This window comes from Neolamprologus brichardi, chromosome 14 (assembly GCF_056152115.1).
Source record: "Neolamprologus brichardi isolate AB-2024 chromosome 14, ASM5615211v1, whole genome shotgun sequence".
Taxonomy (NCBI): Eukaryota; Metazoa; Chordata; class Actinopteri; order Cichliformes; family Cichlidae; genus Neolamprologus; species Neolamprologus brichardi.
In genome coordinates, this window is record NC_142117.1 from 1,080,880 (window position 1) to 1,588,732 (window position 507,853).

The following is a 507,853-nucleotide window of genomic DNA, read 5'->3' on the forward strand; positions in this document are numbered from 1 at the left end:
TGATCCAGTACTAATACCAGCATTGGGATCAATACTACAATACACAATCACATGTGTCCACGTGATGTGTTTGACCAGCTTTATTCATCAACTTATTTACTGCATCTGAGTCCAGCTTCATTTAAATGATCCAACCATGAAAATGACATCAGTCTGTTGTTCAGATACTGAGAAGGGACACAAACAACACTGATCCAGGAGGGTTAGGTCAAACGACGATTTTAATGCACACACGCGGTGAGAGATGAACACTGTTACACAATCAGCATCGATCTCTGCCTAGCAATACACAAGCAGATGTTTTATACCATCAGGTTTATTTTCATGACGCCCCCTCATACGTCAAACAGATACAATATATGCATAAGCTTCAAAACCACAAACGTTCCGTTAACGACTTTAACAAAGTTTAAAAGAGCATCTTCTTCGCCTCCGTGACAGGTGCTTCTGGTAGCTCGTCTCGTTCTCGCTTCTCCAAAACATCGGGCCATGCTCTGCAACAAACTAGCAATTCTGCACGCACAAAAATGCAGTTACAAACAAAATATATCTGAACTCTCACCTAGAACATAAGCCTACCTACAGTGTGTGTGTGTCCTGACCTCACTCTGTGTCACCTCTCACCCACTAACACTCACAACCAGACAGAGGCCACCCTCAGATGTGTAGCAGTTTACTAAAACTATATATATGTAATATATTGAATAAATGTTGTAAATGAATGCCACTACTCAAAGCTTAATATAAAGGATATAAATGAATAAAAGATAACAATGAATAACCTGGTTATTCAAATAGCATCCTCCCAACAGCTCCTCAAAGTAACTCACACTTAGACTCTGCTTTAGTTTCACTTTCACAAGCACGCTCTGCAAAAGCCTGCGCTTCCTGTCTACTTTGGCACAGAGTGTACTCAGAGTTAAGCCTTTCTTTTATAATGCAATGTAATCTGCATATAAACATTTAAGATTATAGATTTAACTCAACAGTTTAAAGTGGTTATAACTGCACCTGTAATAAAAGTTAATTGGGTGCCAATATGTTTAAACATCTGAATACAATATCAATGCTGTAGATTATGTTATTAATGGTATTAATGCAATGGTAATGATGATTGTTAAGGTGAATTGTTAAATGTTTGTCATTTTTATGTTACCATTTGTACATTGTTTTAAGGAATTCTTTCTGTCCTCCCCTCCCCAGATCCTTAAGATTCTGGGAGGGGGGCAGTAGTGTTTTTAATCACAGGAACATCCTTGTGAAGGTCTGTTTGATGTTGGTAAACTTGCTCCCCTTTGTATGGCTTCACTGTGTTATCTAGGGTGTGGGGGAGACTACCCTCTTTATGACCAAGGATGTTCCTGTGCTTTTATGTTATATGACCCTTTGATCAGCAGTACACACACACACACACACACACACACACACACACACACACACACACAGTGCCTTGTCTTTGTAACCAAGGGGGGTTACGTGGGGAAGTTTATTGTGTGAACATTGTCAATAAAAGGAGTCAAGAGGGGGCGGTCGGGGAGGTCATTTGTGATGAGCTGAGATACCGACAAGGTCTCCCTTGCAAGTGAAAAGATCGATCGCTGTTGCCTTGTTTTTCTTTCACGGGAATAAGTTCTGGGATCAGCGGGGTCTGACTTTAGACCCAGCAATGATGACCATGAACAATAGCAGTAAAATATTTCTCTGATCTCCACAAGTCCTACAGAAGCACTTAATGCTAACAGGAAGTCATTTATTAAGGTGGAATAACACAGAGACACAACCACTCACAGTTAACCTGACCCCACTAACTGCATGTGTTGGGACTGTGGGAGGAAGCCGGAGTACCGGAGAGGACGCACACAAACACGGGAGAACATGAAGCTCAGCACTGAAACAAAGATGGTGGATTTGACCTCAGGACCAGGCGCGTAATTTCCCGGGGGGTTACGGGGGTCATGACCCCCCAATATAATTTCATCATTCCAGTTTATAAAATTATGAATTATCATGAGTTTCTTTAATCATTTCAATTATTATCAGCAAAATAGTTTAATGTTTAATCATCTAGTAATGTAACCCCGCCTCCTCCGCCACGTACTTGGTATTACCCAACCGGCTTTCTCTACCAAACCTTCACTGTTTGCTGTGTTTGTTAGCGCAGTCGCTGGTGCCAGAGACTGCCAGTAACTTCAGTCTGAGGGTTTGAAGTTTCCATGTCTGTGTGATGTGTGGTGTGAAGGCTGCTGGTTAAACTGGGACTCACTGTTTAAAGCACTGAGTGCTCATAGAGAGATGCTCCATGAGTCCCAGTACAGACTACAAACATGGTGGAAACTTAGCTTTGATATCCACACACTCTGCACGTCTGTGAGTAACTGTGATGAAGATGTGCAGAGATCTGTGTACAAACAGGAGAAAGACTGTAAAGACTCTGTGCTTCTAACAGCCTCTGTTAACATATGTGAGGCTGTTTGTTGTTGTTGCCATGGAGCTTTTCACTGTTTGGGTCAGCAGGTCATGTGATCAGGTTTGTTCTGTGAAAGCTCGACTATGGTTCAGTGTCAGGGTTTGTTTGCATTCATCAATAAATATCTAAATAAATCAAAGACTCCATGTTTGTTCTTTCATCATGTGACCTCTGCTCATCCATCTCTGTGTGTATCAGGATACATTTAGTTCATAATACACAGAAAAATCAGAGTTATTACCTGTAATAAATGTGAAAGTAAAGATTCCTGCAGTGATAACCAGGCAGAACTGAAACACATCCAAGCTGTCACCACGGTAACAGCACCGTCCATCCACAGGTGAGGGGAGGAGAAAAAAGAGGGACTTTCACCATACATACATACACCACAGTTGACAGGTAACCCTATTGGAGTCGTCATAGTGACTAGAGATGGCACGATACCACTTTTTTATGTCCGATACCGATATCATAAATTTGGATATCTGCCGATACCGATATGAATCCGATATAGTGTTTTTAATCAATAAAACTCTTTTTTAATATCTTGCTGCATTTTGCCTAAGTTCATACTCAAGTTTAAAAACAAAACAAAACACTAAAGCTATTCTGTTAGACCTGTATGCAAAAAAATATTTCATAGTTCAGCAAAACTGATCAATCTAATAAACTTAAACCTGCTCCATCCTCCCTATTCTGGTATTTTAAAGAGTACTTGGCGTAAATATTAAGCAAACTGACTAACAGGGTTCCAACTCCCAGTAACAAAAAAAAAAATAGGGAACCACCCCCCACCTCATGATGCTTAATCGACGTAATCAACCTTAATTTGATGCAGTGTGGGGAAAAAATGCACATAAATCAATTATTTTTCAAGAAATATTAAAAAGATTCAACATCTTTCTTCAACAGAACTGCAGACTGCACAGATGGTACCTTCACAAAGGAAAAAGTACGATAGCTTACTAGGTGTCAATGGAAAATTGTACTTAGTAGTCAGTATAATCTTGTAATAATATAAGTTTGCATATGGTAGTGATAGGATGTGCGATCCTTATTTGTCTGCAAAAGCTTTGTGTGCATTCCAGAGTGTTCTAGCGTTCACCCCCACATCCTAGGAGCACGGGAAAGGTCGTACCTTGTCTTATTGTTTTACGGTAGGATTAACGTAGCTATGTCAGTTTTAGTCTAAGTGCCTTTTTTACATATAGATGAACTGTTGGATTTTCCAGACCAGCAGGTTAAGGGAAGTCGTTTATCATCATCATCATCATCAACTTTATTTATAAAGCACTTTAAAAACAACCACAGCTGACACAAAGTGCTGTACATTGGAACTGTAAAATAAAATTACATAAGATATAAGAAAAAACCAAATAAAATAAGAGTGAAATCATTAAATAACTACTTCAATTAAAAGAGAAACTAAGTCTCGCTGAGGTTAAAAGCCAAGGAATAAAAGTGGGTTTTAAGACGTGATTTAAAAAAGAAGGGGCCTCTCTAACGTGCATGGGCAAATTATTCCATAATTTTGGAGCCACAATAGAGAAGGCCCTGTCCCCTCTGAGCTTCCTCCTGGATCTCGGTACCTCCAGGAGCAGCTGGTCAGCTGACCTGAGAGACTGACAGGGTATGTGGGGATGAAGAAGCTCAGAGAGGTAAGGCGGGGCAAGACTATGAAGGCATTTAAAAACAAACATAAGAAGTTTAAAATTAACTCTAAAAGACACAGGCAGCCAGTGCAGAGGCTAGCACGGGGGTTATATGCTCTCTTTTTCGAGTTCCTGTTAGGAGTCGTGCATTTTGAACCAGCTGCAGACGTGAGAGCAATGACTGACTGACCCCCACATAAAGTGAGTTACAGTAGTCCAGGCGGGAAGAAATAAAAGCATGGATCACTGTTTCAAGATGCTGCCTCGAAAGAAAAGATTTTACTCTTGCCAGTCGCCTTAAATGATAAAAACTGGACTTTACCACTGCTCTGATTTGGTTGTCCAATTTAAAATCACTGTCCAACTTAAAACCAAGGTCAGTAACAACAGGTTTAAAATAGACTTCCAGGGATCCTAAAACAACAGAGGAGGACTCACAGGGACCACTGGGTCCAAACACCAACACTTCTGTTTTCTTTTCATTAAAATTTAAAAAGTTTAGAGCCAACCAAGCTTTAATTTCATCTAGACATGTCAAGAGAGGTTTTATGGAGATGCCATCCTTGTGTTTTAGTGGCAAATAAATTTGGCAGTCATCGGCATAACAATGAAATAAGATCCATGCCTTCTAAGGATAGAACCCAGAGGCAATAGATACAGTGAAAAGAGCAGAGGCCCTAAAATTGAGCCCTGTGGGACGCGGCATGACAGAGGAGCAGAAGATGATTCGTAACCGAGAAGGCTGACAGAGAAAGTTCTATCTGACAAATAAGACCTAAACCAATTAAGTGCAGTGCTACCAATACCCACTACATCATGTAATCGAGAAATTAGAATATTGTGGTCTACGGTGTCAAAGGCAGCAGTTAGGTCAAGCAAGACAAGAACAACATGGTTACCAGAATCACATGCCAGAAGGATGTCATTAAAAACCCTTAATAATGCAGATTCTGTGCTGTGAAGGGTTTTAAAACCTGATTGAAAAACCTCAAAGATGCCATTATCATCTATAAAATCTTTCAGTTGACTAAAAACAATTTTCTCTAAAACCTTGGAGACTAAAGGCAGCTTGGAAATAGGCCTATAGTTCGATAAAACTGTGTGATCAAGGCCAGGTTTCTTAAGCAGTGGCTGCACTACTGCATGTTTGAAATTTGCAGGAACCACACCAGAAGACAGACTGCTGTTAATAATTTCAAGGACATACTGTCGTATACTAGGAAAAATTTCTTTAAAGAATTGTGGAGGGACAGGATCCCGTGGGGAACCTGTGGGCTTAATATGGCGAACCACATCCTCTAAAGTGGAGAGCGTCACAAGCTCAAACTGAGTGAAAACAGCAGCGCAAGGGACAGAGACAGAGGGGTCAGAGTCAGGAGCTGTGATAAGAGCCCTGGTGGTGACAACCTTTTCAATAAAAAAGTTCAGAAAATCATTGCAAATCTCAGGAGAAACTTCCAGACAGACATTCAATGGAGTATTAAGAACAGTGTCAATGGTCCTAAATAACACACGTGGGTTATGACAGTTGGAAGAAATAATATTTGCAAAATATTCCCTTTTTGCCTCTTTAACAGTGTTCCGGTAGCGATGCCAGCAGTCTTTGAGAATTTGAAATGATACCTGCAGTTTATCCTTTTTCCATCTCCGTTCTGCTCGACGACATTCCCTCTTAACAGCACGACTGCTCTCATTAAATCAAGGCTCAGGTTTAGCCTTAGGCTGCCTGGTTTTTAAAGGAGCCACAGAGTCCATGATTGTTTGACAGCAAGAATAAAACCAGGAATTTGGCTCTTCTGTATCAGAGGAAACAAAGTCAGAAGGGCCGCTGAGCTGATTAAAAGCAGCAGAAAACTGCGCAGCAGTGGCGGAGTTAATAACCCGACAGCACCGAGTAGCAGCGCCAGTTTTAACTGCGGTATATGTCAAACCAACGTTGAATAACACAGGCATATGATCTGAGCGTGCACAGTCACAAATCTCCAAGTCAGTGACAGGCAGACCATATGACAGGACAAGGTCCAGTGTGTGTCCGTGCTCATGTGTAGGGCCAGGCACGGACTGTACCAGGCTAAAAGAGTCAATAAGGCTTAAAAAGTCCTTTACCAGTGGCTTATCAGGACAACATACATGTATATTAAAATCTCCCACAATAAGAACACTATCATAGTTGGGCATAATCCCAGCTAAAAAATCAGAAAAGTCGTTTATGAAGTTCTTATTGTATTTCGGGGGGCGATAGATGACAGCGCAGAAAATCGGGTTTGTACGACTCACCTCAAACGAGGTAAGTTCAAATCTGGAGAACGAAGGCTGTAGAAAACACTGCTTACATTTAAAATGCTTTTTGTAAACAGTCACTGTGCCTCCACCTCTGCCTGACGTCCGTGGCGAGTTAAAATGGCAACAATCCACAGGTAAAAGTTCAGATAGAGCACTGGACTGACCAACACTCAGCCACGTGTCAGTCACACACAGAAAATCCAGATCACGGGAACTGAAGAAGTCCCGAAGAATAAAAGTTTTGTTTAAAAGTGATCTGGCGTTCACCAGGCCAATCCTAGCGGGAGCTGGAGTTGGCGCTCGGGGTTCAGGAGGTCCAGAAACCCGCCGCAGCGATCTCAGGTTCCGATAATGTTGACAGCGGAGGTTTAGCCTGGGAGGGCATGGGCAGCGAGGCCGAGGAGCATCATCATCAAAGCCGACCACAGGCACCAAACAGGCATCAACAGGATCCAGAAAACGCCGAGACGCAAACAGCCTTGGCAAGAATCCATGCACTGGTCGGAAAACAGCAGAATAATTCGTTAGGTAAACCTTTAGCTTCACCAGGCGACCGCTTCGTTTACCCCGGCGACGATGACGCTTTCGCCGGGAAGGTAGCGTGGGAACCCGGTACAGGTAACCCGGGGTTTCAGATGGAAATGGGGGCAGGGGTTGCTGCCCACCAGCTCCAAAGGACACAATATTTTGGACCACAGGTTTGAGGTCCAATAGTGTCTGGCGATCATACCTCAGCAGAGACTTTGTTTCATGGATGACACAAATTAGAAATAACATAAACAGGAACAAACTTGGCAGTGACAGACGAGCAGCCACACACACCGGCGCCATCTTGTCATCCTGACATGATGTATGTAAAAAAAAAAAAAAAATGGGGTCACACTCTGACACACACACACATACATGTACACCTCCACATTCCAATGTAAGGAACAAGCACCTACTGATGTATAAATAAAGACCAGGGCAGTCTCTCAGCGCGAGTCTCTGAGCCTCACTCTTGTGCGTGCGCTCTGGTTACTGCCCTTGCTAGCAAGAAAAATGTGTGTTTCTCTGATTCTCAGCTGAAGAAGTGTTTTAGAATATATCTCTTGACATTATTTTGGTCCTTCGTAGCCGGATCAGAAAACATCAGAACTATTATCTGTGACTCTCTTCCAGGATCCAGCACTGATTCCTGACGCCGTGGGGAGCCAGCACCGAAGTCTGTGCACAGCCCTCTTAGACGAGGAGAGAGCCCCAGGACGTGAATTCGGATCTGGGCCAGTGGCCTGGTCCACGGCGGTGGGATTCAGTCTGATGATCCGAACCACCAGTGAGACGTCCGAGGGTGAGAAACACTATTTTGGTATATAAAACGGCCGCAAAGGTTTAAAGTAACGTGATAAAATAGGTTTAAGTTCGCCTAGTCTAGAAGCCTCGGTGGGAAAAAGTAAACAAAGCTGGGGCATAGAAGCAGAACTGAGAACGTGTGGACATAGCCTAAATCTAACTGGGCTACGTCCACACGTACCCGCGTATTTTTGAAAACGCAGATTTTTCTATGCGTTTGCACCTTTCGTCCACACGTAAACGGCGTTTTTGGTCACTGAAAACTGAGATTTTTAAAAACTCCGGCCAGGGTGGATATTTTTAAAAAATCCGTTTATGTGTGGACGAGAAAAATGCAGAAAACGCAGAAAACGCAGCATCAAAGGTGTGCGCCTTTTTTGACGTCACACTGTGCGCCACGTTATTGTTTCGGTGAAATGAATTTCTACAATACTGTTACTGTTAATTGTTCTCGCTGCAGTGTTTAAATGCTTACATATACACACACAGTTACTGTCCCTCCACACATACGACTCGGTTCTGCTTCTATGCCCCAGCTTTGTTTACTGTTTCCCACCGAGGCTTCTAGACTTCTGATTGGCCAACATTTCTGCAGGTTAGGAATATATCGCCACCTGCTGCTTTGGCATGTTCCTAGCAGCGTTTTCGTTCATTTCTGCCTTTACGTGTGGACGGGATTATTTTTTAAAACGAAAACGGAAAATCTCAGTTTTCAAAAATACGTGTGGACGTAGCCTCAGACCTTCCCAGTGTGGGGCCCGCCCCCTACGGGGGGCGCAGAGCAATTGCAGGGGGGGCGGTATGAAAAGGGAAAAAAACAAAACGCTTGGACACTGCTAGCACAGCGCCCACAGAAACGCAAAGCAGGAGATGAAGCATCGCTGAATATGTTTCCAAACCAACTTCATTTTAAGCCAAAGACTAAAAAATATGGTGAAGCAAATCTTCCCTTTGGTTTCACCTGCACAAGTGCTGAGGTAGGTCTCCCTGCAGGATTGTTTTCCCTTCATCAGGAGCAGCGCTGGGCTGTTTAAATCACAGACAAACAGGATCCCACAGCTGTTTATGTTTTTAAACCCATTTTGCACAGAGAAGCATTTTTTGAAAAATGTATTGACAGCAATGTTGAATATTATTACACAGGAAAAAACAACTACATGTAAAATAATCACAGCGTGACGCCTCTGCCTTTGTAAATGGAGGGACAGTAACTGTGTGTAAAACCTGCAGACAGTCAGATTAACAGTATTTTGTCTCTATCATTCTGCAATTCATCTCATGTAAACAATAACGTGGCCACAGCGTGACGTGAATAAAGGCATATACCTTTGACGTGGCGTGACGAACTCTGTATTCCTCGTCCACACGTAAACGCAAAAAGGAGTTTAAAATGTCTCAGTTTTCTGTGATTGGAAACGCCGTTTACGTGGACGAAACAGCTGCGTGTTCAAAAACACCCGTGTAGGTGTGGACGCAGCGTAAAAGAGTTAGTAGTTTATTTTATTACTACCTGTAATTTATTGCAGATTACTTACATTTTTCTTGTAAAACAAAGGGGGCGCAGCAGAAAAAGTTTGGGAACCAGTGCTGTAACTATGAGACAGATGGCTGACACACGAACCTGTGGGAAGTAACATGTTTGTAGAAATGTGAAAATGTTCATGCCATAATCCCTCCCATGTTTCCGTGGGGCACTGTGTAGTAATGCACAATTCTTCCAACAGAGCAGTGAAGATTACATAACAGAAGAGCTTCACAGCTCGTCAGGCAGCAAGTGGACACTGAAGAGTGTGTGTGCCTTATCAGAAGGAAAACTGTTCTCTGCACCTGAGATAAAGGATCGTATAAAAGAAGAGTGAGCGCTCCCTGAGGTCTCCTACTTCTTAGACATTTGAACCTGGACAGGAGGAGAAAGACGTGTGAGAATGGCAGGAGAGGCTAAAAGGAGAGATGAACGAACTGCTGGAGGATCAGAAGGAAAGCAAAACAGGTTGGAGACAAATCAGTTGCTCTTTAATAAAATAGATGAAGCAGCATGTACACTTGTGAGACATGCACGTGTAAGCTCAGGTAAACCTCTACAACATGCTGAAATGCTGCTTCTAACACAGAATAGACAGACGAGCATTAATCGTGTATTCCCACAGGATGGAGCCCGAGGCTGACGATCAGCGAGTGGAGCGAGGTCAAAAGAAGCGTGGCGTGCTGCCCAAACGACTGCTGATAATGTCGTCTGTGGCTGTTGTGCTCATCGTGCTGCTGACTGTCATCGTTGTGCCTGTTGTGCTGCTCACTAAGACGTCAGCTACATTTTTACAATATGTACGATATAAATGATAAAACAATGATGCAACTTTATGATCCAGATGATGAAAAGTACCTGAGTAAATGTATTTATTACTCATCACCATGCAGCAGCCTTTACCCACCTGTGGCCTTTCTTCAAAGCATTTTCTCTGCATTGGATCTGAACAACAGTCAAATCTGAGCAGACGTGCCAAAGCTTTGTTTCTTGTTTTCTATTTGCACCATAGTTCTTCCAAATATTTCAGTTCAGGATTTTTTAACTGCTGTCATGTATACCATCAGTAAACTGTGACATTACTGCTTTTACCTAACCTTTGACCTGTATCTCAAAGACCTGCTTTAGTTGGATGAGCAGGCGACCACATTGGTTTGAGTCCGACCTGCGACCCTTTGCTGCGTGTGTCCCCCTCCTTCCTCTTCACTGTGTCTGTCCATAATAAGGCCAAACACAGACTGTAGGCTTAGCCGTGGTTCTGAAAGTCGAATGGAAGGTCAAAGTTCACGACTGGCAGTGTTGTGACATACATACCTACTGCATGTAGAGTTCACCTGAGTGTACAGTGACAGTAAGATGTCTTTGCACAGGTGAAACAGCCCACAGTGTTGCAGGGTTTCACAGGGTGCTGCAGCCTCCAGCAGTGGGCCTTCTCCAAACGTGACACTTAAATACTCGCTGTGTCAGCATCACAACTTTATATTGCTGCTGCTAAAATCAGTGGTTACAGTGATCAAAGTTCATTTGATATCATACTGCAGCTCATTGCAATGCCATGATGCATGAGTGCTCATCATTTGGCTTCTGGTCTTATGACAGGACCACAGTCATGTGGACAAAAAGTACACGGCTGCTTTGAACTGTGTGACTTTTGAATCAATTGACATGAAATGTAACAAAGATAATGTTACACAATGTGTTTTGTGCTATTAGACCTTGGTCTCTTTGAGTAATATGTGACAGTAGCTTCTTTAAAAAAGACACTAAGAAAAAAGCATTCATGAGTATCTGCAGCGTTAAGCCAGTGCAGACTTTCAAATCCCATCTGTCTCACAATGGCTTCATGCTGACAATCCCAAACACACTGCCAGTGCAGTAAAAGCATATCATGATAGAAAAACACACAGTGGGTCATTGTTGTGGACTGGCCACACTGGACCTGGAGCTTCAGGTTAAATATTCCCAAAGAGACGAGAGCTCGTGTGAGACAGGTTAGGCTGTTTGGACCAAATCTTTGAAGCTCGTTAGACCTGTACAGGCTGCATGTTTCATACATTGCTCCCATTTAGTATTTTCCTAGGAAAACATAAAGAAATAAGAGGTGGCTACTGTAGCTGTTATCTTGTAGAATTAATATATTGATGTAAAAATAGTAAAACATGGGGTGTTTTGCACTTGGACCTACATCCATATGAACCTGATAACCTGCTGATGTTACTGTCAAAAACACTGAGACCACTTACACTTTTTCTGAGTCTGGGGTTGATGTCATTCAAACAAAGAGTTCATACACAAACCATCAAAATTCAAGTCTGGCACCAGTTTTGCTAAAAAGCAGCATTTCGACGTCTTTATTGGGCAACAAACAAAAAAGAAACGATATAATTATATGCAGAGACCTGGAGTTGACTGTGTGACTATGACAGGGATGGGTTTAAACAGAATCTTTAAGCTGAAGAAATGAATGAACTTTAAACAAACTGCTCTCCCAACAAAGAGCAGCCTCCCCAAAAACACACCGTCGGCTGTTTGAGTTGAAAGCTCCCAGTTCTGCTGTGACAGGGACTACGTACCTATGACTCTGTCACTGTCTTGCTGTCCAATCGTGTCCCTCAGCTCCTTCTTCTGCCTCGTTCTCTGGTGGAGACATGCTGGAGTACTTGGTGCAGACGGGGAACATCAGTGAAGCGGACGGCCTTTTGGCTACGTGGTTTCACCGAGCCAACAGCAAGGAGGACATGTACAAAGCGCTTATGGGTAAAAACACCCAAACTCACACAGACAACACTGCATTATTTGATGGTGTTGGTGCCTGAACCTACAGTCAGGTACAGACAAAACACCGCCTCCTGTCATCTTTTCAGGTGACACCATGATCTTGGAAGCTGACGTCACTCTCATGGGTTATGGGACCCCTGATGAAAAGCCAGTGCCGATCATGGCACACCCTCCCAACATATATAGTGACAACACTCTCGACGAATGGTTAGATGCTGTACTGGCTTCTGGAAAAGGTACAGATCAGAGCTGTCTCCACAGAACATCCATCAGATCAGTTTTTAAAGGCGTGTTTGTTTGCAGGCATCAAGTTGGACTTTAAGGCTCTGGAATCAGTGGGTTTGTCACTGGACCTGCTTAAACAAAAGGAAAGCAACAAGGGAATAAACAGACCTGTGTGGCTGAATGCAGACATCCTCAGAGGCCCCAACGTCCCAAGCTTTGTAGCTCCAGTCAATGGAAGCGGGTATGAAATCCTAGCTAGACCGGACACAGACCCTCGGACAGAGTTCAGAGTTAGGAAGGGAAAATGTCTAACATCTAAAGACTGATCGGAAGGTTGGTGGTTCGATCCCTGGCTCCTCCAGTCTGCATGCCAAGTGTCCCTGGGCATGATACTAGCCCCAGGTTGCTCTCCGATCTCAGCATGAATGTAGTTAGGAAGCACTAAAAAGCTTAGAAGAAAGTGATTGGGTGAGTGTGGTGTGGAGAACTTGGGAGAGCAGGAAAGCGCTATGTAAGAATCAGTCCATGTCTCCCTCTTTTTTCAGGTTTTTGGAGCTCGTTCAGGACAAGTTTCCAGATGTGACTTTGTCTCCTGGATGGAAGGTATAGCATGCTCACAGTAAGAATCCCATTGAACCACTGTAGCAGGCATGTGACGAGGCTCTGGGAATGTTCCTGTCAGAAACAGGAAGAGACTCAAGGAATCCTGAACTGACATTTATGAGAGAATTCAAAGAAGAATTTTAACTTTGAGCTTCAAAACAATCCTTTGAGCTAAAGTAGACAAAACAGCTTTTATGTTCTTGTGATCCCTAAAATTAAAGACAGTTGGATTAATGTTGACATACATTACCCATCAAGAGTTTGGACACCTTCTCATTTAATGGTTTTCTTTATTTCTACTACTTTCTACACTGTAGATACTGAAGACATCAAAGCAAGATATATGGAATTATGTAGCAAAGGAAAAATGATAACCCTAAATGTATTTAGATTCCTGTAAGTAGGCGCCCTTTGTTTTGTTGACAGAGCTGCGGCCTTCTCTCAGCTTCATGATGTCGTCACCTGAGATGGTTTCACCTCACAGGTGAGCCTGTCAGGGTTCATTGGTGGTGTTGGGACCATCAGTCGTGTTGTGCAGAAGTCAGGGCTGTTAGCTGTGTACCAGCCTATTTGACAGCTGTGGAAATTCATATTATTGCAAGAACCAATGAGCTAAGTAAAGAGAAACAACAGCCCATCATTACTGTAAGAACTGAAGGTCAGTCAGTCGGAAACTTTGAATGTGTCCCCAAGTGCAGTCAGAAAAACCATCAAGACTACGATGAAACTGTCTGACATGAGGACGCCCCAGGAAAGGAAGACCAGGAGTCCCTCTGCTGCTGAGGATACATTCATCCGAGTCACCAGCCTCAGAAATCACAAGTTAACAGCAGCTCAGATTAGAGCCCAGATAAATGTCACACAGAGCTCCAGTAGCAGACACATCTCTACATGTTCAGAGCAGACTGTGGGAATCAGTCCTTTATGGTCAAACAGCTGCTAAGAAACTGCGACTAAGGAAAAGCAACAAGCAGAGATTTGTTTGGGCCAAGAAACACGAGGAGTGGACATTAGACCATCTGTGCTTTGGTCTGATGAGTCCAAATCTGAGACCTTTGGTTCCACTTTGTGTATGGATGGTCTCTACATGCATGGTTCCCACCGTGAAGCATGGAGTTGATGGTTTGCTGGTGTGGGGGGCTTTACTGGTGACACTGTTGGAGATTTATTTAAACTGAAGGCACACTGACCCAGCATGGCTACCACAGCATCCTGCAGCAACATCCCATCATGTATTGTTCAACAGGACAATGACCCCAAACACACCTGCAGGCTGTGTGAGGGCTGTTTGACCAAGAAGGAGAGTGATGGAGGCCTGGCCTCCACAGTCACCTGGCCTGAACCCAGTGGAGATGGTAAACACATGGTTTATATTTTTGACTGAACAACAGCTGTACCTGCTTTATTTCTTTAGGTACTCTACATTCACCAGCTCACAAACGAAACCTACTCCAGAGCCATGGTGGAAGAAATGTATAACATGATCAAAGACGTACCTCAAAGGGTGAGTGTGAATCCAGGTTTCAGTGGTCCCAGTAGGTGTTCGACACGCTCCCATCCCAACACGCCTGGGACAAATCGTCGGTGTGTTACGTGCTGGGATGAGAACGCTCTGAGGTGTCGGAGAAAGGCAGAGCTGACTGTTCAACGTTTCATCTCTTAGGTGACGTTCCCAGTCCACGCCATGCTGGTTCGCAGCGGCTGGCAGCACCTGAGCTGGCTCCTCAACCAGTCACCACGGTAACAGATAACTTCCAAGTTTACTATGGCAATGACTGAAAATCTGCAAACCAGTAACTGGGGGCTGCTCTCTGTCCATGAGCGCCACAGACTGACTGGTATGTTTTGTGTCTAGGTTCAGCCTGACTTTGTGGCAGGGCTCTGTTAACCCCAGCGTTAGCGACCTGCTGTTTGTCCGTGACAACACCCACCCGTGGCAAGTCTACTATGACATATATGAACCCACGCTGTCAGAATTTAAGCAGGCTGTAGGTGAGGAGCGTTTATGTGGAGCAGATTTACACAGATTATGTTTGTGTAAAATAATAATTGTGTTTGTGATTTATTCAAATCAACAGATTTGTTTTCAGTGAGTTCTTTCTGACTGTTGTTGAAGAAGAAAAACATTATTAGAAAAATCATTGAACACTAAACCTTTTGCTCATTGTGTGTATTTGTTTAAGCTTCTGAGATGAAGAAGAGTTTGCTTCTGTTTAGTTCTTCCTGCGTTCATTGTGTGTGTTCACAGGTAAGAAGGACAGCGTGAGGAGGTTCTATCCTGGAGGAGATCTGATGGAGTTTCTCCACCCAGGTTACAGCTCAGACCTCATGAACCGCCTGGCTGTGGCTTTGCTTCCCGTCACCGGCCGGGCCTCCCTGCTCCATCGGCTTTCAGGCAGGTTGACACAAACGTTTTACACCTCAGGGTTTATAACCTGATTTTAACGTGCCAGACTGAAACGCCCGGGCAAAGCACGCTCTCAAAGTTGTACTTTACGTATGCTAGCGACATCTGGTGGTAACATTATGAATGACAGTGTGGCACTGTGGCGAGAAACACCAAGAAACTGCCTCATTTGTGACACGAAGCATTCAGAGATCCCTCATGAGGTTTTTCTCAAGGTATTTTTAAAGTGAACTTGATGTATGACGTCATGTGGCAGCTGAACCTTTGTGTTCACATCGGTCATCAGGATGATGCTCTTAGTGACTCTTGGTGGCAGAAAAGCTGGTTTGAACATTTCTGAACCTGCTGATGTCCTGGGATTTTGACCGTTACAGTAACAATTGTGAAAAACGAAAACTATCTGTTGTTTTGGTAGAAATGAAAGCGACAGAAGTGTTCACAGCTGTGCTGAGCAGAGAGTACAGAGCACAGCTGCTTGATCAGAAATCAGTGTTTGAAGCCGCAGTGGACAGAGGCGGCGTGTTGGACAACGGGGAAGTGACTGCTGCAGAGGTGCAGCAAACATTTGGCCCTTTGAGTATCAGTCGTGGTCACAGCCTGTCCGTCCCTTCATAGCTACGATCTCCTAATCACCTCATGATAATGCAGCATGCCACAGATCAGCTGTTCATCCTGATGATGTCAAACTGTAAACCTGCACATGCTGCTGTCGCACCACCTTAAAGTCACACTGAGTCTGTTTCACTAACAGGTGGGGGCAGCGGGATGCTGGTCATTCGTGTGACCTCTGACAGCAGTCGACCTGGAGTCCTTCTGGTAGAAGGTTGTGGAAGGAGCTCAGAGCCCCTCACACTGCAGGTATCTGTAGATCACCAGCCAACCACCAGCTTGGTTACATTTTTATTAAGGCCAATCATGTGTGTGTTCTCAGGATGTTATTCAGACCCTCGGGCAGACTGCTGATGCCTCCTGGGGAATTTACCTGAGGGTCCATAGTCAGCAGCTTCTGGAGGCTTCTCTTCACCTGCTGCAGTAAGCCTACAGGGCCGACGAGCTCCACAGGCCCGTGTGGATCAGCATGGAGGGCTTACAGAGCAGCGACAGCACAGCAGTAAGCACATCTGATCCCACCTGAAGCAGAGTCTGCAGACAGTACGTTAATAAATAACAGAGCAGACGCATGTAACGTTTAACACACCTGGCTGGAAATCCATCAAACTAGAATCGAGCAGGTGTAGATGTTGGAGCCTCCTTTTGAGGGTCCACCCTGGCTGGGAAACTCATCACACCCCCACAGAAAGAGTTATTTGAGATTAATGTTGGAATTGTAGCAAGCTTGAGTTGTATAAGCTGCCATGTTTGTCAGACGGTCCCCAAGCAAATGCATCCTCTGTTCGTCATGAAGGCTTTTTAGCTGCTCAGGCTTGGTCAGCAAAACTCAAGTTCACTACCAATCCAACAATGTCCAGTGCCGATCCAGTTAGACGATGGAAAAGTGTCATTTTTAGGCGTTGGAGCGTTCTTGCTGTTTCATAGTCTTCCTCCTCTTTGCTCCAGGTCTTTGTGTCCACAGTCGAGCGCCTGTTTCCATACGTCACTGTAGTCCTGGCTGAGCACAAATGGCCTCCTCGGATCCCAGCGGCGGTGTCGCAGAGGGTGGCTCTACACCTGAATGCAGCATCGCTGCCCACGGGGCAGGAGCAGCTTTATGCTTTACTGGGAATGATGGACAAATACGACTTTATCATTGAGGTGGACACAAAGAAAGGTGGTGAAGCTGCCGCTGTGGTGAAGGAGCTCAGTGCACAGCGTGCAGGGAGAGCAAGCAGAAGCCTGTATATTCTACCTCAGTGATCACAGCAGGTTTCAATGTGCTTTTATATTCAAAGTCACCACAGAGTCTCAGTTTGTCTCAGTGTGTAGATAAATGCTGCTGCTTTGGGTCGCTGAAGTTAACATCATCATACTGTATATATATGATTCAATGATTATTATAACATTCATAATAAATTCTATTAAAGGAACCAAGTCCAAAACCAGAATTAGCCTCTGAGCCTGTGTGAGCCAGTCCGAGGTTTGTGATTGGCTACAGCAGCAGCTGACCACAGCGCACACATATGAAACGCTCTCCTGCTGTAGCTAACACTTCACATGCAGCCCGCCTCTCTTACTGACTGCAGCACTGCATTTATTTGCATCCATAAATCTTTAAAGTGTCACAGGTGACATCAGTGCTCTCAGTCTCACTCGGTACTTTTAATGCTGATTTTTGAACGTTTACAACAAAGAAAATCATCCATCACTCGATTAAAACAAGAAAAAAACACAACACAACACTTTATTGTAGTTCAGTGGAAAAAGTGAATATTCATGTTTTAAACCAGCTCGTCATGTTGAACTGCAGCAAACAGTTATAGTGTTAAAATGAACCTGCATTAAGTACAAGCCCACACCTGTACAGCTGTTACAGTCATGTACCTCAAACATGAACAGCAGCTTAACAACTCAGTGACTGACACAGCGGCTGATTTTACTCACTTAACAAGTAGATTTTTACTGCTGACCTTTGTATCAATCCATGAAATGATCATAAAGTCTTCCCACCACATAAACCAAGCAGGCTGTCCCTACAGTGAGCGTCTGGTGCTGAGGAGAGCCTCGGACAGGCTGCTGCCGCTGTCACAGTCTGTTCCTGGTCAAGTACTGGCTGCAGGAGCAGAAGGTGTGGTAGAAAGAGGAGGACAGGCCGGCAATATCTGTGGAGATGTAGGGAAGGACCTCCGGAGACGCCTGGTTAAAGTAGCTGATCTGAAAGAAAGATAACACACTAATAACAGCCAGCTGTGATAAGAGTATATGTACGATGCTGTTGTTCTCACCAGTGACTTGTTGTCTTTGGTCTCCAGTATGGTGAATCCAGCACACAGAACCTCTCCTCTGTTATAGCCTTCAGTGGGAGGCTGAGTGGGCAGGGACACTGAGCGTAGGGCGATGACATATGGGTCTCTGAAGGAAAACAGAAAGGGAACGCATCAGGAAATCCTGCAGGACACAGGTGGATGGATCTGGTTCTACTGACCCGCTGCCACATGGCTTCCTTTTGGAGGCCAACAGGATGAAGTCCTGGAGAATCCCTTTTGCCTGATTGGCTGCAGTGGGAGATCCCATCGCGCCATGACGCACCGATGGAGTCACCACACGATATATGAAGTCATCATTGTCGACCAGCTGAATCAGCTCGCACTTCCTGTTTGAGGAAACACATACACACTGTGAAAAAGGTGACTGACAGCACTGTTTAAAGACTGAGCTGCAGTTTACTCCACATGTATCCACGGCAGAGGCAAACAGCTGCTTCTGTGCTTCACCAGCTGAGGGTGGAGCTCGTGCATAGGGACACTGAAGGGGAAAACTACATAACAAAGGGCTTGGTGACGACATCACCCAGATCTCAACCCATCTCTGCTGCTTATCCTTCTCAGGGTCGCAGGGGGTGGAGCCTATCCCAGCCGTCTTAGAGGCAGGGTACACACTGGACAGGTCGCCAGTCGGTCGCAGGGCTAAACACGACCATTCACACCTGTGTGAGAGTTTCCAGTTAACCTAACCCACTAACTGCATGTGCTTGGACTGTGGAGGAAGCTGGAGGACAGGGGAGAACCCAGGGAGACGCGGGGAGAACCCAGAGGGACGCGGGGGGAACCCAGGGGGACGCGGGGGGAACCCAGGGGGACGCGGGGATAACCCAGGGAGACGCGGGGAGAACTCAGGGAGACGCGGGGGGAACCCAGAGGGACGCGGGGGGAACCCAGGGGGACGCGGGGGGAACCCAAGGGGACGCGGGGATAACCCAGGGAGACGCGGGGAGAACCCAGAGGGATGCGGGGAGAACTCAGGGAGACGCGGGGGGAACCAAGAGGGACGCGGGGGGAACCCAGGGGGACGCGGGAAGAACCCAGAGGGATGCAGGGGGAACCCGGGGGACGCGGGGAGAACTCAGGGAGACGCGGGGGGAACCCAGAGGGACGCGGGGAGAACCCAGGGAGACGCGGGGAGAACATGCAAACTCCCCGGCCTGAAGCATATTAGATGAGCTGTAAATCAAATCAGGCCCACGGTGTTGACAGCATCGGAGACAAAGCTCCGCCTCCTCCACAGACATGTTCTTTCCACCACCTGCTGGTCATGAGATCAATGCAAAGGGTAAGGCTGCAAATCTAAGCAGCCAGGATGAGTTTCATCTGCAGGCTGGCTCGGCTGGGGGAGAGCCACCGTTCCCCTTTTATTTAAACGTGAGAATAAAGAGACAGACAGGCCCTCACAGCTAATGTCACTTTAACCTTAACTGATAACATGTCAGCCTCAGTGCAAAGTGAGCAGCATGAACCTAAACCACACATCGCTTATTTTTAACCCTGAGCCTCAGAAAAGTCCATCATTGGAATCGGAGAACAATACCGAGGCAGCGAGTAGAAACAGGGCCGAGCGACTGCTGCTGTGAAGCACAGAAACCGCTGATCGTAGCAAAGGTCAAACAGACGAGTCCCAGAGTCTTACTTATAATGCGAGTCCCAGCTCGGCCTGTTGCTCAGCTCAGCGAGTAAATCAAAGGCTCTGTGAGCAGGAACGTCCACCTCACATTCAATCTTGAAACTCAGCATGGACTTCTGCTCCAGGGTGTAAAGCTGAACCTGTGAACACAACATAAAGCACCGATGGGGGCAGACTCACACAAACAAACAGCTCATTAGTGAGAAGCACATACCTGGTCCTTCTCACAGCTCAGGCGCCAGTTGCTTCTGGCTGCCAGCATCTTCAGAGCTGAGACGTTGTTATAGCTCAGATACACCTGGAAGCACAAACACAGGAAACACCACAAACTCATCTCCAGAGCTCAGCGTTAGCAGGCCGCCTCCCGCCATTCAAATACTACTTATTATATATGAATCAGTGCCGTCCAACAGTTCAATTCAATTTTATTTATATAGCGCCAAATCACAACAAAAGTTGCCTCCAGGCGCTTCATAGATACAGAGAAAAACCCAACAATCATATGACCCCCTATGAGCAGCACTTTGGCGACAGTGGGAAGGAAAAACTCCCTTTTAACAGGAAGAAACCTCCAGCAGAACCAGGCTCAGGGAGGGGCGGGGCCATCTGCTGTGATTGGTTGGTGAGAGAAGGAACAGTGTAAGTATTAAGGGTGCAAAATGAAGACAAACTGCTGCAGCACTATTTCTCATCTGCAGTGAAGGTGAAGCACAGCGGTGCGACTCGTCGGCCTGTCGACTAAATCAGTCTGCAGGCGCGGTGAGAGTCTGACTGTGGCTCAGCTTTGGAGCTAAGTGGGACATAAACACGCTGAGGTCTGCTCGCTCAGATCATACACTGACATATAAACTGCAGTGGAACAAACAAATAAAATCACTGAACATCCTTTAAGAAAGAAACAGAAATCATGTCCCAAAAGTCGTGACGACGCACCACCGACACACAGCTGAGACGCTGATGTGGGTGAAAAGAAACTAAATGAGCCTATTAAAGGTTTACTGTGTCCAGCTCAAGCACAGGCTGTGACATCATCAACGACAGCTGATGAGCAGCTCTGTGGAAATCAAAAATACTGTTTTATGTCCGGTTTTTATAGATTCAGCTACAGAAATGAGAACTAATGATGTTTTTGTGACAAGCTGCTAGCAACAAGGTGCCTACACAATCAGTGCCAAGTTGTCTGTTATTTGTAATACAGTAATATACACATGTATGTAAAGAAGGTTTGACTTCTCTCCCGTGAGTCGTGGACTAACGTGAGCAGTACAGGTGACGCGTGGAGCTTCTCCTCACCTGGTTGGTGGGATCCCAGGGAACAGACAGAGGCTCCTCCCCCTGCGTGCGGGAAATGATGTACTTCCTAAACACAGTTACAGGAATCAGGATGATGGCACTGTGGGTCTGTGCAGCTGCACAACAAAAGCTGATGTAAACGCAGAGACTTTAGGGGCTGTTTGGAGACATGTACCTGTCCAGCCTGATCTTTTTCCTGGCTGTTGCCTCCTGAAACCTCCTTTGTCCTTCCTGTAAATGAGAGACACACAGGCAGAGGGCACCAGTGTGTAACACAGCAGGCAGATTCCCAGCACCAGTTCATGACCAGTACACCGATCTGTGCTACAAACTGAGTGGAGTGTTATTACTCGGTGTTTGTTGGTGCTGATAACGATCTACGACTACAGCGAGCGCCCTTCAGCCTGTAACGACACCATGGTCGCTCCATCAGACGGGTTTATGACTGATAACATGATTTGAAGTTCACAGCTCTGATCTTTGCTCAGCCTTCGGCTTAATGGTTAATCGAGTGTTTCTGCACCTTCTGTTTATGATACTCATGTTTTATTCTACAGGACGATCTCCACAAACTGCTTCACCACAGTGTGAATGAAGCTGACACCAACTGTCAATCTACTGCTCCACCCTTTTTAACAACACCACCAGAGGCCATGTTTCCTGCTCATCCATCAGCACCACGGGTGGTGTAAAAGACCGACCCAGCTACACTGATGTCACCCGCTGCTTTCTCTGAGCTCACCTTGGATCAGCTGTTATCAGGAGTCTGGCTGTGAAATCAAACGTTCACAGGCTGATGTCTTGTGACTGACACCTTGTTAGCCAATCAGAGTGCGGTTTCATACCACAAATTCTGAAGCAGATTTCATGTCTTTCAGTCAGTATTAGCCAATCACAGACAGCCGCGTCACTTTCAGACACTTTACGGATGCAGCACGCTAACGAGCCGTTTGTGAGCGTTAGCTTAACTCACCAGGGGTTCAGGTCGTATCCGTGGTAATGTGCGTGGCTTCCCGCCATCATCGAGCACCTCAAATGTCATGAAGGCGGAGTCTATGTGTCGGTTAGGCCCCTCCTTGTGGTAGGCCTCCGCATGCACGCCCACCTCCATGCTGCAGTAGGGACACGTGTCAGTTCTCTGTCTGCTGCACAGCTGCAGCGCTGAGCCAGTGTTCTGGGATACCTGTTTCTGAAGGCGTTGTTCACGATGGCCTTCAGCAGCAATCTGTCTCCAACCTGAGAAGGTCCTCTGAAGGTGAACATGTCGATGGCTCGAAGGGTGGGATGAGCCTGAGACAGACGACTGCAAGCAAAGAGCACAGAGACAATAGGCCACGACCTCCCACGCGCTCGCCGTGTTCAGGTTACTCATACAGATACAGCTGGACAGATCCTTTAATCTGCACCAGGACTGAACTACACTGATCACAATATGGAGGTCAAAGGTCACAGTGATGCAGCCTATTTTTAGGTAAAAGTATGAAGGAAAGAAGTGTTTGTGACTGTCAGTGTTGGGACTAACGCGTTATTAAGTAATGCGTTACAGTAACTACGTTACTATTGTGGTAACGAGCACGGTAACTAGTTATTATGCCAAAACCAGGAACGCGTTAGTCGTTACTAGGATTTAGATAGGGTCGTTACTCGTTACTTCGTGTGGTGGCTATCGCGGAGCTTCCACAGATTCTGTAACATTAGCAAGTGGTGGAGGCAGCAGGTGGATGAGAGAAAGGGGACGTAGAAGGAAAAGAGACCCGAGGCAGCCGCCGGTCCAAGTGTGAACTGAACTTCAGGTAAGAAGTTATGACCTGCAGTCTATCTGGGTATAAACCAAGTTTAGGTGGAGTTTATTTTCGTTATTCTGACTTTTTCCGTACTGCGTACTAGCTAGCATGACGGAGTTTCTATACAGCTGGGTGGGTGCTATGAAGTTAATGATGTTGAACTTTATTTTGTTCATAAGCTATTAGAGTTGCCAATCGTCCCGTCTGGTATTCAGAGAAAATATTACGCGTTTCTTATTGAGGTGAAAAGGAACAGTTTGTCCCGTAATTCAGCTACAATGAAAAGGGCACAAAGCTGGAGTTATTCTGTCTTTGCTGCACAGCTGCCTCTTCTTCTTTCATTCTCCCCCTCCCTCTCCCGTTTCTACTTCAATCATGAAAACTGATCAATGATCAGCTGATCGGCTCTCTTGTTTGTTTATCGCCCACTTTGCGCCAGAAAGAGGAAACCAGCCGATGTCACGCTAAACAACAGCAGCACGTTTAAGCTTGATCAGCTGTTGTTAGAATTTATTTAATATTAATTTCTAGTATCAGCTGATGTTTGCTGGAGCCACAGCTGTAAAGCTGCTGGTCATGATGTCGGTTTGGTTATCTGGTGAGAGGGAAACATGAAGATGAAACCAGGAGATGTCCTTACTGAATCATCAGAGCTGAGCAGGTGATGGAGAAACAGGTTTACCTTTTAGGTGACATGGATGAGTTGAAGTTATGAACTGTTTCTGAGAGACAAATAACACCAGGATCCTTTTTTAGGTAGCTGACAGCTGGTAACTGTGCAGGTGCGGGTCTAGCAAAGTTTTGCCAGGGGGCAGGTAGGGCATTAACAGGGAGAGGGGGGCACAAAGAAATACTTTTCTTTCTTATTCTAATTTAAAATGTCTAGCTTTTAAAAAATAATTATCTGAATCTTGCAAACAAACGATTCATAGATTGATGCAAATATGCAGCTCATCTGCAGTCTGGTGTTACCTACATCTTCCTATTCAGAAGGCAGAATTTCCAAGTTCTGAGTACAATCAAAAGTACCACGACTGCAGTTTTTGTCTTGGATGTAAAAGGCGCACATGATGCTGTGACGTAGGCTAGAATCATGGCAGCAGTCAATGACGGTCCAGGCGTGGGATTTCTCTCGTGGAAATATGCACATTATCTTTTCCTTTCTATTAGTAGGTGGCACAGTGCACTTGTGGCAAGTAAGCAAGCTAGAAGACTGGCAAAGTTATGGAAGCAACACATTAACAAGAGAATTCTGAGTAAAACCAAAGTTACTTTCCCTAGTAACTAGTTACTTTGAAAGTAACGAGTAACTTGAAGTAACTGAGTTACTTTTGATAGAAGTAACTAGTAATGTAACTAAGTTACTATTTTAAAGTAACTTACCCAACACTGGTGACTGTACCTGGCAGCGATTGTAGCTACATTCACCATCCAGGCCATGATCTGCCCTCCAAATGTGTTTACCTGGGATTCAAACACACCTCATGCATGATCTGACAGTCATGTCTCAGCGGTACGATGACACACTGATGCACTGAACAGTCACATATATGTGCACATGTAAAACAGCTGGGCCTCATTTACAAACCTGTGTGTAGGATCCATACGCGCTGATCCACACAGGTGTGCACACGGGTGTTCACTGTTCATAGACATAAACTACACCTTTCTTGCTGCTACTTCAAAGCACATTGTGCGCTGTCTGTCCTGCGTGCTGCACAACAACATTCAGTATTTAGTATTTACTGCTGTTTACACTTAGCTAGATTAACGTGATGGTGTTGTGTTTAGTATGTTGCTCTGTTTTTTTTGCTTGTTTTCTCTTCTTTCTCTTTTTATGTTTCCTTTCTCACTGTCCCTCTCCCCTTCTGTTTTTCTTTCTTTCTCCCTTTCCTATCCCTCAGGCATGTCTGTCCCGTCTGTAACAACTGAAAATAAAATAAATAATAACAACAAAGGTCGATCAAATGGACCAATACGGCAAAGCTGTGATGATCCACTTGGTAAAGTAAATCCATTGGGTCTCCTTGTTGGTCTTCAGACAACAGATCTGGCAAAGAAACCAAAACCAAATCGCTCTGACAGCAGCCGTCAGCGCCTCAGTTCACGCTCAGATGTAGTCAGTGTTTGGAGGCCATGAGCTGATGTTTTGAACCAAAAAAGGAGTAAAAGAAATAAAACCCTACTGCATCTCTATGGAACGCCAGGACTGCCATAATGAATTAATTAAATACACCATTAAATAATGAATTAAATGTGGCAATAATTAATTAAAATGGGAAATAATTAAATAAATAGTTATGACACATGTAATTAATTAATTATTGACACATTTAATTAATTATTTATGTATTTCACATTTTAATTAATTATTGACACATTTAATTAATTATTTAATGATATATTTATTTATTTCATTTTGGCAGTCCTGGCGCCTGGCTCTCACCATGAAATAATTTTATCTGTCAACCTCACCCATCAAACTCAGGGGGCGGGGTTAACGCTGATCGACTCAAAACCATTGCTTTGGCCTGGTGGCCATTGTTTTTAGCACACAACAACCAGCATGTGGAAACTAACAGAACTGAACTTTGAAAAACCCTGTTTGTGCACTGCAAAAATGGCTAGTCTATATTTAGGAAAAAAATACTACATTTGATACAAAAAGCACTGAAAACAAGTGAAATTATCTGTCCATGCAGCAAGTTTATTTTACTTAATAAGAAATCTTGAAATAAGATTTTTTTAATCCAGAAATAAAAGAACACATTTGAGAATTGAAGAGGGTTAAAATAAGCTTTAAAAAGCTGAATTTAAGATAAAATTACTTGATATCAAGTCCCAAAAGTAAGTTAAATATGCAAAATTACAGTCTTTTTTTATGTTTTGAATTCTTACTTGCAGCAAATGAATGCACTGCAATGAGAAAAAGAGTTCTAATACTATGAAAAACTACTCAATATTAGTGAAGTATGATTAATTTGTTTCTTGATTCAGGTTGGCTTATCTTAAAATAGAGCCGAATCGATATTAAATCCAAGCAAAAAAACCTTATAACAGACCTTTTTCCTAGAATACTCCTTGGCTTCTACTGAAATCACAACCAGGACAAGAGTGATATATGTCAACATTTATTTCTCTCATGAGAACAAAACCCTTTTTTAAACAATATAGGGCTGCTGCACAATCCCTAAAAGTCTAAATCAACCCTTTAAAAGGCCTAAATAGAAGGAAAAAAATTACATTTTTGGCCTTAAACTTTTGTGACAGTCACATAGTCTCACAATGTTGTAAATAATGGCATTACTGACTTAAAACTTTACATGCCTCAGGAAAAGTGTCACTAAGAAAAAAAAAAACAACAACTTTCATTTGTAAAGCGTTATAAGTAAAGCCGTTTCTCAGGCAAATTAGGAACAAAGTTGTACAAACGTACTACAAAACTAAACAAACTGCAAATGACCTGATAAAATCCTGCTTGGTATTCACCTATTTTTCAAAGAACGACTTCCACTCAGCTATTGCTTTCTTATATGCACAAGTGGCATCTTGATCATGGATGGCATCAGTGATTACCTCAGTTTGTATGACAGAGAGGACCGTTGCAACACATTTCGGGTATGTTAAGTGCAAGGTGTAGTAATATGCCATCAACACCAACATTCCTTCCCAGAAATCCTCCAAGGGGAGAGTGGTCACTGGTATGTTTCCTACAGCAACAATGCTGGTTGTCCCATCAAAAGCAGCACTGGGGAGGAGAGAGGCCGCTTCTCCAGGTATAGCATTGCATCTTCACCCGGCTAGAAAAGCACAAAAAAGGACAAATTCTTCAAGATTTTAAATGAAAGGGTTGCTGTGCATCCAAACAGCTTAAGACACAAAAAGCAATATCAAGAGTTTAGAATGCTCCAACTGATTTACTGTTGGAATAGAAGAAATAAATATAAAATATCTGACTTACAGAAATATGAAATTTTAGAAATGTATAAATTCTGAGCATGAATTTTCTGTAGTTTGCAGCATTTTTATCATGTCTATTTGTGCTTTTTCTCTCATTTGATTTTTAAAACTATTTCTTTTAACTTTGTTACATATTCTAGTTTTTGAAGGCCTTTTTAAATGTATCATTTTACTGCTTCTACTTGTATCCTAACTGCAATGTGCTTTTGCTCTGTGCTGCCTCTCTGGAGTAGGTTTTGAATAACAGTTAAGAAATCCTGAATAAGGAGTAATTTAATCCCTGCTGAATTGAACTTCGACCCACTCTTATTAAGCATGAAAAGCAAAATAATAATATTAATAATAACAATACAAGTAAATAGAGTACAAGTTACAGTGGCTGGTATTGCAGCTGTTCTCACCTTGAGGATATGAAGGAGAGCCTCACTGGCACTTCCCAGCCGCTTTGGTGGTGTAGTTTTTGAAGGAAAAAGAGATGGAAGTGCATTGAAGAGAGTGACAGTAAAATCCACTGTGAACAGAGAAAAGTATCTTAACAAAGTAATCTGAACATATCTGATGTCTGGATTTAATGTATGAAAAGGCCACTTACCTCCACGTACATCCAAGGGGAGAGGGGGTTATAGAACTGCACCTTCGAACAAAACCCATCGACCCTTCATTTGATCTATGTATTTGCAGTTGGAGCCACCAATGATGCGACGCAGTTCATCCATGGCCTATGACAAAGTTGTGCTCAGTTAGTCAAGAACTAACTAAACCTATCCAGAGAAAGCAAGGAATTTAACTGAAGGTAGTTGAACTTACATTTCGTATGTCTTTGAAGCACGGGTATGCTTCAAATATTTTTCTAGGCCTGTCTTCTTCCCTTGTAACATCTGCGTCAATAAAAGCTCGTCTGGCCTCAAACTCCAGGTCCAAAATTTGAGCAACGTCACTTTGGTTGGGTTTTGCATTGGGTTTCCTGTACATGTTGCTCAAGGTTTTGTAATGTCTTGCCTGCATCTTCAGGCTGTCATGGTCTGCTAGGGAAAGACATGGTGTAACTAGACTTCACAAAATCCAGATTTTTCTAATCAGTCATTTCTAGTAAGGTTGCATGGTTGTTTTTAAGTATAATATTTATGAGAATTAATGTTTAGGTTAAATATGTTTGAGTAATGAACTGACCCTGTATGTCCTGGTCATTTCCCTTTGTGTCCTTTTCTTATAATGATCATGGATTTATGTTAATTGTTAGTTTGAACAGAATCAAATATTAAAACGAAAGTTTAAGATGCCCGTGAATAAAACTGTGGTGAAAATAAGGTTGTTTACTGTGTACATCGTTCACATCAGTGTGAACAGTGATTATGAGCTGATGGATAAAAATCTTTTAGGTAATTTGATCTATGACAGAAACACTGTGATAAGGCATGATAGATGTGACCAGCATGAGGATTTACATGTGTAAATAATCAGCACTGAGTAACACCCATTACAACACAAAGTGTTAAAATACTTACTATGGCTAACTGGCAAACTGGAATGAGGGATCTATCATATGTTGATTTTACACACCAACTTGAGTTAATGCCAAACCACTATGATTTATGGAATAAACACTTAGAACGGGGTTCATTGCTGCAGCCATATTTTGGAAAGAGCTGTAAGAGGAACCACAGTCAGACTGAGAGGTAGATAAGGGTGATGGTGGACTTACCAACAACATCATCTGGAGGTGCAGTTGAAGGACCTATATCAGCCCTGGGTGCAGAGCATGAGGCTGACTTGGATAATAGTGGTAAAGCCAGTGTAGTATTGTTTGACGTAGTTGGTACAGTGGAGGGTAGCGGCAATTGGGATTCTTTCTCTGAGGAAAAAACAGAAGATGAACACGATGTAATAACAGGGAATAGCTAGAAAGTCAAGGAAAATACTCAACACTGTATAAATCTTGTGATGCACTCTGAACAAAAAACTGAGGGCAGGTGGTCTCTTTGAAGTTTTAGATGTCCAAAAGTCATTAGTACAGCAGACCAATGTACACACCTGCATTTGAGTTATCCTCGCTGAGGTCATCATTGCTCTCAAGAAGTATGGTATAGTCACTTGAACCACTTGCTTCACCACTTAGGTCACCTTCAGTCCCATTGTCTGTGTCATCTGAGCTGAAAAGAGTCTTCCTGGGCCTGCCTCGTTGCAGCATGGAGCCCTGCCTCTTCCTTGGAGACTTCATCTCAGCTGTGGTAAAATAATATATATTTGTACATCCTTTTATTATCTCACTCAATTTTAGATATTGTAGTGGGTAGAGAATGACTTACGTATGGCATGTGTGTGTCAGCATCACATAACATGGGGTAATAGTCGACAATCTTCTGTGACATTGCTCTCATTTCGAGTTTGGAGGGGTATGTTACTTCTTTCCCCATGGGACTAGCACGGAGGATTGCAACCATGCTGGTGACTGTGTTCCTTACAAGTCTGCAACAGAGCTCCTTCGACATCTTACAGTCCTTTTCCTTTCCACTGTGGAGCAATGCAAAGTACTGACTGCGCACCATGTCCAACTCTGAATCTGTATACAGCACATACTCTGGTGGGTCTGGCATTTTCATTTTTTTGTCAGCAGTGTAGGAAATGGGAGTGGAAGTTTGAGGCTGACATTGTGACACATCAAAGCCTAAGGGGTTACTCTTGCTTCGATGGAAAGTGTTGGCATCTTGGTCAGTACTCTTAAACTATAACAGTTGTGGGATATAAACAAAAATACACAATTAGGCAAATTAATGCTAGACAATATGGACAGTAATCATCTTCTTAGTGGTATAATGTGTATTTACCTTTTGGCTGATAAAATCCCAAATCTTCTTTCTACGGAAGAAATTTTAATGGCCCGGAAAAAGATCCTTTAGGTCATCCCGGGTAAAGCTTCTCAAAGTTTCCTCATCAATATTCGCAGCTGTAAAAGAGAAAAACAACTTCAAAAGTGATATTTATTTCTCTTTTCCTGGGTGTGGCTTATTACATATTGAGGTCATTTTTTGTCAATAAATGTATTTTAGCAATAAGTAATAATAACAGGATAAAATGTCAAACTTAAAACAGTTTATCAAATATTTGGGAATGCAATAAAACTATTTTTGGCTGTCTTCAAGAATGATGTTCCAAGTCTATTTTGGCAAAGACAGCTCAAGGCTATAATGTGGATAAAGTTCAGAGTAGAGTACAATCCTAGCTCCAAGTTTCAGAAATGATGCTAACAGATGCTAAGGCTGCTTAGCTAACGTACCAAAATAACTGAAAAATAAGACTTACCCTGCAACACAGACAGTATGGCATCATCAAACTTGTCCATGCCGTGACAGCAGTTCTCTAGTTCGGTTCCAAAGCCTCCACTCACAGTACCTGGAAATATCCTACGGCTTAAATAAGATAATTTAGCTAAAGTTAACACATTAGCTAGATTGCTAACTAGCAGCCCTCACAAAACACGACTTTATCTTAATAACACCGTTGTACCATAGTATTTTTCAAATCAACTTAATGTTACCAACCTTAAATTACTGTTCGCTTTGTTTAGATAAATAATTTTGATCTTCGTAACGGTCCTGATGGTTAACAAAGCAGGGGAAAAGATAAATAAAATAAAATAAAAATAAAAATTCAGTCTTAAACACATATTGCCTAAAAATAAATATAACTGATGTAATTTAAACCTGAAAAATTGGATAATTAAGGATACATATACTTTTAAAATTGCCTACCTTTCCCATGGTCCCACACTCTCATCTGTGGCCTTCAGTGGAGAGCGGTAAAGTAAAGCTGCATTTGCTACAGCGCGAAAACAGTTCACCATGGCGCTCTGGAGATGTATGATCTGTTTTATCTTTGTTTCTTTAACTCTGAAGGTGCTCCTTAGCCACATAAATGCAGCTCATGATCAAAGGCAGGATTTTTGGGTTTACTGTGGAATAGATGGCTGTGAACAAGATTTCAGAGTTTTTAACTCATTCTTTCGCCACATTAAACGGACGCACCCTCTGTATTTGACGAATGGAAGCCCACCAAGAGGATGGAGGATCCCCCCAACATCCCACTCTTTAGGATCGGAAAATTTTGGTGTTTCAATGTTTGCCAACTGTAGTACTGCAACAACAACCAGCACCGTGGAAATATCAACTGGTGGATCTTTGCCTGAAGTGCAGGAGCCTCAGGTTGTTGACAGCCCGATCACGGTAAGTGTTAAACTAAATAAAATGTAGTGTGGCTTCTGATGACAAATTTAGCCATGTCTAACTCCTCGTATTTGGTCCTATATTACTCTTAATCCTTTTCTCCATTTTTAATCAAGAGAAATTTAACGAGATCTCGCGATATTATACCGCTAGATATTGTTCTTCAAACTGTTACAAGCGATTTCCACTATGGTTGGATTTTAAATCACCAGGATGAAATTGAAAATAAATAAACAGAATAGCAGTTCAGTGTAAATAGTAAAGGTTATGCTGCAGCCGGAGCAGGCACACACTCTGCGGCTGGCATGTCTCCTGGTGAAGTTTGCATCAAAGACACTCAGCGCGTTTAAATCGTTCAATGTGGCAGCAATTTGGGTATCTCGTAGGAATTATAAGTGGTGAATACAGTTTCAGGTAAGACACAGAGTATTTGGAAGCACTGTAAAAAAAAATCTGTTGGCCAGAAATACTGCCAAAACATGTAAAAGAATTATTTTCTTGAAAATTAAATAAATTAATAAATGCATACAATAAAATATATCCATATACTAATACTAACATAAGTTCTAAGTGCAAATCAATTTAAAAATACATAAATAATTTAATAAATACAACAAACATGTAAAGAAACTAATATCAAAGTGCAAACAAAAATTCATTATTTAAAAAGATAAAATCTCATTCTCATGAATCCAATCCCTAGCCTCCTCAAAAAAATGGACAACCCCTTTTTTATTGTTTCTTTGTCTTTGATTTCTTTTCCATTTCTTTTTTCTTTATTCCAAAGAATGAATATTATATTATCTTATATTATATTGAATATTCACTGTAACACTAATCACTGTCATGCACTTTGTTTTTTAATGGACCAATCATTAGGTGTAACTGATTATACCTGTTATGTAAGAATTTCTATAATTGGCCAGGAGTTTGGAGTAACTTTGTTTTTCTGCTCTAAAGGAAGAAGCTGTTGCTACAACATCCTTTACCAGACACGATATTACCAGATCTGCTGCAGCTTTTGCTATCAGTGTTCAAGAACAGTGCCACTTATCACAGGTATGTTATAGTCTTAATGGATCAATACATTATATAAGGCAATCAATGTCTTACTTGTTCATAATGGAATTCAGAATTATTTTTTTATATAAATGCAGAATAAGTTACTTTTGTTTCAAATGTTTTCACAGAGAACGGTCAAACATATCATCTCAGGAGTGCAACAGTATCAGGCTGTTCTTTTGGATACGCTCAAGGAAAGAATGAAGACAGTGTTTGAAGATCATGCCGAGGGAACCACTCAGCTTCAAGATGAGGCTTTGGCTACATTTGATAAATTCATGGATCCTTTCTCCACCATTGCATGTGGACAGAGTAGAGCCATAGGGGAAATGTTCTGTCCAGTCAACGCAGAGGAAGTAGTAGTATCCCAGAAGATATGTTGGGTAAAGCAAGGTCTTTCAAGGGTCATGTCCATAAGGAACAAAAGTTTTTACTATGTACCATTAATTGAAAGTCTAAAGCAGTTAATGACTAATGAGAGAATCTTTACCATGTTGAACACTGCACCACAAAGAAGCAGAGAGGGATTCTTCTATGATTTTAGAGACGGGTCCCTCTTTACATCTCACCCCTTGTTTTCTCAGAGGCCAAATGCATTGCAATTAATACTGTACACAGATGAAATTGAAATATGTAACCCCTTAGGGTCCCATGCTTCTGCAAACAAATTGGTCATGTTTTATTATACTTTAGGAAATCTTCATCCAAAATTTAGGTCAAAGTTAGCTGCAATACGACTTCTTGCTATTGCTAAAGCAAATGACATTTCTCAGTGGGGTATTGATGTTGTACTGAAAAGAATACTTCAAGATCTATCACTGCTTTACAATGGTGTAAGGATTGAAATGTCAAATGGTGAAATTGAATTGTTTGGTGCTGTTATAGCCATTTGCGGAGACACGCTAGCCCAGCATGAGATTGCTGGCTTTAAAGAAGGGATTGGTTTTGCTTATAGCAAATGTAGACACTGTGAATGCAACTTTGATGATATGCAAAGTGTTTTTGAGGAGAAGAAGTTTGTTCAAAGAACTCTGGAGAAACATATCAGGCAGTGTTTTGAAATAGATAAGGCAAGCACAGATTTATTGAAAGCGTCCCTCAAAACTACTTATGGAATTAATAGAAGAAGCAGACTAGTTGATGTTCCTGCATTTGACCTGATCAAACAAACTCCACAGGACATAATGCATGTTATTTTTGAAGGTGTTGCATCAATGGAAGTTAAATTTGTATTAAAACACCTAATTCTCTCAGGACAATTGGAATTAGACAAGTTTAATTCAGACATTCAAAATTTTCCTTACTCACCTCTTGAAATACGGGATAAACCATGTCCTATTAGCTTTGGCACTTTAGCGGCTAATGACAACAAATTGAAACAGTCTTGTGGACAGATGCTAATTCTTTTAAAAATATTACTTTTTCTTTTGTATGGTGTGGAGAGTGAGTATGTTGTATTTATTAGAAAGTTAATTATGATGGTTCAAATAGTTCTTGCTCCCATTATTTCTTTACAAACTGTATTGCAACTGAGAAGTATGATTGAAGAACACCTGTATCAGTTCAAGCAACTTTTTCCCAAAGCCAATATAATACCTAAGCAACATTATATGTTGCATCTTCCCAGTCAAATCTTATTCCTTGGACCTTTAATAAGGAGTATGTGCATGCGCTTTGAGGCAAAGCACTCCTATTTTAAACAGCGGGCTTCTAAGTTAAATTTTAAAAATGTTTGTAAATCCCTAGCAAACCACAATCAATTTCTTGAGTGTTGTCAAAATGAAATAGGGACTGAACATCCTATTTTTGCGAAAGAAAAGGAATCCGGGCCAGTATCAGCTGTTAAAAATAATGAATATGTTAGGAAAAAAATTAAAGAATTTTTTGGAATAGATGTCATGCAGTCTGTTGTCTCAGTGAAATGGTATGTTCTAAATGGCAATAAATACATTACTGGGAAGTCCATGATTATTGCAGATGTGGATGGCACTTTCCCTGTGTTTGGACTGATAAAGGATATCTTTTTGATTGACTCATCTTTTATTGCTTTTGAGTACCAACGCTATGAAACTTTGAATTTAAATGAAGACTTATTGGCATATGAAGTAACTGTGCCCATTGTTGCTCAAGCTACAGAATTAGCCCATGAGCTCATTGATTATACTTCATACTTTTATATTAGTTTCAGGGACAGTGTGTTTGTGCCAATAAAATACAGTCTTTCTGATATTATTTCCCATAGAAATCACCCTTAAGATTAGGGTTGCACCAAGTATTGGCTTAGTGTAGTTTGTGATGATATCAGTTGACAGTCATTAAATGTTCCCTAAACCAATGTCAATGTTGTACCACATAATGCTCGCATGCTGGGACAAACAGCTGTCTTTGAAATGTGATTTGTATCATAAATTGTGGTTAATTTTTTTGCCTTATATGTACAACTTTGAAGTCAGACATGATTTTGAATAAATCATATTTTCAACAGGAGCCTTGTGTGAATTTCCTAAATCAAGCAAATTAAGTTTGTCACTCTATCTTGAAACAAGTGATATTTTGAGAGACATCTGGTGAGAGACCTAATGTAGGCTATTTTAAGAGTTATTCTTCCCATTTCTGGATTTCTGTACTAATATAGACATAATTATATGGTTATTCTCGATTTAAGTTTATTATCTAAAATCCAGACTTAGAAACAAGGAAATCTTTTTTAGGACAAGGCAAATAATCTGGCCTGTCTAAAAATAGGATTTTAAATCATGGCAAGCACCAGATAATTTGCAGTGTTTGTCACCAAATACAGTTTTAATATTTTTTTAGCTGAGAATGTAGTGGTTTAATCTTCATGTGTCTGGTCGGTTTGTCAAGATACAGCCTCCTTGCAAAAGTGCTTCGATGATTTCGGAGATGTCTGCCCAGTCTCACGGCAAAGCGAGGGACAGACCCGCTTGCCTCGCAAGCAATCGAGCTGTTATTACCACCGACAAAGCGCAGGCCCCGGTACACAGCTGTAATAACCCCGCTGACACTGACTTATTTTACTGAGGTTATATTTATCAGGGTTTTATTTCCTGATGTTTTTATGTGTCCTACGTGTTTCACTCGCCAATTCTGAATTATAACTAACATTAAAAACATGTTTAAGGAGGAGAGAGAGCAAATAAATTCGATTAACAGCTGATCTTTGGGTTTTTGTTCAGTCATCAGCGTGACCTGATAAACGCATAAAAGAGATAACGTTGGTGTTTCCGTCATGTAGTAACTGCTGGCTTTAACTGTACAAAGGTTGTTCGACACTATGACACACATACAGACTTCATGATGTTCGGCTAATATTTTTATTGTGAATATTAATCATGAGGGTAAACGGACCTGTACACCACAGAGTGAGGTCAGCATGTCCACGATATCTTCAGCTCTCTGAGGTAACACAGAGTTTCCCAGCTGACTAATCTAACTGTCATCTACGAATAATTCACGGCTCATATCAATATGATTTTACAGAAAAGCATCCTTATTACTGCCAACTATTCCAGAGACGTGAACATCTACAGCATAAAGAACACACAAATATAGCAGTCTAACGCAACACTGTAACAGAGATGAACCGTCAGTTTGTCGCAGATCAAAGTGGAATGAAAGCGATTGGTTGAACAGGTGTGATCTGTGTTTTCTGCATTTTCATCAGCGTAAGAGACTCAGCAGCAGATTAGAATAACAGTTATACATTTAATAAATCACCAAATGAACGCAAGAAACGAGCAAACCTGTTCAGACAGTTTGAGTTTGTGTTCCCTCAGCTGCAGACTCGCTGCTGTTTAAATGTTTGAGAGGAAGATTAGATATAAAGCAAACGTCAAACATAGACTCAGTCTGCGTTCACATTTGATATGAGGCCAGGACGGATAATGGCTGTGTCCTGTTTTAAGATCATACATGTAAAATTGTTGTCTGACCTCCGTCGATCCAGCCGCTCAGAGTTAACTGAAGTTAACCTGGATAAATTATAGTTAAGGAGTATCACAGATAACACCCACGTGAGCTGTGTGACTGTTCACCACTACACTGAAATCAGTAGCTATTACTGAAATACACCTGCTATTTCATAAACTATGATATAAATAGGGAGGTCCTACTAACATGTTTAGTTTTAAAGGACACCTTCCTGCCTTTAGTCTCATTCATGAGCAGTATTAGTTTTCTTCTAACATCCAGAAGTCTGCACCATGTGTTTCATAGTTTGTAACAAACCTTTGACAGTTAAACATAACATGACCGAAAAAGCAAAAAAAAAAAAAAATGAATAAAAAGAGAGAGAGAGAGAAAAAATCACACAAATTATATGTTAACCTCATTTATTTTTAGTTAAGTAAACTCTAAAAATTCTAACAGATCGCTGGTGCTTAGAATAACTATTAAAAAACAGATGATATAATATTTCTGTCCAGGTTGCAGTCTGCATTATGAACATGTAGTTGGAAACTCTGCTCCTCTCGGTGGAAATGCGCCTTCTCTTTCCTCTTTGTATAAAAACATTTTAAAAGTCAGTTTAATCTCAAAATTCACTGTTAAATCCAAAACACACCAGATAAAGAAAAGCGAATAGTTCAGTCTAACACATGTGCCAGTGAACCATTAAACGTCTGTAAAACTGTGCAGTTCTGAAACGTAACTTTAACCTCAGCCAAACTGATTTGCTCAGTTGTAAATAAAACAGCGAAGTAAACGTGACCCGACAGACAGAACCTGAGTGAATTAAGTCCAGCGTTTAACACTGAGAGCTAAAACTCAGCTGAGGTTTCAAAGCTGTGCCGGTGATTGGAAGTGGGTTCGCCTATAAAATGCTCTGTTGGGAAACAAGCTCCAGCAGCTCTGCGCTCGGGAAAAACTATATTTACTTATCTTGTGCAGAAAAATGTGCTGACATTGCGTAATATCGAGCACCGGCTGCCCAGTTAAACTGTGACTATCACCAGGTAACGTGGGCGTGTTTCTTGAATTAGCAGCAGGTGTTAAACAGCTGACAGGTGAGGAGGAGGATGCATGCAGGTAAACTGAGGGCCTGTTGAGCTGATCGCTGGTTTCGTGAGAAAAATGTCAGCTCGTTCTTTATGTTACAGAAGCACAGAGACACAAGAGCAGGTGGAAAGAGACGATCGTTCGGTGAAAATGAGAATCTGCGAATGCAACATGTGGAACACGGAGAGTGGAATATGTAAACAAACCGGTTAACGTAACCCCCTCGGTGCACTCTGCATGCTGACTGTTAGCAGAGCTACTGAAATCTCTGAAAACATCTGAGCACAAACATGTTCTATGTTGACAACCTGACCAGACATGTGAAGATTACAGCGCGACATTCGCGGCTAAAACACTGTTAAAAGTGTAGTTGGTGACAGAAAAACGGGCTATTTTAAAACTAGATCACCACCATTGCTGCCTGTGATTTGAAATGCATTCTGGGATACCTGGCTGACCCAAGTCTACACAAGCAATCGATTATCTAGGATCGACCTGTTTTGACTTACTTTGCACGGCAACCAATCAAATGTTAGAGAAGCTGCATGGGCAGCGTTAACCCCGCCCCCTGCGTTTGATGGGTGAGGTTGACAGATAAAATTAATTCAAGATGAGAGCCAGGCGCCAGGACTGCCAAAATGAAATAAATAAATATATCATTAAATAATTAATTAAATGTGTCAATAATGAATTAAAATGTGAAATACATAATTAATTAATTACATGTGTCATAACTATTTATTTAATTAATTAATTCCAATTTTAATTAATTATTGCCACATTTAATTAATTATTTAATGGTGTATTTAATTAATTCATTATGGCAGTCCTGGCGTTTCATACGGGACAACGACAGGAAAAGACATTTTTAAAACGCATGTCAAAGTGTAACGACATGAAACTGTCCTGGGACAAACTTGTTGGACTTACAACAGATGGAGCGCCGGTGTTGTGCGGTGAAAAAAGTGGACTAGTCAGCAGGATGCGAGTAAAGATGCAGGAGAACTGTACCGGTGAGTTAACAGCAGATCACTGCATCACACACCAGGAAAGGCTTTATGGTAAAGTCCTAAAAATGGAGCATGTAATGATCACCGTAACACAGACCGTAAATTTGATCTGAGTTAAAAGTTTTAATCACCGTCAGTTTCAGTCTTTTATGTGGGAAATAGATTCAGAGTTTGCCCACATTCCTCATCATACAGAGGTCCGCTGGCTGAGTTGGGATAAAAGTTCTCAGAGTTTTTGAGCTCAGCAAGGAAACCTGTCAGTTCATGGACATGTATGATGTCATGTCACTAATGCACCAGTGCAGCCTGCCTCACTTTCCCTGTTGCAGTAATGTTGAACCAAGTCAGCCGACTTTGCTGCACCTGTGCAGATTCAGATGGAGCTGCAGTGTAATGATGCACTCAGGGAAAGTACGACACTGAACGACCCGCACAGTTTATTAGCTCCACCCCTGCAGCAACGCCCAGCTCCGTCTACATGCGGCTCCAACCTTGTGTTTGCTTTCCTTTATTTTTTCTGGGGTTTTGGCAGCATGTTCATATTTCTAACTTGCATAATTTTGACAGGATATATTTTTATGAAGAGCAAAATATTTAAAGTTAAAGTTTTTTTAAGTTTATTTAATCTGGAATAATATTCCTGTCTGTTTTTATTCATATTTTGTGGAGTTTATATACTGCTGGGCAGGTGCTATGATGTTATTGATGTTGAACTTGTTTTATCCTCTTTTATTTATAAGGTTAGTTATTAGAGTTTCCAACCGTCCCGTAAAAAACGGAAAGGTCTCGTATTCAGAGAAAATATTGTGCGATTTATTCTGTCTTTGCTGCACAGCTGCCTCTTCTTCTCTCATTCTCTCCTGTTTCTACTTCAATCATGAAACTGATCAATGATCAGCTGATTTTGCCAGTATTTTCCCACATTTTCTAGATACTGCACCAGTACTGTGTGTAAAATGCCATCAAAAAGTCAGTTTAATTTTTATTCTTTCTCACCTGTCTTTCTGTCTCCTCTCACTTTTTAAAGGTTGCCATGTTAGAAAAAATATTTTGCCCTGCCGTGCTGTTTATTAATGTGGCAAATGAATAGTTTATGAAAATATATCTAAATCTGTCATCAGTAATCAGTAATGATCATGTCTCACCTCTAGTCTTCTCTGTCTTAATTTCAGGTTTTCACCATGTGTTGTAGATAGTTCAGGAGGTTAACTCCACCAAGCAGTCTACTTTCAGGTACTGTTTAAATACCAGAATAGGGAGGATGGTGTAGGTTTAAGTTTATTAGATTGATGCATATATACCAACAAGACAGTGTCCATCACTGTGACAACAGCGTTTGTTTTCATTCAAAGGATTTATGGTTTTTCCTGTAATACCTGGTGGGCCGGTCTCTACCCATATGGAAAAGAAATGAGTAAATCACGTAAGCCTTATATGATTTACTCATGAAAGTGGCCACTTTCTCATTACTTTCATATATTGTTTTAGTAAGTATCCAAAACATACAAGTTTCATTATATAATTTTTTCAAGGGATCTTAAATCTGTTTTCACTCTTGTATGCTTTTCATACAAGTTTCACACAAGACAGATACAAACTTTATAAGATTTACAAATATCTTTTCCATATGGGTAGTCAAAATGCCTGGGCCGATTTTTTGACCCAGTCCAGCCCTGAATATAATCATCAGTGTTTGAGCAGCTATGATATCAGGGACAATCGAGACATGTGTGACAATACTGAACATGTCACATGACCCACCTTAAACATCATGTGATCCACTCTCAGTCTGCACTTTCATTCATGACTTCAACAGGTTGAAATGAGCTTTGAAGAAACATTCAGAGAAATAAATCTTTCATGGATTCATGTGAGCAGCAGATGAACTTTGTACCAACAACATCTTCAATAACAGAGTCTGAATGAAGCTCAGGTGTTGATGCTGCTCACTTATTGGACGGTTTGTTTCAGCTCTGCTCTCAGTCTTTCCTGCACAGGTGAAGGTAGAAAGTGTGACTGGATCTATAGACTGGAAACAGAGAAACATGCTGAACATTTGAAGCTTTGCAGCAGAAATGTTCATGTTACAAATACAGCAGAGCTGATCTGGGATCAGTGTGTTCACACCTGCAGCTACAACAAGGTTTCATGTCTCCACACGTCAGCATGTGAACTTTACTCTGACTCAGTCTGAGCAGTCAGACGGCATATTTTTAAAGTTAACACATCAGCACACACAGAGCTGAGCCCCTCCCACCTGTGCTGAGTTTCAGGTGGAGCCCCGCCTCCTTCCAGGAAGCAGCTCACCTGTGTGTCCGTGTTTAGTGTCCAGGTGTGGAGTGGAGCTTGTTGTTGGTGTGTGAAGAAACTGTAAGTTTGCTTTGTTTCCTCCTTTAACAGTTTGTCTTTAGGAACTTTACTGTTTGTTCAGCTCATGTTCGATTTCTTCACACAACAAACTGTGTGTGTTTGTATTTCCGGTCTCTCCATTAAAGTCAGTGTGTAATGTTTTCCTGGCTAACATCAGCTGTGTGCAGCTTAGTTCCAGCACAAATCTGCCGCTCCATAGTTCACGGTAACGGACTCACAGCTGGACCAACGAGGCCGAGTGTGTCCGCCACTCTGAGCTACGTTCGTGTTTGTGTACTTGTAGTTTGTACTTTGTGAGTTCACTCAGAGCCCACAGAGGACGCAGCGTACGTGATGACGTCAGCCCTTTACCTCCTTTACTGTCACTGTGATTAATATTTACACACCACACGAGACACCTGACAGCATGTTAACGCTAAGCTAAAGCTAAGCTAACGCTAAGCTAGCCAAGAACCCAGAGTAACGTTAAAGCTGAGTAAACACTGACCCCAGACCAGCACCGTGATAAAGTGAGCTGCTGCTGCTGAACCTGAACAGGTAACAAAGTGATGAGCAGTCAGGCTGCAGGTTTCTACCTGTTCATGTTTCTACAGTAGAATCACTTTGAAGTGTCTTTGTGCTGTTTCATCTTTGATTTGTGTTCATAAACACTCAGAGAAAGATCACGTGACCTCATCAGGATCTGTGTTGGTGTGTGGGGCTGTACCTCAGCTTTAGATTATGGTGATTATGAGACAGTGTTTCAGTTCATTTTACACAGTAACATGAAAGTACTGTTATGAGGAGTAATGAAGTAACATACTCCATTACTTTTAATTAAAGTGTTCTGTGTAATATGTGTAATAATGACTTTTTTGAGTAACTTCATCTCTGTCAATAACAACATTCATACGTGGAATAAAAACACATCAGTGGATCATTGCTGGAGCTGCCTGGACTTCAGTCTTCAGGATCTCAACCAACAGCATCAACATGCTGCTCCAGATGTTTGTGCTCCAGATGTTTGTGCTCCAGATGTCTGTGCTCCAGATGTCTGTGCTCCACATGTTTGTGCTCCACATGTTTGTGCTCCAGATGTTTGTGCTCCAGATGTTTGTGCTCCTGGTGATCAGACTCGCAGTTTCATCCTTGAAATAAGTGTTTATATTGTTGTTATATTGTTGACCCACCATTGATCATGTGTCTCATCACATGATCAATGGTGGGTCAGCGACATGCTTTCTTTCCGTCTCAGGTTTAAATATCTGGGACTCTCCACCGTTTGGTTTTAAAACTGAAGAAGCTTCTCGGATGAAACGTCTTCCAGAAACTTAAAGAAGTCTCTATTTTCTTTCTAAGCTCCTTAGATCACATGACCTGGATGACTGAACCTACAGACATATTGACCTGGTTTCTAGGTTACATGACAGGTCAGAGGTCAGCAACTGTAACTCAGTTACTCCTGTTAATGTGAACTCACTGAGTGTTTGTGGTTTACCTCTCAGACTGACTGAAGATGATGATGGAGGAAGAGGAGGACAGAGCAGAGTCTGCAGGGTCCAGCTGTCCATCTGTGAGGAGTGACCGGTCCAAAGGTCAAAATCCAGACTTCAGTGGTGAACCTGGACCAACGAGGTCAGAGAGCTGAACACACTGAGTTACAGAAATAATTCTGCACTGACATTATAATCAGTGTTGATTCTGGTTGATTGTCTGACTGTGTTTGTGAGCTGAGAGGAAATGAAAATGAATTTGTAACAAAAATCAGTTTTGTCCAGTTTTCCTGTAAAAAGCTGAACTCTAATCTAAGAGGACTGTTACTGACAGGAAACAGCTGCATTATCTGCAGTCTGTGTGATCACAGCTGCTTCAATCATGTTTGTGTCTGCAGAGGTCAGAGGTCACAGTCTGCAGGGTCCAGCTGTCCGTCTGTGAGGAGTGACCGGTCCAAACGTAGCAATTCACTTTTCAGTGCTGAACCTGGACCAACGAGGTCAGAGAGCTGTGATGACTCCTTTACATGTTTGTGTTTCCTGGATAAATATGACCTGAAACATCCTCAGATTGTTACAAAGATTCATTAAAAAGAAAACAATGAAAGAGAAAAGATCCAAATGTTAGACTTGGTCATTTGCTGTTTGAGGACAGTGATGCTCATATCTGTGGGGAAAGTGTGACCTGAGTGGGTTCATGTTTGTCTTTAAAGAACAGAGCTGCTCTGATTCTCTTTGTGTCTGATCTGTTAAACAGTCTGAGAGGTCACACAGAGACCCAGCAGCTAAAGCCTGGATCATACTGGCTGCTGTTAATGAGACTCCATCAGGACAACACTGAGCCACAGTGGTGTTCATGGAAATCAATCAATAAATTCAACTTTACACTGTATTACCAAAGTACTGACTCGTCTGCCTTCACACACATGTAAACTTGAGTGACATCATATTCTGAGTCCACAGCATTCAATATGATGTCAGCCAAGAGTTCAACATATAACAGCTTAAACTGTTCTAAAAAGGTTTTTTCACAGGTTTAAAAGTGTTTACGGGAATTTTTAACGGTTCTTTCAGAAGCACATACGTGAGGTTAGACACAGGAAGCAGCAACACTGACTGAACACAGCTTTTAGAGGCTAAATTCACATTTTAATAATGAAAGTGGCTTCATGTGTGTGTGTGTATGTCCATGGTTCCTCCACAGAGTGGACCAGCAGAGCTCAGAGGTTCCCAGTGGTCAGTCTGCCCAGCAGCATCAAACACAGCTGGACTCCATGTTTATGGTCTGTACATGTACAACAACTACTTTATTATTAATATTAATAATAATACATTTATTTATAGGTCCCTTTCAGAACACCAAGGACTCTGTGGACTAAATGACCAAAAGAAACAAACTTTGAAATCAGACGGTGCAAATGTGATCACAGGGAAACGTTTTAAACATCGAGGCTTTAAACAAAAACCAAAGTGAAACAGTTTGTAGTCGAGATCAGTGGGAATGAAGCTGAATAACTGTTTCTTCAATAACTTTGAGAAATAAATGACAAATATGATGGAAATTAGCAGCATTAGCACTTACTAATGATGTGAGTCGACACTCTGCTGTATTGAGACGACCACATTAGGTGGTCCTCAACTGTAATGGAAACCAATGGCTCCAGTCGATCTGAGCAGCTACTAATAGAAACGGGGCCATAGATGTGTTTGTGCTTAATAACAGTGAATCAAAGGATTTTTACATTACAGTTAAAATCTCATGTTGTTTGTTAAAGTGTGCAGTTCAGGGTGTGTTACTAAAACTGTTGTTTGCTCACTTTCCAAAGACCCAGCCCCCATAAAAAGCAGCCAAACAGCTCTAAGAGTTACACACACACGCATATCTATCAAGTTTACTCTGGTCTAATATACTTGGATTTAGCTTGAAGAATGTTCCTGTACGAGGACTGAAAATGATTTAAAAAGCAGCCAATGTCCAAAGAACAACTTTGACACACCTTCATAAAGCCTGCAGAGCAAAAGAAAAACTAGCTGAAAGTCTGGCTGCTCTTATGAAAAGTACAGAGAAATTATGGGTCGTTCAACACTTGTGCACAATATAAGAGTTTAAATAAATCTAAAGAGTAACTCAAAATCCTACAATCATACTGAGAAAATCATCTACAGCTAACTATCCAAGTGGATTTGTTTAAGACAGCTCCATCTGCTGGTGGCCCTCTGCAGGTGCATGAAAGGGGCGTGTTTATAGTGAAAGTAGTAGAGAAAGTAAACCCCATGGGAAGGAGGGAGGACTCTCAGCAGCTTCCAGCTCATATTCAGACATTTGACTTCTCACTGAAAGCAGCTAGTTTGAGTGTCTGTACCTTAATTAGAAGAGATAACATGGCCATAGTAATTAGAGTTGATTGGGCAATGCTGTCCTTGTAATGTACTTTATGATTTTTATACATCTGTTTGTGGACAAGTCCCAGTTTTTCTGTAGAGCCTCTCAAGTTGGTGACAGCAGTCAAAGTTCACGTGTAAACCAGAGCAACAAATCAGGTCCAAATGTGTTGTTCACAGTGAGTGGGATCATCAGTATGTTGCTATGTTAACATCCTGCAGCAGGATGTGTTTGGTCAGATGGTTCACATTTCCTCAGGACCTTCTTGATGTGATGTTCTTCTGCTTCCCTGGCTGCTGTGTCTGTGGGGATGGCGTTTGTTCTGTTTTGTAGCGTCCTGATGGCGCCCAGTTTGTGCTCCAGTGGATGATGAGAGTCAAACCTTAAATACTGATCTGTATGCGTAAACAGAGTGAACCTTTAAGACCAGTTGTCTGTATGATCAACTCTGTCACCTATAACATCTTCAAGTTTCTGGCTTCGATCATCAACCTGTTGATAGTTCAGCTCTGAACAGCAGTGAAATGTTTCTCCCACTGAAATCGCTGCATTCATATGAACAGAATCAACGTTTTGGGACTGTGGAGTTGTGGAGAATGTCTCAGTTAATCAGATAAAGTCAAACTTATAATTGGTGAAGAGATCGTGGATGATATGCCCCTTGATTGTAAAGAAGTGGATGTTGTGTAGACTGAAGTTCAGAGTGGTGGTTCATTCATGAAGTATTCTGTTCCAGCTGCTGGAGGACAACATCATCACTTTTGTGAAGAACGAGCTGAAGAAGATCCAGAAGGCTCTGAATCCAAATAAGCCCCAGTGCTTGGAGTTTCAGAGGGAGGATGATGAGCAGAGGAGCAGCAGAGAGGCATTTGTGAAGATCGCAGTGGACTTCCTGAGGAGAATGAAGCAGGAGGAGCTGGCTGACCGTCTGCAGAGACGTAAGAGGATTTCTTACTTAAGGTTTTAAGCTGTTAGATAAATGAGACACTCATGACACCAGTGTGTTAAGTCATTTCTCAGTGGGTCAGAAAATGTCATCAGCGTTTTGTAAAATATATTTGTTGAAGTTGTATTTTTATTATTATTATTCAGAGCTTCCAGCTGCAGTTTGTCATCGTAACCTTAAATCTGCTCTGAAGAAGAAGTTCCAGTGTGTGTTTGAGGGCATCGCTAAAGCAGGAAACCCAACCCTTCTGAATCAGATCTACACAGAGCTCTACATCACAGAGGGAGGGACTGCAGAGGTCAATGATGAACATGAGGTCAGACAGATTGAAACAGCATCCAGGAAACCAGACAGACCAGAAACAACAATCAGACAAGAAGACATCTTTAAACTCCCACCTGGAAGAGATGAACCAATCAGAACAGTGCTGACAAAGGGAGTGGCTGGCATTGGGAAAACAGTCTTAACGCAGAAATACACCCTGGACTGGGCTGAAGACAAAGCCAACCAGGACATCCAGTTCATGTTTCCATTCACTTTCAGAGAGCTGAATGTGCTGAAAGAGGAAAAGTTCAGCTTGGTGGGACTTGTTCATCACTTCTTTACTGAAACCAAAGAAGCAAGAATCTGCAGCTTTGAAGACTTCCAGGTTGTGTTCATCTTTGATGGTCTGGATGAGTGTCGACTTCCTCTGGACTTCCACAAAACTACAATCCTAACTGACCCTAGAAAGTCCACCTCAGTGGATGTGCTGCTGACAAACCTCATCAGGGGGAAACTGCTTCCCTCTGCTCGCTCTGGATAACCACACGACCTGCAGCAGCCAATCAGATCCCTCCTGACTGTGTTGGCATGGTGACAGAGGTCAGAGGGTTCACTGATCCACAGAAGGAGGAGTACTTCAGGAAGAGATTCAGAGATGCGGAGCAGGCCAGCAGGATCATCTCCCACATCAAGACATCACGAAGCCTCCACATCATGTGCCACATCCCAGTCTTCTGCTGGATCACTGCTACAGTTCTGGAGGATGTGCTGGAAACCAGAGAGGGAGGACAGCTGCCCAAGACCCTGACTGAGATGTACATCCACTTCCTGGTGGTTCAGGCCAAAGTGATGAAGGTCAAGTATGATGGAGGAGCTGAGACAGATCCACACTGGAGTCCAGAGAGCAGGAGGATGATTAAGTCTCTGGGAAAACTGGCTTTTGATCAGCTGCAGAAAGGAAACCTGATCTTCTATGAATCAGACCTGACAGAGTGTGGCATCGATATCAGAGCAGCCTCAGTGTACTCAGGAGTGTTCACACAGATCTTTAAAGAGGAGAGAGGACTGTACCAGGACAAGGTGTTCTGCTTCATCCATCTGAGTGTTCAGGAGTTTCTGGCTGCTCTTCATGTCCATCTGACCTTCATCAACTCTGGACTCAATCTGCTGGAAGAACAACAATCAACCTCCAAGAAATCTAAATTATTTAACAAACTAAAACTCCAATCACTTCACCAGACTGCTGTGAAGAAGGCCTTACAGAGTCCAAATGGACACCTGGACTTGTTCCTCCGCTTCCTCCTGGGTCTTTCACTGCAGACCAATCAGACTCTCCTACAAGGTCTGCTGACACAGACAGGAAGTAGCTCACAGACCAATCAGGAAACAGTTCAGTACATCAAGAAGAAGCTCAGTGAGAATCTGTCTGCAGAGAAAAGCATCAATCTGTTTCACTGTCTGAATGAACTGAATGATCGTTCTCTAGTGGAGGAGATCCAACAATACATAACATTAGGACTTGTCTCCAATGGGAAACTGTCTCCTGCTCAGTGGTCAGCTCTGGTCTTCATCTTACTGTCATCAGAAAAAGATCTGGATGTGTTTGACCTGCAGAAATACTCTGCTTCAGAGGAGGCTCTTCTGAGGCTGCTGCCAGTGGTCAAAGCCTCCAACAAAGCTCTGTGGGTAAACATGTGATCAGGCTTTTATTTATAACATAAACAGTGTAATGTGTGATGGACCCTTAAAAACTTAAACATATTTTTTTACATGATCATCAGCACTAAATACAGTATATTATAGTTAATGTTTGATAGCAGCAGTAAATGTCAGAGTGTCTTAAACATATCTGGGTGTCAGCTTTTATCAAAGTCATGTCCAGAATCATCCTGTAAGTAAAATTTATTTATACAGCAGCTTTCACAGGTCAAAAACCACAAAGTGCTTTACAATAGAAACAGGCAATAAAAAACATAGAAGATAAAAACATTAAACAGCAAACACTGAACATCATACAGCCTAAAACTAGTTAAAGGCCACTCTGAATACTAGAGTCTGAATAAATGAGTTAGTGGGACCAGTAAAAGCCTTTGACTGGAAGATCTCAGATGTGAGGAGAGCTGCAGGATTGTAGAAAGTCAGAAATATAGACTGGGACTAAAAGTAAGGACTAAATCTTTAAATAATGCCTAAAATGAACTGGTTACCAGTGTGAAGAGATTAAACTGGAGTAATGTCCAGTCTATTTCATGTGCTGGTTAAAAGCCTCACAGCATGATTCTGTACTGACTGAAGACGTTCAAAGACTGTGATGGACCCATAGGTGATCAACTCCCTCATTCCTCCTCTGGTCTTATTGCTCTGCATCAGTGCACTGCTCAGCTGAAGATGAGTTCACTTCTATATGTTACAATCTGCCTCACCAGTACAGTTCCAAGGATCTGCAGCTGCTGAATCAATTATATTCCTCGTGTTTCTTCTGGTTTCCTGTTGTTAGATCTGCATGCTTGATTGTTTTTCAATCTCTCCTATGTCGTGCACTTTGATTTCCGACTGTACACAGTCTGTGAACCATGACAATTTGTGACAGAATGCAATGATCAGTGAGGACCCGGAGGACACTGACATTTACACTGTGCAGAATGAGACTTGAGACTTTATCTCACTGCTTTGTGGACGACTGATGGAAGGACTAATCACTATATCTGCTTTAATTGAAATATTGTCCATGAAAATTTCACTGGTTCAGTCTCCCAGAATCTCTCAATCATATCTTGACCTTTTCCTAGAGTAACTAACCCTCACTCACCAGGATATGAGCCAGCCTTCCCTCTCATTGCTACATGCTTACAGTCTTGCCTATCACCTGTTCACAGAATGAGTCATCACTTGTTTTTGTTTAGCATTTAATGAGCAAGTTCCAGGTCTTTATATTTACACAGGGAACATTTTTAAACTAAAACATTTTTTAGCCATAAATAGTAATGCACACTGGCATTTGTCTTTCTTTCAAAGGTTCAACACAAGAAGTGATTTAAATTAATCACAAACAGTTTGTTATCAAATGACAATTTTTCAGATTATGTTTTTATTTTGTTTTTGTTTTTTAGGCTGAGTGTCCCTGTCCTCTCAGACAGAGGCTGTGAAGCTCTGTCCTCTGCTCTCAGCTCCCAGTCCTCTATTCCGAGAGAGCTGCACCTGAGTATCAACAACCTGCAAGATCCAGCATTGGAGTTTCTTTCTGCAGGACTGAGAAGTCCACACTGTAAACTGAATACTCTGAGGTGAGATCAAGTTATGTTGTGCTTTTCATCAGTTGACAGAATTAACCAATAAGAAGCCACTAAATGGGAAAAAAGTCAGTTAAACTTCTGTAATAGTTTTATGTTAGTGTCATCTCTTAGTGTTGACTCTTAGTAAAAAAACAGGATTTATTGCAAAATCTAAAAACTCTTTTGTGCACCCTCATTGCAATTTAATAACAGTGTTTGTTTAATGTTTATCTGTCATTTTTCAGACTGAGTCACTGTAAGCTCTCAGAGAGAGGCTATGAAGCGCTGTCCTCAGCTCTCAGCTTCCAGTCCTCTAGTCTGAGACAGCTGGACCTGAGTAACTCTGACCTGCAGGATTCAGGAGTGACGCTTCTGTCTGCTGGAGTGAAGAGTCCACGCTGTAAAATGGAAACTCTCAGGTCAGGATTTAAAATGTTCCACTGATGATCATGTTAAACCTGATTTCTATTACTGCAGAAACAGTCAATTGATTTTAAAGAAGTCTGAATGTAGAAATTAGCGTCTGGGGTTTTTAGTGATATTTGTTCACTTTCTGTCTTTCATTTGCAATGAAATGTCCCATCTGCTCCTCTGAGTCCAAATTCTTTATTTTAGCAGTGCTTCATCCACCAAACCTTCTAGTTTGATTCCTGTATTCTGAAGGTTTTTACCGAGCTGTTTGTTCAGATATCAGAATTGGATTTTCAGAAAAATTTAGTAATAAAAATATGATCAATTGATTATTTCTGACTGAAAAGATTAAATATATATTTGGTCATAGTGATATGGCTCATTGCCTCACTTAAACATAAAATGTAAACAAATATTCAAAACAATAGATTAATACAAAACAGAATTTGACTGTTGAGCTTAAAGTGAGCTTGAATGTTATTCACTTCCCGTTTTATTTTGGTAGTTATCGTCTCTGGTTTTTACTTTTACTTCCTCCCCCGACATTGTCTACATTAGTTTCAGCTGTAGAAGATTTTATTGACTGTTTGATTTGTCACTTTTTTTAAACTATAATTGTTGACTTATAAACCATTGCTAAAATGTATTTTCATTAAAATACCAAATAATTTATTACTTTATCATCTAATTAGATTATAATTCTGTAAATAGGGGTGATAGTGTGGTCTATGTGGGTTGTCTTCAGGTACTCTTCCTCCCACAGTCCAATAACATGCATGCAAGGTTAACTGGAGATGTGTGATTGTGAGCATAAATTGTCTGTCTCTGTCTAGCTCTGTGTTTACCTGGCTACATCACCATGGTTACTGATGCTGAACCAATAACCTTGTCTGGATCAGGTTATGTTCAGAGTTTTTGTTTAAAATCAACTGAAGTGCCTCGTTTTCACTGATTCTTTCATTTACAGAAATCTTTAAGTGTGATATAGATTCAGTCATATCTGACTAATGTCAGTGAATGAGGCCCAGCTGTAAAGTCACAGCAGTCACACTGTATGTGTCTCATTGTCACTGGAGTTTAGGCTCCATGCATTCAGCTGGTGCTGCAGAAAAAGTAGAAATGTTTCTGTTTGGTTCTGCTGCTGAGTCTCTTTTACAAAGATGGAACTGCAGCTAATCCTGCTCATGTAGCCTGTTAGTAAAAACTCAAGTCACTGTCAGACACAGCAGACATTTACTGATAATCTCACTGTATGTGGTCTTTTAGCGCCTCCTAGTTGTGAACATCTGGAGTGTTGGTTGTCTGGGTGACGAGTGTAACTGTTGAGTGAGAAAGACTGTGGTCGTGTCCAAATTCATGGGCTGCATCCTCCTGAGAACCCGGCCTTCGCGTAGGCCAGAAGTAAACGGCCATGGAATTGGACGGTCTAGCCTTCTGATTGGTGTCACCGCTGTCTCGGTGGAGTTTAATAAACTCTGCCGTCTGCTCTTTGCTATCTAAAATATAATAGGACTCTGGCGTAAATCGTTGACCATCTCACACTTCTGTTTAATCAGTTTTTTGTTTGACGTTTATTCAGTTGTGTAAAAACCAAGGAGGAACCCACCCGGGGGATAAATAAAGTTTTATTTTATCTTATCTAATCTAATAACTTTAATCTCAGCCAAACCAATTTACTCACGAACAAATAAAACACGGAAAAAGCCAAACAATAGCATTTTTAGGTTGTCTAAGTGACTTATATATTACTTTTAACCTGATTAGCGAAACTCCGCGGTGATCTGAAAATGATGTGCCGGGAGTTGTGCCGTTCTCGGCGGCTTCAGTGACCCTGGAGCTCTTGGCTAGCTATCGAGCTGGTGGGTAACAGACGTCTCCGAAAACGTCGAAGCACTTTTGCAAATATGCGATATCTTGATAAACCGAGCAGATATTTGAAGTTTACACACTCACATTCTCTCCTGAAAATATGTTAAAAGTTTTGTGACCAAGGAAGATTAATAAGAGTAATTTTAAATCACAGTAGCGGTCGCCATTACCAGAAACTGGAGTTTGGCTGGGGTGCAATATGAATTCTGGGATATGGTGGGCCACGAAGGACACACCCGACCCATCCTTCAAATTCGGGGAAAAGGAGGACGCATTTGTCGGCTGCATTCGGAGGAGTCCACGAATTTGGACAGCCTTTGGTGCATCGCTGTGACGTTATCGGTCTACAAATGCGTCCTCAGGAGGAAGCAGCCCATGAATTTGGACACACCGAGCCTGTGTGCTGGTAGCACCTTAGCCACAGCTCGGGTGTGGAGGAGAAGTTGAAAAAGAAGGTTTTCTAGTTTGTAAGGAGGAAAAAACTGAGAGGACTAAGTTAAAGAGAGGCTGGAGAGTAACACAGAGCAGCAATGAATGCTGCTCACACAGTTTAGACAGTTTAGTATCAAATGTTCGAGTGAGTTAGTTCCCAACTAACTAGCAGAGCAGCTAACTAGCAAACCAGCTAACTGCACCCACAAGCTGCGACTGCGTCTTTCTAACAAGAGCGTCAGACACTCAGACTGGGTTTTTTTGTGGATGATGATTTATTCTCACACTGATCGTTCATGATGATGCTGCCATCCACCCACTGCTCCTAGCAGTGTTGCCAACTCTTCAGTAAGGAAATTTGCTATTGGCTGTCCTAAAAGTTGCTGGAAGTTGCTAAATGACGTCATCGCCTAATTTGGATAAATGGTCATGCTAATGTAATTGTAACGTACATTGTAGGAGAGAAAAATAACATCGTGGAAGCGACATAATGTGAGTAAAAAACGTCCTGGAATGCATTTAAATAAATAAATCATAGTTCTGTCTGTAACTATTACAACACTCTCACCACATTTGTTAACAATTCTCTCAACAAATGTGTTTTTCCTCATTCTTTGTTATCCAGCTGAGACTTTGGGTATAAATGTGTCATAAACAGGAGAAAGCAGTGCAGGTTCAATGTAATCAAACCTCAGACTGAGATCAAAATCATCACCTGTCCCAGATACCACATCAGCACCAGAACCATGATGTGTTTACTCACATTTAAAAAGGTCGAGGTCAGTGTGAATGGACTGTTGTCATTGGTCTGAATGTGCCTCTATAAACATGTGCTCTTCATTAGTGATGTTTTCCTAATGAACAGAAAATGAGACTTAATAAAATCCTTCTGACTGTTGTTGGAGCAGGTTGGGTCCTGAGTTTGAGTCCCCCACTGCACCACAGGGGCTTCTAGCTTTGTTTCACAGTGTGTAGAACAACAAATAAAACCAAATCACAAAAAGCTTCAAGTCAAAAACGCATCAAACTTTGAGGGTTTTTCCCAAGGATGAGGAAGCAGACTCGGCCACAAACAGCTGGATATATGAATGGTTACCACAGCAACCACAGCAGTGTGCTCTCAGTATATTTAGTTGTATAAAGGTGTTTGTGGTGTGTTGCAGCTGAAACAGCCTCATGTATGTTGACACAGGGAGAAAATAGTGTGAGAACACTGTTCACAGCAGTCACAGCTCGCTGCCTTCAACAGTCTCTTCCTTCCTTGTTTGGATGTCACTGATATCATCTTCTGCTCTCACACTGACCACCTGTTGAAGCTAACATGCTAACATGGAAGCAGCAGGTATGCCACCTGTGGCAGCTGAGGTCACGTGATCTGAGTGTTTGAACCACGTGTTGGAGCAGCATTTCCAAACATCTGCACTTCAGAAGCTCCAAAGTGTGGAAACGTCACTGTGGAGCGTCTCATCCCTATCTAAGAGATTTTCTTGCCTCTGCAAAGCTAAGCTTGCAAACAGCACCATAGTTTGTCAATCCCAACCAATCAGAGCGCTACTTATGTCACGCCACATGAGTCGTGTGTTTACCTCTTTGATTAGCACCCAAAGAACTAAAGAAAGGCTAAAAGGACGTTCAGCCAATCAAATCCCTCCTAGGAACAGGAAGTCTAGAGAGGAAATGGAGCAGAGAAGGAGAATCACCAGTTTAAATGTCTGAGTTTTAAACTGGTGTCCCTCTAAAGAGGCTTTTATTGACTCTGTTTTCTTTACAGCTTTTTTCACCATTTAAACTGTTTAATATCAGATTTAGAAATAACTTTTGGACAGTTGTTGTACATTTCCACTAAAATGTGACACAAATAATGACTTTCTGACTTTACTCTGGACTAATCTAACGACTCAGCCTGGCTATGTTGGACTTGGTGTGGAAGCAGCTCCCAGTTTGAGTTCAGGAGACACACACTCTCTACTTTGAAGATCAGCTTCAAACTTTCCTTTTTGATAAAGCTTATAGTTCGAGCTGGATCAGGTGACCCTGAACCATCCCTTAGTTATGCTGCTATAGGCTCAGGCTGTTGATGATGCTCTGCTTTCTTCTCCACTCTTTTCACTCCTGATGCTTTTATATGTCACGACTGTCCTTAACTTTTGTGTCTCTCTGAGCTCATCTCTTCTCTTTCCCCTCACCCTGCAACCAGTCATGGTAGATTTTTTTGAAGCTGAGCTTTCATATATGATGAATTGCTCTCTTCAGTTGGGTGTCTTCCCTGCTGCCTTTAAAACGGCAGTGGTGAGGCCCCTTTTGGATTGTAATGATTTTAATAACTACAGACCTGTATCCAACTCACCATTTTTAAGTAAAACTTTAGAAAAACTTGTTTTTACTCAGATTAATGACTTTCTGAATGATAGACAGATTTTCAGTGGTATGGTCCTCGTCTGTGGAACAGTCTGCCGGAGGAGCTCAGGGCCGCAGAGAACGTACATGTTTTTAAGAACAGGCTCAAAACCACCTTTTTAATTTAGCTTTTACTTAACGTTTATTTATTTTATTCTTATTTATTCTATCCTGTTATTCTATTTATATTATTAATTTAGGTTTTACCTAATATTTATTGATTTTATTCTTATTCATTTTTTATCTTCTTACTCTATTTATATTTATACTGTATCCCATTCTTATTTATTTTATTTATTTTATACTGTATATACTCTTATTAGGTCATATCGCCAGTGTTTCCTCGGAGGGGGCTCTCTGCACCGCGGTTGTGATCGACCGTGGCTGCTGGGGCTCTGTGGGTCTTCTCAACCTGGCTGGGGGGCTTCTTTGCCTCCCTCCTGCTGTGTGCCCAGCCTGGAGGTCCCTGTGCAGACGGCTCCCCGTGATAGTATTTCCTCACCTGGCTCACGTGTGCCCAGCCCAATTTTACTCTTTAAGAATGTGTGTGTGTGTGTGCGTGTGTGTGTGTGCGTGTGTGTGGTTGGTGGGGGGGGGGGATGATATGTATCCATGAACGTTTATATTAATAAGAGTGTGGGGAGTGAGTTGGAGGGCGGGGTGGGGTGGGCCGCTTTTAACCATGTAAAGCACTTTGTGCTACATCTTTGTATGAAAAGTGTTTTATAAACAAAGATTGATTGATTGATTGATAGATTCTCCTCCTGGAGCCTGTTTTCACTGGGAGGATCTTTGTGTCAAAGGGAGTTCTTCCTTCCCACCATCACCAAGTGCTGCTCACAGTGGATTGTCTGGTTTTTGGGGCTTTCTCTCTAATATTGGAAGCTGTTACCTTACACTGTTAAACAGCTTCAGACGACTGTTGTTGTCTGTTGGGAATTGTCACTTTTAACTAAAGTTACATTGAATGGATGTAAATGGATAGATGTTATTGTGACAAACAGAAAATGATCTTTAAAAGACTGATTGTTGTTTTGTGTGTCTGCAGTCTGTCAGGCTGTCTGATCACAGAGGAAGGCTGTACTTCTCTGGCCTCAGCTCTGAGCTCCAACCCCTCCCATCTGAGAGAGCTGGACCTGAGCTACAATCATCCAGGTCCCTCAGGAATTAAGCTGCTGTCGTCTGGACTTAGGAATCCAGGCTGGAGACTGGAAACTCTCAGGTATGGAGAGAATGTCTGATAGAGGAGGACGAGCTGGAAACATTTCCTGTGTCCTTCACTCACTTCCTGTTTGTTTCCTGCAGATGAGACATGAACAATGACACATGCAGGAATATTTTCAGGGACAGACACACTAGTCTAGCTGGATAGTATGTAGGGGGTCTCCATGGAGTCTGTTTGCAGGAACATTAATGATAACTGATAAGTCATGTTGAGAGTTTCATTAAAAGTAGACCTACAGTTAGGTCCATAAATATTTGGACAGAGACAACATTATGTAACTTTAAATACACTTTATTAGGTCACCGGTTTACCTGAGATAGTGATCAGTGTACCTAATAAAGTGTCAGCCATGTGTATGTTTCCCATGCTGTATGTCCACAGTAACAGTGACAGTCAGTGACACTGACAGAAGGATGAAACAAGCCTTGAATCATTTCAGTCTTTGTGTGTGTTAAAGAGGCAGACAGGAGCAGCTAACATTTGGAAATGGAAGCTTAAATACTGGAAACTCTACATTTATAGCTGAATTCACAATAAATTTGTTCTCAAGTGCACATTTAGCAGCTAATGCTAATACCGTTTTCCCTTGCTTCCTACAACTTGAGCAGCTATTGCTAAGTAGGCCACTTTGCTCTGCTAAGGATTTGTGTGAGCATGATGGAACCTCTGATAAGCTAATGCTGGTAAGCTAATGCTGTTTATGGGCCCTGTTAGAATAAATATTTCATTCTCATTCTGTTGTTTGAGAACAATATTAACATCTCACATCATTATAACAAAAGAGAAAAGGGTATTAGCGTTAGCTACTAATGCTCCTTCACCTCAAATTAGCTTTAGCGGCTAATGGGAGCCTACTTAGCATTAACTCCTCACTAATATAATGCTAATTTACATCAAATTAGCATTAGCTGCTCATTGTTATAAGGAAAGAGAAAACGGTATTAGCATTAGTTGCCAATGCTTATTCACCTAAAATTAGCATTAGCCACTAATGGTAGCCTATTTAGCATAAACGTCTTAGTGCTAAATGAAGTTAATTAATGCTAAATAGGCTTAACTGAAAGTAGCGTTAGCATTAGCTGCTGATATTGTTAAAAAGTAATAAAAAGTAAGATAAAACATTGCTAGCAGTAGCGGATAAAGCTAACACACATCAAATTAGCATGACCTAATAATGGCAGCCTTCTTAGCATTAGCTGCTCACATTGTTATAATGTAAGGGAAAAGAGTTAGCATTAACGGATGATGCTAATTCAAATTAGAAAATATGGTATTAGCATGACAATTTGGATTATCCAATTAACCTATCCCCACAACAAATTGTCACTATGTGTGAATGTGCGAATGAATGTGAGTGTGAATGGTTGTCTGTCCCTGTGTGTTGGCCCTGCGACAGACTGGCGACCTGTCCAGGGTGTACCCCGCCTCTCGCCCTATGGCAGCTGGGATAGGCTCTAGCGCCCCCGCGACCCTGAAAAGGATAAGCGGAAGTGAATGGATGGATGGATGGATGGATGGTATTAGCATTAGCTGCTAATGGTTATTCACCTAAAATTAGAATTGGCGTCCTTATTTAGCATTACCTCTTCACATCGCAGAGGAAAAGTTAAAATTGAATGAAAAATAGTGTTCACATTAGCTACTCATATTGTTAAAAAGTACGAAAAAACATTGTTAGCATAAGCGGATAATGCTAATTCACCTCAAATTAGTATTAGCTAATAACGGCAACCTACTTAGCATTAGCTGGTCACATTGTTATAAAGCAAGAAAATATGGTATTAGCATTAGCTGCCAATTCCTATTCACCTAAAATTGGCATTAGCTGCTAATGGCAGTCTACTTAGCATTAACTCCGCACTAATATAATGCTAATTCACATCAAATTAAAATTAGCTGCTAGCATTAGCCTACCTAGCACTAGCTGCTCAGATTGTTAAAAGGGAAGAGAAAACAATATTAGCATTAGCTGGTAATAATTATTCACCTCTAATTAGAATTAGCCGCTAATGGCAGCATACTTAGCATTAACTCCTCACATCGTTATAATGCAAATTATGCTAACTCGCTTTAAATTAGCATTGGTAAATTGCCTGTATTTGTATAGCGCTTTTCTAGTCCCTAAGGACCCCAAAGCGCTTTACACAACCAGTCACACACAGGTGATGGCAAGCTACATTGTAGCCACAGCCACCCTGGGGCACACTGACAGAGGCAAGGCTGCCGGACACTGGCGCCACCGGGCCCTCTGACCACCACCAGTAGGAAACAGGTGAAGTGTCTTGCCCAAAGACACAACGGCCGAGACTGTCCAAGGGGTCGAACCGGCAACCTTCTGATTACAAGGCGAACTCCCAACTCTTGAGCCAGGATCGCCCCTAGTATTAGGATTAGCTAATAACAGCAGTCTATTTAGCAGTAGCTGCTCACATTGTTATAAAGCAAAGGAAAACGATATGAGCATTAGGTTCTAATGCGTATTTGCCTTAAATTAGACGTAGGTGCTAATGGCGGCCTACTTAGCATTAGCAGCTCAGATTGTTGTAATGCTAGGGTAAAGAGTGTAAGCATTAGCCGTTCACATTGTAAAAAAGTAAGTGTTAGCATGCACACACACCTTAAGGTCATGAGAGAGGTCGTACTGTCTCTTACTGATTTATGGTTTAGGAGGACACCTACTCTGTGTCTGGTTAAGTATAAGAGCCCTTTGTTAGGGTGACCGCTGGACTCTTAGCACCAGCTTTGTGGAGTCTTCACAGGGTCACATCTGGAACACACACACACACACATACCTACAGTATGCACAGACTGGTACTCTTTGTTCATACCTGTGTAAGACGTCATATGTTAATGAACTTATGCATATTCATGTAACCTCAATAAAGAGCAGTGTTACGAGGGAGCAGATGAGAGCGACTGAGGTCAAGTGAAGGAACGGCGCTGTCACAGTTCTCTCCCTCATGAATTGTCTGGTTCCAGCGGTGGGTCTGTGCTAGACGACCCATCACCAGCTTTTTCCAGCTTTTTACACTGGTTACCAGTACATCGTAGAATCCACTTCCAGATCTTGTTGTTTGTCTTTAAATCTCTGAGTGATTGGCTCCATCTTATCTCTCTTTAACAAAATAATCCAAGTCGAGCCCTCAGGTCTGCAGATAAGTAGCTTCTGACCAGAACTAGACGTAAAAACAGAGGTGAGCTTTATCGATCGCTGCAGCCAAACTCTGGAACAGTCGCCCTTCACATCAGGTCGTCACCAACACTTGACATTTTTAAAACCCGGTTGGAAACACATTTGTACTCTGTAGCTTTCAATTCTGACGAGTCTTTATAGTAATTACTGTGTATGTTTCCTATTTTCTCTCTACTCTGTGCAGCACTTTGGCTCAACCTGTTTTTAAATGTGCTGATAAATAAATGTAGATTTCTTTGAATAAAACAGTGGAGCCGAGCTTTGAGCTCAGTGTGTAACAGTGTGTGTATGAGAGCCATGTAATGTCCATGTGTGCATGCTGACTGTGCTGCTCTGACCCCCCTCCTCCTTTCAGGGTGGAGCCTGCTGGAGTCCGATGGTTGAGACCAGGTCTGAGGAAGTGTAAGTGTTTTTTTAATGGGATTCATGAAAACAAAGCAGCACACATTCAACCATCTTCATCATGTCAGGAGTCATCATCAAAGTGTCAATCAATGAACAGATGATGGATCAATAACTGCAGCTGGATTGTGTTTGTTCTCTCCATCAGATTCCTGTCAACTCACAATCGACACAAACACAGTGAACACAAACCTCCAACTGTCTGACAACAACAGGAAGGTGACACGTGTGGAGGAGGTTCAGTCATATCCTGATCATCCAGACAGATTTGATGTTTATTATCAGCTGCTGTGTAGAGATGGTCTGACTGGTCGCTGTTACTGGGAGGTCGAGTGGAGAGGAAGAGTTGATATATCAGTGAGTTACAGAAGCATCAGAAGGAAAGGAGACAGTGATGACTGTTTGTTTGGATGGAATGATCAGTCCTGGAGTCTGATCTGCTCTGATGATGGTCCTCGTTCTGTCTGGCACAATAACAGACTAACATCCATCTCCTCCTCCTCCTCCTCCTCCTCCTCTGTCTCTAACAGAGCAGCAGTGTATGTGGACTGTCCTGCTGGCACTCTGTCCTTCTACAGAGTCTCCTCTGACACTCTGATCCACCTCCACACCTTCAACACCACATTCACTCAAACTCTTTATCCTGGGTTTATGTTAGACTGGACTCGTGGTTGCTCAGTGTCCCTGTGCTGAGTGGGGTGTAAAGAGTGTCTCCTGTTACAGAAACACTCTGACTGTTGAACAGATAGTTCAGTCTGTACATGTCTGTCTCTTTCACTCACAAACACGTTTTCAGATTCATGGATTCAATCAGTTGATGTTTGAAACTCTTCTAAATGATTCCTTGTAAACTTCTTCCTCTTCAGTCACAAACAAACAGGAAGTGATGTCACATGTGTTCCTGTCCACACAGCAGAATGAGTCTATTGCTGACAGTGATGTACAAACAGAGTGAGCATTTCTGAGGCCCAAAATAAACTGAGTAGTTCACTGAATGAACAATGGACTGTGAGCTCAGTTCCTTCATCATTAGTATGGATTATATATGTATATGTATTATATTAGTATCATATATATCAGGTGCTGCTGCTGCTGGTTTCAGTCATTGTGCAAATGTGCTGTTTGTAAGGTTGTAAAGCTGCAGTCAGCTGAGACTGAAGAAGTCACCTGATCAGTGAGCAAACGTTTGTGAAAACGTCCAGATGAACAGAATCAACCTTTTGGGATCAGCCAGCAATGCAGCATCATTGTTGTTCAGGTTCAGAGGTTTGCAGGAATGAACTGATGACCAGAAACAGCTGCAAAGTCCAATAAAATACCAGCTGGAGTTCAGCTGCATTTGAAGAAGTCATAGAAAAGTAAGGATGGCAAAGGGCGATGTTTTCTTCCAAAGAACTGAAAAGATGGTCGACGCCTCATTAGAAGAATAATCTGGACATTTGTGAGGAACTCTAACCAAGAAAGCAACACAAGAAAGCAACGTCAAACAGATCCAACAGACAGTTTCCATGACTGGAAGTGTTGAGTGTAAAAATGCTACATTGCATTATTGCATCCTCTCACCACAGGAGGTGCTGTTGGCACCACTGATTGCTGATCAGCTGTTCTCTGATGATCTGATTGATACTGTGAATAACGGGACTCACTGAACTCTGTGACACAGTGAAGATTACAGAGTTTAACTTCAACATCTGACTGACGTCACACAGACAGAAGGATGAACCAGTGAGGCACAGAACACAGTTACTGGAGATACTGGATCAGCTCCATGTGAACCTCTGATGGAGAAGCTGCTGAGCCAGAGAAACATCAGGACATGACAGGCAGCTGCACTTATCTAACAACATGTAGCAGAGCTGATCTATGTTAGAGGATCTATCACAGCAGCTGAAGCCAAAGTCCAACACTGGATAGCAGCTGAGCCTGTGCTGAGTGTAGTGTTACAGGAAAAGGGCAGAAACACTGACACTGGTAGCTCACAGTGATGCTGACTGGGGCACAGAGCTGAATGATGCAGCATCAGGACACTGTTTCAGTCTGACTGACAGAGAAACCTGTAGCTGTATCTACATGTGAGGCAGAGGCTACACAAGCAGCTTTCTATGTTTCACAGTGACTGAGATCTTCAGTGGGGGTGGACATGCTCCTGTACAGACCTCTGAGGAGAACCAAGGTGCAGTCAAAGAGTCCAGTCTGTCCTCACAGATGTGAACATGTGGTTTCATCAGGTCTGCTGTCAGCTAGCAGGCTCACATCAGAATCACTGTTCCTGAAAAACACAGTCTGTGTGACATCATCAGTCAGCTGATCGTCCCAGATCTGAATGGTTTCTGTCTCTACTGAGGAGGTCAGAGAATATCACTGAGGTGTGGATCAGGTCTGAGTGAGCTGTGGAGGGACAGCTTTAAACAGTCCACAGGTCTCACGTCCTGCTCAGTCTGGTAGCAGATACCTCGTATTGTTCCAGATGTGCTGACATCACCAGCAGCAGCAGCACAGCTGTGTGATACGATGGATCTCAGTTATTGGCTTAATAAAGCTTAACAAAAAGGATATAAATGAATAAAAGATAACAATGAATAACCTGGTTATTCAAATAGCATCCTCCCAACAGCTCCTCAAAGTAACTCACACTTAGACTCTGCTTTAGTTTCACTTTCACAAGCACGCTCTGCAAAAGCCTGCGCTTCCTGTCTACTTTGGCACAGAGTGTACTCAGAGTTAAGCCTTTCTTTTATAATGCAATGTAATCTGCATATAAACATTTAAGATTATAGATTTAACTCAACAGTTTAAAGTGGTTATAACTGCACCTGTAATAAAAGTTAATTGGGTGCCAATATGTTTAAACATCTGAATACAATATCAATGCTGTAGATTATGTTATTAATGGTATTAATGCAATGGTAATGATGATTGTTAAGGTGAATTGTTAAATGTTTGTCATTTTTATGTTACCATTTGTACATTGTTTTAAGGAATTCTTTCTGTCCTCCCCTCCCCAGATCCTTAAGATTCTGGGAGGGGGGCAGTAGTGTTTTTAATCACAGGAACATCCTTGTGAAGGTCTGTTTGATGTTGGTAAACTTGCTCCCCTTTGTATGGCTTCACTGTGTTATCTAGGGTGTGGGGGAGACTACCCTCTTTATGACCAAGGATGTTCCTGTGCTTTTATGTTATATGACCCTTTGATCAGCAGTATACACACACACACACACACACACACACACACACACACACACACACACACACACACACACACACACACAGTGCCTTGTCTTTGTAACCAAGGGGGGTTACAAAGACAAGGCACTGTCAATGATGATGTCAATGATGACCATGAACAATAGCAGTGAAATATTTCTCTGATCTCCACAAGTCCTACAGAAGCACTTAATGCTAACAGGAAGTCATTTATTAAGGTGGAATAACACAGAGACACAACCACTCACAGTTAACCTGACCCCACTAACTGCATGTGTTGGGACTGTGGGAGGAAGCCGGAGTACCGGAGAGGACGCACACAAACACGGGAGAACATGAAGCTCAGCACTGAAACAAAGATGGTGGATTTGACCTCAGGACCAGGTGCGTAATTTCCAGGGGGGTTACGGGGGTCATGACCCCCCAATAATCAGATGAGCCAATATAATTTCATCATTCCAGTTTATAAAATTATGAATTATCATGAGTTTCTTTAATCATTTCAATTATTATCAGCAAAATAGTTTCATGTTTAATCATCTAGTAATGTAACCCCGCCTCCTCCGCCGCGTACTTGGTATTACCCAACCGGCTTTCTCTACCAAACCTTCACTGTTTGCTGTGTTTGTTAGCGCAGTCGCTGGTGCCAGAGACTGCCAGTGACTTCAGTCTGAGGGTTTGAAGTTTCCATGTCTGTGTGATGTGTGGTGTGAAGGCTGCTGGTTAAACTGGGACTCACTGTTTAAAGCACTGAGTGCTCATAGAGAGATGCTCCATGAGTCCCAGTACAGACTACAAACATGGTGGAAACTTAGCTTTGATATCCACACACTCTGCACGTCTGTGAGTAACTGTGATGAAGATGTGCAGAGATCTGTGTACAAACAGGAGAAAGACTGTAAAGACTCTGTGCTTCTAACAGCCTCTGTTAACATATGTGAGGCTGTTTGTTGTTGTTGCCATGGAGCTTTTCACTGTTTGGGTCAGCAGGTCATGTGATCAGGTTTGTTCTGTGAAAGCTGGACGATGGTTCAGTGTCAGGGTTTGTTTGCATTCATCAATAAATATCTAAATAAATCAAAGACTCCATGTTTTTTCTTTCATCATGTGACCTCTGCTCATCCATCTCTGTGTGTATCAGGATACATTTAGTTCATAATACACAGAAAAATCAGAGTTATTACCTGTAATAAATGTGAAAGTAAAGATTCCTGCAGTGATAACCAGGCAGGACTGAAACACATCCAAGCTGTCACCACGGTAACAGCACCGTCCATCCACAGGTGAGGGGAGGAGCAAAAAGAGGGACTTTCACCATACATACATACACCACAGTTGACAGGTAACCCTATTGGAGTCGCCATAGTGACTAGAGATGGCACGATACCACTTTTTTATGTCCGATACCGATATCATAAATCTGGATATCTGCCGATACCGATATGAATCCGATATAGTGTTTTTAATCAATAAAACTGTTTTTTTAATATCTTGCTGCATTTTGCCTCAGTTCATACTCAAGTTTAAAAAAACAAAAACACTAAAGCTATTCTGTTAGACCTGTATGCAAAAAAATTTCATAGTTCAGCAACACTGATCAATCTAATAAACTTAAACCTGCTCCATCCTCCCTATTCTGGTATTTTAAAGAGTACTTGGCGTAAATATTAAGCAAACTGACTAACAGGGTCCAACTCCCAGTAACAAAAAAAAAAAAATAGGGAACCACCCCCCACCTCATGATGCTTAATCGACGTAATCAACCTTAATTAACCATCAAAATTTCCCAGAGGAACCCACCCGAGGGATGAATAAAGTTTTATCTAATCTAATCTAATCTAATCTAATTTGATGCAGTGTGGGGAAAAAATGCACATAAATAAATTATTTTTCAAGAAATATTAAAAAGATTTAACATCTTTCTTCAACAGAACTGCAGACTGCACAGATGGTACCTTCCCAAAGGAAAAAGTACGATAGCTTACTAGGTGTCAATGGAAAATTGTACTTAGTAGTCAGTATAATCTTTTAATAATATAAGTTTGCATATGGTAGTGATAGGATGTGCGATCCTTAATTGTCTGCAAAAGCTTTGCGTGCATTCCAGAGTGCTCTGGCGTTCACCCCCACATCCTAGGAGCACGGGAAAGGTCGTACCTTGTCTTATTGTTTTACGGTAGGATTAACGTAGCTATGTCAGTTTTAGTCTAAGTGCCTTTTTTACATATAGATGAACTGTTGGATTTTCCAGACCAGCAGGTTAAGGGAAGTCGTTTATGGAGTCACACTCTGACACACACACATACATATACACCTCCACATTCCAATGTAAGGAACAAGCACCCACTGATGTATAAATAAAGACCAGGGCAGTCTCTCAGCGCGAGTCTCTGAGCCTCACTCTTGTGCGTGCGCTCTGGTGACTGCCCTTGCTAGCAAGAAAAATGTGTGTTTCTCTGATTCTCAGCTGAAGAAGTGTTTTAGAATACATCTCTTGACATTATTTGGTCCTTCATAGCCGGATCAGAAAACATCAGAACTTATCTGTGACTCTGTTCCAGGATCCAGCACTGATTCCTGACGCCGTGGGGAGCCAGCACCGAAGTCTGTGCACAGCCCTCTTAGACGAGGAGAGAGCCCCAGGACGTGAATTCGGGTCTGGGCCGGTGGCCTGGTCCACGGCGGTGGGATTCAGTCTGATGATCCGAACCACCAGTGAGACGTCCGAGGGTGAGAAACACTATTTTGGTATATAAAACGGCGGCAAAGGTTTAAAGTAACGTGATAAAATAGGTTTAAGTTCGCCTAGTCTAGAAGCCTCGGTGGGAAAAAGTAAACAAAGCTGGGGCATAGAAGCAGAACCGAGAACGTGTGGACATAGCCTAAATCTAACTGGGCTACGTCCACACGTACCCGGGTATTTTTGAAAACGCAGATTTTTCTATGCGTTTGCACCTTTCGTCCACACGTAAACGGCGTTTTTTGTCACTGAAAACTGAGATTTTTAAAAACTCCGGCCAGGGTGGATATTTTTGAAAACTCCGTTTACGTGTGGACGAGAAAAACGCAGAAAATGCAGCGTCAAAGGTGTGCGCCTTTTTTGACGTCACACTGTACGCCAGTGGTTCCCAAACTTTTTTTGCTGGGCCCCCCTTGTTTCACAAGTAAAATGTTCGCGCCCCAACACATCCTCCAACCACACACACCCATATTTTGCTCCATTGCAGTTTATTTCACACCTGAAACATTTAGTAAACAATTAAGCAAATACAAGTAATCTGCAATAAATGACAGGTAGTAAGAAAATAAACTACTAAGTATTTTACGCTACGTCCACACCTACACGGGTATTTTTGAAAACGCAGCTGTTTCGTCCACACGTAAACAGCGTTTCGAATCACAGAAAAGGGAGATTTTTTAAAACTCCTTTTTTGCGTTTACGTGTGGACGAGGAATACAGAGTTCCTCACTCAACGTCAAAGGTATGTGCCTTTTTTCACGTCACGCTGCGCGCCACGTTATTATTATTATTTATTATTATTACATATGACCCCCTATGAGCAGCACTTTGGCGACAGTGGGAAGGATAAACTCCCTTTTAACAGGAAGAAACCTCCGGCAGAACCAGGCTCAGGGAGGGGCGGGGCCATCTGCTGTGATTGGTTGGTGAGAGAAGGAACAGTGTAAGTATTAAGGGTGCAAAATGAAGACAAACTGCTGCAGCACTATTTCTCATCTGCAGTGAAGGTGAAGCACAGCTGTGCGACTCGTCGGCCTGTCGACTAAATCAGTCTGCAGGCGCGGTGAGAGTCTGACTGTGGCTCAGCTTTGGAGCTAAGTGGGACATAAACACGCTGAGGTCTGCTCGCTCAGATCATACACTGACATATAAACTGCAGTGGAACAAACAAATAAAATCACTGAACATCCTTTAAGAAAGAAACAGAAATCATGTCCCAAAAGTCGTGACGACGCACCACCGACACACAGCTGAGACGCTGATGTGGGTGAAAAGAAACTAAATGAGCCTATTAAAGGTTTACTGTGTCCAGCTCAAGCACAGGCTGTGACATCATCAACGACAGCTGATGAGCAGCTCTGTGGAAATCAAAAATACTGTTTTATGTCCGGTTTTTATAGATTCAGCTACAGAAATGAGAACTAATGATGTTTTTGTGACAAGCTGCTAGCAACAAGGTGCCTACACAATCAGTGCCAAGTTGTCTGTTATTTGTAATACAGTAATATACACATGTATGTAAAGAAGGTTTGACTTCTCTCCCGTGAGTCCTGGACTAACGTGAGCAGTACAGGTGACGCGTGGAGCTTCTCCTCACCTGGTTGGTGGGATCCCAGGGAACAGACAGAGGCTCCTCCCCCTGCGTGCGGGAAATGATGTACTTCCTAAACACAGTTACAGGAATCAGGATGATGGCACTGTGGGTCTGTGCAGCTGCACAACAAAAGCTGATGTAAACGCAGAGACTTTAGGGGCTGTTTGGAGACATGTACCTGTCCAGCCTGATCTTTTTCCTGGCTGTTGCCTCCTGAAACCTCCTTTGTCCTTCCTGTAAATGAGAGACACACAGGCAGAGGGCACCAGTGTGTAACACAGCAGGCAGATTCCCAGCACCAGTTCATGACCAGTACACCGATCTGTGCTACAAACTGAGTGGAGTGTTATTACTCGGTGTTTGTTGGTGCTGATAACGATCTACGACTACAGCGAGCGCCCTTCAGCCTGTAACGACACCATGGTCGCTCCATCAGACGGGTTTATGACTGATAACATGATTTGAAGTTCACAGCTCTGATCTTTGCTCAGCCTTCGGCTTAATGGTTAATCGAGTGTTTCTGCACCTTCTGTTTATGATACTCATGTTTTATTCTACAGGACGATCTCCACAAACTGCTTCACCACAGTGTGAATGAAGCTGACACCAACTGTCAATCTACTGCTCCACCCTTTTTAACAACACCACCAGCACACACTCGCTAACGAGCCGTTTGTGAGCGTTAGCTTAACTCACCAGGGGTTCAAGTCGTATCCGTGGTAATGTGCGTGGCTTCCCGCCATCATCGAGCACCTCAAAGGTCATGAAGGCGGAGTTTATGTGTCGGTTAGGCCCCTCCTCGTGGTAGGCCTCCGCACGCACGCCCACCTCCATGCTGCAGTAAGGACACGTGTCAGTTCTCTGTCTGCTGCACAGCTGCAGCGCTGAGCCAGTGTTCTGGGATACCTGTTTCTGAAGGCGTTGTTCACGATCGCCTTCAGCAGCAATCTGTCTCCAACCTGAGAAGGTCCTCTGAAGGTGAACATGTCGATGGCTCGAAGGGTGGGATGAGCCTGAGACAGACGACTGCAAGCAAAGAGCACAGAGACAATAGGCCACGACCTCCCACGCGCTCGCCGTGTTCAGGTTACTCATACAGATACAGCTGGACAGATCCTTTAATCTGCACCAGCACTGAACTACACTGATCACAATATGGAGGTCAAAGGTCACAATGATGCATCCTATTTTTAGGTAAAAGTATGAAGGAAAGAAGTGTTTGTGACTGTACCTGGCAGCGATTGTAGCTACATTCACCATCCAGGCCATGATCTGCCCTCCAAATGTGTTTACCTGGGATTCAAACACACCTCATGCATGATCTGACAGTCATGTCTCAGCGGTACGATGACACACTGATGCACTGAACAGTCACATATATGTGCACATGTAAAACAGCTGGGCCTCATTTACAAACCTGTGTGTAGGATCCATACGCGCTGATCCACACAGGTGTGCACACGGGTGTTCACTGTTCATAGACATAAACTACACCTTTCTTGGCTGCTACTTCAAAGCACATTGTGCGCTGTCTGTCCTGCGTGCTGCACAACAACATTCAGTATTTAGTATTTACTGCTGTTTACACTTAGCTAGATTAATGTGATGGTGTTGTGTTTAGTATGTTGCTCTGTTTTTTTTGCTTGTTTTCTCTTCTTTCTCTTTTTATGTTTCCTTTCTCACTGTCCCTCTCCCCTTCTGTTTTTCTTTCTTTCTCCCTTTCCTATCCCTCAGTCATGTCTGTCTCGTCTGTAACAACTGAAAATAAAATAAAATAAATAATAACAACAAAGGTCGATCAAATGGACCAATACGGCAAAGCTGTGATGATCCACTTGGTAAAGTAAATCCATTGGGTCTCCTTGTTGGTCTTCAGACAACAGATCTGGCAAAGAAACCAAAACCAAATCGCTCTGACAGCAGCCGTCAGCGCCTCAGTTCACGCTCAGATGTAGTCAGTGTTTGGAGGCCATGAGCTGATGTTTTGAACCAAAAAAGGAGTAAAAGAAATAAAACCCTCCTGCATCTCTATGGAACGCCAGGACTGCATAATGAATGAATTAAATACACCATTAAATAATTAATTAAATGTGGCAATAATTAATTAAAATGTGAAATACATAAATAATTAATTAAAATGGGAAATAATTAATGAAATAAATAGTTATGACACATTTAATTAATTAATTATTGACACATTTAATTAATTATTTATTGACACATTTAATTAATTATTTAATGATATATTTATTTCATTTTGGCAGTCCTGGCTCTCACCATGAAATAATTTTATCTGTCAGCCTCACCCATCAAACTCAGGGGGCGGGGCTAACGCTGATCGACTCAAAACCATTGCTTTGGCCTGGTGGCCATTGTTTTTAGCACACAACAACCAGCATGTGGAAACTAACAGAACTGAACTTTGAAAAACCCTGTTTGTGCACTGCAAAAATGGCTAGTCTATATTTAGGAAAAAAATACTACATATGATACAAAAAGCACTGAAAACAAGTGAAATCATCTGTCCATGCAGCAAGTTTATTTTACTTAATAAGAAATCTTGAAATAAGATTTTTTAATCCAGAAATAAAAGAACACATTTGAGAATTGAAGAGGGTTAAAATAAGCTTTAAAAATCTGAATTTAAGATAAAATTACCTGATATCAAGTCCCAAAAGTAAGTTAAATATGCTAAATTACAGTCTTTTTTTATGTTTTGAATTCTTACTTGCAGCAAATGAATGCACTGCAGCGAAAAAAATAGTTCTAATACTATGAAAAACTACTCAATATTAGTGAAGTATGATTAATTTGTTTCTTGATTCAGGTTGGCTTATCTTAAAATAGAGCCGAATCGATATTAAATCCAAGCAAAAAAACCTTATAACAGACCTTTTTCCTAGAATACTCCTTGGCTTCTACTGAAATCACAACCAGGACAAGAGTGATATATGTCAACATTTATTTCTCTCATGAGAACAAAACCCTTTTTTTTTTTAAACAATATAGGGCTGCTGCACAATCCCTAAAAGTCTAAATCAACCCTTTAAAAGGCCTAAATAGAGGGAAAAAATTACATTTTTGGCCTTAAACTTTTGTGACAGTCACATAGTCTCACAATGTTGTAAATAATGGCATTACTGACTTAAAACTTTACATGCCTCAGGTAAAGTGTCACTAAGAAAAAAAAACAACAACTTTCATTTGTAAAGCGTTATAAGTAAAGCCGTTTCTCAGGCAAATTAGGAACAAAGTTGTACAAACGTACTACAAAACTAAACAAACTGCAAATGACCTGATAAAATCCTGCTTGGTATTCACCTATTTTTCAAAGAACGACTTCCACTCAGCTATTGCTTTCTTATATGCACAAGTGGCATCTTGATCATGGATGGCATCAGTGATTACCTCAGTTTGTATGACAGAGAGGACCGTTGCAACACATTTCGGGTATGTTAAGTGCAAGGTGTAGTAATATGCCATCAACACCAACATTCCTTCCCAGAAATCCTCCAAGGGGAGAGTGGTCACTGGTATGTTTCCTACAGCAACAATGCTGGTTGTTCCATCAAAAAGGACTGGGGAGGAGAGAGGCCGCTTCTCCAGGTATAGCATTGCATCTTCACCCTGCTAGAAAAGCACAAAAAAGGACAAATTCTTCAAGATTTTAAATGAAAATTTCAATAAAAGCTCGTCTGGCCTCAAACTCCAGGTCCAAAATTTGAGCAACGTCACTTTGGTTGGGTTTTGCATTGGGTTTCCTGTACATGTTGTTCAAGGTTTTGTAATGTCTTGCCTGCATCTTCAGGCTGTCATGGTCTGCTAGGGAAAGACATGGTGTAACTAGACTTCACAAAATCCAGATTTTTCTAATCAGTCATTTCTAGTAAGGTTGAATGGTTGTTTTTAAGTATAATATTTATGAGAATTAATGTTTAGGTTAAATATGTTTGAGTAATGAACTGACCCTGTATGTCCTGGTCATTTCCCTTTGTGTCCTTCTCATATAATGATCATGGATTTATGTTAATTGTTAGTTTGAACAGAATCAAATATTAAAACGAAAGTTTAAGATGCCCGTGAATAAAACTGTGGTGAAAACAAGGTAAAGGTTGTTTACTGTGTACATCGTTCACATCAGTGTGAACAGTGATTATGAGCTGATGGATAAAAATCTTTTAGGTAATTTGATTTATGACAGAAACACTGTGATAAGGCCTGATAGATGTGACCAGCATGAGGATTTACATGTGTAAATAATCAGCACTGAGTAACACCCATTACAACACAAAGTGTTAAAATACTTACTATGGCTAACTGGCAAACTGGAATGAGGGATCTATCATATGTTGATTTTACACACCAACTTGAGTTAGTGCCAAACCACTATGATTTATGGAATAAACACTTAGAACGGGGTTCATTGCTGCAACCATATTTTGGAAAGAGCTGTAAGAGGAACCACAGTCAGACTGAGAGGTAGATAAGGGTGATGGTGGACTTACCAACAACATCATCTGGAGGTGCAGTTGAAGGACCTATATCAGCCCTGGGTGCAGAGCATGAGACTGACTTGGATAATAGTGGTAAATCCAGTGTAGTATTGTTTGACTTAGTTGGTACAGTGGAGGGTAGCGGCAATTGGGATTCTTTCTCTGAGGAAAAAACAGAAGATGAACAGGATGTAATAACAGGGAATAGCTAGAAAGTTAAGGAAAATACTCAACACTGTATAAATCTTGTGATGCACTCTGAACAGAAAACTGAGGGCAGGTGGTCTCTTTGAAGTTTTAGATGTCCAAAAGTCATTAGTACAGCAGACCAAAGTACACACCTGCATTTGAGTTGTCCTCGCTGAGGTCATCATTGCTCTCAAGAAGTATGGTATAGTCACTTGAACCACTTGCTTCACCACTTAGGTCACCTTCAGTCCCATTGTCTGTGTCATCTGAGCTGAAAAGAGTCTTCCTGGGCCTGCCTCGTTGCGGCATGGAGCCCTGCCTCTTCCTTGGAGACTTCATATTTTGGAGTCGTTTGTACAGTTTGGTGTAGATGGTCAGCTGTGGTAAAATAATATATATTTGTACATCCTTTTATTATCTCACTCAATTTTAGATATTGTAGTGGGTAGAGAATGACTTACGTATGGCATGTGTGTGTCAGCATCACATAACATGGGGTAATAGTCGACAATCTTCTGTGACATTGCTCTCATTTCGAGTTTGGAGGGGTATGTTACTTCTTTCCCCATGGGACTAGCACGGAGGATTGCAACCATGCTGGTGACTGTGTTCCTTACAAGTCTGCAACAGAGCTCCTTCGACATCTTACAGTCCTTTTCCTTTCCACTGTGGAGCAATGCAAAGTACTGACTGCGCACCATGTCCAACTCTGAATCTGTATACAGCACATAATCTGGTGGGTCTGGCATTTTCATTTTTTTGTCAGCAGTGTAGGAAATGGGAGTGGAAGTTTGAGGCTGACATTGTGACACATCAAAGCCTAAGGGGTTACTCTCGCTTCGATGGAAAGTGTTGGCATCTTGGTCAGTACTCTTAAACTATAACAGTTGTGGGATATAAACAAAAATACACAATTAGGCAAATTAATGCTAGACAATATGGACAGTAATCATCTTCTTAGTGGTATAATGTGTATTTACCTTTTGGCTGATGAAATCCCAAATCTTCTTTCTACGGAAGAAATTTTCATGGCCCGGAAAAAGATCCTTTAGGTCATCCCGGGTAAAGCTTCTCAAAGTTTCCTCATCAATATTCGCAGCTGTAAAAGAGAAAAACAACTTCAAAAGTGATATTTATTTCTCTTTTCCTGGGTGTGGCTTATTACATATTGAGGTCATTTTTTGTCAATAAATGTATTTTAGCAATAAGTAATAATAACAGGATAAAATGTCAAACTTAAAACAGTTTATCAAATATTTGGGAATGCAATAAAACTATTTTTGGCTGTCTTCAAGAATGATGTTCCAAGTCTATTTTGGCAAAGACAGCTCAAGGCTATAATGTGGATAAAGTTCAGAGTAGAGTACAATCCTAGCTCCAAGTTTCAGAAATGATGCTAACAGATGCTAAGGCTGCTTAGCTAACGTACCAAAATAACTGAAAAATAAGACTTACCCTGCAACACAGACAGTATGGCATCGTTAAACTTGTCCATGCCATGACAGCAGTTCTCTAGTTCGGTTCCAAAGCCTCCACTCACAGTACCTGGAAATATCCTACGGCTTAAATAAGATAATCTAGCTAAAGTTAACACATTAGCTAGATTGCTAACTAGCAGCCCTCACAAAACACGACTTTATCTTAATAACACCGTTGTACCATAGTATTTTTCAAATCAACTTAATGTTACCAACCTTAAATTACTGTTCGCTTTGTTTAGATAAATAATTTTGATCTTCGTAACGATCCTGATGGTTAACAAAGCAGGGGAAAAGATTTTGTCCCGCGTGAAAGTAACGTCACGACAGGAACTGAGGCATGCAGAAAATTATTTATATTTAATTTTTTTTAAGTAAAAAAAAAAGAAAATAAAAATAAAAATTCAGTCTTAAACACGTATTGCCTAAAAATAAATACAACTGATGTAATTTAAACCTGAAAAATCGGATAATTAAGGATACATATACTTTTAAAATTGCCTACCTTTCCCATGGTCCCACACTCTCATCTGTGGCCTTCAGTGGAGAGCGGTAAAGTAAAGCTGCATTGCTACAGCACGAAAACAGTTCACCATGGCGCTCTGGAGATGTATGATCTGTTTTATCTTTGTTTCTTTAACTCTGAAGGTGCTCCTTAGCCGCATAAATGCAGCTCATGGTCGAAGGCAGGATTTTTGGGTTTACTGTGGAATAGATGGCTGTGAACAAGATTTCAGAGTTTTTAACTCATTCTTTCGCCACATTAAACGGACGCACCCTCTGTATTTGACGAATGGAAGCCCACCAAGAGGATGGAGGATCCCCCCAACATCCCACAATTTAGGATCGGAAGATTTTGGTGTTTCAGTGTTTGCCAACTGTAGTACTGCAACAACAACCAGCACCGTGGAAATATCAAGTGGTGGATCTTTGCCTGAAGTACAGGAGCCTCAGGTTGTTGACAGCCCGATCACGGTAAGTGTTAAACTAAATAAATTCTAGTGTGGCTTCTGATGACAAATTTAGTCATGTCTAACTCCTCGTATTTGGTCCTATATTACTTTTAATCCTTTTCTCCATTTTTAATCAAGAGAAATTTAACGAGATCTCGCGATATTATACCGCTAGATATTGTTCTTCAAACTGTTACAAGCGATTTCCACTATGGTTGGATTTTAAATCACCAGGATGAAATTGAAAATAAATAAACAGAATAGCAGTTCAGTGTAAATAGTAAAGGCTATGCTGCAGCCGGAGCAGGCACACACTCTGCGGCTGGCATGTCTCCTGGTGAAGTTTGCATCAAAGACACTCAGCGCGTTTAAATCGTTCAATGTGGCAGCAATTTGGGTATCTCGTAGGAATTATAAGTGGTGAATACAGTTTTAGGTAAGACACAGAGTATTTGGAAGCACTGTAAAAAAAAAAATCTGTTGGCCAGAAATACTGCCAAAACATGGATAAGAATGATTTTCTTGAAAATTAAATAAATTAATAAATGCATGCAATAAAATATATCCATATACTAATACTAACATAAGTTCTAAGTGCAAATCTAAATTACGTGATTTAAAAATACATAAATAATTTAATAAATACAACAAACATGTAAAGAAACTAATATCGAAGTGCAAACAAAAATTCATTATTTAAAAAGATAAAATCTCATTCTCATGAATCCAGTCCCTAGCCTCCTCAAAAAAATGGACAACCCCTTTTTTATTGTTTCTTTGTCTTTGATTTCTTTTCCATTTCTTTTTTCTTTATTCTAAAGAATGAATATTATATTATCTTATATTATATTGAATATTCACTGTAACACTAATCACTGTCATGCACTTTGTTTTTTAATGGACCAATCGTTAGGTGTAACTGATTATACCTGTTATGTAAGAATTTCTATAATTGGCCAGGAGTTTGGAGTAACTTTGTTTTTCTGCTCTAAAGGAAGAAGCTGTTGCTACAACATCCTTTACCAGACACGATATTACCAGATCTGCTGCAGCTTTTGCTATCAGTGTTCAAGAACAGTGCCACTTATCACAGGTATGTTATAGTCTTAATGGATCAATACATTATATAAGGCAATCAATGTCTTACTTGTTCATAATAGAATTCAGAATTTTTTTTTAATATAAATGCAGAATAAGTTACTTTTGTTTCAAATGTTTTCACAGAGAACGGCCAAACATATCATCTCAGGAGTGCAACAGTATCAGGCTGTTCTTTTGGATACGCTCAAGGAAAGAATGAAGACAGTGTTTGAAGATCATGCCGAGGGAACCACTCAGCTTCAAGATGATAATTTGCAGTGTCACCAAATACAGTTTTAATATTTTTTTAGCTGAGAATGTAGTGGTTTAATCTTCATGTGTCTGGTCGGTTTGTCAAGACTGAAATCAGTAGGCTATTACTGAAATACACGTGCTATTTCATAAACTATGATATAAATAGGGAGGTCCTACTAACATGTTTAGTTTTAAAGGACACCTTCCTGCCTTTAGTCTCATTCATGAGCAATATTAGTTTTCTTCTAACATCCAGAAGTCTGCACCATGTGTTTCATAGTTTGTAACAAACCTTTGACAGTTAAACATAACATGACCGAAAAAGCAAAAAAATAAATAAATGAATAAAAAGAGAGAGAGAGAAAAAAAATCACATAAATTATATGTTAACCTCATTTATTTTTAGTTAAGTAAACTCTAAAAATTCTAACAGATCGCTGGTGCTTAGAATAAGTATTAAAAAACAGATGATATAATATTTCTGTCCAGGTTGCAGTCTGCATTATGAACATGTAGTTGGAAACTCTGCTCCTCTCGGTGGAAATGCGCCTTCTCTTTCCTCTTTGTATAAAAACATTTTAAAAGTCAGTTTGATCTCAAAATTCACTGTTAAATCCAAAACACACCAGATAAAGAAAAGCGAATAGTTCAGTCAATGACTACCGCCCAGTAGCACTCACCCCCATCATCACTAAGTGCTTAGAGCAGCTGGTCCTAGCACACTTCAAATCCTGTCTCCCCCCCACCCTGGACCCCCACCAATTCGCATACCGCCAGAACAGGAGCACAGAGGATGCAGTCTCCATCGCACTGCACTCTGTCCTCTCACACCTGGACAACAACAACACATACGCCAGAATGCTGTTTATAGACTTCAGTTCAGCATTCAATACAATCCTCCCCTCACAACTCATCAGGAAACTGACAGACCTGGGCATCAGTTCCCTCATCTGCAAATGGTTACTGGACTTCCTGACCAACCGCCCCCAACATGTCCGGCTGGATAACCACTGCTCATCTACAATCACAATGAACACCGGTGTACCACAAGGCTGTGTGATGAGCCCTTTCCTCTACTCCCTCTTCACCCATGACTGCAGACCTGCTGATGGTTCCAACACCATCATTAAGTTTGCAGATGACACCACGGTGATTGGCCTCATCAGTGACAACGATGAGGCCGCCTACAAGGAGGAGGTGGATTGTCTGGCTGAGTGGTGCAACAGAAACAACCTGCTGCTTAACACAGAGAAGACCAAGGAGCTCATCGTGGACTACAGAAGGAATGCTGACCCACATCCACCCATCCACATTAAGGGGACGGCTGTGGAGCGTGTGAGCAGCTTCAAGTTCCTGGGAGTCCACATCTCCGAGGATCTCATCTGGACGACCAACTGCTCCAAGCTGGTCAAGAAGGCTCACCAGCGCCTCTTCTTCTTGAGGACTCTGAGGAAAAACCACCTGTCCTCAGACATCCTGGTGAACTTCTATCGCTGCAGCATCGAGAGCATCCTGACCAACTGTATAACAGTCTGGTAGGGGAACTGCTCTGCCTCAGACCGGAAGGCGTTGCAGAGGGTCGTGAAAACTGCCCAGCGCATCGCCGGAGCACCACTTCCTGCCATAAAAGACATCTACAGGAAGCGGTGTCTGAAAAGGGCTGGGAAAATCATCAAAGACCCCAGTCACCCATCACATAGACTCTTCACCCTCCTGCCCTCTAGGAGGCGCTACAGGAGCCTCCGGACTAAGACCACCAGGTACCAGAACAGCTTCTTCCCCACAGCTGTCAGACTCCTGAACTCTACCTCCTGACATCTGACCCACGTTAAACTCATGGACTGGACATACACACACCCACAACCACCTACACACACACACAATGGACAACCGTACCCTCAAACACACAATAATAACATGGACTGAACCACCATTCACAATCACTAGCCCTTTATATACCTCTCTAGAAATTATCCACATATCTCACTGATCTTAACTACACTACTGTATAGTTCTGTGTAAATAATCATACGATAATTTTTAATCCTACAACTGTTTATAACTTGCATAGTTCACATTTCTGTATAACTGTATATCTCAGATTTCTGTATAGTTTTTTTTAATTTCATATTTATATCCTGTTCATAGCCTGTACTCACTACAGCCTGTACATACTTATAGTTATAGAATATTCATAACATACTTCATACCGTGTACATTATAACATACCATAATAGACCCATTTCTGTAATATACTTACATATCTATATTATTGCTAATATATATTGTAATATATCTATATCACTAAAGCACTTCTGGATGGATGCAAACTGCATTTCGTTGCCCTGTACCTGTGCATGTGCAATGACAATAAAGTTGAATTCTATTCTATTCTATTCTATTCTATTCTATTCTATTCTAACACATGTGCCAGTGAACCATTAAACGTCTGTAAAACTGTGCAGTTCTGAAACGTAACTTTAACCTCAGCCAAACCGATTTGCTCAGTTGTAAATAAAACAGCGAAGTAAACGTGACCCGACAGACAAAACCTGAGTGAATTAAGTCCAGCGTTTAACACTGAGAGCTAAAACTCAGCTGAGGTTTCAAAGCTGTGCCGGTGATTGGAAGTGGGTTCGCCTATAAAGTGCTCTGTTGGGAAACAAGCTCCAGCAGCTCTGCGCTCGGGAAAAACTATATTTACTTATCTTGTGCAGAAAAATGTGCTGATGTTGCGTAATATCGAGCACCGGCTGCCCAGTTAAACTGTGACTATCACCAGGTAACGTGGGCGTGTTTCTTGAATTAGCAGCAGGTGTTAAACAGCTGACAGGTGAGGAGGAGGATGCATGCAGGTAAACTGAGGGCCTGTTGAGCTGATCGCTGGTTTCGTGAGAAAAATGTCAGCTCGTTCTTTATGTTACAGAAGCACAGAGACACAAGAGCAGGTGGAAAGAGACGATCGTTCGGTAAAAATGAGAATCTGCGAATGCAACATGTGGAACACGGAGAGTGGAATATGTAAACAAACCGGTTAACGTAACCCCCTCGGTGCACTCTGCATGCTGACTGTTAGCAGAGCTACTGAAATCTCTGAAAACATCTGAGCACAAACATGTTCTATGTTGACAACCTAACCAGACGTGAAGATTACAGCGCGACATTCGCGGCTAAAACACTGTTAAAAGTGTATTTGGTGACAGAAAAACGGGCTATTTTAAAACTACACCACCACCATTGCTGCCTGTGATTTGAAATGCATTCTGGGATACCTGGCTGCCCCAAGTCTACACAAGCAATCGATTATCTAGGATCGACCTGTTTTGACTTACTTTGCACGGCAACCAATCAAATGTTAGAGAAGCTGCATGGGCAGCGTTAACCCCGCCCCCTGCGTTTGATGGGTGAGGTTGACAGATAAAATTAATTCAAGATGAGAGCCAGGCGCCAGGACTGCCAAAATGAAATAAATAAATATATCATTAAATAATTAATTAAATGTGTCAATAATTAATTAAAATGTGAAATACATAATTAATTAATTACATGTGTCATAACTATTTATTTAATTAATTAATTTCAATTTTAATTAATTATTGCCACATTTAATTAATTATTTAATGGTGTATTTAATTAATTCATTATGGCAGTCCTGGCGTTCCATACGGGACAACGACAGGAAAAGACATTTTTAAAATGCATGTCAAAGTGTAACGACATGAAACTGTCCTGGGACAAACTTGTTGGACTTACAACAGATGGAGCGCCGGTGTTGTGCGGTGAAAAAAGCGGACTAGTCAGCAGGATGCGAGTAAAGATGCAGGAGAACTGTACCGGTGAGTTAACAGCACATCACTGCATCACACACCAGGAAAGGCTGTGTGGTAAAGTCCTAAAAATGGAGCATGTAATGATCACCGTAACGCAGACCGTAAATTTGTTCTGAGCTAAAAGTTTAAATCACCGTCAGTTTCAGTCTTTTATGTGGGAAATAGATTCAGAGTTTGCCGACATTCCTCATCATACAGAGGTCCGCTGGCTGAGTTGGGAAAAGTTCTCAGAGTTTTTGAGCTCAGCAAGGAAACCTGTCAGTTCATGGACATGTATGATGTCATGTCACTAATGCACCAGTGCAGCCTGCCTCACTTTCCCTGTTGCAGTAATGTTGAACCAAGTCAGCCGACTTTGCTGCACCTGTGCAGATTCAGATGGAGCTGCAGTGTAATGATGCACTCAGGGAAAGTACGACACTGAAGTTGTCAAACAGCTAACAGATCATCTGCAGAGGAATGGTTTATTTGAAGAGTTTCAGTCAGGTTTCAGAGCTCATCACAGCACAGAAACAGCTTTAGTGAAGGTTACAAATGATCTTCTTATGGCCTCTGACAGTGGACTCATCTCTGTGCTTGTCCTTCTTGACCTTAGTGCAGCATTCGATACTGTTGACCATAATATTCTATTAGAGCGATTAGAACATGCTGTAGGTATTACAGGTATTGCACTGCAGTGGTTTGTATCATATCTATCTAATAGACTCCAATTTGTGCATGTAAATGGAGAGTCCTCTTCACACACTGAGGTTAATTATGGAGTTCCACAGGGTTCAGTGCTAGGACCAATTCTGTTTACATTATACATGCTTCCCCTAGGCAGCATCATTAGAAGACATAGCATACATTTTCACTGCTATGCAGATGACACCCAGCTCTATCTGTCCATGAAGCCAGATAACACACACCAATTAGTTAAACTGCAGGAATGTCTTAAAGACATAAAGACTTGGATGGCCACTAACTTTCTGCTTCTCAACTCAGATAAAACTGAGGTTATTGTACTCGGCGCTGAAAAGCTTAGAAATTTGGTATCTAACCAGATTCTTACTCTGGATGGCATTACCTTGGCCTCCAGTAACACTGTGAGGAACCTTGGAGTCATTTTTGACCAGGATATGTCCTTCAACGCACATATTAAACAAATATGTAAGACTGCGTTCTTCCATTTGCGCAACATCTCTAAAATTAGAAATATCCTGTCTCAGAGTGACGCTGAAAAACTAGTTCATGCATTTATTACTTCCAGGCTGGACTACTGCAATTCATTATTATCAGGATGTCCAAAAAACTCACTGAAAAGCCTTCAGTTAATCCAAAATGCTGCAGCAAGAGTACTGACAGGGACTAGAAAGAGAGAGCATATTTCTCCTGTTTTGGCTTCCCTTCATTGGCTTCCTGTTAAATCCAGAATTGAATTCAAAATCCTGCTCCTCACATACAAGGTCTTAAATAATCAGGCCCCATCTTATCTTAATGACCTTGTAGTACCATATCACCCTATTAGAGCACTTCGCTCTCGCTCTGCAGGCCTACTTGTTGTTCCTAGAGTATTTAAAAGTAGAATGGGAGGGAGAGCCTTCAGTTTTCAGGCCCCTCTTCTGTGGAACCAGCTTCCAGTTTGGATTCGGGAGACAGACACTATCTCTACTTTTAAGATTAGGCTTAAAACTTTCCTTTTTGCTAAAGCATATAGTTAGGGCTGGACCAGGTGACCCTGAATCCTCCCTTAGTTATGCTGCAATAGATGTAGGCTGCCGGGGGATTCCCATGATGCATTGAGTTTTTCCTTTCCAGTCACCTTTCTCACTCACTATGTGTTAATAGACCTCTCTGTATTGAATCGTATCTGTTATTAATCTCTGTCTCTCTTCCACAGCATGTCTTTATCCTGTCTTCCTTCTCTCACCCCAACCGGTCGCAGCAGATGGCCGCCCCTCCCTGAGCCTGGTTCTGCCGGAGGTTTCTTCCTGTTAAAAGGGAGTTTTTCCTTCCCACTGTCGCCAAAGTGCTTGCTCATAGGGGGTCATATGATTGTTGGGCTTTTCTCTGTATCTATGAAGCGCCTTGAGGCGACATTTGTTGTGATTTGGCGCTATATAAATAAAATTGAATTGAATTGAATTGAATTGAATTGAACGGCCCGCACAGTTTATTAGCTCCACCCCTGCAGCAACGCCCAGCTCCGCCTACATGCGGCTCCAACCTTGTGTTTGCTTTCCTTTATTTTTTCTGGGGTTTTGGCAGCATGTTCATATTTCTATCTTGCATAATTTTGACAGGATATATTTTTATGAAGAGCAAAATATTTAAAGTTAAAGTTTATTTTTTAAGTTTATTTAATGTGGAATAATATTCCTGTCTGTTTTTATTCATATTTTGTGGAGTTTATATACTGCTGGGCGGGTGCTATGATGTTATTGATGTTGAACTTGTTTTATCTAATTTTATGTATAAGGTTAGTTATTAGAGTTTCCAACCGTCCCGTAAAAAACGGAATGGTCTCGTATTCAGAGAAAATATTGCGCGATTTATTCTGTCTTTGCTGCACAGCTGCCTCTTCTTCTCTCATTCTCTCCTGTTTCTACTTCAATCATGAAACTGATCAATGATCAGCTGATTTTGCCAGTATTTCCCACATTTTCTAGATACTGCACCAGTACTGTGTGTAAAATGCCATCAAAAAGTCAATTTAATTTTTATTCTTTCTCACCTGTCTTTCTGTCTCCTCTCACTTTTTAAAGGTTGCCATGTTAGAAAAAATATTTTGCCCTGCCGTGCTGTTTATTGATGTGGCAAATGAATGGTTTATGAAAATATATCTAAATCTGTCATCAGTAATCAGCAATGATCATGTCTCACCTCTAGTCTCCTCTGTCTTAATTTCAGGTTTTCACCATGTGTTCTAGATAGTTCAGGAGGTTAACTCCACCAAGCAGTCTACTTTCAGGTACTGTTTAGAACAGCAGAATAGGGAGGATGGTGTAGGTTTAAGTTTATTAGATTGATGCATATATACCAACAAGACAGTGTCCATCACTGTGACAACAGCGTTTGTTTTCATTCAAAGGATTTATGGTTTTTCCTGTAATACCTGGTGGGCCGGTCTCTACCCACATGGAAAAGAAATGAGTAAATCACGTAAGCCTTATATGATTTACTCATGAAAGTGGCCACTTTCTCATTACTGTCATATATTGTTTTAGTAAGTATCCAAAACATACAAGTTTCATTATATCATTTTTCAAGGGATCTTAAATCTGTTTTCACTCTTGTATGCTTTTCATACAAGTTTCACACGAGACAGATACAAACTTTATAAGATTTATAAATATCTTTTCCATATGGGTAGTCAAAATGCCTGGGCCGATTTTTTGTCCCAGTCCAGCCCTGAATATAATCATCAGTGTTTGAGCAGCTATGATATCAGGGACAATCTAGACATGTGTGACAATACTGAACATGTCACATGACCCACCTTAAACATCATGTGATCCACTCTCAGTCTGCACTTTCATTCATGACTTCAACAGGTTGAAATGAGCTTTGAAGAAACATTCAGAGAAATAAATCTTTCATGGATTCATGTGAGCAGCAGATGAACTTTGTACCAACAACATCTTCAATAACAGAGTCTGAATGAAGCTCAGGTGTTGATGCTGCTCACTGATTGGACGGTTGGTTTCAGCTCTGCTCTCAGTCTTTCCTGCACAGGTGAAGGTAGAAAGTGTGACTGGATCTATAGACTGGAAACAGAGAAAAATGCTGAACATTTGAAGCTTTGCAGCAGAAATGTTCATGTTACAAATACAGCAGAGCTGATCTGGGATCAGTGTGTTCACACCTGCAGCTACAACAAGGTTTCATGTCTCCACACGTCAGCATGTGAACTTTACTCTGACTCAGTCTGAGCAGTCAGACGGCATATTTTTAAAGTTAACACATCAGCACACACAGAGCTGAGCCCCTCCCACCTGTGCTGAGTTTCAGGTGGAGCCCCGCCTCCTTCCAGGAAGCAGCTCACCTGTGTGTCCGTGTTTAGTGTCCAGGTGTGGAGTGGAGCTTGTTGTTGGTGTGTGAAGAGACTGTAAGTTTGCTTTGTTTCCTCCTTTAACAGTTTGTCTTTAGGAACTTTACTGTTTGTTCAGCTCATGTTCGATTTCTTCACACAACAAACTGTGTGTGTTTGTATTTCCGGTCTCTCCATTAAAGTCAGTGTGTAATGTTTTCCTGGCTAACATCAGCTGTGTGCAGCTTAGTTCAGCACAAATCTGCCGCTCCATAGTTCACGGTAACGGACTCACAGCTGGACCAACGAGGCCGAGTGTGTCCGCTACTCTGAGCTACGTTCGTGTTTGTGTACTTGTAGTTTGTACTTTGTGAGTTCACTCAGAGTCCACAGAGGACGCAGCGTACGTGATGACGTCAGCCCTTTACCTCCTTTACTGTCACTGTGATTAATATTTACACACCACACGAGACACCTGACAGCATGTTAACGCTAAGCTAAAGCTAAGCTAACGCTAAGCTAGCCAAGAACCCAGAGTGACGTTAAAGCTGAGTAAACACTGACCCCAGACCAGCACCGTGATAAAGTGAGCTGCTGCTGCTGAACCTGAACAGGTAACAAAGTGATGAGCAGTCAGGCTGCAGGTTTCTACCTGTTCATGTTTCTACAGTAGAATCACTTTGAAGTGTCTTTGTGCTGTTTCATCTTTGATTTGTGTTCATAAACACTCAGAGAAAGATCACGTGACCTCATCAGGATCTGTGTTGGTGTGTGGGGCTGTACCTCAGCTTTAGATTATGGTGATTATGAGACAGTGTTTCAGCTCATTTTACACAGTAACATGAAAGTACTGTTATGAGGAGTAATGAAGTAACATACTCCATTACTTTTAATTGTACTTTTAAAAGTGTTCTGTGTAATATGTGTAATAATGACTTTTTTGAGTAACTTCATCTCTGTCAATAACAACATTCATACGTGGAATAAAAACACATCAGTGGATCATTGCTGGAGCTGCCTGGACTTCAGTCTTCAGGATCTCAACCAACAGCATCAACATGCTGCTCCAGATGTTTGTGCTCCAGATGTCTGTGCTCCACATGTTTGTGCTCCAGATGTCTGTGCTCCAGATGTCTGTGCTCCACATGTTTGTGCTCCAGATGTCTGTGCTCCAGATGTTTGTGCTCCACATGTCTGTGCTCCAGATGTCTGTGCTCCAAATGTTTGTGCTCCAGATGTTTGCGCTCCACATGTTTGTGCTCCAAATGTTTGTGCTCCAGATGTTTGTGCTCCACATGCTTGTGCTCTACATGTTTGTGCTCCAGATGTTTGTGCTCTACATGTTTCTGCTCCAGATGTCTGTGCTCTACATGTTTGTGCTAGAGATGTCTGTGCTCCAGATGTTTGTGCTCCACATGTCTGTGCTCCACATATTTGTGCTCTACATGTCTGTGCTCCAGATGTTTGTGCTCCACATGTTTGTGCTCCAGATGTCTGTGCTCCACATGTTTGTGCTCCAGATGTCTGTGCTCCAGATGTCTGTGCTCCAGATGTCTGTGCTCTACATGTCTGTGCTCCAGATGTCTGTGCTCCACATGTTTGTGCTCTACATGTTTCTGCTCCAGATGTTTGTGCTCCACATGTCTGTGCTCCAGATGTCTGTGCTCCACATGTTTGTGCTCCAGATGTCTGTGCTCCACATGTTTGTGCTCTACATGTCTGTGCTCCAGATGTTTGTGCTCCACATGTTTGTGCTCCACATGTTTGTGCTCCACATGTTTGTGCTCCACATGTTTGTGCTCCAGATGTCTGTGGTCCAGATGTCTGTGCTCCAGATGTCTGTGCTCCACATGTTTGTGCTCCACATGTCTGTGCTCCACATGTTTGTGCTCCACATGTCTGTGCTCCACATGTTTGTGCTCCACATGTTTGTGCTCCAGATGTCTGTGCTCCAGATGTCTTTCCTCCAGATGTCTGTGCTCCACATGTTTGTGCTCCAGATGTCTGTGCTCCACATGTTTGTGCTCCAGATGTCTGTGCTCCACATGTTTGTGCTCCTCATGTCTGTGCTCCACATGTTTGTGCTCCACATGTCTGTGCACCAGATGTCTGTGCTCCACATGTCTGTGCTCCACATGTTTGTGCTCCTCATGTCTGTGCTCCACATGTTTGTGCTCCACATGTCTGTGCTCCACATGTCTGTGCTCCACATGTTCGTGCTCCACATGTTTGTGCTCCAGATATCTGTGCTCCAGATGTCTTTGCTCCAGATGTCTGTGCTCCACATGTTTGTGCTCGACATGTTTGTGCTCCACATGTCTGTGCTCTAGATGTCTGTGCTCCACATGTTTGTGCTCCAGATGTCTGTGCTCCACATGTTTTTGCTCCAGATGTCTGTGCTCCAGATGTCTTTGCTCCAGATGTCTGTGCTCCAGATGTCTTTGCTCCACATGTCTGTGCTCCACATGTCTGTGCTCCACATGTCTGTGCTCCACATGTCTGTGCTCCAGATGTCTGTGCTCCACATGTTTGTGCTCCACATGTTTGTGCTCCAGATGTTTGTGCTCCACATGCTTGTGCTCTACATGTTTCTGCTCCAGATATCTGTGCTCTACATGTTTGTGCTAGAGATGTCTGTGCTCCAGATGTTTGTGCTCCACATGTTTGTGCTCCACATGTTTGTGCTCCAGATGTCTGTGCTCCACATGTTTGTGCTCCAGATGTCTGTGCTCCAGATGTCTGTGTTCCAGATGTCTGTGCTCCAGATGTCTGTGCTCCAGATGTCTGTGCTCTACATGTCTGTGCTCCAGATGTCTGTGCTCCACATGTTTGTGCTCTACATGTTTCTGCTCCAGATGTTTGTGCTCCACATGTCTGTGCTCCAGATGTCTGTGCTCCAGATGTCTGTGCTCCACATGTTTGTGCTCCAGATGTCTGTGCTCCAGATGTCTGTGCTCCACATGTTTGTGCTCCAGATGTCTGTGCTCCAGATGTTTGTGCTCCACATGTTTGTCCTCCAGATGTTTGTGCTCCACATGTCTGTGCTCCAGATGTCTGTGCTCCAGATGTCTTTGCTCCAGATGTCTGTGCTCCACATGTTTGTGCTTCACATGTTTGTGCTCCACATGTTTGTGCTCCAGATGTCTGTGCTGCACATGTTTGTGCTCCACATGTCTGTGCTCCAGATGTCTGTGCTCCACATGTTTGTGCTCCACATGTCTGTGCTCCACATGTTTGTGCTCCACATGTTTGTGCTCCAGATGTCTGTGCTCCACATGTTTGTGCTCCACATGTCTGTGCTCCACATGTTTGTGCTCCACATGTCTGTGCTCCAGATGTCTGTGCTCCAGATGTCTTTGCTCCACATGTTTGTGCTCCACATGTTTGTGCTCCACATGTCTTTGCTCTAGATGTCTGTGCTCCACATGTTTGTGCTCCAGATGTCTGTGCTCCACATGTTTGTGCTCCAGATGTCTGTGCTCCACATGTTTGTGCTCCAGATGTCTGTGCTCCACATGTTTGTGCTCCAGATGTCTGTGCTCCAGATGTCTTTGCTCCAGATGTCTGTGCTCCACATGTTTGTGCTCCACATGTTTGTGCTCCACATGTCTGTGCTCCAGATGTCTTTGCTCCAGATGTCTGTGCTCCAGATGTCTGTGCTCCAGATGTCTTTGCTCCAGATGTCTGTGCTCCACATGTTTGTGCTCCAGATGTCTGTGCTCCACATGTTTGTGCTCCAGATGTCTGTGCTCCACATGTCTGTGCTCCACATGTCTGTGCTCCACATGTTTGTGCTCCACATGTCTGTGCTCCACATGTCTGTGCTCCACATGTTTGTGCTCCACATGTCTGTGCTCCACATGTCTGTGCTCCAGATGTCTGTGCTCCACATGTCTGTGCTCCAGATGTCTGTGCTCCAGATGTCTTTGCTCCAGATGTCTGTGCTCCACATGTTTGTGCTCCACATGTTTGTGCTCCACATGTCTGTGCTCTAGATGTCTGTGCTCCACATGTCTGTGCTCCACATGTTTGTGCTCCACATGTCTGTGCTCCACATGTCTGTGCTCCACATGTCTGTGCTCCACATGTTTGTGCTCCAGATGTCTGTGCTCCAGATGTCTTTGCTCCAGATGTCTGTGCTCCACATGTTTGTGCTCCACATGTTTGTGCTCTAGATGTCTGTGCTCCACATGTCAGTGCTCTACATGTCTGTGCTCCAGATGTCTGTGCTCCACATGTCTGTGCTCCACATGTTTGTGCTCCACATGTTTGTGCTCCAGATGTTTGTTCTCTACATGTCTGTGCTCCACATGTGTGTGCTCCAGATGTCTGTGCTCCACATGTTTGTGCTCCACATGTCTGTGCTCCACATGTTTGTGCTCCACATGTTTGTGCTCCACATGTCTGTGCTCTAGATGTCTGTGCTCCACATGTTTGTGCTCCAGATGTCTGTGCTCCACATGTTTGTGCTCCACATGTCTGTGCTCTACATGTCTGTGCTCCAGATGTCTGTGCTCCACATGTTTGTGCTCCACATGTTTGTGCTCCAGATGTTTGTTCTCTACATGTCTGTGCTCCACATGTTTGTGCTCCAGATGTCTGTGCTCCACATGTCTGTGCTCTACATGTCTGTGCTCCACATGTTTGTGCTCTACATGTTTGTGCTCCAGATGTTTGTGCTCCAGATGTTTGTGCTCCAGATGTCTGTGCTCCAGATGTTTGTGCTCCACATGTTTGTGCTCCAGATGTTTGTGCTCCATATGTTTGTGCTCCAGATGTCTGTGCTCTACATGTTTGTGCTCTACATGTCTGTGCTCCACATGTTTGTGCTCCACATGTCTGTGCTCCAGATGTTTGTGCTCCACATGTCTGTGCTCCAGATGTTTGTGCTCCAGATGTTTGTGCTCCAGATGTCTGTGCTCCACATGTCTGTGCTCTACATGTCTGTGCTCCAGATGTTTGTGCTCCACATGTCTGTGCTCCAGATGTTTGTGCTCCAGATGTTTGTGCTCCACATGTCTGTGCTCCACATGTCTGTGCTCCACATGTTTGTGCTCCAGATGTTTGTTCTCTACATGTCTGTGCTCCAGATGTTTGTGCTCCACATGTCTGTGCTCCACATGTCTGTGCTCCACATGTTTGTGCTCCAGATGTTTGTTCTCTACATGTCTGTGCTCTACATGTCTGTGCTCCAGATGTTTGTGCTCCACATGTCTGTGCTCCAGATGTTTGTGCTCCAGATGTCTGTGCTCCACATGTCTGTGCTCTACATGTCTGTGCTCCACATGTTTGTGCTCTACATGTTTGTGCTCCAGATGTTTGTGCTCCAGATGTTTGTGCTCCAGATGTTTGTGCTCCAGATGTTTGTGCTCCAGATGTCTGTGCTCCAGATGTTTGTGCTCCACATGTTTGTGCTCCAGATGTTTGTGCTCCATATGTTTGTGCTCCAGATGTCTGTGCTCTACATGTTTGTGCTCTACATGTCTGTGCTCCACATGTTTGTGCTCCACATGTCTGTGCTCCAGATGTTTGTGCTCCACATGTCTGTGCTCCAGATGTTTGTGCTCCAGATGTTTGTGCTCCAGATGTCTGTGCTCCACATGTCTGTGCTCTACATGTCTGTGCTCCAGATGTTTGTGCTCCACATGTCTGTGCTCCAGATGTTTGTGCTCCAGATGTTTGTGCTCCACATGTCTGTGCTCCACATGTCTGTGCTCCACATGTTTGTGCTCCAGATGTCTGTGCTCCAGATGTCCGTGCTCCAGATGTCTGTGCTCCAGATGTCTGTGCTCCACATGTCTGTGCTCCAGATATTTGTGCTCCAGATGTTTGTGCTCCTGGTGATCAGACTCACAGTTTCATCCTTGAAATAAGTGTTTATATTGTTGTTATATTGTTGACCCACCATTGATCATGTGTCTCATCACATGATCAATGGTGGGTCAGTGACATGCTTTCTTTCCGTCTCAGGTGTAAATATCTGGGACTCACCACCGTTTGGTTTTAAAACTGAAGAAGCTTCTCGGATGAAACGTCTTCCAGAAACTTAAAGAAGTCTCTATTTTCTTTCTAAGCTCCTTAGATCACATGACCTGGATGACTGAACCTACAGACATATTGACCTGGTTTCTAGGTTACATGACAGGTCAGAGGTCAGCGACTGTAACTCAGTTACTCCTGTTAATGTGAACTCACTGAGTGTTTGTGGATTACCTCTCAGACTGACTGAAGATGATGATGGAGGAAGAGGAAGACAGAGCAGAGTCTGCAGGGTCCAGCTGTCCGTCTGTGAGGAGGAGGTCCAAAGATGATAATCCAGACTTCAGTGCTGAACCTGGACCAACGAGGTCAGAGAGCTGTGATGACTCCTTTACATGTTTGTGTTTCCTGGATAAATATGACCTGAAACATCCTCAGATTGTTACAAAGATTCATTAAAAAGAAAACAATGAAAGAGAAAAGATCCAAATGTTAGACTTGGTCATTTGCTGTTTGAGGACAGTGATGCTCATATCTGTGGGGAAAGTGTGACCTGAGTGGGTTCATGTTTGTGTTTAAAGAACAGAGCTGCTCTGATTCTCTTTGTGTCTGATCTGTTAAACAGTCTGAGAGGTCACACAGAGACCCAGCAGCTAAAGCCTGGATCATACTGGCTGCTGTTAATGAGACTCCATCAGGACAACACTGAGCCACAGTGGTGTTCATGGAAATCAATCAATAAATTCAACTTTACACTGTATTACCAAAGTACTGACTCGTCTGCCTTCACACACATGTAAACTTGAGTGACATCATATTCTGAGTCCACAGCATTCAATATGATGTCAGCCAAGAGTTCAACATATAACAGCTTAAACTGTTCTAAAAAGGTTTTTTCACAGGTTTAAAAGTGTTTACGGGAATTTTTAACGGTTCTTTCAGAAGCAGTGAGGTTAGACACAGGAAGCAGCAACACTGACTGAACACAGCTTTTAGAGGCTAAATTCACATTTTAATAATGAAAGTGGCTGTGTGTGTGTGTGTGTGTCCATGGTTCCTCCACAGAGTGGACCAGCAGAGCTCAGAGGTTCCCAGTGGTCAGTCTGCCCAGCAGCATCAAACACAGCTGGACTCCATGTTTATGGTCTGTACATGTACAACAACTACTTTATTATTAATATTAATAATAATACATTTATTTATAGGTCCCTTTCAGAACACCAAGGACTCTGTGGACTAAATGACCAAAGGAAACAAACTTTGAAATCAGACGGTGCAAATGTGATCACAGGGAAACGTTTTAAACATCGAGGCTTTAAACAAAAACCAAAGTGAAACAGTTTGTAGTCGAGATCAGTGGGAATGAAGCTGAATAACTGTTTCTTCAATAACTTTGAGAAATAAATGACAAATATGATGGAAATTAGCAGCATTAGCACTTACTAATGATGTGAGTCGACACTCTGCTGTATTGAGACGACCACATTAGGTGGTCCTCAACTGTAATGGAAACCAATGGCTCCAGTCGATCTGAGCAGCTACTAATAGAAACGGGCCATAAATGTGTTTGTGCTTAATAACAGTGAATCACAGGATTTTTACATTACAGTTAAAATCTCATGTTGTTTGTTAAAGTGTGCAGTTCAGGGTGTGTTACTAAAACTGTTGTTTGCTCACTTTCCAAAGACCCAGCCCCCATAAAAAGCAGCCAAACAGCTCTAAGAGTTACACACACGCATATCTATCAAGTTTACTCTGGTCTAATATACTTGGATTTAGCTTGAAGAATGTTCCTGTATGAGGACTGAAAATGATTTAAAAAGCAGCCAATGTCCAAAGAACAACTTTGACACACCTTCATAAAGCCTGCAGAGCAAAAGAAAAACTAGCTGAAAGTCTGGCTGCTCTTATGAAAAGTACAGAGAAATTATGGGTCGTTCAAGTTTAGACTGAATTTCAGAGTGGTGGTTCATTCATAAAGTGTTCTGTTCCAGCTGCTGGAGGACAACATCATCACTTTTGTGAAGAACGAGCTGAAGAAGATCCAGAAAGCTCTGAATCCAAATAAGCCCCAGTTCTTGGAGTTTCAGAGGGCGGATGATGAGCAGAGGAGCAGCAGAGAGGCATTTGTGAAGATCGCAGTGGACTTCCTGAGGAGAATGAAGCAGGAGGAGCTGGCTGACCGTCTGCAGAGACGTAAGAGGATTTCTTACTTAAGGTTTTAAGCTGTTAGATAAATGAGACACTCATGACACCAGTGTGTTAAGTCATTTCTCAGTGGGTCAGAAAATGTCATCAGAGTTTTGTAAAATATATTTGTTGAAGTTGTATTTTTATTATTATTATTCAGAACTTCAAGCTGCAGTTTGTCATCGTAACCTTAAATCTGCTCTGAAGAAGAAGTTCCAGTGTGTGTTTGAGGGCATCGCTAAAGCAGGAAACCCAACCCTTCTGAATCAGATCTACACAGAGCTCTACATCACAGAGGGAGGGACTGCAGAGGTCAATGATGAACATGAGGTCAGACAGATTGAAACAGCATCCAGGAAACCAGATAGACCAGAAACAACAATCAGACAAGAAGACATCTTTAAACTCCCACCTGGAAGAGATAAACCAATCAGAACAGTGCTGACAAAGGGAGTGGCTGGCATTGGGAAAACAGTCTTAACACAGAAATACACCCTGGACTGGGCTGAAGACAAAGCCAACCAGGACATCCAGTTCATGTTTCCATTCACTTTCAGAGAGCTGAATGTGCTGAAAGAGGAAAAGTTCAGCTTGGTGGGACTTGTTCATCACTTCTTTACTGAAACCAAAGAAGCAGGAATCTGCAGCTTTGAAGACTTCCAGGTTGTGTTCATCTTTGATGGTCTGGATGAGTGTCGACTTCCTCTGGACTTCCACAAAACTACAATCCTAACTGACCCTAGAAAGTCCACCTCAGTGGATGTGCTGCTGATAAACCTCATCAGGGGGAAACTGCTTCCCTCTGCTCACCTCTGGATAACCACACGACCTGCAGCAGCCAATCAGATCCCTCCTGACTGTGTTGGCATGGTGACAGAGGTCAGAGGGTTCACTGACCCACAGAAGGAGGAGTACTTCATGAAGAGATTCAAAGATGAGGAGCAGGCCAGCAGGATCATCTCCCACATCAAGACATCACGAAGCCTCCACATCATGTGCCACATCCCAGTCTTCTGCTGGATCACTGCTACAGAGAGGGAGGATGTGCTGGAAACCAGAGAGGGAGGACAGCTGCCCAAGACCCTGACTGAGATGTACATCCACTTCCTGGTGGTTCAGGCCAAAGTGAAGAGGGTCAAGTATGATGGAGGAGCTGAGACAGATCCACACTGGAGTCCAGAGAGCAGGAAGATGATTAAGTCTCTGGGAAAACTGGCTTTTGATCAGCTGCAGAAAGGAAACCTGATCTTCTATGAATCAGACCTGACAGAGTGTGGCATCGATATCAGAGCAGCCTCAGTGTACTCAGGAGTGTTCACACAGATCTTTAAAGAGGAGAGAGGACTGTACCAGGACAAGCTGTTCTGCTTCATCCATCTGAGTGTTCAGGAGTTTCTGGCTGCTCTTCATGTCCATCTGACCTTCATCAACTCTGGACTCAATCTGCTGGAAGAACGACAAACAACCTCCAAGAAATCTAAATTATTTAACAAAATAAAACTCCAATCACTTCACCAGAGTGCTGTGAACAAGGCCTTACAGAGTCCAAATGGACACCTGGACTTGTTCCTCCGCTTCCTCCTGGGTCTTTCACTGCAGACCAATCAGACTCTCCTACAAGGTCTGCTAACACAGACAGGAAGTAGCTCACAGACCAATCAGGAAACAGTTCAGTACATCAAGAAGAAGCTCAGTGAGAATCTGTCTGCAGAGAAAAGCATCAATCTGTTTCACTGTCTGAATGAACTGAATGATCGTTCTCTAGTGGAGCAGATCCAACAGTCCCTGAGATCAGGAAGTCTCTCCACAGATAAACTGTCTCCTGCTCAGTGGTCAGCTCTGGTCTTCATCTTACTGTCATCAGAAAAAGATCTGGATGTGTTTGACCTGCAGAAATACTCTGCTTCAGAGGAGGCTCTTCTGAGGCTGCTGCCAGTGGTCAAAGCCTCCAACAAAGCTCTGTGAGTAAACATGTGATCAGGCTTTTATTTATAACATAAACAGTGTAATGTGTGATGGACCCTTTAAAACTTAAACATATTTTTTTACATGATCATCAGCACTAAATACAGTATATTATAGTTAATGTTTGATAGCAGCAGTAAATGTCAGAGTGTCTTAAACATATCTGGGTGTCAGCTTTTATCAAAGTCATGTCCAGAATCATCCTGTAAGTAAAATTTATTTATACAGCAGCTTTCACAGGTCAAAAACCACAAAGTGCTTTACAATAGAAACAGGCAATAAAAAACACAGAAGATAAAAACATTAAACAGCAAACACTGAACATCATACAGCCTAAACTAGTTAAAGGCCACTCTGAATACTAGAGTCTGGATAAATGAGTTAGTGGGACCAGTAAAAGCCTTTGACTGGAAGATCTCAGATGTGAGAAGAGCTGTAGGATTGTAGAAAGTCAGAAATATAGACTGGGACTAAAAGTAAGGACTAAATCTTTAAATAACGCCTAAAATGAACTGGTTACCAGTGTGAAGAGATTAAACTGGAGTAATGTCCAGTCTATTTCATGTGCTGGTTAAAAGCCTCGCAGCATGATTCTGTACTGACTGAAGACGTTCAAAGACTGTGATGGACCCATAGGTGATCAACTCCCTCATTCCTCCTCTGGTCTTATTGCTCTGCATCAGTGCACTGCTCAGCTGAAGATGAGTTCACTTCTATATGTTACAATCTGCCTCACCAGTACAGTTCCAAGGATCTGCAGCTGCTGAATCAATTATATTCCTCGTGTTTCTTCTGGTTTCCTGTTGTTAGATCTGCATGCTTGATTGTTTTTCAATTTCTCCTATGTCGTGCACTTTGATTTCCGACTGTACACAGTCTGTGAACCATGACAATTTGTGACAGAATGCAATGATCAGTGAGGACCTGGAGGACACTGACATTTACACTGTGCAGAATGAGACTTGAGACTTTATCTCACTGCTTTGTGGACGACTGATGGAAGGACTAATCACTATATCTGCTTTAATTGAAATAATTTCCATGAAAATCTCACTGGTTCAGTCTCCCAGAATCTCTCAATCATATCTTGACCTTTTCCTAGAGTAACTAACCCTCACTCACCAGGATATGAGCCAGCCTTCCCTCTCATTGCTACATACTTACAGTCTTGCCTATCACCTGTTCACAGAATGAGTCATCACTTGTTTTTGTTTAGCATTTAATGAGCAAGTTCCAGGTCTTTATATTTACACTGGGAACATTTTTAAACTAAAACGTTTTTTAGCCATAAATAGTAATGCACACTGGCATTTGTCTTTCTTTCAAAGGTTCAACACAAGAAGTGATTTAAATTAATCACAAACAGTTTGTTATCAAATGACAATTTTTCAGATTATGTTTTTATTTTGTTTTTGTTTTTTAGGCTGAGTGTCCCTGACCTCTCAGAGAGAGGCTGTAAAGCTCTGTCCTCAGTTCTCAGCTCCCAGTCTTCGACACTCAGAGAGCTGGATTTAAGTAACAACTCCCTGCAGGATCCAGCAGTGGAGTTTCTTTCTGCAGGACTGAGAAGTCCACACTGTAAACTGAATACTCTGAGGTGAGATCAAGTTATGTTGTGCTTTTCATCAATTGACAGAATTAACCAATAAGAAGCCACTAAATGGGAAAAAAGTCAGTTAAACTTCTGTAATAGTTTTATGTTAGTGTCATCCATTTGTTGACTCTTAGTAAAAAAACAGGATTTATTGCAAAATCTAAAAACTCTTTTGTGCGCCCTCATTGCAATTTAATAACAGTTTGTTTAATGTTTATCTGTCATTTTTCAGACAGAGTCACTGTGAGCTCTCAGAGAGAGGCTATGAAGCGCTGTCCTCAGCTCTCAGCTCCCAGTCCTCTAGTCTGAGACAGCTGGACCTGAGTAACTCTGACCTGCAGGATTCAGGAGTGAAGCTTCTGTCTGCTGGAGTGAAGAGTCCACGCTGTAAAATGGAAACTCTCAGGTCAGGATTTAAAATGTTCCACTGATGATCATGTTAAACCTGATTTCTATTACTGCATAAACAGTCAATTGATTTTAAAAAAGTCTGAATGTAGAAATTAGCTTCTGGGGTTTTTAGTGATATTTGTTCACTTTCTGTCTTTCATTTGCAATGAAATGTCCCATCTGCTCCTCTGAGTCCAAATTCTTTATTTTAGCAGTGCTTCATCCACCAAACCTTCTAGTTCGATTCCTGTATTCTGAAGGTTTTTACAGAGCTGTTTGTTCAGATATCAGAATTTGATTTTCAGAAAACTTTAGTAATAAAAATATGATCAATTGATTATTTCTGACTGAAAAGATGAAATATATATTTGGTCATAGTGATATGACTCATTGCCTCACTTAAACATAAAATGTAAACAAAAATTCAAAACAATAGATTAATACAAAACAGAATTTGACTGTTGAGCTTAAAGTGAGCTTGAATGTTATTCACTTCCTGTTTTATTTTTTTAGTTATTGTCTCTGGTTTTTACTTTTACTTCCTCCCCCGACATTGTCTACATTAGTTTCAGCTGTAGAAGATTTTATTGACTGTTTGATTTGTCACTTTTTTTTTAAACTATAATTGTTGGCTTATAAACTATTGCTAAAATGTATTTTCATTAAAATACCAAATAATTTATTAATTTATCATCTAATTAAATTATAATTCTGTAAATAGGGGTGATAGTGTCGTCTATGTGGGTTGTCTTCAGGTACTCTTCCTCCCACAGTCCAAGAACATGCATGCAAGGTTAACTGGAGATGTGTGATTGTGAGCATAAATTGTCTGTCTCTGTCTAGCTCTGTGTTTACCTGGTTACATCACCAATTGGTTACTGATGCTGAACCTATAACTTGGTCTGGATCAGGTTATGTTCAGAGTTTTTGTTTAAAATCAACTGAAGTGCCTCATTTTCACTGATTCTTTCATTTACAGAAAGCTTTAAGTGTGATATAGATTCAGTCATATCTTACTAATGTCAGTGAATGAGGCCCAGCTGTAAAGTCACAGCAGTCACACTGTATGTGTCTCATTGTCACTGGAGTTTAGGCTCCATGCATTCAGCTGGTGCTGCAGAAAAAGTAGAAATGTTTCTGTTTGGTTCTAATGCTGAGTCTCTTTTACAAAGATGGAACTGCAGCTAATCCTGCTCATGTAGCCAGTTAGTAAAAACTCAAGTCACCGTCAGACACAGCAGACATTTACTCATAATCTCACTGTATGTGGTCTTTTAGCACCTCCTAGTGGTGAACATGTGGAGTGTTGTTAGTCTGCGTGACGAGTGTAACTGTTGAGTGAGAAAGACTGTGGTCATGTCCAAATTCATGGGCTGCATCCTCCTGAGGACCCGGCCTTCGCGGTCTACGTGGGCCGGGTCCTCAGAAGGTCAGGTAGGCCGGAAGTAAACGGCCATGGAATTGGACAGTCTAGCCTTCTGATTGGTGTCACCGCTGTCTCGGTGGAGTTTAATAAACTCTGCCGTCTGCTCCTTGCTATCTAAAATATAACAGGACTCTGGCGTAAATTGTTGACCATCTCACACTTCTGTTTAATCAGTTTTTTGTTTGACGTTTATTCAGTTGTGTAAAAACCAAGGAGGAACCCACCCGGGGGATAAATAAAGTTTTATTTTATCTAATCTAATAACTTAAATCTCAGCCAAACCAATTGATTCACGAACAAATAAAACACTGAAAAAAGCCAAACAATAACATGTTTAGGTTGTCTAAGTGACTTATATATTACTTTTAACCTGATTAGCGAAAGTCCGCGGTGATCTGAAAATGATGTGCAGGGAGTTGTGCCGTTCTCGGCGCTTTCAGTAACCCTGAAGCTCTCGGCTAGCTATCAAGCTGGTGGGTAACAGACGTATCCGAAAACGTCGAAGCACTTTTGCAAATATGCGATATCTTGATAAACCGAGCAGATATTTGAAGTTTACACACTCACATTCTCGCCTGAAAATATGTTAAAAATTTTGTGACCCAGGAAGATTAGTAAGAGTAATTTTAAATCACAGTAGCGGCCGCCATTACCAGAAACTGGAGTTTGGCTGGGCCGCAATATGAATTCTGGGATATGGTGGGCCACGAAGGACACACCCGACCCATCCTTCAAATTCGGGGAAAAGGAGGACGCATTTGTCGGCTGCATTCGGAGGAGTCCACGAATTTGGACAGCCTTTGGTGCATCGCTGTGACGTTATCGGTCTACAAATGTGTCCTCAGGAGGATGCAGCCCATGAATTTGGACACAACGAGCCTGCGTGCTGGTAGCACCTTAGCCACAGCTCGGGTGTGGAGGAGAAGCTGAAAAAGAAGGTTTTCTAGTTTGTAAGGAGGAAAAAAACTGAGAGGACTAAGTTAAAGAGAGGCTGGAGAGTAACACAGAGCAGCAATGAATGCTGCTCACACAGTTTAGACAGTTTAGCATCAAATGTTCGAGTGAGTTTGCTCCCAGCTAACTCGCAGAGCAGCTAACTAGCAAACCAGCTAACTAGCAAACCAGCTAACTAGCAAACCAGCTAACTGCACCCACAAGCTGCGACTGCGTCTTTCTAACAAGAGCGTCAGACACTCAGACTGGTTTTCTTTGTGGATGATGATTTATTCTCGCACTGATCCTTCATGATGATGCTGCCATCCACCCACTGCTCCTAGCAGTGTTGCCAACTCCTCAGTAAGGAAAATTGCTATTGGCTGTCCTAAAAGTTGCTAGAAGTCGCTAAATGGCGTCATCGCCTAATTTGGATAAATGGTCATGCTAATGTAATTGTAACGTACATTGTAGGAGAGAAAAATAACATCGTGGAAGTGACATAACGTGAGTAAAAAACGTCCTGGAATGCATTTAAATAAATAAATCATAGTTCTGTCTGTAACTATTACAACACTCTCACCACATTTGTTAACAATTCTCTCAACAAATGTGTTTTTCCTCGTTCTTTGTTATCCAGCTGAGACTTTGGGTATAAATGTGTCATAAACAGGAGAAAGCAGTGCAGGTTCAATGTAATCAAACCTCAGACTGAGTTCAAAATCATCACCTGTCCCAGATATCACATCAGCACCAGAACCATGATGTGTTTACTCACATTCAAAAAGGTGGAGGTCAGTGTGAATGGACTGTTGTCATTGGTCTGAATGTGCCTCTATAAACATGTGCTCTTCATTATTGATGTTTTCCTAATGAACAGAAAATGAGACTTAATAAAATCCTTCTGACTGTTGTTGGAGCAGGTTGGGTCCTGGGTTTGAGTCCCCCACTGTACCACAGGGGCTTCTAGCTTTGTTTCACAGTGTGTAGAACAACAAATAAAACCAAATCACAAAAAGCTTCAAGTCAAAAACGCATCAAACTTTGAGGGTTTTTCCCAAGGATGAGGAAGCAGACTCGGCCACAAACAGCTGGATATATGAATGGTTACCACAGCAACCACAGCAGTGTGCTCTCAGTATATTTAGTTGTATAAAGGTGTTTGTGGTGTGTTGCAGCTGAAACAGCCTCATGTATGTTGACACAGGGAGAAAATAGTGTGAGAACACTGTTCACAGCAGTCACAGCTCGCTGCCTTCAACAGTCTCTTCCTTCCTTGTTTGGATGTCACTGATATCATCTTCTGCTCTCACACTGACCACCTGTTGAAGCTAACATGCTAACATGGAAGCCACAGGTATGCCACCTGTGGCAGCTGAGGTCACATGATCTGAGTGTTTGAACCACGTGTTGGAGCAGCATTTCCAAACATCTGCACTTCAGAAGCTCCAAAGTGTGGAAACGTCACTGTGGAGCGTCTCATCCCTATCTAAGAGATTTTCTTGCCTCTGCAAAGCTAAGCTTGCAAACAGCACCATAGTTTGTCAATCCCAACCAATCAGAGCGCTACTTATGTCACGTTACATGACTCGTGTGTTTACCTCTTTGATTAGCACCCAAAGAACTAAAGAAAGACTAAAAGGACGTTCAGCCAATCAAATCCCTCCTAGGAACAGGAAGTCTAGAGAGGAAATGGAGCAGAGAAGGAGAATCACCAGTTTAAATGTCTGAGTTTTAAACTGGTGACCCTCTAAAGAGGCTTTTATTGACTCTGTTTTCTTTACAGCTTTTTTCACCATTTAAACTGTTTAATATCAGATTTAGAAATAACTTTTGGACAGTTGTTGTACATTTCCACTAAAATGTGACACAAATAATGACTTTCTGACTTTACTTTGGACTAATCTAACGACTCAGCCTGGCTATGTTGGACTTGGTGTGGAAGCAGCTCCCAGTTTGAGATCAGGAGACACACACTCTCTACTTTGGAGATCAGCTTCAAACTTTCCTTTTTGATAAAGCTAATAGCTCGAGCTGGATCAGGTGACCCTGAACCATCCCATAGTGATGCTGCTATAGGCTCAGGCTGTTGATGATGCTCTGCTTTCTTCTCCACTCCCCTCTTTTCACTCCTGATGCTTTTATATGTCACGACTGTCCTTAACTTTTGTGTCTCTCTGAGCTCATCTCTTCTCTTTCCCCTCACCCTGCAACCAGTCATGGTAGATTTTTTTGAAGCTGAGCTTTCATACATGATGAATTGCTCTCTTCAGTTGGGTGTCTTCCCTGCTGCCTTTAAAACGGCGGTGGTGAGGCCCCTTCTGAAGAAGAGCAATTTGGATTGTAATGATTTTAATACAGACCTGTATCCAACTCACCATTTTTAAGTAAAATTTTTAGAAAAACTTGTTTTTACTCAGATTAATGACTTTCTGAATGATAGACAGATCCTGGAGATATTCCAGTCTGGATTTAGGGTGAACCACAGCACAGAGACTGCTCTCCTAAAGGTTTAAATGATCTTAGATGTAACTGGGACTCACAAAAGCTCTCAGTCCTGGTGCTGCTGGATCTAAGCGCAGCCTTTGATACAGTAGACCACGCTATTCTTTTAAACAGACTGAAACACATGGTGGGCCTCTCTGGTGCTGTACACAACTGGTTCACTTCCTGTCTCTCAGACAGAACTTTTATGGTGAGTATGGATACATGCTCCTCTAAGATCCATAGAATGACATGTGGTGTGCCCCAAGGGTCGGTTTTAGGCCCTGTACTTTTTAATTTGTATATGCTCCCTCTCGGCGGTGTCATCAGGAGGCATGGAGTGAACTTCCACAGTTACGCTGATGACACTCAGCTGTACATCTCCGTGTCTCCTGAAGACACCAGACCAATGGATGCCCTTTTTAACTGTATTTTAGATATAAGATCTTGGATGGCAGAAAACGTTTTACAGCTTAACCAGGACAAAACTGAAGTTTTAATCGTCGGTCCTGAGGCTCAGAGAGAGAAACTCTTGTCTAAATTACAGGCATCTTCACTATGTCCTTCGCTACAAGTGAAAAACCTGGGTGTTGTTTTAGACTCTGAGCTTGGTTTTATCCCACATATTAAACATGTAACCAAAATTGGATTTTATCATCTAAAGAATATAGCCAGAGTCCGCCCTATTCTCTCTCGGGCCAACACGGAGATGCTTATGCTTTTATTACCAGTCGCATTGATTACTGCCCTGCTCTCTGGTCTCCCCAAAAAGAATTTTTCACCTTTACAACTTTTACAAGACTCTGCAGCTCGTGTGCTGACGAAGACCAGAGGGCGGGCCCACATTACACCGGTTTTAGAATCGCTGCATTGGTTCCCCGTGTGTTTCAGGATCTACGTTCTTTTATTGGTTTTGAAATGTCTTAATGGTCTTGGGCCTTCTTATCTCTCAGATCTCCTTTTACCATATGAACCCTCGCAGACCCTGAGGTCCTCTGGTACTGGCCTTTTGATTGTCCCTAAAGTCAGGACACATACTCACGGAGAGGCAGCGTTTCAGTGGTATGGTCCTCGTCTGTGGAACAGCCTGCCAGAGGAGCTCAGGGCCGCAGAGAACGTACATGTTTTTAAGAACAGGCTCAAGACCACCTTTTTAATTTAGCTTTTACTTAATGTTTATTTATTTTATGCTTATTTATTCTATCCTGTTACTCTATTTATATTATTAATTTAGGTTTTACCTAATATTTATTGATTTTATTCTTATTCATTTTTTATCTTCTTACTCTATTTATATTTATACTGTATCCCATTCTTATTTATTTTATTCTGTATATACTCTTATTAGGTCATATCTCCAGTGTTTCCTCGGAGGGCGCTCTCTGCACCGCGGTTGTGATCGACCGTGGCTGCTGGGGCTCTGTGTGTCCTCTCAACCTGGCTGGGGGGCTTCTTTGCCTCCCTCCTACTGTGTGCCCAGCCTGGAGGCTTTAAAGCACTTTGTGCTACATCTTTGTATGAAAAGTGCTTTATAAATAAAGATTGATTGATTTATTGATAGATTCTCCTCCAGGAGCCTGTTTTCACTGGGAGGATCTTTGTGTCAAAGGGAGTCCTTCCTTCCCACCATCACCAAGTGCTGCTCACAGTGGATTGTCTGGTTTTTGGGTCTTTCTCTCTAATATTGGAGGCTGTTACCTTACACTGTTAAACAGCTTCAGACGACTGTTGTTGTCTGTTGGGAATTGTCGCTTTTAAATAAAGTTACATTGAATGGATGTAAATGGATAGATGTTATTGTGACAAACAGAAAATGCTCTTTAAAAGATTGATTGTTGTTTTGTGTGTCGGCAGTCTGTCAGGCTGTCTGATCACAGAGGAAGGCTGTACTTCTCTGGCCTCAGCTCTGAGCTCCAACCCCTCCCATCTGAGAGAGCTGGACCTGAGCTACAATCATCCAGGTCCCTCAGGAATTAAGCTCCTGTCGTCTGGACTGAAGGATCCAGGCTGGAGACTGGACACTCTCAGGTATGGAGTGAATGTCTGATAGAGGAGGACGAGCTGGAAACATTTCCTGTGTCCTTCACTCACTTCCTGTTTGTTTCCTGCAGATGAGACATGAACAATCACACATGCAGGAATATTTTCAGGGACAGACACACTAGTCTATTTGGATGGTACGTAGGGGGTCTCCAAGGAGTCTGTTTGCAGGAACATTAATGATAACTGATAAGTCATGTTGAGAGTTTCATTAAAAGTAGACCTACAGTTAGGTCCATAAATATTTGGACAGAGACAACATTTTGTAACTTTAAATACACTTTATTAGGTCACCGGTTTACCTGAGATAGTGGTCACTGTGTACCTAATAAAGTGTCAGCCATGTGTATGTTTCCCATGCTGTATGTCCACAGTCACAGTGACAGTCAGTGACACTGACAGAAGGATGAAACAAGGCTGTGAATCATTTCAGTCTTTGTGTGTGATAAAGAGGCAGACAGGAGCAGCTAACATCACCATCATTTTCCTGTATGAATCGCTGTTACAATGAAAAATGTCACTTACATATATCATATAGGAGACACACACATTGATATACACTAAATATTTATTTAATTTCTCTTTTTTTGTGTTGCCAATTTATGCACCTGCTTGATTTAGTTTAAACAGTTATTGCAGACTTTCTGTAAATCCAGTGAACTGCATTTCACTTCTCAAATATCACTGTGTGTGTCTCCTATATGATATATTTAACTGACAATTTTTATTGTGAAAACCAACGATTTGTACAGGAAAATAATTACTTTTCACAATGTTGCCCAAACTTTTCATCCCACTGTATTAGTATGTTTTGTCATTAGTATAATATGAAATAAATTCTACTTGTGTCCAGTCGGGTGCCAATATTTGCTGTGTAGCAGAACAGAGACATTTGTCATTATAAATGTTTATTTGAAAAATATATAAATTCAGTAACAAAAACATTAAACATAAATATATGACATGTAACTATTTACAGAGAGACAGGAATAAAAAGGACCCAGCTTGGAGTGGAAGAGCCTCAGGGAGAAGGAGGAGAAAAATAAGAACATTGTTTCTGCCCTGGAGAGCTGCTGCCTCATCAGAAAACGACTGATCATTAGGGCCCAATGTTTCCAAATTTAACACAGCAGTGCTGTTTTCAAAAGCTAATTTATAAATTTGAAATTTCATAAATTCTCGTGTCTGAGGCGGCATGCTCTCCAGAGCAGGAACAAGGCCGAGGAGGAAATGTTCTGTTGGAGACGGGCGTGGCCTCTTTAGGGACTCCAGGATGGCCAGCTCCACCGCCGATTGACCGTCCTGGGACCCGTCCCTCGCCCGCCTTCGAGCTGTCCTCCTCTGTGGGCCTGTAAAACACAGCACAAAACAACACAAAGTAATGAGAAGGCTGCTACTAGATTTTCATTTTCAAAATTGAAAAAAACAGGATATAAACAGATTGGTTGTAGATATTTAGTAAAGGTGATCACAAGGGAATCCAAGCAAGTAAAAAGCTGTCAGTGCTTGATGTTCATACCTGTGGGTGCAGCAGCAGGAGCTGAGGGACCAGGGACTGGGGAGCCAGGAGAAGAGACAGGGGTGGACTCTGCTGCATGATTACTTGACTCTATCAAGACAATATTAAATGTTAACAGGTTGAAGACAATAGTCATAGAGAATATTATATTATTATATACTTATATACTTATTATATACAGTGGTCTCTCATTTATTGCAGCACATGAACAGTAGTCACAGTTCTCACAAGTTGATTCTCAAAGTGCAAACCTTTGTCGATTTTAAAAGGTAAAAGTATTATGCCACGCTTTTTCTCCGTCTGCGGCGCCACTTTTGTGCGCCTTTTTTGCTCCCGGTGCAGGTGTCTATTTCCGAATGAGGGTCGTAGTTATGAGTGTTTTTGTGCTGTTTTTTTCTATTGGACGTGATGGTTATCAAAACCAAACATGATAAGTTTGGCAAGCGCAGGAGAAACGACACGGAGGAGATTTGTCATTTGGGCTGCAGAATGCAATGCGCATCGTTGAAAGCTGTACGGTGCAATAAAAAAAATCAGCGAAAAGGCGAGGCAGTGACGGATGAACAGCGGGACTACTGTATACTGTTTATTAATAAACAAAATATATTCCTGTATGACAACATGCATAAATTAACTGCCTACATTAACTCAATGTAAACATACCTTCTGACTGACACTCCCCTGCTGCCTCTCCGGGCTGTCCCTGGTCCTCGGGGGAGAAGTTCTCCACGGTCAGCACCATATTGCCGCTTGTCTCCCGCGGGGTGAGGAAGGGGTCCAGAAACCCCATGACCGCGAAGAACTTCCATCTTCTCCCCGATCCTGCTGCAGACCCACTCCTCTTCTCCTTCTCTGTCTTCTTCTCCTTATTATAAGTGTCCCTGAGGCTCTTCCTCTTTCTCCTGCAGATGTCCTCTGAATAAACTCATTATCTTGTTAGCGGAAAGGTATTTATACATCAGTGGGAAAATAGCGGGACAGTAGGCGGGCTCGCTAGCTTTTGCGCGGGTTCATCGGGTCAGTCTGAAAATTAAAAAGAAGGAGGAATGAATTTACCAGGTTGCCCGATCTCCTCACTTATGTGTCTCCAAGCTAGGTCCTTTTTATTCCTGTCTCGGTAGAAGTAGTAGCTAGCATCATATAGCTCTGGGTGATTAGCCACGGCACTGATGAGCTTTTCCTCCATACTGAATGAAGAATGAAGGGCTTTGGCTGGATCTGCCCCTTTGACCTAGGTCAGAGCCACGTCACCAGGCTCCTGATTGGTTGTCGCGGCGCGATTTGACGCTGGAGTTCAGATTTTTCCAACTCGAGCGGTAGACGCGAAACGCGCGTATGCACAAAATGCAACACAAAAACTCACGCGCGTCTTTTTTTTTGGCGAGTCAAACGCGCCAGACGCGCTACACTGATGCGCATTTCACGCGTTTTGGCATTTTCGCGACGCAAATCTGTTTCCGAATTCACGCGGGACCTGCAATCGCGTGTCATCGCGTGTGTCACCCCCACTGACTTTACATGTAAATCTGACGCTCTGTTCGCGTCCATCGCGTTCGGTGTGAACACACCGTAAGGCTACGTCCACACGTACCCGGGTATTTTTGAAAACGCAGATTTTTCTATGCGTTTGCACCTTTCGTCCACACGTAAACGGCGTTTTCGGTCACTGAAAACAGAGATTTTTAAAAACTCCGGCCAGGGTGGATATTTTTGAAAACTCAGTTTTTGCATTTACGTGTGGACGAGAAAAACGCAGAAAACGCAGCGTCAAAGTTGTGCGCCTTTTTTGACGTCACACTGTGCGCCACGTTATTGTTTCGGTGAAATGAATTTCTACAATACTGTTACTGTTAATTGTCTCTGCAGTGTTTAAATGCTTACATATACACACACAGTTACTGTCCCTCCACACATACGACTCGGTTCTGCTTCTATGCCCCAGCTTTGTTTACTATTTCCCACCGAGGCTTCTAGACTTCTGATTGGCCAACATTTCTGCACGGTTAGGAATATAGCGCCACCTGCTGCTTTGGCATGTTCCTAGCAGCGTTTTCCTTCATTTCTGCGTTTACGTGTGGACGGGATTATTTTTTAAAACGAAAACGGAAAATCTCTGTTTTAAAAAATACCCGTGTACGTGTGGACGTAGCCTTAGTAGTCTGTTAAGACTCTGTGTGCCTTCCAGAGTGCTCCGGCATGCACACACACCTTAAGGTCATGAGAGAGGTCGTACCTTCTCTTACTGATTTATGGTTTAGGAGGACACCTACTCTGTATCTGGTTAAGTATAAGAGCCCTTTGTTAGGGGGACCACTGGACTCTTAGCACCAGCTTTGGGGTCACAGGGTCACATCTGGAACACACACACACACACACACACACACACACACACACACACACATACCTACATACCTACACTATGCACAGACTGGTACTCTTTGTTCATACCTGTGTAAGACATCACATGTTAATGAACTTATGCATATTCATGTAACCTCAATAAAGAGCAGTGTTACGAGGGAGCAGACGAGAGCGACTGAGGTCAAGTGAAGGAACGGCGCTGTCACAGTTCTCTCCCTCATGAATTGTCTGGTTCCAGAGGTGGGTCTGTGCTAGACGACCCATCACCAGCTTTTTCCAGCTTTTTACACTGGTTACCAGTACATCGTAGAATCCACTTCCAGATCTTGTTGTTTGTCTTTAAATCTCTGAGTGATTGGCTCCATCTTATCTCTCTTTAACAAAATAATCCAAGTCGAGCCCTCAGGTCTGCAGATAAGTAGCTTCTGACCAGAACTAGACGTAAAAACAGAGGTGAGCTTTATCGATCGCTGCAGCCAAACTCTGGAACAGTCGCCCTTCACATCAGGTCGTCACCAACACTCGACATTTTTAAAACCCGGTTGGAAACACATTTGTACTCTGTAGCTTTCAATTCTGACGAGTCTTTATAGTAATTACTGTGTATGTTTCCTATTTTCTCTCTACTCTGTGCAGCACTTTGGCTCAACCTGTTTTTAAATGTGCTGATAAATAAATGTAGATTTCTTTGAATAAAACAGTGGAGCCGAGCTTTGAGCTCAGTGTGTAACAGTGTGTGTATGAGAGCCATGTAATGTCCATGTGTGCATGCTGACTGTGCTGCTCTGACCCCCCTCCTCCTTTCAGGGTGGAGCCTGCTGGAGTCCGATGGTTGACACCAGGTCTGAGGAAGTGTAAGTGTGTTTTTAATGGGATTCATGAAAACAAAGCAGCACACATTCAACCATCTTCATCATGTCAGGAGTCATCATCAAAGTGTCAATCAATGAACAGATGATGGATCAATAACTGCAGCTGGATTGTGTTTGTTCTCTCCATCAGATTCCTGTCAACTCACAATCGACACAAACACAGTGAACAAATGGCTCCAACTGTCTGACAACAACAGGAAGGTGACACATGTGGAGGAGGTTCAGTCATATCCTGATCATCCAGACAGATTTGATGTTTATCGTCAGCTGCTGTGTAGAAATGGTCTGACTGGTCGCTGTTACTGGGAGGTCGAGTGGAGAGGAGACGTTTATATATCAGTGAGTTACAGAAGCATCAGAAGGAAAGGAGTCAGTGATGACTGTTTGTTTGGATACAATGATCAGTCCTGGAGTCTGTGGTGCTCTGATGATGGTCCTCGTTATGTCTGGCACAATAACAGAAAAACATCCATCTCCTCCTCCTCCTCCTCCTCTGTCTCTAACAGAGCAGCAGTGTATGTGGACTGTCCTGCTGGCTCTCTGTCCTTCTACAGAGTCTCCTCTGACACTCTGATCCACCTCCACACCTTCAACACCACATTCACTCAAACTCTTTATCCTGGGTTTATGGTCAGGTTTCCTGGTTCCTCAGTGTCCCTGTGCTGAGTGGGGTGTAAAGAGTGTCTCCTGTTACAGAAACACTCTGACTGTTGAACAGATAGTTCAGTCTGTACATGTCTGTCTCTTTCACTCACAAACACGTTTTCAGATTCATGGATTCAATCAGTTGATGTTTGAAACTCTTCTAAATGATTCCTTGTAAACTTCTTCCTCTTCAGTCACAAACAAACAGGAAGTGATGTCACATGTGTTCCTGTCCACACAGCAGAATGAGTCTATTGCTGACAGTGATGTACAAACAGAGTGAGCATTTCTGAGGCCCAAAATAAACTGAGTAGTTCACTGAATGAACAATGGACTGTGAGCTCAGTTCCTTCATCATTAGTATGGATTATATATGTATATGTATTATATTAGTATCATATATATCAGGTGCTGCTGCTGCTGGTTTCAGTCATTGTGCAAATGTGCTGTTTGTAAGGTTGTAAAGCTGCAGTCAGCTGAGACTGAAGAAGTCACCTGATCAGTGAGCAAACGTTTCTGAAAACGTCCAGATGAACAGAATCAACCTTTTGGGATCAGCCAGCAATGCAGCATCATTGTTGTTCAGGTTCAGAGGTTTGCAGGAATGAACTGATGACCAGAAACAGCTGCAAAGTCCAATAAAATACCAGCTGGAGTTCAGCTGCATTTGAAGAAGTCAAAGAAAAGTAAGGATGGCAAAGGGCGATGTTTTCTTCCAAAGAACTGAAAACATGGTCGACGCCTCATTAGAAGAATAATCTGGACATTTGTGAGGAACTCTAACCAAGAAAGCAACACAAGAAAGCAACGTCAAACAGATCCAACAGACAGTTTCCATGACTGGAAGTGTTGAGTGTAAAAATGCTACATTGCATTATTGCATCCTCTCACCACAGGAGGTGCTGTTGGCACCACTGATTGCTGATCAGCTGTTCTCTGATGATCTGATTGATACTGTGAATAACGGGACTCACTGAACTCTGTGACACAGTGAAGATTACAGAGTTTAACTTCAACATCTGACTGACGTCACACAGACAGAAGGATGAACCAGTGAGGCACAGAACACAGTTACTGGAGATACTGGATCAGCTTCATGTGAACCTCTGATGGAGAAGCTGCTGAGCCAGAGAAACATCAGGACATGACAGCAGCTGCACTTATCTAACAACATGTAGCAGAGCTGATCTATGTTAGAGGATCTATCACAGCAGCTGAAGCCAAAGTCCAACACTGGATAGCAGCTGAGCCTGTGCTGAGTGTATTGTTACAGGAAAAGGGCAGAAACACTGACACTGGTAGCTCACAGTGATGCTGACTGGGGCACAGAGCTGAATGATGCAGCATCAGGACACTGTTTCAGTCTGACTGACAGAGAAACCTGTAGCTGTATCTACATGTGAGGCAGAGGCTACACAAGCAGCTTTCTATGTTTCACAGTGACTGAGATCTTCAGTGGGGGTGGACATGCTCCTGTACAGACCTCTGAGGAGAACCAAGGTGCAGTCAAAGAGTCCAGTCTGTCCTCACAGATGTGAACATGTGGTTTCATCAGGTCTGCTGTCAGCTAGCAGGCTCACATCAGAATCACTGTTCCTGAAAAACACAGTCTGTGTGACATCATCAGTCAGCTGATCGTCCCAGATCTGAATGGTTTCTGTCTCTACTGAGGAAGTCAGAGAATATCACTGAGGTGTGGATCAGGTCTGAGTGAGCTGTGGAGGGACAGCTTTAAACAGTCCACAGGTCTCACGTCCTGCTCAGTCTGGTAGCAGATACCTCGTATTGTTCCAGATGTGCTGACATCACCAGCAGCAGCAGCACAGCTGTGTGATACCATGAATCTCAGTTATTGGCTTAATAAAGCTTAATAAAAAGGATATAAATGAATAAAAGATAACAATGAATAACCTGGTTATTCAAATAGCATCCTCCCAACAGCTCCTCAAAGTAACTCACACTTAGACTCTGCTTTAGTTTCACTTTCACAAGCACGCTCTGCAAAAGCCTGCGCTTCCTGTCTACTTTGGCACAGAGTGTACTCAGAGTTAAGCCTTTCTTTTATAATGCAATATAATCTGCATATAAACATTTAAGATTATAGATTTAACTCAACAGTTTAAAGTGGTTATAACTGCACCTGTAATAAAGGCTAATTGGGTGCCAATATGTTTAAACATCTGAATACAATATCAATGCTGTAGATTATGTTATTAATGTTATTAATGCAATGGTAATGATGATGACCATGAACAATAGCAGTAAAATATTTCTCTGATCTCCACAAGTCCTACAGAAGCACTTAATGCTAACAGGAAGTCATTGATTAAGGTGGAATAACACAGAGACACAACCACTCACAGTTAACCTGACCCCACTAACTGCATGTGTTGGGACTGTGGGAGGAAGCCGGAGTACCGGAGAGGACGCACACAAACACGGGAGAACATGAAGCTCAGCACTGAAACAAAGATGGTGGATTTGACCTCAGGACCAGGTGCGTCATTTCCAGGGGGGTTTATGTTTAATCATCTAGTAATGTAACCCCGCCTCCTCCGCCACGTACTTGGTATTACCCAACCGGCTTTCTCTACCAAACCTTCACTGTTTGCTGTGTTTGTTAGCGCAGTCGCTGGTGCCAGAGACTGCCAGTGACTTCAGTCTGAGGGTTTGAAGTTTCCATGTCTGTGTGATGTGTGGTGTGAAGGCTGCTGGTTAAACTGGGACTCACTGTTTAAAGCACTGAGTGCTCATAGAGAGATGCTCCATGAGTCCCAGTACAGACTACAAACATGGTGGAAACTTAGCTTTGATATCCACACACTCTGCACGTCTGTGAGTAACTGTGATGAAGATGTGCAGAGATCTGTGTACAAACAGGAGAAAGACTGTAAAGACTCTGTGCTTCTAACAGCCTCTGTTAACATATGTGAGGCTGTTTGTTGTTGTTGCCATGGAGCTTTTCACTGTTTGGGTCAGCAGGTCATGTGATCAGGTTTGTTCTGTGAAAGCTGGACGATGGTTCAGTGTCAGGGTTTGTTTGCATTCATCAATAAATATCTAAATAAATCAAAGACTCCATGTTTGTTCTTTCATCATGTGACCTCTGCTCATCCATCTCTGTGTGCATCAGGATACATTTAGTTCATAATACACAGAAAAATCAGAGTTATTACCTGTAATAAATGTGAAAGTAAAGATTCCTGCAGTGATAACCAGGCAGGACTGAAACACATCCAAGCTGTCACCACGGTAACAGCACCGTCCATCCACAGGTGAGGGGAGGAGCAAAAAGAGGGACTTTCACCATACATACATACACCACAGTTGACAGGTAACCCTATTGGAGTCGCCATAGTGACTAGAGATGGCACGATACCACTTTTTTTTATGTCCGATACCGATATCATAAATTTGGATATCTGCCGATACCGATATGAATCCGATATAGTGTTTTTTAATCAATAAAACTGTTTTTTTAATATCTTGCTGCATTTTGCCTAAGTTCATACTCAAGTTTAAAAACAAAACAAAACACTAAAGCTATTCTGTTAGACCTGTATGCAAAAAAAAATTTCATAGTTCAGCAACACTGATCAATCTAATAAACTTAAACCTGCTCCATCCTCCCTATTCTGGTATTTTAAAGAGCACTTGGTGTAAATATTAAGCAAACTGACTAACAGGGTCCAACTCCCAGTAACAAAAAAAAATAAAAAATAGGGAACCACCCCCCACCTCATGATGCTTAATCGACGTAATCAACCTTAATTTGATGCAGTGTGGGGAAAAAATGCACAGAAATCAATTATTTTTCAAGAAATATTAAAAAGATTCAACATCTTTCTTCAACAGAACTGCAGACTGCACAGATGGTACCTTCCCAAAGGAAAAAGTACGATAGCTTACTAGGTGTCAATGGAAAATTGTACTTAGTAGTCAGTATAATCTTTTAATAATATAAGTTTGCATATGGTAGTGATAGGATGTGCGATCCTTAATTGTCTGCAAAAGCTTTGTGTGCATTCCAGAGTGCTCTGGCGTTCACCCCCACATCCTATGAGCACGGGAAAGGTCGTACCTTGTCTTATTGTTTTACGGTAGGATTAACGTAGCTATGTCAGTTTTAGTCTAAGTGCCTTTTTTACATATAGATGAACTGTTGGATTTTCCAGACCAGCAGGTTAAGGGAAGTCGTTTATGGGGTCACACTCTGACACACACACATACATATACACCTCCACATTCCAATGTAAGGAACAAGCACCCACTGATGTATAAATAAAGACCAGGGCAGTCTCTCAGTGCGAGTCTCTGAGCCTCACTCTTGTGCGCTCTGGTGACTGCCCTTGCTAGCAAGAAAAATGTGTGTTTCTCTGATTCTCAGCTGAAGAAGTGTTTTAGAATACATCTCTTGACATTATTTGGTCCTTCGAGCCGGATCAGAAAACATCAGAACTGTTATCTGTGACTCTGTTCCAGGATCCAGCACTGATTCCTGACGCCGTGGGGAGCCAGCACCGAAGGCTGTGCACAGCCCTCTTAGACGAGGACAGAGCCCCAGGACGTGAATTCGGGTCTGGGCCGGTGGCCTGGTCCACGGCGGTGGGATTCAGTCTGATGATCCGAACCACCAGTGAGACGTCCGAGGGTGAGAAACACTATTTTGGTATATAAAACGGCGGCAAAGGTTTAAAGTAACGTGATAAAACAGGTTTAAGTTCGCCTACTCTAGAAGCCTCGGTGGGAAAAAGTAAACAAAGCTGGGGCATAGAAGCAGAACCGAGAACGTGTGGACATAGCCTAAATCTAACTGGGCTACGTCCACACGTACCCGGGTATTTTTGAAAACGCAGATTTTTCTATGCATTTGCACCTTTCGTCCACACGTAAACGGCGTTTTTGGTCACTGAAAACTGAGATTTTTAAAAACTCTGGCCAGGGTGGATATTTTTGAAAACTCCGTTTACGTGTGGACGAGAAAAACGCAGAAAATGCAGCGTCAAAGGTGTGCGCATTTTTTGATGTCACACTGTGCGCCACATTATTGTTTCGGTGAAATGAATTTCTACAATACTATTACTGTTAATTGTCTCTGCAGTGTTTAAATGCTTACATATACACACACAGTTACTGTCCCTCCACACATACGACTCGGTTCTGCTTCTATGCCCCAGCTTTGTTTACTTTTTCCCACCGAGGCTTCTAGACTTCTGATTGGCCAACATTTCTACACGGTTAGGAATATAGCGCCACCTGCTGCTTTGGCATGTTCCTAGCAGCGTTTTCCTTCATTTCTGCCTTTACGTGTGAACGGGATTTTTTTTTAAAATACCGTGTACGTGTGGACGTAGCCTCAGACCTTCCCAAAGTGTGGGGCCCGCCCCCTAGGGGGGGCGCAGAGCAATTGCATGGGGGGCGGTATGAAAAGGGAAAAAAACAAAACGCTTGGACACTGCTAGCACGGCGCCCACAGAAACGCAAAGCAGGAGATGAAGCATCGCTGAATATGTTTCAAAACCAACTTCATTTTAAGCCAAAGACTAGAAAATATGATGAAGCAAATCTTCCCTTTGGCTTCACCTGCACAAGTGCTGAGGTAGGTCTCCCTGCAGGATTGGTTTTCCCTTCATCAGGAGCAGCGCTGGGCTGTTTAAATCACAGACAAACAGGATCCCACAGCTGTTTATGTTTTTAAACCCATTTTGCACAGAGAGGCATTTTTTGAAAAATGTATTGACAGCAATGTTGAATATTATTACACAGGAAAAAACAACTACAGTAAAATAATCACAGCGTGACGCCTCTGCCTTTGTAAATGGAGGGACAGTAACTGTGTGTAAAACCTGCAGACAGTCAGATTAACAGTATTTTGTCTCTATCATTCTGCAGTTCATCTCATGTAAACAATAACGTGGCCACAGCGTGACGTGAATAAAGGCACATACCTTTGACGTGGCGTGACGAACTCTGTATTCCTCGTCCACACGTAAACGCAAAAAGGAGTTTAAAAAATCTCAGTTTTCTGTGATTGGAAACGCCGTTTACGTGGACGAAACAGCTGCGTGTTCAAAAACACCCGTGTAGGTGTGGACGTAGTGTAAAAGAGTTAGTAGTTTATTTTCTTACTACCTGTAATTTATTGCAGATTACTTACATTTTTCTTGTAAAACAAAGGGGGGCGCAGCAGAAAAAGTTTGGGAACCAGTGCTGTAACTATGAGACAGATGGCTGACACACGAACCTGTGGGAAGTAACATGTTTGTAGAAATGTGAAAATGTTCATGCCATATTCCCTCCCATGTTTCCGTGGGGCACTGTGGAGTAATGCACAATTCTTCCAACAGAACAGTGAAGATTACATAACAGAAGAGCTTCACAGCTCGTCAGGCAGCAAGTGGACACTGAAGAGTGTGTGTGCCTTATCAGAAGGAAAACTGTTCTCTGCACCTGAGATAAAGGATCGTATAAAAGAAGAGTGAGCGCTCCCTGAGGTCTCCTACTTCTTAGACATTTGAACCTGGACAGGAGGAGAAAGACGTGTGAGAATGGCAGGAGAGGCTAAAAGGAGAGATGAACGAACTGCTGGAGGATCAGAAGGAAAGCAAAACAGGTTGGAGACAAATCAGTTGCTCTTTAATAAAATAGATGAAGCAGCATGTACACTTGTGAGACATGCACGTGTAAGCTCAGGTAAACCTCTACAACATGCTGAAATGCTGCTTCTAACACAGAATAGACAGACGAGCATTAATCGTGTATTCCCACAGGATGGAGCCCGAGGCTGACGATCAGCGAGTGGAGCGAGGTCAAAAGAAGCGTGGCGTGCTGCCCAAACGACTGCTGATAATGTCGTCTGTGGCTGTTGTGCTCATCGTGCTGCTGACTGTCATCGTTGTGCCTGTTGTGCTGCTCACTAAGACGTCAGGTACATTTTTACAATATGTACGATATAAATGATAAAACAATGATGCAACTTTATGATCCAGATGATGAAAAGTACCTGAGTAAATGTATTTATTACTCATCACCATGCAGCAGCCTTTACCCACCTGTGGCCTTTCTTCAAAGCATTTTCTCTGCATTGGATCTGAACAACAGTCAAATCTGAGCAGACGTGCCAAAGCTTTGTTTCTTGTTTTCTATTTGCACCATAGTTCTTCCAAATATTTCAGTTCAGGATTTTTTAACTGCTGTCATGTATACCATCAGTAAACTGTGACATTACTGCTTTTACCTAACCTTTGACCTGTATCTCAAAGACCTGCTTTAGTTGGATGAGCAGGCGACCACATTGGTTTCAGTCCGACCTGCGGCCCTTTGCTGCGTGTGTCCCCCTCCTTCCTCTTCACCGTGTCTGTCTAATAAGGCCAAACACAGACTGTAGGCTTAGCCGTGGTTCTGAAAGTCGAATGGAAGGTCAAAGTTCATGACTGGCAGTGCTGTGACATACATACCTACTGCATGTAGAGTTCACCTGAGTGTACAGTGACAGTAAGATGTCTTTGCACAGGTGAAACAGCCCACAGTGTTGCAGGGTTTCACAGGGTGCTGCAGCCTCCAGCAGTGGGCCTTCTCCAAACGTGACACTTAAATACTCGCTGTGTCAGCATCACAACTTTATATTGCTGCTGCTAAAATCAGTGGTTACAGTGATCAAAGTTCATTTGATATCATACTGCAGCTCATTGCAATGCCATGATGCATGAGTGCTCATCATTTGGCTTCTGGTCTTATGACAGGACCAGAGTCATGTGGACAAAAAGTACACGGCTGCTTTGAACTGTGTGACTTTTGAATCAATTGACATGAAATGTAACAAAGATAATGTTACACAATGTGTTTTGTGCTATTAGACCTTGGTCTCTTTGAGTAATATGTGACAGTAGCTTCTTTAAAAAAGACACTAAGAAAAAAGCATTCATGCGTATCTGCAGCGTTAAGCCAGTGCAGACTTTCAAATCCCATCTGTCTCACAATGGCTTCATGCTGACAATCCCAAACACACTGCCAGTGCAGTAAAAGCATATCATGATAGAAAAACACACAGTGGGTCATTGTTGTGGACTGGCCACACTGGACCTGGAGCTTCAGGTTAAATATTCCCAAAGAGACGAGAGCTCGTGTGAGACAGGTTAGGCTGTTTGGACCAAATCTTTGAAGCTCGTTAGACCTGTACAGGCTGCATGTTTCATACATTGCTCCCATTTAGTATTTTCCTAGGAAAACATAAAGAAATAAGAGGTGGCTACTGTAGCTGTTATCTTGTAGAATTAATATATTGATGTAAAAATAGTAAAACATGGGGTGTTTTGCACTTGGACCTACATCCATATGAACCTGATAACCTGCTGATGGCTAAATGATGTCACAGGGCTGTTACTGTCAAAAACACTGAGACCACTTACACTTTTTCTGAGTCTGGGGTTGATGTCATTCAAACAAAGAGTTCATACACAAACCATCAAAATTCAAGTCTGGCACCAGTTTTGCCACAAAGCAGCATTTCGACGTCTTTATTGGGCAACAAACAAAAAAGAAACGATATAATTATATGCAGAGACCTGGAGCTGACTGTGTGACTATGACAGGGATGGGTTTAAACAGAATCTTTAAGCTGAAGAAATGAATGAACTTTAAACAAACTGCTCTCCCAACAAAGAGCAGCCTCCCCAAAAACACACCGTCGGCTGTTTGAGTTGAAAGCTCCCAGTTCTGCTGTGACAGGGACTACGTAACTATGACTCTGTCACTGTCTTGCTGTCCAATCGTGTCTCTCAGCTCCTTCTTCTGCCTCGTTCTCTGGTGGAGACATGCTGGAGTACTTGGTGCAGACGGGGAACATCAGTGAAGCGGACGGCCTTTTGGCTACGTGGTTTCACCGAGCCAACAGCAAGGAGGACATGTACAAAGCACTCATGGGTAAAAACACCCAAACTCACACAGACAACACTTCATTATTTGATGGTGTTGGTGCCTGAACCTACAGTCAGGTACAGACAAAACCCCGCCTCCTGTCATCTTTTCAGGTGACACCATGATCTTGGAAGCTGACGTCACTCTCATGGGTTATGGGACCCCTGATGAAAAGCCAGTGCCGATCATGGCACACCCTCCCGACATATATAGTGACAACACTCTTTTTTTTGAAGGTAAAAGAGATGGAGGTGCATTGAAGAGAGTGACAGTAAAATCCACTGTGAACAGAGAAAAGGATCTTAACAAAGTAATCCGAACATATCTGATGTATGGATTTAATGTATGAAAAGGCCACTTACCTCCACGTACATCCAAGGGGAGAGGGGGTTATAGAACTGCACCTTCGAACAAAACCCATCGACCCTTCATTTGATCTATGTATTTGCAGTTGGAGCCACCAATGATGCGACGCAGTTCATCCATCGCCTGCGACAAAGTTGTGCTCAGTTAGTCAAGAACTAACTAAACCTATCCAGAGAAAGCAAGGAATTTAACTGAAGGTAGTTGAACTTACATTTCGTATGTCTTTGAAGCACGGGTATGCTTCAAATATTTTTCTAGGCCTGTCTTCTTCCCTTGTAACATCTGCGTCAATAAAAGCTCGTCTGGCCTCAAACTCCAGGTCCAAAATTTGAGCAACGTCACTTTGGTTGGGTTTTGCATTGGGTTTCCTGTACATGTTGCTCAAGGTTTTGTAATGTCTTGCCTGCATCTTCAGGCTGTCATGGTCTGCTAGGGAAAGACATGGTGTAACTAGACTTCACAAAATCCAGATTTTTCTAATCAGTCATTTCTAGTAAGGTTGCATGGTTGTTTTTAAGTATAATATTTATGAGAATTAATGTTTAGGTTAAATATGTTTGAGTAATGAACTGACCCTGTATGTCCTGGTCATTTCCCTTTGTGTCCTTCTCGTATAATGATCATGGATTTATGTTAATTGTTAGTTTGAACAGAATCAAATATTAAAACGCAAGTTTAAGATGCCAGTGAATAAAACTGTGGTGAAAATAAGGTAAAGGTTGTTTACTGTGTACATCGTTCACATCAGTGTGAACAGTGATTATGAGCTGATGGATAAAAATCTTTTAGGTAATTTGATTTATGACAGAAACACTGTGATAAGGCATGATAGATGTGACCAGCATGAGGATTTACATGTGTAAATAATCAGCACTGAGTAACACCCATTACAACACAAAGTGTTAAAATACTTACTATGGCTAACTGGCAAACTGGAATGAGGGATCTATCATATGTTGATTTTACACACCAACTTGAGTTAATGCCAAACCACTATGATTTATGGAATAAACACTTAGAACGGGGTTCATTGCTGCAACCATATTTTGGAAAGAGCTGTAAGAGGAACCACAGTCAGACTGAGAGGTAGATAAGGGTGATGGCGGACTTACCAACAACATCATCTGGAGGTGCAGTTGAAGGACCTATATCAGCCCTGGGTGCAGAGCATGAGGCTGACTTGGATAATAGTGGTAAATCCAGTGTAGTATTGTTTGACGTAGTTGGTGCAGTGGAGGGTAGCGGCAATTGGGATTCTTTCTCTGAGGAAAAAACAGAAGATGAACAGGATGTAATAACAGGGAATAGCTAGAAAGTTAAGGAAAATACTCAACACTGTATAAATCTTGTGATGCACTCTGAATAGAAAACTGAGGGCAGGTGGTCTCTTTGAAGTTTTAGATGTCCAAAAGTCATTAGTACAGCAGACTAAAGTACACACCTGCATTTGAGTTATCCTCGCTGAGGTCATCATTGCTCTCAAGAAGTATGGTATAGTCACTTGAACCACTTGCTTCACCACTTAGGTCACCTTCAGTCCCATTGTCTGTGTCATCTGAGCTGAAAAGAGTCTTCCTGGGCCTGCCTCGTTGCGGCATGGAGCCCTGCCTCTTCCTTGGAGACTTCATATTTTGGAGTCGTTTGTACAGTTTGGTGTAGATGGTCAGCTGTGGTAAAATAATATATATTTGTACATCCTTTTATTATCTCACTCAATTTTATTTTATTTTTTTTATTTTATTTTTTTTTTAGATATTGTAGTGGGTAGAGAATGACTTACATATGGCATGTGTGTGTCAGCATCACATAACATGGGGTAATAGTCCACAATCTTCTGTGACATTGCTCTCATTTCGAGTTTGGAGGGGTATGTTACTTCTTTCCCCATGGGACTAGCACGGAGGATTGCAACCATGCTGGTGACTGTGTTCCTTACAAGTCTGCAACAGAGCTCCTTCGACATCTTACAGTCCTTTTCCTTTCCACTGTGGAGCAATGCAAAGTACTGACTGCACACCATGTCCAACTCTGAATCTGTATACACCACATACTCTGGTGGGTCTGGCATTTTCATTTTTTTGTCAGCAGTGTAGGAAATGGGAGTGGAAGTTTGAGGCTGACATTGTGACACATCAAAGCCTAAGGGGTTACTCTTGCTTCGATGGAAAGTGTTGGCATCTTGGTCAGTACTCTTACACTATAACAGTTGTGGGATATAAACAAAAATACACAATTAGGCAAATTAATGCTAGACAATATGGACAGTAATCATCTTCTTAGTGGTATAATGTGTATTTACCTTTTGGCTGATGAAATCCCAAATCTTCTTTCTACGGAAGAAATTTTCATGGCCCGGAAAAAGATCCTTTAGGTCATCCCGGGTAAAGCTTCTCAAAGTTTCCTCATCAATATTCGCAGCTGTAAAAGAGAAAAACAACTTCAAAAGTGATATTTATTTCTCTTTTCCTGGGTGTGGCTTATTACATATTGAGGTCATTTTTTGTCAATAAATGTATTTTAGCAATAAGTAATAATAACAGGATAAAATGTCAAACTTAAAACAGTTTATCAAATATTTGAGAATGCAATAAAACTATTTTTGGCTGTCTTCAAGAATGATGTTCCAAGTCTATTTTGGCAAAGACAGCTCAAGGCTATAATGTGGATAAAGTTCAGAGTAGAGTACAATCCTAGCTCCAAGTTTCAGAAATGATGCTAACAGATGCTAAGGCTGCTTAGCTAACGTACCAAAATAACTGAAAAATAAGACTTACCCTGCAACACAGACAGTATGGCATCGTCAAACTTGTCCATGCCGTGACAGCAGTTCTCTAGTTCGGTTCCAAAGCCTCCACTCACAGTACCTGGAAATATCCTACGGCTTAAATAAGATAATTTAGCTAAAGTTAACACATTAGCTAGATTGCTAACTAGCAGCCCTCACAAAACACGACTTTATCTTAATAACACCGTTGTACCATAGTATTTTTCAAATCAACTTAATGTTACCAACCTTAAATTACTGTTCGCTTTGTTTAGATAAATAATTTTGATCTTCGTAACGGTCCTGATGGTTAACAAAGCAGGGGAAAAGATTTTGTCCCACGTGAAAGTAACGTCACGACAGGAACTGAGAATGCGCATGCAGAAAATTATTTATATTTAATTTTTTAAACTAAAAAAAAAAGAAAATAAAAATAAAAATTCAGTCTTAAACACGTATTGCATAAAAATAAATATAACTGATGTAATTTAAACCTGAAAAATTGGATAATTAAGGATACATATACTTTTAAAATTGCCTACCTTTCCCATGGTCCCACACTCTCATCTGTGGCCTTCAGTGGAGAGCGGTAAAGTAAAGCTGCATTGCTACAGCGTGAAAACAGTTCACCATGGCGCTCTGGACATGTATGATCTGTTTTATCTTTGTTTCTTTAACTCTGAAGGTGCTCCTTAGCCACATAAATGCAGCTCATGGTCGAAGGCAGGATTTTTGGGTTTACTGTGGAATAGATGGCTGTGAACAAGATTTCAGAGTTTTTAACTCATTCTTTCGCCACATTAAACGGACGCACCCTCTGTATTTGACGAATGGAAGCCCACCAAGAGGATGGAGGATCCCTCCAACATCCCACTCTTTAGGATCGGAAAAATTTGGTGTTTCAGTGTTTGCCAACTGTAGTACTGCAACAACAACCAGCACCGTGGAAATATCAACTGGTGGATCTTTGCCTGAAGTGCAGGAGCCTCAGGTTGTTGACAGCCCGATCGCGGTAAGTGTTAAACTAAATAAAATGTAGTGTGGCTTCTGATGAAAAATGTATCCATGTCTAACTCCTCGTATTTGGTCCTATATTACTTTTAATCCTTTTCTCCATTTTCAATCAAGAGAAATTTAACGAGATCTCGCGATATTATACCGCTAGATATTGTTCTTCAAACTGTTACAAGCGATTTCCACTATGGTTGGATTTTAAATCACCAGGATGAAATTGAAAATAAATAAACAGAATAGCAGTTCAGTGTAAATAGTAAAGGCTATGCTGCAGCCGGAGCAGGCACACACTCTGCGGCTGGCATGTCTCCTGGTGAAGTTTGCATCAAAGACACTCAGCGCGTTTAAATCGTTCAATGTGGCAGCAATTTGGGTATCTCGTAGGAATTATAAGTGGTGAATACAGTTTCAGGTAAGACACAGAGTATTTGGAAGCACTGTAAAAAAAAAATCTGTTGGCCAGAAATACTGCCAAAACATGTAAAAGAATTATTTTCTTGAAAATTAAATAAATTAATAAATGCATACAATAAAATATATCCATATACTAATACTAACATAAGTTCTAAGTGCAAATCTAAATTACGTGATTTAAAAATACATAAATAATTTAATAAATACAACAAACATGTAAAGAAACTAATATCAAAGTGCAAACAAAAATTCATTATTTAAAAAGATAAAATCTCATTCTCATGAATCCAATCCCTAGCCTCCTCAAAAAAATGGCCAACCCCTTTTTTATTGTTTCTTTGTCTTTGATTTCTTTTCCATTTCTTTTTTCTTTATTCCAAATAATGAATATTATATTATCTTATATTATATTGAATATTCACTGTAACACTAATCACTGTCATGCACTTTGCTTTTTAATGGACCAATCATTAGGTGTAACTGATTATACCTGTTATGTAAGAATTTCTATAATTGGCCAGGAGTTTGGAGTAACTTTGTTTTTCTGCTCTAAAGGAAGAAGCTGTTGCTACAACATCCTTTACCAGACACGATATTACCAGATCTGCTGCAGCTTTTGCTATCAGTGTTCAAGAACAGTGCCACTTATCACAGGTATGTTATAGTCTTCATGGATCAATACATTATATAAGGCAATCAATGTCTTACTTGTTCATAATGGAATTCAGAATTTTTTTTTTTATATAAATGCAGAATAAGTTACTTTTGTTTCAAATGTTTTCACAGAGAACGGTCAAACATATCATCTCAGGAGTGCAACAGTATCAGGCTGTTCTTTTGGATACGCTCAAGGAAAGAATGAAGACAGTGTTTGAAGATCATGGCGAGGGAACCACTCAGCTTCAAGATGAGGCTTTGGCTACATTTGATAAATTCATGGATCCTTTCTCCACCATTGCATATGGACAGAGTAGAGCCATAGGGGAAATGTTCTGTCCAGTCAACGCAGAGGAAGTAGTAGTATCCCAGAAGATATGTTGGGTAAAGCAAGGTCTTTCAAGGGTCATGTCCATAAGGAACAAAAGTTTTTACTATGTACCATTAATTGAAAGTCTAAAGCAGTTAATGACTAATGAGAGAATCTTTACCATGTTGAACACTGCACCACAAAGAAGCAGAGAGGGATTCTTCTATGATTTTAGAGACGGGTCCCTCTTTACATCTCACCCCTTGTTTTCTCAGAGGCCAAATGCATTGCAATTAATACTGTACACAGATGAAATTGAAATATGTAACCCCTTAGGGTCCCATGCTTCTGCAAACAAATTGGTCATGTTTTATTATACTTTAGGAAATATTCATCCAAAATTTAGGTCAAAGTTAGCTGCAATACGACTTCTTGCTATTGCTAAAGCAAATGACATTTCTCAGTGGGGTATTGATGTTGTACTGAAAAGAATACTTCAAGATCTATCACTGCTTTACAATGGTGTAAGGATTGAAATGTCAAATGGTGAAATTGAATTGTTTGGTGCTGTTATAGCCATTTGCGGAGACACGCTAGCCCAGCATGAGATTGCTGGCTTTAAAGAAGGGATTGGTTTTGCTTATAGCAAATGTAGACACTGTGAATGCAACTTTGATGATATGCAAAGTGTTTTTGAGGAGAAGAAGTTTGTTCAAAGAACTCTGGAGAAACATAGCAGGCAGTGTTTTGAAATAGATAAAGCAAGCACAGATTTATTTAAAGCGTCCCTCAAAACTACTTATGGAATTAATAGAAGAAGCAGACTAGTTGATGTTCCTGCATTTGACCTGATCAAACAAACTCCACAGGACATGATGCATGTTATTTTTGAAGGTGTTGCATCAATGGAAGTTAAATTTGTATTAAAACACCTAATTCTCTCAGGACAATTGGAATTAGACAAGTTTAATTCAGACATTCAAAATTTTCCTTACTCACCTCTTGAAATACGGGATAAACCATGTCCTATTAGCTTTGGCACTTTAGCGGCTAATGACAACAAATTGAAACAGTCTTGTGGACAGATGCTAATTCTTTTGAAAATATTACTTTTTCTTTTGTATGGTGTGGAGAGTGAGTATGTTGTATTTATTAGAAAGTTAATTATGATAGTTCAAATAGTTCTTGCTCCCATTATTTCTTTACAAACTGTATTGCAACTGAGAAGTATGATTAAAGAACACCTGTATCAGTTCAAGCAACTTTTTCCCGAAGCCAATATAATACCTAAGCAACATTATATGTTGCATCTTCCCAGTCAAATCTTATCCCTTGGACCTTTAATAAGGAGTATGTGCATGCGCTTTGAGGCAAAGCACTCCTATTTTAAACAGTGGGCTTCTAAGTTAAATTTTAAAAATGTTTGTAAATCCCTAGCAAACCACAATCAATTTCTTGAGTGTTGTCAAAATGAAATAGGGACTGAACATCCTATTTTTGCGAAAGAAAAGGAATCCGGGCCAGTATCAGCTGTTAGAAATAATGAATATGTTAGGAAAAAAATTAAAGAATTTTTTAGAATAGATGTCATGCAGTCTGTTGTCTCAGTGAAATGGTGTGTTCTAAATGGCAATAAATACATTACTGGGAAGTCCATGATTATGGCAGATGTGGATGGCACTTTCCCTGTGTTTGGACTGATAAAGGATATCTTTTTGATTGACTCATCTTTTATTGCTTTTGAGTACCAACGCTATGAAACTTTGAATTTAAATGAAGACTTATTGGCATATGAAGTAACTGTGCCCATTGTTGCTCAAGCTACAGAATTAGCCCATGAGCTCATTGATTATACTTCATACTTTTCTATTAGTTTTAGGGACAGTGTGTTTGTGCCAATAAAATACAGTCTTTCTGATATTATTTCCCATAGAAATCACCCTTAAGATTAGGGTTGCACCAAGTATTGGCTTAGTGTAGTTTGTGATGATATCAGTTGACAGTCATTAAATGTTCCCTAAACCAATGTCAATGTTGTACCACATAATGCTGGCATGCTGGGACAAACAGCTGTCTTTGAAATGTGATTTGTATCATAAATTGTGGTTAATTTTTTTGCCTTATATGTACAACTTTGAAGTCAGACATGATTTTGAATAAATCATATTTTCAACAGGTGCCTTGTGTGAATTTCCTAAATCAAGCAAATTGAGTTTGTCACTCTATCTTGAAACAAGTGATATTTTGAGCAAATAAATTCGATTAACAGCTGATCTTTGGGTTTTTGTTCAGTAATCAGCGTGACCTGATAAACGCATAAAAGAGATAACGTTGGTGTTTCCGTCATGTAGTAACTGCTTTAACTGTACAAAGGTTGTTCGACACTATGACACACATACAGACTTCATGATGTTCGGCTAATATTTTTATTGTGAATATTAATCATGAGGGTAAACGGACCTGTACACCACAGAGCGAGGTCAGCATGTCCACGATATCTTCAGCTCTCTGAGGTAACACAGAGTTTCCCAGCTGACTAATCTAACTGTCATCTACGAATAATTCACGGCTCATATCAATATGATTTTACAGAAAATCATCCTTAATACTGCCAACTATTCCAGAGACGTGAACATCTACAGCATAAAGAACACACAAATATAGCAGTCTAACGCAACACTGTAACAGAGATGAACCGTCAGTTTGTCACAGATCAAAGTGGAATGAAAGCGATTGGTTGAACAGGTGTGATCTGTGTTTTCTGCATTTTCATCAGCGTAAGAGACTCAGCAGCAGATTAGAATAACAGTTATACATTTAATAAATCACCAAATGAACGCAAGAAACGAGCAAACCTGTTCCGACAGTTTGAGTTTGTGTTCCCTCAGCTGCAGACTCGCTGCTGTTTAAATGTTTGAGAGGAAGATTAGATATAAAGCAAACGTCAAACATAGACTCAGTCTGCGTTCACATTTGATATGAGGCCAGGACGGATAATGGCTGTGTCCTGTTTTAAGATCATACATGTAAAATTGTTGTCTGACCTCCGTCGATCCAGCCGCTCAGAGTTAACTGAAGTTAACCTGGATAAATGATAGTTAAGGAGTATCACAGATAACACCCACGTGAGCTGTGTGACTGTTCACCACTACACTGAAATCAGTAGCTATTACTGAAATACACGTGCTATTTCATAAACTATGATATAAATAGGGAGGTCCTACTAACATGTTTAGTTTTAAAGGACACCTTCCTGCCTTTAGTCTCATTTATGAGCAGTATTAGTTTTCTTCTAACATCCAGAAGTCTGCACCATGTGTTTCATAGTTTGTAACAAACCTTTGACAGTTAAACATAACATGACCGAAAAAGCAAAAAAATAAATAAATGAATAAAAAGAGAGAGAGAGAGAAAAAATCACATAAATTATATGTTAACATAATTTATTTTTAGTTAAGTAAACTCTAAAAATTCTAACAGATCGCTGGTGCTTAGAATAACTATTAAAAAACAGATGATATAATATTTCTGTCCAGGTTGCAGTCTGCATGATGAACATGTAGTTGGAAACTCTGCTCCTCTCGGTGGAAATGCGCCTTCTCTTTCCTCTTTGTATAAAAACATTTTAAAAGTCAGTTGAATCTCAAAATTCACTGTTAAATCCAAAACACACCAGATAAAGAAAAGCGAATAGTTCAGTCTAACACATGTGCCAGTGAACCATTAAACGTCTGTAAAACTGTGCAGTTCTGAAACGTAACTTTAACCTCAGCCAAACCGATTTGCTCAGTTGTAAATAAAACAGCGAAGTAAACGTGACCGACAGACAGAACCTGAGTGAATTAAGTCCAGCGTTTAACACTGAGAGCTAAAACTCAGGTGAGGTTTCAAAGCTGTGCCGGTGATTGGAAGTGGGTTCGCCTATAAAGTGCTCTGTTGGGAAACAAGCTCCACCAGCTCTGCGCTCGGGAAAAACTATATTTACTTATCTTGTGCAGAAAAATGTGCTGACGTTGCGTAATATCGAGCACCGGCTGCCCAGTTAAACTGTGACTATCACCAGGTAACGTGGGCGTGTTTCTTGAATTAGCAGCAGGTGTTAAACAGCTGACAGGTGAGGAGGAGGATGCATGCAGGTAAACTGAGGGCCTGTTGAGCTGATCGCTGGTTTCGTGAGAAAAATGTCAGCTCGTTCTTTATGTTACAGAAGCACAGAGACACAAGAGCAGGCGGAAAGAGACGATCGTTCGGTGAAAATGAGAATCTGTGAATGCAACATGTGGAACACGGAGAGTGGAATATGTAAACAAACCGGTTAACGTAGCCCCCTCGGTGCACTCTGCATGCTGACTGTTAGCAGAGCTACTGAAATCTCTGAAAACATCTGAGCACAAACATGTTCTATGTTGACAACCTGACCAGACGTGAAGATTACAGCGCGACATTCGCGGCTAAAACACTGTTAAAAGTGTAGTTGGTGACAGAAAAACGGGGTATTTTAAAACTAGATCACCACCATTGCTGCCTGTGATTTGAAATGCATTCTGGGATACCTGGCTGCCCCGAGTCCACACAAGCAATCGATTATCTAGGATCGACCTGTTTTGACTTACTTTGCACGGCAACCAATCAAATGTTAGAGAAGCTGCATGGGCAGCGTTAACCCCGCCCCCTGCGTTTGATGGGTGAGGTTGACGGATAAAATTAATTCAAGATGAGAGCCAGGCACCAGGACTGCCAAAATGAAATAATTAAATACACCATTAAATAATTAATTAAATGTGGCAATAATTAATTAATTATTGCCACATTTAATTAATTATTTAATGGTGTATTTAATTAATTCATTATGGCAGTCCTGGCGTTCCATACAGGACAACGACAGGAAAAGACATTTTTAAAACGCATGTCAAAGTGTAACGACATGAAACTGTCCTGGGACAAACTTGTTGGACTTACAACAGATGGAGCGCCGGTGTTGTGCGGTGAAAAAAGTGGACTAGTCAGCAGGATGCGAGTAAAGATGCAGGAGAACTGTACCGGTGAGTTAACAGCAGATCACTGCATCACACACCAGGAAAGGCTGTGTGGTAAAGTCCTAAAAATGGAGCATGTAATGATCACCGTAACGCAGACCGTAAATTTGATCTGAGCTAAAAGTTTTAATCACTAATAAAAACATACAAGTTTCATTATATAATTTTTCAAGGGATCTTAAATCTGTTTTCACTCTTGTATGCTTTTCATACAAGTTTCACACGAGACAGATACAAACTTTATAAGATTTATAAATATCTTTTCCATATGGGTAGTCAAAATGCCTGGGCCGATTTTTTGTCCCAGTCCAGCCCTGAATATAATCATCAGTGTTTGAGCAGCTATGATATCAGGGACAATCGAGACACGTGTGACAATACTGAACATGTCACATGACACACCTTAAACATCATGTGATCCACTCTCAGTCTGCACTTTCATTCATGACTTCAACAGGTTGAAATGAGCTTTGAAGAAACATTCAGTGAAATAAATCTTTCATGGATTCATGTGAGCAGCAGATGAACTTTGTACCAACAACATCTTCAATAACAGAGTCTGAATGAAGCTCAGGTGTTGATGCTGCTCACTGATTGGACGGTTGGTTTCAGCTCTGCTCTCAGTCTTTCCTGCACAGGTGAAGGTAGAAAGTGTGACTGGATCTATAGACTGGAAACAGAGAAACATGCTGAACATTTGAAGCTTTGCAGCAGAAATGTTCATGTTACAAATACAGCAGAGCTGATCTGGGATCAGTGTGTTCACACCTGCAGCTACAACAAGGTTTCATGTCTCCACACGTCAGCATGTGAACTTTACTCTGACTCAGTCTGAGCAGTCAGACGGCATATTTTTAAAGTTAACACAGCAGCACACACAGAGCTGAGCCCCTCCCACCTGTGCTGAGTTTCAGGTGGAGCCCCGCCTCCTTCCAGGAAGCAGCTCACCTGTGTGTCCGTGTTTAGTGTCCAGGTGTGGAGTGGAGCTTGTTGTTGGTGTGTGAAGAAACTGTAAGTTTGCTTTGTTTCCTCCTTTAACAGTTTGTCTTTAGGAACTTTACTGTTTGTTCAGCTCATGTTTGATTTCTTCACACAACAAACTGTGTGTGTTTGTATTTCCGGTCTCTCCATTAAAGTCAGTGTGTAATGTTTTCCTGGCTAACATCAGCTGTGTGCAGCTTAGTTCAGCACAAATCTGCCGCTCCATAGTTCACGGTAACGGACTCACAGCTGGACCAACGAGGCCGAGTGTGTCCGCCACTCTGAGCTACGTTCGTGTTTGTGTACTTGTAGTTTGTACTTTGTGAGTTCACTCAGAGCCCACAGAGGACGCAGCGTACGTGATGACGTCAGTCCTTTACCTCCTTTACTGTCACTGTGATTAATACTTACACACCACACGAGACACCTGACAGCATGTTAACGCTAAGCTAAAGCTAAGCTAACGCTAAGCTAGCCAAGAACCCAGAGTGACGTTAAAGCTGAGTAAACACTGACCCCAGACCAGCACCGTGATAAAGTGAGCTGCTGCTGCTGAACCTGAACAGGTAACAAAGTGATGAGCAGTCAGGCTGCAGGTTTCTACCTGTTCATGTTTCTACAGTAGAATCACTTTGAAGTGTCTTTGTGCTGTTTCATCTTTGATTTGTGTTCATAAACACTCAGAGAAAGATCACGTGACCTCATCAGGATCTGTGTTGGTGTGTGGGGCTGTACCTCAGCTTTAGATGATGGTGATTATGAGACAGTGTTTCAGCTCATTTTACACAGTAACATGAAAGTAATGTTATGAGGAGTAATGAAGTAACATACTCCATTACTTTTAATTAAAGTGTTCTGTGTAATATGTGTAATAATGACTTTTTTGAGTAACTTCATCTCTGTCAATAACAACATTCATACGTGGAATAAAAACACATCAGTGGATCATTGCTGGAGCTGCCTGGACTTCAGTCTTCAGGATCTCAACCAACAGCATCAACATGCTGCTCCAGATGTTTGTGCTCCAGATGTTTGTGCTCCACATGTCTGTGCTCCAGATGTTTGTGCTCCACATGTCTGTGCTCCACATGTCTGTGCTCCAGATGTTTGTGCTCCACATGTCTGTGCTCCAGATGTTTGTGCTCCACATGTCTGTGCTCCAGATGTTTGTGCTCCAGATGTTTGTGCTCCAGATGTTTGTGCTCCACATGTCTGTGCTCCAGATGTTTGTGCTCCACATGTCTGTGCTCCACATGTCTGTGCTCCACATGTCTGTGCTCCAGATGTCTGTGCTCCAGATGTTTGTGCTCCAGATGTTTGTGCTCCAGATGTTTGTGCTCCACATGTCTGTGCTCCAGATGTTTGTGATCCAGATGTTTGTGCTCCAGATGTTTGTGCTCCAGATGTTTGTGCTCCAGATGTTTGTGCTCCACATGTCTGTGCTCCAGATGTCTGTGCTCCAGATGTTTGTGCTCCACATGTCTGTGCTCCACATGTCTGTGCTCCACATGTCTGTGCTCCAGATGTCTGTGCTGCAGATGTTTGTGCTACAGATGTTTGTGCTCCAGATGTTTGTGCTCCACATGTCTGTGCTCCAGATGTCTGTGCTACAGATGTTTGTGCTCCACATGTCTGTGCTCCACATGTCTGTGCTCCAGATGTCTGTTCTCCAGATGTTTGTGCTCCACATGTTTGTGCTCCAGATGTTTGTGCTCCAGATGTTTGTGCTCCTGGTGATCAGACTCGCAGTTTCATCCTTGAAATAAGTGTTTATATTGTTGTTATATTGTTGACCCACCATTGATCATGTGTCTCATCACATGATCAATGGTGGGTCAGCGACATGCTTTCTTTCCGTCTCAGGTTTAAATATCTGGGACTCTCCACCGTTTGGTTTTAAAACTGAAGAAGCTTCTCGGATGAAACGTCTTCCAGAAACTTAAAGAAGTCTCTATTTTCTTTCTAAGCTCCTTAGATCACATGACCTGGATGACTGAACCTACAGACATATTGACCTGGTTTCTAGGTTACATGACAGGTCAGAGGTCAGCGACTGTAACTCAGTTACTTCTGTTAATGTGAACTCACTGAGTGTTTGTGGTTTACCTTTCAGACTGACTGAAGATGATGATGGAGGAAGAGGAGGACAGAGCAGAGTCTGCAGGGTCCAGCTGTCCGTCTGTGAGGAGTGACCAGTCCAAAGATGACCCTCCAGGCTTCAGTGCTGAACCTGGACCAACGAGGTCAGAGAGCTGAACACACTGAGTTACAGAAATAATTCTGCACTGACATTATAATCAGTGTTGATTCTGGTTGATTGTCTGACTGTGTTTGTGAGCTGAGAGGAAATGAAAATGAATTTGTAACAAAAATCAGTTTTGTCCAGTTTTCCTGTAAAAAGCTGAACTCTAATCTAAGAGGACTGTTACTGACAGGAAACAGCTGCATTATCTGCAGTCTGTGTGATCACAGCTGCTTCAATCATGTTTGTGTCTGCAGAGGTCAGAGGTCACAGTCTGCACGGTCCAGCTGTCCGTCTGTGAGGAGTGACGTGTCCAAAGATCAAAATCCAGCCTTCAGTGGTGAACCTGGACCAACGAGGTCAGAGAGCTGTGATGACTCCTTTACATGTTTGTGTTTCCTGGATAAATATGACCTGAAACATTCTCAGATTGTTACAAAGATTCATTAAAAAGAAAACAATGAAAGAGAAAAGATCCAAATGTTAGACTTGGTCATTTGCTGTTTGAGGACAGTGATGCTCATATCTGTGGGGAAAGTGTGACCTGAGTGGGTTCATGTTTGTCTTTAAAGAACAGAGCTGCTCTGATTCTCTTTGTGTCTGATCTGTTAAACAGTCTGAGAGGTCACACAGAGACCCAGCAGCTAAAGCCTGGATCATACTGGCTGCTGTTAATGAGACTCCATCAGGACAACACTGAGCCACAGTGGTGTTCATGGAAATCAATCAATAAATTCAACTTTACACTGTATTACCAAAGTACTGACTCGTCTGCCTTCACACACATGTAAACTTGAGTGACATCATATTCTGAGTCCACAGCATTCAATATGATGTCAGCCAAGAGTTCAACATATAACAGCTTAAACTGTTCTAAAAAGGTTTTTTCACAGGTTTAAAAGTGTTTAAGGGAATTTTTAACGGTTCTTTCAGAAGCACATACGTGAGGTTAGACGCAGGAAGCAGCAACACTGACTGAACACAGCTTTTAGAGGCTAAATTCACATTTTAATAATGAAAGTGGCTTCATGTGTGTGTGTGTGTCCATGGTTCCTCCACAGAGTGGACCAGCAGAGCTCAGAGGTTCCCAGTGGTCAGTCTGCCCAGCAGCATCAAACACAGCTGGACTCCATGTTTATGGTCTGTACATGTACAACAACTACTTTATTATTAATATTAATAATAATACATTTATTTATAGGTCCCTTTCAGAACACCAAGGACTCTGTGGACTAAATGACCAAAAGAAACAAACTTTGAAATCAGACGGTGCAAATGTGATCACAGGGAAACGTTTTAAACATCGAGGCTTTAAACAAAAACCAAAGTGAAACAGTTTGTAGTCGAGATCAGTGGGAATGAAGCTGAATAACTGTTTCTTCAATAACTTTGAGAAATAAATGACAAATATGATGGAAATTAGGAGCATTAGCACTTACTAATGATGTGAGTCGACACTCTGCTGTATTGAGACGACCACATTAGGTGGTCCTCAACTGTAATGGAAACCAATGGCTCCAGTCGATCTGAGCAGCTACTAATAGAAACGGGGCCATTGATGTGTTTGTGCTTAATAACAGTGAATCACAGGATTTTTACATTACAGTTAAAATCTCATGTTGTTTGTTAAAGTGTGCAGTTCAGGGTGTGTTACTAAAACTGTTGTTTGCTCACTTTCCAAAGACCCAGCCCCCATAAAAAGCAGCCAAACAGTTCTAAGAGTTACGACCGTGGAGTTGTGGAGAATGTCTCAGTTAATCAGATAAAGTCAAACTTATAATTGGTGAAGAGCTCGTGGATGATATGCCCCTTGATCGTAAAGAAGTGGATGTTGTGTAGACTGAAGTTCAGAGTGGTGGTTCATTCATAAAGTATTCTGTTCCAGCTGCTGGAGGACAACATCATCACTTTTGTGAAGAACGAGCTGAAGTAGATCCAGAAGGCTCTGAATCCAAATAAGCCCCAGTGCTTGGAGTTTCAGAGGGAGGATGATGAGCAGAGGAGCAGCAGAGAGGCATTTGTGAAGATCGCAGTGGACTTCCTGAGGAGAATGAAGCAGGAGGAGCTGGCTGACCGTCTGCAGAGACGTAAGAGGATTTCTTACTTAAGGTTTTAAGCTGTTAGATAAATGAGACACTCATGACACCAGTGTGTTAAGTCATTTCTCAGTGGGTCAGAAAATGTCATCAGCGTTTTGTAAAATATATTTGTTGAAGTTGTATTTTTATTATTATTATTCAGAAGTTCCAGCTGCAGTTTGTCATCGTAACCTTAAATCTGCTCTGAAGAAGAAGTTCCAGTGTGTGTTTGAGGGCATCGCTAAAGCAGGAAACCCAACCCTTCTGAATCAGATCTACACAGAGCTCTACATCACAGAGGGAGGGACTGCAGAGGTCAATGATGAACATGAGGTCAGACAGATTGAAACAGCATCCAGGAAACCAGACAGACCAGAAACAACAATCAGACAAGAAGACATCTTTAAACTCCCACCTGGAAGAGATGAACCAATCAGAACAGTGCTGACAAAGGGAGTGGCTGGCATTGGGAAAACAGTCTTAACACAGAAATACACCCTGGACTGGGCTGAAGACAAAGCCAACCAGGGCATCCAGTTCATGTTTCCATTCACTTTCAGAGAGCTGAATGTGCTGAAAGAGGAAAAGTTCAGCTTGGTGGGACTTGTTCATCACTTCTTTACTGAAACCAAAGAAGCAGGAATCTGCATCTTTGAAGACTTCCAGGTTGTGTTCATCTTTGATGGTCTGGATGAGTGTCGACTTCCTCTGGACTTCCACAGAACTACAATCCTAACTGACCCTAGAAAGTCCACCTCAGTGGATGTGCTGCTGACAAACCTCATCAGGGGGAAACTGCTTCCCTCTGCTCGCCTCTGGATAACCACACGACCTGCAGCAGCCAATCAGATCCCTCCTGACTGTGTTGGCATGGTGACAGAGGTCAGAGGGTTCACTGACCCACAGAAGGAGGAGTACTTCAGGAAGAGATTCAGAGATAAGAAGCAGGCCAGCAGGATCATCTCCCACATCAAGACATCACGAAGCCTCCACATCATGTGCCACATCCCAGTCTTCTGCTGGATCACTGCTACAGTTCTGGAGGATGTGCTGGAAACCAGAGAGGGAGGACAGCTGCCCAAGACCCTGACTGAGATGTACATCCACTTCCTGGTGGTTCAGGCCAAAGTGAAGAAGGTCAAGTATGATGGAGGAGCTGAGACAGATCCACACTGGAGTCCAGAGAGCAGGAAGATGATGGAGTCTCTGGGAAAACTGGCTTTTGATCAGCTGCAGAAAGGAAACCTGATCTTCTATGAATCAGACCTGACAGAGTGTGGCATCGATATCAGAGCAGCCTCAGTGTACTCAGGAGTGTTCACACAGATCTTTAAAGAGGAGAGAGGACTGTACCAGGACAAGGTGTTCTGCTTCATCCATCTGAGTGTTCAGGAGTTTCTGGCTGCTCTTCATGTCCATCTGACCTTCATCAACTCTGGAATCAATCTGCTGGAAGAACACCAATCAACCTCCACATGGTCTAAATTATTTAACAAACTAAAACTCCAATCACTTCACCAGACTGCTGTGAATAAGGCCTTACAGAGTCCAAATGGACACCTGGACTTGTTCCTCCGCTTCCTCCTGGGTCTTTCACTGCAGACCAATCAGACTCTCCTACGAGGTCTGCTGACACAGACAGGAAGTAGCTCACAGACCAATCAGGAAACAGTTCAGTACATCAAGAGGAAGCTCAGTGAGAATCTGTCTGCAGAGAAAAGCATCAATCTGTTCCACTGTCTGAATGAACTGAATGATCGTTCTCTAGTGGAGGAGATCCAACAGTCCCTGAGATCAGGAAGTCTCTCCACAGATAAACTGTCTCCTGCTCAGTGGTCAGCTCTGGTCTTCATCTTACTGTCATCAGAAAAAGATCTGGATGTGTTTGACCTGCAGAAATACTCTGCTTCAGAGGAGGCTCTTCTGAGGCTGCTGCCAGTGGTCAAAGCCTCCAACAAAGCTCTGTGAGTAAACATGTGATCAGGCTTTTATTTATAACATAAACAGTGTAATGTGTGATGGACCCTTAAAAACTTAAACATATTTTTTTACATGATCATCAGTACTAAATACAGTATATTATAGTTAATGTTTGATAGCAGCAGTAAATGTCAGAGTGTCTTAAACATATCTGGGTGTCAGCTTTTATCAAAGTCATGTCCAGAATCATCCTGTAAGTAAAATTTATTTATACAGCAGCTTTCACAGGTCAAAAACCACAAAGTGCTTTACAATAGAAACAGGCAATAAAAAACACAGAAGATAAAAACATTAAACAGCAAACACTGAACATCATACAGCCTAAAACTAGTTAAAGGCCACTCTGAATACTAGAGTCTGAATAAATGAGTTAGTGAGACCAGTAAAAGCCTTTGACTGGAAGATCTCAGATGTGAGAAGAGCTGTAGGATTGTAGAAAGTCAGAAATATAGACTGGGACTAAAAGTAAGGACTAAATCTTTAAATAACGCCTAAAATGAACTGGTTACCAGTGTGAAGAGATTAAACTGGAGTAATGTCCAGTCTATTTCATGTGCTGGTTAAAAGCCTCGCAGCATGATTCTGTACTGACTGAAGACGTTCAAAGACTGTGATGGACCCATAGGTGATCAACTCCCTCATTCCTCCTCTGGTCTTATTGCTCTGCATCAGTGCACTGCTCAGCTGAAGATGAGTTCACTTCTATATGTTACAATCTGCCTCACCAGTACAGTTCCAAGGATCTGCAGCTGCTGAATCAATTATATTCCTCGTGTTTCTTCTGGTTTCCTGTTGTTAGATCTGCCTGCTTGATTGTTTTTCAATCTCTCCTATGTCGTGCACTTTGATTTCCGACTGTACACAGTCTGTGAACCATGACAATTTGTGACAGAATGCAATGATCAGTGAGGACCCGGAGGACACTGACATTTACACTGTGCAGAATGAGACTTGAGACTTTATCTCAGTGCTTTGTGGACGACTGATGGAAGGACTAATCACTATATCTGCTTTAATTGAAATAATTTCCATGAAAATTTCACTGGTTCAGTCTCCCAGAATCTCTCAATCATATCTTGACCTTTTCCTAGAGTAACTAACCCTCACTCACCAGGATATGAGCCAGCCTTCCCTCTCATTGCTACATGCTTACAGTCTTGCCTATCACCTGTTCACAGAATGAGTCATCACTTGTTTTTGTTTAGCATTTAATGAGCAAGTTCCAGGTCTTTATATTTACACTGGGAACATTTTTAAACTAAAACGTTTTCTAGCCATAAATAGTAATGCACACTGGCATTTGCCTTTCCTTCAAAGGTTCAACACAAGAAGTGATTTAAATTAATCACAAACAGTTTGTTATCAAATGACAATTTTTCAGATTATGTTTTTATTTTGTTTTTGTTTTTTAGGCTGAGTGTCCCTGATCTCTCAGACAGAGGCTGTGAAGCTCTGTCCTCTGCTCTCAGCTCCCAGTCCTCTATTCTGAGAGAGCTGCACCTGAGTATCAACAACCTGCAAGATCCAGCATTGGAGTTTCTTTCTGCAGGACTGAGAAGTCCACACTGTAAACTGAATACTCTGAGGTGAGATCAAGTTATGTTGTGCTTTTCATCAATTGACAGAATTAACCAATAAGAAGCCACTAAATGGGAAAAAAGTCAGTTAAACTTCTGTAATAGTTTTATGTTTGTGTCATCTCTTAGTGTTGATTCTTAGTAAAAAAACAGGATTTATTGCGAAATCTAAAAACTCTTTTGTGCACCCTCATTGCAATTTAATAACAGTGTTTGTTTAATGTTTATCTGTCATTTTTCAGACTGAGTCACTGTGAGCTCTCAGAGAGAGGCTTTGAAGCGCTGTCCTCAGCTCTCAGCTCCCAGTCCTCTAGTCTGAGACAGCTGGACCTGAGTAACTCTGACCTGCAGGATTCAGGAGTGAAGTTTCTGTCTGCTGGAGTGAAGAGTCCACGCTGTAAAATGGAAACTCTCAGGTCAGGATTTAAAATGTTCCACTGATGATCATGTTAAACCTGATTTCTATTATTGCAGAAACAGTCAATTGATTTTAAAAAAGTCAATGTAGAAATTAGCGTCTGTGGTTTTTAGTGATATTTGTTCACTTTCTGTCTTTCATTTGCAATGAAATGTCCCATCTGCTCCTCTGAGTCCAAATTCTTTATTTTAGCAGTGCTTCATCCACCAAACCTTCTAGTTCGATTCCTGTATTCTGAAGGTTTTTACAGAGCTGTTTGTTCAGATATCAGAATTTGATTTTCAGAAAAATTTAGTAATAAAAATATGATCAATTGATTATTTCTGACTGAAAAGATGAAATATATATTTGGTCATAGTGATATGACTCATTGCCTCACTTAAACATAAAATGTAAACAAAAATTCAAAACAATAGATTAATACAAAACAGAATTTGACTGTTGAGCTTAAAGTGAGCTTGAATGTTATTCACTTCCTGTTTTATTTTGGTAGTTATCGTCTCTGGTTTTTACTTTTACTTCCTCCCCCGACATTGTCTACATTAGTTTCAGCTGTAGAAGATTTTATTGACTGTTTGATTTGTCACTTTTTTTAAACTATTATTGTTGACTTATAAACCATTGCTAAAATGTATTTTCATTAAAATACCAAATAATTTATTACTTTATCATCTAATTAGATTATAATTCTGTAAATAGGGGTGATAGTGTGGTCTATGTGGGTTGTCTTCAGGTACTTTTCCTCCCACAGTCCAAGAACATGCATGCAAGGTTAACTGGAGATGTGTGATTGTGAGCATAAATTGTCTGTCTCTGTCTAGCTCTGTGTTTACCTGGCCATAGTTACCATAGTTACTGATGCTGAACCTATAACCTGGTCTGGATCAGGTTATGTTCAGAGTTTTTGTTTAAAATCAACTGAAGTGCCTCGTTTTCACTGATTCTTTCATTTACAGAAAGCTTTAAGTGTGATATAGATTCAGTCATATCTGACTAATGTCAGTGAATGAGGCCCAGCTGTAAAGTCACAGCAGTCACACTGTATGTGTCTCATTGTCACTGGAGTTTAGGCTCCATGCATTCAGCTGGTGCTGCAGAAAAAGTAGAAATGTTTCTGTTTGGTTCTAATGCTGAGTCTCTTTTACAAAGATGGAACTGCAGCTAATCCTGCTCATGTAGCCAGTTAGTAAAAACTCAAGTCACTGTCAGACACAGCAGACATTTACTGATAATCTCCCTGTATGTGGTCTTTTAGCACCTCCTACTTGTGAACATGTGGAGTGGTGTTAGTCTGGGTGACGAGTGTAACTGTTGAGTGAGAAAGACTGTGGTCGTGTCCAAATTCATGGGCTGCATCCTCCTGAGGACCCGGCCTTCGCGGTCTACGTAGGCCGGGTCCTCAGAAGGTCAGGTAGGCCGGAAGTAAACGGCCATGGAATTGGACGGTCTAGCCTTCTGATTAGTGTCACCGCTGTCTCGGTGGAGTTTAATAAACTCTGCCGTCTGCTCCTTGCTATCTAAGATATAACAGGACTCTGGCGTAAATCGTTGACCATCTCACACTTCTGTTAAATCAGGTTTTTTTTGACGTTTATTCAATTGTGTAAAAACCAAGGTGGAACCCACCCGGGGGATTCATAAAGTTTTATTTTATCTAATATAATAACTTTAATCTCAGCCAAACCGATTTACTCACAAACAAATAAAACACTGAAAAAAGCCAAACAATAACATTTTTAGGTTGTCTAAGTGACTTATATATTACTTTTAACCTGATTAGCGAAACTCCGCGGTGATCTGAAAATGATGTGCATGGAGTTGTGCCGTTCTCGGCGCTTTCAGTAACCCTGAAGCTCTCGGCTAACTATCGAGCTGGTGGGTAACAGACGTCTCCGAAAACGTCGAAGCACTTTTGCAAATATACAATGTCTTGATAAACCGAGCAGATATTTGAAGTTTACACACTCACATTCTCGCCTGAAAATATGTTAAAAGTTTTGTGACCCAGGAAGATTAATAAGAGTAATTTTAAATCTTAGTAGCGGTCGCCATTACCAGAAACTGGAGTTTGGCTGGGCCGCAATATGAATTCTGGGATATGGTGGGCCACGAAGGACACACCCGACACATCCTTCAAATTCGGGGAAAAGGACGACGCATTTGTCGGCTGCATTCGGAGGAGTCCACGAATTTGGACAGCCTTTGGTGCATCGCTGTGACGTTATTGGTCTACAAATGTGTCCTCAGGAGGATGCAGCCCATAAATTTGGACACACCGAGCCTGCGTGCTGGTAGCACCTTAGCCACAGCTCGGGTGTCGAGGAGAAGCTGAAAAAGAAGGTTTTCTAGTTTGTAAGGAGGAAAAAAACTGAGAGGACTAAGTTAAAGAGAGGCTGGAGAGTAACACAGAGCAGCAATGAATGCTGCTCACACAGTTTAGACAGTTTAGCATCAAATGTTCGAGTGAGTTAGCTCCCAGCTAACTAGCAGAGAAGCTAACTAGCAGAGCAGCTAACTAGCAAACCAGCTAACTGCACCCACAAGCTGTGACTGCGTCTTTCTAACAAGAGCGTCAGACACTCAGACTGGTTTTCTTTTTGGATGATGATTTATTCTCACACTGATCCTTCATCATGATGCTGCCATCCACCCACTGCTCCTAGCAGTGTTGCCAACTCCTCAGTAAGGAAAATTGCTATTGGCTGTCCTAAAAGTTGCTGGAAGTTGCTAAATGATGTCATCACCTAATTTGGATAAATGGTCATGCTAATGTAATTGTAACGTACATTGTAGGAGAGAAAAATAACATCGTGGAAGCGACATGACGTGAGTAAAAAACGTCCTGGAATGCACTTAAATAAATAAATCATAGTTCTGTCTGTAACTATTACAACACTCTCACCACATTTGTTAACAATTCTCTCAACAAATGTGTTTTTCCTCGTTCTTTGTTATCCAGCTGAGACTTTGGGTATAAATGTGTCATAAACAGGAGAAAGCAGTGCAGGTTCAATGTAATCAAACCTCAGACTGAGTTCAAAATCATCACCTGTCCCAGATATCACATCAGCACCAGAACCATGATGTGTTTACTCACATTTAAAAAGGTGGAGGTCAGTGTGAATGGACTGTTGTCATTGGTCTGAATGTGCCTCTATAAACATGTGCTCTTCATTATTGATGTTTTCCTAATGAACAGAAAATGAGACTTAATAAAATCCTTCTGACTGTTGTTGGAGCAGGTTGGGTCCTGGGTTTGAGTCCCCCACTGTACCACAGGGGCTTCTAGCTTTGTTTCACAGTGTGTAGAACAACAAATAAAACCAAATCACAAAAAGCTTCAAGTCAAAAACGCATCAAACTTTGAGGGTTTTTCCCAAGGATGAGGAAGCAGACTCGGCCACAAACAGCTGGATATATGAATGGTTACCACAGCAACCACAGCAGTGTGCTCTCAGTATATTTAGTTGTATAAAGGTGTTTGTGGTGTGTTGCAGCTGAAACAGCCTCATGTATGTTGACACAGGGAGAAAATAGTGTGAGAACACTATTCACAGCAGTCACAGCTCGCTGCCTTCAACAGTCTCTTCCTTCCTTGTTTGGATGTCACTGATATCATCTTCTGCTCTCACACTGACCACCTGTTGAAGCTAATGTGCTAACATGGAAGCAGCAGGTATGCCACCTGTGGCAGCTGAGGTCACGTGATCTGAGTGTTTGAACCACGTGTTGGAGCAGCATTACCAAACATCTGCACTTCAGAAGCTCCATAGTGTGGAAACGTCACTGTGGAGCGTCTCATCCCTATCTAAGAGATTTTCTTGCCTCTGCAAAGCTAAGCTTGCAAACAGCACCATAGTTTGTCATTCCCAACCAATCAGAGCGCTACTTATGTCACGTCACATGACTCGTGTGTTTACCTCTTTGATTAGCACCCAAAGAACTAAAGAAAGGCTAAAAGGACGTTCAGCCAATCAAATCCCTCCTAGGAGCAGGAAGTCTAGAGAGGAAATGGAGCAGAGAAGGAGAATCACCAGTTTAAATGTCTGAGTTTTAAACTGGTGACCCTCTAAAGAGGCTTTTATTGACTCTGTTTTCTTTTTCACCATTTAAACTGTTTAATATCAGATTTAGAAATAACTTTTGGACAGTTGTTGTACATTTCCACTAAAATGTGACACAAATAATGACTTTCTGACTTTACTTTGGACTAATCTAACGACTTAGCCTGGCTGTGTTGGACTTGGTGTGGAAGCAGCTCCCAGTTTGAGTTCAGGAGACACACACTCTCTACTTTGAAGATCAGCTTCAAACTTTCCTTTTTGATAAAGCTTATAGTTCGAGCTGGATCAGGTGACCCTGAACCATCCCTTAGTTATGCTGCTATAGGCTCAGGCTGTTGATGATGCTCTGTTTTCTTCTCCACTCCCCTCTTTTCACTCCTGATGCTTTTATATGTCACGACTGTCCTTAACTTTTGTGTCTCTCTGAGCTCATCTCTTCTCTTTCCCCTCACCCTACAACCAGTCATGGTAGATTTTTTTTGAAGCTGAGCTTTCATACATGATGAATTGCTCTCTTCAGTTGTGTGTCTTCCCTGCTGCCTTTAAAACGGCGGTGGTGAAGCCCCTTCTGAAGAAGAGCAATTTGGATTGTAATGATTTTAATACAGACCTGTATCCAACTCACCATTTTTAAGTAAAATTTTAGAAAAACTTGTTTTTACTCAGATTAATGACTTTCTGAATGATAGACAGATCCTGGAGATATTCCAGTCTGGATTTAGGGTGAATCACAGCACAGAGACTGCTCTCCTAAAGGTTTTAAATGATCTTAGATGTAACTGGGACTCCCAAAAGCTCTCAGTCCTGGTGCTACTGGATCTAAGCGCAGCCTTTGATACAGTAGACCACGCTATTCTTTTAAACAGACTGAAACACATGGTGGGCCTCTCTGGTGCTGTATCAACTGGTTCACTTCCTGTCTCTCAGACAGAACTTTTATGGTAAGTATGGATACATGCTCCTCTAAGATCCATAGAATGACATGTGGTGTGCCTCAGGGGTCGGTTTTAGGCCCTGTACTTTTTAATTTTTATATGCTCCCTCTCTGCGGTGTCATCAGGAGGCATGGAGTGAACTTCCACAGTTACGCTGACGACACTCAGCTGTACATCTCCGTGTCTCCTGATGACACCAGACCAATGGATGCCCTTTTTAACTGTATTTTAGATATAAGATCTTGGATGGCAGAAAACGTTTTACAGCTTAACCAGGACAAACCTGAAGTTTTAATCGTCGGTCCTGAGGCTCAGAGAGAGAAACTCTTGTCTAAATTACAGGCATCTTCACTATGTCCTTCACTACAAGTGAAAAACCTGGGTGTTGTTTTAGACTCTGAGCTTGGTTTTATCCCACATATTAAACATGTAACCAAAATTGGATTTTATCATCTAAAGAATATAGCCAGAGTCCGCCCTATTCTGTCTCGGGCCAACACGGAGATGCTGATGCATGCTTTTATTACCAGTCGCATTGATTACTGCCCTGCTTTCTGGTCTCCCCAAAAAGAATATTTCACCTTTACAACTTTTACAAAACTCTGCAGCTCGTGTGCTGACGAAGACCAGAGGGCGGGCCCACATTACACCGGTTTTAGAATCGCTGCATTGGCTCCCCGTGTGTTTCAGGATCGATTTTCAAATTCTTTTATTGGTTTTTAAATGTCTTAATGGTCTTGGGTCTTCTTATCTCTCAGATCTGCTTTTACCATATGAACCCTCGCGGACCCTGAGGTCCTCTGGTACTGGCCTTTTGATTGTCCCTAAAGTCAGGACACATGCTCACGGAGAGGCAGCGTTTCAGTGGTATGGTCCTCGTCTGTGGAACACCCTGCCGGAGGAGCTCAGGGCCGCAGAGAACGTACATGTTTTTAAGAACAGGCTCAAGACCACCTTTTTAGTTTAGCTTTTACTTAACGTTTATTTATTTTATGCTTATTTATTCTATCCTGTTATTCTATTTATATTATTAATTTAGGTTTTACCTAATATTTATTGATTTTATTCTTATTCATTTTTTATCTTCTTACTCTATTTATATTTATACTGTATCCCATTCTTATTTATTTTATTTATTTTATTCTGTATATACTCTTATTAGGTCATATCTCCAGTGTTTCCTCGGAGGGCGCTCTCTGCACCGGGGTTGTGATCGACCGTGGCTGCTGGGGCTCTGTGGGTCTTCTCAACCTGGCTGGGGGGCTTCTTTGCCTCCCTCCTACTGTGTGCCCAGCCTGGAGGCTGTAAAGCACTTTGTGCTACATCTTTGTATGAAAAGTGCTTTATAAATAAAGATTGATTGATTGATAGACTCTCCTCCGGGAGCATGTTTTCACTGGGAGGATCTTTGTGTCAAAGGGAGTTCTTCCTTCCCACCATCACCAAGTGCTGCTCACAGTGGATTGTCTGGTTTTTGGGACTTTCTCTCTAATATTGGAGGCTGTTACCTTACTCTGTTAAACAGCTTCAGACGACTGTTGTTGTCTGTTGGGAATTGTCACTTTTAAATAAAGTTACATTGAATGGATGTAAATGGATAGATGTTATTGTGACAAACAGAAAATGATCTTTAAAAGATTGATTGTTGTTTTGTGTGTCTGCAGTCTGTCAGGCTGTCTGATTACAGAGGAAGGCTGTACTTCTCTGGCCTCAGCTCTGAGCTCCAACCCCTCCCATCTGAGAGAGCTGGACCTGAGCTACAATCATCCAGGTCCCTCAGGAATTAAGCTGCTGTCGTCTGGACTGAAGGATCCAGGCTGGAGACTGGACACTCTCAGGTATGGAGAGAATGTCTGATAGAGGAGGACGAGCTGGAAACATTTCCTGTGTCCTTCACTCACTTCCTGTTTGTTTCCTGCAGATGAGACATGAACAATCACACATGCAGGAATATTTTCAGGGACAGACAGACTAGTCTAGCTGGATAGTACGTAGGGGGTCTCCAAGGAGTCTGTTTGCAGGAACATTAATGATAACTGATAAGTCATGTTGAGAGTTTCATTAAAAGTAGACCTACAGTTAGGTCCATAAATATTTGGACAGAGACAACATTTTGTAACTTTAAATACACTTTATTAGGTCACCGGTTTACCTGAGATAGTGGTCACTGTGTACCTAATAAAGTGTCAGCCATGTGTATGTTTCCCATGCTGTATGTCCACAGTCACAGTGACAGTCAGTGACACTGACAGAAGGATGAAACAAGGCTGTGAATCATTTCAGTCTTTGTGTGTGATAAAGAGGCAGACAGGAGCAGCTAACATCACCATCATTTTCCTGTATGAATCGCTGTTACAATGAAAAATTTCACTTACATATATCATATAGGAGACACACACATTGATATACACTAAATATTTATTTCATTTCTCTTTTTTTGTGTTGCCAATTTATGCACCTGCTTGATTTAGTTTAAACAGTTATTGAACACTTTCTGTAAATCCAGTGAACTGCATTTCACTTCTCAAATATCACTGTGTGTGTCTCCTAAATGATATATTTAACTGACAATTTTTATTGTGACAACCAACGATTTGTACAGGAAAATAATTACTTTTCACAATGTTGCCCAAACTTTTCATCCCACTGTATTAGTATGTTTTGTCATTAGTATAATATGAAATAAATTCTACTTGTGTCAAGTCGGGTGCCAATATTTGCTGTGTAGTAGAACAGAGACATTTGTCATTATAAATGTTTATTGGAAAAATATATAAATTCAGTAACAAAAACATTAAACATTAATATATGAAGTTTAACTATTTACAGAGAGACAGGAATAAAAAGGACCCAGCTTGGAGTGGAAGAGCCTCAGAGAGAAGGAGGAGAAAAATAAGAACATTGTTTCTGCCCTGGAGAGCTGCTGCCTCATCAGAAAACTGCTGATCATTAGGGTCCAATGTTTCCAAATTTAACACAGCTGTGCTGTTTTCAAAAGCTAATTTATAAATTTGAAATTTCACGAATTCTCGTGTCTGAGGCGGCATGCTCTCCAGAACAGGAACAAGGCCGAGGAGGAAATGTTCTGTTGGAGACGGGCGTGGCCTCTTTAGGGACTCCAGGATGGCCAGCTCCACCGTCCTGGGACCCGTCCCTCGCCCGCCTTCGAGCTGTCCTCCTCTGTCGGCCTGTAAAACACAGCACAAAACAACACAAAGTAATGAGAAGGCTGCTACTAGATTTTCATTTTCAAAATTGAAAAAAACAGGATATAAACAGATTGGTTGTAGATATTTAGTAAAGGTGATCACAAGGGAATCCAAGCAAGTAAAAAGCTGTCAGTGCTTGATGTTCATACCTGTGGGTGCAGCAGCAGGAGCTGAGGGACCAGGGACTGGGGAGCCAGGAGAAGAGACAGGGGATGCTCTGCTGCATGATTACTTGACTCTATCAAGACAATATTAAATGTTAACAGGTTGAAGACAATAGTCATAGAGAATATTATATTATTATACACTTATATACTTATTATACACAGTGGTCTCTCATTTATTGCAGCACATGAACAGTAGTCACAGTTCTCACAAGTTGATTCTCAAAGTTCAAACTTTTGTCGATTTTAAAACGTAAAAGTATTATGCTGCGCTTTTTCTCCGTCTGCGGCGCCACTTTTGTGCGCCTTTTTTGCTCCCGGTGCAGGTGTCTATTTCCGAATGAGGGTCATAGTTATGAGTGTTTTTGTGCTGTTTTTTTCTATTGGACGTGATGGTTATCAAAACCAAACATGATAAGTTTGGCAAGCGCAGGAGACACGACACGACCCTGGTCCTCGGGGGAGAAGTTCTCCACGGTCCGCACCATATTGCCGCTTGTCTCCCGCGGGGTGAGGAAGGGGTCAAGAAACCCCATGACCGCGAAGAACTTCCATCTTCTCCCCGATCCTGCTGCAGACCCACTCCTCTTCTCCTTCTGTCTTCTTCTCCTTATTATAAGTGTCCCTGAGGCTCTTCCACTTTCTCCTGCAGATGTCCTCTGAATAAACGCATTATCTTGTTAGCGGAAAGGTATTTGTACATCAGTGGGAAAATAGCGGGACAGTAGGCGGGCTTGCTAGCTTTAGTGCGGGTTCATCGGGTCAGTCTGAAAATTAAAAAGAAGGAGGAATGAACTTACCAGGTTGCCCGATCTCCTCACTTATGTGTCTCCAAGCTAGGTCCTTTTTATTCCTGTCTCAGTAGAAGTAGTAGCTAGCCTCATATAGCTCTGGGTGATTAGCCACGGCACTGATGAGCTTTTCCTCCATACTGAATGAAGAATCAAGGGCTTTGGCTGGATCTGCCCCTTTGACCTAGGTCAGAGCCAGGTCACCAGGCTCCTGATTGGTTGTCGCGGCGCGATTTGACGCTGGAGTTCAGATTTTTCCAACTCGAGCGCTAGACGCGAAACGCACGTATGCACAAAATGCAACACAAAAACTCACGCGCGTGTTTTTTTTCGCTAGTCAAACGCGCCAGACGCGCTACACTGACGTGCATTTCACGTGTTTTGGCGTTTTCGCGACGCAAATCTGCTTCCGAATTCACGTGGGACCTGCAATCGCGTGTCATCGCGTGTGTCACCCCCATTGACTTTACATGTAAACCTGACGCTCTATTCGCGTCCATCGCGTTCGGTGTGAACACACCGTAAGGCTACGTCCACACGTACCCGGGTATTTTTGAAAACGCAGATTTTTCTATGCATTTGCACCTTTCGTCCACACGTAAACGGCGTTTTTGGTCACTGAAAACGGAGATTTTTAAAAACTCCGGCCAGGGTGGATATTTTTGAAAACTCAGTTTTTGCATTTACGTGTGGACGAGAAAAACGGAGAAAACACAGAAAACGCAGCGTCAAAGGTGTGCGCCTTTTTTGACGTCACACTGTGCGCCACGTTATTGTTTTGGTGAAATGAATTTCTACAATACTGTTACTGTTAATTGTCTCTGCAGTGTTTAAATGCTTACATATACACACACAGTTACTGTCCCTCCACACATACGACTCGGTTCTGCTTCTATGCCCCAGCTTTGTTTACTATTTCCCACCGAGGCTTCTAGACTTCTGATTGGCCACCATTTCTACACGGTTAGGAATATAGCGCCACCTGCTGCTTTGGCATGTTCCTAGCAGCGTTTTCCTTCATTTCTACATTTACGTGTGGACGGGATTATTTTTTAAAACGAAAACGGAAAATCTCAGTTTTCAAAAATACCCGTGTACGTGTGGACGCAGCCTCAGTAGTCTGTAAAGACTCTGTGTGCCTTCCAGAGTGCTCCGGCATGCACACACACCTTAAGGTCATGAGAGAGGTCGTACCTTCTCTTACTGATTTATGGTTTAGGAGGACACCTACTCTGTATCTGGTTAAGTATAAGAGCCCTTTGTTAGGGGGACCGCTGGACTCTTAGCACCAGCTTTGGGGTCACAGGGTCACATCTGGAACACACACACACACACACACAGACACACACACACACACATACACACACACACACACACATACCTACACTATGCACAGACTGGTACTCTTTGTTCATACCTGTGTAAGACGTCACATGTTAATGAACTTATGCATATTCATGTAACCTCAATAAAGAGCAGTGTTACGAGGGAGCAGACGAGAGCGACTGAGGTCAAGTGAAGGAACGGCGCTGTCACAGTTCTCTCCCTCATGAATTGTCTGGTTCCAGCGGTGGGTCTGTGCTAGACGACCCATCACCAGCTTTTTCCAGCTTTTTCCACTGGTTACCAGTACGTGGTAGAATCCACTTCCAGATCTTGTTGTTTGTCTTTAAATCTCTGAATGGATTGGCTCCATCTTATCTCTCTTTAACAAAATAATCCAAGTGGAGCCCTCAGGTCTGCAGATAAGTAGCTTCTGACCAGAACTAGACGTAAAAACAGAGGTGAGCTTTATCGATCGCTGCAGCCAAACTCTGGAACAGTCGCCCTTCACATCAGGTCGTCACCAACACTCGACATTTTTAAAACCCGGTTGGAAACACATTTGTACTCTGTAGCTTTCAATTCTGACGAGTCTTTATAGTAATTACTGTGTATGTTTCCTATTTTCTCTCTACTCTGTGCAGCACTTTGGCTCAACCTGTTTTTAAATGTGCTGATAAATAAATGTAGATTTCTTTGAATAAAACAGTGGAGCCGAGCTTTGAGCTCAGTGTGTAACAGTGTGTGTATGAGAGCCATGTAATGTCCATGTGTGCATGCTGACTGTGCTGCTCTGACCCCCCTCCTCCTTTCAGGGTGGAGCCTGCTGGAGTCCGATGGTTGAGACCAGGTCTGAGGAAGTGTAAGTGTGTTTTTAATGGGATTCATGAAAACAAAGCAGCACACATTCAACCATCTTCATCATGTCAGGAGTCATCATCAAAGTGTCAATCAATGAACAGATGATGGATCAATAACTGCAGCTGGATTGTGTTTGTTCTCTCCATCAGATTCCTGTCAACTCACAATCGACACAAACACAGTGAACACAAACCTCCAACTGTCTGACAACAACAGGAAGGTGACACATGTGGAGGAGGTTCAGTCATATCCTGATCATCCAGACAGATTTGATGGTTTTAATTATCAGCTGCTGTGTAGAAATGGTCTGACTGGTCGCTGTTACTGGGAGGTCGAGTGGAGAGGAGACGTTGAGATATCAATGAGTTACAGAAGCATCAGAAGGAAAGGAGGCAGTGCTGACTGTGGGTTTGGATGCAATGATCAGTCCTGGAGTCTGATCTGCTATGATGATGGTCCTCTTTATGTCAGGCACAATAAGAGAGAAACATACATCTCCTCCTCCTCTGTCTCTAACAGAGCAGCAGTGTATGTGGACTGTCCTGCTGGCACTCTGTCCTTCTACAGAGTCTCCTCTGACACTCTGATCCACCTCCACACCTTCAACACCACATTCACTCAAACTCTTTATCCTGGGTTTTATGTCTCTCCTGGTGCCTCAGTGTCCCTGTGCTGAGTGGGGTGTAAAGAGTGTCTCCTGTTACAGAAACACTCTGACTGTTGAACAGATAGTTCAGTCTGTACATGTCTGTCTCTTTCACTCACAAACACGTTTTCAGATTCATGGATTCAATCAGTTGATGTTTGAAACTCTTCTAAATGATTCCTTGTAAACTTCTTCCTCTTCAGTCACAAACAAACAGGAAGTGATGTCACATGTGTTCCTGTCCACACAGCAGAATGAGTCTATTGCTGACAGTGATGTACAAACAGAGTGAGCATTTCTGAGGCCCAAAATAAACTGAGTAGTTCACTGAATGAACAATGGACTGTGAGCTCAGTTCCTTCATCATTAGTATGGATTATATATGTATATGTATTATATTAGTATCATATATATCAGGTGCTGCTGGTTTCAGTCATTGTGCAAATGTGCTGTTTGTAAGGTTGTAAAGCTGCAGTCAGCTGAGACTGAAGAAGTCACCTGATCAGTGAGCAAACGTTTCTGAAAACGTCCAGATGAACAGAATCAACCTTTTGGGATCAGCCAGCAATGCAGCATCATTGTTGTTCAGGTTCAGAGGTTTGCAGGAATGAACTGATGACCAGAAACAGCTGCAAAGTCCAATAAAATACCAGCTGGAGTTCAGCTGCATTTGAAGAAGTCAAAGAAAAGTAAGGATGGCAAAGGGCGACGTTTTCTTCCAAAGAACTGAAAACATGGTCGACGCCTCATTAGAAGAATAATCTGGACATTTGTGAGGAACTCTAACCAAGAAAGCAACACAAGAAAGCAACGTCAAACAGATCCAACAGACAGTTTCCATGACTGGAAGTGTTGAGTGTAAAAATGCTACATTGCATTATTGCATCCTCTCACCACAGGAGGTGCTGTTGGCACCACTGATTGCTGATCAGCTGTTCTCTGATGATCTGATTGATACTGTGAATAACGGGACTCACTGAACTCTGTGACACAGTGAAGATTACAGAGTTTAACTTCAACATCTGACTGACGTCACACAGACAGAAGGATGAACCAGTGAGGCACAGAACACAGTTACTGGAGATACTGGATCAGCTCCATGTGAACCTCTGATGGAGAAGCTGCTGAGCCAGAGAAACATCAGGACATGACAGGCAGCTGCACTTATCTAACAACATGTAGCAGAGCTGATCTATGTTAGAGGATCTATCACAGCAGCTGAAGCCAAAGTCCAACACTGGATAGCAGCTGAGCCTGTGCTGAGTGTAGTGTTACAGGAAAAGGGCAGAAACACTGACACTGGTAGCTCACAGTGATGCTGACTGGGGCACAGAGCTGAATGATGCAGCATCAGGACACTGTTTCAGTCTGACTGACAGAGAAACCTGTAGCTGTATCTACATGTGAGGCAGAGGCTACACAAGCAGCTTTCTATGTTTCACAGTGACTGAGATCTTCAGTGGGGGTGGACATGCTCCTGTACAGACCTCTGAGGAGAACCAAGGTGCAGTCAAAGAGTCCAGTCTGTCCTCACAGATGTGAACATGTGGTTTCATCAGGTCTGCTGTCAGCTAGCAGGCTCACATCAGAATCACTGTTCCTGAAAAACACAGTCTGTGTGACATCATCAGTCAGCTGATCGTCCCAGATCTGAATGGTTTCTGTCTCTACTGAGGAAGTCAGAGAATATCACTGAGGTGTGGATCAGGTCTGAGTGAGCTGTGGAGGGACAGCTTTAAACAGTCCACAGGTCTCACGTCCTGCTCAGTCTGGTAGCAGATACCTCGTATTGTTCCAGATGTGCTGACATCAGCAGCAGCAGCAGCACAGCTGTGTGATACGATGAATCTCAGTTATTGATCCAACACACAGTAAATACAAAGATCAGGATTTCTGAGAGGAATCATTATGAGTCTGAACACATGATCACTGAATGTTAGTCTCCACAATAATAAGCTAACACAACCAAACACAGCTTTCAGCTCTTATTTTGAAACTGGCTTATTTAGAGAGCTGTGATGTGAGCGTGCCTGGCTCTGAGGCACTTGGGTCAGCCTCTGTTGTTTAGAAGTGTTACAGACTGTGAATGACACAGACCTGTCAGTTTTCATGTTTGTCTGTAACACAGCTCAGGGGCTCCATGCTGAACGCATCCATCCAGTGTTATTGATCCAGTACTTATACCAGCATTGGGATCAATACTACAATACACAATCACATGTGTCCACGTGATGCAGTTTGAAGAGCAATAAGATGTCTCTGTATGAGGAGGCGGGGTCACAGGAGGTTCACAGAAACTCTGCAGCAGCATCATCAGCTCACATGGAAACTTTGATGATTCACTTCTGTGGTGTTTTTACAGAAACACGTCACAAAATTAGCTCCACCTGTTTTGTGAGCTTTGAGTTTCTTGTCTTCATTCTGGATTCTTGTGTTGCTGTTTTTACACACAGCAGATATTTCCTGGTTGCTTCCTTGATGACCACATGAAGCTTTCTGAAGCTTGGATTGAAGACGCTTCATTACTCAAAGCTTTCCAACACAGGCCTCTGTGCTGCCATCTGGTGGACAAACATATGAAGTGCAGCGTGAAGCTACAAATTAAACTGCTTCAGCTACGTTTATATATAACATACTATAACCTATATAACTATATGTATAGTGTATTATGTAGGTTTTAGAGCTGGGGGTAGAATTGCTGATGGCCTGGTTGTTATTTATGTTCCCCATGGTTCACCAGCTCTCACACAACATCAGCACCAATGATCCACGTCCTTATAAACCTCTGAATCAGGTCCTGAAGCTGTGACGTGCTGAGTGAAGACCTCACTGATCACATGACTCTGGTCACCTGGACTCAGTGTTTCTGAAGCAGTGTGCTGGGTTTTTAAAAATACGTGGCTGCTGCCTGATGTTGGGCCCACAGAGGAAGACGACTCACTCACTCTTCTTCACTTCCTCCTTAAACATGTGGAAGGAGAGCAAAGTGCTGCCAGACTCTTATTTCTGACAGGAACAGAAGAAACCACAGCAAACTGTTCCAGTTCTTCATCTTCATCACAATCTATTTATTTCTGATGGTGTCTTCAGTCTGAGGGTTTGAAGTTTCCATGTCTGTGTGATGTGTGGTGTGAAGGCTGCTGGTTAAACTGGGACTCACTGGTTAAAGCACTGAGTGCTCATAGAAAGATGCTCCATGAGTCCCAGTACAGACTACAAACATGGTGGAAACTTAGCTTTGATATCCACACACTTTCGTTTCATGCACATTTGTACCTTTCAATTGTGTTTGTCTGTGTGTCATGCAAATAAACCTTTGAAAAGAATGAAATGATATCATATATTTCTTATTGGCCTACATTTGTACAAAATTCCAAATTATATACACAAAGTCATAGAAATCACCCCTGTTCATCATGATTTTAATATTCTATTTTTCCATAACAATAAAATACTTCTTGGACAAATATGACACATCAATAGTTCATTAGTGTTGTCACATCACATCCTGTAAGCAGAGTCTGTCTGTGTCTTTTCTCTGGAAATGAATATTTCCAACCAATGTAGGCGATCCATCAACATGGAGAGTTGGTAGTTATATACAGTCTGTATAAGTGTGATTAATCTAATGAACATTTGTAAGGAGACGGCAGTTACTGTGAATTCACAGCAGTTACACAGTGATTAGTAATAAACAGACAGTGAGAGTGAGTGGATTTAAGAAAGTCAGTGACTCAGGTGTGTCGATTGGTTTGTCATCTGTTTGTGAGACTGGAGGAGACGTAGAAATCTTTTATTTTAAATCTTAGTTAGGAAGATTCCTGTTTTAAAACAAGCACTTTGTGTGAGAAATGCAAGAAGTACATCTGCAGAAAGCACACAGTTACATTCTGTCCATCATGTGGACAAAACTGAAAATGTTGAGCATTGAAAAACTGAGAACGTTGGGCAAGTTCAAAAGAAATGTGTTTGTAAGAACGAAAAACCAAAATGTTCCTAAAATAGTTATGGAAAGTCTAACTGTTGTATGTCTGTGTTCTACATGTTGATCTGATGGAAAATAAAGTTGCTATTGTTTTATTGCAGTTTTTTGGTAATTCTGAGTGGATTTACACAGTACGGGTCAAAATGACTGCAACAAAATCAATGTCACTTTTTGTTTGTCAACATAATACAAGGGTTAATTTCCAACACTTGCATGTGATCTTCAATTTGTAGCAGATCCAATATCACACAGCAGCTGGAGCAGTCTCCAATGCAGGTCAGTCCACTGCTGCCACCTGTGGCCAAATACCACAGCCTACTACTAGATTAACTTGTGACACATCTGCACCTGCTGCTATGATCACATTGAGTAGAGGCTGAGTGGCTGCACTTACCCCTGGTACATTCAGATCTACCCACCAACATGTTGACAGATGCAATGCCAGCAATGTGGATTGTCAACACTAAAAACAATCAGTAAGCAAAGACAACAGGGCTCAATTTTTTCTGTTTATTTAGCACCCACAACATTTGTAGTCGCCTTCTGCACAGGGGAAGTCCACACACACTGTGTGGTACCACTTCCCACAGAAGGTGCATTCAATCTGCAAGAAAAATGAGATTGTCAGAGTCATTCATCTGCAGTCAGGCTCTTGAGTAAAGCAACTAAACATGTTACAGTGTGCAGATACTGCATATTTCTGTGCAACAGTCTTATCTGTGTATCACTTGATGTTTCCATGCGTCCTTTAGGTGCATGGAGAACAAGGGTGGTGATTATTATGACTTTGTGTGTATAATTTGGCATTTTGAACAAATGTAGGCTGATAGTACATACATGATATCATTTCATTCTTTTCAAAGGTTTATTTGCATGACGCACAGACAGACACAATTGAAAGGTACAAATGTGCATGAAACGAATTCAAACGTGCTGCAGATGTGTGTCACAAGTTGATCTGGCTGTAGGCTGTGGCACTTGGCCAGAGGTGGCGCTGGTTGACTCGAGTCCATGTTAGTGCACAAAGTAAACTGCTCGCTGTAGTTGTGAAGCAAAAACGCTGAAACCGGAGAAATAAAATGTGCGAGGGGAACGATAACGACGACAAGAGTCTCCCGATCGTTTACTCTTGCTGTCCTGTGAACAACATCGGCGTGGTGTTAATTGTTTGCTGTTTTCGCGATCGTGTCGCGCATGAGGATATCACCAGGTAAACTTTTTAAACATTTTGTTGTTCAACAGCATCAAGACTGACGGAGTGTGTTTGAGAAACCTCACAAGTGTCACAGGTGACACATTTGGCGTTTTTCTGCTGGTTTGTCGGTAGCAGCTCCTGAAACGCAAGACTGCCACACATCTGTTCGACCAACGCCAGGTGATCTAAACACCAGTAGATCTGGAACACCTGCGTGGTTTCCATCCCGGAAGAGAAATTCCTCTCCTGTTTCAGATAAGGACCATTCGCCCGCATGTGGCTTTACTGTGGGATTATGGGACTGTGGGATTATGGGACTGTGGGATTATGGGACTGTGGGATTATGGGACTGTGGGATTATGGGACTGTGGGAGGGTAATTTTAGCATATGGAAAACATTTTTTTAGCTTTGTTTTAATAGTGTATAGTTATTTCTGCCGGCAGGGTTTTTAGCGCATTGAGACTCTTTTTATTGTATACGGGGGATTTTAACTTGTATTTGTGATTCTGGCTGTGTGTTTTTATGGAAATAAATGGTGTGTGTTCAAAGCCAGCTTAGTTTCTGTGCCCTGAGCGCTGACCCGCTCACTCCCCTTCCTCTTGTATGTGAACGGACTTGGAGGTGAAGATTTAGGTCCACCAGTCTTAGCGGCTACAGAGTCCCTTCTCAGTTTAATGATCTTCATTGTTGCCTGGCTGGTTGGTAATGCAGCGTTCAGCCTTTAAAACAAATCTACATGAAGCTGTTAGTTTGCTCGTATCCATGTTGGTGCATCAGTAACTACAGCAGAGGCTGTCGCTTCTCACCCAGGGCCAACATGACGAGCAGACAGAGCATGTAAACAGACAGCAGGTGGCAGTCTTTCACTGGAGACCAACCTATGATCACCAAGGGCTGATAAAAATCTGTCTTTTCACATAATAATAATCCCATACATAGCTTATTGTCTCCACATCAGTAGCATTATCGTCAGTGCTTCACCTTGATGGAGGCGTCCTCGGCTACCCTTCACCTGTCCCTCCAACCTTCCTCCAGGTGATCTGATGTCTAATTGGCTGACTGGAGCAGATTAAGCTAAGACCAGGAATAGGACTGCGCACACACACACACACACACACACACACACACACACACACACACACACACACACAGGTCTGCATGTGGCTTTCTGTTAGACAGTAAGCTCAGTGTAGCATTACAAACATAAAGCCATCAAGAAGGAAACGCTCTCCTCTCATCTTCCTCACGTTATTAATTCTGTTCAGGGGCGTGTGAAAGGGCGCGTGTGAAAGGGCGCGTGTTAAAGGGGGCGTGTGAAAGGGCGCGTGTGAAAGGGCGCGTGTGAAAGGGCGGGTGTTAAAGGGCGTGTGTTAAAGGGCGCGTGTGAAAGGGCGCGCCTCAGCCGGCTCCATAGCTAAACTCCAACGTTACAAGTTCTTGGAAAAAGTAACACTGTGGTGGAAATATTTCTGTGGAGATGAAATGAGTCACGTGGAGAAACAAATCTGTTCCTGATGTCTGGCAAACAAGCGCGTCCAACAAAGAAACGTCCCGTCCTCAGTGTCTTCATTAGGACACTTTTGTTATTGACACCCATGCTTGTTTCTTTTGGGCAAAGGTGCGGGACGGACTTGAAGACCTTGTTGGTACCAGTTTGGACACACCTGCGGCGCCGGTTTAGCGCAGCTGGATGAGCAGCAGTCCCTGTGTCCCTCTCTCACTTTCCTGTCAGTTTTCACTGCATCTGTCTAATAAAGACAAAAATACATTTAAGAAAAGAACAGAAAGTTTGGATACACCTTCTCATTTTATGGTTTTTCATATTTACATCGTAGAAGACATCACAATGTGGAGTTAAACAAAAAAGTCTGAAAACATGTTTTATATGTGAGACTCTTCAAAGCTTTGCTCTCCCAGTCTCACCTTGTCCCAGCACAGAAACAGAGACACGTGGGAAAAGTGACATCTCATTACATGAGTTTGTGTGAGGCTAGTCCAACAGTGATGCAGTCTAATGGTGTGGAGATCTTCCAGTCAGTGGTGACAGGCCCAGCTCTGACAGCACAGTGTGACAGCACCGTGTAGCATATGGAGCCCTTTAGAGATCAATGCATGTAAACTGTAAGGCGACCCCCGTATCTGTAGTCATTCTAAATATGACTAAATATTTCTGTTTAACAAGCAAACACTTGATTAGAAAACTAAGTGATGCAAGTGCAGACTTAGCTAGCGGCCTGTGAAAGTCACAGTTCAGTCAGGCAGCTCAGACATTTGGCACTCAGGACTTTGGCTTTACAGCTTTGGGTGATGGGAACAAACCACAGTGCAGTCCTCCATCCAACCTAACCCAGCTCTCATCATAGCACAACGTGTGGAAGAGGGAGGCCACTCAGACAGGAGAGAAATGCCATCAGCATAGATGACTTTGTGGTGTTACTTTTGTAATGTTCACACAAATACAAATAAGCAAACGGTGCATTTTGTAGCAGCCTTGAAATATATAAATATAAATAAATATAAATACAGTTTATATTAATGGGAAAGGGGATTTCTGTTTAAATCCAGCTCCAGCAGGCTTTGGCAGCACGGCCGGTGATGTGTGCGTGCGCGCGTTTATGTGACCATTGACTGAGCATGTGCGAGGCAGCAGAGAGATCATCGCTGCCACGACTCTGGGCTGTCCTGTAAATCTTCTACTTGCTGGGATATTTGTTGTAGTTCAGGCACGGAGGAGCGGAAACCTCTCGGTTCAGGCGCAGTCCGTGGAGCGGAGCGACTTTGGAGACTTTACGCATGCTCCTCATCAGCGGCGGGCGGGGAGACTTTAAAGTTGGACCCTTTTCATTTACAGTAGTGACGCAGGTGAAATGCTATTCTGTAGTGAACTCTTGATATTTTTGGAACATCTCGAGTGGTCTCACAACAGATAAGAAGAGGACAAACTCACTCCGGGACACTGTGACCATTCCCACTGTAACAAATGGCAGATGGATATGAGCAGGCCAGCTCATCAGAATTTATTAAGGGTAAGTTTAACATCAGTGCTGGGATGTAATACTGCATAATGGTTTTCTATAAGAAACTACAGCCTGCAGTATTTCCATGTGTGTGACTGAGAGCGTGGACATAAATACACAGCACTGACCTGCTCGTTCATTTTGGCTCATTTGTTCTTTCAAACAAAGCTAAACCAGTATGATTCAGTGTGAGCTACACTGACCACGATGGTCTCCATCATGGGGACACTAACCAAATAAGAGACGAGGACATTTCTGATTATTTTGTAGCTTCTTCATCAGCACTGTACATTGTTGTGGAGAACAATAACTCTTGACAGGACTGTGGGGCAGCTGGTCGGCCTTTGGCCTGGAGGATGCTGGATCGTTTTCAGCTGTGTCTGCTATAATTAACATGATATAAACTGTAACAGCTGTGCATTAAGACGGTAAAAAGAATCCTGGTAAAGTGAGTCCATGCAGGTGCAGGTCAGCTTCACAGCCTTTACACAGCAGCTCGTTTCCAGGAATAAGTTTTTCTCTTTTCAGCTATCACTGCAGAACTTTCCAGTTTTACTGAAGCTGCTTCACTCATGAGTACATGTAAAACTACATGTAGCTGAAAGGTTCAAACTTACAGGCTAACAGTTGGCAGGTCAAATAATTATAGAGTCAAATAATACAGTTTAGTTAAAGCAAAGAATTACAAAGTTTATTACGTTTATGAAGCCACGACCCATCGTTCTCTAATCTGGTAAAAAGAAGCATTTCAGTAGTGCGAGGATTAAGTTTGGCTAAATCAGGTTAAGTAACCAGCACCAGTGTGTCATGTAAGGACGGAGATTTGGGTCCTGCCTTGGTTTCAGCAGCAGTTAATGAGGGGAACTGATCCTGTGCTGTAACCGAGACACCAAAAATACCTGGATACAGTCAGCAGCTCGGTGTGATCGGGACAAGAGAGCGTTATCGCCCTGTATCTGAAGCCAGGACTGTCTGTGAGGCTGAATGTAACCTGTGTGTGTGTGTGTGTGTGTGTGTGTGTGTGTGTGTGTGCACCACAGACCGCCTGTACTTTGCCACTCTGCGGGTCAAACCTAAGAATACAGCCAACACACACTTCTTCAGCACGGATGAGGAGCTCATATATGAAAGGTAAGCTGTGATCTAGTCTGATCCCCAATTCTGACGTACCGCCGTCTGACATCCATTTAAAGTGAGTCCGGATGTTATCATTCACATGCTGATGTTATAGTTGGTGTTGTTCTTGGTTTAGCTGAATGTTCATTTAACAAAATACTTTCTGTACCATGTAAAAGTAAACTCATGACTTTCTATAACAGCAACAAGCATAAAACATTCAAAGTGACTCAAACTCTGATCGCTTCATGTCATCTGTCCAGTAGATCTGCAGAGATCTGCAGAGATCTGGTCTCTGTGGCTGAGACGGCTACAAGTGCCTGAAGGAGATCTCCAGCTTCTTCAGTGCTTCGGGGTGTCTCGTACTGTTGTGCAGTAAAACGTGTAGTGTGTGAAGCTTCCTCATGATTCTGCTAACCAGCTGTAGCTGATTATGTCAGCCGAGCTGGTCTGAGAGACACGTGGAGCTGAAGGTTCAGTGAATCCTGCAGATTCACTCAACAAACACACGAATGGCTGAAAAGTGAGAAACGCTGCGATGTCATTGCCACTGAAAGTCTCCATGGTAACAGTCTGCTCCTGCTCACTGCCAGCACACGCTCCTACAAATCATTTCTTTCTGATGCCTCTTTTGTAACAGATGAACTTTGTTTGCCTCCGTTTTTGTTGTTTCGTGTCCTTTAGAAATTCCTTTGACCTCATTAATATCCCACCTGTTCATTTCAGAGAGACACGCCTTTTGACAGTCATGGTCCTGTCCTTCCTTGACTTCTCATCACTGGTCTCTGATTACCATTATACTGTTAGAGGAAGTCCACTGCTCCACCCGGAGGGATGGTGTCCTGGTTCAAACTGTGGTCTTTCTAGTTGGAGTTCACACGTTTTCCCTGGTTCACAGTCCAAAGACATGCATGTTCATTCACGTTAGCTTAACTGGTGATTTAGTTTAGTCCAGTTTTATTTGTATAACATCAGTTACATCCAGGCCCTTTGTAGGTAAACAACCTACAATATTAGAGAGAAAACTCTAATTGGACGATTCCCAACGAGCAGGGCCGGGAGCAGTGGGACGGTAAAACTTCTAATAGGTGGGGAGACCCTGAAAGAACTTCCTTACAGTGCCGCCATGCCGCCTGGATGTGAGCAGGAAGCTGCTTCCTGTCAGGACAGCTGCTCTGGCCACCACGAAGACTATCAGAACCTGGCCTGATGAAGCCTTACAGCAGCTGCAGGACTGTCTCCACACCACCAGGACATTCCTGAACATCCAGACTGGAGGTGTACTGTGTCACCTGGTCTATCCCAACCACAAGCCCTGGATGACCGGGGACGTCCACCGGCTGCCTTCAGAGTGAGTGACGGTGCAACGAGGCGTCTGAAAGGCCAAATCACAGTACAGGTGGAAGATCACCTGGACAGCAACAACAGCAGGCAGGTGTGTCAGGAGGGCAGCACATCACCGAGTACAGGAGCAGTCACAGAGCTGATGCTTCACTAGCAGAGCAGTTGAATCACTCCTTGTTTTGAAGTGCAGTCACCAGAGGCACGTATCAATAAGTCCATCCTCACTGTGGAGGAGTGTGACATGAGACACACGCCGTCAACCCTCCAACAGGAACAGCTCATACGTCAGTGAAGACATGAAGTCCACATACTTGTGGAGAATTTCATCCAACCCTGTGTTGTCATGTTGATACATTTGCACTGTTTCTCCATGAAAATGTCTGTTGATGTATCACCAGTGTGACTGATGTCATAAACCAATCATCTGGTCCTGGCCTACTCTGTGGTCATAACCCCTGACTGAGCACGCACGAGTTATGGTTCCTTAAATGATCTGCATTTATTTTAGGATATAAAATAGTTTTAATTATACACCCTTTATACACCGATGAGAGACAGATCAGAGGTGAAACAGCCTTGGAAAAATGCTCCATCTATGCGTTTATATGTGCCCTGCAAATTGCACCTTCATACTGTGGATGTTCTGCTGTGGAGCTGCAGGCCACCACAGTACACAGGGCTGGGTGGAAACTGGTTTCCAGCATTTCCTGACCTCTCAGGACTTTTTAGGAACTCTAAGGCTACGTTCACTCTGCAGGTCTTGATGCTCAATTCAGATTTTTGGATCAAGTCTGATTTTTCTGTCTGCTCGTTCACACTACAAATAAAATGCGACAGCAAACGCGCTCTAGTGTGAACGCTCAAAGCGGCGCATGCGCAAAAGAAGACATCACACACAACGCGCTCTGTTTAGACCCAGAGCAACAGTATTGTTTGACTGATGGTCTTAATATAAAGACTTCGGCCTTTACGTTTCCCAATTTTTGCTTTAAGTTATTTTGTTATTTACATAATAATGTAAATAACCTAATAATGATCCTATTGCTGTTTTAGAGGAGCGCTGCTTCAAAGGATAGTTGCAGATTTCTGTCAGAATCTGCAGATTATACAGTACAAATAAAATGTTCACGTTTCTCCAACGTTGTCTTCCCAACAGTTTCACTGGATGGAAGCGTTCGCGATGTCTTCTCCGGCGCTGATAATCGGCGTCTGTCTTGTGTCAGTGACGTAAAAGACGGATTTATTTGCGACATGACCATCAAACAGCAGCTTTCTAAAACATCAGATATGTATCGGATTCAGCTCCACATACGAAAGTGACCCAGATCGGATTTGAAAATATCAGATTTGTGTCGTTCACACTGTCACACCATGATCGGATAGATGGTCGCAGAGGGTCAAAAAATCTGATTTGATGCGCTTTCACCTGCAGTGTGAACGTAGCCTGAGTTCCTGATGCTCAACTCTGAGCATCAGTATCATGGGATATATCACAGTTTCAGTGTGTCTGTCACAGAGCGGGTGTTTGAGCTGTGATTAACCGGGGAGGTGGTCTATGAGTAAACCTGAGATGGCTTTTGTCACAGTGGAGTGTGCCGTGTGGAGGAAATAAAGGAGGATCCAATTGCAGGCAGTCGTGAAGGTGGTTTATTGAACACAGAGCACAGGGAAGAAATGGCAAACGAAGATTAAACTAAACTATACTGGGAATAACTAAACTAGTAAACACAAAGCAGAACACGAGCATGAAGGAGGGTGGGCAGAACACACGGGTGAAACATGGCAGATACACAGACGGACCGGCAACGACAGAAGACACGACTTAAATACACTCAGAGAAACACAGGGAGATCACACACAGGTGGAAGTAATTAACGAGACGAGACAAGGGAGGGAACACAAGAAATCACAAAGACGCAGACTGGACACAGATCAAGACCCACAGCAAACATAGGAACACAGAACCTGAGAGCAAAAACCAGAATCACAGAAACAATAGATAAATAATAATAATAATCAACAAAGCACCAGAGAACAAAAACGATCCTTCAAAAATAAACCAAAGCAAGAGAACTCAAAATGCTGGGTCGACCCCAACGTGACAGCTTTCAGTGCTTGTTTGACGATCTTTGAGATCCTCTTGCTGTCATTCGTGCTGTTGGCCGACTTACTGAATAGCAGTGATGATGAGTAATCTGGTATCCAATGCTGTGGTGTTAGGGAAAGGACTTTATAGAACCTGATGTTCTGCTGTAACAGTGCTGACTTGCACCCCTGCTCGTCTGTCATGTTCCAGCCTTGATAACAGTTTTCTTTTCTGCAGCAGACAAACGGGATCTGAGTTTGGTTTCATTGAGTGAAACAAAGCTGTGAGCTTCCTCTGACTCCATGTCTGCATTGTGTGGGTGTTCTAACGGAGCATTTTATTAGAACCAGATGAACAATGTCACCGAATACACCTGTCAGTGGGTTAGTTTTGTGGCTGATTTGAGTTGTTGCTGTAATTGTTGAAAGCTCCTCCATCTCTCGCTGTGTGTTGCAGTTTTTATGCAGACTTTGGGCCCCTCAACCTGGCCATGCTGTACAGATACTGCTGGAAACTCAACAGGAAGCTGAAGGTAATGCAGATGAAGGTCTTCAGACTCAGGGCTTTGTTTGCTGTATAGACATCATTTAGAAAACGCGTTACGCTCTTATTTTGAAACGTCTTTGCGCTGATGGTGTGTGTGCACTCCTCTGACAGTAGACTCTTATTTTGAAAGGTCTTTGCTCTGATGGTGTGTGTGCACTCCTCTGACAGTAGACTCTTATTTTGAAAGGTCTTTGCGCTGATGGTGTGTGTGCACTCCTCTGACAGTAGACTCTTATTTTGAAAGGTCTTTGCTCTGATGGTGTGTGTGCACTCCTCTGACAGTAGACTCTTATTTTGAAAGGTCTTTGCTCTGATGGTGTGTGTGCACTCCTCTGACAGTAGACTCTTATTTTGAAAGGTCTTTGCTCTGATGGTGTGTGTGCACTCCTCTGACAGTAGACTCTTATTTTGAAAGGTCTTTGCTCTGATGGTGTGTGTGCACTCCTCTGACAGTAGACTCTTATTTTGAAAGGTCTTTGCTCTGATGGTGTGTGTGCACTCCTCTGACAGTAGACTCTTATTTTGAAAGGTCTTTTCTCTGATGGTGTGTGTGCACTCCTCTGACATTAGACACTTATTTTAAATGTATTAATGCACATGTGCTGTTTCACTGATTATTGATTATCATTATTGGTTTATAGTCTTTCACAATGTCTAGAAAGAGACTGGTTCACTACACCAGCTACGACCAGAAGAAGAGAGCCAATGCTGCTGTTCTCATTGGTGCCTATGCTGTAAATATCCTTTCATTTGTCCATCACATCATCTGATTGCCCGTCTGTCTGTCCATTATTAGTGATGTAGTTTAACTCTGCCCTGTAGGTGATGTATTTGAAGAGAAGCCCAGAAGATGCCTACAGGACTCTGATAGCAGGAAACAACACAGGCTACATGCCGTTTAGGTACAGGCTGCTGCTTTCTACGAGACAGCACTGCATGCTGTGTCCCTCCCCCCCAGTCCTGAGCTCAGCTGAACAGCAGCTGCTTAGTTTTTACTCTCTTAGTGATGCTTTATGTTTATTTACAGTGCAAACAAGCCTGAGACCACATGTGATCAGATATGATCTGAACCCTGATAACTACTGGACGACTGTAATTCATTATTATCAGGAAGTCCTAAAAACTCCCTGAAAAGCCTTCAGCTAATCCAAAATGCTGCAGCAAGAGTCCTGACAGGGACTAGAAAGAGAGAGCAGATTTCTCCTGTTTTGGCTTCCTGTTAAATCCAGAATTCAAAATCCTGCTCCTCACATACAAGGTCTTAAATAATCAGGCCCCATCTTATCTTAATGACCTTGTAGTACCATATCACCCTATTAGAGCACTTCGCTCTCGCTCTGCAGGCCTACTTGTTGTTCCTAGAGTATTTAAAAGTAGAATGGGAGGCAGAGCCTTCAGTTTTCAGGCCCCTCTTCTGTGGAACCAGTTTCCAGTTTGGATTCAGGAGACAGACACTATCTCTGCTTTCAAGATTAGGCTTCAAACTTTCCTTTTTGCTAAAGCATATAGTTAGGGCTGAACCAGGTGACCCTGAATCCTCCCTTAGTTATGCTGCAATAGACGTAGGCTGCTGGGGATTCCCATGATGCACTGGGTGTTTCTTCTTCACTCACTATGTGTTAACAGACCTCTCTGCACTGAATCATTCTTGTTATTAATCTCTGGCTGTCTTCACAGTGTGTCTTTGGTCCTGTCTCCGTCCCCTCAGCCCCTCAGCAGTCAGATTGCCGCCCCTCCCTGAGCCTGGTTCTGGTGAACATGTGTTTCTGTTAAAAACCAGTTTTTCCTCCCCACTGTCACCAGTGTGCCTGCTCGTAGGGGTGGTCTGATTGTGTTTCCTCTGTATAACTGTAGGGTCTTTACCGTACAATATTAACTGCCTGAAGTGACCTTTGTTGTGATTTGGTGCTAAAAAAAACTGAACTGAATCTGTGAAACCACTGCAGATCACTATAACACTAAACATTTCAGCCCTTTGGGGGGAGTTGTGCTTTTGTTGTGAAAATCTGTTCCTGCTCTTTTCCTCTGCAGGCATTACAACATGGTTTCCTGGATTTTGAAAGGTTCAGTGCAGAAGAATATGAACATTATGAGGTAACAGACTGCAGAGTGCTGACTGTGCTACAGGTCGATATCAATGAAAACAGGACCAGGATACAGTAAGAAATAAGTAACGTACGCTTGTTATTCATCCAGTTTATTTGCAGTGCTGTTAGTAACACAGTCAGGGCCAACCAAGGGCTCGTACGATGTCCAGGCCTGCCTTGGTGCACGCTGTACTTCCTCAGTTTCTCAGTTAGATTGATCCATAACTCACCCGTCCAAGTGATAGACAGTCAGTGAAGTAAAGGTCAGCTTACCTGTGTCCACTGCAACAAAACTGATTTCCAATGAAAGGTAAAAGACCGTATGTGTTCATTACTGCAGTGGTGGTATAATTAAGGTGTTCTGGATCCATGTTTTTAACTGATATGTCACTAACCTCTATCACAGTCTTTCTTTCCTTTCTTTTTTTGCTTTTAGCGAGTTGAAAATGGAGATATGAACTGGATCGTTCCGGGAAAGGTTCTGGCGTTCAGTAGCCCTCATTCTCGTGGTAAGATAGAAGATGGTGAGTCAGAATCTCTAAGCTAAAAGCTAAAAGCATGCCTCCAAACCAACATCAGTGCTCACGTTGCTTGGCCTGACAGAAGGCCTGTGCAGCCCCTCAGTGCCTGCACGTCCTGAAACAGCTGAGAAGAGCTAACCTTACCCTGCTGTCTTCTGATGGCGTGTATTGTTTCCTGCTTAGTGCTGTCATGTTGTTACGGCTGGATTAGACGAGCCTGAGCCCTGCAGTGGCTCGGGGTTTCCCATGATGCACTCATGCTTCTTCATCACTCAGCTCTTTTTACTTCCTGTGTATTTACACCACTTTGCACGTAGTTATTATTCCCCTCTGCCTCTCCAGTCCGTCTCTTGTCCTGTTGTCCTCCCCTCACCCCGACCACATGTGGCAGATTGCTCCCCCTCCCTCAGCCTGGTTCTTGTTAAAAGGGAGTTTTTCTTTCCCGCTGTCAGCAGGTGCTTGGGGCCGTTCGATCGTTGAGTTTTCTCTGTATTTAACGTCTTTACCTTACAATATAAATCAGTTGACACTACGTCATTGAATCTTATTTTACGTTTGCATTAAGAGACAGGACTTGCATTAAAAACAGACCCTCGCTGATTGAAACGTACGACGTAACTCAGTTGTTGTTGATTCTGTCTCCAGGTTATCCCCTCCACACACCCGAGGCATACTTCTCATACTTTTGCCAAAATGACGTAACGACCGTGGTTCGTCTGAACAGGAAGTTGTATGATGGCAGGCGGTTTGAGGATGCAGGATTTGAGCACCACGACCTCTTCTTCCTTGATGGGACCACGCCCTCTGACCTCATCGTCAGACGCTTTCTGCATGTGTGTGAAAGCACAGACGGGGCAGTGGCAGTGCACTGTAAAGGTAGGACTTCAAGTGTTTATGTATGTTTAATTGATGCCATTTATTTCTTTTATCTTAACTTTGTCTCTTTAAACACTCCATCCATTTACAGCTGGATTAGGCCGCACGGGCACTCTGATTGGCTGCTACCTGATGAAGCACTTCCGGTTTACTGCAGCCGAGGCGATTGCTTGGATCAGAGTCTGCAGACCTGGATCTATCATCGGTCCACAGCAAAACTTCTTAGAAGAGTGAGTTTGTGCCTCAGCTGTGACGCTCAAACCAAACGCTCCAATTTCCGTGACTCCAAAGGTATCAGTCGGAGACAATCATTAAGCTTTAGTGCCGTTCATGAAAGTACAGGAGTACTGCTTTCCAGATGATGTGCACACAGACACGTCTGCAACACTTCATTGGGATAATGTCACAAAACACAAGCAGACGGCAACTTCACCTCCAAGGTGCACGGAGGAAGATCTGACGAGGTGAAGACTCCAGTCACAGAGTATTAGGGAACCATAACGTGTTAGTGGCCTTCATCAGGGTCATTGCGTTTATCTGTGAAGGTGTGATTGGTTCACTTTTTCTGTTTCCAGTCTTTTTTATTTAAACACAAGCTGTTCGACATTTTGCAATGACCCAAAAGGCGTTGGTCACTGAGTACAGCTGTTCTCTAATACTTCGAGTGTCGCTGGAGTCTTCACACGAAGCACAAGTAGATCAGGAAGTAGATCAGGAAGTAGATCAGGAAGGGTTTGAGGTGTCACCTTGGCCTTCAACGTCGGCAGATCTCAATCTCATCGAGCATCTGTGAGATGTGCTGGACAAACAAGGCCCGTCTGTCCTTAGGCTGTGGCATCTATTGCTGTTACCACACAAGATGTTTCTCCATGCTGAGGTCATGGTTGGAGCACGCTGGAAATGTAGTAAAAGTTAGAAGAGAAGCAAAAGGTGGAGGTCAGGGTGGGGCATTCCCCAGGGTGCCCATGTGCAGCTGGTGGTGACTGCAGCAGTGGGAAACTGGTGGATGATGAATCAAATCGAATTAAAAAAAGCCTGAAACTGTGTTACTGCTGCAGACTGCAGTCAGCTGGTTTCTCTCCTCAGCTCTGGACGCACACTTCCTCCTTACGCCACAGTAGTGCTCTGTTGCTAATGGCTACTAGCTTTGTGTGTCTACTTACACGCTAAACCAGGATGTTGAATGTTATACCTGCTAAACATGATATCACAGTTAGTTTGTGGCGTGTGTTTGATGTTTGTGTGCAGGAAGCAGCACAGTTTGTGGGTTCAGGGTGACGTGCATCGGTCTAAACAGAAGCTGGTCCAACAGAGACGGAGTCGGCAGCAGCAGCTGCAGCAACAGCAGCTTCACCGCTCTGACTCTGTGCAGGGAGGCAAACAGGAGGCAGTGTCCTCGCTGCTTTCCAGCATGGATGACCTGTCAATCAACACCGTGCTCTGCAAGTCATATAGCTTGGATGAGGTCAGCGGTGTGACTTCATAGCACCTTTTTTTAATGGTTACTGCAGAATTCAAACAGGCTACTGAGTTCTGATCATAATGTTGTGTTTTCATGCTGCTAATTGTGTCTTTCTTTCTGTGTCTGTGCAGAATAACTGCAAAGAAGTCAGTCTGACACAGGGAGACGAACTGAGAGCACTGAAGGGAAAACGCCCACCGAGATCAGCGTCATCCTGCTCAAGGTACCAATATCTGTAATTTAATTAATGATAAATGGTTATTGTGGTCAGTGCAAGAGACACGTTGAGAATTAGCTCAAAACAAAGTTTCTATTAACAAGGAGATATAATAGACACCAACATGTTTTTGTGGATGTCAGAAAGTACATAAGTGACTGTTGTCGAATGCTTTGTTTGCACGCTGTCTAACAGACAGACTGGACTGCATGAAATCCTGCTGTGTTCTCATCTGTGCAGCGTAAATGTTGTGTATAAGCTGCTCGAGCTCATGCATCCTTTTTTGTTCTTCGGTTAAACTGAAACCTAAATGCAACAAGAGAAGTTGTTGTCTTTGGATACTTTAGTTAATCATGAGTGAGATTAAGGTTGTGGAGGTTGTCAGAGTATTCCTTCTACTGCCTGACAGTGTCCTCAGTTGGAGTCAGCAGGCCTCCATCTTTACTGGACACCGTGTTGGTAGAGCACCACTTCCCCCTCCTGACGGTTTGCCAGAATCGCTCCTCCTACGCCCAAGTTTTTGCTGCAGCCGCGGCCTGAGCTGCGTTTCGATTGGCCTGCCCGCTGCCTCTGCTCTCCACCCGTGGCTGCCGCCAGACACACAATCAGTAGATAATACCTCTGCTCACTACAGTTTTTGTTTTGGTCCCTGAATCCACGGCCCAAATATAGCAGATATATAAGATGCTGCCATAGTTCAAGAAACATTTCATAAAAAGTAAATAGTTACAAATCGGGGATATGGGAGCTGCGGCAAAAAGAAACCAAAGGACGACCACGAACCAAACTCACAACGTGCTTCTCCTGTAAACTAACATCACTAAACTGCTAACCTGACACAACCAAGAACTGGGCTTCCACGAAGGTTAACTCGAGGTACCTCCCACACGTCGAAGCGTATTTGTCTCTTGTCTCTTGTACAGAGTGTGTGTGCAGATGTTGATTCCTGCAGTGAGCGTAGAAATCATCAGAAGGATTTTTGGAGAAGTTGTTCGTTGTGCTTGTTTTTGTGAAGGATCAAGTTTAGTATTTGCTCTTGGATCACACACACACACAAATATGAGGTGTTCTTGTTTTCTGTGTCAGGTTAAACCTGTCCAAGACTTCACACTGCTCCATCCTCCCTCCCCCGAAGCCCTCCAAAGTCCACCTCACCCCCTCTTCTACTAAAAAGCTGAGACGAAGTTCCTCTACCACCACTGCTCCGCAGATCAGGAGGTTGGTGTCTGTGCTTTTGTTCCTTACTAGAAGCACATTATAATAAAACCAATATAAAATGTGATGTGCTGATGTCTCCACAGTCCCTTCAGCCTCACTGTGTTCAGCACCAGGCCAGCACTGATTCACTGACTTCACACTTGGGACGTTCTTGTCATGAATCAGCCCAGCTGATGATGGACTCGCTGGAAACTGGATCAGCTCTCTTGCACGTTTAATAGGCTGTAAATCCTTTTTTAGCCCCAATAACTACTTTTCGTTTTGACAGAGCCAACAGTTTGTCACCACTTTAACTGGTCACGTGGTCCATTCTGTGATAACAGGGCCGACACCATAAATCATCACGTCTCTTGGGTATAGCAGGCAGGTAACTGTAAAAAACTGCTGCTGCATATTGCAGATATAACATCTGCTAGATGCTGAATGTCCCGTTGTCACAATCATTTTGCTGGAAGCAAAGGACACGTGCAGGTGCAAAGACCAAACAACGCTAACAGGGGATAAAAGGTTGTGGCCCGAGGACTGAGTCAGACCATCGCCAAGAGCAGTCTGGGTGCTTCTGATAAACGGCTGCTGCCATTTGTCCATCCAAAGTTCAGAACCACAGGATGTAGACGGCCTGAAGCAACGTCTTGGTTGCAGAAACACAGACCTTTAGAAGTCGTACCAAAATCCACGCCAACTTTGGCAGATCACAGGTTTCTTGGCTGCACATGATGGACCTAGCTTATTTGGCACGTTGTTGTAATGTTGTCTCCTCATTTTCAGTACTTTAGTAACCTGGTTGGGTTAGAGAACCATAGCAAACCACATCTTTTGTACGAGATCGGTGCACATTGTTCAAGAATTAACAACTGGACGCAAAATTGTCTTGCAAGACCAAGAGTGATACACTGCTTCTGCTATAGATGTTATTTATATTTTCCAAGATTTCATCGATAAAGTATGACAAACTTATATTTGTTGGTCTTTTAATGTTCGACATGCTTATAATGCACTTTGAAAACCTCTGAGCACACATGCTAGGAATGAAAGACACAGAACAGAGGCAGCAATATAACATAGCTAACATTAACAGTGCAGTGAATCCTGCTTGTGCCGTGATATTCAGGACTACAAACCGAGCAGCATCACTGACTTTCAGCTTGTTGTGTTTGTGGATATATGACTGACTTTAATTATCCATAAAATCATCACATTCTTTGTAAGATAAGGTCAACTATATATATATATATATATATATATATATATATATATATACACACACACACATATGAGGCTTTAAAACCAAGTTAACGCTGAAAGTACAAACATCACTAATGTTACAAAACTTTGCCACCATGTGGCCAACAGTATTGTTTTATTGTTCTTCGTTATTAAACATTCGCACATAAATAAGTGACGTCATATTCAGTAATTACTTTTGACAGTTCACTCTTCGGCCGCTCCCTTCTGCTGTATTTTGCGGCAAAATTATCCACACCAACCGCCGCGCTATGAATTGTGGGATATATGGGACCACAAAGCATGCACCGGACTACGCTTGATATTTGGGGAAATCGACGGCGCATTTGAAGTACACTTCGAATTGGGACAGCCGTCGTCGCGTGGCGGTGACGTGATCGCACTTGAAATGCGTACTTCAAGCATGCAGACCCTGAATTGGGACACAGCCAATGTGTGGACATGTGCTTTAGTGATGGGATTTCCGGCTCTTTTTAGAGAACCGGCTCTTTCGGCTCCGAACCGGCTCTTCAGGTTGTTTTGTTGCTTTAATTAATTTATTATTAACAATAATATAAAATTATGCACAAAAGGAATTACTAATGTAAAAGAAGTGGTTTTATTTATATATGTTGATATATAAATAAAACCACTTACAGAAGGTGTATTAAAGGAAACACTGCTATCAGTGAGCTTAACGACAGCCGTTAGCATCATTTCAGTGTTTCAGTCATAAAAACACTTCCTGTCTCTGTGGTGGTTACACTGACATCATGCAGTTTGTGCTTTGACCTCCAGAGGGCAACAAATCAGCACAGACAGAGAGCTCCATTCAAACTTTGCTGCCATCAGTAATTCAAACGCTGCAGGAAGAAGAACAACAAAGTGATGACAGATGTTTGTGCTTCAAACTGGAAAACCAGCAGAAACAAATCACAGCCTGCCAGAGGTTTAGGAGTTTCTGAGGGGAACTGGAACGCAGCACAGTATTTCAAAGCCCCTGATTGTCCCCAAACGCCGCATTAGGCTGAAAGTTTACTTTCACTTCTTTTTCGTCGAGTGTTTAGTGTCCAGGTGTGGAACTTCGTGGAGTGGAGCTTGTTGTTGGTGTGTGAAGAAACTGTAAGTTTGCTTTGTTTCCTCCTTTAACAGTTTGTCTTTAGGAACTTTACTGTTTGTTCAGCTCATGTTCGATTTCTTCACACAACAAACTGTGTGTGTTTGTATTTCCGGTCTCTCCATTAAAGTCAGTGTGTAATGTTTTCCTGGCTAACATCAGCTGTGTGCAGCTTAGTTCCAGCACAAATCTGCCGCTCCATAGTTCACGGTAACGGACTCACAGCTGGACCAACGAGGCCGAGTGTGTCCGCCACTCTGAGCTACGTTCGTGTTTGTGTACTTGTAGTTTGTACTTTGTGAGTTCACTCAGAGTCCACAGAGGACGCAGCGTACGTGATGACGTCAGCCCTTTACCTCCTTTACTGTCACTGTGATTAATATTTACACACCACACGAGACACCTGACAGCATGTTAACGCTAAGCTAAAGCTAAGCTAACGCTAAGCTAGCCAAGAACCCAGAGTGACGTTAAAGCTGAGTAAACACTGACCCCAGACCAGCACCGTGATAAAGTGAGCTGCTGCTGCTGAACCTGAACAGGTAACAAAGTGATGAGCAGTCAGGCTGCAGGTTTCTACCTGTTCATGTTTCTACAGTAGAATCACTTTGAAGTGTCTTTGTGCTGTTTCATCTTTGATTTGTGTTCATAAACACTCAGAGAAAGATCACGTGACCTCATCAGGATCTGTGTTGGTGTGTGGGGCTGTACCTCAGCTTTAGATTATGGTGATTATGAGACAGTGTTTCAGCTCATTTTACACAGTAACATGAAAGTACTGTTATGAGGAGTAATGAAGTAACATACTCCATTACTTTTAATTAAAGTGTTCTGTGTAATATGTGTAATAATGACTTTTTTGAGTAACTTCATCTCTGTCAATAACAACATTCATACGTGGAATAAAAACACATCAGTGGATCATTGCTGGAGCTGCCTGGACTTCAGTCTTCAGGATCTCAACCAACAGCATCAACATGCTGCTCCAGATGTCTGTGCTCCAGATGTTTGTGCTCCACATGTCTGTGCTCCACATGTTTGTGCTCCAGATGTCTGTGCTCCAGATGTCTGTGCTCCAGATGTCTGTGCTCCACATGTCTGTGCTCCACATGTTTGTGCTCCAGATGTCTGTGCTCCAGATGTTTGTGCTCCACATGTCTGTGCTCCACATGTCTGTGCTCCAGATGTTTGTGCTCCAGATGTCTGTGCTCCAGATGTCTGTGCTCCAGATGTTTGTGCTCCAGATGTCTGTGCTCCAGATGTCTGTGCTCCAGATGTCTGTGCTCCAGATGTTTGTGCTCCACATGTTTGTGCTCCAGATGTCTGTGCTCCAGATGTTTGTGCTCCACATGTCTGTGCTCCAGATGTCTGTGCTCCACATGTTTGTGCTCCACATGTTTGTGCTCCACATGTTTGTGCTCCAGATGTTTGTGCTCCTGGTGATCAGACTCGCAGTTTCATCCTTGAAATAAGTGTTTATATTGTTGTTATATTGTTGACCCACCATTGATCATGTGTCTCATCACATGATCAATGGTGGGTCAGCGACATGCTTTCTTTCCGTCTCAGGTTTAAATATCTGGGACTCTCCACCGTTTGGTTTTAAAACTGAAGAAGCTTCTCGGATGAAACGTCTTCCAGAAACTTAAAGAAGTCTCTATTTTCTTTCTAAGCTCCTTAGATCACATGACCTGGATGACTGAACCTACAGACATATTGACCTGGTTTCTAGGTTACATGACAGGTCAGAGGTCAGCGACTGTAACTCAGTTACTCCTGTTAATGTGAAGTCACTGAGTGTTTGTGGTTTACCTCTCAGACTGACTGAAGATGTTGATGGAGGAAGAGGAGGACAGAGCAGAGTCTGCAGGGTCCAGCTGTCCGTCTGTGAGGAGTGACTGGTCCAAAGATTATAATCCAGACTTCAGTGCTGAACCTGGACCAACGAGGTCAGAGAGCTGAACACACTGAGTTACAGAAATAATTCTGCACTGACATTATAATCAGTGTTGATTCTGGTTGATTGTCTGACTGTGTTTGTGAGCTGAGAGGAAATGAAAATGAATTTGTAACAAAAATCAGTTTTGTCCAGTTTTCCTGTAAAAAGCTGAACTCTAATCTAAGAGGACTGTTACTGACAGGAAACAGCTGCATTATCTGCAGTCTGTGTGATCACAGCTGCTTCAATCATGTTTGTGTCTGCAGAGGTCAGAGGTCAGAGTCTGCAGGGTCCAGCTGTCCGTCTGTGAGGAGTGACCGGTCCAGAGTTACAAATCCAGACTTCAGTGCTGAACCTGGACCAACGAGGTCAGAGAGCTGTGATGACTCCTTTACATGTTTGTGTTTCCTGGATAAATATGACCTGAAACATCCTCAGATTGTTACAAAGATTCATTAAAAAGAAAACAATGAAAGAGAAAAGATCCAAATGTTAGACTTGGTCATTTGCTGTTTGAGGACAGTGATGCTCATATCTGTGGGGAAAGTGTGACCTGAGTGGGTTCATGTTTGTCTTTAAAGAACAGAGCTGCTCTGATTCTCTTTGTGTCTGATCTGTTAAACAGTCTGAGAGGTCACACAGAGACCCAGCAGCTAAAGCCTGGATCATACTGGCTGCTGTTAATGAGACTCCATCAGGACAACACTGAGCCACAGTGGTGTTCATGGAAATCAATCAATAAATTCAACTTTACACTGTATTACCAAAGTACTGACTCGTCTGCCTTCACACACATGTAAACTTGAGTGACATCATATTCTGAGTCCACAGCATTCAATATGATGTCAGCCAAGAGTTCAACATATAACAGCTTAAACTGTTCTAAAAAGGTTTTTTCACAGGTTTAAAAGTGTTTACGGGAATTCTTAACGGTTCTTTCAGAAGCACATACGTGAGGTTAGACACAGGAAGCAGCAACACTGACTGAACACAGCTTTTAGAGGCTAAATTTACATTTTAATAATGAAAGTGGCTTCATGTGTGTGTGTGTGTGTCCATGGTTCCTCCACAGAGTGGACCAGCAGAGCTCAGAGGTTCCCAGTGGTCAGTCTGCTCAGCAGCATCAAACACAGCTGGACTCCATGTTTATGGTCTGTACATGTACAACAACTACTTTATTATTAATATTAATAATAATACATTTATTTATAGGTCCCTTTCAGAACACCAAGGACTCTGTGGACTAAATGACCAAAAGAAACAAACTTTGAAATCAGACGGTGCAAATGTGATCACAGGGAAACGTTTTAAACATCGAGGCTTTAAACAAAAACCAAAGTGAAACAGTTTGTAGTCGAGATCAGTGGGAATGAAGCTGAATAACTGTTTCTTCAATAACTTTGAGAAATAAATGACAAATATGATGGAAATTAGGAGCATTAGCACTTACTAATGATGTGAGTCGACACTCTGCTGTATTGAGACGACCACATTAGGTGGTCCTCAACTGTAATGGAAACCAATGGCTCCAGTCGATCTGAGCAGCTACTAATAGAAACGGGCCATAGATGTGTTTGTGCTTAATAACAGTGAATCACAGGATTTTTACATTACAGTTAAAATCTCATGTTGTTTGTTAAAGTGTGCAGTTCAGGGTGTGTTACTAAAACTGTTGTTTGCTCACTTTCCAAAGACCCAGCCCCCATAAAAAGCAGCCAAACAGCTCTAAGAGTTACACACACACGCATATCTATCAAGTTTACTCTGGTCTAATATACTTGGATTTAGCCTGAAGAATGTTCCTGTACGAGGACTGACAATGATTTAAAAAGCAGCCAATGTCCAAAGAACAACTTTGACACACCTTCATAAAGCCTGCAGAGCAAAAGAAAAACTAGCTGAAAGTCTGGCTGCTCTTATGAAAAGTACAGAGAAATTATGGGTCGTTCAACACTTGTGCACAATATAAGAGTTTAAATAAATCTAAAGAGTAACTCAAAATCCTACAATCATACTGAGAAAATCATCTACAGCTAACTATCCAAGTGGATTTGTTTAAGACAGCTCCATCTGCTGGTGGCCCTCTGCAGGTGCATGAAAGGGGCGAGTTTATAGTGAAAGTAGTAGAGAAAGTAAACCCCATGGGAAGGAGGGAGGACTCTCAGCAGCTTCCAGCTCATATTCAGACATTTGACTTCTCACTGAAAGCAGCTAGTTTGAGTGTCTGTACCTTAATTAGAAGAGATAACATGGCCATAGTAATTAGAGTTGATTGGGCAATGCTGTCCTTGTAATGTACTTTATGATTTTTATACATCTGTTTGTGGACAAGTCCCAGTTTTTCTGTAGAGCCTCTCAAGTTGGTGACAGCAGTCAAAGTTCACGTGTAAACCAGAGCAACAAATCAGGTCCAAATGTGTTGTTCACAGTGAGTGGGATCATCAGTATGTTGCTATGTTAACATCCTGCAGCAGGATGTGTTTGGTCAGCTGGTTCACATTTCCTCAGGACCTTCTTGATGTGATGTTCTTCTGCTTCCCTGGCTGCTGTGTCTGTGGGGATGGCGTTTGTTCTGTGTTGTAGCGTCCTGATGACGCCCAGTTTGTGCTCCAGTGGATGATGAGAGTCAAACCTTAAATACTGATCTGTATGCGTAAACAGAGTGAACCTTTAAGACCAGTTGTCTGTATGATCAACTCTGTCACCTATAACATCTTCACGTTTCTGGCTTCGATCATGAACCTGTTGATAGTTCAGCTCTGAACACCAGTGAAATGTTTCTCCCACTGAAATCGCTGCATTCATATGAACAGAATCAACGTTTTGGGACCGTGGAGTTGTGGAGAATGTCTCAGTTAATCAGATAAAGTCAAACTTATAATTGGTGAAGAGCTCGTGGATGATATGCCCCTTGATCGTAAAGAAGTGGATGTTGTGTAGACTGAAGTTCAGAGTGGTGGTTCATTCATAAAGTATTCTGTTCCAGCTGCTGGAGGACAACATCATCACTTTTGTGAAGAACGAGCTGAAGAAGATCCAGAAGGCTCTGAATCCAAATAAGCCCCAGTGCTTGGAGTTTCAGAGGGAGGATGATGAGCAGAGGAGCAGCAGAGAGGCATTTGTGAAGATCGCAGTGGACTTCCTGAGGAGAATGAAGCAGGAGGAGCTGGCTGACCGTCTGCAGAGACGTAAGAGGATTTCTTACTTAAGGTTTTAAGCTGTTAGATAAATGAGACACTCATGACACCAGTGTGTTAAGTCATTTCTCAGTGGGTCAGAAATTGTCATCAGCGTTTTGTAAAATATATTTGTTGAAGTTGTATTTTTATTATTATTATTCAGAACTTCCAGCTGCAGTTTGTCATCGTAACCTTAAATCTGCTCTGAAGAAGAAGTTCCAGTGTGTGTTTGAGGGCATCGCTAAAGCAGGAAACCCAACCCTTCTGAATCAGATCTACACAGAGCTCTACATCACAGAGGGAGGGACTGCAGAGGTCAATGATGAACATGAGGTCAGACAGATTGAAACAGCATCCAGGAAACCAGACAGACCAGAAACAACCATCAGACAAGAAGACATCTTTAAACTCCCACCTGGAAGAGATGAACCAATCAGAACAGTGCTGACAAAGGGAGTGGCTGGCATTGGGAAAACAGTCTTAACACAGAAATACACCCTGGACTGGGCTGAAGACAAAGCCAACCAGGACATCCAGTTCATGTTTCCACTCACTTTCAGAGAGCTGAATGTGCTGAAAGAGGAAAAGTTCAGCTTGGTGGGACTTGTTCATCACTTCTTTACTGAAACCAAAGAAGCAGGAATCTGCAGCTTTGAAGACTTCCAGGTTGTGTTCATCTTTGATGGTCTGGATGAGTGTCGACTTCCTCTGGACTTCCACAAAACCACAATCCTAACTGACCCTAGAAAGTCCACCTCAGTGGATGTGCTGCTGATAAACCTCATCAGGGGGAAACTGCTTCCCTCTGCTCGTCTCTGGATAACCACACGACCTGCAGCAGCCAATCAGATCCCTCCTGACTGTGTTGGCATGGTGACAGAGGTCAGAGGGTTCACTGACCCACAGAAGGAGGAGTACTTCATGAAGAGATTCAGAGATGAGGAGCAGGCCAGCAGGATCATCTCCCACATCAAGACATCACGAAGCCTCCACATCATGTGCCACATCCCAGTCTTCTGCTGGATCACTGCTACAGTTCTGGAGGATGTGCTGGAAACCAGAGAGGGAGGACAGCTGCCCAAGACCCTGACTGAGATGTACATCCACTTCCTGGTGGTTCAGGCCAAAGTGAAGAAGGTCAAGTATGATGGAGGAGCTGAGACAGATCCACACTGGAGCCCAGAGAGCAGGAAGATGATGGAGTCTCTGGGAAAACTGGCTTTTGATCAGCTGCAGAAAGGAAACCTGATCTTCTATGAATCAGACCTGACAGAGTGTGGCATCAATATCAGAGCAGCCTCAGTGTACTCAGGAGTGTTCACACAGATCTTTAAAGAGGAGAGAGGACTGTACCAGGACAAGGTGTTCTGCTTCATCCATCTGAGTGTTCAGGAGTTTCTGGCTGCTCTTCATGTCCATCTGACCTTCATCAACTCTGGACTCAATCTGCTGGAAGAACAACAAACAACGTCCAAGAAGTCTGAAACAAGAGAATCCGCAGAGAAAAACTTCTACCAGAGTGCTGTGAAGAAGGCCTTACAGAGTCCAAATGGACACCTGGACTTGTTCCTCCGCTTCCTCCTGGGTCTTTCACTGCAGACCAATCAGACTCTCCTACGAGGTCTGCTGACACAGACAGGAAGTAGCTCACAGACCAATCAGGAAACAGTTCAGTACATCAAGGAGAAGCTCAGTGATAATCTGTCTGCAGAGAAAAGTATCAATCTGTTCCACTGTCTGAATGAACTGAATGATCGTTCTCTAGTGGAGGAGATCCAATGGTACCTGAGTTCAGGACGTCTCTCCACAGATAAACTGTCTCCTGCTCAGTGGTCAGCTCTGGTCTTCATCTTACTGTCATCAGAAAAAGATCTGGATGTGTTTGACCTGCAGAAATACCCTGCTTCAGAGGAGGCTCTTCTGAGGCTGCTGCCAGTGGTCAAAGCCTCCAACAAAGCTCTGTGAGTAAACATGTGATCAGGCTTTTATTTATAACATAAACAGTGTAATGTGTGATGGACCCTTAAAAACGTAAACATATTTTTTTACATGATCATCAGCACTAAATACAGTATATTATAGTTAATGTTTGATAGCAGCAGTAAATGTCAGAGTGTCTTAAACATATCTGGGTGTCAGCTTTTATCAAAGTCATGTCCAGAATCATCCTGTAAGTAAAATTTATTTATACAGCAGCTTTCACAGGTCAAAAACCACAAAGTGCTTTACAATAGAAACAGGCAATAAAAAACACAGAAGATAAAAACATTAAACACCAAACACTGAACATCATACAGCCTAAAACTAGTTAAAGGCCACTCTGAATACTAGATTCTGAATAAATGAGTTAGTGGGACCAGTAAAAGCCTTTGACTGGAAGATCTCAGATGTGAGAAGAGCTGTAGGATTGTAGAAAGTCAGAAATATAGACTGGGACTAAAAGTAAGGACTAAATCTTTAAATAACGCCTAAAATGAACTGGTTACCAGTGTGAAGAGATTAAACTGGAGTAATGTCCAGTCTATTTCATGTGCTGGTTAAAAGCCTCGCAGCATGATTCTGTACTGACTGAAGACGTTCAAAGACTGTGATGGACCCATAGGTGATCAACTCCCTCATTCCTCCTCTGGTCTTATTGCTCTGCATCAGTGCACTGCTCAGCTGAAGATGAGTTCACTTCTATATGTTACAATCTGCCTCACCAGTACAGTTCCAAGGATCTGCAGCTGCTGAATCAATTATATTCCTCGTGTTTCTTCTGGTTTCCTGTTGTTAGATCTGCATGCTTGATTGTTTTTCAATCTCTCCTATGTCGTGCACTTTGATTTCCGACTGTACACAGTCTGTGAACCATGACAATTTGTGACAGAATGCAATGATCAGTGAGGACCCGGAGGACACTGACATTTACACTGTGCAGAATGAGACTTGAGACTTTATCTCACTGCTTTGTGGACGACTGATGGAAGGACTAATCACTATATCTGCTTTAATTGAAATAATTTCCATGACAATTTCACTGGTTCAGTCTCCCAGAATCTCTCAATCATATCTTGACCTTTTCCTAGAGTAACTAACCCTCACTCAGCAGGATATGAGCCAGCCTTCCCTCTCATTGCTACATGCTTACAGTCTTGCCTATCACCTGTTCACAGAATGAGTCATCACTTGTTTTTGTTTTGCATTTAATGAGCAAGTTCCAGGTCTTTATATGTACACAGGGAACATTTTTCAACTAAAACGTTTTTTAGCCATAAATAGTAATGCACACTGGCATTTGTCTTTCTTTCAAAGGTTCAACACAAGAAGTGATTTAAATTAATCACAAACAGTTTGTTATCAAATGACAATTTTTCAGATTATGTCTTTATTTTGTTTTTGTTTTTTAGGCTGAGTGTCCCTGTCCTCTCAGACAGAGGCTGTGAAGCTCTGTCCTCTGCTCTCAGCTCCCAGTCCTCTATTCTGAGAGAGCTGCACCTGAGTATCAACAACCTGCAGGGTCCAGCATTGGAGTTTCTTTCTGCAGGACTGAGAAGTCCACACTGTAAACTGAATACTCTGAGGTGAGATCAAGTTATGTTGTGCTTTTCATCAATTGACAGAATTAACCAATAAGAAGCCACTAAATGGGAAAAAAGTCAGTTAAACTTCTGTAATAGTTTTATGTTAGTGTCATCCATTTGTTGACTCTTAGTAAAAAAAAACAGGATTTATTGCAAAATCTAAAAACTCTTTTGTGCACCCTCATTGCAATTTAATAACAGTGTTTGTTTAATGTTTATCTGTCATTTTTCAGACTGAGTCACTGTGAGCTCTCAGAGAGAGGCTTTGAAGCGCTGTCCTCAGCTCTCAGCTCCCAGTCCTCTAGTCTGAGACAGCTGGACCTGAGTAACTCTGACCTGCAGGATTCAGGAGTGAAGCTTCTGTCTGCTGGAGTGAAGAGTCCATGCTGTAAAATGGAAACTCTCAGGTCAGGATTTAAAATGTTCCACTGATGATCATGTTAAACCTTATTTCTATTATTGCAGAAACAGTCAATTGATTTTAAAAAAGTCAATGTAGAAATTAGCGTCTGGGGTTTTTAGTGATATTTGTTCACTTTCTTTCTTTCATTTGCAATGAAATGTCCCATCTGCTCCTCTGAGTCCAAATTCTTTATTTTAGCAGTGCTTCATCCACCAAACCTTCTAGTTCGATTCCTGTATTCTGAAGGTTTTTACAGAGCTGTTTGTTCAGATATCAGAATTTGATTTTCAGAAAAATTTAGTAATAAAAATGTGATCAATTGATTATTTCTGACTGAAAAGATGAAATATATATTTGGTCATAGTGATATGACTCATTCAAAACAATAGATTAATACAAAACAGAATTTGACTGTTGAGCTTAAAGTGAGCTTGAGTGTTATTCACTTCCTGTTTTATTTTGGTAGTTATCGTCTCTGGTTTTTACTTTTACTTCCTCCCCCGACATTGTTTACATTAGTTTCAGCTGTAGAAGATTTTATTGACTGTTTGATTTGTCACTTTTTTTAAAACTATAATTGTTGACTTATAAACTATTGCTAAAATGTATTTTCATTAAAATACCAAATAATTTATTACTTTATCATCTAATTAGATTATAATTCTGTAAATAGGGGTGATAGTGTGGTCTATGTGGGTTGTCTTCAGGTACTCTTCCTCCCACAGTCCAAGAACATGCATGCAAGGTTAACTGGAAATGTGTGATTGTGAGCATAAATTGTCTGTCTCTGTCTAGCTCTGTGTTTACCTGGCTACATCACCATGGTTACTGATGCTGAACCAATAACCTGGTCTGGATCAGGTTATGTTCAGAGTTTTTGTTTAAAATCAGCTGAAGTGCCTCATTTTCACTGATTCTTTCATTTACAGAAAGCTTTAAGTGTGATATAGATTTAGTCATATCTGACTAATGTCAGTGAATGAGGCCCAGCTGTAAAGTCACAGCAGTCACACTGTATGTGTCTCATTGTCACTAGAGTTTAGGCTCCATGCATTCAGCTGGTGCTGCAGAAAAAGTAGAAATGTTCCTGTTTTGTTCTAATGCTGAGTCTCTTTTACAAAGATGGAACTGCAGCTAATCCTTCTCATGTAGCCAGTTAGTAAAAACTCAAGTCACTGTCAGACACAGCAGACATTTACTGATAATCTCACTGTATGTGGTCTTTTAGCGCCTCCTAGTTGTGAACATGTGGAGTGTTGTTAGTCTGGGTGACGAGTGTAACTGTTGAGTGAGAAAGACTGTGGTCGTGTCCAAATTCATGGGCTGCATCCTCCTGAGGACCCGGCCTTCGCGGTCTACGTGGGCCGGGTCCTCAGAAGGTCGGGTAGGCCGGAAGTAAACGGCCATGGAATTGGACGGTCTAGCCTTCTGATTGGTGTCACCGCTGTCTCGGTGGAGTTTAAAAAACTCTGCCGTCTGCTCCTTGCTATCTAAAATATAACAGGACACTGGCGTAAATTGTTGACCATCTCACACTTCTGTTTAATCAGTTTTTTGTTTGACGTTTATTCAGTTGTGTAAAAACCAAGGAGGAACTCACCCGGGGGATAAATAAAGTTTTATTTTATCTAATCTAATAACTTTAATCTCAGCCAAACCGATTTACTCACAAACAAATAAAACACTGAAAAAAGCCAAACAATAGCATTTTTAGGTTGTCCAAGTGACTTATATATTACTTTTAACCTGATTAGCGAAACTCCGCGGTGATCTGAAAATGATGTGCAGGGAGTTGTGCTGTTCTAGGCGGCTTCAGTAACCCTCGAGCTCTCGGCTTGCTATCGAGCTGGTGGGTAACAGACGTCTCCGAAAAACGTCGAAGCACTTTTGCAAATATGCAATATCTTGATAAACCGAGCAGATATTTGAAGTTTACACACTCACATTCTCGCCTGAAAATATGTTAAAAGTTTTGTGACCCAGGAAGATTAATAAGAGTAATTTTAAATCACAGCAGCGAATTCTGGGATATGGTGGGCCACAAAAGACACACCCGACACATCCTTCAAATTCGGTGTGTGACGTTATCGGTCTACAAATGCGTCCTCAGGACGATGCAGCCCATGAATTTGGACACACCGAGCCTGCGTGCTGGTAGCACCTTAGCCACAGCTCGGGTGTGGAGGAGAAGCTGAAAAAGAAGGTTTTCTAGTTTGTAAGGAGGAAAAAAACTGAGAGGACTAAGTTAAAGAGAGGCTGGAGAGTAACACAGAGCAGCAATGAATGCTGCTCACACAGTGTAGACAGTTTAGCATCAAATGTTCGAGTGAGTTAGCTCCCAGCTAACTAGCAGAGCAGCTAACTAGCAGAGCAGCTAACTAGCAGAGCAGCTAACTAGCAGAGCAGCTAACTAGCAAACCAGCTAACTGCACCCACAAGCTGCGACTGCGTCTTTCTAACAAGAGCGTCAGACACGCAGACTGGTTTTCTTTGTGGATGATGATTTATTCTCACACTGATCCTTCATGATGATGCTGCCATCCTCCCACTGCTCCTAGCAGTGTTGCCAACTCCTCAGTAAGGAAAATTGCTATTGGCTGTCCTAAAAGTTGCTGGAAGTCGCTAAATGACGTCATCGCCTAATTTGGATAAATGGTCATGCTAATGTAATTGTAACCTACATTGTAGGAGAGAAAAATAACATCGTGGAAGCGACATAACATGAGTAAAAAACGTCCTGGACTGCATTTAAATAAATAAATCATAGTTCTGTCTGTAACTATTACAACACTCTCACCACATTTGTTAACAATTCTCTCAACAAATGTGTTTTTCCTCGTTCTTTGTTATCCAGCTGAGACTTTAGGTATAAATGTGTCATAAACAGGAGAAAGCAGTTCAGGTTCAATGTAATCAAACCTCAGACTGAGTTCAAAATCATCACCTGTCCCAGATACCACATCAGCACCAGAACCATGATGTGTTTACTCACATTTAAAAAGGTGGAGGTCAGTGTGAATGGACTGTTGTCATTGGTCTGAATGTGCCTCTATAAACATGTGCTCTTCATTATTGATGATTTCCTAATGAACAGAAAATGAGACTTAATAAAATCCTTCTGACTGTTGTTGGAACAGGTTGGGTCCTGGGTTTGAGTCCCCCACTCTACCACAGGGGCTTCTAGCTTTGTTTCACAGTGTGTAGAACAACAAATAAAACCAAATCACAAAAAGCTTCAAGTCAAAAACGCATCAAACTTTGAGGGTTTTTCCCAAGGATGAGGAAGCAGACTCGGCCACAAACAGCTGGATATATGAATGGTTACCACAGCAACCACAGCAGTGTGCTCTCAGTATATTTAGTTGTATAAAGGTGTTTGTGGTGTGTTGCAGCTGAAACAGCCTCATGTTCACTGTTCACAGCAGTCACAGCTCGCTGCCTTCAACAGTCTCTTCCTTCCTTGTTTGGATGCCACTGATATCATCTTCTGCTCTCACACTGACCACCTGTTGAAGCTAACATGCTAACATGGAAGCCGCAGGTATGCCACCTGTGGCAGCTGAGGTCACGTGATCTGAGTGTTTGAACCACGTATTGGAGCAGCATTTCCAAACATCTGCACTTCAGAAGCTCCAAAGTGTGGAAACGTCACTGTGGAGCGTCTCATCCCTATCTAAGAGATTTTCTTGCCTCTGCAAAGCTAAGCTTGCAAACAGCACCATAGTTTGTCAATCCCAACCAATCAGAGCGCTACTTATGTCACGTCACATGACTCGTGTGTTTACCTCTTTGATTAGCACCCAACAAACTAAAGAAAGGCTAAAAGGATGTTCAGCCAATCAAATCCGTCCTAGGAACAGGAAGTCTAGAGAGGAAATGGAGCAGAGAAGGAGAATCACCAGTTTAAATGTCTGAGTTTTAAACTGGTGACCCTCTAAAGAGGCTTTTATTGACTCTGTTTTCTTTACAGCTTTTTTCACCATTTAAACTGTTTAATATCAGATTTAGAAATAACTTTTGGACAGTTGTTGTACATTTCCACTAAAATGTGACACAAATAATGTCTTTCTGACTTTACTTTGGACTAATCTAACGACTCAGCCTGGCTATGTTGGACTTGGTGTGGAAGCAGCTCCCAGTTTGAGTTCAGGAGACACACACTCTCTGCTTTGAAGATCAGCTTCAAACTTTCCTTTTTGATAAAGCTTATAGTTCGAGCTGGATCAGGTGACCCTGAACCATCCCTTAGTGATGCTGCTATAGGCTCAGGCTGTTGATGATGCTCTGCTTTCTTCTCCACTCCCCTCTTTTCACTCCTCATGCTTTTATATGTCACGACTGTCCTTAACTTTTGTGTCTCTCTGAGCTCATCTCTTCTCTTTCCCCTCACCCTGCAACCAGTCATGGTAGATTTATTTAAGCTGATGTAACCCAGTGTTAAAAACTGCATTAAAAGTATAAATATTGATAAAAACAAAGTTAATTATAATAAATACTGATAAAGCATGTAAACATAAGTTTAATTAATATGTACATATGTTATATGTAATATATAAATGGTGTGGGGGCAGGACTTAGTGCTTTAGAGATTGTTTGTCAGATCCACTGAGCGACCAATCATTGGCCGGTCTGACCCTCCCCCAGTTTGTGCACTGCTCACCTGTGTGTCCCTTCGTGTGCCAGTCAGATACGCCAGAGACACAGACGGCGAAAGATCAGTTTACCCGTGCGGAGAAGAAGCTAGCTGGATAGTGAAAGTCCTTTTTTCGGTGAGAATAATAAGAGTGATACTGTATTCCAGAGGCCGTGAGCCAGCGTGAGCACTGTGAAGCCCCATGTAGCATTTGTTGCTTCACATGGTAAGTCCAGGCAACGCATGTGTGCTAGCATAGCATGCTACTTGCCGCTAGCTCCGATGCTAACTTCCGTTAGCTATTTTGCAATGAAAGTGCCTTTTCCGAGGCTAAAGCAATTAGCGCTGAGTCTGCTGCACTTTATACGAGATGTTCTTTAAAGGTTTATGTCACATTACTGTGGTATTTATGTATAATGTATGGTTTTGTGCGAAGTTGTTATGTTAGCACATGTTCACTTTTCTCATGGTGCTAATTATAGTTCTGCACATTAAGTATTAGCAATGTGAAATTAAGTGCCTTCACCTGCACTTTACTTAGCTGAAACTTGATAAGTCTCAAGCCAATGTGTATTTTTAATGCACTGCTGAGCTATTTTGTATTATTTTAAATGTGTGTTTCCTATGCACTTTTTCCCTTTGAAATTAGAATAATTTGTTGTACAACATAGAATATTTTGAAAGAAATTTAGAAGCACTACAAGCAACCAGTAGTAATAATAAGTTACAGACATGACAGCTTAAATGTTGAACTACTGTGTTCTGGCCTGGTCCCCAGGTCAGGTTTTTTTCCCTTTGCTTATTTGGATTGGATTGATTTTGAGGACCTGAGAAGAATCAAGGATCCCTTTTCCAGTACTGGATGGCGAGCCAAGCCCAAAGAGCCGGATGAACTGGTAGATTGTAACCCAACTGGTTACAAACACACTGAGTGACTAGTGAACATTGAAAGACTGAAATTGACTTTGAAAAAGACACAAAAGACAATATATCCTTGGGTCGACTATTTGTGGGGTTTATTTTATTTTGTTTTCAAGAAGCGCGCTCTACTTTTGTTAAATGTGGACAACTTTAATAATTGCTAATAAATGCAATTGTGTTTTCTACACCTACTGTGTACAAGTCCTCTGTTGTCATACACCCTTGGCTCCTACGAATCTAGAACCTTTCTGATCTCGTCCATATTCCCCTTCTGTCCTCATACTGTGGTTAAAGGTAACTATACTGCCCGTACTACAGGCAAAGAAGGCAACAAGTAACACTAACAGGTCTTACATGCCCATTACTAGTACTGCACCACCAGTGTTACACTGAGCTTTCATACATGATGAATTGCTCTCTTCAGTTGGGTGTCTTCCCTGCTGCCTTTAAAACGGCGGTGGTGAGGCTCCTTCTGAAGAAGAGCAATTTGGATTGTAATGATTTTAATAACTACAGACCTGTATCCAACTCACCATTTTTAAGTAAAATTTTAGAAAAACTTGTTTTTACTCAGATTAATGACTTTCTGAATGATAGACAGATCCTGGAGATATTCCAGTCTGGATTTAGGGTGAACCACAGCACAGAGACTGCTCTCCTAAAGGTTTAAATGATCTTAGATGTAACTGGGACTCCCAAAAGCTCTCAGTCCTGGTGCTACTGGATCTATGCGCAGCCTTTGATACAGTAGACCACGCTATTCTTTTAAACAGACTGAAACACATGGTGGGCCTCTCTGGTGCTGTACACAACTGGTTCACTTCCTGTCTCTCAGACAGAACTTTTATGGTGAATATGGATACATGCTCCTCTAAGATCCATAGAATGACATGTGGTGTGCCCCAAGGGTCGGTTTTAGGCCCTGCACTTTTTAATTTGTATATGCTCCCTCTCTGCGGTGTCATCAGGAGGCATGGAGTGAACTTCCACAGTTACGCTGACGACACTCAGCTGTACATCTCCGTGTCTCCTGATGACACCAGACCAATGGATGCCCTTTTTAACTGTATTCTAGATATAAGATTTGGATGGCAGAAAACTTTTTACAGCTTAACCAGGACAAAGCTGAAGTTTAATCGTCGGTCCTGAGGCTCAGAGAGAGAAGCTCTTGTCTAAATTACAGGCATTTTCACTATGTGCTTCACTACAACTGAAAAACCTGGGTGTTATTTTTGACTCTGAGCTTGGTTTTATCCCACATATTAAACATGTAACCAAAATTGGATTTTATCATCTAAAAAATATAGCCAGAGTCCGCCCTATTCTCTCTCAGGCCAACACGGAGATGCTGCTTTTATTACCAGTCGCATTGATTACTGCCCTGCTCTCTGGTCTCCCCAAAAATAATATTTCACCTTTACAACTTTTACAAAACTCTGCAGCTCGTGTGCTGACGAAGACCAGAGGGCGGGCCCACATTACACCGGTTTTAGAATCGCTGCACTGGCTCCCCGTGTGTTTCAAGATCGATTTTAAAGTTTTTATTTGTTTTTAAATGTCTTAATGGTCTTGGGCCTTCTTATCTCTCAGATCTGCTTTTACCATATGAACCCTCGCGGACCCTGAGGTCCTCTGGTACTGGCCTTTTGATTGTCCCTAAAGTCAGGACACATACTCACAGAGAGGCAGCTTTTCAGTGGTATGGTCCTCGTCTGTGGAACAGCCTGCCGGAGGAGCTCATGGCCGCAGAGAACGTACATGTTTTTAAGAACAGGCTCAAGACCACCTTTTTAATTTAGCTTTTACTTAACGTTTATTTATTTTATGCTTATTTATTCTATCCTGTTGTTCTATTTATATTATTAATTTAGGTTTTACCTAATATTTATTGATTTTATTCTTATTCATTTTTTATCTTCTTACTCTATTTATATTTATACTGTATCCCATTCTTATTTATTTTATTTATTTTATTCTGTATATACTCTTAGTAGGTCATATCTCCAGTGTTTCCTCGGAGGGGGCTCTCTGCACCGGGGTTGTGATCGACCGTGGCTTTTTGGGCTCTGTGGGTCTTCTCAGCCTGGCTGGGGGGCTTCTTTGCCTCCCTCCTGCTGTGTGCCCAGCCTGGAGGCTGTAAAGCACTTTGTTCTACATCTCTGTATGAAAAGTGCTTTATAAATAAAGATTGATTGATTGATTGATAGATTCTCCTCCGGGAGCCTGTTTTCACTGGGAGGATCTTTGTGTCAAAGGGAGTTCTTCCTTCCCACCATCACCAAGTGCTGCTCACAGTGGATTGTCTGGTTTTTGGGGCTTTCTCTCTAATATTGAAGGCTGTTACCTTACACTGTTAAACAGCTTCAGACGACTGTTGTTGTCTGTTGGGAATTGTCACTTTTAAATAAAGTTACATTGAATGGATGTAAATGGATAGATGTTATTGTGACAAACAGAAAATGATCTTTAAAAGATTGATTGTTGTTTTGTGTGTCTGCAGTCTGTCAGGCTGTCTGATCACAGAGGAAGGCTGTACTTCTCTGGCCTCAGCTCTGAGCTCCAACCCCTCCCATCTGAGAGAGCTGGACCTCAGCTACAATCATCCAGGTCACTCAGGAATGAAGCTCCTGTCGTCTGGACTGAAGGATCCAGGCTGGAGACTGGACACTCTCAGGTATGGAGAGAATGTCTGATAGAGGAGGACGAGCTGGAAACATTTCCTGTGTCCTTCACTCACTTCCTGTTTGTTTCCTGCAGATGAGACATGAACAATCACACATGCAGGAATATTTTCAGGGACAGACACACTAGTCTAGCTGGATAGTACGTAGGGGGTCTCCAAGGAGTCTGTTTGCAGGAACATTAATGATAACTGATGAGTCATGTTGAGAGTTTCATTAAAAGTAAACCTACAGTTAGGTCCATAAATATTTGGACAGAGACAACATTTTGTAACTTTAAATACACTTTATTAGGTCACCGGTTTACCTGAGATAGTGGTCACTGTGTACCTAATAAAGTGTCAGCCATGTGTATGTTTCCCATGCTGTATGTCCACAGTCACAGTGACAGTCAGTGACACTGACAGAAGGATGAAACAAGGCTGTGAATCATTTCAGTCTTTGTGTGTGATAAAGAGGCAGACAGGAGCAGCTAACATCACCATTATTTTCCTGTATGAATCGCTGTTACAATGAAAAATGTCACTTACATATATCATATAGGAGACACACACATTGATATACACTAAATATTTATTTCATTTCTCTTTTTTTGTGTTGCCAATTTATGCACCTGCTTGATTTAGTTTAAACAGTTATTGCACACTTTCTGTAAATCCAGTGAACTGCATTTCACTTCTCAAATATCACTGTGTGTGTCTCCTATATGATGTATTTAACTGACAATTTTTATTGTTAAAACCAACGATTTGTACAGGAAAATAATTACTTTTCACAATGTTGCCCAAACTTTTCATCCCACTGTATTAGTATGTTTTGTCATTAGTATAATATGAAATAAATTCTACTTGTGTCAGTCGGCTGCCAATATTTGCTGTGTAGCAGAACAGAGACATTTGTCATTATAAATGTTTATTTGGAAAAATATATAAATTCAGTAACAAAAACATTAAACATAAATATATGAAATGTAACTATTTACAGAGAGACAGGAATAAAAAGGACCCAGCTTGGAGTGGAAGAGCCTCAGGGAGAAGGAGGAGAAAAATAAGAACATTGTTTCTGCCCTGGAGAGCTGCTGCCTCATCAGAAAACGACTGATCATTAGGGTCCAATGTTTCCAAATTTAACACAGCTGTGCTGTTTTCAAAAGCTAATTTATAAATTTGAAATTTCACGAATTCTCGTGTCTGAGGCGGCATGCTCTCCAGAACAGGAACAAGGCCGAGGAGGAAATGTTCTGTTGGAGATGGGCGTGGCCTCTTTAGGGACTCCAGGATGGCCAGCTCCACCGCCGATGGACCGTCCTGGGACCCGTCCCTCGCCCGCCTTCGAGCTGTCCTCCTCTGTGGGCCTGTAAAACACAGCACAAAACAACACAAAGTAATGAGAAGGCTGCTACTAGATTTTCATTTTCAAAATTGAAAAAAACAGGATATAAACAGATTGGTTGTAGATATTTAGTAAAGGTGATCACAAGGGAATCCAAGCAAGTAAAAAGCTGTCAGTGCTTGATGTTCATACCTGTGGGTGCAGCAGCAGGAGCTGAGGGACCAGGGACTGGGGAGCCAGGAGAAGAGACAGGGGATGCTCTGCTGCATGATTACTTGACTCTATCAAGACAATATTAAATGTTAACAGGTTGAAGACAATAGTCATAGAGAATATTATATTATTATATACTTATATACTTATTATATACAGTGGTCTCACATTTATTGCAGCACATGAACAGTAGTCACAGTTCTCACAAGTTGATTCTCAAAGTGCAAACCTTTGTAGATTTTAAAACGTAAAAGTATTATGCCGCGCTTTTTCTCCGTCTGCGGCGCCACTTTTGTGCGCCATTTTTGCTCCCGGTGCAGGTGTCTATTTCCGAATGAGGGTCATAGTTATGAGTGTTTTTGTGCTGTTTTTTTCTATTGGACGTGATGGTTATCAAAACCAAACATGATAAGTTTGGCAAGCGCAGGAGACACGACACGGAGGAGATTTGTCATTTGCGCTGCAGAATGCAATGCGCATCGTTGAAAGCTGTACGGTGCAATAAAAAAAATCAGCGAAAAGGCGAGGCAGTGACGGATGAACAGCGGGACTACTGTATACTGTTTATTAATTAAGAAAATATATTCCTGTATGACAACACGCATAAATTAACTGCCTACATTAATTCATTGTAAACATACCTTCTGACTGACACTCCCCTGCTGCCTCTCCGGGCTGTCCCTGGTCCTCGGGGGAGAAGTTCTCCACGGTCAGCACCATATTACCGCTTGTCTCCCGCGGGGTGAGGAAGGGGTCCAGAAACCCCATGACCGCGAAGAACTTCCATCTTCTCCCCGATCCTGCTGCAGACCCACTCCTCTTCTCCTTCTCTGTCTTCTTCTCCTTATTATAAGTGTCCCTGAGGCTCTTCCACTTTCTCCTGCAGATGTCCTCTGAATAAACACATTATCTTGTTAGTGGAAAGGTATTTGTACATCAGTGGGAAAATAGCGGGACAGTAGGCGGGCTTGCTAGCTTTTGCGCAGCTTCATCGGGTCAGTCTGAAAATTAAAAAGAAGGAGGAATGAACTTACCAGGTTGCCCGATCACCTCACTTATGTGTCTCCAAGCTAGGTCCTTTTTATTCCTGTCTCGGTAGAAGTAGCAGCTAGCATCATATAGCTCTGGGTGATTAGCCACGGCACTGATGAGCTTTTCCTCCATACTGAATGAAGAATCAAGGGCTTTGGCTGGATCTGCCCCTTTGACCTAGGTCAGAGCCACGTCACCAGGCTCCTGATTGTTTGTCGCGGCGTGATTTGACGCTGGAGTTCAGATTTTTCCAACTCGAGCGGTAGACGATAAACGCGCGTATGCACAAAATGCAACACAAAAACTCACGCGCGAGGTTTTTTTCACGAGTGAAACGCGCCAGACGCGCTACACTGACGTGCATTTCACGCGTTTTGGCGTTTTCGCGACTCAAATCTGCTTCCGAACTCACGCGGGACCTGCAATCGCGTGTCATCGTGTGTGTCACCTCCATTGACTTTACATGTAAACCTGACGCTCTATTAGCGTCCATCGCGTTCGGTGTGAGCACACCGTAAGGCTACGTCCACACGTACCCGGGTATTTTTGAAAACGCAGATTTTTCTATGTGTTTGCACCTTTCGTCCACACATAAAGGCGTTTTTGGTCACTGAAAACTGAGATTTTTAAAAACTCTGGCCATGGTGGATATTTTTGAAAACTCAGTTTTTACATTTACGTGTGGACGAGAAAAACGCAGAAAACGGAGAAAACGCAGCATCAAAGGTGTGCGCCTTTTGTGACGTCACAGTGTGCGCCACATTATTGTTTCGGTGAAATGAATTTCTACAACACTGTTACTGTTAATTGTCTCTGCAGTGTTTAAATGCTTACATATACACACACAGTTACTGTCCCTCCACACATACGACTCGGTTCTGCTTCTATGCCCCAGCTTTGTTTACTGTTTCCCACCGAGGCTTCTAGACTTCTGATTGGCCAACATTTCTACACAGTTAGGAATATATCGCCACCTGCTGCTTTGGCATGTTCCTAGCAGCATTTTCCTTCATTTCTACGTTTACGTGTGGACGGGATTATTTTTTAAAACGGAAACGGAAAATCTCCGTTTTCAAAAATACCGTGTACGTGTGAACGTAGCCTCAGTAGTCTGTAAAGACTCTGTGTGCCTTCCAGAGTGCTCCGGCATGCACACACACCTTAAGGTCATGAGAGAGGTCGTACGTTCTCTTACTGATTTATGGTTTAGGAGGACACCTACTCTGTATCTGGTTAAGTATAAGAGCCCTTTGTTAGGGGGACCGCTGGACTCTTAGCACCAGCTTTGGGGTCACAGGGTCACATCTGGAACACACACACACACACACACACACACATACCTACACTATGCACAGACTGGTACTCTTTGTTCATACCTGTGTAAGACGTCACATGTTAATGAACTTATGCATATTCATGTAACCTCAATAAAGAGCAGTGTTACGAGGGAGCAGACGAGAGCGACTGAGGTCAAGTGAAGGAACGGCGCTGTCACAGTTCTCTCCCTCATGAATTGTCTGGTTCCAGCGGTGGGTCTGTGCTAGACGACCCATCACCAGCTTTTTCCAGCTTTTTCCACTGGTTACCAGTACGTGGTAGAATCCACTTCCAGATCTTGTTGTTTGTCTTTAAATCTCTGAGTGATTGGCTCCATCTTATCTCTCTTTAACAAAATAATCCAAGTCGAGCCCTCAGGTCTGCAGATAAGTAGCTTCTGACCAGAACTAGACGTAAAAACAGAGGTGAGCTTTATCGATCGCTGCAGCCAAACTCTGGAACAGTCGCCCTTCACATCAGGTCGTCACCAACACTCGACATTTTTAAAACCCGGTTGGAAACACATTTGTACTCTGTAGCTTTCAATTGTGACGAGTCTTTATAGTAATTACTGTGTATGTTTCCTATTTTCTCTCTACTCTGTGCAGCACTTTGGCTCAACCTGTTTTTAAATGTGCTGATAAATAAATGTAGATTTCTTTGAATAAAACAGTGGAGCCGAGCTTTGAGCTCAGTGTGTAACAGTGTGTGTATGAGAGCCATGTAATGTCCATGTGTGCATGCTGACTGTGCTGCTCTGACCCCCCTCCTCCTTTCAGGGTGGAGCCTGCTGGAGTCCGATGGTTGAGACCAGGTCTGAGGAAGTGTAAGTGTGTTTTTAATGGGATTCATGAAAACAAAGCAGCACACATTCAACCATCTTCATCATGTCAGGAGTCATCATCAAAGTGTCAATCAATGAACAGATGATGGATCAATAACTGCAGCTGGATTGTGTTTGTTCTCTCCATCAGATTCCTGTCAACTCACAATCGACACAAACACAGTGAACACAAACCTCCAACTGTCTGACAACAACAGGAAGGTGACACGTGTGGAGGAGGTTCAGTCATATCCTGATCATCCAGACAGATTTGATGTTCGTCCTCAGCTGCTGTGTAGAAATGGTCTGACTGGTCGCTGTTACTGGGAGGTCGAGTGGAGAGGAGACGTTTATATATCAGTGAGTTACAGAAGCATCAGAAGGAAAGGAGGCAGTGATCACATTGATGACTGTGTGTTTGGATGGAATGATCAGTCCTGGAGTCTGAGCTGCTCTGATGATGGTTCTCAGTCTGTTTGGCACGATAACATAGTAACATCCATCTCTTCCTCCTCATCCTCCTCCTCCTCCTCCTCCTCCTCTGTCTCTAACAGAGCAGCAGTGTATGTGGACTGTCCTGCTGGCACTCTGTCCTTCTACAGAGTCTCCTCTGACACTCTGATCCACCTCCACACCTTCAACACCACATTCACTCAAACTCTTTATCCTGGGTTTCTGGTCTGGTTTCCTGGTTCCTCAGTGTCCCTGTGCTGAGTGGGGTGTAAAGAGTGTCTCCTGTTACAGAAACACTCTGACTGTTGAACAGATAGTTCAGTCTGTACATGTCTGTCTCTTTCACTCACAAACACGTTTTCAGATTCATGGATTCAATCAGTTGATGTTTGAAACTCTTCTAAATGATTCCTTGTAAACGTCTTCCTCTTCAGTCACAAACAAACAGGAAGTGATGTCACATGTGTTCCTGTCCACACAGCAGAATGAGTCTATTGCTGACAGTGATGTACAAACAGAGTGAGCATTTCTGAGGCCCAAAATAAACTGAGTAGTTCACTGAATGAACAATGGACTGTGAGCTCAGTTCCTTCATCATTAGTATGGATTATATATGTATATGTATTATATTAGTATCATATATATCAGGTGCTGCTGGTTTCAGTCATTGTGCAAATGTGCTGTTTGTAAGGTTGTAAAGCTGCAGTCAGCTGAGACTGAAGAAGTCACCTGATCAGTGAGCAAACGTTTGTGAAAACGTCCAGATGAACAGAATCAACCTTTTGGGATCAGCCAGCAATGCAGCATCATTGTTGTTCAGGTTCAGAGGTTTGCAGGAATGAACTGATGACCAGAAACAGCTGCAAAGTCCAATAAAATGCCAGCTGGAGTTCAGCTGCATTTGAAGAAGTCAAAGAAAAGTAAGGATGGCAAAGGGCGATGTTTTCTTCCAAAGAACTGAAAACATGGTCGACGCCTCATTAGAAGAATAATCTGGACATTTGTGAGGAACTCTAACCAAGAAAGCAACACAAAAAAGCAACGTCAAACAGATCCAACAGACAGTTTCCATGACTGGAAGTGTTGAGTGTAAAAATGCTACATTGCATTATTGCATCCTCTCACCACAGGAGGTGCTGTTGGCACCACTGATTGCTGATCAGCTGTTCTCTGATGATCTGATTGATACTGTGAATAACGGGACTCACTGAACTCTGTGACACAGTGAAGATTACAGAGTTTAACTTCAACATCTGACTGACGTCACACAGACAGAAGGATGAACCAGTGAGGCACAGAACACAGTTACTGGAGATACTGGATCAGCTCCATGTGAACCTCTGATGGAGAAGCTGCTGAGCCAGAGAAACATCAGGACATGACAGGCAGCTGCACTTATCTAACAACATGTAGCAGAGCTGATCTATGTTAGAGGATCTATCACAGCAGCTGAAGCCAAAGTCCAACACTGGATAGCAGCTGAGCCTGTGCTGAGTGTAGTGTTACAGGAAAAGGGCAGAAACACTGACACTGGTAGCTCACAGTGATGCTGACTGGGGCACAGAGCTGAATGATGCAGCATCAGGACACTGTTTCAGTCTGACTGACAGAGAAACCTGTAGCTGTATCTACATGTGAGGCAGAGGCTACACAAGCAGCTTTCTATGTTTCACAGTGACTGAGATCTTCAGTGGGGGTGGACATGCTCCTGTACAGACCTCTGAGGAGAACCAAGGTGCAGTCAAAGAGTCCAGTCTGTCCTCACAGATGTGAACATGTGGTTTCATCAGGTCTGCTGTCAGCTAGCAGGCTCACATCAGAATCACTGTTCCTGAAAAACACAGTCTGTGTGACATCATCAGTCAGCTGATCGTCCCAGATCTGAATGGTTTCTGTCTCTACTGAGGAAGTCAGAGAATATCACTGAGGTGTGGATCAGGTCTGAGTGAGCTGTGGAGGGACAGCTTTAAACAGTCCACAGGTCTCACGTCCTGCTCAGTCTGGTAGCAGATACCTCGTATTGTTCCAGATGTGCTGACATCACCAGCAGCAGCAGCACAGCTGTGTGATACGATGAATCTCAGTTATTGATCCAACACACAGTAAATACAAAGATCAGGATTTCTGAGAGGAATCATTATGAGTCTGAACACATGATCACTGAATGTTAGTCTCCACAATAATAAGCTAACACAAGCAAACACAGCTTTCAGCTCTTATTTTGAAACTGGCTTATTTAGAGAGCTGTGATGTGAGCGTGCCTGGCTCTGAGGCACTTGGGTCAGCCTCTGTTGTTTAGAAGTGTTACAGACTGTGAATGACACAGACCTGTCAGTTTCCATGTTTGTCTGTAACACAGCTCAGGGGCTCCATGCTGAACGCATCCATCCAGTGTTATTGATCCAGTACTAATACCAGCATTGGGATCAATACTACAATACACAATCACATGTGTCCACGTGATGTGTTTGACCAGCTTTATTCATTAATGATCAATCAACTTATTTACTGCATCTGAGTCCAGCTTCATTTAAATGATCCAACCATGAAAATGACATCAGTCTGTTGTTCAGATACTGAGAAGGGACACAAACAACACTGATCCAGGAGGGTTAGGTCAAACGACGATTTTAATGCACACACGCGGTGAGAGATGAACACTGTTACACAATCAGCATCGATCTCTGCCTAGCAATACACAAGCAGATGTTTTATACCATCAGGTTTATTTTCATGACGCCCCCTCATACGTCAAACAGATACAATATATGCATAAGCTTCAAAACCACAAACGTTCCGTTAACGACTTTAACAAAGTTTAAAAGAGCATCTTCTTCGCCTCCGTGACAGGTGCTTCTGGTAGCTCATCTCGCTCTCGCTTCTCCAAAACCTCGGGCCATGCTCTGCAACAAACTAGCAATTCTGCACGCACAAAAATGCAGTTACAAGCAAAATATATCTGAACTCTCACCTAGAACATAAGCCTACCTACAGTGTGTGTGTGTGTGTGTGTGTGTGTGTGTGTGTGTGTGTGTGTGTGTCCTGACCTCACTCTGTGTCACCTCTCACCCACTAACACTCACAACCAGACAGAGGCCACCCTCAGATGTGTAGCAGTTTACTAAAACTATATATATGTAATATATTGAATAAATGCTGTAAATGAATGCCACTACTCAAAGCTTAATAAAAAGATATAAATGAATAAAAGATAACAATGAATAACCTGGTTATTCAAATAGCATCCTCCCAACAGCTCCTCAAAGTAACTCACACTTAGACTCTGCTTTAGTTTCACTTTCACAAGCACGCTCTGCAAAAGCCTGCGCTTCCTGTCTACTTTGGCACAGAGTGTACTCAGAGTTAAGCCTTTCTTTTATAATGCAATGTAATCTGCATATAAACATTTAAGATTATAGATTTAACTCAACAGTTTAAAGTGGTTATAACTGCACCTGTAATAAAAGTTAATTGGGTGCCAATATGTTTAAACATCTGAATACAATATCAATGCTGTAGATTATGTTATTAATGGTATTAATGCAATGGTAATGATGATTGTTAAGGTGAATTGTTAAATGTTTGTCATTTTTATGTTACCATTTGTACATTGTTTTAAGGAATTCTTTCTGTCCTCCCCTCCCCAGATCCTTAAGATTCTGGGAGGGGGGCAGTAGTGTTTTTAATCACAGGAACATCCTTGTGAAGGTCTGTTTGATGTTGGTAAACTTGCTCCCCTTTGTATGGCTTCACTGTGTTATCTAGGGTGTGGGGGAGACTACCCTCTTTATGACCAAGGATGTTCCTGTGCTTTTATGTTATATGACCCTTTGATCAGCAGTATACACACACACACACACACAAACACACACACACACACACACACACACAAACACACACACACACACACACACACACACACACACAGTGCCTTGTCTTTGTAACCAAGGGGGGTTACGTGGGGAAGTTTATTGTGTGAACATTGTCAATAAAAGGAGGCAAGAGGGGGCGGTCGGGGAGGTCATTTGTGATGAGCTGAGATACCGACAAGGCCTCCCTTGCAAGTGAAAAGATCGATCGCTGTTGCCTTGTTTTTCTTTCACGGGAATAAGTTCTGGGATCAGTGGGGTCTGACTTTAGACCCAGCAATGATGACCATGAACAATAGCAGTAAAATATTTCTCTGATCTCCACAAGTCCTACAGAAGCACTTAATGCTAACAGGAAGTCATTTATTAAGGTGGAATAACACAGAGACACAACCACTCACAGTTAACCTGACCCCACTAACTGCATGTGTTGGGACTGTGGGAGGAAGCCGGAGTACCGGAGAGGACGCACACAAACACGGGAGAACGTGAAGCTCAGCACTGAAACAAAGATGGTGGATTTGACCTCAGGACCAGGTGCGTAATTTCCAGGGGGGTTACGGGGGTCATGACCCCCCAATAATCAGATCCAGCCAATATAATTTCATCATTCCAGTTTATAAAATTATGAATTATCTTGAGTTTCTTTAATCATTTCAATTATTATCAGCAAAATAGTTTCATGTTTAATCATCTAGTAATGTAACCCCGCCTCCTCCGCCACGTACTTGGTATTACCCAACCGGCTTTCTCTACCAAACCTTCACTGTTTGCTGTGTTTGTTAGCGCAGTCGCTGGTGCCAGAGACTGCCAGTGACTTCAGTCTGAATGTTTGAAGTTTCCATGTCTGTGTGATGTGTGGCGTGAAGGCTGCTGGTTAAACTGGGACTCACTGTTTAAAGCACTGAGTGCTCATAGAGAGATGCTCCATGAGTCCCAGTACAGACTACAAACATGGTGGAAACTTAGCTTTGATATCCACACACTCTGCACGTCTGTGAGTAACTGTGATGAAGATGTGCAGAGATCTGTGTACAAACAGGAGAAAGACTGTAAAGACTCTGTGCTTCTAACAGCCTCTGTTAACATATATGAGGCTGTTTGTTGTTGTTGCCATGGAGCTTTTCACTATTTGGGTCAGCAGGTCATGTGATCAGGTTTGTTCTGTGAAAGCTGGACGATGGTTCAGTGTCAGGGTTTGTTTGCATTCATCAATAAATATCTAAATAAATCAAAGACTCCATGTTTGTTCTTTCATCATGTGACCTCTGCTCATCCATCTCTGTGTGTATCAGGATACATTTAGTTCATAATACACAGAAAAATCTGAGTTATTACCTGTAATAAATGTGAAAGTAAAGATTCCTGCAGTGATAACCAGGCAGGACTGAAACACATCCAAGCTGTCACCACGGTAACAACACCGTCCATCCACAGGTGAGGGGAGGAGCAAAAAGAGGGACTTTCACCATACATACATACACCACAGTTGACAGGTAACCCTATTGGAGTCGCCATAGTGACTAGAGATGGCACGATACCACTTTTTTATGTCCGATACCGATATCATAAATTTGGATATCTGCCGATACCGATATGAATCCGATATAGTGTTTTTAATCAATAAAACTGTTTTTTAATATCTTGCTGCATTTTGCCTAAGTTCATACTCAAGTTTAAAAAAAACAACAACACTAAAGCTATTCTGTTAGACCTGTATGCAAAAAATATTTCATAGTTCAGCAAAACTGATCAATCTAATAAACTTAAACCTGCTCCATCCTCCCTATTCTGGTATTTTAAAGAGTACTTGGCGTAAATATTAAGCAAACTGACTAACAGGGTTCCAACTCCCAGTAACAAAAAAAATAAAAAATAGGGAACCACCCCCCACCTCATGATGCTTAATCAACGTAATCAACCTTAATTTGATGCAGTGTGGGGAAAAAATGCACATAAATCAATTATTTTTCAAGAAATATTAAAAAGATTCAACATCTTTCTTCAACAGAACTGCAGACTGCACAGATGGTACCTTCCCAAAGGAAAAAGTACGATAGCTTACTAGGTGTCAATGGAAAATTGTACTTAGTAGTCAGTATAATCTTTTAATAATATAAGTTTGCATATGGTAGTGATAGGATGTGCGATCCTTAATTGTCTGCAAAAGCTTTGTGTGCATTCCAGAGTGCTCTGGCGTTCACCCCCACATCCTAGGAGCATGGGAAAGGTCGTACCTTGTCTTATTGTTTTACGGTAGGATTAACGTAGCTATGTCAGTTTTAGTCTAAGTGCCTTTTTTACATATAGATGAACTGTTGGATTTTCCAGACCAGCAGGTTAAGGGAAGTCGTTTATGGGGTCACACTCTGACACACACACATACATATACACCTCCACATTCCAATGTAAGGAACAAGCACCCACTGATGTATAAATAAAGACCAGGGCAGTCTCTCAGCGCGAGTCTCTGAGCCTCACTCTTGTGCGTGCGCTCTGGTGACTGCCCTTGCTAGCAAGAAAAATGTGTGTTTCTCTGATTCTCAGCTGAAGAAGTGTTTTAGAATACATCTCTTGACATTATTTGGTCCTTCGTAGCCGGATCAGAAAACATCAGAACTGTTATCTGTGACTCTGTTCCAGGATCCAGCACTGATTCCTGACGCCGTGGGGAGCCAGCACCGAAGTCTGTGCACAGCCCTCTTAGACGAGGAGAGAGCCCCAGGACGTGAATTCGGGTCTGGGCCGGTGGCCTGGTCCACGGTGGTGGGATTCAGTCTGATGATCCGTGTGACAAAGTGGCTAGGAGAGAAGTCATTTGCCATTTGTCACTTGTGTATGTTGTTATCCTGTGTTCTGTTATCCTATAGTCTTTCATAATGCTTTAATGTAAACACAGCACATGTAGCCTTGGCTCTACATACTATCCCGGGTCTGTTTGTGGTAGCATTGGTTATATTCATTTCATCTGTGCAAATGTACTTAAAGCTAAATGTTACTTCATCATTAATTGATTTGAATCTTTCATTTGTTTATGTAGTTTGGTTATACTTACCATTGTGTGTTCCTCTGGACAGGTCCTATGTGTAAAAAAGGTATGTAGGAATGGCCGCCCCAGTACTTCCTGATTTTATAGGATATGATGTCACTGCTCATGTCAATTGGGTGTAACCAAATGAAGGGGTGTTTCTTTTGTGTAAAATTGTTTATTTCATTTAAAATAACCTCATGAGTCAGTAAGTGAAGAGATTGACTTTTCAAACTGTTTAGTTGGGTGAATGAGTTTGTTAAGTGGAAAAATGATTTTATTCCTGTTTCTTTGGACTTGACTGTGTTATTTAGTCTACCCTGTTTTCCCAATGGTGGAGGTTAATGAGATCCAGGTGTGAGTAGAATTCTATATAAAGCAGGTGAAATTTTGACTGAGAGGTTCTTATGTTTTGTGAAATAATTGTTGAAAGGCGACGCCAGAAAATAAAGAATACTTAAAAGAAACTTGAACAGTCTGCAGATGCTGTCTTCCTATCACCTTCCATGCTGCTTATGTCATGCTACTTCACAAATGGTGGCAGCAGTGGCTCCAGGCCAATAGGTGATAACAATGCAGAAATCAACCAAGTCAAGGAAACCTCAAGGCACTGAGGGGCCTCTGAGCCCCTCAGTGCGGCAAAAGGTGCAGCAACCTGTTCAACAGAGAGGAAACCACCCTGAGTCTTCCACAGCACCACAGTCATCCAATCTGGGCAGAGTAAGCGGCTGGAAAGGCCCGAAGATGCAGCCCTATGGTGAGGATGAAGATATTGAACATTATTTAACCACTTTTGAGAGGATTGCAACAGGATGTCAGTGGCCACAAGAAGAATGGGCACTGCATCTGGCTCCACTTCTTAGTGGTAAAGCACGTGCGGCATATGTTGCTATGGACACTGAAGAGACAATGGACTATGATAAAGTAAAAACCGCCGTTCTTGAAAAATTTGAAATAAGTGCTGAGACTTACCGAATCAGATTCTGCAACATGACGGTGAAGGACGATGAGACACCCAAAGAGCTGCGAACGCGCCTTAAAGACCTATATGAAAAGTGGATGCTTCCAAAGGAGAAGACAAAGGACCAAATAGGAGATGTCATAGTGATGGAGCAGTTTCTCAGAGTTTTTAAACCAGAGCTGAGGACCTGGGTGAAAGAGCGCAACCCCACCACTTCAAAAGAAGCTGCAGAGATGGCAGAGGCTTTTCTTGCAGCCCGACGATCACAAAAAGGGTACATGGTAGGAAAACCCAGTTCAGCCCCTGTATTTGTGGGTAAGTCAGGGGGTGGGAATGGGTACAGAGCTAAAAGCCCTAAACAAAGTTTCCCAATCACTAGCAGTAGCCGCGCTAGAGAAGTAAGGCAGAGAGGCCCGTTGGTGTGTCATGCCTGTGGTCAAGCAGGTCACTTTAAGGCAGATTGCCCAGGTCAGCAAGTCAGTAAGACTTACATGTGTCTTTCACCACAGTGTTTTGACTTGCTAGTGGAAGAAACAGAGTCTCTAGTACCCTCCAGTGATCAGGAGCACACTATCTGTGTTTTCATTGAGGGAAAACCGTGTGTTGCCCTCTTGGATTCAGGCAGTAGCCGCACACTTGTCAGACAAGATTGTCTCCCTAGCGACACCACATTTTGTGGTAAAGTGAAAGTCTGGTGTGTTCATGGTGATAATGTTGATTATCCTATTGCCAACGTTTGCCTTCAAGTTAATGAAAAGGAGTATGTACTTACAGTTGGAGTAATGGATAAACTTCCCTACCAGATTGTGTTGGGCCGGGACATGCCAATTCTTGGGGAGTTATTAGCAAAGACAGAGAAGGACAGAGAAGAGAAGAATCTGCATGTTCCATGTGAAGGTCTGCTAGTAGTCACTAGGTCTGGTAATAAAGCTTCTCATTCTGAGCTAGAGTTGAGTGAGTTGCCCTATGAAGACAGCGAAATTCCAGATATTGACAGACTCAGTAGGCCGCATATAAAGAAAAGTAAAATGCAGAGAAGACAGGAAAAAGTGAGGGGGACAGAAATTGCTGAGTCACTTCCTGAACCAGAGATTGATGAGCTCTTGGTTGTCCCGAGCAATATTGTCCAACTCCAAAGGGAGGACCCCTCTTTAGCACCCCTGTTTGCTAAGAGCACCCAAGAATCAGCACAGATTACAGACAGAGTACGGGAAGTATTCATTGTTAAGAACGAACGACTATATCGTCGTAGCAAAGTTGGTGACCAGTTGGTTGTTCCCAAAAGCTTAAGGCCTGTAGTCTTGCAGTTGGCTCATTAAGTTCCTTGGGCAGGCCATTTAGGACATCTTAAAACCTTTTCCAGAATGGTAACTCGTTTTTTTTGGCCACAGCAATTTTCAGACACTGTCCAATTTGGCAAATCATGTCCACAGTGTCAGTTGACAACCCCGAGTAGGAAAGGTGACAGAGCCCCACTCATTCCTATGCCTGTGATAGACATCCCCTTTTCTCGTGTTGCCATGGATATTGTTGGCCCATTGGAGAGAAGTAGTTCAGGGCATAGGTACATTCTAGTGATCTGTGATTATGCAACAAGGTATCCTGAAGCTTTACCATTGAGAAGGGTCAAAGCCCGCCAAATAGCTAATTGTCTGATACAGATGTTTTCAAGGGTGGGTATTCCCAAAGAAATCTTGACAGACCAAGGCTCAAACTTCACTTCCAACCTGTTGAAGGAAGTCTACAAACTTCTGGGAATTACCGGAATCAAAACGAGCCCTTATCATCCACAAACTGATGGACTTGTTGAGAGGTTTAATAAAACCCTGAAATCAATGCTGAGGAGGTTCGTAAAAGAATCAGGAAAAGACTGGGACCAATGGCTTCCATTTTTGCTTTTCGCCTATAGAGAGGTACCACAAGCATCAACTGGATTTTCTCCATTTCAGCTCTTGTATGGCCATAATGTTAGAGGTCCACTGGATGTACTTAGGGAAGCTTGGGAGGAAGCTAGCCCTGAAAAACAGTGCTCTTCCCTCTCTTATGTGTTGAAAATGAGGGACAAGCTTGAATAGTTTCAGGAACTGGCTCATTGTCACCTAGTAAGTACCCAGCAACGTCAAAAACAGAACTATGATAAGACTGCTCGCAGGAGGGCCTTTAAAGAAGGACAAAAAGTGTTGCTGCTTTTGCCAACCACTGAAAGCAGTCTCTTAGCCAAATGGCAGGGGCCATTTGTGATAAACAGGAGGGTTGGCCCTGTCACTTATGAGCTCAATATGCCAGATCGTCGTAAAAAACACCAGGTGTTTCATGTCAACATGTTGAGGGAGTGGATTGAGAAGCCAGAGCAATCACTTCAGTTGTGGGCTCGTGTTGTACTGCAGGAAGAAGAGCCTCAAGAGCAATTCTTTCCCACCAGTACTGTAGAAGAGCTATTTCCGGATTTGAGCCATCTATCACCAGAACTGCAGGAGGAGCTCGGGGCCATCATGCCACAGGAGCTTTTCAGCACAAAGCCAGGCTACACCCATCTTATTCAGCATGACATATACCTGCGTTGTCCGAATCAACCACCCATCAGGGATACCACCTCCAGAGTTCCAGCAAAGCTAATGCCAGCATTGAAACAGGAGGTGGAAGAAATGCTTGCAACGGGGATTATAGAGCCATCTAGAGGTGAGTGGTGTAGCCCTGTGGTACTCGTCCCCAAGAAAAATGATGCAACACAGAGATTTTGTGTTGACTTCTCAAAACTTAATGCTGTCTCTGTTTTTGATGCATATCCTATGCCAAGAGTGGATGAATTGATTGAGCGCTTGGGTAATGCTAAGTACCTCACAACACTCGACCTTTGTAAAGGTTATTGGCAAGTCCCCTAACAGAGTCCTCAAGGGATTTAACTACATTCAGGGTTCCCAGCGGACTTTATCGTTTCAGAACTATGCCTTTCGGACTACATGGAGCTCCAGCCACGTTCCAGAGGCTGGTGGACTTGGTTCTGAAAGGAGCTGATGGCTATGCAGCAGCGTATATTGATGACATTGTGGTATTCAGTGAGACATGGGAGGACCATGTGAAACATCTGGCTGATGTCCTGCAACGCATCAGAACAGCTGGACTAGTCATCAACCCTGGAAAGTGTCACATTTCACAGACCAAGGTGGAGTACCTGGGATACCTCATTGGGGGTGGGGTCATCCGCCCTCAGGTGAGTAAGGTCGAGAACCTTGCCTCTTGTCCTCCTCCAACTACAAAGAAAAAGTTGAGATCCTTCCTGGGTTTAGCTGGCTGGTATCGTCATTTCATCCCCAATTTCTCTACCAGATCAGCAATTCTTAGTGATTTAACTCGTAAATCGTGCCCCAACAAAATTAAATGGACTCCAAAGTGTGAGGCTGCATTCATGGATTTGAAAAACTGTTTGTGTAATGAGCCTGTGTTGCAGTGTCCGGACTTTACGTGCCCATTTATTGTACAGACTGATGCTTCAGGAGTTGGGCTGGGAGCTGTGTTGCTGCAAGGTGATGGAGAGGACCAAAGACCTGTGCAGTACATAAGCCGTAAGCTCTTCCCCAGAGAAATTAAGTATTCCACAATTGAAAAAGAAGCTTTGGCAATAAAATGGGCTTTGGACACTCTGAAATACTATCTACTGGGAGGTGAATTTGTGCTTGAAACCGATCATCGAGCTTTGCAGTGGATGAGCAGAATGAGAGACACCAACGCAAGAATCACGAGGTGGTATCTTTCACTGCAGCCATATTGTTTTAAGATTCAGTATAGAGCAGGGACAAAGAATGTTGTGGCAGACTTCCTTTCCCGTTCCTATGAAGGTTTTGTTTATGTAGTTTGGTTATACTTACCATTGTGTGTTCCTCTGGACAGGTCCTATGTGTAAAACAGGTATGTAGGAATGGCCGCCCCAGTACTTCCTGATTTTATAGGATATGATGTCACTGCTCATGTCAATTGGGTGTAACCAAATGAAGGGGTGTTTCTTTTGTGTAAAATTGTTTATTTCATTTAAAATAACCTCATGAGTCAGTAAGTGAAGAGATTGACTTTTCAAACTGTTTAGTTGGGTGAATGAGTTTGTTAAGTGGAAAAATGATTTTATTCCTGTTTCTTTGGACTAGACTGTGTTATTTAGTCTACCCTGTTTTCCCAATGGTGGAGGTTAATGAGATCCAGGTGTGAGTAGGATTCTATATAAAGCAGGTGAAATTTTGACTGAGAGGTTCTTATGTTTTGTGAAATAATGGTTGAAAGGCGACGCCAGAAAATAAAGAATACTTAAAAGAAACTTGAACAGTCTGCAGATGCTGTCTTCCTATCACCTTCAATGCTGCTTATGTCATGCTACTTCACAATCCGAACCACCAGTGAGACGTCCGAGGGTGAGAAACACTATTTTGGTATATAAAACGGCCGCAAAGTTTTAAAGTAACGTGATAAAATAGGTTTAAGTTCACCTAGTCTAGAAGCCTCGGTGGGAAAAAGTAAACAAAGCTGGGGCATAGAAGCATAACTGAGAATGTGTGGACGTAGCCTAAGACCTTCCCAGTGTGGGGCCACACGAACCTGTGGGAAGTAACATGTTTGTAGAAATGTGAAAATGTTCATGCCATAATCCCTCCCATGTTTCCGTGGGGCACTGTGGAGTAATGCACAATTCTTCCAACAGAACAGTGAAGATTACATAACAGAAGAGCTTCACAGCTCGTCAGGCAGCAAGTGGACACTGAAGAGTGTGTGTGCCTTATCAGAAGGAAAACTGTTCTCTGCACCTGAGATAAAGGATCGTATAAAAGAAGAGTGAGCGCTCCCTGAGGTCTCCTACTTCTTAGACATTTGAACCTGGACAGGAGGAGAAAGACGTGTGAGAATGGCAGGAGAGGCTAAAAGGAGAGATGAACGAACTGCTGGAGGATCAGAAGGAAAGCAAAACAGGTTGGAGACAAATCAGTTGCTCTTTAATAAAATAGATGAAGCAGCATTTACACTTGTGAGACATGCACGTGTAAGCTCAGGTAAACCTCTACAACATGCTGAAATGCTGCTTCTAACACAGAATAGACAGACAAGCATTAATTATGTATTCCCACAGGATGGAGCCCGAGGCTGACGATCAGCGAGTGGAGCGAGGTCAAAAGAAGCGTGGCGTGCTGCCCAAACGACTGCTGATAATGTCGTCTGTGGCTGTTGTGCTCATCGTGCTGCTGACTGTCATCGTTGTGCCTGTTGTGCTGCTCACTAAGATGTCAGGTACATTTTTACAATATGTACGATATAAATGATAAAACAATGATGCAACTTTATGATCCAGATGATGAAAAGTACCTGAGTAAATGTATTTATTACTCATCACCATGCAGCAGCCTTTACCCACCTGTGGCCTTTCTTCAAAGCATTTTCTCTGCATTGGATCTGAACAACAGTCAAATCTGAGCAGACGTGCCAAAGCTTTGTTTCTTGTTTTCTATTTGCACCATAGTTCTTCCAAATATTTCAGTTCAGGATTTTTTAACTGCTGTCATGTATACCATCAGTAAACTGTGACATTACTGCTTTTACCTAACCTTTTACCTGTATCTCAAAGACCTGCTTTAGTTGGATGAGCAGGCGACCACATTGGTTTGAGTCCGACCTGCGGCCCTTTGCTGCGTGTGTCCCTCCTTCCTCTTCACCGTGTCTGTCTAATAAGGCCAAACACAGACTGTAGGCTTAGCCGTGGTTCTGAAAATCGAATGGAAGGTCAAAGTTCACGACTGGCAGTGTTGTGACATACATACCTACTGCATGTAGAGTTCACCTGAGTGTACAGTGACAGTAAGATGTCTTTGCACAGGTGAAACAGCCCACAGTGTTGCAGGGTTTCACAGGGTGCTGCAGCCTCCAGCAGTGGGCCTTCTCCAAACGTGACACTTAAATACTCGCTGTGTCAGCATCACAACTTTATATTGCTGCTGCTAAAATCAGTGGTTACAGTGATCAAAGTTCATTTGATATCATACTGCAGCTCATTGCAATGCCATGATGCATGAGTGCTCATCATTTGGCTTCTGGTCTTATGACAGGACCACAGTCATGTGGACAAAAAGTACACGGCTGCTTTGAACTGTGTGACTTTTGAATCAATTGACATGAAATGTAACAAAGATAATGTTACACAATGTGTTTTGTGCTATTAGACCTTGGTCTCTTTGAGTAATATGTGACAGTAGCTTCTTTAAAGAAGACACTAAGAAAAAAGCATTCACGAGTATCTGCAGCGTTAAGCCAGTGCAGACTTTCAAATCCCATCTGTCTCACAATGGCTTCATGCTGACAATCCCAAACACACTGTCAGTGCAGTCAAAGCATATCATGATAGAAAAACACACAGTGGGTCATTGTTGTGGACTGGCCACACTGGACCTGGAGCTTCAGGTTAAATATTCCCAAAGAGACGAGAGCTCGTGTGAGACAGGTTAGGCTGTTTGGACCAAATCTTTGAAGCTCGTTAGACCTGTACAGGCTGCATGTTTCATACATTGCTCCCATTTAGTATTTTCCTAGGAAAACATAAAGAAATAAGAGGTGGCTACTGTAGCTGTTATCTTGTAGAATTAATATATTGATGTAAAAATAGTAAAACATGGGGTGTTTTGCACTTGGACCTACATCCATATGAACCTGATAACCTGCTGATGGCTAAATGATGTCACAGGGCTGTTACTGTCAAAAACACTGAGACCACTTACACCTTTTCTGAGTCTGGGGTTGATGTCATTCAAACAAAGAGTTCATACACAAACCAACAAAATTCAAGTCTGGCACCAGTTTTGCCACAAAGCAGCATTTCGACGTCTTTATTGGGCAACAAACAAAAAAGAAACGATATAATTATATGCAGAGACCTGGAGTTGACTGTGTGACTATGACAGGGATGGGTTTAAACAGAATCTTTAAGCTGAAGAAATGAATGAACTTTAAACAAACTGCTCTCCCAACAAAGAGCAGCCTCCCCAAAAACACACCGTCGGCTGTTTGAGTTGAAAGCTCCCAGTTCTGCTGTGACACTACGTACCTATGACTCTGTCACTGTCTTGCTGTCCAATCGTGTCCCTCAGCTCCTTCTTCTGCCTCGTTCTCTGGTGGAGACATGCTGGAGTACTTGGTGCAGACGGGGAACATCAGTGAAGCGGACGGCCTTTTGGCTACGTGGTTTCACCGAGCCAACAGCAAGGAGGACATGTTCAAAGCGCTCATGGGTAAAAACACCCAAACTCACACAGACAACACTGCATTATTTGATGGTGTTGGTGCCTGAACCTACAGTCAGGTACAGACAAAACACCGCCTCCTGTCATCTTTTCAGGTGACACCATGATCTTGGAAGCTGACGTCACTCTCATGGGTTATGGGACCCCTGATGAAAAGCCAGTGCCGATCATGGCACACCCTCCCGACATATATAGTGACAACACTCTCGACGAATGGTTAGATGCTGTACTGGCTTCTGGAAAAGGTACAGATCAGAGCTGTCTCCACAGAACATCCATCAGATCAGTTTTTAAAGGCGTGTTTGTTTGCAGGCATCAAGTTGGACTTTAAGGCTCTGGAATCAGTGGGTTTGTCACTGGACCTGCTTAAACAAAAGGAAAGCAACAAGGGAATAAACAGACCTGTGTGGCTGAATGCAGACATCCTCAGAGGCCCCAACGTCCCAAGCTTTGTAGCTCCAGTCAATGGAAGCGGGTATGAAATCCTAGCTAGACCGGACACAGACCCTCGGACAGAGTTCAGAGTTAGGAAGGGAAAATGTCTAACATCTAAAGACTGATCGGAAGGTTGGTGGTTCGATCCCTGGCTCCTCCAGTCTGCGTGCCAAGTGTCCCTGGGCATGATACTAGCCCCAGGTTGCTCTCCGATCTCAGCATGAATGTAGTTAGGAAGCACTAAAAAGCTTAGAAGAAAGTGATTGGGTGAGTGTGGTGTGGAGTACTTGGGAGAGCAGGAAAGCGCTATGTAAGAATCAGTCCATGTCTCCCTCTTTTTCCAGGTTTTTGGAGCTCGTTCAGGACAAGTTTCCAGATGTGACTTTGTCTACTGGATGGAAGGTATAGCATGCTCACAGTAAGAATCCCATTGAACCACTGTAGCAGGCATGTGACGAGGCTCTGGGAATGTTCCTGTCAGAAACAGGAAGAGACTCAAGGAATCCTGAACTGACATTTATGAGAGAATTCAAAGAAGAATTTTAACTTTGAGCTTCAAAACAATCCTTTGAGCTAAAGTAGACAAAACGGCTTTTATGTTCTTGTGATCCCTAAAATTAAAGACAGTTGGATTAATGTTGACATACATTACCCATCAAGAGTTTGGACACCTTCTCATTTAATGGTTTTCTTTATTTCTACTACTTTCTACACTGCAGATACTGAAGACATCAAAGCAAGATATATGGAATTATGTAGCAAAGAAAAAATGATAACTCTAAATGTATTTAGATTCCTGTAAGTAGGCGCCCTTTGTTTTGTTGACAGAGCTGCGGCCTTCTCTCAGCTTCATGATGTCGTCACCTGAGATGGTTTCACCTCACAGGTGAGCCTGTCAGGGTTCATTGGTGGTGTTGGGACCATCAGTCGTGTTGTGCAGAAGTCAGGGCTGTTAGCTGTGTACCAACCTATTTGACAACTGTGGAAATTCATATTATGGCAAGAACCAATGAGCTAAGTAAAGAGAAACAACAGCCCATCATTACTGTAAGAACTGAAGGTCAGTCAGTCGGAAACTTTGAATGTGTCCCCAAGTGCAGTCAGAAAAACCATCAAGACTACGATGAAACTGTCTGACATGAGGACGCCCCAGGAAAGGAAGACCAGGAGTCCCTCTGCTGCTGAGGATACATTCATCCGAGTCACCAGCCTCAGAAATCACAAGTTAACAGCAGCTCAGATTAGAGCCCAGATAAATGTCACACAGAGCTCCAGTAGCAGACACATCTCTACATGTTCAGAGCAGACTGTGGGAATCAGGCCTTTATGGTCAAACAGCTGCTAAGAAACCACGACTAAGGAAAAGCAACAAGCAGAGATTTGTTTGGGCCAAGAAAAACGAGGAGTGGACATTAGACCATCTGTGCTTTGGTCTGATGAGTCCAAATCTGAGACCTTTGGTTCCACTTTGTGTATGGATGGTCTCTACATGCATGGTTCCCACTGTGAAGCATGGTTTGCTGGTGTGGGGGCTTTACTGGTGACACTGTTGGAGATTTATTTAAACTGAAGGCACACTGACCCAGCATGGCTACCACAGCATCCTGCAGCAACATCCCATCATGTATTGTTCAACAGGACAATGACCCCAAACACACCTGCAGGCTGTGTGAGGGCTGTTTGACCAAGAAGGAGAGTGATGGAGGCCTGGCCTCCACAGTCACCTGGCCTGAACCCAGTGGAGATGGTAAACACATGGTTTATATTTTTGACTGAACAACAGCTGTACCTGCTTTATTTCTTTAGGTACTCTACATTCACCAGCTCACAAACGAAACCTACTCCAGAGCCATGGTGGAAGAAATGTATAACATGATCAAAGACGTACCTCAAAGGGTGAGTGTGAATCCAGGTTTCAGTGGTCCCCGTAGGTGTTCGACACGCTCCCATCCCAACACGCCTGGGACAAATCGTCGGTGTGTTACGTGCTGAGATGAGAACGCTCTGAGGTGTCGGAGAAAGGCAGAGCTGACTGTTCAACGTTTCATCTCTTAGGTGACGTTCCCAGTCCACGCCATGCTGGTTCACAGCGGCTGGCAGCACCTGAGCTGGCTCCTCAACCAGTCACCACGGTAACAGATAACTTCCAAGTTTACTATGGCAATGACTGAAAATCTGCAAACCAGTAACTGGGGGCTGCTGTCTGTCCATGAGCGCCACAGACTGACTGGTATGTTTTGTGTCTAGGTTCAGCCTGACTTTGTGGCAGGGCTCTGTTAACCCCAGCGTTAGCGACCTGCTGTTTGTCCGTGACAACACCCACCCGTGGCAAGTCTACTATGACATATATGAACCCACGCTGTCAGAATTTAAGCAGGCTGTAGGTGAGGAGCGTTTATGTGGAGCAGATTTACACAGATTATGTTTGGGTAAAATGATAATTGTGTTTGTGATTTATTCAAATCAACAGATTTGTTTTCAGTGAGTTCTTTCTGACTGTTGTTGAAGAAGAAAAACATTATTAGAAAAATCAGTGAAAACTAAACCTTTTGCTCATTGTGTGTATTTGTTTAAGCTTCTGAGATGAAGAAGAGTTTGATTCTGTTTAGTTCTTCCTGCGTTCATTGTGTGTGTTCACAGGTAAGAAGGACAGCGTGAGGAGGTTCTATCCTGGAGGAGATCTGATGGAGTTTCTCCACCCAGGTTACAGCTCAGACCTCATGAGCCGCCTGGCTGTGGCTTTGCTTCCCGTCACCGGTTGACACAAAACGTTTTACACCTCAGGGTTTATAACCTGATTTTAACGTGCCAGACTGAAACGCCCGGGCAAAGCACGCTCTCAAAGTTGTACTTTACATATGCTAGCGACATCTGGTGGTAACATTATGAATGACAGTGTGGCACTGTCGCGTGAAACACCAAGAAACTGCCTCATTTGTGCCACGAAGCATTCAGAGATCCCTCATGAGGTTTTTCTCAAGGTATTTTTAAAGTGAACTTGATGTATGACGTCATGTGGCAGCTGAACCTTTGTGTTCACATCGGTCATCAGGATGATGTTCTTAGTGACTCTTGGTGGCAGAAAAGCTGGTTTGAACATTTCTGAACCTGCTGATGTCCTGGGATTCTGACCGTTACAGTAACAATTGTGAAAAACAAAAACTATCTGTTGTTTTGGTAGAAATGAAAGCGACAGAAGTGTTCACAGCTGTGCTGAGCAGAGAGTACAGAGCACAGCTGCTTGATCAGAAATCAGTGTTTGAAGCCACAGTGGACAGAGGCGGCGTGTTGGACAACGGGGAAGTGACTGCTGCAGAGGTGCAGCAAACATTTGGTCCTTTGAGTATCAGTCGTGGTCACAGCCTGTCCGTCCCTTCATAGCTACGATCTCCTAATCACCTCATGATAATGCAGCATGTCACAGATCAGCTGTTCATCCTGATGATGTCAAACTGTAAACCTGCACATGATGCTGTCGCACCACCTTAAAGTCACACTGAGTCTGTTTCACTAACAGGTGGGGGCAGCGGGATGCTGGTCGTTCGTGTGACCTCTGACAGCAGTCGACCTGGAGTCCTTCTGGTAGAAGGTTCTGGAAGGAGCTCAGAGCCCCTCACACTGCAGGTATCTGTAGATCACCAGCCAACCACCAGCTTGGTTACATTTTTATTAAGGCCAATCATGTGTGTGTTCTCAGTATGTTATTCAGACCCTCGGGCAGACTGCTGAGGCCTCCTGGGGAATTTACCTGAGGGTCCATAGTCAGCAGCTTCTGGAGGCTTCTCTTCACCTGCTGCAGTCAGCCTACAGGGCCGACGAGCTCCACAGGCCCGTGTGGATCAGCATGGAGGGCTTACAGAGCAGCGACAGCACAGCAGTAAGCACATCTGATCCCACCTGAAGCAGAGTCTGCAGACAGTACGTTAATAAATAACAGAGCAGACGCATGTAACGTTTAACACACCTGGCTGGAAATCCATCAAACTAGAATCGAGCAGCCGTAGATGTTGGAGCCTCCTTTTGAGGGTCCACCCTGGCTGGGAAACTCATCACACCCCCACAGAAAGAGTTATTTGAGATTAATGTTGGAATTGTAGCAAGCTTGAGTTGTATAAGCTGCCATGTTTGTCAGACGGTCCCCAAGCAAATGCATCCTCTGTTCTTCATGAAGGCTTTTTAGCTGCTCAGGCTTGGTCAGCAAAACTCAAGTTCACTACCAATCCAACAATGTCCAGTGCCGATCCAGTTAGACGATGGAAAAGTGTCATTTTTAGGCGTTGGAGCGTTCTTGCTGTTTCATAGTCTTCCTCCTCTTTGCTCCAGGTCTTTGTGTCCACAGTCGAGCGCCTGTTTCCATACGTCACTGTAGTCCTGGCTGAGCACAAATGGCCTCCTCGGATCCCAGCGGCGGTGTCGCAGAGGGTGGCTCTACACCTGAATGCAGCATCGCTGCCCACGGGGCAGGAGCAGCTTTATGCTTTACTGGGAATGATGGACAAATACGACTTTATCATTGAGGTGGACACAAAGAAAGGTGGTGAAGCTGTCGCTGTGGTGAAGGAGCTCAGTGCACAGCGTGCAGGGAGAGCAAGCAGAAGCCTGTATATTCTACCTCAGTGATCACAGCAGGTTTCAATGTGCTTTTAATTCAAAGTCACCACAGAGTCTCAGTTTGTCTCAGTGTGTAGATAAATGCTGCTGCTTTGGGTCGCTGAAGTTAACATCATCATACTGTATATATATGATTCAATGATTATTATAACATTCATAATAAATTCTATTAAAGGAACCAAGTCCAAAACCAGAATTAGCCTCTGAGCCTGTGTGAGCCAGTCCGAGGTTTGTGATTGGCTACAGCAGCAGCTGAACACAGCGCACACATATGAAACGCTCTCCTGCTGTAGCTAACACTTCACATGCAGCCCGCCTCTCTTACTGACTGCAGCACTGCATTTATTTGCATCCATAAATCTTTAAAGTGTCACAGGTGACATCAGTGCTCTCAGTCTCACTCGGTACTTTTAATGCTGATTTTTGAACGTTTACAACAAAGAAAATCATCCATCACTCGATTAAAACAAGAAAAAAATACAACACAACACTTTATTGTAGTTCAGTGGAAAAAGTGAATATTCATGTTTTAAACCAGCTCGTCATGTTGAACTGCAGCAAACAGTTATAGTGTTAAAATGAACCTGCATTAAGTACAAGCCCACACCTGTACAGCTGTTACAGTCATGTACCTCAAACATGAACAGCAGCTTAACAACTCAGTAACTGACACAGCGGCTGATTTTACTCACTTAACAAGTAGATTTTTACTGCTGACCTTTGTATCAATCCATGAAATGATCATAAAGTCTTCCCACCACATAAACCAAGCAGGCTGTCCCTACAGTGAGCGTCTGGTGCTGAGGAGAGCCTCGGACAGGCTGCTGCCGCTGTCACAGTCTGTTCCTGGTCAAGTACTGGCTGCAGGAGCAGAAGGTGTGGTAGAAAGAGGAGGACAGGCCGGCAATATCTGTGGAGATGTAGGGAAGGACCTCCGGAGACGCCTGGTTAAAGTAGCTGATCTGAAAGAAAGATAACACACTAATAACAGCCAGCTGTGATAAGAGTATATGTACGATGCTGTTGTTCTCACCAGTGACTTGTTGTCTTTGGTCTCCAGTATGGTGAATCCAGCACACAGAACCTCTCCTCTGTTATAGCCTTCAGTGGGAGGCTGAGTGGGCAGGGACACTGAGCGTAGGGCGATGACATATGGGTCTCTGAAGGAAAACAGAAAGGGAACGCATCAGGAAATCCTGCAGGACACAGGTGGATGGATCTGGTTCTACTGACCCGCTGCCACATGGCTTCCTTTTGGAGGCCAACAGGATGAAGTCCTGGAGAATCCCTTTTGCCTGATTGGCTGCAGTGGGAGATCCCATCGCGCCATGACGCACCGATGGAGTCACCACACGATATATGAAGTCATCGTTGTCGACCAGCTGAATCAGCTCGCACTTCCTGTTTGAGGAAACACATACACACTGTGAAAAAGGTGACTGACAGCACTGTTTAAAGACTGAGCTGCAGTTTACTCCACATGTATCCACGGCAGAGGCAAACAGCTGCTTCTGTGCTTCACCAGCTGAGGGTGAAGCTCGTGCATAGGGACACTGAAGGGGAAACTACATAACAAAGGGCTTGGTGATGACATCACCCAGATCTCCATCTCTGCTGCTTATCCTTCTCAGGGTCGCAGGGGGTGGAGCCTATCCCAGCCGTCTTAGAGGCAGGGTACACACTGGACAGGTCGCCAGTCGGTCGCAGGGCTAAACACGACCATTCACACCTGTGTGAGAGTTTCCAGTTAACCAAACCCACTAACTGCATGTCCTCGGACTGTGGAGGAAGCTGGAGGACAGGGGGGAACCAGGGGGGGCGGAGGGAACCCAGGGGGACACGGGGGGAACCCAGGGGGATGCGGGGAGAACATGCAAACTCCCCGGCCTCATGCAATGATAGCATATTAGATGGAGCTATAAATCAAAACCCAGACTCCTGCCCTCGCTTGTCTGCCCCAAGTGAGGGCAGGAGTCTTCCCCACTGTGATACCTCAGTGACCGATCCACAACATCCAGTTATTGTTTTAAAACTGGGATTTCCCACAGTGGTCTGCTCCACCAGCACACGCCCACGGTGTTGACAGCATCGGAGACAAAGCTCCGCCTCCTCCACAGACATGTTCTTTCCACCACCTGCTGGTCATGAGATCAATGCAAAGGGTAAGGCTGCAAATCTAAGCAGCCAGGATGAGTTTCATCTGCAGGCTGGCTCGGCTGGGGGAGAGCCACCGTTCCCCTTTTATTTAAACGTGAGAATAAAGAGACAGACAGGCCCTCACAGCTAATGTCACTTTAACCTTAACTGATAACATGTCAGCCTCAGTGCAAAGTGAGCAGCATGAACCTAAACCACACATCGCTTATTTTTAACCCTGAGCCTCAGAAAAGTCCATCATTGGAATCGGAGAACAATACCGAGGCAGCGAGTAGAAACAGGGCCGAGCGACTGCTGCTGTGAAGCACAGAAACCGCTGATCGTAGCAAAGGTCAAACAGACGAGTCCCAGAGTCTTACTTATAATGCGAGTCCCAGCTCGGCCTGTTGCTCAGCTCAGCGAGTAAATCAAAGGCTCTGTGAGCAGGAACGTCCACCTCACATTCAATCTTGAAACTCAGCATGGACTTCTGCTCCAGGGTGTAAAGCTGAACCTGTGAACACAACATAAAGCACCGATGGGGGCAGACTCACACAAACAAACAGGTCATTAGTGAGAAGCACATACCTGGTCCTTCTCACAGCTCAGGCGCCAGTTGCTTCTGGCTGCCAGCATCTTCAGAGCTGAGACGTTGTTATAGCTCAGATACACCTGGAAGCACAAACACAGGAAACACCACAAACTCATCTCCAGAGCTCAGCGTTAGCAGGCCGCCTCCCGCCATTCAAATACTACTTATTATATATGAATCAGTGCCGTCCAACAGTTCAATTCAACTTTATATATATAGCGCCAAATCACAACAAAAGTCGCCTCAAGGCGCTTCATAGATACAGAGAAAAACCCAACAATCATATGACCCCCTATGAGCAGCACTTTGGCGACAGTGGGAAGGAAAAACTCCCTTTTAACAGGAAGAAACCTCCAGCAGAACCAGGCTCAGGGAGGGGCGGGGCCATCTGCTGTGATTGGTTGGGGTGAGAGAAGGAACAGTGTAAGTATTAAGGGTGCAAAATGAAGACAAACTGCTGCAGCACTATTTCTCATCTGCAGTGAAGGTGAAGCACAGCGGTGCGACTCGTCGGCCTGTCGACTAAATCAGTCTGCAGGCGCGGTGAGAGTCTGACTGTGGCTCAGCTTTGGAGCTAAGTGGGACATAAACACGCTGAGGTCTGCTCGCTCAGATCATACACTGACATATAAACTGCAGTGGAACAAACAAATAAAATCACTGAACATCCTTTAAGAAAGAAACAGAAATCATGTCCCAAAAGTCGTGACGACGCACCACCGACGCACAGCTGAGACGCTGATGTGGGTGAAAAGAAACTAAATGAGCCTATTAAAGGTTTACTGTGTCCAGCTCAAGCACAGGCTGTGACATCATCAACGACAGCTGATGAGCAGCTCTGTGGAAATCAAAAATACTGTTTTATGTCCGGTTTTTATAGATTCAGCTACAGAAATGAGAACTAATGATGTTTTTGTGACAAGCTGCTAGCAACAAGGTGCCTACACAATCAGTGCCAAGTTGTCTGTTATTTGTAATACAGTAATATACACATGTATGTAAAGAAGGTTTGACTTCTCTCCCGTGAGTCGTGGACTAACGTGAGCAGTACAGGTGACGCGTGGAGCTTCTCCTCACCTGGTTGGTGGGATCCCAGGGAACAGACAGAGGCACCTCCCCCTGTGTGCGGGACATGATGTACTTCCTAAACACAGTTACAGGAATCAGGATGATGGCACTGTGGGTCTGTGCAGCTGCACAACAAAAGCTGATGTAAACGCAGAGACTTTAGGGGCTGTTTGGAGACATGTACCTGTCCAGCCTGATCTTTTTCCTGGCTGTTGCCTCCTGAAACCTCCTTTGTCCTTCCTGTAAATGAGAGACACACAGGCAGAGGGCACCAGTGTGTAACACAGCAGGCAGATTCCCAGCACCAGTTCATGACCAGTACACCGATCTGTGCTACAAACTGAGTGGAGTGTTATTACTCGGTGTTTGTTGGTGCTGATAACGATCTACGACTACAGCGAGCGCCCTTCAGCCTGTAACGACACCATGGTCGCTCCATCAGACGGGTTTATGACTGATAACATGATTTGAAGTTCACAGCTCTGATCTTTGCTCAGCCTTCGGCTTAATGGTTAATCGAGTGTTTCTGCACCTTCTGTTTATGATACTCATGTTTTATTCTACAGGACGATCTCCACAAACTGCTTCACCACAGTGTGAATGAAGCTGACACCAACTGTCAATCTACTGCTCCACCCTTTTTAACAACACCACCAGAGGCCATGTTTCCTGCTCATCCATCCATCAGCACCACGGGTGGTGTAAAAGGCCGACCCAGCTACACTGATGTCACCCGCTGCTTTCTCTGAGCTCACCTTGGATCAGCTGTTATCAGGAGTCTGGCTGTGAAATCAAGCGTTCACAGGCTGATGTCTTGTGACTGACACCTTGTTAGCCAATCAGAGTGCGGTTTCATACCACAAATTCTGAAGCAGATTTCATGTCTTTCAGTCAGTATTAGCCAATCACAGACAGCCGCGTCACATCCAGACACTTTACGGATGTAGCACGCTAACGAGCCGTTTGTGAGCGTTAGCTTAACTCACCAGGGGTTCAGGTCGTATCCGTGGTAATGTGCGTGGCTTCCCGCCATCATCGAGCACCTCAAAGGTCATGAAGGCGGAGTTTATGTGTCGGTTAGGCCCCTCCTCGTGGTAGGCCTCCGCACGCACGCCCACCTCCATGCTGCAGTAAGGACACGTGTCAGTTCTCTGTCTGCTGCACAGCTGCAGCGCTGAGCCAGTGTTCTGGGATACCTGTTTCTGAAGGCGTTGTTCACGATCGCCTTCAGCAGCAATCTGTCTCCAACCTGAGAAGGTCCTCTGAAGGTGAACATGTCGATGGCTCGAAGGGTGGGATGAGCCTGAGACAGACGACTGCAAGCAAAGAGCACAGAGACAATAGGCCACGACCTCCCACGCGCTCGCCGTGTTCAGGTTACTCATACAGATACAGCTGGACAGATCCTTTAATCTGCACCAGGACTGAACTACACTGATCACAATATGGAGGTCAAAGGTCACAATGATGCATCCTATTTTTAGGTAAAAATATGAAGGAAAGAAGTGTTTGTGACTGTACCTGGCAGCGATTGTAGCTACATTCACCATCCAGGCCATGATCTGCCCTCCAAATGTGTTTACCTGGGATTCAAACACACCTCATGCATGATCTGACAGTCATGTCTCAGCGGTACGATGACACACTGATGCACTGAACAGTCACATATATGTGCACATGTAAAACAGCTGGGCCTCATTTACAAACCTGTGTGTAGGATCCATACGCGCTGATCCACACAGGTGTGCACACGGGTGTTCACTGTTCATAGACATAAACTACACCTTTCTTGGCTGCTACCTCAAAGCACATTGTGCGCCGTCTGTCCTGCGTGCTGCACAACAACATTCAGTATTTAGTATTTACTGCTGTTTACACTTAGCTAGATTAACGTGATGGTGTTGTGTTTAGTATGTTGCTCTGTTTTTTTTGCTTGTTTTCTCTTCTTTCTCTTTTTATGTTTCCTTCCTCACTGTCCCTCTCCCCTTCTGTTTTTCTTTCTTTCTCCCTTTCCTATCCCTCAGTCACGTCTGTCCCGTCTGTAACAACTGAAAATAAAATAAATAATAACAACAAAGGTCGATCAAATGGACCAATACGGCAAAGCTGTGATGATCCACTTGGTAAAGTAAATCCATTGGGTCTCCTTGTTGGTCTTCAGACAACAGATCTGGCAAAGAAACCAAAACCAAATCGCTCTGACAGCAGCCGTCAGCGCCTCAGTTCACGCTCAGATGTAGTCAGTGTTTGGAGGCCATGAGCTGATGTTTTGAACCAAAAAAGGAGTAAAAGAAATAAAACTACTGCATCTCTATGGAACGCCAGGACTGCCATAATGAATTAATTAAATACACCATTAAATAATGAATTAAATGTGGCAATAATTAATTAAAATGGGAAATAATTAATTAAATGGGAAATAATTAATTAAATAAATAGTTATGACACATGTAATTAATTAATTATTGACACATTTAATTAATTATTGACACATTTAATTAATTATTGACACATTTAATTAATTATTTATGTATTTCACATTTTAATTAATTATTGACACATTTAATTCATTATTTATTGACACATTTAATTCATTATTTATGTATTTCATATTTTAATTAATTGACACATTTAATTAATTATTTATGTATTTCACATTTTAATTAATTATTGACACATTTAATTCATTATTTATTGACACATTTAATTAATTATTTATGTATTTCACATTTTAATTAATTATTGACACATTTAATTAATTATTTATTGACACATTTAATTAATTATTTATTTATTTCACATTTTAATTAATTATTGACACATTTAATTAATTAATTATTGACACATTCAATTAATTAATTATTGACACATTTAATTAATTAATTATTGACACATTTAATTAATTATTTAATGATATATTTATTTATTTCATTTTGGCAGTCTTGGCTCTCACCATGAAATAATTTTATCTGTCAGCCTCACCCATCAAACTCAGGGGGCGGGGCTAACGCTGATCGACTCAAAACCATTGCTTTGGCCTGGTGGCCATTGTTTTTAGCACACAACAACCAGCATGTGGAAACTAACAGAACTGAACTTTGAAAAACCCTGTTTGTGAACTGCAAAAATGGCTAGTCTATATTTAGGAAAATAATACTACATTTGATACAAAAAGCACTGAAAACAAGTGAAATTATCTGTCCATGCAGCAAGTTTATTTTACTTAATAAGAAATCTTGAAATAAGATTTTTTAATCCAGAAATAAAAGAACACATTTGAGAATTGAAGAGGGTAAAAATAAGCTTTAAAAAGCTGAATTTAAGATAAAATTACTTGATATCAAGTCCCAAAAGTAAGTTAAATATGCTAAATTACAGTCTTTTTTTATGTTTTGAATTCTTACTTGCAGCAAATGAATGCACTGCAACGAGAAAAATAGTTCTAATACTATGAAAAACTACTCAATATTAGTGAAGTATGATTAATTTGTTTCTTGATTCAGGTTGGCTTATCTTAAAATAGAGCCGAATCGATATTAAATCCAAGCAAAAACACCTTATAACAGACCTTTTTCCTAGAATACTCCTTGGCTTCTACTGAAATCACAACCAGGACAAGAGTGATATATGTCAACATTTATTTCTCTCATGAGAACAAAACCCTTTTTTTTTTAAACAATATAGGGCTGCTGCACAATCCCTAAAAGTCTAAATCAACCCTTTAAAAGGCCTAAATAGAGGGAAAAAATTACATTTTTGACCTTAAACTTTTGTGACAGTCACATAGTCTCACAATGTTGTAAATAATGGCATTACTGACTTAAAACTTTACATGCCTCAGATAAAGTGTCACTAAGGAAAAACAACAACAACTTTCATTTGTAAAGCATTATAAGTAAAGCCGTTTCTCAGGCAAATTAGGAACAAAGTTGTACAAACGTACTACAAAACTAAACAAACTGCAAATGACCTGATAAAATCCTGCTTGGTATTCACCTATTTTTCAAAGAACGACTTCCACTCAGCTATTGCTTTCTTATATGCACAAGTGGCATCTTGATCATGGATGGCATCAGTGATTACCTCAGTTTGTATGACAGAGAGGACCGTTGCAACACATTTCGGGTATGTTAAGTGCAAGGTGTAGTAATATGCCATCAACACCAACATTCCTTCCCAGAAATCCTCCAAGGGGAGAGTGGTCACTGGTATGTTTCCTACAGCAACAATGCTGGTTGTCCCATCAAAAAGCAGCACTGGGGAGGAGAGAGGCCGCTTCTCCAGGTGTAGCATTGCATCTTCACCCGGCTAGAAAAGCACAAAAAAGGACAAATTCCTCAAGATTTTAAATGAAAGGGTTGCTGTGCATCCAAACAGCTTAAGACACAAAAAGCAATATCAAGAGTTTAGAATGCTCCAACTGATTTACTGTTGGAATAGAAGAAATAAATATAAAATATCTGACTTACATAAATATGAAATTTTAGAAATGTATAAATTCTGGGCATGAATTTTCTCTAGTTTGCAGCATTTTTATCATGTCTATTTGTGCTTTTCTTCTCATTTGATTTTTAAAACTATTTCTTTTAACTTTGTTACATATTCTAGTTTTTGAAGGCCTTTTTAAATATATAATTTTACTGCTTCTACTTGTATCCTAACTGCAATGTGCTTTTGCTCTGTGCTGCCTCTCTGGAGTAGGTTTTGAATAACAATTAAGAAATCCTGAATAAGGAGTAATTTAATCCCTGCTGAACTGAACTTCGACCCACTCTTATTAAGCATGAAAAGCAAAATAATAATATTCATAATAACAATACAAGTAAATGGAGTACAAGTTACAGTGGCTGGTATTGCAGCTGTTCTCACCTTGAGGATATGAAGGAGAGCCTCACTGGCACTTCCCAGCCGCTTTGGTGGTGTAGTTTTTGAAGGAAAAAGAGATGGAGGTGCATTGAAGAGAGTGACAGTAAAATCCACTGTGAACAGAGAAAAGTATCTTAACAAAGTAATCCGAACATATCTGATGTATGGATTTAATGTATGAAAAGGCCACTTACCTCCACGTACATCCAAGGGGAGAGGGGGTTATAGAACTGCACCTTCGAACAAAACCCATCGACCCTTCATTTGATCTATGTATTTGCAGTTGGAGCCACCAATGATGCGACGCAGTTCACCCATGGCCTATGACAAAGTTGTGCTCAGTTAGTCAAGAACTAACTAAACCTATCCAGAGAAAGCAAGGAATTTAACTGAAGGTAGTTGAACTTACATTTCGTATGTCTTTGAAGCACGGGTATGCTTCAAATATTTTTCTAGGCCTGTCTTCTTCCCTTGTAACATCTGCGTCAATAAAAGCTCGTCTGGCCTCAAACTCCAGGTCCAAAATTTGAGCAACATCACTTTGGTTGGGTTTTGCATTGGGTTTCCTGTACATGTTGCTCAAGGTTTTGTAATGTCTTGCCTGCATCTTCAGGCTGTCATGGTCTGCTAGGGAAAGACATGGTGTAACTAGACTTCACAAAATCCAGATTTTTCTAATCAGTCATTTCTAGTAAGGTTGCATGGTTGTTTTTAAGTATAATATTTATGAGAATTAATGTTTAGGTTAAATATGTTTGAGTAATGAACTGACCCTGTATGTCCTGGTCATTTCCCTTTGTGTCCTTTTCGTATAATGATCATGGATTTATGTTAATTGTTAGTTTGAACAGAATCAAATATTAAAACGCAAGTTTAAGATGCCAGTGAATAAAACTGTGGTGAAAATAAGGTAAAGGTTGTTTACTGTGTACATCGTTCACATCAGTGTGAACAGTGATTATGAGCTGATGGATAAAAATCTTTTAGGTAATTTGATTTATGACAGAAACACTGTGATAAGGCATGATAGATGTGACCAGCATGAGGATTTACATGTGTAAATAATCAGCACTGAGTAACACCCATTACAACACAAAGTGTTAAAATACTTACTATGGCTAACTGGCAAACTGGAATGAGGGATCTATCATATGTTGATTTTACACACCAACTTGAGTTAATGCCAAACCACTATGATTTATGGAATAAACACTTAGAACGGGGTTCATTGCTGCAACCATATTTTGGAAAGAGCTGTAAGAGGAACCACAGTCAGACTGAGAGGTAGATAAGGGTGATGGCGGACTTACCAACAACATCATCTGGAGGTGCAGTTGAAGGACCTATATCAGCCCTGGGTGCAGAGCATGAGGCTGACTTGGATAATAGTGGTAAATCCAGTGTAGTATTGTTTGACGTAGTTGGTGCAGTGGAGGGTAGCGGCAATTGGGATTCTTTCTCTGAGGAAAAAACAGAAGATGAACAGGATGTAATAACAGGGAATAGCTAGAAAGTTAAGGAAAATACTCAACACTGTATAAATCTTGTGATGCACTCTGAATAGAAAACTGAGGGCAGGTGGTCTCTTTGAAGTTTTAGATGTCCAAAAGTCATTAGTACAGCAGACTAAAGTACACACCTGCATTTGAGTTATCCTCGCTGAGGTCATCATTGCTCTCAAGAAGTATGGTATAGTCACTTGAACCACTTGCTTCACCACTTAGGTCACCTTCAGTCCCATTGTCTGTGTCATCTGAGCTGAAAAGAGTCTTCCTGGGCCTGCCTCGTTGCGGCATGGAGCCCTGCCTCTTCCTTGGAGACTTCATATTTTGGAGTCGTTTGTACAGTTTGGTGTAGATGGTCAGCTGTGGTAAAATAATATATATTTGTACATCCTTTTATTATCTCACTCAATTTTATTTTATTTTTTTTATTTTATTTTTTTTTTAGATATTGTAGTGGGTAGAGAATGACTTACATATGGCATGTGTGTGTCAGCATCACATAACATGGGGTAATAGTCCACAATCTTCTGTGACATTGCTCTCATTTCGAGTTTGGAGGGGTATGTTACTTCTTTCCCCATGGGACTAGCACGGAGGATTGCAACCATGCTGGTGACTGTGTTCCTTACAAGTCTGCAACAGAGCTCCTTCGACATCTTACAGTCCTTTTCCTTTCCACTGTGGAGCAATGCAAAGTACTGACTGCACACCATGTCCAACTCTGAATCTGTATACACCACATACTCTGGTGGGTCTGGCATTTTCATTTTTTTGTCAGCAGTGTAGGAAATGGGAGTGGAAGTTTGAGGCTGACATTGTGACACATCAAAGCCTAAGGGGTTACTCTTGCTTCGATGGAAAGTGTTGGCATCTTGGTCAGTACTCTTACACTATAACAGTTGTGGGATATAAACAAAAATACACAATTAGGCAAATTAATGCTAGACAATATGGACAGTAATCATCTTCTTAGTGGTATAATGTGTATTTACCTTTTGGCTGATGAAATCCCAAATCTTCTTTCTACGGAAGAAATTTTCATGGCCCGGAAAAAGATCCTTTAGGTTATCCCGGGTAAAGCTTCTCAAAGTTTCCTCATCAATATTCGCAGCTGTAAAAGAGAAAAACAACTTCAAAAGTGATATTTATTTCTCTTTTCCTGGGTGTGGCTTATTACATATTGAGGTCATTTTTTGTCAATAAATGTATTTTAGCAATAAGTAATAATAACAGGATAAAATGTCAAACTTAAAACAGTTTATCAAATATTTGAGAATGCAATAAAACTATTTTTGGCTGTCTTCAAGAATGATGTTCCAAGTCTATTTTGGCAAAGACAGCTCAAGGCTATAATGTGGATAAAGTTCAGAGTAGAGTACAATCCTAGCTCCAAGTTTCAGAAATGATGCTAACAGATGCTAAGGCTGCTTAGCTAACGTACCAAAATAACTGAAAAATAAGACTTACCCTGCAACACAGACAGTATGGCATCGTCAAACTTGTCCATGCCGTGACAGCAGTTCTCTAGTTCGGTTCCAAAGCCTCCACTCACAGTACCTGGAAATATCCTACGGCTTAAATAAGATAATTTAGCTAAAGTTAACACATTAGCTAGATTGCTAACTAGCAGCCCTCACAAAACACGACTTTATCTTAATAACACCGTTGTACCATAGTATTTTTCAAATCAACTTAATGTTACCAACCTTAAATTACTGTTCGCTTTGTTTAGATAAATAATTTTGATCTTCGTAACGGTCCTGATGGTTAACAAAGCAGGGGAAAAGATTTTGTCCCACGTGAAAGTAACGTCACGACAGGAACTGAGAATGTGCATGCAGAAAATTATTTATATTTAATTTTTTAAAGTAAAAAAAAAAGAAAATAAAAATAAAAATTCAGTCTTAAACACGTATTGCATAAAAATAAATATAACTGATGTAATTTAAACCTGAAAAATTGGATAATTAAGGATACATATACTTTTAAAATTGCCTACCTTTCCCATGGTCCCACACTCTCATCTGTGGCCTTCAGTGGAGAGCGCTAAAGTAAAGCTGCATTGCTACAGCGCGAAAACAGTTCACCATGGCGCTCTGGAGATGTATGATCTGTTTTATCTTTGTTTCTTTAACTCTGAAGGTGCTCCTTAGCCACATAAATGCAGCTCATGGTCGAAGGCAGGATTTTTGGGGTTACTGTGGAATAGATGGCTGTGAACAAGATTTCAGAGTTTTTAACTCATTCTTTCGCCACATTAAACGGACGCACCCTCTGTATTTGACGAATGGAAGCCCACCAAGAGGATGGAGGATCCCTCCAACATCCCACTCTTTAGGATCGGAAAATTTTGGTGTTTCAGTGTTTGCCAACTGTAGTACTGCAACAACAACCAGCACCGTGGAAATATCAACTGGTGGATCTTTGCCTGAAGTGCAGGAGCCTCAGGTTGTTGACAGCCCGATCGCGGTAAGTGTTAAACTAAATAAAATGTAGTGTGGCTTCTGATGACAAATTTAGCCATGTCTAACTCCTCGTATTTGGTCCTATATTACTTTTAATCCTTTTCTCCATTTTCAATCAAGAGAAATTTAACGAGATCTCGCGATATTATACCGCTAGATATTGTTCTTCAAACTGTTACAAGCGATTTCCACTATGGTTGGATTTTAAATCACCAGGATGAAATTGAAAATAAATAAACAGAATAGCAGTTCAGTGTAAATAGTAAAGGCTATGCTGCAGCCGGAGCAGGCACACACTCTGCGGCTGGCATGTCTCCTGGTGAAGTTTGCGTCAAAGACACTCAGCGCGTTTAAATCGTTCAATGTGGCAGCAATTTGGGTATCTCGCAGGAGTGGTGAATACAGTTTCAGGTAAGACACAGAGTATTTGGAAGCACTGTAAAAAAAAAATCTGTTGGCCAGAAATACTGCCAAAACATGTAAAAGAATTATTTTCTTGAAAATTAAATAAATTAATAAATGCATACAATAAAATATATCCATATACTAATACTAACATAAGTTCTAAGTGCAAATCTAAATTACGTGATTTAAAAATACATAAATAATTTAATAAATACAACAAACATGTAAAGAAACTAATATCAAAGTGCAAACAAAAATTCATTATTTAAAAAGATAAAATCTCATTCTCATGAATCCAATCCCTAGCCTCCTCAAAAAAATGGCCAACCCCTTTTTTATTGTTTCTTTGTCTTTGATTTCTTTTCCATTTCTTTTTTCTTTATTCCAAAGAATGAATATTATATTATCTTATATTATATTGAATATTCACTGTAACACTAATCACTGTCATGCACTTTGTTTTTTAATGGACCAATCATTAGGTGTAACTGATTATACCTGTTATGTAAGAATTTCTATAATTGGCCAGGAGTTTGGAGTAACTTTGTTTTTCTGCTCTAAAGGAAGAAGCTGTTGCTACAACATCCTTTACCAGACACGATATTACCAGATCTGCTGCAGCTTTTACTATCAGTGTTCAAGAACAGTGCCACTTATCACAGGTATGTTATAGTCTTCATGGATCAATACATTATATAAGGCAATCAATGTCTTACTTGTTCATAATGGAATTCAGAATTTTTTTTTTTATATAAATGCAGAATAAGTTACTTTTGTTTCAAATGTTTTCACAGAGAACGGTCAAACATATCATCTCAGGAGTGCAACAGTATCAGGCTGTTCTTTTGGATACGCTCAAGGAAAGAATGAAGACAGTGTTTGAAGATCATGGCGAGGGAACCACTCAGCTTCAAGATGAGGCTTTGGCTACATTTGATAAATTCATGGATCCTTTCTCCACCATTGCATATGGACAGAGTAGAGCCATAGGGGAAATGTTCTGTCCAGTCAACGCAGAGGAAGTAGTAGTATCCCAGAAGATATGTTGGGTAAAGCAAGGTCTTTCAAGGGTCATGTCCATAAGGAACAAAAGTTTTTACTATGTACCATTAATTGAAAGTCTAAAGCAGTTAATGACTAATGAGAGAATCTTTACCATGTTGAACACTGCACCACAAAGAAGCAGAGAGGGATTCTTCTATGATTTTAGAGACGGGTCCCTCTTTACATCTCACCCCTTGTTTTCTCAGAGGCCAAATGCATTGCAATTAATACTGTACACAGATGAAATTGAAATATGTAACCCCTTAGGGTCCCATGCTTCTGCAAACAAATTGGTCATGTTTTATTATACTTTAGGAAATATTCATCCAAAATTTAGGTCAAAGTTAGCTGCAATACGACTTCTTGCTATTGCTAAAGCAAATGACATTTCTCAGTGGGGTATTGATGTTGTACTGAAAAGAATACTTCAAGATCTATCACTGCTTTACAATGGTGTAAGGATTGAAATGTCAAATGGTGAAATTGAATTGTTTGGTGCTGTTATAGCCATTTGCGGAGACACGCTAGCCCAGCATGAGATTGCTGGCTTTAAAGAAGGGATTGGTTTTGCTTATAGCAAATGTAGACACTGTGAATGCAACTTTGATGATATGCAAAGTGTTTTTGAGGAGAAGAAGTTTGTTCAAAGAACTCTGGAGAAACATATCAGGCAGTGTTTTGAAATAGATAAAGCAAGCACAGATTTATTTAAAGCGTCCCTCAAAACTACTTATGGAATTAATAGAAGAAGCAGACTAGTTGATGTTCCTGCATTTGACCTGATCAAACAAACTCCACAGGACATGATGCATGTTATTTTTGAAGGTGTTGCATCAATGGAAGTTAAATTTGTATTAAAACACCTAATTCTCTCAGGACAATTGGAATTAGACAAGTTTAATTCAGACATTCAAAATTTTCCTTACTCACCTCTTGAAATACGGGATAAACCATGTCCTATTAGCTTTGGCACTTTAGCGGCTAATGACAACAAATTGAAACAGTCTTGTGGACAGATGCTAATTCTTTTGAAAATATTACTTTTTCTTTTGTATGGTGTGGAGAGTGAGTATGTTGTATTTATTAGAAAGTTAATTATGATAGTTCAAATAGTTCTTGCTCCCATTATTTCTTTACAAACTGTATTGCAACTGAGAAGTATGATTAAAGAACACCTGTATCAGTTCAAGCAACTTTTTCCCGAAGCCAATATAATACCTAAGCAACATTATATGTTGCATCTTCCCAGTCAAATCTTATCCCTTGGACCTTTAATAAGGAGTATGTGCATGCGCTTTGAGGCAAAGCACTCCTATTTTAAACAGCGGGCTTCTAAGTTAAATTTTAAAAATGTTTGTAAATCCCTAGCAAACCACAATCAATTTCTTGAGTGTTGTCAAAATGAAATAGGCACTGAACATCCTATTTTTGCGAAAGAAAAGGAATCCGGGCCAGTATCAGCTGTTAGAAATAATGAATATGTTAGGAAAAAAATTAAAGAATTTTTTAGAATAGATGTCATGCAGTCTGTTGTCTCAGTGAAATGGTGTGTTCTAAATGGCAATAAATACATTACTGGGAAGTCCATGATTATGGCAGATGTGGATGGCACTTTCCCTGTGTTTGGACTGATAAAGGATATCTTTTTGATTGACTCATCTTTTATTGCTTTTGAGTACCAACGCTATGAAACTTTGAATTTAAATGAAGACTTATTGGCATATGAAGTAACTGTGCCCATTGTTGCTCAAGCTACAGAATTAGCCCATGAGCTCATTGATTATACTTCATACTTTTCTATTAGTTTTAGGGACAGTGTGTTTGTGCCAATAAAATACAGTCTTTCTGATATTATTTCCCATAGAAATCACCCTTAAGATTAGGGTTGCACCAAGTATTGGCTTAGTGTAGTTTGTGATGATATCAGTTGACAGTCATTAAATGTTCCCTAAACCAATGTCAATGTTGTACCACATAATGCTGGCATGCTGGGACAAACAGCTGTCTTTGAAATGTGATTTGTATCATAAATTGTGGTTAATTTTTTTGCCTTATATGTACAACTTTGAAGTCAGACATGATTTTGAATAAATCATATTTTCAACAGGTGCCTTGTGTGAATTTCCTAAATCAAGCAAATTGAGTTTGTCACTCTATCTTGAAACAAGTGATATTTTGAGCAAATAAATTCGATTAACAGCTGATCTTTGGGTTTTTGTTCAGTAATCAGCGTGACCTGATAAACGCATAAAAGAGATAACGTTGGTGTTTCCGTCATGTAGTAACTGCTTTAACTGTACAAAGGTTGTTCGACACTATGACACACATACAGACTTCATGATGTTCGGCTAATATTTTTATTGTGAATATTAATCATGAGGGTAAACGGACCTGTACACCATAGAGCGAGGTCAGCATGTCCACGATATCTTCAGCTCTCTGAGGTAACACAGAGTTTCCCAGCTGACTAATCTAACTGTCATCTACGAATAATTCACGGCTCATATCAATATGATTTTACAGAAAATCATCCTTAATACTGCCAACTATTCCAGAGACGTGAACATCTACAGCATAAAGAACACACAAATATAGCAGTCTAACAACACTGTAACAGAGATGAACCGTCAGTTTGTCACAGATCAAAGTGGAATGAAAGCGATTGGTTGAACAGGTGTGATCTGTGTTTTCTGCATTTTCATCAGCGTAAGAGACTCAGCAGCAGATTAGAATAACAGTTATACATTTAATAAATCACCAAATGAACGCAAGAAACGAGCAAACCTGTTCAGACAGTTTGAGTTTGTGTTCCCTCAGCTGCAGACTCGCTGCTGTTTAAATGTTTGAGAGGAAGATCAGATATAAAGCAAACGTCAAACATAGACTCAGTCTGCGTTCACATTTGATATGAGGCCAGGACGGATAATGGCTGTGTCCTGTTTTAAGATCATACATGTAAAATTGTTGTCTGACCTCCGTCGATCCAGCCGCTCAGAGTTAACTGAAGTTAACTTGGATAAATTATAGTTAAGGAGTATCACAGATAACACCCACGTGAGCTGTGTGACTGTTCACCACTACACTGAAATCAGTAGCTATTACTGAAATACACGTGCTATTTCATAAACTATGATATAAATAGGGAGGTCCTACTAACATGTTTAGTTTTAAAGGACACCTTCCTGCCTTTAGTCTCATTCATGAGCAGTATTAGTTTTCTTCTAACATCCAGAAGTCTGCACCATGTGTTTCATAGTTTGTAACAAACCTTTGACAGTTAAACATAACATGACCGAAAAAGCAAAAAAATAAATAAATGAATAAAAAGAGAGAGAGAGAAAAAAAATCACATAAATTATATGTTAACATAATTTATTTTTAGTTAAGTAAACTCTAAAAATTCTAACAGATCGCTGGTGCTTAGAATAACTATTAAAAAACAGATGATATAATATTTCTGTCCAGGTTGCAGTCTGCATTATGAACATGTAGTTGGAAACTCTGCTCCTCTCGGTGGAAATGCGCCTTCTCTTTCCTCTTTGTATAAAAACATTTTAAAAGTCAGTTTAATCTCAAAATTCACTGTTAAATCCAAAACACACCAGATAAAGAAAAGCGAATAGTTCAGTCTAACACATGTGCCAGTGAACCATTAAACGTCTGTAAAACTGTGCAGTTCTGAAACGTAACTTTAACCTCAGCCAAACCGATTTGCTCAGTTGTAAATAAAACAGCGAAGTAAACGTGACCGACAGACAAAACCTGAGTGAATTAAGTCCAGCGTTTAACACTGAGAGCTAAAACTCAGGTGAGGTTTCAAAGCTGTGCCGGTGATTGGAAGTGGGTTTGCCTATAAAGTGCTCTGTTGGGAAACAAGCTCCAGCAGCTCTGCGCTCGGGAAAAACTATATTTACTTATCTTGTGCAGAAAAATGTGCTGTCATTGCGTAATATCGAGCACCGGCTGCCCAGTTAAACTGTGACTATCACCAGGTAACGTGGGCGTGTTTCTTGAATTAGCAGCAGGTGTTAAACAGCTGACAGGTGAGGAGGAGGATGCATGCAGGTAAACTGAGGGCCTGTTGAGCTGATCGCTGGTTTCATGAGAAAAATGTCAGCTCGTTCTTTATGTTACAGAAGCACAGAGACACAAGAGCAGGCGGAAAGAGACGATCGTTCGGTGAAAATGAGAATCTGTGAATGCAACATGTGGAACACGGAGAGTGGAATATGTAAACAAACCGGTTAACGTAACCCCCTCGGTGCACTCTGCATGCTGACTGTTAGCAGAGCTACTGAAATCTCTGAAAACATCTGAGCACAAACATGTTCTATGTTGACAACCTGACCAGACATGTGAAGATTACGGCGCGACATTCGCGGCTAAAACACTGTTAAAAGTGTAGTTGGTGACAGAAAAACGGGCTATTTTAAAACTACACCACCAACATTGCTGCCTGTGATTTGAAATGCATTCTGGGATACCTGGCTGCCCCGAGTCCACACAAGCAATCGATTATCTAGGATCGACCTGTTTTGACTTACTTTGCACGGCAACCAATCAAATGTTAGAGAAGCTGCATGGGCAGCGTTAACCCCGCCCCCTGCGTTTGATGGGTGAGGTTGACGGATAAAATTAATTCAAGATGAGAGCCAGGCACCAGGACTGCCAAAATGAAATAATTAAATACACCATTAAATAATTAATTAAATGTGTCAATAATTAATTAATTATTGCCACATTTAATTAATTATTTAATGGTGTATTTAATTAATTCATTATGGCAGTCCTGGCGTTCCATACAGGACAACGACAGGAAAAGACATTTTTAAAACGCATGTCAAAGTGTAACGACATGAAACTGTCCTGGGACAAACTTGTTGGACTTACAACAGATGGAGCGCCGGTGTTGTGCGGTGAAAAAAGCGGACTAGTCAGCAGGATGCGAGTAAAGATGCAGGAGAACTGTACCGGTGAGTTAACAGCAGATCACTGCATCACACACCAGGAAACGCTGTGTGGTAAAGTCCTAAAAATGGAGCATGTAATGATCACTGTGACACAGACCGTAAATTTGATCTGAGCTAAAAGTTTTAATCACCGTCAGTTTCAGTCTTTTATGTGGGAAATAGATTCAGAGTTTGCCGACATTCCTCATCATACAGAGGTCCGCTGGCTGAGTTGGGATAAAAGTTCTCAGAGTTTTTGAGCTCAGCAAGGAAACCTGTCAGTTCATGGACATGTATGATGTCATGTCACTAATGCACCAGTGCAGCCTGCCTCACTTTCCCTGTTGCAGTAATGTTGAACCAAGTCAGCCGACTTTGCTGCACCTGTGCAGATTCAGATGGAGCTGCAGTGTAATGATGCACTCAGGGAAAGTACGACACTGAACGGCCCGCACAGTTTATTAGCTCCACCCCTGCAGCAACGCCCAGCTCCGTCTACATGCGGCTCCAACCTTGTGTTTGCTTTCATTTATTTTTTCTGGGGTTTTGGCAGCATGTTCATATTTCTAACTTGCATAATTTTGACAGGATATATTTTTATGAAGAGCAAAATATTTAAAGTTAAAGTTTTTTTCAAGTTTATTTAATCTGTAATAATATTCCTGTCTGTTTTTATTCATATTTTGTGGAGTTTATATACTGCTGGGCGGGTGCTATGATGTTATTGATGTTGAACTTGTTTGATCCTATTTTATTTATAAGGTTAGTTATTAGAGTTTCCAACCGTCCCGTAAAAAACGGAATGGTCTCATATTCAGAGAAAATATTGAGCGATTTATTCTGTCTTTGCTGCACAGCTGCCTCTTCTTCTCTCATTCTCTCCTGTTTCTACTTCAATCATGAAACTGATCAATGATCAGCTGATTTTGCCAGTATTTTCCAACATTTTCTAGATACTGCACCAGTACTGTGTGTAAAATGCCATCAAAAAGTCAGTTTAATTTTTCTTCTTTCTCACCTGTCTTTCTGTCTCCTCTCACTTTTTAAAGGTTGCCATGTTAGAAAAAATATTTTGCCCTGCCATGCTGTTTATTGATGTGGCAAATGAATGGTTTATGAAAATATATCTAAATCTGTCATCAGTAATCAGTAATGATCATGTCTCACCTCTAGTCTTCTCTGTCTTAATTTCAGGTTTTCACCATGTGTTCTAGATAGTTCAGGAGGTTAACTCCACCAACCAGTCTACTTTCAGGTACTGTTTAGAACAGCAGAATAGGGAGGATGGTGTAGGTTTAAGTTTATTAGATTGATACATATATACCAACAAGACAGTGTCCATCACTGTGACAACAGCGTTTGTTTTCATTCAAAGGATTTATGGTTTTTCCTATAATACCTGGTGGGCCGGTCTCTACCCATATGGAAACGAAATGAGTAAATCACGTAAGCCTTATATGATTTACTCATGAAAGTGGCCACTTTCTCATTACTTTCATATATTGTTTTAGTAAGTATCCAAAACATACAAGTTTCATTATATAATTTTTCAAGGGATCTTAAATCTGTTTTCACTCTTGTATGCTTTTCATACAAGTTTCACACGAGACAGATACAAACTTTATAAGATTTATAAATATCTTTTCCATATGGGTAGTCAAAATGCCTGGGCCGATTTTTTGTCCCAGTCCAGCCCTGAATATAATCATCAGTGTTTGAGCAGCTATGATATCAGGGACAATCTAGACACGTGTGACAATACTGAACATGTCACATGACACACCTTAAACATCATGTGATCCACTCTCAGTCTGCACTTTCATTCATGACTTCAACAGGTTGAAATGAGCTTTGAAGAAACATTCAGTGAAATAAATCTTTCATGGATTCATGTGAGCAGCAGATGAACTTTGTACCAACAACATCTTCATTAACAGAGTCTGAATGAAGCTCAGGTGTTGATGCTGCTCACTGATTGGACGGTTGGTTTCAGCTCTGCTCTCAGTCTTTCCTGCACAGGTGAAGGTAGAAAGTGTGACTGGATCTATAGACTGGAAACAGAGAAACATGCTGAACATTTGAAGCTTTGCAGCAGAAATGTTCATGTTACAAATACAGCAGAGCTGATCTGGGATCAGTGTGTTCACACCTGCAGCTACAACAAGGTTTCATGTCTCCACACGTCAGCATGTGAACTTTACTCTGACTCAGTCTGAGCAGTCAGACGGCATATTTTTAAAGTTAACACATCAGCACACACAGAGCTGAGCCCCTCCCACCTGTGCTGAGTTTCAGGTGGAGCCCCGCCTCCTTCCAGGAAGCAGCTCACCTGTGTGTCCGTGTTTAGTGTCCAGGTGTGGAGTGGAGCTTGTTGTTGGTGTGTGAAGAAACTGTAAGTTTGCTTTGTTTCCTCCTTTAACAGTTTGTCTTTAGGAACTTTACTGTTTGTTCAGCTCATGTTCGATTTCTTCACACAACAAACTGTGTGTGTTTGTATTTCCGGTCTCTCCATTAAAGTCAGTGTGTAATGTTTTCCTGGCTAACATCAGCTGTGTGCAGCTTAGTTCCAGCACAAATCTGCCGCTCCATAGTTCACGGTAACGGACTCACAGCTGGACCAACGAGGCCGAGTGTGTCCGCCACTCTGAGCTACGTTCGTGTTTGTGTACTTGTAGTTTGTACTTTGTGAGTTCACTCAGAGCCCACAGAGGACGCAGCGTACGTGATGACGTCAGCCCTTTACCTCCTTTACTGTCACTGTGATTAATATTTACACACCACACGAGACACCTGACAGCATGTTAACGCTAAGCTAAAGCTAAGCTAACGCTAAGCTAGCCAAGAAGCCAGAGTGACGTTAAAGCTGAGTAAACACTGACCCCAGACCAGCACCGTGATAAAGTGAGCTGCTGCTGCTGAACCTGAACAGGTAACAAAGTGATGAGCAGTCAGGCTGCAGGTTTCTACCTGTTCATGTTTCTACAGTAGAATCACTTTGAAGTGTCTTTGTGCTGTTTCATCTTTGATTTGTGTTCATAAACACTCAGAGAAAGATCACGTGACCTCATCAGGATCTGTGTTGGTGTGTGGGGCTGTACCTCAGCTTTAGATTATGGTGATTATGAGACAGTGTTTCAGCTCATTTTACACAGTAACATGAAAGTAATGTTATGAGGAGTAATGAAGTAACATACTCCATTACTTTTAATTAAAGTGTTCTGTGTAATATGTGTAATAATGACTTTTTTGAGTAACTTCACCTCTGTCAATAACAACATTCATACGTGGAATAAAAACACATCAGTGGATCATTGCTGGAGCTGCCTGGACTTCAGTCTTCAGGATCTCAACCAACAGCATCAACATGCTGCTCCAAATGTTTGTGCTCCAGATGTTTGTGCTCCAGATGTTTGTGCTCCAGATGTTTGTGCTCCAGATGTTTGTGCTCCAGATGTTTGTGCTCCACATGTCTGTGCTCCAGATGTTTGTGCTCCAGATGTTTGTGCTCCAGATGTTTGTGCTCCACATGTTTGTGCTCCAGATGTCTGTGCTCCAGATGTTTGTGCTCCACATGTCTGTGCTCCAGATGTTTGTGATCCAGATGTCTGTGCTCCAGATGTTTGTGCTCCACATGTTTGTGCTCCAGATGTTTGTGCTCCAGATGTTTGTGCTCCAGATGTTTGTGCTCCACATGTCTGTGCTCCAGATGTTTGTGCTCCAGATGTTTGTGCTCCAGATGTTTGTGCTCCAGATGTTTGTGCTCCAGATGTTTGTGCTCCACATGTCTGTGCTCCAGATGTTTGTGCTCCAGATGTCTGTGCTCCAGATGTTTGTGCTCCACATGTCTGTGCTCCAGATGTTTGTGCTCCACATGTCTGTGCTCCAGATGTTTGTGCTCCAGATGTTTGTGCTCCAGATGTTTGTGCTCCAGATGTTTGTGCTCCACATGTCTGTGCTCCAGATGTCTGTGCTCCAGATGTTTGTGCTCCACATGTCTGTGCTCCAGATGTTTGTGATCCAGATGTTTGTGCTCCTGGTGATCAGACTCGCAGTTTCATCCTTGAAATAAGTGTTTATATTGTTGTTATATTGTTGACCCACCATTGATCATGTGTCTCATCACATGATCAATGGTGGGTCAGCGACATGCTTTCTTTCCGTCTCAGGTTTAAATATCTGGGACTCTCCACCGTTTGGTTTTAAAACTGAAGAAGCTTCTCGGATGAAACGTCTTCCAGAAACTTAAAGAAGTCTCTATTTTCTTTCTAAGCTCCTTAGATCACATGACCTGGATGACTGAACCTACAGACATATTGACCTGGTTTCTAGGTTACATGACAGGTCAGAGGTCAGCGACTGTAACTCAGTTACTTCTGTTAATGTGAACTCACTGAGTGTTTGTGGTTTACCTCTCAGACTGACTGAAGATGATGATGGAGGAAGAGGAGGAAGGAGCAGAGTCTGCAGGGTCCAGCTGTCCGTCTGTGAGGAGTGACCAGTCCAAAGATGACCCTCCAGGCTTCAGTGCTGAACCTGGACCAACGAGGTCAGAGAGCTGAACACACTGAGTTACAGAAATAATTCTGCACTGACATTATAATCAGTGTTGATTCTGGTTGATTGTCTGACTGTGTTTGTGAGCTGAGAGGAAATGAAAATGAATTTGTAACAAAAATCAGTTTTGTCCAGTTTTCCTGTAAAAAGCTGAACTCTAATCTAAGAGGACTGTTACTGACAGGAAACAGCTGCATTATCTGCAGTCTGTGTGATCACAGCTGCTTCAATCATGTTTGTGTCTGCAGAGGTCAGAGGTCACAGTCTGCACGGTCCAGCTGTCCGTCTGTGAGGAGTGACGTGTCCAAAGATCAAAATCCAGCCTTCAGTGCTGAACCTGGACCAACGAGGTCAGAGAGCTGTGATGACTCCTTTACATGTTTGTGTTTCCTGGATAAATATGACCTGAAACATCCTCAGATTGTTACAAAGATTCATTAAAAAGAAAACAATGAAAGAGAAAAGATCCAAATGTTAGACTTGGTCATTTGCTGTTTGAGGACAGTGATGCTCATATCTGTGGGGAAAGTGTGACCTGAGTGGGTTCATGTTTGTCTTTAAAGAACAGAGCTGCTCTGATTCTCTTTGTGTCTGATCTGTTAAACAGTCTGAGAGGTCACACAGAGACCCAGCAGCTAAAGCCTGGATCATACTGGCTGCTGTTAATGAGACTCCATCAGGACAACACTGAGCCACAGTGGTGTTCATGGAAATCAATCAATAAATTCAACTTTACACTGTATTACCAAAGTACTGACTCGTCTGCCTTCACACACATGTAAACTTGAGTGACATCATATTCTGAGTCCACAGCATTCAATATGATGTCAGCCAAGAGTTCAACATATAACAGCTTAAACTGTTCTAAAAAGGTTTTTTCACAGGTTTAAAAGTGTTTACGGGAATTTTTAACGGTTTTTTCAGAAGCACATACGTGAGGTTAGACACAGGAAGCAGCAACAGTGACTGAACACAGCTTTTAGAGGCTAAATTCACATTTTAATAATGAAAGTGGCTTCATGTGTGTGTGTGTGTGTCCATGGTTCCTCCACAGAGTGGACCAGCAGAGCTCAGAGGTTCCCAGTGGTCAGTCTGCCCAGCAGCATCAAACACAGCTGGACTCCATGTTTATGGTCTGTACATGTACAACAACTACTTTATTATTAATATTAATAATAATACATTTATTTATAGGTCCCTTTCACAACACCAAGGACTCTGTGGACTAAATGACCAAAAGAAACAAACTTTGAAATCAGACGGTGCAAATGTGATCACAGGGAAACGTTTTAAACATCGAGGCTTTAAACAAAAACCAAAGTGAAACAGTTTGTAGTCGAGATCAGTGGGAATGAAGCTGAATAACTGTTTCTTCAATAACTTTGAGAAATAAATGACAAATATGATGGAAATTAGGAGCATTAGCACTTACTAATGATGTGAGTCGACACTCTGCTGTATTGAGACGACCACATTAGGTGGTCCTCAACTGTAATGGAAACCAATGGCTCCAGTCGATCTGAGCAGCTACTAATAGAAACGGGGCCATTGATGTGTTTGTGCTTAATAACAGTGAATCACAGGATTTTTACATTACAGTTAAAATCTCATGTTGTTTGTTAAAGTGTGCAGTTCAGGGTGTGTTACTAAAACTGTTGTTTGCTCACTTTCCAAAGACCCAGCCCCCATAAAAAGCAGCCAAACAGCTCTAAGAGTTACACACACACGCATATCTATCAAGTTTACTCTGGTCTAATATACTTGGATTTAGCTTGAAGAATGTTCCTGTACGAGGACTGAAAATGATTTAAAAAGCAGCCAATGTCCAAAGAACAACTTTGACACACCTTCATAAAGCCTGCAGAGCAAAAGAAAAACTAGCTGAAAGTCTGGCTGCTCTTATGAAAAGTACAGAGAAATTATGTGTCGTTCAACACTTGTGCACAATATAAGAGTTTAAATAAATCTGAAGAGTAACTCAAAATCCTACAATCATACTGAGAAAATCATCTACAGCTAACTATCCAAGTGGATTTGTTTAAGACAGCTCCATCTGCTGGTGGCCCTCTGCAGGTGCATGAAAGGGGCGTGTTTATAGTGAAAGTAGTAGAGAAAGTAAACCCCATGGGAAGGAGGGAGGACTCTCAGCAGCTTCCAGCTCATATTCAGACATTTGACTTCTCACTGAAAGCAGCTAGTTTGAGTGTCTGTACCTTAATTAGAAGAGATAACATGGCCATAGTAATTAGAGTTGATTGGGCAATGCTGTCCTTGTAATGTACTTTATGATTTTTATACATCTGTTTGAGGACAAGTCCCAGTTTTTCTGTAGAGCCTCTCAAGTTGGTGACAGCAGTCAAAGTTCACGTGTAAACCAGAGCAACAAATCAGGTCCAAATGTGTTGTTCACAGTGAGTGGGATCATCAGTATGTTGCTATGTTAACATCCTGCAGCAGGATGTGTTTGGTCAGCTGGTTCACATTTCCTCAGGACCTTCTTGATGTGATGTTCTTCTGCTTCCCTGGCTGCTGTGTCTGTGGGGATGGCGTTTGTTCTGTGTTGTAGCGTCCTGATGACGCCCAGTTTGTGCTCCAGTGGATGATGAGAGTCAAACCTTAAATACTGATCTGTATGCGTAAACAGAGTGAACCTTTAAGACCAGTTGTCTGTATGATCAACTCTGTCACCTATAACATCTTCAAGTTTCTGGCTTCGATCATCAACCTGTTGATAGTTCAGCTCTGAACACCAGTGAAATGTTTCTCCCACTGAAATCGCTGCATTCATATGAACAGAATCAACGTTTTGGGACCGTGGAGTTGTGGAGAATGTCTCAGTTAATCAGATAAAGTCAAACTTATAATTGGTGAAGAGATCGTGGATGATATGCCCCTTGATCGTAAAGAAGTGGATGTTGTGTAGACTGAAGTTCAGAGTGGTGGTTCATTCATAAAGTATTCTGTTCCAGCTGCTGGAGGACAACATCATCACTTTTGTGAAGAACGAGCTGAAGAAGATCCAGAAGGCTCTGAATCCAAATAAGCCCCAGTGCTTGGAGTTTCAGAGGGAGGATGATGAGCAGAGGAGCAGCAGAGAGGCATTTGTGAAGATCGCAGTGGACTTCCTGAGGAGAATGAAGCAGGAGGAGCTGGCTGACCGTCTGCAGAGACGTAAGAGGATTTCTTACTTAAGGTTTTAAGCTGTTAGATAAATGAGACACTCATGACACCAGTGTGTTAAGTCATTTCTCAGTGGGTCAGAAAATGTCATCAGCGTTTTGTAAAATATATTTGTTGAAGTTGTATTTTTATTATTATTATTCAGAAGTTCCAGCTGCAGTTTGTCATCGTAACCTTAAATCTGCTCTGAAGAAGAAGTTCCAGTGTGTGTTTGAGGGCATCGCTAAAGCAGGAAACCCAACCCTTCTGAATCAGATCTACACAGAGCTCTACATCACAGAGGGAGGGACTGCAGAGGTCAATGATGAACATGAGGTCAGACAGATTGAAACAGCATCCAGGAAACCAGACAGACCAGAAACAACAATCAGACAAGAAGACATCTTTAAACTCCCACCTGGAAGAGATGAACCAATCAGAACAGTGCTGACAAAGGGAGTGGCTGGCATTGGGAAAACAGTCTTAACACAGAAATACACCCTGGACTGGGCTGAAGACAAAGCCAACCAGGACATCCAGTTCATGTTTCCATTCACTTTCAGAGAGCTGAATGTGCTGAAAGAGGAAAAGTTCAGCTTGGTGGGACTTGTTCATCACTTCTTTACTGAAACCAAAGAAGCAGGAATCTGCAGCTTTGAAGACTTCCAGGTTGTGTTCATCTTTGATGGTCTGGATGAGTGTCGACTTCCTCTGGACTTCCACAGAACTACAATCCTAACTGACCCTAGAAAGTCCACCTCAGTGGATGTGCTGCTGATAAACCTCATCAGGGGGAAACTGCTTCCCTCTGCTCGCCTCTGGATAACCACACGACCTGCAGCAGCCAATCAGATCCCTCCTGACTGTGTTGGCATGGTGACAGAGGTCAGAGGGTTCACTGACACACAGAAGGAGGAGTACTTCGGGAAGAGATTCAGAGATGAGGAGCAGGCCAGCAGGATCATCTCCCACATCAAGACATCACGAAGCCTCCACATCATGTGCCACATCCCAGTCTTCTGCTGGATCACTGCTACAGTTCTGGAGGATGTGCTGGAAACCAGAGAGGGAGGACAGCTGCCCAAGACCCTGACTGAGATGTACATCCACTTCCTGGTGGTTCAGGCCAAAGTGAAGAAGGTCAAGTATGATGGAGGAGCTGAGACAGATCCACACTGGAGTCCAGAGAGCAGGAAGATGATGGAGTCTCTGGGAAAACTGGCTTTTGATCAGCTGCAGAAAGGAAACCTGATCTTCTATGAATCAGACCTGACAGAGTGTGGCATCGATATCAGAGCAGCCTCAGTGTACTCAGGAGTGTTCACACAGATCTTTAAAGAGGAGAGAGGACTGTACCAGGACAAGGTGTTCTGCTTCATCCATCTGAGTGTTCAGGAGTTTCTGGCTGCTCTTCATGTCCATCTGACCTTCATCAACTCTGGAATCAATCTGCTGGAAGAACACCAATCACTTCACCAGACTGCTGTGAAGAAGGCCTTACAGAGTCCAAATGGACACCTGGACTTGTTCCTCCGCTTCCTCCTGGGTCTTTCACTGCAGACCAATCAGACTCTCCTACGAGGTCTGCTGACACAGACAGGAAGTAGCTCACAGACCAATCAGGAAACAGTTCAGTACATCAAGAGGAAGCTCAGTGATAATCTGTCTGCAGAGAAAAGCATCAATCTGTTTCACTGTCTGAATGAACTGAATGATCGTTCTCTAGTGAAGCAGATCCAACAGTCCCTGAGATCAGGACGTCTCTCCACAGATGAACTGTCTCCTGCTCAGTGGTCAGCTCTGGTCTTCATCTTACTGTCATCAGAAAAAGATCTGGATGTGTTTGACCTGCAGAAATACTCTGCTTCAGAGGAGGCTCTTCTGAGGCTGCTGCCAGTGGTCAAAGCCTCCAACAAAGCTCTGTGAGTAAACATGTGATCAGGCTTTTATTTATAACATAAACAGTGTAATGTGTGATGGACCCTTAAAAACTTAAACATATTTTTTTACATGATCATCAGCACTAAATACAGTATATTATAGTTAATGTTTGATAGCAGCAGTAAATGTCAGAGTGTCTTAAACATATCTGGGTGTCAGCTTTTATCAAAGTCATGTCCAGAATCATCCTGTAAGTAAAATTTATTTATACAGCAGCTTTCACAGGTCAAAAACCACAAAGTGCTTTACAATAGAAACAGGCAATAAAAAACACAGAAGATAAAAACATTAAACAGCAAACACTGAACATCATACAGCCTAAAACTAGTTAAAGGCCACTCTGAATACTAGAGTCTGAATAAATGAGTTAGTGAGACCAGTAAAAGCCTTTGACTGGAAGATCTCAGATGTGAGAAGAGCTGTAGGATTTGTAGAAAGTCAGAAATATAGACTGGGACTAAAAGTAAGGACTAAATCTTTAAATAACGCCTAAAATGAACTGGTTACCAGTGTGAAGAGATTAAACTGGAGTAATGTCCAGTCTATTTCATGTGCTGGTTAAAAGCCTCGCAGCATGATTCTGTACTGACTGAAGACGTTCAAAGACTGTGATGGACCCATAGGTGATCAACTCCCTCATTCCTCCTCTGGTCTTATTGCTCTGCATCAGTGCACTGCTCAGCTGAAGATGAGTTCACTTCTATATGTTACAATCTGCCTCACCAGTACAGTTCCAAGGATCTGCAGCTGCTGAATCAATTATATTCCTCGTGTTTTTTCTGGTTTCCTGTTGTTAGATCTGCATGCTTGATTGTTTTTCAATCTCTCCTATGTCGTGCACTTTGATTTCCGACTGTACACAGTCTGTGAACCATGACAATTTGTGACAGAATGCAATGATCAGTGAGGACCCGAGGACACTGACATTTACACTGTGCAGAATGAGACTTGAGACTTTATCTCAGTGCTTTGTGGACGACTGATGGAAGGACTAATCACTATATCTGCTTTAATTGAAATAATTTCCATGAAAATTTCACTGGTTCAGTCTCCCAGAATCTCTCAATCATATCTTGACCTTTTCCTAGAGTAACTAACCCTCACTCACCAGGATATGAGCCAGCCTTCCCTCTCATTGCTACATGCTTACAGTCTTGCCTATCACCTGTTCACAGAATGAGTCATCACTTGTTTTTGTTTAGCATTTAATGAGCAAGTTCCATGTCTTTATATTTACACTGGGAACATTTTTAAACTAAAACGTTTTCTAGCCATAAATAGTAATGCACACTGGCATTTGCCTTTCCTTCAAAGGTTCAACACAAGAAGTGATTTAAATTAATCACAAACAGTTTGTTATCAAATGACAATTTTTCAGATTATGTTTTTATTTTGTTTTTGTTTTTTAGGCTGAGTGTCCCTGTCCTCTCAGACAGAGGCTGTGAAGCTCTGTCCTCTGCTCTCAGCTCCCAGTCCTCTATTCTGAGAGAGCTGCACCTGAGTATCAACAACCTGCAAGATCCAGCATTGGAGTTTCTTTCTGCAGGACTGAGAAGTCCACACTGTAAACTGAATACTCTGAGGTGAGATCAAGTTATGTTGTGCTTTTCATCAATTGACAGAATTAACCAATAAGAAGCCACTAAATGGGAAAAAAGTCAGTTAAACTTCTGTAATAGTTTTATGTTTGTGTCATCTCTTAGTGTTGATTCTTAGTAAAAAAACAGGATTTATTGCGAAATCTAAAAACTCTTTTGTGCACCCTCATTGCAATTTAATAACAGTGTTTGTTTAATGTTTATCTGTCATTTTTCAGACTGAGTCACTGTGAGCTCTCAGAGAGAGGCTTTGAAGCGCTGTCCTCAGCTCTCAGCTCCCAGTCCTCTAGTCTGAGACAGCTGGACCTGAGTAACTCTGACCTGCAGGATTCAGGAGTGAAGTTTCTGTCTGCTGGAGTGAAGAGTCCACGCTGTAAAATGGAAACTCTCAGGTCAGGATTTAAAATGTTCCACTGATGATCATGTTAAACCTGATTTCTATTATTGCAGAAACAGTCAATTGATTTTAAAAAAGTCTGAATGTAGAAATTAGCGTCTGTGGTTTTTAGTGATATTTGTTCACTTTCTGTCTTTCATTTGCAATGAAATGTCCCATCTGCTCCTCTGAGTCCAAATTCTTTATTTTAGCAGTGCTTCATCCACCAAACCTTCTAGTTCGATTCCTGTATTCTGAAGGTTTTTACAGAGCTGTTTGTTCAGATATCAGAATTTGATTTTCAGAAAAATTTAGTAATAAAAATATGATCAATTGATTATTTCTGACTGAAAAGATGAAATATATATTTGGTCATAATGATATGACTCATTGCCTCACTTAAACATAAAATGTAAACAAAAATTCAAAACAATAGATTAATACAAAACAGAATTTGACTGTTGAGCTTAAAGTGAGCTTGAATGTTATTCACTTCCTGTTTTATTTTGGTAGTTATCGTCTCTGGTTTTTACTTTTACTTCCTCCCCCGACATTGTCTACATTAGTTTCAGCTGTAGAAGATTTTATTGACTGTTTGATTTGTCACTTTTTTTAAACTATTATTGTTGACTTATAAACCATTGCTAAAATGTATTTTCATTAAAATACCAAATAATTTATTACTTTATCATCTAATTAGATTATAATTCTGTAAATAGGGGTGATAGTGTGGTCTATGTGGGTTGTCTTCAGGTACTTTTCCTCCCACAGTCCAAGAACATGCATGCAAGGTTAACTGGAGATGTGTGATTGTGAGCATAAATTGTCTGTCTCTGTCTAGCTCTGTGTTTACCTGGCCATAGTTACCATAGTTACTGATGCTGAACCTATAACCTGGTCTGGATCAGGTTATGTTCAGAGTTTTTGTTTAAAATCAACTGAAGTGCCTCGTTTTCACTGATTCTTTCATTTACAGAAAGCTTTAAGTGTGATATAGATTCAGTCATATCTGACTAATGTCAGTGAATGAGGCCCAGCTGTAAAGTCACAGCAGTCACACTGTATGTGTCTCATTGTCACTGGAGTTTAGGCTCCATGCATTCAGCTGGTGCTGCAGAAAAAGTAGAAATGTTTCTGTTTGGTTCTAATGCTGAGTCTCTTTTACAAAGATGGAACTGCAGCTAATCCTGCTCATGTAGCCAGTTAGTAAAAACTCAAGTCACCGTCAGACACAGCAGACATTTACTGATAATCTCACTGTATGTGGTCTTTTAGCACCTCCTACTTGTGAACATCTGGAGTGGTGTTAGTCTGGGTGACGAGTGTAACTGTTGAGTGAGAAAGACTGTGGTCGTGTCCAAATTCATGGGCTGCATCCTCCTGAGGACCCGGCCTTCGCGGTCTACGTAGGCCGGGTCCTCAGAAGGTCAGGTAGGCTGGAAGTAAACGGCCATGGAATTGGACGGTCTAGCCTTCTGATTAGTGTCACCGCTGTCTCGGTGGAGTTTAATAAACTCTGCCGTCTGCTCCTTGCTATCTAAGATATAACAGGACTCTGGCGTAAATTGTTGACCATCTCACACTTCTGTTAAATCAGGTTTTTTTTGACGTTTATTCAATTGTGTAAAAACCAAGGTGGAACCCACCCGGGGGATTCATAAAGTTTTATTTTATCTAATATAATAACTTTAATCTCAGCCAAACCGATTTACTCACAAACAAATAAAACACTGAAAAAAGCCAAACAATAACATTTTTAGGTTGTCTAAGTGACTTATATATTACTTTTAACCTGATTAGCGAAACTCCGCGGTGATCTGAAAATGATGTGCATGGAGTTGTGCCGTTCTCGGCGCTTTCAGTAACCCTGAAGCTCTCGGCTAACTATCGAGCTGGTGGGTAACAGACGTCTCCGAAAACGTCGAAGCACTTTTGCAAATATACAATGTCTTGATAAACCGAGCAGATATTTGAAGTTTACACACTCACATTCTTGCCTGAAAATATGTTAAAAGTTTTGTGACCCAGGAAGATTAATAAGAGTAATTTTAAATCTTAGTAGCGGTCGCCATTACCAGAAACTGGAGTTTGGCTGGGCCGCAATATGAATTCTGGGATATGGTGGGCCACGAAGGACACACCCGACACATCCTTCAAATTCGGGGAAAAGGACGACGCATTTGTCGGCTGCATTCGGAGGAGTCCACGAATTTGGACAGCCTTTGGTGCATCGCTGTGACGTTATTGGTCTACAAATGTGTCCTCAGGAGATTGCAGCCCATAAATTTGGACACACCGAGCCTGCGTGCTGGTAGCACCTTTGCCACAGCTCGGGTGTCGAGGAGAAGCTGAAAAAGAAGGTTTTCTAGTTTGTAAGGAGGAAAAAAACTGAGAGGACTAAGTTAAAGAGAGGCTGGAGAGTAACACAGAGCAGCAATGAATGCTGCTCACACAGTTTAGACAGTTTAGCATCAAATGTTCGAGTGAGTTAGCTCCCAGCTAACTAGCAGAGAAGCTAACTAGCAGAGCAGCTAACTAGCAAACCAGCTAACTGCACCCACAAGCTGTGACTGCGTCTTTCTAACAAGAGCGTCAGACACTCAGACTGGTTTTCTTTGTGGATGATGATTTATTCTCACACTGATCCTTCATGATGATGCTGCCATCCACCCACTGCTCCTAGCAGTGTTGCCAACTCCTCAGTAAGGAAAATTGCTATTGGCTGTCCTAAAAGTTGCTGGAAGTTGCTAAATGATGTCATCACCTAATTTGGATAAATGGTCATGCTAATGTAATTGTAACGTACATTGTAGGAGAGAAAAATAACATCGTGGAAGCGACATAACGTGAGTAAAAAACATCCTGGAATGCACTTAAATAAATAAATCATAGTTCTGTCTGTAACTATTACAACACTCTCACCACATTTGTTAACAATTCTCTCAACAAATGTGTTTTTCCTCGTTCTTTGTTATCCAGCTGAGACTTTGGGTATAAATGTGTCATAAACAGTGTTGGTCAAGTTACTTGAAAAAAGTAATCAGTAATTAATTACTGATTACTTCCCCAAAAAAGTAATCCCGTTACTTTACTGATTACTTATTTTCAAAAGTAATTAATTACTTAGTTACTTAGTTACTTAGTTACTTTTTAAAAACATGATTTACAACCTGAATAGGTGATAAAGCGATAGATCTTTCAGCCCAATTCTACTTTTTCTACATAATCATCATACAAAATGTAATCAAATGGAAAAGTCTCTTTTTAAAACTTGTTTTGTTAGTTTTAATCTTTTACCTTTATGCATGAAGCAAAATTTTAATTATATGCACCATTCTCTGACTTGAAGAAATTAGTTTAACATTTAAACCTATTTTCTGCACATTCCAGCACATAATATATATATATATTGTGTTTACACTCACTCTTTCAGATGCAAGTAAAACACAGCAGAAAATAAATAAAGTCAAAGACTAGCGGTCCTTTTGCTCTATTTTCACCTGTAAAGCAGGAGTAGGGTAGGCGGAGGGTTATCCTGGTGCAGGTGTGCCGCAGCGGTCAGTGGAAGGATACGGCAGTTTCTCTGTGAGTTTCCCATTACGTCGTAGCGCACTCGGTGCTTGCTTGGAAGTTTAGGGGGGGTTTTTTCGCTGTAAAAAGAAGTTTTCTTCCCACGCACAACGGACACTAATGTTTTTGTCACTTTTTATGGAATCAAACTCAAAGTAAGGTCAGTACTTCCACGCTTTAAACGCTGCACGCTCATACTCTCTCCCGCACTCGATATATGATCCATTGTTGATCTGCACACAGCTGTTGTCACGCACGTCGCACTCGCTTACGTCACTGTCATGAGACATTCTCGCAAGAAAATCACGGTTTTAGTAACGCAGTAACGCAGCGTTCCTACGGGAAAGTAACGGTAATCTAATTACCGTTTTTGCAATAGTAATCCCTTACTTTACTCGTTACTTGAAAAAAGTAATCGGATTACAGTAACGCGTTACTTGTAACGCGTTACTGCCCATCTCTGGTCATAAACAGGAGAAAGCAGTGCAGGTTCAATGTAATCAAACCTCAGACTGAGTTCAAAATCATCACCTGTCCCAGATATCACATCAGCACCAGAACCATGATGTGTTTACTCACATTTAAAAAGGTGGAGGTCAGTGTGAATGGACTGTTGTCATTGGTCTGAATGTGCCTCTATAAACATGTGCTCTTCATTATTGATGTTTTCCTAATGAACAGAAAATGAGACTTAATAAAATCCTTCTGACTGTTGTTGGAGCAGGTTGGGTCCTGGGTTTGAGTCCCCCACTGTACCACAGGGGCTTCTAGCTTTGTTTCACAGTGTGTAGAACAACAAATAAAACCAAATCACAAAAAGCTTCAAGTCAAAAACGCATCAAACTTTGAGGGTTTTTCCCAAGGATGAGGAAGCAGACTCGGCCATAAACAGCTGGATATATGAATGGTTACCACAGCAACCACAGCAGTGTGCTCTCAGTATATTTAGTTGTATAAAGGTGTTTGTGGTGTGTTGCAGCTGAAACAGCCTCATGTATGTTGACACAGGGAGAAAATAGTGTGAGAACACTGTTCACAGCAGTCACAGCTCGCTGCCTTCAACAGTCTCTTCCTTCCTTGTTTGGATGTCACTGATATCATCTTCTGCTCTCACACTGACCACCTGTTGAAGCTAACATGCTAACATGGAAGCAGCAGGTATGCCACCTGTGGCAGCTGAGGTCACGTGATCTGAGTGTTTGAACCACGTGTTGGAGCAGCATTACCAAACATCTGCACTTCAGAAGCTCCAAAGTGTGGAAACGTCACTGTGGAGCGTCTCATCCCTATCTAAGAGATTTTCTTGCCTCTGCAAAGCTAAGCTTGCAAACAGCACCATAGTTTGTCATTCCCAACCAATCAGAGCGCTACTTATGTCACGTCACATGACTCGTGTGTTTACCTCTTTGATTAGCACCCAAAGAACTAAAGAAAGGCTAAAAGGACGTTCAGCCAATCAAATCCCTCCTAGGAACAGGAAGTCCAGAGAGGAAATGGAGCAGAGAAGGAGAATCACCAGTTTAAATGTCTGAGTTTTAAACTGGTGACCCTCTAAAGAGGCTTTTATTGACTCTGTTTTCTTTTTCACCATTTAAACTGTTTAATATCAGATTTAGAAATAACTTTTGGACAGTTGTTGTACATTTCCACTAAAATGTGACACAAATAATGACTTTCTGACTTTACTTTGGACTAATCTAACGACTTAGCCTGGCTGTGTTGGACTTGGTGTGGAAGCAGCTCCCAGTTTGAGTTCAGGAGACACACACTCTCTACTTTGAAGATCAGCTTCAAACTTTCCTTTTTGATAAAGCTTATAGTTCGAGCTGGATCAGGTGACCCTGAACCATCCCTTAGTTATGCTGCTATAGGCTCAGGCTGTTGATGATGCTCTGTTTTCTTCTCCACTCCCCTCTTTTCACTCCTGATGCTTTTATATGTCACGACTGTCCTTAACTTTTGTGTCTCTCTGAGCTCATCTCTTCTCTTTCCCCTCACCCTACAACCAGTCATGGTAGATTTTTTTTGAAGCTGAGCTTTCATACATGATGAATTGCTCTCTTCAGTTGTGTGTCTTCCCTGCTGCCTTTAAAACGGCGGTGGTGAAGCCCCTTCTGAAGAAGAGCAATTTGGATTGTAATGATTTTAATACAGACCTGTATCCAACTCACCATTTTTAAGTAAAATTTTAGAAAAACTTGTTTTTACTCAGATTAATGACTTTCTCAATGATAGACAGATCCTGGAGATATTCCAGTCTGGATTTAGGGTGAACCACAGCACAGAGACTGCTCTCCTAAAGGTTTTAAATGATCTTAGATGTAACTGGGACTCCCAAAAGCTCTCAGTCCTGGTGCTACTGGATCTAAGCGCAGCCTTTGATACAGTAGACCACGCTATTCTTTTAAACAGACTGAAACACATGGTGGGCCTCTCTGGTGCTGTACACAACTGGTTCACTTCCTGTCTCTCAGACAGAACTTTTATGGTGAGTATGGATACATGCTCCTCTAAGATCCATAGAATGACATGTGGTGTGCCTCAGGGGTCGGTTTTAGGCCCTGTACTTTTTAATTTGTATATGCTCCCTCTCAGCGGTGTCATCAGGAGGCATGGAGTGAACTTCCACAGTTACGCTGACGACACTCAGCTGTACATCTCCGTGTCTCCTGATGACACCAGACCAATGGATGCCCTTTTTAACTGTATTTTAGATATAAGATCTTGGATGGCAGAAAACGTTTTACAGCTTAACCAGGACAAACCTGAAGTTTTAATCGTCGGTCCTGAGGCTCAGAGAGAGAAACTCTTGTCTAAATTACAGGCATCTTCACTATGTCCTTCACTACAAGTGAAAAACCTGGGTGTTGTTTTAGACTCTGAGCTTGGTTTTATCCCACATATTAAACATGTAACCAAAATTGGATTTTATCATCTAAAGAATATAGCCAGAGTCCGCCCTATTCTGTCTCGGGCCAACACGGAGATGCTGATGCATGCTTTTATTACCAGTCGCATTGATTACTGCCCTGCTCTCTGGTCTCCCCAAAAAGAATATTTCACCTTTACAACTTTTACAAAACTCTGCAGCTCGTGTGCTGACGAAGACCAGAGGGCGGGCCCACATTACACCGGTTTTAGAATCGCTGCATTGGCTCCCCGTGTGTTTCAGGATCGATTTTCAAGTTCTTTTATTGGTTTTTAAATGTCTTAATGGTCTTGGGTCTTCTTATCTCTCAGATCTGCTTTTACCATATGAACCCTCGCGGACCCTGAGGTCCTCTGGTACTGGCCTTTTGATTGTCCCTAAAGTCAGGACACATGCTCACGGAGAGGCAGCGTTTCAGTGGTATGGTCCTCGTCTGTGGAACACCCTGCCGGAGGAGCTCAGGGCCGCAGAGAACGTACATGTTTTTAAGAACAGGCTCAAGACCACCTTTTTAGTTTAGCTTTTACTTAACGTTTATTTTTTTTATGCTTATTTATTCTATCCTGTTATTCTATTTATATTATTAATTTAGGTTTTACCTAATATTTATTGATTTTATTCTTATTCATTTTTTATCTTCTTACTCTATTTATATTTATACTGTATCCCATTCTTATTTATTTTATTTATTTTATTCTGTATATACTCTTATTAGGTCATATCTCCAGTGTTTCCTCGGAGGGCGCTCTCTGCACCGGGGTTGTGATCGACCGTGGCTGCTGGGGCTCTGTGGGTCTTCTCAACCTGGCTGGGGGGCTTCTTTGCCTCCCTCCTACTGTGTGCCCAGCCTGGAGGCTGTAAAGCACTTTGTGCTACATCTTTGTATGAAAAGTGCTTTATAAATAAAGATTGATTGATTGATAGACTCTCCTCCGGGAGCATGTTTTCACTGGGAGGATCTTTGTGTCAAAGGGAGTTCTTCCTTCCCACCATCACCAAGTGCTGCTCACAGTGGATTGTCTGGTTTTTGGGACTTTCTCTCTAATATTGGAGGCTGTTACCTTACTCTGTTAAACAGCTTCAGACGACTGTTGTTGTCTGTTGGGAATTGTCACTTTTAAATAAAGTTACATTGAATGGATGTAAATGGATAGATGTTATTGTGACAAACAGAAAATGATCTTTAAAAGATTGATTGTTGTTTTGTGTGTCTGCAGTCTGTCAGGCTGTCTGATCACAGAGGAAGGCTGTACTTCTCTGGCCTCAGCTCTGAGCTCCAACCCCTCCCATCTGAGAGAGCTGGACCTGAGCTACAATCATCCAGGTCCCTCAGGAATTAAGCTGCTCTCGTCTGGACTGAAGGATCCAGGCTGGAGACTGGACACTCTCAGGTATGGAGAGAATGTCTGATAGAGGAGGACGAGCTGGAAACATTTCCTGTGTCCTTCACTCACTTCCTGTTTGTTTCCTGCAGATGAGACATGAACAATCACACATGCAGGAATATTTTCAGGGACAGACAGACTAGTCTAGCTGGATAGTACGTAGGGGGTCTCCAAGGAGTCTGTTTGCAGTAACATTAATGATAACTGATAAGTCATGTTGAGAGTTTCATTAAAAGTAGACCTACAGTTAGGTCCATAAATATTTGGACAGAGACAACATTTTGTAACTTTAAATACACTTTATTAGGTCACCGGTTTACCTGAGATAGTGGTCACTGTGTACCTAATAAAGTGTCAGCCATGTGTATGTTTCCCATGCTGTATGTCCACAGTCACAGTGACAGTCAGTGACACTGACAGAAGGATGAAACAAGGCTGTGAATCATTTCAGTCTTTGTGTGTGATAAAGAGGCAGACAGGAGCAGCTAACATCACCATCATTTTCCTGTATGAATCGCTGTTACAATGAAAAATTTCACTTACATATATCATATAGGAAACACACACATTGATATACACTAAATATTTATTTCATTTCTCTTTTTTTTGTGTTGCCAATTTATGCACCTGCTTGTTACAGTTATTGAACACTTTCTGTAAATCCAGTCAACTGCATTTCACTTCTCAAATATCACTGTGTGTGTCTCCTATATGATATATTTAACTGACATTTTTTATTGTGACAACCAACGATTTGTACAGGAAAATAATTACTTTTCACAATGTTGCCCAAACTTTTCATCCCACTGTATTAGTATGTTTTGTCATTAGTATAATATGAAATAAATTCTACTTGTGTCAAGTCGGGTGCCAATATTTGCTGTGTAGTAGAACAGAGACATTTGTCATTATAAATGTTTATTGGAAAAATATATAAATTCAGTAACAAAAACATTAAACATTAATATATGAAGTTTAACTATTTACAGAGAGACAGGAATAAAAAGGACCCAGCTTGGAGTGGAAGAGCCTCAGGGAGAAGGAGGAGAAAAATAAGAACATTGTTTCTGCCCTGGAGAGCTGCTGCCTCATCAGAAAACTACTGATCATTAGGGTCCAATGTTTCCAAATTTAACACAGCTGTGCTGTTTTCAAAGGCTAATTTATAAATTTGAAATTTCACGAATTCTCGTGTCTGAGGCGGCATGCTCTCCAGAGCAGGAACAAGGCCGAGGAGGAAATGTTCTGTTGGAGACGGGCGTGGCCTCTTTAGGGACTCCAGGATGGCCAGCTCCACCGTCCTGGGACCCGTCCCTCGCCCGCCTTCGAGCTGTCCTCCTCTGTGGGCCTGTAAAACACAGCACAAAACAACACAAAGTAATGAGAAGGCTGCTACTAGATTTTCATTTTCAAAATTGAAAAAAACAGGATATAAACAGATTGGTTGTAGATATTTAGTAAAGGTGATCACAAGGGAATCCAAGCAAGTAAAAAGCTGTCAGTGCTTGATGTTCATACCTGTGGGTGCAGCAGGAGCTGAGGGACCAGGGACTGGGGAGCCAGGAGAAGAGACAGGGGATGCTCTGCTGCATGATTACTTGACTCTATCAAGACAATATTAAATGTTAACAGGTTGAAGACAATAGTCATAGAGAATATTATATTATTATACACTTATATACTTATTATACACAGTGGTCTCTCATTTATTGCAGCACATGAACAGTAGTCACAGTTCTCACAAGTTGATTCTCAAAGTTCAAACCTTTGTCGATTTTAAAACGTAAAAGTATTATGCCGCGCTTTTTCTCCGTCTGCGGCGCCACTTTTGTGCGCCTTTTTTGCTCCCGGTGCAGGTGTGTATTTCCGAATGAGGGTCATAGTTATGAGTGTTTTTGTGCTGTTTTTTTCTATTGGACGTGATGGTTATCAAAACCAAACATGATAAGTTTGGCAAGCGCAGGAGACACGACACGACCCTGGTCCTCGGGGGAGAAGTTCTCCACGGTCCGCACCATATTGCCGCTTGTCTCCCGCGGGGTGAGGAAGGGGTCCAGAAACCCCATGACCGCGAAGAACTTCCATCTTCTCCCCGATCCTGCTGCAGACCCACTCCTCTTCTCCTTCTCTGTCTTCTTCTCCTTATTATAAGTGTCCCTGAGGCTCTTCCACTTTCTCCTGCAGATGTCCTCTGAATAAACGCATTATCTTGTTAGCAGAAAGGTATTTGTACATCAGTGGGAAAATAGCGGGACAGTAGGTGGGCTTGCTAGCTTTTGCGCAGGTTCATCGGGTCAGTCTGAAAATTAAAAAGAAGGAGGAATGAACTTACCAGGTTGCCCGATCTCCTCACTTATGTGTCTCCAAGCTAGGTCCTTTTTATTCCTGTCTCGGTAGAAGTAGTAGCTAGCATCATATAGCTCTGGTGATTAGCCACGGCACTGATGAGCTTTTCCTCCATACTGAATGAAGAATGAAGGGCTTTGGCTGGATCTGCCCCTTTGACCTAGGTCAGAGCCACGTCACCAGGCTCCTGATTAGTTGTCGCGGCGCGATTTGACGCTGGAGTTTAGATTTTTCCAACTCCAACTTCTATGCGTTTGCACCTTTCGTCCACACGTAAACGCCGTTTTTGGTCACTGAAAACGGAGATTTTTAAAAACTCCGGCCAGGGTGGATATTTTCTAAAACTCAGTTTTTGCATTTACGTGTGGACGAGAAAAACGCAGAAAACGCAGAAAACGCAGCGTCAAAGGTGTGCGCCTTTTTTGACGTCACACTGTGCGCCACATTATTGTTTCGGTGAAATGAATTTCTACAATACTGTTACTGTTAATTGTCTCTGCAGTGTTTAAATGCTTACATACACACACAGTTACTGTCCCTCCACACATACGACTCGGTTCTGCTTCTATGCCCCATCCTTGTTTACTATTTCCCACCGAGGCTTCTAGACTTCTGATTGGCCAACATTTCTACACGGTTAGGAATATAGCGCCACCTGCTGCTTTGGCATGTTCCTAGCAGCGTTTTCCTTCATTTCTGCCTTTACGTGTGGACGGGATTATTTTTTAAAACGAAAACAGAAAATCTCAGTTTTCAAAAATACCGTGTACGTGTGGACGTAGCCTTAGTAGTCTGTAAAGACTCTGTGTGCCTTCCAGAGTGCTCCGGCATGCACACACACCTTAAGGTCATGAGAGAGGTCGTACCTTCTCTTACTGATTTATGGTTTAGGAGGACACCTACTCTGTATCTGGTTAAGTATAAGAGCCCTTTGTTAGGGGGACCGCTGGACTCTTAGCACCAGCTTTGGGGTCACAGGGTCACATCTGGAACACACACACACACACACACACACACACACACACACACACACACACACATACCTACACTATGCACAGACTGGTACTCTTTGTTCATACCTGTGTAAGACGTCATATGTTAATGAACTTATGCATATTCATGTAACCTCAATAAAGAGCAGTGTTACGAGGGAGCAGACGAGAGCGACTGAGGTCAAGTGAAGGAACGGCGCTGTCACAGTTCTCTCCCTCATGAATTGTCTGGTTCCAGCGGTGGGTCTGTGCTAGACGACCCATCACCAGCTTTTTCCAGCTTTTTCCACTGGTTACCAGTACGTGGTAGAATCCACTTCCAGATCTTGTTGTTTGTCTTTAAATCTCTGAATGGATTGGCTCCATCTTATCTCTCTTTAACAAAATAATCCAAGTCGAGCCCTCAGGTCTGCAGATAAGTAGCTTCTGACCAGAACTAGACGTAAAAACAGAGGTGAGCTTTATCGATCGCTGCAGACAAACTCTGGAACAGTCGCCCTTCACATCAGGTCGTCACCAACACTCGACATTTTTAAAACCCGGTTGGAAACACATTTGTACTCTGTAGCTTTCAATTCTGACGAGTCTTTATAGTAATTACTGTGTATGTTTCCTATTTTCTCTCTACTCTGTGCAGCACTTTGGCTCAACCTGTTTTTAAATGTGCTGATAAATAAATGTAGATTTCTTTGAATAAAACAGTGGAGCCGAGCTTTGAGCTCAGTGTGTAACAGTGTGTGTATGAGAGCCATGTAATGTCCATGTGTGCATGCTGACTGTGCTGCTCTGACCCCCCTCCTCCTTTCAGGGTGGAGCCTGCTGGAGTCCGATGGTTGACACCAGGTCTGAGGAAGTGTAAGTGTGTTTTTAATGGGATTCATGAAAACAAAGCAGCACACATTCAACCATCTTCATCATGTCAGGAGTCATCATCAAAGTGTCAATCAATGAACAGATGATGGATCAATAACTGCAGCTGGATTGTGTTTGTTCTCTCCATCAGATTCCTGTCAACTCACAATCGACACAAACACAGTGAACACAAAGCTCCAACTGTCTGACAACAACAGGAAGGTGACACATGTGTGGGAGGTTCAGTCATATCCTGATCATCCAGACAGATTTGTTTACTGGGATCAGCTGCTGTGTAGAGATGGTCTGACTGGTCGCTGTTACTGGGAGGTCGAGTGGAGAGGAAACGTTTGTATATCAGTGAGTTACAGAAGCATCGGAAGGAAAGGACGCAGTGACTGTTTGTTTGGATTCAATGATCAGTCCTGGAGTCTGTACTGCTCTGATGATGGTCCTCGTTATGTCAGGCACAATAACATACAAACATACATCTCCTCCTCCTCCTCCTCCTCCTCCTCCTCCTCTGTCTCTAACAGAGCAGCAGTGTATGTGGACTGTCCTGCTGGCACTCTGTCCTTCTACAGAGTCTCCTCTGACACTCTGATCCACCTCCACACCTTCAACACCACATTCACTCAAACTCTTTATCCTGGGTTTAGGGTCTTGTTTCCTGGTGCCTCAGTGTCCCTGTGCTGAGTGGGGTGTAAAGAGTGTCTCCTGTTACAGAAACACTCTGACTGTTGAACAGATAGTTCAGTCTGTACATGTCTGTCTCTTTCACTCACAAACACGTTTTCAGATTCATGGATTCAATCAGTTGATGTTTGAAACTCTTCTAAATGATTCCTTGTAAACTTCTTCCTCTTCAGTCACAAACAAACAGGAAGTGATGTCACATGTGTTCCTGTCCACACAGCAGAATGAGTCTATTGCTGACAGTGATGTACAAACAGAGTGAGCATTTCTGAGGCCCAAAATAAACTGAGTAGTTCACTGAATGAACAATGGACTGTGAGCTCAGTTCCTTCATCATTAGTATGGATTATATATGTATATGTATTATATTAGTATCATATATATCAGGTGCTGCTGCTGCTGGTTTCAGTCATTGTGCAAATGTGCTGTTTGTAAGGTTGTAAAGCTGCAGTCAGCTGAGACTGAAGAAGTCACCTGATCAGTGAGCAAACATTTGTGAAAACGTCCAGATGAACAGAATCAACCTTTTGGGATCAGCCAGCAATGCAGCATCATTGTTGTTCAGGTTCAGAGGTTTGCAGGAATGAACTGATGACCAGAAACAGCTGCAAAGTCCAATAAAATACCAGCTGGAGTTCAGCTGCATTTGAAGAAGTCAAAGAAAAGTAAGGATGGCAAAGGGCGATGTTTTCTTCCAAAGAACTGAAAACATGGTCGACGCCTCATTAGAAGAATAATCTGGACATTTGTGAGGAACTCTAACCAAGAAAGCAACACAAGAAAGCAACGTCAAACAGATCCAACAGACAGTTTCATGACTGGAAGTGTTGAGTGTAAAAATGCTACATTGCATTATTGCATCCTCTCACCACAGGAGGTGCTGTTGGCACCACTGATTGCTGATCAGCTGTTCTCTGATGATCTGATTGATACTGTGAATAACGGGACTCACTGAACTCTGTGACACAGTGAAGATTACAGAGTTTAACTTCAACATCTGACTGATGTCACACAGACAGAAGGATGAACCAGTGAGGCACAGAACACAGTTACTGGAGATACTGGATCAGCTCCATGTGAACCTCTGATGGAGAAGCTGCTGAGCCAGAGAAACATCAGGACATGACAGGCAGCTGCACTTATCTAACAACATGTAGCAGAGCTGATCTATGTTAGAGGATCTATCACAGCAGCTGAAGCCAAAGTCCAACACTGGATAGCAGCTGAGCCTGTGCTGAGTGTAGTGTTACAGGAAAAGGGCAGAAACACTGACACTGGTAGCTCACAGTGATGCTGACTGGGGCACAGAGCTGAATGATGCAGCATCAGGACACTGTTTCAGTCTGACTGACAGAGAAACCTGTAGCTGTATCTACATGTGAGGCAGAGGCTACACAAGCAGCTTTCTATGTTTCACAGTGACTGAGATCTTCAGTGGGGGTGGACATGCTCCTGTACAGACCTCTGAGGAGAACCAAGGTGCAGTCAAAGAGTCCAGTCTGTCCTCACAGATGTGAACATGTGGTTTCATCAGGTCTGCTGTCAGCTAGCAGGCTCACATCAGAATCACTGTTCCTGAAAAACACAGTCTGTGTGACATCATCAGTCAGCTGATCGTCCCAGATCTGAATGGTTTCTGTCTCTACTGAGGAAGTCAGAGAATATCACTGAGGTGTGGATCAGGTCTGAGTGAGCTGTGGAGGGACAGCTTTAAACAGTCCACAGGTCTCACGTCCTGCTCAGTCTGGTAGCAGATACCTCGTATTGTTCCAGATGTGCTGACATCACCAGCAGCAGCAGCACAGCTGTGTGATACGATGAATCTCAGTTATTGATCCAACACACAGTAAATACAAAGATCAGGATTTCTGAGAGGAATCATTATGAGTCTGAACACATGATCACTGAATGTTAGTCTCCACAATAATAAGCTAACACAAGCAAACACAGCTTTCAGCTCTTATTTTGAAACTGGCTTATTTAGAGAGCTGTGATGTGAGCGTGCCTGGCTCTGAGGCACTTGGGTCAGCCTCTGTTGTTTAGAAGTGTTACAGACTGTGAATGACACAGACCTGTCAGTTTTCATGTTTGTCTGTAACACAGCTCAGGGGCTCCATGCTGAACGCATCCATCCAGTGTTATTGATCCAGTACTTATACCAGCATTGGGATCAATACTACAATACACAATCACATGTGTCCACGTGATGTGTTTGAAGAGCAATAAGATGTCTCTGTATGAGGAGGCGGGGTCACAGGAGGTTCACAGAAACTCTGCAGCAGCATCATCAGCTCACATGGAAACTTTGATGATTCACTTCTGTGGTGTTTTTACAGAAACACGTCACAAAATTAGCTCCACCTGTTTTGTGAGCTTTGAGTTTCTTGTCTTCATTCTGGATTCTTGTGTTGCTGTTTTTACACACAGCAGATATTTCCTGGTTGCTTCCTTGATGACCACATGAAGCTTTCTGAAGCTTGGATTGAAGACGCTTCATTACTCAAAGCTTTCCAACACAGGCCTCTGTGCTGCCATCTGGTGGACAAACATATGAAGTGCAGCGTGAAGCTACAAATTAAACTGCTTCTGCTACGTTTATATATAACATACTATAACCTATATAACTATATGTATAGTGTATTATGTAGGTTTTAGAGCTGGGGGTAGAATTGCTGATGGCCTGGTTGTTATTTATGTTCCCCATGGTTCACCAGCTCTCACACAACATCAGCACCAATGATCCACGTCCTTATAAACCTCTGAATCAGGTCCTGAAGCTGTGACGTCCTGAGTGAAGACCTCACTGATCACATGACTCTGGTCACCTGGACTCAGTGTTTCTGAAGCAGTGTGCTGGGTTTTTAAAAATACGTGGCTGCTGCCTGATGTTGGGCCCACAGAGGAAGACGACTCACTCACTCTTCTTCACTTCCTCCTTAAACATGTGGAAGGAGAGCAAAGTGCTGCCAGACTCTTATTTCTGACAGGAACAGAAGAAACCACAGCAAACTGTTCCAGTTCTTCATCTTCATCACAATCTTTTTATTTCTGATGGTGTCTTCAGTCTGAGGGTTTGAAGTTTCCATGTCTGTGTGATGTGTGGTGTGAAGGCTGCTGGTTAAACTGGGACTCACTGTTTAAAGCACTGAGTGCTCATAGAGAGATGCTCCATGAGTCCCTGTACAGACTACAAACATGGTGGAAACTTAGCTTTGATATCCACACACTTTCGTTTCATGCACATTTGTACCTTTCAATTGTGTCTGTCTGTGCGTGATGCAAATAAAACTTTGAAAAGAATGAAATGATATCATATATTTATTATTGGCCTACATTTGTACAAAATTCCAAATTATATACACAAAGTCATAGAAATCACCATCCCTGTTCATCATGATTTTAATATTCTCTTTTTCCATAACAATGAAATACGTCTTGGACAGATATGACACATCAATAGTTCATCAGTGTTGTCACATCACATCCTGTAAGCAGAGTCTGTCTGTGTCTATTCTCTGGAAATGAATATTTCCAGCCAATATAGGCGATCCATCAACATGGAGAGTTGGTAGTTATATACAGTCTTTATAAGTGTGGTTAATCTAATGAACATTTGTAAGGAGATGGCAGTTACTGTGAATTCACAGCAGTTACACAGTGATTAGTAATAAACAGCCAGTGAGAGTGAGTGGATTGAAGAAAGTCAGTGACTCAGGTGTGTCGATTGGTTTGTCATCTGTTGTTGAGTCTGCAGGAGACGTAGAAATCTTTTATTTTAAATCTTAGTTAGGAAGATTCCTGTTGTAAAACAAGCACTTTGTGTGAGAAATGCAAGAAGTACATCTGCAGAAAGCACACAGTTACATTCTGTCCATCATGTGGACAAAACTGAAAATGTTGAACATTGAAAAACTGAGAACGTTGGGCAAGTTCAACAGAAATGTGTTTGTAAGAACGAAAAACCAAATTGTTCCTACAATAGTTATGGAAAGTCTAACTGTTGTATGTCTGTGTTCTACATGTTGATCTGATGGAAAATAAAGTTGCTATTGTTTTATTGCAGTTTCTTGACAATTCTGAGTGGATTTACACAGTACAGGTCAAAATGACCTGCAACAAAATCAATGTCACTTTTTTGTTTGTCAACATAATACAAGCGTTAATTTCCAACACTTGCATATCATCTTCAACTTGTAGCAGATCCACTATCACACAGCAGCTGGAGCAGTCTCCAATGGAGGTCAGTCCACTGCTGCCACCTGTGGCCAAATACCACAGCCTACTACTAGATTAACTTGTGACACATCTGCACCTACTGCTATGATCACATTGAGTAGAGGCTGAATGGCTGCACTTACCCCTGGTACATCCACATCTACCCACAAACATGTTGAAAGATGCAATCCCAGCAATGTGGATTGTCAACACTAAAAACAATCAGTAAGCAAAGACAACAGGGATCAATTTTCTCTGTTTATTTAGCAACCACAACATTTGTAGTCGCATTCTGCCGAGGGGAAGTCCAAACACACTGTGTGGTACCACTTTCCACAGAAGGTGCATTCAATCTGCAAGAAAAATGAGATTGTCAGAGTCATTCATCTGAAGTCAGGCTCTTGAGTAAAGCAACTAAACATGTTACAGTGTGCAGATACTGCATATTTCTGTGCAACAGTCTTATCTGTGTATCACTTGATGTTTCCATGCGTCCTTTAGGTGCATGGTGAACAAGGGTGGTGATTATTATGACTTTGTGTGTATAATTTGGCATTTTGAACAAATGTAGGCTGATAGTACATACATGATATCATTTCGTTCTTTTCAAAGGTTTATTTGCATGACGCACAAACAGACACAATTGAAAGGTACAAATGTGCATGAAACGAATTCAAACGTGCTGCAGATGTGTGTCACAGGTTGATCTGGCTGTAGGCTGTGGCACTTGGCCAGAGGTGGCGCTGGTTGACTCGAGTCCATGTTAGTGCACAAAGTAAACTGCTCGCTTTAGTTGTGAAGCAAAAACGCTGAAACCGGAGAAATAAAACGTGCGAGGGGAACGATAACGACAGTCTCCCGATCGTTTACTCTTGCTGTCCTGTGAACAACATCGGCGTGGTGTTAATTGTTTGCTGTTTTCGCGATCGCGTCGCGCATGAGGATATCACCAGGTAAACTTTTTTAAACATTTTGTTGTTCAACAGCATCAAGACTGACGGAGTGTGTTTGAGATAACCTCACAAGTGTCACAGGTGACACATTTGGCATTTTTTTGCTGGTTTGTCGGTAGCAGCTCCTGAAACGCAAGACTGCCACACATCTGTTCGACCAACGCCAGTTGATCTAAACGCCAGTAGATCTGGAACACCTGCGTGGTTTCCATCCCGGAAGAGAAATTCCTCTCCTGTTTCAGATAAGGACCATTCGCCTGCGTGTGGCTGTACTGTGGGATTATGGGACTGTGGGATTATGGGACTGTGGGATTATGGGACTGTGGGATTATGGGACTGTGGGATTATGGGACTGTGGGATTATGGGACTGTGGGATTATGGGACTGTGGGATTATGGGACTGTGGGAGGGTAATTTTAGCATATGGAAAACATTTTTTTAGCTTTGTTTTAATAGTGTATAGTTATTTCTGCCAGCAGGGTTTTTAGCGCATTGAGAACACTCTTTTTATTGTATACGGGGGATTTTAACTTGTATTTGTGATTCTGGCTGTGTGTGTTTTATGGAAATAAATGGTGTGTGTTCAAAGCCAGCTTAGTTTCTGTGCCCTGAGCGCTGACCCGCTCACTCCCCTTCCTCTTGTATGTGAACGGACTTGGAGGTGAAGATTTAGGTCCACCAGTCTTAGCGGCTACAGAGTCCCTTCTCAGTTTAATGATCTTCATTGTTGCCTGGCTGGTTGGTAATGCAGCGTTCAGCCTTTAAAACAAATCTACATGAAGCTGTTAGTTTGCTCGTATCCATGTTGGTGCATCAGTAACTACAGCAGAGGCTGTCGCTTCTCACCCAGGGCCAACATGACGAGCAGACAGAGCATGTAAACAGACAGCAGGTGGCAGTCTTTCACTGGAGACCAACCTATGATCACCAAGGGCTGATAAAAATCTGTCTTTTCACATAATAATAATCCCATACATAGCTTACTGTCTCCACATCAGTAGCATTATCGTCAGTGCTTCACCTTGATGGAGGCGTCCTCGGCTACCCTTCACCTGTCCCTCCAACCTTCCTCCAGGTGATCTGATGTCTAATTGGCTGACTGGAGCAGATTAAGCTAAGACCAGGAATAGGACTGCACACAGACACACACACACACACACACACACACACACACACAGAGGTCTGCATGTGGCTTTCCGTTAGACAGTAAGCTCAGTGTAGCATTACAAACATAAAGCCATCAAGAAGGAAACGCTCTCCTCTCATCTTCCTCACGTTATTAATTCAGTTCAGGGGCGCGTGTGAAAGGGCGCGTGTTAAAGGGCGCGTGTGAAAGGGCGTGTGTGAAAGGGGGCGTGTCAAAGGGCGCGTGTGAAAGGGCGCGCCTCAGCCGGCTCCTCAGCTAAACTCCAACGTTACAAGTTCTTGGAAAAAGTAACACTGTGGTGGAAATATTTCTGTGGAGATGAAATGAGTCACGTGGAGAAACAAATCTGTTCCTGATGTCTGGCAAACAAGCGCGTCCAACAAAGAAACGTCCCGTCCTCAGTGTCTTCATTAGGACACTTTTGTTATTGACACCCATGCTTGTTTCTTTTGGGCAAAGGTGCGGGACGGACTTGAAGACCTTGTTCGTACCAGTTTGGACACACCTGCGGCGCCGGTTTAGCGCAGCTGGATGAGCAGCAGTCCCTGTGTCCCTCTCTCACTTTCCTGTCAGTTTTCACTGCATCTGTCTAATAAAGACAAAAATACATTTAAGAAAAGAACAGAAAGTTTGGATACACCTTCTCATTTTATGGTTTTTCATATTTACATCGTAGAAGACATCACAATGTGGAGTTAAACAAAAAAGTCTGAAAACATGTTTTATATGTGAGATTCTTCAAAGCTTTGCTCTCCCAGTCTCACCTTGTCCCAGCACAGAAACAGAGACACGTGGGAAAAGTGACATCTCATTACATGAGTTTGTGTGAGGCTAGTCCAACAGTGATGCAGTCTAATGGTGTGGAGATCTTCCAGTCAGTGGTGACAGGCCCAGCTCTGACAGCACAGTGTGACAGCACCGTGTAGCATATGGAGCCCTTTAGAGATCAATGCATGTAAACTGTAAGGCGACCCCCGCATCTGTAGTCATTCTAAATATTTCTGTTTAACAAGCAAACACTTGATTAGAAAACTAAGTGATGCAAGTGCAGACTTAGCTAGCGGCCTGTGAAAGTCACAGTTCAGTCAGGCAGCTCAGACATTTGGCACTCAGGACTTTGGCTTTACAGCTTTGGGTGATGGGAACAAACCACAGTGCAGTCCTCCATCCAACCTAACCCAGCTCTCATCATAGCACAACGTGTGGGAGAGGTAGGCCACTCAGACAGGAGAGAAATGCCATCAGCATAGATGACTTTGTGGTGTTACTTTTGTAATGTTCACACAAATACAAATAAGCAAACGGTGCATTTTGTAGCAGCCTGGAAATATATAAATATATATAAATATAAATCCAGTTTCTATTACTGGGAAAGGGGATTTCTGTTTAAATCCAGCTCCAGCAGGCTTTGGCAGCACGGCCGGTGATGTGTGCGTGCGTTTATGTGACCATTGACTGAGCATGTGCGAGGCAGCAGAGAGATCATCGCTGCCACGACTCTGGGCTGTCCTGTAAATCTTCTACTTGCTGGGATATTCGTTGTAGTTCAGGCATGGAGGAGTGGAAACCTCTGGGTTCAGGCGCAGTCCGTGGAGCGGAGCGACTTTGGAGACTTTACGCATGCTCCTCATCAGCGGCGGGCGGGGAGACTTTAAAGTTGGACCCTTTTCATTTACAGTAGTGACGCAGGTGAAATGCTATTCTGTAGTGAACTCTTGATATTTTTGGAACATCTCGAGTGGTCTCACAACAGATAAGAAGAGGACAAACTCACTCCGGGACACTGTGACCATTCCCACTGTAACAAATGGCAGATGGATATGAGCAGGCCAGCTCATCAGAATTTATTAAGGGTAAGTTTAACATCAGTGCTGGGATGTAATACTGCATAATGGTTTTCTATAAGAAACTACAGCCTGCAATATTTCCATGTGTGTGACTGAGAGCGTGGACATAAATACACAGCACTGACCTGCTCGTTCATTTTGGCTCATTTGTTCTTTCAAACAAAGCTAAACCAGTATGATTCAGTGTGAGCTACACTGACCACGATGGTCTCCATCATGGGGACACTAACCAAATAAGAGACGAGGACATTTCTGATTATTTTGTAGCTTCTTCATCAGCACTGTGCATTGTTGTGGAGAACAATAACTCTTGACAGGACTGTGGGGGCAGCTGGTCGGCCTTTGGCCTGGAGGATGCTGGATCGTTCTCAGCTGTGTCTGCTATAATTAACATGATATAAAGTGTAACAGCTGTGCATTAAGAGGGTAAAAAGAATCCTGGTAAAGTGAGTCCATGCAGGTGCAGGTCAGCTTCACAGCCTTTACACAGCAGCTCGTTTCCAGGAATAAGTTTTTCTCTTTTCAGCTATCACTGCAGAACTTTCCAGTTTTACTGAAGCTGCTTCACTCATGAGTACATGTAAAACTACATGTAGCTGAAAGGTTCAAACTTACAGGCTAACAGTTGGCAGGTTGTAGCCCAGTGTCCCACAACTCATTCACTCATAGAGTCAAATAATACAGTTTAGTTAAAGCAAAGAATTACAAAGTTTATTACGTTTATAAAGCCACGACCCATCGTTCTCTAATCTGGTAAAAAGAAGCATTTCAGTAGTGCGAGGATTAAGTTTGGCTAAATCAGGTTAAGTAACCAGCACCAGTGTGTCATGTAAGGACGGAGATTTGGGTCCTGCCTTGGTTTCAGCAGCAGTTAATGAGGGGAACTGATCCTGTGCTGTAACCGAGACACCAAAAATACCTGGATACAGTCAGCAGCTCGGTGTGATCGGGACAAGAGAGCGTTATCGCCCTGTATCTGAAGCCAGGACTGTCTGTGAGGCTGAATGTAACCTGTGTGTGTGTGTGTGTGTGTGTGTGTGTGTGTGTGTGTGTGTGTGTGTGTGTGTGCACCACAGACCGCCTGTACTTTGCCACTCTGCGGGTCAAACCTAAGAATACAGCCAACACACACTTCTTCAGCACGGATGAGGAGCTCATATATGAAAGGTAAGCTGTGATCTAGTCTGATCCCCAATTCTGACGTACCGCCGTCTGACATCCATTTAAAGTGAGTCCGGATGTTATCATTCACATGCTGATATTATAGTTGGTGTTGTTCTTGGTTTAGCTGAATGTTCATTTAACAAAATACTTTCTGTACCATGTAAAAGGAAACTCATGACTTTCTATAACAGCAACAAGCATAAAACATTCAAAGTGACTCAAACTCTGATGGCTTCATGTCATCTGTCCAGTAGATCTGCAGAGATCTGCAGAGATCTGGTCTCTGTGGCTGAGACGGCTACAAGTGCCTGAAGGAGATCTCCAGCTTCTTCAGTGCTTCGGGGTGTCTCGTACTGTTGTGCAGTAAAACGTGTAGTGTGTGAAGCTTCCTCATGATTCTGCTAACCAGCTGTAGCTGATTATGTCAGCCGAGCTGGTCTGAGAGACACGTGGAGCTGAAGGTTCAGTGAATCCTGCAGATTCACTCAACAAACACACGAATGGCTGAAAAGTGAGAAACGCTGCGATGTCATTGCCACTGAAAGTCTCCATGGTAACAGTCTGCTCCTGCTCACTGCCAGCACACGCTCCTACAAATCATTTCTTTCTGATGCCTCTTTTGTAACAGATGAACTTTGTTTGCCTCCGTTTTTGTTGTTTCGTGTCCTTTAGAAATTCCTTTGACCTCATTAATATCCCACCTGTTCATTTCAGAGAGACACGCCTTTTGACAGTCATGGTCCTGTCCTTCCTTGACTTCTCATCACTGGTCTCTGATTACCATTATACTGTTAGAGGAAGTCCACTGCTCCACCCGGAGGGATGGTGTCCTGGTTCAAACTGTGGTCTTTCTAGTTGGAGTTCACACGTTTTCCCTGGTTCACAGTCCAAAGACATGCATGTTCATTCACGTTAGCTTAACTGGTGATTTAGTTTAGTCCAGTTTTATTTGTATAACATCAGTTACATCCAGGCCCTTTGTAGGTAAACAACCTACAATATTAGAGAGAAAACTCTAATTGGACGATTCCCAACGAGCAGGGCCGGGAGCAGTGGGACGGTAAAACTTCTAATAGGTGGGGAGACCCTGAAAGAACTTCCTTACAGTGCCGCCATGCCGCCTGGATGTGAGCAGGAAGCTGCTTCCTGTCAGGACAGCTGCTCTGGCCACCACGAAGACTATCAGAACCTGGCCTGATGAAGCCTTACAGCAGCTGCAGGACTGTCTCCACACCACCAGGAGATTCCTGAACATCCAGACCTGGAGGTGTACTGTGTCACCTGGTCTATCCCAACCACAAGCCCTGGATGACCGGGGACGTCCACCGGCTGCCTTCAGAGTGAGTGACGGTGGAACGAGGCATCTGAAAGGCCAAATCACAGTACAGGTGGAAGATCACCTGGACAGCAACAACAGCAGGCAGGTGTGTCAGGAGGGCAGCACATCACCGAGTACAGGAGCAGTCACAGAGCTGATGCTTCACTAGCAGAGCAGTTGAATCACTCCTTGTTTTGAAGTGCAGTCACCAGAGGCACGTATCAATAAGTCCATCCTCACTGTGGAGGAGTGTGACATGAGACACGCCGTCAACCCTCCAACAGGAACAGCTCATACGTCAGTGAAGACATGAAGTCCACATACTTGTGGAGAATTTCATCCAACCCTGTGTTGTCATGTTGATACATTTGCACTGTTTCTCCATGAAAATGTCTGTTGATGTATCACCAGTGTGACTGATGTCATAAACCAATCATCTGGTCCTGGCCTACTCTGTGGTCATAACCCCTGACTGAGCACGCACGAGTTATGGTTCCTTAAATGATCTGCATTTATTTTAGGATATAAAATAGTTTTAATCATACACCCTTTATACACCGATGAGAGACAGATCAGAGGTGACACAGCCTTGGAAAAATGCTCCATCTATGCGTTTATATGTGCCCTGCAAATTGCAGCTTCATACTGTGGATGTTCTGCTGTGGAGCTGCAGGCCACCACAGTACACAGGGCTGGGTGGAAACTGGTTTCCAGCATTTCCTGACCTCTCAGGACTTTTTAGGAACTCTAAGGCTACGTTCACTCTGCAGGTCTTGATGCTCAATTCAGATTTTTGGATCAAATCTGATTTTTTTGTCTGCTCGTTCACACTACAAATAAAATGTGACAGCAAACGCGCTCTAGTGTGAACGCTCAAAGCGGCCGCATGCACAAAAGAAGACGTCACACACAACGCGCTCTGTTTAGACCCAGAGCAACAATATTGTTTGACTGATGGTCTTAATATAAAGACTTCAGACTTCACGTTTCCCAATTTTTGCTTTAAGTTATTTTGTTATTAACATAATAATGTAAATAACCTAATAATGATCCTTATTGCTGTTTTAGAGGAGCGCTGCTTCAAAGGATAGTTGCAGATTTCTGTCAGAATCTGCAGATTATACAGAACAAATAAAATGTTCACGTTTCTCCAACGTTGTCTTCCCAACAGTTTCACTGGATGGACAGGAAGCGTTCGCGATGTCTTCTCCGGCGCTGATAATTGGCGTCTGTCTTGTGTCAGTGACGTAAAAGACGGATTTAATGCGACATGACCATCAAACAGCAGCTTTCTAAAACATCAGATATGTATCGGATTCAGCACCACATACGAAAGTGACCCAGATCGGATTTGAAAATATCAGATTTGTGCCGTTCACACTGTCACACCATGATCGGATAGATGGTCGCAGAGGGTCAAAAAATCTGATTTGATGCGCTTTCGCCTGCAGTGTGAACGTAGCCTGAGTTCCTGATGCTCAACTCTGAGCATCAGTATCATGGGATATATCACAGTTTCAGTGTGACTTGCACCCCTGCTCGTCTGTCATGTTCCAGCCTTGATAACAGTTTTCTTTTCTGCAGCAGACAAACGGGATCTGAGTTTGGTTTCATTGAGTGAAACAAAGCTGTGAGCTTCCTCTGACTCCATGTCTGCATTGTGTGGGTTTTCTAACGGAGCATTTTATTATAACCAGATGAACAATGTCACCGACTTCACCTGTCAGTGGGTTTAGTTTTGTGGCTGATTTGTGTTGTTGTTGTAATTGTTGAAAGCTCCTCCATCTCTCGCTGTGTGTTGCAGTTTTTATGCAGACTTTGGGCCCCTCAACCTGGCCATGCTGTACAGATACTGCTGGAAACTCAACAGGAAGCTGAAGGTAATGCAGATGAAGGTCTTCAGACTCAGGGCTTTGTTTGCTGTATAGACATCATTTAGAAAACGTGTTACGCTCTTATTTTGAAAGGTCTTTGCTGTGATGGTGTGTGTGCACTCCTCTGACAGTAGACTCTTATTTTGAAAGGTCTTTGCCCTGATGGTGTGTGTGCACTCCTCTGACAGTAGACTCTTATTTTGAAAGGTCTTTGCTCTGATGGTGTGTGTGCACTCCTCTGACAGTAGACTCTTATTTTGAAAGGTCTTTGCTCTGATGGTGTGTGTGCACTCCTCTGACAGTAGACTCTTATTTTGAAAGGTCTTTGCTCTGATGGTGTGTGTGCACTCCTCTGACAGTAGACTCTTATTTTAAATGTATTAATGCACATGTGCTGTTTCACTGATTATTGATTATCATTATTGGTTTATAGTCTTTCACAATGTCTAGAAAGAGACTGTTTCACTACACCAGCTACGACCAGAAGAAGAGAGCCAATGCTGCTGTTCTCATTGGTGCCTATGCTGTAAATATCCTTTCATTTGTCCATCACATCATCTGATTGCCCGTCTGTCTGTCCATTATTAGTGATGTAGTTTAACTCTGCCCTGTAGGTGATGTATTTGAAGAGAAGCCCAGAAGATGCCTACAGGACTCTGATAGCAGGAAACAACACAGGCTACATGCCGTTTAGGTACAGGCTGCTGCTTTCTACGAAACAGCACTGCATGCTGGGCTGTTGTCATTACATTTACTGAGACACTATTCTTCTGTCTGTTACATCCAGCTTAGCTTAGCTTAGCATAAAGACTGCAAGCAGGGTAACAAGAAGAAACTCCACCTAGCTGGAAATTATTTGGCGACCATGAAGGTTCCAGGAGGTCAGGAAACCTCATCAAACCCACACTTTTAAGTTTGGGATGGGAACATTTTCCCGTATTATTGTAGGGTTTTTACTGCTGTTGTGATTTGGCACTATATAAATAAAACTGAATTCAGAGATTTGAATGAATTGTTAACAGTTTATGAGCTCTTAGTGAGCTTTAGCAGTGCCAGTGGGTTGATTTCATTCATCTAGAGCAGGGGTCGGCAACCTGCAGCTCTTTAGTCCTTATACTGCGGCTCCGCGTGGTTTGGGAAAATAAATTAGAAGTATTTAGCTGAAGTGTATTTTATTTGTGTTTAGTTCTTTTTTTAACTTGTAGTTCTAAATTGGAAGATCATTGTGATTTTGAAATATAAAAATAAAATTATATCTTATTATTTTTTCATCGCTCAAAATAAGCGCCACACTCACAGGAACGCCATGCATTTATCGAGACTTTCAACCCCAGGTAGGCCAATTATGGATGTTCGGATCCACATTATGTCAGCAGCTCCACCGTGAACTATGTTAAAACAAACACGCTCACGCCTCACAGACGACAGCTTACAGTCCTGTAAAGATGAAAGTGACTTCGTACAGCCTGATCTGCAGACGCTGTGCGCAGAGGTTCAGGAGCAGAAGTCTCATTGTAAACATATCACGGCAGACACGACGATGTTTTCATGAACACGCTTTTCAGCATCTCTTTACTGACCACTTTTCACACACAGTTGCTGTACGCACACAGCCGGCTGTAGCTTTGCAGCTCACAGCCCGACACACACCAACAACAGCAGAGACGTAAAGGTGGTGAGGCGTGATTGCAGGTGCCACTCAGGTGCGTCCGCCTCCCCTGCAGCGACGCTGCAGACCACGCCCCGCCACACACATTAACCAGGTAAAATACATATTTAGGCAGAATTTTGCAAATATCAATTTTTCATCTTTCAGCAGCATCAAGCTTTTTTTCCAATTACTTGTTAAAATTCAGGTCAAAGCTCCAAAAGCCCAAAGGAGATATGAGGGCGGCTCACAACAGTTTTTGTTTGCTGGATCATTTTAGTTCAGCTTTCCTTTTGTTATATTTCTTTAAGAGTTCAAAATGTGTTAATTACATAAATAAAATGTAATTTTCTCTGTAGCACTTCATGGATTTCATAAGCAACATACCTTAGTTGTTCACACAAAGCATAAATATAAAAAACAATATATACAGTGTTATCTTCGTTTTAGATTTAGTATTTTTCAAAAAGTATTTGCGGCTCCCAGAGTTTTCTTTTGCGTGGAAACTGGGTCCAAATGGCTCTTTGGGTGTTAAAGGTTGCAGACCCCTGATCTAGACTGAGCTAACGTCCCCCCCCCCCCCCGCAGTCCCACTCCTGAGCTCAGCTGAACAGCTGCTGCTTAGTTTTTACACTCTTAGTGATGCTTTGTGTTTATTTACAGTGCAAACAAGCCTGAGACCAGATATGATCTGAACCCTGATAACTACACTGTGTGTGTGTGTGTGTCTGTGTGTGTGTGTGTGTGTGTCTGTGTGTGTGTGTGTGTGTGTGTCTGTGTGTGTCTGTGTGTGTGTGTGTCTGTGTGTGTGTGTGTGTGTGTGTGCCACAGAGACGCAGCAGTTGGAGAGTGCTCTTTTAACCTCACCGTCCTAAACTGCTTACAAGGAATCCACAAGGTAGCAACAACGTCTAACACAGATGATTTTAGTCAAATTAAAATGACACTTATTAACTTCATTTTGGTCATTTTAACCTCATTTTAACTTAAAAATCCCAGTTTGAGCCACATTTGACATTGTTCTCCTCTTATTCTGTAACAACAGTAATTGAATTCAGTTTTATTCATAGCACTAATTCTAAGCAACAGTTACTTCAAGGTACTTTAACTTATAAGGTAAAGACCCTACAGCACTGCACTAGAAGTATACACTTGGCAACAGTGGGAAGGAAAAACTCCCTTCCAACAGGACGAAACCTCCAACAGAACCAGGTTTAAGGAGGCAGCAATTCACTGTGACAGGTGAGGGGTGAGAGAAGAGAGCAGAGAGAACTACAAAGGAGTTTAATAATTACTAATGATTAAATACTTCAGTGATGTACAAACACACAGGAATTGAAAACAAACGACTAAAGAAGAAATAGTCAGTGCATCAACGTGTCTTTTAGACCCCATTCCTACAAAACTGCTCAAAGAAGTCCTGCCATTAATTAATTCTTCTATCTTAAATATGATCAACTATCTCTAATAATCAGCTATGTACCACAGGCCTTCAAGCTGGCTGCAGTTAAACCTTTACTCAAAAAGCATCTCTAGACCCAGTCTTAGCTAATTATAGGCCAATCTCCAACCTTCCTTTCATATCAAACATCCTTGAAAGAGTAGTTGTCAAACAGCTAACAGATCATCTGCAGAGGAATGGTTTATTTGAAGAGTTTCAGTCAGGTTTCAGAGCTCATCACAGCACAGAAACAGCTTTAGTGAAGGTTACAAATGATCTTCTTATGGCCTCTGACAGTGGACTCATCTTTGTGCTTGTCCTGCTAGACCTCAGTGCAGCGTTCGATACTGTCGACCATAATATCCTATTAGAGCGATTAGAACATGCTGTAGGTATTACAGGTACTGCACTGCAGTGGTTTGTATCATATCTATCTAATAGACTCCAGTTTGTGCATGTAAATGGAGAGTCCTCTTCACACACTGAGGTTAATTATGGAGTTCCACAGGGTTCAGTGCTAGGACCAATTCTGTTTACATTATACATGCTTCCCTTAGGCAGCATCATTAGAAGACATAGCATACATTTACACTGCTATGCAGATGACACCCAGCTCTATCTGTCCATGAAGCCAGATCAAATTCCTGCTCCTCACATACAAGGTCTTAAATAATCAGGCCCCATCTAACAGACCTCTCTGCACTGAATCATCCTTGTTATTAATCTCTGGCTGTCCTCACAGTGTGTGTTTGGTCCTGTCTCCGTCCCCTCAGCCCCTCAGCAGTCAGATTGCCGCCCCTCCCTGAGCCTGGTTCTGGTGAACATGTGTTTCTGTTAAAAACGAGTTTTTCCTCCCCACTGTCACCAGTGTGCCTGCTCGTAGGGGTGGTCTGATTGTGTTTCCTCTGTATAACTGTAGGGTCTTTACCGTACAATATTAACTGCCTGAGGTGACCTTTGTTGTGATTTGGTGCTAAAAAAAACTGAACTGAATCTGTGAAACCACTGCAGATCACTATAACACTAAACATTTCAGCCCTTTGGGGGGAGTTGTGCTTTTGTTGTGAAAATCTGTTCCTGCTCTTTTCCTCTGCAGGCATTACAACATGGTTTCCTGGATTTTGAAAGGTTCAGTGCAGAAGAATATGAACATTATGAGGTAACAGACTGCAGAGTGCTGACTGTGCTACAGGTCGATATCAATGAAAACAGGACCAGGATACAGTAAGAAATAAGTAACGTACGCTTGTTATTCATCCAGTTTATTTGCAGTGCTGTTAGTAACACAGTCAGGGCCAACCAAGGGCTCGTACGATGTCCAGGCCTGCCTTGGTGCACGCTGTACTTCCTCAGTTTCTCAGTTAGATTGATCCATAACTCACCCGTCCAAGTGATAGACAGTCAGTGAAGTAAAGGTCAGCTCACCTGTGTCCACTGCAACAAAACTGATTTCCAATGAAAGGTAAAAGACCGTATGTGTTCATTACTGCAGTGGTGGTATAATTAAGGTGTTCTGGATCCATGTTTTTAACTGATATGTCGCTAACCTCTATCACAGTCTTTCTTTCCTTTCTTTTTCTGCTTTTAGCGAGTTGAAAATGGAGATATGAACTGGATCATTCCGGGAAAGGTTCTGGCGTTCAGTAGCCCTCATTCTCGTGGTAAGATAGAAGATGGTGAGTCAGAATCTCTAAGCTAAAAGCTAAAAGCATGCCTCCAAACCAATCAGTGCTCACGTTGCTTGGCCTGACAGAAGGCCTGTGCAGCCCCTCAGTGCCTGCACGTCCTGAAACAGCTGAGAAGAGCTAACCTTACCCTGCTGTCTTCTGATGGCGTGTATTGTTTCCTGCTTAGTGCTGTCATGTTGTTACGGCTGGATTAGACGAGCCTGAGCCCTGCAGTGGCTCGGGGTTTCCCATGATGCACTCATGCTTCTTCATCACTCAGCTCTTTTTACTTCCTGTGTATTTACACCACTTTGCACGTAGTTATTATTCCCCTCTGGCTCTCCAGTCCGTCTCTTGTCCTGTTGTCCTCCCCTCACCCCGACCACATGTGGCAGGTTGCTCCCCCTCCCTCAGCCTGGTTCTTGTTAAAGGGAGTTTTTCTTTCCCGCTGTCAGCAGGTGCTTGGGGCTGTTCGATCGTTGAGTTTTCTCTGTATTTAACGTCTTTACCTTACAATATAAATCAGTTGACACTACGTCATTGAATCTTATTTTACGTTTGCATTAAGAGACAGGACTTGCATTAAAAACAGACCCTCGCTGATTGAAACGTACGACGTAACTCAGTTGTTGTTGATTCTGTCTCCAGGTTATCCCCTCCACACACCCGAGGCATACTTCTCATACTTTTGCCAAAATGACGTAACGACCGTGGTTCGTCTGAACAGGAAGTTGTATGATGGCAGGCGGTTTGAGGATGCAGGATTTGAGCACCACGACCTCTTCTTCCTTGATGGGACCACGCCCTCTGACCTCATCGTCAGACGCTTTCTGCATGTGTGTGAAAGCACAGACGGGGCAGTGGCAGTGCACTGTAAAGGTAGGACTGCAAGTGTTTATGTATGTTTAATTGATGTCATTTATTTCTTTTATCTTAACTTTGTCTCTTTAAACACTCCATCCATTTACAGCTGGATTAGGCCGCACGGGCACTCTGATTGGCTGCTACCTGATGAAGCACTTCCGGTTTACTGCAGCCGAGGCGATTGCTTGGATCAGAGTCTGCAGACCTGGATCTATCATCGGTCCACAGCAAAACTTCTTAGAAGAGTGAGTTTGTGCCTCAGCTGTGACCGCTCAAACCAAACGCTCCAATTTCCGTGACTCCAAAGGTATCAGTCGGAGACAATCATTAAGCTTTAGTGCCGTTCATGAAAGTACAGGAGTAGTGCTTTCCAGATGATGTGCACACAGACACGTCTGCAACACTTCATTAGGATAATGTCACAAAACACAAGCAGACGGCAACTTCACCTCCAAGGTGCACGGAGAAAGATCTGACGAGGTGAAGACTCCAGTCACAGAGTATTAGGGAACCATAACGTGTTAGTGGCCTTCATCAGGGTCATTGCGTTTATCTGTGAAGGTGTGATTGGTCCACTTTTTCTGTTTCCAGTCTTTTTTATTTAAACACAAGCTGTTTGACATTTTGCAATGACCCAAAAGGCGTTGGTCACTAAGTACAGCTGTTCTCTAATACTTCGAGTGTCGCTGGAGTCTTCACACGAAGCACAAGTAGATCAGGAAGTAGATCAGGAAGTAGATCAGGAAGTAGATCAGGAAGGGTTTGAGGTGTCACCTTGGCCTTCAACGTCGGCAGATCTCAATCTCATCGAGCATCTGTGAGATGTGCCTGACAAACAAGGCCCGTCTGTGCTTAGGCTGTGGCATCTATTGCTGTTACCACACAAGATGTTTCTCCATGCTGAGGTCATGGTTGGAGCATGCTGGAAATGTAGTAAAAGTTAGAAGAGAAGCAAAAGGTGGAGGTCAGGGTGGGGCATTCCCCAGGGTGCCCATGTGCAGCTGGTGGTGACTGCAGCAGTGGGAAACTGGTGGATGATGAATCAAATCGAATTAAAAAAGCCTGAAACTGTGTTACTGCTGCAGACTGCAGTCAGCTGGTTTCTCTCCTCAGCTCTGGACGCACACTTCCTCCTTACGCCACAGTAGTGCTCTGTTGCTAATGGCTACTAGCTTTGTGTGTCTACTTACACGCTAAACCAGGATGTTGAATGTTATACCTGCTAAACATGATATCACAGTTAGTTTGTGGCGTGTGTTTGATGTTTGTGTGCAGGAAGCAGCACAGTTTGTGGGTTCAGGGTGACGTGCATCGGTCTAAACAGAAGCTGGTCCAACAGAGACGGAGTCGGCAGCAGCAGCTGCAGCAACAGCAGCTTCACCGCTCTGACTCTGTGCAGGGAGGCAAACAGGAGGCAGTGTCCTCGCTGCTTTCCAGCATGGATGACCTGTCAATCAACACCGTGCTCTGCAAGTCATATAGCTTGGATGAGGTCAGCGGTGTGACTTCATAGCACCTTTTTTTAATGGTTACTGCAGAATTCAAACAAGCTACTGAGTTCTGATCACAATGTTGTGTTTTCATGCTGCTAATTGTGTCTTTCTTTCTGTGTCTGTGCAGAATAACTGCAAAGAAGTCAGTCTGACACAGGGAGACGAACTGAGAGCACTGAAGGGAAAACGCCCACCGAGATCAGCGTCATCCTGCTCAAGGTACCAATATCTGTAATTTAATTAATGATAAATGGTTATTGTGGTCAGTGCAAGAGACACGTTGAGAATTAGCTCAAAACAAAGTTTCTATTAACAAGGAGATATAATAGACACCAACATGTTTTTGTGGATGTCAGAAAGTACATAAGTGACTGTTGTCGAATGCTTTGTTTGCACGCTGTCTAACAGACAGACTGGACTGCATGAAATCCTGCTGTGTTCTCATCTGTGCAGCGTAAATGTTGTGTATAACCTGCTCGAGCTCATGCATCCTTTTTTGTTCTTCGGTTAAACTGAAACCTAAATGCAACAAGAGAAGTTGTTGTCTTTGGATACTTTAGTTAATCATGAGTGAGATTAAGGTTGTGGAGGTTGTCAGAGTATTCCTTCTACTGCCTGACAGTGTCCTCAGTTGGAGTCAGCAGGCCTCCATCTTTACTGGACACCGTGTTGGTAGAGCACCACTTCCCCCTCCTGACGGTTTGCCAGAATCGCTCCTCCTACGCCCAAGTTTTTGCTGCAGCCGCGGCCTGAGCTGCGTTTCGATTGGCCTGCCCGCTGCCTCTGCTCTCCACCCGTGGCTGCCGCCAGACACACAATCAGTAGATAATACCTCTGCTCACTACAGTTTTTGTTTTGGTCCCTGAATCCACGGCCCCAATATAGCAGATATATAAGATGCTGCCATAGTTCAAGAAACATTTCATAAAAAGTAAATAGTTACAAATCGGGGATATGGGAGCTGCGGCAAAACGAAACCAAAGGACGACCACGAACCAAACTCACAACGTGCTTCTCCTGTAAACTAACATCACTAAACTGCTAACCTGACACAACCAAGAACTGGGCTTCCACGGAGGTTAACTCGAGGTACCTCCCACACGTCGAAGCGTATTTGTCTCTTGTCTCTTGTACAGAGTGTGTGTGCAGATGTTGATTCCTGCAGTGAGCGTAGAAATCATCAGAAGGATTTTTGGAGAAGTTGTTCGTTGTGCTTGTTTTTGTGAAGGATCAAGTTTAGTATTTGCTCTTGGATCACACACACACACAAATATGAGGTGTTCTTGTTTTCTGTGTCAGGTTAAACCTGTCCAAGACTTCACACTGCTCCATCCTCCCTCCCCCGAAGCCCTCCAAAGTCCACCTCACCCCCTCTTCTACTAAAAAGCTGAGACGAAGTTCCTCTACCACCACTGCTCCGCAGATCAGGAGGTTGGTGTCTGTGCTTTTGTTCCTTACTAGAAGCACATTATAATAAAACCAATATAAAATGTGATGTGCTGATGTCTCCACAGTCCCTTCAGCCTCACTGTGTTCAGCACCAGGCCAGCACTGATTCACTGACTTCACACTTGGGACGTTCTGGTCATGAATCAGCCCAGCTGATGATGGACTCGCTGGAAACTGGATCAGCTCTCTTGCACCTTTAATAGGCTGTAAATCCTTTTTTAGCCCCAATAACTACTTTTGGTTTTGACAGAGCCAACAGTTTGTCACCACTTTAACTGGTCACGTGGCCCATTCTGTGATAACAGGGCCGACACCATAAATCATCACGTCTCTTGGGTATAGCAGGCAGGTAACTGTAAAAAACTGCTGCTGCATATTGCAGATATAACATCTGCTAGATGCTGAATGTCCCGTTGTCACAATCATTTTGCTGGAAGCAAAGGACACGTGCAGGTGCAAAGACCAAACAACGCTAACAGGGGATAAAAGGTCGTGGCCCGAGGACTGAGTCAGACCATCGCCAAGAGCAGTCTGGGTGCTTCTGATAAACGGCTGCTGCCATTTGTCCATCCAAAGTTCAGAACCACAGGATGTAGACGGCCTGAAGCAACGTCTTGGTTGCAGAAACACAGACCTTTAGAAGTCGTACCAAAATCCACGCCAACTTTGGCAGATCACAGGTTTCTTGGCTGCACATGATGGACCTAGCTTATTTGGCACGTTGTTGTAATGTTGTCTCCTCATTTTCAGTACTTTAGTAACCTGGTTGGGTTAGAGAACCATAGCAAACCACATCTTTTGTAAGAGATCGGTGCACATTGTTCAAGAATTAACAACTGGACGCAAAATTGTCTTGCAAGACCAAGAGTGATACACTGCTTCTGCTATAGATGTTATTTATATTTTCCAAGATTTCATCGATAAAGTATGACAAACTTATATTTGCTGGTCTTTTAATGTTCGACATTCTTATAATGCACTTTGAAAACCTCTGAGCACACATGCTAGGAATAAAAGACACAAAACACAGGCAGCAATATAACATAGCTAACATTAACAGTGCAGTGAATCCTGCTTGTGCCGTGATATTCAGGACTGCAAACCGAGCAGCATCACTGACTTCCAGCTTGTTGTGTTTGTGGATATATGACTGACTTTAATTATCCATCAAATCATCACATTCTCTGTAAGATTAAGGTCGACTATATATATATATATATATATATATATATATATTAGGGGTGCAACGATACTCGTATCGATATTGAACCGTTCGATACAGAGCTTTCGGTTCGGTACGCATATGTATCGAACAATACAACATTTTTAATTTATTTTATCAACTTTCCTTCTGACGGTGCTGTCTGTGTTGAGCGCTCAGTGGATCTGCACTCGACAGTGCAGCCTAGGCGGAGTAGTCGAACACAGATTCACTGAGCGCAGGGCAAGCTAGCGAGACAGAAGTTAAGCTCTCCTTGCAACATGGCAAATTGAACCTCCCCCACCCTCATTCAGATCTGGCGTTTGGAACTATTTTGGTTTTCATGTGACGTATGACCCTGAAGGTAAGCGTGTCATGGACTAAAGTAAAACAGTATGTTGGATGTGCCACGCAATGCTCAATTACATGGGTGGGAACTAGTGTGTTAGCGCAGTTAGCTCGTTAACGTGTTAGCTGTCCAGCCCCACGCACGGGGCAATCCGCGGTAGCTCGTTAACGGAGATTTGCCGTGTTGTGGCGTTAACGTCATTTCAGATTAACGCTGACAGCACTAGTGGGAACACAACGAATATGACTGCACATTTACGCCGACATCATCCTAGTGCAAAAACAAGTGGAAGCAGACAAAAACAACAAGCAGGCATGCTACAAACTTTACCGGAGTCAGCGGTTAGCACATGATTCTCCTTATGGGGACCTGATATGTTTAATATGCTGCTGAGAATATAGCCCAGAAGAAGCGTATATTATAGCTTTTATTTTGGAAAGAGCCATTTCTCTGTAATAAACTCTCTTTTCCAAAGATGAGTGATTCCTCAATCAGATACAGGGCTCGCAAAATCGCTAGCCCGACGTCCCGGGGCTAGCGATTTTCCAGTCGGGCTGCCCTGCCCTGCCCGTCGGCCTATCGTAGGAAGGAAAAATATATGTCAATGCTTTTGCATTCTTTCGGAAATGTAGCTGGGTAATTATGTCATTGGCATCGGTGAGCCACTGTGAATATGTGACATATTGAAATCGCTTGTGAATTTGAATTTGCGCTTGTTTTTTGCTTTCACTTTGCAATCGCGCGAACTGTGTATAGAGAGCGACAGCACTGATTGGTGAGTGATGATAATTTGTGCACCAATTCCTCTGACATCGTCTTATCAATCATTAGCTTACTATGCAAACATGACAAGTGAAATCTCCCACAGCTTAAACATGTGAGAGGTTGATCGCGCAGAGAATCGCTGAGCGTTATATGAGTGCGTGTGTAAAAGCAGCAGGATATATATTTTAGTTCTGCTGAGCCAAATAAGACAGGTCAGGGTGAAGAAGTGACAGCCAAAGAAAAGCTTACCACAAAACGGAAACGTTATGACAAATCAGACTATAAGGCAAAAAGAAAGTGCAGCTTTATGGTTTCATGGACAAAAGAATTTCTGTGGCTGCAATATGACGAGCTAAATAACCAGGGCTGCACATAAGTGGTCCGCAGGTGCGTATTCGCTGTCAAAATAAAAAACGCGCACAAGATAAGAAGTTGCAACGCCTGTTTGCATACATAAGATTTTCAGGAGGAGGACAGACATTTGTTTAGAACTCTTAAAGATGTCGAAGAAGCTCCTTTAAGCAGTTACTTTGGTGTTCCTCCACCTCCAAAGAAATGTCAGAAGGAGTCCAAACCACAAAAGAAGCGCGTATTCTCGGAAAAGTGGTTGCAGGAGGTGAGCTGGCTTCAAACAAATGATGAACGCACAGAGATGTGGTGCAGAATGTGCCGAGAAAATTTAATAAATGACAAATTAATAAAAAGGCATGAACTTTTTTTTTGTATCGAAAAACTATCGAACCGTGACACCAAAGTATCGAACCGAACCGAACCGTGAATTTTGTGTATCGTTGCACCCCTAATATATATATATATATATATATATATATATATATATATATATTTATTTTAATTTATTTATTAGGGGTGCACTCGTATCAATATTGAACCGTTCGATACAGTTCTTTCGGTTCAGTATGCATATGTATCGAACAATACAAAATTTTTAATTTATTTTATCAACTTTCCTTCTGACGATGCTGTCTGTGTTGAGCGCTCAGTGGATCTGCGCTCGACAGTGCAGCCTAGGCGGAGGAGTCAAACGTAGATCCACTGAGCGCAGCGCAAGCTAGCAGACAGAAGCTAAGCTCTCGTTGCAACATGGCAAATTGAACCTCCCCCACCCTCATTCAGATCCCTATCCGTTTAGAACTATTTTGGTCTTCATGTGACGTATGACCCTGAAGGTAAGCACGTCATGGACAAAAGTAAAACAGTATGTTGGATGTGCCAGCAATGCTCAATTACATTGGTGGGAACTAGTGTGTTAGCGCAGTTAGCTCGTTAACGTGTTGGCCGTCCAGCCCCACGCACGGGGCGATCCGCGGTAGCTCGTTAACGGAGATTTGCCGTGTTGTGGCGTTAACGTCATTTCAGATTAACGCTGACAGCACTAGTGGGAACACAACGAATATGACTGCACATTTACTCCGACATCATCCTCGTGCAAAGACAAGTGGAAGCAGACAAAAACAACAAGCACGCATGCTACAAACTTTAGCCGAGTCATTCAGACAGCCGTTAGCACATGATTCTCCTTATGGGGACCTGATATGTTTAATATGCTGCTGAGAATATAGCCCAGAAGAAGCGTATAGTATAGCTTTTATTTTGGAAAGAGACATTTCTCTGTAATAAACTCTCTTTTCCAAAGATGAGGGATTTCTCCATGAGATAGATTTATTACTTTGTTGTTTCAGCAACATTAAATTTAAAAACTGTACTTTTGAGTTAAAATATATATTTATAATTTTAATAAATGACAAATTAAAAAGGCCTGAACATTTTTTTGTATCGAACCGTGAATTTTGTGTATCGTTGCACCCCTAATATATATATATATATATACACGAGGCTTTAAAACCAAGTTAACGCTGAAAGTACAAACATCACTAATGTTACAAAACTTTGCCGCCATGTGGCCAACAGCAATGTTGTAATGTTCTTCATTATTAAACATTCGCAGATGAATAAGTGACGTCATATTCAGTACTTACTTTTGACAGTTCACTCTTCGGCCGCTCCCTTCTGCCATATTTTGCGGCAAAATTAGGTGCAGGTGCAGACCCTGAATTGGGACACAGCCAATGTGTGGACATGTGCTTTAGGGATGGGATTTCCGGCTCTTTTTAGAGAACCGGCTCTTTCGGCTCCGAACCGGCTCTCCAGGTTGTTTTGTTGCTTTAATTAATTTATTATTAACAATAATATAAAATTATGCACAAAAGGAATTACTAATGTAAAAAAAAGTGGTTTTTATTTATATATGTTTATATATAAATATATGCGGTGGTTCCTTGAGACAAAACACGTACAAACTCCAAAACACATTTCTAGCATGAACTGAACTTCCAAAACAGAGGTGCTTAGATCACTTAAATTACACAATTGAAAGCATGAAAGCATATGTGTATTGTTTGTGTATTTATACACAAGCACTCATATATAGTCAAATAATAAAAACTAAATAAATGTTCATTTACCTGTTATTACCACACACCAAATCCAGTCGTTGGTACTTGCTGGCTTGTGTAGCCACGAGGTAACAAAAGTTCGACACTTCCCCCTAGCATCCTGGAGCACTCCTGTTGTCTTCTGTACGTGTTTTGGAGTTTGTATGTGTTTTGAAGTTTGTACGTGCTTTGTCTGTAGGGGCCACCGTAAATATACTTTTATTTATTCACTCCACATAAAATGTAATAAATAAATCATATAATACAAAAATCAACTATTCACATTTCAACTTTTAACTATTTAAATTTTCAGCTTTTTCCTTTTACAAATTTAAAGTGAAACAACACAAAACACAACACAATTAAATATAAATTAAAATATAAAAACAAAAAGAAGATGCATATTCTCTGTCATATGGGCCTGCATGAATAAACTTTCTGAATCCTTTATCATCTGCAACTGAAAATAGTTGTGGATGATTACTATACCTTTCTAATGTGACGTTGTTGTCCCTGGCTCTCTCTCTCTCTCTCTCCCTCCCGCTCTGTTCCTGTGCTACTGAGTGTAACTACCGCCCCTCCCCCCTCTTCCCAGCTTAAAGCACAAGGCTCGCGTGCTGAGTGAAGCGGAAAAAAGTGCGAGAGAGAGGGTGAGAGAAAGAAAAAAAAAACACGGCTCGCAATAAGGAGCTGGCTCCTGTCGTTCACGTCAAAGACCCGGCTCTAAGAGCCATTTTGTTTGCGACCGACACATCACTAATGTGCTTGCACGCTAGTGCATGAGGAGGGAGGGATTATATGTTTTACCTCTCCAGACACCTTTCTTTTTTTTCATAACCTTTCTTTTGCAACGTTATGGGTTGTACGAACACTGTGCTATGTTTGTAAACACTATGTTTGTTAAGCTGCAGCCGTTCAACCGGGCTTATATGGTTGACGAAGAGAAGGTGTATTAAAGGAAACACTGTGGAATTCCCAATGCCAGTGTGAGCACTGCTATCAGTGAGCTTAACGACAGCCGTTAGCATCATTTCAGTGTTTCAGTCATAAAAACACTTCCTGTCTCTGTGGTGGTTACACTGACATCATGCAGTTTGTGCTTTGACCTCCAGAGGGCAACAAATCAGCACAGACAGAGAGCTCCATTCAAACTTTGCTGCCATCAGTAATAATTCTTCAAATATAATCATCAGTGTTTGAGCAGCTATGATATCAGGGACAATCTAGACATGTGTGACAATACTGAACATGTCACATGACACACCTTAAACATCATGTGATCCACTCTCAGTCTGCACTTTCATTCATGACTTCAACAGGTTGAAATGAGCTTTGAAGAAACATTCAGAGAAATAAATCTTTCATGGATTCATGTGAGCAGCAGATGAACTTTGTACCAACAACATCTTCAATAACAGAGTCTGAATGAAGCTCAGGTGTTGATGCTGCTCACTGATTGGACGGTTGGTTTCAGCTCTGCTCTCAGTCTTTCCTGCACAGGTGAAGGTAGAAAGTGTGACTGGATCTATAGACTGGAAACAGAGAAACATGCTGAACATTTGAAGCTTTGCAGCAGAAATGTTCATGTTACAAATACAGCAGAGCTGATCTGGGATCAGTGTGTTCACACCTGCAGCTACAACAAGGTTTCATGTCTCCACACGTCAGCATGTGAACTTTACTCTGACTCAGTCTGAGCAGTCAGACGGCATATTTTTAAAGTTAACACATCAGCACACACAGAGCTGAGCCCCTCCCACCTGTGCTGAGTTTCAGGTGGAGCCCCGCCTCCTTCCAGGAAGCAGCTCACCTGTGTGTCCGTGTTTAGTGTCCAGGTGTGGAGAGGAGCTTGTTGTTGGTGTGTGAAGAAACTGTAAGTTTGCTTTGTTTCCTCCTTTAACAGTTTGTCTTTAGGAACTTTACTGTTTGTTCAGCTCATGTTTGATTTCTTCACACAACAAACTGTGTGTGTTTGTATTTCCGGTCTCTCCATTAAAGTCAGTGTGTAATGTTTTCCTGGCTAACATCAGCTGTGTGCAGCTTAGTTCCAGCCAGGGGCGATTCTAGGATCAGAGCTTTGGGGGTGCTAAGCACCCAGAGAGCTGCCCAGCCAGGCAAGATAAACTTTACACGTCACAATGAGATTTCTTCCCTGTCTCTGTCACTTCCTGCATCCTTAAATGTCTCCAGTTGTCCCAAGATCTCTATAACTGTGTCCTTGGTGCATTTAAACCCCTGTTCCTCCCTGTCCTCATCGTCTGTTGTCTTTGTCTCCGTTATCAGTCATCATAATTTTACCATCTCTGTGCAAGTCTGCAAATTTATTTATTAAATCATAAGATTCTTAAATTTATCAAGTTTCTCTGTGCCTGGGTCCTCGTCACAAAACATGACATCACTGTTTTGTACATTTTAACACAACAGTAGAGTTGTGGCTGAACCACATAAAAATATATCATTAATTTTAACCTCCCCAATCCATTATAATGTTATGTTGGAATGTTGTTAAAAAGGGTCTAAAATGTTTCAACCCGGTTTGTTTAGCAGATTCTGTATAGCAGCTTTAATATGGGGAGAACACAACTTCCAGATTGTATGAATAAAATCTTTTCTTTTTCTTTTTGTCAGTTTAATAGTTTTTGTTGTGCCTGTCACTGTTCTCTGTCTGTTTTCTTACCTGGTTCTTCCTGTTTTTGTACTTTCTCCTCACATTCTCCTCTTTCCTCTCTCCCTCTTTGGACTGACAATCATACATAAATAGATTGTATTCAATTAGATGAAAATTTGCATTAATATGGAAAAATACTATTAAGATCACTAACAAAAAGTCCCCTCTCAGTGTACTTTCAACCAAAAGGCAAATAACCAAACCACATGAACATCTAATAAAAGATATACACATTGAAACACTGATCCAACATTATTCTTGATTGATGGATCATTTGATTTTACACTTTTACCTGAATGTGGCTCCTTTTAAAAGAACAAACAAACAACTTCCTTATATCCATTATGAACCTGGCTGTCTCTCTGTACACAAACGCGCGCGCACACACACACGCAGACACAACAGGAGTTATAAGGTTAATGGGCATTCAGTCAGTTAGTATCCATTTCTAACAGGACAGTGGTAACAACAGCAGGCTGCGGACAATTTTAAGTTTTAGATTTTAAATGGGTTATATAAATTTCAATGGGAGCAACACGAGGGTCAAATGTCGCTGATTTTACTACAGAGCAGGGCGGATTATAGGGTAGCAAACATCGTGGGAAAACACGTTTTCAACACTGCAGGTTACCTGGTGTAATGTTTTTCAGCTAAAAAGAAACATGGTCTGACTCCTACCTAACTATATAAAGAGTAACTGAAGGTTAAATGCAGCTAATATGTCCTGTTTTAAGCCAGATGCTCACACCTCCGCTCTGCTGCGTCTCAGCCACCATCGCTCTGGTAGCAACGGCGCTAGAGCCAGAGTAGGGGAGCTGGAACAAACCATTTTGGGAGGGGGGAGGGGTTATGTATACTTTTGTTGTTAAAATCTTACGTCTCAACCAAGTACTGAATGCTTTTTATATTTTTAGTAGTGTGTCACACAAACAGCAAATATTGTCAAAAAAAGGAAGAAATCTTTGGGGGTGCTTTGATTCATTTTGGGGGTGCTGAAGCACCCCCAAAAATGGGCTAAAATCGCCCCTGGTTCCAGCACAAATCTGCCGCTCCATAGTTCACGGTAACGGACTCACAGCTGGACCAACGAGGCCGAGTGTGTCCGCCACTCTGAGCTACGTTCGTGTTTGTGTACTTGTAGTTTGTACTTTGTGAGTTCACTCAGTTCACAGAGGACGCAGCGTACGTGATGACGTCAGCCCTTTACCTCCTTTACTGACACTGTGATTAATATTTACACACCACACGAGACACCTGACAGCATGTTAACGCTAAGCTAAAGCTAAGCTAACGCTGAGCTAGCCAAGAACCCAGAGTGACGTTAAAGCTGAGTAAACACTGACCCCAGACCAGCACCGTGATAAAGTGAGCTGCTGGTGCTGAACCTGAACAGGTAACGAAGTGATGAGCAGTCAGGCTGCAGGTTTCTACCTGTTCATGTTTCTACAGTAGAATCACTTTGAAGTGTCTTTGTGCTGTTTCATCTTTGATTTGTGTTCATAAACACTCAGAGAAAGATCACGTGACCTCATCAGGATCTGTGTTGGTGTGTGGGGCTGTACCTCAGCTTTAGATTATGGTGATTATGAGACAGTGTTTCAGCTCATTTTACACAGTAACATGAAAGTACTGTTATGAGGAGTAATGAAGTAACATACTCCATTACTTTTAATTAATGTGTTCTGTGTAATATGTGTAATAATGACTTTTTTGAGTAACTTCATCTCTGTCAATAACAACATTCATACGTGGAATAAAAACACATCAGTGGATCATTGCTGGAGCTGCCTGGACTTCAGTCTTCAGGATCTCAACCAACAGCATCAACATGCTGCTCCAGATGTTTGTGCTCCAGATGTTTGTGCTCCAGATGTTTATTCTCCAGATATCTGTGCTCCAGATGTCTGTGCTCCAGATGTTTGTGCTCCAGATGTCTGTGCTCCAGATGTTTGTGCTCCACATGTTTGTGCTCCAGATTTCTGTGCTCCACATGTCTGTGCTCCACATGTTTGTGCTCCAGATGTCTGTGCTCCAGATGTTTGTGCTCCACATGTCTGTGCTCCACATGTCTGTGCTCCACATGTCTGTGCTCCAGATGTTTGTGCTCCACATGTCTGTGCTCCAGATGTTTGTGCTCCACATGTCTGTGCTCCACATGTTTGTGCTCCACATGTCTGTGCTCCACATGTCTGTGCTCCAGATGTTTGTGCTCCACATGTCTGTGCTCCAGATGTTTGTGCTCCACATGTCTGTGCTCCACATGTCTGTGCTCCACATGTTTGTGCTCCACATGTCTGTGCTCCACATGTCTGTGCTCCAGATGTCTGTGCTCCAGATGTTTGTGCTCCACATATCTGTGCTCCACATGTCTGTGCTCCACATGTTTGTGCTCCACATGTCTGTGCTCCACATGTCTGTGCTCCACATGTCTGTGCTCCACATGTCTGTGCTCCAGATGTCTGTGCTCCAGATGTTTGTGCTCCACATGTCTGTGCTCCACATGTCTGTGCTCCAGATGTTTGTGCTCCACATGTCTGTGCTCCAGATGTTTGTGCTCCACATGTCTGTGCTCCACATGTCTGTGCTCCACATGTCTGTGCTCCACATGTTTGTGCTCCACATGTCTGTGCTCCACATGTCTGTGCTCCACATGTCTGTGCTCCAGATGTTTGTGCTCCACATGTCTGTGCTCCAGATGTTTGTGCTCCACATGTCTGTGCTCCACATGTCTGTGCTCCACATGTTTGTGCTCCACATGTCTGTGCTCCACATGTCTGTGCTCCACATGTCTGTGCTCCAGATGTTTGTGCTCCAGATGTCTGTGCTCCACATGTTTGTGCTCCAGATGTCTGTGCTCCAGATGTTTGTGCTCCTGGTGATCAGACTCGCAGTTTCATCCTTGAAATAAGTGTTTATATTGTTGTTATATTGTTGACCCACCATTGATCATGTGTCTCATCACATGATCAATGGTGGGTCAGTGACATGCTTTCTTTCCGTCTCAGGTTTAAATATCTGGGACTCTCCACCGTTTGGTTTTAAAACTGAAAAAGCTTCTCGGATGAAACGTCTTCCAGAAACTTAAAGAAGTCTCTATTTTCTTTCTAAGCTCCTTAGATCACATGACCTGGATGACTGAACCTACAGACATATTGACCTGGTTTCTAGGTTACATGACAGGTCAGAGGTCAGCGACTGTAACTCAGTTACTCCTGTTAATGTGAACTCACTGAGTGTTTGTGGTTTACCTCTCAGACTGACTGAAGATGATGATGGAGGAAGATGAGGACAGAGCAGAGTCTGCAGGGTCCAACTGTCCGTCTGTGAAGAGTGACTGGTCCAAAAAACAAAATCCAAACTTCAGTGCTGAACCTGGACCAACGAGGTCAGAGAGCTGAACTCACTGAGTTACAGAAATAATTCTGCACTGACATTATAATCAGTGTTGATTCTGGTTGATTGTCTGACTGTGTTTGTGAGCTGAGAGGAAATGAAAATGAATTTGTAACAAAAATCAGTTTTGTCCAGTTTTCCTGTAAAAAGCTGAACTCTAATCTAAGAGGACTGTTACTGACAGGAAACAGCTGCATTATCTGCAGTCTGTGTGATCACAGCTGCTTCAATCATGTTTGTGTCTGCAGAGGTCAGAGGTCACAGTCTGCAGGGTCCAGCTGTCCGTCTGTGAGGAGTGACGGGTCCAAAGATCACCCTCCAGACTTCAGTGCTGAACCTGGACCAACGAGGTCAGAGAGCTGTGATGACTCCTTTACATGTTTGTGTTTCCTGGATAAATATGACCTGAAACATCCTCAGATTGTTACAAAGATTCATTAAAAAGAAAACAATGAAAGAGAAAAGATCCAAATGTTAGACTTGGTCATTTGCTGTTTGAGGACAGTGATGCTCATATCTGTGGGGAAAGTGTGACCTGAGTGGGTTCATGTTTGTCTTTAAAGAACAGAGCTGCTCTGATTCTCTTTGTGTCTGATCTGTTAAACAGTCTGAGAGGTCACACAGAGACCCAGCAGCTAAAGCCTGGATCATACTGGCTGCTGTTAATGAGACTCCATCAGGACAACACTGAGCCACAGTGGTGTTCATGGAAATCAATCAATAAATTCAACTTTACACTGTATTACCAAAGTACTGACTCGTCTGCCTTCACACACATGTAAACTTGAGTGACATCATATTCTGAGTCCACAGCATTCAATATGATGTCAGCCAAGAGTTCAACATATAACAGCTTAAACTGTTCTAAAAAGGTTTTTTCACAGGTTTAAAAGTGTTTACGGGAATTTTTAACGGTTCTTTCAGAAGCACATACGTGAGGTTAGACACAGGAAGCAGCAACACTGACTGAACACAGCTTTTAGAGGCTAAATTCACATTTTAATAATGAAAGTGGCTTCATGTGTGTGTGTGTGTGTGTGTGTGTGTGTGTCCATGGTTCCTCCACAGAGTGGACCAGCAGAGCTCAGAGGTTCCCAGTGGTCAGTCTGCCCAGCAGCATCAAACACAGCTGGACTCCATGTTTATGGTCTGTACATGTACAACAACTACTTTATTATTAATATTAATAATAATACATTTATTTATAGGTCCCTTTCAGAACACCAAGGACTCTGTGGACTAAATGACCAAAAGAAACAAACTTTGAAATCAGACGGTGCAAATGTGATCACAGGGAAACGTTTTAAACATCGAGGCTTTAAACAAAAACCAAAGTGAAACAGTTTGTAGTCGAGATCAGTGGGAATGAAGCTGAATAACTGTTTCTTCAATAACTTTGAGAAATAAATGACAAATATGATGGAAATTAGGAGCATTAGCACTTACTAATGATGTGAGTCGACACTCTGCTGTATTGAGACGACCACATTAGGTGGTCCTCAACTGTAATGGAAACCAATGGCTCCAGTCGATCTGAGCAGCTACTAATAGAAACGGGGCCATAGATGTGTTTGTGCTTAATAACAGTGAATCACAGGATTTTTACATTACAGTTAAAATCTCATGTTGTTTGTTAAAGTGTGCAGTTCAGGGTGTGTTACTAAAACTGTTGTTTGCTCACTTTCCAAAGACCCAGCCCCCATAAAAAGCAGCCAAACAGCTCTAAGAGTTACACACACACGCATATCTATCAAGTTTACTCTGGTCTAATATACTTGGATTTAGCTTGAAGAATGTTCCTGTACGAGGACTGAAAATGATTTAAAAAGCAGCCAATGTCCAAAGAACAACTTTGACACACCTTCATAAAGCCTGCAGAGCAAAAGAAAAACTAGATGAAAGTCTGGCTGCTCTTATGAAAAGTACAGAGAAATTATGGGTCGTTCAACACTTGTGCACAATATAAGAGTTTAAATAAATCTAAAGAGTAACTCAAAATCCTACAATCATACTGAGAAAATCATCTACAGCTAACTATCCAAGTGGATTTGTTTAAGACAGCTCCATCTGCTGGTGGCCCTCTGCAGGTGCATGAAAGGGGCGTGTTTATAGTGAAAGTAGTAGAGAAAGTAAACCCCATGGGAAGGAGGGAGGACTCTCAGCAGCTTCCAGCTCATATTCAGACATTTGACTTCTCACTGAAAGCAGCTAGTTTGAGTGTCTGTACCTTAATTAGAAGAGATAACATGGCCATAGTAATTAGAGTTGATTGGGCAATGCTGTCCTTGTAATGTACTTTATGATTTTTATACATCTGTTTGTGGACAAGTCCCAGTTTTTCTGTAGAGCCTCTCAAGTTGGTGACAGCAGTCAAAGTTCACGTGTAAACCAGAGCAACAAATCAGGTCCAAATGTGTTGTTCACAGTGAGTGGGATCATCAGTATGTTGCTATGTTAACATCCTGCAGCAGGATGTGTTTGGTCAGCTGGTTCACATTTCCTCAGGACCTTCTTGATGTGATGTTCTTCTGCTTCCCTGGCTGCTGTGTCTGTGGGGATGGCGTTTGTTCTGTGTTGTAGCGTCCTGATGACGCCCAGTTTGTGCTCCAGTGGATGATGAGAGTCAAACCTTAAATACTGATCTGTATGCATAAACAGAGTGAACCTTTAAGACCAGTTGTCTGTATGATCAACTCTGTCACTTATGACATCTTCAAGTTTCTGGCTTCGATCATCAACCTGTTGATAGTTCAGCTCTGAACACCAGTGAAATGTTTCTCCCACTGAAATCGCTGCATTCATATGAACAGAATCAACGTTTTGGGACCGTGGAGTTGTGGAGAATGTCTCAGTTAATCAGATAAAGTCAAACTTATAATTGGTGAAGAGATCGTGGATGATATGCCCCTTGATCGTAAAGAAGTGGATGTTGTGTAGACTGAAGTTCAGAGTGATGGTTCATTCATAAAGTATTCTGTTCCAGCTGCTGGAGGACAACATCATCACTTTTGTGAAGAATGAGCTGAAGAAGATCCAGAAGGCTCTGAATCCAAATAAGCCCCAGTGCTTGGAGTTTCAGAGGGAGGATGATGAGCAGAGGAGCAGCAGAGAGGCATTTGTGAAGATCGCAGTGGACTTCCTGAGGAGAATGAAGCAGGAGGAGCTGGCTGACCGTCTGCAGAGACGTAAGAGGATTTCTATAAAGATTTAAAGTTTTGGATAAATGAACATTTTCCAGAGATGGAAGATGGAGCAACATGTTTTAAAGATTAGTTCTTTTTGGAATTGAGTGTTTATTTTTCTTCTCATTCAGAACTTCAAGCTGCAGTTTGTCCCCGTAACCTTAAATCTGCTCTGAAGAAGAAGTTCCAGTGTGTGTTTGAGGGCATCGCTAAAGCAGGAAACCCAACCCTTCTGAATCAGATCTACACAGAGCTCTACATCACAGAGGGAGGGACTGCAGAGGTCAATGATGAACATGAGGTCAGACAGATTGAAACAGCATCCAGGAAACCAGACAGACCAGAAACAACAATCAGACAAGAAGACATCTTTAAACTCCCACCTGGAAGAGATGAACCAATCAGAACAGTGCTGACAAAGGGAGTGGCTGGCATTGGGAAAACAGTCTTAACACAGAAATACACCCTGGACTGGGCTGAAGACAAAGCCAACCAGGACATCCAGTTCATGTTTCCATTCACTTTCAGAGAGCTGAATGTGCTGAAAGAGGAAAAGTTCAGCTTGGTGGGACTTGTTCATCACTTCTTTACTGAAACCAAAGAAGCAGGAATCTGCAGCTTTGAAGACTTCCAGGTTGTGTTCATCTTTGATGGTCTGGATGAGTGTCGACTTCCTCTGGACTTCCACAAAACTACAATCCTAACTGACCCTAGAAAGTCCACCTCAGTGGATGTGCTGCTGATAAACCTCATCAGGGGGAAACTGCTTCCCTCTGCTCGCCTCTGGATAACCACACGACCTGCAGCAGCCAATCAGATCCCTCCTGACTGTGTTGGCATGGTGACAGAGGTCAGAGGGTTCACTGATCCACAGAAGGAGGAGTACTTCGGGAAGAGATTCAGAGATGAGGAGCAGGCCAGAAGGATCATGTCCCACATCAAGACATCACGAAGCCTCCACATCATGTGCCACATCCCAGTCTTCTGCTGGATCACTGCTACAGTTCTGGAGGATGTGCTGGAAACCAGAGAGGGAGGACAGCTGCCCAAGACCCTGACTGAGATGTACATCCACTTCCTGGTGGTTCAGGCCAAAGTGAAGAAGGTCAAGTATGATGGAGGAGCTGAGACAGATCCACACTGGAGTCCAGAGAGCAGGAAGATGATGGAGTCTCTGGGAAAACTGGCTTTTGATCAGCTGCAGAAAGGAAACCTGATCTTCTATGAATCAGACCTGACAGAGTGTGGCATCGATATCAGAGAAGCCTCAGTGTACTCAGGAGTGTTCACACAGATCTTTAAAGAGGAGAGAGGACTGTACCAGGACAAGGTGTTCTGCTTCATCCATCTGAGTGTTCAGGAGTTTCTGGCTGCTCTTCATGTCCATCTGACCTTCATCAACTCTGGACTCAATCTGCTGGAAGAACGACAATCAACCTCCAAGAACTCTGAAACAAGAGAATCTGCAGAGAAACACTTCTACCAGAGTGCTGTTAACAAGGCCCTACAGAGTCCAAATGGACACCTGGACTTGTTCCTCCGCTTCCTCCTGGGTCTTTCACTGCAGACCAATCAGACTCTCCTACGAGGTCTGCTGACACAGACAGGAAGTAGCTCACAGACCAATCAGGAAACAGTCAAGTACATCAAGAAGAAGCTCAGTGAGAATCTGTCTGCAGAGAAAAGCATCAATCTGTTCCACTGTCTGAATGAACTGAATGATCGTTCTCTAGTGGAGGAGATCCAATGGTACCTGAGATCAGGAAGTCTCTCCACAGATGAACTGTCTCCTGCTCAGTGGTCAGCTCTGGTCTTCATCTTACTGTCATCAGAAAAAGATCTGGATGTGTTTGACCTGCAGAAATACTCTGCTTCAGAGGAGGCTCTTCTGAGGCTGCTGCCAGTGGTCAAAGCCTCCAACAAAGCTCTGTGAGTAAACATGTGATCAGGCTTTTATTTATAACATAAACAGTGTAATGTGTGATGGACCGATAAAAACTTAAACATATTTTTTTTACATGATCATCAGCACTAAATACAGTATATTATAGTTAATGTTTGATAGCAGCAGTAAATGTCAGAGTGTCTTAAACATATCTGGGTGTCAGCTTTTATCAAAGTCATGTCCAGAATCATCCTGTAAGTAAAATTTATTTATACAGCAGCTTTCACAGGTCAAAAACCACAAAGTGCTTTACAATAGAAACAGGCAATAAAAAACACAGAAGATAAAAACATTAAACAGCAAACACTGAACATCATACAGCCTAAAACTAGTTAAAGGCCACTCTGAATACTAGAGTCTGAATAAATGAGTTAGTGGGACCAGTAAAAGCCTTTGACTGGAAGATCTCAGATGTGAGAAGAGCTGTAGGATTGTAGAAAGTCAGAAATATAGACTGGGACTAAAAGTAAGGACTAAATCTTTAAATAATGCCTAAAATGAACTGGTTACCAGTGTGAAGAGATTAAACTGGAGTAATGTCCAGTCTATTTCATGTGCTGGTTAAAAGCCTCGCAGCATGATTCTGTACTGACTGAAGACGTTCAAAGACTGTGATGGACCCATAGGTGATCAACTCCCTCATTCCTCCTCTGGTCTTATTGCTCTGCATCAGTGCACTGCTCAGCTGAAGATGAGTTCACTTCTATATGTTACAATCTGCCTCACCAGTACAGTTCCAAGGATCTGCAGCTGCTGAATCAATTATATTCCTCGTGTTTCTTCTGGTTTCCTGTTGTTAGATCTGCATGCTTGATTGTTTTTCAATCTCTCCTATGTCGTGCACTTTGATTTTCGACTGTACACAGTCTGTGAACCATGACAATTTGTGACAGAATGCAATGATCAGTGAGGACCCGGAGGACACTGACATTTACACTGTGCAGAATGAGACTTGAGACTTTATCTCACTGCTTTGTGGACGACTGATGGAAGGACTAATCACTATATCTGCTTTAATTGAAATAATTTCCATGAAAATTTCACTGGTTCAGTCTCCCAGAATCTCTCAATCATATCTTGACCTTTTCCTAGAGTAACTAACCCTCACTCACCAGGATATGAGCCAGCCTTCCCTCTCATTGCTACATGCTTACAGTCTTGCCTATCACCTGTTCACAGAATGAGTCATCACTTGTTTTTGTTTAGCATTTAATGAGCAAGTTCCAGGTCTTTATATTTACACAGGGAACATTTTTAAACTAAAACGTTTTTTAGCCATAAATAGTAATGCACACTGGCATTTGTCTTTCTTTTAAAGGTTCAACACAAGAAGTGATTTAAATTAATCAGAAACAGTTTGTTATCAAATGACAATTTTTCAGATTATGTCTTTATTTTGTTTTTGTTTTTTAGGCTGAGTGTCCCTGACCTCTCTGAAAGAGGGTATGAAGCTCTGTCCTCTGCTCTCAGCTCCCAGTCTTCTACACTGAGAGAGCTGGACTTAAGAAACAACAACCTGCAAGATCCAGCATTGGAGTTTCTTTCTGCAGGACTGAGAAGTCCACACTGTAAACTGAATACTCTGAGGTGAGATCAAGTTATGTTGTGCTTTTCATCAATTGACAGAATTAACCAATAAGAAGCCACTAAATGGGAAAAAAGTCAGTTAAACTTCTGTAATAGTTTTATGTTAGTGTCATCTCTTAGTGTTGACTCTTATTAAAAAAAAACAGGATTTATTGCAAAATCTAAAAACTCTTTTGTGCACCCTCATTGCAATGTAATAACAGTGTTTGTTTAATGTTTATCTGTCATTTTTCAGACTGAGTCACTGTAAGCTCTCAGAGAGAGGCTATGAAGCGCTGTCCTCAGCTCTCAGCTCCCAGTCCTCTAGTCTGAGACAGCTGGACCTGAGTAACTCTGACCTGCAGGATTCAGGAGTGAAGTTTCTGTCTGCTGGAGTGAAGAGTCTACACTGTAAAATGGAAACTCTCAGGTCAGGATTTAAAATGTTCCACTGATGATCATGTTAAACCTGATTTCTATTACTGCAGAAACAGTCAATTGATTTTAAAAAAGTCTGAATGTAGAAATTAGCGTCTGGGGTTTTTAGTGATATTTGTTGACTTTCTGTCTTTCATTTGCAATGAAATGTCCCGTCTGTTCCTCTGAGTCCAAATTCTTTATTTTAGCAGTGCTTCATCCACCAAACCTTCTAGTTCGATTCCTGTATTCTGAAGGTTTTTACAGAGCTGTTTGTTCAGAAATCAGAATTTGATTTTCAGATCAATTTAGTAATAAAAATATGATCAATTGATTATTTCTGACTGAAAAGATGAAATATATATTTGGTCATAGTGATATGACTCATTGCCTCACTTAAACATAAAATGTAAACAAAAATACAAAACAATAGATTAATACAAAACAGAATTTGACTGTTGAGCTTAAAGTGAGTTTGAGTGTTATTCACTTCCTGTTTTATTTTGGTAGTTATCATCTCTGGTTTTTACTTTTACTTCCTCCCCCGACATTGTCTACATTAGTTTCAGCTGTAGAAGATTTTATTGACTGTTTGATTTGTCACTTTTTTTAAAACTATAATTGTTGAGTTATAAACTATTGCTAAAATGTATTTACATTAAAATACCAAATAATGTATTACTTTATCATCTAATTAGATTATAATTGTGTAAATAGGGGTGATAGTGTGGTCTATGTGGGTTGTCTTCAGGTACTCTTCCTCCCACAGTCCAAGAACATGCATGCAAGGTTAACTGGAAATGTGTGATTGTGAGCATAAATTGTCTGTCTCTGTCTAGCTCTGTGTTTACCTGGCTACATCACCATGGTTACTGATGCTGAACCAATAACCTGGTCTGGATCAGGTTATGTTCAGAGTTTTTGTTTAAAATCAACTGAAGTGCCTCGTTTTCACTGATTCTTTCATTTACAGAAAGCTTTAAGTGTGATATAGATTCAGTCATATCTGACTAATGTCAGTGAATGAGGCCCAGCTGTAAAGTCACAGCAGTCACACTGTATGTGTCTCACTGTCACTGGAGTTTAGGCTCCATGCATTCAGCTGGTGCTGCAGAAAAAGTAGAAATGTTTCTGTTTGGTTCTAATGCTGAGTCTCTTTTACAAAGATGGAACTGCAGCTAATCCTGCTCATGTAGCCAGTTAGTAAAAACTCAAGTCACTGTCAGACACAGCAGACATTTACTGATAATCTCACTGTATGTGGTCTTTTAGCACCTCCTAGTTGTGAACATGTGGAGTGTTGTTTGTCTGGGTGACGAGTGTAACTGTTGAGTGAGAAAGACTGTGGTCGTGTCCAAATTCATGGGCTGCATCCTCCTGAGGACCCGGCCTTCCCGGTCTACGTGGGCCGGGTCCTCAGAAGGTCGGGTAGGCCGGAAGTAAACGGCCATGGAATTGGACGGTCTAGCCTTCTGATTGGTGTCACCACTGTCTCGGTGGAGTTTAATAAACTCTGCCGTCTGCTCCTTGCTATCTAAAATATAACAGGACTCTGGCGTAAATCGTTGACCATCTCACACTTCTGTTTAATCAGTTTTTTATTTGACGTTTATTCAGTTGTGTAAAAACCAAGGAGGAACTCACCCGGGGGATAAATAAAGTTTTATTTTATCTTATCTAATCTAATAACTTTAATCTCAGCCAAACGGATTTACTCACGAACAAATAAAACACGGAAAAAGCCAAACAATAGCATTTTTAGGTTGTCTAAGTGACTTATATATTACTTTTAACCTGATTAGCGAAAGTCCGCGGTGATCTGAAAATGATGTGCAGGGAGTTGTGCCGTTCTCGGCGGCTTCAGTAACCCTGGAGCTCTCGGCCAGCTATCGAGCTGGTGGGTAACAGACGTCTCCTAAAACATCGAAGGCCTTTTGCAAATATGCAATATAATGATAAACCGAGCAGATATTTGAAGTTTACATAGCTACTTTCTTGCCTGAAAATATGTTAAAAGTTTTGTGACCCAGGAAGATTAATAAGAGTAATTTTAAATCTTAGTAGCGGTCGCCATTACCAGAAACTGGAGTTTGGCTGGGCCGCGCTATGAATTCTGGGATATGGTGGGCCACGAAGGACACACCCGACCCATCCTTCAAATTCGGGGAAAAGGAGGACGCATTTGTTGGCTGCATTCGGAGGAGTCCACGAATTTGGACAGCCTTTGGTGCATCGCTGTGACGTAATCGGTCTACAAATGTGTCCTCAGGAGGATGCAGCCCATAAATTTGGACACACCGAGCCTGCGTGCTGGTAGCACCTTAGCCACAGCTCGGGTGTGGAGGAGAAGCTGAAAAAGAAGGTTTTCTAGTTTGTAAGGAGGAAAAAAACTGAGAGGACTAAGTTAAAGAGAGGCTGGAGAGTAACACAGAGCAGCAATGAATGCTGCTCACACAGTTTAGACAGTTTAGCATCAAATGTTCGAGTGAGTTAGCTCCCAGCTAACTAGCAGAGCAGCTAACTAGCAAACCAGCTAACTGCACCCACAAGCTGCGACTGCGTCTTTCTAACAAGAGTGTCAGACACTCAGACTGGTTTTCTTTGTGGATGATGATTTATTCTCACACTGATCCTTCATGATGATGCTGCCATCCACCCACTGCTCCTAGCAGTGTTGCCAACTCCTCAGTAAGGAAAATTGCTATTGGCTGTCCTAAAAGTTGCTGGAAGTCGCTAAATGACGTCATCGCCTAATTTGGATAAATGGTCATGCTAATGTAATTGTAACGTACATTGTAGGAGAGAAAAATAACATCGTGGAAGCCACATAACGTGAGTAAAAAACGTCCTGGAATGCATCTAAATAAATAAATCATAGTTCTGTCTGTAACTATTACAACACTCTCACCACATTTGTTAACAATTCTCTCAACAAATGTGTTTTTCCTCGTTCTTTGTTATCCAGCTGAGTCATAAACAGGAGAAAGCAGTGCAGGTTCAATGTAATCAAACCTCAGACTGAGTTCAAAATCATCACCTGTCCCAGATACCACATCAGCACCAGAACCATGATGTGTTTACTCACATTTAAAAAGGTGGAGGTCAGTGTGAATGGACTGTTGTCATTGGTCTGAATGTGCCTCTATAAACATGTGCTCTTCATTATTGATGTTTTCCTAATGAACAGAAAATGAGACTTAATAAAATCCTTCTGACTGTTGTTGGAGCAGGTTGGGTCCTGGGTTTGAGTCCCCCACTGTACCACAGGGGCTTCTAGCTTTGTTTCACAGTGTGTAGAACAACAAATAAAACCAAATCACAAAAAGCTTCAAGTCAAAAACGCATCAAACTTTGAGGGTTTTTCCCAAGGATGAGGAAGCAGACTCGGCCACAAACAGCTGGATATATGAATGGTTTCCACAGCAACCACAGCAGTGTGCGCTCAGTATATTTAGTTGTATAAAGGTGTTTGTGGTGTGTTGCAGCTGAAACAGCCTCATGTATGTTGACACAGGGAGAAAATAGTGTGAGAACACTGTTCACAGCAGTCACAGCTCGCTGCCTTCAACAGTCTCTTCCTTCCTTGTTTGGATGTCACTGATATCATCTTCTGCTCTCACACTGACCACCTGTTGAAGCTAACATGCTAACATGGAAGCCGCAGGTATGCCACCTGTGGCAGCTGAGGTCACGTGATCTGAGTGTTTGAACCACGTGTTGGAGCAGCGTTTCCAAACATCTGCACTTCAGAAGCTCCAAAGTGTGGAAACGTCACTGTGGAGCGTCTCATCCCTATCTAAGAGATTTTCTTGCCTCTGCAAAGCTAAGCTTGCAAACAGCACCATAGTTTGTCAATCCCAACCAATCAGAGCGCTAATTATGTCACGTCACATGACTCGTGTGTTTACCTCTTTGATTAGCACCCAAAGAACTAAAGAAAGGCTAAAAGGACGTTCAGCCAATCAAATCCCTCCTAGGAACAGGAAGTCTAGAGAGGAAATGGAGCAGAGAAGGAGAATCACCAGTTTAAATGTCTGAGTTTTAAACTGGTGACCCTCTAAAGAGGCTATTATTGACTCTATTTTCTTTACAGCTTTTTTCACCATTTAAACTGTTTAATATCAGATTTAGAAATAACTTTTGGACAGTTGTTGTACATTTCCACTAAAATGTGACACAAATAATGACTTTCTGACTTTACTTTGGACTAATCTAACGACTCAGCCTGGCTATGTTGGACTTGGTGTGGAAGCAGCTCCCAGTTTGAGTTCAGGAGACACACCCTCTCTACTTTGAAGATCAGCTTCAAACTTTCCTTTTTGATAAAGCTTATAGTTCGAGCTGGATCAGGTGACCCTGAACCATCCCTTAGTTATGCTGCTATAGGCTCAGGCTGTTGATGATGCTCTGCTTTCTTCTCCCCTCTTTTCACTCCTGATGCTTTTATATGTCACGACTGTCCTTAACTTTTGTGTCTCTCTGAGCTCATCTCTTCTCTTTCCCCTCACCCTGCAGCCAGTCATGGTAGATTTTTTTGAAGCTGAGCTTTCATATATGATGAATTGCTCTCTTCAGTTGGGTGTCTTCCCTGCTGCCTTTAAAACGGCGGTGGTGAGGCCCCTTCTGAAGAAGAGCAATTTGGATTGTAATGATTTTAATACAGACCTGTATCCAACTCACCATTTTTAAGTAAAATTTTAGAAAAACTTGTTTTTACTCAGATTAATGACTTTTTGAATGATAGACAGATCCTGGAGATATTCCAGTCTGGATTTAGGGTGAACCACAGCACAGAGACTGCTCTCCTAAAGGTTTTAAATGATCTTAGATGTAACTACGACTCCCAAAACTCTCAGTCCTGGTGCTGCTGGATCTAAGCGCAGCCTTTGATACAGTAGACCACGCTATTCTTTTAAACAGACTGAAACACATGGTGGGCCTCTCTGGTGCTGTACACAGCTGGTTCACTTCCTGTCTCTCAGACAGAACTTTTATGGTGAGTATGGATACATGCTCCTCTAAGATCCATAGAATGACATGTGGTGTGCCTCAAGGGTCGGTTTTAGGCCCTGTACTTTTTAATTTGTATATGCTCCCTCTCGGCGGTGTCATCAGGAGGCATGCTGCGAACGTCCACAGTTACGCTGATGACACTCAGCTGTACATCTCCGTGTCTCCTGATGACACCAGACCAATGGATGCCCTTTTTAACTGTATTTTAGATATAAGATCTTGGATGGCAGAAAACTTTTTACAGCTTAACCAGGACAAAACTGAAGTTTTAATCGTCGGTCCTGAGGCTCAGAGAGAGAAACTCTTGTCTAAATTACAGGCATTTTCACTATGTCCTTCACTACAAGTGAAAAACCTGGGTGTTGTTTTTGACTCTGAGCTTGGTTTTATCCCACATATTAAACACGTAACCAAAATTGGATTTTATCATCTAAAGAATATAGCCAGAGTCCGCCCTATTCTCTCTCGGGCCAACACGGAGATGCTGATGCATGCTTTTATTACCAGTCGCATTGGTTACTGCCCTGCTCTCTGGTCTCCCCAAAAAGAATATTTCACCTTTACAACTTTTACAAAACTCTGCAGCTCGTGTGCTGACGAAGACCAGAGGGCGGGCCCACATTACACCGGTTTTAGAATCGCTGCATTGGCTCCCCGTGTGTTTCAGGATTGAGTTTAAAGTTCTTTTATTGGTTTTTAAATGTCTTAATGGTCTTGGGCCTTCTTATCTCTCAGATCTGCTTTTACCATATGAACCCTCGCGGACCCTGAGGTCCTCTGGTACTTGCCTTTTGATTGTCCCTAAAGTCAGGACACATACTCACGGAGAGGCAGCTTTTCAGTGGTATGGTCCTCGTCTGTGGAACAGCCTGCCGGAGGAGCTCAGGGCCGCAGAGAACGTACATGTTTTTAAGAACAGGCTCAAGACCACCTTTTTAATTTAGCTTTTACTTATCGTTTATTTATTTTATGCTTATTTATTCTATCCTGTTATTCTATTATTAATTTAGGTTTTACCTAATATTTATTGATTTTATTCTTATTCATTTTTTATCTTCTTACTCTATTTATATTTATACTGTATCCCATTCTTATTCATTTTATTTATTTTATTCTGTATATACTCTTATTAGGTCATATCTCCAGTGTTTCCTCGGAGGGGGCTCTCTGCACCGGGGTTGTGATCGACTGTGGCTGCTGGGGCTCTGTGGGTCTTCTCAGCCTGGCTGGGGGGCTTCTTTGCCTCCCTCCTGCTGTGTGCCCAGCCTGGAGGCTTTAAAGCACTTTGTGCTACATCTTTGTATGAAAAGTGCTTTATAAATAAAGATTGATTGATTGATTGATAGATTCTCCTCCTGGAGCCTGTTTTCACTGGGAGGATCTTTGTGTCAAAGGGAGATCTTCCTTCCCACCATCACCAAGTGCTGCTCACAGTGGATTGTCTGGTTTTTGGGGCTTTCTCTCTAATATTGGAGGCTGTTACCTTACACTGTTAAACAGCTTCAGACGGCTGTTGTTGTCTGTTGGGAATTGTCACTTTTAAATAAAGTTACATTGAATGGATGTAAATGGATAGATGTTATTGTGACAAACAGAAAATGATCTTTAAAAGATTGATTGTTGTTTTGTGTGTCTGCAGTCTGTCAGGCTGTCTGATGACAGAGGTTGGCTGTACTTCTCTGGCCTCAGCTCTGAGCTCCAACCCCTCCCATCTGAGAAAGCTGGACCTGAGCTACAATCATCCAGGTCCCTCAGGAATTAAGCTGCTGTCGTCTGGACTGAAGGATCCAGGCTGGAGACTGGACACTCTCAGGTATGGAGAGAATGTCTGATAGAGGAGGACGAGCTGGAAACATTTCCTTTGTCCTTCACTCACTTCCTGTTGGTTTCCTGCAGATGAGACATGAACAATCACACATGCAGGAATATTTTCAGGGACAGACACACTAGTCTAGCTGGATAGTACGTAGGGGGTCTCCAAGGAGTCTGTTTGCAGGAACATTAATGATAACTGATAAGTCATGTTGAGAGTTTCATTAAAAGTAGACCTACAGTTAGGTCCATAAATATTTGGACAGAGACAACATTTTGTAACTTTAAATACACTTTATTAGGTCACCGGTTTACCTGAGATAGTGGTCACTGTGTACCTAATAAAGTGTCAGCCATGTGTATGTTTCCCATGCTGTATGTCCACAGTCACAGTGACAATCAGTGACAGCCGATCAATATTTGCTGTGTAGTAGAACTGAGACATTAGTCATTATAAATGTTTATTGGAAAAAATATTTAAATTCAGTAACAAAAACATTAAACATAAATATATGAAATGTAACTATTTACAGAGAGACAGGAATAAAAAGGACCCAGCTTGGAGTGGAAGAGCCTCAGGGAGAAGCAGGAGAAAAATAAGAACATTGTTTCTGCCCTGGAGAGCTGCTGCCTCATCAGAAAACTACTGATCATTAGGGTCCAATGTTTCCAAATTTAACACACCTGTGCTGTTTTCAAAGGCTAATTTATAAATTTGAAATTTCACGAATTCTCGTGTCTGAGGCGGCATGCTCTCCAGAACAGGAACAAGGCCGAGGAGGAAATGTTCTGTTGGAGACTGGCGTGGCCTCTTTAGGGACTCCAGGATGGCCAGCTCCACCGCCGATGGACCGTCCTGGGACCCGTCCCTCGCCCGCCTTCGAGCTGTCCTCCTCTGTGGGCCTGTAAAACACAGCACAAAACAACACAAAGTAATGAGAAGGGTACTACTAGATTTTCATTTTCAAAATTGAAAAAAACAGGATATAAACAGATTGGTTGTAGATATTTAGTAAAGGTGATCACAAGGGAATCCAAGCAAGTAAAAAGCTGTCAGTGCTTGATGTTCATACCTGTGGGTGCAGCAGCAGGAGCTGAGGGACCAGGGACTGGGGAGCCAGGAGAAGAGACAGGGGATGCTCTGCTGCATGATTACTTGACTCTATCAAGACAATATTAAATGTTAACAGGTTGAAGACAATAGTCATAGAGAATATTATATTATTATATACTTATATACTTATTATATACAGTGGTCTCTCATTTATTGCAGCACATGAACAGTAGTCACAGTTCTCACAAGTTGATTCTCAAAGTGCAAACCTTTGTCGATTTTAAAACGTAAAAGTATTATGCCGCGCTTTTTCTCCGTCTGCGGCGCCACTTTTGTGCGCCTTTTTTGCTCCCGGTGCAGGTGTGTATTTCCGAATGAGGGTCATAGTTATGAGTGTTTTTGTGCTGTTTTTTTCTATTGGACGTGATGGCTATCAAAACCAAACATGATAAATTTGGCGAGCGCAGGAGACACGACACGGAGGAGATTTGTCATTTGGGCTGCAGAATGCAATGCGCATCGTTGAAAGCTGTACGGTGCAATAAAAAAAATCAGTGAAAAGGCGAGGCAGTGACGGATGAACAGCGGGACTACTGTATACTGTTTATTAATAAACAAAATATATTCCTGTATGACAACACGCATAAATTAACTGCCTACATTAATTCATTGTAAACATACCTTCTGACTGACACTCCCCTGCTGCCTCTCCGGGCTGTCCCTGGTCCTCGGGGGAGAAGTTCTCCACGGTCCGCACCATATTGCCGCTTGTCTCCCGCGGGGTGAGGAAGGGGTCCAGAAACCCCATGACCGCGAAGAACTTCCATCTTCTCCCCGATCCTGCTGCAGACCCACTCCTCTTCTCCTTCTCTGTCTTCTTCTCCTTATTATAAGTGTCCCTGAGGCTCTTCCACTTTCTCCTGCAGATGTCCTCTGAATAAACGCATTATCCTGTTAGCGGAAAGGTATTTGTACATCAGTGGGAAAATAGCGGGACAGTAGGGAGGCTTGCTAGCTTTTGCGCGGGTTCATCAGGTCAGTCTGAAAATTAAAAAGAAGGAGGAATGAACTTACCAGGTTGCCCGATCTCCTCACTTATGTGTCTCCAAGCTAGGTCCTTTTTATTCCTGTCTCGGTAGAAGTAGTAGCTAGCATCATATAGCTCTGGGTGATTAGCCACGGCACTGATGAGCTTTTCCTCCATACTGAATGAAGAATGAAGGGCTTTGGCTGGATCTGCCCCTTTGACCTAGGTCAGAGCCACGTCACCAGGCTCCTGATTGGTTGTCGCGGCGCGATTTGACGCTGGAGTTCAGATTTTTCCAACTCGAGCGGTAGACGCGAAACGCGCGTATGCACAAAATGCAACACAAAAACTCACATGCGTGTTTTTTTTCGCAAGTCAAACACGGCAGACGCGCTACACTGACACGCATTTCACGCGTTTTGGCGTTTTCGCAACGCAAATCTGCTTCCGAATTCACGTGGGACCTGCAATCGCGTGTCATCGCGTGTGTCACCCCCATTGACTTTACATGTAAACCTGACGCTCTATTCGCGTCCATCGCGTTCGGTGTGAACACACCGTAAGGCTACGTCCACACGTACCCGGGTATTTTTGAAAACGCAGATTTTTCTATGCGTTTGCACCTTTCGTCCACACGTAAACGGCGTTTTTGGTCACTGAAAACGGAGATTTTTAAAAACTCCGGCCAGGGTGGAGATTTTTGAAAACTCAGTTTTTGCATTTACGTGTGGACGAGAAAAACTGAGAAAATGGAGAAAATGCAGCATCAAAGGTGTGCGCCTTTTTTGACGTCACACTGTGCGCCACGTTATTGTTTCGGTGAAATGAATTTCTACAATACTGTTACTGTTAATTGTCTCTGCAGTGTTTAAATGCTTACATATACACACACAGTTACTGTCCCTCCACACATACGACTCGGTTCTGCTTCTATGCCCCAGCTTTGTTTACTATTTCCCACCGAGGCTTCTAGACTTCTGATTGGCCAACATTTCTACACAGTTAGGAATATATCGCCACCTGTTGCTTTGGCATGTTCCTAGCAGCGTTTTCCTTCATTTCTACGTTTACGTGTGGACGGGATTATTTTTTAAAACGAAAACGGAAAATCTCCGTTTTCAAAAATACTGTGTACGTGTGGACGTAGCCTCAGTAGTCTGTAAAGACTCTGTGTGCCTTCCAGAGTGCTCCGGCATGCACACACACCTTAAGGTCATGAGAGAGGTCGTACCTTCTCTTACTGATTTATGGCTTAGGAGGACACCTACTCTGTATCTGGTTAAGTATAAGAGCCCTTTGTTAGGGGGACCACTGGACTCTTAGCACCAGCTTTGGGGTCACAGGGTCACATCTGGAACACACACACACACACACACACACACATACCTACACTATGCACAGACTGGTACTCTTTGTTCATACCTGTGTAAGACGTCATATGTTAATGAACTTATGCATATTCATGTAACCTCAATAAAGAGCAGTGTTACGAGGGAGCAGACGAGAGCGACTGAGGTCAAGTGAAGGAACGGCGCTGTCACAGTTCTCTCCCTCATGAATTGTCTGGTTCCAGCGGTGGGTCTGTGCTAGACGACCATCACCAGCTTTTTCCAGTTTTTTCCACTGGTTACCAGTACGTGGTAGAATCCACTTCCAGATCTTGTTGTTTGTCTTTAAATCTCTGAATGGATTGGCTCCATCTTATCTCTCTTTAACAAAATAATCCAAGTCGAGCCCTCAGGTCTGCAGATAAGTAGCTTCTGACCAGAACTAGACGTAAAAACAGAGGTGAGCTTTATCGATCGCTGCAGCCAAACTCTGGAACAGTCGCCCTTCACATCAGGTCGTCACCAACACTCGACATTTTTAAAACCCGGTTGGAAACACATTTGTACTCTGTAGCTTTCAATTCTGACGAGTCTTTATAGTAATTACTGTGTATGTTTCCTATTTTCTCTCTACTCTGTGCAGCACTTTGGCTCAACCTGTTTTTAAATGTGCTGATAAATAAATGTAGATTTCTTTGAATAAAACAGTGGAGCCGAGCTTTGAGCTCAGTGTGTAACAGTGTGTGTATGAGAGCCATGTAATGTCCATGTGTGCATGCTGACTGTGCTGCTCTGACCCTCCTCCTCCTTTCAGGGTGGAGCCTGCTGGAGTCCGATGGTTGACACCAGGTCTGAGGAAGTGTAAGTGTGTTTTTAATGGGATTCATGAAAACAAAGCAGCACACATTCAACCATCTTCATCATGTCAGGAGTCATCATCAAAGTGTCAATCAATGAACAGATGATGGATCAATAACTGCAGCTGGATTGTGTTTGTTCTCTCCATCAGATTCCTGTCAACTCACAATCGACACAAACACAGTGCACACAAACCTCCAACTGTCTGACAACAACAGGAAGGTGACACATGTGGAGGAGGTTCAGTCATATCCTGATCATCCAGACAGATTTGATGTTTATCCTCAGCTGCTGTGTAGAAATGGTCTGACTGGTCGCTGTTACTGGGAGGTCGAGTGGAGAGGAGTCGTTTATATATCAGTGAGTTACAGAAGCATCAGAAGGAAAGGAGACAGTGATGACTGTGTGTTTGGATACAATGATCAGTCCTGGAGTCTGTACTGCTCTGATGATGGTCCTCGTTATGTCAGGCACAATAAGAGACAAACATCAGTCTCCTCCTCCTCCTCTGTCTCTAACAGAGCAGCAGTGTATGTGGACTGTCCTGCTGGCACTCTGTCCTTCTACAGAGTCTCCTCTGACACTCTGATCCACCTCCACACCTTCAACACCACATTCACTCAAACTCTTTATCCTGGGTTTAGTCCCTGGCCTCCTGGTTCCTCAGTGTCCCTGTGCTGAGTGGGGTGTAAAGAGTGTCTCCTGTTAGAGAAACACTCTGACTGTTGAACAGATAGTTCAGTCTGTACATGTCTGTCTCTTTCACTCACAAACACGTTTTCAGATTCATGGATTCAATCAGTTGATGTTTGAAACTCTTCTAAATGATTCCTTGTAAACTTCTTCCTCTTCAGTCACAAACAAACAGGAAGTGATGTCACATGTGTTCCTGTCCACACAGCAGAATGAGTCTATTGCTGACAGTGATGTACAAACAGAGTGAGCATTTCTGAGGCCCAAAATAAACTGAGTAGTTCACTGAATGAACAATGGACTGTGAGCTCAGTTCCCTGACATATTACAAAACAATAATATGATTAATTTCCCAGAATGGAGTTGTAAAGGAATTAAATACTTAGAACATATATTAGAGGGAACAGAATTTATTCCATTTGACAGACTAGTTACACAATATGGGATCAACAAGAAAAGATTTTTAGAATATCAACAAATTAAATCCATAGTAAAAAAGAAATTTAACCTCAGTCAAGTTGAATTACAAACACCACCAAGTGTGGTTCAATTTCTTACTCTTAAATCCCCCAAACTATTATCTAAAATATACAGAACACTTTCTAAAATAGGTGAATCAATATCCCTTCCTATTGCAAAGTGGGAAGCAGATTTATCAGTCAGCTTAGACCAAAACGTCTGGTCTCAGATGTGCTTAAAAACCTTTAAATTGATTAAAAATCCCAATCTGCAATTAATACAATACAAAATACTGCATAGAGTGCACTATACAGGTCATCGAATGTTCAAGATGGGCTTTACATCCGCCAACAACTGCTCACACTGTCAAGGCAATACACCAGACAATTACATCCACGCTCTTTGGTTCTGTCCACCAGTGCAGAAGTTTTGGCACGAGATATGTGAAGACTTATCAAAGTGTCTGAAATGTAAAATTCCAACCTCCCCTTTAGTATGCTTGTTGGGAAATTTGGATGATGTCACTACAGAAACTAATACAGTCCACATGGTTTTTACTGCCCTATGCATCGCCAAGAAAACGGTCCTCATGAACTGGAAAAATAAAAATAATCTTAATTCTAGCCAATATAGAAACTATCTAATAGATCACATTAGTCTCGATATAGCCTCTGCCACCACATTAGATCAATCCCTCTGGGCTCCTTTGATCGGCTCCATCACCTAGCGGGGTTGGGGGGTCGTGGTTTGGTCCCGCCTTGGCTATTGTGGTTGATGTGGAGGTTGGGATGGGCTTAGGGCACCTGGAGGACCCCTAGAGACGTTATCCCTGGAGGGCTTAACCCGGGGGTTGTGTTCATAACCTGGTTAGTGGCTCTGGTCGCTCTCAGAGGTTGTTCTCCTCGTGGCCGCGTGCAGCGGGGCTGGAGGATGGTCTGTGCTGGCGGACGTAGGTTACTGGCCTGGTGGCCTGGCTGCCCCTGAGTGGATCCGGGGCGGGCGTGGGGGTTTGGGGTTCGGGGGTGCTTCGCCTCCGTGCTGGGGCTCTGGCTGGGCCTTGGGGGCTTCGGTCCTCGTCGGTGTGTCGCCGAGGTTGTGGGCGGGTGGGTGCACGGGGGCTCAGCCCTGGCGCAGGGGGCCTCTTGTGCATCGGCCTAACCGGGGGGCTCTTCAACTGGCAGGGAGGTTGTTTCATCTTTGCAGGAGTCCACTCTGCAGGTGGGGGAGAGACATAGGAGAGGTGGAGAATAAACTTAACCTGGGTGTCTGTGTCTTGTGTAGTCTGGGAGATGATTGAATGTTGGGGTGGGTACAGTTTCCTCTGCGGTGGGGTAGGGTGGGCTGCCCCGGGTCCTGTGGGGCTTGGCGGTGCTGCTGCCGTAGGCCCCGGTCTGGATGGGCCTGGGCTCCCTTGCCTTGGTGGATACCAGAGGACGGGGGTGCCTATTGGGGTCAGCGGGGGAGCTGGCCCTAGGGAGGGACACCCTCCCCTCCCTTCTTTTCCTCCCCATCCCCGGCTGCCTCCCTCTTCCCGCTCCACCACACCCACCCACACAGGTAGGGCTTTGGGGTGCGGGTGTGTCACCAGGGTGCAGGGGAGACATCCCCCCCCCCCCCCCCCCCCCCCCCCCGTCCTCTTCTGGCCACCTGTGCCTCAATTTTATCTCACAACTTAGACATCCACATTACTTACACTCTCATAACACACACACACACACATATATATATATATATAGGGCCTTGAGGGTGGGCACGTTAACGGCGTCCAGTAGACGGTCTGTGTATTCAAACCTACCTCTGGCGCCGGTGCCCACCTCTCAATTTTAAATCCATGTAGACATTGAGGGTTCTCGGGAGGGGCCGTGCTAACACCTGCTGCTCTCTGGCAGCAGCACCATGCTCTCCCTTGTTTTAAACACACTTTAGAGCAACACGCAGCAACACTACACTTGAGCGGGAGGAGGAGGGTATGGGGTCTTAACACACCCCCGTTCTCTGCTAGCCATCGGAGCGGGGGGGCTGGGAAGAGATGCTGGCTGTCCGATTGGCCTCCCTGCTGCTGCGGAGCCTGGGGCGGTCTGCTAGCCTCCACCCCGGAGGGAAGGGTAACATCTCTTGGGTCTGGGTGCCGTTTCCCCCTCTGGGGGCGAGGATACCTGGACCCGGGGTATAGAGTATGTTTGGGGAGTGTGATTGTGTGTACATGTCCATTTACGTTTATTCCTACGTTGGGTGAGTGCTGAGTGTTTGTATATGTGTGCATGAGGGTGGGAATGCATGTCTGTGTCTGTGTGTGCCTGTTTGTCTGTGTCTATATGTCAGGTCGGGTCTTAGACTCCACCTCTCTGGGAACTCCCAGGCCCTCCAAGTGTGGAGGCCTATCTCCCCTCACCACACTCCCTGCCGGTGACTGATGCCCTCAGGGGCTGGGCGCTCAGGTCATGTGCCAGCTCACTCCCGGTGGCTACTTGGCAGGGCCTGGCGCCTGCTGCTCAGTCAGGCCTCTTCCGGGGCGCGGAGGGCCCTCGGGCCTCCGGCCTCTGTGCCTGCGGCTCGGTTCACTCTGGCACAGCTGGCTGCCGGCGGAGCCGGCGGGCACGCCGGTGCAGCCCCCTCTAGTTTCTGCCCGGTGGCTACTGGGTGACCCCTCGCCTGGGTATCCTCAGCCCTTCCCATGAAGGTGGCACGGATGCCCCTCTGGTGGTCCTCCTTGGGCTCTTGCACTCTGGGACCTCTGGATGTCTGGGGCCTGGATCTCCTCCATGCCTGCTTCATGCCCTGAGGGACAGGGCTATGGCTCTCTACATCCTCTTGCAGACCATTACATGGGGAAACCATTTGAATACAAGCGCGCCGATCCACACAGGTGTGCACATGGGTGTTCACTGTTCGTAGACTTAAATCACACCTTTCTTGGCTGCTACTTCAAAGCACATTGTGCGCTGTCTGTCCTGCGTGCTGCACAACAACATTCAATATTTAGTATTTACTGCTGTTTACACTTAGGTAGATTAATGCGATGGTGTTGTGTTTAGTATGTTGCTTTGTTTTGTTTTGTTTTTTTTGCTTGTTTTCTATTCTTTTTCTCTCAACAGGTGATCCCGGAGATATTTTTTTTTCCCCCCTTTCTCACTGTCCCTCTCCCCTTCTGTTTTTCTTTTCCTTCCTCTTTCTTTCTCCCTTTCCTATCCCTCACTCATGTCTGTCCCGTCTGTAACAACTGAAAATAAAATAAAATAAATAATAAAAACAAAGGTCGATCAAATGGACCAATACGGCAATGCCATGATGATCCATTTGGCAAAATAAATCCATTGGGTATCCTTGTTGGTCTTCAGACAACAATTCTGACGGCTAAAGAACCAAATGGGACAGGCAAAAAAAAAAAAAAAGAAACTCTTCTAAATGATTCCTTGTAAACTTCTTCCTCTTCAGTCACAAACAAACAGGAAGTGATGTCACATGTGTTCCTGTCCACACAGCAGAATGAGTCTATTGCTGACAGTGATGTACAAACAGAGTGAGCATTTCTGAGGCCCAAAATAAATTGAGTAGTTCACTGAATGAACAATGGACTGTGAGCTCAGTTCCTTCATCATTAGTATGGATTATATATGTATATGTATTATATTAGTATCATATATATCAGGTGCTGCTGCTGCTGGTTTCAGTCATTGTGCAAATGTGCTGTTTGTAAGGTTGTAAAGCTGCAGTCAGCTGAGACTGAAGAAGTCACCTGATCAGTGAGCAAACGTTTCTGAAAACGTCCAGATGAACAGAATCAACCTTTTGGGATCAGCCAGCAATGCAGCATCATTGTTGTTCAGGTTCAGAGGTTTGCAGGAATGAACTGATGACCAGAAACAGCTGCAAAGTCCAATAAAATACCAGCTGGAGTTCAGCTGCATTTGAAGAAGTCAAAGAAAAGTAAGGATGGCAAAGGGCGATGTTTTCTTCCAAAGAACTGAAAACATGGTCGACGCCTCATTAGAAGAATAATCTGGACATTTGTGAGGAACTCTAACCAAGAAAGCAACACAAGAAAGCAACGTCAAACAGATCCAACAGACAGTTTCATGACTGGAAGTGTTGAGTGTAAAAATGCTACATTGCATTATTGCATCCTCTCACCACAGGAGGTGCTGTTGGCACCACTGATTGCTGATCAGCTGTTCTCTGATGATCTGATTGATACTGTGAATAACGGGACTCACTGAACTCTGTGACACAGTGAAGATTACAGAGTTTAACTTCAACATCTGACTGACGTCACACAGACAGAAGGATGAACCAGTGAGGCACAGAACACAGTTACTGGAGATACTGGATCAGCTCCATGTGAACCTCTGATGGAGAAGCTGCTGAGCCAGAGAAACATCAGGACATGACAGGCAGCTGCACTTATCTAACAACATGTAGCAGAGCTGATCTATGTTAGAGGATCTATCACAGCAGCTGAAGCCAAAGTCCAACACTGGATAGCAGCTGAGCCTGTGCTGAGTGTAGTGTTACAGGAAAAGGGCAGAAACACTGACACTGGTAGCTCACAGTGATGCTGACTGGGGCACAGAGCTGAATGATGCAGCATCAGGACACTGTTTCAGTCTGACTGACAGAGAAACCTGTAGCTGTATCTACATGTGAGGCAGAGGCTACACAAGCAGCTTTCTATGTTTCACAGTGACTGAGATCTTCAGTGGGGGTGGACATGCTCCTGTACAGACCTCTGAGGAGAACCAAGGTGCAGTCAAAGAGTCCAGTCTGTCCTCACAGATGTGAACATGTGGTTTCATCAGGTCTGCTGTCAGCTAGCAGGCTCACATCAGAATCACTGTTCCTGAAAAACACAGTCTGTGTGACATCATCAGTCAGCTGATCGTCCCAGATCTGAATGGTTTCTGTCTCTACTGAGGAAGTCAGAGAATATCACTGAGGTGTGGATCAGGTCTGAGTGAGCTGTGGAGGGACAGCTTTAAACAGTCCACAGGTCTCACGTCCTGCTCAGTCTGGTAGCAGATACCTCGTATTGTTCCAGATGTGCTGACATCACCAGCAGCAGCAGCACAGCTGTGTGATACGATGAATCTCAGTTATTGATCCAACACACAGTAAATACAAAGATCAGGATTTCTGAGAGGAATCATTATGAGTCTGAACACATGATCACTGAATGTTAGTCTCCACAATAATAAGCTAACACAACCAAACACAGCTTTCAGCTCTTATTTTGAAACTGGCTTATTTAGAGAGCTGTGATGTGAGCGTGCCTGGCTCTGAGGCACTTGGGTCAGCCTCTGTTGTTTAGAAGTGTTACAGACTGTGAATGACACAGACCTGTCAGTTTCCATGTTTGTCTGTAACACAGCTCAGGGGCTCCATGCTGAACACATCCATCCAGTGTTATTGATCCAGTACTAATACCAGCATTGGGATCAATACTACAATACACAATCACATGTGTCCACGTGATGCAGTTTGAAGAGCAATAAGATGTCTCTGTATGAGGAGGCGGGGTCACAGGAGGTTCACAGAAACTCTGCAGCAGCATCATCAGCTCACATGGAAACTTTGATGATTCACTTCTGTGGTGTTTTTACAGAAACACGTCACAAAATTAGCTCCACCTGTTTTGTGTGTGAGCTTTGAGTTTCTTGTCTTCATTCTGGATTCTTGTGTTGCTGTTTTTACACACAGCAGATATTTCCTGGTTGCTTCCTTGATGACCACATGAAGCTTTCTGAAGCTTGGATTGAAAACGCTTCATTACTCAAAGCTTTCCAACACAGCCCTCTGTGCTGCCATCTGGTGGACAAACATATGAAGTGCAGCGTGAAGCTACAAATGAAACTGCTTCAGCTACGTTTATATATAACATACTATAACCTATATAACTATATGTATAGTGTATTATGTAGGTTTTAGAGCTGGGGGTAGAATTGCTGATGGCCTGGTTGTTATTTATGTTCCCCATGGTTCACCAGCTCTCACACAACATCAGCACCAATGATCCACGTCCTTATAAACCTCTGAATCAGGTCCTGAAGCTGTGACGTCCTGAGTGAAGACCTCACTGATCACATGACTCTGGTCACCTGGACTCAGTGTTTCTGAAGCAGTGTGCTGGGTTTTTAAAAATACGTGGCTGCTGCCTGATGTTGGGCCCACAGAGGAAGACGACTCACTCACTCTTCTTCACTTCCTCCTTAAACATGTGGAAGGAGAGCAAAGTGCTGCCAGACTCTTATTTCTGACAGGAACAGAAGAAACCACAGCAAACTGTTCCAGTTCTTCATCTTCATCACAATCTATTTATTTCTGATGGTGTCTTCAGTCTGAGGGTTTGAAGTTTCCATGTCTGTGTGATGTGTGGTGTGAAGGCTGCTGGTTAAACTGGGACTCACTGTTTAAAGCACTGAGTGCTCATAGAGAGATGCTCCATGAGTCCCAGTACAGACTACAAACATGGTGGAAACTTAGCTTTGATATCCACACACTCTGCACGTCTGTGAGTAACTGTGATGAAGATGTGCAGAGATCTGTGTACAAACAGGAGAAAGACTGTAAAGACTCTGTGCTTCTAACAGCCTCTGTTAACATATGTGAGGCTGTTTGTTTTTGTTGCCATGGAGCTTTTCACTGTTTGGGTCAGCAGGTCATGTGATCAGGTTTGTTCTGTGAAAGCTCGACGATGGTTCAGTGTCAGGGTTTGTTTGCATTCATCAATAAATATCTAAATAAATCAAAGACTCCATGTTTGTTCTTTCATCATGTGACCTCTGCTCATCCATCTCTGTGTATCAGGTGTGAGATTATTATATTATCTTATGCCACGTTATGCCCCGATTAATGATTGTGAAATTATTATGTAGTTTTAGTTTGCATTATTCTCCTGAATTAGAAGAAGGTGATAACTATTTATATTTGTTAAACTGATTTGTATTACATTAGGCTGCTGATTTATTGTGAATGAATGATATTGTTTATTGTTTATTGTTTATGATGCATTATACTGCTGAGTTATAAAAAATGCTGTTTTCAGAGAGTCAGGACCTTGCTTCTTCTGATAGTAGAGGAGACAGAGCACATTCCTACAGAGGGAGGCCGTGTTCAGGTGTGGAGTGGGGCGGGACTGTGCGGCGACGCGCTGTCAGGAGGAGGCAGGTCTGCGACAGGAGCCCCCTCCTTGTTCTTCTGGCCGGAGTGGTTTCCATCCCGGAAGAGAAATTCCTCTCCTGTTTCAGATAAGGACCATTCGCCCGCGTGTGGCTGTACTGTGGGATTATGGGACTGTGGGATTATGGGACTGTGGGATTATGGGACTGTGGGAGGGTAATTTTAGCATATGGAAAACATTTTTTTAGCTTTGTTTTAATAGTGTATAGTTATTTTTGCCAGCAGGGTTTTTAGCGCATTGAGACTCTTTTTATTGTATACGGGGGATTTTAACTTGTATTTGTGATTCTGGCTGTGTTTTTATGGAAATAAATGGTGTGTGTTCAAAGCCAGCTTAGTTTCTGTGCCCTGAGCGCTGACCCGCTCACTCCCCTTCCTCTTGTATGTGAACGGACTTGGAGGTGAAGATTTAGGTCCACCAGTCTTAGCGGCTACAGAGTCCCTTCTCAGTTTAATGATCTTCATTGTTGCCTGGCTGGTTGGTAATGCAGCGTTCAGCCTTTAAAACAAATCTACATGAAGCTGTTAGTTTGCTCGTATCCATGTTGGTGCATCAGTAACTACAGCAGAGGCTGTCGCTTCTCACCCAGGGCCAACATGACGAGCAGACAGAGCATGTAAACAGACAGCAGGTGGCAGTCTTTCACTGGAGACCAACCTATGATCACCAAGGGCTGATAAAAATCTGTCTTTTCACATAATAATAATCCCATACATAGCTTATTGTCTCCACATCAGTAGCATTATCGTCAGTGCTTCACCTTGATGGAGGCGTCCTCGGCTACCGTTCACCTGTCCCTCCAACCTTCCTCCAGGTAATCTGATGTCTAATTGGCTGACTGGAGCAGATTAAGCTAAGACCAGGAATAGGACTGCACACACACACACACACACACACACACACACACACACACGTACGTCTGCATGTGGCTTTCCGTTAGACAGTAAGCTCAGTGTAGCATTACAAACATAAAGCCATCAAGAAGGAAACGCTCTCCTCTCATCTTCCTCACATTATTAAATCTGTTCAGGGTCACGTGTGAAAGGGCGCGCCTCAGCCGGCTCCATAGCTAAACTCCAACGTTACAAGTTCTTGGAAAAAGTAACACTGTGGTGGAAATATTTCTGTGGAGATGAAATGAGTCACGTGGAGAAACAAATCTGTTCCTGATGTCTGGCAAACAAGCGCGTCCAACAAAGAAACGTCCCGTCCTCAGTGTCTTCATTAGGACACTTTTGTTATTGACACCCATGCTTGTTTCTTTTGGGCAAAGGTGCGGGACGGACTTGAAGACCTTGTTCGTACCAGTTTGGACACACCTGCGGCGCCGGTTTAGCGCAGCTGGATGAGCAGCAGTCCCTGTGTCCCTCTCTCACTTTCCTGTCAGTTTTCACTGCATCTGTCTAATAAAGACAAAAATACATTTAAGAAAAGAACAGAAAGTTTGGATACACCTTCTCATTTTATGGTTTTTCATATTTACATCGTAGAAGACATCACAATGTGGAGTTAAACAAAAAAGTCTGAAAACATGTTTTATATGTGAGATTCTTCAAAGCTTTGCTCTCCCAGTCTCACCTTGTCCCAGCACAGAAACAGAGACACGTGGGAAAAGTGACATCTCATTACATGAGTTTGTGTGAGGCTAGTCCAACAGTGATGCAGTCTAATGGTGTGGAGATCTTCCAGTCAGTGGTGACAGGCCCAGCTCTGACAGCACAGTGTGACAGCACCGTGTAGCATATGGAGCCCTTTAGAGATCAATGCATGTAAACTGTAAGGCGACCCCCGTATCTGTAGTCATTCTAAATATTTCTGTTTAACAAGCAAACACTTGATTAGAAAACTAAGTGATGCAAGTGCAGACTTAGCTAGCGGCCTGTGAAAGTCACAGTTCAGTCAGGCAGCTCAGACATTTGGCACTCAGGACTTTGGCTTTACAGCTTTGGGTGATGGGAACAAACCACAGTGCAGTCCTCCATCCAACCTAACCCAGCTCTCATCATAGCACAACGTGTGGAAGAGGGAGGCCACTCAGACAGGAGAGAAATGCCATCAGCATAGATGACTTTGTGGTGTTACTTTTGTAATGTTCACACAAATACAAATAAGCAAACGGTGCATTTTGTAGCAGCCTTGAAATATATAAATATAAATAAATATAAATAAATATAAATATATATAAATATATATAATATAAATAAATAAATATAAATATATATATATATAAATCCAGTTTATATTACTGGGAAAGGGGATTTCTGTTTAAATCCAGCTCCAGCAGGCTTTGGCAGCACGGCCGGTGATGTGTGCGTGCGCGCGTTTATGTGACCATTGACTGAGCATGTGCGAGGCAGCAGAGAGATCATCGCTGCCACGACTCTGGGCTGTCCTGTAAATCTTCTACTTGCTGGGATATTCGTTGTAGTTCAGGCATGGAGGAGTGGAAACCTCTCGGTTCAGGCGCAGTCCGTGGAGCGACTTTGGAGACTTTACGCATGCTCCTCATCAGCGGCGGGCGGGGAGACTTTAAAGTTGGACCCTTTTCATTTACAGTAGTGACGCAGGTGAAATGCTATTCTGTAGTGAACTCTTGATATTTTTGGAACATCTCGAGTGGTCTCACAACAGATAAGAAGAGGACAAGCTCACTCCGGGACACTGTGACCATTCCCACTGTAACAAATGGCAGATGGAGATGAGCAGGCCAGCTCATCAGAATTTATTAAGGGTAAGTTTAACATCAGTGCTGGGATGTAATACTGCATAATGGTTTTCTGTAAGAAACTACAGCCTGCAATATTTCCATGTGTGTGACTGAGAGCGAGCGTGGACATAAATACACAGCACTGACCTGCTCGTTCATTTGGGCTCATTTGTTCTTTCAAACAAAGCTAAACCAGTATGATTCAGTGTGAGCTACACTGACCACGATGGTCTCCATCATGGGGACACTAACCAAATAAGAGACGAGGACATTTCTGATTATTTTGTAGCTTCTTCATCAGCACTGTGCATTGTTGTGGAGAACAATAACTCTTGACAGGACTGTGGGGGCAGCTGGTCGGCCTTTGGCCTGGAGGATGCTGGATCGTTTTCAGCTGTGTCTGCTATAATTAACATGATATAAAGTGTAACAGCTGTGCATTAAGACGGTAAAAAGAATCCTGGTAAAGTGAGTCCATGCAGGTGCAGGTCAGCTTCACAGCCTTTACACAGCAGCTCGTTTCCAGGAATAAGTTTTTCTCTTTTCAGCTATCACTGCAGAACTTTCCAGTTTTACTGAAGCTGCTTCACTCATGAGTACATGTAAAACTACATGTAGCTGAAAGGTTCAAACTTACAGGCTAACAGTTGGCAGGTTGTAGCCCAGTGTCCCACAACTCATTCACTCATAGAGTCAAATAATACAGTTTAGTTAAAGCAAAGAATTACAAAGTTTATTACGTTTATGAAGCCACGACCCATCGTTCTCTAATCTGGTAAAAAGAAGCATTTCAGTAGTGCGAGGATTAAGTTTGGCTAAATCAGGTTAAGTAACCAGCACCAGTGTGTCATGTAAGGACGGAGATTTGGGTCCTGCCTTGGTTTCAGCAGCAGTTAATGAGGGGAACTGATCCTGTGCTGTAACCGAGACACCAAAAATACCTGGATACAGTCAGCAGCTCGGTGTGATCGGGACAAGAGAGCGTTATCGCCCTGTATCTGAAGCCAGGACTGTCTGTGAGGCTGAATGTAACCTGTGTGTGTGTGTGTGTGTGTGCACCACAGACCGCCTGTACTTTGCCACTCTGCGGGTCAAACCTAAGAATACAGCCAACACACACTTCTTCAGCACGGATGAGGAGCTCATATATGAAAGGTAAGCTGTGATCTAGTCTGAGCCCCAATTCTGACGTACCGCCGTCTGACATCCATTTAAAGTGAGTCCGGATGTTATCATTCACATGCTGATATTATAGTTGGTGTTGTTCTTGGTTTAGCTGAATGTTCATTTAACAAAATACTTTCTGTACCATGTAAAAGTAAACTCATGACTTTCTATAACAGCAACAAGCATAAAACATTCAAAGTGACTCAAACTCTGATGGCTTCATGTCATCTGTCCAGTAGATCTGCAGAGATCTGCAGAGATCTGGTCTCTGTGGCTGAGACGGCTACAAGTTGCTGAAGGAGATCTCCAGCTTCTTCAGTGCTTCGGGGTGTCTCGTACTGTTGTGCAGTAAAACGTGTAGTGTGTGAAGCTTCCTCATGATTCTGCTAACCAGCTGTAGCTGATTATGTCAGCCGAGCTGGTCTGAGAGACACGTGGAGCTGAAGGTTCAGTGAATCCTGCAGATTCACTCAACAAACACACGAATGGCTGAAAAGTGAGAAACGCTGCGATGTCATTGCCACTGAAAGTCTCCATGGTAACAGTCTGCTCCTGCTCACTGCCAGCACACGCTCCTACAAATCATTTCTTTCTGATGCCTCTTTTGTAACAGATGAACTTTGTTTGCCTCCGTTTTTGTTGTTTCGTGTCCTTTAGAAATTCCTTTGACCTCATTAATATCCCACCTGTTCATTTCAGAGAGACACGCCTTTTGACAGTCATGCTCCTGTCCTTCCTTGACTTCTCATCACTGGTCTCTGATTACCATTATACTGTTAGAGGAAGTCCACTGCTCCACCCGGAGGGATGGTGTCCTGGTTCAAACTGTGGTCTTTCTAGTTGGAGTTCACAGCTTTTCCCTGGTTCACAGTCCAAAGACATGCATGTTCATTCACGTTAGCTTAACTGGTGATTTAGTTTAGTCCAGTTTTATTTGTATAACATCAGTTACATCCAGGCCCTTTGTAGGTAAACAACCTACAATTTTAGAGAGAAAACTCTAATTGGACGATTCCCAACGAGCAGGGCCGGGAGCAGTGGGACGGTAAAACTTCTAATAGATGGGGAGACCCTGAAAGAACTTCCTTACAGTGCCGCCATGCCGCCTGGATGTGAGCAGGAAGCTGCTTCCTGTCAGGACAGCTGCTCTGGCCACCACGAAGACTATCAGAACCTGGCCTGATGAAGCCTTACAGCAGCTGCAGGACTGTCTCCACACCACCAGGACATTCCTGAACATCCAGACCTGGAGGTGTACTGTGTCACCTGGTCTATCCCAACCACAAGCCCTGGATGACCGGGGACGTCCACCGGCTGCCTTCAGAGTGAGTGACGGTGCAACGAGGCATCTGAAAGGCCAAATCACAGTACAGGTGGAAGATCACCTGGACAGCAACAACAGCAGGCAGGTGTGTCAGGAGGGCAGCACATCACCGAGTACAGGAGCAGTCACAGAGCTGATGCTTCACTAGCAGAGCAGTTGAATCACTCCTTGTTTTGAAGTGCAGTCACCAGAGGCACGTATCAATAAGTCCATCCTCACTGTGGAGGAGTGTGACATGAGACACACGCCGTCAACCCTCCAACAGGAACAGCTCATACGTCAGTGAAGACATGAAGTTCACATACTTGTGGAGAATTTCATCCAACCCTGTGTTGTCATGTTGATACATTTGCACTGTTTCTCCATGAAAATGTCTGTTGATGTATCACCAGTGTGACTGATGTCATAAACCAATCATCTGGTCCTGGCCTACTCTGTGGTCATAACCCCTGACTGAGCACGCACGAGTTATGGTTCCTTAAATGATCTGCATTTATTTTAGGATATAAAATAGTTTTAATCATACAGCCTTTATACACCGATGAGAGACAGATCAGAGGTGAAACAGCCTTGGAAAAATGTTCCATCTATGCGTTTATATGTGACCTGCAAATTGCACCTTCATACTGTGGATGTTCTGCTGTGGAGCTGCAGGCCACCACAGTACACAGGGCTGGGTGGAAACTGGTTTCCAGCATTTCCTGACCTCTCAGGACTTTTTAGGAACTCTAAGGCTACGTTCACTCTGCAGGTCTTGATGCTCAATTCAGATTTTTGGATCAAATCTGATTTTTTTGTCTGCTCGTTCACACTACAAATAAAATGTGACAGCAAACGCGCTCTAGTGTGAACGCTCAAAGCGGCCGCATGCACAAAAGAAGACGTCACACACAACGCGCTCTGTTTAGACCCAGAGCAACAGTATTGTTTGACTGATGGCCTTAATATAAAGACTTCAGACTTCACGTTTCCCAATTTTTGCTTTAAGTTATTTTGTTATTTACATAATAATGTAAATAACCTAATAATGATCCTTATTGCTGTTTTAGAGGAGCGCTGCTTCAAAGGATAGCTGCAGATTTCTGTCAGAATCTGCAGATTATACAGAACAAATAAAATGTTCACGTTTCTCCAACGTTGTCTTCCCAACAGTTTCACTGGATGGTCAGGAAGCGTTCACGATGTCTTCTCCGGCGCTGATAATTGGCGTCTGTCTTGTGTCAGTGACGTAAAAGACGGATTTAATGCGACATGACCATCAAACAGCAGCTTTCTAAAACATCAGATATGTATCGGATTCAGCACCACATACGAAAGTGACCCAGATCGGATTTGAAAATATCGGATTTGTGCCGTTCACACTGTCACACCATGATCGGATAGATGGTCGCACAGGGTCAAAAAATCTGATTTGATGCACTTTCGCCTGCAGTGTGAACGTAGCCTGAGTTCCTGATGCTCAACTCTGAGCATCAGTATCATGGGATATATCACAGTTTCAGTGTGTCTGTCACAGAGCGGGTGTTTGAGCTGTGATTAACTGGGGAGGTGGTCTATGAGTAAACCTGAGATGGCTTTTGTCACAGTGGAGTGAGCCGTGTGGAGGAAATAAAGGAGGATCCAATTGCAGGCAGTCGTGAAGGTGGTTTATTGAACACAGAGCACAGGGGAAAAATGGCAAACGAAGATTAAACTAAACTATACTGGGAATAACTAAACTAGTAAACTCAAAGCAGAACACGAGCATGAAGGAGGGTGGGCAGAACACACGGGTGAAACATGGCAGATACACAGACGGACCGGCAACGACAGAAGACATGACTTAAATACACTCAGAGAAACACAGGGAGATCACACACAGGTGGAAGTAATTAACGAGACGAGACAAGGGAGGGAACACAAGAAATCACAAAGACGCAGACTGGACACAGATCAAGACCCACAGCAAACATGGGAACACAGAACCTGAGAGCAAAAACCAGAATCACAGAAACAATAGATAAATAATAATAATAATCAACAAAGCACCAGAGAACAAAAACGATCCTTCAAAAATAAACCAAAGCAAGAGAACTCAAAATGCTGGGTCGACCCCAACGTGACAGCTTTCAGTGCTTGTTTGACCATCTTTGAGATCCTCTTGCTGTCATTCGTGCTGTTGGCCGACTTACTGAATAGCAGTGATGATGAGTAATCTGGTATCCAATGCTGTGGTGTTAGGGAAAGGACTTTATAGAACCTGATGTTCTGCTGTAACAGTGCTGACTTGCACCCCTGCTCGCCTGTCATGTTCCAGCCTTGATAACAGTTTTCTTTTCTGCAGCAGACAAACGGGATCTGAGTTTGGTTTCATTGAGTGAAACAAAGCTGTGAGCTTCCTCTGACTCCATGTCTGCATTGTGTGGGTTTTCTAACGGAGCATTTTATTATAACCAGATGAACAATGTCACCGACTTCACCTGTCAGTGGGTTTAGTTTTGTGACTGATTTGTGTTGTTGTTGTAATTGTTGAAAGCTCCTCCATCTCTCGCTGTGTGTTGCAGTTTTTATGCAGACTTTGGGCCCCTCAACCTGGCCATGCTGTACAGATACTGCTGGAAACTCAACAGGAAGCTGAAGGTAATGCAGATGAAGGTCTTCAGACTCAGGGCTTTGTTTGCTGTATAGACATCATTTAGAAAACGCGTTACGCTCTTATTTTGAAAGGTCTTTGCTCTGATGGTGTGTGTGCACTCCTCTGACAGTAGACTCTTATTTTGAAAGGTCTTTGCTCTGATGGTGTGTGTGCACTCCTCTGACAGTAGACTCTTACTTTGAAAGGTCTTTGCTCTGATGGTGTGTGTGCACTCCTCTGACAGTAGACTCTTATTTTGAAAGGTCTTTGCTCTGATGGTGTGTGTGCACTCCTCTGACAGTAGACTCTTACTTTGAAAGGTCTTTGCTCTGATGGTGTGTGTGCACTCCTCTGACAGTAGACTCTTATTTTGAAAGGTCTTTGCTCTGATGGTGTGTGTGCACTCCTCTGACAGTAGACTCTTATTTTAAATGTATTAATGCACATGTGCTGTTTCACTGATTATTGATTATCATTATTGGTTTATAGTCTTTCACAATGTCTAGAAAGAGACTGGTTCACTACACCAGCTACGACCAGAAGAAGAGAGCCAATGCTGCTGTTCTCATTGGTGCCTATGCTGTAAATATCCTTTCATTTGTCCATCACATCATCTGATTGCCCGTCTGTCTGTCCATTATTAGTGATGTAGTTTAACTCTGCCCTGTAGGTGATGTATTTGAAGAGAAGCCCAGAAGATGCCTACAGGACTCTGATAGCAGGAAACAACACAGGCTACATGCCGTTTAGGTACAGGCTGCTGCTTTCTACGAGACAGCACTGCATGCTGGGCTGTTGTCATTACATTTACTGAGACACTATTCTTCTGTCTGTTAAATCCAGCTTAGCTTAGCTTAGCATAAAGACTGCAAGCAGGGTAACAAGAAGAAACTCCACCTAGCTGGAAATTATTTGGCGACCATGAAGGTTCCAGGAGGTCAGGAAACCTCATCAAACCCACACTTTTAAGTTTGGGATGGGAACATTTTCCCGTATTATTGTAGGGTTTTTACTGCTGTTGTGACTTGGCACTATATAAATAAAACTGAAGTCAGAGATTTGAATGAATTGTTAACAGTTTATGAGCTCTTAGTGAGCTTTAGCGGTGCCAGTGGGCTGATTTCATTCATCTAGACTGAGCTAACGTGTCCACCCCCCCCCCCCCCCCCCCAGTCCTGAGCTCAGCTGAACAGCTGCTGCTTAGTTTTGACACTCTTAGTGATGCTTTGTGTTTATTTACAGAGCAAACAAGCCTGAGACCAGATATGATCTGAACCCTGATAACTACACTGTGTGTGTGTCTGTGTGTGTCTATGTGTGTGTGTGTGTGTGTGTGTGTCTGTGTGTGTGTGTGTGTGTGTCTGTGTGTCTGTGTGTCTGTGTGTGCGTGTGTGTGTCTGTGTGTGTGTGCGTGTGTCTGTGTCTGTGTCTCTGTGTGTGTGTCTGTGTGTGTGTCTGTGTGTTTGTGTGTGTGTATGTGTGTCTGTGTGTGTGTGCGTGTGTGTGTGTCTGTGTGTGTGTCTGTGTGTCTGTGTCTCTGTGTCTGTGTGTGTCTGTGTGTGTGTGTGTGTGTGTGTGTGTGTGCGTCACAGAGACGCAGCAGTTGGAGAGTGCTCTTTTAACCTCACCGTCCTAAACGGCTTACAAGGAATCCACAAGGTAGCAACAACGTCTAACACAGATGATTTTAGTAAAATTAAAATGACACTTATTAACTTCATTTTGGTCTTTTTAACCTCATTTTAACTTAAAAATCCCAGTTTGAGCCACATTTGACATTGTTCTCCTCTTATTCTGTAACAACAGTAATTGAATTCAGTTTTATTCATAGCACTAATTCCAAGCAACAGTTACTTCAAGGTACTTTAACTTATAAGGTAAAGACCCTACAGCTCTGCACTAGAAGTATACACTTGGCAACAGTGGGAAGGAAAAACTCCCTTCCAACAGGACGAAACCTCCAACAGAACCAGGTTTAAGGAGGCAGCAATTCACTGTGACAGGTGAGGGGTGAGAGAAGAGAGCAGAGAGAACTACAAAGGAGTTTAATAATTACTAATGATTAAATACTTCAGTGATGTACAAACACACAGGAATTGAAAACAAAGAAGACTAAAGAAGAAATAGTCAGTGCATCAACGTGTCTTTTAGACCCCATTCCTACAAAACTGCTCAAAGAAGTCCTGCCATTAATTAATTCTTCGATCTTAAATATGATCAACCTATCTCTAATAATCAGCTATGTACCACAGGCCTTCAAGCTGGCTGTAGTTAAACCTTTACTCAAAAAGCATCTCTAGACCCAGCAGTCTTAGCTAATTATAGGCCAATCTCCAACCTTCCTTTATATCAAACATCCTTGAAAGAGTAGTTGTCAAACAGCTAACAGATCATCTGCAGAGGAATGGTTTATTTGAAGAGTTTCAGTCAGGTTTCAGAGCTCATCACAGCACAGAAACAGCTTTAGTGAAGGTTACAAATGATCTTCTTATGGCCTCTGACAGTGGACTCATCTCTGTGCTTGTCCTTCTTGACCTCAGTGCAGCGTTCGATACTGTCGACCATAATATCCTATTAGAGCGATTAGAACATGCTGTAGGTATTACAGGTACTGTGCTGCAGTGGTTTGTATCATATCTATCTAATAGACTCCAGTTTGTGCATGTAAATGGAGAGTCCTCTTCACACACTGAGGTTAATTATGGAGTTCCACAGGGTTCAGTGCTAGGACCAATTCTGTTTACATTATACATGCTTCCCTTAGGCAGCATCATTAGAAGACATAGCATACATTTACACTGCTATGCAGATGACACCCAGCTCTATCTGTCCATGAAGCCAGAATTCAAAATCCTGCTCCTCACATACAAGGTCTTTAATAATCAGGCCCCATCTTATCTTAATGACCTTGTAGTACCATATCATCCTATTAGAGCACTTCGCTCTCGCTCTGCAGGCCTACTTGTTGTTCCTAGAGTATTTAAAAGTAGAATGGGAGGCAGAGCCTTCAGTTTTCAGGCCCCTGTTCTGTGGAACCAGCTTCCAGTTTGGATTCAGGAGACAGACACTATCTCTACTTTCAAGATTAGGCTTAAAACTTTCCTTTTTGCTAAAGCATATAGTTAGGGCTGGACCAGGTGACCCTGAATCCTCCCTCAGTTATGTTGCAATAGACGTAGGCTGCCGGGGGATTCCCATGATGCACTGGGTGTTTCTTCTTCACTCACTATGTGTTAACAGACCTCTCTGCACTGCGTCATCCTTGTTATTAATCTCTGGCTGTCCTCACAGTGTGTCTTTGGTCCTGTCTCCGTCCCCTCAGCCCCTCAGCAGTCAGATTGCCGCCCCTCCCTGAGCCTTGTTCTGGTGAACATGTGTTTCTGTTAAAAACGAGTTTTTCCTCCCCACTGTCACCAGTGTGCCTGCTCGTAGGGGTGGTCTGATTGTGTTTCCTCTGTATAACTGTAGGGTCTTTACCATACAATATTAACTGCCTGAGGTGACCTTTGTTGTGATTTGGTGCTAAAAAAAACTGAACTGAATCTGTGAAACCACTGCAGATCACTATAACACTAAACATTTCAGCCCTTTGGGGGGAGTTGTGCTTTTGTTGTGAAAATCTGTTCCTGCTCTTTTCCTCTGCAGGCATTACAACATGGTTTCCTGGATTTTGAAAGGTTCAGTGCAGAAGAATATGAACATTATGAGGTAACAGACTGCAGAGTGCTGACTGTGCTACAGGTCGATATCAATGAAAACAGGACCAGGATACAGTAAGAAATAAGTAACGTACGCTTGTTATTCATCCAGTTTATTTGCAGTGCTGTTAGTAACACAGTCAGGGCCAACCAAGGGCTCGTACGATGTCCAGGCCTGCCTTGGTGCACGCTGTACTTCCTCAGTTTCTCAGTTAGATTGATCCATAACTCACCCGTCCAAGTGATAGACAGTCAGTGAAGTAAAGGTCAGCTCACCTGTGTCCACTGCAACAAAACTGATTTCCAATGAAAGGTAAAAGCCCGTATGTGTTCATTACTGCAGTGGTGGTATAATTAAGGTGTTCTGGATCCATGTTTTTAACTGATATGTCGCTAACCTCTATCACAGTCTTTCTTTCCTTTCTTTTTGTGCTTTTAGCGAGTTGAAAATGGAGATATGAACTGGATCGTTCCGGGAAAGGTTCTGGCGTTCAGTAGCCCTCATTCTCGTGGTAAGATAGAAGATGGTGAGTCAGAATCTCTAAGCTAAAAGCTAAAAGCATGCCTCCAAACCAACATCAGTGCTCACGTTGCTTGGCCTGACAGAAGGCCTGTGCAGCCCCTCAGTGCCTGCACGTCCTGAAACAGCTGAGAAGAGCTAACCTTACTCTGCTGTCTTCTGATGGCGTGTATTGTTTCCTGCTTAGTGCTGTCATGTTGTTACGGCTGGATTAGACGAGCCTGAGCCCTGCAGTGGCTCGGGGTTTCCCATGATGCACTCATGCTTCTTCATCACTCAGCTCTTTTTACTTCCTGTGTATTTACACCACTTTGCACGTAGTTATTATTCCCCTCTGGCTCTCCAGTCCGTCTCTTGTCCCGTTGTCCTCCCCTCACCCCGACCACATGTGGCAGATTGCTCCCCCTCCCTCAGCCTGGTTCTTGTTAAAAGGGAGTTTTTCTTTCCCGCTGTCAGCAGGTGCTTGGGGCCGTTCGATCGTTGAGTTTTCTCTGTATTTAACGTCTTTACCTTACAATATCAATCAGTTGACACTACGTCACTGAATCTTATTTTACGTTTGCATTAAGAGACAGGACTTGCATTAAAAACAGACCCTCGCTGATTGAAACGTACGACGTAACTCAGTTGTTGTTGATTCTGTCTCCAGGTTATCCCCTCCACACACCCGAGGCATACTTCTCATACTTTTGCCAAAATGACGTAACGACCGTGGTTCGTCTGAACAGGAAGTTGTATGATGGCAGGCGGTTTGAGGATGCAGGATTTGAGCACCACGACCTCTTCTTCCTTGATGGGACCACGCCCTCTGACCTCATCGTCAGACGCTTTCTGCATGTGTGTGAAAGCACAGACGGGGCAGTGGCAGTGCACTGTAAAGGCAGGACTGCAAGTGTTTATGTATGTTTAATTGATGTCATTTATTTCTTTTATCTTAACTTTGTCTCTTTAAACACTCCATCCATTTACAGCTGGATTAGGCCGCACGGGCACTCTGATTGGCTGCTACCTGATGAAGCACTTCCGGTTTACTGCAGCCGAGGCGATTGCTTGGATCAGAGTCTGCAGACCTGGATCTATCATCGGTCCACAGCAAAACTTCTTAGAAGAGTGAGTTTGTGCCTCAGCTGTGACCGCTCAAACCAAACGGTCCAATTTCCGTGACTCCAAAGGTATCAGTCGGAGACAATCATTAAGCTTTAGTGCCGTTCATGAAAGTACAGGAGTAATGCTTTCCAGATGATGTGCACACAGACATGTCTGCAACACTTCATTAGGATAATGTCACAAAACACAAGCAGACGGCAACTTCACCTCCAAGGTGCACGGAGAAAGATCTGACGAGGTGAAGACTCCAGTCACAGAGTATTAGGGAAGTATAACGTGTTAGTGGCCTTCATCAGGGTCATTGTGTTTATCTGTGAAGGTGTGATTGGTCCACTTTTTCTGTTTCCAGTCTTTTTTATTTAAACACAAGCTGTTTGACATTTTGCAATGACCCAAAAGGCGTTGGTCACTGAGTACAGCTGTTCTCTAATACTTCGAGTGTCGCTGGAGTCTTCACACGAGGCACAAGTAGATCAGGAAGTAGATCAGGAAGTAGATCAGGAAGTAGATCAGGAAGTAGATCAGGAAGGGTTTGAGGTGTCACCTTGGCCTTCAACGTCGGCAGAACTCAATCTCATCGAGCATCTGTGAGATGTGCTGGACAAACAAGGCCCATCTGTCCTTAGGCTGTGGCATCTATTGCTGTTACCACACAAGATGTTTCTCCATGCTGAGGTCATGGTTGGAGCATTCTGGAAATGTAGTAAAAGTTAGAAGAGAAGCAAAAGGTGGAGGTCAGGGTGGGGCATTCCCCAGGGTGCCCATGTGCAGCTGGTGGTGACTGCAGCAGTGGGAAACTGGTGGATGATGAATCAAATCGAATTAAAAAAAAGCCTGAAACTGTGTTACTGCTGCAGACTGCAGTCAGCTGGTTTCTCTCCTCAGCTCTGGACGCACACTTCCTCCTTACGCCACAGTAGTGCTCTGTTGCTAATGGCTACTAGCTTTGTGTGTCTACTTACACGCTAAACCTGGATGTTGAATGTTATACCTGCTAAACATGACATCACAGTTAGTTTGTGGCGTGTGTTTGATGTTTGTGTGCAGGAAGCAGCACAGTTTGTGGGTTCAGGGTGACGTGCATCGGTCTAAACAGAAGCTGGTCCAACAGAGACGGAGTCGGCAGCAGCAGCTGCAGCAACAGCAGCTTCACCGCTCTGACTCTGTGCAGGGAGGCAAACAGGAGGCAGTGTCCTCGCTGCTTTCCAGCATGGATGACCTGTCAATCAACACCGTGCTCTGCAAGTCATATAGCTTGGATGAGGTCAGCGTGTGACTTCGTAGCACCTTTTTTTAATGGTTACTGCAGAATTCAAACAGGCTACTGAGTTCTGATCACAATGTTGTGTTTTCATGCTGCTAATTGTGTCTTTCTTTCTGTGTCTGTGCAGAATAACTGCAAAGAAGTCAGTCTGACACAGGGAGACGAACTGAGAGCACTGAAGGGAAAACGCCCACCGAGATCAGCGTCATCCTGCTCAAGGTACCAATATCTGAAATTTAATTAATGATAAATGGTTATTGTGGTCAGTGCAAGAGACACGTTGAGAATTAGCTCAAAACAAAGTTTCTATTAACAAGGAGATATAATAGACACCAACATGTTTTTGTGGATGTCAGAAAGTACATAAGTGACTGTTGTCGAATGCTTTGTTTGCACGCTGTCTAACAGACAGACTGGACTGCATGAAATCCTGCTGTGTTCTCATCTGTGCAGCGTAAATGTTGTGTATAACCTGCTCGAGCTCATGCATCCTTTTTTGTTCTTCGGTTAAACTGAAACCTAAATGCAACAAGAGAAGTTGTTGTCTTTGGATACTTTAGTTAATCATGAGTGAGATTAAGGTTGTGGAGGTTGTCAGAGTATTCCTTCTACTGCCTGACAGTCTCCTCAGTTGGAGTCAGCAGGCCTCCATCTTTACTGGACACCGTGTTGGTAGAGCACCACTTCCCCCTCCTGACGGTTTGCCAGAATCGCTCCTCCTACGCCCAAGTTTTTGCTGCAGCCGCGGCCTGAGCTGCGTTTCGATTGGCCTGCCCGCTGCCTCTGCTCTCCACCCGTGGCTTCTGCCAGACACACAATCAGTAGATAATACCTCTGCTCACTACAGTTTTTGTTTTGGTCCCTGAATCCACGGCCCAAATATAGCAGATATATAAGATGCTGCCATAGTTCAAGAAACATTTCATAAAAAGTAAATAGTTACAAATCGGGGATATGGGAGCTGCGGCAAAAAAAAACCAAAGGACGACCACGAACCAAACTCACAACGTGCTTCTCCTGTAAACTAACATCACTAAACTGCTAACCTGACACAACCAAGAACTGGGCTTCCACGGAGGTTAACTCGAGGTACCTCCCACACGTCGAAGCGTATTTGTCTCTTGTCTCTTGTACAGAGTGTGTGTGCAGATGTTGATTCCTGCAGTGAGCGTAGAAATCATCAGAAGGATTTTTGGAGAAGTTGTTCGTTGTGCTTGTTTTTGTGAAGGATCAAGTTTAGTATTTGCTCTTGGATCACACACACACACAAATATGAGGTGTTCTTGTTTTCTGTGTCAGGTTAAACCTGTCCAAGACTTCACACTGCTCCATCCTCCCTCCCCCGAAGCCCTCCAAAGTCCACCTCACCCCCTCTTCTACTAAAAAGCTGAGACGAAGTTCCTCTACCACCACTGCTCCACAGATCAGGAGGTTGGTGTCTGTGCTTTTGTTCCTTACTAGAAGCACATTATAATAAAACCAATATAAAATGTGATGTGCTGATGTCTCCACAGTCCCTTCAGCCTCACTGTGTTCAGCACCAGGCCAGCACTGATTCACTGACTTCACACTTGGGACGTTCTGGTCATGAATCAGCCCAGCTGATGATGGATTCGCTGGAAACTGGATCAGCTCTCTTGCACCTTTAATAGGCTGTAAATCCTTTTTTAGCCCCAATAACTACTTTTCGTTTTGACAGAGCCAACAGTTTGTCACCACTTTAACTGGTCACGTGGCCCATTCTGTGATAACAGGGCCGACACCATAAATCATCACGTCTCTTGGGTATAGCAGGCAGGTAACTGTAAAAAACTGCTGCTGCATATTGCAGATATAACATCTGCTAGATGCTGAATGTCCCGTTGTCACAATCATTTTGCTGGAAGCAAAGGACACGTGCAGGTGCAAAGACCAAACAACGCTAACAGGTCACGTGGCCCACGTGGGGATAAAAGGTCGTGGCCCGAGGACTGAGTCAGACCATCGCCAAGAACAGTCTGGGTGCTTCTGATAAACGGCTGCTGCCATTTGTCCATCCAAAGTTCAGAACCACAGGATGTAGACAGCCTGAAGCAACGTTTTGGTTGCGGAAACACAGACCTTTAGAAGTCGTACCAAAATCCACGCCTTAAACTTTGGCAGATCACAGGTTTCTTGGCTGCACATGATGGACCTAGCTTATTTGGCACGTTGTTGTAATGTTGTCTCCTCATTTTCAGTACTTTAGTAACTGAAAATGTAATATATATAATAAAATGTAATATACTTTAGTAATATATATATATATATATATATATATTAAAATGGAGAGAATGTTGTCTCCAGGAGTTTAGCTGATTTGATTTAGAGCGGCAAGGTATGGTGGGTGTGTTCCGGTTAAAGAACACGGAGGCAGCTTCCAAGTTTAGGAGATTTATTCAGCTGTGGTCTGTAGTAATGATACATAAAGCAACTATCAGTACAGCACACATAAAATATTCAACATGTCTAGACATTATTCTAGCACAGAGATAGCACAAGGAACTGTATTCAACACTCACATCTATAACAACTTCAACAATTACACAAGATTTATAATTAGCATTAACTAGCTTAGTAGCTTACATAGCATATTAGCGTATTAGCATATTAGCGTATTAGCATAGGATAACATTAGCATAGCCACGAGGGAACAAATGCACACAATAGCAGCTGACATACACAACATCATGTAAACAGAACCCACCTTCTGGCATTCACACACAGCAATAAACCAAAACCCACGAGATACTGGTGAGAAGACACAAGGAAGAATGCTGGCTATCAGCAGCTACAAAGGCAGACTAGCAGCACACGGCACAGAGTGGTGCATTCAAGGCGCGTCAGCATAGATATGGTGAGTTCAATGACGTAGGACATATCAATTTCCACAGCGCAAACAATATCTATAAACAAACCACAACACTTCAACCAAGCAAATAACGTGTAAACAGTGGGCTTTCTAACACAGCCGCCCCCGACTGTCTGCACAGACAGTCGAATCCAAGGTAGAAAGGTCACTCAGGTGGATCCTTATCATCTTCAAGCATAGGGAGTGAGACCAAGCGGGCTACTGGTCGAATATACGTTCGATCTTTGACCTTAACAGCAGCAGTCCGGATGCGTCCATCAGCTCCAGGGTAAGTAGTCGTTACCTTACCAACAGGCCATAAAGCTCTTGGGAGCTGAGGGTCAACTATGAGCACCACTTGGTCCAGTTTGAGGCACTCCGCATCCTTCTGCCACTTCTGTCTCTCTTGCAAGTTAGTCAGGTAGTGACGGATGAATCGGGACCAGAAATGGTCGACAAGAACTTGACTATGTCTCCATCTGCGACTCCCGATAAGGTTACTGGGATCGTAAACCACTTGAGGGAGTGATGCATCATAGCGTCCCATCAGCAGGATGTTAGGTGTGATGGGGTCTGGATCTGCTACGTCTGATGAGACGTAGCCAAGAGGTTTAGCATTCACGATGCCTTCCACTTCCACAAGGACCGTACGAAGCACAGTTTCAGGGACCGTCTGCTCCTTGAGTACAACCTTAAGAGCAGTTTTCACGGACCTGACCTCTCTCTCCCAGGTGCCACCGAAGTGAGGAGCACTGGGGGGGTTGAAACGGAAAGCAATCTGCTGCTCTGCCAAACGCTCCTTCAACTGAGGCGCCATGGTCTCAAAGGCCTCATTGAGCTCTCGGGCTCCACCGACAAAATTTGTCCCGTTGTCACACAGGAGCTCAAAGGGTTTGCCTCTTCTGGCAATAAAGCGCCTTAACGACATCAGAAAGGAGTCAGTCTCAAGACTCTCGAGGAGGTCTAGATGCACACAACGGGTCGTCATGCACTTGAAGACTATGCCCCAACGCTTCTCTGTTCGACGTCCAATTTTCACAGTAAAGGGTCCAAAACAATCGACTCCAGTCGAGTAAAAGGGTGGTTTATACAAACGCAGACGAGCTGGTGGCAGATCTGCCATCTTTGGGATGGAAGGATTGGCACGCCAAGCCTGACACTGCCTGCAGTCCCTCTGATACTGTCTGACTGCTTCCCTCCCCCGAAGGATCCAGAACCGGCGACGTAGTTCAGCCAACACTCTTTCTGGTCCAGGATGAAGGAGGGTCTCATCAAAATCCTGGATGATGAGCTTAGTCAGAGGATGTTTTGGGTCCAGTATGATCGGGTGGATGGTGTCTAGCTCCAGCTGCTCAACTCTCCGTAACCTTCCACCAACTCTGATGAATTCCGTATCCTTATCATATTCGGGTGATAAGGAGTTCAAACGGCTGTTGGTTGGCAATGGTCTGCCAGACCTGAGTGCCTTGGCCTCCTCTGGGAATGACTCTGACTGGGCCTTCATCAGGAGGAGTTTCTCAGCTTTGATGTAATCGTCTGCTTCACTGTGCGAACTTGAGTTTGGGTCAGCCGCCCCATGTAGGGACCGCACTGTTGTCTTCATGAGATCCTTCCAGGTGGAGAATATGCTGATTTCAGGAAGTTGAGGGCAGGAGTCAACCCTAACCTGTCCACAGAAATATGATTTCTTCAGCTCACCATCCTCTGGCTCTGGATATGCTGGTGGGCTGGTCGGCCAATGATCCTCGGATCGACATAAAAACTCAGGGCCTTGGTGCCACCGGTGTGGTCGTGACAGCTCCTTCAAGGTCTTGCCCCGGGTAATGTCATCAGCAGGGTTATTCGCGCTATCCACATATCTCCAGGTGCTCCCATCTGTAAGACTCTGGATCTCTGCCACCCGCGTGCCCACAAAAACTTTATAGCTGCAAGATTCTGACTTGATCCAGTGGAGAACGGTAGTAGAGTCCGACCAGAGAATAACCTTCCGAATGGGCAGCGTGAGCTCAGCTTGAAGGAGACCAGCTAGTTGTGCACCAGTGAGAGCGGCACTTAGCTCCAACCGTGGCATGGACAACTGTTTCTTTGGAGCCACTCTGGATCTAGCCATTACAAAGGCAACATAGACTTCCCTCTGAGCAGTTTCTGTCCGCAGGTAAGCGACAGACCCATATGCTCTCTCGGAAGCGTCGCAAAAGATGTGAAGGTCTCTGCTCGAAGCAGACGAATCAGCAGACGCTGGTGCATAACATCTGGGGATTTCCATTTGGATAAGATCAGGAATCTCCCTTTCCCAGGCAAGCCATCTGTCACGAAGGCTAGGTGGCTGGATCGGGTCGTCCCAGCCGAGCTGCTCCTTCCAAAGATCCTGTACCAGAATCTTGGCCCGCGTGGTGAACGGCACTATATAACCTAGCAGATCATACTGACACGCAAGTGTTTTGTAGACGTTTCTCAGTGTGGGTTCAGTTCTCTCCCCCAGTCGATGTCTGTATTTGAAGGAGTCACGAAGGCAATCCCATGTCAATCCCAGAGTTGGCTCCCACAGGTCCGTGCTAGATTGAGAGAGCCATAGGTCACTACTCTCAGATCTGACATTGGATGGAAGATGCTCAATGACAACAGGAATGTTGCTGGCCCATTGACGTATCTCAAAGCCCCCGGTGTGAAGCAGCTGGCGCAGACTGTCGACTAGGGCCTTAGCTTCCTCTTGGGAGTGGGTGCTGCGGAGGCAGTTATCCACGTAGAATGACTGCTCTACACAATTGACGAGGTCATGATTGGAACTACAAGTGTCCCGGACGTGCTGCTGCAATGCATAGATGGCACAGCAAGGACTGCATGTAGTGCCAAATGGTAGCACTTGCCATTCATAGATCTTCGGCTCTTCATTCCTCTTCATGTCCCGCCAGAGGAAGCGCAGCACTGGTTTGTCTTCTGGCAACAGGCGTATCTGGTGGAACATACCTTTGATGTCGCCACTCACAGCAACTGGATACTGTCGAAACCGAAGAAGAACTCCTAGCAAAGATGGACCTAAGGCAGGTCCAGGGAGGAGAATAGAGTTGAGGGACTTCCCTTCGTACTGGAAAGAACAGTTAAAGACGATCCTGTCCTTGTTATTGTGTCGCACCATGTGGTGAGGTATGAACCAGGATTCTGCAGTGGTTCTAGCTATCTCATGTGGCACCACAGCTACATAGCCCAAATTCTCTAGCTTCTGAATCTCCTGACAATATACTTCGGCACGTTGTGGGTCTTTGACAAGTCTCCTCTCTGTACTGCGCAGACTTGGCAAGACTGCTTCCATAGGAGCTTGAAGCGTGGCGGAGTTGGCGCGACGAAGCAGTGGTGTGGCATACCTCTGTGTCCCATCAACAGTGACCCTGATGGTGGATGTCTGGAGTAGGTTCAGAGCTTGCTGATCTTGCTTCGATCGGGTTACCTGCTTCTCGCTCACATAAGGCAGCGTATCAATCTGCCAGAGACGCTCAACATTCCTGAAAAGCTCACTGGTTGGCACAACGGTTGTTGTGAACAGGCACTGCTGCTCAGTTGCAGGAGTCTGGTCGATACTGATGGGACCTTGGAGCGACCAACCAAGCTTCGTATGGACAGCGATGGGTCCCCCTGTCGGGCCCAGATGAACTGGTGCTGTAGGTGCCAGGAGATGAGGCATGTCAGAGCCAATAAGCAGCAGAGGTTGAACATGGTCTACCAAAGGCAGAGGTAAGTCACGCAGGTGTTCATAGCGGCGTTGGAGAATCCTCACCGGATAGGAATGTTCTGAGAGACCAAGGGCCTCGGCGGTGAATGCCTTTTGTATATGATACTTCTCCCCAGGTTTGTAGGGGGAAGACACTTGGAAGGAGACTGAGGCGCCATGAAGCTGCACTACCTCTTGGTGGACAGTCCGCAGGGTAAGCGTCTCAGGCTCTGAGCTGAGGTTTAAGCGTCGAACAGCTTGTGGTAAAATGATGCTTCGTTCTGAGCCATCATCAAGTATTGCATGAGTCTCCAATGTTTGGTCCCTGTTGTACAGCAAGACCTTTACAACCTTCAGCATCACCTTGGGGGAACGGTTTGGCCTATCCAAGTACACTGTTGTAGTCGGAGCAGTCATCATGAGCACACTCTTCTGGATCTGCTGGACAGCATCATGCAATACAGTCAGGTGTTGCTCTCTGCAGGTATTACAAGGTCGTTTGAGGGTGCAAACCTCTGGCTGGTGAGTTCTTCCACATTTCCAGCACCGCTGTTCATCAGTTAACCACCTCACCATCTGGTCGGTGGTCAGTTTTTTAAAGTCTACACAAGCGTTCAGGAAATGTTCCTTATTCTCGCAGCGCGGACAGTATGGTTTTGGTCTGGATGAGGACTTTGGTCGGAAAGAACTCCCTTCTGCGCTGGGGTTTTCCCGGGAAGTCAGGAAGAAGGCTGTAGATTTCTCCTTTGGTGTATGGGGAAGACGCTGGTCTTTCTTTGTCGGCTTATAAGCTTCAGGACTATAGAGTGAAGCAGCTCTACCTGCGATGCGCTTCACTTGGGATTTCATCTGCAGCCAGGAACTCAGATCAGGCAGGGTATAGGTTTGGTCAGTACCTGTCCGAAGAATGCCTTGGTTCAGGCAATGCTCTACAAACCCATCGCGATAACTGGGTGGCATCTTACTCAGTAGTCGGTCGACATGAGACCCACATCTTAGCTCAAAGCCGTTCTGGCCCTCCAGTGTCCTAAGCATTCCTACTAGAGATTGGATAGACAAGGCAAATGCATCAAAGGCTTCTGCGTCGCCGAATTTGATAGCTGGAGCATTCAGAATTGTGCCCAATTCACTTTGGACGAGCTGACGGGGTTGCCCATACTTGCCCTGCAGGGCGTGCATGGCCATGGTGTACGGCGTTGGGTCGTGCATGTATGCCTTAGCTAGCTGGATTGCACTAGGTAGCCGTAGGTGCCCAAGCAGCACTTGATATTTATACTGCTCATTCAGGTGTGGATGACTGTTCAACAGGTTGTCAAGGGCCATTTTCAATAAGGCAAAGTCACTTTCACGGCCACTCTCAAAGGAGGGAATCATAGGTTTGGGAATGCCATAACCTGTGGCGAGGAAAGGGTACGCATTAGCTGTCGGTAGTTGATGTAGCTCGGACGTAGTCCGGGTGGGAGTGCAAGATGACTCTGCTTTGGCAGGGTTGGTGCAGGCTGCACGAGCGTACTGCGATGGCTGAACTGAGAATGGAGTAGATGCCTGGTAAGAGGTATCAGGTGCAAGGGTAGTAGACCGAGGTCCAGCTGGAACAGTTGGGTGCAGCACTTGGGGCATGCATTGAGAATGCAGTGGATGCGAGGCCATGGTTACTGGAGGTGGAGCTACCACGGGCGCTGGAGGCTGAGTCACGGTAAGTGTTGAGGGTGGAGCACCTAGCGGTAGAGGAGGCTGACCCACAGGACCGACTGAAGGTAGAGCTGCATGGGAGCTCGAATTACTATTCTCCGATGGGCATGGTGAGACTCTGGAACCACTGGGTTCGTGTGCTTTCTCTTTAAGGAGAGAAGTAACCATCTTGGCTATCTCCAACTCGTTTACCCTCTTCTTTAGCTGTCGTCGCCTCTCCAGCTGTCTGTTCAGCGATTCTTGGGTTCTAATGGCTTCTTCTTGTAGCTGCTGGGCCTCTCTGGCTTGAGCTTGAAGTCGTTGACATTCATATTCGACTTGTTGATCCTCTTCTAGGTGCTGTTGGAATTCCTCAAGTTCCATCTGCTTTACTCGCTCTTCGAGCTGGGCTGTTTCCAGGTCTGATAATGCATGGGAAGGGAATCTGCTTGTCGACGAGCGTGATGCCCTTGTGGACCTGGAGCTGGAGCTCTTGTGGGATGAGCGTGTTTTACCACTATGTGAACACTGGGAAGCAGTAGCCAGTTGCGTGGTTTGAGTTTGTCCCTCAAGAGGGAGTGTTGAAACCTCATAATCGGTCAGGTAAGCAGGTGGCCGTCGCTCTCTCTGTGAAACACGTGGGGGTGCTGAGTCAGCCTGGACATCTGTCTGTTCCATACCTTAATCAGTACTCTACTCCGGCTCGAAGGACCATAAAATGGAGAGAATGTTGTCTCCGGGAGTTTAGCTGATTTGATTTAGAGCGGCAAGGTATGGTGGGTGTGTTCCGGTTAAAGAACACGGAGGCAGCTTCCAAGTTTAGGAGATTTATTCAGCTGTGGTCTGTAGTAATGATACATAAAGCAACTATCAGTACAGCACACATAAAATATTCAACATGTCTAGACATTATTCTAGCACAGAGATAGCACAAGGAACTGTATTCAACACTCACATCTATAACAACTTCAACAATTACACAAGATTTATAATTAGCATTAACTAGCTTAGTAGCTTACATAGCATATTAGCGTATTAGCATATTAGCGTATTAGCATAGGATAACATTAGCATAGCCACGAGGGAACAAATGCACACAATAGCAGCTGACATACACAACATCATGTAAACAGAACCCACCTTCTGGCATTCACACACAGCAATAAACCAAAACCCACGAGATACTGGTGAGAAGACACAAGGAAGAATGCTGGCTATCAGCAGCTACAAAGGCAGACTAGCAGCACACGGCACAGAGTGGTGCATTCAAGGCGCGTCAGCATAGATATGGTGAGTTCAATGACGTAGGACATATCAATTTCCACAGCGCAAACAATATCTATAAACAAACCACAACACTTCAACCAAGCAAATAACGTGTAAACAGTGGGCTTTCTAACATACATATATATATATATATATATATATATATATATATATATATAGCAGCTGGATAGCGTAGTGGTTAAACTACACGACTTTGGAGCAGAGGATCGCAAGTTCGTTTCCTGCCTGGGGCGTCTGTATCCAGTAAGGGTCCTAAGGCTAGACCCCCTATGCTAAGCGAGCCTACCACAGACATGAGCGAGACAGATAAATATGAAGGCATGCCGGCTCGGACGTCGCCCGGATCAACAAGGTCCGTGTCAGGTGTTAAGGAACCAGGGCACCCTGACGAGAAGTGGGCTACTGGAATGATACTACGCAAGGCGGAAGGGGCTACATGAATAGGATGAGGGACCTATGGATTCTTCGATACCCAACATCCACAATGACGGCAAAACAACTAGTAGCTCAGTGTTCCAACATTCGAAAGAAGGGACTGCTTTCACAGCTAGAGAGTGACGAGGTACAACATAAATGCTACGGCAAGGAGGAGTCAGGACGCCAGATCAGGGGGGGAGATATCATGAACAGGGTCTCCAGTATGAAGAGTTGGACAGCACCAGGGCCTGACATGGTTCACGCCTACTGGCTAAAGAAGCTGACTGCACTCCACGAGCGTCTGGCAGCACAAATGAACCAGCTGCTAGTTAACAAACACCTGGAATGGCTAACCCAAGGTCGGACGGTCCTAGACCCCAAGAAGGGACCAGTCCCCTCGAACTGACCAATAACCTGCCTCAGTACTACATGGAAGCTCCTGTCAGGCATCATATCGGCTAAGATGAACAGGCACATGGGTCAATACATGAGCGGGGCAAGAATTGGCAAGAATACCAGAGGTGCAAAACACCAGCTACTGGTAGACAGAACAGTCAGCAAGACCAGACTAGGCAACCTGTGCACTGCCTGCCTGGATTGATTACAAGAAGGCCTATGACTCAATGCCCCCACAGCTGGATACTAGAATGCCTAGAATTGTACAAGATGGGACCCTAAGAGCCTTCATCAGGAACTCAATGGCGTACAACACTAGAGGCCAACTCCAAGCCCATAGCACAAGTCACCATCAAGTGCGGGATCTACCAAGGAGATGCTCTGTCCCCACTGCTGTTCTGCATAGGCCTGAACCCCCTCAGTGAGATCATTAACAAGACTGGCTACGGATACCGACTACGGAACGGAGCAGTTGTCAGCCACCTCCTGTACATGGATGACATCAAGCTGTATGCCAAGAGTGAACGAGACATCGATTCACTGATCCACACTACCAGGCTATACAGCTATGACATTGGAATGTCGTTCGGGCTGGAGAAGTGTAGTCAGATGGTAACAAAGAGAGGGAAGGTAGTCAGAACTGAGGGGATTGAACTACCAGAAGGCAACATTGCAGACGTAGAGGACAGTTACAAGTACCTGGGGATCCCGCAGGCGAATGGGAACCATGAAGAGGCCGCTAGGAAAGCTGCAACCACCAAGTACCTGCAGAGGGTCAGGCAAGTCCTGAGAAGTCAGTTGAACGGTAAGAACAAGATCCGGGCCATCAACACGTACGCCCTGCCCGTGATCAGGTACCCTGCTGGGGTAATAGGCTGGCCAAAGGAGGAGATAGAAGCCACTGACATAAAGACAAGAAAGCTCCTTACCATGCATGGAGGGTTTCACCCCAAGTCCAGCACCCTGAGGCTGTACGCTAAGCGGAAGGAAGGGGGTCGGGGACTGGTGAGTGTCAGCACCACAGTCCAGGATGAGACAACAAACATCCAAGAATACATCACGAAGATGGCCCCAACTGACAGTGTGCTCAGTGAATACCTCAGGCAGCAGAAACCCAAGAAAGAGGAGGGAGACGAGGAACCATCATGGAAGGACAGGCCCCTGCACGGTATGTACCACCGGCAGACAGAGGAGGTGGCTGATATCCAGAAATCCTACCAGTGGCTGGACAAAGCTGGACTGAAAGATAGCACAGAGGCACTAATCATGGCAGCACAAGAACAAGCTCTGAGTACAAGATCCATAGAGGCTGGGGTCTATCACACCAGGCAAGACCCCAGGTGCAGGCTGTGTAAAGATGCCCCAGAGACAATCCAGCACATAACAGCAGGGTGCAAGATGCTAGCAGGCAAGGCATACATGGAACGCCATAACCAAGTGGCCGGCATAGTGTACAGGAACATCTGTGCCGAGTATAACCTGGAAGTCCCGAGGTCAAAATGGGAAATGCCCCCAAGGGTGGTGGAGAATGACCGAGCTAAGATCCTGTGGGACTTCCAGATACAGACGGACAAAATGGTGGTGGCTAACCAACCGGACATAGTGGTAGTAGACAAACAGAAGAAGACGGCCGTAGTGATCGATGTAGCGGTTCCGAATGACAGCAATATCAGGAAGAAGGAACACGAGAAGCTGGAGAAATACCAAGGAATCAGACAAGAGCTTGAGAGGATGTGGAGGGTGAAGGTATTGGTGGTCCCCGTGGTAATCGGAGAACTAGGTGCGGTGACTCCCAAGCTAGGCGAGTGGCTCCCGCAGATCCTGGGAATAACATCGGAGATCTCTGTCCAGAAGAGCGCAGTCCTGGGAACAGCTAAGATACTGCGCAGGACCCTCAAGCTCACAGGCCTCTGGTAGAGGACCCGAGCTTGAAGGATAAACCGCCCGCAGGGGCGTGCTGGGTGTTTTTATATATATATATATATATATATATAAATATATATATATATATATATATATATATATATATATATATATATACACACACATATGAGGCTTTAAAACCAAGTTAACGCTGAAAGTGGCCAACAGCAATGTTTTAATGTTCTTCGTTATTAAACATTCGCACATAAATAAGTGACGTCATATTCAGTACTTACTTTGGACGGTTCACTCTTCGGCCGCTCCCTTCTGCCATATTTTGCGGCAAAATTATCCACACCCACCGCCGCGCTATGATTTGTGGGATATATGGGACCACGAAGCGTGCACCGGACCACGCTTGATATTTGGGGAAATCGACGGCGCATTTGGAGTATGCATTTGAAGTACACTTCGGATTGGGACAGCCGTCGTTGCGTGGCGGTGACGTAATCACACTCAAAATGCGTACTTCAAGCGTGCAGACACGTGTGGACATGTGGTTGCACGCTAGTGCATGAGGAGGGACGGATTTTATGTTTTACCTCTCCAGACACCTTTCTTTTGCAACGTTATGGGTTGTACGAACACTGTGCTATGTTTGTAAACACTATGTTTGTTAAGCTGCAGCCGTTCAACCGGGCTTATATGGTTGACAAAGAGAAGGTGTATTAAAGGAAACACTGTGGAATTCCCAATGCCAGTGTGAGCACTGCTATCAGTGAGCTTAACGACAGCCGTTAGCATCATTTCAGTGTTTCAGTCATAAAAACACTTCCTGTCTCTGTGGTGGTTACACTGACATCATGCAGTTTGTGCTTTGACCTCCAGAGGGCGACAAATCAGCACAGACAGAGAGCTCCATTCAAACTTTGCTGCCATCAGTAATAATTCTTCAAATATAATCATCAGTGTTTGAGCAGCTATGATATCAGGGACAATCTAGACATGTGTGACAATACAGAACATGTCACATGACAGAGCTGATCTGAGATCAGTGTGTTCACACCTGCAGGTACAACAAGGTTTCATGTCTCCACACGTCAGCATGTGAACTTTACTCTGACTCAGTCTGAGCAGTCAGACCGCATATTTTTAAAGTTAACACATCAGCACACACAGAGCTGAGCCCCTCCCACCTGTGCTGAGTTTCAGGTGGAGCCCCGCCTCCTTCCAGGAAGCAGCTCACCTGTGTGTCCGTGTTTAGTGTCCAGGTGTGGAGTGGAGCTTGTTGTTGTTGATGTGTGAAGAAACTGTAAGTTTGCTTTGTTTCCTCCTTTAACAGTTTGTCTTTAGGAACTTTACTGTTTGTTCAGCTCATGTTCGATTTCTTCACACAACAAACTGTGTGTGTTTGTATTTCCGGTCTCTCCATTAAAGTCAGTGTGTAATGTTTTCCTGGCTAACATCAGCTGTGTGCAGCTTAGTTCCAGCACAAATCTGCCGCTCCATAGTTCACGGTAACGGACTCACAGCTGGACCAACGAGGCCGAGTGTGTCCGCCACTCTGAGCTACGTTCGTGTTTGTGTACTTGTAGTTTGTACTTTGTGAGTTCACTCAGAGCCCACAGAGGACGCAGCGTACGTGATGACGTCACAGCCCTTTACCTCCTTTACTGTCACTGTGATTAATATTTACACACCACACGAGACACCTGACAGCATGTTAACGCTAAGCTAAAGCTAAGCTAACGCTAAGCTAGCCAAGAACCCAGAGTGACGTTAAAGCTGAGTAAACACTGACCCCAGACCAGCACCGTGATAAAGTGAGCTGCTGCTGCTGAACCTGAACAGGTAACAAAGTGATGAGCAGTCAGGCTGCAGGTTTCTACCTGTTCATGTTTCTACAGTAGAATCACTTTGAAGTGTCTTTGTGCTGTTTCATCTTTGATTTGTGTTCATAAACACTCAGAGAAAGATCACGTGACCTGATCAGGATCTGTGTTGGTGTGTGGGGCTGTACCTCAGCTTTAGATTATGGTGATTATGAGACAGTGTTTCAGCTCATTTTACACAGTAACATGATGGTGATTATGAGACAGTGTTTCAGCTCATTTTACACAGTAACATGAAAGTACTGTTATGAGGAGTAATGAAGTAACATACTCCATTACTTTTAATTAAAGTGTTCTGTGTAATATGTGTAATAATGACTTTTTTGAGTAACTTCATCTCTGTCAATAACAACATTCATACGTGGAATAAAAACACATCAGTGGATCATTGCTGGAGCTGCCTGGACTTCAGTCTTCAGGATCTCAACCAACAGCATCAACATGCTGCTCCAGATGTTTGTGCTCCAGATGTTTGTGCTCCAGATGTTTGTGCTCCAGATGTCTGTGCTCCAGATGTCTGTGATCCAGATATTTGTGCTCCACATGTTTGTGCTCCACATGTCTGTGCTCCACATGTCTGTGCTCCACATGTTTGTGCTCCACATGTCTGTGCTCCACATGTTTGTGCTCCACATGTCTGTGCTCCAGATGTCTGTGCTCCACATGTTTGTGCTCCACATGTCTGTGCTCCACATGTTTGTGCTCCACATGTCTGTGCTCCACATGTTTGTGCTCCAGATGTTTGTGCTCCACATGTTTGTGCTCCACATGTCTGTGCTCCACATGTTTGTGCTCCACATGTCTGTGCTCCACATGTTTGTGCTCCACATGTCTGTGCTCCACATGTTTGTGCTCCACATGTCTGTGCTCCACATGTCTGTGCTCCACATGTCTGTGCTCCACATGTCTGTGCTCCACATGTTTGTGCTCCAGATGTCTGTGCTCCACATGTCTGTGCTCCAGATATCTGTGCTCCACATGTTTGTGCTCCTGGTGATCAGACTCGCAGTTTCATCCTTGAAATAAGTGTTTATATTGTTGTTATATTGTTGACCCACCATTGATCATGTGTCTCATCACATGATCAATGGTGGGTCAGCGACATGCTTTCTTTCCGTCTCAGGTTTAAATATCTGGGACTCTCCACCGTTTGGTTTTAAAACTGAAGAAGCTTCTCGGATGAAACGTCTTCCAGAAACTTAAAGAAGTCTCTATTTTCTTTCTAAGCTCCTTAGATCACATGACCTGGATGACTGAACCTACAGACATATTGACCTGGTTTCTAGGTTACATGACAGGTCAGAGGTCAGCGACTGTAACTCAGTTACTCCTGTTAATGTGAACTCACTGAGTGTTTGTGGTTTACCTCTCAGACTGACTGAAGATGATGATGGAGGAAGAGGAGGACAGAGCAGAGTCTGCAGGGTCCAGCTGTCCGTCTGTGAGGAGTGACCGGTCCAAAGATCAAAATCCAGACTTCAGTGCTGAACCTGGACCAACGAGGTCAGAGAGCTGAACACACTGAGTTACAGAAATAATTCTGCACTGACATTATAATCAGTGTTGATTCTGGTTGATTGTCTGACTGTGTTTGTGAGCTGAGAGGAAATGAAAATGAATTTGTAACAAAAATCAGTTTTGTCCAGTTTTCCTGTAAAAAGCTGAACTCTAATCTAAGAGGACTGTTACTGACAGGAAACAGCTGCATTATCTGCAGTCTGTGTGATCACAGCTGCTTCAATCATGTTTGTGTCTGCAGAGGTCAGAGGTCACAGTCTGCAGGGTCCAGCTGTCCGTCTGTGAGGAGTGACCGGTCCAAAGATCAACCTCCAGCCTTCAGTGCTGAACCTGGACCAACGAGGTCAGAGAGCTGTGATGACTCCTTTACATGTTTGTGTTTCCTGGATAAATATGACCTGAAACATCCTCAGATTGTTACAAAGATTCATTAAAAAGAAAACAATGAAAGAGAAAAGATCCAAATGTTAGACTTGGTCATTTGCTGTTTGAGGACAGTGATGCTCATATCTGTGGGGAAAGTGTGACCTGAGTGGGTTCATGTTTGTCTTTAAAGAACAGAGCTGCTCTGATTCTCTTTGTGTCTGATCTGTTAAACAGTCTGAGAGGTCACACAGAGACCCAGCAGCTAAAGCCTGGATCATACTGGCTGCTGTTAATGAGACTCCATCAGGACAACACTGAGCCACAGTGGTGTTCATGGAAATCAATCAATAAATTCAACTTTACACTGTATTACCAAAGTACTGACTCGTCTGCCTTCACACACATGTAAACTTGAGTGACATCATATTCTGAGTCCACAGCATTCAATATGATGTCAGCCAAGAGTTCAACATATAACAGCTTAAACTGTTCTAAAAAGGTTTTTTCACAGGTTTAAAAGTGTTTACGGGAATTTTTAACGGTTCTTTCAGAAGCACATACGTGAGGTTAGACACAGGAAGCAGCAACACTGACTGAACACAGCTTTTAGAGGCTAAATTCACATTTTAATAATGAAAGTGGCTTCATGTGTGTGTGTGTGTGTCCATGGTTCCTCCACAGAGTGGACCAGCAGAGCTCAGAGGTTCCCAGTGGTCAGTCTGCCCAGCAGCATCAAACACAGCTGGACTCCATGTTTATGGTCTGTACATGTATAACAACTACTTTATTATTAATATGAATAATAATACATTTATTTATAGGTCCCTTTCAGAACACCAAGGACTCTGTGGACTAAATGACCAAAAGAAACAAACTTTGAAATCAGACGGTGCAAATGTGATCACAGGGAAACGTTTTAAACATCGAGGCTTTAAACAAAAACCAAAGTGAAACAGTTTGTAGTCGAGATCAGTGGGAATGAAGCTGAATTACTGTTTCTTCAATAACTTTGAGAAATAAATGACCAATATGATGGAAATTAGTAGCATTAGCACTTACTAATGATGTGAGTCGACACTCTGCTGTATTGAGACGACCACATTAGGTGGTCCTCAACTGTAATGGAAACCAATGGCTCCAGTCGATCTGAGCAGCTACTAATAGAAACGGGGCCATAGATGTGTTTGTGCTTAATAACAGTGAATCACAGGATTTTTACATTACAGTTAAAATCTCATGTTGTTTGCTAAAGTGTGCAGTTCAGGGTGTGTTACTAAAACTGTTGTTTGCTCACTTTCCAAAGACCCAGCCCCCATAAAAAGCAGCCAAACAGCTCTAAGAGTTACACACACACGCATATCTATCAAGTTTACTCTGGTCTAATATACTTGGATTTAGCTTGAAGAATGTTCCTGTACGAGGACTGAAAATGATTTAAAAAGCAGCCAATGTCCAAAGAACAACTTTGACACACCTTCATAAAGCCTGCAGAGCAAAAGAAAAACTAGCTGAAAGTCTGGCTGCTCTTATGAAAAGTACAGAGAAATTATGGGTCGTTCAACACTTGTGCACAATATAAGAGTTTAAATAAATCTAAAGAGTAACTCAAAATCCTACAATCATACTGAGAAAATCATCTACAGCTAACTATCCAAGTGGATTTGTTTAAGACAGCTCCATCTGCTGGTGGCCCTCTGCAGGTGCATGAAAGGGGCGTGTTTATAGTGAAAGTAGTAGAGAAAGTAAACCCCATGGGAAGGAGGGAGGACTCTCAGCAGCTTCCAGCTCATATTCAGACATTTGACTTCTCACTGAAAGCAGCTAGTTTGAGTGTCTGTACCTTAATTAGAAGAGATAACATGGCCATAGTAATTAGAGTTGATTGGGCAATGCTGTCCTTGTAATGTACTTTATGATTTTTATACATCTGTTTGTGGACAAGTCCCAGTTTTTCTGTAGAGCCTCTCAAGTTGGTGACAGCAGTCAAAGTTCACGTGTAAACCAGAGCAACAAATCAGGTCCAAATGTGTTGTTCACAGTGAGTGGGATCATCAGTATGTTGCTATGTTAACATCCTGCAGCAGGATGTGTTTGGTCAGCTGGTTCACATTTCCTCAGGACCTTCTTGATGTGATGTTCTTCTGCTTCCCTGGCTGCTGTGTCTGTGGGGATGGCGTTTGTTCTGTGTTGTAGCGTCCTGATGACGCCCAGTTTGTGCTCCAGTGGATGATGAGAGTCAAACCTTAAATACTGATCTGTATGCGTAAACAGAGTGAACCTTTAAGACCAGTTGTCTGTATGATCAACTCTGTCACCTATAACATCTTCAAGTTTCTGGCTTCGATCATCAAGCTGTTGATAGTTCAGCTCTGAACACCAGTGAAATGTTTCTCCCACTGAAATCGCTGCATTCATATGAACAGAATCAACGTTTTGGGACCGTGGAGTTGTGGAGAATGTCTCAGTTAATCAGATAAAGTCAAACTTATAATTGGTGAAGAGATCGTGGATGATATGCCCCTTGATCGTAAAGAAGTGGATGTTGTGTAGACTGAAGTTCAGAGTGGTGGTTCATTCATAAAGTATTCTGTTCCAGCTGCTGGAGGACAACATCATCACTTTTGTGAAGAACGAGCTGAAGAAGATCCAGAAGGCTCTGAATCCAAATAAGCCCCAGTGCTTGGAGTTTCAGAGGGAGGATGATGAGCAGAGGAGCAGCAGAGAGGCATTTGTGAAGATCGCAGTGGACTTCCTGAGGAGAATGAAGCAGGAGGAGCTGGCTGACCGTCTGCAGAGACGTAAGAGGATTTCTTACTTAAGGTTTTAAGCTGTTAGATAAATGAGACACTCATGACACCAGTGTGTTCAGTCATTTCTCAGTGGGTCAGAAAATGTCATCAGCGTTTTGTAAAATATATTTGTTGAAGTTGTATTTTTATTATTATTATTCAGAACTTCCAGCTGCAGTTTGTCATCGTAACCTTAAATCTGCACTGAAGAAGAAGTTCCAGTGTGTGTTTGAGGGCATCGCTAAAGCAGGAAACCTAACCCTTCTGAATCAGATCTACACAGAGCTCTACATCACAGAGGGAGGGACTGCAGAGGTCAATGATGAACATGAGGTCAGACAGATTGAAACAGTATCCAGGAAACCAGACAGACCAGAAACAACCATCAGACAAGAAGACATCTTTAAACTCCCACCTGGAAGAGATGAACCAATCAGAACAGTGCTGACAAAGGGAGTGGCTGGCATTGGGAAAACAGTCTTAACACAGAAATACACCCTGGACTGGGCTGAAGACAAAGCCAACCAGGACATCCAGTTCATGTTTCCATTCACTTTCAGAGAGCTGAATGTGCTGAAAGAGGAAAAGTTCAGCTTGGTGGGACTTGTTCATCACTTCTTTACTGAAACCAAAGAAGCAGGAATCTGCAGCTTTGAAGACTTCCAGGTTGTGTTCATCTTTGATGGTCTGGATGAGTGTCGACTTCCTCTGGAGTTCTACAAAACTACAATCCTAACTGACCCTAGAAAGTCCACCTCAGTGGATGTGCTGCTGACAAACCTCATCAGGGGGAAACTGCTTCCCTCTGCTCGCCTCTGGATAACCACACGACCTGCAGCAGCCAATCAGATCCCTCCTGACTGTGTTGGCATGGTGACAGAGGTCAGAGGGTTCACTGACCCACAGAAGGAGGAGTACTTCATGAAGAGATTCAAAGATGAGGAGCAGGCCAGCAGGATCATCTCCCACATCAAGAAAGCTCGAAGCCTCCACATCATGTGCCACATCCCAGTCTTCTGCTGGATCACTGCTACAGTTCTGGAGGATGTGCTGGAAACCAGAGAGGGAGGACAGCTGCCCAAGACCCTGACTGAGATGTACATCCACTTCCTGGTGGTTCAGGCCAAAGTGAAGAAGGTCAAGTATGATGGAGGAGCTGAGACAGATCCACACTGGAGTCCAGAGAGCAGGGAGATGATGGAGTCTCTGGGAAAACTGGCTTTTGATCAGCTGCAGAAAGGAAACCTGATCTTCTATGAATCAGACCTGACAGAGTGTGGCATCGATATCAGAGCAGCCTCAATGTACTCAGGAGTGTTCACACAGATCTTTAAAGAGGAGAGAGGACTGTACCAGGACAAGGTGTTCTGCTTCATCCACCTGAGTGTTCAGGAGTTTCTGGCTGCTCTTCATGTCCATCTGACCTTCATCAACTCTGGACTCAATCTGCTGGAAGAACAACAATCAACCTCCACATGGTCTAAATTATTTAACAAACTAAAACTCCAATCACTTCACCAGACTGCTGTGAACAAGGCCTTACAGAGTCCAAATGGACACCTGGACTTGTTCCTCCGCTTCCTCCTGGGTCTTTCACTGCAGACCAATCAGACTCTCCTACGAGGTCTGCTGACACAGACAGGAAGTAGCTCACAGACCAATCAGGAAAAAGTTCAGTACATCAAGGAGAAGCTCAGTGAGAATCTGTCTGCAGAGAAAAGCATCAATCTGTTCCACTGTCTGAATGAACTGAATGATCGTTCTCTAGTGGAGGAGATCCAACAGTCCCTGAGATCAGGAAGTCTCTCCACAGATAAACTGTCTCCTGCTCAGTGGTCAGCTCTGGTCTTCATCTTACTGTCATCAGAAAAAGATCTGGATGTGTTTGACCTGCAGAAATACTCTGCTTCAGAGGAGGCTCTTCTGAGGCTGCTGCCAGTGGTCAAAGCCTCCAACAAAGCTCTGTGAGTAAACATGTGATCAGGCTTTTATTTATAACATAAACAGTGTAATGTGTGATGGACCCTTAAAAACTTAAACATATTTTTTTACATGATCATCAGCACTAAATACAGTATATTATAGTTAATGTTTGATAGCAGCAGTAAATGTCAGAGTGTCTTAAACATATCTGGGTGTCAGCTTTTATCAAAGTCATGTCCAGAATCATCCTGTAAGTAAAATTTATTTATACAGCAGCTTTCACAGGTCAAAAACCACAAAGTGCTTTAAAATAGAAACAGGCAATAAAAAACACAGAAGATAAAAACATTAAACAGCAAACACTGAACATCATACAGCCTAAACTAGTTAAAGGCCACTCTGAATACTAGAGTCTGAATAAATGAGTTAGTGGGACCAGTAAAAGCCTTTGACTGGAAGATCTCAGATGTGAGAAGAGCTGTAGGATTTTAGAAAGTCAGAAATATAGACTGGGACTAAAAGTAAGGACTAAATCTTTAAATAATGCCTAAAATGAACTGGTTACCAGTGTGAAGAGATTAAACTGGAGTAATGTCCAGTCTATTTCATGTGCTGGTTAAAAGCCTCGCAGCATGATTCTGTACTGACTGAAGACGTTCAAAGACTGTGATGGACCCATAGGTGATCAACTCCCTCATTCCTCCTCTGGTCTTATTGCTCTGCATCAGTGCACTGCTCAGCTGAAGATGAGTTCACTTCTATATGTTACAATCTGCCTCACCAGTACAGTTCCAAGGATCTGCAGCTGCTGAATCAATTATATTCCTCGTGTTTCTTCTGGTTTCCTGTTGTTAGATCTGCATGCTTGATTGTTTTTCAATCTCTCCTATGTCGTGCACTTTGATTTCCGACTGTACACAGTCTGTGAACCATGACAATTTGTGACAGAATGCAATGATCAGTGAGGACCCGGAGGACACTGACATTTACACTGTGCAGAATGAGACTTGAGACTTTATCTCACTGCTTTGTGGACGACTGATGGAGGGACTAATCACTATATCTGCTTTAATTGAAATAATGTCCATGAAAATTTCACTGGTTCAGTCTCCCAGAATCTCTCAATCATATCTTGACCTTTTCCTAGAGTAACTAACCCTCACTCACCAGGATATGAGCCAGCCTTCCCTCTCATTGCTACATACTTAGTCTTGCCTATCACCTGTTCACAGAATGAGTCATCACTTGTTTTTGTTTAGCATTTAATGAGCAAGTTCCAGGTCTTTATATTTACACAGGGAACATTTTTAAACTAAAACGTTTTTTAGCCATAAATAGTAATGCACACTGGCATTTGTCTTTCTTTCAAAGGTTCAACACAAGAAGTGATTTTAATTAATCACAAACAGTTTGTTATCAAATGACAATTTTTCAGATTATGTTTTTATTTTGTTTTTGTTTTTTAGGTTGAGTGTCCCTGACCTCTCAGACAGAGGCTGTGAAGCTCTGTCCTCTGATTTCAGCTCCCAGTCCTCTAGTCTGAGAGAGCTGGACTTAAGTAACAACAACCTACAGGATCCAGCAGTGGAGTTTCTGTCTGCAGGACTGAGAAGTCCACACTGTAAACTGAATACTCTGAGGTGAGATCAAGTTATGTTGTGCTTTTCATCAGTTGACAGAATTAACCAATAAGAAGCCACTAAATGGGAAAAAAGTCAGTTAAACTTCTGTAATAGTTTTATGTTAGTGTCATCCATTTGTTGACTCTTAGTAAAAAAAAACAGGATTTATTGCAAAATCTAAAAACTCTTTTGTGCACCCTCATTGCAATTTAATAACAGTGTTTGTTTAATGTTTATCTGTCATTTTTCAGACTGAGTCACTGTAAGCTCTCAGAGAGAGGCTATGAAGCGCTGTCCTCAGCTCTCAGCTCCCAGTCCTCTAGTCTGAGACAGCTGGACCTGAGTAACTCTGACCTGCAGGATTCAAGAATGAAGCTTCTGTCTGCTGGAGTGAAGAGTCCATGCTGTAAAATGGAAACTCTCAGGTCAGGATTTAAAATGTTCCACTGATGATCATGTTAAACCTGATTTCTATTACTGCAGAAACAGTCAATTGATTTTAAAAAAGTCTGAATGTAGAAATTAGCGTCTGGGGTTTTTAGTGATATTTGTTGACTTTCTGTCTTTCATTTGCAATGAAATGTCCCGTCTGTTCCTCTGAGTCCAAATTCTTTATTTTAGCAGTGCTTCATCCACCAAACCTTCTAGTTCGATTCCTGTATTCTGAAGGTTTTTACAGAGCTGTTTGTTCAGAAATCAGAATTTGATTTTCAGATCAATTTAGTAATAAAAATATGATCAATTGATTATTTCTGACTGAAAAGATGAAATATATATTTGGTCATAGTGATATGACTCATTGCCTCACTTAAACATAAAATGTAAACAAAAATACAAAACAATAGATTAATACAAAACAGAATTTGACTGTTGAGCTTAAAGTGAGTTTGAGTGTTATTCACTTCCTGTTTTATTTTGGTAGTTATCATCTCTGGTTTTTACTTTTACTTCCTCCCCCGACATTGTCTACATTAGTTTCAGCTGTAGAAGATTTTATTGACTGTTTGATTTGTCACTTTTTTTTAAACTATAATTGTTGACTTATAAACTATTGCTAAAATGTATTTTCATTAAAATACCAAATAATTTATTACTTTATCATCTAATTAGATTATAATTCTGTAAATAGGGGTGATAGTGTGGTCTATGTGGGTTGTCTTCAGGTACTCTTCCTCCCACAGTCCAAGAACATGCATGCAAGGTTAACTGGAGATGTGTGATTGTGAGCATAAATTGTCTGTCTCTGTCTAGCTCTGTGTTTACCTGGCTACATCACCATGGTTACTGATGCTGAACCTATAACCTTGTCTGGATCAGGTTATGTTCAGAGTTTGTGTTTAAAATCAACTGAAGTGCCTCATTTTCACTGATTCTTTCATTTACAGAAAGCTTTAAGTGTGATATAGATTCAGTCATATCTGACTAATGTCAGTGAAAGAGGCCCAGCTGTAAAGTCACAGCAGTCACACTGTATGTGTCTCATTGTCACTGGAGTTTAGGCTCCATGCATTCAGCTGGTGCTGCAGAAAAAGTAGAAATCTTCCTGTTTGGTTCTGCTGCTGAGTCTCTTTTACAAAGATGGAACTGCAGCTAATCCTGCTCATGTAGCCAGTTAGTAAAAACTCAAGTCACTGTCAGACACAGCAGACATTTACTGATAATCTCACTGTGTCAGCCGGTGATCAGCTGATCGCCAGCTGATCACGGGGCCGGGTTTAAAAGGGAGACGCCACCCACCTGTTCGCCGCTCAGACATCGTTCTCCTCATGTCAGAAGCTCCAACTCTTTGCCGACGTCAGTGTCCTTCCGATTCAGCAACCGTGAGTGTTTTCCCTCTCGATTCTTTTTCTGTAACGCCAGTCCGAAGCCACGCTTCGTGCACTGACCGTTACTAGATTAACTGCGTGTCTGTTCCTACCCATCGCTAGCCTTCCCCGCGTTTGGGTCTAACCAGCACGCCACACGGGCACGCCGAATTACCGTGCGTAGTCCGCCCGTTCGTGACACACTGTATGTGGTCTTTTAGCACCTCCTAGTTGTGAACATCTGGAGTGGTGTTAGTCTGGGTGACGAGTGTAACTGTTGAGTGAGAAAGACTGTGGTCGTGTCCAAATTCATGGGCTGCATCCTCCTGAGGACCCGGCCTTCGCGGTCTACGTGGGCCGGGTCCTCAGAAGGTCAGGTAGGCCGGAAGTAAACGGCCATGGAATTGGACGGTCTAGCCTTCTGATTGGTGTCACCGCTGTCTCGGTGGAGTTTAATAAACTCTGCTCTCTGCTCCTTGCTATCTAAAATATAACAGGACTCTGGCGTAAATTGTTGACCATCTCACACTTCTGTTTAATCAGTTTTTTGTTTGACGTTTATTCAGTTGTGTAAAAACCAAGGAGGAACCCACCCGGGGAATAAATAAAGTTTTATTTTATCTAATCTAATCTAATGACTTTAATCTCAGCCAAACCGATTTACTCACGAACAAATAAAACACTGAAAAAAGCCAAACAATAGCATTTTTAGGTTGTCTAAGTGACTTATATCTTACTTTTAACCTGATTAGCGAAATTCCGCGGTGATCTGAAAATAATGTGCAGGGAGTTGTGTCGTTCTCGGCGGCTTCAGTAACCCTGGAGCTCTCGGCTAGCTATCGAGCTGGTGGGTAACAGACGTCTCCGAAAACGTCAAAGCACTTTTGCAAATATGCGATATCTTGATAAACCGAGCAGATATTTGAAGTTTACACACTCACATTCTCGCCTGAAAATATGTTAAAAGTTTTGTGACCGAGGAAGATTAGTAAGAGTAATTTTATATCTTAGTAGCGGTCGCCATTACCAGAAACTGGAGTTTGGCTGGGCTGCAATATGAATTCTGGGATATGGTGGGCCTCAAAGGACACACCCGACCCATCCTTCAAATTTGGGGAAAAGGAGGACGCATTTGTCGGCTGCATTCGGAGGAGTCCATGAATTTGGACAGCCTTTGGTGCATCGCTGTGACGTTATCGGTCAACAACTGTGTCCTCAGGAGGATGCAGCCCATGAATTTGGACACACCGAGCCTGCGTGCTGGTAGCACCTTAGCCACAGCTCGGGTGTGGAGGAGAAGCTGAAAAAGAAGGTTTTCTAGTTTGTAAGCAGGAAAAAAACTGAGAGGACTAAGTTAAAGAGAGGCTGGAGAGTAACACAGGGCAGCAATGAATGCTGTTCACACAGTTTAGACAGTTTAGCATCAAATGTTCGAGTGAGTTAGCTCCCAGCTAACTAGCAGAGCAGCTAACTAGCAAACCAGCTAACTAGCAAACCAGCTAACTGCACCCACAAGCTGCGACTGCGTCTTTCTGACAAGAGCGTCAGACACTCAGACTGGTTTTCTTTGTGGATGATGATTTATTCTCACACTGATCCTTCATGATGATGCTGCCATCCACCCACTGCTCCTAGCAGTGTTGCCAACTCCTCAGTAAGGAAAATTGCTATTGGCTGTCCTAAAAGTTGCTGGAAGTCGCTAAATGACATCATCGCCTAATTTGGATAAATGGTCATGCTAATGTAATTGTAACGTACATTGTAGGAGAGAAAAATAACATTGTGGAAGCGACATAACGTGAGTAACAAAATGTCCTGGAATGCATTTAAATAAATAAATCATAGTTCTGTCTGTAACTATTACAACACTTTCACCACATTTGTTAACAATTCTCTCAACAAATGTGTTTTTCCTCGTTCTTTGTTATCCAGCTGAGACTTTGGGTATAAATGTGTCATAAACAGGAGAAAGCAGTGCAGGTTCAATGTAATCAAACCTCAGACTGAGTTCAAAATCATCACCTGTCCCTGATACCACATCAGCACCAGAACCATGATGTGTTTACTCACATTTAAAAAGGTGGAGGTCAGTGTGAATGGACTGTTGTCATTGGTCTGAATGTGCCTCTATAAACATGTGCTCTTCATTATTGACGTTTTCCTAATGAACAGAAAATGAGACTTAATAAAATCCTTCTGACTGTTGTTGGAGCAGGTTTGGTCCTGGGTTTGAGTCCCCCACTGTACCACAGGGGCTTCTAGCCTTGTTTCACAGTGTGTAGAACAACAAATAAAACCAAATCACAAAAAGCTTCAAGTCAAAAACGCATCAAACTTTGAGGGTTTTTCCCAAGGATGAGGAAGCAGACTCGGCCACAAACAGCTGGATATATGGATGGTTACCACAGCAACCACAGCAGTGTGCGCTCAGTATATTTAGTTGTATAAAGGTGTTTGTGGTGTGTTGCAGCTGAAACAGCCTCATGTATGTTGACACAGGGAGAAAATAGTGTGAGAACACTGTTCACAGCAGTCACAGCTCGCTGCCTTCAACAGTCTCTTCCTTCCTTGTTTGGATGTCACTGATATCATCTTCTGCTCTCACACTGACCACCTGTTGAAGCTAACATGCTAACATGGAAGCCGCAGGTATGCCACCTGTGGCAGCTGAGGTCACGTGATCTGAGTGTTTGAACCACGTGTTGGAGCAGCGTTTCCAAACATCTGCACTTCAGAAGCTCCAAAGTGTGGAAACGTCACTGTGGAGCGTTTCATCCCTATCTAAGAGATTTTCTTGCCTCTGCAAAGCTAAGCTTGCAAGCAGCACCATAGTTTGTCAATCCCAACCAATCAGAGCGCTACTTATGTCACGTCACATGACTCGTGTGTTTACCTCTTTGATTAGCACCCAAAGAACTAAAGAAAGGCTAAAAGGACGTTCAGCCAATCACATCCCTCCTAGGAACAGGAAGTCTAGAGAGGAAATGGAGCAGAGAAGGAGAATCACCAGTTTAAATGTCTGAGTTTTAAACTGGTGACCCTCTAAAGAGGCTTTTATTGACTCTGTTTTCTTTACAGCTTTTTTCACCATTTAAACTGTTTAATATCAGATTTAGAAATAACTTTTGGACAGTTGTTGTACATTTCCACTAAAATGTGACACAAATAATGTCTTTCTGACTTTACTTTGGACTAATCTAACGACTCAGCCTGGCTATGTTGGACTTGGTGTGGAAGCAGCTCCCAGTTTGAGTTCAGGAGACACACACTCTCTACTTTGAAGATCAGCTTCAAACTTTCCTTTTTGATAAAGCTTATAGTTCGAGCTGGATCAGGTGACCCTGAACCATCCCTTAGTGATGCTGCTATAGGCTCAGGCTGTTGATGATGCTCTGCTTTCTTCTCCCCTCTTTTCACTCCTGATGCTTTTATATGTCACGACTGTCCTTAACTTTTGTGTCTCTCTGAGCTCATCTCTTCTCTTTCCCCTCACCCTGCAACCAGTCATGGTAGATTTTTTTTTGAAGCTGAGCTTTCATACATGATGAATTGCTCTCTTCAGTTGGGTGTCTTCCCTGCTGCCTTTAAAACGGCGGTGGTGAGGCCCCTTCTGAAGAAGAGCAATTTGGATTGTAATGATTTTAATACAGACCTGTATCCAACTCACCATTTTTAAGTAAAATTTTAGAAAAACTTGTTTTTACTCAGATTAATGACTTTCTGAATGATAGACAGATCCTGGAGATATTCCAGTCTGGATTTAGGGTGAACCACAGCACAGAGACTGCTCTGCTAAAGGTTTTAAATGATCTTAGATGTAACTGGGACTCCCAAAATCTCTCAGTCCTGTTGCTACTGGATCTAAGCGCAGCCTTTGATACAGTAGACCACGCTATTCTTTTAAACAGACTGAAACACATGGTGGGCCTCTCTGGTGCTGTACACAACTGGTTCACTTCCTGTCTCTCAGACAGAACTTTTATGGTGAGTATGGATACATGCTCCTCTAAGATCCATAGAATGACACGTGGTGTGCCTCAAGGGTCGGTTTTAGGCCCTGTACTTTTTAATTTGTATATGCTCCCTCTCGGCGGTGTCATCAGGAGGCATGGAGTGAACTTCCACAGTTATGCTGACGACACTCAGCTGTGCATCTCTGTGTCTCCTGATGACAACAGACCAATGGATGCCCTTTTTAACTGTATTTTAGATATAAGATCTTGGATGGCAGAAAACGTTTTACAGCTTAACCAGGACAAAACTGAAGTTTTAATCATCGGTCCTGAGGCTCAGAGAGAGAAACTCTTGTCTAAATTACAGGCATTTTCACTATATCCTTCACTACAAGTGAAAAACCTGGGTGTTGTTTTTGACTCTGAGCTTGGTTTTATCCCTCATATTAAACGTGTAACCAAAATTGGATTTTATCATCTAAAGAATATAGCCAGAGTCCGCCCTGTTCTCTCTCGGGCCAACACGGAGATGCTGATGCTTTTATTACCAGTCACATTGATTACTGCCCTGCTCTCTGGTCTCCCCAAAAAGAATATTTCACCTTTACAACTTTTACAAAACTCTGCAGCTCGTGTGCTGACGAAGACCAGAGGGCGGGCCCACATTACACCGGTTTTAGAATCGCTGCATTGGCTCCCCGTGTGTTTCAGGATCGATTTTAAAGTTCTTTTATTGGTTTTTAAATGTCTTAATGGTCTTGGGCCTTCTTATCTCTCAGATCTGCTTTTACCATATGAACCCTCGCGGACCTTGAGGTCCTCTGGTACTGGGCTTTTGATTGTCCCTAAAGTCAGGACACATACTCACGGAGAGGCAGCGTTTCAGTGGTATGGTCCTCGTCTGTGGAACAGCCTGCCGGAGGAGCTCAGGGCCGCAGAGAACGTACATGTTTTTAAGAACAAGACCCACCTTTTTAATTTAACTTTTACTTAACGTTTATTTATTTTATGCTTATTGATTCTATCCTGTTATTCTATTTATATTATTAGGTTTAGGTAAAACCTAAATTATCTTCTTACTCATATTTATATTTATACTGTATCCCATTCTTATTTATTTTATTTTTTTTATTCTGTATATACTCTTATTAGGTCATATCACCAGTGTTTCCTCGGAGGGGGCTCTCTGCACCAGGGTTGTGATCGACCGTGGCTGCTGGGGCTCTGGGGGTCTTCTCAGCCTGGCTGGGGGCTTCTTTGCCTCCCTCCTGCTGTGTGCCCATCCTGGAGGCTGCGGTCTGTGACCGGCTCCCTGTGCAGACGGCTCCCCGTGATAGTGTTTCCTCACCTGGCTCATGTGTGCCCAGCCCAATTTTACTCTTTAAGAATGTGTGTGTGTGTGCGTGGGGGGTGGATATGTATCCATGATCGTTTATGTTAATGAGAGTGTGGGGAGTGAGTTGGAGGGCGGGGTGTGGTGGGGTGGGGTTGGCCGCTTTTAACCATGTAAAGCACTTTGTGCTACATCTTTGTATGAAAAGTGCTTTATAAATAAAGATTGATTGATTGATTGATAGATTCTCCTCCTGGAGCCTGTTTTCACTGGGAGGATCTTTGTGTCAAAGGGAGTTCTTCCTTCCCACCATCACCAAGTGCTGCTCACAGTGGATTGTCTGGTTTTTGGGGCTTTCTCTCTAATATTGGAGGCTGTTACCTTACACTGTTAAACAGCTTCAGACGACTGTTGTTGTCTGTTGGGAATTGTCACTTTTAAATAAAGTTACATTGAATGGATGTAAATGGATAGATGTTATTGTGACAAACATAAAATGATCTTTAAAAGATTGATTGTTGTTTTGTGTGTCTGCAGTCTGTCAGGCTGTCTGATCACAGAGGAAGGCTGTACTTCTCTGGCCTCAGCTCTGAGCTCCATCCCCTCCCATCTGAGAAAGCTGGACCTGAGCTACAATCATCCAGGTGACTCAGGAATGAAGCTCCTGTCGTCCGGACTGAAGGATCCAGGCTGGAGACTGGACACTCTCAGGTATGGAGAGAATGTCTGATAGAGGAGGACGAGCTGGAAACATTTCCTGTGTCCTTCACTCACTTCCTGTTTGTTTCCTGCAGATGAGACATGAACAATCACACATGCAGGAATATTTTCAGGGACAGACACACTAGTCTAGCTCTATAGTACGTAGGGGGTCTCCAAGGAGTCTGTTTGCAGGAACATTAATGATAACTGATAAGTCATGTTGAGAGTTTCATTAAAAGTAGACCTACAGTTAGGTCCATAAATATTTGGACATAGACAACATTTTGTAACTTTAAATACACTTTATTAGGTCACCGGTTTACCTGAGATAGTGGTCACTGTGTACCTAATAAAGTGTCAGCCATGTGTATGTTTCCCATGCTGTATGTCCACAGTCACAGTGACAGTCAGTGACACTGACAGAAGGATGAAACAAGGCTGTGAATCATTTCAGTCTTTGTGTGTGATAAAGAGGCAGACAGGAGCAGCATCACCATCATTTTCCTGTATGAATCGCTGTTACAATGAAAAATGTCACTTACATATATCATATAGGAGACACACACATTGATATACACTAAATATTTATTTCATTTCTCTTTTTTTGTGTTGCCAATTTATGCACCTGCTTGATTTAGTTTAAACAGTTATTGCACACTTTCTGTAAATCCAGTGAACTGCATTTCACTTCTCAAATATCACTGTGTGTGTCTCCTATATGATATATTTAACTGACAATTTTTATTGTGACAACCAACGATTTGTACAGGAAAATAATTACTTTTCACAATGTTGCCCAAACTTTTCATCCCACTGTATTAGTATGTTTTGTCATTAGTATAATATGAAATAAATTCTACTTTTGTCAAGTCGGGTGCCAATATTTGCTGTGTAGTAGAACAGAGACATTTGTCATTATAAATGTTTATTTGAAAAAATATATAAATTCAGTAACAAAAACATTAAACATAAATATATGAAATGTAACTATTTACAGAGAGACAGGAATAAAAAGGACCCAGCTTGGAGTGGAAGAGCCTCAGGGAGAAGGAGGAGAAAAATAAGAACATTGTTTCTGCCCTGGAGAGCTGCTGCCTCATCAGAAAACGACTGATCATTAGGGTCCAATGTTTCCAAATTTAACACAGCTGTGCTGTTTTCAAAAGTTAATTTATAAATTTGAAATTTCACGAATTCTCGTGTCTGAGGCGGCATGCTCTCCAGAACAGGAACAAGGCCGAGGAGGAAATGTTCTGTTGGAGACGGGCGTGGCCTCTTTAGGGACTCCAGGATGGCCAGCTCCACCGCCGATGGACCATCCTGGGACCCGTCCCTCGCCCGCCTTCGAGCTGTCCTCCTCTGTGGGCCTGTAAAACACAGCACAAAACAACACAAAGTAATGAGAAGGCTGCTACTAGATTTTCATTTTCAAAATTGAAAAAAACAGGATATAAACAGATTGGTTGTAGATATTTAGTAAAGGTGATCACAAGGGAATCCAACCAAGTAAAAAGCTGTCAGTGCTTGATGTTCATACCTGTGGGTGCAGCAGCAGGAGCTGAGGGACCAGGGACTGGGGAGCCAGGAGAAGAGACAGGGGATGCTCTGCTGCATGATTACTTGACTCTATCAAGACAATATTAAATGTTAACAGGTTGAAGACAATAGTCATAGAGAATATTATATTATTATATACTTATATACTTATTATATACAGTGGTCTCTCATTTATTGCAGCACATGAACAGTAGTCACAGTTCTCACAAGTTGATTCTCAAAGTGCAAACCTTTGTCGATTTTAAAACGTAAAAGTATTATGCCGCGCTTTTTCTCCGTCTGCGACGCCACTTTTGTGCGCCTTTTTTGCTCCCGGTGCAGGTGTCTATTTCCGAATGAGGGTCATAGTTATGAGTGTTTTTGTGCTGTTTTTTTCTATTGGACGTGATGGTTATCAAAACCAAACATGATAAGTTTGGCAAGCGCAGGAGACACGACACCGACGAGATTTGTCATTTGGGCTGCAGAATGCAATGCGCATCGTTGAAAGCTGTACGGTGCAATAAAAAACATCAGTGAAAAGGCGAAGCAGTGACGGATGAACAGCGGGACTACTGTATACTGTTTATTAATAAACAAAATATATTCCTGTATGACAACACGCATAAATGAACTGCCTACATTAATTCATTGTAAACATACCTTCTGACTGACACTCCCCTGCTGCCTCTCCGGGCTGTCCCTGGTCCTCGGGGGAGAAGTTCTCCACGGTCAGCACCATATTGCTGCTTGTCTCCCGCGGGGTGAGGAAGGGGTCCCGAAACCCCATGACCGCGAAGAACTTCCATCTCCTCCCCGATCCTGCTGCAGACCCACTCATCTTCTCCTTCTCTGTCTTCTTCTCCTTATTATAAGTGTCCCTGAGGCTCTTCCACTTTCTCCTGCAGATGTCCTCTGAATAAACGCATTATCTTGTTAGCAGAAAGGTATTTGTACATCAGTGGGAAAATAGCGGGACAGTAGGCGGGCTCGCTAGCTTTTGCGCGGGTTCATCGGGTCAGTCTGAAAATTAAAAAGAAGAAGGAATGAACTTACCAGGTTGCCCGATCTCCTCACTTATGTGTCTCCAAGATAGGTCCTTTTTATTCCTGTCTCAGTAGAAGTAGCAGCTAGCATCATATAGCTCTGGGTGATTAGCCACGGCACTGATGAGCTTTTCCTCCATACTGAATGAAGAATGAAGGGCTTTGGCTGGATCTGCCCCTTTGACCTAGGTCAGAGCCACGTCACCAGGCTCCTGATTGGTTGTCGCGGCGCGATTTGACGCTGGAGTTCAGATTTTTCCAACTCGAGCGGTAGACGCGAAACGCCCGTATGCACAAAATGCAACACAAAAACTCACGCGCGTGTTTTTTTTCGCGAGTCAAACGCGCCAGACGCGCTACACTGACGCGCATTTCACGCGTTTTGGCGTTTTCGCGACGCAAATCTGCTTCCGAATTCACGCGGGACCTGCAATCGCGTGTCATCGTGTGTGTCACCCCCATTGACTTTACATGTAAACCTGACGCTCTATTCACGTCCATCGCGTTCGGTGTGAACACACCGTAAGGCTACGTCCACACGTACCCGGGTATTTTTGAAAACACAGATTTTTCTATGCGTTTGCACCTTTCGTCCACACGTAAACGGCGTTTTTGGTCACTGAAAACGGAGATTTTTAAAAACTCCGGCCAGGGTGGATATTTTTGAAAACTCAGTTTTTGCATTTACGTGTGGACGAGAAAAACAGAGAAAACGCAGAAAACGCAGCGTCAAAGGTGTGCGCCTTTTTTGACGTCACACTGTGCGCCACATTATTGTTTCAGTGAAATGAATTTCTACAATACTGTTACTGTTAATTGTCTCTGCAGTGTTTAAATGCTTACATATACACACAGTTACTGTCCCTCCACACATACGACTCGGTTCTGCTTCTATGCCCCAGCTTTGTTTACTATTTCTCACCGAGGCTTCTAGACTTCTGATTGGCCAACATTTCTGCACGGTTAGGAATATATCGCCACCTGTTGCTTTGGCGTGTTCCTAGCAGCGTTTTCCTTCATTTCTACGTTTACGTGTGGACGGGATTATTTTTTAAAACGAAAACGGAAAATCTCAGTTTTCAAAAATACCGTGTACGTGTGGACGTAGCCTTAGTAGTCTGTAAAGACTCTGTGTGCCTTCCAGAGTGCTCCGGCATGCACACACACCTTAAGGTCATGAGAGAGGTCGTACCTTCTCTTACTGATTCATGGTTTAGGAGGACACCTACTCTGTATCTGGTTAAGTATAAGAGCCCTTTGTTAGGGGGACCACTGGACTCTTAGCACCAGCTTTGGGGTCACAGGGTCACATCTGGAAAACACACACACACACACACACACACACACACACACACACCTACACTATGCACAGACTGGTACTCTTTGTTCATACCTGTGTAAGACGTCACATGTTAATGAACTTATGCATATTCATGTAACCTCAATAAAGAGCAGTGTTACGAGGGAGCAGACGAGAGCGACTGAGGTCAAGTGAAGGAACGGCGCTGTCACAGTTCTCTCCCTCATGAATTGTCTGGTTCCAGCGGTGGGTCTGTGCTAGACGACCCATCACCAGCTTTTTCCAGCTTTTTCCACTGGTTACCAGTACGTGGTAGAATCCACTTCCAGATCTTGTTGTTTGTCTTTAAATCTCTGAGTGATTGGCTCCATCTTATCTCTCTTTAACAAAATAATCCAAGTGGAGCCCTCAGGTCTGCAGATAAGTAGCTTCTGACCAGAACTAGACGTAAAAACAGAGGTGAGCTTTATCGATCGCTGCAGCCAAACTCTGGAACAGTCGCCCTTCACATCAGGTCGTCACCAACACTCGACATTTTTAAAACCCGGTTGGAAACACATTTGTACTCTGTAGCTTTCAATTCTGACGAGTCTTTATAGTAATTACTGTGTATGTTTCCTATTTTCTCTCTACTCTGTGCAGCACTTTGGCTCAACCTGTTTTTAAATGTGCTGATAAATAAATGTAGATTTCTTTGAATAAAACAGTGGAGCCGAGCTTTGAGCTCAGTGTGTAACAGTGTGTGTATGAGAGCCATGTAATGTCCATGTGTGCATGCTGACTGTGCTGCTCTGACCCCCCTCCTCCTTTCAGGGTGGAGCCTGCTGGAGTCCGATGGTTGAGACCAGGTCTGAGGAAGTGTAAGTGTGTTTTTAATGGGATTCATGAAAACAAAGCAGCACACATTCAACCATCTTCATCATGTCAGGAGTCATCATCAAAGTGTCAATCAATGAACAGATGATGGATCAATAACTGCAGCTGGATTGTGTTTGTTCTCTCCATCAGATTCCTGTCAACTCACAATCGACACAAACACAGTGCACACAAGGCTCCAACTGTCTGACAACAACAGGAAGGTGACACGTGTGGAGGAGGTTCAGTCATATCCTGATCATCCAGACAGATTTGATGTTCATCAACTGCTGTGTAGAAATGGTCTGACTGGTCGCTGTTACTGGGAGGTCGAGTGGAGAGGAGTCGTTTGTATATCAGTGAGTTACAGAAGCATCAGAAGTAAAGGAGGCAGTGTTGACTGTTTGTTTGGACACAATGATCAGTCCTGGAGTCTGTGCTGCTCTGATGATGGTTTTCGTTCTTTCTGGCACAATAACAGACCAACATCCATCTCCTCCTCCTCCTCCTCCTCCTCCTCCTCTTCCTCCTCCTCCTCCTCCTCTGTCTCTAACAGAGCAGCAGTGTATGTGGACTGTCCTGCTGGCACTCTGTCCTTCTACAGAGTCTCCTCTGACACTCTGATCCACCTCCACACCTTCAACACCACATTCACTCAAACTCTTTATCCTGGGTTTGCGTTTCTCTGGTCTGGTTCCTCAGTGTCCCTGTGCTGAGTGGGGTGTAAAGAGTGTCTCCTGTTACAGAAACACTCTGACTGTTGAACAGATAGTTCAGTCTGTACATGTCTGTCTCTTTCACTCACAAACACGTTTTCAGATTCATGGATTCAATCAGTTGATGTTTGAAACTCTTCTAAATGATTCCTTGTAAACTTCTTCCTCTTCAGTCACAAACAAACAGGAAGTGATGTCACATGTGTTCCTGTCCACACAGCAGAATGAGTCTATTGCTGACAGTGATGTACAAACAGAGTGAGCATTTCTGAGGCCCAAAATAAACTGAGTAGTTCACTGAATGAACAATGGACTGTGAGCTCAGTTCCTTCATCATTAGTATGGATTATATATGTATATGTATTATATTAGTATCATATATATCAGGTGCTGCTGGTTTCAGTCATTGTGCAAATGTGCTGTTTGTAAGGTTGTAAAGCTGCAGTCAGCTGAGACTGAAGAAGTCACCTGATCAGTGAGCAAACGTTTCTGAAAACGTCCAGATGAACAGAATCAACCTTTTGGGATCAGCCAGCAATGCAGCATCATTGTTGTTCAGGTTCAGAGGTTTGCAGGAATGAACTGATGACCAGAAACAGCTGCAAAGTCCAATAAAATACCAGCTGGAGTTCAGCTGCATTTGAAGAAGTCAAAGAAAAGTAAGGATGGCAAAGGGCGATGTTTTCTTCCAAAGAACTGAAAACATGGTCGACGCCTCATTAGAAGAATAATCTGGACATTTGTGAGGAACTCTAACCAAGAAAGCAACACAAGAAAGCAACGTCAAACAGATCCAACAGACAGTTTCATGACTGGAAGTGTTGAGTGTAAAAATGCTACATTGCATTATTGCATCCTCTCACCACAGGAGGTGCTGTTGGCACCACTGATTGCTGATCAGCTGTTCTCTGATGATCTGATTGATACTGTGAATAACGGGACTCACTGAACTCTGTGACACAGTGAAGATTACAGAGTTTAACTTCAACATCTGACTGACGTCACACAGACAGAAGGATGAACCAGTGAGGCACAGAACACAGTTACTGGAGATACTGGATCAGCTCCATGTGAACCTCTGATGGAGAAGCTGCTGACCCAGAGAAACATCAGGACATGACAGGCAGCTGCACTTATCTAACAACATGTAGCAGAGCTGATCTATGTTAGAGGATCTATCACAGCAGCTGAAGCCAAAGTCCAACACTGGATAGCAGCTGAGCCTGTGCTGAGTGTAGTGTTACAGGAAAAGGGCAGAAACACTGACACTGGTAGCTCACAGTGATGCTGACTGGGGCACAGAGCTGAATGATGCAGCATCAGGACACTGTTTCAGTCTGACTGACAGAGAAACCTGTAGCTGTATCTACATGTGAGGCAGAGGCTACACAAGCAGCTTTCTATGTTTCACAGTGACTGAGATCTTCAGTGGGGGTGGACATGCTCCTGTACAGACCTCTGAGGAGAACCAAGGTGCAGTCAAAGAGTCCAGTCTGTCCTCACAGATGTGAACATGTGGTTTCATCAGGTCTGCTGTCAGCTAGCAGGCTCACATCAGAATCACTGTTCCTGAAAAACACAGTCTGTGTGACATCATCAGTCAGCTGATCGTCCCAGATCTGAATGGTTTCTGTCTCTACTGAGGAAGTCAGAGAATATCACTGAGGTGTGGATCAGGTCTGAGTGAGCTGTGGAGGGACAGCTTTAAACAGTCCACAGGTCTCACGTCCTGCTCAGTCTGGTAGCAGATACCTCGTATTGTTCCAGATGTGCTGACATCACCAGCAGCAGCAGCACAGCTGTGTGATACGATGAATCTCAGTTATTGATCCAACACACAGTAAATACAAAGATCAGGATTTCTGAGAGGAATCATTATGAGTCTGAACACATGATCACTGAATGTTAGTCTCCACAATAATAAGCTAACACAAGCAAACACAGCTTTCAGCTCTTATTTTGAAACTGGCTTATTTAGAGAGCTGTGATGTGAGCGTGCCTGGCTCTGAGGCACTTGGGTCAGCCTCTGTTGTTTAGAAGTGTTACAGACTGTGAATGACACAGACCTGTCAGTTTTCATGTTTGTCTGTAACACAGCTCAGGGGCTCCATGCTGAACGCATCCATCCAGTGTTATTGATCCAGGACTAATACCAGCATTGGGATCAATACTACAATACACAATCACATGTGTCCACGTGATGTGTTTGACCAGCTTTATTCATTAATGATCAATCAGCTTATTTACTGCATCTGAGTCCAGCTTCATTTAAATGATCCAACCATGAAAATGACATCAGTCTGTTGTTCAGATACTGAGAAGGGACACAAACAACACTGATCCAGGAGGGTTAGGTCAAACGACGATTTTAATGCACACACGCGGTGAGAGATGAACACTGTTACACAATCAGCATCGATCTCTGCCTAGCAATACACAAGCAGATGTTTTATACCATCAGGTTTATTTTCATGACGCCCCCTCATACGTCAAACAGATACAATATATGCATAAGCTTCAAAAACACAAATGTTCTGTTAACGACTTTAACAAAGTTTAAAAGAGCATCTTCTTCGCCTCCGTGACAGGTGCTTCTGGTAGCTCATCTCGCTCTCGCTTCTCCAAAACCTCGGGCCATGCTCTGCAACAAACTAGCAATTCTGCACGCACAAAAATGCAGTTACAAACAAAATATATCTGAACTCTCACCTAGAACATAAGCCTACCTACAGTGTGTGTGTGTGTGTGTGTGTGTGTGTGTGTGTGTGTGTGTGTGTGTGTGTGTGTGTGTGTGTCCTGACCTCACTCTGTGTCACCTCTCACCCACTAACACTCACAACCAGACAGAGGCCACCCTCAGATGTGTAGCAGTTTACTAAAACTATATATATGTAATATATTGAATAAATGCTGTAAATGAATGCCACTACTCAAAGCTTAATAAAAAGGATATAAATGAATAAAAGATAACAATGAATAACCTGGTTATTCAAATAGCATCCTCCCAACAGCTCCTCAAAGTAACTCACACTTAGACTCTGCTTTAGTTTCACTTTCACAAGCACGCTCTGCAAAAGCCTGCGCTTCCTGTCTACTTTGGCACAGAGTGTACTCAGAGTTAAGCCTTTCTTTTATAATGCAATGTAATCTGCATATAAACATTTAAGATTATAGATTTAACTCAACAGTTTAAAGTGGTTATAACTGCACCTGTAATAAAAGTTAATTGGGTGCCAATATGTTTAAACATCTGAATACAATATCAATGCTGTAGATTATGTTATTAATGGTATTAATGATATGGTAATGATGATGACCATGAACAATAGCAGTAAAATATTTCTCTGATCTCCACAAGTCCTACAGAAGCACTTAATGCTAACAGGAAGTCATTTATTAAGGTGGAATAACACAGAGACACAACCACTCACAGTTAACCTGACCCCACTAACTGCATGTGTTGGGACTGTGGGAGGAAGCCGGAGTACCGGAGAGGACGCACACAAACACGGGAGAGCATGAAGCTCAGCACTGAAACAAAGATGGTGGATTTGACCTCAGGACCAGGTGCGTAATTTCCAGGGGGGTTACGGGGGTCATGACCCCCCAATAATCAGATCCAGCCAATATAATTTCATCATTCCAGTTTATAAAATTATGAATTATCATGAGTTTCTTTAATCATTTCAATTATTATCAGCAAAATAGTTTCATGTTTAATCATCTAGTAATGTAACCCCGCCTCCTCCGCCACGTACTTGGTATTACCCAACCGGCTTTCTCTACCAAACCTTCACTGTTTGCTGTGTTTGTTAGCGCAGTCGCTGGTGCCAGAGACTGCCAGTGACTTCAGTCTGAGGGTTTGAAGTTTCCATGTCTGTGTGATGTGTGGTGTGAAGGCTGCTGGTTAAACTGGGACTCACTGGTTAAAGCACTGAGTGCTCATAGAGAGATGCTCCATGAGTCCCAGTACAGACTACAAATGTAGTGTAAATGGTGGAAACTTAGCTTTGATATCCACACACTCTGCACGTCTGTGAGTAACTGTGATGAAGATGTGCAGAGATCTGTGTACAAACAGGAGAAAGACTGTAAAGACTCTGTGCTTCTAACAGCCTCTGTTAACATATGTGAGGCTGTTTGTTGTTGTTGCCATGGAGCTTTTCACTGTTTGGGTCAGCAGGTCATGTGATCAGGTTTGTTCTGTGAAAGCTCGACGATGGTTCAGTGTCAGGGTTTGTTTGCATTCATCAATAAATATCTAAATAAATCAAAGACTCCATGTTTGTTCTTTCATCATGTGACCTCTGCTCATCCATCTCTGTGTGTATCAGGATACATTTAGTTCATAATACACAGAAAAATCAGAGTTATTACCTGTAATAAATGTGAAAGTAAAGATTCCTGCAGTGATAACCAGGCAGGACTGAAACACATCCAAGCTGTCACCACGGTAACAGCACCGTCCATCCACAGGTGAGGGGAGGAGCAAAAAGAGGGACTTTCACCATACATACATACACCACAGTTAACAGGTAACCCTATTGGAGTCGCCATAGTGACTAGAGATGGCACGATACCACTTTTTTATGTCCGGTACTGATATCATAAATTTGGATATCTGTCGATACCGATATGAATCCGATATAGTGTTTTTAATCAATAAAACTGTTTTTTAAATATCTTGCTGCATTTTGCCTCAGTTCATACTCAAGTTTAAAAACAAACACTAAAGCTATTCTGTTAGACCTGTATGCAAAAAAATATTTCATAGTTCAGCAACACTGATCAATCTAATAAACTTAAACCTGCTCCATCCTCCCTATTCTGGTATTTTAAAGAGTACTTGGCGTAAATATTAAGCAAACTGACTAACAGGGTCCAACTCCCAGTAACAAAAAAAAAAAAATAGGGAACCACCCTCCACCTCATGATGCTTAATCGACGTAATCAACCTTAATTTGATGCAGTGTGGGGGAAAAATGCACATAAATCAATTATTTTTCAAGAAATATTGAAAAGATTCAACATCTTTCTTCAACAGAACTGCAGACTGCACAGATGGTACCTTCCCAAAGGAAAAAGTACGATAGCTTACTAGGTGTCAATGGAAAATTGTACTTAGTAGTCAGTATAATCTTTTAATAATATAAGTTTGCATATGGTAGTGATAGGATGTGCGATCCTTAATTGTCTGCAAAAGCTTTGTGTGCATTCCAGAGTGCTCTGGCGTTCACCCCCACATCCTAGGAGCACGGGAAAGGTCGTACCTTCTCTTATTGTTTTACGGTAGGATTAACGTAGCTATGTCAGTTTTAGTCTAAGTGCCTTTTTTACATATAGATGAACTGTTGGATTTTCCAGACCAGCAGGTTAAGGGAAGTCGTTTATGGGGTCACACTCTGACACACACACATACATATACACCTCCACATTCCAGTGTAAGGAACAAGCACCCACTGATGTATAAATAAAGACCAGGGCAGTCTCTCAGCGCGAGTCTCTGAGCCTCACTCTTGTGCGTGCGCTCTGGTGACTGCCCTTGCTAGCAAGAAAAATGTGTGTTTCTCTGATTCTCAGCTGAAGAAGTGTTTTAGAATATATCTCTTGACATTATTTGGTACTTCGTAGCCGGATCAGAAAACATCAGAACTGTTATCTGTGACTCTGTTCCAGGATCCAGCACTGATTCCTGACGCCGTGGGGAGCCAGCACCGAAGTCTGTCGACAGCCCTCTTAGACGAGGAGAGAGCCCCAGGACGTGAATTCGGGTCTGGGCCGGTGGCCTGTTCCACGGCGGTGGGATTCAGTCTGATGATCTGAACCACCAGTGAGACGTCCGAGGGTGAGAAACACTATTTTGGTATATAAAACGGCCGCAAAGGTTTAAAGTAACGTGATAAAATAGGTTTAAGTTCGCCTAGTCTAGAAGCCTCGGTGGGAAAAAGTAAACAAAGCTGGGGCATAGAAGCAGAACTGAGAACGTGTGGACATCTAACTACATCTATCTAACTACATCTATCTAACTCTATCAAACTATGTCCACACCATTGACTGTAGAAAACATGGACGACGCGACCCCGCCTCCTACCATTGTGCAAAAATGAAACCAAAATATCCCGCTTGTGGAGGCTGCCATCTTGAAAATTTGGAGCCAGAGTCTGCGCAGTAGTGACTTGAGGTGGAGCGACTGTGTAACGCTCCCGCCCACACACCCGCTGGACGTGACCGCAAACACGCCCCCTACACTTTTTACGTAGCCCGGCTGCTCGAGTTCTTTTGCTGGTTTATCGCGACTGACGACTCGTTTAATTAAGGTAAATACAACCATGTCACTGTTATAAAAAAGACACACAGCTTATCATCTTATAGTTCTAAAATCACTCTGTTGTTAATTCGTTAGTTAGATTAGCCGCTAGCATACGCACTGTGTTAGAGGCTGGTTGCTAGCTAGTTAGCGATGCTACACACCTGCTACTCTTAATAGTCTTCAAAACTTATGTTTTTTTTTATCCATTTTTAGACAGCGAGGAGATCAGCTGCACACTCTACAGAGGCCCAGAGTTACTGTTAATATCAAAAATATAATGCTGTCCTTTGAGATTTGAGATAACTGGGGCTACGTCCACACGTACCCGGGTATTTTTGAAGACGCAGATTTTTCTATGCGTTTGCACCTTTCGTCCACACGTAAACGGCGTTTTTGGTCACTGAAAATGGAGATTTTTAAAAACTCCGGCCAGGGTGGATATTTTTGAACACTCCGTTTACGTGTGGACGAGAAAAACGCAGAAAACGCAGCGTCAAAGGTGTGCACCTTTTTTGACGTCACACTGTGCGCCACGTTATTGTTTCGGTGAAATGAATTTCTACAATACTGTTACTGTTAATTGTTCTCTCTGCAGTGTTTAAATGCTTACATATACACACACAGTTACTGTCCCTCCACACATACGACTTGGTTCTGCTTCTATGCCCCATCTTTGTTTACTGTTTCCCACCGAGGCTTCTAAACTTCTGATTGGCCAACATTTCTGCAGGTTAGATATATAGTGCCACCTGCTGCTTTGGCATGTTCCTAGCAGCGTTTTCCTTCACTTCTACGTTTACATGTGGACGGGATTATTTTTTAAAACGAAAACGGAAAATCTCCGTTTTCAAAAATACCCGTGGACGTGTGGACGTAGACTCAGACCTTCCCAGTGTGGGGCCCGCCCCCTAGGGATGGTGAAGAGCAATTGCAGGGGGGGCGGTATGAAAAGGGAAAAAAACAAAACGCTTGGACACTGCTAGCACGGCGCCCACAGAAACGCAAAGCAGGAGATGAAGCATCGCTGAATATGTTTCCAAACCAACTTCATTTTAAGCCAAAGACTAGAAAATATGGTGAAGCAAATCTTCCCTTTGGCTTCACCTGCACAAGTGCAGAGGTAGGTCTCCCTGCAGGATTGGTTTTCCCTTCATCAGGAGCAGCGCTGGGCTGTTTAAATCACAGACAAACAGGATCCCACAGCTGTTTATGTTTTTAAACCCATTTTGCACAGAGAGGCATTTTTTTAAAAATGTATTGACAGCAATGTTGAATATTATTACACAGGAAAAAACAACTACATGTAAAATAATCACAGCGTGACTCCTCTGCCTTTGTAAATGGAGGGACAATAACTGTGTGTAAAACCTGCAGACAGTCAGATTAACAGTATTTTGTCTCTATCATTCTGCAGTTCATCTCATGTAAACAATAACGTGGCCACAGCGTGACGTGAATAAAGGCACATACCTTTGACGTGGCGTGACGAACTCTGTATTCCTCGTCCACACGTAAACGCAAAAAGGAGTTTAAAAAATCTCAGTTTTCTGTGATTGGAAACGCCGTTTACGTGGACGAAACAGCTGCGTGTTCAAAAACACCCGTGTAGGTGTGGACGTAGCGTAAAAGAGTTAGTAGTTTATTTTCTTACTACCTGTAATTTATTGCAGATTACTTACATTTTTCTTGTAAAACAAAGGGGGGCGCAGCAGAAAAAGTTTGGGAACCAGTGCTGTAACTATGAGACAGATGGCTGACACACGAACCTGTGGGAAGTAACATGTTTGTAGAAATGTGAAAATGTTCATGCCATAATCCCTCCCATGTTTCCGTGGGGCACTGTGGAGTAATGCACAATTCTTCCAACAGAACAGTGAAGATTACATAACAGAAGAGCTTCACAGCTCGTCAGGCAGCAAGTGGACACTGAAGAGTGTGTGTGCCTTATCAGAAGGAAAACTGTTCTCTGCACCTGAGATAAAGGATCGTATAAAAGAAGAGTGAGCGCTCCCTGAGGTCTCCTACTTCTTAGACATTTGAACCTGGACAGGAGGAGAAAGACGTGTGAGAATGGCAGGAGAGGCTAAAAGGAGAGATGAACGAACTGCTGGAGGATCAGAAGGAAAGCAAAACAGGTTGGAGACAAATCAGTTGCTCTTTAATAAAATAGATGAAGCAGCATGTACACTTGTGAGACATGCACGTGTAAGCTCAGGTAAACCTCTACAACATGCTGAAATGCTGCTTCTAACACAGAATAGACAGACGAGCATTAATCGTGTATTCCCACAGGATGGAGCCCGAGGCTGACGATCAGCGAGTGGAGCGAGGTCAAAAGAAGCGTGGCGTGCTGCCCAAACGACTGCTGATAATGTCGTCTGTGGCTGTTGTGCTCATCGTGCTGCTGACTGTCATCGTTGTGCCTGTTGTGCTGCTCACTAAGACGTCAGGTACATTTTTACAATATGTACGATATAAATGATAAAACAATGATGCAACTTTATGATCCAGATGATGAAAAGTACCTGAGTGAATGTATTTATTACTCATCACCATGCAGCAGCCTTTACCCACCTGTGGCCTTTCTTCAAAGCATTTTCTCTGCATTGGATCTGAACAACAGTCAAATCTGAGCAGACGTGCCAAAGCTTTGTTTCTTGTTTTCTATTTGCACCATAGTTCTTCCAAATATTTCAGTTCAGGATTTTTTAACTGCTGTCATGTATACCATCAGTAAACTGTGACATTACTGCTTTTACCTAACCTTTGACCTGTATCTCAAAGACGTGCTTTAGTTGGATGAGCAGGCGACCACATTGGTTTCAGTCCGACCTGCGGCCCTTTGCTGCGTGTGTCCCCCTCCTTCCTCTTCACCGTGTCTGTCTAATAAGGCCAAACACAGACTGTAGGCTGAGCCGTGGTTCTGAAAGTCGAATGGAAGGTCAAAGTTCACGACTGGCAGTGTTGTGACATACATACCTACTGCATGTAGAGTTCACCTGAGTGTACAGTGACAGTAAGATGTCTTTGCACAGGTGAAACAGCCCACAGTGTTGCAGGGTTTCACAGGGTGCTGCAGCCTCCAGCAGTGGGCCTTCTCCAAACGTGACACTTAAATACTCGCTGTGTCAGCATCACAACTTTATATTGCTGCTGCTAAAATCAGTGGTTACAGTGATCAAAGTTCATTTGATATCATACTGCAGCTCATTGCAATGCCATGATGCATGAGTGCTCATCATTTGGCTTCTGGTCTTATGACAGGACCACAGTCATGTGGACAAAAAGTACACGGCTGCTTTGAACTGTGTGACTTTTGAATCAATTGACATGAAATGTAACAAAGATAATGTTACACAATGTGTTTTGTGCTATTAGACCTTGGTCTCTTTGAGTAATATGTGACAGTAGCTTCTTTAAAAAAGACACTAAGAAAAAAGCCTTCATGAGTATCTGCAGCGTTAAGCCAGTGCAGACTTTCAAATCCCATCTGTCTCACAATGGCTTCATGCTGACAATCCCAAACACACTGCCAGTGCAGTAAAAGCATATCATGATAGAAAAACACACAGTGGGTCATTGTTGTGGACTGGCCACACTGGACCTGGAGCTTCAGGTTAAATATTCCCAAAGAGACGAGAGCTCGTGTGAGACAGGTTAGGCTGTTTGGACCAAATCTTTGAAGCTCGTTAGACCTGTACAGGCTGCATGTTTCATACATTGCTCCCATTTAGTATTTTCCTAGGAAAACATAAAGAAATAAGAGGTGGCTACTGTAGCTGTTATCTTGTAGAATTATTATATTGATGTAAAAATAGCAAAACATGGGGTGTTTTGCACTTGGACCTACATCCATATGAACCTGATAACCTGCTGATGGCTAAATGATGTCACAGGGCTGTTACTGTCAAAAACACTGAGACCACTTACACTTTTTCTGAGCCTGGGGTTGATGTCATTCAAACAAAGAGTTCATACACAAACCATCAAAATTCAAGTCTGGCACCAGGTTTTCCACAAAGCAGCATTTCGACGTCTTTATTGGGCAACAAACAAAAAAGAAAGGATATAATTATATGCAGAGACCTGGAGTTGACTGTGTGACTATGACAGGGATGGGTTTAAACAGAATCTTTAAGCTGAAGAAATGAATGAACTTTAAACAAACTGCTCTCCCAACAAAGAGCAGCCTCCCCAAAAACACACCGTCGGCTGTTTGAGTTGAAAGCTCCCAGTTCTGCTGTGACAGGGACTACGTACCTATGACTCTGTCACTGTCTTGCTGTCCAATCGTGTCCCTCAGCTCCTTCTTCTGCCTCGTTCTCTGGTGGAGACATGCTGGAGTACTTGGTGCAGACGGGGAACATCAGTGAAGCGGACGGTCTTTTGGCTACGTGGTTTCACCGAGCCAACAGCAAGGAGGACATGTACAAAGCGCTCATGGGTAAAAACACCCAAACTCACACAGACAACACTGCATTATTTGATGGTGTTGGTGCCTGAACCTACAGTCAGGTACAGACAAAACACCGCCTCCTGTCATCTTTTCAGGTGACACCATGATCTTGGAAGCTGACGTCACTCTCATGGGTTATGGGACCCCTGATGAAAAGCCAGTGCCGATCATGGCACACCCTCCCGACATATATAGTGACAACACTCTCGACGAATGGTTAGATGCTGTACTGGCTTCTGGAAAAGGTACAGATCAGAGCTGTCTCCACAGAACATCCATCAGATCAGTTTTTAAAGGCGTGTTTGTTTGCAGGCATCAAGTTGGACTTTAAGGCTCTGGAATCAGTGGGTTTGTCACTGGACCTGCTTAAACAAAAGGAAAGCAACAAGGGAATAAACAGACCTGTGTGGCTGAATGCAGACATCCTCAGAGGCCCCAACGTCCCAAGCTTTGTAGCTCCAGTCAATGGAAGCGGGTATGAAATCCTAGCTAGACCGGACACAGACCCTCGGACAGAGTTCAGAGTTAGGAAGGGAAAATGTCTAACATCTAAAGACTGATCGGAAGGTTGGTGGTTCGATCCCTGGCTCCTCCAGTCTCCATGCCAAGTGTCCCTGGGCATGATACTAGCCCCAGGTTGCTCTCCGATCTCAGCATGAATGTAGTTAGGAAGCACTAAAAAGCTTAGAAGAAAGTGATTGGGTGAGTGTGGTGTGGAGAACTTGGGAGAGCAGGAAAGCGCTACGTAAGAATCAGTCCATGTCTCCCTCTTTTTTCAGGTTTTTGGAGCTCGTTCAGGACAAGTTTCCAGATGTGACTTTGTCTCCTGGATGGAAGGTATAGCATGCTCACAGTAAGAATCCCATTGAACCACTGTAGCAGGCATGTGACGAGGCTCTGGGAATGTTCCTGTCAGAAACAGGAAGACACTCAAGGAATCCTGAACTGACATTTATGAGAGAATTCAAAGAAGAATTTCAACTTGGCATATTAGATGGAGCTGTAAATCAAAACTCCACATCACTGCTGACACTAAACAGCTCGTGCTCTACCTGACAATCCAACGTATTAAAAACCCTCGCTTGGGGTAGACTCCTGCCCCGAGGTTCCACCGGAGAACCACGGCCTCTGAACCATCCATCCAGTCCTTTTAAGGGTCAGACTGTGATGAAGCCAACATGACTGCATCATCTGCAAAAACAAGGAAGCTGCCCTCCTCACATCAGCTACACTTTGAGATCCTGTGAATATCACACACAGGATTGGACACACACCCTCGAGTCCTACTGAGGAGCAGCCACAGCTTTCACTCCATTTCTAAATGGAGTGAAAGCTGTGGCCCCACAGACGCCGCCCTGGTACCTGGTTGTCCGAGTCTAAAGAGCACTTATAAACTTCTCTCCAGACGTGCTGTGAGGGTGAAGGTGAGGTCCGGTGTCCCACAGCCAGGATGGAATGGGGGCCCAGATCTTCTCAACAGTGAGTTAACGCCTCCTTTTCAGCTCCCTTTCCAGGGGAAGCTGAGCACTGTCACTGTCACTCTCAGAAAAGTCCATCATTGGAATCGGAGAACAATACCGAGGCAGCGAGTAGAAACAGGGCCGAGCGACTGCTGCTGTGAAGCACAGAAACCGCTGATCGTAGCAAAGGTCAAACAGACGAGTCCCAGAGTCTTACTTATAATGCGAGTCCCAGCTCGGCCTGTTGCTCAGCTCAGCGAGTAAATCAAAGGCTCTGTGAGCAGGAACGTCCACCTCACATTCAATCTTGAAACTCAGCATGGACTTCTGCTCCAGGGTGTAAAGCTGAACCTGTGAACACAACATAAAGCACCGATGGGGGCAGACTCACACAAACAAACAGCTCATTAGTGAGAAGCACATACCTGGTCCTTCTCACAGCTCAGGCGCCAGTTGCTTCTGGCTGCCAGCATCTTCAGAGCTGAGACGTTGTTATAGCTCAGATACACCTGGAAGCACAAACACAGGAAACACCACAAACTCATCTCCAGAGCTCAGCGTTAGCAGGCCGCCTCCCGCCATTCAAATACTACTTATTATATATGACTCAGTGCCGTCCAACAGTTCAATTCAACTTTATTTATATAGCGCCAAATCACAACAAAAGTCGCCTCAAGGCGCTTCATAGATACAGAGAAAAACCCAACAATCATATGACCCCCTATGAGCAGCACTTTGGCGACAGTGGGAAGGAAAAACTCCCTTTTAACAGGAAGAAACCTCCAGCAGAACCAGGCTCAGGGAGGGGCGGGGCCATCTGCTGTGATTGGTTGGTGAGAGAAGGAACAGTGTAAGTATTAAGGGTGCAAAATGAAGACAAACTGCTGCAGCACTATTTCTCATCTGCAGTGAAGGTGAAGCACAGCGGTGCGACTCGTCGGCCTGTCGACTAAATCAGTCTGCAGGCGCGGTGAGAGTCTGACTGTGGCTCAGCTTTGGAGCTAAGTGGGACACAAACACGCTGAGGTCTGCTCGCTCAGATCATACACTGACATATAAACTGCAGTGGAACAAACAAATGAAATCACTGAACATCCTTTAAGAAAGAAACAGAAATCATGTCCCAAAAGTCGTGACGACGCACCACCGACACACAGCTGAGATGCTGATGTGGGTGAAAAGAAACTAAATGAGCCTATTAAAGGTTTACTGTGTCCAGCTCAAGCACAGGCTGTGACATCATCAACGACAGCTGATGAGCAGCTCTGTGGAAATCAAAAATACTGTTTTATGTCCGGTTTTTATAGATTCAGCTACAGAAATGAGAACTAATGATGTTTTTGTGACAAGCTGCTAGCAACAAGGTGCCTACACAATCAGTGCCAAGTTGTCTGTTATTTGTAATACAGTAATATACACATGTATGTAAAGAAGGTTTGACTTCTCTCCCGTGAGTCGTGGACTAACGTGAGCAGTACAGGTGACGCGTGGAGCTTCTCCTCACCTGGTTGGTGGGATCCCAGGGAACAGACAGAGGCTCCTCCCCCTGCGTGCGGGAAATGATGTACTTCCTAAACACAGTTACAGGAATCAGGATGATGGCACTGTGGGTCTGTGCAGCTGCACAACAAAAGCTGATGTAAACGCAGAGACTTTAGGGGCTGTTTGGAGACATGTACCTGTCCAGCCTGATCTTTTTCCTGGCTGTTGCCTCCTGAAACCTCCTTTGTCCTTCCTGTAAATGAGAGCCACACAGGCAGAGGGCACCAGTATGTAACACAGCAGGCAGATTCCCAGCACCAGTTCATGACCAGTACACCGATCTGTGCTACAAACTGAGTGGAGTGTTATTACTCGGTGTTTGTTCGTGCTGATAACGATCTACGACTACAGCGAGCGCCCTTCAGCCTGTAACGACACCATGGTCGCTCCATCAGACGGGTTTATGACTGATAACATGATTTGAAGTTCACAGCTCTGATCTTTGCTCAGCCTTCGGCTTAATGGTTAATCGAGTGTTTCTGCACCTTCTGTTTATGATACTCATGTTTTATTCTACAGGACGATCTCCACAAACTGCTTCACCACAGGGTGAATGAAGCTGACACCAACTGTCAATCTACTGCTCCACCCTTTTTAACAACACCACCAGCACACACTCGCTTTCCCCTGACCGTGCTTTCCTACAGGATTTATAACATGTAACAATCATAGTGATTTAATACAGTATTTACATGTTTTTAACATTTGAATCGAGTTCATAATAACAGAGTTTTTAGTTATTAGCCAATCACAGACAGCCGCGTCACATCCAGACACTTTACGGATGCAGCACGCTAACGAGCCGTTTGTGAGTGTTAGCTTAACTCACCAGGGGTTCAGGTCGTATCCGTGGTAATGTGCGTGGCTTCCCGCCATCATCGAGCACCTCAAAGGTCATGAAGGCGGAGTTTATGTGTCGGTTAGGCCCCTCCTCGTGGTAGGCCTCCGCACGCACGCCCACCTCCATGCTGCAGTAAGGACACGTGTCAGTTCTCTGTCTGCTGCACAGCTGCAGCGCTGAGCCAGTGTTCTGGGATACCTGTTTCTGAAGGCGTTGTTCACGATCGCCTTCAGCAGCAATCTGTCTCCAACCTGAGAAGGTCCTCTGAAGGTGAACATGTCGATGGCTCGAAGGGTGGGATGAGCCTGAGACAGACGACTGCAAGCAAAGACCACAGAGACAATAGGCCACGACCTCCCACGCGCTCGCCGTGTTCAGGTTACTCATACAGATACAGCTGGACAGATCCTTTAATCTGCACCAGGACTGAACTACACTGATCACAATATGGAGGTCAAAGGTCACAATGATGCATCCTATTTTTAGGTAAAAGTATGAAGGAAAGAAGTGTTTGTGACTGTACCTGGCAGCGATTGTAGCTACATTCACCATCCAGGCCATGATCTGCCCTCCAAATGTGTTTACCTGGGATTCAAACACACCTCATGCATGATCTGACAGTCATGTCTCAGCGGTACGATGACACACTGATGCACTGAACAGTCACATATATGTGCACATGTAAAACAGCTGGGCCTCATTTACAAACCTGTGTGTAGGATCCATACGCGCTGATCCACACAGGTGTGCACACAGGTGTTCACTGTTCATAGACATAAACTACACCTTTCTTGCTGCTACTTCAAAGCACATTGTGCGCTGTCTGTCCTGCGTGCTGCACAACAACATTCAGTATTTAGTATTTACTGCTGTTTACACTTAGCTAGATTAACGTGATGGTGTTGTGTTTAGTATGTTGCTCTGTTTTTTTTGCTTGTTTTCTCTTCTTTCTCTTTTTATGTTTCCTTTCTCACTGTCCCTCTCCCCTTCTGTTTTTCTTTCTTTCTCCCTTTCCTTCCCTCAGTCATGTCTGTCCCGTCTGTAACAACTGAAAATAAAATGAATAATAACAACAAAGGTCGATCAAATGGACCAATACGGCAAAGCTGTGATGATCCACTTGGTAAAGTAAATCCGTTGGGTCTCCTTGTTGGTCTTCAGACAACAGATCTGGCAAAGAAACCAAAACCAAATCGCTCTGACAGCATCCGTCAGCACCTCAGTTCACGCTCAGATGTAGTCAGTGTTTGGAGGCCATGAGCTGATGTTTTGAACCAAAAAAGGAGTAAAAGAAATAAAACACTACTGCATCTCTATGGAACGCCAGGACTGCCATAATGAATTAATTAAATACACCATTAAATAATTAATTAAATGTGGCAATATTTAATTAAAATAGGAAATAATTAATTAAATAAATAGTTATGACACATGTAATTAATTAATTATTGACACATTTAATTAATTATTTATGTATTTCACATTTTAATTAATTATTGACACATTTAATTAATTATTTATTGACACATTTAATTAATTATTCAATGATATATTTATTTATTTCATTTTGGCAGTCCTGTCGCCTGGCTCTCACCATGAAATAATTTTATCTGTCAGCCTCACCCATCAAACTCAGGGGGCGGGGCTAACGCTGATCGACTCAAAACCATTGCTTTGGCCTGGTGGCCATTGTTTTTAGCACACAACAACCAGCATGTGGAAACTAACAGAACCGAACTTTGAAAAACCCTGTTTGTGTGTGTCACCAAATACAGTTTTAATATTTTTTTAGCTGAGAATGTAGTGGTTTAATCTTCATGTGTCTGGTCGGTTTGTCAAGATACAGCCTCTTTGCAAAAGTGCTTCGATGATTTCGGAGATGTCTGCCCAGTCTCACGGCAAAGCGTGGGACAGACCCGCTCGCCTCGCAAGCAGTCGAGCTGTTATTACCGCCGACAAAGCGCAGGCCCCGGTACACAGCTGTAATAACCCCCGCTGACACTGACTTATTTTACTGAGGTTATATTTATCAGGGTTTTATTTCCTGATGTTCTTATGTGTCCTACGTGTTTCACTCGCCAATTCTGAATTATAACTAACATTAAAAACATGTTTAAGGAGGAGAGAGAGAAAATAAATTCGATTAACAGCTGATCTTTGGGTTTTTGTTCAGTCATCAGCGTGACCTGATAAACGCATAAAAGAGATAACGTTGGTGTTTCCGTCATGTAGTAACTGCTTTAACTGTACAAAGGTTGTTCGACACTATGACACACATACAGACTTCATGATGTTCGGCTAATATTTTTATTGTGAATATTAATCATGAGGGTAAACGGACCTGTACACCACAGAGCGAGGTCAGCATGTCCACGATATCTTCAGCTCTCTGAGGTAACACAGAGTTTCCCAGCTGACTAATCTAACTGTCATCTACGAATAATTCACGGCTCATATCAATATGATTTTACAGAAAATCATCCTTAATACTGCCAACTATTCCAGAGACGTGAACATCTACAGCATAAAGAACACACAAATATAGCAGTCTAACAACACTGTAACAGAGATGAACCGTCAGTTTGTCGCAGATCAAAGTGGAATGAAAGCGATTGGTTAAACAGGTGTGATCTGTGTTTTCTGCATTTTCATCAGCGTAAGAGACTCAGCAGCAGATTAGAATAACAGTTATACATTTAATAAATCACCAAATGAACGCAAGAAACGAGCAAACCGGTTCAGACAGTTTGAGTTTGTGTTCCCTCAGCTGCAGACTCGCTGCTGTTTAAATGTTTGAGAGGAAGATTAGATATAAAGCAAACGTCAAAAATAGACTCAGTCTGCGTTCACATTTGATATGAGGCCAGGACGGATAATGGCTGTGTCCTGTTTTAAGATCATACATGTAAAATTGTTGTCTGACCTCCGTCGATCCAGCCGCTCAGAGTTAACTGAAGTTAACCTGGATAAATTATAGTTAAGGAGTATCACAGATAACACCCACGTGAGCTGTGTGACTGTTCACCACTACACTGAAATCAGTAGCTATTACTGAAATACACGTGCTATTTCATAAACTATGATATAAATAGGGAGGTCCTACTAACATGTTTAGTTTTAAAGGACACCTTCCTGCCTTTAGTCTCATTCATGAGCAGTATTAGTTTTCTTCTAACATCCAGAAGTCTGCACCATGTGTTTCATAGTTTGTAACAAACCTTTACAGTTAAACATAACATGACTGAAAAAGCAAAAAAATAAATAAATGAATAAAAAGAGAGAGAGAGAAAAAATCACACAAATTATATGTTAACCTCATTTATTTTTAGTTAAGTAAACTCTAAAAATTCTAACAGATCGCTGGTGCTTAGAATAACTATTAAAAAACAGATGATATAATATTTCTGTCCAGGTTGCAGTCTGCATTATGAACATGTAGTTGGAAACTCTGCTCCTCTCGGTGGAAATGCGCCTTCTCTTTCCTCTTTGTATAAAAACATTTTAAAAGTCAGTTTAATCTCAAAATTCACTGTTAAATCCAAAACACACCAGATAAAGAAAAGCGAATAGTTCAGTCTAACACATGTGCCAGTGAACCATTAAACGTCTGTAAAACTGTGCAGTTCTGAAACGTAACTTTAACCTCAGCCAAACCGATTTGCTCAGTTGTAAATAAAACAGCGAAGTAAACGTGACCCGACAGACAAAACCTGAGTGAATTAAGTCCAGCGTTTAACACTGAGAGCTAAAACTCAGGTGAGGTTTCAAAGCTGTGCCGGTGATTGGAAGTGGGTTCGCCTATAAAGTGCTCTGTTGGGAAACAAACTCCAGCAGCTCTGCGCTCGGGAAAAACTATATTTACTTATCTTGTGCAGAAAAATGTGCTGACGTTGCGTAATATCGAGCACCGGCTGCCCAGTTAAACTGTGACTATCACCAGGTAACGTGGGCGTGTTTCTTGAATTAGCAGCAGGTGTTAAACAGCTGACAGGTGAGGAGGAGGATGCATGCAGGTAAACTGAGGGCCTGTTGAGCTGATCGCTGGTTTCATGAGAAAAATGTCAGCTCGTTCTTTATGTTACAGAAGCACAGAGACACAAGAGCAGGTGGAAAGAGACGATCGTTCGGTGAAAATGAGAATCTGCGAATGCAACATGTGGAACACGGAGAGTGGAATATGTAAACAAACCGGTTAACGTAACCCCCTCAGTGCACTCTGCATGCTGACTGTTAGCAGAGCTACTGAAATCTCTGAAAACATCTGAGCACAAACATGTTCTATGTTGACAACCTGACCAGACATGTGAAGATTACAGCGCGACATTCGCGGCTAAAACACTGTTAAAAGTGTAGTTGGTGACAGAAAAACGGGCTATTTTAAAACTACACCACCACCATTGCTGCCTGTGATTTGAAATGCATTCTGGGATACCTGGCTGCCCCAAGTCTACACAAGCAATCGATTATCTAGGATCGACCTGTTTTGACTTACTTTGCACGGCAACCAATCAAATGTTAGAGAAGCTGCATGGGCAGCGTTAACCCCGCCCCCTGTGTTTGATGGGTGAGATTGACAGATAAAATTAATTCAAGATGAGAGCCAGGCGCCAGGACTGCCAAAATGAAATAAATAAATATATCATTAAATAATTAATTAAATGTCTCAATAATTAATTAAAATGTGAAATACATAATTAATTAATTACATGTGTCATAACTATTTATTTCATTAATTAATTCCAATTTTAATTAATTATTGCCATATTTAATTAATTATTTAATGGTGTATTTAATTAATTCATTATGGCAGTCCTGGCGTTCCATACGGGACAACGACAGGAAAAAACATTTTTAAAACGCATGTCAAAGTGTAACGACATGAAACTGTCCTGGGACAAACTTGTTGGACTTACAACAGATGGAGCGCCGGTGTTGTGCGGTGAAAAAAGCGGACTAGTCAGCAGGATGCGAGTAAAGATGCAGGAGAACTGTACCGGTGAGTTAACAGCAGATCACTGCATCACACACCAGGAAACGCTGTGTGGTAAAGTCCTAAAAATGGAGCATGTAATGATCACCGTAACGCAGACCGTAAATTTTATCTGAGCTAAAAGTTTTAATCACCGTCAGTTTCAGTCTTTTATGTGGGAAATAGATTCAGAGTTTGCCGACATTCCTCATCATACAGAGGTCCGCTGGCTGAGTTGGGATAAAAGTTCTCAGAGTTTTTGAGCTCAGCAAGGAAACCTGTCAGTTCATGGACATGTATGATGTCATGTCACTAATGCACCAGTGCAGCCTGCCTCACTTTCCCTGTTGCAGTAATGTTGAACCAAGTCAGCGCACTTTGCTGCACCTGTGCAGATTCAGGTGGAGCTGCAGTGTAATGATGCACTCAGGGAAAGTACGACACTGAACGGCCCGCACAGTTTATTAGCTCCACCCCTGCAGCAACGCCCAGCTCCGTCTACATGCGGCTCCAACCTTGTGTTTGCTTTCATTTATTTTTTCTGGGGTTTTGGCAGCATGTTCATATTTCTAACTTGCATAATTTTGACAGGATATATTTTTATGAAGAGCAAAATATTTAAAGTTAAAGTTTTTTTTAAGTTTATTTAATCTGGAATAATATTCCTGTCTGTTTTTATTCATATTTTGTGGAGTTTATATACTGCTGGGCGGGTGCTATGATGTTATTGATGTTGAACTTGTTTTATCCTATTTTATGTATAAGGTTAGTTATTAGAGTTTCCAACCGTCCCGTAAAAAACGGAATGGTCTCGTATTCAGAGAAAATATTGCGCGATTTATTCTGTCTTTGCTGCACAGCTGCCTCTTCTTCTCTCATTCTCTCCTGTTTCTACTTCAATCATGAAACTGATCAATGATCAGCTGATTTTGCCAGTATTTTCCCACATTTTCTAGATACTGCACCAGTACTGTGTGTAAAACGCCATCAAAAAGTCAGTTAAATTTTTCTTCTTTCTCACCTGTCTTTCTGTCTCCTCTCACTTTTTAAAGGTTGCCACGTTAGAAAAAATATTTTGCCCTGCCATGCTGTTTATTAATGTGGCAAATGAATGGTTTATGAAAATATATCTAAATCTGTCATCAGTAATCAGTAATGATCATGTCTCACCTCTAGTCTTCTCTGTCTTAATTTCAGGTTTTCACCATGTGTTGTAGATAGTTCAGGAGGTTAACTCCACCAAGCAGTCTACTTTCAGGTACTGTTTAGAACAGCAGAATAGGGAGGATGGTGTAGGTTTAAGTTTATTAGATTGATACATATATACCAACAAGACAGTGTCCATCACTGTGACAACAGCGTTTGTTTTCATTCAAAGGATTTATGGTTTTTCCTGTAATACCTGGTGGGCCGGTCTCTACCCATATGGAAAAGAAATGAGTAAATCACGTAAGCCTTATATGATTTACTCATGAAAGTGGCCACTTTCTCATTACTTTCATATATTGTTTTAGTAAGTATCCAAAACATACAAGTTTCATTATATAATTTTTCAAGGGATCTTAAATCTGTTTTCACTCTTGTATGCTTTTCATACAAGTTTCACACGAGACAGATACAAACTTTATAAGATTTATAAATATCTTTTCCATATGGGTAGTCAAAATGCCTGGGCCGATTTTTTGTCCCAGTCCAGCCCTGAATATAATCATCAGTGTTTGAGCAGCTATGATATCAGGGACAATCAAGACATGTGTGACAATACTGAACATGTCACATGACCCACCTTAAACATCATGTGATCCACTCTCAGTCTGCACTTTCATTCATGACTTCAACAGGTTGAAATGAGCTTTGAAGAAACATTCAGTGAAATAAATCTTTCATGGATTCATGATTCGGTGGCGCTGTCACTTGGTGTTCGCTCGCTCTGTGGTATAGTATCACTTCCTGTTCCTGCTCAAACACAGTGGTGTTTCTGAGTAGCTTATTTGCTTAGCAGTTTAATTAACAACTTCTAAATACATTCTTTTTTTCACAGTATAATCTTCACGTGCTTCATCCGAAGCACACTTTCTGTGTACTCACTACCTAATTTATAGCCAAAGTATTCACTCACTGTCACTCACTGTCTCTGTACTGTTTCGCTAGCTTAGCTCGTAGCCGACCCGTTAGCACCATGGCTACTTCACCTGTCCCTTCTGCACTTTCTTGCTCATTGTGTCAGATGTTTAGTTACTCCTCGGCCTCCTTTAGCGGTAATGATATCTGTAACAAATGTAGCATATTTGCAGCTCTGGAGGCCAGGATTACTGATCTGGAGACTCGGCTTCGCACCTTGCACTCACCCTTAGCTAGCCAGGCCCCTGTAGCTGGTGCAGCCGAAGATAGCGTAGGCCCCGCTAGCTGTTCCCCGGCAGACCCCAAGCAGCTGGGGAAAGGCTGGGTAACGGTGAGGAGGAAGCGTAGTCCTAAACAGAAGCCCCAGGTACACCACCAACCCGTTCATGTGTCTAACCGTTTTTCCCCACTCGGTGACACACCCGCTGGGGGTCAAACTCTGGTAATTGGTGATTCTGTTCTCAGACATGTGAAGCTAGAGACACCGGCAACCATAGTCAATTGTCTTCCAGGGGCCAGAGCAGGCGACATTGAAGGAAATTTAAAACTGCTGGCTAAGGGTAAACGTAAATTCAATAAAATCATAATTCACGTCGGCAGTAATGACACCCGGTTACGCCAATCGGAGGTCACTAAAATCAATATTGAACTTTGCCAAAACAATGTCGGACTCTGTAGTTTTCTCTGGTCCCCTCCCCAATCAGACCAGGAGTGACATGTTTAGCCGCATGTTCTTCTTAAATTGCTGGCTGTCTGAGTGGTGTCCCAGAAACGATGTGGGCTTCATAGATAATTGGCAAACCTTCTGGAGGAAACCTGGTCTTGTTAGGAGAGATGGCATCCATCCCACTTTGGATGGAGCAGCTCTCATTTCTAGAAATATGGACAAATTTATTAAACCTCTCAAAACATGACTATCCAGAGTTGGGACCAGGAAGCAGAGTTGCAGTCTTACACGCCTCTCTGCAGCTTCTCTCCTCCTGCTACCCCCCCAAAAACCCATCTCCATAGAGACTGTGTCTGCTTCCAAAAAGACAAAAAACAAACTAAAAACCAGCAACAAACAACTTAAACATTTACAAAGAAAGAACAATACAGTATCCACATCTGAACCAAAGAGTAAAACAGTGAAATGTGGATTATTAAATATTAGGTCTCTCTCTTCCAAGTCTCTGTTAGTACATGACTTAATAAATGATCAACAAATTGATTTACTCTGCCTTACAGAAACCTGGTTGCAGCAGGATGATTATGTTAGCTTAAATGAATCAACACCCCCGAGTCATTCTAACTACCAGAAATCTCGAAGCACAGGTCGAGGGGGCGGTGTGGCAGCAATTTTTCACACCAGTCTATTAATTAATGAAAGACCAAGACAGACTTTTAATTCATTTGAAAGCCTGATGCTTAACATTATCCACCCCAGCTGTGAAACTCAGAAACCAGTCTTACTTGTTATCATCTATCGTCCACCTGGGCCTTACACAGAGTTTCTGTCTGATTTCTCAGACTTTATATCTGATTTAGTTCTGAGCTCAGATAAAATAATTATTGTGGGTGATTTTAACATCCATGTAGATGCTAAAAATGACAGCCTCAACATGGCATTTAATCTGTTGTTAGACTCAATTGGTTTCTCTCAAAATGTAAAAGAACCCACCCACCACTTTAATCACACTCTAGATCTGGTTTTAACATATGGCATAGAAACTGAACATTTAACAGTGTTTCCTGAAAACCCTCTCCTGTCTGATCATTTCTTGATAACATTTACATTTACAATAATTGATTACGCAGCAGTGGAGAGTGGACTTTATCAAAGTAGATGTCTTTCTGAAAGCGCTGTAACTAAGTTTAAGAATATAATCCAGCCACTGTTATCATCGTCAATGCCCTGTACCAACACAGAGCAGAGCAGCTATCTGAACGCTACCCCAACAGAGGTCGATTATCTTGTTAATAATTTCACCTCCTCACTACGTACGACTCTGGATACTGTAGCTCCAGTGAAAACTAAGGTCTCTAATCAGAAGTACATGACCCCGTGGTATAATTCTCAAACACGTACCCTCAAGCAGACGACTCGTAATCTGGAGAGGAAATGGCGTGTCACAAATTTAGAGGATCATCATTTAGCCTGGAGAAATAGTTTGTTGCTTTATAAGAAAGCCCTCCGCAAAGCCAGAACAGCTTACTATTCGTCACTGATTGAAGAAAATAAGAACAACCCCAGGTTTCTCTTCAGCACTGTAGCCAGGCTGACAAAAAGCCAGAGCTCTTTTGAGCCAACCATCCCTTTAACGTTAACTAGTGATGACTTCATGAACTTCTTCACAAATAAAATTTTTATCATTAGAGAAAAAATTACCAATAATCATCCCACAGATGTAATATTATCTACAGCTACTCTTAGTTCCATTGATGTTAAGTTAGACTCTTTTTTTCCAATCGATCTTTCTGAGTTAACGTCAATAATTACTTCCTCCAAACCATCAACGTGTCTTTTAGACCCCATTCCTACAAAACTGCTCAAAGAAGTTCTGCCATTGATTAATTTTTCGATCTTATATATGATCAACCTATCTCTAATAATCGGCTATGTACCACAGGCCTTCAAGGTGGCTGTAGTTAAACCTTTACTCAAAAAGCCATCTCTAGACCCAGCAGTCTTAGCTAATTATAGGCCAATCTCCAACCTTCCTTTCATATCAAAAATCCTTGAAAGAGTAGTTGTCAAACAGCTAACAGATCATCTGCAGAGGAATGGTTTATTTGAAGAGTTTCAGTCAGGTTTCAGAGCTCATTACAGCACAGAAACAGCTTTAGTGAAGGTTACAAATGATCTTCTTATGGCCTCTGACAGTGGACTCATCTCTGTGCTTGTCCTTCTTGACCTTAGTGCAGCATTCGATACTGTTGACCATAATATCCTATTAGAGCGATTAGAACATGCTGTAGGTATTACAGGTGTTGCACTGCAGTGGTTTGTATCATATCTATCTAATAGACTCCAATTTGTGCATGTAAATGGAGAGTCTTCTTCACACACTGAGGTTAATTATGGAGTTCCACAGGGTTCAGTGCTAGGACCAATTCTGTTTACATTATACATGCTTCCCCTAGGCAGCATCATTAGAAGACATAGCATACATTTTCACTGCTATGCAGATGACACCCAGCTCTATCTGTCCATGAAGCCAGATAACACACACCAATTAGTTAAACTGCAGGAATGTCTTAAAGACATAAAGACTTGGATGGCCACTAACTTTCTGCTTCTCAACTCAGATAAAACTGAGGTCATTGTACTCGGCGCTGAAAAGCTTAGAAATTTGGTATCTAACCAGATTCTTACTCTGGATGGCATTACCTTGGCCTCCAGTAACACTGTGAGGAACCTTGGAGTCATTTTTGACCAGGATATGTCCTTCAACGCACATACTAAACAAATATGTAAGACTGCGTTCTTCCATTTGCGCAACATCTCTAAAATTAGAAATATCCTGTCTCAGAGTGACGCTGAAAAACTAGTTCATGCATTTATTACTTCCAGGCTGGACTACTGCAATTCATTATTATCAGGATGTCCAAAAAACTCACTGAAAAGCCTTCAGTTAATCCAAAATGCTGCAGCAAGAGTACTGACAGGGACTAGAAAGAGAGAGCATATTTCTCCTGTTTTGGCTTCCCTTCATTGGCTTCCTGTTAAATCCAGAATTGAATTCAAAATCCTGCTCCTCACATACAAGGTCTTAAATAATCAGGCCCCATCTTATCTTAATGACCTTGTAGTACCATATCACCCTATTAGAGCACTTCGCTCTCGCTCTGCAGGCCTACTTGTTGTTCCTAGAGTATTTAAAAGTAGAATGGGAGGGAGAGCCTTCAGTTTTCAGGCCCCTCTTCTGTGGAACCAGCTTCCAGTTTGGATTCGGGAGACAGACACTATCTCTGCTTTTAAGATTAGGCTTCAAACTTTCCTTTTTGCTAAAGCATATAGTTAGGGCTGGACCAGGTGACCCTGAATCCTCCCTTAGTTATGCTGCAATAGATGTAGGCTGCCGGGGGATTCCCATGATGCATTGAGTTTTTCCTTTCCAGTCACCTTTCTCACTCACTATGTATTAACAGACCTCTCTGTATTGAATCGTATCTGTTATTAATCTCTGTCTCTCTTCCACAGCATGTCTTTATCCTGTCTTCCTTCTCTCACCCCAACCGGTCGCAGCAGATGGCCGCCCCTCCCTGAGCCTGGTTCTGCCGGAGGTTTCTTCCTGTTAAAAGGGAGTTTTTCCTTCCCACTGTCGCCAAAGTGCTTGCTCATAGGGGGTCATATGATTGTTGGGCTTTTCTCTGTATCTATAAAGCGCCTTGAGGCGACATTTGTTGTGATTTGGCGCTATATAAATAAAATTGAATTGAATTGAATTGAATGTGAGCAGCAGATGAACTTTGTACCAACAACATCTTCAATAACAGAGTCTGAATGAAGCTCAGGTGTTGATGCTGCTCACTGATTGGACGGTTGGTTTCAGCTCTGCTCTCAGTCTTTCCTGCACAGGTGAAGGTAGAAAGTGTGACTGGATCTATAGACTGGAAACCGAGAAACATGCTGAACATTTGAAGCTTTGCAGCAGAAATGTTCATGTTACAAATACAGCAGAGCTGATCTGGGATCAGTGTGTTCACACCTGCAGCTACAACAAGGTTTCATGTCTCCACACGTCAGCATGTGAACTTTACTCTGACTCAGTCTGAGCAGTCAGACGCATATTTTTAAAGTTAACACATCAGCACACACAGAGCTGAGCCCCTCCCACCTGTGCTGAGTTTCAGGTGGAGCCCCGCCTCCTTCCAGGAAGCAGCTCACCTGTGTGTCCGTGTTTAGTGTCCAGGTGTGGAGTGGAGCTTGTTGTTGGTGTGTGAAGAAACTGTAAGTTTGCTTTGTTTCCTCCTTTAACAGTTTGTCTTTAGGAACTTTACTGTTTGTTCAGCTCATGTTCGATTTCTTCACACAACAAACTGTGTGTGTTTGTATTTCCGGTCTCTCCATTAAAGTCAGTGTGTAATGTTTTCCTGGCTAACATCAGCTGTGTGCAGCTTAGTTCCAGCACAAATCTGCCGCTCCATAGTTCACGGTAACGGACTCACAGCTGGACCAACGAAGCCGAGTGTGTCCGCCACTCTGAGCTACGTTCGTGTTTGTGTACTTGTAGTTTGTACTTTGTGAGTTCACTCAGAGTCCACAGAGGACGCAGCGTACGTGATGACGTCACAGCCCTTTACCTCCTTTACTGTCACTGTGATTAATATTTACACACCACACGAGACACCTGACAGCATGTTAACGCTAAGCTAAAGCTAAGCTAACGCTAAGCTAGCCAAGAACCCAGAGTGACGTTAAAGCTGAGTAAACACTGACCCCAGACCAGCACCGTGATAAAGTGAGCTGCTGCTGCTGAACCTGAACAGGTAACAAAGTGATGAGCAGTCAGGCTGCAGGTTTCTACCTGTTCATGTTTCTACAGTAGAATCACTTTGAAGTGTCTTTGTGCTGTTTCATCTTTGATTTGTGTTCATAAACACTCAGAGAAAGATCACGTGACCTCATCAGGATCTGTGTTGGTGTGTGGGGCTGTACCTCAGCTTTAGATTATGGTGATTATGAGACAGTGTTTCAGCTCATTTTACACAGTAACATGAAAGTACTGTTATAAGGAGTAATGAAGTAACATACTCCATTACTTTTAATTAAAGTGTTCTGTGTAATATGTGTAATAATGACTTTTTTGAGTAACTTCATCTCTGTCAATAACAACATTCATACGTGGAATAAAAACACATCAGTGGATCATTGCTGGAGCTGCCTGGACTTCAGTCTTCAGGATCTCAACCAACAGCATCAACATGCTGCTCCAGATGTTTGTGCTCCAGATGTTTGTGCTCCAGATGTTTGTGCTCCACATGTCTGTGCTCCACATGTCTGTGCTCCACATGTCTGTGCTCCAGATGTCTGTGCTCCAGATGTCTGTGCTCCAGATGTCTGTGCTCCACATGTTTGTGCTCCAGATGTTTGTGCTCCACATGTCTGTGCTCCAGATGTCTGTGCTCCACATGTCTGTGCTCCACATGTCTGTGCTCCAGATGTTTGTGCTCCAGATGTTTGTGCTCCAAATATCTGTGCTCCAGATGTCTGTGCTCCAGATGTTTGTGCTTCAGATATCTGTGCTTCAGATGTCTGTGCTCCAGATGTTTGTGCTCCAGATGTTTGTGCTTCAGATATCTGTGCTCCAGATGTCTGTGCTCCAGATGTCTGTGCTTCAGATGTCTGTGCTGCACATGTTTGTGCTCCAGATGTCTGTGCTCCACATGTTTGTGCTCCAGATGTTTGTGCTCCACATGTCTGTGCTCCAGATGTTTGTGCTCCACATGTCTGTGCTCCACATGTCTGTGCTCCACATGTTTGTGCTCCACATGTTTGTGCTCCTGGTGATCAGACTCGCAGTTTCATCCTTGAAATAAGTGTTTATATTGTTGTTATATTGTTGACCCACCATTGATCATGTGTCTCATCACATGATCAATGGTGGGTCAGCGACATGCTTTCTTTCTGTCTCAGGTTTAAATATCTGGGACTCTCCACCGTTTGGTTTTAAAACTGAAGAAGCTTCTCGGATGAAACGTCTTCCAGAAACTTAAAGAAGTCTCTATTTTCTTTCTAAGCTCCTTAGATCACATGACCTGGATGACTGAACCTACAGACATATTGACCTGGTTTCTAGGTTACATGACAGGTCAGAGGTCAGCGACTGTAACTCAGTTACTCCTGTTAATGTGAACTCACTGAGTGTTTGTGGTTTACCTCTCAGACTGACTGAAGATGATGATGGAGGAAGAGGAGGACAGAGCAGAGTCTGCAGGGTCCAGCTGTCCGTCTGTGAAGAGTGACCGGTCCAAAGATGAAAATCCAAACTTCAGTCCTGAACCTGGACCAACGAGGTCAGAGAGCTGAACACACTGAGTTACAGAAATAATTCTGCACTGACATTATAATCAGTGTTGATTCTGGTTGATTGTCTGACTGTGTTTGTGAGCTGAGAGGAAATGAAAATGAATTTGTAACAAAAATCAGTTTTGTCCAGTTTTCCTGTAAAAAGCTGAACTCTAATCTAAGAGGACTGTTACTGACAGGAAACAGCTGCATTATCTGCAGTCTGTGTCATCACAGCTGCTTCAATCATGTTTGTGTCTGCAGAGGTCAGAGGTCACAGTCTGCAGGGTCCAGCTGTCCATCTGTGAGGAGTGACGGGTCCAAAGGTGAACCTCCATTCTTCAGTGCTGAACCTGGACCAACGAGGTCAGAGAGCTGTGATGACTCCTTTACATGTTTGTGTTTCCTGGATAAATATGACCTGAAACATCCTCAGATTGTTACAAAGATTCATTAAAAAGAAAACAATGAAAGAGAAAAGATCCAAATGTTAGACTTGGTCATTTGCTGTTTGAGGACAGTGATGCTCATATCTGTGGGGAAAGTGTGACCTGAGTGGGTTTATGTTTGTCTTTAAAGAACAGAGCTGCTCTGATTCTCTTTGTGTCTGATCTGTTAAACAGTCTGAGAGGTCACACAGAGACCCAGCAGCTAAAGCCTGGATCATACTGGCTGCTGTTAATGAGACTCCATCAGGACAACACTGAGCCACAGTGGTGTTCATGGAAATCAATCAATAAATTCAACTTTACACTGTATTACCAAAGTACTGACTCGTCTGCCTTCACACACATGTAAACTTGAGTGACATCATATTCTGAGTCCACAGCATTCAATATGATGTCAGCCAAGAGTTCAACATATAACAGCTTAAACTGTTCTAAAAAGGTTTTTTCACAGGTTTAAAAGTGTTTACGGGAATTTTTAACGGTTCTTTCAGAAGCACATACGTGAGGTTAGACACAGGAAGCAGCAACACTGACTGAACACAGCTTTTAGAGGCTAAATTCACATTTTAATAATGAAAGTGGCTTCATGTGTGTGTGTGTGTCCATGGTTTCTCCACAGAGTGGACCAGCAGAGCTCAGAGGTTCCCAGTGGTCAGTCTGCCCAGCAGCATCAAACACAGCTGGACTCCATGTTTATGGTCTGTACATGTACAACAACTACTTTATTATTAATATTAATAATAATACATTTATTTATAGATCCCTTTCAGAACACCAAGGACTCTGTGGACTAAATGACCAAAAGAAACAAACTTTGAAATCAGACGGTGCAAATGTGATCACAGGGAAACGTTTTAAACATCGAGGCTTTAAACAAAAACCAAAGTGAAACAGTTTGTAGTCGAGATCAGTGGGAATGAAGCTGAATAACTGTTTCTTCAATAACTTTGAGAAATAAATGACAAATATGATGGAAATTAGCAGCATTAGCACTTACTAATGATGTGAGTCGACACTCTGCTGTATTGAGACGACCACATTAGGTGGTCCTCAACTGTAATGGAAACCAATGGCTCCAGTCGATCTGAGCAGCTACTAATAGAAACGGGCCATAGATGTGTTTGTGCTTAATAACAGTGAATCACAGGATTTTTACATTACAGTTAAAATCTCATGTTGTTTGTTAAAGTGTGCAGTTCAGGGTGTGTTACTAAAACTGTTGTTTGCTCACTTTCCAAAGACCCAGCCCCCATAAAAAGCAGCCAAACAGCTCTAAGAGTTACACACACACGCATATCTATCAAGTTTACTCTGGTCTAATATACTTGGATTTAGCTTGAAGAATGTTCCTGTACGAGGACTGAAAATGATTTAAAAAACAGCCAATGTCCAAAGAACAACTTTGACACACCTTCATAAAGCCTGCAGAGCAAAAGAAAAACTAGCTGAAAGTCTGGCTGCTCTTATGAAAAGTACAGAGAAATTATGGGTCGTTCAACACTTGTGCACAATATAAGAGTTTAAATAAATCTAAAGAGTAACTCAAAATCCTACAATCATACTGAGAAAATCATCTACAGCTAACTATCCAAGTGGATTTGTTTAAGACAGCTCCATCTGCTGGTGGCCCTCTGCAGGTGCATGAAAGGGGCGTGTTTATAGTGAAAGTAGTAGAGAAAGTAAACCCCATGGGAAGGAGGGAGGACTCTCAGCAGCTTCCAGCTCATATTCAGACATTTGACTTCTCACTGAAAGCAGCTAGTTTGAGTGTCTGTACCTTAATTAGAAGAGATAACATGGCCATAGTAATTAGAGTTGATTGGGCAATGCTGTCCTTGTAATGTACTTTATGATTTTTATACATCTGTTTGTGGACAAGTCCCAGTTTTTCTGTAGAGCCTCTCAAGTTGGAGACAGCAGTCAAAGTTCACGTGTAAACCAGAGCAACAAATCAGGTCCAAATGTGTTGTTCACAGTGAGTGGGATTATCAGTATGTTGCTATGTTAACATCCTGCAGCAGGATGTGTTTGGTCAGCTGGTTCACATTTCCTCAGGACCTTCTTGATGTGATGTTCTTCTGCTTCCCTGGCTGCTGTGTCTGTGGGGATGGCGTTTGTTCTGTGTTGTAGCGTCCTGATGACGCCCAGTTTGTGCTCCAGTGGATGATGAGAGTCAAACCTTAAATACTGATCTGTATGCGTAAACAGAGTGAACCTTTAAGACCAGTTGTCTGTATGATCAACTCTGTCACGTATAACATCTTCAGGTTTCTGGCTTCGATCATCAACCTGTTGATAGTTCAGCTCTGAACACCAGTGAAATGTTTCTCCCACTGAAATCGCTGCATTCATATGAACAGAATCAACGTTTTGGGACCGTGGAGTTGTGGAGAATGTCTCAGTTAATCAGATAAAGTCAAACTTATAATTGGTGAAGAGATCGTGGATGATATGCCCCTTGATCGTAAAGAAGTGGATGTTGTGTAGACTGAAGTTCAGAGTGGTGGTTCATTCATAAAGTATTCTGTTCCAGCTGCTGGAGGACAACATCATCACTTTTGTGAAGAACGAGCTGAAGAAGATCCAGAAGGCTCTGAATCCAAATAAGCCCCAGTGCTTGGAGTTTCAGAGGGAGGATGATGAGCAGAGGAGCAGCAGAGAGGCATTTGTGAAGATCGCAGTGGACTTCCTGAGGAGAATGAAGCAGGAGGAGCTGGCTGACTGTCTGCAGAGACGTAAGAGGATTTCTTACTTAAGGTTTTAAGCTGTTAGATAAATGAGACACTCATGACACCAGTGTGTTAAGTCATTTCTCAGTGGGTCAGAAAATGTCATCAGCGTTTTGTAAAATATATTTCTTGAAGTTGTATTTTTATTATTATTATTCAGAACTTCCAGCTGCAGTTTGTCATCGTAACCTTAAATCTGCTCTGAAGAAGAAGTTCCAGTGTGTGTTTGAGGGCATCGCTAAAGCAGGAAACCCAACCCTTCTGAATCAGATCTACACAGAGCTCTACATCACAGAGGGAGGGACTGCAGAGGTCAATGATGAACATGAGGTCAGACAGATTGAAACAGCATCCAGGAAACCAGACAGACCAGAAACAACAATCAGACAAGAAGACATCTTTAAACTCCCACCTGGAAGAGATGAACCAATCAGAACAGTGCTGACAAAGGGAGTGGCTGGCATTGGGAAAACAGTCTTAACACAGAAATACACCCTGGACTGGGCTGAAGACAAAGCCAACCAGGACATCCAGTTCATGTTTCCATTCACTTTCAGAGAGCTGAATGTGCTGAAAGAGGAAAAGTTCAGCTTGGTGGGACTTGTTCATCACTTCTTTACTGAAACCAAAGAAGCAGGAATCTGCAGCTTTGAAGACTTCCAGGTTGTGTTCATCTTTGATGGTCTGGATGAGTGTCGACTTCCTCTGGACTTCCACAAAACTACAATCCTAACTGACCCTAGAAAGTCCACCTCAGTGGATGTGCTGCTGATAAACCTCATCAGGGGGAAGCTGCTTCCCTCTGCTCACCTCTGGATAACCACACGACCTGCAGCAGCCAATCAGATCCCTCCTGACTGTGTTGGCATGGTGACAGAGGTCAGAGGGTTCACTGACCCACAGAAGGAGGAGTACTTCAGGAAGAGATTCAGAGATGAGGAGCAGGCCAGCAGGATCATCTCCCACATCAAGACATCACGAAGCCTCCACATCATGTGCCACATCCCAGTCTTCTGCTGGATCACTGCTACAGTTCTGGAGGATGTGCTGAAAACCAGAGAGGGAGGACAGCTGCCCAAGACCCTGACTGAGATGTACATCCACTTCCTGGTGGTTCAGGCCAAAGTCAAGAGGATCAAGTATGATAGAGGACATGCAACAGATCCACACTGGAGTCCAGAGAGCAGGAAGATGATGGAGTCTCTGGGAAAACTGGCTTTTGATCAGCTGCAGAAAGGAAACCTGATCTTCTATGAACCAGACCTGACAGAGTGTGGCATCGATATCAGAGCAGCCTCAGTGTACTCAGGAGTGTTCACACAGATCTTTAAAGAGGAGAGAGGACTGTACCAGGACAAGGTGTTCTGCTTCATCCATCTGAGTGTTCAGGAGTTTCTGGCTGCTCTTCATGTCCATCTGACCTTCATCAACTCTGGACTCAATCTGCTAGAAGAAGAACAAACAACCTCCACATGGTCTAAATTATTTAACAAACTAAAACTCCAATCACTTCACCAGACTGCTGTGAACAAGGCCTTACAGAGTCCAAATGGACACCTGGACTTGTTCCTCCGCTTCCTCCTGGGTCTTTCACTGCAGACCAATCAGACTCTCCTACGAGGTCTGCTGACACAGACAGGAAGTAGCTCACAGACCAATCAGGAAACAGTTCAGTACATCATGGAGAAGCTCAGTGATAATCTGTCTGCAGAGAAAAGCATCAATCTGTTTCACTGTCTGAATGAACTGAATGATCGTTCTCTAGTGGAGGAGATCCAACAGTTCCTGAGATCAGGACGTCTCTCCTACACTGGACTGTCTCCTGCTCAGTGGTCAGCTCTGGTCTTCATCTTACTGTCATCAGAAAAAGATCTGGATGTGTTTGACCTGCAGAAATACTCTGCTTCAGAGGAGGCTCTTCTGAGGCTGCTGCCAGTGGTCAAAGCCTCCAACAAAGCTCTGTGAGTAAACATGTGATCAGGCTTTTATTTATAACATAAACAGTGTAATGTGTGATGGACCCTTAAAAACTTAAACATATTTTTTTACATGATCATCAGCACTAAATACAGTATATTATAGTTAATGTTTGATAGCAGCAGTAAATGTCAGAGTGTCTTAAACATATCTGGGTGTCAGCTTTTATCAAAGTCATGTCCAGAATCATCCTGTAAGTAAAATTTATTTATACAGCAGCTTTCACAGGTCAAAAACCACAAAGTGCTTTACAATAGAAACAGGCAATAAAAACACAGAAGATAAAAACATTAAACAGCAAACACTGAACATCATACAGCCTAAAACTAGTTAAAGGCCACTCTGAACACTAGAGTCTGAATAAATGAGTTAGTGGGACCAGTAAAAGCCTTTGACTGGAAGATCTCAGATGTGAGGAGAGCTGTAGGATTGTAGAAAGTCAGAAATATAGACTGGGACTAAAAGTAAGGACTAAATCTTTAAATAACGCCTAAAATGAACTGGTTACCAGTGTGAAGAGATTAAACTGGAGTAATGTCCAGTCTATTTCATGTGCTGGTTAAAAGCCTCGCAGCATGATTCTGTACTGACTGAAGACGTTCAAAGACTGTGATGGACCCATAGGTGATCAACTCCCTCATTCCTCCTCTGGTCTTATTGCTCTGCATCAGTGCACTGCTCAGCTGAAGATGAGTTCACTTCTATATGTTACAATCTGCCTCACCAGTACAGTTCCAAGGATCTGCAGCTGCTGAATCAATTATATTCCTCGTGTTTCTTCTGGTTTCCTGTTGTTAGATCTGCCTGCTTGATTGTTTTTCAATCTCTCCTATGTCGTGCACTTTGATTTCCGACTGTACACAGTCTGTGAACCATGACAATTTGTGACAGAATGCAATGATCAGTGAGGACCCGGAGGACACTGACATTTACACTGTGCAGAATGAGACTTGAGACTTTATCTCACTGCTTTGTGGACGACTGATGGAAGGACTAATCACTATATCTGCTTTAATTGAAATAATTTCCATGAAAATTTCCCTGGTTCAGTCTCCCAGAATCTCTCAATCATATCTTGACCTTTTCCTAGAGTAACTAACCCTCACTCAGCAGGATATGAGCCAGCCTTCCCTCTCATTGCTACATGCTTACAGTCTTGCCTATCACCTGTTCACAGAATGAGTCATCACTTGTTTTTGTTTAGCATTTAATGAGCAAGTTCCAGGTCTTTATATTTACACAGGGAACATTTTTAAACTATAACGTTTTTTTAGCCATAAATAGTAATGCACACTGGCATTTGTCTTTCTTTTAAAGGTTCAACACAAGAAGTGATTTAAATTAATCACAAACAGTTTGTTATCAAATGACAATTTTTCAGATTATGTCTTTATTTTGTTTTTGTTTTTTAGGCTGAGTGTCCCTGATCTCTCTGAAAGAGGGTATGAAGCTCTGTCCTCAGTTCTCATCTCCCAGTCTTCTACACTGAGAGAGCTGGACTTAAGAAACAACAACCTTCAGGATCCAGCAGTGGAGTTTCTTTCTGCAGGACTGAGAAGTCCACACTGTAAACTGAATACTCTGAGGTGAGATCAAGTTATGTTGTGCTTTTCATCAATTGACAGAATTAACCAATAAGAAGCCACTAAATGGGAAAAAAGTCAGTTAAACTTCTGTAATAGTTTTATGTTAGTGTCATCTCTTAGTGTTGACTCTTAGTAAAAAAAAACAGGATTTATTGCAAAATCTAAAAACTCTTTTGTGCACCCTCATTGCAATTTAATAACAGTGTTTGTTTAATGTTTATCTGTCATTTTTCAGACTGAGTCACTGTGAGCTCTCAGAGAGAGGCTTTGAAGCGCTGTCCTCAGCTCTCAGCTCCCAGTCCTCTAGTCTGAGACAGCTGGACCTGAGTAACTCTGACCTGCAGGATTCAGGAGTGAAGTTTCTGTCTGCTGGAGTGAAGAGTCCACGCTGTAAAATGGAAACTCTCAGGTCAGGATTTAAAATGTTCCACTGATGATCATGTTAAACCTGATTTCTATTACTGCAGAAACAGTCAATTGATTTTAAAAAAGTCTGAATGTAGAAATTAGCGTCTGGGGTTTTTAGTGATATTTTGTTCACTTTCTGTCTTTCATTTGCAATGAAATGTCCCATCTGCTCCTCTGAGTCCAAATTTTTTATTTTAGCAGTGCTTCATCCACCAAACCTTCTAGTTTGATTCCTGTAAGCTGAAGGTTTTTACAGAGCTGTTTGTTCAGATATCAGAATTTGATTTTCAGAAAAATTTAGTAATAAAAATAGGATCAATTGATTATTTCTGACTGAAAAGATGAAATATATATTTGGTCATAGTGATATGACTCATTGCCTCACTTAAACATAAAATGTAAACAAAAATTGAAAACAATAGATTAATACAAAACAGAATTTGACTGTTGAGCTTAAAGTGAGCTTGAATGTTATTCACTTCCTGTTTTATTTTGGTAGTTATCGTCTCTGGTTTTTACTTTTACTTCCTCCCCCGACATTGTCTACATTAGTTTCAGCTGTAGAAGGTTTTATTGACTGTTTGATTTGTCACTTTTTTTTAAACTATAATTGTTGACTTATAAACTATTGCTAAAATGTATTTTCATTAAAATACCAAATAATTTATTACTTTATCATCTAATTAGTTTATAATTCTGTAAATAGAGGTGATACTGTGGTCTATGTGGATTGTCTTCAGGTACTCTTCCTCCCACAGTCCAAGAACATGCATGCAAGGTTAACTGGAGATGTGTGATTGTCAGCATAAATTGTCTGTCTCTGTCTAGCTCTGTGTTTACCTGGCTACATCACCATGGTTACTGATGCTGAACCAATAACCTGGTCTGGATCAGGTTATGTTCAGAGTTTTTGTTTAAAATCAACTGAAGTGCCTCATTTTCACTGATTCTTTCATTTACAGAAAGCTTTAAGTGTGATATAGATTCAGTCATATCTGACTAATGTCAGTGAATGAGGCCCAGCTGTAAAGTCACAGCAGTCACACTGTATGTGTCTCATTGTCACTGGAGTTTAGGCTCCATGCATTCAGCTGGTGCTGCAGAAAAAGTAGAAATGTTTCTGTTTGGTTCTAATGCTGAGTCTCTTTTACAAAGATGGAACTGCAGCTAATCCTGCTCATGTAGCCAGTTAGTAAAAACTCAAGTCACTGTCAGACACAGCAGACATTTACTGATAATCTCACTGTATGTGGTCTTTTAGCGCCTCCTAGTGGTGAACATGTGGAGTGTTGTTTGTCTGGGTGACGAGTGTAACTGTTGAGTGAGAAAGACTGTGGTCGTGTCCAAATTCATGGGCTGCATCCTCCTGAGGACCCGGCCTTCGTGGTCTACGTGGGCCGGGTCCTCAGAAGGTCGGGTAGGCTGGAAGTAAACGGCCATGGAATTGGACGGTCTAGCCTTCTGATTGGTGTCACCGCTGTCTCGGTGGAGTTTAATAAACTGCCGTCTGCTCCTTGCTATCTAAAATATAACAGGACTCTGGAGTAAATTGTTGACCATCTCACACTTCTGTTTAATCAGTTTTTTGTTTGACGTTTATTCAGTTGTGTAAAAACCAAGGAGGAACTCACCTGGGGGATAAATAAAGTTTTATTTTATCTAATCTAATCTAATAACTTTAATCTCAGCCAAACTGATTTACTCACGAACAAATAAAACACTGAAAAAGCCAAACAATAGCATTTTTAGGTTGTCTAAGTGACTCATATATTACTTTTAACCTGATTAGCGAAACTCCGCGGTGATCTGAAAATGATGTGCAGGGAGTTGTGCCGTTCTCGGCGCTTTCAGTAACCCTGGAGCTCTCGGCTAGCTATTGAGCTGGTGTGTAACAGACGTCTCCGAAAACGTTGAAGCACTTTTGCAAATATGCGATATCTTGATAAACCGAGCAGATATTTGAAGTTTACACAGCTACTTTCTCGCCTGAAAATATGTTAAAAGTTTTGTGACCCAGGAAGATTAATAAGAGTAATTTTAAATCTTAGTAGCGGCCGCCATTACCAGAAACTGGAGTTTGGCTGGGCCGCGCTATGAATTCTAGGATATGGTAGGCCACGAAGGACACACCCGACCCATCCTTCAATTCAATTCAATTCAATTCAATTTTATTTATATAGCGCCAAATCACAACAAAAGTCGCGTCAAGGCGCTTCATAGATACAGAGAAAAACCCAACAATCATATGACCCCCTGTGAGCAAGCACTTTTGCGACAGTGGGAAGGAAAAACTCCCTTTTAACAGGAAGAATCCTCCGGCAGAACCAGGCTCAGGGAGGGGCGGCAATCTGCTGCGACCGGTTGGGGTGAGAGAAGGAAGACAGGATAAAAGACATGCTGTGGAAGAGAGACAGAGGTTAATAACAGATATGATTCAATGCAGAGAGGTCTGTTAATACATAGTGAGCGAGAAAGGTGACTGGAAAGGAAAAACTCAATGCATCATGGGAATCCCCGGCAGCCTACGTCTATTGCAGCATAACTAAGGGAGGATTCAAGGTCACCTGGTCCAGCCCTAACTATATGCTTTAGCAAAAAGGAAAGTTTGAAGCCTAATCTTGAAAGTAGAGATAGTGTCTGTCTCCTGAATCCAAACTGGAAGCTGGTTTCACAGAAGAGGGGCCTGAAAACTGAAGGCTCTGCCTCCCATTCTACTTTTAAATACTCTAGGAACAACAAGTAGGCCTGCAGAGTGAGAGCGAAGTGCTCTAATAGGGTGATATGGTACTACAAGGTCATTAAGATAAGATGGGGCCTGATTATTTAAGACCTTGTATGTGAGGAGCAGAATTTTGATTTCTGGATTTAAAAGGAAGCCAAAACAGGAGAAATATGCTCTCTCTTTCTAGTCCCTGTCAGGACTCTTGCTGCAGCATTTTGGATTAGCTGAAGGCTTTTCAGGGAGTTTTTAGGACTTCCTGATAATAATGAATTACAGTTGTTCAGCCTGGAAGTAATAAATGCATGAACTAGTTTTTCAGCGTCACTCTGAGACAGGATATTTCTAATTTTAGAGATGTTGCGCAAATGGAAGAATGCAGTCTTACATATTTGTTTAATATGTGCGTTGAAGGACATGTCCTGGTCAAAAATGACTCCAAGGTTCCTCACAGTGTTACTGGAGGCCAAGGTAATGCCATCCAGAGTAAGAATCTGGTTAGATACCATATTTCTAAGCTTTTCAGCGCCGAGTACAATAACCTCAGTTTTATCTGAATTAAGAAGCAGAAAGTTAGCGGCCATCCAGGTCTTTATGTATTTAAGACATTCCTGCAGTTTAACTAATTGGTGTGTGTTATCTGGCTTCATGCACAGATAGAGCTGGGTGTCATCTGCATAGCAGTGAAAATGTATGCTATGTCTTCTAATGATGCTGCCTAGGGGAAGCATGTATAATGTAAACAGAATTGGTCCTAGCACTGAACCCTGTGGAACTCCATAATTAACCTCAGTGTGTGAAGAGGACTCTCCATTTACATGCACAAACTGGAGTCTATTAGATAGATATGATACAAACCACTGCAGCACAGTACCTGTAATACCTACAGCATGTTCTAATCGCTCTAATAGGATATTATGGTCAACAGTATCGAATGCTGCACTAAGGTCAAGAAGGACAAGCACAGAGATGAGTCCACTGTCAGAGGCCATAAGAAGATCATTTGTAACCTTCACTAAAGCTGTTTCTGTGCTGTGATGAGCTCTGAAACCTGACTGAAACTCTTCAAATAAACCATTCCTCTGCAGATGATCTGTTAGCTGTTTGACAACTACTCTTTCAAGGATTTTTGATATGAAAGGAAGGTTGGAGATTGGCCTATAATTAGCTAAGACTGCTGGGTCTAGAGATGGCTTTTTGAGTAAAGGTTTAACTACAGCCAGCTTGAAGGCCTGTGGTACATAGCTGATTATTAGAGATAGGTTGATCATATTCAAGATTTTAAGAATTAATTAATGGAAGGACTTCTTTGAGCAGTTTTGTAGGAATGGGGTCTAAAAGACACGTTGATGGTTTGGAGGAAGTAATTATTGAAGTTAACTCAGAAAGATCGATTGGAGAAAAAGAGTCTAACTTAACATCAATGGTACTAAGAGTAGCTGTAGATAATATTACATCTGTGGGATCATTATTGGTAATTTTTTCTCTAATGATAAAAATTTTATTTGTGAAGAAGTTCATGAAGTCATCACTAGTTAACGTTAAAGGGATGGTTGGCTCAAAAGAGCTCTGACTTTTTGTCAGCCTGGCTACAGTGCTGAAGAGAAACCTGGGGTTCTTATTTTCTTCAATCAGTGATGAGTAGTAAGCTGTTCTGGCTTTGCGGAGGGCTTTCTTATAAAGCAACAAACTATTTCTCCAGGCTAAATGATGATCCTCTAAATTTGTGACACGCCATTTCCTCTCCAGATTACGAGTCATCTGCTTGAGGGTACGTGTTTGAGAATTATACCACGGAGTCAGGTACTTCTGATTAGAGACCTTAGTTTTCACTGGAGCTACAGTATCCAGAGTCGTACGTAGTGAGGAGGTGAAATTATTAACAAGATAATCGACCTCTGTTGGGGTAGCGTTCAGATAGCTGCTCTGCTCTGTGTTGGTACAGGGCATTGACGATGATAACAGTGGCTGGATTATATTCTTAAACTTAGTTACAGCGCTTTCAGAAAGACATCTTCTTTGATAAAGTCTACTCTCCACTGCTGTGTAATCAATTATCGTAAATGTAAATGTTATCAGGAAATGATCAGACAGGAGAGTGTTTTCAGGAAACACTGTTAAATGTTCAGTTTCTATGCCATATGTTAAAACAAGATCTAGAGTGTGATTAAAGTGGTGGGTGGGTTCTTTTACATTTTGAGAGAAACCAATTGAGTCTAATAACAGATTAAATGCCATGTTGAGGCTGTCATTTTTAGCATTTACATGGATGTTAACATCACCCACAATAATTATTTTATCTGAGCTGAGAACTAAATTAGATATAAAGTCTGAGAAATCAGACAGAAACTCTGTGTAAGGCCCAGGTGGACGATAGATGATAACAAGTAAGACTGGTTTCTGAGTTTCACAGCTGGGGTGGACAATGCTAAGCATCAGGCTTTCAAATGAATTAAAAGTCTGTCTTGGTCTTTCATTAATTAATAGACTGGTGTGAAAAATTGCTGCCACACCTCCCCCTCGACCTGTGCTTCGAGATTTCTGGTAGTTAGAATGACTCGGGGGTGTTGATTCATTTAAACTAACATAATCACCCTGCTGCAACCAGGTTTCTGTAAGGCAGAGTAAATCAATTTGTTGATCAATTATTAAGTCATGTACTAACAGAGACTTGGAGGAGAGAGACCTAATATTTAATAATCCACATTTCACTGTTTTACTCTTTGGTTCAGATGTGGATACTGTATTGTTCTTTCTTTGTGATTTTTTATGTTTAAGTTGTTTGTTGCTGGTTTTTAGTTTGTTATTTGTCTTTTTGGAAGCAGACACAGTCTCTATGGAGATGGGTTTTTGGGGGGGTAGCAGGAGGAGAGAAGCTGCAGAGAGGCGTGTAAGACTGCAACTCTGCTTCCTGGTCCCAACTCTGGATAGTCATATTTTGGGGGGTTTAATAAATTTGTCCATATTTCTAGAAATGAGAGCTGTTCCATCCAAAGTGTGATGGATGCCATCTCTCCTAACAAGACCAGGTTTCCTCCAGAAGGTTTGCCAATTATCTATGAAGCCCACATTGTTTCTGGGACACCACTCAGACAGCCAGCAATTAAAGGAGAACATGCGGCTAAACATGTCACTCCTGGTCTGATTGGGGAGGGGACCAGAGAAAACTACTACTTCAAATTCGGGGAAAAGGAGGACACATTTGTTGGCTGCATTCGGAGGAGTCCACGAATTTGGACAGCCTTTGGTGCATCGCTGTGACGTAATCGGTCTACAAATGTGTCCTCAGGAGGATGCAGCCCATGAATTTGGACACACCGAGCCTGCGTGCTGGTAGCACCTTAGCCGCAGCTCGGGTGTGGAGGAGAAGCTGAAAAAGAAGGTTTTCTAGTTTGTAAGGAGGAAAAAAACTGAGAGGACTAAGTTAAAGAGAGGCTGGAGAGTAACACAGAGCTGCAATGAATGCTGCTCACACAGTTTAGACAGTTTAGCATCAAATGTTCGAGTGGGTTAGCTCCCAGCTAACTAGCAGAGCAGCTAACTAGCAAACCAGCTAACTAGCAAACCAGCTAACTGCACCCACAAGCTGCGACTGTGTCTTTCTGACAAGAGCGTCAGACACTCTGACTGGTTTTCTTTGTGGATGATGATTTATTCTCACACTGATCCTTCATGATGATGCTGCCATCCACCCACTGCTCCTAGCAGTGTTGCCAACTCCTCAGTAAGGAAAATTGCTATTGGCTGTCCTGAAAGTTGCTGGAAGTCGCTAAATGACGTCATCGCCTAATTTGGGTAAATGGTCATGCTAATGTAATTGTAACGTACATTGTAGGAGAGAAAAATAACATCGTGGAAGCGACATAACGTGAGTAAAAAACGTCCTTGAATGCATTTAAATAAATAAATCATAGTTCTGTCTGTAACTATTACAACACTCTCACCACATTTGTTAACAATTCTCTCAACAAATGTGTTTTTCCTCGTTCTTTGTTATCCAGCTGAGACTTTGGGTATAAATGTGTCATAAACAGAAGAAAGCAGTGCAGGTTCAATGTAATCAAACCTCAGACTGAGTTCAAAATCATCACCTGTCCCAGATATCACATCAGCACCAGAACCATGATGTGTTTTCTCACATTTAAAAAAGGTGAAGGTCAGTGTGAATGGACTGTTGTCATTGGTCTGAATGTGCCTCTATAAACATGTGCTCTTCATTATTGATGTTTTCCTAATGAACAGAAAATGAGACTTAATAAAATCCTTCTGACTGTTGTTGGAGCAGGTTGGGTCCTGGGTTTGAGTCCCCCACTGTACCACAGGGGCTTCTAGCTTTGTTTCACAGTGTGTAGAACAACAAATAAAACCAAATCACAAAAAGCTTCAAGTCAAAAACGCATCAAACTTTGAGGGTTTTTCCCAAGGATGAGGAAGCAGACTCGGCCACAAACAGCTGGATATATGAATGGTTACCACAGCAACCACAGCAGTGTGCTCTCAGTATATTTAGTTGTATAAAGGTGTTTGTGGTGTGTTGCAGCTGAAACAGCCTCATGTATGTTGACACAGGGAGAAAATAGTGTGAGAACACTGTTCACAGCAGTCACAGCTCGCTGCCTTCAACAGTCTCTTCCTTCCTTGTTTGGATGTCACTGATATCATCTTCTGCTCTCACACTGACCACCTGTTGAAGCTAACATGCTAACATGGAAGCAGCAGGTATGCCACCTGTGGCAGCTGAGGTCACGTGATCTGAGTGTTTGAACCACGTGTTGGAGCAGCATTTCCAAACATCTGCACTTCAGAAGCTCCAAAGTGTGGAAACGTCACTGTGGAGAGTCTCATCCCTATCTAAGAGATTTTCTTGCCTCTGCAAAGCTAAGCTTGCAAACAGCACCATAGTTTGTCAATCCCAACCAATCAGAGCGCTACTTATGTCACGTCACATGACTCGTGTGTTTACCTCTTTGATTAGCACCCAAAGAACTAAAGAAAGGCTAAAAGGACGTTCAGCCAATCAAATCCCTCCTAGGAACAGGAAGTCTAGAGAGGAAATGGAGCAGAGAAGGAGAATCACCAGTTTAAATGTCTGAATTTTAAACTGATGACCCTCTAAAGAGGCTTTTATTGACTCTGTTTTCTTTTTCACCATTTAAACTGTTTAATATCAGATTTAGAAATAACTTTTGGACAGTTGTTGTACATTTCCACTAAAATGTGACACAAATAATGACTTTCTGACTTTACTTTGGACTAATCTAACGACTCAGCCTGGCTATGTTGGACTTGGTGTGGAAGCAGCTCTCAGTTTGAGTTCAGGAGACACACACTCTCTACTTTGAAGATCAGCTTCAAACTTTCCTTTTTGATAAAGCTTATAGTTCGAGCTGGATCAGGTGACCCTGAACCATCCCTTAGTGATGCTGCTATAGGCTCAGGCTGTTGATGATGCTCTGCTTTCTTCTACACTCCCCTCTTTTCACTCCTGATGCTTTTATATGTCACGACTGTCCTTAACTTTTGTGTCTCTCTGAGCTCATCTCTTCTCTTTCCCCTCACCCTGCAACCAGTCATGGTAGATTTTTTTGAAGCTGAGCTTTCATACATGATGAATTGCTCTCTTCAGTTGGGTGTCTTCCCTGCTGCCTTTAGAACGGCGGTGGTGAGGCCCCTTCTGAAGAAGAGCAATTTGGATTGTAATGATTTTAATACAGACCTGTATCCAACTTACCATTTTTAAGTAAAATTTTAGAAAAACTTGTTTTTACTCAGATTAATGACTTTCTGAATGATAGACAGATCCTGGAGATATTCCAGTCTGGATTTAGGGTGAACCACAGCACAGAGACTGCTCTCCTAAAGGTTTTAAATGATCTTAGATGTAACTGGGACTCCCAAAAGCTCTCAGTCCTGGTGCTACTGGATCTAAGCGCAGCCTTTGATACAGTAGACCACGCTATTCTTTTAAACAGACTGAAACACATGGTGGGCCTCTCTGGTGCTGTACACAACTGGTTCACTTCCAATTCAATTCAATTCAATTCAATTCAATTCAATTCTTTCTGTCTCTCAGACAGAACTTTTATGGTGAGTATGGATACATGCTCCTCTAAGAGCCATAGAATGACATGTGGTGTGCCTCAAGGGTCGGTTTTAGGCCCTGTACTTTTTAATTTGTATATGCTCCCTCTCGGCGGTGTCATCAGGAGACATGGAGTGAACGTCCACAGTTGCGCTGATGACACTCAGCTGTACATCTCCGTGTCTCCTGATGACACCAGACCAATGGATGCCCTTTTTAACTGTATTTTAGATATAAGATCTTGGATGGCAGAAAACTTTTTACAGCTCAACCAGGACAAAACTGAAGTTTTAAACGTTGGTCCTGAGGCTCAGAGAGAGAAACTCTTGTCTAAATTACAGGCATTTTCACTATGTCCTTCACTACAAGTGAAAAACCTGGGTGTTGTTTTTGACTCTGAGCTTGGTTTTATCCCACATATTAAACATGTAACCAAAATTGGATTTTATCATCTAAAAAATATAACCAGAGTCCGCCCTATTCTCTCTCGGGCCAACACAACGCTCTCTGGTCTCGCCAAAAAGAATATTTCACCTTTACAACTTTTACAAAACTCTGCAGCTCGTGTGCTGACGAAGACCAGAGGGCGGGCCCACATTACACCGGTTTTAGAATCGCTGCATTGGCTCCCCGTGTGTTTCAGGATCGATTTTAAAGTTCTTTTATTGGTTTTTACATGTCTTAATGGTCTTGGGCCTTCTTATCTCTCAGATCTGCTTTTACCATATGAACCCTCGCGGACCCTGAGGTCCTCTGGTACTGACCTTTTGATTGTCCCTAAAGTCAGGACACATACTCACGGAGAGGCAGCGTTTCAGTGGTATGGTCCTCGTCTGTGGAACAGCCTGCCGGAGGAGCTCAGGGCCGCAGAGAACGTACATGTTTTTAAGAACAGGCTCAAGACCCACCTTTTTAATTTAGCTTTTACTTAACGTTTATTTATTTGATGCTTATTGATTCTATCCTGTTATTCTATTTACATTATTAATTTAGGTTTTACCTAATATTTATTGATTTTATTCTTATTCATTTTTTGTCTTCTTACTCATATTTATATTTATACTGTATCCCATTCTTATTTATTTTCTTTATTTTATTCTGTATATACTCTTAGTAGGTCATATCTCCAGTGTTTCCTCGGAGGGGGCTCTCTGCACCGGGGTTGTGATCGACTGTGGCTGCTGGGGCTCTGTGGGTCTTCTCAACCTGGCTGGGGGGCTTCTTTGCCTCCCTCCTGCTGTGTGCCCAGCCTGGAGGCTGTAAAGCACTTTGTGCTACATCTTTGTATGAAGAGTGCTTTATAAATAAAGATTGATTGATTGATTGATAGATTCTCCTCCGGGAGCCTGTTTTCACTGGGAGGATCTTTGTGTCAAAGAGAGTTCTTCCTTCCCACCATCACCAAGTGCTGCTCACAGTGGATTTTCTGGTTTTTGGGGCTTTCTCTCTAATATTGGAGGCTGTTACCTTACACTGTTAAACAGCTTCAGACGACTGTTGTTGTCTGTTGGGAATTGTCACTTTTAAATAAAGTTACATTGAATGGATGTAAATGGATAGATGTTATTGTGACAAACAGAAAATGATCTTTAAAAGATTGATTGTTGTTTTGTGTGTCTGCAGTCTGTCAGGCTGTCTGATCACAGAGGAAGGCTGTACTTCTCTGGCCTCAGCTCTGAGCTCCAACCCCTCCCATCTCAGAGAGCTGGACCTGAGCTACAATCATCCAGGTGATTCAGGAATTAAGCTCCTGTCGTCTGGACTGAAGGATCCAGGCTGGAGACTGGACACTCTCAGGTATGGAGAGAATGTCTGATAGAGGAGGACGAGCTGGAAACATTTCCTGTGTCCTTCACTCACTTCCTGTTTGTTTCCTGCAGATGAGACATGAACAATCACACATGCAGGAATATTTTCAGGGACAGACACACTAGTCTAGCTGGATAGTACGTAGGGGGTCTCCAAGGAGTCTGTTTGCAGGAACATTAATGATAACTGATAAGTCACGTTGAGAGTTTCATTAAAAGTAGACCTACAGTTAGGTCCATAAATATTTGGACAGAGACAACATTTTGTAACTTTAAATACACTTTATTAGGTCACCGGTTTACCTGAGATAGTGGTCACTGTGTACCTAATAAAGTGTCAGCCATGTGTATGTTTCCCATGCTGTATGTCCACAGTCACAGTGACAGTCAGTGACACTGACAGAAGGATGAAACAAGGCTGTGAATCATTTCAGTCTTTGTGTGTGATAAAGAGGCAGACAGGAGCAGCTAACATCACCATCATTTTCCTGTATGGATCTCTGTTACAATGAAAAATGTCAATTACATATATCATATAGGAGACACACACATTGATATACACTAAATATTTATTTCATTTCTCTTTTTTTGTGTTGCCAATTTATGCACCTGCTTGATTTAGTTTAAACAGTTATTGCAGACTTTCTGTAAATCCAGTGAACTGCATTTCACTTCTCAAATATCACTGTGTGTGTCTCCTATATGATATATTTAACTGACAATTTTTATTGTGACAACCAATGATTTGTACAGGAAAATAATTACTTTTCACAATGTTGCCCAAACTTTTCATCCCACTGTATTAGTATGTTTTGTCATTAGTATAATATGAAATAAATTCTACTTGTGTCAAGTCGGGTGCCAATATTTGCTGTGTAGTAGAACAGAGACATTTGTCATTATAAATGTTTATTTGAAGAAATATATAAATTCAGTAACAAAAACATTAAATATAAATATATGAAATGTAACTATTTACAGAGAGACAGGAATAAAAAGGACCCAGCTTGGAGTGGAAGAGCCTCAGGGAGAAGGAGGAGAAAAATAAGAACATTGTTTCTGCCCTGGAGAGCTGCTGCCTCATCAGAAAACTACTGATCATTAGGGTCCAATGTTTCCAAATTTAACACAGCTGTGCTGTTTTCAAAAGCTAATTTATAAATTTGAAATTTCACGAATTCTCGTGTCTGAGGCGGCATGCTCTCCAGAACAGGAACAAGGCCGAGGAGGAAATGTTCTGTTGGAGACGGGCGTGGCCTCTTTAGGGACTCCAGGATGGCCAGCTCCACCGCCCTGGGACCCGTCCCTCGCCTGCCTTCGAGCTGTCCTCCTCTGTGGGCCTGTAAAACACAGCACAAAACAACACAAAGTAATGAGAAGGCTGCTACTAGATTTTCATTTTCAAAATTGAAAAAACCAGGATATAAACAGATTGGTTGTAGATATTTAGTAAAGGTGATCACAAGGGAATCCAAGCAAGTAAAAAGCTGTCAGTGCTTGATGTTCATACCTGTGGGTGCAGCAGCAGGAGCTGAGGGACCAGGGACTGGGGAGCCAGGAGAAGAGACAGGGGAGGACTCTGCTGCATGATTACTTGACTCTATCAAGACAATATTAAATGTTAACAGGTTGAAGACAATAGTCATAGAGAATATTATATTATTATATACTTATATACTTATTATTATATACAGTGGTCTCTCATTTATTGCAGCACATGAACAGTAGTCACAGTTCTCACAAGTTGATTCTCAAAGTGCAAACCTTTGTCGATTTTAAAACGTAAAAGTATTATGCAGCGCTTTTTCTCCGTCTGCGGCGCCACTTTTGTGCGCCTTTTTTGCTCCCGGTGCAGGTGTCTATTTCCGAATGAGGGTCATAGTTATGAGTGTTTTTGTGCTGTTTTTTTCTATTGGACGTGATGGTTATCAAAACCAAACATGATAAGTTTGGCAAGCGCAGGAGACACGACACGGAGGAGATTTGTCATTTGGGCTGCAGAATGCAATGCGCATCGTTGAAAGCTGTACGGTGCAATAAAAAAAATCAGTGAAAAGGCGAGGCAGTGACGGATGAACAGCGGGACTACTGTATACTGTTTATTAATAAACAAAATATGTTCCTGTATGACAACACGCATAAATGAACTGCCTGCATTAATTCATTGTAAACATACCTTCTGACTGACACTCCCCTGCTGCCTCTCCGGGCTGTCCCTGGTCCTCGGGGGAGAAGTTCTCCACGGTCCGCACCATATTGCCGCTTGTCTCCCGCGGGGTGAGGAAGGGGTCCAGAAACCCCATGACCGCGGAGAACTTCCATCTTCTCCCCGATCCTGCTGCAGACCCACTCCTCTTCTCCTTCTCTGTCTTCTTCTCCTTATTATAAGTGTCCCTGAGGCTCTTCCACTTTCTCCTGCAGATGTCCTCTGAATAAACGCATTATCTTGTTAGTGCAAAGGTATTTGTACATCAGTGGGAAAATAGCGGGACAGTAGGCGGGCTTGCTAGCTTTTGCGCGGGTTCATCGGGTCAGTCTGAAAATTAAAAAGAAGGAGGAATGAACTTACCAGGTTGCCCGATCTCCTCACTTATGTGTCTCCAAGCTAGGTCCTTTTTATTCCTGTCTCGGTAGAAGTAGCAGCTAGCATCATATAGCTGTGGGTGATTAGCCACGGCACTGATGAGCTTTTCCTCCATACTGAATGAAGAATGAAGGGCTTTGGCTGGATCTGCCCCTTTGACCTGGGTCAGAGCCACGTCACCAGGCTCCTGATTGGTTGTTGCGGCGCGATTTGACGCTGGAGTTCAGATTTTTCCAACTGAGCGGTAGACGCGAAACGCGCGTATGCACAAAATGCAACACAAAAACTCACGGGCGTGGTTTTATTCGCGAGTCAAACGCGCCAGACGCGCTACACTGACGCACATTTCACGCGTTTTGGCGTTTTTGTGACGCAAATCTGCTTCCGAATTCACGCGGGACCTGCAATCGCGTGTCATCGCGTGTGTCACCCCCATTGACTTTACATGTAAACCTGACGCTCGCGTCCATCGCGTTCGGTGTGAACACACCATAAGGCTATGTCCACATGTACCCGGGTATTTTTGAAAACGCAGATTTTTCTATGCGTTTGCACCTTTCGTCCACACGTAAACGGCGTTTTTGGTCACTGAAAACTGAGATTTTTAAAAACTCCGGCCAGGGTGGATATTTTTGAAAACTCCGTTTACGTGTGGACGAGAAAAACGCAGAAAACGCAGCGTCAAAGGTGTGCGCCTTTTTTGACGTCACACTGTGCGCCACATTATTGTTTCGGTGAAATGAATTTCTACAATACTGTTACTGTTAATTGTCTCTGCAGTGTTTAAATGCTTACATATACACACACAGTTACTGTCCCTCCACACATACGACTCGGTTCTGCTTCTATGCCCCAGCTTTGTTTACTGTTTCCCACCGAGGCTTCTAGACTTCTGATTGGCCAACATTTCTACACGGTTAGGAATATAGCGCCACCTGTTGCTTTGGCATGTTCCTAGCAGCGTTTTCCTTCATTTCTACGTTTACGTGTGGACCGGATTATTTTTTAAAACGAAAACGGAAAATCTCAGTTTTCAAAAATACCGAGTACGTGTGGACGTAGCCTCAGTAGTCTGTAAAGACTCTGTGTGCCTTCCAGAGTGCTCCGGCATGCACACACACCTTAAGGTCATGAGAGAGGTCGTACCTTCTCTTACTGATTTATGGTTTAGGAGGACACCTACTCTGTATCTGGTTAAGTATAAGAGCCCTGTGTTAGGGGGACCGCTGGACTCTTAGCACCAGCTTTGGGGTCACAGGGTCACATCTGGAACACACACACACACACACACACACATACCTACACTATGCACAGACTGGTACTCTTTGTTCATACCTGTGTAAGACGTCATATGTTAATGAACTTATGCATATTCATGTAACCTCAATAAAGAGCAGTGTTACGAGGGAGCAGACGAGAGCGACTGAGGTCAAGTGAAGGAACGGCGCTGTCACAGTTCTCTCCCTCATGAATTGTCTGGTTCCAGCGGTGGGTCTGTGCTAGACGACCCATCACCAGCTTTTTCCAGCTTTTTCCACTGGTTACCAGTACGTGGTAGAATCCACTTCCAGATCTTGTTGTTTGTCTTTAAATCTCTGAGTGATTGGCTCCATCTTATCTCTCTTTAACAAAATAATCCAAGTCGAGCCCTCAGGTCTGCAGATAAGTAGCTTCTGACCAGAACTAGACGTAAAAACAGAGGTGAGCTTTATCAATTGCTGCAGCCAAACTCTGGAACAGTCGCCCTTCACATCAGGTCGTCACCAACACTCGACATTTTTAAAACCCGGTTGGAAACACATTTGTACTCTGTAGCTTTCAATTCTGACGAGTCTTTATAGTAATTACTGTGTATGTTTCCTATTTTCTCTCTACTCTGTGCAGCACTTTGGCTCAACCTGTTTTTAAATGTGCTGATAAATAAATGTAGATTTCTTTGAATAAAACAGTGGAGCCGAGCTTTGAGCTCAGTGTGTAACAGTGTGTGTATGAGAGCCATGTAATGTCCATGTGTGCATGCTGACTGTGCTGCTCTGACCCCCCTCCTCCTTTCAGGGTGGAGCCTGCTGGAGTCCGATGGTTGACACCAGGTCTGAGGAAGTGTAAGTGTGTTTTTAATGGGATTCATGAAAACAAAGCAGCACACATTCAACCATCTTCATCATGTCAGGAGTCATCATCAAAGTGTCAATCAATGAACAGATGATGGATCAATAACTGCAGCTGGATTGTGTTTGTTCTCTCCATCAGATTCCTGTCAACTCACAATCGACACAAACACAGTGCACACAAAGCTCCAACTGTCTGACAACAACAGGAAGGTGACACATGTGGAGGAGGTTCAGTCATATCCTGATCATCCAGACAGATTTGATGTTCGTCCTCAGCTGCTGTGTAGAAATGGTCTGACTGGTCGCTGTTACTGGGAGGTCGAGTGGAGAGGAAGCGTTTATATATCAGTGAGTTACAGAAGCATCAGAAGGAAAGGAGGCAGGGACTGTTTGTTTGGATGGAATGATCAGTCCTGGAGTCTGGACTGCTATGATGATGGTCCTCATTCTGTCTGGCACAATAAGATAAAAACATCCATCTCCTCCTCCTCCTCCTCCTCCTCCTCCTCTGTCTCTAACAGAGCAGCAGTGTATGTGGACTGTCCTGCTGGCACTCTGTCCTTCTACAGAGTCTCCTCTGACACTCTGATCCACCTCCACACCTTCAACACCACATTCACTCAAACTCTTTATCCTGGGTTTATGTTATGGTCTCCTGGTTCCTCAGTGTCCCTGTGCTGAGTGGGGTGTAAAGAGTGTCTCCTGTTACAGAAACACTCTGACTGTTGAACAGATAGTTCAGTCTGTACATGTCTGTCTCTTTCACTCACAAACACGTTTTCAGATTCATGGATTCAATCAGTTGATGTTTGAAACTCTTCTAAATGATTCCTTGTAAACTTCTTCCTCTTCAGTCACAAACAAACAGGAAGTGATGTCACATGTGTTCCTGTCCACACAGCAGAATGAGTCTATTGCTGACAGTGATGTACAAACAGAGTGAGCATTTCTGAGGCCCAAAATAAACTGAGTAGTTCACTGAATGAACAATGGACTGTGAGCTCAGTTCCTTCATCATTAGTATGGATTATATATGTATATGTATTATATTAGTATCATATATATCAGGTGCTGCTGCTGCTGGTTTCAGTCATTGTGCAAATGTGCTGTTTGTAAGGTTGTAAAGCTGCAGTCAGCTGAGACTGAAGAAGTCACCTGATCAGTGAGCAAACGTTTCTGAAAACGTCCAGATGAAGAGAATCAACCTTTTGGGATCAGCCAGCAATGCAGCATCATTGTTGTTCAGGTTCAGAGGTTTGCAGGAATGAACTGATGACCAGAAACAGCTGCAAAGTCCAATAAAATACCAGCTGGAGTTCAGCTGCATTTGAAGAAGTCAAAGAAAAGTAAGGATGGCAAAGGGCGATGTTTTCTTCCAAAGAACTGAAAACATGGTCGACGCCTCATTAGAAGAATAATCTGGACATTTGTGAGGAACTCTAACCAAGAAAGCAACACAAGAAAGCAACGTCAAACAGATCCAACAGACAGTTTCCATGACTGGAAGTGTTGAGTGTAAAAATGCTACATTGCATTATTGCATCCTCTCACCACAGGAGGTGCTGTTGGCACCACTGATTGCTGATCAGCTGTTCTCTGATGATCTGATTGATACTGTGAATAACGGGACTCACTGAACTCTGTGACACAGTGAAGATTACAGAGTTTAACTTCAACATCTGACTGATGTCACACAGACAGAAGGATGAACCAGTGAGGCACAGAACACAGTTACTGGAGATACTGGATCAGCTCCATGTGAACCTCTGATGGAGAAGCTGCTGAGCCAGAGAAACATCAGGACATGACAGGCAGCTGCACTTATCTAACAACATGTAGCAGAGCTGATCTATGTTAGAGGATCTATCACAGCAGCTGAAGCCAAAGTCCAACACTGGATAGCAGCTGAGCCTGTGCTGAGTGTAGTGTTACAGGAAAAGGGCAGAAACACTGACACTGGTAGCTCACAGTGATGCTGACTGGGGCACAGAGCTGAATGATGCAGCATCAGGACACTGTTTCAGTCTGACTGACAGAGAAACCTGTAGCTGTATCTACATGTGAGGCAGAGGCTACACAAGCAGCTTTCTATGTTTCACAGTGACTGAGATCTTCAGTGGGGGTGGACATGCTCCTGTACAGACCTCTGAGGAGAACCAAGGTGCAGTCAAAGAGTCCAGTCTGTCCTCACAGATGTGAACATGTGGTTTCATCAGGTCTGCTGTCAGCTAGCAGGCTCACATCAGAATCACTGTTCCTGAAAAACACAGTCTGTGTGACATCATCAGTCAGCTGATCGTCCCAGATCTGAATGGTTTCTGTCTCTACTGAGGAAGTCAGAGAATATCACTGAGGTGTGGATCAGGTCTGAGTGAGCTGTGGAGGGACAGCTTTAAACAGTCCACAGGTCTCACGTCCTGCTCAGTCTGGTAGCAGATACCTCGTATTGTTCCAGATGTGCTGACATCACCAGCAGCAGCAGCACAGCTGTGTGATACGATGAATCTCAGTTATTGATCCAACACACAGTAAATACAAAGATCAGGATTTCTGAGAGTAATCATTATGAGTCTGAACACATGATCACTGAATGTTAGTCTCCACAATAATAAGCTAACACAAGCAAACACAGCTTTCAGCTCTTATTTTGAAACTGGCTTATTTAGAGAGCTGTGATGTGAGCGTGCCTGGCTCTGAGGCACTTGGGTCAGCCTCTGTTGTTTAGAAGTGTTACAGACTGTGAATGACACAGACCTGTCAGTTTTCATGTTTGTCTGTAACACAGCTCAGGGGCTCCATGCTGAACGCATCCATCCAGTGTTATTGATCCAGGACTAATACCAGCATTGGGATCAATACTACAATACACAATCACATGTGTCCACGTGATGTGTTTGACCAGCTTTATTCATTAATGATCAATCAACTTATTTACTGCATCTGAGTCCAGCTTCATTTAAATGATCCAACCATGAAAATGACATCAGTCTGTTGTTCAGATACTGAGAAGGGACACAAACAACACTGATCCAGGAGGGTTAGGTCAAACGACGATTTTAATGCACACACGCAGTGAGAGATGAACACTGTTACACAATCAGCATCGATCTCTGCCTAGCAATACACAAGCAGATGTTTTATACCATCAGGTTTATTTTCATGACGCCCCCTCATACGTCAAACAGATACAATATATGCATAAGCTTCAAAACCACAAACGTTCCGTTAACGACTTTAACAAAGTTTAAAAGAGCATCTTCTTCACCTCCGTGACAGGTGCTTCTGGTAGCTCATCTCGCTCTCGCTTCTCCAAAACCTCGGGCCATGCTCTGCAACAAACTAGCAATTCTGCACGCACAAAAATGCAGTTACGACAAAATATATCTGAACTCTCACCTAGAACATAAGCCTACCTACAGTGTGTGTGTGTGTGTGTGTGTCCTGACCTAAGTTGGCACTCTGTGTCACCTCTCACCCACTAACGCTCACAACCAGACAGAGGCCACCCTCAGATGTGTAGCAGTTTACTAAAACTATATATATGTAATATATTGAATAAATGCTGTAAATGAATGCCACTACTCAAAGCTTACTAAAAAGGATATAAATGAATAAAAGATAACAATGAATAACCTGGTTATTCAAATAGCATCCTCCCAGCAGCTCCTCAAAGTAACTCACACTTAGACTCTGCTTTAGTTTCACTTTCACAAGCACGCTCTGCAAAAGCCTGCGCTTCCTGTCTACTTTGGCACAGAGTGTACTCAGAGTTAAGCCTTTCTTTTATAATGCAATGTAATCTGCATATAAACATTTAAGATTATAGATTTAACTCAACAGTTTAAAGTGGTTATAACTGCACCTGTAATAAAAGTTAATTGGGTGCCAATATGTTTAAACATCTGAATACAATATCAATGCTGTAGATTATGTTATTAATGTTATTAATGCAATGGTAATGATGATTGTTAAGGTGAATTGTTAAATGTTTGTCATTTTTATGTTACCATTTGTACATTGTTTTAAGGAATTCTTTCTGTCCTCCCCTCCCCAGATCCTTAAGATTCTGGGAGGGGGGCAGTAGTGTTTTTAATCACAGGAACATCCTTGTGAAGGTCTGTTTGATGTTGGTAAACTTGCTCCCCTTTGTATGGCTTCACTGTGTTATCTAGGGTGTGGGGGAGACTACCCTCTTTATGACCAAGGATGTTCCTGTGCTTTTATGTTATATGACCCTTTGATCAGCAGTACACACACACACACACACACACACACACACACACACACACACACACACAGTGCCTTGTCTTTGTAACCAAGGGGGGTTACGTGGGGAACTTTATTGTGTGAACATTGTCAATAAAAGGAGGCAAGAGGGGGCGGTCGGGGAGGTCATTTGTGATGAGCTGAGATACCGACAAGGCCTCCCTTGCAAGTGAAAAGATCGATCGCTGTTGCCTTGTTTTTCTTTCACGGGAATAAGTTCTGGGATCAGCGGGGTCTGACTTTAGACCCAGCAATGATGACCATGAACAATAGCAGTAAAATATTTCTCTGATCTCCACAAGTCCTACAGAAGCACTTAATGCTAACAGGAAGTCATTTATTAAGGTGGAATAACACAGAGACACAACCACTCACAGTTAACCTGACCCCACTAACTGCATGTGTTGGGACTGTGGGAGGAAGCCGGAGTACCGGAGAGGACGCACACAAACACGGGAGAACATGAAGCTCAGCACTGAAACAAAGATGGTGGATTTGACCTCAGGACCAGGTGCGTAATTTCCAGGGGGGTTACGACCCCCCAATAATCAGATCCAGCCAATATAATTTCATCATTCCAGTTTATAAAATTATGAATTATCATGAGTTTCTTTAATCATTTCAATTATTATCAGCAAAATAGTTTCATGTTTAATCATCTAGTAATGTAACCCCGCCTCCTCCGCCACGGACTTGGTATTATCCAACCAGCTTTCTCTACCAAACCTTCACTGTTTGCTGTGTTTGTTAGCGCAGTCGCTGGTGCCAGAGACTGCCAGTGACTTCAGTCTGAGGGTTTGAAGTTTCCATGTCTGTGTGATGTGTGGTGTGAAGGCTGCTGGTTAAACTGGGACTCACTGTTTAAAGCACTGAGTGCTCATAGAGAGATGCTCCATGAGTCCCAGTACAGACTACAAACATGGTGGAAACTTAGCTTTGATATCCACACACTCTGCACGTCTGTGAGTAACTGTGATGAAGATGTGCAGAGATCTGTGTACAAACAGGAGAAAGACTGTAAAGACTCTGTGCTTCTAACAGCCTCTGTTAACATATGTGAGGGTGTTTGTTGTTGTTGCCATGGAGCTTTTCACTGTTTGGGTCAGCAGGTCATGTGATCAGGTTTGTTCTGTGAAAGCTCGGTGATGGTTCAGTGTCAGGGTTTGTTTGCATTCATCAATAAATATCTAAATAAATCAAAGACTCCATGTTTGTTCTTTCATCATGTGACCTCTGCTCATCCATCTCTGTGTGTATCAGGATACATTTAGTTCATAATACACAGAAAAATCAGAGTTATTACCTGTAATAAATGTGAAAGTAAAGATTCCTGCAGTGATAACCAGGCAGGACTGAAACACATCCAAGCTGTCACCACGGTAACAGCACCGTCCATCCACAGGTGAGGGGAGGAGCAAAAAGAGGGACTTTCACCATACATACACCACAGTTGACAGGTAACCCTATTGGAGTCGCCATAGTGACTAGAGATGGCACGATACCACTTTTTTATGTCCGATACCGATATGAATCCGATATAGTGTTTTTAATCAATAAAACTGATTTTTTAATATCTTGCTGCATTTTGCCATTTTGTTCATACTCAAGTTTAAAAAAAACAAAACACTAAAGCTATTCTGTTAGACCTGTATGCAAAAAAATATTTCATAGTTCAGCAGCACTGATCAATCTAATAAACTTAAACCTGCTCCATCCTCCCTATTCTGGTATTTTAAAGAGTACTTGGCGTAAATATTAAGCAAACTGACTAACAGGGTCCAACTCCCAGTAACAAAAAAAAAAAAATAGGGAACCACCCCCCACCTCATGATGCTTAATCGACGTAATCAACCTTAATTTGATGCAGTGTGGGGAAAAAATGCACAGAAATCAATTATTTTTCAAGAAATATTAAAAAGATTCAACATCTTTCTTCAACAGAACTGCAGACTGCACAGATGGTACCTTCCCAAAGGAAAAAGTACGATAGCTTACTAGGTGTCAATGGAAAATTGTACTTAGTAGTCAGTATAATCTTTTAATAATATAAGTTTGCATATGGTAGTGATTGGATGTGCGATCCTTAATTGTCTGCAAAAGCTTTGTGTGCATTCCAGAGTGCTCTGGCGTTCACCCCCACATCCTAGGAGCACGGGAAAGGTCGTACCTTGTCTTATTGTTTTACAGTAGGATTAACGTAGCTATGTCAGTTTTAGTCTAAGTGCCTTTTTACATATAGATGAACTGTTGGATTTTCCAGACTAGCAGGTTAAGGGAAGTCGTTTATGGGGTCACACTCTGACACACACACATACATGTACACCTCCACATTCCAATGTAAGGAACAAGCACCCACTGATGTATAAATAAAGACCAGGGCAGTCTCTCAGCGCGAGTCTCTGAGCCTCACTCTTGTGCGTGCGCTCTGGTGACTGCCCTTGCTAGCAAGAAAAATGTGTGTTTCTCTGATTCTCAGCTGAAGAAGTGTTTTAGAATACATCTCTTGACATTATTTGGTCCTTCGTAGCCGGAGCAGAAAATATCAGAACTGTTATCTGTGACTCTGTTCCAGGATCCAGCACTGATTCCTGACGCCGTGGGGAGCAGCACCGAAGTCTGTGCACAGCCCTCTTAGACGAGGAGAGAGCCCCACGACGTGAATTTGGGTCTGGGCCGGTGGCCTGGTCCACGGCGGTGGGATTCAGTCTGATGATCCGAACCACCAGTGAGACGTCCGAGGGTGAGAAACACTATTTTGGTATATAAAACGGCCGCAAAGGTTTAAAGTAACGTGATAAAATAGGTTTAAGTTCGCCTAGTCTAGAAGCCTCGGTGGGAAAAAGTAAACAAAGCTGGGGCATAGAAGCAGAACCGAGAACGTGTGGACATAGCCTAAATCTAACTGGGGCTACGTCCACACGTACCCGGGTATCTTTGAAAACGCAGATTTTTCTATGCGTTTGCACCTTTCGTCCACACGTAAACGGCGTTTTTGGTCACTGAAAACTGAGATTTTTAAAAACTCCGGCCAGGGTGGATATTTTTGAAAACTCCGTTTACGTGTGGACGAGAAAAACGCAGAAAACGCAGCGTCAAAGGTGTGCGCATTTTTTGACGTCACACTGTGCGCCACGTTATTGTTTCGGTGAAATGAATTTCTACAATACTGTTACTGTTAATTGTTCTTTCTGCTGTGTTTAAATGCTTACATATACACACACAGTTACTGTCCCTCCACACATACGACTCGGTCTGCTTCTATGCCCCAGCTTTGTTTACTGTTTCCCACCAAGACTTCTAGACTTCTGATTGGCCAACATTTCTGCAGGTTAGGAATATAGCGCCAACTGCTGCTTTGGCATGTTCCGAGCAGCGTTTTCCTTCATTTCTGCCTTTACGTGTGGACGGGATTATTTTTTAAAACGAAAACGGAAAATCTCCGTTTTCAAAAATACCGTGTACGTGTGGACGTAGCCTCAGACCTTCCCAGTGTGGGGCCCGCCCCCTAGGGGGGGCGCAGAGCAATTGCAGGGGGGGCGGTATGAAAAGGGAAAAAAACAAAACGCTTGGACACTGCTAGCACGGCGCCCACACAAACGCAAAGCAGGAGATGAAGCATCGCTGAATTTGTTTCCAAACCAACTTCATTCTAAGCCAAAGACTAAAAAATATGGTGAAGCAAATCTTCCCTTTGGCTTCACCTGCACAAGTGCTGAGGTAGGTCTCCCTGCAGGATTGGTTTTCCCTTCATCAGGAGCAGCGCTGGGCTGTTTAAATCACAGACAAACAGGATCCCACAGCTGTTTATGTTTTTAAACCCATTTTGCACAGAGAGACATTTTTTGAAAAATGTATTGACAGCAATGTTGAATATTATTACACAGGAAAAAACAACTACAGTAAAATAATCACAGCGTGACGCCTCTGCCTTTGTAAATGGAGGGACAGTAACTGTGTGTAAAACCTGCAGACAGTCAGATTAACAGTATTTTGTCTCTATCATTCTGCAATTCATCTCATGTAAACAATAACGTGGCCACAGCGTGACGTGAATAAAGGCACATACCTTTGACGTGGCGTGACGAACTCTGTATTCCTCGTCCACACGTAAACGCAAAAAGGAGTTTAAAAAATCTCTGTTTTCGGTGATTGGAAACGCCGTTTACGTGGACGAAACAGCTGCGTGTTCAAAAACACCCGTGTAGGTGTGGACGTAGTGTAAAAGAGTTAGTAGTTTATTTTATTACTACCTGTAATTTATTGCAGATTACTTACATTTTTCTTGTAAAACAAAGGGGGGGCAGCAGAAAAAGTTTGGGAACCAGTGCTGTAACTATGAGACAGATGGCTGACACACGAACCTGTGGGAAGTAACATGTTTGTAGAAATGTGAAAATGTTCATGCCATAATCCCTCCCATGTTTCCGTGGGGCACTGTGGAGTAATGCACAATTCTTCCAACAGAACAGTGAAGATTACATAACAGAAGAGCTTCACAGCTCGTCAGGCAGCAAGTGGACACTGAAGAGTGTGTGTGCCTTATCAGAAGGAAAACTGTTCTCTGCACCTGAGATAAAGGATCGTATAAAAGAAGAGTGAGCGCTCCCTGAGGTCTCCTACTTCTTAGACATTTGAACCTGGACAGGAGGAGAAAGACGTGTGAGAATGGCAGGAGAGGCTAAAAGGAGAGATGAACGAACTGCTGGAGGATCAGAAGGAAAGCAAAACAGGTTGGAGACAAATCAGTTGCTCTTTAATAAAATAGATGAAGCAGCATGTACACTTGTGAGACATGCACATGTAAGCTCAGGTAAACCTCTACAACATGCTGAAATGCTGCTTCTAACACAGAATAGACAGACGAGCATTAATCGTGTATTCCCACAGGACGGAGCCCGAGGCTGACGATCAGCGAGTGGAGCGAGGTCAAAAGAAGCGTGGCGTGCTGCCCAAACGACTGCTGATAATGTCGTCTGTGGCTGTTGTGCTCATCGTGCTGCTGACTGTCATCGTTGTGCCTGTTGTGCTGCTCACTAAGACGTCAGGTACATTTTTACAATATGTACGATATAAATGATAAAACAATGATGCAACTTTATGATCCAGATGATGAAAAGTACCTGAGTAAATGTATTTATTACTCATCACCATGCAGCAGCCTTTACCCACCTGTGGCCTTTCTTCAAAGCATTTTCTCTGCATTGGATCTGAACAACAGTCAAATCTGAGCAGACGTGCCAAAGCTTTGTTTCTTGTTTTCTATTTGCACCATAGTTCTTCCAAATATTTCAGTTCAGGATTTTTTAACTGCTGTCATGTATACCATCAGTAAACTGTGACATTACTGCTTTTACCTAACCTTTTACCTGTATCTCAAAGACCTGCTTTAGTTGGAGCAGGCGACCACATTGGTTTGAGTCCGACCTGCGGCCCTTTGCTGCGTGTGTCCCCCTCCTTCCTCTTCACCGTGTCTGTCTAATAAGGCCAAACACAGACTGTAGGCTGAGCCGTGGTTCTGAAAGTCGAATGGAAGGTCAAAGTTCACGACTGGCAGTGCTGTGACATACATACCTACTGCATGTAGAGTTCACCTGAGTGTACAGTGACAGTAAGATGTCTTTGCACAGGTGAAACAGCCCACAGTGTTGCAGGGTTTCACAGGGTGCTGCAGCCTCCAGCAGTGGGCCTTCTCCAAACGTGACACTTAAATACTCGCTGTGTCAGCATCACAACTTTATATTGCTGCTGCTAAAATCAGTGGTTACAGTGATCAAAGTTCATTTGATATCATACTGCAGCTCATTGCAATGCCATGATGCATGAGTGCTCATCATTTGGCTTCTGGTCTTATGACAGGACCACAGTCATGTGGACAAAAAGTACACGGCTGCTTTGAACTGTGTGACTTTTGAATCAATTGACATGAAATGTAACAAAGATAATGTTACACAATGTGTTTTGTGCTATCAGACCTTGGTCTCTTTGAGTAATATGTGACAGTAGCTTCTTTAAAAAAGACACTAAGAAAAAAGCATTCATGCGTATCTGCAGCGTTAAGCCAGTGCAGACTTTCAAATCCCATCTGTCTCACAATGGCTTCATGCTGACAATCCCAAACACACTGTCAGTGCAGTAAAAGCATATCATGATAGAAAAACACACAGTGGGTCATTGTTGTGGACTGGCCACACTGGACCTGGAGCTTCAGGTTAAATATTCCCAAAGAGACGAGAGCTCGTGTGAGACAGGTTAGGCTGTTTGGACCAAATCTTTGAAGCTCGTTAGACCTGTACAGGCTGCATGTTTCATACATTGCTCCCATTTAGTATTTTCCTAGGAAAACATAAAGAAATAAGAGGTGGCTACTGTAGCTGTTATCTTGTAGAATTAATATATTGATGTAAAAATAGTAAAACATGGGGTGTTTTGCACTTCGACCTACATCTATATGAACCTGATAACCTGCTGATGGCTAAATGATGTCACAGGGCTGTTACTGTCAAAAACACTGAGACCACTTACACTTTTTCTGAGTCTGGGGTTGATGTCATTCAAACAAAGAGTTCATACACAAACCATCAAAATTCAAGTCTGGCACCAGTTTTGCCACAAAGCAGCATTTCGACGTCTTTATTGGGCAACAAACAAAAAAGAAACGATATAATTATATGCAGAGACCTGGAGTTGACTGTGTGACTATGACAGGGATGGGTTTAAACAGAATCTTTAAGCTGAAGAAATGAATGAACTTTAAACAAACTGCTCTCCCAACAAAGAGCAGCCTCCCCAAAAACACACCGTCGGCTGTTTGAGTTGAAAGCTCCCAGTTCTGCTGTGACAGGGACTACGTACCTATGACTCTGTCACTGTCTTGCTGTCCAATCGTGTCCCTCAGCTCCTTCTTCTGCCTCGTTCTCTGGTGGAGACATGCTGGAGTACTTGGTGCAGACGGGGAACATCAGTGAAGCGGACGGCCTTTTGGCTACGTGGTTTCACCGAGCCAACAGCAAGGAGGACATGTACAAAGCGCTCATGGGTAAAAACACCCAAACTCACACAGACAACACTGCATTATTTGATGGTGTTGGTGCCTGAACCTACAGTCAGGTACAGACAAAACACCGCCTCCTGTCATCTTTTCAGGTGACACCATGATCTTGGAAGCTGACGTCACTCTCATGGGTTATGGGACCCCTGATGAAAAGCCAGTGCCGATCATGGCACACCCTCCCGACATATATAGTGACAACACTCTCGACGAATGGTTAGATACTGTACTGGCTTCTGGAAAAGGTACAGATCAGAGCTGTCTCCACAGAACATCCATCAGATCAGTTTTTAAAGGCGTGTTTGTTTGCAGGCATCAAGTTGGACTTTAAGGCTCTGGAATCAGTGGGTTTGTCACTGGACCTGCTTAAACAAAAAGAAAGCAACAAGGGAATAAACAGACCTGTGTGGCTGAATGCAGACATCCTCAGAGGCCCCAACGTCCCAAGCTTTGTAGCTCCAGTCAATGGAAGCGGGTATGAAATCCTAGCTAGACCGGACACAGACCCTCGGACAGAGTTCAGAGTTAGGAAGGGAAAATGTCTAACATCTAAAGACTGATCGGAAGGTTGGTGGTTCGATCCCTGGCTCCTCCAGTCTGCGTGCCAAGTGTCCCTGGGCATGATACTAGCCCCAGGTTGCTCTCCGATCTCAGCATGAATGTAGTTAGGAAGCACTAAAAAGCTTAGAAGAAAGTGATTGGGTGAGTGTGGTGTGGAGAACTTGGGAGAGCAGGAAAGCGCTATGTAAGAATCAGTCCATGTCTCCCTCTTTTTTCAGGTTTTTGGAGCTCGTTCAGGACAAGTTTCCAGATGTGACTTTGTCTCCTGGATGGAAGGTATAGCATGCTCACAGTAAGAATCCCATTGAACCACTGTAGCAGGCATGTGACGAGGCTCTGGGAATGTTCCTGTCAGAAACAGGAAGAGACTCAAGGAATCCTGATCTGACATTTATGAGAGAATTCAAAGAAGAATTTTAACTTTGAGCTTCAAAACAATCCTTTGAGCTAAAGTAGACAAAACAGCTTTTATGTTCTTGTGATCCCTAAAATTAAAGACAGTTGGATTAATGTTGACATACATTACCCATCAAGAGTTTGGACACCTTCTCATTTAATGGTTTTCTTTATTTCTACTACTTTCTACACTGCAGATACTGAAGACATCAAAGCAAGATATATGGAATTATGTAGCAAAGGAAAAATGATAACTCTAAATGTATTTAGATTCCTGTAAGTAGGCGCCCTTTGTTTTGTTGACAGAGCTGCGGCCTTCTCTCAGCTTCATGATGTCGTCACCTGAGATGGTTTCACCTCACAGGTGAGCCTGTCAGGGTTCATTGGTGGTGTTGGGACCCTCAGTCGTGTTGTGCAGAAGTCAGGGCTGTTAGCTGTGTACCAACCTATATGACAACTGTTGAAATTCATATTATGGCAACAACCAATGAGCTAAGTAAAGAGAAACAACAGCCCATCATTGCTGTAAGAACTGAAGGTCAGTCAGTCGGAAACTTTGAATGTGTCCCCAAGTGCAGTCAGAAAAACCATCAAGACTAGGATGAAACTGTCTGACATGAGGACGCCCCAGGAAAGGAAGACCAGGAGTCCCTCTGCTGCTGAGGATACATTCATCCGAGTCACCAGCCTCAGAAATCACAAGTTAACAGCAGCTCAGATTAGAGCCCAGATAAATGTCACACAGAGCTCCAGTAGCAGACACATCTCTACATGTTCAGAGCAGACTGTGGGAATAAGGCCTTTATGGTCAAACAGCTGCTAAGAAACCACGACTAAGGAAAAGCAACAAGAAGAGATTTGTTTGGGCCAAGAAACACGAGGAGTGGACATTAGACCATCTGTGCTTTGGTCTGATGAGTCCAAATCTGAGACCTTTGGTTCCACTTTGTGTATGGATGGTCTCTACATGCATGGTTCCCACCATGAAGCATGGAGTTGATGGTTTGCTGGTGTGGGGGCTTTACTGGTGACACTGTTGGAGATTTATTTAAACTGAAGGCACACTGACCCAGCATGGCTACCACAGCATCCTGCAGCAACATCCCATCATGTATTGTTCAACAGGACAATGACCCCAAACACACCTGCAGGCTGTGTGAGGGCTGTTTGACCAAGAAGGAGAGTGATGGAGGCCTCCACAGTCACCTGGCCTGAACCCAGTGGAGATGGTAAACACATGGTTTATATTTTTGACTGAACAACAGCTGTACCTGCTTTATTTCTTTAGGTACTCTACATTCACCAGCTCACAAACGAAACCTACTCCAGAGCCATGGTGGAAGAAATGTATAACATGATCAAAGACGTACCTCAAAGGGTGAGTGTGAATCCAGGTTTCAGTGGTCCCAGTAGGTGTTCGACACGCTCCCATCCCAACACGCCTGGGACAAATCGTCGGTGTGTTACGTGCTGGGATGAGAACGCTCTGAGGTGTCGGAGAAAGGCAGAGCTGACTGTTCAACGTTTCATCTCTTAGGTGACATTCCAAGTCCACGCCATGCTGGTTCGCAGCGGCTGGCAGCACCTGAGCTGGCTCCTCAACCAGTCACCACGGTAACAGATAACTTCCAAGTTTACTATGGCAATGACTGAAAATCTGCAAACCAGTAACTGAGGGCTGCTGTCTGTCCATGAGCGCCACAGATTGACTGGTATGTTTTGTGTCTAGGTTCAGCCTGACTTTGTGGCAGGGCTCTGTTAACCCCAGCGTTAGCGACCTGCTGTTTGTCCGTGACAACACCCACCCGTGGCAAGTCTACTATGACATATATGAACCCACGCTGTCAGAATTTAAGCAGGCTGTAGGTGAGGAGCGTTTATGTGGAGCAGATTTACACAGATTGTGTTTGGGTAAAATAATAATTGTGTTTGTGATTTATTCAAATCAACAGATTTGTTTTCAGTGAGTTCTTTCTGACTGTTATTGAAGAATAAAGAAAAACATTATTAGAAAAATCATTGAAAACTAAACCTTTTGCTCATTGTGTGTATTTGTTTAAGCTTCTGAGATGAAGAAGAGTTTGCTTCTGTTTAGTTCTTCCTGCGTTCATTGTGTGTGTTCACAGGTAAGAAGGACAGCGTGAGGAGGTTCTATCCTGGAGGAGATCTGATGGAGTTTCTCCACCCAGGTTACAGCTCAGACCTCATGAACCGCCTGGCTGTGGCTTTGCTTCCCGTCACCGGCCGGGCCTCCCTGCTCCATCGGCTTTCAGGCAGGTTGACACAAACGTTTTACACCTCAGGGTTTATAACCTGATTTTAACATGCCAGACTGAAACGCCCGGGCAAAGCACGATCTCAAAGTTGTACTTTACATATGCTAGCGACATCTGGTGGTAACATTATGAATGACAGTGTGGCACTGTGGCGAGAAACACCAAGAAACTGCCTCATTTGTGCCAAAAAGCATTCAGAGATCCCTCATGAGGTTTTTCTCAAGGTAATTTTAAAGTGAACTTGATGTATGACGTCATGTGGCAGCTGAACCTTTGTGTTCACATCGGTCATCAGGATGATGTTCTTAGTGACTCTTGGTGGCAGAAAAGCTTGTTTAAACATTTCTGAACCTGCTGATGTCCTGGGATTTTGACCGTTACAGTAACAATTGTGAAAAAAGTGTTTACAGCTGCTTGATCAGAAATCAGTGTTTGAAGCCGCAGTGGACAGAGGTGGCGTGTTGGACAACGGGGAAGTGACTGCTGCAGAGGTGCGGCAAACATTTGGCCCTTTGAGTATCAGTCGTGGTCACAGCCTGTCCGTCCCTTCATAGCTACGATCTCCTATCACCTCATGATAATGCAGCATGTCACAGATCAGCTGTTCATCCTGATGATGTCAAACTGTAAACCTGCACATGCTGCTGTCGCACCACCTTAAAGTCACACTGAGTCTGTTTCACTAACAGGTGGGGGCAGCGGGATGCTGGTCGTTCGTGTGACCTCTGACAACAGACCTGGAGTCCTTCTGGTAGAAGGTTCTGGAAGGAGCTCAGAGCCCCTCACACTGCAGGTATCTGTAGATCACCAGCCAACCACCAGCTTGGTTACATTTTTATTAAGGCCAATCATGTGTGTGTTCTCAGGATGTTATTCAGACCCTCGGGCAGACTGCTGATGCCTCCTGGGGAATTTACCTGAGGGTCCATAGTCAGCAGCTTTTTGAGGCTTCTCTTCACCTGCTGCAGTCAGCCTACAGGGCCGACGAGCTCCACAGGCCCGTGTGGATCAGCATGGAGGGCTTACAGAGCAGCGACAGCACAGCAGTAAGCACATCTGATCCCACCTGAAGCAGAGACTGCAGACAATACGTTAATAAATAACAGAGCAGATGCATGTAACGTTTAACACACCTGGCTGGAAATCCATCAAACTAGAATCGAGCAGGTGTAAATGTTGGAGCCTCCTTTTGAGGGTCCACCCTGGCTGGGAAACTCATCACACCCCCACAGAAAGAGTTATTTGAGATTAATGTTGGAATTGTAGCAAGCTTGAGTTGTATAAGCTGCCATGTTTGTCAGACGGTCCCCAAGCAAATGCAATCCTCTGTTCTTCATGAAGGCTTTTTAGCTGCTCAGGCTTGGTCAGCAAAACTCAAGTTCACTACCAATCCAACAATGTCCAGTGCCGATCCAGTTAGACGATGGAAAAGTGTCATTTTTAGGCGCCAGAGCGTTCTTGCTGTTTCATAGTCTTCCTCCTCTTTGCTCCAGGTCTTTGTGTCCACAGTCGAGCACCTGTTTCCATACGTCACTGTAGTCCTGGCTCAGCACAAATGGCCTCCTCGGATCCCAGCGGCGGTGTCGCAGAGGGTGGCTCTACACCTGAATGCAGCATCGCTGCCCACGGGGCAGGAGCAGCTTGATGCTTTACTGGGAATGATGGACAAATACGACTTTATCATTGAGGTGGACACAAAGAAAGGTGGTGAAGCTGTCGCTGTGGTGAAGGAGCTCAGTGCACAGCGTGCAGGGAGAGCAAGCAGAAGCCTGTATATTCTACCTCAGTGATCACAGCAGGTTTCAATGTGCTTTTATATTCAAAGTCACCACAGAGTCTCAGTTTGTCTCAGTGTGTAGATAAATGCTGCTGCTTTGGGTTGCTGAAGTTAACATCATCATACTGTATATATATGATTCAATGATTATTATAACATTCATAATAAATTCTATTAAAGGAACCAAGTCCAAAACCAGAATTAGCCTCTGAGCCTGTGTGAGCCAGTCCGAGGTTTGTGATTGGCTACAGCAGCAGCTGAACACAGCGCACACATATGAAACACTCTCCTGCTGTAGCTAACACTTCACATGCAGCCCGCCTCTCTTACTGACTGCAGCTGTAACACACCCAAAGAAAGATTTTAGGTCTGACCAACCGTCTCAGTCGTGGGCAAAAAGATGACAGTCAATAAAATTCTAAAAGATAATTTATTGACAAAAAATATCAAGAGATAAAAGAAAACAGTCCAGTGTCCCATTCATGAATCAAATAAAAACACACAGTCCCAAGGCCAGAGCCAGCTATGCCACACGGCCAGTTGCACTCCACATGTTGCCTTTAACAGGGGTAGAAGTTGTCCTTGGAGACCCACCACCCTGCAAGCATATAGCCAGTGGTCACTCCAGCCTCTGCAACTCTGCTGCCTTTAGGCTGTGGCATATAATAGGCCCTGGCCTGCACAGAGAGACAAAACGACACCTTCAGTATAAAATTCATAGCGCAAAACCCATCCATCCCAAACATATCAGATTATCACATTACATACCTGCACAGAGAGACAAAACGACACAGCAGTGTTTGTAGTGTGGGCTATAAGTAGACCAGTGTATCAGTGCAATCAAGTACACCTGCCTCTAATTAGTCCAACCCCATTCCGGCCATTGGCTCACCAAAAATGTGACACACACACAAAAAACCACTCCCAACCCAGTGCAACTTCACACAATAATATGGAGCTGAATTAACACAGGCACATTAGTCTACCATGTTACACCTCTCCCTGCTGAGATGGTCATTGTCCCAATGACCATGTAATCTATAAATATTAGTCTCCAAATCTCTGTGGAGGCAGTCCTTTGGTTGTTCTTGTTGACCGTCTGGGTTCTTGATGAACTGGTCCTGTCTCGATGCCTTCTGGGCCAGCCTCGAGAGGGATTTCTGTAGGAAGCCAAAACCCAACCCAGGGTGGAGCAGCTGGAGATCTACCAGTGTGTGGCAATGCATTTCCAGTTTTTAAATCTTCCTGCCTAGCCGTCTCCACCTCACTCCTAGAGTTCTGCATATCTTGTTGCATAGGTAACAAACAAGGTCTCATTAAGTTACGATGCATCACTTTCTCAACATTTCCCCCTTCTTGTCTAATCACATACACCGGCAAATCAGGATCTGCTTGTTTTATGACGACATAAGGTCGCTGCTCCCACCTATCTGCCAACTTACCTCGGCCCCTTGCTCTCAAGTCCTGTAGCAATACTCTCTCTCCAGGCAGCAATGGAAGAGCATCTGCTTTCAGGTCATGATATTTCTTTTGCCGGGACATTTCAGAGTCTCTATGGTCTTGAGCTTTCCGGAAGGCATACTGCAGACGTCTCTGATGGCATTTCACCCAGTTGCTTACAGAAGAGCAGCCCACATTTTCAGTAAGGCCCATCAGCCGATCCTGGGGAAGAAATCCATGCCTTCCAAACATCAAATAATGTGGTGAATATCCTGTAGAACTGTGCACTGTATGGTTATATACCTGGATCTAGTGATGTGACGTTCTGTATCGAGGCTTCGAAGCTTGTGTCGAGTAATTGAGGGGACGTTTCCGCGAAGCGCGTATCGAGGCTTGCTTCATTTATGGGAGGAGCTGAAAATGATGACGTCCGAAGCCTCGCTGCCCGGCTGTACCACGTGACTGGTTCGTGAAGTGGTTCGAACTTTGCCGCGAGATATGACAGAGATATAAACCCCTCAGACTTCATTCAAAAATGTAGGTGTTTGATGAACAGTTGCGGTTAGTGAGAGTTTGGAGACAGTTTGGAGGTTTAGGAGAGTGAGGAGAGAAAGTCAGGAGAGAATGGAGCCAGCTAAGAAGAGAAGGATGTCCTCCCCTGTGTGGGAACATTTTGATTTTATTCCTCCCAACAAGGTATGTAAATTTCTACAGAAGATGTATTTTCATAATACTGATGGTGCAATTCAATTTATGTTAAGCTGTCTGTACTTTTGTACAAGGTGAAGTGTTTGCTATGTGCCAGGGAGCTGGGATATAACAACAACACCTCATCCATGCTGAGGCACTACAGAGCTTTGCATGAGAATAGGGGGAACACCGATTGTGAAGCAAGACCAGGTGAGCCATCAAATGCCATGATAATATAGCATGCAGTAATGTTACTAAATGATATAACAATATTATACAACTGTAATAAGTTACATGTGTGATATTTATATTTGTGCTTTGTTTTTGTTGTCTTTCCTCAGGAGAACAATCTCAAATAGATGAAGACCTGGTTACCATGGTGATTGAGGACTCCCAGCCATTTAGCATTGTGGAGGACAAAGGATTTAAAAGATTTGTTAAATTATTAAATCCTAGCTATGTTCTCCCCACTCCCCAGAGGTCATAAAAGCAGTGAAAATTTAGTTTTTACAGAATAAAATGTGAACAGGCAGGACTGAGGCCTCAGTGTGTAGCTGTCCATACCTCAACATTACAAAAGCACAACCACTGTCCACACCCCAACCACACCTCACCTCACAGTAAATGATCATTTCCATTTTAAGCATTTCCAAATGATCATTTTCCATACTGCCAGTATAAATATACACAGTATACTGCCATCACTACAATATACATGTTTTACACACTCCTTTTGTTGTTGACATTTACAGGCTGTGCGCAAAAGGCCACACTCTTCAAATTCATGCCAACTAATATTTTTACGTCCAGTAGGTGTCCTACTAGAGCAAATGAAGCTTCAAGAAGCTTTGCACTGGGGTGAACCAATTGGATGAAAAGCTTCAGTGCTTCATGAAGCTTCATCTGCCCATCACTACCTGGATCATCTCAGGCAGGTGATCTCGCCAGTTTCTCCTCTCTTCACCTAATGTGCCCAGCAACCCCAGAAGGGTCCGATTAAGCCGTTCACAGTCCCCATTTTCAGCTGGGTGATAGGGTGTTGTATGATCCTTCTTTATGCCATACAATTCACACAGCTCCTGCACTAGTTGCGATTCAAAGTTAGGACCTTGATCTGACAGCAGTCGTCTCGGTGCACCAAAGGGCTGAATTACCTTGCTCCAAAGTGCTTTAGCTGTTGTCACTGCAGTCTGGTCTTTTGTAACTGCAGCCCAAGCAAATTTACTGAAGTGATCCACCATGACCAAAACATTATGATACAGATCTTCTGGACCACCTATAGACAAAAAGTCTACAGACAACAGTTCCATGGGTGTAGATGTCTTAATGGGAATCAAAGGAGCATGTTTCGCAGCAGCCGCTTTACGCAGGACACAGGCCTTACATTGGGAACACCAATTTATAACATCAGCATTTAGTTTGGGCCAGAAATATCTTCTTTTAATGAGGGATATTGTTTTTTCTGGACCCCAGTGTCCTGCATATTCATGATACAGTTGCCATATAGAATCCTTCTCACCCTCAGGAACCAAAAGTTGAACTACTGGATCGACCTCCTTGGTATCACGTAATGTCCGACACAGCACTCCATCTTTTAGTGACAGTCGTTCCCAGTGCCGCAGAAGACAGAGAACAGGTTTAGACTCCTGTTGCCTCTCACGCTTATTTGGCTGATGGCCCCTCCGTAGATACCAGGCCACCCTTCTTAGCGTTGGGTCCTCCCCTTGCAAGGCAGACCACTGAGATGGCGTGCGTTCAGGAAACAGAGGCACACCACAGGTTACATTTTGTAAACTCTCCTGGTTAGAGTTGCTTACGCCAACACACATTGCTCTGACCACATTTACTTCAACCTGTTTAAAGGATGGAACCTCTACTTCTTCCCGTTGTCCCTCTGTAACCTCAGATATTACAGGTGATGGATATCTGGATAGTGCATCTGCACTCTGATTAATACGCCCTGGCCTATATTTGATCTCAAATTGAAAACTAGCCAGGCGTGCTGCCCATCTCTGCTCTAAGCTACCAAGTTTAGCTGAACTCAAATGTACCAAAGGATTATTATCTGTGTAAACTGTAAAGGGTACACAATACAGATATTCAGCAAATTTCTTAGTTACTGCCTAGGTCAAGGCCAGAAATTCAAGCTTGAAGGAGCTATAGTTATTATCATTCTTCTCAGAAGGGCTCAAACTCCTACTAGCAAAAGCAATTATTCTCTCTTTTCCATCCTGAACTTGTGCAAGTACAGCTCCTAAGCCCTGGTTGCTGGCATCTGTGTACAAGATGAAGGGTAGATTAAAATCAGCAAAAGCCAACATTGGTGCAGATGTTAGAGCCATTTTTAAAGCACTAAAGGCTGTGTCACATGTAGAGTTCCATTTAGTGCACAAGGGAACATCCTTCCTCTTAGAATTTTGTGATGCTCCAACTAATATTTGATTTAATGGTTGGGCAATTCTTGCAAAATCTTTCACAAATCTCCGATAATAGCCTGCCAGACCCAGAAATGATTGTAATTGTTTCACAGTAGTTGGAATAGGCCATTCTTGAATACATTTAATCTTGTCAGGGTCTGGAGCGATCCCTTTTGCTGAAACACGATGGCCCAAATACTGAACCTCTGGTTTTAGAAGACAGCACTTCTTGGGTTTTAATTTGAGGCCATGCTTGGACAGTTTACCAAGGACTACATCCAAATGAACCAGGTGGGTGTCAAAATCTGGAGAATAGATTATTACATCATCTAAGTAGACAAGTACAGACTGTAAGTTTTCTTCACCCAGGCATACATGCATCAACCTTTGGAAGGTGGCTGGTGCATTTGACAAGCCAAAGGGCATTCTGGTGAATTCAAACAAACCCATGGGTGTAGTGAAGGCAGTTTTTTCTCTATCTGGTGGAGACACCCCAACCTGCCAATATCCACTGGCAAGATCAAGTGTGGAAAAATACTTTGCGTTACCCAAACTGGCAAGTGACTCTTCTATTCTTGGAAGAGGGTAAGCATCTTTATGGGTCACAGCATTAAGTTTACGATAATCGACACAAAATCTAAGTGTCCCATCCTTCTTACGGACTAACACAATCGGAGAAGCCCATGGACTGCAACTAGGCACAATGATGTTAGCATCCAACATACCTTGAATCAAACTCTTCACCTCCTGATATAACTTTGGTGGAATTTGTCTATAGCGCTCACGGACTGGTGCAGCATTGCCCGTAGAAATTGAATGCTGCATGGTGCTTGTCAATCCATAATCTTCCTCATGCACAGCGAACACTGCTCGGTGCTTATGCAATAAAGCCTGCAGTTTCTCCAATTCCTCTGTGGACAAATGAAGACCAGTTAAATCAGGAAACATGCATTTCTCCTTGGGCAGGGCTTGCGTTTGGTCCATACTCACTCTAACTGCATTTACACCAACACGAGTCATGTTCACACTATTCTCTTGTATGATATCTGCTGGGTCAATAATAAAAGTCTTAGCCAACTTCTGATGTCTGTAAAGGTACATTGGTGAGTCATTAAGGTTTTGGACCCTAATCAAAAGCCTCCCATCATGGACTGTAGATAATGTTCTAGCAATTAAGACTTCACCCACCTCGACAGGTTCCACCAGGCATTGATAATCCCTGCCGTCCACTCCAGTCTTCGTACGGCCCCAAACCAACATCTCACTCCGAGGAGGAATCTGTATAGGATGGCGATTTATGGTACGTACATACCCAATGGACCCATCTGAAGCTGCAAACCGTGCCTGACTGGCACAAATCTGAAAAGCGGTAGTCCAAGCTCTCTGTTCGACCCCACTAGAGGAGAGGTAGGCTAATGGCTTCTCCTGATCCATTTTTTCGTAACATTGTGAGATAACATTCATACCCAGGACGCCTTCACTGTCGGTTAAACATTGGTCCTTAATCACCAAAAAACCACATTCAGAGAGTTCCACCTGTCCAATCTTCACATGTAGCAATACATAACCCAGGTATGGAATATCTAGTCCATTTGCAGCCTCGAGCGCCAGCCAGCTGCTTGCATCCTTCAATTTCATACCATTACTGCCAAAGTGTTTAGAGAAGTAGCTGTTCTTTATCAGTGACACATTTGATCCAGTATCCAGAATACACTGTATTGGGACATCATCAAGACACAAGTTGACTTTAGGAACTTTTCCAATCAGTTTTTTCACATCAGTTTGAGGCCCATTGGCATCAACACAACCCACGGTCTGGGCCGCCACAGTGGTGTCGTCTAGTTTAACGATCCAGATCTAGACTTGCTTTTACAGAACCGCGCTATGTGGCCTGGCTGGGAACAAGTGTTACAGATGGGGCGGCTACCTTGTTCATCATACCTGTTTGAGTAAACTCTAGGTCTGCTCCCTTCTTTCTTTCTTGATCTGTACTGGTCAGTCTGTTTTCAGTCCAAAGTCTTTTGTGTAGCTTGATGAAGTTCTGATCGGATCTCTTTGATCAAAGTCTGTGATAAATCATTGAATTGTGTGGTCATTTGCTTGTTCATGTCCTCCCACAACTCTGATTTAATCTGTTCCATATCCTTAGCATTACCGGTCTTGTATCTTTCCCCTTTGGCAGCAAAACACTGGACTGGATCAACCATTTCACCATAAACGTGTTAGTTCTGCTTTAATTTCTGCAAATGTCAACTGATCATTCATTAGAATTTTTGTTCTGAATTCACCTCTAAAGGCAGTGTCTCTCAAGCCTTCAACCAGATGATCTCTGAGAAGAATATCTTCGTCATTCATACATCTAGGGTCCTTCCTCTTTAACCTGAGAAAATGTTCTTGTAATCTCAGTGCAAATGAACTGATGTCTTCATGTGTTTCTTGGCGAGCGTTGAAGAACTGAGAGCGCAGGACCGAAGCAGTTGTTTTATCCCCATACAACTTATCTAACTCATTAAAAATTAGCTCAGGTGAATTACGCTTCTCTGGTGGTAGAATTAAAATCTCTCTTTTAGCCTTGCCCTCCAAGCAACAGAGTGTCAATTCTGCTCTAAAATCTACAGGAACTCCCTGCAAAGCAAATGTTGTCTGCAAATTACTTTTCCATTCACCTAGACTAATATCTGAATCCTTCCCTCTAAATTTAGTTGTGACCATATTAAACATAGGGATCATACCATAGGGCCTAAACCCTGCATTAGAAACTGGTGCTTCTCTATTTGGGCCAGACTGTGATTCACTCTGATCAGTCATCTTGCTTTTGCCCACTACAGATTATGGTGGCCAGATCCTGTCGACAACGCCAGTTGTAACACACCCAAAGAAAGATTTTAGGTCTGACCAACCGTCTCAGTCGTGGGCAAAAAGATGACAGTCAATAAAATTCTAAAAGATAATTTATTGACACAAAATATCAAGAGATAAAAGATAAAACAGTCCAGTGTCCCATTCATGAATCAAATAAAAACACACAGTCCCAAGGCCAGAGCCAGCTATGCCACACGGCAAGTTGCACTCCACATGTTGCCTTTAACAGGGGTAGAAGTTGTCCTTGGAGACCCACCACCCTGCAAGCATATAGCCAGTGGTCACTCCAGCCTCTGCAACTCTGCTGCCTTTAGGCTGTGGCATATAATAGGCCCTGGCCTGCACAGAGAGACAAAACGACACCTTCAGTATAAAATTCATAGCGCAAAACCCATCCATCCCAAACATATCAGATTATCACATTACATACCTGCACAGAGAGAAAAAACAACACAGCAGTGTTTGTAGTGTGGGCTATAAGTAGACCAGTGTATCAGTGCAATCAAGTACACCTGCCTCTAATTAGTCCAACCCCATTCCAGCCATTGGCTCACCAAAAATGTGACACACACACAAAAAACCACTCCCAACCCAGTGCAACTTCACACAATAATATGGAGCTGAATTAACACAGGCACATTAGTCTACCATGTTACACAGCACTGCATTATTTGCATCCATAAATGTGTCTTTAAAGTGTCACAGGTGACATCAGTGCTCTCAGTCTCACTCGGTACTTTTAATGCTGATTTTTGAACGTTTACAACAAAGAAAATCATCCATCACTCGATTAAAACAAGAAAAAAATACAACACAACACTTTATTGTAGTTTAGTGGAAAAAGTGAATATTCATGTTTTAAACCAGCACGTCATGTTGAACTGCAGCAAACAGTTATAGTGTTAAAATGAACCTGCATTAAGTACAAGCCCACACCTGTACAGCTGTTACAGTCATGTACCTCAAACATGAACAGCAGCTTAACAACTCAGTGACTGACACAGCAGCTGATTTTACTCACTTAACAAGTAGATTTTTACTGCTGACCTTTGTATCAATCCATGAAGTGATCATAAAGTCTTCCCACCACATAAACCAAGCAGGCTGTCCCTACAGTGAGCGTCTGGTGCTGAGGAGAGCCTCGGACAGGCTGCTGCCGCTGTCACAGTCTGTTCCTGGTCAAGTACTGGCTGCAGGAGCAGAAGGTGTGGTAGAAAGAGGAGGACAGGCCGGCAATATCTGTGGAGATGTAGGGAAGGACCTCCGGAGACGCCTGGTTAAAGTAGCTGATCTGAAAGAAAGATAACACACTAATAACAGCCAGCTGTGATAAGAGTATATGTACGACTAGGGATGGGTGCCATGATAGCACCGGTTCTGACATAAAGTAACCAGACCGAAAAGCAGCGAATATTTCGGTGCTTTTTTTCCCTGAGCTGTGATACACTTTGAATTCTAGCCAATCATTTTACGTTTCCGAGGATAGTAGGCGGGTCCAGGTACGTACGTTCTTTTAGAGCAGAGCTACAGATTAAAAACGCCCAAGGCGAAGCGGTCAAAGTCTGGCTGTACTTCACAGCAAAAGATGCAAACTCAGCAGCTGCAACAAGTGCTTTAAGCTGATACTGTGATACTGTCAAAGGAGGTAACACCTCAAATCTGATGAAACACCTGGCGACGCATAGCGTTTTTTTTAAAAGCAGAAAAATGCGCCATATTTGATAGCTTGCTGCGAGACCTCACACCGAGCGCATCTACTGCGAGTGTGGTGCCTGTTATCGGACCCGGAGTTAGCAACATCCCCCAAAAACCGGAAGAGGAGAGTCCTGGCCCCTAGCCCTGCCAGTGTAGCAGAAATGATGAGGATGATGATGCAGCAACAGCCGTTCTTCTCTGCGTGAGTAGCTTAATGTTGTTCGTGTGTAATTTACGTTGAGTAGACTAACCACGTTATTACATTAATGCATGTAAGGTGAACTAGCAAACACTGTCGTAGCTACATGCGGCTGTCTTCTTGTTTGATGGCAGATACTCCCTTCACCCTGGCCAAAAAGGCTAAAATGACCAAAGAAAAAGTGGAAAACAGTTAAACATGAGAGGTTTTTGGACAAAGTTTGTGTTTTTTCCATTGTTTAAACTGCTTCCAGCCAAGAGTGATACCATATATGCCCCATAGCTGCAGAAAAGGCTAACATTGTTATCTTTTTACAAAAAAACAGCTGAACATGAGAGGTTTTTGGACCAATTTTGTGTTCTCCATTCTTTTAGCGCCGTTTAAGCACCAGCACCATTTCAAAAGTACCGGTTTGGCACCGGTATTGGATAAAACCTAAACGATACCCATCCCTATGTACGACTGCTGCTTTTCTCACCAGTGACTTGTTGTCTTTGGTCTCCAGTATGGTGAATCCAGCACACAGAACCTCTCCTCTGTTATAGCCTTCAGTGGGAGGCTGAGTGGGCAGGGACACTGAGCGTAGGGCGATGACATATGGGTCTCTGAAGGAAAACAGAAAGGGAACGCATCAGGAAATCCTGCAGGACACAGGTGGATGGATCTGGTTCTACTGACCTGCTGCCACATGGCTTCCTTTTGGAGGCCAACAGGATGAAGTCCTGGAGAATCCCTTTTGCCTGATTGGCTGCAGTGGGAGATCCCATCGCACCATGACGCACCGATGGAGTCACCACACGATATATGAAGTCATCGTTGTCGACCAGCTGAATCAGCTCGCACTTCCTGTTTGAGGAAACACATACACACTGTTAAAAGGTGACTGACAGCACTGTTTAAAGACTGAGCTGCAATTTACTCCACATGTATCCACGGCAGAGGCAAACAGCTGCTTCTGTGCTTCACCAGCTGAGGGTGGAGCTCGTGCATAGGGACACTGAAGGGGAAAACTACATAACAAAGGGCTTGGTGATGACATCACCCAGATCTCCACCCATCTGTGCTGCTTATCTTTCTCAGGGTCGCAGGGGGTGGAGCCTATCCCAGCCGTCTTAGAGGCAGGGTACACACTGGACAGGTCGCCAGTCGGCCGCAGGGCTAAACACGACCATTCACACCTATGTGATAGGGGTGCAACGATACTCGTATCGATATTGAACCGTTCGATACAGTGCTTTCGGTTAGGTACGCATATGTATCGAACAATACAAAATTTTTAATTTATTTTATCAACTTTTCTTCTGACGATGCTGTCTGTGTTGAGAGCTCAGTGTATCTGCGCTCAACTACTCCACCTAGGCTGCACTGTCGAGCGCAGATCCACTGTGCGCAGCGCAAGCTAGCGAGACAGAAGCTAAGCTCGTTGCAACATGGCAAATTGAACCTCCCCCACCCTCATTCAGATCTGGCATTTGGAACTATTTTGGTTTTCATGTGACGTATGACCCTGAAGGTAAGCGCGTCATGGACTAAAGTAAAACAGTATGTCAGATGTGCCACGCAATGCTCAATTACATGGGTGGGAATTAGTGCGTTAGCGCAGTTAGCTCGTTAACGTGTTGGCCGTCCAGCCCCACGCACGGGGCGATCCGTGGTAGCTCTTTAACGGAGATTTGCAGTGTTGTGGTGTTAACGTCATTTCAGATTAACGCTGACAGCACTAGTGGGAACACAACGAATATGACTGCACATTTACTCCGACATCATCCTAGTGCAAAGACAAATGGAAGCAGACAAAAACAACAAGCACGCATGCTACAAACTTTACCCGAGTCATTCAGACAGCCGTTAGCACATGATTCTCCTTATGGGGACCTGATATGTTTAATATGCTGCTGAGAATATAGCCCAGAAGAAGCGTATAGTAGAGCTTTTATTTTGGAAAGAGCCATTTCTCTGTAATAAACTCTCTTTTCCAAAGATGAGTGATTCCTCAATCAGATTTATTATTTTATTACTTTGTTGTTTCAGCAACATTAAATTTAAAAGCTGTACGTTTGAGTTAAAATATATATTTATAATTTTAATAAATGACAAATTAAAAAGGCATGAACATTTTTTTTGTATCAAAAAAATATCGAACCGTGACACCAAAGTATCGAACCGAACTGAACCGTGAATTTTGTGTATCGTTGCACCCCTACTACGTGAGAGTTTCCAGTTAACCTAATCCACTAACTGCATGTCCTTGGACTATGGCGGAAGCTGTAGGACAGGGGAGAACCAGGGGGCCGCGGGGAGAACCCAGGGGGACGCGGGGAGAACCAGGGGGCCGCGGGGAAAACCCAGGGAGACGCGGGGGGAACCCAGGGGGACGCGGGGGGAACCAGGGAGACGCTAGGAGAACTCAGGGAGACGCGGGAAACGCGGGGGGAACCCAGGGAGGCACGGGGAGAACCAGGGAGACGTGGGGAACGCGGGGGGAACGCGGGGGGAACCCAGGGGGGCGCGGGGAGAACCAGGGAGACGTGGGGAACGCGGGGGGAAGACATGGGGAGAACTCAGGGAGACGTGGGGAGAACTCAGGGAGACGCGGGGAGAACCCAGGGAGGCGCGGGGAGAACCAGGGAGACGTGGGGGGAACCCAGGGAGACGCGGGGGAACCCAGAGGGCGCGGGGGGAACCCAGGGAGACGCGGAGAGAACTCAGGGGGCGCGGGGGGAACCCAGGGGGGCGCGGGGAGAACATGCAAACTCCCCGGCCTGATGCAATGATAGCATATTAGATGAGCTGTAAGTACTGTAAGCAGTCCAACGTATTAAAAACCCTCGCTTGGGGCAGACAAGCGAGGGCAGGAGTCTGCCCCACTGTGACACCTCAGTGACAGATCCACAACATCCAGTTATTGTTTTAAAACTGGGATTTCCCACAGTGGTCTGCTCCACCAGCACAGGTCCACGGTGTTGACAGCATCGGAGACAAAGCTCCGCCTCCTCCACAGACATGTTCTTTCCACCACCTGCTGGTCATGAGATCAATGCAAAGGGTAAGGCTGCAAATCTAAGCAGCCAGGATGAGTTTCATCTGCAGGCTGGCTCGGCTGGGGGAGAGCCACCGTTCCCCTTTTATTTAAACGTGAGAATAAAGAGATAGACAGGCCCTCACAGCTAATGTCACTTTAACCTTAACTGATAACATGTCAGCCTCAGTGCAAAGTGAGCAGCATGAACCTAAACCACACATCGCTTATTTTTAACCCTGAGCCTCAGAAAAGTCCATCATTGGAATCGGAGAACAATACCGAGGCAGCGAGTAGAAACAGGGCCGAGCGACTGCTGCTGTGAAGCACAGAAACCGCTGATCGTAGCAAAGGTCAAACAGACGAGTCCCAGAGTCTTACTTATAATGCGAGTCCCAGCTCGGCCTGTTGCTCAGCTCAGCGAGTAAATCAAAGGCTCTGTGAGCAGGAACGTCCACCTCACATTCAATCTTGAAACTCAGCATGGACTTCTGCTCCAGGGTGTAAAGCTGAACCTGTGACCACAACATAAAGCACCGATGGGGGCAGACTCACACAAACAAACAGCTCATTAGTGAGAAGCACATACCTGGTCCTTCTCACAGCTCAGGCGCCAGTTGCTTCTGGCTGCCAGCATCTTCAGAGCTGAGACGTTGTTATAGCTCAGATACACCTGGAAGCACAAACACAGGAAACACCACAAACTCATCTCCAGAGCTCAGCGTTAGCAGGCCGCCTCCCGCCATTCAAATACTACTTATTATATATGAATCAGTGCCGTCCAACAGTTCAATTCAACTTTATTTATATAGCGCCAAATCACAACAAAAGTCGCCTCAAGGCGCTTCATAGATACAGAGAAGAACCCAACAATCATATGACCCCCTATGAGCAGCACTTTGGCGACAGTGGGAAGGAAAAACTCCCTTTTAACAGGAAGAAACCTCCAGCAGAACCAGGCTCAGGGAGGGGCGGGGCCATCTGCTGTAATTGGTTGGTGAGAGAAGGAACAGTGTAAGTATTAAGGGTGCAAAATGAAGACAAACTGCTGCAGCACTATTTCTCATCTGCAGTGAAGGTGAAGCACAGCGGTGCGACTCGTCGGCCTGTCGACTAAATCAGTCTGCAGGCGCGGTGAGAGTCTGACTGTGGCTCAGGTTTGGAGCTAAGTGGGACATAAACACGCTGAGGTCTGCTCGCTCAGATCATACACTGACATATAAACTGCAGTGGAACAAACAAATAAAATCACTGAACATCCTTTAAGAAAGAAACAGAAATCATGTCCCAAAAGTCGTGACGACGCACCACCGACACACAGCTGAGACGCTGATGTGGGTGAAAAGAAACTAAATGAGCCTATTAAAGGTTTACTGTGTCCAGCTCAAGCACAGGCTGTGACATCATCAACGACAGCTGATGAGCAGCTCTGTGGAAATCAAAAATACTGTTTTATGTCCGGTTTTTATAGATTCAGCTACAGAAATGAGAACTAATGATGTTTTTGTGACAAGCTGCTAGCAACAAGGTGCCTACACAATCAGTGCCAAGTTGTCTGTTATTTGTAATACAGTAATATACACATGTATGTAAAGAAGGTTTGACTTCTCTCCCGTGAGTCGTGGACTAACGTGAGCAGTACAGGTGACGCGTGGAGCTTCTCCTCACCTGGTTGGTTGGATCCCAGGGAACAGATAGAGGCACCTCCCCCTGCGTGCGGGAAATGATGTACTTCCTAAACACAGTTACAGGAATCAGGATGATGGCACTGTGGGTCTGTGCAGCTGCACAACAAAAGCTGATGTAAACGCAGAGACTTTAGGGGCTGTTTGGAGACATGTACCTGTCCAGCCTGATCTTTTTCCTGGCTGTTGCCTCCTGAAACCTCCTTTGTCCTTCCTGTAAATGAGAGACACACAGGCAGAGGGCACCAGTGTGTAACACAGCAGGCAGATTCCCAGCACCAGTTCATGACCAGTACACCGATCTGTGCTACAAACTGAGTGGAGTGTTATTACTCGGTGTTTGTTCGTGCTGATAACGATCTACGACTACAGCGAGCGCCCTTCAGCCTGTAACGACACCATGGTCGCTCCATCAGACGGGTTTATGACTGATAACATGATTTGAAGTTCACAGCTCTGATCTTTGCTCAGCCTTCGGCTTAATGGTTAATCGAGTGTTTCTGCACCTTCTGTTTATGATACTCATGTTTTATTCTACAGGACGATCTCCACAAACTGCTTCACCACAGTGTGAATGAAGCTGACACCAACTGTCAATCTACTGCTCCACCCTTTTTAACAACACCACCAGAGGCCATGTTTCCTGCTCATCCATCCATCAGCACCACGGGCGGTGTAAAAGACCGACCCAGCTACACTGATGTCACCCGCTGCTTTCTCTGAGCTCACCTTGGATCAGCTGTTATCAGGAGTCTGGCTGTGAAATCAAACGTTCACAGGCTGATGTCTTGTGACTGACACCTTGTTAGCCAATCAGAGTGCGGTTTCATACCACAAATTCTGAAGCAGATTTCATGTCTTTCAGTCAGTATTAGCCAATCACAGACAGCCGCGTCACATCCAGACACTTTACGGATGCAGCACGCTAACGAGCCGTTTGTGAGCGTTAGCTTAACTCACCAGGGGTTCAGGTCGTATCCGTGGTAATGTGCGTGGCTTCCCGCCATCATCGAGCACCTCAAAGGTCATGAAGGCGGAGTTTATGTGTCGGTTAGGCCCCTCCTCGTGGTAGGCCTCCGCACGCACGCCCACCTCCATGCTGCAGTAAGGACACGTGTCAGTTCTCTGTCTGCTGCACAGCTGCAGCGCTGAGCCAGTGTTCTGGGATACCTGTTTCTGAAGGCGTTGTTCACGATCGCCTTCAGCAGCAATCTGTCTCCAACCTGAGAAGGTCCTCTGAAGGTGAACATGTCGATGGCTCGAAGGGTGGGATGAGCCTGAGACAGACGACTGCAAGCAAAGAGCAGAGACAATAGGCCACGACCTCCCACGCGCTCGCCGTGTTCAGGTTACTCATACAGATACAGCTGGACAGATCCTTTAATCTGCACCAGGACTGAACTACACTGATCACAATATGGAGGTCAAAGGTCACAATGATGCATCCTATTTTTAGGTAAAAGTATGAAGGAAAGAAGTGTTTGTGACTGTACCTGGCAGCGATTGTAGCTACATTCACCATCCAGGCCATGATCTGCCCTCCAAATGTGTTTACCTGGGATTCAAACACACCTCATGCATGATCTGACAGTCATGTCTCAGCGGTACGATGACACACTGATGCACTGAACAGTCACATATATGTGCACATGTAAAACAGCTGGGCCTCATTTACAAACCTGTGTGTAGGATCCATACGCGCTGATCCACACAGGTGTGCACACGGGTGTTCACTGTTCAGAGACATAAACTACACCTTTCTTGCTGCTACTTCAAAGCACATTGCTGTCTGTCCTGCGTGCTGCACAACAACATTCAGTATTTAGTATTTACTGCTGTTTACACTTAGCTAGATTAACGTGATGGTGTTGTGTTTAGTATGTTGCTCTGTTTTTTTTGCTTGTTTTCTCTTCTTTCTCTTTTTATGTTTCCTTTCTCACTGTCCCTCTCCCCTTCTGTTTTTCTTTCTTTCTCCCTTTCCTATCCCTCAGTCATGTCTGTCCCGTCTGTAACAACTGAAAATAAAATAAATAATAACAACAAAGGTCGATCAAATGGACCAATACGGCAAAGCTGTGATGATCCACTTGGTAAAGTAAATCCATTGGGTCTCCTTGTTGGTCTTCAGACAACAGATCTGGCAAAGAAACCAAAACCAAATCGCTCTGACAGCAGCCGTCAGCGCCTCAGTTCACGCTCAGATGTAGTCAGTGTTTGGAGGCCATGAGCTGATGTTTTGAACCAAAAAAGGAGTAAAAGAAATAAAACTACTGCATCTCCACTTCATCGTATTAAATAAAAGCCAGATGTTTTGTTCGTACCCAACGGGAAGAAACGAGGCCACGCAGGTGTTTCTGGTAACAACAGGTTCAAATTCAGTCTGCTTCAAATATTCCACGTTGTAACGGCACGAGACACCGACCAGCGAGACACCGACCAGCGAGACACCGACCAGCGAGAAGTTGACCAGCGAGACACCGACCAGCGAGAAACCGACCAGCGAGAAACCGACCAGCGAGAAGTTGACCAGCGAGAAGTTGACCAGCGAGACACCGACCAGCGAGACACTGACCAGCGAGAAACCGACCAGCGAGAAGTTGACCAGCGAGAAACCGACCAGCGAGACACCAACCAGCGAGAAACCGACCAGCGAGACACCGACCAGCGAGAAGTTGACCAGCGAGACACCGACCAGCGAGAAGTTGACCAGCGAGAAACCGACCAGCGAGACACCGACCAGCGAGACACCGACCAGCGAGACACCGACCAGCGAGAAGTTGACCAGCGAGAAACCGACCAGCAAAAAACCGACCAGCGAGAAACCGACCAGCGAGAAACCGACCAGCGAGACACCGACCAGCGAGAAACCGACCAGCGAGACACCGACCAGCGAGACACCGACCAGCGAGACACCGACCAGCGAGAAACCGACCAGCGAGACACCGACCAGCGAGAAACCGACCAGCGAGACACCGACCAGCGAGACACCGACCAGCGAGAAACCGACCAGCGAGACACCGACCAGCGAGACACCGACCAGCGAGAAACCGACCAGCGAGAAATCGACCAGCGAGACACCGACCAGCGAGACACCGACCAGCGAGACACCGACCAGCGAGACACCGACCAGCGAGACACCGACCAGCGAGACACCGACCAGCGAGAAACCGACCAGCGAGACACCGACCAGCGAGACACCGACCAGCGAGAAACCGACCAGCGAGACGCCGACCAGCGAGACACCGACCAGCGAGACACCGACCAGCGAGAAACCGACCAGCGAGAAATCGACCAGCGAGACACCGACCAGTGAGAAATCGACCAGAGAGACACCGACCAGCGAGACACCGACCAGCGAGACACCGACCAGCGAGACACCGACCAGCGAGAAACCGACCAGCGAGACACCGACCAGCGAGACACCGACCAGCGAGAAACCGACCAGCGAGACGCCGACCAGCGAGACACCGACCAGCGAGACACCGACCAGCGAGAAACCGACCAGCAAGAAATCGACCAGCGAGACACCGACCAGTGAGAAATCGACCAGAGAGACACCGACCAGCGAGACACCGACCAGCAAGAAACCGACCAGCGAGAAATCGACCAGAGAGACACCGACCAGCGAGAAACCGACCAGCGAGAAATCGACCAGCGAGACACCGACCAGCGAGAAACAGACCAGAGAGACACCGACCAGCGAGACACCGACCAGCGAGACACCGCCGCGCCCGCTCTAGTTCAGATGGGAAACACATGAAATGAACTGACCTGATGGTTTGCATGTGGAGGCAGAACCAGCTCCACACTCTCCACCCGAGTCCTCTCTGCTGCCACTGCATCGGCTCCCACTGAGCTGTCACCTGATACAGAAACAAGTCAAGTCGTTATGTGAAGAAAGTACTAATTAAAGTTTGATCGTCATTTCCTGCCAGACTGTTGTCTTTGTTAGTCACCACAGCAGACGCCATGGAAGCCACAGGCTAAAGTATCAGGTCAGTTCAAATGTTCTTCTCTCAGCTTCGCCGCTTCTCCTCCTGCCTGAGCTTCCTTTGTCCTCGTGAGCGCCCGGACCATCGCAGCCTTGCCTCCTTAAGCTTAACCTGAGTCGTTCCTCTCATGTCCTCATTTCCTGTCCACAGTGGTCACTCCCAGTGGAAACCCCGACATCTTCACTCCTCCAGCTCGGCCTCTTGTTTTTGTTAGTGCCACTGCCTCCAGATCATAGCAGCTCTCACTACCATCGTTTCAATCCTCCGTCACATATCAACCCTGAAACCTGTCTGTTGCTCTGGATGGTTGAGCCCAGGTATTTAAACTCCTTCCTGTTACCTGCTCTCCCTGCTCTCCCTACAGGTCACATCATCTGCAAACCTCACGTTCACAGAAGGGGCTGAGAGCAGACCCTCCCCATGTCATGCACCAGCCTCACATGCTTCTCCAGCACTTCTGACGTTCTCATGTAAACCCTCAGCTCCTCTCGTCTGTCCTGTGCTTTCTACACGCACAAAGACGCAGTGAAGTGCAAAGACTGTCTGCCGGGACGTGGCCGGGTGCATCACTCACCCTGCTGCACAGACTCATTGGAAAGCAAATCCTTGATGATGTCATCGTGCACCATTCGGACCCTCCGCCTTTCAGCGGCCACGCTGTGTTCAACCTGCTCCTTCTGCGTGACAGGAACAATGGGCTTCAAGGTCACCTGTGAGGTACCACACACACACACACACACACACACACACACACACACACACACAGACACACACACACACACACACACACACACACACAGACAGACTCTGTCTCACAATGACAGCTGGTGGTATGATGGTGTCTGTGGTGCTGCTGCAGTTCGTCTCGCTGTCACAAAGCTCCTGTATCAGTGCTGAGACTCTGACGTTGTGTCACAGCTTCCTCTGATTTAATAAAGAGAAACATAAGTCCTGACTAAGGTCAAGGAAACTGTCACATCAAACTCAGAGTCCACTTTAGGACTTTGACCTCTGAGCTCTACGTGGACAAACGTCAGCTATGTGTCCCCGAGGTCACGTGACCAGCGTGTGCTCGCTGTGCATCATACGATGCTGAAAACTAAAGCAGACACACGAACAGCAGCCCCCAGACTCTGAGCTCCCCCCCCCCACCAATCACAGCAGATGGCCCCTCCCCTCTCTGATCCTGGTTCTTCCTGTTAAAAGGGAGTTTTTCCTTCCCACTGTCACCAAAGTGTTTGCTCACAGGGGGTCATGTGATTGTTCTTCTCTGCATGTATCACTGTAGGCTCTACTGTGCAGGATAAAGCACCTTGGTGTGACTGTTGTTGTGATTTGATGCTGTGTAAATGAAACTGGATTGAAAAACAACTAAAAACTCTTTTCAGACTTTTGGTCAACCTTTGTTTTTATGTTGTGAAGCATTTTGTGATGTTTATCTTGAACGGTTACTAGGTTACGTACTAAACTTCCTTTGAGATGCAACAACACATGAACAACATGCTTTTAAACAACGATCTTCATCTAGTTATCAGTAATGTGGCAAACGTCCACACACTCTCCAGAGTGTCGTGATCATGCACCTTTTGTCCTGTGCTTGTGCGCTGGGTAACAAAGGTGGCGTAGGCATGACAAACCCTCCAGTGACGATCAGAGAACAGGTCCTCACAGTTCACCTGTATGCCCACCTGAGGGGAAGTACGGGACAGTACGTTAAGGTAAACACACATGGTTGTACCCGTGAGAAAAGCACATGCAGCTAACTGATTTCAAAAACAACGAAAGGCACAAAGAACAGCAGAAGTTCACTGACCTCCATGCTGGTGTTAAAGGCTCTGTTGACCTTTGCCCTGATATTCACCACCTGACCCACACTGAAGAAAGATGGAAAGGCGGAGTTACTACCTTCAGCCCAACCCTTCCACACACTCACACACGCCTCCTCTCACCTGATGGTGTGCTCAAAGTGGATGTCATCCATGGAAGCAGTGACGCAGGGACTCCCAGCGTGCCTCTCAGCTGCACGGTCGAACAGTTGGGTCATTACAACACTACACGCTCACAGCTTCCAACACACACCTGAGACACACAAAGCTCACCGGAGAGGCAGGCGGCGGAGTCGATCCATTTGAGCAGCTGACCCACGCCGAGCTCCTGCCGATGGTTGCTGTGACAGGGCATCACGATCTGACTCATTTTCACCTCTGTCGGGTTGTAGTTTTCTTCTTCTTCCTCTTCTTCTCCATCCTCTTCCTCCAAACAATCTGATGTCCTGGAACTCATTTGGAAAGCTGGGGAAACAAAGTAAAGGAAAGACACTGAAGCTACAGTACTGTGCAAAAGTCTTGAGTCACACCTCATTTTCTTTTGTTTTGCCCCAAAGAGCCAGACTTTGTCATCATTTTGAAACCTGATACTGAACAAGAGTTTCGCTCTAGTCCAATTTCAGATGAATGTCTTTTTGTTTGTTCAGTCACTTAAAACTGACCCATGACTCTTTTTGAAGCATTCAATTCAGCTTTATTTATAAAACACCAAATCACAACAACAGTCACCTCAAGGTGCTTTATCCTGTACAGTAGAGCCTACAGTGATACATGCAGAGAAGAACCCAACAATCATATGACCCCCTATGAGCAGCACTTGGTGACAGAGGGAAGGAAAAACTCCCTTTTAACAGGAAGAAACCTCCAGCAGAACCAGGCTCAGGGAGGGGCGGGGCCATCTGCTGCAAACGGCTGGGGCGAAAAAGGCACCTAACCCAGGAGGTGAACCAGTGCGTCTACACACAACAGACAATTTAGCAAAGAAACAACAAGGGCTGTGCGACATGACCAAAATCTCATATCCTGATATAAGACAGCTATCGTCTGATAACGATATAAATCACAAAAATGTAACATTTTCTGTAAAGTCTGTGAATCAGCTCGACTTGCATGAAGTGTTTCCAGCTGTGCGTCATGTAGCTGGAGTCGAGTGTTTTAACCGATGCATGAAACGATACATTTTTAGACATAAGTTGTAACGGCGCCGTTTTCTTTGTGAGTTTTTTTTACACGGCGTGCTGCGGGGAAAAGCCTGTTCTAACGTTTGAGTCTAAGGTTTATTTTTTAGCACCTGGCGTCTTTTTTAATTCTCATCTCTAAAAACTCTGCTCTTTCACGTGATTCAATTTATTTTGAAAAGTCTCAACAGGATCTTGAGCTTTATTGTGAAAGGTTTATGTGGAACAAACGGACACGCGGTGGTTTTACCGTCGTTGTTGCTAACGACAACACATAAAAACAGGCGCTTGTCCGTCCGTAGTGTGGTTATATTACATATAAGAGAAAGAGAGAGCTTTAAGAAATTAATAATAACTACAGTGACATCAAAACATGAAAAATATTGCTGTAAACAGTTTATTTTGCGACACCATGAAACAAACGACAGCGTAAAATGAAACGATGGATGTTTTTATATCATCATCGATATATATCGTTATATCGAACAGCCCTAGAACCAACTGTAAACTGGTTGAGGAGCTGCTGCTCAGCACTCCCAGTCTGCTTCCCACCCAAACATTCATCAGGTAACTGACTGTAAGTGTCAGTCGATGGATCCACGTCAGCCCGTTATCAGTGGAAAAGAAGGTGCAGCACAGCTGAGGTTTGTAAAGATGCACCTGAGTGCACATAGAGAGTCCTGGAACAAAGTGAACACAAGTTCAGCCATAATGCACAACGCCACACCAGACCTCCTCATATGAACGCTCAATGATGGGGATTCTTTACATTTGCTTTGCAGCCACAGGATCCGGGCACACCATGAACTCCTCTGTACACCAAAGGAGTCCAGAGTCAGCTGTGAGGCCATCTGACAGCTAAAGCTGTGGGATCTATGGTGGAGCTGCATATCAGACTGTAGATGTGACAGCTGTGGTGGCTGATTGCTTGGTTCTGCTGGTCACTGTAAGCCTGCACAGCATTGTCTACGCTGCATGCTCCAGAACACAGTAGGTTGGTTTTTGAGGGGTTTTGTTCTTAATGCATCAGATTTTCTTTTTATTGTATCCTATAGTTCAGGTTCTAATACATAGTTTGATATGTTGTTGATTGTTCTTTGTTTTCATTGTATTCATTTATGTGCTGCACATGTGTATAAATACACAGATGCTCTGTTGTTGTGCTACATACAGGTTAGGTGTCCAGCAGTTTGCAATGTTGTTTTGGATACAAACACATTATTATAATTTTATTATTATATTATTATAAATATTAACCTGCAGTTACTGTTACAAATGGGATGGTGCCAAAAACAGTATGTTGTGTGTACTTAACAGCACTCGTGTCAAAGGCTAACACAGAATGAGCATTTAGAATAACCTAACAGGAAGTGAGGTAACCACAGGTTACTGACTGTAAAGACAGCATGTGAAGCATGCAGAGCCAGACTTGTTCTCACTTGTTACAACTGATCTTTTGTATCGTTGCTTAAAGTGGAATAGGATAGAGGAGGTGGCTCCATGGTAACGAGAACAACAACAACAAAAACCAAACAGAAAATTCAATAAAACTCAAAGTGGATACAAAGCAAAGCACTCAGGGTGAGATGGATGAGATATGCTGTTAAAGCACTTTGAGGGCTCGACTAGATTAAAAGCATTTACTACATGAAGACTGGACGAATATAACACTGAGACATTTCAGGGCCTCCACAGCCAGCACCGGCCTGATAAGTAAAAAGCCTTTCTCTTGGATGCCACCAGGAGGCGATGTCTTTGGCTGCAGAAACGCTTTCGCATACAAGTCTACGGAACAACAGCTTTGTGCCTTCAGCGCAGTGAAAACGTTTGTAACCTCAGTCAATGAGCAACACTGCATTCAAAACAAAGTCACTCCACGTATCAGAAAGGCTGTTAATGAGCCTCTAACAAACCATCACTCACCGCTTTCACAACACAAACCACAGTCTGTTTGTCAGCACTGTTGGAATCAGCTGGCTCAAGCTTCCTGCTCAGTGACCGGTGTTCCAGATCTACTGGCGTTTAGATCAACTGGCGTTGGTCGAACAGATGTGTGGCAGTCTTGCGTTTCAGGAGCTGCTACCGATAAACCAGCAAAAAAAACGCCAAATGTGTCACCTGTGACACTTGTGAGGTTATCTCAAACACACTCCGTCAGTCTTGATGCTGTTGAACAACAAAATGTTTAAAAAAGTTTACCTGGTGATATCCTCATGTGCGACGCGATCGCGAAAACAGCAAACAATTAACACCACGCCTATGTTGTTCACAGGACAGCAAGAGTAAACGATCGGGAGACTCTTGTCGTCGTTATCGTTCCCCTCGCACGTTTTATTTCTCCGGTTTCAGCGTTTTTGCTTCACAACTAAAGCGAGCAGTTTACTTTGTGCACTAACATGGACTCGAGTCAACCAGCGCCACCTCTGGCCAAGTGCCACAGCCTACAGCCAGATCAACCTGTGACACACATCTGCAGCACATTTGAATTCGTTTCATGCACATTTGTACCATATATCCCATGATACTGATGCTCAACTCTGAGCATCAGTATCATGGGATATATCACAGTTTCAGTGTGTCTGTCACAGAGCGGGTGTTTGAGCTGTGATTAACCGGGGAGGTGGTCTATGGGTAAACCTGAGATGGCTTTTGTCACAGTGGAGTGAGCCGTGTGGAGGAAATAAAGGAGGATCCAATTGCAGGCAGTCGTGAAGGTGGTTTATTGAACACAGAGCACAGGGAAGAAATGGCAAACGAAGATTAAACTAAACTATACTGGGAATAACTAAACTAGTAAACACAAAGCAGAACACGAGCATGAAGGAGGGTGGGCAGAACACACGGGTGAAACATGGCAGATACACAGACGGACCGGCAACGACAGAAGACACGACTTAAATACACTCAGAGAAACACAGGGAGATCACACACAGGTGGAAGTAATTAACGAGACGAGACAAGGGAGGGAACACAAGAAATCACAAAGACGCAGACTGGACACAGATCAAGACCCACAGCAAACATGGGAACACAGAACCTTAGAGCAAAAACCAGAATCACAGAAACAATAGATAAATAATAATAATAATCAACAAAGCACCAGAGAACAAAAACAATCCTTCAAAAATAAACCAAAGCAAGAGAACTCAAAATGCTGGGTCGACCCCAACGTGACAGCTTTCAGTGCTTGTTTGACGATCTTTGAGATCCTCTTGCTGTCATTCGTGCTGTTGGCCGACTTACTGAACAGCAGTGATGATGAGTAATCTGGTATCCAATGCTGTGGTGTTAGGGAAAGGACTTTATAGAACCTGATGTTCTGCTGTAACAGTGCTGACTTGCACCCCTGCTCGTCTGTCATGTTCCAGCCTTGATAACAGTTTTCTTTTCTGCAGCAGACAAACGGGATCTGAGTTTGGTTTCATTGAGTGAAACAAAGCTGTGAGCTTCCTCTGACTCCATGTCTGCATTGTGTGGGTTTTCTAATGGAGCATTTTATTATAACCAGATGAACAATGTCACCGACTTCACCTGTCAGTGGGTTTAGTTTTGTGGCTGATTTGTGTTGTTGTTGTAATTGTTGAAAGCTCCTCCATCTCTCGCTGTGTGTTGCAGTTTTTATGCAGACTTTGGGCCCCTCAACCTGGCCATGTTGTACAGATACTGCTGGAAACTCAACAGGAAGCTGAAGGTAATGCAGATGAAGGTCTTCAGACTCAGGGCTTTGTTTGCTGTATAGACATCATTTAGAAAACACGTTACGCTCTTATTTTGAAAGGTCTTTGCTCTGATGGTGTGTGTGCACTCCTCTGACAGTAGACTCTTATTTTGAAAGTTCTTTACTCTGATGTTGTGTGTGCACTCCTCTGACAGTAGACTCTTATTTTGAAAGGTCTTTGCTGTGATGGTGTGTGTGCACTCCTCTGACAGTAGACTCTTATTTTGAAAGGTCTTTGCTCTGATGGTGTGTGTGCACTCCTCTGACAGTAGACTCTTATTTTGAAAGGTCTTCGCTCTGATGGTGTGTGTGCACTCCTCTGACAGTAGACTCTTATTTTGAAAGTTCTTTACTCTGATGTTGTGTGTGCACTCCTCTGACAGTAGACTCTTATTTTGAAAGGTCTTTGCTGTGATGGTGTGTGTGCACTCCTCTGACAGTAGACTCTTATTTTGAAAGGTCTTTGCTCTGATGGTGTGTGTGCACTCCTCTGACAGTAGACTCTTATTTTGAAAGGTCTTTGCTCTGATGGTGTGTGTGCACTCCTCTGACAGTAGACTCTTATTTTGAAAGGTCTTTGCTCTGATGGTGTGTGTGCACTCCTCTGACAGTAGACTCTTATTTTGAAAGGTCTTTGCTCTGATGGTGTGTGTGCACTCCTCTGACAGTAGACGCTTATTTTAAATGTATTAATGCACATGTGCTGTTTCACTGATTATTGATTATCATTATTGGTTTATAGTCTTTCACAATGTCTAGAAAGAGACTGGATCACTACACCAGCTACGACCAGAAGAAGAGAGCCAATGCTGCTGTTCTCATTGGTGCCTATGCTGTAAATATCCTTTCATTTGTCCATCACATCATCTGATTGCCCGTCTGTCTGTCCATTATTAGTGATGTAGTTTAACTCTGCCCTGTAGGTGATGTATTTGAAGAGAAGCCCAGAAGATACCTACAGGACTCTGATAGCAGGAAACAACACAGGCTACATGCCGTTTAGGTACAGGCTGCTGCTTTCTACGAGACAGCACTGCATGCTGGGCTGTTGTCATTACATTTACTGAGACACTATTCTTCTGTCTGTTAAATCCAGCTTAGCTTAGCTTAGCATAAAGACTGCAAGCAGGGTAACAAGAAGAAACTCCACCTAGCTGGAAATTATTTGGCGACCATGAAGGTTCCAGGAGGTCAGGAAACCTCATCAAACCCACACTTTTAAGTTTGGGATGGGAACATTTTCCCGTATTATTGTAGGGTTTTTACTGCTGTTGTGATTTGGCACTATATAAATAAAACTGAATTCAGAGATTTGAATGAATTGTTAACAGTTTATGAGCTCTTAGTGAGCTTTAGCGGTGCCAGTGGGTTGATTTCATTCATCTAGACTGAGCTAACATTCCCCCCCCCCTCCCCTCCACCCCCACCCCCAGTCCTGAGCTCAGCTGAACAGCTGCTGCTTAGTTTTTACACTCTTAGTGATGCTTTGTGTTTATTTACAGTGCAAACAAGCCTGAGACCAGATATGATCTGAACCCTGATAACTACACTGTGTGTGTGTGTGTGTGTGTCTGTATGTGTGTCTGTGTGTGTCTGTGTGTGTGTGTGTCTGTGTGTGTGTGTGCCACAGAGACGCAGCAGTTGGAGAGTGCTCTTTTAACCTCACCGTCCTAAACTGCTTACAAGGAATCCACAAGGTAGCAACAACGTCTAACACAGATGATTTTAGTAAAATTAAAATGACACTTATTAACTTCATTTTGGTCATTTTAACCTCATTTTAACTTAAAAATCCCAGTTTGAGCCACATTTGACATTGTTCTCCTCTTATTCTGTAACAACAGTAATTGAATTCAGTTTTATTCATAGCACTAATTCTAAGCAACAGTTACTTCAAGGTACTTTAACTTATAAGGTAAAGACCCTACAGCTCTGCACTAGAAGTATACACTTGGCAACAGTGGGAAGGAAAAACTCCCTTCCAACAGGACGAAACCTCCAACAGAACCAGGTTTAAGGAGGCAGCAATTCACTGTGACAGGTGAGGGGTGAGAGAAGAGAGCAGAGAGAACTACAAAGGAGTTTAATAATTACTAATGATTAAATACTTCAGTGATGTACAAACACACAGGAATTGAAAACAAATGACTAAAGAAGAAATAGTCAGTGCATCAACGTGTCTTTTAGACCCCATTCCTACAAAACTGCTCAAAGAAGTCCTGCCATTGATTAATTCTTAAATATGATCAACCTATCTCTAATAATCAGCTATGTACCACAGGCCTTCAAGCTGGCTGTAGTTAAACCTTTACTCAAAAAGCATCTCTAGACCCAGCAGTCTTAGCTAATTATAGGCCAATCTCCAACCTTCCTTTATATCAAACATCCTTGAAAGAGTAGTTGTCAAACAGCTAACAGATCATCTGCAGAGGAATGGTTTATTTGAAGAGTTTCAGTCAGGTTTCAGAGTTCATCACAGCACAGAAACAGCTTTAGTGAAGGTTACAAATGATCTTCTTATGGCCTCTGACAGTGGACTCATCTCTGTGCTTGTCCTGCTAGACCTCAGTGCAGCGTTCGATACTGTTGACCATAATATCCTATTAGAGCGATTAGAACAGCTGTAGGTATTACAGGTACTGTGCTGCAGTGGTTTGTATCATATCTATCTAATAGACTCCAGTTTGTGCATGTAAATGGAGAGTCCTCTTCACACACTGAGGTTAATTATGGAGTTCCACAGGGTTCAGTGCTAGGACCAATTCTGTTTACATTATACATGCTTCCCTTAGGCAGCATCATTAGAAGACATAGCATACATTTACACTGCTATGCAGATGACACCCAGCTCTATCTGTCCATGAAGCCAGATCAAAATCCTGCTTCTCACACACAAGGTATTAAATAATCAGGCCCCATCTAACAGACCTCTCTGCACTGAATCATCCTTGTTATTAATCTCTGGCTGTCCTCACAGTGTGTCTTTGGTCCTGTCTCCGTCCCCTCAGCCCCTCAGCAGTCAGATTGCCGCCCCTCCCTGAGCCTGTTTGTGGTGAACATGTGTTTCTGTTAAAAACGAGTTTTTCCTCCCCACTGTCACCAGTGTGCCTGCTCGTAGGGGTGGTCTGATTGTGTTTCCTCTGTATAACTGTAGGGTCTTTACCGTACAATATTAACTGCCTGAGGTGACCTTTGTTGTGATTTGGTGCTAAAAAAAACTGAACTGAATCTGTGAAACCACTGCAGATCACTATAACACTAAACATTTCAGCCCTTTGGGGGGAGTTGTGCTTTTGTTGTGAAAATCTGTTGCTGCTCTCTTCCTCTGCAGGCATTACAACATGGTTTCCTGGATTTTGAAAGGTTCAGTGCAGAAGAATATGAACATTATGAGGTAACAGACTGCAGAGTGCTGACTGTGCTACAGGTCGATATCAATGAAAACAGGACCAGGATACAGTAAGAAATAAGTAACGTACGCTTGTTATTCATCCAGTTTATTTGCAGTGCTGTTAGTAACACAGTCAGGGCCAACCAAGGGCTCGTACGATGTCCAGGCCTGCCTTGGTGCACGCTGTACTTCCTCAGTTTCTCAGTTAGATTGATCCATAACTCACCCGTCCAAGTGATAGACAGTCAGTGAAGTAAAGGTCAGCTCACCTGTGTCCACTGCAACAAAACTGATTTCCAATGAAAGGTAAAAGACCGTATGTGTTCATTACTGCAGTGGTGGTATAATTAAGGTGTTCTGGATCCATGTTTTTAACTGATATGTCGCTAACCTCTATCACAGTCTTTCTTTCCTTTCTTTTTGTGCTTTTAGCGAGTTGAAAATGGAGATATGAACTGGATCGTTCCGGGAAAGGTTCGGGCGTTCAGCAGCCCTCATTCTCGTGGTAAGATAGAAGATGGTGAGTCAGAATCTCTAAGCTAAAAGCTAAAAGCATGCCTCCAAACCAACACCAGTGCTCACGTTGCTTGGCCTGACAGAAGGCCTGTGCAGCCCCTCAGTGCCTGCACGTCCTGAAACAGCTGAGAAGAGCTAACCTTACCCTGCTGTCTTCTGATGGCGTGTATTGTTTCCTGCTTAGTGCTGTCATGTTGTTACGGCTGGATTAGACGAGCCTGAGCCCTGCAGTGGCTCGGGGTTTCCCATGATGCACTCATGCTTCTTCATCACTCAGCTCTTTTTACTTCCTGTGTATTTACACCACTTTGCACGTAGTTATTATTCCCCTCTGGCTCTCCAGTCCATCTCTTGTCCCGTTGTCCTCCCCTCACCCCGACCACATGTGGCAGGTTGCTCCCCCTCCCTCAGCCTGGTTCTTGTTAAAAGGGAGTTTTTCTTTCCCGCTGTCAGCAGGTGCTTGGGGCCGTTCGATCGTTGAGTTTTCTCTGTATTGAACGTCTTTACCTTACAATATAAATCAGTTGACACTACGTCATTGAATCTTATTTTACGTTTGCATTAAGAGACAGGACTTGCATTAAAAACAGACCCTCGCTGATTGAAACGTACGACGTAACTCAGTTGTTGTTGATTCTGTCTCCAGGTTATCCCCTCCACACACCCGAGGCATACTTCTCATACTTTTGCCAAAATGACGTAACGACCGTGGTTCGTCTGAACAGGAAGTTGTATGATGGCAGGCGGTTTGAGGATGCAGGATTTGAGCACCACGACCTCTTCTTCCTTGATGGGACCACGCCCTCTGACCTCATCGTCAGACGCTTTCTGCATGTGTGTGAAAGCACAGACGGGGCAGTGGCAGTGCACTGTAAAGGTAGGACTGCAAGTGTTTATGTATGTTTAATTGATGTCATTTATTTCTTTTATCTTAACTTTGTCTCTTTAAACACTCCATCCATTTACAGCTGGATTAGGCCGCACGGGCACTCTGATTGGCTGCTACCTGATGAAGCACTTCCGGTTTACTGCAGCCGAGGCGATTGCTTGGATCAGAGTCTGCAGACCTGGATCTATCATCGGTCCACAGCAAAACTTCTTAGAAGAGTGAGTTTGTGCCTCAGCTGTGACGCTCAAACCAAACGCTCCAATTTCCGTGACTCCAAAGGTATCAGTCGGAGACAATCATTAAGCTTTAGTGCCGTTCATGAAAGTACAGGAGTAATGCTTTCCAAATGATGTGCACACAGACACGTCTGCAACACTTCATTGGGATAATGTCACAAAACACAAGCAGACGGCAACTTCACCTCCAAGGTGCACGGAGGAAGATCTGACGAGGTGAAGACTTCAGTCACAGAGTATTAGGGAACCATAACGTGTTAGTGGCCTTCATCAGGGTCATTGCGTTTATCTGTGAAGGTGTGATTGGTCCACTTTTTCTGTTTCCAGTCTTTTTTATTTAAACACAAGCTGTTTGACATTTTGCAATGACCCAAAAGGCGTTGGTCACTGAGTACAGCTGTTCTCTAATACTTCGAGTGTCGCTGGAGTCTTCACACGAAGCACAAGTAGATCAGGAAGTAGATCAGGAAGTAGATCAGGAAGTAGATCAGGAAGGGTTTGAGGTGTCACCTTGGCCTTCAACGTCGGCAGATCTCAATCTCATCGAGCATCTGTGAGATGTGCTGGACAAACAAGGCCCGTCTGTCCTTAGGCTGTGGCATCTATTGCTGTTACCACACAAGATGTTTCTCCATGCTGAGGTCATGGGTCAGGGTGGGGCATTCCCCAGGGTGCCCATGTGCAGCTGGTGGTGACTGCAGCAGTGGGAAACTGGTGGATGATGAATCAAATCGAATTAAAAAAAGCCTGAAACTGTGTTACTGCTGCAGACTGCAGTCAGCTGGTTTCTCTCCTCAGCTCTGGACGCACACTTCCTCCTTACGCCACAGTAGTGCTCTGTTGCTAATGGCTACTAGCTTTGTGTGTCTACTTACACGCTAAACCAGGACGTTGAATGTTATACCTGCTAAACATGATATGACAGTTAGTTTGTGGCGTGTGTTTGATGTTTGTGTGCAGGAAGCAGCACAGTTTGTGGGTTCAGGGTGACGTGCATCGGTCTAAACAGAAGCTGGTCCAACAGAGACGGAGTCGGCAGCAGCAGCTGCAGCAACAGCAGCTTCACCGCTCTGACTCTGTGCAGGGAGGCAAACAGGAGGCAGTGTCCTCGCTGCTTTCCAGCATGGATGACCTGTCAATCAACACCGTGCTCTGCAAGTCATATAGCTTGGATGAGGTCAGCGGTGTGACTTCATAGCACCTTTTTTTAATGGTTACTGCAGAATTCAAACAGGCTACTGAGTTCTGATCACAATGTTGTGTTTTCATGCTGCTAATTGTGTCTTTCTTTCTGTGTCTGTGCAGAATAACTGCAAAGAAGTCAGTCTGACACAGGGAGACGAACTGAGAGCACTGAAGGGAAAACGCCGACTGAGATCAGCGTCATCCTGCTCAAGGTACCAATATCTGTAATTTAATTAATGATAAATGGTTATTGTGGTCAGTGCAAGAGACACGTTGAGAATTAGCTCAAAACAAAGTTTCTATTAACAAGGAGATATAATAGACACCAATATGTTTTTGTGGATGTCAGAAAGTACATAAGTGACTGTTGTCGAATGCTTTGTTTGCACGCTGTCTAACAGACAGACTGGACTGCATGAAATCCTGCTGTGTTCTCATCTGTGCAGCGTAAATGTTGTGTATAACCTGCTCGAGCTCATGCATCCTTTTTTGTTCTTCGGTTAAACTGAAACCTAAATGCAACAAGAGAAGTTGTTGTCTTTGGATACTTTAGTTAATCATGAGTGAGATTAAGGTTGTGGAGGTTGTCAGAGTATTCCTTCTACTGCCTGACAGTGTCCTCAGTTGGAGTCAGCAGGCCTCCATCTTTACTGGACACCGTGTTGGTAGAGCACCACTTCCCCCTCCTGACGGTTTGCCAGAATCGCTCCTCCTACGCCCAAGTTTTTGTTGCAGCCGCCGCCTGAGCTGCGTTTCGATTGGCCTGCCCGCTGCCTCTGCTCTCCACCCGTGGCTGCCGCCAGACACACAATCAGTAGATAATACCTCTGCTCACTACAGTTTTTGTTTTGGTCCCTGAATCCACGGCCCAAATATAGCAGATATATAAGAAGCTGCCATAGTTCAAGAAACATTTCATAAAAAGTAAATAGGTACAAATCGGGGATATGGGAGCTGCGGCAAAAAGAAACCAAAGGACGACCACGAACCAAACTCACAACGTGCTTCTCCTGTAAACTAACATCACTAAACTGCTAACCTGACACAACCAAGAACTGGGCTTCCACGGAGGTTAACTCGAGGTACCTCCCACACGTCGAAGCGTATTTGTCTCTTGTCTCTTGTACAGAGTGTGTGTGCAGATGTTGATTCCTGCAGTGAGCGTAGAAATCATCAGAAGGATTTTTGGAGAAGTTGTTCGTTGTGCTTGTTTTTGTGAAGGATCAAGTTTAGTATTTGCTCTTGGATCACACACACACACAAATATGAGGTGTTCTTGTTTTCTGTGTCAGGTTAAACCTGTCCAAGACTTCACACTGCTCCATCCTCCCTCCCCCGAAGCCCTCCAAAGTCCACCTCACCCCCTCTTCTACTAAAAAGCTGAGACGAAGTTCCTCTACCACCACTGCTCCGCAGATCAGGAGGTTGGTGTCTGTGCTTTTGTTCTTACTAGAAGCACATTATAATAAAACCAATATAAAATGTGATGTGCTGATGTCTCCACAGTCCCTTCAGCCTCACTGTGTTCAGCACCAGGCCAGCACTGATTCACTGACTTCACACTTGGGACGTTCTGGTCATGAATCAGCCCAGCTGATGATGGACTCGCTGGAAACTGGATCAGCTCTCTTGCACGTTTAATAGGCTGTAAATCCTTTTTTAGCCCCAATAACTACTTTTGGTTTTGACAGAGCCAACAGTTTGTCACCACTTTAACTGGTCACGTGGCCCATTCTGTGATAACAGGGCCGACACCATAAATCATCACGTCTCTTGGGTATAGCAGGAGGGTAACTGTAAAAAACTGCTGCTGCATATTGCAGATATAACATCTGCTAGATGCTGAATGTCCCGTTGTCACAGTCATTTTGCTGGAAGCAAAGGACACGTGCAGGTGCAAAGACCAAACAACGCTAACAGGGGATAAAAGGTCGTGGCCTTCACAAACATCACTAATGTTACAAAACTTTGCCACCATGTGGCCAACAGCAATGTTTTATTGTTCTTCATTATTAAACATTCACACATAAATAAGTGACGTCATATTCAGTACTTACTTTTGACAGTTCACTCTTCGGCCGCTCCCTTCTGCCATATTTTGCGGCAAAATTATCCACACCCACCGCCGCGCTATGAATTGTGGGATATATGGGACCACGAAGCGTGCACCGGACCACGCTTGATATTTGGGGAAATCGACAGCGCATTTGGAGTGCGCATTTGAAGTACACTTCGAATTGGGACAGCTGTCGTCACGTGGCGGTGACGTAATCGCACTTAAAATGCGTACTTCAAGCGTGCAGACCCTGAATTGGGACACAGCCAATGTGTGGACATGTGCTTTAGTGATGGGATTTCCGGCTCTTTTTAGAGAACCGGCTCTTTCGGCTCCGAACTGGCTCTTCAGGTTGTTTTGTTGCTTTAATTAATTTATTATTAACAATAATATTAAATTATGCACAAAAGGAATTACTAACGTAAAGAAAAGTGGTTTTTATTTATATATGTTTATATATAAATATATGCGGTGGCCCCTAGAGACAAAACATGTACAAACTCCAAAACACATTTCTAGCATGACCTGAACTTCCAAAACAGAGCTACCTAGATCACTTAAATTACACAATTGAAAGCATGAAAGCATATGTGTATTGTTTGTGTATTTATACACAAGCATTCCTATATAGTCAAATAATAAAAAAGAAAAATATGTTCATTTACCTGTTATTACCACACACCAAATCTGGTCGTTGGTACTTGCTGGCTTGTGTAGCCACGAGGTAACAAAAGTTCAACACTTCCCCCTAGCATCCTGGAGCACTTCTGTTGTGTTTTGTACGTGTTTGTACGTGTTTTGGAGTTTGTACGTGTTTTGAAGTTTGTACGTACTTTGTCTGTAGGGGCCACCGTAAATATACTTTTATTTATTCACTCCACATAAAATGTAATAAATAAATCATATAATACAAAAACCAACTATTCACATTTCAACTTTTAACTATTTAAATTTTCAGCTTTTTCCTTTTACAAATTTAAAGTGAAACAACACAAAACACTGCAAACCACAGCACAATTAAATATAAATTAAAATATGAAAACAAAAAGAAGATGAATATTCTCTGTCATATGGACCTGCATGAATAAACTTTCTGAATCCTTTATCATCTGCAACTGAAAATAGTTGTGGATGATTACTATACCTTTCTAATGTGACGTTGTTGTCCCTGGCTCTCTCTCTCTCTCTCCCGCTCTGTTCCTGTGCTACTGAGTGTAACTACCGCCCCTCCCCCCTCTGCCCAGCTTAAAGCACAAGGCTCGCGTGCTGAGTGAAGCGGGAAAAAAGTGCGAGAGAGAGACAGAGAGAGAGAGAGAGGGTGAGAGAAAAAACAAAATACACGGCTCGCAATAAGGATCCGGCTCCCGTCGTTCACGTCAAAGACCCGGGTCTAACGGTGTGTTCACACCGAACGCGATGGACGCGAACAAAACGCCCCAAACGCCCCTAATTTGACGCGTGCACATTCGCGCCTCAACGCGTGTCCAAGAAAAATCCATCGCGCGTCAAAATATGATCTTTTGACGCGCGTGAACCGGAAATGTGGGAGGGATGTGGGAGGAAGTTGTGCCAGACCGGTATCTTTGCAAGATGGCAGCTGTCGAGTTAGCGCTTGAAGAGAGAGTCTCCCTTCTCTATGTACTGTGGAGAGCAGAGCAGCGGCGTAAAAGACGCCCTCGCCGTACCTGGGTCCATCAGGTCCTCCAGAGGCGTGAGCAGTTTGGTGAGTTTCACCATTTGCTCCAGGAGCTGCGCCTGGATGACGGCCGATTCCAGCGACATCACCGTCTTTCACTCGGCCAGTTTGAGGACCTGCTTCCCCGGGTCGGTCCCAGAATCGCCCGCCTAGACACCAATTACAGGCGCTCAATCCCACCTGCAGAGCGCCTGTCCATCTGCCTGAGGTTAGTAAAAGTATTTAATACGGTAGTCCTTTATTGATACCTGTGCTAATACATGCTAAACCATCCATTTATACACTGCTAACATGGATGTGCTATGCTAACAGTGAATGTGGTACGGAGACGACTGTTTATAATATTTCTAGTGATACTCAGAAGGTCTCATCAAGTCCCGATTTAATTCGATTTATGCTGTTATCAGTGTTTGAATGATAGCATGTCTGTGGTGTCATATCAATGTATGCGCTCGGTGTTTGCTGATATCAAACTGTAGCATTAGGACCACTGAGTTAACCTTTGTAGTGATACTCACTCCTTTTTATTTAGACCTGGTTTAATTCTGGGATAGTTGAATATTTGTATATAATCCCCGCAGACTGTTTTAGATTATATCTAATATATATCATGTAATTATCCTTATAATTACAAAAGGTTTTATGTAAGATTTATGTTTTGCAATTTGTAATTTTGGAATTTCAATAATGTATTTTGTAACTGCAGTACACATAATACTCATTTTAAACAATTTTGTCCAGGTTCCTTGCCAGCAAACAACTCCTCCAGAGAGGCTGTCCTGGTGAGGGAGAAATTCATGGCTCACTTCTCGGCGGAGGGAGCTGTGTCTTGGCAACCAAAGGAGTAGCCTGTTTGAAGTCCGAGTGACTTCCCCACAACGGCTCTTTTAAGAGCCACCCACAAACCTCTAAAGAGTGTTCCTGTCTTTTTAAATTTTTCTTAATAAATGGAGCTCTACTCCAAAATAAACTAACCTCTTTTTACTCTCTTAAATAACTTGTCTTCACTATGTTCCTATATACAGTGTGGTGCAAAAGTTTGGGCAACCTTATTAATAGTCATTATTTTCCTGTATGAATCAGTTACAATGAAAAATGTCACTTACATATATCATATAGGAGACACACACATTGATATACACTAAATATTTATTTCATTTCTCTTTTTTTGTGTCGCAAATTTATGCACCTGCTTGATTTAAACAGTTATTGCACACTTTCTGTAAACTGCATTTCACTTCTCAAATATCACTGTGTGTGTCTCCTATATGATATATTTAACTGACAATTTTTATTGTGACAACCAATAATTTGTACAGGAAAATAATTACTTTTCACAATGTTGCCCAAACTTTTGCATCCCACTGTATTAGTATGTTTTGTCATTAGTATAATATGAAATAAATTCTACTTGTGTCAAGTCGGGTGCCAATATTTGCTGTGTAGTAGAACAGAGACATTTTGTCATTATAAATGTTTATTTGAAAAAATATAAATTCATTAACAAAAACATTTATCATAAATATATGAAATTTAACTATTTACAGAGAGACAGGAATAAAAAGGACCCAGCTTGGAGTGGAAGAGCCTCAGGGAGAAGGAGGAGAAAAATAAGAACATTGTTTCTGCCCTGGAGAGCTGCTGCCTCATCAGAAAACTACTGATCATTAGGGTCCAATGTTTCCAAATTTAACACAGCTGTGCTGTTTTCAAAAACTAATTTATAAATTTGAAATTTCACGAATTCTCGTGTCTGAGGCGGCATGCTCTCCAGAGCAGGAACAAGGCCGAGGAGGAAATGTTCTGTTGGAGACGGGCGTGGCCTCTTTAGGGACTCCAGGATGGCCAGCTCCACCGCCGATGGACCGTCCTGGGACCCGTCCCTCGCCCGCCTTCGAGCTGTCCTCCTCTGTGGGCCTGTAAAACACAGCACAAAACAACACAAAGTAATGAGAAGGCTGCTACTAGATTTTCATTTTCAAAATTGAAAAAAACAGGATATAAACAGATTGGTTGTAGATATTTAGTAAAGGTGATCACAAGGGAATTCAAGCAAGTAAAAAGCTGTCAGTGCTTGATGTTCATACCTGTGGGTGCAGCAGCAGGAGCTGAGGGACCAGAGACTGGAGAGCCAGGAGAAGAGACAGTTGAGGACTCTGCTGCATGATTACTTGACTCTATGAAGACAATATTAAATGTTAACAGGTTGAAGACAATAGTCATAGAGAATATTATATTATTATATACTTATTATTATATACAGTGGTCTCTCATTTATTGCAGCACATGAACAGTAGTCACAGTTCTCACAAGTTGATTCTCAAAGTGAAAACCTTTGTCGATTTTAAAACGTAAAAGTATTATGCCGCGCTTTTTCTCCGTCTGCGGCGCCACTTTTGTGCACCTTTTTCCCTCGCGGTGCAGGTGTGTATTTCCGAATAAGGGTCATAGTTATGAGTGTTTTTGTGCTGTTTTTTTCTATTGGACGTGATGGTTATCAAAACCAAACATGATAAGTTTGGCAAGCGCAGGAGACACGACACGGAGGAGATTTGTCATTTGGGCTGCAGAATGCAATGCGCATTGTTGAAAGCTGTACGGTGCAATAAAAAAAATCAGTGAAAAGGCGAAGCAGTGACGGATGAACAGCGGGACTACTGTATACTGTTTATTAATAAACAAAATATATTCCTGTATGACAACACGCATAAATTAACTGCCTACATTAACTCATTGTAAACATACCTTCTGACTGACACTCCCCTGCTGCCTCTTCGGGCTGTCCCTGGTCCTCGGGGGAGAAGTTCTCCACGGTCCGCACCATATTACCGCTAGTCTCCCGCGGGGTGAGGAAGGGGTCCAGAAACCCCATGACCGCGAAGAACTTCCATTTTCTCCCCGATCCTGCTGCAGACCCACTCCCCTTCTCCTTCTCTGTCTTCTTCTCCTTATTATAAGTGTCCCTGAGGCTCTTCCACTTTCTCCTGCAGATGTCCTCTGAATAAACGCATTATCTTGTTAGCGGAAAGGTATTTGTACATCAGTGGGAAAATAGCGGGACAGTAGGCGGGCTTGCTAGCTTTTGCGCGGGTACATCGGGTCAGTCTGAAAATTAAAAAGAAGAAGGAATGAACTTACCAGGTTGCCCGATCTCCTCACTTATGTGTCTCCAAGCTAGGTCCTTTTTATTCCTGTCTCGGTAGAAGTAGTAGCCAGCATCATATAGCTCCGGGTGATTAGCCACGGCTCTGATGAGCTTTTCCTCCATACTGAATGAAGAATGAAGGGCTTTGGCTGGATCTGCCCCTTTGACCTAGGTCAGAGCCACGTCACCAGGCTCCTGATTGGTTGTCGCGGCGCGATTTGACGCTGGAGTTCAGCTTTTTCCAACTCGAGCGGTAGACGCGAAACGCGCGTATGCACAAAATGCAACACAAAAACTCACGCGCGTGGTTTTATTCGCGAGTCAAACCCGCCAGACGCGCTACACTGACGCGCGTTTCACGCGTTTTGGCGTTTTCGCGACGCAAATCTGCTTCCGAATTTTCGCGGGACCCACAATCGCGTGTCATCGCGCTTTTCCATTGACTTTACATGTAAACCTGACGCTCTATTCGCGTCCATCGCGTTCGGTGTGAACACACCGTAAGAGCCATTTTGTTCGCGACCAACGCATCGCTAATGTGCTTGCACACTAGTGCATGAGGAGGGACGGATTTTATGTTTTACCTCTCCAGACACCTTTCTTTTTTTTCATAACCTTTTGCAACGTTATGGGTTGTACGAACACTGTGCTATGTTTGTAAACACTATGTTTGTTAAGCTGCAGCCGTTCAACCGGGTTTATATGGTTGACAAAGAGAAGGTGTATTAAAGGAAACACTGTGGAATTCCCAATGCCAGTGTGAGCACTGCTATCAGTGAGCTTAACGACAGCCGTTAGCATCATTTCAGTGTTTCAGTCATAAAAACACTTCCTGTCTCAGTGGTGGTTACACTGACATCATGCAGTTTGTGCTCTGACCTCCAGAGGGCGACAAATCAGCACAGACAGAGAGCTCCATTCAAACTTTGCTGCCATCAGTAATAATTCTTCAAATATAATCATCAGTGTTTGAGCAGCTATGATATCAGGGACAATCTAGACATGTGTGACAATACAGAACATGTCACATGACACACCTTAAACATCATGTGATCCACTCTCAGTCTGCACTTTCATTCATGACTTCAACAGGTTGAAATGAGCTTTGAAGAAACATTCAGTGAAATAAATCTTTCATGGATTCATGTGAGCAGCAGATGAACTTTTTATTGTTCTTCATTATTAAACATTCGCACATAAATAAGTGACATCTTCAATAACAGAGTCTGAATGAAGCTCAGGTGTTGATGCTGCTCACTGATTGGACGGTTGGTTTCAGCTCTGCTCTCAGTCTTTCCTGCACAGGTGAAGGTAGAAAGTGTGACTGGATCTATAGACTGGAAACAGAGAAACATGCTGAACATTTGAAGCTTTGCAGCAGAAATGTTCATGTTACAAATACAGCAGAGCTGATCTGGGATCAGTGTGTTCACATCTGCAGCTACAACAAGGTTTCATGTCTCCACACGTCAGCATGTGAACTTTACTCTGACTCAGTCTGAGCAGTCAGACGCATATTTTTAAAGTTAACACATCAGCACACACAGAGCTGAGCCCCTCCCACCTGTGCTGAGTTTCAGGTGGATTCCCGCCTCCTTCCAGGAAGCAGCTCACCTGTGTGTCCGTGTTTAGTGTCCAGGTGTGGAGTGGAGCTTGTTGTTGGTGTGTGAAGAAACTGTAAGTTTGCTTTGTTTCCTCCTTTAACAGTTTGTCTTTAGGAACTTTACTGTTTGTTCAGCTCATGTTCGATTTCTTCACACAACAAACTGTGTGTGTTTGTATTTCCGGTCTCTCCATTAAAGTCAGTGTGTAATGTTTTCCTGGCTAACATCAGCTGTGTGCAGCTTAGTTCAGCACAAATCTGCCGCTCCATAGTTCACGGTAACGGACTCACAGCTGGACCAACGAGGCCGAGTGTGTCCGCCACTCTGAGCTACGTTCGTGTTTGTGTACTTGTAGTTTGTACTTTGTGAGTTCACTCAGAGGACGCAGCGTACGTGATGACGTCACAGCCCTTTACCTCCTTTACTGTGTTACGGATTCAAATATTGGGGATGGATACAAGAGGAAAACCCAAAATAACCACACTGGTCCGGCCGGGTCAAGTCAAACGATGATTTAATGAACACACGCGTGGGAGATGGACACCATACAGCAGACAGCATCAGATCTAAAAATGGTGGAGCCTTGATCAAACTCTTATAGCCTCTAGTGGCCCCCACCTAATCATAAAAGCCTAAACATTCACATTCTTTCTCACACAGCGCCTAAGCTACAACCTTGGCTCCCTGTTTATCTGCTCCTGATGAGATGGGGCAGTATGCTCTGTTCTCTTCTAACCAGACAAATAAGGCGATGACTTTCTGCAAACAGTATTTCTTATAACTCAGCAGTATAATGCATCATAAAACAATATCATTCATTCACAATAAATCAGCAGTCTAATGTAATGCAAATCAGTTTACCAAATGTAATAGTTATCACCTTCTTCTAATTCAGGAGCATAATGCAAACTAAAACTACATAATAATTCACAATCTTTAATTAGGGGTCTAACATGGCATAAAATAATATTATAATCCGACACTTCCCCCTGATGAGCTCTTTAGACTAGAGCTCACTTACACCCTGCAATCCAGTGTTGCCGGGTTCATTTCTTCTTACTCCTGAGGCCCTTTGACCCCCTGTTGGGTGAACCATATGTGAGATGACCTCTGTGTTTGCGCAGTTCAGATGCAAGAAAAACTTTTATTACAACAACAATAGTAGGTTCAGGTGACACTCCCATCACTCCCCAGTTCTCCCACAGCTTTATTTCGGTGCTACCTTATACCCTTCAAACGTACTCAGACTAGAACCTCTGTCTGAGGAGCTTTTAACCTTTATTTTATTGCTGTAGGCACCAGTGTCTTCCAGTCGGGTGATCCTCTGCTCTTGTTTCCTTCAACCTCAGGGGTTAGACAACCCTTCAGTCGTTGCACAGATCAGGGGATTATTCTGCCCCGATTTCAAACAATGATCTGTGTATTCTGGGGTCACAGCTGTGTTCCCCAGAAAAAGGAACAGAAAGGTGTTCCCCTTATGACCAAGAGCCTCTCGAACGTCGTTGGTCTGGTGTTCCTGGATTTCCATCAACCCCTTCATGGTTATTGCTGTGTTTATGGGATCCATCCTTTTGAGGTGACTAACTGGAGCCCAAAATGCCATGACACTTGAACCCAGTTGATGTTTCAGCAGTCACCGTGTCTGTCTCTGCTGCGAAGGATCCTCGTATATCTGTGACCTCGTCTGGTGTCTGTTCCTTCCTCTGTAAGAGACAGAAAACCAAAACACCTCTCTTCCTAGGTCTAACAATCTAATGTTGCTGTCTACTGATCTTTTGGTGATTCAGAATTGGTTTAGAACATTCAGAATGTCCCAAGGACTTATCCTAATTTAGTGTATGTGTGTGTAAGCGTGTTTGCATTTAGCCCACTGCACTGGCATTTCCTACACTTTATCAGTCCGGACTATCGCCGAACGAAGCTTATGACCTTCAAAAGACCGAGTGCCAACTCATTATAAGCACATTTGCAAGATATGTATAAAAATGATTAAAACCACTCATTCTAATAAAAGACATCAAAAACAAATTAGCCATTTCTAATTCTAACATGTGTCAATTCAACGGAGCTAGAAAATTAAAAGAAAAGGTTAGTGACCTCATATCTTAGAAAGTATCAGACTTTCTCCGACCCAGTGTCGTTGCTCCAGTCTTGTTATCCTGTGTTAGGGAATGAAATCAATTTAATTGTCATGTTAGATCTGTTCAACTCCTGGCTCCGCCCAGAGCCTGCGTGTTCACAATCGTCTACAAACAAAACCTGTATTATTATGAACTTCACTTCAACATAAACTTGTTGAATACTTTTGACACCTGTAGATAGAAGATTAACATGGGGTTATAACAACCACTGTAATACAAATGTTAATGTAATGTCAATAGCTTCAATAAGTGTTCAATGCAATGGTTGTTATATGATTCTGATGTAACAATAATGCTGATGCTAAAATAACAGTAAAACACACCCTTTTTATCCCTTACTGACCACAGCAGGGGCATCTATGTTTTGATTCAGCCATGAATCCAGCTCACCTGATTCATCACTGAGCCCCACCGGCACTGGCATTTGACAGGGTGGCGCTGCATATTCTTCCTTTAATGTCACTATTTTCAATCTGCTAATTAGAGTGCTTAAACCTGAAGTAGACTACGTCCATAACAAGTCAATGCAGCTATAAATGTGACCAATTATCAATCTATTACCAATCAATAACAAACGACAGCTTTTATTTTATGCATGCTTTGAGTCAACCACTCACCCACAGGATCTCCAATCCCAGAAAATTCCTTCTCCTCATTTAATAAGTCTGTCCTCCTTCCATGCCCTGGTAACTGGTCCATCCAGAGCCATATCATCTTGAATTATACATACAACAAGCCAAACCACACCTCGGTCACACCAACCCTTTTCCGCCCTGAAGATGTCCAACGCCATCTTAGTCTGGACTGTCAAAGGTGACTTTAACGCTGACTGTTCCGACAATCCATTTATAACATTTCCTGGTCAGATTAGCCAATCCCTGCACGCTGGAATAAACATAATCAACATGATCAACATTTTTCCTGTGTGTTATTTCACCATCTTATTGATTCCAACGCTCCATCCTTATGTGGTTTGCTACATTATGTTTATCTAGAACTCCACTCTGTCTCTAAATGTTTGAAGAATTTTTCATGTTAGGGGTCAAATTTTAAGAATTTGACCATACGTGAAATTAATGATGTTATCACCCCCATCGGGGCTTACCTTTCCCACTTCTGATGATATTCCTCCCTATTCTTTGCAAGTACCCCCTTTGGGTGGCGAGAAACTGTTGGTGTGGTCAAGTGGGTGCTGTAAAAACAAAAGCTCAGGACAGAACAGTTATCAGTCATGTACTTCATACAAAATTAGCATATATTGAATTTCATATTGATCCTCTGAGTGTAATGGTACATTTTAATTTTAATTTATCAAAGCTAAACACAATAATTTTTCTTTATTTTGCTCTTGTTCTTGTGCAGCACCACATCTCAGCACATGCCCCTGTCGGTTCTATCTTACTTTTCTAAATTATTGACTATTTCAATGGAGAACCTAAATGACATGGACCAGTGTTTGTCATTACATATCTCTATTTTGAATGTGACAAGTCTATCATTCCCCTGTTATTCATAGACATCAATAGAGTTTTTTTGACTTTTTCTATAAAAGTTAATTGGCTTTTTACAGTGGCCTGCTATGGTTAATAATAACATGTTCAGTCATGAGTTTTTGTGGGTGGCTGTAGCTCAGGTGGTAGAGCAGGTCATCTACTGATCGGAAGGTTGGTGGTTCGATCCCTGGCTTCCCCAGTCTGCATGCCAAATATCCTTGGGCAAGATACTAACCCCAAATTGCTCTCCGATGCATCCGTCGGAGTATGAATGTGCGTGTGAATGTTACTTAGAAAGCACTTAGAGAAATGTGCTTGTGCGAATGGGTGTGAATGGGTGAATGTACAAGTTGTGTACAGCGCTTTGAGTGCTCAGAAAGAGTAGAAAAGCGCTATATAAGAACCAGTCCATTTACCATGAGTGAAATCAAAGCTTCTCTCCACTTTAGCATTTAACATTCCCAACAATATAATGTGATACATTAATCGAAACACAACTAATAAAACACAATTTTCTTGATGCAAACATCAGTACTCAAAATTAGCAACCAAAGGGTTAAGTCTGCAGTTCACACTCATGTGAAGCTACAGCCTCCCCCTTTAGTCTCTGTCCTCCTTCTACTCCTGCAAAAACAAAACAAAGCAAGACAAAACATCCACCCTTCTTTTACAGGTTGGGTGAATTGTTTGTGGACATTTACTAATCCTAAGTCGGTACCGTTTTTGTCTGAGTATCAAGTCAGTTAAAACTTTTAGTCGTCAGTCCATCATTCCAGTCACATGCATACATTCACACACATTCATACCAGATATTGCTGATAATGGAGTCTCATACGCAACCTATTCGAGGCTCCATCACCAGCAAGATGACGTCATCATTTTAAAGGAAAACAGTTCCTTTTTTTTTTTTGACTGGATTGACTCGCTGCAATCCTTTGAGGCTCAGGACTTCTCATGTGATCTATGTCCCATATAAGTGAATTTCTCCCCAGCCCATTATAATCATGGAGAAAAATACTTTGCAACTGTTTTCAGTAAGAATATTTTATAGCGCTTTAAAGTTCAATCTCTCAGGCCTGGATTAAAGAGCTGATTTATTAAATCAGGAACTCACAAAATACCAAAATATCACCACCGGTGGATCACTCCTCTCAGATGTTCTTATTTCAGTGCACTGTAACAAAAGCAAAAACAAACGTAACCAATAAAATACTCATATAATAACAAATACTGGGGCCCGTTAGAAACATGTCCAAGCATAAAACCATCTTTCTCTCTCTTAGAGAAAGAAAACAATCCAAACCTCACTGATAAAATCAACCTAGTGTTAAGCAAAACCCAAAATCAACCAAAACTTCACCAGAAAGTTTTTCTCCGTCCCGGGACAATATTGTGTAGGAATACAGGTACCGTAACTTCTTTTTGCACTGACAAAAAACATGTTGGACTTATTTGATTCAATAGTGGACACTAGTTGCACACAAATGTTTTGCTTTGGTAGAAACTTAAACAACTGAGTTAAATCAACACAACCTTTTCATTTTCAGTTAACCTGTGCATTTTGTGTTCATCTGTGTGTTTCTCTTGATTCTGAGTCAGTGTATGTAGATGTGTGTGTTTGTGTGTGTGTTTGTGTTCATCACTTTCCTGTTCTGGTGTTCTGGGTAAACCAGGGCCTGAAGCGTGTTCTGGGGTCCTGCCCTCCCCCTTTTCAGTCCGTTTGGGTCCATTGGTGCTGCTGCCCAAAGTTCTCTCCATACTGGTTCTGGCCCCAATTGAGACAGTCCTTTTCTCCAGTTTCCTGCATCTTCTCCTTGTCCAGGTTCTCCTTAACTTGACCCTTTTTGCTTCTGCATCTCCTTCAGGGTTTGCTCCTGCTGTTGGAGCTTCTCGTCAGGTTTGGCAACCTCCTGCTGCAGCAAGCTCCGGCCTGATTTAAAGTCCTGTATCTGGGACTCTAAGCCTGACTGATGGGTTTGATTAGCAGCCAGCTCCTCCTGAGCCATGCTCAGTTTCTGCTCTGATGTCTTGAGCTCTCACTGAGGGCAGAAACCTCAGAGTCTTTTCCGTACACGTCAGATTGAAGTTTATTGATGTTTTCCTTGCTTTGCTCCACGGCCTTCTGCAGCTCTGCTGTTCGGCTCTTCTCAGAGGTCAGCTCCTGGCTGAGCCCCGACACCTGTGCCTTCAGCTTATGTTCTTCTGCTGCTTTTTTCCAATCTGAGGTGCCTCCTGACCTCAGTTACTCCTCGTGTCTCTGGCACGCCCTTTTTGCTGCCCGATCATCCGTGTTGGTCCGTCACTGTCCTGCACAGTTTTAATGCAGAGTTGTTAAGGTCAGCATTCTTTTGCTCGGCCTCACTTTTCATCCGGGCTTAATAGGCGTCTCGTCACAGCTCTGTCAGCTGAAGCTGTCTGGAAATCTCCCCCGTGTAGTGAAACGGGCCTTGGATTTAACGTTCTCCGTCTCCGCTGCATGAGATAGCTTTCCTGCAGCACTGTTGACATTCTCAGGCTGTTGTTGTGGGTCCAGCTGCTGTAGCATTTGGTCAGGGTCACATCAAAGATGGTAGAGAGGAGAGCAGGAGTCCAGGTCAGCCTCGGCTTTCCGGGCCGACAAAGCAGCCTGTAATTAAGCATAAAGAGAAAAAACAAAAACAAAACAAAAACAGACGAACAGGAAAATGATGTTGTTTTGGCTGTGTTATTCAGAGAGGGGCCAGGCCCTGTGTCAGCCTTCTCCCCCCCTTTTTTTTTGTTTTTTCTCACTATATAATCAACTCATAACCCACCAAGTTGACAGGACAACACAGGTACACGTTAAAATTCTTAAGATCATGTTTAATAATTCAAAAAAGGAATTTTCTTTCATTCAGTAATCACTTATATTAATCAATCAGAAGAAAACATGTCACATTTTGACTCTTTTAACCACTAAATTTGTTGTTTCATCACTGGTTTTGTCATACCAGTGTCTGTCTTTTTGAAGTCAAGTTGTTGTCCTGCAACCCAGAGAGTTTATTTGTTAGTAGTGGATAAACTTTATCATTTAACATCAGGTGTATGTTAAGTTTTGCTGCTTTAACCTTGCTGGAAAATCTTCACGTGTTCATGAATGTAAGCTGTTTCTTCATTGCGTGTGTGTGCGTTTGTGGGTGGGTTATTTTAACTTTTTTCTCAAACAAGGCATTTCTCTAGTTGTGTGTTTTTAATTTTGTTTCCCAATTTTGATTTCCCACCTTAAATAACAGCATTCCATGTCTTCAGCCAGGAATTAGAGCTTGCTTGTGAGATTCAGGGACACATGGTGCCAAAAACAATTCAGTGAAAAACTTGCCTGAACATTTCCAGTGATGGTAACCAATAACTGGAGGAGAAGATGTCCTTTAAGCCTCTTTTTCGGGTGGGGACAAAGTGAGGTCAAGCTGTAAAATTTTGAGCCAGAGCTTGGCCTGTCTGTCATCCCAATTTTGTTAATCTATCCTTTTGCTGCTGTACTCAGGTTTCCAGGTTGAGAGAAATCCACCTGTATTAACAGACTAAAACATTCATTTACTATTTTTCTTACAACATCCATTTGGTTCATCTGCCTAGATTTTACTCTCTCTCTCTTGGTGCATAGTTCACACAGTCAGGCAGTTGCCTTTTATGGGCATGCAAATTTCCGGTCACTTACCCCCAGCAGCTGCAAAGCCATCTCTCCTATATCAAAACCCAGCCAAACATTAAACATTCACCGTAGTCATTCAAAACTTTATTTGTAATATTATAATCAGCAAAATCAGCGTTTTAATTACAGGCATGTATCATTGTTTGCAAATCATACTTATAAAACTCAATAACACGCTAAACAGGAAGTCCTCTGTGGGCTTCACAGCAGCCACCTCATTTGCATGTTCACACACCGTCTAAAAATATCTCGCAGCGCTGCAACGCGCTGTTGTCACACACAGCCTCGTTTTACACTTAACTCTCTATCTTATATTTACAAAGACGTCTTATATTTACAATCACTCTCAGGCCTGAAAGTTTTAGCGCCTACACAATTTTGACAAATTTAAGTTAACGGGTCCAACCGAAGAAAGTCCAACTTTTTTGTAATCAATTAACCAGTATCAGCCTCTAACTGTATCTGGCCTCATCTCTAAAGTCCCTAACTCAATTTAAAGTGTCCAAAAAAGCGCAGATAAGGAGCCTCTAACTCCTAGCTTGTTCCAGGATGCCCTGTACCCCACAGTCAAGCCAACTGAACTAACCCTGTTCGCCGACAGGTCAAGGTCGCGCGTCCGCGGCCAGGAGGGAGCGTAACCTTCGGGCTATGCGCCTCTTAGTGGCCTCTAACCACCGTTCTCACAAAATTTATAATACTTTTAAACCGCCGTCAACCCTCTAAAACAAGAGTATGACTGACGCAGATGCAACATTATGGACAATGGAGCCTCTAACTCTCAACATGGCCAACACAGATGCAATCCTTTAGACCAATGGAGCCTCTAACTCACAAAATGACCAATTCCCTATCAAACTACCTGAGCCTCTAACTCAGTATTATTTTCCTTTATCTTGGGCCTCTAACCCAGTATTATTACTTATAAGCTTATTTCAAGTTTCAAAACTCATGAGATTTTTCATCAAAATCAAAACAGGCCTTCACCAGTAATTTCAGTGAGTAGACTTTTAATTTATACAGTCCAATTTGGCACAGTTTGGATTTACATTCAACAGGTTGTGCCTCACCTTTAGATGTGCCGGCTTGCCCACTCACGTCAGACCACAGGCTCGTGCCTGCCCGCTCAACCACCTCGGACCGTCCAAAACCTCCAAAACTTCCTCCCCAATACCACAGGACGAGCCCCCAAAACTGTTATGGATTCAAATATTGGGGATGGATACAAGAGGAAAACCCAAAATAACCACACTGGTCCGGCCGGGTCAAGTCAAACGATGATTTAATGAACACACGCGTGGGAGATGGACACCATACAGCAGACAGCATCAGATCTAAAAATGGTGGAGCCTTGATCAAACTCTTATAGCCTCTAGTGGCCCCCACCTAATCATAAAAGCCTAAACATTCACATTCTTTCTCACACAGCGCCTAAGCTACGACCTTGGCTCCCTGTTTATCTGCTCCTGCTGAGATGGGGCAGTATGCTCTGTTCTCTTCTAACCAGACAAATAAGGCGATGACTTTCTGCAAACAGTATTTCTTATAACTCACAGTATAATGCATCATAAAACAATATCATTCATTCACAATAAATCAGCAGTCTAATGTAATGCAAATCAGTTTACCAAATGTAATAGTTATCACCTTCTTCTAATTCAGGAGCATAATGCAAACTGAAACTACATAATAATTCACAATCTTTAATTAGGGGTCTAACATGGCATAAAATAATATTATAATCCGACAATTGTCACTGTGATTAATATTTACACACCACACGAGACACCTGACAGCATGTTAACGCTAAGCTAAAGCTAAGCTAACGCTAAGCTAGCCAAGAACCCAGAGTGACGTTAAAGCTGAGTAAACACTGACCCCAGACCAGCACCGTGATAAAGTGAGCTGCTGCTGCTGAACCTGAACAGGTAACAAAGTGATGAGCAGTCAGGCTGCAGGTTTCTACCTGTTCATGTTTCTACAGTAGAATCACTTTGAAGTGTCTTTGTGCTGTTTCATCTTTGATTTGTGTTCATAAACACTCAGAGAAAGATCACGTGACCTCATCAGGATCTGTGTTGGTGTGTGGAACTGTACCTCAGCTTTAGATTATGGTGATTATGAGACAGTGTTTCAGCTCATTTTACACAGTAACATGAAAGTACTGTTATGAGGAGTAATGAAGTAACATACTCCATTACTTTTAATTAAAGTGTTCTGTGTAATATGTGTAATAATGACTTTTTTGAGTAACTTCATCTCTGTCAATAACAACATTCATACGTGGAATAAAAACACATCAGTGGATCATTGCTGGAGCTGCCTGGACTTCAGTCTTCAGGATCTCAACCAACAGCATCAACATGCTGCTCCACATGTTTGTGCTCCAGATGTTTGTCCTCCAGATGTCTGTGCTCCAGATGTCTGTGCTCCACATGTTTGTGCTCCAGATGTTTGTGCTCCAGATGTCTGTGCTCCAAATGTTTGTGCTCCACATGTCTGTGCTCCACATGTCTGTGCTCCAGATGTTTGTGCTCCACATGTCTGTGCTCCAGATGTTTGTGCTCCACATGTCTGTGCTCCACATATTTGTGCTCCAGATGTTTGTGCTCCACATGTCTGTGCTCCACATGTCTGTGCTCCAGATGTTTGTGCTCCACATGTCTGTGCTCCACATATTTGTGCTCCAGATGTTTGTGCTCCACATGTCTGTGCTCCACATATTTGTGTTCCAGATGTTTGTGCTCCACATGTCTGTGCTCCAGATGTTTGTGCTCCACATGTCTGTGCTCCACATATTTGTGCTCCAGATGTTTGTGCTCCACATGTCTGTGCTCCACATGTTTGTGCTCCACATGTCTGTGCTCCAGATGTTTGTGCTCCAGATGTTTGTGCTCCACATGTCTGTGCTCCACATGTCTGTGCTCCACATGTCTGTGCTCCAGATGTTTGTGCTCCTGGTGATCAGACTCACAGTTTCATTCTTGAAATAAGTGTTTATATTGTTGTTATATTGTTGACCCACCATTGATCATGTGTCTCATCACATGATCAATGGTGGGTCAGCGACATGCTTTCTTTCCGTCTCAGGTTTAAATATCTGGGACTCTCCACCGTTTGGTTTTAAAACTGAAGAAGCTTCTCGGATGAAACGTCTTCCAGAAACTTAAAGAAGTCTCTATTTTCTTTCTAAGCTCCTTAGATCACATGACCTGGATGACTGAACCTACAGACATATTGACCTGGTTTCTAGGTTACATGACAGGTCAGAGGTCAGCGACTGTAACTCAGTTACTCCTGTTAATGTGAACTCACTGAGTGTTTGTGGTTTACCTCTCAGACTGACTGAAGATGATGATGGAGGAAGAGGAGGACAGAGCAGAGTCTGCAGGGTCCAGCTGTCCGTCTGTGAGGAGTGACCGGTCCAAAGTTTACCCTCCAGACTTCAGTGCTGAACCTGGACCAACGAGGTCAGAGAGCTGTGATGACTTGATAATGATGTTTGTGAGCTGAGAGGAAATGAAAATGAATTTGTAACAAAAATCAGTTTTGTCCAGTTTTGTCCAGTTTTCCTGTAAAAAGCTGAACTCTAATCTAAGAGGACTGTTACTGACAGGAAAGAGCTGCATTATCTGCAGTCTGTGTGATCACAGCTGCTTCACTTTATCATGTTTGTGTCTGCAGAGGTCAGAGGTCAGAGTCTGCAGGGTCCAGCTGTCCGTCTGTGAGGAGTGACCGGTCCAAAGATCAAAATCCAAACTTCAGTGCTGAACCTGGACCAACGAGGTCAGAGAGCTGAACTCACTGAGTTACAGAAATAATTCTGCACTGACATTATAATCAGTGTTGATTCTGGTTGATTGTCTGACTGTGTTTGTGAGCTGAGAGGAAATGAAAATGAATTTGTAACAAAAATCAGTTTTGTCCAGTTTTCCTGTAAAAAGCTGAACTCTAATCTAAGAGGACTGTTACTGACAGGAAACAGCTGCATTATCTGCAGTCTGTGTGATCACAGCTGCTTCAATCATGTTTGTGTCTGCAGAGGTCAGAGGTCAGAGTCTGCAGGGTCCAGCTGTCCGTCTGTGAGGAGTGACCGGTCCAAAGATCAAAATCCAAACTTCAGTGCTGAACCTGGACCAACGAGGTCAGAGAGCTGAACTCACTGAGTTACAGAAATAATTCTGCACTGACATTATAATCAGTGTTGATTCTGGTTGATTGTCTGACTGTGTTTGTGAGCTGAGAGGAAATGAAAATGAATTTGTAACAAAAATCAGTTTTGTCCAGTTTTCCTGTAAAAAGCTGAACTCTAATCTAAGAGGACTGTTACTGACAGGAAACAGCTGCATTATCTGCAGTCTGTGTGATCACAGCTGCTTCAATCATGTTTGTGTCTGCAGAGGTCAGAGGTCACAGTCTGCAGGGTCCAGCTGTCCGTCTGTGAGGAGTGACCGGTCCAAAGGTCCAAATCCAGACTTCAGTGCTGAACCTGGACCAACGAGGTCAGAGAGCTGTGATGACTCCTTTACATGTTTGTGTTTCCTGGATAAATATGACCTGAAACATCCTCAGATTGTTACAAAGACTCATTAAAAAGAAAACAATGAAAGAGAAAAGATCCAAATGTTAGACTTGGTCATTTGCTGTTTGAGGACAGTGATGCTCATATCTGTGGGGAAAGTGTGACCTGAGTGGGTTCATGTTTGTCTTTAAAGAACAGAGCTGCTCTGATTCTCTTTGTGTCTGATCTGTTAAACAGTCTGAGAGGTCACACAGAGACCCAGCAGCTAAAGCCTGGATCATACTGGCTGCTGTTAATGAGACTCCATCAGGACAACACTGAGCCACAGTGGTGTTCATGGAAATCAATCAATAAATTCAACTTTACACTGTATTACCAAAGTACTGACTCGTCTGCCTTCACACACATGTAAACTTGAGTGACATCATATTCTGAGTCCACAGCATTCAATATGATGTCAGCCAAGAGTTCAACATATAACAGCTTAAACTGTTCTAAAAAGGTTTTTTCACAGGTTTAAAAGTGTTTACGGGAATTTTTAACGGTTCTTTCAGAAGCACATACGTGAGGTTAGACACAGGAAGCAGCAACAGTGACTGAACACAGCTTTTAGAGGCTAAATTCACATTTTAATAATGAAAGTGGCTTCATGTGTGTGTGTGTGTGTCCATGGTTCCTCCACAGAGTGGACCAGCAGAGCTCAGAGGTTCCCAGTGGTCAGTCTGCCCAGCAGCATCAAACACAGCTGGACTCCATGTTTATGGTCTGTACATGTACAACAACTACTTTATTATTAATATTAATAATAATACATTTATTTATAGGTCCCTTTCAGAACACCAAGGACTCTGTGGACTAAATGACCAAAAGAAACAAACTTTGAAATCAGACGGTGCAAATGTGATCACAGGGAAACGTTTTAAACATCGAGGCTTTAAACAAAAACCAAAGTGAAACAGTTTGTAGTCGAGATCAGTGGGAATGAAGCTGAATAACTGTTTCTTCAATAACTTTGAGAAATAAATGACAAATATGATGGAAATTAGGAGCATTAGCACTTACTAATGATGTGAGTCGACACTCTGCTGTATTGAGACGACCACATTAGGTGGTCCTCAACTGTAATGGAAACCAATGGCTCCAGTCGATCTGAGCAGCTACTAATAGAAACGGGGCCATAGATGTGTTTGTGCTTAATAACAGTGAATCACAGGATTTTTACATTACAGTTAAAATCTCATGTTGTTTGTTAAAGTGTGCAGTTCAGAGTGTGTTACTAAAACTGTTGTTTGCTCACTTTCCAAACACCCAGCCCCCATAAAAAGCAGCCAAACAGCTCTAAGAGTTACACACACACGCATATCTATCAAGTTTACTCTGGTCTAATATACTTGGATTTAGCTTGAAGAATGTTCCTGTACGAGGACTGAAAATGATTTAAAAAGCAGCCAATGTCCAAAGAACAACTTTGACGCACCTTCATAAAGCCTGCAGAGCAAAAGAAAAACTAGCTGAAAGTCTGGCTGCTCTTATAAAAAGTACAGAGAAATTATGGGTCGTTCAACACTTGTGCACAATATAAGAGTTTAAATAAATCTAAAGAGTAACTCAAAATCCTACAATCATAAGGAGAAAATCATCTACAGCTAACTATCCAAGTGGATTTGTTTAAGACAGCTCCATCTGCTGGTGGCCCTCTGCAGGTGCATGAAAGGGGCGTGTTTATAGTGAAAGTAGTAGAGAAAGTAAACCCCATGGGAAGGAGGGAGGACTCTCAGCAGCTTCAAGCTCATATTCAGACATTTGACTTCTCACGGAAAGCAGCTAGTTTGAGTGTCTGTACCTTAATTAGAAGAGATAACATGGCCATAGTAATTAGAGTTGATTGGGCAATGCTGTCCTTGTAATGTACTTTATGATTTTTATACATCTGTTTGTGGACAAGTCCCAGTTTTTCTGTAGAGCCTCTCAAGTTGGTGACAGCAGCTCTGAACACCAGTGAAATGTTTCTCCCACTGAAATCGCTGCATTCATATGAACAGAATCAACGTTTTGGGACCGTGGAGTTGTGGAGAATGTCTCAGTTAATCAGATAAAGTCAAACTTATAATTGGTGAAGAGATCGTGGATGATATGCCCCTTGATCGTAAAGAAGTGGATGTTGTGTAGACTGAAGTTCAGAGTGGTGGTTCATTCATAAAGTATTCTGTTCCAGCTGCTGGAGGACAACATCATCACTTTTGTGAAGGACGAGCTGAAGAAGATCCAGAAGGCTCTGAATCCAAATAAGCCCCAGTGCTTGGAGTTTCAGAGGGAGGATGATGAGCAGAGGAGCAGCAGAGAGGCATTTGTGAAGATCGCAGTGGACTTCCTGAGGAGAATGAAGCAGGAGGAGCTGGCTGACCGTCTGCAGAGACGTAAGAGGATTTCTTACTTAAGGTTTTAAGCTGTTAGATAAATGAGACACTCATGACACCAGTGTGTTAAGTCATTTCTCAGTGGGTCAGAAAATGTCATCAGCGTTTTGTAAAATATATTTGATGAAGTTGTATTTTTATTATTATTATTCAGAACTTCCAGCTGCAGTTTGTCATCGTAACCTTAAATCTGCTCTGAAGAAGAAGTTCCAGTGTGTGTTTGAGGGCATCGCTAAAGCAGGAAACCCAACCCTTCTGAATCAGATCTACACAGAGCTCTACATCACAGAGGGAGGGACTGCAGAGGTCAATGATGAACATGAGGTCAGACAGATTGAAACAGCATCCAGGAAACCAGACAGACCAGAAACAAGAATCAGACAAGAAGACCTCTTTAAACTCCCACCTGGAAGAGATGAACCAATCAGAGCAGTGCTGACAAAGGGAGTGGCTGGCATTGGGAAAACAGTCTTAACACAGAAATACACCCTGGACTGGGCTGAAGACAAAGCCAACCAGGACATCCAATTCATGTTTCCATTCACTTTCAGAGAGCTGAATGTGGTGAAAGAGGAAAAGTTCAGCTTGGTGGGACTTGTTCATCACTTCTTTACTGAAACCAAAGAAGCAGGAATCTGCAGCTTTGAAGACTTCCAGGTTGTGTTCATCTTTGATGGTCTGGATGAGTGTCGACTTCCTCTGGACTTCCACAAAACTACAATCCTAACTGACCCTAGAAAGTCCACCTCAGTGGATGTGCTGCTGATAAACCTCATCAGGGGGAAATTGCTTCCCTCTGCTCGTCTCTGGATAACCACACGACCTGCAGCAGCCAATCGGATCCCTCCTGACTGTGTTGGCATGGTGACAGAGGTCAGAGGGTTCACTGACCCACAGAAGGAGGAGTACTTCATGAAGAGATTCAGAGATGAGGAGCAGGCCAGCAGGATCATCTCCCACATCAAGACATCACGAAGCCTCCACATCATGTGTCACATCCCAGTCTTCTGCTGGATCACTGCTACAGTTCTGGAGGATGTGCTGGAAACCAGAGAGGGAGGACAGCTGCCCAAGACCCTGACTGAGATGTACATCCACTTCCTGGTGGTTCAGGCCAAAGTGAAGAAGGTCAAGTATGATGGAGGAGCTGAGACAGATCCACACTGGAGTCCAGAGAGCAGGAAGATGATTGAGTCTCTGGGAAAACTGGCTTTTGATCAGCTGCAGAAAGGAAACCTGATCTTCTATGAATCAGACCTGACAGAGTGTGGCATCGATATCAGAGCAGCCTCAGTGTACTCAGGAGTGTTCACACAGATCTTTAAAGAGGAGAGCGGACTGTACCAGGACAAGGTGTTCTGCTTCATCCATCTGAGTGTTCAGGAGTTTCTGGCTGCTCTTCATGTCCATCTGACCTTCATCAACTCTGGACTGAATCTGCTGGAAGAACGACAAACAGCCTCCAAGAAATCTGAAACAAGAGAATCTGCAGAGAAACTCCTCTACCAAACTGCTGTGGACAAGGCCTTACAGAGTCCAAATGGACACCTGGACTTGTTCCTCCGCTTCCTCCTGGGTCTTTCACTGCAGACCAATCAGACTCTCCTACGAGGTCTGCTGACACAGACAGGAAGTAGCTGGCAGACCAATCAGGAAACAGTCAAGTACATCAAGAGGAAGCTCAGTGATAATCTGTCTGCAGAGAAAAGCATCAATCTGTTCCACTGTCTGAATGAACTGAATGATCGTTCTCTAGTGGAGGAGATTCAATGGTACCTGAGTTCAGGACATCTCTCCACAGATAAACTGTCTCCTGCTCAGTGGTCAGCTCTGGTCTTCATCTTACTGTCATCAGAAAAAGATCTGGATGTGTTTGACCTGCAGAAATACTTTGCTTCAGAGGAGGCTCTTCTGAGGCTGCTGCCAGTGGTCAAAGCCTCCAACAAAGCTCTGTGAGTAAACATGTGATCAGGCTTTTATTTATAACATAAACAGTGTAATGTGTGATGGACCCTTAAAAACTTAAACATATTTTTTTACATGATCATCATCACTAAATACAGTTTATTATAGTTAATGTTTGATAGCAGCAGTAAATGTCAGAGTGTCTTAAACATATCTGGGTGTCAGCTTTTATCAAAGTCATGTCCAGAATCATCCTGTAAGTAAAATTTATTTATACAGCAGCTTTCACAGGTCAAAAACCACAAAGTGCTTTACAATAGAAACAGGCAATAAAAAACACAGAAGATAAAAACATTAAACAGCAAACACTGAACATCATACAGCCTAAAACTAGTTAAAGGCCACTCTGAATACTAGAGTCTGAATAAATGAGTTAGTGGGACCAGTAAAAGCCTTTGACTGGAACATCTCAGATGAGAGAAGAGCTGTAGGATTGTAGAAAGCCAGAAATATAGACTGGGACTAAAAGTAAGGACTAAATCTTTAAATAACGCCTAAAATGAACTGGTTACCAGTGTGAAGAGATTAAACTGGAGTAATGTCCAGTCTATTTCATTGGCTGGTTAAAAGCCTCGCAGCATGATTCTGTACTGACTGAAGACATTCAAAGACTGTGATGGACCCATAGGTGATCAACTCCCTCATTCCTCCTCTGGTCTTATTGCTCTGCATCAGTGCACTGCTCAGCTGAAGATGAGTTCACTTCTATATGTTACAATCTGCCTCACCAGTACAGTTCCAAGGATCTGCAGCTGCTGAATCAATTATATTCCTCGTGTTTCTTCTGGTTTCCTGTTGTTAGATCTGCATGCTTGATTGTTTTTCAATCTCTCCTATGTCGTGCACTTTGATTTCCGACTGTACACAGTCTGTGAACCATGACAATTTGTGACAGAATGCAATGATCAGTGAGGACCCGGAGGACACTGACATTTACACTGTGCAGAATGAGACTTGAGACTTTATCTCACTGCTTTGTGGACGACTGATGGAAGGACTAATCACTATATCTGCTTTAACTGAAATAATTTCCATGAATATTTCACTGGTTCAGTCTCCCAGAATCTCTCAATCATATCTTGACCTTTTCCTAGAGTAACTAACCCTCACTCACCAGGATATGAGCCAGCCTTCCCTCTCATTGCTACATGCTTACAGTCTTGCCTATCACCTGTTCACAGAATGAGTCATCACTTGTTTTTGTTTAGCATTTAATGAGCAAGTTCCAGGTCTTTATATTTACACAGGGAACATTTTTAAGCTAAAACGTTTTTTAGCCATAAATAGTAATGCACACTGGCATTTGTCTTTCTTTCAAAGGTTCAACACAAGAAGTGATTTAAATCAATCACAAACAGTTTGTTATCAAATGACAGTTTTTCAGATTATGTTTTTATTTTGTTTTTGTTTTTTAGGCTGAGTGTCCCTGACCTCTCAGACAGAGGCTGTGAAGCTCTGTCCTCTGCTCTCAGCTCCCAGTCCTCCATTCTGAGAGAGCTGGACCTGAGTAACTCTGACCTGCTGGATTCAGGAGTGGAGTTTCTTTCTGCAGGACTGAGAAATCCACACTGTAAAATGAATGCTCTGCGGTGAGATCAAGTTATGTTGTGCTTTTCATCAATTGACAGAATTAACCAATAAGAAGCCACTAAATGGGAAAAAAGTCAGTTAAACTTCTGTAATAGTTTTATGTTAGTGTCATCTCTTAGTGTTGACTCTTAGTAAAAAAACAGAATTTATTGCAAAATCTTAAAACTCTTTTGTGCACCCTCATTGCAATTTAATAACAGTGTTTGTTTAATGTTTATCTGTCATTTTTCAGACTGAGTCACTGTGAGCTCTCAGAGAGAGGCTTTGAAGCGCTGTCCTCAGCTCTCAGCTCCCAGTCCTCTAGTCTGAGACAGCTGGACCTGAGTAACTCTGACCTGCAGGATTCAGGAGTGAAGTTTCTGTCTGCTGGAGTGAAGAGTCCACGCTGTAAAATGGAAACTCTCAGGTCAGGATTTAAAATGTTCCACTGATGATCATGTTAAACCTGATTTCTATTACTGCATAAACAGGAAATTGATTTTAAAAAAGTCTGAATGTAGAAATTAGCGTCTGGGGTTTTTAGTGATATTTGTTCACTTTCTGTCTTTCATTTGCAATGAAATGTCCCATCTGCTCCTCTGAGTCCAAATTCTTTATTTTAGCAGTGCTTCGTCCACCAAACCTTCTAGTTTGATTCCTGTATTCTGAAGGTTTTTACAGAGCTGTTTGTTCAGATGTCAGAATTTGATCAGAAAAATTTAGTAATAAAAATATGATCAATTGATTATTTCTGACTGAAAAGATGAAATATATATTTGGTTATAGTGATATGACTTATTGCCTCACTTAAACATAAAATGTAAACAAAAATTCAAAACAATAGATTAATACAAAACAGAATTTGACTGTTGAGCTTAAAGTGAGCTTGAATGTTATTCACTTCCTGTTTTATTTTGGTAGTTATCATCTCTGGTTTTTACTTTTACTTCCTCCCCCGACATTGTCTACATTAGTTTCAGCTGTAGAAGATTTTATTGACTGTTTGATTTGTCACTTTTTTTTAAACTATAATTGTTGACTTATAAACTATTTCTAAAATGTATTTTCATTAAAATACCAAATAATTTATTACTTTATCATCTAATTAGATTATAATTCTGTAAATAGGGGTGATAGTGTGGTCTATGTGGGTTGTCTTCAGGTACTCTTCCTCCCACAGTCCAAGAACATGCATGCAAGGTTAACTGGAAATGTGTGATTGTGAGCATAAATTGTCTGTCTCTGTCTAGCTCTGTGTTTACCTGGCTACATCACCATGGTTACTGATGCTGAACCAATAACCTGGTCTGGATCAGGTTATGTTCAGAGTTTTTGTTTAAAATCAACTGAAGTGCCTCATTTTCACTGATTCTTTCATTTACAGAAAGCTTTAAGTGTGATATAGATTCAGTCATATCTGACTAATGTAAGTGAATGAGGCCCAGCTGTAAAGTCACAGCAGTCACACTGTATGTGTCTCATTGTCACTGGAGTTTAGGCTCCATGCATTCAGCTGGTGCTGCAGAAAAAGTAGAAATGTTCCTGTTTGGTTCTAATGCTGAGTCTCTTTTACAAAGATGGAACTGCAGCTAATCCTGCTCATGTAGCCAGTTAGTAAAAACTCAAGTCACCGTCAGACACAGCAGACATTTACTGATAATCTCACTGTATGTGGTCTTTTAGCACCTCCTAGTTGTGAACATGTGGAGTGTTGTTAGTCTGGGTGTAGAGTGTAACTGTTGAGTGAGACACACCGGACCTGCATGCTGGTAGCTTAGCCACAGCTCATGTGTGGAGAAGCTGAAAAAGAAGGTTTTCTAGTTCGTAAGGAGGAAAAAACTGAGAGGACTGAGTTAAATAGAGGCTAGAGAGTAACACAGAGCAGCCACGAAAGCTGCTCACACAGTTTAGAGAGACCTGTTAGTTAGTCAGACCAGCTGACTAGCGAACCGGCTAACTAGCACACCAGCTGACTAGCAGACCAGCTGACTAGTGAACCGGCTAACTAGCGAACCGGCTAACTAGCGAACCAGCTGACTAGCAAACCGACTAACTAGCGAACCGGCTAACTAGCACAGCGGCTAAATAGCACACCGGCTAACTAACAGATCAGCTAACTAGCGAACCGGCTAACTAGCACACCAGCTGACTAGTGAACCGGCTAACTAGCACAGCGGCTAAATAGCACTAGCAGATCAGCTAACAGCAGTCCAGCTAACGTCAGCCACAAGCTGAAGCACGATTAAATGTAGTGGAGATATCAGGGATGACACTGGTGTGTCTGATTCACTCTTTAGCACTCCGGTCACTCCGGTGTGTCAGCCAGAACACCACTGAAGGCCAAATGATCCCAGCGTGTTGAATAAGGAGCTTAAGGTTCGGTTTGAAGCACTTTATTCTTTCACTGATTGATTCTTGTGGCTGTGATCACGTGTGTGGTTTCTTACAAAAAGGAAGTACATAATGCAAATGCATGACAAATAAGATGAATAGATAAGATACATATCCAGTTAGATGCATATGTCAGTATAGCTAACATAACCATATATAAGGACAAAGATCACAGTACTACAATGCAGTAATGTAATCAGCACAGACGAACTGATGGTAGTTGGACAAAATAAAGACTTTGCAATTATTGTGAAGGGCTTCCGGTTAAACTAAGATCAGCTGATTACCTCATAACAAATTGTTTGCTATAGAACGCAGCTCCCACTCTTCATTAATATCATGTAATGTAACTCCCAGGTAACCATGGTTACCCAGCCACGCCCAGTAGTCTCCAGAGAGACCAACAGCAGGTGCACGTTGTAACACCGTGGCTTTCGTAGTCTCTCCTTTTTCTACAGCTCATGTGTTCTTCTTGTGATGGTGCGTCTTGAAGCTCATACATGCCGTCATTTGTTGATCCTAAGAACGTTCCTCAGACCGACTTCTTCAACAACACTAATCAGCCTGCAGTTTGTAGCTACTCACGTCACTGTGGCGTTTGTTAGCTTGTCTTTCTTTGGTTTATCTAGACTCCTCCCACAAGCTGATCCAACGTAGTCCGCCCAAGCCTCCCACCTCTGTTTTTTTGTGTGGTTTGTTTGCTGCCATCAACAGCGTGTAATGCATTTAAGTGATACTTCAAAAAAGAAGTACTCCGACGATAAAAAACTCAACTTTGCTTCCAGATAACTTTAGTTGTATCAACACTGCCTCCTGGAACAGTTTAAAATGAACATGTCAAAGATATGTACCTGTCTCCATGTTTCTGTCCCCGCCCCTTTCTTTCTGTCCTGGGTCATGTGAGCGCTGCAGTAGTATTAGGCCCAACCTCAATGCTCTCATTGGCTGAGACGCATAATGACGCCCATTTCAAGCCAGCACTGATCAACATCCCTCCTGTGACCCATGGCTTTTATATTCAGAGCCAGTGAGCACTTTCACAATAATCATGATTTTAAAAACTCTGTTAATGTGCGATAAAATAATTGTTGGTGTTAATCAGTTAATGAGTTAACGAGATAATAACAGATTAACTTGCACTAATAATTAGACTTTGGTGACAAACTGATGTGATCTCCATGTTTCCTTTGTTGGACTGTGGGCGAGTGTCAGAACTGAATGTACTGAGTAACATGTAGAGTTTAAATATGTGTCAGTTCCAGATTTAGAGCTCTAAAGTGCAGCTATCATGTTAGGAATATGTTAGGAATAGACAGGAACACTGAGCACACTGAGGTCAAATATTTATTTTACCACTCGCTGCATTCTTGATGTTCATGAATTCAGCAGGTTCATGATTGTCTACAGCATTAATCTCATATTTACATTAAAAGTGTTGAATTTGACTGTTTGATGTTCTTTGTGATCTCTGGCTCCAGTTCATCTGTAGGCTGAGCTCAGTCCATCCATTTAGTGAAATGATGTTTAAAGGTCTCCTTGTTCTGTGAGCGTGCACAGATCCTGAAGCAGAAAGCCTGGGTTACAGAGAAATGATCATCACTGTGATGATGCTCATCATCTCTGACTTTGATTTGAGGTTTTGTCAAAGCAGCAAAGAAAGCCTGGCTATGTTGGACTGGGTGTGGAAGCAGCTCCCAGTTTGAGTTCAGGAGACAGACACTCTCTACTTTGAAGATCAGCTTCAAACTTTCCTTTTTGATAAAGCTTATAGTTCGAGCTGGATCAGGTGACCCTGAACCATCCCTTAGTTATGCTGCTATAGGCTATTATGCTGCTATTCTCTCTAATATTGGAGGCTGTTACCTTACTCTGTTAAACAGCTTGAGATGTTTTGTGTGTCTGCAGTCTGTCAGGCTGTCTGATCACAGGGGAAGGCTTTACTTCTCTGGCCTCAGCTCTGAGCTCCAACCCCTCCCATCTGAGAGAGCTGGACCTGAGCTACAATCATCCAGGTACCTCAGGAATGAAGCTGCTGTCGGCTGGACTGAAGGATCCAGGCTGGAGACTGGACACTCTCAGGTATGGAGAGAATGTCTGATAGAGGAGGAAGAGCTGGAAACATTTCCTGTGTCCTTCACTCACTTCCTGTTTGTTTACTGCAGATGACACATGAACAATCACACATGCAGAAATATTTTCAGGGACAGACACACTAGTCTAGCTGGATAGTACATGGATATTTATGTAGGGGGTATCCAAGGAGACTGTTTGCAGGAACATTTAGGTCACAGGTGTACCTGAGATAGATGCCACTGTGTACCTAATAAAGTGTCAGCCATGTGTATGTTTCAGCAAGAAAATATAGCATTAGCTGCCAAGTCCTATTCACCTAAAATTAGCATTAGCCACTAATGGCAGTCTACTTAGCATTAACTCCTCACTAATATAATGCTAATTCATATCAAATTAGCATTAGCTGCTAGCATCAGCCTACCTAGCACTAGCTGCTCACATAGTTAAAAGGGAAGGGAAAATGATATTAGCATTAGCTGGTAATAATTATTCACCCCTAATTAGAATTAGCAGCTCATGGCAGCATACTTAGCATCTTCGAGTCTTCGAATCCACATTATGTCAGCAGCTCCACCGTGAACTATGTTAAAAACAAACACGCTCACGCCTCACAGACGACAGCTTACAGTCCTGTAAAGATGAAAGTGACTTCGTACAGCCCTGATCTGCAGACGCTGTGCGCAGAGCTTCAGGAGCAGAAGTCCCATTGTAAACATATCACGACAAACCCGACGATGTTTTCATGAACACGCTTTTCAGCATTTCTTTATTGACCGCTATTCACACACGGTTGCTGTACGCATACAGCCGGCTGTAGCTTTGCAGCTCACAGCCCGACACACACCAACACAACAGCAGAGAGAGCACAGACGTAAAGGTGGTGAGGCGTGATTGCGGGTGCCGCTCAGGTGCGTCCGCCTCCCCTGCAGCGGCACTGCAGACCACGCCCCGCCACACACATTAACCAGGTAAAATACATATTTAGGCAGAATTTTGCAAATATCTATTTTTCATCTTTCATCAGCATAGAGCTTTTTTTCCAATTATTTTTTAAAAGTCAGGTCAAAGCTCCAAAAGTCCAAAGGAGATATAACAGTTTTTGTTTGCTGGATCATTTTAGTTCAGCTTTCCTTTTGTTATATTTCTTTAAGAGTTCAAAATGTGTTAATTACATAAATAACATGTTAATAACAATAACAATATATACAGTGTTATCTTCATTTTAGATTTATTATTTTTCAAAAAGTATTTGCGGCACCCAGAGTTTTCTTTTGCGTGGAAATCGCGTCCAAATGGCTCTTTGGGTGTTAAAGGTTGCTCACCCCTTGTATAGGAGGACACCTACTCTGTATCTGGTTAAGTATACGAGCCCTTTGTTAGGGGGACCGCTGGACTCTTAGCACCAACTTTGGGGTCACAGGGTCACATCTCGAACAGACACACAGACACACACACACAGACACACACAAACACACACACACAGACACACACACACATACCTAGACTATGCATAGACTGGTACTCTTTGTTCATACCTGTGTAAGACGTCATATGTTAATGAACTTATGCATATTCATGTAACCTCAATAAAGAGCAGTGTTACGAGGGAGCAGACGAGAGCGACTGAGGTCAAGTGAAGGAACGGCGCTGTCACAGTTCTCTCCCTCATGAATTGTCTGGTTCCAGCGGTGGGTCTGTGCTAGACGACCCATCACCAGCTTTTTCCAGCTTTTTCCACTGGTTACCAGTACGTCGTAGAATCCACTTCCAGATCTTGTTGTTTGTCTTTAAATCTCTGAATGAATTGGCTCCATCTTATCTCTCTTTAACAAAATAATCCAAGTCGAGCCCTCAGGTCTGCAGATAAGTAGCTTCTGACCAGAACTAGACGTAAAAACAGAGGTGAGCTTTATCGATGGCTGCAGCCAAACTCTGGAACAGTCGCCCTTCACATCAGGTCGTCACCAACACTCGACATTTTTAAAACCCGGTTGGAAACACATTTGTACTCTGTAGCTTTCAATTCTGACGAGTCTTTATAGTAATTACTGTGTATGTTTCCTATTTTCTCTCTACTCTGTGCAGCACTTTGGCTCAACCTGTTTTTAAATGTGCTGATAAATAAATGTAGATTTCTTTGAATAAAACAGTGGAGCCGAGCTTTGAGCTCAGTGTGTAACAGTGTGTGTATGAGAGCCATGTAATGTCCATGTGTGCATGCTGACTGTGCTGCTCTGACCCCCCTCCTCCTTTCAGGGTGGAGCCTGCTGGAGTCCGATGGTTGACACCAGGTCTGAGGAAGTGTAAGTGTGTTTTTAATGGGATTCATGAAAACAAAGCAGCACACATTCAACCATCTTCATCATGTCAGGAGTCATCATCAAAGTGTCAATCAATGAACAGATGATGGATCAATAACTGCAGCTGGATTGTGTTTGTTCTCTCCATCAGATTCCTGTCAACTCACAATCGACACAAACACAGTGAACACAAACCTCCAACTGTCTGACAACAACAGGAAGGTGACACGTGTGGAGGAGGTTCAGTCATATTCTTATCATCCAGACAGATTTGATGGTTATGAACAGCTGCTGTGTAGAAATGGTCTGACTGGTCGCTGTTACTGGGAGGTCGAGTGGAGAGGATACGTTTATATATCAGTGAGTTACAGAAGCATCAGAAGGAAAGGAAGCAGTGAGGACTGTTTGTTTGGATACAATGATCAGTCCTGGAGTCTGAGCTGCTATGATCGTGGTCCTCGTTATGTCAGGCACAATAAGAGAGAAACATCCATCTCCTCCTCCTCCTCCTCCTCCTCCTCCTCCTCCTCCTCTGTCTCTAACAGAGCAGCAGTGTATGTGGACTGTCCTGCTGGCACTCTGTCCTTCTACAGAGTCTCCTCTGACACTCTGATCCACCTCCACACCTTCAACACCACATTCACTCAAACTCTTTATCCTGGGTTTTGGGTCTGTCCTGGTGCCTCAGTGTCCCTGTGCTGAGTGGGGTGTAAAGAGTGTCTCCTGTTACAGAAACACTCTGACTGTTGAACAGATAGTTCAGTCTGTACATGTCTGTCTCTTTCACTCACAAACACGTTTTCAGATTCATGGATTCAATCAGTTGATGTTTGAAACTCTTCTAAATGATTCCTTGTAAACTTCTTCCTCTTCAGTCACAAACAAACAGGAAGTGATGTCACATGTGTTCCTGTCCACACAGCAGAATGAGTCTATTGCTGACAGTGATGTACAAACAGAGTGAGCATTTCTGAGGCCCAAAATAAACTGAGTAGTTCACTGAATGAACAATGGACTGTGAGTTCAGTTCCTTCATCATTAGTATGGTTTATATATGTATATGTATTATATTAGTATCATATATATCAGGTGCTGCTGCTGCTGGTTTCAGTCATTGTGCAAATGTGCTGTTTGTAAGGTTGTAAAGCTGCAGTCAGCTGAGACTGAAGAAGTCACCTGATCAGTGAGCAAACGTTTGTGAAAACGTCCAGATGAACAGAATCAACCTTTTGGGATCAGCCAGCAATGCAGCATCATTGTTGTTCAGGTTCAGAGGTTTGCAGGAATGAACTGATGACCAGAAACAGCTGCAAAGTCCAATAAAATACCAGCTGGAGTTCAGCTGCATTTGAAGAAGTCAAAGAAAAGTAAGGATGGCAAAGGGCGATGTTTTCTTCCAAAGAACTGAAAACATGGTCGACGCCTCATTAGAAGAATAATCTGGACATTTGTGAGGAACTCTAACCAAGAAAGCAACACAAGAAAGCAACGTCAAACAGATCCAACAGACAGTTTCCATGACTGGAAGTGTTGAGTGTAAAAATGCTACATTGCATTATTGCATCCTCTCACCACAGGAGGTGCTGTTGGCACCACTGATTGCTGATCAGCTGTTCTCTGATGATCTGATTGATACTGTGAATAACGGGACTCACTGAACTCTGTGACACAGTGAAGATTACAGAGTTTAACTTCAACATCTGACTGACGTCACACAGACAGAAGGATGAACCAGTGAGGCACAGAACACAGTTACTGGAGATACTGGATCAGCTCCATGTGAACCTCTGATGGAGAAGCTGCTGAGCCAGAGAAACATCAGGACATGACAGGCAGCTGCACTTATCTAACAACATGTAGCAGAGCTGATCTATGTTAGAGGATCTATCACAGCAGCTGAAGCCAAAGTCCAACACTGGATAGCAGCTGAGCCTGTGCTGAGTGTAGTGTTACAGGAAAAGGGCAGAAACACTGACACTGGTAGCTCACAGTGATGCTGACTGGGGCACAGAGCTGAATGATGCAGCATCAGGACACTGTTTCAGTCTGACTGACAGAGAAACCTGTAGCTGTATCTACATGTGAGGCAGAGGCTACACAAGCAGCTTTCTATGTTTCACAGTGACTGAGATCTTCAGTGGGGGTGGACATGCTCCTGTACAGACCTCTGAGGAGAACCAAGGTGCAGTCAAAGAGTCCAGTCTGTCCTCACAGATGTGAACATGTGGTTTCATCAGGTCTGCTGTCAGCTAGCAGGCTCACATCAGAATCACTGTTCCTGAAAAACACAGTCTGTGTGACATCATCAGTCAGCTGATCGTCCCAGATCTGAATGGTTTCTGTCTCTACTGAGGAAGTCAGAGAATATCACTGAGGTGTGGATCAGGTCTGAGTGAGCTGTGGAGGGACAGCTTTAAACAGTCCACAGGTCTCACGTCCTGCTCAGTCTGGTAGCAGATACCTCGTATTGTTCCAGATGTGCTGACATCACCAGCAGCAGCAGCACAGCTGTGTGATACGATGAATCTCAGTTATTGATCCAACACACAGTAAATACAAAGATCAGGATTTCTGAGAGGAATCATTATGAGTCTGAACACATGATCACTGAATGTTAGTCTCCACAATAATAAGCTAACACAACCAAACACAGCTTTCAGCTCTTATTTTGAAACTGGCTTATTTAGAGAGCTGTGATGTGAGCGTGCCTGGCTCTGAGGCACTTGGGTCAGCCTCTGTTGTTTAGAAGTGTTACAGACTGTGAATGACACAGACCTGTCAGTTTTCATGTTTGTCTGTAACACAGCTCAGGGGCTCCATGCTGAACGCATCCATCCAGTGTTATTGATCCAGTACTGATACCAGCATTGGGATCAATACTACAATACACAATCACATGTGTCCACGTGATGTGTTTGACCAGCTTTATTCATTAATGATCAATCAACTTATTTACTGCATCTGAGTCCAGCTTCATTTAAATGATCCAACCATGAAAATGACATCAGTCTGTTGTTCAGATACTGAGAAGGGACACAAACAACACTGATCCAGGAGGGTTAGGTCAAACGACGATTTTAATGCACACACGCGGTGAGAGATGAACACTGTTACACAATCAGCATCGATCTCTGCCTAGCAATACACAAGCAGATGTTTTATACCATCAGGTTTATTTTCATGACGCCCCCTCATACGTCAAACAGATACAATATATGCATAAGTTTCAAAACCACAAACGTTCCGTTAACGACTTTAACAAAGTTTAAAAGAGCATCTTCTTCGCCTCCGTGACAGGTGCTTCTGGTAGCTCATCTCGCTCTCGCTTCTCCAAAACCTCGGGCCATGCTCTGCAACAAACTAGCAATTCTGCACGCACAAAAATGCAGTTACAAACAAAATATATCTGAACTCTCACCTAGAACATAAGCCTACCTACAGTGTGTGTGTGTGTGTGTGTGTGTGTGTGTGTGTGTGTGTGTGTCCTGACCTCACTCTGTGTCACCTCTCACCCACTAACACTCACAACCAGACAGAGGCCACCCTCAGATGTGTAGCAGTTTACTAAAACTATATATATGTAATATATTGAATAAATGCTGTAAATGAATGCCACTACTCAAAGCTTAATAAAAAGGATATAAATGAATAAAAGATAACAATGAATAACCTGGTTATTCAAATAGCATCCTCCCAACAGCTCCTCAAAGTAACTCACACTTAGACTCTGCTCTAGTTTCACTTTCACAAGCACGCTCTGCAAAAGCCTGCACTTCCTGTCTAATTTGGCACAGAGTGTACTCAGAGTTAAGCCTTTCTTTTATAATGCAATGTAATCTGCATATAAACATTTAAGATTATAGATTTAACTCAACAGTTTAAAGTGGTTATAACTGCACCTGTAATAAAAGTTAATTGGGTGCCAATATGTTTAAACATCTGAATACAATATCAATGCTGTAGATTATGTTATTAATGGTATTAATGCAATGGTAATGATGATTGTTAAGGTGAATTGTTAAATGTTTGTCATTTTTATGTTACCATTTGTACATTGTTTTAAGGAATTCTTTCTGTCCTCCCCTCCCCAGATCCTTAAGATTCTGGGAGGGGGGCCGTAGTGTTTTTAATCACAGGAACATCCTTGTGAAGGTCTGTTTGATGTTGGTAAACTTGCTCCCCTTTGTATGGCTTCACTGTGTTATCTAGGGTGTGGGGGAGACTACCCTCTTTATGACCAAGGATGTTCCTGTGCTTTTATGTTATATGACCCTTTGATCAGCAGTATACACACACACACACACAAACACACACACACACACACACACACACACACACACACACAGTGCCTTGTCTTTGTAACCAAGGGGGGTTACGTGGGGAAGTTTATTGTGTGAACATTGTCAATAAAAGGAGGCAAGAGGGGGCGGTCGGGGAGGTCATTTGTGATGAGCTGAGATACCGACAAGGCCTCCCTTGCAAGTGAAAAGATCGATCGCTGTTGCCTTGTTTTTCTTTCTGGGGAATAAGTTCTGGGATCAGCGGGGTCTGACTTTAGACCCAGCAATGATGACCATGAACAATAGCAGTGAAATATTTCTCTGATCTCCACAAGTCCTACAGAAGCACTTAATGCTAACAGGAAGTCATTTATTAAGGTGGAATAACACAGAGACACAACCACTCACAGTTAACCTGACCCCACTAACTGCATGTGTTGGGACTGTGGGAGGAAGCCGGAGTACCGGAGAGGACGCACACAAACACGGGAGAGCATGAAGCTCAGCACTGAAACAAAGATGGTGGATTTGACCTCAGGACCAGGTGCGTAATTTCCAGGGGGGTTACGGGGGTCATGACCCCTCAATAATCAGATCCAGCCAATATAATTTCATCATTCCAGTTTATAAAATTATGAATTATCATGAGTTTCTTTAATCATTTCAATTATTATCAGCAAAATAGTTTCATGTTTAATCATCTAGTAATGTAACCCCGCCTCCTCCGCCACGTACTTGGTATTACCCAACCGGCTTTCTCTACCAAACCTTCACTGTTTGCTGTGTTTGTTAGCGCAGTCGCTGGTGCCAGAGACTGCCAGTGTCTTCAGTCTGAGGGTTTGAAGTTTCCATGTCTGTGTGATGTGTGGTGTGAAGGCTGCTGGTTAAACTGGGACTCACTGTTTAAAGCACTGAGTGCTCATAGAGAGATGCTCCATGAGTCCCAGTACAGACTACAAACATGGTGGAAACTTAGCTTTGATATCCACACACTCTGCACGTCTGTGAGTAACTATGATGAAGATGTGCAGAGATCTGTGTAGAAACAGGAGAAAGACTGTAAAGACTGTGTGCTTCTAACAGCCTCTGTTAACATATGTGAGGCTGTTTGTTGTTGTTGCCATGGAGCTTTTCACTGTTTGGGTCAGCAGGTCATGTGATCAGGTTTGTTCTGTGAAAGCTCGACGATGGTTCAGTGTCAGGGTTTGTTTGCATTCGTCAATAAATATCTAAATAAATCAAAGACTCCATGTTTGTTCTTTCATCATGTGACCTCTGCTCATCCATCTCTGTGTGTATCAGGATACATTTAGTTCATAATACACAGAAAAATCAGAGTTATTACCTGTAATAAATGTGAAAGTAAAGATTCCTGCAGTGATAACCAGGCAGGACTGAAATACATCCAAGCTGTCACCACGGTAACAGCACCGCCTATCCACAGGTGAGGGGAGGAGCAAAAAGAGGGACTTTCACCATACATACACCACAGTTGACAGGTAACCCTATTGGAGTCGCCATAGTGACTAGAGATGGCACGATACCACTTTTTTATGTCCGATACCGATATCATAAATCTGGATATCTGTCGATACCGATATGAATCCGATATAGTGTTTTTAATCAATTAAACTGTTTTTTTAATATCTTGCTGCATTTTGCCTAAATTCATACTCAAGTTTTAAAAAAACAACAACACTAAAGCTATTCTGTTAGACCTGTATGCAAAAAAATATTTCATAGTTCAGCAAAACTGATCAATCTAATAAACTTAAACCTGCTCCATCCTCCCTATTCTGGTATTTTAAAGAGTACTTGGCGTAAATATTAAGCAACCTGACTAACAGGGTCCAACTCCCAGTAACAAAAAAAAAAAAAATAGGGAACCACCCCCCACCTCATGATGCTTAATCGACGACCTTAATTTGATGCAGTGTGGGGAAAAAATGCACATAAATCAATTATTTTTCAAGAAATATTAAAAAGATTCAACATCTTTCTTCAACAGAACTGCAGACTGCACAGATGGTACCTTCCCAAAGGAAAAAGTACGATAGCTTACTAGGTGTCAATGGAAAATTGTACTTAGTAGTCAGTATAATCTTTTAATAATATAAGTTTGCATATGGTAGTGATAGGATGTGCGATCCTTAATTGTCTGCAAAAGCTTTGTGTGCATTCCAGAGTGCTCTGGCGTTCACCCCCACATCCTAGGAGCACGGGAAAGGTCGTACCTTGTCTTATTGTTTTACGGTAGGATTAACGTAGCTATGTCAGTTTTAGTCTAAGTGCCTTTTTTACATATAGATGAACTGTTGGATTTTCCAGACCAGCAGGTTAAGGGAAGTCGTTTATGGGGTCACACTCTGACACACACACATACATATACACCTCCACATTCCAATGTAAGGAACAAGCACCCACTGATGTATAAATAAAGACCAGGGCAGTCTCTCAGTGCGAGTCTCTGAGCCTCACTCTTGTGCGTGCGCTCTGGTGACTGCCCTTGCTAGCAAGGAAAATGTGTGTTTCTCTGATTCTCAGCTGAAGAAGTGTTTTAGAATACATCTCTTGACATTATTTGGTCCTTCGTAGCCGGATCAGAAAATATCAGAACTGTTATCTGTGACTCTGTTCCAGGATCCAGCACTGATTCCTGACGCCGTGGGGAGCCAGCACCGAAGTCTGTGCACAGCCCTCTTAGACGAGGAGAGAGCCCCAGGACGTGAATTCGGGTCTGGGCCGGTGGCCTGGTCCACGGCGGTGGGATTCAGTCTGATGATCCGAACCACCAGTGAGACGTCCGAGGGTGAGAAACACTATTTTGGTATATAAAACGGCCGCAAAGGTTTAAAGTAACGTGATAAAATAGGTTTAAGTTCGCCTAGTCTAGAAGCCTCGGTGGGAAAAAGTAAACAAAGCTGGGGCATAGAAGCAGAACCGAGAACGTGTGGACATAGCCTAAATCTAACTGGGCTATGTCCACACGTACCCGGGTATTTTTGAAAACGCAGATTTTTCTATGCGTTTGCACCTTTCGTCCACACGTAAACGGCGTTTTTGGTCACTGAAAACTGAGATTTTTAAAAACTCCGGCCAGGGTGGATATTTTTGAAAACTCCGTTTACGTGTGGACGAGAAAAACGCAGAAAACGCAGCATCAAAGGTGTGCGCCTTTTTTGACGTCACATTGTGCGCCACGTTATTGTTCGGTGAAATGAATTTCTACAATACTGTTACTGTTAATTGTTCTCTCTGCAGTGTTTAAATGCTTACATATGCACACAGTTACTGTCCCTCCACACATACAATTCGGTTCTGCTTCTATGCCCCATCTCTGTTTACTTTTTCCCACCGAGGCTTCTAGACTTCTGATTGGCCAACATTGCTGCAGGTTAGGAATATAGCGCCACCTGTTGCTTTGGCATGTTCCTAGCAGCGTTTTCCTTCATTTCTGCCTTTACGTGTGGACGGGATTATTTTTTAAAATGAAAACGGAAAAACTCCGTTTTCAAAAATACCCGTGTACGTGTGGACGTAGACTCAGACCTTCCCAGTGTGGGGCCCGCCCCCTAGAGGGGGGGGGGCGCAGAGCAATTGCAGGGGGGGTGGTATGAAAAGGGAGAAAAACAAAACGCTTGGACACTGCTAGCACGGCGCCCACAGAAACGCAAAGCAGGAGATGAAGCATTGCTGAATATGTTTCCAAACCAACTTCATTCTGTGCCAAAGACTAAAAAAGCAAATTCAAAGCAAATCTTCCCTTTGGCTTCACCTGCACAAGTGCCGAGGTAGGTCTCCCTGCAGGATTGGTTTTCCCTTCATCAGGAGCAGCGCTGGGCTGTTTAAATCACGGACAAACAAGATCCCACAGCTGTTTATGTTTTTAAACCCATTTTGCACAGAGAGGCATCCATCCATCCCTCCATCTTCATCCGCATTATCCGAGGCTGGGTCGCGGGGGCAGCAGCCTAAGCAAAGAGGCCCAGACCTCCCTCTCCCCAGCCACCTCCTTCAGCTTATTCGGGGGAACACCAAGGCGTTCCCAGGCCAGCCGAGAGATATAATCTCTCCAGCGTGTCCTGGGTCTGCCCCGGGGCCTCCTCCCGGTGGGACATGCCTGGAACACCTCACCCAGGAGGTGCCCAGGGGGCATCCTTGTCAGATGCCCAAACAACCTCAGCTGGCTCCTTTCGATGTGGAGCAGCAGCGGCTCTACTCTGAGCCCCTCCTGGATGGCCGAACTTCTCACCCTATCTCTAAGGGAGAGGCCAGCCACCCTTCGGAGGAAGCTCATTTCCGCCGCTTGTATCCGCGATCTCATTCTTTCGGTCACTACCCACAGCTCGTGGCCATAGGTGAGGGTAGGGACGTAGATCGACCGGCAAATTGAGAGCTTTGCTTTTACACTCAGCTCCCTCTTCACCACGACGGACCGGTGCAGCGTCCGCATTACTGCAGCTGCAGCCCCAATCCATCTGTCGATCTCCGGCTCCCTTCTCCCATCACTCGCGAACAAGACCCCGAGATACTTGAACTCCTCCACTTGGGGCAGGAACTCATCCCCGACCCGGAGTGGGCACTCCACCCTTTTCCGGCTGAGAACCATGGCCTCAGATTTGGAGGTGCTGATCCTCATTCCCGCTGCTTCACACTCGGCTGCGAACCGTTCCAGTGCGAGCTGGAGGCCCTCACCCGATGAAGCCAACAGAACCAAATCATCCGCAAGATGCACAGACAAACAGGATCCCACAGCTGTTTATGTTTTTAAACCCATTTTGCACAGAGAGGCATTTTTTGAAAAATGTATTGACAGCAATGTTGAACATTATTACACAGGAAAAAAACAACTACATGTAAAATAATCACAGCGTGACGCCTCTGCCTTTGTAAATGGAGGGACAGTAACTGTGTGTAAAACCTGCAGACAGTCAGATTAACAGTATTTTGTCTCTATCATTCTGCAGTTCATCTCATGTGAACAATAACGTGGCCACAGCGTGACGTGAATAAAGGCACATACCTTTGATGTTGCGTGACGAACTCTGTATTCCTCGTCCACACGGAAACGCAAAAAAGGAGTTTTAAAAAATCTCAGTTTTCTGTGATTGGAAACGCCGTTTACGTGGACGAAACAGCTGCGTGTTCAAAAACACCCATGTAGGTGTAGACGCAGCATAAAAGAGTTAGTAGTTTATTTTCTTACTACCTGTAATTTATTGCAGATTACTTACATTTTTCTTGTAAAACACAGGGGGGCGCAGCAGAAAAAGTTTGGGAACCAGTGCTGTAACTATGAGACAGATGGCTGACACATGAACCTCTGGGAAGTAACATGTTTGTAGAAATGTGAAAATGTTCATGCCATAATCCCTCCCATGTTTCCGTGGGGCACTGTGGCACTATTTAAACACAAGCTGTTTGACATTTTGCAATGACCCAAAAGGCGTTGGTCACTGAGTACAGCTGTTCTCTAATACGCTGGAGTCTTCACACGAAGCACAAGTAGATCAGGAAGTAGATCAGGAAGGGTTTGAGGTGTCACCTTGGCCTTCAACGTCGGCAGATCTCAATCTCATCGAGCATCTGTGAGATGTGCTGGACAAACAAGGCCCGTCTGTCCTTAGGCTGTGGCATCTATTGCTGTTACCACACAAGATGTTTTTTTTTTTTTTTTCTCGTTTGGCTCTCAGCGGAGGCGGTCGCACTTTTCTCCTCTCCTCCTTACCCTTATCTTCCCTGCTTAGCCTTTCCCTGGAACAGTCTCTCACTGTCGTTCTCTAAAACCTAAAAGAGAATTATGGATTTGATCAACTGGTCTCTGAATGCTATTGACACCCTCTTCTCAACGAGAAGTCTGGGCTCGGGAGAGCCCGAGTGCCCCGGAGGGACTTTCCCTGCCGGATACACGATGGACGGGTGGCAGAAATGGAGGCTCGTGTGCCTGGCGGGACTGTCGATCGAGGACGCTGAAGATATTTACCTATTCGGAACCATGATAACGGGGTTCTTGCTGATCGGAGCTGGCATGGCCCTGACTTATCGGAGAAATAAAAGAGCGGAACCGGCTGTTCAAACCCCCCCAAAGCTGCCCGCTGGAATTGAAGCGACGGGACGAGTCGCGACCTCTCACAACGAACGCAGCATGGTTAACACCTTGGAGACGCTTATGGCTGATGTGAAGGCTCAAAACAACACCATTGAGCGTATGGTGGGATACATCAGAGAGGGCCCTGCTCAAAATGAGAACCTTGAGCGAAAGCTGGATCACATCACAGAACGGATCACAGCAGTTGTGAGGTCTCAGAATCAAAAGAATGATAACACCACGGATCAGAAGTTTGATAACATCATGGGGAGGCTCGCGGCTCTCCAACGGGAGATAGAGAGACCAGTATCAGAGTGTTAAAGATCAGCTTTGAAAATTCTCAATAAATCAACAAATTCGGGATCAAATGCAGACACTACCACGGCGCCAGCTGCACAGGCCCAAGGCTGAAGCCGGACAAACACTCCCTGATAACGACTGTGATTTGACTATTCTCCCCATCCCATGCAAGGCCACCTGGATTGGCTGGAGGACTGTTTACTTAGCCTGATAGGGCGAAGGACACTGTCTCAGCTGAACTATGGACACGCATACACACACACTTACACTGATAAGCACTCACTCATCTCCCCTTCCCTTTCCAACGCCTTCGATGCTTGTTACCTCCTGGGAACACGAGGCGGGTCTGGGCCCGCGCTGGCGAGTCGGCGCAGTGGCAGGATGTCTGCTGTGTTGCCTGGGATTACTCCATCCCCCTACTCCCACCCTGTGGCTTGTTATGTCTTCATAATGTTGTGCTGTGAACATTCATGTGCTTTTTTTGTGCAGAGGAGTTTTTTTTTGTTTCCTGTTCTCGTGCTGTCCTACCATGGAAGCACAGCATGAGTAGGGGTCTCTTTTTTTCCTCTTGTACCTTCCCATTGTGTGTACATTTCAGTGTTTTTTTTCCACAACTGCCGATCTCCGACTTGTAACCCCCATGTAATGTCTGTGTTATGTGTGTAAGGTCGGGGGGGGGTGTCTCATTTCACTGCGGGGCAACCTGTATGTGACAAATAAAATCTGAATCTGAATCTGAATCTCTCCATGCTGAGGTCATGGTTGGAGCACGCTGGAAATGTAGTAAAAGTTAGAAGAGAAGCAAAAGGTGGAGGTCAGGGTGGGGCATTCCCCAGGGTGCCCATGTGCAGCTGGTGGTGACTGCAGCAGTGGGAAACTGGTGGATGATGAATCAAATCGAATTAAAAAAGCCTGAAACTGTGTTACTGCTGCAGACTGCAGTCAGCTGGTTTCTCTCCTCAGCTCTGGACGCACACTTCCTCCTTACGCCACAGTAGTGCTCTGTTGCTAATGGCTACTAGCTTTGTGTGTCTACTTACACGCTAAACCAGGATGTTGAATGTTATACCTGCTAAACATGATATCACAGTTAGTTTGTGGCGTGTGTTTGATGTTTGTGTGCAGGAAGCAGCACAGTTTGTGGGTTCAGGGTGACGTGCATCGGTCTAAACAGAAGCTGGTCCAACAGAGACGGAGTCGGCAGCAGCAGCTGCAGCAACAGCAGCTTCACCGCTCTGACTCTGTGCAGGGAGGCAAACAGGAGGCAGTGTCCTCGCTGCTTTCCAGCATGGATGACCTGTCAATCAACACCGTGCTCTGCAAGTCATATAGCTTGGATGAGGTCAGCGGTGTGACTTCATAGCACCTTTTTTAATGGTTACTGCAGAATTCAAACAGGCTACTGAGTTCTGATCACAATGTTGTGTTTTCATGCTGCTAATTGTGTCTTTCTTTCTGTGTCTGTGC

General features: G+C 43.0%; 23 protein-coding genes, 1 long non-coding RNA gene and 2 pseudogenes across 38 annotated transcripts; 16 read left to right on the forward strand and 10 right to left on the reverse strand.

Annotated features, from left to right (window-relative positions):
* Positions 1-9,504: 9,504 nt before the first annotated feature.
* On the forward strand, positions 9,505-17,305 carry LOC148098676 (protein FAM151A-like; annotated as a pseudogene). Its single transcript, XR_015720023.1, has 14 exons — positions 9,505-9,724; positions 9,882-10,034; positions 10,856-10,878; positions 11,873-12,013; positions 12,121-12,270; positions 12,338-12,500; positions 12,805-12,862; positions 14,277-14,366; positions 14,526-14,602; positions 14,718-14,854; positions 15,111-15,257; positions 16,021-16,127; positions 16,201-16,380; positions 16,827-17,305. The product of XR_015720023.1 is annotated as a protein FAM151A-like (transcript).
* Positions 17,306-17,643: 338 nt separating this feature from the next.
* LOC148098677 (acyl-coenzyme A thioesterase 11-like) lies at positions 17,644-22,565 on the reverse strand. Its single transcript, XM_087850593.1, has 8 exons — positions 22,087-22,565; positions 21,289-21,344; positions 21,114-21,180; positions 20,035-20,118; positions 19,827-19,960; positions 18,349-18,516; positions 18,149-18,275; positions 17,644-18,077 (listed from the first exon to the last, which is right to left on the reverse strand). The coding sequence occupies exons 1-8, from the start codon at positions 22,483-22,485 to the stop codon at positions 17,949-17,951; spliced, it is 1,164 nt and encodes a 387-aa protein (XP_087706719.1). The 5' UTR covers positions 22,486-22,565; the 3' UTR covers positions 17,644-17,948.
* Positions 22,566-26,275: 3,710 nt separating this feature from the next.
* Positions 26,276-29,451, reverse strand: LOC148098678 (uncharacterized; annotated as a pseudogene). Its single transcript, XR_015720024.1, has 7 exons — positions 29,190-29,451; positions 28,889-29,080; positions 28,560-28,709; positions 27,665-27,882; positions 27,446-27,576; positions 27,259-27,368; positions 26,276-26,697 (listed from the first exon to the last, which is right to left on the reverse strand). The product of XR_015720024.1 is annotated as an uncharacterized LOC148098678 (transcript).
* Positions 29,452-30,696: 1,245 nt separating this feature from the next.
* Positions 30,697-35,150, forward strand: LOC148098679 (uncharacterized). The gene is made up of 4 exons (XM_087851412.1): positions 30,697-31,077; positions 32,038-32,136; positions 32,268-33,798; positions 35,005-35,150. Exons 1-4 carry the CDS (start codon positions 30,697-30,699, stop codon positions 35,148-35,150), a joined length of 2,157 nt encoding a protein of 718 aa, XP_087707538.1.
* An 8,065-nt stretch (positions 35,151-43,215) lies between these two features.
* LOC148098680 (protein NLRC3-like) lies at positions 43,216-364,652 on the forward strand. 12 transcript variants are annotated; one of them, XM_087850560.1, is made up of 11 exons: positions 46,174-47,282; positions 49,118-49,291; positions 55,030-55,203; positions 94,184-94,357; positions 94,587-94,760; positions 135,195-135,368; positions 135,602-135,775; positions 178,697-178,870; positions 186,921-187,094; positions 191,775-191,821; positions 191,970-193,669. In XM_087850560.1, exons 1-11 carry the CDS (start codon positions 46,189-46,191, stop codon positions 192,530-192,532), a joined length of 3,096 nt encoding a protein of 1,031 aa, XP_087706686.1. In that variant the 5' UTR covers positions 46,174-46,188; the 3' UTR covers positions 192,533-193,669. The 12 variants fall into 12 exon arrangements, with proteins under 12 accessions (XP_087706692.1, XP_087706686.1, XP_087706695.1 ...); XM_087850561.1 differs by lacking the exons at positions 46,174-47,282; positions 49,118-49,291; positions 55,030-55,203; positions 135,195-135,368 and adding exons at positions 90,689-90,801; positions 90,956-92,756; positions 142,441-142,614; positions 178,290-178,463; XM_087850559.1 differs by lacking the exons at positions 46,174-47,282; positions 49,118-49,291; positions 55,030-55,203; ... (6 more) ...; positions 191,775-191,821; positions 191,970-193,669 and adding exons at positions 287,654-287,772; positions 288,029-288,130; positions 288,849-288,927; ... (6 more) ...; positions 306,134-306,479; positions 364,052-364,652.
* On the reverse strand, positions 66,301-67,769 carry LOC148098681 (acyl-coenzyme A thioesterase 11-like). Its single transcript, XM_087850596.1, has 5 exons — positions 67,571-67,769; positions 67,246-67,365; positions 67,036-67,174; positions 66,518-66,573; positions 66,301-66,409 (listed from the first exon to the last, which is right to left on the reverse strand). The coding sequence occupies exons 1-5, from the start codon at positions 67,606-67,608 to the stop codon at positions 66,301-66,303; spliced, it is 462 nt and encodes a 153-aa protein (XP_087706722.1). The 5' UTR covers positions 67,609-67,769.
* LOC148098682 (uncharacterized) lies at positions 70,007-72,781 on the reverse strand. Its single transcript, XM_087851385.1, has 7 exons — positions 72,716-72,781; positions 72,477-72,583; positions 72,002-72,120; positions 71,483-71,899; positions 71,174-71,399; positions 70,845-70,994; positions 70,007-70,161 (listed from the first exon to the last, which is right to left on the reverse strand). Exons 2-7 carry the CDS (start codon positions 72,514-72,516, stop codon positions 70,007-70,009), a joined length of 1,107 nt encoding a protein of 368 aa, XP_087707511.1. The 5' UTR covers positions 72,517-72,583; positions 72,716-72,781.
* LOC148098683 (uncharacterized) lies at positions 73,094-74,832 on the forward strand. The gene is made up of 3 exons (XM_087851386.1): positions 73,094-73,474; positions 74,447-74,545; positions 74,677-74,832. Exons 1-3 carry the CDS (start codon positions 73,094-73,096, stop codon positions 74,830-74,832), a joined length of 636 nt encoding a protein of 211 aa, XP_087707512.1.
* On the forward strand, positions 84,084-88,499 carry LOC148098684 (uncharacterized). The gene is made up of 4 exons (XM_087850586.1): positions 84,084-84,206; positions 85,332-85,721; positions 86,052-86,387; positions 88,452-88,499. Exons 1-4 carry the CDS (start codon positions 84,087-84,089, stop codon positions 88,497-88,499), a joined length of 894 nt encoding a protein of 297 aa, XP_087706712.1. The 5' UTR covers positions 84,084-84,086.
* On the reverse strand, positions 117,649-119,637 carry LOC148098685 (uncharacterized). Its single transcript, XM_087850595.1, has 5 exons — positions 119,613-119,637; positions 119,081-119,170; positions 118,606-118,724; positions 118,087-118,503; positions 117,649-117,973 (listed from the first exon to the last, which is right to left on the reverse strand). The coding sequence occupies exons 1-5, from the start codon at positions 119,635-119,637 to the stop codon at positions 117,722-117,724; spliced, it is 903 nt and encodes a 300-aa protein (XP_087706721.1). The 3' UTR covers positions 117,649-117,721.
* LOC148098686 (uncharacterized) lies at positions 119,702-123,298 on the forward strand. Its single transcript, XM_087851388.1, has 4 exons — positions 119,702-120,082; positions 121,054-121,152; positions 121,285-122,901; positions 123,287-123,298. Exons 1-4 carry the CDS (start codon positions 119,702-119,704, stop codon positions 123,296-123,298), a joined length of 2,109 nt encoding a protein of 702 aa, XP_087707514.1.
* Positions 155,687-167,935, forward strand: LOC148098687 (dual specificity protein phosphatase CDC14AB-like). The gene is made up of 14 exons (XM_087851389.1): positions 155,687-155,977; positions 157,009-157,099; positions 160,971-161,046; positions 161,702-161,794; positions 161,883-161,962; positions 162,769-162,778; positions 163,092-163,154; positions 163,584-163,656; positions 164,314-164,544; positions 164,636-164,774; positions 165,793-166,009; positions 166,138-166,229; positions 167,310-167,441; positions 167,525-167,935. Exons 1-14 carry the CDS (start codon positions 155,932-155,934, stop codon positions 167,571-167,573), a joined length of 1,392 nt encoding a protein of 463 aa, XP_087707515.1. The 5' UTR covers positions 155,687-155,931; the 3' UTR covers positions 167,574-167,935.
* Positions 206,499-212,452, forward strand: LOC148098688 (protein FAM151A-like). Its single transcript, XM_087851390.1, has 13 exons — positions 206,499-206,601; positions 207,245-207,385; positions 207,493-207,642; positions 207,710-207,872; positions 208,177-208,234; positions 209,639-209,728; positions 209,888-209,964; positions 210,080-210,216; positions 210,473-210,589; positions 210,756-210,769; positions 211,334-211,456; positions 211,530-211,709; positions 212,156-212,452. Exons 1-13 carry the CDS (start codon positions 206,499-206,501, stop codon positions 212,450-212,452), a joined length of 1,650 nt encoding a protein of 549 aa, XP_087707516.1.
* On the reverse strand, positions 212,928-217,829 carry LOC148098689 (acyl-coenzyme A thioesterase 11-like). Its single transcript, XM_087850594.1, has 10 exons — positions 217,761-217,829; positions 217,436-217,555; positions 217,226-217,364; positions 216,424-216,479; positions 216,249-216,315; positions 215,168-215,251; positions 214,960-215,093; positions 213,677-213,844; positions 213,477-213,603; positions 212,928-213,405 (listed from the first exon to the last, which is right to left on the reverse strand). The coding sequence occupies exons 1-10, from the start codon at positions 217,796-217,798 to the stop codon at positions 213,277-213,279; spliced, it is 1,062 nt and encodes a 353-aa protein (XP_087706720.1). The 5' UTR covers positions 217,799-217,829; the 3' UTR covers positions 212,928-213,276.
* On the reverse strand, positions 222,719-224,634 carry LOC148098690 (uncharacterized). Its single transcript, XM_087850581.1, has 5 exons — positions 224,610-224,634; positions 224,078-224,167; positions 223,603-223,721; positions 223,084-223,500; positions 222,719-222,970 (listed from the first exon to the last, which is right to left on the reverse strand). Exons 1-5 carry the CDS (start codon positions 224,632-224,634, stop codon positions 222,719-222,721), a joined length of 903 nt encoding a protein of 300 aa, XP_087706707.1.
* On the forward strand, positions 224,699-228,595 carry LOC148098691 (uncharacterized). The gene is made up of 3 exons (XM_087850570.1): positions 224,699-225,079; positions 226,044-226,142; positions 226,275-228,595. The coding sequence occupies exons 1-3, from the start codon at positions 224,699-224,701 to the stop codon at positions 228,399-228,401; spliced, it is 2,607 nt and encodes an 868-aa protein (XP_087706696.1). The 3' UTR covers positions 228,402-228,595.
* LOC148098692 (dual specificity protein phosphatase CDC14AB-like) lies at positions 263,762-277,857 on the forward strand. The gene is made up of 14 exons (XM_087850591.1): positions 263,762-264,039; positions 265,110-265,200; positions 268,320-268,395; positions 268,823-268,915; positions 269,004-269,083; positions 270,869-270,935; positions 272,575-272,637; positions 273,067-273,139; positions 273,794-274,024; positions 274,116-274,254; positions 275,285-275,501; positions 275,630-275,721; positions 276,802-276,933; positions 277,017-277,857. Exons 1-14 carry the CDS (start codon positions 263,994-263,996, stop codon positions 277,063-277,065), a joined length of 1,449 nt encoding a protein of 482 aa, XP_087706717.1. The 5' UTR covers positions 263,762-263,993; the 3' UTR covers positions 277,066-277,857.
* Positions 316,805-330,272, forward strand: LOC148098693 (dual specificity protein phosphatase CDC14AB-like). Its single transcript, XM_087851391.1, has 14 exons — positions 316,805-317,039; positions 318,080-318,170; positions 322,050-322,125; positions 322,610-322,702; positions 322,791-322,870; positions 323,713-323,779; positions 325,766-325,828; positions 326,258-326,330; positions 326,988-327,218; positions 327,310-327,448; positions 328,493-328,709; positions 328,837-328,928; positions 330,009-330,140; positions 330,224-330,272. The coding sequence occupies exons 1-14, from the start codon at positions 316,994-316,996 to the stop codon at positions 330,270-330,272; spliced, it is 1,449 nt and encodes a 482-aa protein (XP_087707517.1). The 5' UTR covers positions 316,805-316,993.
* Positions 364,653-372,357: 7,705 nt separating the features above from the next.
* On the forward strand, positions 372,358-375,941 carry LOC148098694 (protein FAM151A-like). Its single transcript, XM_087850584.1, has 6 exons — positions 372,358-372,719; positions 372,877-373,034; positions 374,888-375,028; positions 375,136-375,285; positions 375,353-375,515; positions 375,820-375,941. Exons 1-6 carry the CDS (start codon positions 372,655-372,657, stop codon positions 375,881-375,883), a joined length of 741 nt encoding a protein of 246 aa, XP_087706710.1. The 5' UTR covers positions 372,358-372,654; the 3' UTR covers positions 375,884-375,941.
* Positions 375,942-376,713: 772 nt separating this feature from the next.
* On the reverse strand, positions 376,714-379,603 carry LOC148098695 (acyl-coenzyme A thioesterase 11-like). Of its 2 annotated transcripts, XM_087850583.1 has the most exons (7): positions 379,407-379,603; positions 379,082-379,201; positions 378,872-379,010; positions 378,180-378,235; positions 378,005-378,071; positions 376,926-377,009; positions 376,714-376,851 (listed from the first exon to the last, which is right to left on the reverse strand). In XM_087850583.1, the coding sequence occupies exons 1-7, from the start codon at positions 379,442-379,444 to the stop codon at positions 376,714-376,716; spliced, it is 642 nt and encodes a 213-aa protein (XP_087706709.1). In that variant the 5' UTR covers positions 379,445-379,603. The 2 variants fall into 2 exon arrangements, with proteins under 2 accessions (XP_087706709.1, XP_087706708.1); XM_087850582.1 differs by lacking the exon at positions 379,407-379,603 and having other exon boundaries at positions 378,872-379,381.
* Positions 379,604-390,698: 11,095 nt separating this feature from the next.
* On the forward strand, positions 390,699-416,626 carry LOC148098696 (protein NLRC3-like). The gene is made up of 11 exons (XM_087850588.1): positions 390,699-390,906; positions 392,843-392,972; positions 393,229-393,330; positions 394,033-394,111; positions 395,947-396,148; positions 396,303-398,103; positions 399,532-399,705; positions 399,941-400,114; positions 410,538-410,711; positions 415,362-415,408; positions 415,557-416,626. Exons 2-11 carry the CDS (start codon positions 392,854-392,856, stop codon positions 416,096-416,098), a joined length of 3,414 nt encoding a protein of 1,137 aa, XP_087706714.1. The 5' UTR covers positions 390,699-390,906; positions 392,843-392,853; the 3' UTR covers positions 416,099-416,626.
* Positions 416,627-424,276: 7,650 nt separating this feature from the next.
* On the forward strand, positions 424,277-430,005 carry LOC148098697 (protein FAM151A-like). The gene is made up of 10 exons (XM_087850592.1): positions 424,277-424,413; positions 424,571-424,728; positions 426,579-426,719; positions 426,827-426,976; positions 427,044-427,206; positions 427,511-427,568; positions 428,977-429,066; positions 429,226-429,302; positions 429,418-429,554; positions 429,815-430,005. The coding sequence occupies exons 1-10, from the start codon at positions 424,349-424,351 to the stop codon at positions 430,003-430,005; spliced, it is 1,230 nt and encodes a 409-aa protein (XP_087706718.1). The 5' UTR covers positions 424,277-424,348.
* Positions 430,006-440,229: 10,224 nt separating this feature from the next.
* Positions 440,230-454,736, reverse strand: LOC148098698 (acyl-coenzyme A thioesterase 11-like). Its single transcript, XM_087850589.1, has 17 exons — positions 454,668-454,736; positions 451,840-452,031; positions 451,690-451,759; positions 451,554-451,614; positions 451,324-451,428; positions 450,315-450,450; positions 449,520-449,611; positions 447,242-447,303; positions 446,919-447,038; positions 446,709-446,847; positions 445,907-445,962; positions 445,732-445,798; positions 444,653-444,736; positions 444,445-444,578; positions 441,723-441,890; positions 441,523-441,649; positions 440,230-440,441 (listed from the first exon to the last, which is right to left on the reverse strand). Exons 2-17 carry the CDS (start codon positions 452,021-452,023, stop codon positions 440,313-440,315), a joined length of 1,734 nt encoding a protein of 577 aa, XP_087706715.1. The 5' UTR covers positions 452,024-452,031; positions 454,668-454,736; the 3' UTR covers positions 440,230-440,312.
* Positions 454,737-456,393: 1,657 nt separating this feature from the next.
* On the forward strand, positions 456,394-464,394 carry LOC148098699 (dual specificity protein phosphatase CDC14AB-like). Its single transcript, XM_087850579.1, has 12 exons — positions 456,394-456,435; positions 457,205-457,297; positions 457,386-457,465; positions 458,093-458,159; positions 459,794-459,856; positions 460,286-460,358; positions 461,016-461,246; positions 461,338-461,476; positions 462,455-462,671; positions 462,800-462,891; positions 463,972-464,103; positions 464,186-464,394. Exons 1-12 carry the CDS (start codon positions 456,394-456,396, stop codon positions 464,232-464,234), a joined length of 1,278 nt encoding a protein of 425 aa, XP_087706705.1. The 3' UTR covers positions 464,235-464,394.
* A 1,881-nt stretch (positions 464,395-466,275) lies between these two features.
* LOC148098700 (uncharacterized) lies at positions 466,276-467,428 on the forward strand. Its single transcript, XR_015719962.1, has 2 exons — positions 466,276-466,639; positions 467,173-467,428. It is a non-coding gene; the product is annotated as an uncharacterized LOC148098700 (long non-coding RNA).
* Positions 467,429-467,522: 94 nt separating this feature from the next.
* LOC148098701 (uncharacterized) lies at positions 467,523-469,699 on the reverse strand. Its single transcript, XM_087851413.1, has 4 exons — positions 469,570-469,699; positions 469,177-469,428; positions 468,519-468,554; positions 467,523-468,348 (listed from the first exon to the last, which is right to left on the reverse strand). The coding sequence occupies exons 1-4, from the start codon at positions 469,697-469,699 to the stop codon at positions 468,089-468,091; spliced, it is 678 nt and encodes a 225-aa protein (XP_087707539.1). The 3' UTR covers positions 467,523-468,088.
* Between the last annotated feature and the right edge of the window lie 38,154 nt (positions 469,700-507,853).

Bases quoted from the DNA above. Each gene is read 5' to 3' on its own strand.
- LOC148098677 (XM_087850593.1), bottom strand. From the start codon at position 22,485: ATGAGTAACCTGAACACGGCGAGCGCGTGGGAGGTCGTGGCCTATTGT. The intron at 19,961-20,034 runs GTATGTGCTTCT...TTGTGTTCACAG, and splicing joins TGAGCTGTGAGAAGGACCAG to GTTCAGCTTTACACCCTGGA. The intron at 18,517-19,826 runs GTAAGACTCTGG...TTCCTCAAACAG, and splicing joins AGCTGGGACTCGCATTATAA to GAAGTGCGAGCTGATTCAGC.
- LOC148098679 (XM_087851412.1), top strand. From the start codon at position 30,697: ATGGCGCTCTGGAGATGTATGATCTGTTTTATCTTTGTTTCTTTAACT. The intron at 31,078-32,037 runs GTAAGTGTTAAA...TCTGCTCTAAAG, and splicing joins TTGTTGACAGCCCGATCACG to GAAGAAGCTGTTGCTACAAC. The intron at 32,137-32,267 runs GTATGTTATAGT...ATGTTTTCACAG, and splicing joins AACAGTGCCACTTATCACAG to AGAACGGTCAAACATATCAT.
- LOC148098681 (XM_087850596.1), bottom strand. From the start codon at position 67,608: ATGGCCTGGATGGTGAATGTAGCTACAATCGCTGCCAG. The intron at 67,366-67,570 runs GTACAGTCACAA...CTTTGCTTGCAG, and splicing joins GTAGCTACAATCGCTGCCAG to TCGTCTGTCTCAGGCTCATC. The intron at 67,175-67,245 runs GTATCCCAGAAC...TCCTTACTGCAG, and splicing joins AACAACGCCTTCAGAAACAG to CATGGAGGTGGGCGTGCGTG.
- LOC148098682 (XM_087851385.1), bottom strand. From the start codon at position 72,516: ATGGACAAGTTTAACGATGCCATACTGTCTGTGTTGCAGG. The intron at 71,900-72,001 runs GTAAATACACAT...CAACTGTTATAG, and splicing joins GGGATTTCATCAGCCAAAAG to TTTAAGAGTACTGACCAAGA. The intron at 70,995-71,173 runs GTGTGTACTTTG...TTTTTTCCTCAG, and splicing joins CGAGGACAACTCAAATGCAG to AGAAAGAATCCCAATTGCCG.
- LOC148098683 (XM_087851386.1), top strand. From the start codon at position 73,094: ATGGCGCTCTGGAGATGTATGATCTGTTTTATCTTTGTTTCTTTAACT. The intron at 73,475-74,446 runs GTAAGTGTTAAA...TCTGCTCTAAAG, and splicing joins TTGTTGACAGCCCGATCACG to GAAGAAGCTGTTGCTACAAC. The intron at 74,546-74,676 runs GTATGTTATAGT...ATGTTTTCACAG, and splicing joins AACAGTGCCACTTATCACAG to AGAACGGCCAAACATATCAT.
- LOC148098684 (XM_087850586.1), top strand. From the start codon at position 84,087: ATGTTTGTGCTCCACATGTTTGTGCTCCAGATGTCTGTGCTCCACATG. The intron at 84,207-85,331 runs ATGTCTGTGCTC...TCTGTGCTCCAC, and splicing joins TCTACATGTCTGTGCTCCAG to ATGTTTGTGCTCCAGATGTC. The intron at 86,388-88,451 runs GTGCTCCACATG...TTTGTGCTCCAG, and splicing joins TGTCTGTGCTCCACATGTCT to ATGTTTGTGCTCCTGGTGAT.
- LOC148098680 (XM_087850561.1), top strand. From the start codon at position 90,765: ATGAAGCAGGAGGAGCTGGCTGACCGTCTGCAGAGAC. The intron at 90,802-90,955 runs GTAAGAGGATTT...ATTATTATTCAG, and splicing joins GGCTGACCGTCTGCAGAGAC to AACTTCAAGCTGCAGTTTGT. The intron at 178,871-186,920 runs GTCAGGATTTAA...GTGTGTCTGCAG, and splicing joins TGTAAAATGGAAACTCTCAG to TCTGTCAGGCTGTCTGATCA.
- LOC148098685 (XM_087850595.1), bottom strand. From the start codon at position 119,637: ATGAGAGTGTGGGACCATGGGAAAG. The intron at 119,171-119,612 runs GTAGGCAATTTT...GGATATTTCCAG, and splicing joins AGTGTGGGACCATGGGAAAG to GTACTGTGAGTGGAGGCTTT. The intron at 118,504-118,605 runs GTAAATACACAT...CAACTGTTATAG, and splicing joins GGGATTTCATCAGCCAAAAG to TGTAAGAGTACTGACCAAGA.
- LOC148098686 (XM_087851388.1), top strand. From the start codon at position 119,702: ATGGCGCTCTGGACATGTATGATCTGTTTTATCTTTGTTTCTTTAACT. The intron at 120,083-121,053 runs GTAAGTGTTAAA...TCTGCTCTAAAG, and splicing joins TTGTTGACAGCCCGATCGCG to GAAGAAGCTGTTGCTACAAC. The intron at 121,153-121,284 runs GTATGTTATAGT...ATGTTTTCACAG, and splicing joins AACAGTGCCACTTATCACAG to AGAACGGTCAAACATATCAT.
- LOC148098687 (XM_087851389.1), top strand. From the start codon at position 155,932: ATGGCAGATGGATATGAGCAGGCCAGCTCATCAGAATTTATTAAGG. The intron at 157,100-160,970 runs GTAAGCTGTGAT...TGTGTGTTGCAG, and splicing joins GAGGAGCTCATATATGAAAG to TTTTTATGCAGACTTTGGGC. The intron at 164,775-165,792 runs GTGAGTTTGTGC...GTTTGTGTGCAG, and splicing joins CAGCAAAACTTCTTAGAAGA to GAAGCAGCACAGTTTGTGGG.
- LOC148098688 (XM_087851390.1), top strand. From the start codon at position 206,499: ATGATAGAAAAACACACAGTGGGTCATTGTTGTGGACTGGCCACACTG. The intron at 209,965-210,079 runs GTAACAGATAAC...TTTTGTGTCTAG, and splicing joins CTCCTCAACCAGTCACCACG to GTTCAGCCTGACTTTGTGGC. The intron at 210,217-210,472 runs GTGAGGAGCGTT...GTGTGTTCACAG, and splicing joins AGAATTTAAGCAGGCTGTAG to GTAAGAAGGACAGCGTGAGG.
- LOC148098689 (XM_087850594.1), bottom strand. From the start codon at position 217,798: ATGGCCTGGATGGTGAATGTAGCTACAATCGCTGCCAG. The intron at 216,316-216,423 runs GTACATGTCTCC...AACTGTGTTTAG, and splicing joins AAAAAGATCAGGCTGGACAG to GAAGTACATCATGTCCCGCA. The intron at 215,252-216,248 runs GTGAGGAGAAGC...TTGTGCTTCCAG, and splicing joins CCTGGGATCCCACCAACCAG to GTGTATCTGAGCTATAACAA.
- LOC148098690 (XM_087850581.1), bottom strand. From the start codon at position 224,634: ATGAGAGTGTGGGACCATGGGAAAG. The intron at 223,722-224,077 runs GTAAGTCTTATT...TCTCTTTTACAG, and splicing joins CATACTGTCTGTGTTGCAGG to CTGCGAATATTGATGAGGAA. The intron at 222,971-223,083 runs GTAAGTCATTCT...ATTTTACCACAG, and splicing joins CTGACACACACATGCCATAT to CTGACCATCTACACCAAACT.
- LOC148098691 (XM_087850570.1), top strand. From the start codon at position 224,699: ATGGCGCTCTGGAGATGTATGATCTGTTTTATCTTTGTTTCTTTAACT. The intron at 225,080-226,043 runs GTAAGTGTTAAA...TCTGCTCTAAAG, and splicing joins TTGTTGACAGCCCGATCGCG to GAAGAAGCTGTTGCTACAAC. The intron at 226,143-226,274 runs GTATGTTATAGT...ATGTTTTCACAG, and splicing joins AACAGTGCCACTTATCACAG to AGAACGGTCAAACATATCAT.
- LOC148098692 (XM_087850591.1), top strand. From the start codon at position 263,994: ATGGCAGATGGATATGAGCAGGCCAGCTCATCAGAATTTATTAAGG. The intron at 270,936-272,574 runs GTAGCAACAACG...TTTCCTCTGCAG, and splicing joins GCTTACAAGGAATCCACAAG to GCATTACAACATGGTTTCCT. The intron at 274,025-274,115 runs GTAGGACTGCAA...ATCCATTTACAG, and splicing joins AGTGGCAGTGCACTGTAAAG to CTGGATTAGGCCGCACGGGC.
- LOC148098693 (XM_087851391.1), top strand. From the start codon at position 316,994: ATGGCAGATGGAGATGAGCAGGCCAGCTCATCAGAATTTATTAAGG. The intron at 327,449-328,492 runs GTGAGTTTGTGC...GTTTGTGTGCAG, and splicing joins CAGCAAAACTTCTTAGAAGA to GAAGCAGCACAGTTTGTGGG. The intron at 328,710-328,836 runs GTCAGCGTGTGA...GTGTCTGTGCAG, and splicing joins AGTCATATAGCTTGGATGAG to AATAACTGCAAAGAAGTCAG.
- LOC148098694 (XM_087850584.1), top strand. From the start codon at position 372,655: ATGGCAGGAGAGGCTAAAAGGAGAGATGAACGAACTGCTGGAGGATCA. The intron at 372,720-372,876 runs GTTGGAGACAAA...GTATTCCCACAG, and splicing joins TCAGAAGGAAAGCAAAACAG to GATGGAGCCCGAGGCTGACG. The intron at 375,286-375,352 runs GTACAGATCAGA...GTTTGTTTGCAG, and splicing joins TGTACTGGCTTCTGGAAAAG to GCATCAAGTTGGACTTTAAG.
- LOC148098695 (XM_087850582.1), bottom strand. From the start codon at position 379,270: ATGAGTAACCTGAACACGGCGAGCGCGTGGGAGGTCGTGGCCTATTGT. The intron at 378,072-378,179 runs GTACATGTCTCC...AACTGTGTTTAG, and splicing joins AAAAAGATCAGGCTGGACAG to GAAGTACATCATTTCCCGCA. The intron at 377,010-378,004 runs GTGAGGAGAAGC...TTGTGCTTCCAG, and splicing joins CCTGGGATCCCACCAACCAG to GTGTATCTGAGCTATAACAA.
- LOC148098696 (XM_087850588.1), top strand. From the start codon at position 392,854: ATGATGATGGAGGAAGAGGAGGACAGAGCAGAGTCTGCAGGGTCCAGC. The intron at 396,149-396,302 runs GTAAGAGGATTT...ATTATTATTCAG, and splicing joins GGCTGACTGTCTGCAGAGAC to AACTTCCAGCTGCAGTTTGT. The intron at 398,104-399,531 runs GTGAGTAAACAT...TTTGTTTTTTAG, and splicing joins AAAGCCTCCAACAAAGCTCT to GCTGAGTGTCCCTGATCTCT.
- LOC148098697 (XM_087850592.1), top strand. From the start codon at position 424,349: ATGGCAGGAGAGGCTAAAAGGAGAGATGAACGAACTGCTGGAGGATCA. The intron at 426,977-427,043 runs GTACAGATCAGA...GTTTGTTTGCAG, and splicing joins TGTACTGGCTTCTGGAAAAG to GCATCAAGTTGGACTTTAAG. The intron at 429,303-429,417 runs GTAACAGATAAC...TTTTGTGTCTAG, and splicing joins CTCCTCAACCAGTCACCACG to GTTCAGCCTGACTTTGTGGC.
- LOC148098698 (XM_087850589.1), bottom strand. From the start codon at position 452,023: ATGAGTTCCAGGACATCAGATTGTTTGGAGGAAGAGGATGGAGAAGAA. The intron at 447,039-447,241 runs GTACAGTCACAA...CTTTGCTTGCAG, and splicing joins GTAGCTACAATCGCTGCCAG to TCGTCTGTCTCAGGCTCATC. The intron at 444,737-445,731 runs GTGAGGAGAAGC...TTGTGCTTCCAG, and splicing joins CCTGGGATCCAACCAACCAG to GTGTATCTGAGCTATAACAA.
- LOC148098699 (XM_087850579.1), top strand. From the start codon at position 456,394: ATGTTGTACAGATACTGCTGGAAACTCAACAGGAAGCTGAAG. The intron at 461,477-462,454 runs GTGAGTTTGTGC...GTTTGTGTGCAG, and splicing joins CAGCAAAACTTCTTAGAAGA to GAAGCAGCACAGTTTGTGGG. The intron at 462,892-463,971 runs GTACCAATATCT...TTTCTGTGTCAG, and splicing joins TCAGCGTCATCCTGCTCAAG to GTTAAACCTGTCCAAGACTT.
- LOC148098701 (XM_087851413.1), bottom strand. From the start codon at position 469,699: ATGGAGGAAAAGCTCATCAGAGCCGTGGCTAATCACCCGGAGCTATAT. The intron at 468,555-469,176 runs GTATGTTTACAA...CTGGCTCTCCAG, and splicing joins AGGGGAGTGTCAGTCAGAAG to TCTCTGGTCCCTCAGCTCCT. The intron at 468,349-468,518 runs GTATGAACATCA...TGTGTTTTACAG, and splicing joins TCCTGCTGCTGCACCCACAG to GCCCACAGAGGAGGACAGCT.